General features: G+C 45.1%; 25 protein-coding genes, 1 long non-coding RNA gene and 1 pseudogene across 53 annotated transcripts in view; 15 read left to right on the top strand and 12 right to left on the bottom strand.

The window, feature by feature from the left end:
• Window positions 1-23,203: 23,203 nt before the first annotated feature.
• Window positions 23,204-81,115, bottom strand: meis1a (Meis homeobox 1 a). 2 transcript variants are annotated; one of them, XR_005708960.1, is made up of 13 exons: window positions 81,004-81,115; window positions 78,156-78,409; window positions 75,444-75,585; window positions 74,679-74,729; window positions 73,780-73,830; window positions 73,315-73,461; window positions 68,667-68,778; window positions 61,878-62,023; window positions 44,817-44,893; window positions 32,469-32,527; window positions 28,011-28,100; window positions 26,673-26,787; window positions 24,486-24,570 (listed from the first exon to the last, which is right to left on the bottom strand). XR_005708960.1 is itself a non-coding variant. In XM_040146270.1 (12 exons), the coding sequence occupies exons 1-12, from the start codon at window positions 81,013-81,015 to the stop codon at window positions 24,461-24,463; spliced, it is 1,251 nt and encodes a 416-aa protein (XP_040002204.1). In that variant the 5' UTR covers window positions 81,016-81,115; the 3' UTR covers window positions 23,204-24,460. The 2 variants fall into 2 exon arrangements, 1 of the variants encoding a protein (XP_040002204.1); XM_040146270.1 differs by lacking the exon at window positions 26,673-26,787 and having other exon boundaries at window positions 23,204-24,570.
• An 8,811-nt stretch (window positions 81,116-89,926) lies between these two features.
• spred2a (sprouty related EVH1 domain containing 2a) lies at window positions 89,927-115,265 on the top strand. The gene is made up of 6 exons (XM_040146559.1): window positions 89,927-90,112; window positions 106,981-107,155; window positions 107,824-107,992; window positions 108,326-108,390; window positions 112,357-112,515; window positions 114,295-115,265. Exons 1-6 carry the CDS (start codon window positions 90,087-90,089, stop codon window positions 114,985-114,987), a joined length of 1,287 nt encoding a protein of 428 aa, XP_040002493.1. The 5' UTR covers window positions 89,927-90,086; the 3' UTR covers window positions 114,988-115,265.
• An 11,227-nt stretch (window positions 115,266-126,492) lies between these two features.
• Window positions 126,493-135,847, bottom strand: actr2a (actin related protein 2a). 2 transcript variants are annotated; one of them, XM_040147221.1, is made up of 9 exons: window positions 135,687-135,847; window positions 133,830-133,940; window positions 133,266-133,481; window positions 132,816-132,888; window positions 131,945-132,081; window positions 130,345-130,494; window positions 130,076-130,221; window positions 129,277-129,409; window positions 126,493-128,448 (listed from the first exon to the last, which is right to left on the bottom strand). In XM_040147221.1, exons 1-9 carry the CDS (start codon window positions 135,732-135,734, stop codon window positions 128,278-128,280), a joined length of 1,185 nt encoding a protein of 394 aa, XP_040003155.1. In that variant the 5' UTR covers window positions 135,735-135,847; the 3' UTR covers window positions 126,493-128,277. The 2 variants fall into 2 exon arrangements, with proteins under 2 accessions (XP_040003155.1, XP_040003156.1); XM_040147222.1 differs by lacking the exon at window positions 135,687-135,847 and adding an exon at window positions 135,367-135,444.
• An 863-nt stretch (window positions 135,848-136,710) lies between these two features.
• LOC120799616 (E3 ubiquitin-protein ligase TRIM21-like) lies at window positions 136,711-138,734 on the top strand. Its single transcript, XM_040144840.1, is given in 3 exon segments — window positions 136,711-136,821; window positions 137,069-137,224; window positions 137,226-138,734. Coding segments are annotated over 2 exon segments (1,656 nt in total). The 5' UTR covers window positions 136,711-136,821; window positions 137,069-137,077.
• A 1,908-nt stretch (window positions 138,735-140,642) lies between these two features.
• LOC120799617 lies at window positions 140,643-144,598 on the top strand (annotated as a pseudogene).
• Window positions 144,599-145,042: 444 nt separating this feature from the next.
• On the top strand, window positions 145,043-150,721 carry LOC120799619 (ras-related protein ORAB-1). Its single transcript, XM_040144844.1, has 6 exons — window positions 145,043-145,233; window positions 147,733-147,805; window positions 147,960-148,055; window positions 148,169-148,264; window positions 150,168-150,299; window positions 150,413-150,721. Exons 1-6 carry the CDS (start codon window positions 145,220-145,222, stop codon window positions 150,608-150,610), a joined length of 609 nt encoding a protein of 202 aa, XP_040000778.1. The 5' UTR covers window positions 145,043-145,219; the 3' UTR covers window positions 150,611-150,721.
• Window positions 150,722-159,625: 8,904 nt separating this feature from the next.
• Window positions 159,626-169,493, top strand: LOC120799618 (SERTA domain-containing protein 2-like). 3 transcript variants are annotated; one of them, XM_040144842.1, is made up of 3 exons: window positions 159,626-159,753; window positions 165,463-165,596; window positions 166,938-169,493. In XM_040144842.1, exon 3 carries the CDS (start codon window positions 166,942-166,944, stop codon window positions 167,815-167,817), a length of 876 nt encoding a protein of 291 aa, XP_040000776.1. In that variant the 5' UTR covers window positions 159,626-159,753; window positions 165,463-165,596; window positions 166,938-166,941; the 3' UTR covers window positions 167,818-169,493. The 3 variants fall into 3 exon arrangements, with proteins under 3 accessions (XP_040000776.1, XP_040000775.1, XP_040000777.1); XM_040144841.1 differs by lacking the exon at window positions 165,463-165,596; XM_040144843.1 differs by lacking the exons at window positions 159,626-159,753; window positions 165,463-165,596 and adding an exon at window positions 165,821-166,038.
• A 4,558-nt stretch (window positions 169,494-174,051) lies between these two features.
• LOC120799615 (aftiphilin-like) lies at window positions 174,052-191,160 on the bottom strand. The gene is given in 12 exon segments (XM_040144839.1): window positions 174,052-175,763; window positions 176,011-176,134; window positions 177,044-177,127; window positions 179,044-179,104; window positions 179,350-179,472; window positions 180,152-180,208; window positions 181,421-181,550; window positions 182,074-182,237; window positions 186,009-186,245; window positions 186,247-187,728; window positions 188,406-188,515; window positions 190,975-191,160. Coding segments are annotated over 10 exon segments (2,568 nt in total). The 5' UTR covers window positions 187,693-187,728; window positions 188,406-188,515; window positions 190,975-191,160; the 3' UTR covers window positions 174,052-175,621.
• On the top strand, window positions 190,250-204,635 carry LOC120799614 (NLR family CARD domain-containing protein 3-like). Of its 2 annotated transcripts, none has more exons than XM_040144837.1 (9): window positions 190,250-190,474; window positions 192,787-192,957; window positions 194,500-194,782; window positions 195,485-195,568; window positions 197,872-199,720; window positions 200,055-200,228; window positions 201,319-201,492; window positions 202,589-202,635; window positions 203,900-204,635. In XM_040144837.1, the coding sequence occupies exons 3-9, from the start codon at window positions 194,506-194,508 to the stop codon at window positions 204,427-204,429; spliced, it is 3,135 nt and encodes a 1,044-aa protein (XP_040000771.1). In that variant the 5' UTR covers window positions 190,250-190,474; window positions 192,787-192,957; window positions 194,500-194,505; the 3' UTR covers window positions 204,430-204,635. The 2 variants fall into 2 exon arrangements, with proteins under 2 accessions (XP_040000771.1, XP_040000770.1); XM_040144836.1 differs by having other exon boundaries at window positions 190,250-190,550.
• Window positions 204,636-211,381: 6,746 nt separating this feature from the next.
• Window positions 211,382-239,596, top strand: LOC120799997 (sodium/calcium exchanger 1-like). 5 transcript variants are annotated; one of them, XM_040145681.1, is made up of 11 exons: window positions 211,382-211,588; window positions 217,433-219,252; window positions 227,624-227,730; window positions 230,906-230,926; window positions 231,103-231,120; window positions 231,229-231,243; window positions 233,363-233,431; window positions 233,981-234,108; window positions 235,725-235,824; window positions 236,075-236,350; window positions 237,696-239,596. In XM_040145681.1, the coding sequence occupies exons 2-11, from the start codon at window positions 217,457-217,459 to the stop codon at window positions 238,070-238,072; spliced, it is 2,907 nt and encodes a 968-aa protein (XP_040001615.1). In that variant the 5' UTR covers window positions 211,382-211,588; window positions 217,433-217,456; the 3' UTR covers window positions 238,073-239,596. The 5 variants fall into 5 exon arrangements, with proteins under 5 accessions (XP_040001615.1, XP_040001617.1, XP_040001616.1 ...); XM_040145683.1 differs by lacking the exons at window positions 211,382-211,588; window positions 237,696-239,596 and adding exons at window positions 212,493-212,676; window positions 236,990-237,193; XM_040145679.1 differs by lacking the exon at window positions 211,382-211,588 and adding an exon at window positions 212,496-212,676.
• A 249-nt stretch (window positions 239,597-239,845) lies between these two features.
• LOC120799998 (phosphofurin acidic cluster sorting protein 1-like) lies at window positions 239,846-260,352 on the bottom strand. Of its 2 annotated transcripts, XR_005708923.1 has the most exons (25): window positions 260,230-260,348; window positions 254,970-255,057; window positions 253,919-254,008; window positions 253,603-253,728; window positions 252,744-252,906; window positions 251,997-252,088; window positions 251,329-251,412; window positions 251,099-251,158; window positions 250,761-250,912; window positions 249,613-249,706; window positions 248,817-248,894; window positions 248,637-248,725; window positions 247,820-247,952; window positions 247,007-247,111; window positions 246,314-246,414; window positions 246,072-246,226; window positions 245,841-245,951; window positions 244,840-244,942; window positions 243,481-243,523; window positions 242,527-242,572; window positions 242,275-242,368; window positions 241,977-242,170; window positions 241,590-241,700; window positions 240,874-241,104; window positions 239,846-240,702 (listed from the first exon to the last, which is right to left on the bottom strand). XR_005708923.1 is itself a non-coding variant. In XM_040145684.1 (24 exons), exons 1-24 carry the CDS (start codon window positions 260,283-260,285, stop codon window positions 240,992-240,994), a joined length of 2,481 nt encoding a protein of 826 aa, XP_040001618.1. In that variant the 5' UTR covers window positions 260,286-260,352; the 3' UTR covers window positions 239,846-240,991. The 2 variants fall into 2 exon arrangements, 1 of the variants encoding a protein (XP_040001618.1); XM_040145684.1 differs by having other exon boundaries at window positions 239,846-241,104; window positions 260,230-260,352.
• Window positions 260,302-262,315, bottom strand: LOC120800255 (transmembrane protein 121-like). Its single transcript, XM_040146219.1, has 2 exons — window positions 261,340-262,315; window positions 260,302-260,501 (listed from the first exon to the last, which is right to left on the bottom strand). The coding sequence occupies exons 1-2, from the start codon at window positions 262,313-262,315 to the stop codon at window positions 260,302-260,304; spliced, it is 1,176 nt and encodes a 391-aa protein (XP_040002153.1).
• Window positions 262,316-269,367: 7,052 nt separating this feature from the next.
• spast (spastin) lies at window positions 269,368-283,503 on the bottom strand. 3 transcript variants are annotated; one of them, XM_040145315.1, is made up of 17 exons: window positions 282,692-283,503; window positions 279,771-279,869; window positions 279,411-279,494; window positions 278,923-279,009; window positions 276,683-276,864; window positions 276,400-276,530; window positions 275,142-275,235; window positions 274,964-275,038; window positions 273,680-273,751; window positions 273,431-273,506; window positions 273,095-273,186; window positions 272,939-273,018; window positions 272,014-272,056; window positions 271,850-271,929; window positions 271,034-271,104; window positions 270,102-270,142; window positions 269,368-269,838 (listed from the first exon to the last, which is right to left on the bottom strand). In XM_040145315.1, the coding sequence occupies exons 1-17, from the start codon at window positions 283,020-283,022 to the stop codon at window positions 269,713-269,715; spliced, it is 1,764 nt and encodes a 587-aa protein (XP_040001249.1). In that variant the 5' UTR covers window positions 283,023-283,503; the 3' UTR covers window positions 269,368-269,712. The 3 variants fall into 3 exon arrangements, with proteins under 3 accessions (XP_040001249.1, XP_040001250.1, XP_040001251.1); XM_040145316.1 differs by having other exon boundaries at window positions 279,771-279,854; XM_040145317.1 differs by lacking the exon at window positions 278,923-279,009.
• Window positions 283,504-289,768: 6,265 nt separating this feature from the next.
• Window positions 289,769-297,977, top strand: psen2 (presenilin 2). Of its 2 annotated transcripts, none has more exons than XM_040145319.1 (11): window positions 289,769-289,880; window positions 291,032-291,177; window positions 291,284-291,507; window positions 291,577-291,718; window positions 292,248-292,315; window positions 292,703-292,923; window positions 294,420-294,518; window positions 295,122-295,187; window positions 295,737-295,823; window positions 295,901-296,016; window positions 296,515-297,977. In XM_040145319.1, the coding sequence occupies exons 2-11, from the start codon at window positions 291,040-291,042 to the stop codon at window positions 296,668-296,670; spliced, it is 1,317 nt and encodes a 438-aa protein (XP_040001253.1). In that variant the 5' UTR covers window positions 289,769-289,880; window positions 291,032-291,039; the 3' UTR covers window positions 296,671-297,977. The 2 variants fall into 2 exon arrangements, with proteins under 2 accessions (XP_040001253.1, XP_040001252.1); XM_040145318.1 differs by having other exon boundaries at window positions 289,779-289,880; window positions 291,032-291,171.
• Window positions 297,978-299,156: 1,179 nt separating this feature from the next.
• dpy30 (dpy-30 histone methyltransferase complex regulatory subunit) lies at window positions 299,157-302,167 on the bottom strand. 3 transcript variants are annotated; one of them, XM_040145113.1, is made up of 5 exons: window positions 302,042-302,167; window positions 301,225-301,265; window positions 300,826-300,873; window positions 300,593-300,735; window positions 299,157-299,339 (listed from the first exon to the last, which is right to left on the bottom strand). In XM_040145113.1, the coding sequence occupies exons 1-5, from the start codon at window positions 302,049-302,051 to the stop codon at window positions 299,267-299,269; spliced, it is 315 nt and encodes a 104-aa protein (XP_040001047.1). In that variant the 5' UTR covers window positions 302,052-302,167; the 3' UTR covers window positions 299,157-299,266. The 3 variants fall into 3 exon arrangements, with proteins under 3 accessions (XP_040001047.1, XP_040001048.1, XP_040001049.1); XM_040145114.1 differs by lacking the exon at window positions 302,042-302,167 and adding an exon at window positions 301,801-302,016; XM_040145115.1 differs by lacking the exon at window positions 302,042-302,167 and adding an exon at window positions 301,405-301,752.
• Window positions 302,168-302,903: 736 nt separating this feature from the next.
• srd5a2a (steroid-5-alpha-reductase, alpha polypeptide 2a) lies at window positions 302,904-317,779 on the bottom strand. The gene is made up of 6 exons (XM_040146907.1): window positions 316,852-317,779; window positions 307,772-308,084; window positions 304,769-304,932; window positions 304,413-304,514; window positions 304,076-304,226; window positions 302,904-303,727 (listed from the first exon to the last, which is right to left on the bottom strand). The coding sequence occupies exons 2-6, from the start codon at window positions 308,056-308,058 to the stop codon at window positions 303,661-303,663; spliced, it is 771 nt and encodes a 256-aa protein (XP_040002841.1). The 5' UTR covers window positions 308,059-308,084; window positions 316,852-317,779; the 3' UTR covers window positions 302,904-303,660.
• LOC120800651 (CSC1-like protein 2) lies at window positions 316,138-356,840 on the top strand. Of its 5 annotated transcripts, none has more exons than XM_040146904.1 (24): window positions 316,138-316,415; window positions 329,615-329,833; window positions 331,101-331,180; window positions 333,849-333,887; window positions 336,950-337,040; window positions 338,925-338,962; window positions 339,663-339,805; window positions 342,252-342,303; window positions 342,981-343,089; window positions 343,384-343,454; window positions 343,996-344,076; window positions 344,557-344,680; window positions 345,526-345,659; window positions 345,929-346,066; window positions 346,165-346,318; window positions 346,458-346,564; window positions 347,195-347,281; window positions 347,369-347,434; window positions 348,190-348,352; window positions 348,797-348,902; window positions 349,366-349,533; window positions 349,901-350,016; window positions 350,100-350,183; window positions 350,820-356,840. In XM_040146904.1, exons 2-24 carry the CDS (start codon window positions 329,666-329,668, stop codon window positions 351,051-351,053), a joined length of 2,553 nt encoding a protein of 850 aa, XP_040002838.1. In that variant the 5' UTR covers window positions 316,138-316,415; window positions 329,615-329,665; the 3' UTR covers window positions 351,054-356,840. The 5 variants fall into 5 exon arrangements, with proteins under 5 accessions (XP_040002838.1, XP_040002837.1, XP_040002836.1 ...); XM_040146903.1 differs by having other exon boundaries at window positions 350,817-356,840; XM_040146902.1 differs by having other exon boundaries at window positions 350,814-356,840.
• A 929-nt stretch (window positions 356,841-357,769) lies between these two features.
• rrbp1b (ribosome binding protein 1b) lies at window positions 357,770-373,828 on the bottom strand. The gene is made up of 24 exons (XM_040147016.1): window positions 373,760-373,828; window positions 370,472-371,136; window positions 370,123-370,277; window positions 369,131-369,253; window positions 368,545-368,697; window positions 367,425-367,543; window positions 366,292-366,424; window positions 366,097-366,193; window positions 365,833-365,912; window positions 364,519-364,556; window positions 364,319-364,414; window positions 364,019-364,070; window positions 363,249-363,289; window positions 363,056-363,143; window positions 362,213-362,305; window positions 361,894-361,986; window positions 361,371-361,442; window positions 360,072-360,158; window positions 359,870-359,962; window positions 359,492-359,563; window positions 359,290-359,382; window positions 358,681-358,764; window positions 358,528-358,596; window positions 357,770-357,982 (listed from the first exon to the last, which is right to left on the bottom strand). Exons 2-24 carry the CDS (start codon window positions 371,109-371,111, stop codon window positions 357,944-357,946), a joined length of 2,610 nt encoding a protein of 869 aa, XP_040002950.1. The 5' UTR covers window positions 371,112-371,136; window positions 373,760-373,828; the 3' UTR covers window positions 357,770-357,943.
• A 1,388-nt stretch (window positions 373,829-375,216) lies between these two features.
• Window positions 375,217-377,153, top strand: LOC120800671 (protein PET117 homolog, mitochondrial). Its single transcript, XM_040146934.1, has 3 exons — window positions 375,217-375,433; window positions 376,816-376,973; window positions 377,113-377,153. The coding sequence occupies exons 1-2, from the start codon at window positions 375,338-375,340 to the stop codon at window positions 376,966-376,968; spliced, it is 249 nt and encodes an 82-aa protein (XP_040002868.1). The 5' UTR covers window positions 375,217-375,337; the 3' UTR covers window positions 376,969-376,973; window positions 377,113-377,153.
• On the top strand, window positions 377,120-385,035 carry kat14 (lysine acetyltransferase 14). Its single transcript, XM_040146933.1, has 10 exons — window positions 377,120-377,378; window positions 378,925-379,046; window positions 379,853-379,974; window positions 380,966-381,138; window positions 381,241-381,675; window positions 381,788-382,383; window positions 383,032-383,165; window positions 383,258-383,433; window positions 383,527-383,717; window positions 384,394-385,035. The coding sequence occupies exons 1-10, from the start codon at window positions 377,120-377,122 to the stop codon at window positions 384,565-384,567; spliced, it is 2,382 nt and encodes a 793-aa protein (XP_040002867.1). The 3' UTR covers window positions 384,568-385,035.
• A 1,522-nt stretch (window positions 385,036-386,557) lies between these two features.
• dzank1 (double zinc ribbon and ankyrin repeat domains 1) lies at window positions 386,558-402,508 on the bottom strand. The gene is made up of 23 exons (XM_040145087.1): window positions 402,358-402,508; window positions 401,911-402,201; window positions 401,619-401,730; window positions 400,994-401,118; window positions 399,157-399,304; window positions 397,988-398,093; window positions 397,750-397,813; window positions 396,727-396,845; window positions 396,552-396,622; window positions 394,848-394,965; window positions 394,001-394,114; window positions 392,502-392,585; window positions 392,245-392,367; window positions 390,459-390,620; window positions 390,135-390,369; window positions 389,427-389,530; window positions 389,186-389,266; window positions 388,948-389,086; window positions 388,530-388,591; window positions 388,257-388,334; window positions 388,037-388,164; window positions 387,255-387,329; window positions 386,558-387,000 (listed from the first exon to the last, which is right to left on the bottom strand). The coding sequence occupies exons 4-23, from the start codon at window positions 401,100-401,102 to the stop codon at window positions 386,838-386,840; spliced, it is 2,283 nt and encodes a 760-aa protein (XP_040001021.1). The 5' UTR covers window positions 401,103-401,118; window positions 401,619-401,730; window positions 401,911-402,201; window positions 402,358-402,508; the 3' UTR covers window positions 386,558-386,837.
• Window positions 402,509-404,179: 1,671 nt separating this feature from the next.
• On the top strand, window positions 404,180-411,382 carry polr3f (polymerase (RNA) III (DNA directed) polypeptide F). The gene is made up of 9 exons (XM_040146972.1): window positions 404,180-404,478; window positions 406,044-406,161; window positions 406,333-406,400; window positions 407,364-407,431; window positions 407,539-407,651; window positions 407,844-407,987; window positions 409,008-409,115; window positions 409,959-410,150; window positions 410,240-411,382. Exons 1-9 carry the CDS (start codon window positions 404,417-404,419, stop codon window positions 410,315-410,317), a joined length of 951 nt encoding a protein of 316 aa, XP_040002906.1. The 5' UTR covers window positions 404,180-404,416; the 3' UTR covers window positions 410,318-411,382.
• A 5,201-nt stretch (window positions 411,383-416,583) lies between these two features.
• LOC120800900 (spectrin beta chain, non-erythrocytic 1) lies at window positions 416,584-464,844 on the top strand. 3 transcript variants are annotated; one of them, XM_040147365.1, is made up of 37 exons: window positions 416,584-416,727; window positions 421,853-422,008; window positions 426,418-426,643; window positions 435,338-435,489; window positions 437,628-437,801; window positions 439,376-439,467; window positions 440,489-440,569; window positions 440,707-440,822; window positions 441,648-441,760; window positions 441,888-442,075; window positions 442,762-442,879; window positions 443,496-443,654; window positions 444,638-444,940; window positions 445,191-445,344; window positions 445,568-446,438; window positions 446,523-446,660; window positions 446,793-447,549; window positions 448,093-448,295; window positions 449,009-449,099; window positions 449,365-449,511; window positions 450,283-450,546; window positions 451,328-451,552; window positions 452,969-453,058; window positions 454,036-454,314; window positions 454,816-454,946; window positions 455,243-455,447; window positions 455,609-455,983; window positions 456,623-456,867; window positions 456,959-457,097; window positions 457,838-457,922; window positions 458,931-459,127; window positions 459,832-459,938; window positions 460,062-460,110; window positions 461,003-461,217; window positions 461,307-461,480; window positions 462,289-462,331; window positions 462,608-464,844. In XM_040147365.1, the coding sequence occupies exons 3-37, from the start codon at window positions 426,487-426,489 to the stop codon at window positions 462,824-462,826; spliced, it is 7,056 nt and encodes a 2,351-aa protein (XP_040003299.1). In that variant the 5' UTR covers window positions 416,584-416,727; window positions 421,853-422,008; window positions 426,418-426,486; the 3' UTR covers window positions 462,827-464,844. The 3 variants fall into 3 exon arrangements, with proteins under 3 accessions (XP_040003299.1, XP_040003298.1, XP_040003300.1); XM_040147364.1 differs by lacking the exon at window positions 421,853-422,008; XM_040147366.1 differs by lacking the exons at window positions 416,584-416,727; window positions 421,853-422,008; window positions 426,418-426,643 and adding an exon at window positions 432,151-432,772.
• Window positions 464,845-471,233: 6,389 nt separating this feature from the next.
• LOC120799734 (echinoderm microtubule-associated protein-like 6) lies at window positions 471,234-509,713 on the top strand. Its single transcript, XM_040145058.1, is given in 42 exon segments — window positions 471,234-471,775; window positions 476,355-476,514; window positions 478,158-478,256; window positions 478,780-478,848; window positions 479,087-479,272; window positions 479,622-479,757; window positions 480,574-480,775; window positions 480,859-480,996; window positions 482,159-482,415; window positions 482,588-482,797; window positions 483,214-483,381; window positions 484,580-484,686; window positions 484,765-484,865; window positions 484,999-485,185; window positions 485,266-485,371; window positions 485,790-485,883; window positions 486,915-487,015; window positions 488,084-488,219; window positions 488,221-488,281; window positions 489,431-489,542; window positions 489,645-489,772; window positions 489,954-490,095; window positions 490,284-490,436; window positions 490,518-490,649; window positions 491,350-491,438; window positions 491,525-491,692; window positions 491,823-492,024; window positions 492,302-492,428; window positions 493,127-493,205; window positions 493,278-493,407; window positions 493,489-493,587; window positions 501,186-501,359; window positions 501,935-502,143; window positions 502,259-502,416; window positions 503,404-503,518; window positions 504,072-504,260; window positions 504,450-504,622; window positions 504,738-504,900; window positions 505,165-505,268; window positions 506,097-506,250; window positions 506,366-506,466; window positions 508,735-509,713. Coding segments are annotated over 42 exon segments (5,841 nt in total). The 5' UTR covers window positions 471,234-471,578; the 3' UTR covers window positions 508,760-509,713.
• Window positions 503,393-511,419, bottom strand: LOC120799737. Of its 2 annotated transcripts, none has more exons than XR_005708877.1 (5): window positions 511,311-511,419; window positions 504,695-504,880; window positions 504,417-504,577; window positions 504,192-504,319; window positions 503,393-503,505 (listed from the first exon to the last, which is right to left on the bottom strand). It is a non-coding gene; the product is annotated as an uncharacterized LOC120799737 (long non-coding RNA). The 2 variants fall into 2 exon arrangements; XR_005708878.1 differs by having other exon boundaries at window positions 504,695-504,877.
• mtif2 (mitochondrial translational initiation factor 2) lies at window positions 511,376-521,371 on the top strand. 3 transcript variants are annotated; one of them, XM_040145059.1, is made up of 14 exons: window positions 511,376-511,507; window positions 512,630-512,790; window positions 512,867-512,990; window positions 513,113-513,284; window positions 513,433-513,593; window positions 514,210-514,386; window positions 514,485-514,624; window positions 516,187-516,311; window positions 516,986-517,190; window positions 518,009-518,261; window positions 518,363-518,503; window positions 519,730-519,894; window positions 520,136-520,276; window positions 520,626-521,371. In XM_040145059.1, exons 2-14 carry the CDS (start codon window positions 512,632-512,634, stop codon window positions 520,793-520,795), a joined length of 2,133 nt encoding a protein of 710 aa, XP_040000993.1. In that variant the 5' UTR covers window positions 511,376-511,507; window positions 512,630-512,631; the 3' UTR covers window positions 520,796-521,371. The 3 variants fall into 3 exon arrangements, with proteins under 3 accessions (XP_040000993.1, XP_040000995.1, XP_040000996.1); XM_040145061.1 differs by having other exon boundaries at window positions 511,377-511,444; XM_040145062.1 differs by lacking the exon at window positions 511,376-511,507 and adding an exon at window positions 511,513-511,603.
• Window positions 521,372-521,469: 98 nt separating this feature from the next.
• sde2 (SDE2 telomere maintenance homolog (S. pombe)) overlaps window positions 521,470-525,942 on the bottom strand; it is a 7,007-nt gene continuing 2,534 nt past the window's right edge. Inside the window, exons 4-8 of one of the 4 annotated variants that reach the window (XM_040145065.1) lie at window positions 525,716-525,885; window positions 524,017-524,146; window positions 523,620-523,769; window positions 523,272-523,497; window positions 521,470-522,287 (exon numbers count right to left, since the gene is read on the bottom strand). In XM_040145065.1, the coding sequence (XP_040000999.1) occupies window positions 522,063-522,287; window positions 523,272-523,497; window positions 523,620-523,769; window positions 524,017-524,146; window positions 525,716-525,885 (901 nt within the window). In that variant the 3' untranslated portion in view covers window positions 521,470-522,062. Of the gene's footprint in view, window positions 522,288-522,778; window positions 523,174-523,271; window positions 523,498-523,619; window positions 523,770-524,016; window positions 524,147-525,715; window positions 525,886-525,942 lie in introns of those variants that run through there. The other 3 variants (XM_040145066.1, XM_040145064.1, XM_040145063.1) reach the window with 3 other exon arrangements.

Below are 525,942 nucleotides of genomic sequence, written 5' to 3'. Positions count from 1 at the left end.
AAATGTCATCTTGTGACTTTACGTGCGAGATTTACAAATAAACAAAAATAAAAACTGAAATGGGGTTAAGGGGGTTTAGTGGTCTCTCCTACGCAGACTTTTAACACCAAGAAAAGTGGGAACCCGGGATGTGTCTCGGAAAACACGCAGGCAAAGGGAAGATGTTTCGTCTCAAAAGTAAGACTTGGAAAAAGGAAAATGATTTGAAGTCTCTGATTTGGGGAAGTCTTGAACCACAGCCGTCTTTAAAAAAGCCGAACCGCGTTCTCTCCCCATCCCTGAACAGTTTTCGTGGCTAAACGTGAACAAACCTTAACCACGTGGGAGGCAGTGTCCAAACTTCATCTCATTTTCGTTCAGTTTGCAGAACTTATTGTGGCCGGGAACGGACGGCGGCAATGTGGTGTATACTTGGCAGTAATCTTCAAAATAAAACTAGTGTTGAATATTTTTAAGGATTAAACGAGGAGGGACAAAAAACTAGGGTGGTTGTTTTCACTGCCTTAACTGATGCTATTTCAACTCTGTCTACTAGAAATTAAGTTTATATGCCACTGACTTATTAACAGAAGAACATGTTGCCTGGCAAAGTTAACATTTATGTACTGCACAGAAATCATACGGGTAGAAAAGCCAATTTGAGGCAGATCTGTGATTTGTATTTCTGAACAGACTTAACACAGCTATGTGTGTGTGGAGCTGGAGGACACTCATGAACAGGACCAGTGTGAGGAGGACAGGGTTTGGCTGTGGTGTTGCTGCGGTCTGATGATCCTTTACAGAATTACAATCATCGTGACTAAACATCAGAGATGCAGAGCAGCAGTAAATCCCAGTTAATTCAGAGCGTCAGAGGCATTAGACATCAGATAGACCTGTGTGCGTTCAGAGTGCAGCTGTGCCGAGTCCATCGGCAGCAGGGGTTGTTTGTGAAGCTGTCAACAGCAGCTCTCCTCCTCCTCCTCCTCCGTTTCCCCAAAGAAAGGATTAGTGTGTCACATCCCGCCGGGCTGACAGTGGACTGTATACTGTCTGTCATGTGAACACACTGATGCTGCAAAATTAGACAAACACTCCCTGGAAAAGACTCGCACTGATGCCGTGCCGACTGCCCGTGGTCGACCAGCTTTCGTCAGAGCTGTGCGGTACGTGGTGTAAATGGGGAGGGAAGTAAAGGTAGGCAGGGAAAGGGAAACGCAAAGAGCCTACATAACCACAACATGTATAAAGACCATAAAGAGAGTTTAAACGATAGTAGACAAATCATGTATATATTACCCAACTAAATGACTGTCAGTGGGTGTTGGAGGTATATGATGACACTGTGGCCGGCCAGGTACATCTACATACTGTACATGCATACAGAAACACACACACACACGCACACATCTATGAACGTGCAACTAGACTATTTCTGATATTTCAGGATTTAGACTGGAGAGACCTCTCCCTACATAAGAGTAAATAGAAACTTCTCATGTTTGGCAAATGATTTGTTGGCCTGACATATTTCGCTCCTGTAGCCTACGTGGTAGCACTTTGATATCAGTATTGATATCAGTGATCCTGGCCCAGGTGTTACCTGGTATCAGGTCAAAACCGAATTTTGTGGCATCGCCCACTGCTAATGCCAACTGCTACTAGAAACCACGGCTTTCATGTCAAGGGAAAGTGACATTGGTTGCTGCTGGTTGGTTAATGCATTAACATATGCATCAGTCATTTTTAAACGTGTGATAACTGTGGCGAGCCTTTGACAGGCTGAACTCTGGTTCTTTTGTGATGAAGTCGGCGTTCCAACATGTTCCACCCAGATTTAAAAAAACTGCATTCCCACCATTTTTCTGTCTTTTGGAAGAGTGCAGCTCTGCTTCCAGCTCACCAGCTGTAGACTGAAGTGAAATCCGAGCAATTCATCACCATCCCGTCGGCTGACACGTCGACCCTTCGCCTGGCTCACAGCCAGACACGGATACGCGCCATATTTCACGGCCTGTGCGTCTGAATAGAATACCCCGCTGCTCTAAAGAAAACACTAAGTTTCAGTGCACTAAGGAAGGAAACTGTGGCAGCGCTGTCAGGAAGGAAAGAAGTATCTACCTGGTTTTAACATTACAGCGGCAGTGGGCTAAATGGCTCTTTTCCCCCCGTAGACATTGTCTGTCTTTGAAATGCGATCCGGGACGCTGGTGGAGGCTCGTTAGAAAAGGTCCGAGCACTTTCAGGCCGGCAGATCAGAGAGCAGTGTCAGATATGCTGCTCTCTAATCTCACCAATCTATCACTGTCTGTTTAGGCGAGCCTCCAGGGTGCAAACTGCAGTACCACCTCTGATCTGTACACTACTGAAATCAAACCCCAGTTCACAAGTCATTGTGCAGCTACCGGAGGAGGTCTGGACGCAGAAAATATTCGGTGAGATTTCAAAAACCTGGAAAGCCCCGAAAAACTGAACTATAATATATTTCTATAATGTTACATATTCATGACTAAATAAGCAACAGAAAAAGGTTAAAAACAAGACCAGGTCACAACCTAGTATGTGGCTGGACTCGCCCTTTATCCGTTTGCTTCTCTCCTGCTCTCTGTGCTCACATAAACAGAAATTTAATGCAGCTGAATTCCCAATGAAGCTGTTCTCATCTACATGTTTCTCTGTGTCTGTTGTCAGACAATGGAACAAGTATGAAATAGTGACTGAAACGAGGCCCATTAAGACACATGTTAACCAGGAGTCACTTCCAAGACATTTCCAAGCCGCTGCTCTGCCAAAATCCTGGTTCAATAACCGAGACGTCGTCGGACAGAATCACCAGACACATGAGTTAAAGAGGACGGCTGCGCTGTGATTTCAGCTGTATTTACCTGTAAAATGATCAGTCAGAGAGAAAGTTAGAAGCTCATTCAGGTCTGTATCAGCTGACGTGGGGTCAGTTGAATGAGACGCATAGAGACGTGTTGTCTGAGGAGGGAAAGATCGACCTCGTGCTCACAGGGCAACAGCGGCGACTCTCTTCTCTGGAAAGTAGCTAAGGTTTGTCCAGGAAGTCGGAAGATTTGTCGCTCGGTGCTTTGGTGAAGAAAAGTCACTGAAGGGTCTGAAAAGTCGGTAAATCTAGTGACAAAGGTCCTAAGTTGGCAGCGCTGCCTGTAAATGTCCCCTGATGACGCAGTAGAAACTGTTTTCGTCTGGCATTCATCCGACCAATGGTGTAACTTTGTCACTCACTCAGTCACAGACATTCGTGCTTATAGAATCCTTAGGTGTTATTTATCAAGGGTTTAAAGAGTAACTTAACATACTTTTTTTGGTTAGTAAATCGCATCTACAGTCACTTTATTATCTATTGATCCTGGTGCAATTTCATAAGATTTAAAAAAATCTGTGAAAAATGTATGACGTTATTGATGATGTAACTGTATAAGGCAATTTGACTCTGATTGATTATTGCAGCTGCTGGTGTCTCTAGTATAAAGATGTTGTTGTCTAATATCGGGAGTTTGATGCCGGACCAAGGTCCCTGACCGAAACGAGGCATTTACAATAAACTTAGTGCTGACAGTGTGAAGGAATGCTTTACGTTCTTTTGTGAGATTCAAATAAAAAAAAAATCAGTAGCATTATAAACTTGCACCCTGATACCTGAAGATCCACACCTTGAGTCTTTTTATGTTACAGTCAAGTACTGTAAAGTTTATTTCTTTCTAGACTACTTGCTGTTAAAATAGTTTCTCTTCAACATATGTTCACCAAGTAGTTTGTAGAGTAGGGTATTATATGGAGACGGGAAACATTGAGGTTTTTTGTTCATGTTAATTGTTCATGTTCCTTCAAGAGTAAAAGCACGAACATTACAGTGATCTTTAATCCAGCATATGTGAGTATCACACACTTACTGCATGGCTAAAAGACATTTGTCATTTCATTCTTCTCCGCTTTCCACTTGAAATCACTTATCAAACCCAAACGCCGACTAACAAGAACTGGGTAATTCAATGAAGTAGCTTTAATAAATAAATAAACTTGCTTACAGGCAGCTTAGTGGATGAGCAGGCAAGCAGAATGGTACAGTAAATCAGCAATCCAAAAACAGGAAGAAGGAACAAAAGTCAAAGCACAGCAACATTAGGGAACGGAAACAGATAACGCAGCAAAACATGGGTGAAAATGTCAGGCATATACAGTGTACTGACTGGGGTGATGAGAAAACTAGTAACAGGTGAGTGAAGGGGCGGGGAAACTCACGTGGTTGCAGATCATAAACAGGTGAGAAGGTGGGTAAGATGAGAGGAAGAAAGTCTGCGGCCAACTTGTGGGCGGATGTAAAATAGCAGGTCTGGAGAGAGGAAGGAAGGAACAGAGGATGGAGACGGGGGGCCGAGGGGAACAGAGGATCAGATCATGACAATCCAATCAGCCATTATTAGTCTGGTTTGTTCTGAAGCTTTACTTCCACAGGTAAATTGTGTTCTGCTTCGCCTGAAGGGATATTTGGCCATTTATTTCTGCTTATGATGGTTTACTCGAAACATTTACAGTTACATTTACTCATCTGGCTTCTACGCTTTTATCCAAAGCGCCTTACAAGTCAGGGGCAGCACTAATGCTTCAGTACGGTAGGAGACCTTGAAGTAATTACTAAATAGTAGATCTGTTCAATAAGACAAAGTACAAGGAGATCAGGTAAAGAAGTGCATCGAATGTGCACAGGGTAGAGGTTGGGGTAAGGACGTATGTCTTTGCCATGACACATCGAAAGCCCGGTGAGAAAAGATTCAAACCAAGAAAAAGCACTTTGCCTGAGATGCCCATATCGGAGAGTATAGATAGCAGGATGTGGTGGCTCACCGTATCAAAGGCTGCTGATTGGTCCTGCAAGATGATGACTGAGGACTAAGCTGCAGCTCTGGCTGCCCTTAGGGCTTCTTTCACAGACAACAGAGCTGTTTCAGTGGAGTGGCTGGTCTTAAAGCCCGACTGATCCGGATCAAAGAGGGCGTTCCATGAGAGGAATTCTGAGACCTGTCTGAAAACCGTCCTTTTGATAGCCTTAGATACGAATGGAAATAATGAAATCAGTTGATAGTTCTCAACTTGAGCAGGGTCGAGCGAACGCTTTTTGAGGAGAGGTGTTTGAATGTGGTTGGAAATGTTCCTGAAGCCAGCGAAGCATTTATCACGTGTGCTGGTACGATTGTTGGAGATATGGCATGAAGGAGGTTGGCAGGAATGGGGTCCAGAGCACATGTAGTTGGAAAGCTACCAGTCAGGTCAAGTTTTGATGCCTTGCTCTCAATGAGAGGACTGAATGAGAGAAGTGATGAGCCCCCTGGGGAGACAAAGACGGACATTTAGTAGGACTGCTACATGTTACGGTTTTTGTGCCTTGCCCTCAGCTAGGGGCCTGAGTGAGGGAGATGGTGAGCCATTGACTGGAGGAGGCATGAGAGCAGAGAGGGACTGCTACATGTTTGGCTTGCTGGTGCGCTGCCCTTGGTGAGAGGGCTGACCATGGAGAGTGATGTGCCTTTAACTGGGGGAGACTGGTTGTCTCTGATTGGTTCAGAGAATTGGCTACTGATGGCCGCTACCTTTTCGGTACAGAAGGAGGCATAGATAAAAGCTGAGCGGTTTGGGTCTAGTGGAGGAAGGGGAGGATTGAGTAATGTTTAGAAGGTGGAAAATAATTTCCGAGTTTCTCTGGTGCTGCTGATCTTATCATTGTAAAAAGCCGTTTTGGCAGCACCGATGCTGGATGAGAAGGAAGATGGAGGGACTGGTAATCCTTGAGATCAGCGGGGGTCGCTCGACTTGCCATTTTGGCCCAGCAGCTCTGAGATCTCTGAGGTAGAGCGGAGTCGACAACTGAGGAAAAGTGGGTGGGAGACAGGTTCCCGAGGTTGCAGCAGAATGGAACCAGAGGTGGTGGAGCGGTCCAGGAGGCGTACAGTGAGGTGAATGAAATAATGGTCAGAAAGGTGCAGAAGTGTGAACATTGGGCAGTCTGTGGCACAGTTCTGGATGAGGATGAGGTTGAGTTCTTTACCAGCTTTGTGAGTCTGAGGGGTGCAAACCCATTTTAGGTCAAATGAGTATATAAGGGACAGGATGTCCAGAGCTCAGATTGTCTAAATGGATCTTAATATCACTTAGGATGAGCGGCGGTCAGCCTTGTTTGGAAATGGAGCTCATCCAAAAAATGACCCATTTGTCCCAGTGCACGGTTGATAACAACCACAGAGACTGTTAACGGAGCATGGTACTCGAAAGAGGTGTAGTTGTTTGAAAGCAGCAGTTAGGTGAATTTCCATTTGTTGGAAATTAGGAGGCCGGTCCCACCTCCTCGCCTGGACAGATGCGAGGTGTGGGAGAATATGTAGCTAGTGGAGAGCGCAGCTGAGTTAGCAGTCATTTCTGGTTTGATCCAAACATTGGTCTAATTTAGGATTACTCCTGTCTCACAAAGTTTTTCAAATGGGTGAGAACAAATCAGTGGTCTGACCAATTTTCATGGATCAGACATTGGAGTTGCTATTTTCCTTTATTCAGTTTTTCGCTCTGCTTATATGAAAATAGATACAAAAGCGAACCGCAGATCAGGTGCCCCAATAAAAACTGATCCTTCTTGTTGCACTTTTATAACATCCACCAGATCTTTCAGGTGCTTATAAACACAGCTACCTTCATTTATTGGCCTTTTACTGCTCTCGTGGGGCGTCTGTGGATGTTTCAACTCAAAACGAGTCGAGCTCTTGTGCAGCATCGCTCCACCTGGTAGCTTCAAACACGCTGCTGTAACAGCTCAGTTTGCAGCACTTTCCTTTTTGTTTCTCCTCTTTTTAATGCTGCTTTTCATTCAGGATATTTCTGCAGATGCAATATTTTGCAATTCTGCGGAGTCAAGGAGCGTCGCTAGCTTTAAATAGATCACCTTAATTATGGAAGTCACTGTACAATGTAGGGCTTTATAACACTTCAGTTGTACATACTTGTGTGTACAGTAGTAAAATATCTCCTCCTAAGAGGCTTCATCTCATTAAGAACGTCAACTTAATCACCTCCATTAAGCAGATTGACTCTAAAAAGCTCCTCCCTGTTTATTTTTCCTTTTCTCCCGGGAAGACTAGTTTTTTTCAATCTGGCCTCCAAGAAACTGTCAGTGTTTCAGCCCAGGGGCCTGTTTGTTCCTGACAGGCAGAAAATGGTGAAAATGTAGGCAACAACAGGACAGTTCAATGGAAACTTAGACTGTAGTGTCTGTAGTTTCTTTTCTTCTTCTTTGACTCCACTGGGATTTTACAATAATGGAAAAATCTGCTTTGCGGCACTTATACATACATATTTTTGACTAAAATAGAATTATCAAAAAAGACACCGGTGGTCAAATAAATGGACAGGATGGGACGTCTAATTCGAAACAGTCCAAATGTGGCTCATTCACAAGAACACAAGGATTTGGGAGGGGGGTATTTTTAGCGCAGAGACAAGTGAAACCGGACAAAATCAAACCACATGAAGCAAACTGAACCCAACTGAAGTAGAAATGACGACACATGCCGCATCCAGTGTCTTCCCTTTGAGCCGCAGTTGGTCCACCAGATGGAGACTGGCAGTGTCTCATCTATCGCAGGCTTGAAAAGAATTCCCATCGACGTGCTCTTCAGCAGAGCTGCCAGAGCAACGAGGAGTCCAGAGTACACAGTTTACAGCTCTCTGCACTTCAGGTCTAATGTTCCACGAGCCTCCCTTCAGATTTCCACTTCAACACCCACTTTAATGCGTGCAAACGACTCTGGTTACTGTTTCATTACCGGCCTATAAATTCTACGATAAGTGGCTCCGTCACATCCATTTGAAAACTGTTCAAAATGTCGCCCACAAAGTGCTCGTTTGAGTGTGCAGCGTGCGTGTCTTTGGGCTGGACTTAATGCTGCATTTATTGCCACTGACTGATTCAGTGTAATGTGTGTCAGATGGTCCCAGCTTTGAGTTTTTGTGAGAAGAACAAAGGGAGAAGCAGAGAGGACTCGGAGGAGTGCACAGGGTTTCTGAAGGGCTGAAAAGGAAAAAGCAGCAGATCTTCAACACGCAGGATTAAGTTGAAGGAAAGTTTAGGATTCATTGCTAGTCTGTGGTCAGAGCCGAGGGGCAGCTGGACTGCTCAAGTGCATTTCTGATGAGACGCGAGGGGGACGAGAATGAAATCGTCCCATTAGGAGAGAGCAAGTCCTAACTCTTAATGACTAAGTAATTTGATGCATTCCAAAACTACCATTATGACGATTCCCAGTATGACTTACGTGGGTCTGTCTGGTTAAGATTAGGGGACTAAAACTCTTTGAATTACATTCAAAAACCATCGTACCTCAGGGTCCATTTAGTAGCTGTTCAAGCTCAAGCTTTCAGTCATTATCGTCATCAGCAGATGGAGTTTGCTCAGTTGTCATGAAAATGTACATTTCCATTTTTTCTTCCTTTTTGGGTCAGTTTTAACTTAAAAGTTGAGATTTAAAGATTGATGTGATCAAAAGCTCCAGAACCAACCAAGGTTCACATACTACAGACTTGCAACAGAACATATGCTTTGCGAGAAACGTACTGTGTTTATGCAACTAATTTTCCTTTCTCAAAATAATAAGAAACATTTTCAATGAATGAATTTGCCAAGTCACAAAATATTGATACTGAATGTATCTGCAAAACAGTTACTGACAACGTATTCAGTTTGTTTTCCTACAATATCCATTTTTGCATGATTAATGTTTTTATGGTTACAGGCACTCACCGCACTTGGTTCGGGTTAGAAAAAGATCCTTCTCTGTCTTGGTCAAATACTGAAAAAGTCAGCAGTGGCTTGAAGGACAGGACACAAACTGTTGACTTAACATTTAACTGATACCCTGATCTTTCCTCGCACCTCAGCCAAAGTGCATTTGTTGCCTGAACCACAGACGGGACTCAGGATGTGAACCCCGGTCTCTGGCGTTACAGTCGTGTACTTTGTACATCCTCCATCTACCCCAACCACCTCTTGGTGACTCAGCTTCCATTAATAAATGTAGTGCTTCATTCATTCAAAAAAAGTTGCTCAGAACATATTTCAGCCAGCGATTACGTGGCAGTTTAGCTGTATATGAACATGATTTCTAGGGGACAGGGTTGACCTACAGGACAGATGCCCACCCTAGTCAAAGAAGGGTCAAAGTCCTCCACTTTGTATGCCCACAGTCCAAACTCATTCTTGACCTTGGAAACAGCAGCTCCAGTCAAGTCAAATTTTAGCCCAGTGTCACAAACCACAAATTGGCCTCAAGGGGCTCAACTATCTGTACAGAATACGGCCTCCTCTGTCCTTAGAGCCTTGAATCAGAGAAGAAAGAACTCCCCAAAAAAACTCCAACAGGGAGCAAGCGAGGAGGGATCCCCCTTTCAGGACAGACAGACATGCAGTAGATGTGGTCTGTACAGAGAAGAGCAACATAGTAGATTTACAGTACAGGCAGTCAGGATGACAACACTGTGGACTGGGTATACAGCTGACAAAACAATCTCACCTCATGGTCCATTTAGCACTTGGCCAAGGATTGGGAAAGATCGTCTTCATGGCAGAACAGGTGCTACGATGCTACTGGTTGAGGTTGTTCCCAGAAATTAATGCTACAATGTTTACATTGTGCAAAATCCGAGGTTTTCAAGGAAGACATTCAGGCGTGGGCTGGAGAAACCTGGGCCCCGATCTCCTACTAAGTGTGAACAGTGCCACTTGGATCGAGGCTTTTTGTCTTCCCTTGAATTCTTAAAATTTGAGTTTCAAAGAGGTTCTGCGGACAATTACAAACTACATCTGCCTAATCATTATTTATTCAGCTTGAAGTGTTAGAACAACAAAAAAAGGACCAACGCTGTTGTTTTCCTGGTGACGACAGTCTCCACTGAAATATTCTGGTTAAATAAAGGTTTCATTGCCATGAGCCATGAGGCAAAAAGCTGAACCCTTCATGTCCTGAGGTGCACAACAGCCCTCAAACCAGTCTGAAACTCGTGCTGAGGCGACTCTTCCAGCCAGAGAATCCTCTTGTTGTGGTGAAATATTGAATTTCACAAGAACTGGCTTTGTCACTGTGGGCACAGAGAACCAGAGCTGTTCCCTAACGACGTGGGGATTAAACAGTACAAGGCACACATCTGATGAAACAAAGAGGAGGATGGGACAAGTCTCAGAAAAGGAGAATATTTTTTAAGAGCTAGTTGTGTTTGATAATGCATTTGAACATTTATCGAGCCAGTCTGCTTTGCCTCCAAATCTAAAACATCCACAGGAATGCTTTCATTTGTCAACTGGAACTGCTGCAGGATCAGCTGTCAGCTGTGTCAGGGTACAGAATCTGAACAGCAAGCAATGAAACCAGTGGTCCTGAAACGACAGTCTTCCCAGGATGACAATTATTTTTGGCCCGTGTCAGCGCAGTCTACTTCGGGCCAAAATGTTGGATGTCTGTTAAACAGCGCTGCTCTCCTCTGGTCTAATCCTCCCCCAGCTCCCTGGATGCTGCTCATGTAGTCCAGAGAAGTCCAAGAGCGAGGATCATCTGGATTTATTGACAAGCTTTACTAGACTGTTGGGAACCGGTGTGCAATCATTGAACTGCAATGAAATCCTGACATTATTCTGCCTCGGTCATAATTCCTTCATTTTGACCTGGGTCAAGACTTTCAAAACATTTCAGGGAAATGTGTGTCACATGTCATTCCTGCTTCAGAAAACTCTGTAGTACTGGATCCTCCAGCTGCACAACGTTTACTGTAGAGGTTGAAGAGGAGGAGGGAGGATACGTGAGGCCACAGAGGGAAGTAAACATTTAATGGAAATAACTTGGAGGGGGCCCAGTGTTAATTGAAGGGATAGTGATCAGCTCGGTTTAAATGAACTCAGTTTCTCTGCGGGGCTTTTTAATCAGAGTGCCGGCTGTATGGCCGTTACGAGGACCCCTCATTGTGCCTGCTTTGCTTGTTTACACTGAACCAAACAAAGCCGGCATAACGTCGCCCCCGTGTGTGATTGTAGATAGCAAGCCGTCGTTCTAGAACTCAGGCGTCGACCCGGCTCTGTGACCACCTCCACTGTTGGCTTAAAGGTGGAACAACAATGCCCCCCCCCGACATGCCACGTTTGTACCTTAGCTGTACCTCGTGGTTTTAAGGAAAAGTCTCACGTTTTTTGGGGGAAATCCTCTTAGATGTGTAAAGGATGCGTTTAGCCTAGCTTAGCACAAAGACTGGAAGCAGCAGCACATTATTAAATCGGCCTTTGGATTAAAAATGATGGAATGAAAGGACAATCTGTAGATTTGGGAAATCTTTTCATTTGCTGTCAGATGAAATAATAATATTTGATATATATTAAATATTGAGAAATGTTTATACAAACTTGGGAAAGGGACTTAAATTCAAATAAGTGGGTAGGACAGATGGATACTGTGGCCAATAATAGGTGTTTAGTTAGAGATCATTCACAGGTATTAACTCATGGATGGTAACTACTGTTGGAAATGTGAACATGAACCATGCACCTTCCTCCAGGTAATGTGGTAATGCTGCTTTGTCTCTCATTGAGAGTGTGGAGAGTGTTTGCATCAACCGTTGCCAGACTCCCCCCAGATTTGTCCTGTTTGTTCAGATATTTGTTCCAATAATTTACTGCTAGATGTTGTCTTGTGCTTCACAGCAGTTTTTGTCTGTTAGAGTTATAATAAAAACTTGTAGCAGTAGTAATATAGTAGTACAAGTGTGTGTGTGTGTGTGTGTGTGTAAGCAGCTGATGTGGTTGTTAATGGACCAGAACTTGTGTATTTGTAGCTCAATTCCTCTGATTGTGCCGGCGGTTTATCCAAGCAGCAGTTTATTAAACACGATCTCTGCTGCTGCTCGTTTCTCTTCCTCCATAAATTCACTCTTTCACTTCTTTTTTCAGTTTTTAAATCTCTCTTGCCTCCTTCAACAGAGGACCGGATGCTTCGGTCCCTCTTCGTTCATTCGTAATGGATTGCTATGTACGCTCCAGGCTTCAATGTGACTGTAAGGTTCGGCCAATGTGCAGAAAATTTCTGAAGAATGACACTGATCAATGGAGGGAGAAGAACTCAGATACCACACTGTAAAACTACTCCATTACAAGCAAAAGCCCTGCATGGAAAATGTGACTTAAGTAAAAGAATGTGAATATAATCAGGAAAATGTACCTCGAGTGTTGAAAGTAAAAGGTTTCAGTGCAGAACAATGTCTCCTGTGGCTGCTATTCTATTATATATTCTATTATTAGTTTGTCATTACTGATGCATTAATGCACATCTTTTTTGCAGCAGTATTTTACTGCTTAAAAGTTCAGCTTAAGTTAAAGTTAAACTGATTCAAAGGAAAAGGAGGAAATGCTCACATTTGAAAAGCTGGAAACATGAACTTGGAAAATGACAATTCATTTCCCTTTAATCGACTAATCCTTGGGTAGTTTGATCTATAATAAAGCATCTTACTCTTAAATTCAGCCGTAATTTTTCTATTTTATAAGCTCTTTATATGTTTTGTGTGTAAAAGTCTTACTTTGTAACTAAAGCTGTCAGATAAAAGTAGTGGAGTAGAAGTTTAAACCGACATAAAATGGAAATAGCTCAACCACCACAAGTACCTCAGACTTGTACTTGAGTAAATGAACTTAGTTCCATTCACCACAGATACTGATATTTTAGATTATATGAATATCCTCTGTTGATATTCAGTATCTTTAAATTTCCAATCTAAAAATTTGACAAACACGTGTTTCTGCCTCTTTGCACGTCTCTGCATTCAGATCATCACTGGACACTAAAACGCAGCATAGAGAGTAAACTGCTGGAATTCTTTTAGTGTGAGTGCTTCCTCAATGCGGAGTGACCTCTCACCCTTAATAACTGTTCCTCATTCAATTAATTCAAAAAATGTGCAGCTGCAAGTTTTCAAGTCTATGTAGCCGAGTGTCGTCTGTGTTCAAGGACAAGGAATCGGTCAAAAATCATATCAAAGCTAAAACACTTTGCTGAAAAGCCGAAGTATTTCACCACTGTACTTGAATATGTTTCAGGAATCTGCTCTGTGCTCGAGCATGTATTTTTTTCCCATCACTTTTACTTCACTACACTCGATACAGATACAATTTCCATTAGTGGCAATGTTTAGTAACACTACAGCAAAACTCACTAAAAAATAAAACAGACAGATAGAAAAAAGGCTTGTGTGGTTCTGGTTGTGAGCTGACAGAATGGAAATCGTTTCTGTTTTGTATATTAGATAAATTAGGATTCTGATTATACTCACAAACATGATTTACATTCTGAATCATCTTGTAGTATAGGACTGAAATGTGCCATAAATAAAACCGCCCAATTTCTGAACGAAAGTCACAGATATTTTAACTTGCGGAAATAACTAAGTACATTTACTCAAGTACCTTCCTTAAATACAGTTCTGATGTACTCGTACTCTACAATTTGAATTTTATGCTCCTTTATGTATCTGACAGCTACGTTGGGGATCGATTTTAAAAAGTTGTAAAGACTTCTGAATGAAATGCATAGATACACAGTTAAATGAAACCACCCAACAACAATATGGCGTTAAAATGCTGCTGTATCTCTTAACCCCTCTGTAACAATATTTCTGGCAGAGGCAACTTTGCCTGTGTAATGAGGACTTTCATTTTCATGCTTTATGTGAATTTGATGGATAGTACTTAAATAAAAGTTTATATACATGACTATAACTACGAAGTATTTTTACAGTGGGGTATATTTCTACTTAAACTGAAGTCAATGCTCTCTCTGCCTCTTCCACCACTTTTCATAGTTTGATAGTTGAGTAAAACTTTTTATCAACAGCCTTCCTCAGTTGTGTTTATTGACAAAGAGTCTGTGTAGCCCCCCCCCCCCCCGCTAACGAGCTGAGCTAATTGATTTGAATCTGAAGGTAAATGAATCAGCTGCAGGCCAGCGCTCTTATTCACCTGATTGATAGGACCCCCCCCCCCACATGCTTGTCTTTCCTCACAGCTACAGATTACATGTCACTGTGATCATTAGTCCTTCCACTGAATGGGACAAATGAATCTGACCTGAGACCTTCAGTCAGGAAAACACGAGGAATCCTGTGGACGGAGACGCCGCGGGCATTTTCCCTGCCTTGATTCGATGGCGTCTGTCTGGCTGCTCTACTGTTGTCTTATAATTAAAATCTGGCTGTGTCAAAACTGTCATTACATTAATCTGCCTATAACATGGCGTCAGTGTGAAGTTTCAAAAAGACCTTTTCAAGCAGTTCTAAAAGAAATTTATGTCGATGCTGGTTTTGCATCTGTGTCTCTGTAGTCTGTGGATCAGTCGATCAGTTGTTCCACCACTTTGGTCGGGACTGAAATTTCTCAAAGACTACTGCGCTGACTTTGGTGTATCCTTGAATTTTCATAGCGCCACCATCAGGTCAAAGTTTTCACTTATTCTGTGACATATCTCAACATCTACTTTTTAAATACTGTTTTTTCTCGCAAACATCGGTGGTTCCCAGGTAATAAATTTGGCCGACTATGATGATCCTCTAACTTTCCCTCTAGCGCCATCCTCAGGTCAGCATTTCAACACTCCCAGTTCAAAAAAGGGAGGCTCAGCTCTTCCTGCAACACAACTCAACAACCCCATCCAGAGCTGTATATTCCAGCTTCTGTTTGAATGTGGGAAAAAGTTAAATATTAGAACTGTAATGACCTGTTCAAAGTTGCAAGGCTGCATTGCCGCATGGGCTGCTTTTCAATTAATTTGAACAAAATTACATGTTTGTTCAAAATTTGTTCAAACTTGATTTTTTGAAAAAGTGACAGGCCTAATGTCATCTGGCAATGCACCAAATTGGCTAATCGAGGCAAGCAGACATTCCTGGTAGATTATTTTAGGTTTAGGTAGAGTATTTCTTCCGGTTACCTCATTATTGTTGTAACAAAAACTAAAGTAAATGTCACCACGATAACTTCCCAGTTGCAAAATCGTTCAAATAGCAAAATTATTAACTGCTATGCAGTGTTTTATCATCTGAAAAGTCTTCAGACTCACGGATCTGTTACTCAGATTGGACTTCATTGTATTTCACGTCTCAGAGGTGCCTTAAACAACCCTCCCCAACCCACGCAGCCTCCAGTGGTGTTTTAAGGCAGAGCTGTTTTCAGTCTGAATACTGGCGTAGTTTGTTTAATAACATTTTTTACTTGACTAAATAATTTCCCCTCAAGGTCCATTTATTGGCTGTTCCAGAGCTTTCAATAATATCAAATGATTTTCCTCAATGGCAGATGGAATTGTAGATTCTGAAATATCCATTTGAGCACCGTAAGGTCTTCTCCAAAGCTCCAGGACAGCTACTGAATGAATTTTGTTCTAGGACCGTTTTGCCAGCTGCTCTTTCCAAGATCAAGAATAAACTTTCAGTCTCTGCTTTTAGGTCAACGTGGACAAGAAGTCTTCTAGAATTTTATGAAAAACGGATAATTGGACCTTGTGGTGAGATAGTTTTGTCAGTGTTGTTATAGATTGTATTTCCTGTTGTATTTGCCTCTGTATATCTGGATTTTTAATTATACTTCTTAAATTAATGGGCTCTTCAAGACCTCCCTTCCTTAAAAGCCCACTTTCTTCTGTTTCGCTAAACATCCAGAAGCTTGCAGAGGGGCAGCGCAGCGAACGCTTGTGAGCACCGCCTCATCCTCTTATCGGTGCGGAGGTTCTGAAAGAAAACTGTAAAACTAAGTAACTAGTAACTAAAACTAAGTCACAGAACATAATTGATGGAAAATGGACACTTCTCAGATCCATTCGCACATGTTTGAGCCTAACTCTGATCCAGAATATGAGAGTTCACAGCACGAACATCCACATCAGGACGTCTGTTTGGTAAATATTATTACCTGATTGTTGTGTGACACAACAGTGAATTTAGTCTTTCAATCACCATCTGTTATTTGTATGCTGGAGTACATTGAATGCCTTCAATCCTACTCAAGTAGATTGTTTCGGGAGAACGAGCTGTGAGTGAATGACCGTACAAAGAAATCCGTGATGGGAGTAGAAAGATCCGTTGGAGGCGTAGTGTTGAGTCTGATGCCTGAGATTACTTTTACATACAGTATGTTTACCTCATTATTTGAGACTGCGGCCATGTTTAATACGGACATCTGGCATTGTAACATTATATATAGGACAGAAAATAAGGAAAGATTTTTTTTAATGTTATGTTATGTTATGTTTTCTAGTTTTATACTTAGAACTTAGCTATATGGAGCATTGGCAGTTGCAGATTGGGACAAAACTAACAACAGTCATACTGCTAGTACCACTACCAGAACTACTACAGCTACTACTAATAGTAATCATTACAATGATGACGTGTAGATGGCAGCTCATGTTGTTTTAAGAGTTTCTGCATTTTCAGGTGAACAGTTGACGATTGTCTTTCATAAACGAGGTTGACTTCCTGTCTGCCAGGTTGATGCCTCCCGTTGGGGTAAACCGACCTCCTCTCCTCCCTCCCTCGTCTCCCCCACCTCAACTCCTCCACTTCCTCTCTCAAGGTAACCACGATCCTCCCCTCCCCGAGTGTTTGGATCCTCTGTCCGACACTGAATACCTTCCCCTTTTGCCCCGCACATGGGGAAACGCATTTAATCCCTCCTGAAGCAAGAATTTAATTAAAGGTAATAAATTATCCAACTTTCCTTCCAGTTTGCCTGGATCCCACAGATGTAGACGCTGAACAGAGAGGGTTTCAGGAGGAGGGGAGTGAGCTCATGGTGGCTGTTGTTTTTAAGCTGACTATTGATAGACCAGCAGGTCACAGGCCCAGACCTGGAGGAGGCAGATTAATGTCTCCCCGGAATTCGGGTCTGCTCAGGCTTACGTGCGTTATGCGAGTCGGCACTAGGAGTCGGTTTGTTTAGATAAACCTCGTTACCTCTACGCGCTCGCCGCCTGCAGTCAGAGAGGGTCATCCCGTGAGTACGAGCCCCCACTGCTCCTCAAGACCAATTTATCACCATCGGTACATATCTGCTGCATTCTTTCCTGCTGAGAGAACACAGACAGAGGAGTACAAACACTGAGCAGATGATTCATGTAGACACTAACATGGAAGAATAAAACTGACTCATCCAGATATGCCACGAGTGCATGCACTGAAAAACAAACTTAATTCACATTCGAACATCTAAGCCCCCTTATAGTCTTTCGACTACCGTCCTCCAAAATTCAGCTTTCAACCTACAGCCCCTATTATACAACATCCATCATCCTAATTTCCAATTTCCATCCCCAACCATTAACCAAGAGGCCCCATTTTTTAATCATGTAAGCACAATGACAAGTGCAAAGCAGTAGGTCTTGGCTGCGCCGACAGTGCGGGCGACTCCGCCTGATATTTCGGTTCATGTTTGTGCAGCATAGTGGTCAACGACTGAGTATTTTCTACTGGTATTTTTGCGAGTTTGTTAGGACTCGAGTTTACACCGATAAGCACTACTTCCACGACATAGTCGTATGCCTGCACTCTAAGTCCAACTCTGACAACCGCTCGGCTTTTATATGTTACTAAACTAACTGCCAACCACATAAATGAAAGCATTACAACCTTAAATAGTGATACAAACTCACCTGAGTATCACGTGAGTGCAGGTAGTTACCGACACATTTTCCCCTTGGGGCTTCCCATACCCGTACCTCCCGTACCTTCCCGTACTGCTGAGACCATTCAGTACTACAGACCCGTACTAACCAGTATACTCGACTCGGATGCTGCTGATACCAGCTCTCGTACAGACTCGCGGCCCGTGGATATTACCCCTGATTCCTGCTGCCCGCGGCCACTGGAGAGACTCGCTGCTGCAGTTTGGTTAACTTAAACAGCATGTAGTGCCTTTCGCTGTTAATAGTTGTTTTGCATTTTGAATTAAATTCTTTTATCGTCTCCTGCTACTGTCAGGATACCACATATAGCATCAACACAATTATCACAGTAAGTTAAGTAAAATCACTCCTTGATTTCATAATTTGTGAACTTTATGTAGCCTGCTGTTTAATATTCTGTGAGGATAATGAAGTATATTGTTTTCCTTCCGTTCGATGCATGGCGTATCACGTTAGTGTGCCCTGCAGTCTGGTGGCCTGAAAGGTGTGCAATATCCAACATTAGAAAACTCAAAATACTTGAAATACTCAATAAATTTAGAGGTCCAGACCCGGTATATACTGAGGGGAAAAACAACAAAAACACTGCAACACTAGTGCAACAGTGCAAAGTGCGTAAAGGGGGAACAAAGGTGACCATAGATAAAAGGGTGTGGTGATTAATATATACAGTCCCACCCAGGCACTGCTGTCGTCGCTCTGAAACAGCTGAACCAATCACGGTGAAGCATGACCAGGAAATCATATTGTCGTCTGGATGGTGTAGGGCTGCACAATCTGAACACACAGCATCGTACGTGTTGTTTTGTCGGTAGTTGGTCAGTACAATGGTGAAGCTGTTCATGACCGCATCAACGCGATGCTACTTCAGTCATAGTTCTGCCATATTTCCCTTTGTAAATGGTCACATCCCTTCTAAAGATGTGACTCAGCAGTGTTTGGCTCGTAATAAAAACTTTTAAAAAGGATCTGCGAGAATCACTCATACCCATTTATAGATACGTGCAGACTAATTTACCAGTGTTCCTGCATTATCCACATCAAACATTATTTTTTAAAAACATCAGCACAGCTGGCCAAAGCAAATTTCAAGGTCAGGAGGACACTGAACACTCCGAATGCTGCTTGCACTGGTCATTCCACCACCACATGATCTCTAGCTTCAAAACTAAAGTAACCTCCAGACTCCAACCTCCGGCATCCAACGTCAAACCTACCTCCTATAGCCTCCAACTTCGAGCCTTCAATTTAAATCCTCCAACTTCCACCCCAAGACCTCCAGAACCAAAGACTCAAAGGCTGGGCTTCCCACAGTAGACTTGAAACTTCCAGCCATGAATCTACAACCTAGTAACCTCCCTCATCCGGGCTCAAATGTCCATCCCAACATCCATTTTCAGTGTCAAACCTTTGACCTCTGAACCTCCAGCCTCAAACCTATAACCATCAACCATCAGTCTCTCCAACTTCCAACCTTAAAACACACAAGATCATACATATGCATGTACATTCACATGAGTACAGTTTTGCGATGCTGTTTCTGTATGTTTTTCTTTTGGATAATTTTTTATTCATATCTAGTGTAGGTTGTATGCCTGAGACCAATATGAACTTATGGGCCTTGGATCAACATTAACACGACTCTAAATCTGATTTTGTTCCAAACTGAAGCCAAGCCAAGTGTTTACTTAGGATGATAGCAACACTGAGAAAACCCAAAGCGATTTTGAGCGATCAAACGCGAGCTGCGCTGTTGTTGAGTTCAAATCCTTCATCGGATTTAGTACAAAAGGGGTTTTTTTTGTATATGAAATTGGACTAAAGGAGGAAGTGGACCTTTGGGACGCCACACCACTTCACAAAGCTGGACGAACCTGTTGGAGGGCCTCAGGGCATGTGTTTGCTGTTGGGCCCGGTGGTGAACAGTAACTGAGTACATTTACTCGAGTACTGTACCCAAACACAAATTTAAGCTACTTGTACTTGAGTATTTTCATTTTATGCTTCTTTACACCTGCACTCCACTATATGTCAGAGGCAAATGTTGTACTTCTTCTCCACTCCATCCGCCTGACAGCTGTAGTTACTAGTTGTACTTTTCAGATTAAGATTGTACCTATGACACACACCATCACTTTATAAACTATGATGCATTGTCATAGATTAAAATGCTCAAAAGTATATGAAGCAGCGAAAGTCAGCTCTACCTCGACCAACGTCAACATTACCTGCTGACTGACCTGTTAGTGCATCAATAACAACGATCCAATAATATGATAACATAACACAGAGACGACCCATTCTGCATAATGAGTTCTTTCTGCTGTTGATACTTATACGTACTGTATTTTGGCGGCAATTCTTCGGTCCTTTAAGGAGATTTTGCATTCAGGAATTGTAATCGTGAAGTGTTATACTTTAACAGTACTTACATACATGATCTGAATAATTCTCTGAATGATTCTTTTACCACTGGCAGTGCATATGGCATCCTGTCTATGACAGATGGAGCTTTGCTGTGCTGAAATTAATCATTTATTACAGAACTACGAAACACCTTAAATCTTGGTCTGCTGGGCAGGGATCTACTGTATATACTTTTAATCTATGTAGCAAATGTCATTTGGTGGCCCCACACTTTTATTGGCCCTTTTTAAAATGCAGCAAAGACCTGATCAAAAACCAGACCTCGGAGAAACATACCGTACCCGAATCCGAAAATGTGTTTGGTGTCGGGCCAAAAACAAAAAGATAAACTACAGAAACTGTACATATGCTCTCTAATCTGAGATATTTTCTATACAATGTTTCAGGGATAAAATGTTTAGTGCTCAGGATACTTTCCATGTCTACAGTTAAGTGTACCACGATGTAGATTTTTTTTCTCATACTTTTTTTGCTCTCCTCTTTGTGTCAGTGACCTTTGACCCCAGTGAAAATATATCGAAAGGTTTGGAGTCAGATTAATGCTCTTGTCACACACATCATCATGGATTGTTATCACTGTGTGTATTTAATCCACTGCGGACATACGTTGTTTTATCCTCTGCCCCGCTTGTGGTTTGTTTTGTATTCTTTTATTTTGTCCTTCGTACGTGTGTGTGTCAAGCTGAATTGAATCCATGTTTTTCTCTCTTTTTTGAATATTTGTTTCGTGTGTTTCGTGTGCGATTTGTCCTCTGGCGGAATAAAACCAAACCGAGTGTATGGTTGTTCTACCGCGCCGCTGTTTTCTGTCGCAGCCCTGAATGTGCTGCGTTGACTGTCTGGTTGATCTGTGGGAAATTACACCGAAAAGACACCTGCACATTTGATAAATCTTTCTGATATATCATTTTCTGGTTTGCTTTGCTGTCATTTTGTTTTTTTTGCCAGCTGCAGTCCCAACGGCCTCGGCCACCGCCAGAGACTCTCTGTAGTTTCTCTAACATGTTGTTTTTTTAATGCTGTTTTTGCATTTCTAAGCGAACACATTTGATTCCCTCACCAACCGCTGACTTATGTCTTTAAAGACGGAGATGAAGGCAGTTTCCACCGTCCCCTAAAGAGGGCAGTCAAACATGGGACTTGAAGCTGCCGCCTGTCAGTCTGTTCAGACTGAAGCAGAGGGAGACGAGCAGCACCGAGCACGCATGTTTGCTCTCGTGTTTTCTGCTTCAAAAATAATCTCCAGTTGGTTGAAGAAATGTCACCAGGACCATTAAACTCATCTGAACGAGCTCGGTTTCCCGCAGCCACTCGAACACAAACCCCTCGAGTCAGAGCCCCGGCTGAACATCCACACTCTCTCCCGCTCCCTGCTCCAAATTTGTAATTGATTTTAAGAGGAAGATAAATGATCTCTTTTGTGGCTGCCGGCTTTGAAATGAGGTGTATCTAGGAAACTCCCAGCGGATTGGGGGAGCAGAGCCATTGAGGGGGCCAACTGGAGCGTGAGGGGGAACTAATCTCTCCATTTAAGAGATTTGCGTAAATCGGCCTTTTTTTTCCCCACCTCAGTCAAATTCCAGTGGAAGAGTTGCACCAGAGAGTGCAGCACTGCCGGACCGAAGGCTAGAAAACTTCCCTCGGGTCTGCGTGTACGCTGTGTGAATTGATGATTGTTTATGCGTGATTATTTTCGACCAAGCTGGACAGCAGGGTCGCTGCCAGATCTGGACTGTTTTCCTGCAGGACTCTCTTTCCCCTTCAAACCAGAGGGATTCTCAAAAATTAAACGCATGAAATTACAGTTGTAATTCTAGTTTCCCCTCAGTTCTGCTGAAGGCTTCTTGGCCTTTTCCCCAAAAATCCACTGGCTCCTTCAGTGTGTTGATTTGATGTGAATTGGACCGAATTGAGCTGAGCTGCCATGTTGGCACTTTGAAATGGAAAATGAAAGAAAGGAGTAACTTGAAAATGTGGAGGCTAACAGTTTGGCTGAAATCATATTTCATAATTCCGTATAGTTTTCTTTATTTTGCGCTCTGCAAAATGTACTTCCCAACAGCGATGGCAAATGTTCTGAGTGGTTTCAAAGTTAGTTTCAAACCCCTGAAGAAAGTATTTACTTTAAAGAAGCAACACAGTGGAAAAATACTCAGTCCGAAGTAAAGGTCCTGGATCCAAAAGTTCCGTTAAGTAAAAATAAACAAGCGTTAGCAGAAAAATATACAGAAGAAACGTCGAGCAGCAGTAATAATTGAGTTCGGTTTTGCCGTCATTTGAAACTTCTGTTTTGGGGAATTTGATGTTTTCAGAAAAAGAAATACACCCCGACTGCTCCTGGGTTTCTGAGGCTTGGTTTTTAAAAAAAAAGTTTTTTTTAAAACGTCCAAATTTTTGATTCCGATTCCTTTGGTTTCTTCTTAAAGAATTGGGATCGGGACATTTTACAGAGTGAAAATGGAACTATTAGTAAAAACTGTAACAGAGCCACAGTTTCTAAATGACCTCAAACATGTCTTTGACATTTTTTTGTTACTTATTGGCCGACAAACGCTGATACAAATATATCTGCAATGAGTGAATACTGACCAATATATTGGCTCAGATGATTTATTGGTCGGGCTCCTGGCAGCAGAGTATTTACTGGTCAAGTGGTAAATAAGGAAAAAAGAAAGGACAAATAAAAAGAAGGAAGAAAAAGAGTAGGGAAGAAGGAAAGTCCGAACTGGGGGAAAAAAAGAAAAGAAAGAAAATGTAAAGAAGAGAGAAAAGAAGAAAAAAGGGTCAAAGAAAGGAAGGAAAAGGGAGAAGGGAGAAAGATAAGATGGAAGGAATGAAGAAGGAAATAAAAAAAAGAGCTTTAATGAGCCAAGTACAACCAGAAACTCCAGCTGGTTGTAACCATGTCTCCTAAAAATAGAAAACTAATTCGCAACAGAATAAAAAAATTTTTGAGAAGAGCATAATGCCGGTGACGTTCTTTATCAACTTCGTGTGAAAACGTTTTTAAAGAACGTACGTGCTGAGCCTTTCAGTTGTTTTCTCATTTCCACTTCTAGCAACTAAAGCAAGATTTGACCTTTCTTGGTTATGAGAGAAAAACGGACGCTTTGGTTAAATATCTTTAATCTCTCAGCGTTTAACTGACAATATTTTTCCTTGCCTGACTCTAACCAAGGTGCCATTGGGGTCCAAACTAAAACACACAGGGGGGACTCGGTTTGACAGTTTTTTTTCCCCCCAGATTGAAAATATCTAGTCAGTGAAGATAATCGAGCTAACAACTACGTTTTCCTCAGAAAGTGTTTGGCACAATAAATTATAAATACATCATTTCTAGGAGATAACATAAAATTTCCCCCTCAAATATAGAGGCGGAAAAGCAGAGTGTCTATCAGAACAGAAGCACTAGTTACAAACCAGAACCTCTAAACTCCAGCTCAGTTCTTGAGTCAACGTAGTGGCGTTCATCTACAACGGAGAGCTTCTGCAGAGCCTGACAACACTTTGTTAAAAATCTCAACACAAGGAGCCAAAAGCACCAGGCGTCGATAAAATCCAAAAAAAAATACTTTCACGAATAGAGGAACAATGTTGCTTCACTTTTTTATTTTTAGAACTGAAATATTTGTGGGGCTCGAGGGAGGATAGAAGTTTATGAAAAAAGACAAACACACACAGTGTGAAAGGTGAAACAGTACCAGTCCTTTCATTTTAAAATGGTATTATTATGCAAAAGGCAGCAAGAGAGCACTTGTTTCGACTTGTCTCGGAGAGTCCACGGTCAACAGCGCTCCGTCACGTGACCTCGGCCATCCATTTCTCAGAGCTGCAGTCTCTTGAAAAACGGTTGGTCGAGGTGTCCTGTTTGAAGAGAACTCCTCGGGAAATACAGACATCGGCTTCGTGTCGATACCGGTTCATCGGCTGGAGAGGAGGAGAGGACGGGAAGGAAGTTCTGCTGGTTCTAAAATGTCCACCCAGGGCTTCCGTAGTCGCAGTCCAGAGAAGGAGCAGGGAGGTTAGATCTGTCGGACTTCATCCGTCACAGATAGGACACGATCAAGCGCAGGGACGCAAGGCTGACTTTTAAGTCCCGATTCACAAAAGTCCTCCAGAAAAATCCAGGTGTCATCAGTTAATACACAACTGTTTATCATTCCTCCTCCAGATCTCCATCTGTCCTCACATTCTCTCTGTTTCTGTGCTCCAGCTGGGAGATTTGCAAAGTTACGAAGCGTCTCCGGTGGCCCTGGAGATGGCGGCGGCAGCGGGCGGCTTCCGCTTCAGGCCGGGCAGGTGCCCAGAGGGGTGGGGCTGGGGGGAGGACAGGTGAGGAGGCGTGGGGTCCTGCTCCACGCCCTCCATGGAGGTCTGCAGACCTGCTGAAGGAGTCCTGCAGAGAAAACAGAAGGCAAGAGTTAGATGAGTCGGATCTCCTCAGTCGAGGTGAGGCACCATTAAACCCTGGTCACACCAGAGAGAGGCACAACAAAGTTAATCCACCTGTCTTCATAAAATACGTGGTTCTGAAAGTGTGGCGATGTGGCGACGACTCGCAGGACACATGGTGAACCGCTGTAGCTGAGAGCTAACTGACAACGCTAGCGCTAGTCAGTCGCAGCTCCTTTCGGTTTCCTCTGGTCTGGGCCGTTTACTCCCCCCTGACATTTTCCTCTACATTCAATAAAGAATCACTGAAAAGGGGAAAACAGCTCTTTGAACCGGCTGCCGTTCTAACCGTCAGGTTGCTAGCTAGTTAGCGCGCTCGCCAGCGAAACAGTAATTTCAAGCGGTTTGTTTGACAGACGTATTTGTGGAGCCGTTTATGCTCCAATAGGAGGAGAGTTAACTAAAACTGGGTGGTGACGCAGCTAAGAGGCTCTGAGCTTCCTCCATTTTGGACTCTCTGGCTCTCTCAGTCTTTCTAGAAGCTACTCTCAGGACTAGTTGTCTTGTAGCATTCATCGTGTATGTTTACAATCTATCTATAATGTTGTCATCCTGACCGCCTGTACTGTAAATCCACTGTGTTCTTCTGTTTTCTACACACTACATTTCCGTGTGTCTGTCCTGCCCTGTTGCTCTTCCTGATCTTTCTTCCATTTTACCCTGGTAAACTTTTTTGGGGAGGGTTTCCTTCTCTGATTAAGGGCTCTAAGGACAGAAGGTGTTGAATTCTGTACAGATTGTTACGCCCTTTCAGGTGAATTTGTGATTTGTGCTATTGGGTTGTATGAATAAAATAAAGTTGAGTACTTGGTGAACTACACTAGCTGGCGAGCTAACTGCTAACATGCTAGCTAACGTGCTGCTCTCTGGAAGACCGACTAGCTTCTGTCTCATCACAGTCTATGAGAGTTTCAGTAAAACTGGACGTGACGCACAGCTAAGGTCAGCTCCATGACTGCTTGCTGTTGGTCTATGGTTCACCAAGCGCACCACAAATAATTGGTTTAGCATGGATTTACTTCACCCTCATGAGCAATCATGTGGCGATTCTTCTGAAATAAAACTTTAACAAGGTGGTTTTAAATGTTGGCGGGAGCCTGATATTAAGTCAGATGGTCTAAGGCCGACATTTAGGATCCAGTTTGGAATCATTTTCCATTCGAAGACAAAAAAAAGAGGCCAAATGACCGTGGAGCGGTCATCTCCTACTGTTAATAAGTGTGTGTGTGTGTGTGTGTGTGTGTGTTGCGGCCGCATGCATGGCTGCATCAGATCCCAGCTGACAGGTGTATTGTTTCCCCGCAGCCATAAGCTCAGTAATGGCAGAGGGAAGAAAGACTCACGCTTCTCCTGAAGACTCTTTAATTGACTTTGGTCTGAGTGATGTTGCCGAATGACTGACCACAGCCCCCCCCGCATCTCTACACTTCCTTTTTTACCCACAAACCTCCTCCTAATCTCTCCTCCCCACGCCGCGTTCACTGCCCTCCCTCCTCCTCCTCCCGCTTAATAACGAAAACTGCTTACAGAGTAATTGGACTCTGTGTAATCAAATAAAGAGATGAGAGCGTTCTGCGTCTCTCGCTAATGATCAGTTCGTTAGACAGAATATGGAGAGGATCTCAGAGGATTAATTGACCTTTAAATCAGAGGAACTGGCTTTAATTAGCGTAGAGAAGCTGAGCGCAGTAGCTTAGGACGGCAGAGATGGTTTGGAGTCTTGTTCCTGTACAGCATCTGTCTGTATTTGTTTAGGTCAACTAGTTTGTGGTTTGGTCCTCCAGGCCAAAGCCAGATTGCCACCTAGCAACACTCTCTTTGTGGTCACTTAGCGTCTGTTTGTAGATGTCTCTTTTGTCTCTTCTCTGACTTTCCAACAGTAAGTGTCAGTCACTTGGTGCGGAGGCTCGGGTTCACGGGCCTTGATTATAACATAAATATAATAATAGGCAGGATGTTGTATCAGCAGAGAGGTCACGACTCTAGGTGGCCCTAATTTGGGCCCATGTGATTCGTGCCTCGGAGACCCTCTTCCCTGCTACTCACGGTGGTTTCCTGGGACGCTGGGCGGGTCCTCTGGCTGCAGGGTGGTGGTGGTGGTGCTACATGTAGTGCCACTGTCCCTCCACGCCCATGCCCATCCCCACGCCACCTATAGGACCTGCAGGACACACACACACACACACACACACGCACGGTTTGCACCAGTAGCATGACCAGTGAGTAACTCACACAACTTTACGTCACAACGTCTGAACTACCTTTGACGCTAATGATCCAGAGATAACGAAGCCTTGAGGTCAACAATCAGCTGAAGTAATGAAACGCTTTCTGACTGATGTTTTGTTTCCTGAGGAGCCAATGAGGTTGTGATCTTAGCAAAGCAGTTTGTCAGCTTAAGGTAATGAAGCACCTGCTCGTGATCTTGGAATCAGAGGCCTCAGAATATTATTAGAGACCGGGGCCGTGATCAGCTCACGTGCTGCCTTTGAATTTTCATTCTGACAGAAACAGGTAGGTGGGGTTCAGCCTCAGTACCGTCCCATTGCCATGAAATTCGGTCCATTCATCCAGTGCCACCTGCAGGTCAAAATGTACACCTGTCCAACGCTGTGGTACCTGACAAGGTATCAAGGTATCTGCAAACCGAGGACGGAGAGCCTCAGCCGTAGAGTGCGTAGCAAGACGGGATGCTGAACGCATACAGTCCAGACCGTACGTTTTTGGACAGTTACACACGTTTTGTTCTTCAGGCTCTGAGCTTCAGCACATTCAATCTAAAATAAAATCATGGAAACTACAATAAAGAGCCAAGTCTCAGTTTTAATTTGAGCCGGTTCGCTTCAGTATAGAAAGAACCGTGTGGGAGATGGGGCCCTTTAAACACATACAGCCCGAAGTTTAGCTTAGTCCAGCTTGAGCTGAGTGTGGAGCTGAGCTGAGAGGGGGATTTACTGTTTAGGTGAAGGAGTCACAGTAAAACTGCAGAGCCTCGTGAAAGAGAGAGCGAGCTGATGGTTAAAGGAAGAGCTAGCGATTGTCCTCTTTTCAGCAAAGCGTCCATCTAGTGTTCCAGTGGTGATACCAAGGGGTGAAATCTGAAGCCGAACTATGAACCAGAACCAACACCACAGGTATCTATGGCACGACTGCTGTTACCCCCCTGCTGCTAAGTATAAACCCAGCTTTAGAAGTGGACCGTGAGATGTCCTAAAATGGCCTCTGTACAGAGGAGGAACTCTTTTGATCGAGATGACAACGCGATCTTTCCTCTACCTCTTCTAATTCCCTGCCCCGCCAGGCAGGGGTGTTTCTTCATTTTTCATTCATGCAGCCGTTTTACTTTTTGTGCAATAAGGATTTAGTAAGAACGTGTGTGTTTACCAGTTGGTCTGATTCCCATGTGTGTCTGTCCGTCCATGACGAAGCCTCCCATTGGCTGACCATCTGGGCCATACGGTCCCGCCTGGCTCACTGTGGACAGAGAGGGAGCGCGCTCTTTTTAATTATCTCACTCTCACATTCACACTGTGAGGTGGAGGACCGTCCGACAGCTGCTGTCTATCACACAGGCATCCGGTAAAGCTTTATTTGACAGGACCGCGATTTCCTAATCATTTCTTACAAGTGTCCCGGAAGGAACCGCGTAATACGGCGCTGTTACGGAGAAAAGACAAAACGATTAAGAAAGAATTTATTTAAGTTTAGTAATTTGTGTTGGGTCAATAAGCAGTTGTTGATTTGCTGAGGAATTTCCTTGAAGAACTGCGTCATGAAATCAAAAAAATCCCAAATCATTTTTTATACACTTTGAATTCCATGCTTGCCTATAGACAAATTTCACACTTTTGCATATGAAGCCGACCAGCTCTGCGCTGAACTCTTCAGCTTACGGTGGAAAATGATTGGCTAAAGCTTCATTTTATGGGCCTTTATTTTTTCTAATAATTTCCACGGAGGCTTCATGGAAAAAAAAATCGAAGCAAATTTGTCGAAATAAAAGGGAAAATAGTCACAGTGTCCCATTCATTCCTACTGAATAATTGCAGAAATAAACTTTGAAGTCTTTCAGTCAGTGCACAGCAGGTCAGCTTGAAATGCAAAAATGTCACAACCGTGGAACGTATCGACATGGAAGCATACAATCCACTACATGTGAAAATTAAAATGACCAATAATCAGTGAATTAATATTCATTTAGATTTAAATGGAGGAGTTGGTTCAACAAAATTCCTATTCCCCCTTTAGTTAGTTCGTTTTATTTTAGTCTTTCAGAGTTCGTCAACACTACAAATGTTTGGTCGGTCCAGCCGATGTCTGACCATCACGTTTCAACACATCTGGCTACAACCGGTGACGTTAGAGGGAAAACACCAGGAACAAACGTGTAACACACTGAGACAAGTAGAGGCAAAAGGCAGGAAAAGCCAATTCAGACACAGTCTGCCACTGTTTCTTCTTTTTCTGATTTGGTCCCTAAGTCTAAATGGGGAAAGGAAAAATGAATGCTACAGCACAAGGTGATATTTTAGACCGGTGGTTCCCAACCTGTGGGTCGGGACACCACATGGGGTCTCCAGATAAACCTGAGGTTATCACCAGATAATTAACATGATAAGACAGAAAATAGTTTCTATTTTCTGACTTCTAAACTTCAAACTAAATCTGCCTCAGTGTAAATCTTTACCATGAAAGTGAGCTGTACACTTTCGTGGTAAAGATTTCTTCTTTCATTTTTCTCGGCTTTTCCACCGGTTTATGTCTTTGTTAGCTGACAAATCCTTCCTGTTTTGTGCTGTGTTCAAATGCCGCTGGAAAACTACCGTATTTTGGACTTCAAGTGTTTTTTTGTTGGAAAACGGAACCAAAGAGAAAAAAGTGATCTGCTGAAAAGGTGCTGCAGGTTTGGCAACATTAACAGTTGGTAATGTTGTGTTTGAATGACCTCCTGTTTTGCTCTACAGCTGTTTATGTTGTCGATTATTTTGCATCTGATCTTGGGAGGGAGGCGGAGGGGGTCATTAATCAGTGATGAGACGACATTACATGAAACACTTTCATCCTCGGGGGGAAATTAGCTTGATACAGTTTCATCTTCAGGGGAAGTGAGTGAAGTTCTTCAGTCTAAACAGTCGCATTCCCGGGACCGAAGTCTCTAACAGTTTCTCATCGCTGCCGTTCAGCAGTGTAGCGATGCTTTTGTGTGGGAGTCAGCCCCGGGGTTAATGCTTACAAAGCTCAGGGGCCAAAAGGCTAGCGGTACTTTAGCCCCGCTTTAGCTGGGCTCCTATTTGTTTTAATCCCAGGTTAAAATGTTCAATGGAGTGGTCAGTCAAAGCGATTAGCATCTTTGTCTGGAGCTAATCCTGCTGGGGTTTAGAGGCCATTCAATCCTGGAGTTTAAGCCTCTCTGTTCGTTCTAACACACTGAGGAGCCAGAGGACACAGAGAGCAGGGGGACGTTCAGCAGCGAGACTCTTTTCTGCCGTTTCGGTGCGTCCTACTGCTCAAATTCAGGCTGCCGTTCCACTGACTGTGTTAACATGCACATTAGGATCCTGGTTATGTTTTTAGCATGTAGACATCATATCCTGCTGTCAGGAACTCAGATAAATCCGTATCCATGCTGGAAAAACCTGGATATTCCAGCTGGAGTGCTCCAATAGAATCTGGAATACTGGGGGATGTGAACTCCTGATAACTGTCTGGCATGTTTGCCCGTTGAACGTCCTCAACTTAAATTAAAGTCATTTAGTCACTAAAACAAAAGATATGATGTTAATAATTCCAGTGAAAGTCTTGACGGTGGACAAGTGAATCGCTGCTCTCGTCTTCCATTACTGAATATATAAGACAACTGGCATCGAGTTTTCCTGTTAACACAATCCTTCACACTCTTACAGCGGCAGTAATTGGCCCGCTATGATGACTGGTGATAACACATCTCATGGAGCTGTGGATCACGACCAGTGATGCTGCGTTGAACCAAAACTCATGAAAAACTTCCCACGTTGTCACAGTGGCTTGGCACAACACTGGCCAAACACTGGCCAAACCAATGTTTGGCCTGCCTGGACTCTTGTTGAATGTCGTGTCAGAACCAGACCAGCGTACCTGGACCTATCCTGGCAACAGGAGAGGCGATACTGGCTCAAAATTAGCCCGATTGCTAACTAGCCTGAATTATGGAACTCATACGCTTCGACCCAAATGCTTGTCGAATGGTTGAAATTCATCTGAAGCCCCCTCCTACCACACTTTCCCAACATTTGAATTTGGGGGGACTTTTCAAAACCAACAATCTGAAAAACAGACAGGATCTGAACTTCCTCCTCTAACTCTCCTTTTTCACTCTTCACACAACGACTGGCCACATGTCGTCTGTACGAATGAGTTCAACGTCATGAATGACTAACAGGAGAAAAATATGTGGAACAGCTATAAACACTTTGGCCTTCGGACCCGTTTGGACCCGTCGTCACATAAACCAGTTCTATTCAAACACACCTGGGCCTTTAGGGCGTCAGCTTTCATCAAAAAAATTCAAACTTCTGTTCAAGCGTGGGGAAAAAATCAAATGCCCTGTTGCCCTGTTGCCCTGTTACAGGCAACATGGCAACAGGACAACCATTTTAGATTCAATACCATAGATAGAGGTAAGGTCACTCATGTTAAGTAGCATGAATGAACAGAACCACATCAGTTCTACAGCGTGGTTCAGGATAAGGCTTTGGGGATGCATTTTTAAAAATTACATTATTTCTCATATGTCCAAACTAAATATTTTTTCTTGCCCGAATTGTCTGTGTTTTTAAAAAAAAGTTTTAGATCCGAGAGCAATTTGATCCAGACAATACTAAACCCCGTTTACAAAGAGCTTCACACAAGGCAACGACGTCAAAACAAGCAGAAAAAGATTTCCGTATAAAGAAAATAGCAAATAAAACAAAACCAATTACAGTGTCGCCAGCAAAATCAGGTAAAATCGGGAAGATGTCTCCCATAAAAGTACGTCTTAAGAAGAGATTTAAAAAAGTCACTGATTCTGCTGACCTGATCTCAGAGCTTCAGGGCGAACGCTCTGTCACCTCCAGTTTTCAGCCGGACCTCGGGAACAGGTAAAAGACCTCAGCCCGAGGATCTCAGGCTACGTACTGGCTCATAGGAGAGTAGCACGGAGAGAGGCCACGAAGAGCCTTAGAAGTCAACAGTAAGATCTTACCATCAGTTCTAAAACCTACTGGGAACCAGTGCAAAGCGGCTCAAACAGGACTGATGTGGTCACTTCTCTTGGATCTTGTTAAAAGCCTGGCAGCTGAGTTCAGCAGAGTCTGGAGCCGATTAATGGATTTTTGGTCGAGGCAGGTGAAGAGGCTGTTGCAATAATCGAGGCGTGAGGAGATGAAGGCGTGTAAAAATGCTCTCTGTCTTTGAAAGATAAGATAGATGGTATTTTGGAAATATTTCTCAGATAATAAAAACAAGACTGCACAAGTTTTGTGGTGTGCTGCTCAAAACTTAAGTGACTATCAAACCAAACGCCAAGATTCTTGGCAGCAGGCTTAATGTGTTCCAGCAGGGAACCAGTGAGTGTTTTCATTGCTCACAAGATCATCATACGTCGCCTGAATTTGTAACTGTCGCACGGTTTTAAACAACGTAAATTACTGAGTCAATTCAAACGGTGAAAAAAATTAGATTTTATCATGCATTGAATATTTGCCTAAAGCATCAAAATTAGGTCAAATTAGTGATTTTTGTACTAAAGCTTTTCTGCTGGTGAACTTACTGGATGCTCTGGACTGGAGTTTAACATAGAAAAACATGAAACGTGAAACTTGCCTGCTCGGTTGGACTGATCGATCATGGGCTGGACGATTCGCCGCCTCGCGTTGATGAACCTGAGAAAAAGAGGAGAGGGAAGGAGGAGGAAGAGGAAAACAGTGACGGTTTCTAAATGAAGTCTGGTCAGACAACTCACCACACACACAACACACATGAAGTTTCTCCCACATGAAATGTTTCCTTTCTTATTTTCTGAGGGCGCTTGCTCAGTTCAGTAGAACATCTAGTCGCCAAAATACTGTTGCAAAGTCGGAAAGACACCAGAACACAAGCTTTGCATTATTTCTGAATTTCAAAAAACTGTGCAAAGTAAGTGTGATAGATTATGGGCTGTGAAAACCATGTGAAGATGTACATTGATCTGACCTGAACCTTGAGAATTAGAATGAAAATGGCTTTTTTGGAACAATTGGAGGAAAATACAAAGACTTTGCAAAATGTCATTGTGTTTGATACAAAAAAATTACAAAATAACCATGATACTGGAAATGTGTTGTGATATAAAAACAATGATTACCAGCAAGAAGCCAAGGAAAATGGTTTAGCAGCTACAGTGGTTTCGGTTCAGGTTCGCTAATGATTCAGGTTAACAGTTGAAACGTTTTGTTTTTTTTCACTCTGCTAAAACTTGGTTCAGCAGGTCAAAATGAGATTTCTGTTGGTCAAAGTCAGGTTTAGCAGCTTTAGCAGCTAAAACACTTCGGTCCAGCTTAGGAGCTACGGTTAAAACAGTCAAGTCCCGGTTAACTAAAGGATTCGTTCCACAGCTGAAAGAGTTTGACTCACGTTAAACTCAGATTTATGTGTTTGCAGCTCAAATAAATCAAATCAAATCAAGCTTTTGTCTCGGCTGCTGGAGTTTGGCCCACCTCAGGTCAGTAAAGTAATACGGTGGGTAACACACAGCTCATTAACCAGGTTAATACAATGGTACAAAGTGTAACTGCACTGAAACTAGAAGGGTGGGGGTGGGGGTGCAGCAGTGGTGCGTTCATACATGTCCCCTTCTAAGTACACTTTTGAAAGCCATCATCCTGGTATGCGTGACCTACGACCCGGCACCTCCTGTGACCCCCCATCCGTCCACCTCCTCCTCCTTAACCCCCCCCACCCCCCCGGCACAGCCTCCGCTCTGCAGCGCTCTGGTCTTCCTCAGCTTAAAGCTTTCTGAACCGCCCGTCGACCCCTCCTGACCCGCCCCACAGTGAAAGCTCTGTGGTTTCCCACTTGATTTATGTCCCCTACAAACACCTCCCCGCCCTCACCCCCCTCCTCACCCCCTGTGGGATGGTTCCATTTCAATGTGTTCAAAAAAGCGGGGGGAGAGGGGGTAAAGAAAAAAAAAGTGGAGGAACGACCCGGTTTCCTTTTCAGGAAAACAAAAGCCACAGCAGTCTTTTCAGGGAGTAAAAAAAGGAAAGCAGGAGGAGGAGGAGGAGGAGGAGGAGGTGGAGGTGGAGAGGAAGAATTATTCTGAGGATCTGCTGCAGCTCCAACAGGAAGCTGAACTGTGTCACCGACTGAGCTGTCAGACTGAAAACTGCACAAAAAGCAAAATATCTGCCGTCGTCTGGTCACTGTCAGTCACCGCTGATATGGAAGCAGCTTCCTCCCCCAGGAGCTGAGACTGCTCAGAGAACCTCATCCCTCTGGATTCGGAGAACTTTTAGGCCACGTGACTCTCTAAATGCTGTTTCAGAGGCTTTTCTGAAGAGACATTTGGTTGAATCATTACATACTCGGAATATGGAAGAAGAAAACATTGTGCAACAAAACAGAAAAAGAGACGAGCGCAGAGCGACTGGCTCCATTTTGTTGCACCAAATATCTTACAACAAAACTTGCAACCATACTTGGATTAACAGAACAACGACTATACACTGTGTAAATTATTCACGTATCATACATATATTTAATGTACAGTTCATTCTGTTTGTCATCAGTGGCCAATCCTGCGCCGTACGCTACAGCTTCAAAGAATATGCACCTGTGTACGGTGTATTATAGTGGATTCCTGTCATTGTAGAGTTCATTTAGCACATAGGGCAGTCTAACTATGGTTCTATTTAACTATGGTTCCATCTAACTATGGTTCTATTTAACTATGGTTCTGCCTCACTATGGTTCTGCCTCACTATGGTTCTGTCTAACTATGGTTCCATCTAACTATGGTTCTATTTAACTATGGTTCTGCCTCACTATGGTTCTGTCTAACTATGGTTCTGTCTAACTATGGTTCTATCTAACTATGGTTCTGCCTCACTATGGTTCTGTCTAAATATGGTTCTGCCTCACTATGGTTCTGTCTAACTATGGTTCTGTCTAACTATGGTTCTGCCTCACTATGGTTCTGTCTAACTATGGCTCTGTCTCACTATGGTTCTATCTAACTATGGTTCTATCTAACTATGGTTCTGTCTCACTATGGTTCTGTCTCACTATGGTTCTGCCTAACTATGGTTCTATCTAAATATGGTTCTGTCTCACTATGGTTCTGTCTAAATATGGTTCTGCCTCACCATGGTTCTGTCTAACTATGGCTCTGTCTCACTATGGTTCTGTCTAACTATGGCTCTGTCTCACTATGGTTCTATCTAAATATGGTTCTGCCTCAATATGGTTCTATCTAACTATGGTTCTATCTAAATATGGTTCTATCTAACTGTGGTTCTGTCTCACTATGGTTCTGTCTCACTATGGTTCCGTCTCACTATGGTTCCGTCTAACCATGGTTCTGTCTCACTATGGTTCTATCTAACTATGGTTCTATCTAAATATGGTTCTGCCTCAATATGGTTCTATCTAACTATGGTTCTATCTAACTATGGTTCTGCCTCACTATGGTTCCGTCTCACTATGGTTCCGTCTCACTATGGTTCCATCTAACTATGGTTCTGTCTCACTATGGTTCCGTCTAACTATGGTTCTGTCTCACTATGGTTCCGTCTCACTATGGTTCCGTCTCACTATGGTTCTTTAGTCTCTCTTCTTTTAATTCATTTATTCATTTTTATGTTTCATTCTATTTATCCATCCATCCAGTGGTAACACAAGTCTGCATTAGATCACGTTGTGACTGCATTGTTTCTTTGTGAATCTAAGCCATAACACACGTTGGGATTTGCGGTGACCTGCTTTAACATTTGCCATATTTTCAATGAATAAAGGAACATATGAACGGCGAACTCTGGTTTTGTGTCTTGCCGTGGGTAAATGCTCGACGTATAGATGAAAACGTGCTGGTTTGCCGATGAAAGCCACTGTGGTGGATGACATCCACTGGTTTAAGAGTAGACACAGCAGCGTGGTTCTGACCCTGACCCCCCCCACATTAATCCAAATAAAGTAAATATAGTAAATATAAAGTAAATATTATCTTAAAGGGGCCCTCCGCCTGTTAGGCAGTGAAGCAGGAGCAGATTCAAAGCTTCACCCATTTGTTCCCCCTTCACACCATGAGACTGACACACACACACACACACACACACACACACACACACACACACACACACACACACACAAAATCAACCGATCCGTTGATCAGTTGATTGACAGAAAATTCATCTGCAAACCATTTGATAATCGTGTAAGACATTTTTCATGTCAAAAAGCCAAACGTCACGGTTTCAGCTGGATTTGCTGCTTTTGCTTTAATCATTTTGAGGTCTGTGTTTTTTGTTTGCAAATTTTTCTGCATTAAGAACTTTTGATACTTGAAGTGTGTTTTCCTGATTATTTGATTATTGCTTTGATTATTACTTTTACTATTACTGCCCGACTGTGTCAAATTGAGGACAAAACCTGATTTTAATAATGAAGATGAAACGATCGGAAGCGGGGGCCATGACATCCATTTAGAGGATCGTTACATTATCCAGAAGAAAGTCAGTGCCTGGCCCCAGCTCCTCTGTCAGCTCAGGCTGGAAACTGAGGGGGAAGGAAGACGAGGGAGAAAGAGGGAGAGGGAGAGGGAGAGGGGGAGAGGGGGTCTGGTCCTCTCTGTACAGTCCGAGGTATCAAACAAAGCAGCTCTACACAACCACAATCACCGAAAACACACACACACACACACACTCCAACCCACTGCTTGTAAAACAGTTGCTAAGCCCCGCCCACCCTGGAAGTCATTCCCAGGTCAGTACCCCCCCCCTTCCTCCCCCCTCCTCCCCCACTGCCTCACTCCTCCATAACGAGTGTTTAAATAAACCGGTCCAGCTGTTTGCCATGAAAGTGCCATTTACACCAACTGCCCCACCAACACACAGACACACACACACATACACAGACACACACACACAGCTCTCCGTCTCTCCCACGCACAAAGTTGAGTTGAGAAAACAAATTTACAAAACCGACACTGGTCCGACAAAACTAAGTTTTTTGTGATGCTCACAAACAAAACAAAATTCAAGTAAAGACACAAACAGCCTCCCTGACTACAGCATGTCCGCCGTCAGAAAGAACTGACAGAAGGAGAGAAGAGGAGAAAAAGAAAGGGGCAAGGAAGATGGGGAAGCGACTTCCTGCTGCGAAGCGGCTTTGGTACAATTGCTCAACACTCGGTTTGGAAAGAGGAAAAAGTGCAAACGCAAATGTGCAAAAAGTAAAACGTAACGTGTGAGGCTGAATAACTGTGTGGACAAAAGTGTGAAAATGGAAACATACAAAGTAGATTAGCAGTCGTTTAACGACAGATTAACCGTAATGCGCAAAGGTAAACTGCATGAAAAGTGTAACGTGGGTCAACAGTAAATTAACAGCAGTTTAACAGCAGAGTAGTGATGGAGGTGTACAGAAAGAGGAGGACTTGTGTAACTGGATGGCCACAGGAAGGAAGGACTTCCTGTGGCGTTCGGTGGCGCATTAAGTCCTTCTAGGTCTCTGGTTGAACGTTCTCCTCTGGCGAACCCGAGAACCGTGCAGAGGGTGCGAGACGTTGTCCATGGTGGAGAGGAGTTCTGACAACATTCTCCTCTCAGCGACTACATGCAGAGGGTCCAGCTCCACTCCCAGGACTGAGCCAGCCTTTGAATCACAAGACTCAACAGACTCAACAATCTGTTGGTGTCCACCGCCAAAAGATTGCCGCAGGGGCAGAAGCCCGAGGGTGACCAACCCTCAGGCTTCTGCCCCCAGCAGACCACAGCGTAAAAAATGGCGCTGGCCACCACAGACTCATAAAACATATGCAGCATGGTGGCAAAGACATCGAAGGACCGGAGCCACTGCAAGAAAAAGGACTCAACTGTGGCCCGTCCTGTAGAGAGCCACAGAATTCCTGGTCCAGTCCAGTTTCAAAATATACCTGGGCATCCAAGTGGACACTGACTCTGACAGATCATCAGCCCTGATGCATCCAAAAACTGTAGAGTCATCGGAGAACTCCTGTGGGTGGCAGGTCTCCGTGTCGTACCTGAAGTCCGAGGTGTACAAGGTAAGGAGAAAAGGGGACAGGATGTTGCCATGCGTAGCTCCAGTACTGCTCACCACTGTGTCTTACACAAAGTTCTGCAGGTGCGTATGCTGAGGACGTCTGGTAAGGTAGTCCATGATCCAGAACACTAGAGGAGCATCAACCTGCTTGGCAGTCATCTTCCTCCCCGGCAGGGCAGCCTGAATGGTACCAAAGGTGCTGGAGAAATCAAACACCATGATTCTGACCACATCCCCTGGCCTGTCCAGGTGGGTCTAGGAACGGGGGAGCACGTATATGATGAAATCGTCCACTCCAACATCTGGTTGGTAGGTGAACTGAAAGGGGTCCAATGAAGGCTTGACCAATGGACGGAAGGAACCCAGGACCAGTCTTTCACTGGCCTGTAGTTGCTGGCGGCACTGGGATGGGCCTTCTTCGGTACAGTAACCAAGCTCGATGTCTTCCGCAATACAGGGTCCTTCTCGAGACGTAAACTGAGGTGAAAGAGGTGCTGGAGTACGACACACAGCTGGGGGGCACAGGCCTTGGGCTGATGCCACCGGGACCAGTTTGAAAAACAAAGACCAGAAACTCTGTCTACTGGCATGTTTAGAGAGGGCACAGCTAAAATAAGTTACTGGTAAGACGGGGAAGAAGAAGGAGGAGAGGGAGGGAACAGGAGAGGAGAGAAAATAAGGAAACAAGGTGAGGAAACAAAGAGGAAAGGAGACAAAGAGCAGAGAGGAGAGGAAAGATGGGAACAAGCAGAGGAGAGAAGAGGAGGAGGAAAAGTGAGGATTGGAGGCAGAATGAGCAAAGGAGATTAGAGAAGAAGAGAAAAACGAGGGGAGGAGAAGAAGACGTGAGGACGAGAGGTCATAAGTAAACTTGAGCATCAAGCAACGGTCCAATGATCCAGCTCCATCCCCATGTTTGTGGACACACACACCCTATAAACCGGTGAGCACCATTCACATCAAACCTCCTCCTGGTGCATTTACAGCCTCGTCTCTGCTCGCTCATTTACTCTGAATCTGCAGAATCAGAAAAAACACCGCGAGCTGCTCCAGAGGCGTTACCACGGCAATAGCCAAATATTCGGCGGGAGTCGGACTGACTAATGGCTTCAGAGGCTTCAGCAGCCGACAGGCTCCAGAACAAGTCTGAGATATTCACATGAAACCAAGCGGGGAGTTTAATCCCGGTCTTTCTGTTACACACCAAGACAAACTCTGTGCAACAGAGCCAGACCTTCAGAGTGTCTTTGATATGTGCCGTCCGTTGAACAACCTCACAAGATCGATCTTCAGCCTACAACAACAACTAATACAGAAGCACTGACAGAAACAGTGAAGCTTTGAGACCACGTTGTGATGGGATCACGGCAGGCGTGACGTCCCTCAGCATGTGGAGGTTCCCGCCCAAGAGTCAGTACTGCAGCATTACAGGAGTACTCGGTAGTCAGTACTGCATTATTACAGGAGTACTCGGTAGTCAGTACTGCATTATTACAGGAGTACTCGGTAGTCGCTACTGCATTACTACAGGAGTACTCGGTAGTCAGTACTGCATTATTACAGGAGTACTCGGTAGTCAGTACTGCGTTATTACAGGAGTACTCGGTAGTCGCTACTGCATTACTACAGGAGTACTCGGTAGTCACTACTGCGTTATTACAGGAGTACTCGGTAGTCGCTACTGCATTATTACAGGAGTACTCGGTAGTCAGTACTGCGTTATTACAGGAGTACTCGGTAGTCAGTACTGCATTATTACAGGAGTACTCGGTAGTCAGTACTGCGTTATTACAGGAGTACTCGGTAGTCGCTACTGCATTATTACAGGAGTACTCGGTAGTCAGTACTGCGTTATTACAGGAGTACTCGGTAGTCGCTACTGCGTTATTACAGGAGTACTCGGTAGTCAGTACTGCATTACTACAGGAGTACTCGGTAGTCAGTACTGCATTATTACAGGAGTACTCGGTAGTCAGTACTGCGTTATTACAGGAGTACTCGGTAGTCAGTACTGCATCATTACAGGAGTACACGGTAGTCACTACTGCGTTATTACAGGAGTACTCGGTAGTCACTACTGCGTTATTACAGGAGTACTCGGTAGTCGCTACTGCGTTATTACAGGAGTACTCGGTAGTCAGTACTGCATTACTACAGGAGTACTCGGTAGTCAGTACTGCATTATTACAGGAGTACTCGGTAGTCAGTACTGCGTTATTACAGGAGTACTCGGTAGTCAGTACTGCATTATTACAGGAGTACTCGGTAGTCAGTACTGCATTATTACAGGAGTACTCGGTAGTCACTACTACATTATTATAGTAGTACTCGGTAGTCAGTACTGCATTATTACAGTAGTACTCAGTAGTCAGTACTGCATTACTACAGGAGTACTCGGTAGTCAGTACTGCATTATTACAGGAGTACTCGGTAGTCACTTCTACATTATTAAAGGAGTACTCGGTAGTCAGTACTGCATTATTACAGGAGTACTCGGTAGTCACTTCTACATTATTAAAGGAGTACTCGGTAGTCAGTACTGCATTATTACAGGAGTACTCGGTAGTCAGTACTGCGTTATTACAGGAGTACTCGGTAGTCACTACTACATTATTATAGGAGTACTCGGTAGTCAGTACTGCATTATTACAGTAGTACTCGGTAGTCAGTACTGCATTACTACAGGAGTACTCGGTAGTCAGTACTGCATTATTACAGGAGTACTCGGTAGTCACTTCTACATTATTAAAGGAGTACTCGGTAGTCAGTACTGCATTATTACAGGAGTACTCGGTAGTCACTTCTACATTATTAAAGGAGTACTCGGTAGTCAGTACTGCATTATTACAGTAGTACTCAGTAGTCGTTACTACATTATTACAGTAGTACTCGATAAAGTACTACATTATTACAGCAGTACTCGGTAGTCACTACTACATTACTATAGTAGTACTCGGTAGTCAGTACTACATTATTACACGAGAACTCAGTAGTCATTACTACATTATTACATAAGTACTCAGTAGTTATTACTACATTATTACACGAGTACTCGGTAGCCGTTACTACATTATTACATGAGTCCTCAGTAGTTGTTACTACATTATTACCTTAGTACTCAGTTGTCGTTACTACATTACTACCTGAGTACTCAGTACTCATGGGTCAGACCACACACACCTGTAAAGTTTGGTGACTGCATCTTGAACAGTTGTGACGCTATCGTGGTGACAACATCTGTCCACAGACAGGCTGGCAGACAGACAGACAGACAGACAGACAGGCTGGCAGACAGACAGACAGACAGACAGACAGACAGACAGACAGACAGGCTGGCAGACAGACAGACAGACAGACAGACAGACAGACAGACAGACAGGCTGGCAGGCTGGCAGACAGACAGACAGGCAGACAGACAGACAGACAGACAGACAGGCTGGCAGACAGACAGGCAGGCAGACAGACAGACAGGCTGGCAGGCTGGCAGACAGACAGACAGGCAGACAGACAGACAGACAGACAGACAGGCTGGCAGACAGACAGGCAGGCAGACAGAGAGACAGAGAGACAGACAGGCAGACAGGCAGACAGACAGACAGATAGACAGACAGACAGGCAGACAGACAGGCAGACACACAGACATGCTGGCAGACAGAGAGACAGACAGACAGGCTGACAGACAGACAGGCAGACAGACAGACAGGCAGACAGACAGACATGCTGGCAGACAGAGAGACAGACAGACAGACAGGCTGGCAGACAGACAGACAGACAGACAGACAGGCAGGCAGACAGACAGACAGACAGGCAGACAGACAGACAGACAGATAGACAGACAGGCAGACACACAGACATGCTGGCAGACAGAGAGACACTAAGATAGACAGACAGACAGGCTGACAGACAGACAGACAGACACACAGACAGGCTGGCAGACAGGCAGGCAGACAGACAGACCGACAGACAGACAGGCAGACAGACAGACACACAGATAGACAGACAGGCAGACACACAGACATGCTGGCAGACAGAGAGACACTAAGATAGACAGACAGACAGGCTGACAGACAGACAGACAGACACACAGACAGGCTGGCAGACAGGCAGGCAGACAGACAGACCGACAGACAGACAGGCAGACAGACAGACACACAGATAGACAGACAGACAGGCAGACAGACAGACAGACAGACCGACAGACAGGCAGACACACAGACAGGCTGGCAGACAGACAGACAGGCTGGCAGACAGACAGACAGACAGGCAGACAGACAGACAGACAGACACACAGACAGGCAGGCAGACAGGCACCAGCCAAAATCCTAAAAACTGCCCTAGTGGTAGTTACAGGTTACTACAGTTACGCTAACGTAGGAGTCTCCAGGACCACATTCAGGACAAACACATACATACACATCATTGTTGTACTACATTTGTGGGGACCCATCATTGACATAATGCATTCCCCAGCCCCTCACCCTAACCCAAACCTAAACCTGATTCTAACCTGAACCCTAAAACCAAGTCTGAACCCTCAAAAAGCCACAGGTATAGTTGATCACAAGGTGAAAACAATACCAGTGCTGCTGTCGTGGCTGCTAATAAATGGCTTAAAACACCCTACAATGTAGTTGTAAGCAGCTATAAGGACCTTTTAGTATTCCAGCTGCTCTTTTAGTATATTGTCATTCATTATCTGTTTATACAGCATCATGAATGAAATTAATTAATAAACACTTACAGCTGTTTACAACTACATTATAATGAATTCCAAAGCAGTTATTAAATGTTTGTATACTGCTTATTAATGCTGAACAGGGGTGACTGAAGGTGTGTCCATGACACCATCACGTCATCATCCTCTCATCTCTTTACCTGGCCAAGATTGGCTGAAGCCAAAATGTTCTTTTTCCTTCGTTAACGAGCATGAAAGGTAAAATGTCATAATTACTGCCCGAAAACCAAGTGTTCTTGGTCATCGTTCCTGCGCAAAATGTTTGCATTGCCGCATTGGAACTTCACTTCAGACTGAAAAGGCTTTGAGTCTGAATAAAAATCTGTCGTTTTCAGACAAATGATCAGATTTCTCCATCTGTTCCTAGACTGATCCGAGGAGAGTTCCATTTGTGTCTTAAAGGGAGAGTTCATCTTAAATCTCAGCACGTCCTCATACCTCAACCACAAAATCTAGTTTGTTTGCCCCGTCCAAAATGAGTCACAGGACTGTTACCGAAACAATCGGCTGTTAGTCTCCATGTTCAGACTGGCAACGGTTAGCAACAGGACAGGACACCTCCGACTGCAGTGGGATCGGACCCAGCAGCGAGGGTGGGAGTAAACTGTAACTCCTCTACAGGGCCGAGTTGTTGAACCCTGCCAGTTCAAAGGATCTCTGGGTGGATTTCTCCTCTTCATGAGTTAAAAGCAGCTGTTTAAAATCTTTCCAATGTTTCTGAAATGTGATTCTTGTTTTGTCTGTAGCTTCGTGTGCTGCTGCTCCTGTTGGCCTGGTCGGTTTTTAAAATTCCTGCTGTAATGCAACGGTTGTGTATTTACAGGTGCTGAGGCTTCACAAGACTTTACAATCCAGCCCGTGATTTACAGTGTAATTTAGTTGTATGAACCAGGTCCCAGAGTTAAAACTGGTTCCTACCGATACTTAAATGTAGGTACAGTGGAAGAAAACAAGACTATGAGGAAAAAGAGAGTAACGGCTGGTTATTTCAGAGGAAAGGAGGAATAAATTAAACTGTAATATCTTGTGTGGCTGTTGGGTTGGACGGTTGCACAAAATATGTGACTTTGTCACTGGGGACCTGTGTTTGCATCCTATCTCCTACCACCGCTCAGTGTGGTTTCTTTCCAGACACGTCTACGTGTTTGGCGAGGGCATCCCTTCACACCGGCTGCTGACTGCCCCTTAAGTGCCACAGACAACCAGACTCCACAGTTCGCCGCGGGCGAACTAGCCATCGCAACGTCAGGTTAGCAGTAAACCCTCAATGCAACAGTTTGAGCCGCAGTTCACTAGCAAATAAATGCCACGGCTCCCCCAGAGCCAAGCAGAGCTCCCGAGTTTTGTTTGCCAGTGACGGAGGTTTAGCCCTGGATCAGTAGAGGGGTCTCCTCTGCGTTGTCGAACACAGTTTTCAGAGGATTAAAAAGTGGTTTCAGACGCAGCAGCCTGTTAAATTATTGTCGCTCCACAACCCAAAACATCCAGGCGATTAAATGTTGCGATAACAGAAGCTTTGAGCGTCTTATTCAGATCTGTTTATAATATTTTTTATTTTCAACAGATGTGAAACATGTTTCAGTTTGATCTTCCTGCTTTAGCAAAAGTTTTCTTTACTAGTGAATGTTAAATATTACTCAGTCACAATCTGTGATTTCCTGTTGACTTTTCTGAACAAAGAATGGACCAGACCTCCACTGTGAGGAGGGAGCGTATTTAATAAGCTTTCCACAGCCGTGTTATCCCTGTTCCTTGGATAAAGAGACACTAAACTTGAACTCTTGCTTTGGAAGTTGCTCTGATGGTTGAATCATCAGAGAACAAACAAGCAGTTCAGAACGTTAGGTTTACACGACTGAGACAGTTTGCTAACTCGGCGCTGACGGCTAGATCCCAACGATAACAACATGCTGACGTTAACGTTTCTGTGTCAGTAAACAGAGCTCACCAGGAAACATCCAACAGGTCTCTGCCCCCCCACCTCCACCCTCCAAGCTCCAATTAACTCTCCAGTTAAGTGCCTCCTCCCCTCTGTAGCTGTAATTGGGGGATATTTGGAGACGGGGTGATCCCACAGGAATTAATCATTCAAATCATTAGCCTCAGGTAGCCTTGGGGGTGGGGGGGGCTTCCTGAACAAAATAAGAAGTGTGTCGTTGCCAGTGTTGCAGACTCACCAGTTGTTGACCTGCAGGATGGTGAGGCCGGTGTCCTGAGCCAGCTGCTTCTTCTGCTCCTCCGATGGGTACGGATGCTGCGGGGGGACAAAACACACGGATGTCAGCACAGTGTAAAACATCCCAGGGTTGGTTGCTGTTGCTGTTGCCGTTCTTGTTGTTGTCGCTGGCGCGAGCCTTAGAGCTGCTGCTAATTAGAGCTAAAGAAGGAAGGCGGGGCTAGACTCATTAAGGGAATATGAAATGGAGCATAATTAATGGGAAGAAGTGGTGAGCCAATTAGAGAGGGAAGCCAAGTGGAGAGAGCCCTGTTAATTAGACTGTGTGTGTGTGTGTGTGTGTTTGGGGGTCGTTCAGGCTTGTTTCTCTAACTGTCGAGGATCAGAACAGGCCTGAGGCTGCACAGCTCCACCCCAGGAGTCTGTGTGTGTGTGTGTATGATGTTTTCAAATGTGTGTGAGTGTGTACAGTATGCGTTTCTTCTGCATGTGCACGTTTACGTGTGTGTATGCCTATAAAGGCAAAACACAGAAACTACATATTTGGTCAAATTTGAGTTACAACCTGTGTCTGACTTTCTGACGTCTGTTTTCCTCTATAACAAATAAAATGCCATAGAAATGTGCTTTCCATGGACACAGCTTTTGAAATGTGTGGAAACTACAAAAACAACCAAAAAACCAAAACACAGTATCTGCTGACTACACAGGTCAAGTCAGAGGGATATTTGAACTGTAAGCTAGCTTGCCTACATGGAAAATATCCATTTTGATGAACTCATTTTTTTAATATGTCATTCCACATAATTAAATAAAGGATCAGCTAAATCGATTCATGATGGAAAAGAATCAGCGAGAGCTAAACTCCTGCTAAAGGTAGCTAGCTTAGCAGATCTCAGTAGCTCGTGTCATATCCTCTGGTGGTTCGGCTTCGTTAAATCACAAACCTAAACATATTAAGTTTTAAATCAATAATTTACATTGATTTCAATATAAATATTAATAGCACTGGGACAGAAAGAAACTGAGCCAAACACTTGATTCCTATAAGATCTGGACTATAAATAATGATTAAAGTAAATTAAATTTTATTAAACAAACGAGTTAAAAGGGATGAGGAAGCTGAGAGAACAGTTTTTTAGTGGATACAGCAGACGATTATCCAAAGGCAGAGTCAGTACCTGCAGCTTCTAGTGAACATGTGGGTTCTGTGGTGGTCAGGTTCTTTGTGAGGACCTTTTCAGACATGGAAGATCTAACACTGCTGCCTTCATCCTCATGTGCCAAAAACATTAATCTCATAGAAACGGAAGAGATGTACCAGATGTAGCTCGAAGCTAATTTCCATCCGCAGGTCGACACACCAATATAACGAATGCTATTAATACCAAATGCGCTAATTTGGTCTGATGTGGTTGAAAGTCTAATTGGTGAATGCGACTCCTGATTGGCTAGAGAGAGGACGTCACCTCTGAGGACACGCTGATTGGACACTGGCGTTAGATTGTCATAAAGAAAGGTTCAGTAAAGAAAGGATCAGATTTTGATCTGGTGTATTTTAGCCGACGGGAGTCCATTAAAATACGCCTGGATCGGTCCGGACACTGATCCTCAGGATCAGCTCGGAAATCGCTAATAAAAAAAACCCACCTGATTAACTCAGACTGCCTCGTAATAAACTCAGCTAAACAGAGCATGGACCGCTGATCTTGTCCCCCGTCTCATTCAGCATATTAATAGTCACATTATGAAGGTACAACTTCAGGGGCAACACACCATATATGGGAATGATTACGGCCCCCAACAATGCTTTCATTGTACATGTGGCCACGTGAGTATTGTTTTTAGACAGACTTGAAAAATTCTGAATGTAAACTTTAATGTCAGAATTAGGTTTAGGCTAAGGTTAGGGTTGGGACTAGGCAGGCAGGGAATGGAGACGTTAAATTCATGGCAAAATACACATCATTTGATGAGACGATGCACATGAATGACTGAATAACAGCTTAGTAGAAAGGTAAAGGATTGGTCTCTGCAGGCACCAAATGTTGTGTTGTACAGTATACCGATACTAGAAAGGTATCGCAATACCCTGCCGTTAAAACGGTACTGTACCACGTTAGTACCGATACCACAAGAATGACATTGTTTTACTGAGAGCCGTATTTCCTGAGTGGCGTCGATGTGCGACAGGGGCGTCAGCTTGTGAGAGCAGCGCTCTGCTTCAACTGCTTCGACAGGCAACAAAACCAGAGGCGAGGCTGCAAATCCAAGCGAAACACGGCAGTATTTCGCTTACATAGCCGACAGTCAGGGCAAGCCCACGGACACATCTGTAACGATGTTTGAAACCTAGACCAAGACCTAGACCTGGACCTAGGCCGAGGGAACCACCACATCCAACCCGGCAAAGCATCTCGCCGACAGACATGCCGACCTGTTCAAGAATTCAAAGAGCGACAGGTTAGCGAACGTGATGGAGGACAACATAATATCATCCTGCCCAGGCCCTCAAATATAAGTCAAACGAGTGTGATTTATTCTGTGACAAGTGAACTTTTTCACCATTGGAGTTTGATGAGGTAGTTAAGGGCGATGATAACTGTTTAATCTGGCTTTATCTTTTTAGCTAACTCACCGATGTGGCAAACATCTCTATACGCAAACGCAACGTTCACACTGGTAACGTTAACTTTACCATAACTTAAGATACTAAAAATCAGGCGTTCACAAGTAGGCAGATCAACACCACCAGTTAGAAATGATCGGTTTATACTCAGTCAGTACCGGTAACGGTGATCGGGGCATGTGCGTTTTTATTTCTATTAAAAGAAAATGTGCTCAGAGCGCAGACCTCCGCCAAAGAGGCGTATTGAGTCTTATTAAATGCTGTTTAATAAGTGATATTTATTTGCAAGTATGAAGTTAATAATCAGAGAAATCACATAAACTCAAGTACAGAGGACGTGAAATTACTTCACACCATGTAAAAGTTTTAATAACACTAGGACCTCGATTATTAATTATTTACAATTATCCAATTATTTGTGTCATAAATGTACCGACTCATCGTTAAACACGCACCTACGTGTATGAAAAAACAAACAAAAAAACTACAATTTTCTTGAGCATGAAAATGATGAACATAAAGGACACTGACTGTGGGTCTGATGCTCAAATCCAGGATTATTAGCCTGCACGCTACAGTACTGAAGTCCTGCACTGAAGTAGACTGAACCCAAATGACTCAATACACCTCCTCGGCGGAGGTCTGCGTTCGACTGAGCACATTTTCTAGGTTTCTATTCAGTCAAATTAGGTTTAAAAATGACAGGTAATGAGAACGGGCTCGTGGTATCCTTTCAGTATCGGTATTGAGATATTCGGGCAGGTATCGTATCGAAGTCATTAACGTGACACCGACTAAATGTTGTGGTGTCAGAAATGAAAAAGCTGCATCGAGCCATCTCTAGACAACTTCAGTATCAGCTTTAAATACACAGTATGAGAGCTCAGAGAAGGTTGGCCAAGTCCCTGGGCCTTGTGAACGATAAATAAAGTTTCACTGCAACCGCTGACAGTCAGAGAGAGTTTCTTCATGTACTGACTGAAACCAGCTGCTGCAGATCCTCTGTGGCACGTCGCTGCCCGTCCCTGACCCAGATAGCAGCACTTTCAGCAGCTATTTGCAACCTGATGCAACCTGCACCGCTGCTTGACTTCATACTCATTCGACTCTGCAGAGGACCTCCAACACACCGGCCACATGGTTCTGAATTTGGAGGAGACGTGTCTGCTGCCACAGAACCGTTCAAATTAACTGGAGAACAGTTAAGGGGTTTTGGTACTTTACTGGAGTAAACGCATTGTTTTTCAACTTGTCTTCCATTACATTTCACAGGGAAATCTGCCACGTTGCTGTTACTTTGCAGATTTTAATTTTATGTTCAAAACATCAGATAAAAATATTGTTGTTCTAAGGTTAAAATCCTGTATCTAAAATGTGTTAACGTCTCAGAAACTCTGAAAAATGTTTCAGCTCAACACTAATGACTGTTAGACATCTGTCTTTTCTCAATTTGCATTCTTGTCTCATCTTGTGTTCTTGTGAGTCAGTGAATCATCAGTCAAGGCCTGAGTGCTGTCGCAATTCGCAAGTCCACATTTAGCCAAGAATGCTCCAGATGACCAGAAGCGTTTGTGCTATTCCCATTTTCCCCAGGATGCTCTGGGAACTGACTTGTGTAAACTTGGGTAGGCATTTCACACCAAACAACGGCGATGGGGAAGGACATGAGCCAGACTAGCAACTGTTACTGTGGTGTCAAATCAAGTTTTGAGGTTTATTTTAGGTATGAAGTTGTTTAAATTTCGAAAAATGTCACCGGTTTATCAGAAATAATGCCCATTTTAAAAGAATTGGCTGATGTTATCAGAGAAGGGAGGACTCCCGGGCTGGACAGGACCAGCTGGTCAGCCATGTCCTGGTCAGTTTTACACCATTTCAGCAGGTCCTCTGGTAATTTACCCGGGGCTCTTGTGTCTCCGTAACCCTTCAAGGATAAGATGTAATATGTTGTGAAAGATCATATTTGGCTGCCAAATGTTTCCTGAAGGAAAAGTTGAGATTCATAAGTTGATTTAGAGGTGTGTCTGTTGACCACATCTCATGATCTGTAAAAAAAAAACCACTGAATTGAGCTTATTTGGTCAAACAATAGGTGAGCAGTTATGCTGAGGTGACACCTGGGCCCAACCGAGCTTCTGATGGCAGCAAGAAAACTGCTGTGCCACCCACAAATTGAGCCTATCGCCTCCTCCCGTTTGAGTCCAACGAGCCAAGCTCGAGCTCCCGAGAACGCAAGTTTGGACTTTGTGTACTGTATCAGGAAAGGCCCGTTACAGAAAGACTCCTGGAGGAGTACGGGATCAGAGTCCTGCACCGGGTCGGGTACCTTCAAAAATGCCGTTTAATGGGTAAAAAATATATTTACATTGATTCACGGGTACGTGAACTATGTGCGGGCAAACGGCGAAATAAACATGAGAACAAAAGATATAACAAAAGAAAATAACGGTTTTGCAGTTTTTCAAAAACATCTACACCAGCGTGATTTTATTAAGCTGAGTTAGCTGCCACGATTCCTTTTTCTTTTTATGAGAAACCTGTGATACCTCTCAACCTTCAGTCCGGAACAGAGAAGGCAGCTGACCCAGCCAGTCCCTTTGGACACGTGGACAGATGGTTACTGCAAAATCGGTTATCAATTACCCCATTTACACCTGGCATTAAAATGCTTTATGGGGGAGCGGATAGTTCAGGCCTTGAGGGCGGATTGTGATCCGATAGGCCGAACCGCCCTCGGAGGTGGTCGGGGATGCATTGTGACCACAGCGAGCACAAGTGTAAACGCAACTGCGTTGTCAATCAACAGACAACAACTACGTGGATTCATGATCTGATCGTGTCAGATATCAAATGTGATCAGTGCTCATATATCATACTGTGACTACACTGCTCATGCTCCAGTACTTTTAATCAGGTAGAATTTTTCACGCAGGTATTCGTGAATTTGACTGGTAATGGAGTATTTTTACTTAGGTAAAGGATGTGAATACGTCTTCCACCACTCGCGTGTGGAGGAAAATAACCTTATGAACAAAGTACCGACATATTTCCACTGTGGGTCGTTTCCCTTCAGCCAAGTCAGCGTGTGAAAGACAGAGAAGGAAAAGAAACTGGAAGTAGGACAAAGTCTTGAGGACAAGGGAGAATGAAGCTTCCTCCGCTGTTCACCACCTCCTGGTTTTACTCCAGACTCTCTAATGCTATTTAAGAATTCACCACCACACGGCAGCCAATCAAACAGCCTCCGGCCGACACCAGAAGATTCACCACATCCTGCTGTGTGGTGAGGAGGGAAACTCTGATGTCTTCAGCTCTCTACCCTGCTGTCCCTCTGCCAAAGCCGCAGCTTCCCCTGTGATCTGATAGCAGGTAATTGGCCTAAACTGCATCTAATTTGCCACAAAGAGCGATTATCACAAGGTTGTGTCATCACATTTTAGCCTCAGAGCAGCAGCCTTCTCCAGGGAGGAGCTTTAATTGTTCCACCGATGATTTCATGGAAAACAAGACAAAGCAAGTGAAGAGCGGCGGGAACGCGGGAACCCTCAGACTGTTTATCTGGGAGCTGCTGATGATTTCAACCTTTTCTGTCATCCCACATCCTCTTTCTCTTGCTGCTCAGCAGGTTACTTAAAGCCTCGCCGCAGCAGCTCATCACGTCCAGCATGAAAACAAGTTAAATGTCGGAAACCACGGAATCTTCCCGCCACACATGAGGCGAGAGTAAAAACACATGGTGCCTGGTTGAGGGCTGCGCCACCTCCCAGTCTAATTTCAGAGTTTCCACTCAGGGTTTTAATCTGGAACCACCTGCTCGTTAAAAAATTATAATCCTGTTAGCGGGGAGCGGTGGCTCAGACCGCCTCGCAGCTCTCAGCCCGGACCGGCACCAACCTTCCAACAGGAAGAGGAAGTCCACAAGCTAATAACAAAGATGCGAGCAGTGCCGGATTTCAAATGGCACATTTCAAAGCTTAGGAGTGGGTCCGTCGTGTCACACGACCCCCCAGCTCGTAGGTCATGACCTGGCGGCCGGTCCGCATCGTGCTCGGGATTTCCTGTGCTCCGTGCTCTTTCGATACGTTGCTGGACTTTTCGGAGCTCTGGGAATAGGATCCCGGTGGTGCATGGCTGTCGCCCAGCGCGCGGGACCTGAAAAGGTTACTCTCTGGTAAACCGGCTACAGCTGATGCAGCACACGTCTGATCCGAGTGTAGGGCCTGTGATCACGCGTTGCATTCATAAGGGGATGGATGCTACCGGGGTCATATAGTGTGGTATCATCTTCAATGTGCTGCTACGAATCATATTTAGGGATGTTTGAATAAAGAATAAATCATAAAGAATCAATCATCTGAGCTACAACGTGACAGAGTAGAAGGTTTCTCCATCATAACGAAGCATCAATAACATTATCAACATTATAGCTAAACATCAACTCAGTGCACATTTACCTAAAACTTGCACATCACGTCTCCACCATTGTAGAAATGTCTGTCGTTGCTGCCGTTCGCATATTTTCACTGAGTTGTTTGTTAAGTTTCTCGGATCGGTGCGTCAGCGTCTTGATGACTCAGCGAGCGCGATGAGGACGTGGACTGGTTACGTGGTCATGACGTACCTACTCCTGAGCCCTGGAATCTAACGTCTACCGGTTTAAACTACTCAAAAAAAAAAAAAAAAATCTCTGAAGATGTTTAGTGAGGAAGGAAAAGTAGTTGACGTGTTCGTTGGAGCTCAAGGAAACACACGAAGAGTTCTGATGAGTAACACTGAATGTAAACATAACCTGTGTTTGTTTACAAGGCAACTCCACAGAGCAGCTGAGTCCAAATGATAAAACTGACACGTGGTGAAAACGATGGGCTGCCAGGTTTGGTTTTCTATCCCGTTGTTTACACCGAAGCAAACAACCACTAGCACTGACTCAGCTTGAACCTGAAGTGTAGCAGAGCCGCTCTTTAGCTGCAGTCTGTGGCCAAACCCTCCTTCTTTGTATCTTCCAAAAAACAATGAAAATAACTCTTACACTCCAAAACAAACTAAAACACACACGTGATCAATACTTTTTTTCTTAGTTTTAACTTGAACAATGACTGTGTGTAACGTTTTAAGGGTGGTTACGTGCTGGAGATATTTACCTGCAAAAAACAGCTGGTAGGTGTATTTTTAAGCTTTGGACGGAGCCGGGCTAGCCGTTTCCCCCCGCTTCCAGTCTTTATGCTAAGCTAGGCTAACCTGATCCTGGCCCCAGCTCTGTGCTGAACACACACACACGAAACTGACATTTAGCAAATAGCGAATGTGTAGCTCTCAAAAAGCTGAACTGTTCCTTTACATAAAGCAAATGAATCTGTGAGTCCCCTTAAAGACCAACCAAACACCCCTGGATCTCTCGTCTTTCTTGACCTCCAGTGGTTTAACTTCTCACCTGCCTGCAGTGATGAACAGGTGGACACTGTGACATCACTGGTGGGTGTGGTTACAGGTGCAACGGGGCACAGCCATTGGTTAAGCTTAAAACTTTCAACCAGGGAGTTTTAACAGCAGTAAAACAGAGACTGCTGTTAATTCACTTTAACTCTTTAACAACAACATATTCGGCATAAATCCAATCCCTCCCTCCCTCTCTCCCCTCCCTCTCTCTCTCTCTCTCAACCCAGCCGGTCAGGGCAGGCAGACCCCCCCCCCAACCACCACCAGCACCACCACGAGCCAGGTTCTGTTCAAGGTCTCTACCTGTTAAAAGGGACTTCTCCCTCGCTGCTGTTGCCAAGTTCTTGCTGATGGGGGAATGTTGGGTCTCTGTAATAAGGAGTCCGGTCTAGACCTGCTCTACATGAAAAGCGCCCAGAGATAATCTGTGAATCTATGATTTGGCTGCCGTATAAATAAAGTTGAATTGAAAAATTGAATTGAATTGAACTATTATAGAGGAATGTTTTTTATGGTTGGACGTAACCCGGGGTTTGAGGAATCATCCGGTAAATTTGCCAAGGAGGGAAACCGTGATTTTATCACTGTTTTGCAATGAAGTCTACAGCTCTGCTTTCATCTGCACACACACACACACACACACACACAGGCGCAGGCCTGTAAATATATGTTACACACCTTCCACCACACCTCGTTTCATGCTGTGATGTGGGGGAGGTGTTGTTGTTTAGTCTCCCAGTAAAACTGTTAAAGAGGCTGTAATCACCACTCATTTATTGTGCGTGCGTGCATGTGTGTGTGTGTGTGTGTGTGTGTGTGTGTGTGATTATTTAAAAAACATGTCAGCAATGGTCCGGATTCGTCCACCTTTGATATGATTCGATTCAGTCTGACTGATCAGTTTTAAAAGAAAGAAATGATCATAAAGCTTCTGTGTTGAGGAAAAAGTTGCAGACTGTAACTGGAATAAAGAGAAAATTAACAGCTTGAACTTTTTTTGTCTAAAGTTTTACGGTTTTCTTTTCTTTAAGCCGCATCTTTTTCCCTGAGCGTGATTTTCCGACTCTTGCAGAATCTTTCCCTCCGTCTCTTCGTCTCATTATCTGACGGACGATCGTTTACACTGTCAGGGAAGAAAGGCCGCTCCGTGATGTATGTGGCCACATGCTGGACATTTTTTCGGGTGTGTGTGTGCGTGTGAGGGGGTTGAGGGGTCAATAAAGGCGACCCCCACAGAGAGCCGGGCCCCGGGGTCCCTTGGGGGCCTGTCACAGAGGTAATGGATGATGTTTTCACTGCAGGGTGAGGGAGCCACAGAGCAGCCTTCCTCACACTGCAGGGAAATGAAGGTCTGACCAAAGAGGCCTTTATTTTTAACCAAACCCAGAGAGGGGGTCGGACGCTTTACTCAGTTTCAGGTCTGACAATCAGTCCCGACTGCAGGAGCTTTTCTTCTCTCCAACTTTCACTGAACTGGGAAACTTCAAAGTTTTATCAGAACAGACTGAATCTTTGACCAGACGTCCTAAATCTCTGGACGTGTTTCTGCATATCAGAGACTCAGTTTCGACCGAACAAAAAAAAAAAAAAAGCTGAATTTGAAGCTGTAGCTCCAACAGGAAGAACGATGGGGCCAAAGGCTGTGAATTCTCGACATCATGTATTTCTTTGGCCTGAACGTGCTCATATTTAAACTGAATCATCAAATGCAGGTGAAGTTTTTTACCAAAACATAGTCGTAAAGAACCCAGTGCCAAAGAGTTCATCCCCCGGGGGGCAGACAAGGGCCGAGTCCTCCCTGGTCGACACCGGGAAATATCTTCCTCGTGAACTTTCGTTTTTGCCAGCTTTAGTTTTGATTTTAGTCTGAAGGCAAATCCACGAAACAGATCCATTACGGTTTTGTCCGAATGTAATAATCCACACAGACTCAATAATACTGCACTCACTAATAAAAGAAGGAAACGTTCAGGTTACTTCCCTTAATAATGTCCATGAACTCCACTTTGTACCTTCTGTATCTGTGTTGGTGTGGTGAGCTGCTGGTTTTACTGGTTTGTCTCAGCTGTTTTGTTGCTTCTTCTCTTCTAACTTCCAGTGGATTGATGACGAATCCCGTCCATAAACCTGTACATTCTCTTCTTCTTAGGTCCACTAACCTTAGCTAACATCACGGGCAGAGACGCAACGTTACGGCTTCTGAGGAAGAGATCTTGTTTTGCAGTGGAGGTTTTCATCATCCGGCGCCATTGCCACCGTGTGATTCCACAGACGTCTGCAGGACTTTGTATCGCAACTGTAATTAGCTCATTTGTCTCTTTGTCTTTCACACTATTGGTTAGTTTTTTTTTTTGACAAACACTGTAAAACACTGTAATAGTTTTCAAAAGTTATGTTTTATTCGCTTTTCATCTCATTTTTGTTGTGGAAAAAAGATCAACAGCGAATATTTTTCATCACAGTTTTTAGAGGCTTCCTGTACGGTCACGGCTCTGGGTGGCGGCGGGCGGCTGAACACGTGGTGGTTCCCGTGGGCCGCCGTGGCCTCGCCATCACCCACACCCACATCTGCAGCTCTGTGGCTGTAAACAGCTGCTGATGGATGAATGGAGGTGTCCCGGTGCCCTCTGACCCCTGAAGGGTGGAGGGCGGGGGGCGGAGAGGTCAACGCCGGGGCTTCCTGCTAACTCATCTGTCCCGCTCGGCTCAGGAGGCCCATTCTTCAGCCGGCGGACAGCCGAGCGGGGTGAAGCTCTTCTCTGTCAGTGTGGGACTCGTTTCTCTCGTCTCTTCGGGCCGACGGCGGAGGTTTTTGTGCAGATCCTGCCTCTCGGTCGACGTTGTGCTGAGAAGAACTGGGACGTGCAAAGTCTTTCCAGCTGTTTTGATGGAGTCATGTGCAATTTGCCAAAGCAGCTCTTTAATGAGCTGGGTGGCTGTAAACAAATGGTAGCGTACACAAAGCTTCCTCCACCTGTTTCGGTTTGTAAAAAGGCAAATAACGTTTGAGTGAGAGGGAGGTAAATTACTCACTAATTACATTAACAGGAACGATGCCTTCCAGTTGAGTTTTGAGCTATCACATGAAACGCTTTGTAAAATAAAACATGAAGAAGCAGGGAGTGTGTGTGTGTTTGTGTGTGTGTGGTGTAAACAGCACGTTGGCTTGTGGTTTGGCTTTTATGAGCTGTGGTTCAAAGTAGGCTGCAGGATTTTGTGTACGACTTCAGGGAAGGCAGGCGTGCAGCCAGAACACACAAGTGCACGCGCTCGCGCGCACTCTAAAAAACGCAGTGGGCTCCTGATCTAATTCTGAATCCCGTTTCTAATGAAGCTGTTTCCACATGTTGCTGAGAACCAGAGTTCTGAGGTCCAGCAGAAACACAACAGCTGCTCAACAGAAGCTCAAAACTGGCCAATAACAAAAGGAGTCAGACTTTTACAAGGACAGGCTGTCGGTTCAGAAGAAGTATTATGCTTTGCTATGGCTGCACACACACACACACACACACACACACACACTTGTTTTATTTGTATAATCAATTGTAAATTCATGGTAAATAGACAATGCTGAGCTTTGAGTGGTCATTCTCCTCTCTTTCCTCCCTAAATGTGTTTTTACTGTTTACCAGCTTTTTATTTTCTGCTTGATCTTCTCTTCTACTTTATCTCCTTATGCCGATAGCGATCTCTCTATCTCGCTCTGTCTTTCGCTTTAAAAAGTACCAACTTGTCAAACGTTCCCATCTTCAGAGACATCGCTAGATGTGAACGTACTGGTCCGTGAGTGCAGCCGCTCTGTGCTCAGGTTGCCAGGTATTTAACTCGGAAGTCAACCTTTCTAGTGACCGGGGAACGCCTGAAAGGTTGCCTTAAGATGCCGTTTCACAACTGAATCGTGACCTTTCCTGGGTCATTCCTGTTCCCAGTAGAGCAGAAAATCCAGACAACTCTGCAGTAACTAGAACGCAACGGAGCCTGATTAATGACTTATGGTTGCAGCATCTGCATTTCCCTCCAACATTCGAGCTCAGCGCTGCAGTCGGCTGGATGCTTTAGCGCCACTGTTTTTTTCTTGGAGTCGGTCTCGTCACTTCTCTGTGAGACTCGCCGGGGTCAGATCTTAAGAGTCTAGCAGTTGGTTGCCACATTAGTCTCGAAATGCCATGAAAGTTTCTCCTCATGGGGTTTGTCCTAATAACCAATTAAAGCAGCTTGCTAACAGAGATATATGCATCCATTAAATTGTGAATGGTGGCACTTGTGTCCTAATTGACCTGAAGTTTTTTTTCTAAATCTTTGACTTTCGGACAGTCTAAGTGCTGTCCGAAAGTCAAGACTGGACTTGACTTCAAGCAAGTCCAGTTGCATCCGCAGAACACCATGACCTGGATGAGTGTTCACAGACATCTTGTTATCTGGATGTCCTTCATTTCATTTTTCAGTGTAATGTTTACAGATGTTTCAACAAGATATTTCTTTTTTTCCTGGATGGCAACATGTGTTTTCAAGATTTCACTGACACATTGACACAATTTTTGTTGTCCTTTGAATTAGATCATTTATCCAGCATCTAATTGCACATGTGTAATGAGCTGTTATTCATCCATCCAAGTACACATCCTAAGGATCATTGTGTTTATTGTAATATTTAAAACATACCAGCAGTAACAGTCTGGGACTGTTGCGTCAAACTTGCCTTCATGTTGTCCCGTTATTTTCTCTGCTTTGTGTTTTGAGCCGTTCTGCTGTCCTTCACACAACCTTCACCTGCAACAGCTAACGCCTCCTTTTCTCTCCCCCTCCCTCCCTCAGGTACCAGTGCGTCCCCCCCTTCCCATCATTCTTCTCACCTCCCATCTGCTGCAGGACTCGGTGTCCTCCAGGTTCAGCTCAGAGTCTTGGCAACGGCCATGACCCCCACCGAGCAGGGACTGATTTAGTCTCTCCATGTTTGGAGGCAGGCAGGGGGAGACAGGAGGAATAGGTGGTGGGTGGGGGTGTTTGGCTGTTCTGCTGGCCTCGGCCAAACCTATGAGTCAGGCAGGACTGGGACTTTCAGCACTGAGCCGGTCCTTCTCCCATTTTTAGCGATCGATTCGTTTCAGCTTCATGCTCATAAAAAAAAGAAATCATATTACCCTTTAGGTTCTTATATTCTCACCATTGGAGAGATTGTGAAATGATTTAGGTTTAAAGCTGATGAACAGGGTGATATAAATATAAAGCTGGGAACAACCTTTGTTCTAATTCTTTGGACACACCCTGTCTAAACCCAGGCAGACAAACCTGGGCATTTACAGTTTCATCCTTATCCTAACGAGCAAAATGAGTCACATTCGGTCTGAACCCGTCGTTGAGTCGTCGCTGCGATCCGTGTACACAGGCGTGTATCAGAGATTGGTTGTGTCCCATCGTCTTTAATGGAGGGGAAGGCCTTAAAGTCCAAATAATAGCTGCTTGTACGTTTTAGTGGGAATGCTGTCAATGTTAACGACTCACATTCAAGGTGTTTTACCCTTGACCCCAAAGAAGTAAATGTTTGTTGTTGCACCTTCCTAAGATTTCGCCTGCATAATTCTCTAGTTGTCAGGTTGTTTCGAGCCCATGGTTGGTGTCAGTTTTTATTAGTTGGGTTACTGTTCTGTAATGATCTGTCATATTTGACACTTTTATAATTCTAATAAATGCATTCACTAACATTTCACACCACATATTTCTTCATTTTCAAACAGCCCCGCAATACATTCATATTTGAAGCCAATGTGACTTTGAGACAGATGAATGGAAGTAGAACCAGCGCCGTTATACTATTATATACTATTGTTTTATATAAATTATATACATTAATTTTATCTAACATAAGCAAATAACAACACAATATTTTGAACTTTGTCAAACTTTTAACACTATATTCCGATTGAGTCACTAAAATGAAACAAAATCCCCTGCTAAGCTTATCAGTTAACAAAATCATAATCACCCAGGAGGGAACCAAACCTTCTGGGTGTGACGTCTACAAGCACAAGTTGAATTTTTTTGTTTTACACTTGTTTTTACATCTAACCGTCTGTTAGACAGAAAGGGAAGTGACCTTTAGTGGTGGTGTGAAACCAAAACCAGAGCTAAAAGAGAGGGAGTACTGGACTTAGACTCATCAGGAGACACAGACACCAGATCCAGATGAATGATTGTGTTTCTCTGTAACTGCTGGATGTGGAAATAGGCAGCTGTTTGACAACAATTTCTACATGTCAACTTAAAAGAAGATGATTCGCCAGTGCTGTGTTCACTGGGTGTTTCTGCTGAACAAAAGGATTGAAATAGCTTTCGCTGATTCTGGGATATGTGCTGCAGGAAATGCTGATCAACCAACGTCCTCCTTGCATCAGATTATTCTTGTGCAGAGATTACACTTAATTGTATCATTGTTGTGTTTTTGTGAATCTTAGCCACTCTTTGTAATGGCTTGCTCTGCTGTAGTCTGCATTATTATAACCACTGTATACGTGTGTTGACACTTGCTGAGCTGGCAGTGGAGACAAGAGAACAGGGGGCCGACTCTATAACTGGAATCAAAAAGCATTTTTCTTTGTGGATACTCAAGGATTAGGATTGGATGGGGTCTGGTTTTACTGCTGTGGGTCTAAGGTCTGTGTAGCCATATGACGGATACTCGAGCGGATCTGGATGGACCCGAGACTACTTGCTATCAGCTCAGATCTCGCAGTACGTCACGAACACCACGGGAAACGGGGTGTTTAAGGTGAGAGGGAGAGGTGAACTGTGAACTTCACACTTCATTTGTTTGTTTCTGTTGGAGGCCGTTGAAGTGTCAGGCGGATTTATAACAGGCTATAAATAAACGCTGAATCAAAATGGTGTTTCTCATCCCATCGCAACAAACAGTGATCATCGTACTCCTGTCATATTTCATTCGAACATCGGATTTTTTCTTTGAAATGGAAATAAACCAAATCAGAGAGGATGGATCCGACAGCTTTGTTCTGAAGATGGAACCGAAGCGGAGCTTATTTTAGGAAAATCAGTCGCCAACAACATTTATGTTGTTAAATGACAGATATTAAAAAGGTTACAACATTATCTCTTATTCATCTATCACCCAGTCGGCTACAGAAGGTTTTATTGGTGGTGCAGGAAGTGGAAATAGGGCTTTACATTATTTATATAAATTTGTCTTTAAAGCACATAAACTAGTTATTCTAGTTTCTATGACTTAACATTTGTTCTTAGGACATGATTATTATTATTTTGCTGCTCTTGTCCACAGTGGCTGCAGGTTAATTGATTGAATAGACTGACAGATCATCATGCTGCTGCCGTTGTCTGTGTTCTCTTTCTGTTCGGGGTGACCACGTTTTGGATCAGGTCTAAATATCCTCGGATCTGTCTGGGTTGGGTCTGGCTGTGCTCAGGTCGTGGATCGGGTCTCTCTTTTTTGAAAATTAATTTACGCACATCTGATTCAGGTAGGTTTTTTGCACATGTTCCTTTCGGAGCCAGGAAGACCTCTAAATCCTATTCCTCTAGTACAAACTGATTTAAAAAGAATTAGTTCGGGCCACAGCTTTGATTTCCTCCTGTCAGGAGGCCTCTGAAGAGCCCTGAGCAGGCCACAGGTGAAATACCTGGCCACAGAAGAGGTCAAAGGTCATCACCCTGAGAACGTCCCCAGGTTGGGAAGCAGGGTGGGCTGTATGGGGTTTAGAAGGTCAACATGACTTCAAAGTGGATTAGAGGCAGTGGGGTGGACAACTGGACAGAAATGCCAGAACTGAAGTGGAAGGTCACAGGTTCAATCCTCCAAAACATCCACAAGTGCTGGTGAAATGTTCAAAGGCAAGACGAGGTCCGGGGAGTCAGACACAGGCTGCACATTTTCTACGGCACCGAACTGTGGTGCTTCTTTCACATAGTTGGAACACGATATGAGTATGAGAATCCTAAGTTCATCGTGTCTTCACAACCCTCCTGCACTTGAATTTACCAAACCGTATTCTATGACTATAGACAAATATTCTAACTGCAGTGTAACTTTTTGTAATAGTTGTCACTGCTTTAAAGGAACATTCTGTGATTTTGGAGAAATTATCCCATCGCACATTTGACTGGTTAAGTTACAAAAAAATCTGATGATACAATCATCCATATTCATGTCCCGAATAAATACATTTCTAAGTGCTGTATGCTAAACAAAGTGTATGTGTACTTAAGCCTATTATGTACGTTAAAGTGGAGCTACCTGTTGCTAGTGAATTCTACTTAACATGAAAGTAAGTAGGGCTAAATGTAGAGTGTGTTAGCTAGTTAGCATCCACTGTGTAACAGGTAACTAGGGATAGTAGCCATTGCCGTTTTACACATTGTATTCGAACAGATTATCATGAATTTACTATGTTATGTGTGTCTATAAGTTAGCATGGTTACACGCAGCTTAATAAAATGTTGGTACAGAGTTTGTACTTTTTTGAGGTAAAGAGTTAGCATGACGTCTGTTGTCATACAGCACATTGAGCCTACACATGGCGTATGAGCGTTAAACCTAATAGATATGGAGCCTGTTATCACTCAATGTGCTAACATATCAGTCTGTCAGCACACTCCAGTTCCTTCTAATTGGAGCTGTGTGGCCGCATTTTCAAAGTGGAAAGTTGACCACGGTTTTGAGAACACTTAAATTATGTGACGTGACCTTGCTGTTATTTCACACACAGAGGATGGAGTTGTGTTTTCTGAGGAGAGAGTGGAAGATGAAAACTTTTGAGTAACTTCCACAAAGTCCAACAGGGTTAAAAATGTCAGCGTGGCCTGCCTACCCACCATTACCCAGATAATTGTGACAACCACAACGACACGCCTCTGTTGTAAACATGAAGTGAATCACATTGAAACCCATGAGTGAAAACATTTACATGTCCGAAGCAGCTAAATGCTGAAAAACAGTGAATGTGAGTGAGAGTGGTTTGATGGACCAACCGTCAAGTGCTGGAACAGCCAGGCTCTCAGGATGTTGGTGGCCACTTTGGGGAAGATTCCTCTCTTCTTGTTGTGCAGTTTGTCTTTGTCAGGGTCATCATCATCCCCGGTGCTGGGAGACGCTATGCCGTTATCCAGACAGTCGCCTGACCAACATATGGAAAATAACTTTTTTTATATTTTCTCGACAGGACAAACATTTCTAAAAATATCAAACATGGTACATGTGCAATCAACTTTGACACATGTTAAAAAATGCATCCAATGGCCCGTAGTTCTATTAGCAACTACGAAAAGCAGCAGGCTAAGAAACCGAACTGAGTGATGTTTTCCTTCTGTGTCGATCTTCTCTGCGCCGTTCCACTGCTATCACAGCGCGGCAGCTACGCACAACAAACAGCACTGGCCATGGTTCTCACGTGAAGTGCACAAAACTCCGCATGCTTCAGGCGTCAGTGCGTGACCCGAGTAACTGATCGAGTGGTTGATCTTTTTTAAAAATCCGATTTAAACTGCAAAAATAAACAAAATAGACAAACAAGTGATTTACGAGTAACTAGCAAAAATTAAGCCCTGATTATAGTGTGTTACAAACCATTTTTAAATGTCTATATACTACTTACAAATGTGTTACCATATAAAAAGTGGTACCAATTTGTTTTAAGGTCATTGTTTACACCAACAAAAACAAAAAGAAAAACTCCCTGAAGTTCTCACGCAAAGAGCTCATTGGCTAAACATTTTTTGAATATTGCTGGTAGGTTTTGGTGTTTATATTTACTGTGTTTCCCTGTGGTAGCAGAGTGCTGGTTGCACAGCCAGCGAGCTAACATTAGCACTTTAACCCAGTGTACATGAGGCCTCTCAGAACGTTTCTGCTCATTAAAAAGCTCTGACTAAACACATGCGTTTACTCCTGAACTTTCCCTGCACACACGCTCCCAGTTGATGAGTGGATTCAAACTGGTGACCCTGCAGTCACGAGCCGGCCTTCCCCGCTCTGTAACCCTCTCTGTGCCCCACCATCCCCCCGCAGGTTTGGGATCGTGGCACATAATGCAGCATTTCAACTGAAAACCACTAGAAGCTGCCAGCCCCGGTGTTTTTACTGCACTCTCTCTGCCTGTTTAATGAGGCTCATTTTCTCCTCAGTGTTTTTAACAGTGCCGGGCCAAGGTTAGGGCGACGGTCCCCGGCTGCCTGCAGCAGGAGCTCCAGGTCCCGCTGTCCTACCCAGAGTCAGCGGTGGACCAGGACCCCGCTCTGTCTAAACAGAGGCCGGACTCTGCCGAGTAGTGGAGCCTGAGAAGGTGGAAATAATCATAAAAATGATGCGTAACTCCATAAACAAGCTCTCAGCCTCATTAGGCTGAACCGCGAGCTCCCCGAGGCTGATTTACACCCCACCCCTCCACCACGCTCCCTCCCGCTCCTCAGCTTTCTGAGGAAAAAGAGGTCCGACTCAACCCTGTAATGGTTTGTGACAACTCGGCTTCACAACAACCAGTGGACTAAAGGAGGGAAGGAGGAGGTTTGTGTGTGATGGAAAGAAGGATGAAACTAGAGAAGTGGAGGACGACTGAGTCAAAACTTTACGTTGTGATCATAGATGACAACATCAAAAGCTGCTGCACTTCAGCTATGCATGAAGATACATGAGAGCCAGAGACACAAGCCAAAGAATATTTCAAAGAGAAATTAAAAAGAGGAAAAACTTGGAAATTTACTTCTACATAACGGATTTGTCACTGTGTGGAAACTTTGCTGTGGGATGGCGTTTCCTACATGAATTCTATTCTAAAATCCTCTTTCCTGGCCGACACAAAGGAGAAACCTGCTTCACATGGTGTGTGATCCGGCTGAGACACAGAGGGGATGTTCAGCAACGTCAGACGCACTGACCAGGACAGAGCCGCACACACACTTAGGTTTAAAGATGACAGGATTTTAATTCGATTGTTAGCATTAGCAATGTTGATGGTTATTTTTATTTTGTTGCCTCTGTGGGAGCTCAGGTCTCTCTCAGGGGAGCGAAGCCCCCATCAGCCCCCCTTTTCTGCTCAGTTTATTTTTTAATGCAAAAACTGCAAATGCCCAGAAAAGCAGGTGAATGGAAATGTAACTATAGTGGCTTTTGGAGGCACAGGCATCATTTCAACCATAGAAAAGTATGTAGAAGCATAGAAATGAGCAACGACACCCTTTAGGCAACAATTTTCTCGTTATCGCTCGGCCAAGAGGAATAAAATATTAGAGACAACCACAGCCAACATGATCCAAAACAACCAGCTGAACAGCCAATAAGAACATGTCCATGGAGCAATGCAGCAAGTATCTAATAGAGCAGGAGTAGTGCACATTAATAAACATGCCAATGCACAGTTTGCACAGAAACATCAGGTGTTCCTCCAACGGCCCATGTCTGCACAATGTCATGAATCTCTCTCTGCTCGTCATGTGTGAGGTGAGAAAAAACATCGCAGTCGTGCTTCCTGCCTCCTCCATCACCGTGCTTTTTAAGAAGTGTTTGTAGAAAATTTTATTATCCGTGTTCTGTCGGAAGAACGCTCACTCACAAGAGAGAGAGGAGGAGAGACTCTTTATTTTCCACCACATTTCCACTACGGACCATTTGTCCTGTGTTGGACGGAGAGGACAGAAAAAACCCACTGGTATGGGATCAGTTGTAGTGACTGTTCTTTTCCACCACCGACCACAAGGGGCAAGAATGAGCCCGTTCCACAAACAAAAACTGACTTCAACAGGCTTTTTGATTTTGTAGCTTCGGTGCTGAACTCGTCTCGTCACAGAGACCAGAACCAGAACCTGTGCTTGCCGACCGTGTCTGGTAACCCACGCTGTAGCTGGCGTCGCTGCACAGAAACATTGGGCGGATGGATACACTGTCTTTCGCCAAGAAATAGTTCCAGCAAGTAACTCCCGCCTGAAACCACAAATTGCCTTTAACATTTCAGTTTCTGTACAAAACAAACAAACAAGATTCAACGTATTGATCAATGAGAGCCAGAGGAACTGGCAGGTGCATTTTGGGGCTTAGAACAGAGGCAGGCTAGCTGTTTCCCTCCGTTTCTAGTCTTTATGCTAAGCTAGGCTAATCACATCCCGGCTTCAGCTCTGTGCTGAACACACAGACATGAGATTGACATTAATCTTCTCATTTCGATCTCTAAGAGAAAGAAAATAAGTGTGATTCTCTCTCTCTTCACTACAGACTCAACGGACAGAGAAAGCCCGTCCAAAGTGACAGTATTATGGTCTTTTATGCTGAGGACATATTTCTCTGTTGATGTCCTCCAGGATGGTAAATGAACACTGAGGACAGGCCAAATATGCTGTGGCTTCTGAGTTAGTCTACAGTTAGCAGATGCCATCAGAAGTCCTGCACTACTGACGTTTCTCAGTAAAGTCAGAGACATCTCTTATTAACCACATTTGGCTCCATGGCGGAGATCAACTGTGGAGCTGGCGGTGCGTAAGTGATGTTTAAATCTCCACCAGCCAGCAGAGAGCGAGCTGAAGCGGCTTGTGGTCTGGCTGCAGATCTATCCAGTCACCGAGAACAGTCTGATAAAGCACATTTGATTCCAAACGGAGGTGTGACGCACTTTGTCGTCAGCCTGAACTCAAAGGTACCCCGGGTCACAGCTCGACTACGAACCTCAGAGGAAATTTCAGTTTTTCTAAAGGCCGGATCTTTCGTTTTGGCTGATGCAGACATCAGTAACCACATCTTTGCATCTGAGGCCAGAATGACTTAACAAGCAGTGTAAGAATCAGACAAGAATTTAATAAAAACTACAGTTTAACCAACTACCTAACCCACAGTTAGGTGAAAAGAAAAGCGAATGTACTATGAGGCCTGTTACAGTTGTCGGCTGCCTTTAAAAAAAGTAAAGCTGCAGCGATTATTCGACAAATTGATTCGTCGATTGATCTATTGGAGCAATTATATATTATATACACACACACACATATATACTGGCAACTATTTTCTTTGTCTTGTGATAAGAAACTGAATCTCTTGGTTGGTCGAAACATCTGAGAAACATCTGAGGACATAATAAAATTATGTTGGCGTCTGGAAAATGCGAGGTGCTTTTCTTGTACTACTTTTTGACATTTTATGGACTATCGCACCATAACAATGAGAAAATAAAATGCAGATTCATCGTTAGTAAAATAATCAATAGTTGCAGTCCTACAAAAATGCATGTAAAGAGGTTACTGTGGTTCTGTAAGATCTAATGGAAGCTCACACAAGCAAGTTGGTTCATAATTTTAATGTTCACCTTTGTGTTCACCTCCAAACTGGTTCAGATGATGTAGTTAAACTGTGGACTCTGTTGCACTGCACTTTGACACAGCCGAGCTGGGAGCAGCCCATCAGCACTAAACACAGAGTCCAGGTGAGGCCGATGGGAACGTCATTAGCTCTGCAGGTATCAGACAAATTCAGGTGCTGACCTGATGGTGGCGCTAGATGAAACGTCAGGGGATCGGCAGAGTTATTCCAGTTCATCCCGAGGGGAACACGAACGTCTAAAACGCATTTCATCACAGTTGCGGAGGCTTTTCAGTCTGGACCGGAGGGGTGGACCGGGCAACAGACCAGCTGACCAACGGCGCCATCCGGCATGGCTAACAATAATGACTATGTTAGCATTGAGAAACTACAGCTCCCTTCAGTGCCGTAGGCGTGCTGTCAAAGGCTCAACAGAGATGATGAAAACCCATAAAATAAATGTTGACGTTGGTAGAAATGGTGTTCAGATGTTATTGTGCAGTAGATACTCAGTCACGGAACACGCACAAAACCCCAGCAACATGTCGGGTTTCCAGGGAGACAGATTCGAAAAACCCCATTGAGAAAAAACACTGTCTGGCTGAGACCTGCGGAACAGGAACTAAAAAAGTCCTGCTCAGTATTAAACCTGACAGAGATGTACGTTGGTGGTGGTGTGTGTGTGTGTGTGTGTGTGATTCAAAATCTCTTAGTATCAAACGGAGCCACGGTTGCTGCCTTGAAAGTCAGACTCACTCAGACTCACGCATGAAACCAGAGCTGCTGGACCTCAGAGTGTGTTTCAAAGCAGAGTGTGTGTTTTTTATCTGATGTGTGTAGGTACATATGATTCTGTCGTTGTCTGTGTGGAAACGTTCCTTTATGTTTAAAGAGAGGAAGTTACTCATCATTATTTCAATTTTCTAGTCATCTGCCAAACTTTTTCCCCTTTAAAAAAATTCATTTGCTCAGAAAATGCCAGAAAATAATGAAAATAGTGGCTTCAAGTTCCTTTTTTCTCCCAAGCGAAAGTCCCAGAAATATTCAGTTTATTATCATCTGAAACAAAGGACAGCTGCCAATATTCACATGTCAGAGGCTGAAGCCATGAAATCTTTGACACATTTGCTTAAAAAACCCAAATGATTAATCAATCATCAAAATAGCTGATGGGAATTTTCTGTCAGTCAGCCGGTTGATTAATCAGCTCGTCTGTTCAGTCCTATTTTCAAGTCCTTCTGAAATCAAACTGCACGTTTCTTTCTGCTACAGTTTGTCTTCCTGCTCCGTGAATCACGTGTCCTGCGTTCTCCTTTGAGTAAATGAAGGCCGTTTTCTGCAATTGCGCCCCCTAGTTTTGGATGAATCTATCTGCGTACCGTTAGTTTCCTGTGTACGCAGATGGAGAGCTCGTTTCCATACAGCCAACCAAATGGCTCCATTTGAAACCATTTTAGTTGTATCAGATGGTCCCACCGAGCCAGACAACAGCTGGTACACAACACAAGAGCCAAAGACGCCGAACAACAACCACAGTAGCTGTTTAAAGTCTCCTTATCTAGACGCAGTGTGTGGCTAAGCCTCCGCGTTTCACCATTACATATATGTGTGTGTGTGTATATACACACACACACACACACACACACACACACACACACACACACACACACACACACACACACACACACACAAACAAACACACAAACACACATGTACACATACACACCTTCCGGAACCCCAGAAGGTCATGTGACCTTCTGGTCAAATTTGTTCTCCAGATGAACAAAGATGGCCACCAGGAAGTGACGTCGTCTCACTTGTTTCGGGCTGCACAACACAAAAATTGAGGGCATTTCTGAAGTGTGCTTCCATCACTTTTATTGCGTCTTTGCTTTACTGATACAACGACGTGTCATTCTCAGCCAAGCCTCCAACATTTTGGCAACATTCAGATATTCTTCTGTCATTTCTAGAGTTTCACCTCAGCGTTTTAGAGCTTGTGCATATCAAGTCTGTGTGTTGTGTTAAATGTATGTTTGGGTCTTCTATGAATTCTGCATGTTTCAGCATGCTGTGTTATTTCTATTTCCCCGTGTGTGTGTGTGTGTGTGTGTTTGTGTTGGAGCATAAAGCCCTCTTTCTTCCAGCTCTGCTTGGCGTTCACGTCGTCTGTCAGCCTTCATCACTCTCTTACTCCCTCTTTCTCTCCAACGTCTCCCTTTATTTTCAAACTACCATCAAGTCCAGCATGTCAGAAAACCTCTGCCACCCCTCATAAACCCTCACACACACACACACACACACACACACACACACACTTCCTCACTTTCAAACCCAGCATGCAGTGCACGTACCATACACTGCGACTTTCATTTACAGAGCCCATAAAACACAGAAAATATAGTTTACACACTAAAACAAACACGGGCCTACACACAAGAATTCAACTTTCTACCGTACACACACTCAAAAATTCTCACAAGTACCTTGTTCACTGCTGTTGTCGCCGCTGTGAGACGTGTGTCCACCGCTGGACGGTCCCGGTGTCCCGGCCGACCGGATCGACACCGCGTCGTCATGATCTCGGCTCCATGAAATCTGCAGAGGAAAACACAGAACAGCAGCAAAGAGTCAGCTCTCGTCTAATGTCAAGTTTAACCACATGGCCAGAGAATCGTCAGAGTTAAACCTGAAGGCTGGTTTCCCTCCGCTGCTGCTGTGTGATTATGAGCTGATCGACAGCCGGCGGAGCCGATTCTCCGGTCGCTGCCGTTAAACCAGCACAGAAGAAGAGGACACGGCGAGACGGGGTCACTGAAAGAGCTGCAGTGGAAGCTCAGACGATGGAAAACCACGAGGAGAACGTGATGGAAACCTGACGTTTCTGTCGGTTCCATGTGTTGATGTGAGGAAGGTTCCAGTCTCCTCACAGACCTGACGGTTTCCTCTCTTCACTGGAACATTGTTTTTATCCCCACACCAGCCGTCCTCAACCAAGAGTATAAAACTTTGTTGTTCCACTCAGGGTTTTTTAATGTGCAAATTCAAAATGTGCATAAAAACAGGTGGATGGAAACGCACTTGGTGAGACACAAGTCAGGACGTTTTCCTCATCAGTCTGTTCCAGGCACAAATAAAGTCATTCATTACAAGAAAATAATCCCATAGACCCAGTTCATGTCAGGTTTATCCCATGGTCAAAATGACTAAATAAATAAAATGGACAAAATGCCCCCAAAAGACGAGTTTTTCATTCTCCTGAATGTTCCGACAGAACTGTTAATCTGAGTTCCAGTGTGTACAGAAGAGACGTGTGACTAATCAGATCACAGTCGATGCCAGACTCACTGATTTTAACAGTTTTTCGAGCCAGTCCTTGACAGGCTGGCGGTGATGAGGGAACAGTGGCCTGGATGGATGACAGGACTTCTGCCCCAGAGACAGAAGGTAACCGGCAGACGAGAGCAGAGCGAGGGCGCAGCACAGGAAGCTACCCCGCCGGCCGTCAGACGAGCGGAGCAGAGAGTGCTACTGACTCGACGACAGACGCACCGGACAGAGCTTTCTGCCGAGTAGCTGCCTCCGTGTCGAAGGGCACTCGGTCTGGGGAGGGGCTGGGCGACCGGGCTGGGCGTTGTAGACGTCCCCGACAGCCCACGAACGGACCCAAAGACCAGAGGACCGGTGGCAGCGAACCCGGCCAGGTGGACGCAGGAGATGTTCTGTGTTGGACATCTGAACATCTCCTTTCCTGCTGGACTTTTAATGGTCTTGTTTTAGTGAACTGTTGGTGCAATATTTTAGCTTTTCCTTTTAGATTACTATTATCTCAGGTAGAGATTAGTCGATCTAACAGAAAAATGATCTAGAAAATGAAAAATGAGGTTGCGTGTTGGCCGTGTGAGAATAAACTGGCATATAACCAGATTCAGCAGAGGCATGTGGACGGCAAGGAGAAGAAGGCTGCTGCTGCTAGCTCCGCTAACGTTAGCCACACTCGGCTATAGCCGATGCGACCTCATTTACCGGCAGAAGCTGTGACCGGGATTGAAGTCAGGTTTTACCCTTCTCCCGGTTTTTTAACCGGCAGACCGCTGTTCGTGTGTGTGCCGCTGCCTTTCCTCCGATTTTCGGCGGTTGAGGAAGTACTCAGGTCCTTTACTTAGCAGTAGCAGTACTGGAAGCAGAAATACTGGAAGGTAAATATACTCTATTACAAGCAGAGTCTTACGTTCCAAACTTCATAGAAGTACAAGTATCGAGGTATTAGCAACAAAATAGACTAAAAGTATTCGGAGTCTTTCGTCATGCGGACTGGCCACGCCCCAGGTCTTCTCTTATGTTGTCGTACGTTACAGCGTTCGTGTTGCTGTTGGTCGGATGTTGGATGATTAATAAGAATCTCTCATTTTTTACATTAGATTGTGTTTCTAGCTTATGTCACATCTGGCAACGCTTTACTTCAGGTCTCTCTCTACTGAGCATTTATTAAACGGTCAACAACACTCAATGTTTGTTCCAGTGTTTTCAGCAGTTCTACTTTTCTGTAACTGTTGACATTCAGTGACTGTTAATGAACCAGCCTTCTCTGATGGGGGTCCGCATGCGAACTGACAAATACATTAATAAAGATTTCTGCTCAATATTACACTACAGTGTATCATGAACCATTTATTAAAATCTGTACTGTTTACTGCTGCTAAATGCTCAATACGTGGACTTAAAGTGTGTGAGTGTTGCTAACGCTGCGGTTAGATATTTCCCTCTGGTCTTTCGGAGCTAAATCCCAGTGACATGGTTATGATGATACTGATTTACAGCATTTCGCTGAACAGCTGTTATTAGTGAATTCCTGACACATGGGAAAAGACGTCTACTGAGTAGGCCAGATGTGGGACGCAACCCTGCAAGGTCTCGCCACGCAGACATCCACTGATAAACAACGCTGACGCTTTTCACGGAATTTTTAAACCGAAACATCGGCAACTGTCCTCAGCTGACCGGACTGATGGCACGAAGTCAGCAGACGGGAACGTGTAACTCGCTATCAAAACAAAAGAGGTCTAAAAATATTTCACGCAACTCTTATCTCCTCGATTTCTGTTGCAATGTGTGTCGTAAAAAACCTAGTTCAAGTTGACGGAGTCAAGGTCCAGGCGCAGAATCAGAACAGCGCCACCTACTGAAAGTCAAACGGCGTGAACAGAAAAGGGCATCCCCGCCCACTCTGTTTGATTGACAGGTGAGTGCTTCGTAACAAAGATGGAGACTAAAAAGAAAAAGAAAAGAGAAGAGAAGGAGCAGGAGGATCATCAGCGAATGACCCGACCACAAGGAGGCACCTGATAAAGAAACCGGAGCTTTCGAGCCGCTGGTCATCCGACAGCGAGCTGCTCCAGTTCGCTCTGAGCTGGTGGCTCGAGGGTTAAAGGCCTGACGAGTGGCCGCTGAGCGCTTGGCTGCGAGGCTGATTTAAAACCTGCTCACAGACGGACTGACTTTTCGCCTCGTTCTCTTCAGCTTCTCTGGAAGAGAGAGAGAAGTCTTCACCAGTCCAAGAGACGAAGAGGAAAAAGTTCACTGGAAGTGTGTGTGTGTGTGTGTGTGTGTGTGTGTGTTCAGACAGACCAACCTCAGCACTTTGAAACTGACTGGTTTCCAACAGCAGATGTGAGTCCTGCAGCTGGATCGTTAAATCTATCTGCTCATATTCTCTCTTCACTTTCTGGGGATTTCAGTATTTTGACTTTGAATAACACGGTTTGACAAAATAATCTCCACTCAAAGTCCTCTTGCTGCCTTTTGTCAGAGCTTTCGATCGGGGTTTTAATCAGCGGATTGAGTTTGCTCGGGCATCACGTGACCAACTTCAGCCACAGGTCTGAAAAAAGTTTAATTCATGGACTGAAAGACACAAAGTGATGAATTCAGATTTCATTCATTACACTTCCTGGTTTTCAAACCTCTGAACATATCTGCTCCGTAAACCACTCGTCCTGTCAGAAACAACAATCACAAACTAAAATGGGGAAAATCTACAGTTTATATGTTTTGGTTCAGTTCTTTGTCAACACAGATGGAGAAGCTGTTTGTAAAAAGCTCGGACAGACAGTAGAGCGTCCGAAAACCGAACCGGCAGGGTTCAACGAGGTTCGGGGTAATTAATCCCCGATTCAATGGACATCGTGTGATATTAAACCCCCTCTTGCGTCTTTGCGTCTCTCGCATCCGTCACACGCCAGGCGACTGTGGCGTCGAGGAGCATTTCTGATATTTCTCCAGAGACCTTTTCTTTGGTCCTGTCTTTAAACACCACGTTTTGACTGCACACGGGAAGGACTCACTGCGATTTTAGATGCACTTGAACCCTCTGGAGTCGGTAACATAACTTTATTTAAACACAAGGCACAGACAAGCTGAGAAAACCAGTTCAGAGAACCGATGCGTGTCTTTCACACACACTCTCCTTTATGTCTATAGACTATAAAACATTTCTCGAAACAAATTTTTAAAACTGAACTCTTAGTATTTTCAGTGTTTAACAGACGTGCATGAACCTTTAGTGAAAAAGGCCCAAAAACTAGTGGAATCCCTTCACATCTATACAAACTGCATTATCTCTTTATCATTATCAGGCTTATCTTCTGCCGTTTTTGTGTTTAGACTGGGTGACACATTATTTTTTACAGCCTTCAACTGTTGAATGAAGATTTGCACATTTCCATTCGGTCGATGCCTGTGCCATTTTTCTCCAGAAGGTTAAAACTCGGCAGAAACTGGGATTTTTTTAATCTTTAAATGATGCGATTTGAGGTCAAATTGGCTGAAAGTCGGTAAAGAAACAAATCAAACATTCATTAAGAAGCAGCGATTTCAACAGATCTGGATTCACTCTTTCCACAACATTAATATTAGTGAATAATAATGTTGCTCTGTGGACCCGTAAAAGTCTGACTCATCAAGTCTCGTGAAATAATACATTTCTGACTCTTTCTCTTCGGCAAAAGACGATAACACGACGTTGTAAGAAGCAGTGAAGTGATATAAGAAGTAATAAGGTAAGGGCTGATTGACGTGAAGCAGCAGCAACAGGGCGTCAGGATGTAGTTCAGCACGTACCACCCGTGAGCTCACCTGATCCAGGTTGTTCCCCGATGACCTGATGAAGTCCTCACTGTCCGATTTGTTTCCGTCTCTGTCGTCTATAACCAGATCAATGGGCATCTTCCCTTTCAGACAGCTGATATATCGATGGCAGAAATTATCACAAAGCTCGTGAACCTGGAAACGAGATGCAGATGCACAGGATAGAAAACACTTCAAATGTGGGAATCCCTGCATTCGCATCGAGACCGAAAAGGATAAAGACTGCGACTAAAAACAAAACGACACGCAAAACATCACGGGGCCGTGACCGTGACGTTACGGGTGGATCATACAGGTTTACAGAGGTTTGTGTTCAGGATTAAGCCTGGATTAGCAGCATGTTGGACATCTTCGCTGTAATCTCATTACTTTAGATTAAACGGCAGATGTAGGTTCAGTTAAATTCTAATCAAAAAAAAGGTCAAAGGTCACTGAGACAATGTGTTTTCCGACCTTCTCCAGCTCCAGGAGGTGGAAGCGCAGCACTTGTATCGCCTGAATCATCTGGGGAGAAAAACAAAGAAAAGCAAAACACATAATGAGAAATAAATGAAAAAAACCTGGTTCCATCAAATGGTCAAACCGTCTGTTTGCTGTAGGTGTGAACTTGTTTGGCTAAAACTGTAGCGACCATGAAGAAGACATGGAAGTTCTGACGGACGAGCTTCCTGCAGCGGGAGCGCCGCGGCGTGAGTCTCTGCCCCCGCTCACCGGTGTAAACATCTGCGTGAACAGCCCCTGAAACTGGATTCAGCCGCTCCCGTTGCCGTGGAGAACGAGCCAGTCACAGGCGCGAATATTAGGGAATTCAAAACGTGGCGCCACAGTTAAACCGCCCGCCGATTTCAGATGCAGGTTGCGTTTCCAGTTTTCTCAACTCTCTCATCCAGATGTTTAAAAATAACCCGCACCTTTATTTTCATGTTTTTTTGTTCTCGTGTTTATTTCACCTGCCGCCTGCACCTGCTTGATTTGGACCTTCTGCCCGTCGCCGTGACTTCAGAGAAAAAGCGGTTTCACCCGGGTATGCGACTCGGTCTCGGTCATAATCTCTAGCTCCCACCCTCCGTCAGCAGCTCATGTGATCAGAAATTTCCTGCCGAAATGCACCATGGGGGTCGTGGTCAGCTTTTCTTCTGAACATGTTAAGCCCACCAGCTCGTTCCTTCGACTTTTTATCAAAGAACCTGATATTTTTTAACGCAGTCTCTCGTTCTGTCGACCGAACCGAGAGTTTCATGAAGAGTCTGAGTCGCTAACACGGACCGCGGAAACTCAACCAGGGGCTGCTCACACTTCACAAGTCAAAGGAAGAAGAATTCCAAGTTCAGTTCGACCAGAGAATAACTCACCAAATTATCCAGCTCTGGGTTTGATGAAAATAAGGGCTTCTCTGATCGGATCTACACACACACACACACACACACACACACACACCCAAAGAAAATCAGAAAAACCTTATTGCACTGCTCTGAGAGAGTCTGGTAATACTGCACGACTGAAGGACATTATCAAGTGGGTTTTAAATGTATTATTATTTCAGTTTTTATTGCATATTCCTAAATACATTTGTGCTAAATGAAGCTAAGAGCAACTAATTACCAATTAATACTAGTGATGGAAAGTAACCAAGTGCATTAACTAACTGTATTTAAATACAGTTAGTTAATGTATTTCCATTCCCTGCTACTCCACTACATTTATTAAATAGCTATCGTTACTTTTCAGACTGAAATGTTAGACATAAAACATTTGCTCGTCTCGTCAAATCTGAAGCTGTTGATGTTACAGATTAAACTAACGTGTTTAAAAAAGAAGTTACTTTCTTCACGCTGTTGCATCGACAACAAAAATCCAGCGAGCGACGATTACTTCTGATACTTCAAGGGCATTTGGCTCATCACGCTTTTATAATGTGTGCAGTACTTTAGCTGCTTAATATTTCTGCTTTTACACGAGTCAACAGTCTGAGTACTTCTTTCAGTGGGGACCCTCAGCTCATCTTTGCCCCAGGCCCTGTACAGGATTAATGTGGCCCTGGCTCAGACCCGTTGTCCCTCTTCAGATCTGTTCTGTATTAACACGGACACGGGGGTGAAATGTGGGTTCCCGTCTACCTGTTTGGAGAAGACGGCGATGTCCTCGTTGAAGGAGTCCGAGGAGCAGACGTCTCCTCCGGCCACGCCGCTCTCTCTCGGCGTGCAGGTCGCCAGTTCACATTTTTCAAAAATCAGTGCGAGCAGAGGGAATAAAGGATGTCTGCAGGAGGAAGAGGGAAAGAGAGGAGGAGGAGGAGGAGGAGGAGGAGGAGGAGGAGGAGGAGGAGGGATCAGCTCAGAGTGAAAAACTGGAACTCGAGTTTCCAGCTGCCTCAAATGTTTTAACGCCCTGAAAGTTTCCCTCGTTACAATTATCAGCGACGGGGCACTTTTCTAAGCAGTGAAAGTACTTTAAAGACTATTTCACTGCTTAGAAAACACCTCCTCTCACGTACCTCTAGTGGGATCTAACCGTGCAGATAGTTTTGATTTCCTCTGCAGGTTTTGATATAATCTGTATCTGAGATTTCTGCCTCCACCCCAATACAGTGGAGGCAAAGGGAATTCAGTTTGAGGCTCTAACAGCACAGAAAAAGAACATTTGAAAAAAACAGTGTCCCTGTTTTACTCTGGATCATCAGCAAAACATACTGTCAGCTTTACGGTTTTCACAGGAGCCATTTCTCTGGTGGAAAGTAATTCCACTGAAAAATATTTACACGATGGTGTTCGGAAAACAAAACAAGCTAAATTCCATCCCCTCCGCTGTCTTGGCGCGGAGGCAGAAATCTCGGATATTTCAAAACCTGGACAAATAAAGCCAAAACTACCTGCGTGGCTAGAAACCACCAAAGGTAAGTGAGAAAATATCATTCTGTAATTCAGGTGAACTGGCCCTTTAAAAAGAAACCAAACCATACAAGGAATAAAACAGATTGAGGAGTTTAAACAAAAGCAAGTTATATTTATGATAAAAAAAATATTTTTTGAGAAGTGATTTAGGAGACGTTGCTGATTTCTTGCATCTCCTTTGATAAATTGATCCGCACTAACTTCGGCCTGGACTCTGGGACGGCCAAAAGACCGCTGACTGACTGTGAAGGTAAAAAGAAAATCCCAGAAATCCAGAGAGGACAGAATAAAACATAGGGTGGCGTTCTCGTTCTCGTACAAATTAAAAAATGGTCAAATCATTGCAACACCGACAAAAACAAATAGAACAGCTACTAAACTCACCTCGAGGTGAGATTGTTTTGACACAAGCACCATAATATCATGATGGTTAAAATTTAAACTGACAATCAAATGTTCCGCTAAGATTTTGTGCAACCGGTTTATGTTCAGAGTTCCAAGAAAAGAATTTTTGACTTCCAGGTTTCTACATCCACCAGGCAGTCCTGTGATGAGAGCAGCATTTCACGGTCGGTGTGGTCTATCAAAAGGTGGAGTTGAGAGCCACCAGCACTGAAACCAAAAGTGACGCCATGATAGAGAGTAACAGAGTCAAGGCGAAGCCGATGCGGAGAAAACAGAGAGGGCCCCAGCATTGAACCATGAGGAACTCCTAACATCCAACCGCCATTCCTGGCTGTGAGGATCGGGTCTGGGTCTGAGCCCGGTGTCGGGTGACGGGACTGAGCCCTGCCATTCACCATCATCTGATCACTGCCTCCATGTGAACATATTGGGTACAGCTGAGGTTAGTTGGTTAATCAGTGACTGACAGAAAGCGATTTAGCAGCTATTCTGATAACCGATTACTTGTTTCAGCCATCGTTTCTACGGAAATATAGAAATATTATTTTGACATGAGTCTGATTCTTGATTCTACTTTGCTTCTCAAGTGAGGAATTTCTACTTTTTTACCATTTTCTGACATTTTATCTACAAGTCAACTGTTCGATTGATCGAGAAACTAATCAGCAAATCGACTGATTGTGAAAACAGTCGGTAGCCCCAGCAGCCAGTGACTACAGGTCAGTTGATTTGACAAAGTTTTTACAGTGTGGCTGTTTGCCAGAGGCAGCGTGTGGAGAAACTGTAGCTGCTGACAGCGTAGACTGAAGTCTGCTGCTCTGGGGGTCCGAACACAAGCAGAGCTGGTCTTTGTTAGTGTGGATGTTTTTAGTTTGTAAAGACTGTGGCGGTTAAAGTTAAAAAGGTAAAAAGTGAAAGTCCTGTTTTTAGAGGAGGAATATTCTGGGTTTTTATGAGAGGAGAGGACGACGGAGCAGGGACGTGACACATGAGTGTTTCCATTTTATGCGACTTTATGCTTCTGCTCCTGGAGTTTGAGTTCCTCTGCCGACGAAGTTATTAGACACAACAGTGTAATGTTATGGGTGAATATATATCCAACAGTGCATCAATTAAAAACCAGCGTATGTAGATAATAACACCGACAGGAGCCATTTGTCCGCATAACGAGTCCTTTTACTTTTGACACTTTCAGTGCATTTTGCTGCTCGCGCTCATTTTTACCTACGTTTCACTTCGAATGCTGCACTTTTACTTGTCGCTGCCGAATGCTTCTCCCACCACTGTCTGTTTCTGTTTCCACCTCCCTGTTAACACGCAGCAGGCTCCACTTCATCACACTAACAACCAGATAACGCTGGCCTGGCTCGGCTCAGCCTGGAATGGAACGGCTTATCGCTCAGTCCCCGACGTAACATAAATGAACTCCAGATCACACGGAGCAGCGGATTTTACGGAGGAAGAAACACTTTCTTGTCCTCGTCGGCCCTGATTTTTTTTTTTTTTTTTTTTTCTCCGGTAAACTCATCATACCCATAAATGGCGTCTTTGTCCCTCTTGACGGCGTCCCCAGCCGCGGCAGCCATGCCGGCGCTGCTGTGGGAGGACTGGGAGTACTGGTGCGGAGGGTAGGGACCAGCGGTGGCGGCGGCGGCCAGGTGAACGGCCTGCAGGGAGCGGGCGGCAGCGGCAGCAGCGTGGTGGTGGTGGTGGTGGTGGTGGTGATGGTGCGGGTCTCCGTACACCCCACCCACCCCCTCCAGGCCGTAGTGGGCCAGGTCTTCATACTGAAACACAGAGATAGGAGAATGTGACCTTTGACCTCTCGGGCCGGCCTGTAGGAGCTGTTCGCCGACTTCTGCCGAGGTCGAAACGCCTCAAAATGCGAACGATAAAAGTGAATTAATCTGCGGATGTTTAATGAACTTCAAGAAAAAGCAGAGGTGTCATAATAACGAAAGAGACAGAAAATAAAATGACGTAAACTGACCGATTTTGCACCTAAATGCAAACGGACTCTGACCCCCCTTTAAAGAAGAACGAGGTGGGGGTTTTTACCACGTATGTAACACACTCTCACACACGCTCACACACACTCACACACACACTCACTCACACACATTCACACACACACACCCGTGTCATTAACACACGGCAACATTATGAAATCTAATGGAACGACAGCTCAGAAACGGCCGGAGAAAAGAGGCAATGCCTCTTGGAGAAAGACAGAAACGGAGAACAGGCCGCGGCTGTTCCCGTTATTACGTCCGTTTCTTCTGTGACGTTGTGGGAAGATGAACAGTTTGAAACTTTTAAGGACCGAGTCTGCGATGAAAAGCTCTCCGACGTCTCCTGCAGCAGCAGAACGACCCTCAGCTACCGACACAGCCCTGCCGTGGATCTGGAACCTGAACCTTGTACTAGCCTGAACCGTGCTGGGGTCTTCATTACGTCCGACCCCTGTTCCTTTGCTCTAATATGATGTTGTGGGGAAACTACTTTTTAACTTTTCTACACCCAGTCTCTGAACACAGGAGCCAAACTCAAGTCAACCTTCCTGGAAAAGCGGGACGATCCCAACTGTAAAATCCATGTTAACGTTTCCTGAAAGCAGCCTGATCCTTCTGGAAACAGTACGAACAAAAGGTCCCCGCAGCCTCTGCACCGTGGAAATGAGAACTGATTTGAAATCTCTCATCGTTGCTCAAATGCATAATAAACTTCTGATTTCGGGCTGCGACGAAAACACGACAGGGGAAGAACAAACTGAGCAGAAAGCAGCTTCGTTCCTGTAAAAGCACCAGAGGAGTAGAAACCTCTACAATCTCTAGCATGACATATAATGTGATGCTGCAGAAAATCAAAAGGTGGAAAGTCGAAGGTTTTATTTCCCCATTTGTGAACATGTAAAAACAATAAGATGAAAATAAAATGAAAATAATCCGTTATGTTGTTCATTTTGTTTTTTCTTTTCAAATCCACGCCTGAGCTTCCTAATGCGCAGGTGTAGCTGCTGTTATTGGATTAATTTGAAAAATGCAGGAAAGTTGAGTTTAATGCGAAAACAGACGAACAAACAAAATCTGGACTTTTTTAAACAATTATTTATTTTTTTTACTTTAATCACGAAAAAAAAAAAAAACAGAAAAAAAAGCTACGGAACTAAAATCTGTTTTAATTTCAAAACCAAATAATGAATTTGGTTTTTTTTTTTCTTGTAAAGAAAGTGATATATTTATTTAAGGGGTGAAAAATTCTGAATTTAAAAATAAAGTTTAAACGTGTGTGTGTATTAATTATGAGCAAAAAATAATTCAAACTGATCCTATGACTAGTAGGGATTTAGGATTTGTTTTATTTCTCCTTTGCTTTAAATGTCCGCGTTTCTCTTTCCACGGGCGCCTGGTGGAACAGAAGCCGGATCGTGGCTTCATCCCACCGCCAGACCGAACTGAGACCAGATCCATCAGGTCCGGCCGGACCGAATTCACCGGCCGCGCGCAAACAAACGGACGCTGAAATTTAAGTTTTTCTATGAGGCTCAAACCCACACACACACACACACACACACACACACACACACACACGCGGTAACAAAGCCAGCCTCGCTACTTCAGGTACAAACAGCCGCTAAAAGCCTCCTGTTGGTTTGGAGATAAAAATGTGTAAAGTTGAGGAAAACTCACCTGAATTAATTCTTTATTTTTGATACTTTTTTAATTGAAAACTTCTGTCACGAATCGACGGCGAGAATCAACCCGAAGGCCCGAGGTTGAGGACGAAAGAAACCGAGGAGAGCTCGACGCGTTTCGCCGCAAACGACGGAAACTTTTCTGAAACGACCGGATCATTTGAGAAACGTCCACTTTCTGCCCCCGGTCTCCGTCCCCGAGGGAGAGGGGACTTTTACTTCAGCTCCGCCGGTGACCCGGTTTGTTCCTGCCGCACTTTGAATTCGCAAAAACCCAAACCGGTGCTCGGCCTCGACGTCTTTCGTTTTCACAGATTAAATCCGACGATAAGAAAAATGTTGTAAATATGAAAAAAGGAAACGAACTCAAGCTCGTATTTAAAACTTGGCAGAAGTTTCTGGGATTTTTTGGATTATTGGCGGCTGCTGAAATTAAAACGCTGAATATTGATCAGCAACGAGCGGCGTCATTAACACTAATAAAGAGAATGAGGTTTCCTAATCAGGGCTCGCGTTTTCATTAGGCTTTAAATCCGGTTTCGTCTCAGTTTGGGGTCCGTCTGAAGAAGCCGCAGGTCCAGAGTCGGTGTACTGGACCCCGGTCCCTCTCTGAGCATCCAACTCGTGCGGCTGAACCCGGACCTGAACACAAACCGTCCTCTCACACTAAAAGTGGATTTTACGCACCCGTTGCGCCATCGGCCCCGTCTGTGCGCCCGGACTCCAGGTGACTCCTGCGGGACAAAACACACATCCAAGTCCCCGGTACCGGAGCGCTCGTCAGTTAATCCCGTGCGTTTCCGAGTCCGGCCCGCGGGGATCAGCGCGCGAACAGACAGAGAGCAGCGGCAGGTTCCCGCAGGTTCCCGCAGGCTCCGCTCCGCTCTCCACGGGCGCCGACCGACGGCGACAGTCCGCCGAAAGCAGCACCAGCCCGGGCAGACGCTGTCCTGCTCCCGGCCTCCCGCTCAAGGCAACGAGCAACCGAGCGCTCAGTCAGCAGGCCCAAGCCGATCAGGTTACATCCAAACCGGGCGGTTCAGTGACGCGGACCCGCCCGCTGCGCTCTGAGCCGGGCCGTGCGGCGCTGTCTTCTGCGCGGAGGTGCGCTCAAATCCCCATCACAGCTCCGGCGGAGCGGCTTCCTCCTCCCTGCGTGCAGGCCGTCCGGGCGGGAGGAGGGGCGGGGGGAGGGAAGAGTTTCTTCTCCCACTTAAAGGAGCAGGGACTCGCCGCGCGCTCCCGCCAGCTTCCACAAGGTGCGCTTCTGAACGTGGCTTTGGCTGAAATGAGTTGATTATTCAAGTGACGCGGGTTCTTTGGGACATTTCCGTCACATAGTCCCGGGTTATTCCGGCAGACACCGAGGGGGAGTCTGAGGAAGTCCGGGATATTCCAGACGTCCCGTCCGCGCTGCGACCTGTTACCACTGACGTTCGCTTCCACTCAGGCTGAAACGCTCTTTAAGTGTTTACTCAGAAAGTCTCCGGCCGTTCGCAGGTGGGACGTCCGCCTGAGCCGAGCCGCGCCCGTTGAGGCTTTGCGACATCTAGTGTTTGGAAAGCGTCCGTACAAACCTGGGCTGCTCCACGGGGACTCTTGGTCGGACCCGGACTCACGGGTGGGTGGTTGAGAGGGGGCCAAAGGGCAGCGTTTGCAGTCTCCGTCCGGCTCCGGAGAGAAGAGAACAAGCACCGACTGGATCATCCATCTGTCCCGGTCCCTCAGGGTTTACAGACAAAGCCGTGAGGACCAAACCGCCGCTCCAGGACTCCAGGAAAAGTGACTCTCGGCACAAAAGGAGACGGGACTTGCAGCTCACACAGTCCGTGTCCCCTGGAGGTCTCTGGCTCCTGGGTCCTATCATACGCGTCCGTCAGACCACTGCTCTTCGAACTTCAGGACACGGTCACAAATTGTTCCTCGGGATCAACGAGGGACCACATCGGCACTTCTATGATCCCCCACAGACGGGTCTCACCGGACTGGAGCAGGGCCTCCTGTAGCCCTGCTCCGTGCGGAGGACACAGAAATCTACTCACGAGGAGGGAGACGCCACCGACGGGCCAACCAACCCTGACCAACTGCGGTCACCGGTCACCCGCCGACTGCCTACGGACACAGCGTGAGTTAGAAACGCTACACGGGAGGACACAGGTGCCCGGAAACCGTCCGTCGTGTCGGGGGACTGTGGGTTTTACAGGTCCAGCTTGACACTGGAGAGTCCTGAAGCCGGACTGGGAACCCGGTGCAGCCGAACCGCGGCTTCCCTCCCATAGGTCCATAGGTGCAGGTACTACACTACCCATGATGCCCATCAGCAGCCTGGTCTTCATCAGCCCTCGGGTCCAACTGTGACTGACAGGCCGATGCTCCGTTGGCGCCCCCTACAGGCTGCGGAGTTCAGTACGGCCGCTAAACAAAGTACAACAGGTTCACCTGCACAAATGACCCTGCTCGGCTGATCCGGATCAGGATCAGGCTCCAGGTCCTCTTTACGAGCCGGGAAACATCGGATACAGGTAGAAAACTAGTAACTGCCTCTCCACTGCAGGGCCACGCAGGGCCACACTGGGCCAAACTGGGTCAAACTGGGCCAGACCTGGCAAAACAGGTCCATGCTGGGCCACACAGGGTCAAACAGGGCCACACTAGGTCAAACTGGGCCACACAGGGCCAGACTGGGCCACACGGGGTCAAACTGGGCCAAACAGGGCCAAACCTGGCAAAACAGGTCCATGCTGGGCCACACAGGGTCAAACAGGGCCACACGGGGTCAGACTGGGCCACACGGGGTCAGACTTGGCCAAACTAAAATAAAACCAGAACCAAGAGAAGACTCTTGAGGACCCAGACTGTGGTTCTACCTGTTTCATGTCAGAACTGAAGAAACTGCTGAGCATCTCTCAGAGTAAAGAGGTTACCACTGGTTTTAGTAGGAAGTGAAAGCTCTGATATGAATATCACTAAACTGGTCTTGGGGGCCTCGCTCTGCCCCTCCTGTGGTTCTATTTCATGATCCTCTCGGGGCGCTTTTCTCTTCCTCTGGTAGCAACCGTCAAGCGGATGGAAATCTGAGGAAATGGTAAGAAAACCGCTGGAGGTTTTCATCTGCAGCGTCGGCGTCTGCGAGATTCTGTAGCGGTCTGACAAAGGGCTGAGCTTCTTCCTCCTCAGACCGTTTCGGTTGAAGGTTCTTTTCTGGGCCAGAAGACGTCAAAGCGTCCGGTGCGTCACCAGGACAATGAAGGAGACTCTGCAGTCTTCTCTCCTACCGCTGCGTATCGTGTCGTCTGTGTCTCTGGAGGATCCTTGTCAAGTCTGAGACAATAACCCTGATGACGGCACAGAGATGAGGCCGGAGGTGTCAAATGCCGATCAACCAACCGATCGATCAGTCACTTCATTTGTCCCCGAAGGGCAATTAGTTGTGCAGCAGTGAAGCACAACTTCACAACAGAAAGTCTGTGTCAACAACTGGATGAGTGGAGGACGTGTGGTTGTGTGTGTGTGTGTGTACAGGGAAGGCCTAAGGAAAGACAATACCGAGGTGCATTACGGCAAATGTGGGATCTTGTGTTTTGTTGACGACTCAGGTTGGAGACTAAAGGTCAGGAAATCCTCCCGTTTGTCACGTGTTTGTGTAAAGTCCCTCCGGTGACGCGCAGCTCAGCACCACGGAAGGCCCGGGCGCACCTGGGACACCTGATCCACATCTCGGCGTCAACTCTGGGACCGGAAGGCTGACCACATTCGTCTGCCCACAAGCGAACACGCTGACTTCAAACAAACTACCAGCAGGTGGCGTCACAACATGGATTTAATCGGAAATGCTACTGAAGCGATTCCAGTGACATTCATGACACACTTGTGTAGGACAGCCACAGATCTAGAAACACAACGGTGCTAATCCGCCCCGTCCCGGGAAAGAAGCTCTTTGCAGCCTGATCCAGCCTGACAACCTTCTGCAGATGTGTCCGCTGTGTCCAAGGGGGACATCTTCACATAAACTGTCCACCTCCACGAGGAGGACAGTTCCTCTGCGATGGGGTGACGGATGGCGAGCGAGGTGGAAGGAGAAGTGGCTCCACCCTGGGGCGGGCTGCAAACCAGTCTGTGACTGGGAGAGAACGGGGAAACACCACATCGTCCCAGACAGTCACAAACCGGAACGGGTCTTCCTGTCATGACGTCATGATGGGATGAAAACAGGCCTGGGTGTTGTACGTCTGGTAAAATGTACTTTGAGATGAAGCAGGATGCAGCAGACTGCAGTCTCATCTCCATTAGTTCTGCGTCACGGTGTCGTAAATGAAACGTTTTGAAACCGGCACGTCGACCGGTGTAAAGCGGCGAGTAAACACACAGAGGTCCGGCGGTGGCTGGGTGAAAGTCAGTCGTCGAGAGAAGCGCGCGCGCGCAGACCGTGTGAAGTTTTGACAAAGTGAACTCAGTGCTGAGAAGTGGGAGTTAGCAGTGAGATGGCGGAGAGACGGACGGATGACACGGGCGGTTCTTGAAGCGCCTACACACCTCTACACACCGTCTCCAAAAAAAAAAAAAAAAAAGCGACGCTCTCTCCGCTGCTCTGCTTCTCCGAGACTTCGAGGTCGTTTGACTTGACACAGTTTATGTAGTGGACACTGAGGAAGACAGCGACGTGGACCAGAGAGACGCAACGTTTCCAGCCGACACCAGGTCAGAAGGTGATAAAAGCTGTGATGTAATGAAGGTTGTTCTCCCGTCACATCACGCTGCGACTGAAATGTCGACGGTGACACTGAGCCTGAACTGCACCCGTACGGTGCGTGGACGCTGCATTTATGAATGACTTTGCTGTAACGTTTTGCAGAATAGCGCCTACATTTACTGCAGCGCCTCCAATATTATAACGACCCACAGGCTTCTTCTGGTCACAGCTGAAATCAGTGAAGCGCTGCAGTGGTTCAGCTGCTCTACGCTTTTTCTCTGCGCTGCTGCTTGTTCCGCTCAAACGGGAGAAAAGCCCCAAGAGGCTTCATGAGTCCGTCACTATGAAAGTGTGGTATCAACTCGCTGGAGTACCCCTCTGATCATCGTCCGACCCCTGACCTGTATCTCGGGTTCCCGCGCATCCATGAGGCCAAGCGGAGGTGTTCCACCTGAGGACCGGAGCTAAATGCTACAGATGTTTGTGGCTCTCTGCTTCTCGGCTCTGACGCCTGTTGGCTTCCACAGCTGCTGGAATCATGGCGCCTGAGAGGAATCCTGATGGAAAACCAGACTGTTTTGTCCAAGGACGGAACAGCGGATAGACTGTGACAAACCTGGACCAGGGGTTCAGCTCCTCACCAAAGTCTGTTCAGGCTCAGAGTCTGTCCTCATCCTGGAGACACCAAGTGAGGTTTAGGACGTTTGTCCACCCAACGGTAGGGTGGACAAACGTCCTAAACGTCAGGAGGTTTTACAGAGCGGGCGCCGGCACAGCCTTTATATACAGCACCGGGTGGCTGAGTCAGTCATCCAATGAGAAGCAGAGACGCAGATGCCCCGCCTCTAAAGGATGCTGCTCCTCCAGCACAGAAACTTCAAAATAAAAGTGATAAAAATGTAAATGAAAAATACTTCATAATAAGTCTGTGGAGGGTCTCGGTCATCCAGGTCAGGGTGTCTGTAAGTACCAGACGGAGGCAACAGGACTGGAGAAGTCCAGCTGCCTCTGTGTGGCACAAAGGCTTAGCTAATGTTCAACTGATGCATGACCCATAGGAGCATTTCTGATATTTTAAGACCAAATAAATACAGTAAAATTAACAGATTCAGTGTCTCCTCCAGATTAACTGGCTGGAAGTGACTTGATTTAGGGGGAAAACGTGTACGGAAAGTATAACAAAACATTAAAATAAAACGAAATGAACCGCGATTTTCTGCGATTTAACAAAAATATGAGGAGATGTTGACGTACTTTAGCTGAGCAGCTAACGCCTGAAGAGTTTACCTCTGATGGGTTTAGAGTTATTCCGGTGACACTCTCTCATAAGGTTAGAAAACATAAAAACGCAGACTGGAGTAACGTTTAACTAATGCACGACTGATGGTGAATGAGTGAGGGATGTGCCGTGGATCGCATCCCTCCACAGGATGTTCATTCACGCTGAAACCGAACCTTGGCCGATGTGCCACTGAATTAGCCGGGGTCACGTAGAGGAGGGCGTTTCAGACCCGACCCGGCATTTGATCCGGCCCTGACGGCAGAGCGGGGCCGGTTCTCACAGAAACATCAAGCGATTTATTAGATCACACCGAGGATCCACGTGTTGCTGCGTGACCCGGGCACATTTCTGAGCGGGAGGGTGAAAGCTGCGCGTTGTTAAATAAAAATGATTTTCACTGTTGTGTTATGTTTGTTTGTCGTTGTTGGAAGAAAAGGGGGGAGAGTGGCTGATGCACTGAAAAAAAAAAAGGAAAACTCCTGTTGACGAATCAGGGGAGAAATGGACAGAGATGTTTAAACTCGGCAGAAGAGCCCGATAAAAGCAAGTTAATATCACCCTGCTCCCTTAAAGCTTTACCTCTTTCAAAAAACGTATAAAAACATCACATTTTAACTTTCATCTAAATGCTTAATAATGTTTGGTGTACATTTTCTTTCCTCAGATTAAAGAAATTTTGACAGAATGAAACAGCTTCGAATTAATGTAATGATTGAACTCTTCCTCCAGAAAGAGACCAGGACCTCAGGGTCCTCACAGTAGCTGCTTAGCAAACCGCCCAAGCCCCGATCCAATCCTGGCCCTGTTTCATCACAGCGGCCTTTTACCGGATAGCACCTGATTTTATTTCTGACAACTTGAAATAACGTGAGACCAAATGAAGACACAGAATCACAGTTAAACACGGTCTGAGAGGCACAAAACACACAGAGACTCCTGGCTTCCATTTCTTCACCAAATAAACATCAAACTCTGTTGATTATTGTTGTTACGACAGCTGTGGAGCAGATGTGAAGACGTAGTTGCAGTAGCAGGCTCTGACCAGTGGGTGTCAGTGAAACACAGAGGACCCTGCGATTGAACGGGGGAGGCGTCTCTGAGACAGGGGTGTAAACAGGGGCTCTTACTTTGAAAGTCAGTGTGAGAGAAGTTTCAGAGTAAAGTTTGATATTTCAGTATCACAGGATGTTTATCAGTCACAAGGTCCCTGTCCTCAGGCCCGTTACTACCACTGGTACCACTGGTACCACTGGTACTACTGGTATCAATACCACTGGTACCACTGGTACTACTGGTATCAATACCTCTGGTACCGCTGGTACTACTGGTACTAATAATACTGGTACTACTGGTACTAATAATACTGGTACTACTGGTACTACTGGTATCAATACTACTGTTACTACTGGTACCACTGGTACTACTGGTATCAATACTACTGGTACTACTGGTACTAATAATACTGGTACTACTGGTACTACTGGTACTACTACTGATACTGGTACTACTGGTACTAATACCACTGGTACTACTGGCACTACTGTTACTACTGGTACCAATACTACTGGTACTACTGGTACTACTGGTACCAATACTGCTGGTACTACTGGTACTACTGGTACTACTACTGATACTGGTACCTCTGCTACTACTGCTACTACTACTACTACTACTGCTACTGCTACTACTACTACTACTACTACTACTGCTACTACTACTGCTACTACTACTACTGATACTACTACCACTATTAATACTACTACTAATACTACTAGTACTGATACTAATACTACTGCTGCTACTACTGCTACTACTGCTGCTACTACTACTACTACTGCTACTACTGCTGCTACTACTACTACTACTGCTACTACTGCTACTACTACTGCTACTGCTACTACTGCTGCTACTACTGATACTACTACTAATACCACTGCTGCTACTACTACTGATACTACTACTACTACTAATGCTACTACTACTACTACTGCTACTGATACTAATACTACTGCTACTACTGCTACTACTACTACTACTGCTACTGATACTAATACTACTGCTACTGCTACTACTACTGATACTACTACTACTACTGATACTGATACTACTACTACAACTACTACTACTACTACTACTACTGTATTACTGTATTACTACTGATACTATTACTAGTGATACTAATACTGCTACTACTGATACTACTACTACTGCTACTGCTACTACTACTACTACTACTACTGCTACTACTGATACTAATACTACTGCTGCTAATACTACTGCTGCTACTACTGCTACTACTACTGCTACGACTACTACTGATACTGCTGCTGCTACTACTGCTACTACTACTACTGCTACTGCTACTACTGCTGCTACTACTACTACTATACTACTACTGCTACTGATACTTCTGATAATAGTACTGCTACTACTACTACTACTACTACTACTACTACTACTACTGCTGCTGCTAATACTACTGCTACTGATACTAATACTACTGCTACTACTACTACTGATACTACTACTACTAGTACTTATACTGATACTACTACTAGTACTACTACAGTACTACTACTAATACTACTGATACTAATACTAGTGACACTACTACTGCTACTGCTACTATTACTGTTACTACTACTACTACTGCTACTACTGATACTACTACTATTGATACTAATACTACTGCTGATACTACTGCTACTACTACTGATACTTCTGATAATAGTACTGCTACTACTACTACTACTACTACTACTGCTGCTGCTGCTACTACTACTGCTACTGACACTAATGATACTACTACTACTACTAATACTACTACTGCTACAGATACTGATACTACTACTAGTACTATTACAGTACTACTACTAATACTACTGATGCTAATACTACTGCTGCTACTACTGCTACTACTACTGATACTACTAATACTGATACTTCTGATAATAGTACTGATACTAATACTGATACTTCTGATAATAGTACTGCTACTACTACTACTACTACTACTACTGCTGCTGCTACTACTACTGCTACTGATACTACTGATACTACTACTACTACTAATACTACTACTGCTACAGATACTGATACTACTACTAGTACTATTACAGTACTACTACTAATACTACTGATGCTAATCCTACTGCTGCTACTACTGCTACTACTACTGATACTACTAATAGTGATACTTCTGATAATAGTACTGATACCACTACTGCTACTACTAATGCTACTGATTCTGCTACTGTAATGATCATGACGATGATGATGATGATGATGATTATTATTATTATTGTATGGTAATAGCACGTGACTCTGCAGTCCTTCGGGTCTGACGTCACCCCCCCCCCAGTCCGCTCCGCGCCGTCTGCGCTCACCGGATCCAACATGGAGCAAGGAGGAGACGGGGCTCGTCCGGGGCCATCCTCGCCGATACCAGCGCACCATTTTCGGTCACCGCATTCCAGCCCGATTCGGCGGGGGAGGAGGTAGAGCGGGCGGAAGACGAAGGGGGAGAGAGGCGTAGGAGGAGGAGGAGGAGAAGGAGGAGGAGATCGGATGCGCCTCTTCTGATGCGCTCCAGTGACTGAAGAGTGAAAGGAGAAGAAGAAGGAGGAGGAGAGAAACGGTTGTCCGAGAATCCGGGATTAAAGAACCGAGCGGAGAGCGGGAGGGAACCGGAGCAGCCGCCGCTTCTGCCGCTGCCGCTGAAAGGCGAGGAACCATGAAGACACCGCACCGTGCAGCCGCGGCGGGAGTTTATTATTACCGGAGGTGAAAGGGAGAAAAATGAGCGAGGACACGCGCCCAGACGAGTGAGTACCCCCCCCCCCCCCACCCGCCTCATCGTTATTACACTGTTGTTATTATGATTGGATGCGTATTGACGCGCCGCCGCCGAGCGCCGTGCATTGATGACTGGGAGACGGATCGCTGCTGCTGACATGTTAGTATGTGCTCAAGCGATGAGGGGGTCCGGGGGCCCTCCTCATCCTCCTTCCTCTTCATCTCTTCACGGGGATGGAGAGGTCGGTCGAGGTCGGAAAGATTTGACAGGAAGGAGACACATGTGCAGCCTCCTGCAGATGTGATACAGTCACAACAGAGAGGAGACGATGGGGCTCAGTCTTCCTCATGACGGACCGGACCGCGGAGCTTCTGCAGGGACCAGCATGTGTCATCCCACTCTTGCCTTAGTTTCCCGACCCTTTCTCCTCAGTTCACGTAACAGGGGCGAGGAGAAGGACACGCTGCTCCACCAGTGCAGAGCAGGGGCTCCCGGCCTTCCTGGCTCAGGACCCTTTAAAGTGAGGCTGCTGCAGGTTGTGACTCATCATCCCAGGGTTGCATATGTCTACAGGTTCAGGATCAGACTGAGGCCGCGATCCAAAAGTGGCTGATGGTCCAGTATGTGCCCCTTCTCACTGGTGCTTCGCTGGCAGATACCACAGTCCGCTGGCCTATAACGAGTCTCTGCTGGCGAACGACAGCAGGCGCTTAGCATCAGCTAGAAATGTGTGAAGCTGGCAGCTAACGCTCTGATCTACTAGGACCCCAGCGTGGGGAGGGTTCCCAAAAAGTCTGGAAGTCAAACACTGCGTTCATCTGCGGTTCGGACTTTTTTTTCTTCCTCGCAGTATTAGCAGTAAAAGACGAGTATTACAACTGAATACAGCATAAACAGATTGACGGACTATTTCCCGAAACAACGTCAGAGCCTCCCTCTCTGGAAGGCGCTCGTGGTTTAGTCCGGTCCCGCAGCAGGGTGGACAAGAGTTAGCCTCCAGACAGGATAACCTGCTAGCAGCGTCTCAGAACGGGCCAGTCCTGATATTATAATAGTTGTCTTGCTGATGAATGAGGTGGCGTTGCAGCCACGGAGAGTGGATCAGCTGCAGGTTCGTCCTGTTACCACGAGGATGTCAGACGAGCTGAGCTCAGAAAGGTGCTACTAGTTATTCACACTAAAAGCAGCTCTGCAACAATAACTTCAAGTTGTCTGTTTACCAGTTCACCGGCATGGCTCTGCATGCACCAGCCCGGAAGGGGACGGGGGACCACTGAGTCTGAGTGTGTGTCAGGCCCAAACGTATGTGCTACACCCCCGCTTGTGACATAAGCTTGTATTGGGAGGCGACCAGACATTGCTTGGCGAGGCTAGCCGCAGCGACACCTTAGGTCCGACCGGCGTAAGCACGCCTGGAGTTTTATCACTAACGTAGCTACAAGCCAGCGGGAGCTAACTATATCCAAACCTCATTTCTGTGGAGACGGCAGACTAATTTTATATGTAACGTTTCACATGTAGGTCTTTAACCCACAAAATTCACTTATCGTTCCTGAAAAGTTTCCTGTGGGCACACGTGACGGTGAAAGTCGTCTCCAGAACGATAGATTTGATGGTGGAGATCTACTTTGAGCTCTATCTGACCGTACCTAACCTCAGCACAGCGCTCAGGGTCAGTCTCGGGAGCCGCGGTAACTTCACTTTGTTCCGCCAAAGTAGTTTGAATAAACCGCTCAGAACGCGCTGGCGGCGAAGGCACCCCCAGGTCTCGATGCCAAGCCTTCAGCAAGTCGGATCCTTTGTCCAGGGCGGGGAGTGAGGGCGCTAGGTAACCTGAAGAAGCAGGTTTTCGGTTAACTGCCTCCTGCTGTGCACACCCCTGCAGGTAAACACATGACTCATGTGACCGCAGCCAGATAATAGGCTTAGCTTGTGAAAATTTTACATATACTGCACCAGGCTGCACAGAGAAGCAGGCAGCAGGCTGTTCATCAGGACACGGGTGTGATTTCCACCGGGCCCACGTTTCTAAATTATTCTTTCAGTTTGATTCCACTAGACAGTGTCTCCTGGCTTAGGAAAAGAAAAGAAACCGTTTCAAACATCAGATGACCCCGAGCTCATGACGTGTATCTACTCAGATACCACGCGTTCCCTCACAGTCCGATGGCCTCGGACTGAGATCGTACGCTACGACACAGGCCGAGACGGAGATTTAACAGACCCATCTCACACAGTGTGACGCGCAACAAACGCTGCACTAACCCTCGGGCTGGTGGAGCGGGTTGGGGGTCATACACAATCGGAGACCCCTGAAAAAAACGACTGTTTTCAGTTTCAGTTTCCGAAGAAGAAGAAAAGAAGACGATACTTCAGCTCGGCTCATCCCGAGAAATACAAAGGTTTTCTACAAAAAAATTGTTTTTAGCCACAAGAGAGGCACAGTTTTAGAAATGTCCCATCGGACCAGCACTACAGACATTCATGTTCCTCAGGGGAGGAACCCTAATAACAGCGCCACCATTTGAATTGGTCCGGTACTTTGGTTTATGACCAAATACCTGCAGAACTAATGACGTTCCCATCAGCCTCAGCCGTAGCTTAAGTTTACCGCTAATTAGCAGATGTTAGCACGCTAACGAACTAAGACGGTGAAGGCCGTTGCTTTAGAACACGAGTCGTAGGACAACTACTGAAGTGGACAAACAGAAAAGTAAAATGAATCAAATCCTCAAAGTGTGATTGCAAGTTTGAGAACAGATGGAGCTCCCCCATCAAAACAGAGGGTGGACGTCTGATACCCGGTCAGTGGTCCTTATTGTTTTGGGAGAAGGACTCTCGGTTCTCATTGGACCGTGAGGGACTGAAGTGTTTTTGTGGGGATGTTTTCTATTGATCGGGCCAACCGATGTCCCCAAACCAGCCAACAGGGAGCTGTCGATAACGGCAGAGGGAGGGGGGTTGTTGAAAATGACATTGAGGAAAGGTCAGCAGGCAGCGGTGCCCTGATACTCCGGCCCCACCCGCACGGGAGAGCATCGATTTTCTATCCCCCCTGACCTCCATGTGAGCGGCGGGTGCTCGGTGACCAGTCCGGTGGTCGTACACGTCCTCGTGTCAGGACGTGTACGTTTAGGGGAAATACCCTTCAGGCCTGGCCAGTAATTCAGTGTAAGGATTTATCAGCTTTAGCAACAAATAAAATGTATGATCGATATTTCAGTTTTACACATATCACAAGTTTGGTCCCATACGAAAACTTTGATTATTTAGTGAGAAGTATTGAGTGAAATCTGCCTTAGTCAAATCATGATAATGATTTCAACCATAGCACCCTGCCATAATATCTGCACTTTTAAACATCTACCAGCATAATTACAAACGATATCTTGTTTCTGCCTGTAATGTTGGGGCAAACTGGAACCAGGAATGTTGAAATCAAGAGGGCAACAAACAGCTTTAAAAAAAGAAGAAGCAGAACCCACATTTTTAAAAGGAGTTTTTCATCAAATAACTTGACATATTTCTCTTAGCAGAAACAAACAACCAAAGTTGAGTTGTATAAATGGACTTATGAGGTACATAAAGTTGGCTCCTAATTTTGTGAACCTAAAACACCTGATTTTTGAAGGGAGTTTTGTGACTTTCTCCTCGGGCGTATGTTTACTCACTGTTTCCCGTTAACCTTCATTGAAAAAGCTTTGGTGCTAGCAGTCGCTACCAGATTTAAATCTGTCTGGACGTTCAGGTTTATTTAGGGTTCGTCCTCCACTTTGGACCAGACCAAAATACCACAACAATTAACAAACAGACATCCACGGCGCTCAGTGGATGAATCCTGCTGACCGTGGTGATCCTCGGACGTTTCATCTAGCGCCATCATCAGGTCAGCTGCTGGCATGGTTTTACTTGTGTGAGATATTTAAGTTACATATAAACATTGTTTCAACAGCATTTGAACGAGGACTGTAATTCAGTGCGAAACCTGTCCCAACTACGAGAGGCATCGCAGTCATTTAAATCCTTAGATGTCTAAAAACCTCGCGTTTCCCGTCAAATTGAACTTGGTTTGAACAAAGGCATCCGGCTGCTCTGTGACCTACAAATCACCGAATCAGTGCCTCCTGAGATCTTGTTAGAATCCCACTAAGGGCACCGGGAATTTATCAACAGCGACTGGTTACTGCACCATGCAAACGATTTCTCTTGTAGTCTGAGGAGGCTGCCGGACGGGAGCAGGAGACGAAGCAGAGTTTCGTGCCGCGGTCGCAGCGTCCGGCGATGGTCAGTGTCTGACCGACAGCGGGACCGGTCTAATGGAAGATGGATTTCCTTTAGGGTCGACCGGATGGGGCCGCACGCGTGCAGATCGACAGCTCTCATGTTTCAAACATCCGCTGACAAAAAACTCTAAGACATTAAAACGGTCAGCCGCCGCCGCCGCCGCCGTTTCGGTCGACCTGGTGAAGTGTACAGTGTCTGTGTGATGGGCGAGCGAGGGAGGCGGCTCATTGAGAAGTTTGGCATCTCCTGCTATTCTCTGTTGACCCAGGCATCGGAGAAACAGCATCTGATGCTGATGGTGTCCGGAGTCCGGACTATTAATCTGTGTGTGTGTGTGTGTGTGTGTGCGTGTGATTGACAACACGTGTGTTCCTGTGGGAGCGTTATATGTAGTTATGTACCGTGTGTGTTAGTCTTTCATGACGGGGACACACACAGACCACCAGAGGCTCTGCATCCCTGGTCAGCTCTCACAGATGTGTGTGTGTGTGTGTGTGTGTGTGTGTGTGTGTGTGTGTGTGTGTGTGTGTGTGTGTGTGTGTGTCATGCTGTTTGTTCAAGTGCATCCACACACTGTTGTTAAAGTGCTCTAAGCAGCCATTTCATTAGGGCCGGGGCTGTTTGAGGTCAGGGAGGTCCATCTGGTGGCTCCATCGGTAACTATGTGTAGCCAGGGAGCTTTTCAGAGACCCAGGAGCCTCACCTGCCGTTCGACGGGAGGAACCGGGGATTGAACGTAGTCCCGGGTCCCTAAAACGTCCCTGCTCTGGGGGAAGTGCTCGCTGGCTCAGGACCTATCAGGGTGCAGTTTGTCAAACACAGACTTCAGGCTGCTACAACTTGTGCAGTTTCATCCTCTGATGTAAATAACAACAATGTCAGTGGCATCAGTGTTAGAGAGGGTAGGGCCTTTCTCTTAATCTTCATCGACACCAAGAGTAACACTTAACCTAGTGAGCTACAGAAAGAGCCAGTGAACATGTGACGGACGGTTCGTATTTAGTTTATTGCTGCTCTGTACCTGGAGTTTTCAGCCTCCTGTTTGCTGCTTCAGACACAGTTGCATAACAGGAAATAACAAGAAACAGCATGGTTCCGTGTTGTTTTTTCCTTTGGTGTGAATAGTGTTTTTTAATTCCTCATCGGGCTCATTTGCATATTCTTCAGTTGTTGTCTAGTTCAGTTCCTCTGTCTCTTTAGTTTATTTGGTTGAAAAGGAGCTGGCGTGTCCTGCTCACAGCAGTGACATTAACAACGTCTGCAGCTAAATGTGTTGGTTCTTCATTGGTTCCCTCAGCTGTGGCCCTATTTTTTTCACATATGTAAATGTATATATTTTGGTTTTATATATATAGACAAGTGTGAGATACACATTGCACATTGTGTACTTTCTTATATATTAAATTTATTTCAATTGCTTTAATAGTGTAATTAGTAGTAGTGTTTTTATTTTTCTGTATTTTTATGGTTGCCTGACTGTGAATGTAGCTGCCATAGCAGAAGTCATTTTCTATCTATCTATCTATCAATCTATCCATCTCTCTATCCATCTCTCCGTCTATCTATCTATCGGTCCATCCAGCAGCGTCGGACCTTCCAGGCAGCTGCTGGTTTCATTTTCAGTTTTTGGTTTCTAGGAAAACCAGCTTGCAGAGACTTGAAACTGCTGCAGACGAACAGTCCACCACAGGCAGCATCAAATTGTCCTCCCATCTTTTGTCAGAGTGGCGCGGTGGTGGTGGGTTCAGGTGTAACGTACTTGTGAGCAGCTTGGACATCGGACTAACTGAGTCAGCTGCTGAAAACTGTTGAATTATGGTATAGAAGTGTGGTGGACGTGTGGTGGGGCTGCACGGGTCATGTGTGTGTGTGTGTGTGTGTGTGTGTGTGTGTGTGTGTGTGTGTGTGTTGGGCTGTAGAACTCAGGTGGGATTTAGTTGGACTTATCACAGTGTGTTTCTGATGCTGTTTCATGTCCCATTGCAACACACTAACACGCGGCTGCAACTTCATTTCTTCTAGTCGTGAATTAAATCTGTGGGACTTTTACGTCACCTGGGTGCAGCAGTGTTCATGCTCTGGCTCCGGCATTTGAGGACAGATGCCAAGTGGATGGTAGTCTGACTCACCGGATGAGGGCTGTGGGTAGTTGCCTGGTATTGGCCGCGTGTCTCATGACATTCACTCCGTGTTCAAGATCCGCTTCGCTACGGAAAACAACAACCTCCGAGCGAGCGACCGAAGTTTTGACGAAGACTTAAATCGCGCAATAACACAGTCAACATAAGTCTTTTATTGCACTTTCTTTGCGAGGAATTAGCCATTTCAATTGCAGTGATCATCTCCCAGAATGCAAATGTTTTAACAAAATGAGTTCCTCCCGACACTATTTTGCAGGGTCACCGTCGCTGCATCCTTGGCTTAGCGCAGCCCAAGATTACTGTGCTTGGTTTAAATAAATACAAACAAGCCGATCTCAATCATACAGGCTCATGCTTCTTGTCAGCCAATGCGTTTCTACAAGGAGCATCGTCTGGCGTCGCCATCCCTGCACACAAGGCGGTCCCAGTCCAGACTGTTCTCGTTTGTGGTTCCCCGATGGTGGAGCAAGCTATCAAATGTTATCAGAGCGGGGGCGTCCCTCTCTATCTCCAAGAACCTCTTGAAGACTCATCTCTTCTGAGAGGACCTCCTCGTCTAACACCTCTAACACCCCAACAGGCCTAACCAGACTTTACTGTGCACTTCTTTACCTGATCTCCTTGAGATCTCCTTTGTCTCACTGAACAGATCTACTATTTAATCTACTATAACTTCAAGGTCTCCTACTGTACTGAAGCATTCGTGTTGCCCCTCACTTGTAAGGCGCTTTGGATGAAAGTGTCTGCTCAATGAGCAAACGTAACTACTTCTGCTATGGGTTTTCCCCCCATAGCAGAAGGACCATTCTCCAGCGCTGTGTGGTCCTGCTATGTGAGACTAAGTGGGGGGAGACTGATGGTACCTTCTAGTGCAGCGGTGTTGACCGTGTTCATGAGAAAAGTCAGTTTGAATGACTCATTTATCGGGTTTTCAACAGTTGAGCGTACAACTATCTGATGGCTCAAGGGTTCGGGAGTCGTTGTGCATGCTGACGTTTTTTAAAATCTTGACTGTTTTCAGGATTTTTGATACCAGATTTAGTTGTTTACGTGTTTGTGGCTCTTAGACATGGAATGAGGGTACACTGGTTGTGCAGTGGTAAAGTCCCGGTCCACCACTGCAAAGACCCAGGGTTTTATTTGACTTTTATACAAGTGGCCGTGTTTGTGCTGGGAAGACGGTGAGGGATCATTTCTCTTTGCAGCTCTCCACAGGTGAGATAGTAATGACAAGAGTTGCATTGAAATTAGGCAGTCCAAAAGAAACAACAACAAAACATTCATAACCAGCGTGTCTGACAGGAGATGAAAAGAACATCCACACAGTTCAGCGGTGGAAGAAGAAGTCAGATCCTTTACTAAAGTAAAACATAAAGCTCTCCATTACAAGAGTAGCCTACTTAAAAATGACCCATGAGTATATTTTATTATTGGATCATTATTAGTACCATTTTACTGTTACTGTAGTTGCCAATTTTTACTATTTTCTGTACTTTTCGATAGTTCAATATACAACCGTGCATCGTATTTTCTCAGCTCATCATATGTTTTATATGTAAGATCTAAACCTGTAAAGTAACTAAAGCGTTCAAATAAACGTAGAGCAGTGAAACGTACGGTAATTCCCTCTGAACCGTGGCGGAGTAGAGGTGTGGGTTTCCCTGCCTTTATGTGCAGGTTTGTGGCATCGTCACGGCATGTCTTAGCTGGGCAGGCCACACTATTCAGAAATGCCTCGGCAGTTGTGTACATGCTCCAGGACGGGTTTTATGAAAGAATAAAGTTTTAAGCAACTTGAAAGTGACATGACTAACACTGGGAGCCCCACGTTTACCATGTATTTGTTTACATTTTGGTCAAGCTGCACCATGAAACGTCATGTTTGGTTAGCTACTATCAGTTACTGCTTACAGTGTAACCGTGGCTGTACAGGCAACTATCACTGGTTCAGTCTTAATACAGAAGAAAACATTTAAACCTGATGATAATGAGACAAGATCAATTACCGTTATGAGAAGCATCTTTGGTCTGTGATTTCCATGCGGGTTCCTGGGTGTTTTATCTGCACTAGAGATATCAGTATCATCAGGAAGAGTCAGTTGTGCTGATTCCAGGAATTCAGTAGAGTGTGTGTGTGTGAGGTCTCTGTGTTCACATTTGACTGAGTTAAGACTCTGAGAGGAAGGTATGCAAGTTCTGATCCAAATTTAGTCTAACCAGTTTAAAGGATTTTACATTTGACAAAATGTTTTGACAACTCCACAAGTCATTGTTGATCTTCCCTTATAGTTACTCATCAAAAATACCAAATTCATGGTGATAATCATGTTGACATGAAAAATATTATTTAATGTTATTTAATATATTCTATGAGTTATGAAAGAATTATAACTGAAAGCCACTTTTAATCTGTCACGGCTCAGGTTCAGGGGGATTCAATATCAAGACTCAGAGACACCGGTAAAAGGTCAGAACCGTTCACTTCTGTTAAGGTTTCGGCGGGCAGAAGCAGGCAGGTGCAAACAGGAGGCCAAGTCCGGGCGCAGGCAGGTAAACCAAGCAAAGGGCAAAATCCGAGAACAGGCACGGAAAGCTGTATAGCTACAGCGTGGAAAGCCCAACAGACAGTCTGGCAACAAGTGGAAATGGGCCGGTACATAGACCAGGAGCTGATTAGGGGATGGAGAACAGGTGAGTAGATGGGTGGGGAAGAGCCAGGTGGCTGAAAGGCGGGAAGGCCAGCATTATTGCTGGGCAGGAAGGCGCGGCAGGACAGTTAGTGATATGGTACATGAATACGTTAATGAACTGTGACAAAATCCTGTCAAATACTGTGATAAAAAGGGCGTTTCGTTTTCTGCGTAGTGAGAGTTTCCTGTGGGATCAGTCTCTAAGTACGAGTCAGAGGACAGACATCTTCCTTCTGATGTTGGCTGGGGGGGTATGAATATCAGAAAAATGGGCTTGCAGGCCAGTTCCTCGAAGCCCTGTGGTACAGTTCTGATCTGAGACCATTAGTCAGCCACTTTCCCAGTAAGTGTGAGGAATCTTGTGTGATGCAGAGGTGATGGAAAAACAGGCCTGATTCCAATGGACGGAGAGATACTGTAAACCAGCAAACACTGAGGGCTGACTGTACGCTGTCTGTGGGTTTAAAGAAAGTTGATGGGGTTTTTAATCTCCTCTCAATCCGATTAATAAAGGAACTTAAGCTTTTAATTTTCTGTCTCCTTTTGGAACTGAGGTCTGCCTGATTTTTCCCAAACCATCATCCTTCCCATAAATGTAAAGGCATGTTTGACTTACTGGTTTCATGGGTTACCCTCCATGGTAACGTGATATATGTGGCTGACATGCACAGCAAACCAATATTCAGACCATCCAAGTCTGTCAGTGAATTTCAAAGTCAACACATCATGTTGTTTCTGGGTGGGCCTGGCTAGACCGCATCAAACGCAACATAGATGACGAATGGACAGTTATCTTATACAAAGCGGCGAAGCCGTACATTCGCGTTGTTTGTTTTTATCAAGCGGAAATTCGACGACAGTTGACGCTTTGCGACGCATGTCAACATGTCAGCATGTGTCTGCATGTAGGGTTTGGGTTATTTGTCCGTTCACATTCCATTATGATAAACCAACAGAGTCATGGAAGAAAAACGTGACCTGTTTATGCACAACAATAATAAAACTACTGCAGAACAGACAAACAGAACCTCCGAGACTACTGTAGCTCTACCACTGTTACTGGCAAACGTGCATTATTCCCTGGCACACCCATCAAATCACCTAGAAACACCCCAGCAACCACTTAACAGCACCCTAGCAACCACCACTGATTCTCTAGCAAATGTCTTGGCACCACGCAGCAAAACCCTACTTCATGTATTTTCTTTAGAAAAGCTCTGTTATATATATTAAGGTGAGAAACACCTCAATCGGCAGTTCTAGTCGACAGTTTGGTAAATTGTTGAACGGATCGTTGAAACACAAATAGTTGCCTAATTAGCCAGAAGTAAAAATTGGTTATGATTTTTACTCTTTGGTTCTGTACGGTCCAATAATCATCCAAAATTGCCCTGATACGGAAAATAATGTAGATACATCAGGTGTCCCAAAACATTTGACTCATATCTTTTCACGGATAACGAGACGCATAACAGTAGTTTTTACGAGTGATGCTGGAAACAGGTTTTGTCAACTTTAAGTTTTTTGTTTGTTTCTACCTGGCCTCCAGAAAAATCTCGGAGTCACACTCTTCTACGTATAGAAACATAATGCTGTGAATTCTGTCGACCCTCTTGTTGCATTTTGACCTCAGTGATTTGATCCATGAACACGAATCTCCACCTCATAAAATCCGATCTGGACACATTAGGACATGTTTTCCAGATTGGAAGATTTTCACGAGCAGAGGTGGCGTGATGGTTCTCTGGAGACCGGATTTTGGTCTCTAGACTTGTGTAAATGATCATTCTGTGTCCAACGGTTCTGGTGATGTGTGAGAGCAATGTGGGTGGAGGTGGGCGTTACTTTTTAAACCTCTGACCTTCGCTTTATGAGCCTGACAGCATGGTATGCACACACACACACACACACACCTGGCTACATTACCTGGGACAGGAGGACACTGATGCTGACTGGAGCATGTCCTCACTGCATCTTTTGTGATACGCGTTACAGTCAGTTGTGTTTGATTCGGCGCTGAAACGATTAAAAGTTACATCAATCAGCTGTTCAGCAAATTCAACAAGTTGATAATCAATAAATCGGCCAAACGCATTTTCTGCTTGTTCCAGCTTCTCCACTGTGAAGATTTGCTGCTTTCCTCTCTTTTTTTTCTTTCCTATGTTCTTATTCATGCTAGTGGCTCTAGAATGGATTTCCATTATATTTGACACAGATATTCATGTTCCCCAGAGGATGAACCTCGCTGACTCTGGTGATCCTCTGACGTTTCCTCTAGCGCCACCGTGAGGTTGGGATTTTTGTTGTTTTGTGAAATGTCTCGACAACTAAGGGCCGGATTGTCATGGAGTCGGGCACAGGCCAGGGGGCGCTAGTGGGGTCGAATGTTTTTGATTCTTATTATGAAAAAACGTGTTTCAATCATAAGAAATTTAGCTCAAAAATCTGCTGCTGATTTTATTCTTCTGCTTGTTATATAATTGTATAGATGATTTATTTTAATTGTAGAGGTTAATGTATACCATCCCCACCAACCACCACCATCACCACCAACCACCACCATCACCACCACCACCACCACCACCACCACCATCACCACCACCACCACCACCATCACCACCACCGTCACCACCACCAACACCACCACCATTACCACCAACCACCACCATCACCACCACCGTCACCACCACCACAACCATCACCACCACCACCACCATTACCTCCACCACCACCACCATCATCACAAACACCACCACCACCATCACCACCAACCACCATCATCACCATCACCACCACCATCACAACCACCACCACCATCACAACCACCACCACCATCACCACCAACCACCACCATCACCACCAACCACCACCACCACCACCACCACCATCACCACCACCGTCACCACCACCACCACCACCACCGTCACCACCACCACCATCACCACCACCATCACCACCACCACCACCACCACCACCACCATTACCACCAACCACCACCATCACCACCACCATTACCACCAACCACCACCATCACCACCAACCACCATCATCACCACCACCGTCACCACCACCACCACCATTACCACCAACCACCACCATCACCACCACCGTCACCACCACCACCACCATTACCACCAACCACCACCATCACCACCACCGTCACCACCACCACCACCATCACCACCAACCACCATCATCACCACCACCACCACCATCACCACCCACTACCAGCAAGAAACCGCGTTCAGCGGCAGAGAAAGACCTTCAGGAATCACCATGAACATAAGAGGATAGAAGTGATGGATAAAACTACAAAAACAAAGACCCAAGTTGTGATAAACCAGAATTCTCCTTGAGTTCTATGTAGCTGCAGAGATTATATCAGTCCGGTCCGGTGTGTTGGAGGTACGGACCAGCGGACCAGCGCCGCCGATCTGAAACTGACCTCAGGCCTGTGAACGTTGAAGCAGCTGTTTGAACAAAGACAGTAAATGTTTCACTTCACATCATCGCTTGTTTTATAAATGAAGGTGTCTGTTTGCAAATGGAGGATCTCATTTTGGAAACAAACTCCAGAGTATAGTCCCTCCTGCGTGTGTGTGTGTGTGTGTGTGTGTGTGTGTGTGTGTGTGTGTGGCATGAGTCATCACTGCATTTGCCGGCGGCGTGCAGTGACACACACACACACACATAAGCACCATCTGTTTGACAGGCAGGCTGAATCACACGGTGGATGGAAGCTGTGTGTGTGTGTGTGTGTGTGTGTGTGTGTTTCCCGCCTCTCTCCAGGCCGTTAGGATGTGGCGTCGCGCAGCAGCACAGCTCGACAACTTGTCGCCAATGGAGACCGTCGCGTTACCGTGACCGTGGAGGCCGGATGTAGAGATGTCGGAGTCCAAAAGGCAAGAAGGCGCGAGACAGGAAGAGTTTCTCACAAACCTGATTTTTTTCGTTTCCGTATTTTGCCTCTTGCTTCGTCTCAGTCTGCAGCTCAGAGGAGCGACGACCACGGTTGTTGTGGTCTCGTGTGTGCGTGCGTGCGCGCGTGATCACAGGTGAGTAACGTTGCATTCACTGTCACTCGGTGACGAGAACACTGAATCGCTCCGGAGGCTGGAGGGAGGAGGAGGCTGCCCGGCTCCATTTAGACTCCTGCTGTTCTCGGTGCCGCCCAGTCCGGTCGGACCCCGCTGGTCGGTCTGGTCTGGGGTTTCTCAGACGTTTCGCAGCTGTGACGCCATTTTATGGTCCCAATCGTCATCATCCGCCACTAGAGAGACATCCAGCGGAGTTTAGATGCAAAGAACAGAGAGAAATGGTGGGACAACAACTGATACTTTGGAAAGAAGCAAAACTAAAGAATTGATTTTACACTTTGGACACAGTTTAATCCAGGTGAGAGTCTGACTGAGCGCATACCTGTTCTCAGATCACTTGGTGGCTGTGTTGGCTCTGCAGAGTCCAGTTTGACCTTGTTGTCTAGCTAGCCTCTCAGAAGGATGCCTGAGATCCTGAAAACCTGTTCCTGACCAGACCCCCCCATTAACACACACTTTGACAAACTGCAGTCAGTCATGTCTCCACAGAACCCCTCCACGTTAAATCTGTGATTACTTTTACCAGGTTCGGTTTGTGACAACAACCTGCAGCCGGCGGCACCGAGGACTTTTATTCTCCAGTTCTTCTTCTGAAGTCAGACGTTCACATTTGCGCTGTAGCTGATAATCCGGTTGGTTCACGGAGACAACAGCTGCGCTTCTTTCAGAGAAACTCTAACTTCTGTTAACTGACAGTTCTCAGCAAACAGCCAATCGAACAGCGGCGTGGTAACAGGTAGTCAGCCCCACCTGGCATCGAGTTTGTTCCATCTGCAAAGACTCTGGACATGTGTGTTGTTGACCTCTACAGCCAAAAGCAATAAAAAACACCATTTTAAAACTATTCCGTCAGACACTGAGCTTCAACTGTAGAATAATGATCAGTAACAGCAGCAGACGAGTTGTTTTTCTTGTCATGCATTAATCCAGAACTGCATTTCTCTCGACACGACTCAGTCCTGCTGAAACCAACCTTTTTTTTCTGGGATTTTGACCCGGATGACTCGTCACCTCTAAAGATGTCAGTAGGTCTTGAGTAGAAAGAAAGGCCCGACTTCCATCTTCAAGACCTTCCGTTCCTGTGACTCTCAGATTTAAGCTCATATTGCTGTCCCCGCAGGAATCCTGTTTCTCTGACACAAACGTAACGGCATCTATCACTTTATCAAGTGGTCAATGACATTACAAAGTCAGGGAACCACTTAAATTGAACTAAGTGAGCAGGAGGCAGGTTTTGCTGTGGATGTGACGTGGTAAAATGTCATCTGTGTACATGAGACGTGACGTGTGCTACGGTCAGTCCTGTATATCGTACCCTGTTTATGACAGTGGCCAAGAGGCCTTATTCCTGTTTCTACTTTACAGTCTCTGCTGCTAACTTGAATGTTTTTCATCAGCAGTTTGGTATTTTTTCCTTCAGACAGGTGTAAATTGTAGCTACAATGCCTGATGTCCACAGTCCATTAAATAAAGCCACATTTTAATGCAGTAAATGTGTGGAAAGGTCTTTGGTCAACATCAAGCTCTTTACTTTATGTAGGTGCAATAGCAGGTGAAAGGAAAGAAAGATTTCTGTTTTCCTTCCTAATGGACACAGAGATCTTCTTTCTTTTGCCTCAACACTCCACAAAACCTCTCTGGCTGAGGCAGATATTAAGTTTAGTTTTCCTGAGATCACGTGATCACGTCCGTTTAATGCAAGTCACACTGTGCGGGGTGAGTCCAATAAAGTCTTGTTTCGGTTTGAGGCTGTCAGTGTGTCCGCTGCGATGTAAAAGCTGAAAAGTATACGAGAGCGGAAGCACGTGGTCGTCTGCAGCTAAACAAGCAAGGTCTGGCCAGAGGTCTGTGTGTGTGTGTGTGTGTGTGTGTGTGTGTGTGTGTGTGTGTGTGTGTGTTTTGTCCTAAACATTTCTTACAAAGTGTCAAGACTGTTCTCCCATAAAAAAACCAGCCCACAGCTGGTTGGTACAAGCCGCCTATTACAACTCTTAGTGATGCTTTATTGTTTAGCGACATCTAGCGGTCGTGGTAATTATGACGAGGGCGAATGAGGAGGACAGGTGATGTAGTATAGAGAGCGAAACAGTTCGAGTTTGGAAGAGGCCGGGTCGGATGGGCGGGTCGGTGAAACGCTGGATTCAACCGCCGTTCTCCTCCTGTTTCAAACCGACAGTCTTTAAATGACACGTGAAATGTCCCCTAAAGCGCCACGTTATTTAGATGCATCCCATGAGATCAGGACGGTTTGATCGCCGGAGCTCTAAATGGTCTGTCGGGGATGGGTCCCGCTCCGAGACCTAGGACCACTATTTTGGATTGACAAGCAAAAAACTGACCATGTTTCCTTCTCAGCTGTCAACTGGCATCTCAGAGAGCCCGAAATCACACAGTGTAAAGGCCTGTAGGGAAGTTCTGTCACATTGTCATTTGACTTTGACTGTGACATCCCAGTCCAGTCCATGGTGTGGTTTGTATGGAAATGAAACTCAAAGAACCTTACTCAGGCAAAGGAAAGCTGCAGAATGAAACTCCAAAACAATAAGCGATAAAAACCAGCATAAAACCAATTAAGATGGAATAAAATTGGTTTAAAAAAAGTTGTTTAAATGAAATAAAATACAAATAAAAACAGTAGTAGACCAGAAATACATTTATTGTGCAGTTGCAGTGCAGTAATAGGTTGTAAGTTCCCCCAAATGCACCAGAGGAAATAAGAGTCAAGTAGAGAAACCAATTCAACAAAGGCACAGGAGAACAGCAGTTTCAGATTCAGTTCTAATTCAGGCTTGAAAGCTGAGGTGGGGCACATCTCAGACCAACAGGTTCCATCTGTGTTCGCAGCGCTGTAGCTAAAAGCAGCTTCGCCCTGTTTGATTCTGAACCCAGGTTTAACCAGCCGAATCGTAAAGATCTAGGAGCCCTACTGGGTTTATAGTCTTCAAGGAGATCAGGAATGCATTCTGGCCCGGGAGTGTTAAGCGATATATACAGACAATATATAAACCAGACAAAATGGCCAGGGGCCTCATGGGGCCACATGGGGTCCCGAGCAAATCTTTACATTGTCTGATCTAAATACCTGCGCGTTTGGGGGGAAACGCAGAGTCAGCGGACGTCTGTGCGGGATGCGTCACGATGAGCCACGAACCACAATCGCTGCAAATCCAGAAAAGCAGCCATGGCTACGAGACCTCGTCTACTTCTTCCGTCTGTGCAGTGAGTCCAGAGTGGGACACGGTGTCACACAAGGCAACACGCGACACATCTCATGGTGCTAATGCAAACGCAGACTTTAGAGCTTAATAACAACAACCCAAAAACAGACACTGAACCACGTCCTCCTGCTGTCGTGGGTTTTTTTTGTCTTTGCCGTTAAAACGTGGCTTTCTCCGGCTGAGGACGGAAAAGGTCGTATTCCTACTTCATCACTTAGACTATGGGACGTTTGTTAAACCAAGGTACAGAGTTTCACTGCTGTTTCTGATGGTTCATACCAGCCCAGAGAAAGTGGAGGAAACACTGTCCTAGATTTGAATCAGCCTGTTGCAAAGCGCTGAAGCTTGGGAAGTCGTTTTTACTTTTGACCCCTTCGATACCAACAAATTCAAATCCAGGACAAGGCACCTTCACAGCTGGTCACCGTTGCTAACCGATTCTTTGTTTGTCTCTGCTCCGGTGCAGTGACAGCTACATTGTGCGCGTCAAAGCGGTGGTGATGACCAGGGACGATTCGAGCGGCGGCTGGTTGGCGCAGGACGGCTGCCTGAGCAGAGTGGGTGTGTGCAGGCTGCTGCCGACCGAACTGCTGGGACGCAACACTTTCCTCATCCACGGAGAACGCCTCAAAGACAAGCAGGTCGGTCCAGCAACAACGGGTGTGGAGAAAGACATGACTTTACTTTGCACTTAGTCTCCATGTTTTCCCAGTGCAGTTTTGTCTCTTCACGAGTGACGCACCAATTCCATTTTTTCACCCCAACATTAACCACACGAACCCTTTCCTGTGGTAGCCGATGTTTTTGGCCTGTTTCTGCCTGATTTTACACACCTGTATTTACTGCTTAATAACTCACAGAACTATGGTTAATGTGGAAGACACTTGCACTCTTGATGTTATACGCATTCATTACGTTATTTATTCATCTCCATGAAAAAAAGAACACCAAATTTAGTATTTCTTATAGAGAATAAAATCACACTTTTTTTTACAGTGAACCTACTAAAATATGAATTATAAAACAATTTAAAATGTACATTTTCTGGTTCCCACGCTTCTTGTGCATATGTCTGCCAAATTTGAGGCCAATATGTAAAAAGGTTCTACAAGGCAGTTGGTGAGCAGTGTACCTACCGTAGGTAACGGGGGCCAAAACGAGACTTTCCAAAATGGCTAAATTGTGCTATCGACTTTGATTCAGGGAAAACAAAAATCGTTAATATTTTTTATAGGCACCTTCAAACTGACGATAATGAAACGACACGTCGTCGTCTTGTTTGTTCGATGTGGGGTTTTTTTTTCCCCAGGTGATTCTGGAGTGTGTCTTAAAGAAAGATCTGGTCTACACGAAGGCCACGCCCACGTTCCACCACTGGAAGGTGGACAACAAAAAGTGCGGTCTGACCTTCCAGAGCCCGGCTGATGCCCGAGCTTTCGACCGCGGGGTGAGGAAGGCCCTGGAGGACCTGACAGAAGGTACACTACACCTGCGCATGAAATGTCACAGGTTCAGTATCCGTCAGCTCATGTGTCCTCTAATGACTTACGGTCATGGTGGTTTAGATGGTTTAGAGAGGCTGATTTATCTAAGTTCTGAGGAAAAATGCTCAAAACACCCAACTTAGGAGTAAAAATGGTTCTTTGATAATAGTGAAAAAAGACATTTATCAAGCAGCTCATCCCTCTTCACGCAGCAGCAACAAGTTGGAGAATGTTGTAGAGCAGCTCTCACGTGGTTGAGAGTGCTACTACTAAAAGTAGCAGATGAGATGAACTGAGCCTCATACTGATCCTGCTGTCTGTCTCCAGGCTCGACCACGTCCTCGTCGACGCTGCAGAACGAAGCAGAGCTCGGCGATGACGACGTCTTCACGGTGAGAAACTCTTCCGGGACCCTTCAGTCTCTCGGAGCCGCGAATGTCCGGGATCTTCACTCCTGTCTGTCACGTGAATACGGGGAATCTCTACACATGGGGCATATTTATCAACCCGAGGCAGGCGAGCGTAAATATGGGGCCACATTTTTCCAGCAACTCCATCCTTCACTCGTATGACTCATCATCCCCTCATTTTTTATTTGTCTGCCCTTATCAAGCTTTCTGCACCGTAACATTAGGAGTTCTGTCGGAGCAGCCAGCAGCTGTTTTTATTCTAGGGCCAGACAAGAGATGCTGCTTTTGTTTGTCGCGATGACTTGCTGTGATGTGACCAGTCTCTGTGTGTGTGTGTGTGTGTGTGTGTGTGTGTGTGTTCGGTTTGGAGGGGTATCAGACAGGAAGCACAAAGGACGGGAGGGGTCGGGTATCCTGTGGTGTGTATGACCAGACACATGTCGCCGTCCTGTTTGGGGTTTGGTTTTTGGCAAAAATGTCCTCACGATGTAGAAATGTCCCCACAATAATGGTTTCAAGCTGAAATTTGTCAACACGAACATAGAAAGACACACACACACACACGCGCCTCACTCCGTGCGTTTACATGCACGCGCAGATATCTTTCTCCAATAAGACGACTTCTTAATCTTCATGTAAACGAGAAACTGTGTTTCTGTAATCTGAGATTAGATAATCCTGATTTCGCCAGCTGGACTTCTCCCGGAAAACGCAGAGTTCTCTGCCCGACACACTTTCCACAGCTTTTTACGAATGTGCACGTGCCGGACAAAGACTTCAGACCGCGACGGCAGAGGAGCTGAATGAAAGAACAAATGATTACAACTCTAATGCGTTTAAAATAATTCAACGGCCCGATTTAAACTGAGGCAAACGCAAAGTGTCCTCCAGACGTCTCAGTCTGTCCAACACTGAACATTTTATACTCCAGCATTCAGACACGTTTGAGCTGTGCAGTGGTGGGAGAAGTACTCAGAGGAAAAATACTCAGTTACAAGTAAAAGTCCTGCATTCGAAATCCTACTTAAGTAAAAGTACAGAGGTACTGTCAGCTTGATGAAGTTAGAGTATCACAGTAAAACTACTTCATGTAGTTCCTGTATCACAGTAAAAGTACTTCATGTAGTTCCAGTATCACAGTAAAAGTACTTCCTGTAATCCCAGTATCACAGTAAAAGTACTTCCTGTAGCTACACTATCACAGTAAAAGTACTTCACTGTGCAGGGACCTGTCTCCTGTGACTGGTCTCTGATTCTCTGACGTGAGGGGTTAATGATTCTGAGTCACGGAGGCTTCAGCAGCGTTTTACTGCTGGAGCTGCTTTTAGTTTAGTCCACTGGTTCCCAACCCGGGGGTCGGGCCCTTCCAGAGGGTCGCCAGGTGAACCTGAGGGGTCGTCAGTTCTGATTCACTGATCTGGATTCGGTTCCTGGACTTTTCTCTGGTCTTTATCGGATCATTTTCCTCTTTGGCCTCAAACAGTTATTTAAATGAAACCGTCTGAGAGGATCAGAGGAGAAACGAAAAAAAAAAATGAAGTAGCAGCAAATGGAAATGCTCAAGTAAAGTACATGTACCTCCAAACTGTACTTCAGCAAAGTAGTTGAGTAAATGTACTCTGTTACTTTCCCCCACTGTCTTTCTGCAGCAGAAACAATACAAACATGCTGTTAACATTATAGTGCAGTCAAAGAACCTCCTTGTCTCCTCCACCTCCGTGCTCAGTCCTGATGGCAGCACCAGCTCCTGCTCTCTGCCAGTTTTTCCGTTTTCCAAAGAAGAGGGTGTATCGTTTCCGCAGGATGTCCAGCGCTGGAGAGTTGCGTCGGACCTGTCGGTAATCCATCACCGAGCCGCCTGTTTACATAGCTGGCCTCATTTAGAGGGGAACGTGTCTGCAGGTTATTCCTGTCTGCAGGTCTGAAGTCTGGACCCCAGAGGAAGAGGGTGGATCTTTTCAGGAAAAAAAGTTCTTGAAAGGATCCGGACTCAGAGGCGCTGAGGAGGCTCAGAGGACAATAAGGATGTAGATCAACAAGCGTCATGACGCAGTACTTCCTCTCCTCTGGACACCGCTGAAGAACTGAGGAGATCTGGACCAAATACAGCCTCAGACCCATCCCGGTCTGAGGCTCCAGAGGGAAACAGCAGGAGATGAAGTGGAGCAGTTATGTGCTGGAACTATGGAGGTTTTGAGCCCTGAAATACAATAATTTGACTAAATTTGTGCATAGGTTGAGTTTGCCGTGTTACAATGGTTTAAAATGAAACGATGCTTTTATATTTACATTCTTCAAGGTCTACTCAAACACTAAAGCTCAGGTCTTCAGCTGAGGGCACGGTACCTCTTAATGGTCTGTAGAACCAAATAGTTTTTTCTGCCCCATTAAAAGGAAACTTTGTCCAATAACAGACGTTCCTTGGTTCATCAGAAAGTATTTGGTGGTGTTAAAGCACCAATAAAAGAGAAGAAGAAGAAAACCACAGGCTCAGTTTTGTTTTTCAAAAGGCTTTGCAGATGGAAAAAAGAAAATTATGAGGCGGGGAATGTATTCAACATGTTTGATGATGGATTTTGGACAGAAACACTGAATTGAAACGAAACGCTTGAAAAGAGCTGAGGCAGAGACGCAGCTTTAGTTTAACTTCAACAGAAGTTGACTAAACAGACAGAGACAAAGCAGAGTTACAGAATTGTAAAATCCAAAAGTTCACCCAGAAAATCACAGAACGGCCTTTTCCTGAGTTTGCACCATGTAGCAAAAACTAACCCAGAAATCAGTGGATTCGTTCGGCAGGTTCTGTGGAAAATTTCCGCTCCTCAGTTTTTCTGCTGTGTTCATCTTGTGTGATCCGGGTGAGCTCAGAAAGCTCCAAGCCCCACATGAAAGCGGGGGCCCGCGTCAACCCCGTGGATGACACAACCCACCGCACTGCGCTCTGAGGGCCGCGGGCGGCGAGGCCGGGCTGGGATTCATTTAACACAGACCCAATAAAAACACAAAGACTTCAGAGATGTGTCTGCCGCGCTGCTGCGGCTCCTCAGGTCTCTTATTTTCTCTCTCCTTCTTGTCTAACTGCACGCAGAAGTCTGGTGGAGGGTCAGAGCTCACTGAGGCGAACCTAAGGTGGGTCCAGAGAGGAACCGAGATCTAACGGAACGCGTCCTCCCTGGGTTTGGTGAATTACTGGTTTGCTGTCACTAACCTGCTTCAGACTTTTAGTTTAGTTTTCAATGCACTGGCTTGAAATGAGGTGGGATTTTGAACAGGCTGTCATTTTAGTTCAGAATAATCACCCGGAAAGAAAAAGGCTAAAGATCAGACTTTGGTGGCAGATGTTGACAGGTAGCCTTTCAAGGTAGACATCCCTGGAAGACCCAGCGTGCACCTGTTGGCAGAGAATTCACTTGTGGGTGCGTTTGATGCTGGTTCCTTAGTGTGCTTGAATCAGTGATTAGTTAAGGTTGATAGTCTTTTTACGTATGCTCAGGTGTGACCCTGCTGACATTTCGGTTGACCTTAAACATAATTTCGTTGCTCTACATCTGTTACTGTTGCTGCTGCTCAGGTCCTCTCAGCGTTCAGTGTAGCTCACCTGTGCAGCTGTGATTGGATGTGTGCTTTCGTTCTTTACCAGTTTTTTTTTTTACCCTGTTGCCATAATTCCTTGGTTCATGTCCATGAGTGCAGTTTTACCAGCAGGACTGAAGTCTTCAGCTCCGCTCTCCAGCTCTTCTTCTCTCCTAGTCTTGGCTTTAATAGCTGATTGAAAACACCTGCTGTGACATCACTGATTGGGGCGTGGCCTGAGGCGCAACATGTTTGAGCTCACACACACTAGAGCAGCAGCAGTTGTCTGCACGGTGCGATTCGGCGCCGAACGACCCTTTGACCCTTCTGCAGGCTGACCCGTGTGTTTTCTTCTTCTCGTTCCTCTTCCTCCAGACCGCCACCGACAGCTCGTCCAACTCGTCCCAGAAGAGAGAGCCGGCGATGCACACGTTGGCCCCGCCCAACCTCTGCGAGCCCCGCCGGCACCACTGCATCCTGGGACCTTTCTATGAGCAGCAGCACCGGCCCTCTGATCACTACTTCCTAGACCAGGTGCGTAGAGTCAGGGTGGGATCTACAGCCTGGATTGTTAGGGCTTGACATGATACAAGGTTCAGATTTGTGTCTGTGAAGTCCTGAACCCTTTAGCCTGTATGACCCATAATGCCGTTTTTTTGCCAGTTTGGATTGAGTTCAGATCAAACACAGTCAGGTAAATGGGGTTGACCGTGTCAAATAAAGCCATTCAGCTCTCAACAGCTGCATGAACAGATTTTTTCAGGTCTATCTTAATGTAATATTCACAGGCCATATGTACGTTGAGTGAGTTACTGGTGGCTGTAATCCTTCCCTCTGCTCATACCAGCCAGAAGGTGATTCTTCCAAAGACCAGCTACACTGGGACTACAATGGGAACGAAATCCAGAATCCATGTTCTGTTTAAAAATGCATCAGCTTCATCATTCTGTTCAATCTCCGTCCTGGCAGTTTTGTTCCAGTAATGAACCTACATTTGACTACCAAGTTCTATCTTTCTGCCGGGTCAGCAAAGAAACACTGTTGGAGGGAATTTTGTACTAACAAGATCAGGTCAAAACCAGTATCTGGCTGGACCCTTTACCTGTTTCCTTCTCTCCTGCTCTCTGTGCTCACATAAACAGTAATTTAATGCAGCTGAATTCCCAATGAAGCTGTTTTCATTTTTTCTGCTTCGGTTGTCAGACAACGCAACAAGTATGAATTAGTGACTAAAACGTGGCCCATTGAGACGACATGTTAACCAGCAGTCAGTTCCAAGACATTTCCAAGCTGCTGCTCTGCTGCTGAAATCCTGGTTTTATAACCACGACGTCGTCTGACAGAATCACCAGACACATGAGTTAAAGACAACGACTGCGCTGTGATTTCAGCTGTATTTACCTGTAAAATGATCAGTCAGAGAGAAAGTTAGAAGCTCATTCACGTCACGTGTCAGCTGACGTGTGGTCAGTTGAATGAGACGCATAGAGACGTGTTGTCTGAGGAGGGAAAGATCGACCTCGTGCTCACAGGGCAACACTGGCGACTCTCTTCTCTGGAAAGTAGCTAAGGTTTGTCCAGGAAGTCGGAAGATTTGTCGCTCGGTGCTTTGGTGAAGAAAAGTCACTGAAGGGTCTGAAAAGTCGGTAAATCTAGTGACAAAGGTCCTAAGTTGGCAGCGCTGCCTGTAAATGTCCCCTGATGACGCAGTAGAAACTGTTTGTGCCAGTTCACTTTGAAAGAGCGACAACCAATGGCAAGCTCCAACACTTAGTCACGTGGCATTCGGTTGACCATGGTGTAACTTTACCAGTCAGTCAGCCAGGGACGTTCGCGTTTATAGAGCTGTTCCCGCTGTTGCGGTCCAGCCAAACAGACAGTAACTTTGGAGGACAGCCACTTGACTAACCCAGGCTGCTGAAGCTCATTTTAGTTTTGGCTGAATGTTAGAAGCCATTTTCTGCACAGAATGTGGGCTGAGGATTTTCTGGCATTTTACAGTGTCGTCGTTCTGCAAAGGGACTTCACATACAATATGGACAGGAAGCTTGTCAGCCTAGTCAGAAATGCCACTTGATATACTGTATATCTGTATATCTGCCAAGCCACGTTAATGACTTATTTTATAACATGCAAACCTATGCTCCGGACCGTATAAACATAAAGACTCTGACCCAGAGGGCCTTGCAAGGGAGAAAGGGGAACTCGAGACATTCATCATCATCGTACTGTGGATTTCTGCTGTTGACCTCCTCTTCCCCCTTGGAGGACTAACTTTTTAAACAGTCTCTGTCTCTCTCTACGTCTCTGCAGGCGGTGCACATGTTTCCTCGTCACATCAGCTTCCAGGTGGAGGAGGAGGAGATCGTACGTATCAACCCTCGCGAACGAGCCTGGCTCACCGGCTACGAGGACTACCGGCACGCCAACTCTACACGAGACAAACTCACCCAGTCCGACAACCCTGACGCCTACATACACTTCACCAAGAGCGAGCCGCCGAAACACGACTACATCTACCCGTACCCGCTGAGCTGCGACGTGCAGCGAGGCTGCGAAGGTAAACCGGGCTGCCTGGAGCTGGGCGGCGGCCACAGGGCGGTGGTGACGGTGCAGCCACGCGCCCTGCAGCCTAAAGGCAAACGGCGGAAGGAGGAAGGCGAGCGTTCGCGCTGCGTTTACTGTCAGGACATGTTCAATCATGAGGACAACGGGCGGGGGCGCTGCCAGGAGGCACCTGACCCAATCCAGACCTGCATCCGGCGGGTCAGCTTCATGTGGTGCGCGGACAGCCTGCTGTACCACTGCATGTCGGACCCGGAGGGGGATTACTCGGACCCGTGCTCCTGCGACACTAGCGACGAGCGCTTCTGTATGCGCTGGACGGCGCTGGTGGGTCTGTCACTGCTGGCACCCTGCATGTGCTGCTACGCCCCCCTCAGGGGGTGTTACCGCTGCGGCGTGGCCTGCCACTGCTGCGGTGGGAAACACAAAGCTGTGGGCTGAGGCGTCGCAGGCCCCGCCCTCCTCACACAGACAACAAGGACCCACCGGAGGAGGCAGTAGTGTTTTTTACGCTGTTATTTTGTCGTCGTCGTTTGTCTCGTCTCTGATTTCCAGGAGAAGGAACTGGAACTTTGTCTAAACAGATGGAAAAAAAAAAGTTCCCTCTTGTTTTTGTCTTTTGTCTTGTGTGATGTTGGAGACCAAGTAGCTTCCAACTGTCACAAAGACTGAACAAAGAATATTCATTTATATATAAAATTATATATATATAAATATAAATATATATATATATATATATATATATAAAAACAGGTACTTTATATTTTTACACAGTTTTAAAGGCTTGAACGTGTCATTTTTTTCAGCATTGTGTGAGGTCTGTATGAATGTTGTTGTGCTTGTAGAGAGAACTACAGCTAATGACACGCTGCAAAACATTTCAGATTTAACAAGACATTGTAGGACGACATAATCATCTCACCAAAAAGCTCTAAAGTGGCAGCATCATTTCAGCTGGAAGCGTTTTGGGAAATATTCACGTTTTGGATCTCAGTCTCAGTCTGTGTGACCTCTCTACACACTCTCGCTCCTGCTGTTAAGGTGGGTGTTTTGCATCGTGTCGGCAGCTCTGGTCCCCTGATGTTCAGCAGAGGCACTTAACTGGTCTGAGGGCTGCTCTGCTTCCCCTCCCAGCAAACTGAAGAAATAGACCAGTGTGGCTCACCAGTAAGAATGAATATTCCAGAAAGGTAAAAAGTCCCTGAGCAAGTTGGATTTGAATAAGTGCAGTTTGACTCAATCTTCAACTGTGGTATATTTTTATGTAACCCGTCTGCACATGTACCTCATTGCATTATTCCCTACAGTCTATACTGGTCATACTGGTCCGTCTTTACTGGTTTGTGGTTTGGAGGTTTGTTTGACAATAAGAAGAACAAAAACCACAGTAAGAGCAAAGCTATTGGAGGAACACTGCTTTAGAAAATCAAGCTTATCGTGTTTGTGTGTGTGTGTGTGTGTGTTGGAAAGGCAGGCTGATATTGTAAGTCTGTCAAGGGCTGGGCAACGAAAACAAAGGAGATAAAACTCATTGAAAAGCTTCAGAATTCCCACTTGCTTCAGATTTCTTTACCCATTCGTAGTTTTACACGGCGAAGGTTCCTGGGTTGGGTCAGTCTGCTTGTTCTTTGAAAAATCCAGCGAGCCTGGAGATATTTACTCCATTAAAATGATTTATTTAAAGAATTCGTAGTAAAGAGAAATTCTTCTAGATGCCCAGCTGAGCCTGGAGGGAACAAACCGGCTCCACTTGTTTTAGGGAAATGTGCACAAAGTCTTAAAATGCGGATAAAGTTTGTTGACAAACCTTTTTGAAGCAGGACAGGAGTGGGTGGAGGAGGTGCGGCTATTTAAGTCATGACAGCCGTGGAAAAGGTTTCATTTTCATGAAAAGGTTTTTTTGGAGTTCATCACGACGAAAACCTCAGCAGCAAATCACATTCTCGGGAGAAAAATAATGTAAAGACCTTATCATCCTGGAATTAAGAGATAAGGACCTGGTGGTTATTGGATCAGTATCTAAACAACAGACCTGATGTTGGTGGTTTCACTGGTCTGGTCAGCGACAAATGGGCAGTAACTGGTTTTAATGTGGCGGCTGACCGGTGAACTAACGAGGTTAAGGTGCTGTAAGGAAAACCCACTCAGACCGGAATGAGCAGACGGACTCCGGAGGGTCGAACCTTCATTTTAAGACTTTGTGCTCAGTTCACAGCAACGTGTGTGTGTGTGTGTGTGTGTGACTGTGTCTCTTTATTAACGGATTCTCCCGAAGCTAAAGCTGCTGAAGAAGCTGCAGGATTTCTCTCACAGGGGGTCCTGAGTGTTTTAGTTCTCCTTCGATTCGTTTGCTTTCAGACGTGTCAGGACTCATTTCGTGTTTTCACACGTGTAATCCCACGATCCTGTGAAGATCCGGTCACAGAGGCAATTCCTCTGTGACCCGTTGTGACGCGTTAACTGTGTCCGAAGCCTCCTCACGTAGCTGCGGTGTCCGTCTACAAGCGGCTCAACGGTCAACAAAGAAGACCTTCAGGTTTTTACAGAGGATTTTCTTCCTCCAAGGCAGCCGCTGCTTTCAGTTCAGTTTTATACTAATCAATGGTCTTTGGATCGTTATTCCAGCTTGGTCAACTTTATTTATTTCATCCTTAATTATTTGTATTCGTTGTTTTGGGTTGTTTTGCAACTTTATTCTCATATTGTTCTGCAGTTCAATGCAGACACCATTTTTAAATTGGTGGTCTGAGACTGACTGATAATGGATGAATGTTTCAGCAGGAGGACATGTTGTGAACATGGCCGTAGTAAGGATGAGGGGAATTCTGCGTGTCTCACGTAAAAAGCTGCTCTTTTTCACCCAACTCTCAGGGGTCAGAGTTGAAGCCAGGTCGGAGCCCAATTCACACATGACACTGTTAGAAGTGTCAGACGTCTGTTGTTTCCAGTCATTTCTGCACAATAAGAAAATCAGTTCTAAAACTCAGCGATTTGTAATCATCCCAGTGAATATAAAATCTGCATCGGTTTTAACGTCACGTTACGTGGATGGGTTAAATATGCACAACTACAATACTTCATGTTGGTTATGTCACTGACAATGTGAATGTAGACTTGATGTGGACGGCGGTGGATTACACAGCTCAGGGGGCAGCCGTGGTTGTGTAGCTCCGGGGGATGACGCTGTCGCAAACATTATACCTGCTAAACGTTAGCGTGTTAGCATACTGTTGATGTTTGCAGTTAGCTCGAAGCAACGCTAATGCGTGCAGCTTCACAGAGCCGTAGCATAACTGGAGACGCTCGGTCTGGTTAAATAAGAAGCTGGAATGGTCCAAAATAAACATGAGCTAAAACACAGCAGGTGGTTCACAAGGCTGGTTGGTTGGTTAGTTAGTTATCTAGCTGGCTGTAACGTAAACACGAAACACGGGGAACCACTGGTATGGTCCTTTAAACGCACAAGAAGCAAACTTCAAAACAGTCATAACTGCGTCGACTCAGACCACGTGTACATGACGCTGACGCCGGCATCTTGAGTCTCCGGGTGGTTTTAGTACAGAGTTTGTCCAAAGTCAAACACCTGAACAACATGAAAACAGGTAAATCTCGGCAAAACTGCGTCACGGCAGCTGCTGGTGAGGAGATCGAATTTCACACTTCCATCTCTCTCTCTCTCTCTCACACACTCACACACACACACGTGTGTGTATCAAGTTTTGAAGGACATTTTCAGTTCTATTTTTTTTTTATTGTTTCTAATATTATGGACAAAAATATCTTCTAACAGAAAAAAAAACGGTGAGACGTGCATGACTAGAAATACATCCTCTGGAAACTACTACACTGTGTGTGAGAGAGAGAGACAGAGAGAGAGAGACGGAGAGAGAGAGACAGAGAGATGAGAGAGAGACAGAGAGAGACAGAGAGAGAGAGAGAGAGAGAGAGAGAGACGAGAGAGAGAGAGAGAGAGAGAGACGGAGAGAGAGAGAGAGACGGAGAGAGAGAGAGAGACAGAGATGAGAGAGAGACAGAGAGAGACAGAGAGAGACGGAGAGAGAGAGAGACGGAGAGAGAGAGAGAGAGAGAGAGAGACGGAGAGAGAGAGAGAGAGAGAGAGAGAGAGAGAGAGACGGAGAGAGAGAGAGAGAGAGAGAGAGACGGAGAGAGAGAGACAGAGAGATGAGAGAGACAGAGAGATGAGAGAGAGAGACAGAGAGAGAGAGAGAGACGGAGAGAGAGAGAGAGAGACGGAGAGAGAGAGACAGAGATGAGAGAGAGAGACAGAGAGAGACAGAGAGACGGAGAGAGAGAGAGAGAGACGGAGAGAGAGAGAGAGAGAGACGGAGAGAGAGAGAGAGAGACGGAGAGAGAGAGAGAGAGAGAGACGAGAGAGAGAGAGAGAGAGAGACGAGAGAGAGAGAGAGAGAGAGACGGAGAGAGAGAGACGGAGAGAGAGAGAGAGAGACGGAGAGAGAGAGACAGAGAGAGAGAGAGAGAGAGACGGAGAGAGAGAGACAGAGAGAGAGAGAGAGAGAGACAGAGAGAGAGAGATAGACGGAGAGAAAGAGACAGAGGGAGACGGAGAGAGACGAGAGAGAGACAGAGAGAGACGAGAGAGAGAGAGACGAGAGAGAGAGAGACGGAGAGAGAGACAGAGGGGGGGGGGGGGTCATTCTGTGCCATTAATTTACCACATTAAGACATTTTGGGATTGTGACAAAACCAGTTTCGGGCTGATGACAGATTTCTGGTGGAGCTGTTACACGACATTTGTGGAGATCTTAGGACACAAATCTCTGGTTTGTAAGACACTGTTGGTTCATCATTCCAGTCTGGAGATTTGGTGTTTCTGTAATAAATGTTGTGGTAAATCAGAATGTGGGGATTGAAGGGAACTATAACAAGGTTTGGGAACAACAATTAAACAACACTGTTTGGATCATCGTACCAAATGTTTGATATTTTTGAAGTTACTTCGCCAAATGTTGTGGTTATAACAACAAAGTTTAGCGTCACTGGGGCCCGTCAGGGTCCGAGCGGCGTCATTCCCTGCCGGAGCAGCTCTTCTTTCTTCTTCTCCTCCTCCGCTAAAAGTGTTTGTGCAACAAAAACCGTAAGAGCAAAATTCACCAAAAATCGGCAGGTGTGCTGCGAATTCCACCCACTTCCCAGGCACCAAAAAAACACTCGTTGACCTCCAGGCGGCGCTGCGGAACAAGTTTACATTTTCGCAGTCATCTTGAAAACGGTTGGTCTTCAGTCACAACGCTCTCGTCATTTTAATCTTTAACGTCGTCGGCATCTTTGCCCGGTTGGTCTTCCGCTCTCCTCGGAGGCAGTTCATCCGATTCCAATAAAACTCGGTAAACATCATCTTCAGACAATAACGACAAAATGTTCACAAAGGACTCGGTCCGTATCATAAACTAATGTTTAGTTTGTAACAAATACGTGGATCGTTTTGGAAATACTAGAACACATTTTGTGATAAACCCATAATTTTGGGATTTGGCGAAACAAGAAGGTTTGACATTAGAACAAATTTTAGGGCCTTATGGGAAACCAACCTTCAGTTCAAAGCTTTAATTTTCATCGTGGCACATGTTGGAGAAACTATGAAACTCGGGCATTTTTAAAAAAACATATTTTAGGACCATGATGCCTCATTTGGGATTTTGATCACTATACCAAACATTGGGATTTGGGGGCTCTGCAAAATTTGGAAATTTTGACAAAAAAGACTTTGGGGTTCTGTGTCAAATTAGTAGTTAAGGAATGATATGAAAAGTGTATTGTATAGCAGTTCGGAGGTTTTTTCTCTCTGAGGTTTAGCTCCTGGTCAGGCCCCTGCTGTCCTGGGGACACGAGGGCCACTTCTCCATTTGTGCACAGTTTTCTGAGTGTTGGGAACGCTGCAGCACACGAATCAGGATGTTATTGTGCTGCTACCACAACAGAGAGAGACTGTATCCTGTGACAGGGAGAGGCTGCTTCCCACAACGCCTGTGGACACACAGAGGACCTCTATCTGTGTGTGTGTGTGTGTGTGTGTGTCATAGGCTACTTTGGGGGACAAATTTCATACCAAAGACCAGTTGATTGGGGACGGCTTGTCCAATCGGGGAAAAAAAGCCATGTCCCCAGCAGTTGTACAGTTGTCTGCTACATTCTGTGGTGGTGTACGATGTAAATGTTAGGCGACCACAGCAGGTCTGAAGGTCTTCAATGATCTGGATTCAAGACCTCAAAAGAAAAACTGAGTCTTATTTCCATAGTTAAACTGACAGAGCCATGTTGTTAAAGCACGAGACTTTGAAACTGCATAAGAGATTCTTCGTTTTTAGTCTCCAGCAGCTCCTGAGGGAAACATCCGGATCTTTAGCTGCTAAATGCTCCACCGTGTTCACCAGCTGGTCTCTGACTGGGTCTGTCCGCTGTTTGCTGCTGAGCAGGTAGCGGATAGTGGCTTGATCAGAGTTTAGTTACTACACTTTCATACGTGGGACTGAACCACACGGTCTGAGCAAACCAGAGAACCAAAACAATGAAGGCTATGATTTGGCTGAAGGAAACTTCCAGTGTGACTCAGAGCCATGAGGAGGCAACAGAGCAGCGCTGAAGTGGTGTCTTTAACTGTTACCTACAGTCGGGTTTCCAACCAAACCTAGAGCGCATTTAACCCAACCTGCAGAAAATCATCAAAAATAAAACCTGAGTGAAGTCTGGTTTCCCTCCGCTGCTGCTGTGTCAATATGAGCTGATCAACAGCCGGCGGAGCCGATTCTCCAGTCGCTGCCGTTAAACCAGCACAGAAGAAGACGCGGCGAGACGGGGTCACTAAAAGAGCTGCAGTGGAAGCTCAGACGATGGAAAACCATGAGGAGAACGTGATGGAAACCTGACGTTTCTGTGGGTTCCGTGTGTTGATGTGAGGAAGGTTCCAGTCTCCTCAGGCTCCTCACAGACCTGATGGTCTCCTCTGTTCATCAGCGTTTATTCACTCAGGCTGTTTTAGCCACGGCTGCCGTTACACCGGACACAAGAGGAAACACTTTTTGTAAAATTTCAAATTGAAAATCCACATAAAAAAAGGCCAATCAACAGCAGAGAGGTGGATTATGCTGCATGAGGAATTTATGTGGATGTTCTGACACATTTTCATGCTCTGACTCTGGGTCTCCACTGGAAGCTCTTGAAACTGTTGTGAATCCAAGCTCAAAAACATGTAGTTTGTCCTGAGGGTGGCGCTAGAGGGAAAGGTCATAAGGTGATAAAAACTAAAACTGGTCTGGGAGCATGAATGCGGTCAGTAAGTGTGAAGGAAGCCTGGCTTTAATGGCATCGCTATGTGGTATCCGGTTCGTAAAGTTAAAATTTTGGTAAAGAGAACAGCAAAGATCAGGATTTATACTCGTTAATACCGTTAATATCCACGGCATCATGAATGGGATCTATCAGATTTCTTGATCTGGATCCAAGTGATGGACAGTTTGACCAACTTTGACATCCTTAAGACCGTGGCATGCTTCTGGGATACTAGGTGGTATGACATGTTGTACAACCAGGTCTAAAGGCACAAGTCTTTATACCTGTTGTTAATTGCCACACTCGAAGGTGGGGTGAGAAGCTGTTGTCCTCCGCCAGGGACAACGCCACAAACTTTTAAGATCCCCCTTTGAAGCCCGCAGGAGTGTTTGATAGTCCAAACATAGATTTTTGGTGGAGTATTCCTTTAATTCTCCGTGGGTTCAGCATTATGAGAAACACTTTCACGTTACACAAATCCATTTAATTCAGTGCTGATGAAAACCTCCTAGTGGATCTTTGAGAAGTACTGCAGAGTAACTGGAGTTTAATTAAAGTCTTATCTTCTTCACCGTGCTATAAAGATGGCAGCTGAACCGAAACGGTACCGTCCAAGGGTCCAGAAGCTGGTCCAACACACGTCCAGTGTCCAAACCAAACCACATGACTCTGCGGTTCCTGATTGAACTCAATGGTAGAAAAATGAGGCAAGAGTTTAAGATGCAAATGAGAGAAACAATAGAAATAAAAAACACCCCAATCAGCCAAATCACCCCTGCAACACTTCAGAGACCTGCCTCTATGTGCGTGTGTGTGTGCGCGCATGTTTGTTGGACCTCTCCTAGGACTCCAGAGGGTCGGGACTCCGGTCTGGGCCTGATTTACCCAGGCCCCAGTGAGTCTGCCTCCCTCACTCTGTTTACTCTGATGAAATCTGAAACAAATGTGACCACGCTACACCACCAGCCCCCCCAACCCACACACCACCCCTCCCATCTCATCCTGCTCTGAGACACAGCCCCGTGTGTGTGTGTGTGTGTGTTTCCTGCAGCTGTAAATTAACACCAGCACTGATCTGATGTGTCCTCACTGTCCATCTTTCTGACACTTAGACATCTCAGCAGCTTCTGGACTGATTAAAGTTGCTTTTCAGTTTGCCTGCTCATGTTCATCATTACTATCATTAACATTTCAGTCAGGAACCGCAGAGTCATGTGGTTAGCCTAGCTTAGCATAAAGACTGGAAGCAGGGGGAAACTGTTAGCCCACCTGCTCTGGTTTTGGTCTCCACCAGCTCCTGTGGGGAACATCCGGCTCTTTAGCTGCTAAATGCTCCACCGTGTTCACCAGCTGGTCTCTGACTGTGTCCGTCTGCTGTTTGCTGCTGAGCAGGTAGTGGACGGTGGCTTTTTTTTTTAATAAAACAGATGTGTCTCTGAAAACAGCTGAGAGCGACGGTGTGAGAGCAGTGAGACTGAACCAGAGCGGTACAGCTGTGGTCCAGCTGCAGAACTGAAGGAGCTACAGAGCTAGTGAGAACCAGAAAAAAAAAAAGCTAAGGAGTGGATGTTGAGATATTTTTTGTCAAGATGTACAGGAAGTATTTTTAAACTCCATGTTTAGTTTTACAGGAGAGAAGGCTTCAAGGGTGAGAACGAATATGGAGGCAGGACACTGACTTTAGATTTTAGCATTGAAAATAAAATAAAGCCTGAACAACAAAGGAAACACTGGCCTTGAAACACTTGTACTGAGCAAAGCTGAAATCAAAAAATTATCACAACAATTTTCACCGAATGTCAGAATTAAAAAAAATATATAAAAATAAAATAAGATGCAAGTGTGTGGTCAAAAACAAGAACAAGTGTTACATTCATTCTTTATTGACAGCTTGGATTTTTTTTTTTTTTTTTTTAAATGACTTATTTTTCAACTCCGTTCAGTGCCAGCGTTTCCTTTTTTGGTTCCGGTTTTGTTTTCAGCGCCCAAACCTGAAGCCACTGCCCTGATTCCAAACACCCGCTGGACTGTTTTGGCAGACGCAGGCTTTTAATGGGAAACTAGCATTTTTAAAAATGACCACTGAGCCAAAGGTCAGAAAGTGAAGGCTTCCTCTTGAAGACGTGGAGCTCAATCTGTCTGTCCGCAGCAGAGGACGGCGTCCTCGCTGTTTAAGACAACAGACATGAAGACACGGCATCAGCAGGCGTCTATAAATCACTTTGCTTTATTTAAATCAGCGGCTGGCAGTTACGTTATAAACAAAACATAAAAAGGACCAAACGACCAAAAATAATATCCAGCAGGAACAACTGTACTTGGCACCTGATGACGTGTTGTCAAGAGGAAATCATACATTTATATTTATGCGTGTGCGTCAAGTTCCTCCGATAAGAACCCAGGCGGAAACCACAAATACCAGCTTTTACATGGTCTCCAGTTCTTCACACCGATTCTTATTGATGTTACAAATTTGATCTCAGTTACTCAAACACATCACCTGCCGCCGCGATCCCCAACCCACGTATTCATCGCCAGTGCAGTCAAGAGTCACAGAGGAGGAAGAAAACCATAAGAGTCCTCATCAGTGGAAGGTGCCGAAGACCGACTGCGCTGTTAAATCCTCTCAGCGTTCAGATTTCAGGCTGTAACGTCTCAGAATGACCTCATTGGTTGAACAGATTGAGATGCAGGGTTCACTTTTAAACCAGCACCCCAGTTTGGTCTTGATCGCAGCAACAGAGTGAGCCCGACAGGCAACAACTCAAGCCGGGGTCTCCGTTAAAGCAGCTGCTGAGGCTCATGGGTGCTGTAGTATTGAGAGCCATTCAACTGATTCGAACTGCTGGGAAAAAAGGTGATGTCTATTCCCATTTAAATACGGATAACTAACCCTTGACATTACGGTGAGTAAAAATCCTTCTGTCCTCAGGCGGTCGTTCCACCCTGCAGGCTGATGCCATAGACGAGCATTAGCCAGCACCTAATTTGACCGGCGCTATCGTGTTTTTGTTCAGCGGGGATTCTTCTAGAATGACATCAACTTCTGCTCTGGAACAAAGACTGTCCTGGATCTTTTAAAACATTTCACGTTGCAGGTTTACTTGCCAACTCTGCGGCAGCGCACCGGACACTGATCCGTCTACAGGGTGCCGGTATTACGTTGCATTCACAGCATGCGTGAAGGACGTTAGACGTGTTTACGACTCGCAAACATTCACATCACTGGACAACTCAGAACGGTCGTATGATTGGCGAGCTGGTCGTGTGATGGTTAGAACGTCTACATCCTACTAATGAATGGAGGAATGTCTCTGTGTCCGTCTGTCTCTCGATTTTCTCGCCAATCGCTCATCCGATCAACGCCGAACTTGGCGGGGTATCGCTGAGGACCTGAGGAAGCGCAGTGCCGGCTGTGACGTTGTCATCAGTGACATGGCAGAACGTAGGTTTGTGAGTTTGTAGATCACCATGTAGCGAGTCTGCTTCGTTCAGTTTTACTTGAATGGCCTCAGCAACGAGAGATTTCAGAGAAGTCGCAGTTTCTCATTCGTGACCGGGATTTCACAGCTGACACTAACAGGTCAGACACTGGTAAGAACAGTAACTTTGATATTACATGAACATGACCTGGGACCAAGGGAAAACCTTCTTTTAAACATCAGAGCCAAGAACTACTCAGCTGGCAAGCTCATTCAACTAATGTGCCGGCTCTCTGCCACACACATTGCAAAGACCTGTTGGACAGTCAGGAGGTTAACTAACTAGCTGAGCTAGACAGCTACGGGCTGCTTAACTAGTCTGACCAGCGGCTTGGTACGGCATAATATTAGCTTCCTCCTCTCCACTGTGTAAAAACACGACAACATTTATTTCAACCAATGAGATCATTCATGGTTTGAGAAATGTTTGCATCCACCGTCCGCTCCCCCTTTTCTCCTTCTAGACCAACACATGACATTATGTCCTCTTAAAAAACTGGATATGTTTCATTTCACCCCAAACACCTGACCCTGGATCAACCAATTCATTTGTTCATAACGAACCACGGTTTAAAACTGTGGTTCGTTAACGATGCCTGATCCCAGATCAGCTGTTCGGGGCAGAAAGGATAGCGAGAGGTGAGACGACAACACGGGGTCTCCTCTGAAACAAAAAGCACATCAGAAACAAAAAAAGAGAGCAACATCAGTAAAAAAAAAAAAAATTAAAAAGCTAATCAAGCTTCAGTAGAACTGAAAGCGTGGTGCATTATATTCGTGAGAGGAATGACCAACAATGATGCAGGACCATCATACCACAAATCACAGTCCTGTATCTCCCAGACCTTTTAGTCACTGAGCGGTTTTTCTATGTAATGAAAAGAGTAAAAACAACAACAGAAGGTAGACTTTCTTCTTACTGACCAATAAGTTTGGAAAACATTGTTAAGTGAGTGTAAAGTATTAAAACGTGGATTGATTTGACCAAGAAAAGTCTCATTACAGTTTACGAAAAAGTCCAAAACCCAAAGAAATTCAGTTTACTGTCGTATAAAAAAGAAGAAAGCGGCAAACTATCACAACTGAGAAGCTGGTACAAAGGAATGCTGACATATGGCAATCAATTATCAAGATAGTTGTCGATTAGTTCTCGACCAATCGAAAGATCAACTAATCTGTGCAGCTCTCTAAATTTACATGTTCATGCACAGGCCACGAGTACAGTGTGTATTTTGGTAAAACGTGTCAAATCGACATGAGAGGGAATGATTTCACGATCAAATCCGAGCTTGAATGTTGCAGATTTGGTGAAATGGCCACTGCTCAACAGCAGGGGGCAGTATTACAGATACACTGCTGAATAAAATGGCTTCAGGCATCAGGACAAGTAGGTACACGTTTTTTTCTACTTTACAACGTACCTAACGTCATTTTTTCCTGCCGGATAGGTCACGCAACAGACTGGCTACATCCGGTGAGTTCATACTATTAATTTTTTCTTCCTGTAACAAATTTTAAAAGCTGCCCGGTGACTGAACTGTCGAGTTTCTGGGGACAGTGATGCAGGACACGGATCTGTGGTGTGACAGTCCTGGATCAAGACTAAGGAATGACTTTGTAACCGTTAAGGAATGGAAAACATTTTTTGTGCTCATCATTAAATCTTCCTGGATCTGCAGTGGTTGACTTGTTGGTCCTAAACTGGATACAGAGACACTGAAATCAAAGTCATTAAAAGCTCCGTAACCAAAACCCTGCTCACCACAAGAAGTCAAACCATCCAACTCAAGAGATTCAGGAAGAAGACTGAGCAGAGACTGAGACTGACAGCCGAGGAGCCGAGTTAAAAATGTCCGCCTGCCCGTCTGCACCTACAGTACAGCGACTCAATGAAGGATTTCATTCTAAAAACATTAGACAGGAAATGTGGCGGGAGGGGGTTTTCGTGGATTGAGTATTTTAAAAAGCACAGTACGTAATGATCTGTTTGTTCTGTGAGGCTCCAGCATCTGTTCTGACAGAGCAGGTGACACTTTTTTTATACAGCGGAGGGAACACAACTCCAAGGCTTCACTAATAATAATCATCATCATTCCTCCTCCTCCTCCTCTTGAAAACCAGGAGCTGGACCTGGGCTCCATTATATCAAAGTGAACTGGTCTCTGAGAGGACAGTCGGCCCTTTTAATGCCATAGATGATGAGTTCGTCCTTAAAGCAATAGATATTTTTGGAAATCCACGCACATGTATTTGTCTTCTTGCCAAGACTAGATGGGAAGATCGGCACCACTCTATCATATCATATTTCATATCTGTCCACTAAACATGAAGCTGGAGCCAGTTAGCTTAGCATAAAGACTGGAAACGGGGAAACAGCTAGCCTCAGTGTCCGAGGGGAATTAAATCTACCTACCAGCAGCTCTGAAGACGTTTGTTTGTTTAATCTGTACAAGCCTTCAGAGCTTTAGAGCTGCTGGAAGGGGGATTTTCTTCCCTTTGGACGGGGCCAGACTGTTTCCCCCGTTTCCAGTCTTTATGCTAAGCTAAGCTATCTGGCTGCAGCTTCACGTCTAACTGGCAAATGTGAGAGTGATACCAGACTTATCTTCTACATCTCTGCAAGAAAGACCGTTGAGTGGATTTCCCAGAATATCACACCACTGCTCTGAGTGGAGCTGCAGTATCTGCAGCTGTTAATCACACTACGTCAGGCGACTCAGAACACATTTCCCAGTATTTTTGGTGACGTGCCCCCTCCATAAAACTTATACCCCAGACTCTACATCCTTCATCTCTCCCTCCCTCCCTCATCCATCCTTCCCTCTCTGCTTTTCAAAATGACAGCGTGTGACCGCTCAGACACATCAAGGTGAGCAATGCGTGGGTATCAGCTGGGGCGGACGGTGGGGGTGGTGGGGTTGGTGTTTTTGTTTGTTGTGTTTTATCTGACGGTGACTCCCAGCTTCTCCAGCACTCTCGTCCCTTTCTCCTGGTATTCCTCCCTCGTCATCCAGAAGTTGTCCTTGTCCTTCATGATGTCGGCCAGCACGGCTCCGCCCAGGAACACCATGTGTTTACGCCGAGGGGGGTCCTCTATCCTGATCTTGAATTTCTGCAGTGGAGATGAGGCGGAAAGAGGAGTAGAGAGCGTTAACAGAGAAAAGGAGGCGATAATAACGTGTTGAAACCCCCGCCGCCCCGTGAGCTGCCTGAAATAGACTGAAGACGATTGTCTTTTAATTACAGGTTGGAGGATTTCCCCGGCAGAGTGTACTTCCTCTCAGGGGGAGACACAGAAACAAAGAGAGTTATTTTCACCTTGTCATCACAGGATCATGACAAAGAGAGACGAGACTGTGGCTTCAGTTACCATCTAGTGGCAAAAACTCTTACTGCACAAGAGCCGGAGAAAACTCTGGGGGCGAAGCAGTGATTCCCATAAAACTCCTTCACTGCTTTTCTGCCTCTGTTTCAGCTAATCAGCTCAAAGTTTACACTCAAGGCTCCGCCTCAACCAACTAAAACAGTAAAATGCTATTTACACATTAATGCACGAGAAATAATTATCTCATAATATAATATACTGTATAACAGTCACAGGGGCCATTTTTCTGTGAAACAGATGCTTTTACTTTTAATACTGTCTGTACATTTTCCTGCTTACACTTAGGAAACATTTTCAATGCAGGACTTTTACTTGTAATGGAGCATTTTTACAGTGTAGTATTTGTACTTCAGTATAGGATCTGAGTACCTCCACCACTGGTGTAAGCTGATAATGCTGACACGTACATTTCAGGAGTTCTGATGTGTTGGGGATACTTGAATGTATTTGTCCTCCTCATCTTGATTTCAACTAAGGGATCGGTGGGAAACCCTGCTAAAAATGTAACCTTTTCCCTTCTGGCCACATGTTTAGATTTCAGACCCTGGTACTCACCGAGAGCTTGTCGACGTCTCCCTTCAGCACTCGCTCCAGGTAGAGCTGTTTGAGTTCACGCTCCAGGCGGGACGGCAGGCCGGGGTACATGGTGGAGCCTCCGGACAGGACGATGTGCTTGTAGAACTCAGCTCTGATCAGACGTGTGACAGAAGTATGATTTCAGTTTTATTTTTCGCCACTCATCGAAACCACCCTGTCTGACTGTGAGAAGCTTTGGCCTTGGTATGTGGGATGTAACCCACACAGATATGCATGAATGTGTTCAACATCATTATCCTGTGTTTCTACAGTAGGTTCTAGTGTCCTATGACGGTCTACATTCCGTTTAAGAGGCTTTTTAACAGCGTCAAGACTGACTATACAATGCTGGACTGTTTTCATAACACATTTAAAGATGTCACCTGTCACTCTGAGCCAGAAATATGATTTTTTTTACTTCCAAGAATTTCTATCAGTCAAACTCTGATAAATTTCAAGACGAAGATGATTTTAAGGATTAAGAAAGAAAATTACTGGAAAAAAAAACAAAAAAAAAACACCTGGAACAAATACTTTTAGGAGGCAAAGGTTTTAGAATAACCTAGAATTTTCTATTTCTTTCAAAATGTCTTTTATGCATCCTTCACACTTTTTCAGAGTTGGTGTCACCTTTGTTTCAATGATGGATTTCTCACAATTAAATTCTTTAGCAGAGCAGAGCAGACACTCACACGGACGAAGACGGATATGAAAGCCAACCGAAAGCGTTTGTCACCACAGAGTGGCCGTAAAAGGCCAGCGCTGCCTGCTGGCTCACCTGGTGTCGATATCTGCGGCCTGGATGGTGTTGAAGAGCAGCTCGGCCACGCCCACCCCCTCCACGTTGATGAGGTGAGGTTGAAACAGAGCCTCGGGGGCTTCGAACCTCTCACCTCCCACCTTGATCACCCTGCCATCCGGGAGCTGAGGACACAAACAAAACTCCTGCCTTCAGAGCCGTGATGACATCTTAACACCGTTAAACACCGTCTCATCCTCAGGGAAGGAACGGGTACAGTGAAGTCTACTAACATGACCGTCACTGACCGTGTACGACTCCACCAGCACCGTCGTCTCCAGCGCCAGCTTCTGCTCCTGTTCGATGTTGTAGCCGACGTAGCACAGCTTCTCCTTCATCATCCTCACCGTCTCAAAATCCGCCGAGTGGTTGAAGGCGTAGCCTCGCAGCAGCAGCAGCTGGTGGACAGACACGGAACAGGGACACGAGTCTGTCACTGCACGCCTCTTAGATCGAACTCTGATTGGGTTTAATGTCGTATCATGACGTAACACAAACACAAACTCTGGGGATTTATAACAGATGACCACCTGTGTAAAACAACACGTCTGACCTGTTGCTCCTTCTGCTGAAATATTCAAGAACTTGGCAAAAGTCTCTCATTTTGTTTTTCAGCAACGACAAAAACGGAGACCAGGCTTGGACAATTGAAATAAGTTACTCAGCTCTTCCAGAAAAAGAGGAAGGATGGTAGTGATCACGTATCAAAGCATGATAAGGCATCAACAGTTGCTCTGAGCTCTCGGAAGGTGCTCGACAGCACCAGATACAACAGATACAACAGGGTGGGGATGGATCGGCCATAAAACAAATTTAGCATAAAGGCAGAGAGAAAATATGATTTATTCTGATATTTAATTCAGACAGGGCTGTCTTCAATACCAAATCTAAAACAGGAATTCCTTTGGTGACGAGACGTTTCGTCTCAGATCTAGTAAATTGATTTGACTCCTAATCTAATTAAATGGCACCATCTTGTGACAAAAAGATGTTACTGCCACAGTAATTGTAATTTTCAACAATTTAATTAAAGATGATAAAACAAAGCAGCTCATTTTAACATCAACTGGAATTAACAGTCGAACTAATGGAAGCAACTGTTTCAGAGGACACATGTATTTTTCACATTTTTATATCACTTCTAAAACTGAAATATGTAGAAGTGTACAGAAAAATTACAGAAAAATTTAAATCTGATGTCAACATTTCAAGTCAAATGATTCATGTATTCTACTACTAAAGTTAAGTGAACTTCCTCTAAAAAGGAGCTGTAACTAACCGTTATGCTCATTATCGATTAATCTGCCGTTTTTTTCCCACACGAATTGTTTTATCTACCTGTGGCCAGAAAATAGTGAAAAACACTCGCTTTAATCTCGTTCAGACCAAGGTCTTCAGATGTCCTGTTTTGTCCGAGATATTCACTTCGCTGTCGAGCGTGACAAAGAAAATCATCAAATCCTCATATCTGAGACTTTTTTGCTTTAAAATGACTTAAACTATTATTCTGTTATTAATTAGTTTTCTGTCAATCGACCAATCATTTAATCGAATAATGACTAATTATTGCAGCTCTAATATTTTACATTAATAACTTCCTCATTGACGGGAAACATACATACTATATGGCTAAACGTATGTAGACACCCAGAAGGGCTTGGTGACCATGTAATTCTCAAACCATGGGCATTAACCTGCTGCTATAACTACTTCCACATATTTTTGGCCATTAAGTGAATCGAAATCCCGCTGGTCATTTCTTTCCTCACATATCCACCAGATGTTAGAAGAAATGCAGCAGTGACGGAGGAGTAAAGACAATCCACGACTATGCGGTGCAGCTGGTACCTTGATGAGGTAGCGCGTTATGTCCCTCCCTGCGATGTCGAGGCGTCGGGTCAGGTGGGGCAGGGAGAAGCCCTCGTACACCGGACAGATGTGAGTGACGCCGTCGCCGGAGTCAACCACCACTCCAGTCAGAAGTCCTGAAACCAAAAAATGTAAAAATGTGCATCACCTCGTGCTCGTGTTGTGCAAGTGTATCCTGGTAGGACACCGGTTACAAATAATACCTGTTCCCCAGCATGGCCCCAGTGTCCCTGCTGGACCTTTGAGTCTGAGGTTTCACAGTGACGTGTGTGAACTACAGCTGTGGACTTGTGACCAAGTGAATTTACAGGGGGGTAAATACACTGTGCTGAGCAACGGGTAGTGTTCAAAAAGAGTTCACACTCTGGACAGCACAAATCTTCAGAGCATTCATTTGTGTGTTTTTCGGACAGTTATGTCCTTATTAGATATCGGCAGCAGAGAGCTGACAGGAAGCAGCTACACGGTCAACGTCCTAAACCCCGAGGTCACCATGACGCTCTGTATATAAAGCTAAGCAAATGGACATCTGGCCATTAATGTTGAAGATGCAAAAGGACATAGTGCACCCTCATAACGACCCAGAACCGCCATGGCAGTCTCCTGGCATCACCACAGTATCTGTAACCACCTGTAAGCGCCATAGAAACCACCTACCAATGCCTCTAGAATCATCTCAGTAACCATCAGAGCTAGAACTGAACTAAAACCTAACAATACCTTGGTGACTATGTAGCTACACCCTTGCGCTGGCATTCACCTGGTGGCTTTTCTTTTTCTTCTTCTTAAACAGCAAACACAGTCTTTCACAGTTCAGCAGTGATCATAAGTCTTATGGAGGCCAACGTACCTTGAGCGTAGAGGGTGAGGACGGCCTGGATTGCGATATAAACTCCCGTGAACTGGTATGTTTCAAACATCACCTGGCAAGAGAGAAAAACACACAGTACAGGGTTTCTGTTGTGTCCACTAAATTCATTTCCAGACTTTGTAAGATTTTTTTTTAGCACACAGGACAAATCACATTTTGGTCACTTTTTTGCCAGCTGTATAAAACCACAACTGCTTGTAACATAATGAGTCAATGAACATATCCTGGTGACCTAACCCAGATACAGCCTTTTTTGAGGGAAATGACTTTGGTGCTTTTTGAGACTTTTCAAGACCTGCATATCCCCTGAAGTATCAGTTAATTATCAGACACAACACAGATGTATGTTTCTTTGCTTCTGCATAGTTTTATAATCAGGTAGTATCACTGCCCCCGTCTCTCAGGCCAAAGTGATTCCCAAACACCGACCTCGATGATCTTTTCTCTGTTCTTGGTCGGGTTCATGGGCGGCTCCGTCAGCAGGATCTTGCAGTCGCGCGAGTTGATGTTGAGTTTCTCGGGGCCAAAGGTGTAGTCCCACAGGTGCTTCATGTCGTCCCAGTTCCTGACGATACCGTTCTCCATGGGGTAGTTCACCTCCAACATGGAGCGCAGCTCGCTGGCCTCGTCCCCCACCATCAGGTCCTGCAAGAAGTCAAAGGTCAACAGTTCAGCAGGCTGAGAGAGACACTTCAGCGCAGCGCATGTTAGATCCGATGCTGTGCTTCTCAACTGGGTCACAACTGTTTTTCAGCTCAGCAGCTGATTTGTCAAGTTATTTCCCTCTGGTCTCTTTCTAAATTGTGGGACAAGAATCGCTGCTCTGTCATACATGAACACTTGCATGTAATCTCTGTAGACTCTGACCTGGTCTAACTGCTTTCCACTTCCTACCAGCTGTCCCGACACATCCAAAGAAGTACCTCCGGTTACAAGGCTGCACATTTAAAAAACACACCATGAATGTAAACAGCCTCAGGCAGGTAGACGTACCTTGATTTCAATGTTGCCAACTTTAGCTGTGGAGCGGATGATTGGCCGGCCAACCAGCGCTGGGAAAATGTGTTCTGGGAAGTTGGAGCCTGCATATCCACATTTGACAAACTAGGAAGGGATCGGAGGAAGAAAGTAGGATAAACGTGTTACAATATTTAACATATCGTGGTAAAATGCAATGCAGATTAATGTTTAATGCAACAAACTGTGTTCAAACAGACAAGGTTCATCACACACGAAAAACATCTTTTTAATTACGATTTGCTGGAAATAGTTTGGACAACAGAACTTTGTAAACCAATAACAAAGTACTGAAGGGCTACTGAGTACTGGCTTAGTAGGAAGCCCAAACTTTTATACACATTGACATATGAAGAAAGGCCCATTTTTGATGCCTGTTTGCTGCAGGGGTTGGATTTTACAATTTTTTATTTTCCCCCCTGAAAATAAATCAGATTTACCCTTATGTGCGTTAAAATTTGTTTACTAATTATTATACTATCCCACTGTACTATACACTATCCTACATGTATATGCGGTCAGGTCCATAAGTATTTGGACAGTGACGCGATTTCCCTGACTTTGTCTCCGTTCACCACCACAATGGATCTGAAACAAAACGGTCAAGATGTGACTGAAGCGTCGACTTTCAGCTTTAATTCGAGGGTTTTAACAAAAACATCACATTAACTGTTTAGGAATTACAGCTGTTTTTATACATGCTCCCTCATTTTCAGAGGCTCAAAAGTAATTGGACAGTTGACAGTCAGTTTCATGCTCAGCTGTGGCCTGTTCCCTCCTTATTTCATGACAAGTGAAGCGGATAAAAGCTCTGGAGTTGATTCCAAGTGTTGAATGTGCATCTGGTGTCGATGTAAGTCTATATAATCGCCTCAGACTTCCTCCCTGATGACTGATAAAAGTCTTAGGCTGAACAGAAACGTCCATTCACACCTGAGACAGGTGAGCTCACTAGGGCGCAAGACGTTTCCTTATATGGAAGAACTGCCTCGACTTCCGCTGCCAAAGCCCCAGGTCTGCGCACTGCTTCGGCCCCGGTGTCGCCGAGCGTCTCGTGTCTGGGTCCATCGACGTGTCTCGGAGCTGCCGAGAGCTCGACACACCGTTGAACGACGTGCTCGCAGCTCCGCGTGCGACCGAACGCCGCGTCCGAACTGAGGCGATGCTCCGGTTTCACGAGGGCGGGGCCGGTTAGCTGCTGAGCTAACACTGCTAACTGAAAACATGGATAAAATCTTGAAACCGGTGACTCCGCCCTGTCGAATAAAGATTAACGTCTTTTGTCTTGTCCTTCAGCCGGTCTCCGCCGGCTTCGCCTCAGACTCTGTTTAATTTTTAATAATATTTTCATTTAATAAGATATGAAATAACAAAGCTGAGTACACGAAGCTAGCGGTTGTGGCTAACGTTAGCCGCGAGTGTGACGCTGCTAGCTCAGTTGTGGTCAGTTCAGTTTACTTGAAAACGTAAACGACTCCTTAATCTAAAAGGTGCTTCGGCGCTGCAGGTTTACCGGGATGTTGTTCCGTTTGGTTTGACGGTACAGCGGCCAACTGTCCGCGCAGACCTTTACCCTGGGTTGAGTTAGCCGTTAGCTGTTGACTGCCCGGTTCACCGACTCCCATTTTAAACATAATCTGCAGGTGTGTGTGTGTGTGTGTGTGTGTGTTTTCAGGTGAGTGGTGACTCAGATAAATCCAGGTGACACATTCCACTCGCAATCCACCCAGACAAGCTAACGCGTTAGCCTGTTAGCTTTCTGCCATTTCCTGTTTCCACCTTTCTCCGTTTTTCTTGACAAACCGACACCGACCCGCCTGTTCTCACACTCACCCCGGTTCCGTTGTCACAAACCACGACTTTCCTCCCGTGACCGTCCATACTGTTGTCTTTTATTCCCTGAATCCAGCAGCTGCCGCCTCCTCCCGCACAAACGGTCAAGCAAACCGACACACCGGAATACACCTAACACTCCAGGTGTGATCCCTTCAGAATAAAAGCGTCATCTCCGCGAATCAATTTTTGCTTGACTTGTAAGATAAATGGACGGTGAAGGGGAAAGTTGTATATGCAGCAGGTTTGAAGCTCGGGAACATCAGGGTGCTGCGGGAGTCAGACAGCATCAGCATCTGTGCAAATAAAACTGCTTCTCATACAAATGTTGAAATTGCCAGCTCTTTGTAGAGATCGAAAACTGCTCTGCAAATGAATTTGATGCACGTGTAAAGAAACAGAAACATGACTCAATCTCAGTACAGATACAGTGGGGTAATCCCAAAAAGCCTTTGGTGCCTATCCTTATCAAACAGACTGAATTTCCACTTTCTTTCACTTCGTTATTCAGTCAGATAACATGTCAGTGCTCACTCATTGTTGTTAGGGAGGGGGCTTTTTAGTGTCGCCCTGACCAGTCTGTAGCAAGTTGCATATCTGTACCGTCACCAAAAGTTTCAGTCGACATAGAACTGCAGCAGCGGTCGCTCGCGGCCGTTAACATTTTAAATGACAACAGAAAACGTTGGCTGATGTAACTCACTGTTTTTAATCGATTTAAGTATCTTTCTGTATCTGGCAACGAACGATGACATCCCCATTCTTAGTCCCACCGATAAACCTATGAATGGCTGGATTGGATAATCCCAGTTTAAGGCACTAACAAGGGCACAGGTTGATATGTGAACGTTGTCACCATCAACAAGTCATCCTGCATTTCCTCACGAACCCACTGCCACACATATAACTGGTAAAATCTCTAGTGTCAGTCTCCGTAAATTAAATCATGTCAATAACCTGTGTGTCAGTACACACCTAACCTGACTGGAAGGTAGTTTGAATTTACAGTGTTACATAACTAAAAAATAAACTGAAACTTTGTCAGAGCTACAACAGAGGTGCAGTCGAGACAAGAAAAATTAAAGTGAGTTCATCACGTCTTTCTTAGACACACAGTGAAGACTTCCAGACGCTGGTGTGTACAGCTGTTAATTCAGGATTTACTATCTTTAGACAATCAACATTAGCCTAAATCTTCAATGCTACTGAGACATGATGTCGCTCTCTTTTCATAGTGACCGTTGTCAAATGAACATTCCAGTAATGCTTAGTTAAACTATATAATCAGAAATTACTTCTTTTTGGGTTTTTTTTAAATACAGATAGTACAAATAATAAAATCATTCAACAGTTTGTTTTTTTTCTTTCACATTTGCTGTTAGTGTGAAGATATGGCTGCTGCAAACCTACTGTCTGAAGATCAGTTTCTGTGCTCCATCTGTCTGGATGTGTTCACTGATCCCGTCAGAACACCATGTGGACACAACGTCTGCAAAAACTGCATAGACAAACACTGGAAAATGAATTTCCCCATGCCTATGTCCTATGTGTAAAGCAGTTTTCTACGGAAGACCACAGTTGCGGGTCAATACTTTCATCTCTGAGATGGTTGCTCAGTTCAGACACAAAGCTCAACAGAAAGCCGGCAGCGGCAGCGGCAGCGGCAGCGGCAGCTCAGAGCAACAAGTTGCCAAACCAGCAGATGTTCCCTGTGACGTCTGCACTGGAACCAAACTGAAGGCCCTGAAGTCCTGCCTGGTGTGTCTGACCTCCTACTGTGAGACTCACCTGGAGCCTCATCTGACTCTGTCAGGCCTGAAAAGACATCAGCTGATCCACCCCGTGGAGAACCTGGAAGACAGGATGTGTACGAAGCACGATAAACCTCTGGAGCTGTTCTGTAAGACCGACCAGATGTGTGTCTGCTTGATGTGCTCTGTTTTAGATCACAAGACACATGAGTTTGTTCCTCTGAAAGAAGAATATGAAGGAAAGAAGGCAGCGCTGGGGAAGACTGAGGCTGAAATTCAGCAGATGATCCGGAAGAGACGACTGAAGATCCAGGAGATCAAACACTCAGTGAAGATCAGTAAAGATGATGCAGACAGAGAGAAAGCAGAAGGTGTTCAGGTCTTCACTGCTCTGAAGGAGTCTGTTGACAGAGGCCTGAACGAGCTCATGAAGGAGATCGAAGAGAAACAGAAAACGACAGAGAAACAGGCTGAAGTTTTCATCAGAGATCTGGAACAGGAAATCTCTGTGCTGACGAAGAGAAGCACTGAGGTGGAGCAGCTCTCACGCTCTGAAGACCACCTCCACCTCCTCCAACACTTCCCATCCCTGAAAGCTGCTCCACCCACCAAGGACTGGACAGAGGTCAGAGTCCGTCTACCGTCACATCGGGGGACTGTGGTGAGAACTGTGGCTCAGCTGGAGAAGACGCTCGGTAAAGAGACGAAGAAGCTGTTTGAGGATGAGCTGAAGAGGGTCCAGCAGTATGCAGTGGATGTGACTCTTGATCCTGATACAGCACATCCTGGTCTCATCCTTTCTGATGATGGGAAAGAAGTAAATGACGGTGACGTGGAGAAAAATCTCCCAGACACCCCAGAAAGATTTTCTTCTCTCTGTGTCTTAGGAAAGCAGAGTTTCTCTTCAGCCAGGTTTTACTACGAGGTTCAGGTTAAAGGAAAGACTGCCTGGACTTTAGGAGTGTCCAGAGAGTCGATCAACAAGAAGGGAGACATCACACTGAGCCCTGAGGATGGATACTGGACTATATGGTTGAGAAATGGTAATGAGTACGAAGCTAATACTGACTATCTAGACTGTCTCTCTCTGAAGTCTCGGCCTGAGAAGGTGGGGGTGTTTGTGGATTATGAGGAAGGCCTGGTCTCCTTTTATGACGTAGATACTGCAGCTCTCATGTACTCCTTTACTGGCTGCTCCTTCACTGAGAGACTCTACCCATTCTTCAGCCCTGGTCTGAATCGTGGTGGTAAAAACTCTGTCCCCCTGGTCGTCTCTCCCGTCAATCAAACTGAGTAGACAAATCATTACATTTGATAATCAGAATTTGATTTCTTCAGACTAAAAAGATCTGCTTCTGTCACAAAGAGACTTTGCTGGCAATTTGATGATTCCTTCGTGTTGGAGGAAATGTGCAGCAATTATGGAAAACAGTTGATAAATAAACAGTTTTAATTAAACAGTCTCCAGCTACTACATGCATTTAAATTGGCAATAAAAAGATAAGAGCTCTGTTTTTATATTTACATCTGTCCTGAAACAGCTATAATCACATTTATCATAATCTCTCAGATTACATCATCTTCTTTCCCTTATCAATCAATCAGCTCAACTCAAATCTAAAAAAAGGAACACGTGTTTGGTTTGTCCTCCATCTAGTGAAGTATTGTATCTTAAAAACCAAGTAGTCTATTAATGATTCCCTAATGACGAGTGTTCCATAATAATCATTAAGTCTGTTTGTAAAATACAAAAATATTTGCTTTGGGAACATTTGTTTGTGATTTGAAAAAACATATCTGTGAACCAGTTATTGATATGTACATAATAAACACACTAATAAATCTGGTTTTATCTTTCTTTTAAGTTCATGAAATAAAATTAACAGCACATGTCGAATGTTTAGTCTGACGCAGCTAATTTAGTTTCATCATTTAAGTCAACCTTGTCATATTTTGACCTTTTTTTTTAATTTCAAGGTTGCTTCTTTTGCTCAGAGTTTTGTTTTCTAATATGTACTGGTGCTCTCCTCCTCTGCTGAACCTATAAGAAGAGATACCAAGCTGAATTTGTATCTTTCATTTGACTTGTAATTGTTTATATCTATAACCAATTTTTTTTTTTAAGTACAATTCAGTTTTCATGACTTTGAAATGTGCTCGGTCACATCAATATATTACAATACTACAAATGATCAAATTAAACATGCTACGTGCATTCTGTGTGATTCTCCTCATAAAAATGTACTTTTATACCAAGTCAAATATCACTCTGCTAAAGCCAAGAGAGATTATTTTATCTTCTGCCTTCTGACTTTGACATGATGCCTGTTTTAGAGACACGGCTTCCCTGCTTAACTCACTGTATAATATTCTCTTTCAATTTGAAAGTCTGCCATTACTAACCAATGAGCTGATAAAGTCTATACACAATATAAAATAAACTCTTACTGCAAATTCCAAAACCTGACCACTAAGGACAAGACAGGATATATTGAAAAGCTCGCTAAAGATTACCAAGATAAAACAATTATTTTGGTAGCATTCAACCTGATTTGTGCTGTAATTATTGAACTGCCAACAAAATAAGCCATTTCAGCTACACCACACAGGTTGCTCAGTAGAAGCCCATGATGCCCCTGATACCCAGTGCGATGCAACTTTCCCGAAAATGGCCATATGATAGACACGCTCCTTGGGAATATACATGTCTGTTTGGGGCTATTGGACACAGGCTCTAGGATGTCATCTGCGAGCTACACCATTGTACAGCTTCGGCATTTGGTTGCCAAAAAATGAAATTAATCTTGGGCCAAAAATATGTCACAAATCATGTCCAAATCTGAGGGAGGCAACAAAATATCAGCGCCAGAGCTGCAGTAAGAAGAGGAGTGACAGCAAAAAGAGAAGGAGAAGGCATTTGCTTTCTCGGAAATGAGGCTCTCAGAGAACCATTCCTCTCCTGATATGCTCGGCCCACAACAGGCTACACCAATCAAATCCATCTGCTGCTGTTAAAGTTTGGATGAGGGCCACTGTGGGTTAGGTTTTGCCACTCGTTCACAAAGGAAGTGTGATTAGTATGCAGCCTGACAGGAAAGTCCGCCTGAGAGGGTTTGTCACTGGTATAAACGTCACAGCTAAGGGAGGCATGGTTCAGCTAAAATACCTCCAATGAAACTGAAAGGTTAGCAGAGCAGCAGTAGAGCTGTAAAGTTACGCTGAGTCTCTCGGCTTTTCTCTAAAGAAAGTTCAACTTTTAGAGTTCATCAGGCCTTTTTCCACAACATAACAGAATCTCTGGCGAACACTAGTGAGTACCACCGATAATACTTACAATTTAAAAACGTTTAAAAAATGTCTGCCACACTGGGGAGATCCCTGCAAATTTTACATATGTCCTTTACTTCAGTAAACGTATGGGGCAAACCAAATAATTAGCTATAATTAGTTTAAAAAAATGAATTGGGAGATCCTCAATGCTACAGACTTTCTTCACGTTTTTATGTTGGTATGTTTCCTCTGTCAAGCAGCTGCGAGAAACTTTGGATGTGCACATCCTTCCCCTTTTCTGCTTCCCCTCAAAGACCAGCATTGACACTAAAGTCAGCCGTACTCAGAGAGCAGCTTCTTGTGACCTGAATGATTCAGTCAGTTCGTTACCCCTGCTATTCAGATGCACCAGTGCTTGTTAACACAGTCCTCTAGATGTGCTTTTCCATTGTTCCTGTGCAAAATTCAGTCAAAAGAATGTCAGTCATGATACAGATAGTCCCTAGCTTTCCAATGCCAGCGCAGTCACTGTGTCTCTGTCACTCCTACCACCAAAGTTGTCAAGTGGGTGCAGGGAACGTGTGAGTTCCACCTGCCACCTGCTGTCGTGATGCATAATAACATTTACATGTCTAGTTTTTGAATTTCCGGAAAAATATACTGTCTTACATTTGGGCCAATTTGATAAATAAATAACAATGTGCTACTGACTGTAGCATTGATTTTTTCTACATTTCGTGAGGCCGTTAAATGTTGTTAAGAACACAATACAGCTTGTCAAGGACTTGAAACCCAAACTTAAGGCTTTAGGATTTCAATTAGGACTCTCTGTCTTGACTTGAGACCAGCGTCTCAAGATTTGAGCCTTCCTAGTATATTTCAAAACAGCTACTTAGTCCCACTTCTTTTAGTCACTACTCTGGCTCAGTTCTTTATCTTTAGCTAGCTTTTCTTTAGTTAGCTCCTTTAAACCGGTGGTTGTTTTCTACTGGTGGCTTTTCATATTCTCCCGATAAGTCAGCGAATATTCACCTCTAAAAAACATTTTATCAAATAAGAAATAAGAATTATGTTACTTTTTTCACACTTTCACTTTTGTTCTCAGTGTGAAGATATGGCTGGTGCAAACCTTCTACTGTCTGAAGATCAGTTTCTGTGCTCCATCTGTCTGGATGTGTTCACTGACTGGTTGCTCAGTTCAGACATGAAGCTCAACAGAAAGCCGGCAGCGGCAGCGGCAGCTCAGAGCAACAAGTTGCCAAACCAGCAGATGTTCCCTGTGACGTCTGCACTGGAACCAAACTGAAGGCCCTGAAGTCCTGCCTGGTGTGTCTGACCTCCTACTGTGAGACTCACCTGGAGCCTCATCTGACTCTGTCAGGCCTGAAAAGACATCAGCTGATCCACCCCGTGGAGAACCTGGAAGACAGGATGTGTACGAAGCACGATAAACCTCTGGAGCTGTTCTGTAAGACCGACCAGATGTGTGTCTGCTTGATGTGCTCTGTTTTAGATCACAAGACACATGAGTTTGTTCCTCTGAAAGAAGAATATGAAGGAAGGAAGGCAGAGCTGGGGAAGACTGAGGCTGAAATTCAGCAGATGATCCTGAAGAGACGACTGAAGATCCAGGAGATCAAACACTCAGTGAAGATCAGTAAAGATGATGCAGACAGAGAGAAAGCAGAAGGTGTTCAGGTCTTCACTGCTCTGAAGGAGTCTGTTGACAGAAGCCTGAACGAGCTGAAGGAGATCGAAGAGAAACAGAAAACGACGGAGAAACGGGCTGAAGATTTCATCAGAGATCTGGAACAGGAAATCTCTGAGCTGATGAAGAGAAGCACTGAGGTGGAGCAGCTCTCACGCTCTGAAGACCACCTCCACCTCCTCCAACACTTCCCATCCCTGAAAGCTGCTCCACCCACCAAGGACTGGACAGAGGTCAGAGTCCGTCTACCGTCACATCGGGAGACTGTGGTGAGAACTGTGGCTCAGCTGGAGGAGACGCTCGGTAAAGAGAAGAAGAAGCTGTTTGAGGCTGAGCTGAAGAGGGTCCAGCAGTATGCAGTGGATGTGACTCTTGATCCTGATACAGCACATCCTGGTCTCATCCTTTCTGATGATGGGAAACAAGTAAATGATAGTTATGTGAGGAAAATGCTCCCAGACAACCCAGAGAGGTTTTCTCCTGGTCCATGTGTCTTAGGAAAGCAGAGTTTCTCCTCAGGCAGGTTTTACTACGAGGTTCAGGTTAAAGGAAAGACTGGCTGGATTTTAGGAGTGGCCAGAGAGTCGATCAACAGGAAAGAAAACATTGTTCTTACACCTGAGGATGGATACTGGACTATGAGTTTGAGGAACTTAAATGAGTACAAAGCTCCTACTGGCCCTGGTGTCTTTTACCATGTGAAATAGAGGCCAAAAAGGGTGGTGGTGTTTGTGGATTATGAGGGGGGTCTGGTCTTCTTCTATGACGTAGATTAGGCTGCGCTCATCTGCTCCTTCACTGAGAAACTCTACCTGTACCTTGGTCCTTGTCCTAATGATGGTGGTAAAAACTCTGCCCCTCTGATCATCTGTCCAGTAAATTGCACTTAATAGAGCAGTTTTTAATGTTGCATGAAAGCAGTATTAAGTGTTAAGAACATATTCACTGGTGATACCCAGTGTATTTTGTCTTTTTTCCAATTCTTATTGATTTAGTTTTGGTATTAAATCATGTTTATCTTTAATTTATCCCACTGTTACAACACACAAGTTTCTCCGTCCTGATCATTTAACCTCTGCATCCCTTTGGGACCCACTAATGTGTCTGGAAGTGAGTTAAAATGTGTAAAATGACAGATATTTTCAATGCTCCCTTTGTATGTGAAGGTGCAGATCCAGAAATGACGGGGTCCCGGGTTGAGGAAGAATGCCAAAACATCTTGAAATACATTTCCACCTAAACAAGACTCCATTAAAGGTGTTGAGGTTGAAAATGTATACATACAATGATTTAATTGTCCAATCAGTGTACAAAGAAGTTTGGATTTTGACATAGGAAACTGTGATTTTCAAACTGTGTTTCTCACATTAATTTTACTTTATATGTTTTTATAAAAAACATATAAAGTAAATAAATAGGCCCCAAATATGTTGACTTTAAAACCCCACTAATTAGTATTCTTGTATTAATTGAATTGTCCATATAAGAAAGATGAATGACTCTGTTTTTGCTTATAGTAGTGAATGATGACATGAGCAAATGATGAGAAACATCACAGACTCTGCAGCCTTTTAGCCTTTTCTAGCCCCTAGTTTCGGTTTTGCGGCACATTGACTGTCTCAAGTGTTTCCAGCAGCAGAGGGCAGCTGTTTTCTGATTGTTCTGTTGGCTTCACACTCACGTATGGGATAGCTGGTCACATCGACTGTGATTGCTGTGGGGCATTGGTAAGATGCTGTAACTCCACTGATGACCCCCCTATTTTGAGAACGAGTTTTCCTGTAAATGGTGCAGAGTTAACTGAAGAAGCCTCTTGGATGAGAGGTGAAACGTCTTCAAATGTCCACAACCAAGGTCCAGTCCCCCTTGATTCTACCCTTCTCGGAGAGTTTAATTTGAATGGCTCTTTTTTTGCCTTCTTACACCTCGTCTCTGGTGATGCTGAACATCTAACGTGCCGCAAAACGGCTGCACATTCCTGTATATCCCCCAGTGGTGGAATGTAACTAAGGACATTTTCTCAAGTACTGTACTTAAGTATAAATTTGAGTTACTTGCACTTTACTTCAGTATTTCCATTTAGTGCAGCTTCATACTTCTACTGCGCTCAGGGCCGCCTCTGGACGTTTTAGTGCCCTAAGCGAGACGTCTGCTGGCGCCACTGAGGGGTCGGATTTTTTCATTAGAACTTTTAAGGACAATTAAAATCATTTTCCGATACTTTATCATTTCAAATTTGACTTTGTTCACCTTTTTCTGTGTCATGACATCAACATCATCTATCAATTAATTCTTTCCATGCACACTAATCCCAGGTATGTAGTATGCTGGTTTTAACCCCGTCCAGGATACGATATAGAACATAACCTGATTATTCGTGGACTGTCTCTTACGTCCGTCCTGACCGTGATTTATGATACGATATTGACTTGTTTGTGATCATTTCAGTGATTTTTTCTGATAATACGGCCAAACCTACTTTTACTAGAGTAACGGCTCTGAATACTTCTGTCACTACTCACATCACCACCTGCCACATGAAGTTTTACGCCCAGACGCCGTGTGACGCCCGTTGCCACAAGACTACACTACCCATGATTCCTGTCCTCTGGTATTTCCTGGTAGGTAGCGCTGACAGCCATATTTGATTCGATTATGCTGTTGTGGCTGCGACAACTAGTTTAACCAGTTCTCAACAAAAACGGTGTTTTTTTTTTTCTCCAGTACGAGGCGGATTTAAGCTTCACCCGCAACCAACTCCAGCTGCATTCACAGTAACGACAGTTTATAACCTGTAGTCAACGATGAATCCCGAATAGTAAGTGGGACTCTTGATGTCGCTTGTGACAGGTCCGGCTGAGCTGTCAGCTTAGCCGGGGAGCTAAGCTAGGCTAACGTTAGCCGTCCGGGCGGACCGGTACAAGATGAACGTCAGCTGCTTTGTCTTCGGTGCTCGGTTAGCGGTAGCCTGTGCGCACCGTCAACTGACAGCGTTGATTTTCACTACCAGACTCGAGTCTGTCAGCATTTTCCGATCAATAAAACGCCGATTAAAGCGACCGATTGTTGGTTTTTGGTCCGGAGTGTGTGTTAGCTGACTGACAGCAAGTTCTGTGGAGGTAGCTTCAGAAGCTAGGAGGCTAACTACGTAGCACAGCCGGAGGATCCGGTCGTTGAGATAGCTATTCGGTTAGAGCCATGTAGTGGCGGATTTCTGGCTCAGGACACAGCCCTGTCGGCAAACACGAAGCTGACCGACATGTCTGAACCGACTCGAGGAGATTTAACGTTAAATTCGGCGTCATTTATCAGCCGCAAACAGGAAGTTACGACATTCGCTCGCGATGGAGAGTTAGGTAATGTCAGGCTGCTACTGCACCGCAGGGCTGAAACTACCGTACTTCGCCATCACGGCCCGATATGCTGATTATTGTTTCGATTAACCGGTCAGTCGTTTAGTCCATAACATGTCAGGAGTATTGAGGAGAAAGCTCAGCCCAGGATGACGCCTTCATCCCCCCCAGAGTTTCACCCTACTGTCATTAGGGCCGGACTGATTAGTCAGTTACTCCATTAGTCGACAGAGAGTTGATCAGCAACTATTCAGAAAATCGGTTATTTGTCGCAGTCAAATGTTTTACTTAAAATGCCAAACATAAGGATTTTCAGTATTTCTCTCTTTTTATATAATTGCAAGCCGAGTATTTTGGGGTTTTAGTCTGTTAATTGGAGTAAGAGGGAGACATCTGAAGACATCACATCGTTGTCTGGGAAACTTCTGAGAAACTGTCTGAGAATTTTTTGCTATTTTCTGACATTTCAAAGACCAAACAATTGATCGATAAATCGAGAAGACGATCGGCAAATTAATTTATAACGAAAACAATGGGTAATTGCAGTGCTAAATGGTATAAAACAAAAACAAGCTCCAAATGTTCACATTTGAGAAGCTGGAGCCAGAGTGTGTTTCTTAATAAATGTCATAATTATTGTCAATACTGTGGCTTTATTTCTCTTCGATTGACTAATTGATCAAGTTAAGGCTGCAACTAATGATTATTGTCGTGATCGTTTGGTCTACAACATATCAGGAAATAGTGAGAAAATGCTCCCCACAGCTTCCCAGAGTCCAAGATGATGTCTTGAAATATCCAAATGTCCAAAACCTAAGAATATTCACTTTACTGTGATATATGACAACAAATCCGCCCACTGCAGAAGCTGAAACCTGAGTATTGGTTTATTTTTTCACTGCTTTTGTTATACGTCTAAAAGATTTAATCAGTATATTGTCTAACTGATTAATCAACTAAATGTTTAGACATAACTTCACTGTTTAGCCTGTCCTGTTGTTGAACCGTAACGGGATTATAACCAACTAGTATCTTATTGTTTATTTTCCCATTATGTTTTGGTGAGTTTATTCATTGTGGAATTATTCTTTTTAGTGATGAAATGATGAGTCGACTGAGAGAAAATTAATTATCAGTAGTTCCGTGTTAGTTCTAGTGTCTAATCATTCAACGCATTTATTAAGCAAAACGACCAAACATCCTCTGGTTTCAATTTTCTCAGGTGTTAGCATTTGCTGCCTTTTTTCGCTATTTTAACATTGGTGTACAATGAATACTTTTGGGTTTTTGGAAGTATTCGATATTTGACTTCAGCTTGAGCTCTGGGAAAGTGTAATAGTCATTAATCAATAATAAAAGGAATTGTGAGTGGCAGCCTCGATTCTGTTCACTGGGACTGAGTATTTTTTCATAACGATACCACTACCTGAGTCTTAGAACCTAAAAACGTAGCAAAGCTTTTTTCAATACTTTACATTGCTGAAAAATTATACAACCCACTCAAAACTATCAATACAATAATAAAAAACAATTTCGATTATAAAATAAATTATTTAAATCAGTGAATAACTTGTAAGAGAAAACATAAACACACGTTAAGAAAAGGTTTAGAAACTGGAAATAACAATGTCTTGGAGCCACTTTAATTTCTTCAGTTTGCTTGTTTTGTCCGGCCAGTAGCCCAGAAGTTAAAGATCTGAATTTACTGCCACAAATGACAGAGAAAAGAATCAAATCTTCACGTTTGAGAAGCTGAAACCAGAGATTATTTGGCATTTCTGCTTGAAAAATGGCTGAAACGATTAGTCAGTTATCAGACTAGTTGCCAATTAATTGTGCCCATCGACTAATCATTGCAGCTTTAATTACGTCTGACAAGTCTGATGTGATGTTGGTGTAGTGCCTTGCATGTGTTGTAACAATTGTTTAGTGTTAATGTGGTTTTTCCTCCTCCGTCCTCACAGTGACTATTTATTCAAACTGCTCCTGATCGGGGATTCTGGTGTCGGAAAGTCTTGTCTCCTTCTCCGGTTTGCAGTAAGTGTCTGTCTTGAAGCCACTGTTACATAACAGGATGTTGTGTTTTTTCCCTGTCAGCCCTGTGAGGGTTGATAGTGCTGCAGGTATCATATCTGCCACCCAGACCCACCTGTGTGTGTGTGTGTGTGTGTTTGTGTGTGTTTTATCCTAGGATGACACGTACACAGAGAGCTATATTAGTACCATTGGTGTGGACTTCAAGATCAGGACCATCGAGCTGGATGGAAAGACCATAAAGCTTCAGATTGTAAGGAGGACGGAATAGCAGGGCTGTAAACGGATAAGCAGTGATAGGTGGTGATGTACTGTGGATTGTGTTTGTGTCAGCTTGGACTGACGAGCTCTGCTTTGCTTTAACAGTGGGACACGGCTGGTCAGGAACGGTTCCGCACCATCACTTCCAGTTACTACAGAGGAGCTCACGGCATTATAGTAGTTTACGATGTGACAGATCAGGTCAGTGCTTCCCCAGGACAAACGGGCTTTTTATTCACGGTGGAGGGCGCTCAGTGACATCTTCAAGATTTGGATGTCTCTCAATACTGGGGTGAATTCCACTCAGGCTTCAGATGCTTTCAACAGCTGGTCCTTTCAAAAGTACAACGCCTACTCATCATGCAGTCATACAGTGATGAAGATTTAATATGCTTTAATAAGATAGGTGAAAAATATCTCGAGGCTACTGTTGATGCCGATGTTGAAAGCTGAATCAGCACAGGGCTTCAGATCAGAGCCGTCACACTCACTGTTTCTCAGTTAAGAGGTTAAATCTCACACCTGGTCGCTTCCTCTTAAACTACTCCTTTATTGTTGCCGTATATTGAAGGTGAGTGAGGACGGTGGGGGACAGAAAATATGAAGGGAAGACGCAGCAGCAAATAATAACAGGCCAATACACATGTTATGGAAGAAAGTAACTTGTCAGCCAAAGTGATGAAAGTTTCCAAAGAATAGTTTGACCCCAGCAACTCTAACCCAAATGATCCAACAGTCAGATTGTCTGTTATTGCCTCCGGTCACAGCATGAGCAGAGACTGAGGCTGGTATTAACTATGTGACCTGCACAGTCTCAGCTCCTTGCCTCAGTTTCCACAGTGCAGGACGGTGGTTTACTGCAGTCATGGAAATGGACAGCATCCATTTCAGTTAATTCACTCATGCACTGTATTAAACACTTCCAGAACTGCTACTGACAAAAACGCTCTGATTATAAAGGCAGTTAAAAGCTCACAGCATCTGTTTTTAACCTGCGTCGGTCATTAACGCCTTCTCTGTCTCCAACTCTCACACAAAGAACAGGAAGACCATTCGTTACTTACTTTTCTTAGATAGTTAAAATATCCAGTGTTCATTTTCTTTGTGGGACCTGCTGTTCACTAACACACTCTTAACTAACAATAATTAGTGCTGCAGTGTCCGGCTCCACCTTAGCGGCACGTGACTGGTGAAAGAAACTACAATCAATGAAATAACCAATCAGAGCCACAGAACAGGCCAGATAAAGATACAAAAATGATTTAAAAAAAAAAAAAAAAAAAAAATAGGAGTTACATCATAAATCTAAATAGAGATTTATGAGTCGAGGAGAGTGAACAGTAAGTAGAAACAGCTCTGCAATAATTTGACATAAGGAAAGCCATGTACACTACAGTACCCTGGGCCAGTGTCCAGAACTGTGCTGACCAAGTCAGCTGACAAATAGTGATAATATGTCAGACATTAGTTTTTTTAACATAAACCCACATTTTTAGTGAGAGTGATTGTGACCAAGAGCAGTGGTGAGCAGGACATTTTACCGCGTGACAAACAAACTCCGTACCGAAGACGCTGTTTGTAGAAGACCTCCATCATCTGCGCTGACATACAGGATACGGTGACGCTCATATCTGTGATAACTTAACATGGGCTGTTCCATTTATCAGTGAGGCTCTAAGAAACGTATTAAAGGCGCCCTGGGTTTTTGCTTTCACCTAAACGCACTGTGTGCGTCACTGACAGACATGTTGGCTTCATTTCCTCCTTCATAAAACATCTGCACAGCTGATTTCTTTGTGTGCAAACAAAACTAGGACACACTCGCTTTCACCCTAAAACATCGAGGATGTTGTACAGTCCTGGAAATGGTTTTGAAAAATTCAGGGACTTAATGGGTTGTTTTTTTGTTTTTTTTTGATGTCGTAACTTATTAATTACAAATCGTTTGTGTGTCACATTACTGCTGAGCATTTTTCAAAGCGGTTTCATTTCATTTCAGCACAGTACGAAAATCTGTGAAACATTCAACCGAACGGTTGAAACGGTTTCTTCAAGCACGTGTCAGTGTTAACGGTTGCTGCTGTCTTCTGTCCCCGGTCCTCAGGAGTCCTTCAATAATGTCAAACAGTGGCTACAGGAGATCGACCGCTACGCCAGCGAGAACGTCAACAAGCTGCTAGTAGGCAACAAGTGCGATCTCACAACGAAGAAAGTTGTGGATTACACCACAGCTAAGGTGAGTGGAGTTCACGGTAACGCGGCAGCACTTAGCAGCCGTTCTGGGGCTGGGGACAGTCTTCCTCAGCAGACAGAGGGGACAGGAGCTTATATTTGCTCTCCCTTCTCCAGGAATTTGCAGACAACTTGGGGATCCCCTTCCTGGAGACCAGCGCCAAGAGCGCCACCAACGTGGAGCAAGCCTTCATGACCATGGCGGCCGAGATCAAGAAGAGGATGGGCCCCGGGGCCACGGCCGGTGCCTCGGAGAAGTCCAACGTCAAGATCCAGAGCAAGCCAGTCAACACCTCGTCCGGAGGCTGCTGCTGAGACCCGAAAACCGCCACGACCTGAATCCACCCCTGAGCCCACGACCAGTCTCAATGTTACCATGCTCCACAGGGAAAAACAACTAGAGGGAGGGAGAGAGGGAGGGAGAGAGGGAGGGAGGGAGGGAGGGAGGGAGGGAGGGAGGGAAAGACAGGAGGAAGACTTTGAGTGGACCGGTTTGTAATTGCAGCTACAACACCAGATTCCTACCCCACCCAAGTCAGCAATAGGACGGTAAGCCCATCCATACCCACAGAACACACTGGGCGTTTCATTTTTCTTACTTTACCAAAACACACTCATACTGGAAAAACAACATGTACACAATTTTTAACAGTGTGTGGAGTTAACCAATGAAAGAAAACACGAGCATACGGCTTTTCTTCTTCGTTTGTTTCGTTCTCTTTGCCCTGCTCTCCCTTTGAGTTTGTTAAACGAGTCACTTTTCTAAAACTGAAAAATAAACACAAAGTAGTCCCGACTTAGCTGTGATAACAGCTTGACTTTGGCCTGAATCTCCTCAGACTTGATGTGAATTGGTAAGCCCTTCGAATGAAGCACATGCTTAAACCAGCATCACTCATGTTAGAACCGATGCCGCGCTCTCTCAGTCGCATCTGGAACGCAGTCGTGAAGCGAGCGGCTTCCTGCCCAAGCTACACCCAGGAAACACTCCGATAACGTCGCCTGCTCCAGCTTCACCGTGTCGCCCCTGAAAACCATGTGCCAGTGCCTTTGTGGCAGGAGATCTACATGACATTACGCCTTCGGTGCTCTCGTGTTGTCGGCGTATTCTTCTCACGTGCCCACAGTCGGGATTTCTTAAAGAACCCACTTTGTATGATAGCAGTCAACATTCCTGTATATATTTGTGTTAGGCTCCGTGTGTGCTCTGCTGGCATTCATGATACTATAAGCATGTGCTACATTGGGAGACGTGACGTCGGCCGTGTGTATTTCTCTGCTAATGTTTCTCAACCAACAGCACAACCGCAACAGGAGAAATGAAATCACCATCCCTGCTCCCCAGTAATCTATAAACTGTATATATTTATACATAAATGTAAGAAGTGATTTGCAAATTGTGTAGAGAAGCAAGTGAAGCGAATGACATGATACATAGCTGGAATTAGTCATCTCGGCACGTGATTTGTGGCTGCGGACATAACATTTTTGTGGCACAATGTCTACTATTAAAACAATGAAGGAGATCTTTGATAACTGCTGGTCCTGACGGTGTGTTTTTTTTCCTTCTACACACTTGTTGTCTGCTCTCAGTTCGACCTTTGTTCGGGTCGCTTTCCCAGCGCGCCGTAAGCTGCGAGGAACGACGATCTTTGGCCCAGATTTCTCAGGCTGCAGTGAAGGCCGCCCTTGTGTTTTCACTGAGCCTCAGACCTGAATGCAACACTCGGTGGCCGCTGGATTGGGACGGGGTATCTGAAAGGTCTTGAAAAGTATCTAAAACAACTGATTTCGGTTTCCTCGGAAAAGGTTTTTGAAAGTTTCCAGTTTCATTTCCAAAGGTCTTAAATATTTTTTCAAGCCTGCTGCAGGTAGCAACATTAGCTATTAAACTCTGCGGCCCTGTTGTTCCTGACCTCTGACCTTCTGTACAATTCATATCTGGACCTTAAATTCATTCATTTTTAAATGGCTCATCCATCCCTCCATTTATTCATCTCTATTTTGCTGCTCATCCAGGTCATGTTTAATGTAGAGGGGCAACAATTGGTCGATTCATCGATTCATCGATCGACAGAAAATGTACCTGCAACTATTAGATAATCAAATAATTGTTTTAGTCGTTTTTAAAAAGCCAAACCTTTGCTGATTTTATGTTTTTCTATGATATAAACTGAATCGATGTGAATCAGTTTGGGGCTGTTGGTCGGACAAAACAAGATATTTAAAGACGTCTCCTTGGGATGTGAGAAATTAGGACAAAATTAATCGAGTAGTTACTAAAAACTAACGAGTGACAGACACACACGCGTGTTTGACCTCCACAAATATAGTCTGAGGCAGAGAGGCCTCTTCAGATCAGCGACGGAGTTTCGCGGAGCAGATCGAGGATTTTTCTTTTCCTGTGAACATGGCAACTCCAGAACAACACTCAGTAGAAACTTCTTACTCTCTCCGCAGGTGCCCCAGATGGACTAGGTGGTCTGATTAGATCGTGGAGCACCTTGCTGCAGGAATTTGCATATTGATAAAGTTAAACTTTTTCTCTTTTTAAACTCCTGTTTGGTTGACCAGCTGCTGCTACTGAGAGCACACGAATTCTTAAGGTATTCCAAGTGCCTGTTGTTTGTGTTGCTAAGGTTATATTCTACTGGAAACATTCCTGGGATACATTATCAAGGGCATGCAGGTGAGTGTGTATATGTAACATGAGATAAAAATCAACCTCAAGAATTGGGCACTCCCGTCGCTAATGAGATACTGTGCAGGTCACTGACGTGGCCGCCGGCACATTTCTGTGGCTCGTCAGTCCCTGAGATCTGCCAGTTAAAGGCGACTGGCCCCACCGTCACTGTGAGGCGGGAAATCTCAGTCGAAACTCTTCTCCCGTGTGGTCGCTCCGTGGAGGAATGAGCTGCCTAATGCAGTCCAACCAGCCGAGTCTATTTCTGTCTCCACAAATGGCATAAAGAGAGTCCCGGCTCAACCGGCATGCCGTTCCTCTCTCTCTCAGAAAAAGAAAAAAGACCTCTCTTTTCCCTCACGCTGATGTCTACTTCATGTTACCGGTTTCGGTCTTTCAGGAGTCAAAATGAAAAACCTGCTCATGAAAAGCAACAAGAGGTGAAACTTGAGCCGTTGGAATAAGTCACAGGCCCACTGGAGTTTATGTCAGACAGCTGAACTTCACAATACATGCAGCACAGAAGGTTTGTCCTGCTTCTCTTACACTGGTGTCGCGGTATGAAGGCGTTTCTGCAGTGATCCTATAGAGAAGCAAAGATCAGAGACGCGCAGTTCTCTTTCAGTGAACTGCATGAGAATAGACCTGAACAAATCTGAAGCAATCCTTTCACAGGTCGGACTTCAAAACTGAGGAGCTAAAAATGTGTGTCCCGTATTAACACAAAAGTACATCGCCCACCTCCCCCGGGCGGTGTTACACGAAGTTACAGCCTCCCACCAGCAGAGGTCGGTGTTGGCTTCCTGTGTACTAGCCTGTAATGCAGCAGCTGCTGAGGGTCACGGTCCCTCTCGGGTCGGCTGCAGTCGTGGCCACGTTTTAGCCGTCAGACATGTTTTTTATATCAGTCGGTCCAACTTTATTTATATAGCAGCCTTTATAACGGACCAGCGAGGTCACGAGAAGACAGTACAAATGTAAAACCGTCAGACTGGAGAAAAAATGACAAGAAATACAATTATCAAGATGAGATAAAACCAATGAACACGATTTAAAAAATAATCATTTTAAAAATGGCTCGGAGCACAAAAGGTGCCTCACCAAACGTTTTCTCCTGCACTTTAAAACAGCTGAAATACTCAAAGTATTAGAGGATGCGAGGGTCCTGGTTCAGAGACTGAAAAGAAATTTAACATCCCAAACTGACAGGCAGGTAGCGTAAGGAGTTTCCTTCCTTCGGGACCTGGTCAGCAGCAGAGTCCCGAATCACCTGTACCTGAGTGACAACCTTTTCAATTCAGTTCTATTCTATTTTATTTATATAGCACCAAATCATAGACCGGACTCTTTATAGTTATATTATACAGTTATATAGGTGCAGAAACACCTGCAGAGAGCGACAGGAGGAGAGAAGAGAGAGACGAGGAAGAACAAAACTACGGGAGAGAGAAGAAGCCAAGTTTTGTTCGGACCAGACAGGAGAGCGTTACAGTTGTCAGACCTGCAGGATTTACAGGGTACGCATCAGTCTCCCTGTGTCGCCCGGACAGAGGAAAACCGTCACGTCGGGTCAAGGTTGACTTTCCTCAGACACATCTTTAACTCCCTGTGAGCTGTTTTTACTTTCGGCTGACAGAGGAGACAGACGCGAAATACAGCGAGAGAGCAGCAAAGGTCCAAAGCCAGAGTCAGTCAGGGGACACCGAGAGTACTTAGACCCCCGGGAGGCTACGGGGACGCCCCCTCCGACAGCCTTTCGTTCTCCAACTTGTCTGAGTAGAAGAAGATGGCGGTTTCTCGGTTGCCATGGCGATGGCCCTGTTGACACGCAGGCTCAGTCGTTCTGAGGATTTCATTCATAGTCTGCATCCATCAGCCTGAGAGCGTCTCCGCAAGCTCTAGAGAGAATAATAAAGTTTATTGGAGAATACAAAGAGCTCAGAGAGGAAAACATACCAACAGCATATATGTCACATGTATTTCATCCACCAACACACTCAAATACATGCAGACACATTTACCCCAACTCACCAGGTTTATAGAAATAATAGGATAAAGACACGTTTTCAGAAGCTGCTAAGTGGCTCATGAGTTGGGATCATTTCCAGGGTCAAGAATGTGTGTGTGAGGGCTCACTGTGAAGAAACACACCTGCAGTGTCACACACACCTCTCTGGTGCTGGTCTCTCTGCGGCTGCGAGGACTCTCGTGACATAATGCATTCCCTAGTCCCTAGCCCTGATCTAAACCCGATTCTAAGCTGAACCCTAAAACCAGGTCCTAACCCTCAAACAGCCCTTTGAAGCTGTGAAGACCGGACAAAAAGTGTCCTCACAACGATGGTGTCAAGCCAAAATTTGTCCACACAACCACACACACAGTGACTAAATTCTTCCATGAAAACGGTGAAACGTCAGCGTTCCTCTGACCTTTCAAAGTGACTCTGCTGCCGGTCCTGAACACGGAGAACACGCTGCTGGACGGACGCCCACTCTCTCTGAAACCACAGACCGTTGACCGTTGACCCCTGTCTCTGCAGAGACAGGACGGCTGTCCGGGAGCAGGACGATCCCTTGGTGGTTTGTTTCCTGGAGAGATGAGATTTTGATCTCCGTGGTAAAGTTGTAAACATTAAGGCCTGACATGGTTTATGTTGTGGTGGAGACTTGGAGGCTGTTTTGTGACCAAACAGACGACAGGAGCAGGTCTGATCTCACACTCATTACACTTTTTGTTTAAGGTGCTGTGGGATTTAATGTTTGTACATTTTGAACATCTCAGTAAAAAAGCTGGGGCAGCTCCGGACGGACCACGCAGCCCACCGGTTTCTGAGGTAAAAGGAAGTAAACACAACAGACCCCAAAATATGAGCCCGTAAACTCCCACTCTTTTTTTCCTTAACCTTTTTAATAAGCAAATACTAATATGGGATACATGTGAACGTGTTTAGCTGGTTAAACAAATTGAACTTTGAGTCGTGGACATAATCGCAGGGAGTAGGAGAAAATACAATATAACTGCAGGGTGATAAAATGGTGTAATAAACCAACATGCAGATGTTGGTGGATCCACCACGGCTCATCTTTAATGTTTAAAGAGGAACAGAGTCCTTATCGTTTTAATTGAATTACATTCCACAGTCAGAAAAAGGTCTGTGGGCTGTTTCCTCTCTCTACTCTTCAGTTACACAGTAAGAAAAAACAGTCGTTGACACCACGTTTCCAAACTTCAGTTTGGTTTCCAGTGCCCTTCCTGTAGGTTCACAGTATTTACAGAAACAAGTATCATTGATTTCTCCTTTGCTCTAAATGTCCAGTCGTTTCTCCCTTGTTCTTCATGTTTTCTTCCACTGAACCTACAGTTAAGTACCAGTAGGAACCAGTCAGAGTTTTACTGGGACCTGATTCACACAGTGGAACTCTACTGTAAATCGCAGGAGGGATTATAACATGTTAGCTACGTTACTTATGCCTCCGTCTGTCTTTGTTCCCCAGAGCCAGGTCCTCCAGACGGTCACTGGAAAAACTGTATGTCCCTCACACTGATTAGAAAACACCAGCCACATGTGACTGGAGGAAATCTGCACCTTTAAGCTGCAGGTTGAACAAAGTGTGAAAGCCAGTGAACCTGTACCTGCTCGCTGTGAGCAAGGCCCAAAAAAACCTAAATGGAATCAAGCGCTCGGAGAAAGACATCAAGGATGTTAGAGCTCGGAGCCGAGTGGACGCAGATGGGATTTCCGTATCTTATCTCGCGTTCATCTGAAGGGGATCAGCTGCTTCTTATTCCGGCCCTGTGGCTGCACGGCCGTCACGCTCTGCTGAACTCAGGCCTGAGCAGCACATGACTGATCAGCTGCCTGCGAGCAGAGCACCGCGACGACCACGTCACTCTCTCCAGCAATGGACAGACGGCGCCCGCTGCCGACGCGTGGACTCTGACGGAAGTTTCGCTGGAGTCTCAGCGGCTGCACCGAGTCAGCTGGCAGACTCTCAAACATTCAGGGTTAGAAGTCAGACAAAAGGTCAGCGCGCTCCGCGGACAGATCGCGATAGAAAGTAACACAGCATTGTCAAGTGACGTCCGCAAGCCGCTGAAAAATAAGCTGGGCAGCAGCCATGGAGAAGATATTGTTGCGGGCGAAGAAGCACAGTTTAACAGAGGTGTGGACCTTGACTCGAGTCTGAGTAGAATCTGATGACTCTTGACTTGAGCTGAAAAGACTTTAACTTGACTTTGACTCTCAGCCGAATGGCTCCTCTTGGAATGACTCGATATCCCGGCTCAGCCCAAACAACAGACCAATTCCACCGTTCTCTATATTTACTTAAAAAAACATCTACTGAGGAGAACTTCATGACTTGTTCAGCACTCTGACTTGACTTTGGGACGTGACTCGACATTTTGCAGCCGAGGCTTCAGAGTTACTTGTGACTCGCAAACTTGTCCCACTTCTGCATTTCGATACACAACAAAGACACGAGAGTTCACACGTGTAGATCTGGTCATGAGACCAGATGTGAAGCTTTTTTGAAACCCCGTCCCCTAAAAAATGTTTCTGTGCAATTAACTTGCAGCAGCAAATATGTTTTGAAGGAAACTCAACTTGAGTTTTGTTTTCTATTAACATGAGGCAAAGTTACTTTCAGTATCTGACAGGTCACAAATACGTTGCTCCTGAACAGAAAATGTTCAAAGACAACGTGTTCGTTTTCCACCAAAACATCTGATCCTGCAGCGCAACATGCACCTGTAGCGACTCCAGCGTCATTAAACTGGTTTACGGTTCTGGTCAGACTCTCACAGCACCTGGTTCAGGTTCGGGAAAGATCCTGGTTCACGGTGACTTCAGACACAACCTGTTTATTTACATTGAACCAGAACCGCCATCTTTCCTGAACCTGAACGAAAGAGCTGTTGTTGCTCTGGTCTCGGTCCCTCTGCTGCTCTAACGCCGTCTTTTTGCGTTTACCGTGATCCTGTCATTGTCCCCTGTTGCCATCGTGGCTGCTGTTGCTTAAATAAATGAACTTCTACGTAAGTAAGTTTTAAGTTGTTTGTTTCATTTGTTGATTCTGATACAGAATAAAAGGAGAAAAGCAGTTAAATGTGAACAACTCAGACTTTTAAGTGTAAAATTTAGATTCTTTCACATTATTTCATTTGTAATTAGAGACAGATTCGGCCCCATCACCAACATGACTGGGTAGTTCTGTTGCTACTAGCGAGCTAGCTATGCTAACAAACTCTAGCTAGACAGCAATCAGGCGAATAGACTCAAAATATAAATGTTAACTACACAACCTTCACATATTAGAGTTTAATGTTAGAGATGGATCATCTAAAGTCTTCCACGTACCAACACAGCTCTGGTAGAGATGTAATTTACTGCCTGAACTCTTTCTACAAATGTATTTGATTTAAAATGTGTCTGTTTTTTTTTTTTACAGCAACAATCTTCAACCCAAGTATCAACGCTGTCATTGTCTCTTCTTAATTCTTCTTCTGCTTCCTCGTCTCTCTCTTCTCTCCTCCTGTCGCTCTCTGCAGGTGTTTCTGCCCCTGGTGCTGCAGAGTCTGGATCTGTGACTGTAAACCACCTACTACCCCACGATCCTGCTCAACACCCACTGCTTCAATTATTATGATTATGATTATTATTATTATATGTAATTTTATTAGTATTATTAGTGGCCCTATTATTATAATTATGAGTTAGATTACTAGTGTCATTATTGTTACACATCTTTGTTACACATCTACTGTGCTAGTGAGCGTTACGGCTGATAGTGAGACTTGTTACCCAGAGCTGGATTACCAGCCGGGGGCCCCAAAGGCCCCGGGTGCGTCCATCTCAACTGGGTTTGGCAATTTGATCAGTTACAAACGTGTTAAAGGTTATTTGCACCACTAAAGCACTAAGATGAGTCTAAGGTGAGTCACAGTTTGTCAGCATTGCCATGACATGTAAACCTGACCTCTGACCTCAGCCACCTGCCATCACTCTGAAGGTGAAGCACAACCAAGCGTGTCGACACAACACGTTCGGTTCAGTTCTACTGAAATCACTTGTCCGAGGCAGGTGGGAAACTCTCCAGTGAGTGTTGCGGGTGCTGCAGTAACAGCTGCAAACATCAGGACACCCAGTCCCTCTCTCGTACGTAACGAGCTTGTTGCAGGATAAAGGGAATTTTACTTTGAAACAATATGTTATCCTCTAGGGTGTATGTGGTTTTAGTCATTTTGGTTTTGGCTTAATGAGTTTTTTGATGTGTTTTTGGTCCCATTCTTCGCTCCCAAAACAGAGATTCTCACTGATGTTTGGCGGATGCCCCCTGGTCCAAAAGGTCCCACGGTGAACGCCGAACCATTGGAATGAATCAAAATGGTCAAATAAACACACAGAACACATCGGAACAGGAAAAGTAAAACGCCGACTTTTATTTTGAAGTTCGCTACCGGAAGCGGTGTTAATGGCAGTAGTTGCTGTTTCGACTCCTCACACATCTCCTCCTCCTCCTCCTCCTCCTCCTCCTCCTCGCCATTGTGTGTGTGTGTGTGTGTGTGTGTGTGTGTGTGTGTGTGTGTGTGTGTGTGTGTGTGTGTGTGTGTGTTGGGGTCCAGGCAGACGCGGGTTCGGCGGCGGAGTAGAAACCAACAACCGGACTAACGGCTGGTTCCTCCTCCTCGTCCTCCTGCCCGCCCCCCGGCTCCGCTCCCGGCCTCACCGACGACACCCGTGCCGCGGAGGAGACCCCGGATGGGACTACATGTGGTGAGTCACCGACACCGTCAGCGTAACGGACCCGTCGTCGCGTCGCCTCAGCGGGAGCCGGTGGTCCGTTAAGATCCCGGACAGAGTCTGAGCCTTTCTACCGGAACTCCGATTAAAGTCGCTCTGCGCCGCTAATTCTGTTTTTGTCTTCGTTCGTCGGTTCATTGGCAGAATCCGTGAAGTTTTGATGTCGAAAGGTGAGCAGAACAAGCGCTCTCCTCCCCGGGCCTCTGGGGTGCTCGGTGGCCGGGCAGGTGGCCGGGCAGGTCCCGGAGGCGGGTCCGGAAACCGGCGGCTGCTCCTGACGGGGTCTAATCCGACTCCCGCTCTTCTGACCCTCAAACGAGCAAAACGCAGGGAAGTGACCCGAACCAGCTCCTACCTGACAGTCGCGGTGCTGCCTGGACTTTTCCCTGTCGCGTCCCATATGAGCCAGAGCTCCCGGTCTTCGTCCTGAGGTGGTTTATGTCCTGTGGCATCAACACCACCTGCGTCTGTGAGCGAAGGCAGAATAAAGGCCCGTAATTCCTCCATTACAGGAACTTCCTGCGCTTCGCGCCGGGAAACGACGCGTAACCAGGCTCCACGTTGAAAACGTGCACAATTCAACATGTATGAAAGATAAAGTTTCCAACGGTCAACGAGCAGAGACTGAAAGTGGATTTGAGTTGAGTGGACCGGTTCATCACAGCCGGTTTCCCGACTAAACTAAACTTCAGCTCCAGCTTCGTCAGGAAATAAATCATCGTGTGTTTGTTTTGTCTCAGTTAATCAATAATTTGTCTATAAATGTCCAGAAGCATTGATCGAGCCTCCTACTCTCAGCAGATATTCCGGTCACATTTGTCTCTTTCAGTCCTCACGCCGAGCCGTCAGACCTCTTCAGACCTCTTCAGACCACTTCAGACCTCTTCAGACCACTCCAGGTCTCAGGTCCGAGGGTTTGGACGAGGACAACGCTTCTTCACCTCCTCCTTACCGCTGCGGCCGACATCTTCCTTCAGTTCGCACGCTTCGGGGCTTCAGCGCCCTCGCTCGGACCGAAACGTCTTTCCGTCTCTCCGTTTTTGCTGGTGTCTCAGCGTCTTCCGCCGTTCGCGTCTCGACCGCAACCGTAGCTGCCGTGGCAACCTTGTCGTCTCCGGTCGAATCATCTCTCAGCCGCAGACCAAACCCACAGCTGCTAAATTCATGTTAAGAGACAGAGAAAGCAGCTAAAGTTCTTTGCTTGTTTTTTAAATGAACGATCAAGTTATCAGGTCACCAATAACAGTCATTCGGTTTAATGGTCGCCTCAACTGACACCTCGGTTAATCAATGAAGGTGTCAGCTTGCTCGGGGTTTACTGTGGAGGAGCAGAGCTCCACGTGAACGGCGTATTTGGCCAGCGTCAGCAGCCGGGGGGCAAAGGTCACGGAGCTGCGCTTTCCGCAGTCGGCGCCTTGAGTGTGTTCCGTCGGGTTCGACGTCCAGCGTGACGCCGGCCGCCCCCGGCGCTGGGAGTCGGGGGTGAGACGGGGGAGACGCAGGGGGAGGCGAAGAGCAGCTGCGGCGTAGTGACAAGAACATCGGTCCGTCTATAGATCATCAGTGTCTCAACGATCTTCATTAGAGCTGCGGCAATTAACCCTTTGAAATCCACCGTCCCGCCCACTGGGACCTCGTCCTTGACGGAGCTGCTCCAGGCGCGTTCTGGTCTGGACTGGACTCAGTCTTCACACAACCTGGACAGATCCTACGTCATTTGACAGCTCCGAGTCTCCTGATTCTCTCTGTTCGAAGCGTCTTCGGGTCCTCCCGTCGCTGCGGCAGCTGCTGACGCAGACCGGGTTCAGACCTGTGGCTCCCGAGTCTTTTCTGGCACCGGCCTTAGATTCACTTTTTACAACAAGCAAACGGACATTTCCACCACGTTTGCGTCTCCGCAGCTTCAGTGTCTCCGATTTAATCAGTCATCCTGATTTTTTTGAAGCGACTCCTTTCAGAGGAGACCAGGGTCATGACTGGGATCCGAAGGGTCGAAGCTGCTCTTCAGGCTCGTGGGGGTCCGGCACCTTACTAAGATACTGTTTGTTGGAGTTTCCTTTTAATTTGTCACCTGTCTGTATTTTCATTACCAATTAATCTGCCAGTCACTGTCTTGATTAATTGATTATTCGTTTCGTTAACAAAGTGTCAGAAAATAATGGAAAAGGAACCAGCAGCTCTCGGCGCGGTCGGCTTCTCCCTTCGGCGTTAATCATTCCGGAGGTCTTTACCTGGAGCCGAATTATCCGTAGAGGTGTCCCCCCCCGAAACCAACGGACCCGGTGTTTAAATCCGGTAAAAACACAGAATAAAGCGGTTTCACGTCAAAATGGTCCCGAAGAGGCCGCGAGCCGAGCTGCCGCTAACGGTCGCTCGGCCTGTTTCTCTGAGAACTTCAGATCCAGACGCCCGACTGGAAGAGTTGGGATCATGTAAACACACAACTCACAAAATATATACACGGGTCTGATGTTTTTTAGACTTTTTAATGGGGAAAAACATACATATGATACTTTATGCTGAGTTTACACATGAAATCTTAAAAGGTCATAAAAGCACTGATTTCAGTTTCCTCAACCAGAAACAGACTTTTATAAGAAGCTGTCAGGCTCATTTACAGAGGTGCTGCATATTTCTCTCTTGCCTCTCATCTCTTCTTCCTTCCTCCCTTCCTCTCATCTCTTCCTTCCTCCCGTCTTTTCTTCCTTCCTTCGTCCCATCTCTTCCTTCCTTCGTCCCATCTCTTCCTTCCTTCCTTCTTTCCTTCCTCCCATCTCTTCCTTCCGTCCTTCCTTCCTTCCTGCCATTTTTCTTCCTTCCTTCCTCGCATCTCTTCCTTCCTTCCTCCCATCTCTTCCTTCCTCCCGTCTTTTCTTCTTTCCTTCCTCCCATCTCTTCCTCTCATCTCTTCCTTCCTCCCATCTTTTCTTCCCTCCTTCCTCGCATCTCTTCCTTCCTTCCTTCCTTCCTCTCATCTCTTCCTTTCTTCCTCCCTTCTTCTCATCTCTTCCTTCCTCCCGTCTTTTCTTCCTTCCTTCCTCGCATCTCTTCCTTCCTTCCTTCTTTCCTTCCTCCCATTTCTTCCTTCCTCTCATCTCTTCCTTCCTCCCGTCTTTTCTTCCTTCCTTCCTCCCATCTCTTCCTTTCTTCCTTCCTTCCTTCCTTCTTTCCTTCCTCCCATTTCTTCCTTCCTCCCGTCTTTTCTTCCTTCCTTCCTCGCATCTCTTCCTTCCTTCCTTCCTTCCTTCCTCCCATCTCTTCCTTCCTTCTTTCCTTCCTTCCTCCCATCTTTTCTTCCTTCCTTCCTTCCTCCCATCTCTTCCTTCCTTCCTTCTTTTCTTCCTCCCATCTCTTCCTTCCTCCCATCTTTTCTTCCTTCCTTCCTCGCATCTCTTCCTTCCTCCCATCTTTTCTTCCTTCCTTCCTCGCATCTCTTCCTTCCTTCCTTCCTTCCTTCCTCTCATCTCTTCCTTCCTCCCATCTCTTCCTTCCTTCTTTCCTTCCTCCCATCTCTTTCCTCCCGTCTTTTCTTCCTTCCTTCCTCGCATCTCTTCCTTCCTTCCCTCTTTCCGTCCTCCCATCTCTTCCTTCCTTCCTTCCTTCCTTCCTTCCTTCCTCCCATCTTTTCTTCCTTCCTTCCTCCATCTTATTTTTCAGGGCTTTGATATTAACACTAAAACGATATCGGATTTATGATATTATTTAAATATAAAATTGGACAGATTCAAGTCTAAATCGAACCAATGAGACCACGGTACCGTTGACATCGAAAGGTTCATTGATGACTGTGATTGTTCCTCCTCTTGATAATGACTGAGACGAGATCCTTCAAATGGAAACGATGGAAGATGAAATCTTAAATTAACAGCCCCCCTCCCCCCAATCCAGGCCGAAAGAGTGAGATCTTCTTGTGTCTTTGTGGACGTCCTGTCACTTTTTGGTCATTTTGTTTCTCTCTGTAGTTGTTTCATTGACGTTTGAACAAGAAAAATTTCCAGTCACTTCACACATAGGCTCTGGTTCAGGGACAGCCTGACCCCCTGCGCCCCGGCAGGCCCCGGTTGGCCCCGGTTGGCCCCGGTAGGCCCCGATCGGACAGCAGGCGGTCGGTGGTGAACTCCGGGGCCTGCTGAGCAAGCGAAGTCCTGTGGAGGAGGCAGCTGCCGCTCAGTGAGCAGTTACACGCTGACCACAGTGCGTCAACGCTGATCCTGCGCGTCAGAGCTTGTAAACAAAAGTCACATGAGTCTGAAGACGGCGTCTTATTGGACAGTTTCGTTGGCCTTTTGTCCTGTCAGGTGAGACTTAGAAAACTTTAATGTCCTCCGTGGAACAGCATCCACAATAATCCATCACAGTCCCTGCAGACATTTAAAGTGGGGATCAATAACCGTTTCCCAAGATAAATAGTGAGTATACCTCACATGTATCCGTGCTTTACCCCAGACTCCCCGTAGCTACCGCGTCGTATTTAACCTCCAGGGAATCAATTCCTTGATTCCCAGGAGGTCTGAATCTCTGGTTGCTGCACGGGGCATCAGGTTGGACTGGTCTGTGCTCTTTACTGTAATTAGCCTTAATGCCAGTCGGTGCACACGGTGTTTATCATGCAACCAGAGTTTGAATCTTGACAGATTCAGAAAGAAGCGCTGCAGAATGTAACATTATCATTAGTCCCTCGTCACTACATAATCAAGTCATGGTTTAAGTAATTTTTCAAGGAAAAATACCAAACATTGGATTGTTCAGCTTCTCTCATATGGAGATTTTCATCCGAATATCTTTGGCCTGTCGGTCAGAACAACCTCAGGAAACTGTGTTGGGCTTTTTTCACTGCTTCCTGATGGTTTATAGACCGAACGATTCCTCGAGACGACAACCAGCAGATTAGTCAGTAATGACCATGTCGTAAAAGGAGGAGGTGCAGGGAGCTGAGGTTTCCTGTGGTCACCAGGTCATGTGATCACACGGGTTTATCCTGAGCTCAGATGTTTCACATCTCTATCACAAAGACTTATTTTGCAAAAGCAGCGTTTCTAAAACTACTTCTGGACTCTGACCTCACGAGACCGGCAGTTGGCAGTGGGGGAGGACGGGGGGCGGGGAGGGGGCGACATATTCTAACCTCAGCCGGCAGATCTAGAGTCAGTCTTTGCCTCAAGACACAGTTTTGATTCTTAAGGACTCTCTCTCTCTCTCTCTCTCTCTCTCCCTGTCTGTTCCCATGTCTCTCACCCCGTCACCTTGTCCTCTCTGGATGTCGCAGCAGATGGGGGCCGTCTGAGGGGCCCCACATAGGTTTAGAGTAGGGGGGGTGATGAATAATCACATGGGAGAAAGTGTGTGTGTGTGTGTGTGTGTGTGTGTGTGTGTGTGTGTGTGTGTGTGTTGCCTGTGCGGTTTCATTCAGTGTCTGTCAGCCCTTCGAGCCGCCTGTCGGACGAGTAATAGGGAGGTCACAGGTTCAAGTCCCCCCCCACCAGCACCACCACAAACCTCCGCCCCAACAGCTGCCTTAACAGCAGAAGCCTGTTTCCTGTTTTGTTGTTGGACTCCCACCTGACTGTCAGCTGACTGTAAACACACAAACACACAGCAGTTTGAGAGGAAACCTGCGACTGGTCCGTCACAGTGACTACGCGTCATCAGTCATGTGACGCCAAGCTGTTTTCTACCTTCCAGTGCTTCTCAGCTTCACGCTGAGAGCTGCCGGTTCCTGTTCCTGGAGCTGCCCGTCCCTGTAGACGACTACGCTGACCGTCACCGACAGATGTCCACCCGGCGGCGAGCTGAGGAGGAAGCTGCTCTGACTAAAGGTCGACGGAAGCGTGGGGATGGACGGGTTTCGTTGCTGCTTCTTTCGCCATGCGCGTCATTAAACTGTCACGTATACACGTCGCCGTGTCTACGGCAGGTCGCGGTCCTCCCCATGTCTGAGATCTGTCAGTGTGGCCCCGCCGTAAAGTAAGAAGAATAGTGACCAAGAGATGTGAGACTGGTCTTAATTTCGCTTAAAGACTGACTCAGTTCAAGCCTGAAAAGTTGCCCCCCCCCCGGCTAACTCAGGACTGGGTCACAATCAGAACGACGTGGTTCATTAATGGCGGTTTGCAGCGTTGTGGAGCGAGCGATGAGGAGGGGAAGAGTTTTCAGAGAGCGCTGTAACACGATGGAAATCCGCTGCAGCGCGGACATCGTCCGTCGTTGCAGTCTGTCCAAGGAGACTGTCCTGAGTCCCGCCAGGGCAGCTCAGCTCTGGTACGGGTCTGCACTGGGCTGGGACTTTATGCTACTGGAGGGTTTCTGTCTTGTTTTTTGTTCTTCAAACATTTTCTGCTGAGCAGAGTTTGACGTGGTTTCTGGTCAGTTAGGTTTTTTATTTGAAGAAAAGTCTTAATTTATCCAGAAGTCTAGACAGTCAAAAACTAGTTAGCTTTGTGCAACATGTGTATTAAGTCTTAATTTCGGTCAGATCTAAGCCATAGTCAAAGTCTGTCCTCGTGAGACCGGTCCCACCGGTTTATAAAAGTACGTCTGTGTTAATCGTGTAGCAGTTACATCTGTAAGTGAGGCTTGTTGTCTCATATTTCTACAGATTTGAAGGTTTAAATTGATTTTCAGCTGCATTTTCAGACCTTGTTTACAGTAAACAGGGTCTGATGGTACTTTTTATTCCATTTTTCAACCGGACTTTTGTATGATTTATGATGTTATTGATTTATCTGAAAAAATTATCATAGCTCAAGGTCCACCTGCTTTTCCAGGGCTTTCAACCACATCTCAATGGATGGAGCGGTTGTAAGTAAGCGAACCTTGAGTTAAGGTTTCCGTTTCCAAGGTGAAAGATTGAACCCTAACGCTGGATTTTCACAGTTTTTAATGTTCAGTAAAAATATTAAGTCCCAGATTTTCTCCTCAGTTTTTGGCTGCTATTCATGGTGTATACAATATTCTTTACCTTCTCATGAACTTTTTCAATGCTTCAGTTTTTATCTAGTGGATGCTTGTTGTGTGTGTAATATTTGTAGTTTGTTCTTGTTCCTCCGGATCAGTAAAGTTTCTCTTATTCTTTGAACAGTAAAAGCTGCAGAGACGTCGTCGCTGAGCGGTCGATGGCGTCCGGGTTTGTCTGAACTGTCTCTGCCTGCTCTCCACAGATTTATGTTGGGTAACGGGGTGAAGCGGAAACTGGAAGAGGATGAGGATGCTTTGGAGGAAGACCGGCGTCCGGTGGCAGTCGGTGGTGTTTCACAGGCGTCCTACATCCTGCAACGTCAGGTCGTCCTCAACATGTCCCTCATGAAGCTGTACGGTCCCCGGCCAGGCGCCGACCTCGGCCTGCAGCGCCGAGTCCTCATCAGCAACATCATCCGCCGCATGGATGATGACTTCCGGCAGGAAGGAGGCGTCGGCGCTCTCTTCTTCTCTGCCGCTCCGGCCGTCGTCGACCGACAGCCTCCGCCTCCTCCCTCCTCCTTCGGCATCCTCTCATCATCGCTGTCGGCGCTGGACTCCTGCCTGACTCCCGCCTCGCTCCTGGAGGAGGACCCGCCCCTGTTCTTCACCCTGCCGCCCTCCTCCTCCCCGAGGCCGCCGTCACCCGGAGACGGCTTCTCTTCAGCCCTGGAGGAGATCGAGGAGCTGTGTCCCTCCTCCTCCACCCCCCCCTCACCACCTGCTGCTCGGCACCCGTTGGATGTCGTCATGAAGGAGGAGGGTCGGGGTTTTCAGGAGGCGGGGAGCAGGTTTGAGAAACCCTCTCCACCTCCTCTTCCTCCCCCGCCGTCCTCCCCGGGCTCCTTCCTGGCCGACTTCGCCCTGGACGACGTCCTCTTCGCAGACATCGACGCGTCCGACCCGGGCCCCTGCCCGCCCCGGCCGGGAGTGCCGCCTTCCAAGATGGCCCCGGTGATGCCCGACGACCTCGTCCGGTCGATGTCCGGGTACAGCCCAGCGGGGGCCGGGGCGCAGAGCCAGCCTTTTAAAATGGACCTGGCTGAGCTGGACCACATCATGGAGGTGCTGGTGGGCAGCTGAGATCCCGAGACCGGGGGACTCTTTAAAACCTCTGCTCTTCTTCTGGGGGATTCGTGTCGCTGTAGAGGGCGCAGTTGTTCCAGAAGTTTCAGAGAAGGAGAAATATTGATCAGCCTATGGAGTCTTTTCAGAAGGAGGAGGGGCGGAGCGGGAAACACCGTGTGAAGGCCCGGTCACACAGAAAATCCTCCGTGGTTACTCCTGCCGACGGCTGAGTAACCACATATATTCTTCTAACCTCTGTTAGGCGGTTAGTGACGTCTGAGTAACCGAGTAATTCTAGCCAGCGTGCCGGCACCAGTCGGTCACAACGGCTCTCAGAGTTTCTTCTGACATTGAAGAGCCGCTGAAGCGCTCTGAGCTAACGAGCTCGGCGTCTTTGACCCATGGACTCCGGTCCCCGACTCCGACAGACACCGACAGAGCAACGTCGACAAAACCGGATGGAGAAGCGCAGATAATAAGCTACGACATCTTCCTCCATGTTGGACTCATGTTGGTCAGTGGTGTGATTTCACGTCGAAACTCACCAAAGCTGAACTTGACACAGATCAGTTGTGTGGATGTGCTTTGTTCTTGCGGGCGAACCCGCTGAAATTCACGGATCTCATGGCCAAATTTAACGGTTTTAAACGCTGGAGTGATCAGGCCTTTGGAGCGTGAGGCGCTGGGGACTTCCACTTACTCACATTTGTTCATGGTATTTAGCTCACAGAGATTTAAAGTTGAAAAACTACACGCAGCATCTTTAATGACTGAGCTACAGTACTGGATGAGACCGGGTCATTTAGACTGACTGAAGTCCAGCTTCAGTAACCCCAGAGTGAAGAGGTGCTGTTTTCTAGCGCTGTCCAAGAATCAGAAGAAACAAAACCTCCAGAGACTTTTCTACGTTCTAGTGCCTTTCCAAGCCTCTGTCACATGGTCACACATCAATATGAACGCTGAAGGAGTTTTCTTACAAAATGCTTTAAATCTTTTTTAATTACCTGCATTTCATCATGTATCCAGCCTCCAGAATGGATTTTATTCTGTCAACAAAGAATGTGAAAGTCCGTGCAGTTCAGTACAGTGCAGTTTTATTTATATGGCAGCCAAATCATAGCAGAGGTCATCTCAGGGCACTTTTCACATAGGGCGGGTCTAGACCGGACTCGGACTAGTTTCTATTAACAGAGACCCAACATTCCCATGTAAATGTCGTGTATTTCTCTTATTGTCACCAAAGTCCATGAAAAGTGCAAGACTTTCTACGTGGATAGACGTGCACTACTTTTCAGTTTTGTTCTTTTCATTGGATGATAAGAAAAATCTAAAATCACCAGACTTTAAGTTTCTTGTTTCCAACTTTCATTTAGCCGATTTCTCTCTGGAGAAATCAAAGTAACAAGATTCAATCGTGCTCGTCTTGTTTGTTGGTGACAGTATCAGTCACACGTGGACTTGGTTGGTGCTCAGTCACGGGAAAAAAACAAAAAAAACAACCTGTATCTTCTGGAGCTCAAAGGAGCGAAAATCTTGTTGAGCTAAACCGTAAAACGAGCTGGAATCAGCTAACTGGCAATCAAATGTGGAAGAGGGAACTCAAGTACAAATATGAATAAAATTAAAAGTGGTAATTAATCTAATCTAATAACTACGATTATGGCGTTTGTCAGTTGACAGGTTGGAATTTTAGAAAAAGGAGGTTAGCAAAGATAACTAGCTTCAAAGAATTTGAAGAAAACAAAACCTCTACGTTTTCATTCCGAGTACAGTAAGTGCAAATAATGAATCGGTCTTTCACTAAACTGACGTTTTTTGAGCTATGAGATTCACCTGCCGTTCCCAGAGCCAGTGTTGCCGGGGGTTCGGCAGTCATCGCATTTGTAAGACGATTCAGTCCTTTGTACGATCAGTAATTCTAACAACCTCTTATAAACTCTCTCAGGTAGTTTGCGGTCAGGCCACTGTTGGTTTTGTTTGCTTTATGGTACGGAATATGTTTAGCTGTCATGTACTTCCTTACATGTTGCAGTCAACTCGTGGATATAATGCAACTTTTTGCGCGATAGTTTCCTCTGAAATACGATAATTCTGGAGTCTTGTGCGATTATTTGCTTTTTGGCATCTGGCAACGCTGCTCGGAACATTTTTGTGTTTTCAACGTCCAAACACATTTTAGAGGACTAACGAAACCGATGACAAATTTATGATCGTATCTCAGGCTCAGCTAACAAAGACAGTGTCACCGCTACTAGCCTCTGAGCATCAGCAAAGCTAACTAGCACACAGAGACCCTGCTTGTTAAAGGTCACTTGGATCGGCTCGACCCAGCCTCTGTGCTAGCCTGGGAATGCATCCAGAACCACAAAAATATCAAGAATAGAAATACTCATAGTTATGAGAAGGAACTGGAGCCAGGTCGCTCCGCTGAACCAGTTCACTGCAGCTAGAGGGCGCTAGCTACCTGAGTGTTTCACTGCTAGAGCTGCTCTTCGTTAGCACGTCGTTACAAGCCAACATCAGTGATTTAATGCAGAGACATTCTTCTTCTCTCCTGTTATTATGGCTGAAAGAATAATTTAACATTTTGGAAATCCACTTATTTACCCTCATGTCTGTGTGTTCAGTCCAGAGCCGGAGTCTGGACGAGGTTAGCTTAGCTTAGCATAAAGAAATGGCTCTGTTCAAAAATCCTCCTACCAACGCCTTTAAAGCTTAATGACTAATGTGTTGGATCTTGTTAGTGTAATTAAATAAACAGGAATAATATAAAATTACAGTTGTTTCATTCATACACAAACAATAATGCGAGAACAGTTTGTGGTTTTAGCGTCAGGTTTGTGCTTCGTTTTCTTAAAGCTTCACGGCGTCGTCGTCTTCATCTGGTGTTTTAAAAACGGCTTCAGTCTAATTTGACTTCACTGTAAATGTGTTTTTCTCACTTTTAACTCGGTTAACTCAACAAATGAAGAGATTTCTCACTGAAATAAAAGTTTTGAGAGTTTAACTGCAGCCTGGAGTGAAATCCTCAGTTTATAATGTGACGGATCAGTTTAAGGAAACACAAGATAAATTTCACTAAGAGGTTTGCGGTTTTTACCTGACAGTTGTGACGGTACAAACCTTTAAACGCATATGTTTATTTTATTTATTTATTATCTCTCAGCTCTGCTGTGTATTTATTGGACCTCTGGACAATGTTTGTTTCCACAGATCAGAAGAAAAAAAAACCCAAAACCCAAACTGACTAATGAGTTGACTTAATAAAAGAAGTTTATTAATAAAAAGAAAGGGAACAAATGAAAAACGTGTGTTTCATTTTTTGAGTAAAATGTCCTCATCACCATCTGGTTTTAACCTCCAGTCTCAGGTGTAAAAAAAAAAAAGGTGTGTGTGTGTGTGTGTGTGTGTGTGTATTGATCAGACAGGATCAATTAAAGGAAGACCTCAGTTTCTCCACCTGCTGGACAGACCACAAACTGCAGGTTGTTAAGTAAAGTAGACACAGTACTTGAGGTACTTGTACTTTACTTGAGTATTTTCATTTAATGCTACTTTATACTTTTTAGACCCCTACAGTTATTTTACTGATATTTTTACGTTGAAGTAACAGATTTTATATAAAAAATATGTGAGGAGCTAAAACACGACACACGGTTCAAGATCAAACTCCAACAGTCTCCAACCTCTGGTTTGTGAAATCAGGGTGAAGTCGATGCCCCTCCCCCCTCATTTCAACAAGCGATCAATAATTCACTGAAACATCGGAAAAGACCAGAGAAAAGTCCAGGAACTGAATCCAGATCAGTGAATCAGAACTGACGACCCCTCAGGTTCACCTGGCGACCCTCTGGAGGGGCCCGACCCCCAGGTTGGGAACCAGTGGACTAAACTAAAAGCAGCTCTACCAGTAAAACGCTGCCGAAGCCTCCGTGACTCAGGATCAAGGATCTGATCACGTCTGAGAATCAGAGACCAGTCACAGGAGACAGGTCCCTGCACAATGAAGGACTTTTACTGTGATACTCTAACTTCATGAAGCTGACAGTACTTCTGTACTTTTACTTTAGTAGGATTTTGAATGCAGGTCTTTTACTTGTAACTGAGTATTTTTACTCTTTTGTATCTGTACTTTTACTTAAGTAAAGGCTCAGAGTACTTCCTCCATCACTGCCTACTACACTTACACAGTACACGTCTTCTGCGGTATATGAGAAATAAAGATACCCTGCTGTCTTCTACCCACATGAAATACTCGAGCCGTGGCGTCAGGTTTCTGCAGGTGTCGGCTGAGCCCGCGTTTCCTCAGCCTCCATCAACAGCTTCAGTTTGCTCAGACGTTCTTTTCACGACACCTCGTTTGCGATTTTCCAGTGAAATGAATGAAAACCTGCTCAGAGTTAGATTGATTACGATGCTCAGACAGTCTGAGGTTACCAGACATTAAACGTTGTTCTTCATGTCTCCCACTGCAGTAATTTTATTTTCTACAATAAATTGACATGATCTCATCTCTGTCTCTGTCCAGCTTCGTCTTCAGGCCGAGTTTGAAATCAGATTTCTTTAGATCTGGAGTTAATTGTGTCTCGGTCTCACTGACTTGCAGGTGGACCTGGGACTCCTGGGACCCTCAACATGTGTTGAGTGTGCCAACAGAATGAGGCTTTGATGTTTGGTCCAGGGGTGAGCTGTAGAGTCTGACGGCAGTGGACTGGAAGGACGTCCAGTGCGGCTCCTTGGTACAACGAGACAGGATCAGTCTAGTAGCCAGCAGTTTCGCCAACACTCTCAGCATCCACTAGGTCCAGGCTGGTGCCCGGGACAGGGCCCGCCTTCCTCAGCTGTTCATTTATTCTGTCCAGCATACAACTGTGAGGAAAAGGACACATGCCACCACCGACCGATGGACCCCCAGTCATCACAATCCTCCACATAGCAAAGGACCTAAACCTCTTAAGGGAATGGAGTCCACTCTGGCCCTTCTTGTATATGGACTCTGGGTCCACACTCCAGTCCAACTTGCTGTCCAGGTGCACTTCTAGGTACCTGTAGGACTGCACCAACTCCACCACCTCCTCCTCAATGGAAACAGGAGGGATTGGTGTCTTAGTCCTCCTGGAATCTACAACCATCTCCCCCGTTTTCTACATTTTTATCTGCATGTGGTTCTGGTTGCACCACCTCACAAAGTCCCTATCCAGTCCTCTGTACTCCCCCTCCTGATATTATCAAGAGATAACCTCTGTTATGAGGTTATCCAACAAATCCGACAACTGCGGAGTCGTCTGCAAACTTCTTCAGATGGCTGAACGTCTCTGAGTCGTGTCTAAAGTCAGATGTGTAGAGATTGAACAGGAAGGGAGCCAGGACAGTCCCCTGGGGGACCCCCTTACTACTGACCAGCAAGTCTGGCGCACCGGTGGCGTCTTGATGCACATGGATCTGCAGAAAGGCAGCACTTTATTACACTGCCCCCTCGCGTCGACACATCTGGGCTGCTGTGCCCGACCTCTGACAGTATCATCTGATGCTGCTGTCTGACATGATGCAGCAGAGAGTAGAGATGAGGAAGAAACTGTGGGGAAGATTGGTCCGAAAGAGAGAGGGAGGAGGGGTAATAATAATAATTAGACTAATAACTGAAGCAGTGGGTGTTGAGCAGGATCATGGGGACAGTAGGTGGTTTACAGTCACAGATCCAGACTCTGCAGCACCAGGGACAGAAATACCTGCAGAGAGCGACAGGAGGAGAGAGGAGCTCGGTGCATCATGGGAAGTCCACCGGCAGTCGTCTGCATTGCAATGGAAGATTATGGAGTGTTTCCTAATAATGTTGCCTAAAGGAAGCATATATAAGGTGAATAGAACTGGTCCAAGCACAGAACCTTGTGGAACTCCGTGACTAACGTTTGAGTATACGGAGGATTTATCGTTAATGTGCAGAAACTGAAATCGATCTGATAAATAGGACTTAAACCAGCTTAGAGAGGGTCCTTTAATGACAATGAAATGTTCCAGTCTCTGTAATAGGATATGATGGTCACTAATGTCAAATGTAGCAATAAGATCTAACAAGACGAAGATCATTTATATTGATCAAGTGATTCAGCAGCAGAACAGATTGATTCTCTGTTGCAGATTAAAACAGTTTCTCCTCATGTCCAAGGAAATGTAGCCTGTAACATGACGTCAGGATGAATTACTGCAGACGTTGAGAACATCCGATTGTAAAGAGGTCACGTTTCACAGAAACAAGCAGAGATCATCATGTTTTCTCTTAAATTATTTTAATTTCTTGTGTACACTAAAAGTAAAATTTACACACTTATAGTCTCAAAAGAACCTGGGCATGCACGATAACCTTTTGACAGGCTCTTCAAGTGATTCAGTTTTTTTCCATAGGAATTTTCCCGTACATTTTACAGTCCATAGTTTAACTGTACACAGTCTAAAGCCACAGTGAACTATGATTACATCCATTTCATCTTTACAATGTGCAAAATCCTCCTGGGAGACGGGGCTGACAGTAGTATGAGCCAAAAACCAACAAAACCCAAAACAAAAAATATCGCATGAGAAAATAAGAGCCGCAACAACAAAAAGCACTTCATATCAGGAACAGTGTACATAACCCAAGACATGGATGCAGAAATTGGTCCCTTAATTCCCTTCTGATGTGAGTTAACCTTCACTGCTGATAAACTTTCAGAGTTTCAGTGGTTCTAACCAAAATGTCCCATTTTTAACCCCCAGAAAACAAAAATTAACAGTAAGACATTGGACACAAGCAAGGAAGGAAAGTTGTTCTCATCCACCAACATCTGGAAAATGTTCCAACGTGGAATAGAAATAAAAGCTCCAAAGGACAACTGAGAACACATCAACTCGGCGGATTTACCAGCGTTCGGTCGGTGGAAGTTTCCCATACGAAAGAATAAAAACATCAGTCCTCCTGTGTTCTACAGATGCAGGATGGACTGCAGCAACTGTGGGGGGTTGGACATAATTTATGTTAAAAAGCTACGTTAAATTACAAAAAAAGACAAAGATGGTGTGGACACTGTGGGTTAAAGAAAATCAGGTTAAAATCTACTGACTGAAGGTAAAAACGAAGGCCTTTCAACACAAGGGGACGAAACATTCAGCTGGATTTCGCAGGCAGTGTGGTTTCAAGTTGATAAATATATAGGTTTTATATATGTTTTATATCTGTATATATATAGATATATATCTATATATCTCTATCTATATAGATATATATAGATATCTATATCTATATATAGATATAGATAGATATAGATATAGATATATATAGTGTTCAACTTCAATTTGATTCAAAGAGCTTCAGCCAGTGTTTCCTTCACAGACATAAACACACTCCCACCAGAGACATAAAATCTTCCTCCAAAAATCATTCAGAATCTAAAAAACACAAAGGGAAAATAAACATTTAATCCCTGATTATATACACGATGATTCTTCTAGATATCAACAGCACACACTTCTAAACCTTCCTCTATAAATGAATGATCTGATCTCCTACTCCGTTAAATGTGCAGGTCGCCGGCCAAGCGCTCCGAGCTGTTCCCCTGATGATAAATGCTGAGCTTTATTTTGAAAAGTTATAAGTCAAAAAACAAAAGCGCAAATCTTAAAAAAATATGTATGAAAGGGAGGGAGGCGCTATGACGCAGCAAGAGAACAAAAAAAGATGAGAACTTGATAAAATGGACTGAGTCAGTGGGCGGGGGCAAATGACAAATGTGGGCGGGGCCCGGGAAGGGAGCTGTCAGGTGCGGGGTCAGTGGGGAGCGGGGCTTCAGTCCGACGTGGCCTGGGAGCTGAGCGGCGTCAGCGTGGCGGGAAACATCAGCACCTTGGCCTGCATGAAGGAAAGGTCGGGCAGACCTGCGATCACTTTGGCCGCCTCCTCGCTCAGGTTCTCGTCTTTCCTTGGCTTCCTGTCAAACAGGAAAAGAGACAAACACACACATGAAAACTCCACTAATAGAAAAGGCTTCACATGAAGTAAAGTCAGATCTGATACGACATGAACTCCCTGTGTTGAGGATGAGCCTTGTGTCTCTGATGATGAAATCTACCGAGATCTGAAGCGTAAAAACATCTCGCAGCTGTTCTGCGTCTTTTAACAGAGAAACCCTGACACTCCTCTATCATCTGCTGGCGGCCTGCGCTCTGACCCCTGACCTGGTGGAGGTGCTGGTCTTCTCCATGGTGGACATAAGGCGTGCGAAAGCGTCCGCCATCCGGCTGCCGGAGCTTCCGGGGTCCAGCTTGGCCGTCGTCAGCTCGTACAACTCGGGGTCCACGCCTTAAGTGGAGACAAAAAGAAAAGTCATGCGGGCAGAAACACCTGTGCGGTTGTCAGATCGAACCCGGTCTGCTCGTTCCCAGAGGTAGACTCACAGTCATACTTTAAGACCACACAGAACGACGTCTAAGGCCTTCGGACCCTACTGTCCAAAGCATGAACGTACGAGGGAAAACCGGCCGTAAACAGAGTTATACATTACATCACATGATTTCAGCACTTCCCAGCAGAGCCTAAAATAATAATTACTAATTATAGAATTAACTATAATTAAATTAACACAACCTGGACACGGAGAAGCACCAAAACATGGAGGGATGGATTAACCAATTAAAAATCATCAGTTATAAATGTCGACTTGTCTACTGAGAGCTGATGATCTCGTGACAGTGTTTGACTCAACATCTAAAATTTGTCGATTAGCAATTTCTCATTAGAACAGGATCTAAATTTATGTTAAGTTGTATTTTCTCCAAACGGATCATTTCATCTGCTTCATCTCTTCTTTTTCCTTTCATGCAGAAACAAGTTAATTACAGGTTCTTTGTAGATATAAATTCCGTCTTTAAAACGCAGCCTGCTGGCGGCTTATTTCTGTCTTTTCTGTTGTTGTTGCTCCCGGTACCCGACTGTCCATTCACTCCCAACATTAAGAGAGGATGTGGAACATTCAGTTAAACCACCTTCCGGTCCAGTAACCGTTTGTTTACCAGACTTTCACAAATTAGCACCAAAGTGCCATTTCTGAGCACTGATCGGACCCAGACCCATCATCACAGTCCTGAACCGTAGGATTTTATCCTGTAGCTTCGCACAGCCAAGCGTTACGACTGATAAGCAGAGATGGGAGGTTAGTTTAAAGACGAGGAGCAGTCGAGGAGGAGGAGGAGGCCATGAGCAGCTGCTGACCTGGGATGGACGGTGAGCTGGTGGAGCCTGAATCCTCCACAGGACCAAAGAAATCCAGGTTTAAGAGAGACGAGCCTCCGCTCGCTGCAGAGCCAGGGGGCGGCCGAGGTTAACAAACACAGACAGACAAAGAGAGAGAGAGGAAACCAGAAACATGCAGCAGTGTCAGTGATCAGAGAGTCGGCTAAATGCGAAATGTTAGTGGTTGGTTTCTACAGTCTGATGACAAGTCTTCATGCAGAGCAGCCGCTTAGATTCATTTACACACAACTACAGAGCTCAAAGTGATTCAGGTTTAAAGGAAAAATCCACATCACAGCACTGGGGTCAAAGAGTCTGAGGGAGGGAAACTGTTTGCTTGGTTTGCTTTGCCAGTTTCAGACTGAATTTCACTGAGACAAAGTTCTTGTGTTTAACATTTAAAAACCTCAGCGAAGAAAGGGATGATGTAAAAACTGTTTCATTTCGCTTTGTTATCCAAGCTGAAACTCCAGTACCGCCTCGCATCGCGCCGCCGCTAATATCAAAGCATTTCAGATCACTCCGGCCCTGCTCGTCTATGAATTCCACAGGTAACGTTGTGATGCAGACTTTTTTTTTCTTTTTACTGAATCCCAATTCAATTCTTCCTCATTTAACACCCTGTTTATTTGTGATTGTACAACACGCTTCCTGACCAACATCCATGTAGTTCCGTCACAGAGGTAAAATAACATGGATGTTTGACGAGCTGCAACTTCAGATTATTTTCATTATTGATTCATTTCTTGTTTATTTGATTCAATTGTTTTGTATTTACTGTCAAATAAATGAACGGTGAAAATGCCCGTCACAAGTTCTCAGAGCTCAAAAGGGACGACTTCAAATTATTTGTCCGAAACTCAAAACTATTCAGTTTACAGAGAAATAGAAACAGAAAACAGAAAACGAGAAGCTGGAACCAGACAATGTTCGGAACCTCTGCCTATCAAACCACTTTTCTGGGGTTTTTTTGGTTTATTTTTTAAAAACGATGGACTAATCATTTAAGCACTAATTATACGTTCGGGGTTGGAGTGACATGAGTTCAGACATCTGGCCAAAGCTGCTTGGGTTCAGGGGACTGTTGCGATAGGATGTGTATGATGAGAAAGTCCAGCTATGCAGAGACCCGGTCTGAGACTCTGGAGCCATGTCTGCTTCCAGCCCTCATCACAGCGCGTCTACGTTCAAAGATCAGACTGATCATTTAAAGTGTTTCCAGGCCTGAAGAAGTTATACAACACTAACGAGCAGAGTAAAAATAAGCCGGGGTGTGATTTCTGTATTTCCTACCCCAGTTATCGGCTCACGACCCTCTGTGGGGGTCCCGACCACGGGTTGGGAACCACTGCTGACTGTTTCATGGCTACCTGTGGAATCTATGACTGCCAAAGCTCATCACCAAGTGTTGCAGTGTTCAGTGTGGATTTGTCCTTTAACAAAGAGGCTTTTAATGCACAGACTGAAGAGTTAATAACCTGACACCTCCACGTGAAAATACCAGCAGCCGCCTGCCGCAGACATGTTTTCATCATCGGGGGGCAGATGTATAAACAACGTCTATGCACAAAAACTAAGCATAAAAGAAGAATGTATCCCCTCACAGGCTTCAGACCAGTGCGCATGTGGTTTTCTAAAGACATCTGCAGGTGATACGATGAGGAGGAGATGAATTATAAGATTATAAACAGCCTGATAGTAAAACAATTAGGAGGTTCAGGACCAAAGAAATCCAGGTTTAAGAGAGACGAGCCTCCGCTCGCTGCAGAGCCAGGGGGCGGCCGAGGTTAATGTGTGTGTTTCTTTCTTTGTGTAACTTCATGACTATAAGTGTGTGACCCTGGAGTGTTTTAATCCTCTGAACATCTGATTGGCTGTGAATCAGTGGAGGTGGCTGGTGAGTTCTGAACAGACACAAACACGAGGGTTAGAAGAGTGTTTGGAAGACATGAGCAGGTGCGGGGTGGGGGGTCTCCTACCGTCCAGGGGGTTTGTAAGGCCACTGCTGCTCCAGTCGAACTGGACGGGTGGGAGCGCCTCCTGCTGGAGCAGCGAGAGAGGAGGTCAAAGAGTCAGGGCCAGTTCTCACACACTCACACACACACGTCTCCTAGTAACATGCACTGTGTGTGTGTATCTACAGTTTGTGGGATTGTCGGCAGGATTATGAAAAATCTACTAAACAGACATGGCTGAAAATGTAACCTCCTAGAATTACAGACTACCGTAAAGATAACTGAGTATGTCTCAGGTTGCTCGTTCTGCTGCAGACGCCGAGGTCCCACCTGGACTGTGTCTGAGGGACAGGAGCTTTTCTCTGGAGCCACTGGAGGCGCCTGGGCTATCGAAGCGATCATCTCTGCCGCTGAGACGGGCTTCACAGGCTCTTTGGTTGGTTCCAGCATCCCCTACAAACAACAGACCAATAGGGAAACAGAATGTTGGCAGGACAGCAGAGAAACCAGGGTATCCGTGCTACCACGCCTGTCACTGGATTTGGGGGAAATGTGTATTAAATATCTAGAATATTTCTATTCATTGGAATCATGCAACCATAAAAAAAACATCACGCGGCTTGAATGAAGAACTGGAACGAGCGAAAACTGAAAACTGTACGAGATAGTGTTATTCAGTCTGGACTAATTATGTGAATATCCTGTGAATGGCTTGTGAATCAGACCAAAATGCTGGCTGAGTACCAGGAAACTGATGGATGGATTGAGCAACTAAACCTACTTTATTTATTTAAGCTCTACCCCTCGGCGAGTCTGGGAGCTTCCTAGCTACTGTAGCAGCAGCAGCAGGTCAGGTGACACCCACTCTCACACTAATCTCACTTGTAGTTTATAAATGTACAACTTCTCCCAACTTCCTTCACCACATATAAAATTATAGACCTTTGTAAATGAAATTTAAGACTTTTTTAATACTTTCTACAGACTTTACCTGCGATTTCCATCCAAAAAACTAATGATATTAATGAGGCTACTGTTTGGATTATGGTTCTGCCACCGTAAGACACTGTGCGTGAGGAACAGTAACGGGGAGCGTGTCTGTAGCGCTGACGTGAAGGGGCAGACGACTCACCAGGCTGGCGGCGAACATAGGCACGATGACCGGCTGCTTCTTCTGTCCCGTGAACAGCTGCACACAGTAAAGCGGGTTAGAAAACTCAGCTGCGCCACACTGAATCCTGCTGTAAAGCTCGTGTTAAAAACTGACATCAGAAAACCGTTTCTCTTCCTCGCACGCTTGTCTGGGAGGAGAAACGTTAGCTTGATGCTGCAGTCCCTAATGGCTGCCAGCCCAGGTTAATAAGGGTCGCAGATTACTTGAGGCCTCATTACATCACTTCTAAAAATGCACTTTTGCAGGTCAGAGGGTAATCTGAATATTTCCAGAATCAAAAGGCTCAGAACAATCGTTCTGAAGTTTTGGTCTTTTTAATACAAATCACTTGTAATTGAAATGAATGCCGACTGTTTAGTGAGCTGTCAGGAGAAGGGTTGGGTTCTGAAAGCTGGTTCCCTTTTGGATCCAGTTCCAGGTCAATAAATGCCTGAAATCATGAAGCTCCAAGACTAACGAATCTCCTATGGAACCTTTTCTCTCAGGTGACGTCAGCGGCTTCTCACTTGTTGCTTCCTCCAGTTCAAACGCCGCCGTCAGCGGCGGAAGATTATATCAGCTGTAGCCGATTAATGTTAATTAATGTGAAACTCTAGTCTGCCGGTTGACGTCTCTCTCCGAGCCGCCGACTGGCCTCTGCCAAAGATTGATTGTGAGTGAAGACTCATCACGCTGTGACAACTCTCTACGACCGCCAGGGAACAGAGCAGACTCTTCTCCAGACAAACGATCGGCTGATCGCAGCTCGTTAAACACGGGGGAGTCCAGCTTCAACTTTTCATGCATCAGATCAATATCTGGAGCTCATTAAGCTCAGAGTTCTGGATCAGGAGCTCCGGTATCTGGATCGAGGAGTTTGCTAAGAATCAGGTGTCCTAGTCAGTTTGTTCCAGCTGTTATTTCACTGTGTCACTACAATCAATATCAATCAATGATCAATATTTCAGCTCATTTTCTGGTTGGAGCTACAGGTCGTCAGCGTTTATTAGGCTTCATTAACGTCAATGCTGTTCTATTTAGTGGCTGCCACTGAAATCTGTAGGATTTCTGGATCCTGGTCCAACAACAGCTGATCCCAGATCTGAACTGGATCTGATGAGTTATCTACAACTTTAGTTACTGACACATCTGGAAGGTTAAACTTAATGAGATCTGTTGAGGGGGGTCCAAAGGATCCAGATTTGATAAAATGTCCACGGGGGGACAGAGGGTCCAGCAGGGACTTACAATGTTTCTGGTGTCGATGCCCAGGCAGCAGAGTAGTGCTTTGTTACAGTAGGAGCCCCCCCACTGGTATCTGAGGCCGAACGCCTCGTGGATGTCCTGAAGCTGAGTCCACACACCGCCACACAGGGACCTGCACCAACCAATGAGACAAGTCAAAGACAAGGTAGGTACAGGCTCTAGCATTCAAAGAGACTAAACATTCATACAGCGGCTGCGGGAGCAAACACTATTCATGTGAACCCTAGAAACCACTCAAAGATTTAGAGACAACTTCTGTGTCTCTTCTCTGCGGTGGCACCGCCAGGCCTGAAATGAAGATCACCTCCACTAACATCAGAGGAAATGAATACACTGTAATGGAAAATCAGGCAAGACAAGGCACTATATCACACAGCGGTGTGTTTGTGTTTAATGAGTTAGGAGATAGTTCCAATCATCATCTAGTAACTTAGAGACCGTTATACCGAGTCAGGTCACAGGTCTTGGGCAGACCACATAGCTGTCCAAGGACAGAATGAAATCCCAGACTAAAGCAACCGTTCTAAGTCATTTGAACCTTGTTTGAGGTTCCAAGACAGAAAAGATGCCCGACACTTGTTGCTTTGGTAGTCTCGTGTTTAAACTGGTGGCCCACTAGGGAGGCCAACGCTCACCTGTTGCATGGCGACCTCTTCTCCTGCTCAGCTCCCGGCTGTGGTTTGTCCCCCGGAGGCTCCAGCAGGATCTTTAGGGACACTACCTCGTCCTCCACAGGGGGGGCGGCAGTCTGAGGGAAGCTGTTCCGAAACAGTTTCTCCAGGCGACTCAACAGTGACGCCTGCGGAGAGCACAGCAGCTGTTCACTCGCATCATACGAAACACTTTTTACTTTTAAATGCCACATTTTTCTGAGGGAATGACGTGTTCAGAAAGCCCAGCTGTCTCAACACATTGTTTTCTGTAACAGTTTTCTGTAACAGGCTCGTGAATAGATGAAGTTCTTCCAGGACTTTTCTCCCATCAGGCCCTGCTCAAAACTCTCAGGAATCTTGATTTACGATGCCGACATTAATAAAAGTCTTAAAGATTCCTTGGCTGAGCACGCGACAGGATACGATCTGTAATGATCATCATTCTTACAGAGCAGCGTTTTTGAGATGATGTTCATGATTTTGAAATCCTTCAACATGTGGCCACGCCTCAGCTGTCTCTACCGTCAAAACAGGATCTGGCGACAGAGAGAGATGTGTGGATTCTTTAACCTCTGCTCATTTATTAAATTTCTTACATCCTGTACCTTCTCAGCTTTTGGCAGTGTGCAGTAGCTCCGAGTAAAAACAAAACTCTGCTGGTTCTGAGGGTGAAAGGCTCGTGTTACTGAGGGAGTGAAATTGGCTGCAGGGTAGGTGGATGAACACCGCTCTGTTTTCCAGGAACACGTCGACGCATGGATAAATATAAAAACAGTTTACTCGTCAAACAGGGTTCTGTCCACGTTCTGCATTTCCAGAACGTTTTTGAAAGGTTTGCCACAGCGAAACATCAAAACAATGGAGAACAATTCAATTTCCTCTCCTACAAAATGGCTCAAACGGTGCCATTGTGAGGTCAGCAGCACTGTTGACTGGCTGTGACAAATGCACCAGTTAGCACAGTTTAATACTGGGAGTAAACCACTGTTGCATTACCAGCTAGAGCAGGCTTCAAAAATAAACAATTAGACGTGATGAGGATGGACAGTCGCCTTCTTCGCGTTTCTGCTTTTGTTCTTCACTGCTACAACAGGAGACGACATTTTAAATGTTATTTTAGCGAGTAACTGCAGCCAGTCTGATGTTCTGACCTGCCGGCCTAATACTTCCACACCTTGCTGCTCACAGGCTTCACTGTCCTGACTATCTGATCAGCACGCCTCTGCTCACTAGTGTCCTCCATTTTTTTTTGATTAGCTCACTTCACCGATAGATCGACAGATCAGATCTGGCTAGTCTCTGTTCTACCAGTGTCGGTAACTCAGCACTTCAGTCTTTCTGAAAAAATAAAGTGTGTTCCCGGAGTTTACTTCCCATATATTGAGACAAATCTGCGCCACCACAACAGCAGCTCTAAGAAAAAGAGTTTAACAGCTCCCGTAAAAACCGGCACCGCAGCAGCGCAGGTACCTTCATCCTCGTAACTTGGTTTCATCCACATCCATCAAACTCACCAAGGCTCTCCTCTGATGTCCATCTCTCTGCTTTAGAGTGATGTCTGGTGTCTAAAAACTTCCACTGCACGGTCCTCTCTGTTCTGCTGTTATTAACACTCGACTCGCCGTGACGTTTAACCTGCAGAACGGTTATCTGAGCGTATGAAAGGAGCCACGGGACACACTGCTGAGAAAGGCTCCGTTCAGGGCCGGATTTTTGGTTTTTGGAGTGGTTACAAATGTCAGTGGGATTTTGAATTTGAAGGTTTTCTTACTTCTGGAACAGAACTCTGAAGGTCCAGTTTCACCTCAGTTCTCTATAGGTCAAGCCAATAGTTCATTTCTAAGAGCGCCCTGCGTCTGCTTGACAGCCAGGAAACCTGCTTCAAATGTTGCGTGTTGCTTATCGACTGTAAACTTTGAATTCAAACAGCTGATTTCAGGTTCACGTTCAAACCAAATTTCAAATTTCAAAAAGGAAGTGAGAGCTCTGGTGCACCATTCTCCCACAAAAAGGAAGAAAGAGATTGTAAAGTTTCTGTTCGAGTGTGACCTCAGACACTTTCACACTTTAAACCCAGTTTCCCGCTGGCTGTCGCATTGGTTATACTGGTCAACACTGCGCCATGAAGCAGGAGGTCTCAGCGTTACTGTTACAGCTGTGATTGAATCCTTCACTGAGCTGTAAAGTCGGACCTGCAGAGATTCACTACAAGTGTGTGTTAATCTGAGCGGAATGTACCTCAGTTCAAACACCTGACCAGTTCACATTCCTGAGGTCGGAGGCTGCAGGAGTTTCTCTACACTGAGTAAACATCAGCGCGAGTGCGCACGCGTGTGTGTGTGTGTGTGTCACTGTTCCTCCACACCTATCCATCTGCACAGACAGCAGATGTCCTCTTCATGGATCATATCACTTCAGGACACCTGACAGACTGACTTGTTTTTCCTCTGGGCAGAGTTTATTCTCTCTTCCACTTCACCAAATCAGGAGGTCAACCACATTAATGGGTCCTTTCATGTTTAATACAAACAGTGGAAGTTGTTGTACAGGCTGTGACTCAGCTGAGTATGAAGAAACAGGACGCACAACTGATTTATAAGTGAAAACCAACTTCCTCTTTTGGTTTGTAATTATCAAAGTTAAGTGATCGTATCAAAAACCATATGTTTCTGTTATGTGTCAGCCAACACACTGTTATTACCTCCGCCAAGGAGGTTCTGTTTTCACCCGTGTCTGTTTGTTGGTTTGCTTGTTTGTCAGCAGGGTTACACAAAACCTACTGAACCGATTTGCACTGAACTTGGTGGAGGGATGGATCGTGGGCCAGGGAAGAACCCATTTTGGAGCAGATCTGGATCATTTACTATGAATTTGACTTCTTTTCTCAGTAGAGTGCAGACCGCCGCCAAGACTAATGTCGAACAACATACATCAGACTTCCGAGCGCCCTTCTAGTTGGATTTTTTAAATTCTCAAACACAGGCCCCAAAAACTGACTACTGGTCAGGTTGTTATGAGTTTTTTTTGTTGGTGGCTTTGAAAGCTGCAAAGTTCCAACTTAAATCATAATTAATTTCTGAGATATAATAATCCTAATATTGACGCCGTTATTTTTTTTATTATAAACACATAAAATAAAACAAAGATTTTTTTATAATTTTCCCCTGAGTTTGACATTTAAAGAATTGTGACGAGGACATGTAAGCGGTAGGACATTTTACGGTGTAAAAATAAGAAATAACTGTCAGTGCTTTCTGGTGGACAAAGTCAGGGGTGGAGACACACCTCAAAGATCTTCAGCATTTCTGTGGAATAATTCCTTACTGTCTATTGGCCACGCATGTGAAAAGTTCCAATGGGCTGTAAAAACCAAAGTCTGTAGATCATTCTTTGAAACCTAATCTAACTCACTGTTTTTTTAATGCTATTTATGCCACTGACTTTTATTTTCTGTAGATGTTATTTTATCTACATCTTAAAGAGTCTTTTCAAACCTGGAGCGGTATTGATCCATACAGAGTTTTGGTTTTATTTGTCCAGGTTCTCAGGTATCTGTCTCAGATTTCTACCTCTACCCCAACATGGAGTTTCATTGTTACTTCATTGTGATGAGTTTCCATTGGAACTACTTTCTACCAAAGAAATAGTTGGTGGGCAAATAATACCAAAATCATAGACTCCACTATAAGTGAGAGAAACATTTTGCCCTGAAATTTCAATGAACTGATCCCTCCACCTTTTGCCATTTTTTATGTCCACATTTCACAAATGGTCTTCCGCAGTCTCAACAGGGTCTGTTCTGTAGAGTTCTACATAATAAAAGAACATAGGTTATATCATGGTAGGAATTCATGGCTGATCAACTCTGCAGCCATGAAGTTTCCCAGTCTGACCAGTTTGTTTCCCACAGTGCTTACCGCCTCTCTGTCTGTCCTGCCGGTGTCCTCGCTGACTGCAGGAGGTTCACTTTCATGCCACTCCTCCCCCGCTTCTTCTTCCGCCTCCTCCTCCTCCTCCTCCCTGTCGTCCGCAGGAGGAGAGCGACGCCTGTCCGCAAGGCCCGCCGCCGGGACCCCTCCTCTGCTGCCTGCTGCTGCTGCTGCTGCTCTGCGCGCCCCTGCCTCCGCCTCACCTTCTTCTTGTGCCTCCAGCAGCAGCGGAGCTGAAGTTCCCAAAACTGACAGGGAAGAAGTCTGTGCACCTCCCTCATCCTGTCCCTCATTTTCCATTTGTGTGTTGAATTGGGGGAGGGGAAGTCAAGCCGTCATCCCCCTCAGTGTTTGTAGCTGCCTGGGCAGGAGCAGAGCAGGTCACACGGCTCTCCTCCTGCTGGACCTCCAGCTGCTCAAAATCGGCAAAGCCCTGACCGCCAAACGACCCGGCGTCTCCAAAGTCCCCAAAGTCCTCGTCCTCGTCGTCCTCTGCCAGCTGGCTGTGGTCGGCGGGCGTAGCGGTATCCCCTTGCAGGGGCGGAGAGGGCACCGAGCCTGTGGTGCTCATGTCACCGTACTCCTCTAGAGCGTCCGTCGACAGCGGTCGGCCGAAAGACGTCTCCGTCTCCGTCTCGGTCTCAGTCTCATTCCCCTTCCCGTCCGACTGTGCCGCCTCACTGTCTGCAGCTGCGTCAGGTGAGCGGTCGTTTTCACCGCATCTCCCGTCATCTTTGGATTCGTCCCTGTCGGCTACATCCACCCCGTTCAGAGTTAAGGGTTTGTTAGTGCAAACTGCCTCCGCGGCGGAGTGCTCCTCTGCAAAGGCTACATCCCTTTGTTGAGTGCCAGCATCTGTGCGAGAGCCCCAGTCCGTGTCGCACGAGCTGTCCGGGGCCTCAGTGGGAACAGATATGGAATCGGAGCCACATGTGTCGGGTCCAGTTCTGTTTGGGTCCCTGACATTGTCCTCTGAAGTCGTTCCCTGCTCTATATTACAGCGCTCGTCGTGGCAGGAATTCTCCGCCGGCCAGCTACCCCCCGTGGGATTGTCCACGTCCTCTTTTGCCGTCTGGCTAAGGTGTCCTTCAGCATTGGAAAAAGCAGCAAAGTCTGCAAAATCGTCCTCTGGGTTGCAGACAGGGACGCCGCCCATGTCCTCGGTGGACAATCCTTTTACATGAGAGTGGACAGAATTCTGCGAGGAAGGGCTTCCCTGAACGTCAAAAGTTACAAACCCATTTGTCAGCACCTCTGTGCCTCCACGGTTGCAATCGGCGAGCTCGTCGCCAGCCGTGTCGCTCACCGAGAAATCCAGGGAGCTGGTGAGGACCCTTTTCATCTCAGTTCTTTCTGAGGGGCTGCTGCCCAGGTGGCTCGCTGGCAGGACGCCATTAGCCTTAGCCAGCTCATTACTGGGGCTGTGGGTGCCATTAGAGGAGCTGTGGCTGAATCCTATCGCCCTTCTGTTGTTAATGAGCTCCGGTGGGGAGGTGGCGGTCAAAGCTTGGGTCTGGTTAAAAGTGGTCGGTGTGTCGAAGTCTGTGAAGCTGATGCTGTTTGGGACGCCAGAGAAGGTGCCGAAGTCTCCGAACTCGTCCTCCTCTTCCTCTGCACCGTCCTCCATTGGCGGCGGGGAGGAGGAGTACATGCGGATCACATCTGGCTCCATGATTCTCTGGCAATCAACGAATCCTCCTGGCTACACCTGAGACGGCGAGAAAAGACATGATCAGAAACAAATAATCTGCCACAGTGGATATGTTTTTAAACACACGTGTGATTAAGCCCCATTCTGGCTCCATAAACACTAGTAGTAAATGAGGGCAGCACTCAGAGACGCACCAGGACCAATTAGTTTGATGAGTGGTTTGAACCAAAGCAGAAATTGAATTACTAAAGCACTAACAGAGGACAGACTGGTGTCAAACTGACAGTAATAAAGTAGTAATGAGAAACCAGTGCTGTGATATGTAAAATTAAGACGGAGCAAACAACGTGTCAGTGAGAACACAACACGATGACTCACAGTCTGTATTTCTCAGTCTGCATCTTCTGATCCAACAAGGTCTGTTTAAACTCTTCAATTCATGTGATATTTACACAATGAATAACCTCGGGGCAACATGTGGCAGACAAACACTGCCTGTCGATGGAGCCTCTAAAAATGAACCGTGCCTCGTCGACATTTTAAGTCATCTTGGCTTTATTCTGGTTTTACATCTGCAATATTCCCTCTCTACTGAACTCTTAGCCAGGCCAGTTACACGGTTTCGACCGCCAAAAACGCCATATCCAAAATGCAAACACAAACGTTATCACATCCTTGTAAAAAAATTTAAAAGAAGAAAAACAAAGAAAAAAATGCGAATATGTCCTTGTAACCTGTTTCCTCCTGTAAAGTTCCTGGATGAGCTCCAATAGCCCGATCTTTGTGTTTGCACTGGTCTGTCTGCTCCACTGCTGAGCCTCTTAATTCGACCATTGTTTCACATCTGATGATCACAATACAATCACAGAAAAAAAAAAAAAAACAACAAACACTGTTTTCATCAAAAATAAACGGAAGTAAAACTTCTGTTTTTACAAAGACATTGTCCGTAATCCTGAACAACTGTTGCCTTCAGTGCAGAATTATTTCCTGTAGCGAGTTTTTGTTTTACAGGATAAAAGAGTCTTAGAGGATGAAGGCCATGTCTTCCAGGTTTGCTCAATATTCTCAGAAAAGGTTCTAATATTTTACTTCAGTTCTGTAACTTGCAAAGCATTTTTCGAAGCAAAAATCTAGTAATTCTTTTTTGAAGTGGGTCCAGTGGGTTTAATGGGTATTTCCTAATAACTTCTTAAAGGATTCGTAGCAAGAACTATAGGGGTCATCGTTCATTTATTACTGAAAGCTTTACTGAAGTTTGTGCTGCTCTGTGAACAAATTTAATCAGTCAGTCACCAGAACATAAATCAGTTACTATCTCTATCATCAATTAATCATTTAAGTCAGATATTAAGCACAAACACAAAACATTCTCTGGCTCCAGCTCCTTATTTTGGAGGATATGCTACTTTTCTGTGTTTTATTATCACTGTACACTCAATATCTGTGGGTTTTGGATTGTCGGTCAGACAGAAAATGCAATCTGAAGACGTCGCTTCGAGCTCTGGAAAAAGTGACTGGCTTTTGTTTGGGTTTTTTTTACATTTGAAATGTTTAATGGAATAAATGAAATAATCAAGAGATTAGTTCATAATGAAAATTAATCGAAAATAAGTCGTTGAAGCCCTACTTTCATACACACTCAGTTGTCAGTTTCCAATATCCAACAGTCATGTGGTAATCCTCCTTCATTACGGCTGTAAAGCTCAGTTTGTGTTGAAACTCTTTCAGAGACGTATTGATTCAGCTGTCGATCACTGTGGAGGATGTAGTCTGTGCTGCTGTTGAACTCTGTTGGGTTATACCAAGAGGTGAGTCTGTTGTTTAGCCAACCCTCACTGATCTGAATTGGGTGGACAAAGTAATAGGAACACCTGTCGACATAATGCAGTGCAGTTCAACGGCACCATAAACTACATCCTCCAGAATGATCCTCCAGGTGAGTCAACACCTCACCTGTGTCTCTGACAGTTTCGACACAAACTGAAGCTCCATGAAGGAGGATTTATCACCGGAGTGCTGGATCAGACCGACTCAGTTTGAGCTGGTGTTCCTAATAAACTGGACACCGAGTGTATGTTTACAATCCATCTATAATGTTGTCATCCTGACCGCCTGTACTGTAAATCCACTGTGTTCTTCTGTTTTCTACACACTACATTTCCGTGTGTCTGTCCTGCCCTGTTGCTCTTCCTGATCTTTCTTCCATTTTACCCTGGTAAACTTTTTTGGGGAGGGATTCCTTCTCTGATTAGAGGCTCTAAGGACAGAAGGTGTTGGGTTGTATAAATAAAGTTGACCTGACTTGCCTGTTTTTGGAAGTGTACCAAATTAGCATCTACTGTGTAATTAGAACATATTTACTAGAACAGTTCTTTCAGGAACCTTCCTGTGAAGTTATTAGGAACTTACAATCCCGTAAAACAAAGTGTGATGTAAAAATGAAGTGTATTTGAATTGAATGACGCCTCCCTGAAGGAGCAGCGGCAGGTGAGTGAAACGTGTACTCGCGTTGTTGACTCTTAAAATACCCAGGGGCAGGGGGTTCACACCCGGACCGTGCTGACCCGGAATAACACACCATGAGACTGACTGTTGAGTGACAGCAGCTGTAACACAAACTGTTAAATTACCGCTTCTCTGACCCCTCGTCTTCTCAAGCTCAGCGGCCAAGCGCGTGAAGTTTCACACCTTTATCTCACCTGTCTGACGTTGGTGGTTCAGCGAAGCTAGGAGGCAAGGCTAATGGAACTAAATCATTTAGCCTCTGGCTTAGCAGGCTAACTGGCTCGCTAAAACTACGGTTAGCTGAGTGGCGCTGTGATGCGGAATACAAAACGAATCAAGTAGGATTAATGTGGCATGAGACTACCAGCTAGGTTGGTGTTAAAAAGAGGGCAGCTAATTAATCTACAAGGCCGAGACACTTCTCTGAGATGGGGTGTAACGGTAGCTAACTGAGCTTAGCTCGGTTAGCTTGTGTGGAAAAGCCGAATTCACCGTGTTGCTTTGAGCGATGTTGGCTGTTAATGTCTCATCAGTTTGCTGCCACTTTACCAAGTCTGTTCCACTGTTAAACTACAAAAATACACAGTCATCCCAGATATAAAAAGGCTTAAAACACTTTAAGATCCAGATACAAGTGAGGGAGAAGTCACCACCTGAGCTAACTGCGCAGCTAGCTAACACTGACAACAACCGTTTAGTCTAATTTAGCTTTAGCTTTATCTTTAGCTTATCCTCAGCGTCCGGCTCGGTTTGACAGCCGGTGACTCCGTTACCGACAGAAACAGTTGAACTAACCGTGAGATGTCGTCCACTGATGTCCATGACTCGGTTAAAGCAAGTACTGTCCGCAGATTGTCAGATGGAGCCGGCTGCACAGGGTAGAACGGCTGGAAGTAAAGCAGAAGTAAAGGTTGAGTCAGCCTCCCGCTGCTGCTGCCACTGCTGCTCTGCCTCAGTCTCCCAGCATGCACCGCGAGGCGGGCCGGCTCCGGGGCAGCGACCCCCGCTCACACTGCGGTTTAATAAAACATGTAGCCATCAAACATTAGAAAAATATCCGAAATTACTGATAAAATATATAGATTTGTTAAATGTAGCCAGATATCTCATCAAACATTAGAAAAATATCCGAAATTATTGATAAAATATATAGATTTGTTAAATGTAGCCAGATATCTCATCAAACACTAGAAAAATATCCGAAATTACTGATAAAATATATAGATTTGTTAAATGTAGCCAGATATCTCATCAAACATTAGAAAAATATCCGAAATAATTGATAAAATATATAGATTTGTTAAATGTAGCCAGATATCTCATCAAACATTAGAAAAATATCCGAAATAATTGATAAAATATATAGATTTTTTTAATGTAGCCAGATATCTCATCAAACATTAGAAAAATATCCGAAATAATTGGTAAAATATATAGATTTTTTTAATGTAGCCAGATATCTCATCAAACACTAGAAAAATATCCGAAATTACTGATAAAATATATAGATTTGTTAAATGTAGCCAGATATCTCATCAAACACTAGAAAAATATCCGAAATTACTGATAAAATATATAGATTTGTTAAATGTAGCCAGATATCTCATCAAACATGAGAAAAATATCCGAAATAATTGGTCAAATATATAGATTTTTTTTAATCTAGCCAGATATCTCATCAAACACTAGAAAAATATCTGGAAATTATTGATAAAATATATAGATTTTTTTTAATGTAGCCAGATATCTCATCAAACACTAGAAAAATATCCGAAATTACTGATAAAATATATAGATTTTTTTTAATGTAGCCAGATATCTCATCAAACACTAGAAAAATATCCGAAATAATTGATAAAATATATAGATTTGTTAAATGTAGCCAGATATCTCATCAAACATTAGAAAAATATCCGGAAATTATTGATAAAATATATAGATTTTTTTTAATGTAGCCAGATATCTCATCAAACATTAGAAAAATATCCGAAATTATTGATAAAATATATAGATTTGTTAAATGTAGCCAGATATCTCATCAAACATTAGAAAAATATCCGAAATTATTGATAAAATATATAGATTTTTTTAAATGTAGCCAGATATCTCATCAAACACTAGAAAAATATCCGAAATAATTGGTCAAATATATCGATTTTTTTAATGTAGCCAGATATCTCATCAAACACTAGAAAAATATCCGAAATTACTGATAAAATATATAGTTTTTTTTAATGTAGCCAGATATCTCATCAAACATTAGAAAACTATCCGGAAATATTGGTCAAATATATCAATTTTTTTCAGTGTCACCGACACAACAGGATATTGATCTCCTTTAATACCCAACTGTACCATTCAGACCCTCACAGATCCGACTCCGCTGTTTTCCTGTCGAAGTAACAGGATGCGGAGACAAACTTCAACGTGTGAAATTCTCCAGAGCAGCTGGGGTCGTGACCACATTTCATGGATGTAGTTATACGACACACTGGTCTACTGTAAACCAGTCATGTTCTTCTGCTTTTGCATGAGGAAATGTGGAAATTTACTTCCTGTTTCTGTAAGTGTAGAGGCGTTCACCACTCTCCGTGATGTTTCTCTCAGCTCTTCGTAGCTGATCGTTGGACCACAAAGACTCCACAGATTCAACCGTTCCAGTCTGCGGGAGAGTTGGCAACCAGCAAGACTTCGGAGAGGGAAAGGCCGGCTCCTGTTTCTGTGAACTCTGTTAATTAGGAAACAATACTGAGAGTCTATGGCCGTGCCAACAGCCCTGTGAGTAATGGACACATTATAATGTTGACCTTATGGTGGCCCTAGGGGACTCGTCATGTGGGACCCATGAATGTTTTTTATAGGTGGGAGGAAAAAGTGATTCACATAAGAATCAGGGTTCTTATTTTCCTGGATTCTAGTAAGAACTTTAGTTCCTAACGTCAGGTTGACAGAACTGCGATGGCACGGTGCAGCACCAGGACAATAACAGATGTTTGGGTGGATTTTGGATTTAATTAATTCATATTTAGCTTTGCGAGACAAAATGCGTAGTGAACAGTTGGTGTCCCATCACCCAGAGACCGGTGTTAGTAGAGCAGAGCAGTAGAGCTGTCATTGTTTATTCAAAATTCAAACATTCGTTCCAATTGTAATGACCCGTTGTTGGTCTGGGGGAGGGCACCTTGAAAATTCACTGAGCGTGACCCATTGCTGCCCTATGGACCCATCGATAAACAAAACTATAAATAAAAAGGGAGGAGGACAGGAGCAAGGAAAGCTGATCGGATAATCACGACGTTAACTCCAACAACACAAGACGAAGACGTTGCTGCAGAAACGTCAGTAAATGACTGATTTTATTTTTCTAGTACAGGTAGGAGACTCTGACATGATTCCAAATTAATGCAGTCACCCTTTTTTAAATGAGAAAGCTGCTGTCATCACCCGGCTGGAAAGTGACAAACGAGGGAGACCGCACATAGTTCTTCAATAATGCACAATGTTTCAACTGAATGTAGGAAAGACAAATAATGTATGTGAGCAGGTCAGTAGTGCTGCATTGTCCGTGTGAGGGGTCTGGAGTGTGTGAGGGCATAGATGTGAAACTCAAATCACAAACAAAAATTAATGTCTGTCAACAGACCAGAAGAAGAGAAGGAGAGGATCTTGCGGGTCTGATTTAAAGACTCCTGAGCACAGAGTACTCAGGTTTACTGCATCTCCGAAAAGGTCTCAGCGTCAATAGTGTCAGTATTCTTCAGCACTTATGAATCAAATCACGAATGCTGGGGGGGCTTCGCCTCCACATCACCAGTTACTTATATGATATGTAAAAATAAACAGGAGGATCAGATCATCATCAGGTGGGTGGTCAGCTAATAATCTCAGCTGGTGGTGTGATTTCTTCTCCTCCCTCCCTCCATGTTGTTAGTGTCCTTCAGCAAGCCCGACCCCCCAGCCGCTCTGAGTGGTGTCGGTCGTGGCCCCTGCAAGAAGCACAGAAGACAGACTTAAAAGTAATAATATAAAATAAATATAATAAAAAACACACCACACACACACACACAGACACAGACAAAAACTTCGCAAAAAAAAAAAAAAAAAAAAAAAATTAAAAAAAATCATCATCATCACCAGGTGGCACAGGGAGAAAATCTACAAGTCCTCGGGTCTTTGCTTCTGAATCATTTATGAGAACCATTTTATGCCTGGTTATAAGAGGAGATTGGTTAGTTTTTAAGTAAATAAATGACTGCGAAAAGCAGAAAGCAACAACATAACTGTGACATAACTGCTGACAATATTCTCTGACTTTATCAGGGAGCCATGATGACACCAGAGGACCTCCTCAACACGCTGGAAGATTTGGGAGATGAGGAATTCCATAAATTCAAGTGGGTCCTGCAGCAGCCTGACAGCCTACAAGGCTTCCAAACCATCAAAAAGGGCCGACTGCAGATGACAAACAAGTGGGACACAGTGGATCTGCTGGTGCAGACGTACAGACTTCCTGGAGCTGTGGAGGTGACCAGGAAGGTTCTAGAGAAGATCAACAGGAATGACCTGGTGCAGAGTTTGTCTGACAGCAGCTCGGGACCAGAAGGTCAGTCACAGAAGAGAAGAACACCAGTGGTGGTTTTAGGTGGAAGAAAATGCTGGGGCAAAAGTTACCTACTACTCAAACATTAAATAGTAGTTTGAATATTAGTTCATATTTATCAGAAAACCCACATGGCTGTCAAAACCTGATCATTCCCAGTATCCCCCCCGGCTCCTGGACCCCTGACCCATCCCTCTATTCACACATACCTTCGAGGAATCCACTGGGAAAAGATTCCCGCATAAAAAGAAATGTGAGTCTAGATCGTGTCCAACGCTGCCTGAAACCTTCACACCGGATATGCAGCCTGCAAAATGTGAAGTAAATGTAAAATTACCCCCAGAACACTCAACAACGTAAAAAAGTCCAGGACTGCTGGTGTTGCACCACCTATTTATAAATCCATCAGTACAGCATAGTTGGATCAATTATTCTGCATGTCTGGGTCCCGTTTGATCATTAAGTCCCTGGAGGTTCTTAGTAACTACCAGCTGGTTTTCAACTAGTGGTTTACTAAAACGGGTTGCCCCATTAAAACTTAAGAAATGTCTAAAGACTGCCACACACACGTAAACATAAAAGCAAGATGCAAATGAAAAGCAAGAACCCATAACAAGCACTGATCAGCCAAATAATAAATAATAAATCAATATTAACAATAGTATGTGGAGGATTTAACACACATAATCTCTCTCCCTCTGTCAGTGGATGTCAGTGATGTTGGGGAGGCTTCAGAGAACAGAGGACCTTCCTACTCTCAGACTCAGGCTCCTCTTCCTCAGACTGAAGGTAAAGCTGCCGTATTCTGTGGTAGGTATGGAAGCCTTCAACGACAAAATGTAGTTTTTGAGTTTAAAGATTGTGTGTCAGTAAGTTTAAGAGTTAGTAAGTAATAGAATCACAGGCAGCGTTAGCCTCTACTGCAGCAGCTGTTCAAAACTTCATCACTGTTGGCTCAGGGTTTCTTGGGTTCTACGGAGATGAGACTCCAGGGGGGCTCTTATCTTGTTGTACTGGAAGCGGCCGTCATGAGGCTGTTTTGGTTTGGCCTGGTTCCATTCAAGCTTCCCAGTTAGTGAAGGATTCATCAGGTCCGACTGGGTCCTTATCTTCCAGTTCATTTGCATCTCGGCAGGTGTGGCTCCAGCGGTGGTCTACGGGGCCTAGACAACTTTGTTTCAAGGCTGTAACGGTGCTGCTGTTGGAATGGCTTGGTTGTTTTGACATGAATGACATTGAATCTCATTGTCCCAGTGCCTTAATTCTTGGGCCCCATGAAGTACCTCAATCATCAGTTGTTGTATTTGTGGATCAATTTTGCTGCATGTCTGGGTCCTGTCGGGTGCCCTGCAGTATTCACTTGAGTCCTCCAGGTAGTACATATTCACAGTCAGTCCAGTCCTGTCTTTGCTTCACCTGGAGATGTGTGCCACTCATGGGCCCAATGGGCATTACTATCTCCCGTTCACATTGAGTGTTTATGGGCCTGACTGTCAGTGGGACTCTGCTCGGTGTATCTGCGCGACCATGTTTTGAGCTCTCCTTATATTCCAGGAGTTACCCAGAACCTGCCAGAATTGATCCCCATCTTTACATTAAGGCAGCTGCTAGTCGTAGGATGCCTTTATTCTCCCCCAGGGAGCCCAGCATCGGTTTGTGATCTGGTACAATGGCACAATTTGTCATGCCGTTACTGGTGAAATGATACGTCTTTGGAAGCATCCCTACTTTATCTCTACTGTAGATATACAGTATATCTTATTATTATTATATGTCTTATTCTTGTGCCATGGAGTGCCCCCTTTTCCCTGTTCCTCTATGTGCTCTCATTCAAACCGTCATACCTGCACCAGTGTCCATCCTAGAATCAACGTGTCCTCCACCAAGTTGTACGACACACGACACTTGCTCTTCCTCATCACCTAGCATGTGTTGCTCTGCGCTTTTCCCCCCCGGTGTGTCTCTTCTGCTTGCCACAACATTTCCTGGCTGAGGGACCCCACTTGTGAGAGATGTGATATACTGAATGGTTAAACCAGCAGTCAGCGGGACATCAGGTGCGTCCATCGCTGCTGTTTCCATAGATGTCTCCAACTCAACTTCCTCTGTCAGTGTAAGCTCATTCGCTGCCTCAGATAGCAAACGGTCTGAATGAATTGTTTGTGCTACGTTTCAGTCAGTCTCATCTCATGTCTTCACAAGTGCCAAACTCAATTTCATGTGAGCCTCCGCAATGAAATTTAAAACAATGGCAAATAATACTGGGCTTTGATCTGAAATGACCACTTAAAGCCTGTAGCAACTCAAACGAAAGTCTCCCAGCTCACAAGTCCGGTAGAGCACTGTAGACTTTTCCACCACATGCACTGATGTATTGGCTCTCTTGTTCCACATTTGAAATTTTTTTGGTCAAAAAATAAATTTACAAACTTCTTTTTTTCAACAACTTCAGCCCAGTTTATCTTCGCTGAATTTGAAGGCATCCAGTTCTCAGCTTGAACTTGTTGTTTATTAAATGTGCGACCTTCGGTATAGCGGTTGTGAGAGCTCATAATTAGCTTTCCTCTTGTACTGAGACAGAATCAAATCATGAAAAAACAATTATTAACATTGTGCATTAGTCCATATTGGTTCACTTTCAAGCTGAGGATCCTCCAAGTCCATTTTTTAAAATGATATTCTTCTATGCTGGTGTAACATAATTCCTTATCTTCCGACTCCAGTGAAATGAACTACTGCTGCTCTAGCTGTCTTGCGCATGGCCATAGTTACATGCTAAAATGCAATGGCTAGCTAGAAAAGTTCAGCAATGGTCAACTCAAATGACAGCAGCAACCGGCTGAACATGTAGGGTGTGAGAAGGGCAGCAGCCCTCTCTGTTCTTGACACCGCTGCAGGGCTGCTGTCCTTAAACTGGAAACAACGGAGGTGGCTAGTTGCTGTTTACAAGCACCTCTGCACCTAAATATCAGGATATGATTGCTAGAATGTTATGCACATTCAAGGAAAAATCTTTTTTCTTCTCGCAAGAAAAGAGGCATCCGTAGACATACACCTCATACTCTGCCTTTTTATCTTCATGTTTGACACAGATGTGATGTTTCGAGTACCAGAGCCATACCCCATCAAATATTACCAACAGATGCTTCAATCAAACTTCCAGGACAAGTTTATGTGTGAACAAGAAGGGTGGTCAGAGGATAAGCAGCGTCTGGTTGATATCTACACAGAGCTGTACGTCACAGCTGGGGGTGACGTACACATCAATGCAGAGCATGAGGTCAGACAGATTGAGAAGGCAGGGAAGCCAGCTGAAACAGAAAAGCCAGTTAAACCCAGTGACATGTTCAAACACCCCTCTGGACAATACAGACCCATAAGAACAGTGCTGACCAATGGAATCGCAGGAATTGGAAAAACATATTTCGTGCACAAGTTTGTGTTGGACTGGGCTGAAAAAAGAACCAATCAAGATGTGCATCTCATTTTTCCCTTCACCTTCCGTAATCTGAATTCACTGAAAGGAGAAAAGTTTCGTTTGGCAGAGCTGATTCATGAATGTATCCCTGAAACTATAGACATCAAAGAGGAAGCTCTTAATTACATCTTTAAAGAGCTGCAGTCATCAGGAAACACCAACTATGACAAGAGCAAATTCAAACTTCTGTTTGTCTTTGATGGACTGGATGAGAGCCGCCTTCATCTGGACCTTAATGTCGATCATATTCGCTCTACGGATGTTACAAAGTCATCTAAAGTAGATGTCCTGCTGAGGAAACTCATCAATGGGAAACTGCTACGCTCTGCTCGCATCTGGATAACCACTCGCCCTGCAGCAGCCAATCGAATCCGTCCTGAGTGTGTTGACATGGTGACGGAGGTCAGAGGGTTCACTGACCCGCAGAAGGAGGAGTACTTCAGGAGGAGATTCAGAGATGAGGAGCAGGCCAGTAGGATCATCTCCCACATCAAGACATCACGAAGCCTCCACATCATGTGCCACATCCCAGTCTTCTGCTGGATCACTGCTACAGTTCTGGAGGATTTATTGAAACCCAGAGGGGGAGGAGAGCTGCCCAAGACCCTGACTGAGATGTACACAGAATTCCTGGTGTTTCAAATTGATCGGACAAAGGAGAAGTATGGCCCAGAAAAGTGCATTCATTACATTAAGTCATTGGCAAAACTGGCTTTTCGGCAGCTAGAAAAGGGCAACTTGATCTTCTACGAGAAAGATCTGAAAGAGAGTGGCATCGATTTCAGTGAAGCCTCAGTGTGCTCAGGAGTGTTCACAGAGATCTTTAAAGGAGAACGTGGAAGGAAAGAGAAAGACAAGATGTTCAGCTTTGTGCATCTAAGCATTCAAGAGTTTCTGGCTGCTGTTTATGTGGAGAAGTCACTCATTAACAACAACAAAAATGTGATGCCGTTGCCACGACTGTCACTCCAACACTTACGACTGCTGTTAAAGACACCCTCTACAACAAAGATCCACAGGATTGCTATTGAAAAGGCGCTACAAAGTCCGAATGGACACCTGGACTTGTTCCTTCGCTTCCTCCTGGGTCTCTCACTGCCCAACAATCAAGATAAACTACAAGTCCTGCTAAAAAACACAGACAGTACCTCACAGACCAATCAGAAAACAGTCAAGTACATTAAGAAGAAGATCAGTGAAAATATGTCTCCAGAGAGAAGCATCAATCTGTTCCACTGTCTGAATGAGCTGAATGATGGTTCCCTAGTGGAGCAGATCCAACAGTCCCTGAGTTCAGGAAGTCTCTCCACGGATGAACTCTCTCCTACTCAGTGGTCAGCTCTGGTCTTCATCTTACTGTCATCGGAAAAAGATCTGGACGTGTTTGACCTGAAGAAATACTCTGCTTCAGAGGAGGCTCTTCTGAGGCTGCTGCCAGTGGTCAAAGCCTCCACCAAAGCTCTGTAGGTGCTCTGATAACTGTAGATACTAATTGTATCACATGTGCTCTTTTGTTCCCAGATAATGAAATCCTCAGTTAGCTGACATTGTAATTACAAATTCTATGAAATAGTCTTTTCAGTGTGCATTCATTTCTACGTGGAATGCAGCCATTCAAAATAATTGAACAATCTGGTTCTTACTGATAACCAACATTTATTTGTGTAAATTATTGTGATCTGAAATGTGACTAAAATCTTTTGATGTAACAACTAATGTTTTTAATCTCATTTCCCTTAAAAAAATTAAATGAAATCACACACAACTAAAATCTTCTTATCATTAACTCTCCTTCAGCCTGAGTGGCTGTAGCCTCTCAGAGGGAAGCTGTGTAGCTCTGGCCTCAGTCCTCAGCTCCCAGTCCTCAAGTCTGAGAGAGCTGGACCTGAGTAACAATGACCTGCGGGATTCGGGAGTGGAGCTGCTGTCTGCTGGACTGGAGAGTCCCCTCTGTACCCTGGAGATTCTCAGGTCAGGATTCAGCTTCTGTTGAACAGATGACCATTTAAACTTTGTTTGACACATGGGCACAGCTTGCTGCATCCTCAAAGGTAATCTTGTGATCTCACAGATATCTGCTGTCTGCCCGAATGATAAAGACATTTTTACCTTGAGCGAGGCCAACTTATAAATCCAGTATTTCCACAGACCCTGCCACTGAGTTTTGTTCTTCTCCGCCGTGCTAGTTTTGGCAGGTCACCGCAGAAGTAGGCAACTGCCTGCTAAGACATTTTCAATATCAACTTCATGAGGTGGTGTTTTACAGCTTGTTGTACTGACACTGAATGGTCAGAAACCAATTAACGCAGATTTAAGTCAAGCTACTTTGCCAATGACGGGTTCTGCTGTTATTGGACTGGTGAAAAAAGTTTGCATTTAGCCAATTTTTATCAGGGACTTCACACTAACTGATCATTCTTACACGACCCCCGTTTGACCGTCTCGTCGTCACAAGCAGCTCTGTCAGCAGCTCCTGAGATGATGCTCAGAGAGCAGCAGACGGCCAGACTGTCTTCAGACTGGTGGATTTCAGACATTTACTGACCAAGTTTTCATTTAAGCTCCACAGGAAGAGATCAGCATTGTTATTATTTATCGATGAATCATTTTATCTCCTCGTCCACTGTAGCAGGCGACAGGAATCTGCTTACAGTGAAACAGGACAGTAAATATTGATACTGGGAACCTTGATTAGTCACTACAGATGCCATTGTGATTTAAACAACTGTCTGTGGAGATGATGCCTCACTAGGCACACTAGAGGAAAAAAGATGGACTCGTAACCGAATGCAGGGGGTCCCAGCGTGAAGCGTGTCTCACATTTGTGTCTCAGTGTCAGCGGGGATCGATACTTTTGATTAAATGGAAGTGTATCTGTGAAATGGTTCTGTTGTTATTTGACTGTAACAACGAATTTCAAAGCAGCGCACTGATGATAAAATTTTACATTGAGCTCATTTTAATAAGGGGAATATGCACTGACAAAGCATATCCTTTCACAAATAAATGACTGATCGATCTGTGTGTGTGTGTGTGTGTGTGTGTGTGTGTGTTTCTCCAGGCTGTCAGGCTGTCTGATCACAAAAAAAGGGTGTACTTCTTTGGCCTCAGCTCTGAAATCCAACCCGTCCCACCTGAGAGAACTGGACCTGAGCTACAATCATCCAGGAGACTCAGAACAGAAGCTGCTGTCTGCTGGACTGGGAGATCCACACTGGAGACTGGATATTCTCAGGTGCGAACAGACAACAAGAGCTCACAAACTGTTTCTCTGTCACACTGACAAGCTGAGGACTGTTGGTTCACAGTCTGTACCAGCAGCAAAGCTGATAACAGTAATTAACTGATGGGAATTTTTGTTCAGCTTATAAACCACAATGCAAACTTATCAAAGTTAATTTTTGACTTCAGAAACAGCAGTTGACGAAACTGTTTCACCTCAAGGTCCGTTTAGTAGCTGCTCTGGAACTTTAGATCGTATTACATTATCTTTAGTAGTTGAGGACATCACGTCTATGTTCACTTAAAAGTTAAAAGTTCATTCTTGATTTCGTTTCATTCCTTCATTTTGAGATCCTCGTTGACGCTTGCAGTAGTGGCATCTTGTACACGTGGAAAGGTTACCCATATCACTAAATTCTTGCAGATACTGTGAATTTTTATTACTTTTATACACATGCTTTTAACTCACACTACATATTTTTGTCAGACTTTTCACTTGGCCAAACACTGCAGCTTCTGTGCTCGCAATATACAGATCAATCTGATCAAAGGTTGCGTCGGAAGCAGCCAGTTGAGGTGGTTCAGGCATCGGATCAGGATGCCTCCTGGATGCCCTCCATTGTAGGTTTTCTGGGCACGTCAAACTGGTAGAAGATCCCAGGGTAGATCCAGAAAACTATGGAGGGAATATACATTGCATCTGGCCTGGGAAAACCCCAGGACCCCCCAGGAGGAGCTGGAAAACATTGCTGGGGAGGGGGACGTCTGCACTAAGTTGTTTGGCCTGCTGCCATGAGCGACCCGACATCGATAAGCGGCAGAAAATGGATGGATGGATGGATGGACTATAAATTCTATGTTTACCTTTCTTATCTTTCAGTATCTTATTGTCCTGATTTATTTGTTTCATTCTTGTCTGACACATTTATCTTTTTCAATTTTATTGTTTTACTTTGAACATTTATTGTGAAGTTATATTGAGTCTGTGCATGAAATGTATTTCATTAATGCAACTGTTTCGTCTTAATGGTGGATCTGAGTGAGTGTTTATGAAGATGATTGATGAAGAAGCCTCTGAAGGTTCATTCTGACTTTGTTTCCTCCTCCAGGATGGGACATGGTGGAGAGCAGAGGCTGAAACCTGGTCTGAGGAAGTGTAAGTGTGTGTGCTCACCCTACACAACTGCAGCGAAATTCACGGACCTGTTGTTTTTTTTCCATGTCGGCAGCGAACGTTAAAGTTGATTTAAGGGGACAAATTATGCTCATTTCCAGGTTCCTGTTTTTTATTTCAGTGGTCTGTTAAAAAATGTTTACATGATCTGATCTTCATAAAACACATGGTGTTTCTCATACTGTCCATTTCTGCAGCCCCTCTTTTCACCCGCAGTATGAAACAGTCTGTTTTAGCACCTGTCTTTTTAAGGCCCCCCTCCCGACAAGCCCAGTATGCTCTGATTGGTCAGCTCCCAGCAGGTACCATCCACCAACTCCAAACACAGACAGCTGTATTTTCAGGTCTTAGGCATCAGCCCCGAGGCCGGCGTCTAAACTCAGATAACCGATTGTAGCTCAGTTCTACCGTGAATCACCAGTAACCACTTCTAAACCGCAGACTTCTCAAGAGTCACAAGAGTCTGATCTTAAACTGGGGAGAAATGAACAACATCAGCAACCAAGATTACACACTACGGCATTTACTCAGGTAAATGTCACCATTTATATGCTGTCAGGTCCATAAGTATTTGGACAGTGACGGGATTTCCCTGACTTTGCCTCCGTTCACCACCACAATGGATCTGAAACAAAACGGTCAAGATGTGACTGAAGCGTCGACTTTCAGCTGTAATTCGAGGGTTTTAACAAAAATATCACATTAACTGTTTAGGAATTACAGCTGTTTTTATACATGCTCCCTAATTTTCAGAGGCTCAAAAGTAATTGGACAGTTGACAGTCAGTTTCATGCTCAGCTGTGGCCTGTTCCCTCCTTATTTCATGACAAATGAAGCAGATAATGTTTAATTCGCCGGATGTTAAATGAAGCAGGTTTTTTGATCATTCTACGTCCATGAAATCAAGTAAGTTGTTCATATCACCTGTTTAAACAGTGTAATCAAATAGAACTTTTGTGAAAGGAGATGATATTTTTCAATAGTCCGTGGACTGTGAAGTCGTCTTTCTACTTATGTTCCCCTCAAGTTTTGAAACTTTGGCTGACGTGTTTAACATGGACCTCCGACATCACAACAGTATATAAATGAGAGAAAATAACTAAAAGCATAATGTGTCCCCTTGAAATCAAAATCTTGTGAATCTGCGTTGTTTAATTACCAGTAAGATAATAAAGCAAGAACGAAAACCCGCCAGATGTGTCAGATGATAAACCGCAGCTGTCTCGTGTCTTGTTCTCTCCGTCAGATTTGTGTGATCTCACACTGGACACAGACACAGTAAACAGGTTCCTCAAACTGTCCGACAACAACAGGACGGTGACACATGTGGAGGAGGATCAGTCGTATCCTGACCATCCAGAGAGATTTGACCACTGGTCTCAGCTGCTGTGTAGAACTGGTCTGACTGGTCGCTGTTACTGGGAGGTGGAGTGGACAGGAGAGGTTAATATATCGGTCAGTTACAGAGGAATCATAAGGAGAGGAGACGGTTATGACTGCAGGTTCGGAGTGAACGATCAGTCCTGGAGTCTGAGGTGCTCTGATGATAATGGTTACTCTGCCTGTCACAACAACAGGAGGAAAGACGTCGCCTCCTCGGTCTCTCACAGAGTAGCGGTGTATGTGGACTGTCCTGCCGGCACTCTGTCCTTCTACGGAGTCTCCTCTGACACACCGATCCACCTCCACACCTTCAGCACCACATTCACTCAGCCTCTTTATCCTGGGTTCTGGTTATTATCATTCGGTTCTTCGGTGTCTCTGTGCTCTCTGTAGGAGGAAGAGTCTCCTCCTGTTCGAGAAACACTCACACGCCGAGGTCGTTGACCTGTAGCTGCTGTAGGGAAAGGTTTTGAGGAGCAGGTCCTGGTTCTGTTGGTGATCACACGTCGTATTTCATACATATGGACGGACGGTTTCTTTAAAAGCAGAAATGTCCCGATAAAAGAGGAGAAGAGGAAGCAGACTGCAAGCTGATGTAAACGACGAAGGTTACCAGTCATTACAGAAGATTCCTTTGCGAATGTTTAACGAGGTTGGACATTAAGCTCGTTTGTTGGGACGTCGTGAAACACACTCTGTGTTTTGGTGAGAAATGTTGAGTATGAATACAAATGTGTTTGTTCAAAGTTTAAACTCCACAAACTCTACCTTTAACTCCTGTTTGTACATTTTATAACCTTCAGTTTTTTACATTTATGATCCTTGAAACATCGTTGAACTCAGTTTCCTTCAGATTTTCAGGGTAAAGTGAACATTTTAGCTTTTTCTGTAGAGACAATAGTTACTCTCTTAAAAATAAGATCAGGTTCCACACAACCAAAATGTATGTATATCAACATTACAGAGTCTGAATACAGTTTATTAATAAAAGAAACTTTGGTAATGTTGAAAGCAGGTGTGTTAGTACGGAAACTTCAGTGTGAATCCGTTTTACTAAACTTCTGGTCGACACACCTCTCTGCCCTGCACGGCCTTAGTGCTGGTACGTCTTGCCTGCCCGGGACTGTGTGTGGTGGAAAACCTGGAAAACCATCGGGCGGACTCCCTGAAAAACTCCCAACATATTAACTGATCCAACAGAATAGTAAAATGGAGACAAGGTTCAACTTTTCCTTTTCTCAACTTTTTTTTTTCCTCTACAGGCTCCACAAAAAGCCAAAGTATGTTCATGTTTAGCATTGAAACAGTCCAGCAGAAGAAATACTTCACAAATCAGCCAGATCCCTGGAGAGCGTCATTCGTTTCCTCCCAGTCAGAGCTGTGGATGTTTGTCATGTGACTGAGAGGAAGAAGGAGAAATAACACTTTGCCTTCAGAAACTTCACATTTTGTTCCTGTGAAACCTTCAGATTTGAACTTATTAAATATTTTTTCTCTCCCTACACTAACACAGTGACTTCAACAAATGAATGACCTAAACCGTTAATTATATGAATATGACATTTCCTCTTTGTGTTTGCTAATTGAGCTGCAATGGAGCTACAGTTACACAAAGTGGGAATTTGGAACTAAAATGCCTCTAACTTTGTAAGATCCGCTCTCGACATGTCTAACTCTGACTGTTAAAGCCTCATATTACCCTCAGCTGAAGTTTAGAAGTCACTTTGACACGGAACGAGGACCGTGGATCTGGTCCTTCATGTTTTACGGTGCAGTCGTGTTAGGAAGGGATCACTTCAGTCGATTTGGACAGGAGGAATGATGACAGCCACCTGGCAACGTGCATGTGGCACGTGAGCACTGTATTAAGATGCTAAAACAGAAATGATGTTCCTGCGTAAGTGTCTTTAAATTCAGAAAAAAGTGCATTTACGGTCAATCGGGTTCTTCCAGCTCTTAACTGAAGCTTTATGACGTTTACACTGAGTGAAATATTCAAACTCAACGCTCACGTTTTTATTATCAAGATGTCACGTGCATGACGTGATGCTCGTTTCCCATAAATTCAGTTTAAAAACCAATAATGTAGATACCCAGCTGAGGCAGCTGATTGTGTCGGCACCAGGGGACCGAATGTGCGCCGTCTCTTGTCCGTATACGCTACGTCTGCCAGGCTTGGTGAGGTCTTTGGGGTGTGTCGGCACTCCGGCCAGCTTTGGGCCAGTGTCAGCGCGTCATTCATTATGATGCAGTGGTCATAATCACCCGCCAAGACGTTTCGGCCGCCTGAGAGACAATAAATGTATTATTTACAAAAAAAGGTTATTTTGTGCGTGTGGACAGGAATTTACGAGACTCATTATTAGTCTCAGACTGTAGGTGAGTGGACATTGATGCAGTTGGCAAACCTTCAGGAACAGGTGAGAGCCTTGTGTTTTTCTTTTCATGCTTCAGCTCATTATATGAATATTTCCTGTTTAAATGTCACATGAAGGTAACGGTCTGTTTTTAAAAAAATCGTTTTTCATTGTACACAGAGATTTGTTTCATTAAGCAAGATCACCAGTCAAGCCAGGTTTACTTCAATAAATCAGGGTTATTATCAGGAAATTCTGTCTCATAAAGATCAGTTTAAAGGGGCTATATGGACGTTTTTGCTATTGCTACGTAGCCAACATTAGCATTAGCAGCTGTTTACTCAACAGTCTGGAAGAAACGTTGAGAGTTCAACATCAAACTTCGTCCCTTTACTCACCAACAGCTGCTCCAGAGGTGGAAAGCAGCGCCAGTGTCAAGTCTGGTTTAGCTTCCGTTTCTCTCACTTCTTTTCTCCTAGTGTAGTTAGCATGCTAACCTGTCACTCATCACCACCACCACCATCACCACCACCACCACCACCATCACCGGCACCATCAACACCAACACCACCAGCACCACAAACACCATCACCACCACCTGCACCCCTACCACCACCACCACCACCACCACCGCCACCATCACCGGCACCACCAACACCAACACCATCACCACCACCACCACCAACACCACCATCACCACCACCACCACCACCACCACCGTCACCACCACCACCACCACCACCACCATCACCTCCACCATCACCATCATCACCTCCACCAACTTCATTATCACCATCATCATCACCATCACCACCGTCACCACCACCACCATCACCTCCGCCTCCACCAACATCACCTCCACCAACTTCATTATCACCATCACCATCACCATCACCACCGTCACCACCACCACCATCACCTCCACCATCACCACCACCACCACCACCATCACCACCACCATCACCACCACCTGCACCACCACCACCACCACCACCACCACCACCACCACCACCATCACCTCCACCATCACCACCACCACCACCACCACCATCACCATCACCACCGTCACCACCACCACCACCATCACCTCCACCAACTTCATTATCAACAACACCATCACCACCACCACCACCACCACCACCACCACCACCATCACCACCACCACCACCACCACCATCACCTCCACCAACTTCATTATCAACAACACCATCACCACCGACACCACTACCACCACCACCACCACCACCATCACCTCCACCATCACCATCATCACCTCCACCAACTTCATTATCAGGGTTAAATAAGTCTAACTTATTAATATATATTCACACCTCCTGTGAACTTTAATTAGACTAATGACCGTCAATCACACATCAGAGGAGAAGCCCGGGATGAGCAGTGCTCCCTATCTGGACCTGTTTTTCTCCTGGATGTGGAAGTCAGGTGACGGGTACTGGTGGGGAAAGTCCAGTGGCTTTGATAACTGGGTGTCACAGACCCAGCGTGATGGACTAAGTTGCATTTTATTCCTCCCATCCCGTTCTACAACGGCAACCGCATGGGATGGGTACCGTAGTGACGTTATCAATACCAGTACTGTATCAATACTTATCGGTACTCTTAACGATGCTCTTCCGTACTTTAATGGGATGTACAAGCAATTGCACCAGTGATCAATGCCATTTTTATTTTACAAAAACTGCAAAGTGATGGTGGTTTCCTGTTAATTGTGGTTCACTGGGAGGGAGAGAGAATTAAAGGTTGAATTATGGCAGTTGTTGAGTTATTCTGTTTGTCTGAGGTCTACCGATGTCTGGCTCTCTGTCTTACCTGTGGTTGGTTCAGGGAAAACTAGCTCCAGACAGAGGCTGGGTCAGCGCATGTGGCGGTTGAGATGCTTCACGACATAATGTTAGTGTTTGAACTTTAGCTGGTCTGTAACTTTGTAAAGTTAACGGCTGTGGGGTCACCTTGAGTTGAGCCAACTGGGCGGCATTGACCTGGGCGGTGGAGTCGCTTCCCCGGTCCAGCCCGGGTTAGCGGCCTGGCTGCGGAGCCGATGGAGAAGCAGGCCAGGTTGTCCAGAAAATGTCAGACCGGTCCACTAGCCCCCTCATGAGTCCACTGCCTGCCAGTGTGAACCATGTTGTGTGTGTCTGAGGGTGGAGGCTCCGCTATGAGTCAGTGAGTCCCTCCCTCTGGAACCAGTCTGTGCGGGGACCGTGAGAGCCAGACCAGGGCTCAGAGGGAGATGAGGATCTCTAACTGTCCGTGACTCTTCTCCACGTCAGAGCTCAGCGCTCAGATCGCTCCACCGTCATTACTCACACTCAGAACTGTGTGTGTGTGTGTGTGTTGTGTTGACGCCCTGGTAAAGAAAGGTGAGAACTTAAACCAGACGAGCTGGTTTTCTGCAGCTCTTCTTTTATCAAGACAAGTCACAAAGGGCTCAGCTGGTCTCAGCTTCCATAGGCCACTGATTTAATGTTGTCTTTCAAAGAGGAACCTTCATTATTGAAGGGCGATCTCTCAACAATATCTATTTTTTAAAAACTCACAGCATACTTCGTTACGTCTCAGACTGAAACAACTTGTGTGTTAATTTATTTGTCAATTGAGAGAAAATTAAATGCCAGCAATTTTTATATAAAATGTTCAAGTCAACTACAAATAAAGCACAAGTCCCACTGTTTGTCAAAGAGAAGGAGCGAAATGGAGACTTCACCTTGGTCCTGGGAACTTGTGATGGACATTTTCACTCTCTTCTGACATTTCGAAAACCTTATCAAGAGATTAGTCAACGATGAATGTAACGATTAGTTTCTGTCGTAATTACTGCAGAGGCATTTCACAAACAGCCCAACGTGACGCCTGATCTCGAAGCTGTTTGTCCATCTGACCATCATTTCTGTTGAAGCAAAATCCACACAAGTGCTCGTTCTGTGAGACGGTTTTGTGACTGTCCCTCTACCGCAGCTCCGCAAGAAACAGAGGAAAGTTTTAAACAGAAAAACTCACCATGAAGTTGGAAACGGTTTCATTTACAACACGGTTGTGTTTGAATCAGAGAAGCTCGTTCAGAGTCTGATTGTGACAAATTCAAAAGACAAAAAGGCAAGAACGCCGAGGACAAATGGGGCGTGGACGAGTTTAACTCTGCAGGCTCTTTGTGAAGGTCACAGTGAGCTGATGTCCTGTGTCCTGTACGTATCCTGCAGCACAAAGTGTGACCTCAGCCCTCATCAAGTCCGTCATAACCAGCTTTTATCATATCACTTACAGTGATACACGGATTAATGATGCAACGCTTCAAGGTACAGAGACGTAATGAAAATAAAAGAGCGACGAGTTTAATAACAGGTGGAATCAACCGTCCTGCAGCTGCGGCGTCAGCTGGCGTTCAGCCTGCGGAGGAAAAGCTAGCCGCTCCGCATCTCGTCTCTGTTCTCTCGCTGGATCATCGCAACCTTTAAACCTCCAAAGCGGAGGAAACATGAGGAAGCCGAACTTCCTGTCTTCTTCCCGTCACCTCTTTACATCCCATCTCATAATCCAGCTGTTGTCCCTAACATAATGTTTCTGTTGTCACGGTGACTGCAGGGAGAAAGTGCGGTGGCCCCGAAAGCATATCTGACAACGTGTGCGCAGCATTTGCATGAGAAAACACAGCTAAATGCAGAAACGCTGCAGGTCGCACAGAACACACAGATATCAGTTACATCCCAGTCGTAGAGAAGCACGCGCTCAGATATTGCGTACCGTCGTTTTCACCGGTGCGGCGCCGGCGCTAGGTCTAAGGTCCAGGTACATCTGAACCGTGCGGTCAGATCGTTACAAAAGCTCGGACCTGTCGCTCACCTCCCAACATTAGCCGCAAACCATGGCAACAAAGAGCACGTCCAGGTCGTCCCAGGAAACAGCCGGAATGTAACTCACCTCGTCGTGTTGTGTGTGACTTGTGGGACCTTTTTGTACTTAGCGAAGATGAGAGACAGACACACACATGCACACTTGGGTAACAAATAAAGGGGCTGGAGGGATGTGAGTGGCGGTAATCTGTCACCTCACTGCAGGAAGCTGCTGGGAGACCAGTCCACCAGCGCTGAAATACGGTTTCCCTGGGGGAGCTCCTGACGGGTCCCTCAGCCAGTCACTGACGAATCTCGAGGTCTCCGTGGCTCTTTATACACTGGTGATACACGGAGGCGGATCAGGAAGAGGCTGGTGTTGAATAGCTGGGACAGTGGATACAGAATATCCCTTTTTACAGTTCATTTCATGATGTATGACTTCATTTGTGGTTGTGTCAAAATCCTCAGAAGGTCCAAATCCTTTATGTTCTGACTTCAGATATTCAATAATGTGCGTGAGATTCCGAATTGATCCGTGGATCGGCTCGGACCCCCCGCGGCTGACGGCCGGACGGATATTTTGAATCGAGCTCTCTGGCTGACGGGGCCCATCACTGGCCGGCCGCCACTGGCACCTACCTACAGCGAAGGTTTTATTCTCTGTGCGGCGGCCTCCGGACATTTAGCGATAAGAACTCTGCGTTTTCACCATGGCTCATGTTTTCAGACTCTTCTGTCCATTCAGAGGACAAACAGATAAGACCGGGACTGACTGTACCGTGCGCGTGCGCGTGTGTGTTAAGGATCTCGGCGACATAGTGAAATGACATTAAAATAGAAGCTGTATCTGTTCCGTATGAATCAGCTGGACTTTCATAAACAGCTGGATGACTCATGTGTCAGCTCAGCCTCGGCCGCTACGTCTCTCTCTCTCTTTGCAGCAGGTTTTCTGTCTGCTGGACTCTGGTTCAGGATGTGGAGGTTTATAAAAGCGTCTCATCCAGCAGCTGAAGGTAAATCTCTCCGGTCACCAGGAGGAATCTGCAGAGTTTGTTTCTGACTTCACACCTTCTCAAGGACAGGAAATACAGCCACGTGGGCAGATGTCTTGAATCCTCTGCTGTTCAATAGCAGTGCTAAATTAAGCCTCCGGAGATTTACATGTTTTAGTTTGAACCTACGTTCATAAACATTCGTGCATGAGAGGTGTTGTTTTCAGACAGACCTGAATGTGAACCTTTCCTGTAACTAATCTTTTGGACTCGAGGTGTCTCAAGGCACCGTGCATCATCGAAAAAGGAAGTCCGGGCAACTGACCGACATCCTCGGAAGTGAACTCCACAGGTCTGACAGCTATTTTATCGTTATGGTTATTTCATTTATTCCTTTTTAATTTTTTTTTATTATTATTTACCAGAAACAGACATTTGCGGCTCACTTCAGTAACGTTTACCCTTCGGATGCAGTCAGCATGACGATGCCGCTACATGATGTTCAGTTTTGTCGGTGTGGGTTTGAGGGGCTTTCCCACTGACCCGTTCGGCGTTGGCCCGTCCGGTTGTTTGGACTGGAATCAAAGCTGCCTGTCGAACAACCGGCCTCCAAGCAGACTCGGGTGCAGCTTGTGGTTTGAAAGTAAAGCAGACCAACCGTTGGACTGTGTGATAGCGGAGGTGTGATTTTAGCAGGAATTCGAAGAGTAAACGAAGCCGCCGCAAATTCCACCTGCCGATTGTGAACTTTTCAGCTGGTGATGTTAGATCTGTGTGTTTCTGCAAGTTTATTTGGTAACAAACGAGAGAATAAAAATATATATCGGAGGGATTTTAAACGTCAGTGGCCGGGGGCACATTGTCTCACAGTCCTGCCACAGCACGAACACAAACCAGCAGTAAAACACAGTAACGATGATAGTAATGATGTATCTATCGCTCCTGTGGTCCAGGTGTGAAAGTTGTTGGTTTTTGTGATGGTAATGATGGTGTCATATTTACTCTTGTACAACTTTTTTACAAACGTCCTCTGCTTGTGGGCTCTGCAGGTCCCTGGATGTCACCTTCTCTGAGTGGAAAATCACTGCTGTGAAGGTTGTACAGATGTCGTGGGGGGGGGGGCTTATCCCAGCATTCCAGCCTGTTGTGGCCCGTCAGCATCACCAAGCTGCCATTAGATGTGAGCCGTTATCTCCCCCACGTGTCGGCGGGGACAAGGAGCTGCTGGATGGCCCCGGGCCCCGCAGGGCCTTGTATGGCCATGGCCCGCTGGGAGAGCGATGATAAGCAGCGCACAGGCAGCTATGCTGCCATGTTTAGAGCAATGCCTGTTTCTGTTAAATTTAGAGCAGTTATCGGACGCGGCTCTCCCTCCTGAACGCACTCTCTTCTTCTTCTTCCTCTTCTTCGGCTGCTGCTGCTGCTGCGTCAGGACCAGAGGTGAGTGCCGGCTCAGAGAAGGGCCAGAAGGGACAGGTTTTCATTAAATCTGTTCATCAGGAGCAGACTTTCATTCAGGGATGCTGCTGTGATGTTGTAGAAATGTAACGAGGCGATGCAGCTGAGTGAGCTGAGGATGTTGCAGGGTCGTTATGGTAATGTGGTCGTCCCGTGGCAGTTCTGTGGTAATATTGTAGTGTTGCAGCAGTAATGATGCCACAGTGATGGGATGGTGGCTGACAGTAAATCATGCTGTACTGTGCTAATAATGTTGAAATAATGTCGTGGAAATGTAATAATGTAGTTTTGCAGTCATCTTAATGTAATAACATTCTAGAGATGTGATAATGCAGTCATTTCATAGTGTTTTTGTGCCCTGGCCACTGCAAACACACCGGCCTTTATGGTTCGAATAAGGACTGTGCATTGGTTGGACTTAAAAATATAAATTACCGGCGTTTGAAGTAAAAATTTCAGTCGTGGCAACAAACAGAGCCAGTGTTCCTACTTAGGTAAAAGTGAGTGAGTCCTCATAACATCACATGTTCGGCTGTGATTCATCAAAAAGTGATAAAGTTCGCTGCGATCCCAGTTTGGTTCACGGAGGAATCAACCTGAAACAGCTTTACGAATGTAAACATTAACATAACTTTAAATAAATGTGAATCCCCCCTGACAGTGAAACTGAACGGTGGGATGGAATTGATTTCTTAAGTTTTTCTACATTAAAACTCTCAAGTTGACTGAAGTAAATGGCTCTGGAAGTTCGGTAACCTGAAGTTGACTTTGCAGCTTTTTACTTTATTGGTTTATATTTATATAAAATTTAATCTTTTCAATTTTTAAAGGTGTAACAATGTAGTAGTATTAGCAGTAGCAGCAGTAGTAGTAGTAGCAGTAGCAGTAGCAGTAGTAGTAGCAGTAGTAGTAGTAGTAGCAGTAGCAGTAGCAGTAGTAGCAGTAGTAGCAGTAGTAGTAGTAGCAGTAGTAGCAGTAGCAGTAGCAGCAGTAGTAGCAGTAGCAGTAGCAGTAGTAGTAGTAGTAGTAGCAGTAGTAGCAGCAGTAGTAGCAGTAGTAGCAGTAGCAGTAGTAGTAGTAGCAGTAGCAGTAGTAGCAGTAGTAGTAGTAGTAGTAGCATCAACAGTAGTAGCAATAGCAGTAGTAGCAGTAGTAGTAGTAGTAGCATCAACAGTAGTAGCAATAGCAGTAGTAGTAGTAGCAGTAGTAGCAGTAGTAGCAGTAGTAGCAGTAGCAGTAGCAGTAGTAGCAGTAGTAGTAGTAGCATCGACAGTAATAGCAGTAGTAGTAGTAGCAGTAGTAGTAGTAGTAGTAGTAGTAGCATCAACAGTAGTAGCAATAGCAGTAGTAGTAGTAGCAGTAGTAGCAGTAGTAGTAGTAGTAGCATCAACAGTAGTAGCAATAGCAGTAGTAGCAGTAGTAGCAGTAGCAGTAGTAGCAGTAGCATCGACAGTAGTAGCAGTAGTATCAGTAGTAGTAGTAGCAGTAGCAGTAGTAGTATTAGTATCAGCTGTAGTACCTGTCTTCATATTACACACAATCAAAGGTATTAAAGTGCAGAGTGTATTTGAGTGACTTCACCTCTCAGGTGAAGCAGCTGGAACATAAGGTTCAGACACACTGACCTCTGGTGGTGTGGAGGTGATTGTGTGGGACAGCACTGGTTCAAAACCTTCAACCGCGTTCTGGTGTAGTTCTGTCTCCGAAACCAGGTTGTACTCAGACTGTTGTGATGTGGAGACAGATCACAGGTTACTTTGGCTGAAGGGGGTTTGGAGGGAAACGCGTTTTCATGGTTGTTAGTCGATGTTGACTCTCAGCCTCTCTGTGGGCTCTTCGCTCCTTCGAGCTGTTTTCAACCTTCTGGGTTTTCACAGCAGATCACGGGCAGCAGGATGAGCTCAGTCCCACACACACCGTAACAGCGTGTCGATGAGATCCAGTTCCGTCACGACTCGGTTGTTTTTTCTCTCCCCCCTTTTAACTTTGGTTTCTTTGTCAAGAAAACAACAACAACACAAATCCACAGACAAGCAACAGGTCCTGACACGGTGCCGAGCTCTACCACGGAGCACCTTGTTAGTGCTCTGGTCTGGTCCAGGATCAGTTACTGGAACTCACCTACAGTCCATTTGATCAGGTGGTGACATTCAGCAGCCTGCGAATCAGACTGGCTCTGGACAGAGAGATGGCTGATGGGTAATTTGGCCTCACGTGATCACAAAAGGAAGCAAACCTACTTCTGCCTCCTGTGTTACATAACACTGTACACACACACACACACACACACACACACACGGGAGATTTCATTTTAAAGCAGATCAGACGTAATTTTCGTATTGTGACACATGAGGAAATAAAAGCCGCTGTAGTAATCTTTTCTCAGTTTTCTCCGTCTGCTCCTACGACTGCCGGCTCCGCTAAAGTCACTCTGCCTATCGTCGAGAGCGGGACTTGAAGCTCTGCGGTGTGTGAAGTTGCTTTTACTCGCTGGCGTCTGTGTTTTCGCGAACGAAAGGAGCGGCAGAACAGGTGGCGTTCATCTGGCCGAAGCAAGCAATTCACGTTCAGAGACTCTGATGAATGTGACTCGAAAGCGGGGAAGGAGTAAGAGGTTTAGGATAAGAGTGAAAAACGTTCCTGCCCGAGGCCGGTTGCGTTTTCCCCGGTGAGCTCTGCAGTTGCCTCTCCAGCGAAACATCCTTCACACCCGCAGAGCTCTGTCGGCCGGGGGATTGCGAAGTCAAGTTGCGTTATGTTGTGACAGCATTTGACCGTAAAGATGAGCGCCGGGCTGTTGTGTCATGATGCCATTCTTGCCTCTGTAACCTCCGTTCAGGTTCCAGAGAGGATTCAGATGGTGGAGTGGAAGTGTTAACAGACAGAGGAACGGAGGGAGGAGCGAGAGATGCGGAGGGAGGAGTTGGATGACCGCAGGGGTGGTGTTGAACAGACAGCAGTGTGGTACTTTAGTGGTGCTTTCGTGGTGGCGCTGCTATTATCAGACTCTGGTGCTTCTGTTTCTCGTCCCCGCAGCGTCTGACAGGCTCGTACCGTTCTACTGGAAGAGAGGTGGACGTTTTGTTATCGACGCTCTTCGGTTTTTCTGCCTCCGGGATTCAAACTCTTCGCATGTTTCGGTGGAGATTCTGTTGAAAAAAATTCTTCTCTGATTTTATCCTCTTCTGTCCGATACTGAAACCGAGTGACGGTAGGTTTTCTAATTTTCCACCGACGGTTTCATCACAGCATCTGGTCTTGTGCTGCAAGACAGTACAAGATACAGTGATGTAGTCCAAGTATATGGCATACAAAAATGACATGGTTATACATGGTGCTTTATATATTGTCTGACATGTAACTGTGTTACCATAAGGTATGATACTGTAGTATTAGTATATATCATAATACATTATACGGTAGAGTAATGTTAAAAGTTGTTTTCAATTGCGACTTAAATAAAAAATATATTTTTTTGATCAAAGTCCAGTCTGGTTTTCGAGCAGTTAGTGTGAAGAAGAAAGTGAGAGATGAACGACTGAGCTCTGTCAGTGATCAAGTAACGGACAGATTCACAGCAAAGGGTCATAAAGAAACTAAATACATACACTTACAATGAAAAACCCCAAATAAAACGACAGTCCTCCTCCCTGAGCAACGTCAGTCACAACGTTGATTCATTTGTGGATGTAGTGGTAATACATCGCTGCATGGAAATTAAATGCAGTTTGTGTAAATTACCCGTTGCGACTATTTGCATTATCACCATATTGATGATCTTTCAGTTAGGTAATAAATGATAAACTGCCGTCCAAAAAGACCAACTGATTATGTCATCTGATCAACAGTCGGAACACCCAGAAGGATTCGATTTCAATGACAAGTGTCACGCGAAACAGAAACTCCGACAGGTTTTATGAGTGGTATTTAAACTTGACTCTTGACTTAAATGTTTGATTGATCAAAAGGAATTTCTTTGTTCGACACAACAATTGAAGAACTAACCATAACTTCGAAATAATATCATAAAACTACTTCGTCAGTAAATTACTGATTATGTTTTGAGAAAGAGTGTCAAAAAATTGTAGAAACTACTATTACGAGCTTCGTGTTTTAAAAAGACTTTCATTTGTGAGCGTTCACAATATTTACAGTTAGAGTTGGAGGCAATGTCTCACAGAAGGGAAAGAATTTACAGTATGTTGTTTACAGACAGTTGTTTCGCTGGGTCTGACGCAAGAATCACTCGTACAAACAGATTCGTTTTTAAGTGGTGCAAACAAGTTATTTGAGAAAATATGCCACACTCATTATGAGACCACGGGCCCCTGGACACAAGCATGTAAAATTTATGATGACAGTTCCAAGTAAACTGGATTTTATATGTACACTGGAAGTTTGTCATGTTTCACTTTTAAGAGAGATCAGGACTGGATTATTTTTAAACAGTATCTTGGGAAACCTCCCCAACAGGACTCGTCTGAAAGTCTTCCCTAAAATAAAGGGTTGTCTTGTATTTGTGCTATTATGGTATCAGATATTAGTTTTTTGCACAGATTTTCTTAGAAATTTTCTCAGAAAAAACGCATTGTGTAATGAGCGCTTGAACCTCTGGAAGTAGCCTAGAAGTCAGTCAGTCAGGACGTCAGCTCTTTACTTGTCAATGTCGTCCATTTCAGCCCAGCATCGAACATGATCCGATACAAACCAAAATACTCAAGTCTCCTTTGTTTTGCAGGTTTAAAGGAGCTCAAACATCACCATGAGCCGCGCCGGGACCTCATCTGTGTTCTCCAGCTATCAGCTGTTTTTCTTGCTGACCATCATCTCTACTGAACTTCCATATTCAGCAGCAGGAGGCTCTGCTGTGTCCCTCAAGTCCAACAACACAGTCAACAAAACCAAATGTGGCGGGGGAACAGACTGCATACAGGGCGTTATCCTGCCAGTATGGAAGCCAGAAAACCCGGCCTTCACCGACCGCATCGCCAGAGCCACCATTTACTTTGTGGGGTTGGCGTACATGTTCCTGGGTGTCTCCATCATCGCTGACCGCTTCATGTCTTCCATTGAGGTCATCACCTCCCAAGAGAGGCAGATCACCATCAAGAAACCAAACGGTGAGAAGATCACCACGACGGTGCGCATCTGGAACGAGACAGTGTCCAACCTGACTCTGATGGCGCTGGGTTCCTCCGCCCCAGAAATCCTCCTGTCAGTCGTGGAGGTTTGCGGTCACAACTTTCACGCCGGTGAGCTGGGCCCCAACACCATTGTAGGAAGCGCCGCCTTCAACATGTTTGTCATTATCGGCTTTTGTGTGTCGGTCATTCCTGAAGGAGAGACCAGAAAGGTGAAGCACCTCCGGGTGTTCTTCGTCACCGCTACCTGGAGCGTCTTTGCATACACCTGGCTTTACCTGATCCTGGCCGTCATCTCTCCAGGTGTTGTTGAGATATGGGAGGGGCTTCTCACACTGTTCTTCTTCCCCATTTGTGTTGGGTTCGCTTATGTGGCCGACCGCAGACTTCTTTTCTACAAATACATGTACAAACGATACAGAGCAGGGAAGCAGAAACGAATGATCATCGAAACCGAGGGGGAACCAAACCTTCCCTCAAAGGTTGACATTGAAATGGACGGCAAAATGCTCAACTCCCACGGAGAAGAGTTCATGGATGGAGAGACAGGTTTTGATGAGCTGGATGAGGAGGAGGCCCGCAAAGAGGTTGCTAGGATTCTTAAGGAGCTGAAACAGAAACATCCAGAGAAGGAGATGGAGCAGTTGATGGAGCTTGCTAACTATCAACTTTTAACCCAGCAGCAGAAGAGTCGGGCTTTCTACCGGTGTCAGGCGACCAGGATCATGACAGGAGCGGGCAACATCCTGAAGAAGCATGCCGCTGACCAAGCTAAGAGAGCCACTGTGCACGATATCTGCTCTGAAGTTTCAGTGAACGACTTTTCCTCCAAGGTTTTCTTTGACCCCGGCACCTACCAGTGTCTCGAAAACTGTGGCAGTGTAGCGCTGAACGTGGTGCGTCGCGGTGGAGACATAACGAGCACAGTCTCAGTGGATTACCGGACTGAAGACGGCACTGCAAACGCCGGCTCAGACTACCAGTTCACTGAAGGAACTATTGTGTTCCAACCAGGTGAGACCGAAAAGGAAATCCGCATTGACATTATTGATGATGATATTTTTGAGGAAGACGAGCATCTCCTGGTTCACCTCAGCAATGTAAAGGTCATATCAGAGGGCGGCGGTTCAGACGGGCATGAAGCAAACCATGTGGACGCCCTCGCAGGCTTAGGTCTGCCATGCACGGCCACTGTTACCATCTTTGATGACGACCACGCAGGGATCTTTACATTCGAGGAGCCAGTGGTGACCGTGAGCGAGAGCATCGGGGTGATGGAGGTGAAGGTGGTCCGGACCTCAGGCGCTCGCGGTGGTGTGGTGGTGCCATACAAAACCATGGAAGGGACGGCTAAAGGCGGCGGCGAGGACTTTGAGGACACACATGGAGTTCTGGAGTTTGAGAATGATGAGATCTTGTAAGTACAAATCTTCTCAACAGTATAAAGGGACGGTGCTGAATGATGATTACCAGCCCCGCTGTCAACTTGTGAGTCTGTTAGTGTGTGTGTCTCTCTGTCTGCCAGCCTGTCTGTCTGTCTGTCTGTCTGTCTGTCTGCCAGCCTGTCTGTGGACAGATGTTGTCACCACGATAGCATCACAACTGTTCAAGATGCAGTCACCAAACTTTACAGGTGTGTAGTTGAGATCATAGTGAAGGTGAATTCAGAGATGTGTGTGGTCTGACCCATGAGTACTGAGTACTCTGGTAGTAATGTAGTAATAACTACCGAGTATTCATGTAATAATGTAGTAATAACTACCGAGTATTCATGTAATAATGTAGTAATAACTACCGAGTACTCATGATTCGTGGGCCGGATCATCAACATGTCGACGGACCTCGCAGCTGCTATGATCTCATCACAACGTGGTCTCTGGTTAAATGGTTGAATCATGAAAATGAAAGTACTGAAGTTCATTGGGGCAAAGCACTGATTTCAGGGCATTTTGGGTGCTACAGTCTTTGTTAGATGTTAAAATGGAAGTTTTTCCTACAAATCTCAAAATATCATCATGTGACTTGTTAGAGAAAAATTCTAAAAAAAAATCCCAAATCCGAAATGATGTTTCTCACAAAATTGTAGAATTGTTTCCAGTGGGTTTATGTCTGTATTTATTGCTATTTGATGAGCGGCCTATTGTGGTTCTTTGTCTGTTACGTGACGTTTGAATGAAGATTCCTATATTAATCCAATTAATAGGTTAGGCATTGAATCCACACGGACCCCGTTGGAGTTCACCTGTAGAACTGTGTGAGTTTGGGAGAAAAAATTAAAATAAAAGACTTAATATATTTTGCATACGTACGCAGTTTTTGAACATAACCATTACAATCACGTAAGTACAGTAAAGACTGCTGATGTGGTTAAGAGAGGCCAGATGGAGCCATCAGATGGAATCAGAGACATGTTGGCTGGGAATTTTTATTTTTGAATTACACATGTACAGTAAACAAGAGATACTGGTCAGACTTTGGACCAAACCTGGACAGAAGCTTTACTACCAGGAGGATCTGGAGCTGCTGTTGAAATCTGCAACAACTACACTTGTGCTTTGTTCAGTTTCTTCCTTTGCTCGGAACCATTTTGACGTTGTAGTTATAATATTCACACAGATACCTGCAGAGCATCTGTGTTTAAGTGTGATGTGCAGCAAATGGTGGGACGGAAAACCTTCCGATTGTTGAACCACGGACCGTCACAAGACAGGACACAAGAGTCTTTATCATTTTTCATAATACGTCCTTTCTGTGTCCCTGAACCGCCGTGTTCACCCAGGCCACAGCTCTCTGTCTGTCTGTCTGTCCTTTCATTTCATCTGTATCTGCCGCTGCTGAGCCGTCGGTCACGCTCTGCTTTGGTCCGACTGAGCTACTAACCGAGACTTCTTTTTCTTTAGTTTCACTCTGTCAGTGTGTCTCCAGACAACAACCTGAATTAAATAAGGTCTAGATTTGGCAAAATCACAGTTTAAGTCGGGAACAGTCTGGTGGCGGAATAAGTGAGCACGACTAAGAATCTGATGTTTGATGCCAACAACTGGTTGGTTGGTCAACACCAAGCAGTCAGTTTACCCTAAAACAACCAGCAGGTTGTATGATACTGAACAGGGGTTTATTAAAAGAAAACAGTTTCTATTCCTGGTCCTGCAGTAGCTCCACCTCCACACGGTCATGTCACTGCTAGCTTCAGGTTTACATGCCTCGCATAGCTCTTTATAGCCTCTTTCCATGTCCGCGGGCAGCGGGAATGTAATGCAGCACATTTATTTTCAGAGCATAAACACGGCCGCTGGCTGGGAAGGAAGAAGACGGCATCTTGAAGTGGAAAAGGTGCCACGCTCATTCTTTGTTTCGGTATATTAATGAGGAAGCTGCCCTACATTTTCTCAGAATGAGCTGCTGGGAGAACCTTATATAGACCGCTCAAGTTATCAGCTGGGTACGAGCAGTTAGAACTGCTGGATACAGTGGACTGATACAATATCAGAGATTCATACGGGCTCATTCATATTAAAATCTCCACTTACTGTGACTGTGACTTTTATTTGACCCTACAGGACACGATAGTCACCCCCAGAGACTTTACTGCTCAGTGGGTGATATGAATTCATTCATTACTATACATTATAACACTTAGCTCAGACTTATCAGCCTAATCCAGCAGCTCTTTATCCAAGTTCAAACCCCCAAACTTAAGAGTCTCTTCTGGTCTCTGGTGTCAGACTCGAATAATTGGTTTGATTTATAAAATAGTTGTAGAAAATAGAGAGCCACCATTTTCCGGGGTCCTACGTGAGAGAGCGACACACCTTTACACTTGAGAAGTCAGAGGATTGAATTTATAAAGAGGAATTAGAAAGAGGACGGCCTAGACCTGCGCTACATGAAAAGTGCTGTGAGACAATCCCTGTTATGATTTGACGCGATACATAAGTAAAACTGACGACTTGAACTGGCGACCAATTGGTACTGATTCATTTTCTGTTGATCAACTCATCAGTTAATCATTTCAGGCGTAATTTGTATGAGACAGTCGATACAAAGACGGTTCACCTGAGAAAGATGTTCCCCTTGAAGGTTTGTCAGAGAGCTGAAAAATGACATCAACTAAACGCTGCTCACAGTATGTGAGCATGTGCAGAGTGGGTGCACATGCTCCAGACAGTGGTCACAGGGTAAGATCCGCTCCTTTAAATGGATTGTGAAGGTTAAACATTGTTTATTCTCAGATGTTTACATGAGACATTTCAGTCAGTCTCAGCTCTTCTTCGGTTTTCTCCTCTTTAGTTTCTCAGTAGAATAAAAGCAGCTGGCAGCTGGTAAATGGACTGAACTTATGTGGCTCTTTTCTAGCCTTATCGACCAATCAAAGCGCTTTACACTTCACAGGCCACCTGCACCCGGTCACACACACGTTCATACATTTCATTCGTACGCACACTCACACACCGATGGCACGGCCATCATAGCAAAGCAGGGTTCAGTATCGTGCCCAAGGACGCTTCGACACGCGGACCGGAGGAGCCGGGAATCGAACCGCCGACCTTCTGGTTAGCGGACGACCCGCTCTACTGTTCTAGATCATCAGTGGCATCAAACGTTGCCATTTCATTCGCATGTGGACCTCAGCTGGACCTGTCTCGTATCTTTGAGAGTTCCCATCGTGGATCTTTGGGTCTGAACAGAGCTGCTCTGTGTGACAGGAGCTTCGCGACGCTGATGTTTGTGTGGACCAGAATATTTAATTCCCATCAGGCTACAGCGAAGCTGTCTGCGTGACAGGACGCTGCTGCTTCCAGGATTTCGCAGCCGAGTGTTTATAGAGCGTCACACTCTGCACGTTGGAGTTGAGCTCTGACAAACTTCGATCAAACCTCTGGTTTAGTTCATTCACCGTCCGACACATCTGGTTGGCCAGGAGCTAAGAGACGCAGGCTTTTCTAGTTACCTTGATGGAAAGCAGCAGCGTGTTTGATGTGAAAGAGTTCCCCTGGTCGAAGGATGTTTTCTCTCCACACGAGTCTGAAGCCGAAACACAGAACGTGTCGCTTTTACATTTCGTTAAGTGTAAAATTAAACAAACGAGATATGACTTGTTAATTAGTGAGCTTTAGAGTTTATTTTACTTTGCTTCTTATCTTTCACTAGCTCATTTTGTTTTTTAAGTCCTTCATTTCCCGTTTCATTTAACATTTAATGATAAATCTATTCCCTGTTTCCCTCAAGGATAAAAATACATAAATGAAAGAGGAAAATAAATGAAGCCGTTACAGTTTTCGTCTTATCGACTGTGATGATATCATTTCGTTAAGTTTTGATCTTTTTCCAGGAGATGAACCATTTAGATTTAGAATAAATCAGTTTCTCCAAATAACGCCTGTGTGGAAATTTGCTCCGGCGTTTTCCGAGACGTGTTTGTGAAGCTTCGAGTTTAGATGACCTCACCTGTCAGGTGATATCAGCAGTCGTCTCAGCAAAATGTCCGGCCTGTCAGTGTCCGGCATGGTCCGGGGAGAACAGTCTCGATTCAGGGCCGGCTCTGTCGTCCGTAGCATTTTGATCTGTGATAAAATTCCTTTTATGAAGAGAAAATTTGGTCTCAGAGTTGAAAACTAATATTTGCTGCTGCCAGTTTGTCTGAGAAGATGAAGCTGGATACGTAATAAACACAGGACTGGTTGGACAGTTTGACGACAGCGCCGCCTCTGTGACTTAGAGGTTCTTATATGTCACCACATTTCAACAAACATACACAGACGAGAAGGAACAGAGGCAATGCGTTCCATAAGTGGATTTTCGATATACATTACAGATTGGATATCAAGTGTATCTTTGACTAGACTCGGTCAGGATCCATTTTCGCTGAAAGAGTCTGTTTGTGGAGCTTTGGGTTGAGATTATTTTGTCTCAGCTCAGGTTCAGGTGTGTTGTGGTGTAATCGCCAGTGCTGAGCTGAGCCAAGTAGGGGTGTCCGTACTTGGGGTGCTCTGTATTGAGAAAGGCCTCAAGTTCCCCGCTGGCTAACGTGTTAGCGGTTAGCTCACGGGCTATAGTAGCTCACCGACAAGGCCCGAGTAAACACTGTGTCACCACGACCGTAGAACCAAACGTTTCACTAAGATGTGACACTTATTTCACCTGCACTTGAACCAAACAAGTGGACATTTCAGTGCCACAATTTAAATAATGATATTCGCAATCACGGAACTTTTATACATAATAGCTGCTAAACATTAGCATTGTGTTAGCACTGTCATTGTCTTTCATTCTCAGCCTCACAGAGCTGTTAGCGTGGCTGTAGCCTCTTATTCTTGGTCTTTTCATTAACATTACTATTATTAAATTCCCTGAAAAGAGACCAGAGAACAGATCCAAGTTGAGGTCTCACTTGTCCAGGTAGATGGCTTGTGGAGACCTCTTTAAAGGGGCAGTCCACCCCAGTGTCCCATATCGAGGTCAGGCTCCTGGCACTGTGTATGTACAAGTCTATGTTACAAACTGGAGGGGTGGCGTTTGAAAGACGCGGTTATTTACCAAGGGAAATGTAGGATCCAGTGTTTTTGCATTAAAATCAGGAGGTCTTCACTTCTGCTGCTCAGATTTTGACCGTAGTGGTGAGAGACATGAGTGAAATACTCCTTTAATTTGTTTTGGGTCTGTGTTTATTTCTTTTTTCCATTCTTTCGGGATGAAGTGGTGGTCGGGTGTTTGTTGACTGACTGCAGAGATTATTTCGTGTTTCTGTCTTCCATCTTTTCCCAAACCATTCTCGGGTGAGTGTGTGTGGATTTCCAGCTCAGGATTTCAGATGTCTTGTATCATGCTTCGTCCAAACTGGCACGGCTCCTGGTGTGTTGGTCCGATAAACATCACGCAGCTCTCTTCCTTATTAGGGCAGCCCGTGTTCAGCAGCAGCAGGATCCTGCTCATCGTCGCAGGATCAGCCCATAAAGCAGCCATGCGACTGCAGCCCATTCCTCTCAGAGGCAGCGACAGGGGAGGTCGCTGCTGGCTGCCATCCACATCTCCAACCTCGCCACACTTTTAACATCAACTGTCTGTCTCCTTCCTGTAATAACAAGCAGACTTACTGTTGTAGTCTACCTACAGCTCCACAACTCAGGATTTGTTTAATATTAACATTAAATCAAATGATTCTGTGTTATAGTAAAGTGCGACTTGCAGTTACGCACTCATAGAGAATTGTCACCAACAGGCTTCAACTGAGCTGTTTAGCCTCTTTTAGCTCCTAGTTTTGGTTATTCAGCACATTTACCCAGCAACTGCAACACTGTCCCCATCAAACATTAAATGCCCCATCACTACAACTGCACCCAACTGTCCCCTATAAAATCATAAACGGGATCGCGAATTATCCAAACTACATAATGACACTGTGGGTTGTTACCTGTAACTGAGCTTCGTAAACCGGTGTCTGTACAGTTGGAGAGTGAAACCCCACTCTGGACTACTTATGTTGCTGTATGTGCTCGTACTGACACCGTTCAGTACTACGGACAGGAACATACTAGCATACTTGACCTGACTGGACTCGACATGACTGGACGCGACCTGACTGGAATCGGCCTGATTAGACTCGACCTGACTGGACTCGGCCTGATTAGACTCGACCTGACTGGACTCGACCTGACTGGACTCGGCCTGATTAGACTCGACCTGACTGGACTCGACCTGACTGTACTCGGCCTGATTAGACTCAACCTGACTGGACTCAACTTGACTTGACTCGGCCTGACTCGATTTGACCCAACTGGACTCGACCTGATTAGACTCAACCTGACCGGACTGGACCTGAAAGAACTGGACCGGACTGAACCTGACTGGATTCTTTACCAGAGCCAGACAGTAGACTCAAGACTTGCTGCTGCAGTTAGGTCACACAACTTTTAGGGCCTGTTAGTATTAATAATTGTTTTGCATTTTCAGTTAAATACTTGTATCGTCTCCAGGTCACTTCGTATTTCTGCTTCTGTCACGATACGCCATTGGATAGATTTTTGATTTTAAGACTTGTTTTTGCTAGTCACATATTTGTAACGATGCCCCCGCCCTCTGTAGCCTGAATGGTGCCCGACACCAAATTCCCAAAAACCTGAAATACTCAAAATCCTCAATTTATTCAGAGGTAAAATTACTGAGGCAATGTAACGCACAAACTTCCCTTTACTGATTTTAATCACTTGATCGCGATGTTTGGACGAGTGTCAGGATCATTTTAGACGATATCTGATATCTTGAGGTTTAATCCTGAGATGTGACTTATGAGATGTCATAATTACCATAAGAGGAGAACAACACAGCATTCATCACTAAATAAAGTTCTACGGTCTGCATAGTTTGAACGTATCCCAGTCATATGGCCTCCACCACTACACGTGAGCTACAGTAAAGTAACTGGTTTTCTAGACACAGATGAAACAATCATTAGATATAGATTCTAATATGGATCTTATATGAGGATAAAGATATGGATTCATATTCTTAAGCAGAACAGGGACGATGTTCATTTTGCGACTCTGATTAACGGTCTGGACATTGAGAGCTGATGTACAAACATCCTGCTGAATGTTTTCGAAAACTGTGACATGGGAACAGTTTGTGAAGATTCTCAGCAATCTGCTGATATTAAATAAACATGGAAGTGGACGAAGGCGATTTTCTGTTTCCACGCTGCTGGCACACACACACACACACACACACACACACACACACACACACACACACTCTCTGTGGATCTGTCCAATGAGGGCTGCTCTAGCCTGCAGCCAACCGATGCCTCCAACACTCGAAGGCAGAACAAACAAACTGGTGCAGGCAAACTTTTTAACTGTGTCATCAGGTCTCATCTGTGACTTAAACAAGCTCTGGGCTGGAAATCAAACCGGTGTGAACTGGACACTCATCGCTAATCTCACCGCAGAGGTCCTGGAATTTACAGTCATCACCTCCAGCTGTAAACCAGGTGTGAGCAGGTCTCAGGTCTGTGAGTGTGTGATACCTCTGGAAAGACTAAAGAAGACTCGAGCCGCCAGTCTCTTTGTGTTGACCCTGCTGTTGCTGGCTACAGTAAATACAAGTAACAAGTCACTGCACATTTATGAGAAGGTCATGTGACCTGACCCCCCCCCCCCCCACACACACACACACACACACACACCGTGAGATGATCTTCAGCACAAAGGTATGTTTGGAGTTAGCTAGCTGAAGCTAGTTAGCTCAACGAGCAGCAGCTCAGCGTTTCTGTGGGGAAACGAACCTTTTTACACATAATAATCCCGTGTCTGACGACAGCTCCACGTACGAGAATGTACAAAAAGTTCAAGAACCCACGCACCTTGCTGACATGTGATTGGACAGCGTTTGGGGGAGGGGTTTCGTGAGCAGTCGGTGAGAAAAACGAGCTGAAGGCTCTGACTCGTTTTCAGAGCTTCTGCTTCATTATGTGTCGCCGGACTTTTTATGGCAAATACTGTACTTTAGGATCAATGAGTGTTCATGATTATGCCAATCATTTTCACTGATAGAGGAAAGGTGCCAGTCAACATCGATGTTTATGGCGATCACATGCAATTTTTGTAGGAAATGTTTCTCTAAATGTTGTTTTGTGGCTGTTTCCCTGCATTTCTCTCCAGCACTAACCCCAACACTGAGTCTTTGACAGCTTATATCTTTGTTCACACCTTGTTTTCTTTCCTTTACCGAGCCTCTAACTTCTGCACAATTCTCCCTCTGCAACCTCTCTTTCTGTTTTCTCTTTGTTTCAGCAAAACTATTCAGATCAATATAATCGATGATGAAGAATATGAGAAAAACAAGAACTTCTTCCTAGAGATCGGAGAGCCTCGGCTGCTCGAGATGAGTGAGAGGAAAGGTGGGGGTGTCACCTTCCTGTGCTGTAACCCCACCCACATCACTACTGACCTTTGACCTCTGTTAATCCGAACTCACCTCAAGGCTTCACAGGGAAAAACATCGCCGATCTGACTTTGACAGTTAAAGTCATAATGAATGTCAGAGTTGGAGGAAATTCTAAAGGCTTGGTCGTTGTCATAGTTGTTGAATTGTTTGCTGTAATTTGTGTCAAAAACCGTCCCCCTCCTCAGAGTCCTGACTGAGTCCGACCTGGACACAGACAGGAACCACGTGTTGATATGACTCAGTTTGACGTCCACTTTCTGAGGACGTCATGATCCCTGATGTCCCTTCAGAAAAAAAGGGCCCCAGAAATTCACCTAGAAACCAGAGGAAAAAGAGGCTGCAGAACTCCATTCAGAATCTTCCTGTTTTTAAGTTTCCTTCAGCATCACAGTGATCCGGTGGCGGTTGTCTGAACGTCCACGGCTACACTGAGAACAGGAGCTGATCACAGCTGGTTCAGCAGCTTTTAACGGGACAGTTTGACTGAATGGAAACAGGTACAGGCTGAAAAAAAGTGGGGCTGACATCCTGGCCCACAGCTAACTCATCAACTCCATGGCAACATTATACTTCCTGTTCAAATCCCCCAAAGCTTTGTGGGAACTGTAGTTAACTTAAACTAGAGCTTGATTATCTCCAAAATAGCAGTGAACAAAGAACAGTGGCAGTTACAAAACCATTACTATGAAGGTTTTGTTTGTGTTGCACTATCAGTATTTTTTTGACATGACTGAGGCTCAGAGTGTCTCGTCAACATGGTTCTTATATTCCTGGACCACTGACACTCTCCGTTATACACAGACATCTACTGTGTGACGGAAACACGTGGACATATAGACAAAATTTTAAGAATGCAATGTGTGAAAACTCTTCTAAAACTGTAGAGTGCAGCTCACCTGCAGCGTGATGGCAACTTATTCTGATAATACTAAATGTCTCGTCTGGCTAAGACACGTAGTGACTCTGCCTAAAGCCTTGAAATAAAGAGAAAAAAGGGCAAAAAGCTGTTTTATTGGATTTCTACAGGTTGCTTTACAGCTTCCTAGTGAAATGCACCCTGGGAGCCGTAGTTTTGTCCGTAGGCTTTTTGTGCCTTTTCTGCACCGACGACTCGGCCAGGACAGTTTCATGTCCTTCCAGGACTAGAGGAGAGCGAGCTGGCAGTCCCCGACACAAATCTTAAAGGTGTAATATCGAATATTCGCTCTCGGATCGGCCTGTCACCTCCCAAAATAAAACCTCCTTCCTTTCATTGTGACTTTAACCTCAGAGTTTGACCCCTGCAGGCCGGATGAGGTGAGGTCACCCCCTAGTGTGACTCAGGCACCATAACGACAGAGTCCTGTCAGACTGAATCTGTCGGACTCTATGAGTGTGTTTGACTGTGTGTTGGTGAACTAATGCATGGCTCCTGACCTCTGACCCCCCCACCCCCACTGTTGTTGTCTGTACTCTTTCGTCCGCAGGAAGACCATAGCTGTTAGAGTAATTGACCAAGAGGAGTACAGTAAGCGGGCCAGCTTCTACATAGAGCTGCAGGAGCCGCATTGGAACAGGAGGAGATGGACAGGTGTGAAGAGGCACCTTGGCCTCTCCGGTGACCTTTGACCTTTCCTTCATCTACCTCAAGGCACTCTTTGCCTCCTTTTGTTCAGTTTACTCTTGCTGCTGTCGTTCTGTTGCCTCTTCCTTCACAACACCACCGGCTGGCCCGCTATTGGTCGGGAGTATTTTAGAATCCGTAGCGATCGGTTACGACCGCGAGGGGGAAGAATCTGTAATCTGTTTACAACGTGTCGGGACAGATTAGGACAGGTAAAGAGTGGTCAGGTGGACAGGGTTGGGACTGGTTAAAACAGGTCTGGACAGTGTGTGACTTAAATGAGGTTTTATTAGCTAAAGATTTCTAATATAATTATATCACTATCCATATCTGCTTTTTTCAAATCTATTTTAATGAATTTGAATCTCTAACACGTTCAACTTTAACAAAACTATGTTTAAAAACTTTTCAAAAATATTAAAAATCATTCGAAAAATAGTATCAGTATAAAACATGCATAATTAGAAAGTAAAAGGAATCAAACCAAAGTTACAGCAGCGCACAGTCTGCCGTCAAAATTGGGAGTTTCTAAAAACTCTAAATAAAGGCTCCATAAACAAGCAAAGTTCTTCAGTCCGGATCCGTCGTCCACATTCCTGTAGAAGGTATGTCCACGATCTTCCATAATAACGCAGTTATCCTCCTGGGTTGTAAGTCCAGCTAAGGACAAGTTAGCACTGGTTGGCACATGGTGGGACTGATTGGGACGGAATGGGCCAACTTGGGGGACAGGTTAGATCTGCAGGAGTTATTGGAACAGGTCTAGATGGGCTAGGACAGAATTGGCCTGCCTTTGACTGGTTGGTACATGATGGGACAGACATGTCTGGACATGTCCAGAGTGGTTGGGACAAGGCTAATTACAACTCACTGGGACATGGTGAGACATGTTCAGACAGGCTAACACAGGTTTGGGACAGGTTAGGGCAGCTCTGAACAAGACGGGGCAGTTTTCGACGCATTGGGAGTGGTTGGGACATGGTGGGACACATTAAGACAGGACAGGTTCGGAGTTAAGACCGGTTCAAACAGGTTAGGACAGTTTCAGAAAGTCTGGGGCTCGTTGCAACTGATTGGAACACGGAGTTTCACCAGGTCTGCACGTGTGTGGGCAGGTTAGTGCAGGTGAACTGTCCTCTGTAGTGTCGTGGTAACATGTGGCCTGTCTGTTGTATTCAACCTGTCTGTGTCTGCACAGTTTTGGTTTGAATTTGCACCAAATTAAACATGAAATACTAAAAACCTCGTCCAGGACTCACATCCCTGACAGAATCCGTGACCCAACAACAGCCTGACAAACAGGATCAGGTTGTGCGCACTGAGCTGCGCATGGACGTGTTGTCTGACCGTCCCGTGGTCTTCATCAGTGTCACGTTCAGGTTGAGGACCGGTCTGGTAAAAATGTCCACATTGAAACAGAGGACGTAGACCTGACTGATCTGAGCTTCTCTCTCTCCATCTTCTCTCTTGTTTTCCTGCTCGATTTTTCTCTCTGATCTCGTTCTCGTCTGCTTCCTCTCTTCAGCTCTGTTGCTTCAGGAAGTCGGTAAGATGGTTGAATTATTCCCTTTTCTATCCTGCTGACTGTTTCTCATTATTTCTGACTCACTGAAACATATTAGGTTCTTGCATTTTACGTATTTTTGCATTATTTAAGTGAAGAATCACCACAAAATCAAGAGCAGATTTTGACTTCTTGTTTCATATTTTTTAACCTTTTAGGTGGATTCATCAAAACAGGTAGGTGAATCCCAACAGTTATTCTACACTCTGTGTCTAATGATGTGATACAGGAATATTTACTGTTGACCGGAGTTAATTTATCCTTTTTCTATCACTTCTTAATAGACCGACAGCTGTATGGTAAGACACCTCTCACTGGTGTAAATGTTTGCTTTAAAAACGTTTCGACACTTAAAGCAACAAGGTGTACGATAACAGAGATGCAGCAGTGTAATGTCACAGTCAAACCTCTCAACTGGTTCTCATTTATCACCCTGTGGGGGCAGAGACCCCCTTCACATGTCCCATCAGTGCAAAAACTTCCTGCACCAAAACGTCTCCCGGAAAATACTGTGGCTTTTCTGGTTTTCTAAAAATGAGAAACCTAAGAGCAGCTTCCCATTTTTCGATGTTATCAGCTGGATGTTACTCAGTGACTTGTCTGTTGCGTGGTGAACGTGCTTTGAAAAGCAGTGTTAGTAGACTTGACCAAAGATGTTTCTGGTTTATCACAGCAAACCGAATACTTTTGGGTTTCGGACTGTTGGTCGGACAAAATAAGACATTGGAAAACATCACCGTGGACTTTAAGAAGTTATGGTGCAAAAAATAAAAACCCAAACGAGTTTTTTGTCAGCAGCGTTTCACTGACTATACTTTATTTCAACATGTGTTTGAGACCTGCTCGGTATTAAAGTATAGTCATTGCAATGTAGTTAAAATCATCTAAAAAACCCTTCACTTTTCATCCTAATTTCTCCCTGTTTCAACGTAGACGTCTTGGTGTCCGTTTGACCTGCAGATGACAAAAACAATCCTTAGACCGTTGACTTCAGCAGATGTATCATGATCCCAGGACTCAGTTTCCTTGTGCTTAAGTTCAAGAAAAGAACAGAAACACAACAACTGTGTCGCTGTAGTAGCCTAATGGTCGAGGGAACAAAACGAACCGTAGTTACAACGGTGTAAACTTAACGTTATGAATTATGAACCTGTAGCAGCTGATCGCGGCGCGGTCGGTGCAGGTTGAACGATCATAGACTTGGTGAAGGAACATTTCAGGCAGCGGTGTGTCTCCTTGATCCTCTTGCTCTTCCACGACTACATGTTGTTCCTTGTCACTATTCTATAGAGTAAATACATAGGCCACAGTATAGTGTCGAATTGGGTATTTACAGTACATAGGGTAGAGGATATTATTACAGATATATCAGTCACAGTAAATATCAGGACTGAAATGTTTGAGTCTCCGTCACTCAGTTTATCCACCAGAGAACTGAAAGCTCAGCCATGTTCCTTAAAACAAACAAATCTGAGGGACCTGTATCGAGACGGTTTGTTTCTAGCACGTTTACGGTAACAGAGTCACTATTGGCCTCGTACGGACGCGTAATAAATCCAGTATTGGTTGGGCTTTAACACAAACTCACTGCTGACCTCTTTGATCCTGTGGTGTGATGATGCTTTTCTGTTCACTGCTTGACTCGACCTCTGACCTCCTCACCCACTGATGCTGATGGGAAATCTCGCCCATGTGAAGTCACGGCTGTTTCCGAAATCTCCCCCGTTTGCATTTAGTCACTCCTCCCGATATAATGGACACTAAGTAGTGAGCGGTAAATTGAGAATTTGGACACTATATGTACTGTTGGCCTATAGCGGTCTCTGTCTCGAGAGTAAATTCACACTCAGAATCAAATAAAATGGCGGATGTGTAAATAAATGGACTGTAGAGTAAATGGGGAGCAATTTCACACACAGCCAAAGTCTCACTGAGCATGCTCAGTTTTACAACCTGAGGTTTATTTTTATAGCTTGAGACCGAACTCCCGTTGGTCACGTCGCGTTCTTCCCACCGTTGTGAAGACACAGCAGCTCATGTTATTATAATGTCAGATTCCACATATTATCAATCACAGCTTCATCACCACGTGGCTGAGTGAAAACACACCACCTTAGGTTAAATACTCACAGGCTCTGTCCAAAACTGACGCTGGTGTTCCTCCGTCCAGTCAAAAACTGTCCGTCTTCAGATTCGACAGACAGAAGTCACCGGATTCAGCCATGCTGGATTTGAACCCTCTTGGCTTTTAGTTCACATCATCTTTACTGAGTTTTTCTTGTTATTGTCGGTGGCATTTTTGGATGGAGGCTGTGATGCTTCAGGAATCTGTGGTTCAGGTGCTGGTTTCAACATCAGGAATATGAGGTGTCTGGTTTCGGTAGAATCAGTTTCTATTCACCTGTTCACCTGTTTTAGGCAGAGACGTCTACAGGAAGGTCCAGGGACGGGACCACCATGCCCCCCCTGCTATCATCAACATCACAGGTACAGTTATCCATTTATCCATCCATCAGTCTGTCATTCTATCTGTTCTTAAGTTGGTTTGTCGTTCATTGACTCATCCATGTCATCAACTGTCCATCCAACCATTTATCAGTCTATCATGTGTCTGTCTCTTTTTCATCTTTCTGTCCATAAGTTCATTTTTCCAGTCATTTTTTCCATCCATCAGTCTGTCCATTGGTTATTTGTCTATCCATCCCTCCATCCATTCATGTGTCCATCCTTCCATTTATCCATGCATCATTCATCTGTCCATCGGTCCATTCATTTTCCATTCATTCATCCATTTATCTGTCTGTGTATTCATTCTATTTGTCATCTGTCAACCCATCTGTTTGTCTTTCTATCCAACAATCAGCCAACCATTTTTCTACCCTGCTTTCAATCAGTCATCCCGCTGTTCATCTCTCTCTCCATCCATCCATCCATCCATCCATCCATGCTACATATGTTTTTCTGAATCCCTTGTTGACCCTGAAGCATAAATGAATAAATACTGAGAGTCCAACCATCAAACTCTCTCTCTCTCAGAGGACGGCGGTGAGGTGGTTTTGACCAAGAAGGAACAGGAGGAGAGGCGGATCGCGGAGATGGGCAGACCAATGCTGGGTGAACACGTCAAACTGGAGGTCATCATCGAAGAGTCATACGAGTTCAAGGTAGGATCAGTTTCTCTTTACTCGTTATCGTTTACACGTAGGACGCAGGGAACCCAAAATTAGATTTAATTTTAATGTTAAACACAATCAAGTATGATCAACATCATCGGGTAGAAGGGATCAGAGAACGAATATCCAAAGAGACAGACCTAAAAATAAATCAACATGACAGTAGGGCTCTTGTGCTTATTCTTTTTCTTGCTGTTCAGGTTGACACCACTTTTATGTCTGTGTGGTAAATATGAAACAACAGCCAACAGCTGGTTAGATTAGCTTAGCATAAAGACGGGAAACGAGGAAACAAAATCCACCTACCAGCACCTCTTAAGATCACAGGTCATATCTTATTGTTTTAATTTGTACAAAAACTGAAGCGTAAAAACGTCAATTTTCCATTTTAAGCAGATTATTTGCTGGACTATTTCTTGGCTCTGAGCAGTTGCCAGGCAACCAGCAGAGACTCTGGTAAGTTACTGGTCACGACCAAGACATAGTCCGGCACATAAGCCCCGTAGAACGTGTCAGTTTTCATTCTTGCCCTTGGGTTTTTACAGCTATAGCCCAGTCTTTGTGCTAAGTAAACTAACTTGCTGTGGACTGATCATGTTGACGCATTTTTGGCAGCGAGACTTATTCTGCTGTTGCTCGGCAGCCATTTAATCGGCTTTACTTACCGTGTGTGCCGGGCCATTGTTGGCAGTAAATTTGTGTGAGGAGCCACTGGTTCCTGAAGTGTTTTTGCCTTTTTCTGTATTCCCATTTGAAATGTCTCTATTAACGATTCATGTTCTGACCACCAGCTTGAATTATTTACATTTTGTTTCTGAGAAATCAGGTTTTGTCTGTCAGCTTGGCCGATGGGCAGAAACCATGAACCTTTGATGCAGTTGCTAATCAAAATTCAAAGTTCTTTGTTGTTGAAACAAAACGTGGTGCAATAGTTTCCAAATTCATCGAAATAAGATGCAGATTGTATCATTAACTTTCTCGACACTGAAAAATCTCATTAACGTTGTAGCTACATAATACAATGTGAAAATCTGTGACTGGAATGTTTGTCAGTGAAATGCACCCTGGGAATTGGAGTTGACTTTTCTCCCTCACTTTTTATGTCTACAGGCTTCTTGTGGTTCTGATTTTTTTTATATTAGATCATAGAACCAGGTATCTGATCTTTTCTTTGTTTACTGTTTATTAGATTAAATAGTGCCTAGTTGTGAGCAAAACGAGACCCAACTGGCCTCAGTTGTAGCTCCTCTGTGTGTCGTACTGGGCAGCAAGAGAAAAAGCTGGAGTGATGAAATACATGCGGAGCCTTAAAGGCTCTGACGTTTGGAAGAGTCGCCGTTAGAAGACGACACCTTCCACTGCTAATACATGTCCGATATGATCACCACTAAAGTTCGCGTCATCTCTATTTTCCCTTATTGCTGATAATTTTCCTAATATTACTATGAGCTGTCAGATTGATCAGATCATCAGATGACCAAACTGATGGGATGATTTGTAAAAAGATCAGCAGGAATGTGAACATGATTTACCTTGTGTCTGGGCCTCTCAAACTCTTGTGTGTTGGTGATTCACTGGGTGGTTTCCTGTGACCTTCTGTCTTTCAGAGCACCGTTGACAAACTCATCAAGAAGACCAACCTGGCTCTGCTGATCGGGACAAACAGTTGGAGGGAGCAGTTTGTGGAAGCCATCACAGTCAGCTCTGGTACAAATTTGACCTGCCCTGAGCCAAACTCAAGTCCTTTTTTACTTTGAAAAACTTTCTGATTTCCTGTCTGTTTCAGCTTCTAATTTTGAGTTTTGTACAAACGAGGGCAGGTAAAGGATTGGCAAAGAAAAAAGGCTCCGTTATTGATTTACACAAAAATATGTATGAATTCTTTGGAGATAAACCCAGCCAGGCTTTAAATATGAATCAGTGTTGACTCCTGCTTCTCCCTCCCTCTTCTTCTCAGGTGATGATAATGATGACGATGAATGTGGCCAAGAGAAGCTGCCCTCCTGTTTTGACTACGTCATGCACTTCCTCACCGTCTTCTGGAAGCTTTTATTTGCCTTTGTTCCCCCCACTGACTACTGGAACGGCTGGGCCTGCTTCGTCGTCTCCATCTCTGTCATCGGTATCCTGACGGCAGTGATCGGTGACCTGGCGTCTCATTTTGGCTGCACCGTCGGTCTCAAAGACTCCGTCACTGCTGTGGTGTTTGTGGCGTTGGGCACTTCTGTACCAGGTATGGCACAGACCTGTCCCACTTTCCTTATGGAGACTTTGAATTACTATACAATACATTGCATTTATTGCATTCAATTTGCATTCCTTTATGATAAGTTACAATCAGAATTGACTATATTAATTCCCTTAACTGCGATGATGGGCAGATTGTGTGCAGGAGCCAGATTTTAACTGCAAAATTTGAACTTATTTTATAATTGGGTAGAACTCCCAAGATATCAAGAAGAGTTGAATTGAGGGAAACTGGACTTGGTAGATCTTGAAGATGTAGCACCTCATCCAAGAGGCTTCTCCAGGTCTGACTGACTGGTGGGTCCTAGGTATTTATCCTATGTGGGGTCGTTACCAAGGCCATTGATGTCATTGCTCAGTTTGTCAGTGCTCCTGGCTGTTGTAACGACGGTCGTTAGTCGTTGGAGTAACCTGAGGCTAAGTGTGAATGGTTGTTTCCTGGGAAGGGATGAAAGGACAGCTGTAAGTGGGGGATAAGTGGTGTCGTAGACCTCCCCTTTTTTGAGCTATGGTTTCTCTACTTTTACGTAGATCGCCGCCTTCACTCCTCTTTCAAACCACCTGTCCTCCCAATCCAGAATATGTACGCTGTTGTCCCCAAAGGAGTGTCTCCCTTATTCTTCAGGTGTACCTAGGTTAAATATCTGGGACTCCCCACCAGTCAGTAAGAACTGAAGAGGCCTATTGGATGAGAGGTGACTCTACAACTGAGTCCAGTTGCCCTCGATTCAACTCTTCCTTGATAACCATGACCTGGATGACTGAGAATCTTAATACACATCCCAGGAGATTGGCTCTCTCTTTAACGTTTGGTTTGAAGTGGATTCCAATGCTTGATTTCTGGCAGGTAAGAAATTTTGGTCAACTGATATGCAGTTTGAGCGGCTGGCATTACGGACTTAATGCAGCATACTAGAAAATAAACTACCTAACTAAATCGTAAATGTCGGCCCATCTTAAACCCAAACTCTAAAACTAAAACTCAAGATTTAACCCCAAACTAAACAGTTCCAAAATAAACTATGTTCCTTTATTTTGGAGATGTAGCATTGCACTGTATAGTGCTGCATGGCAAAGGGTGTGGACAATACGTGCAGCAGTCACTAGATGGCAACACAAGAAGGGTTATTAACCTTAATAAGTTTTGGCTTCTATGGAGAAACATAAACGCATACTCACATTGTATGAATCCTGAGATCGTACAGACATAATGAAAACAGTTCTTTCCATATAAAACATTTGCAGTTTCAAACATCGTGCACCAGTGGGAAAACCCGTGGGGGTCCACTTCTCAAACATGGCATCTCATCTCTATCTTCTCTCTTCCTCAGACACATTTGCCAGTAAGGTTGCAGCCATCCAGGACCAATACGCTGACGCGTCCATTGGCAATGTGACAGGAAGTAACGCTGTCAACGTCTTCCTGGGTATCGGCGTGGCCTGGTCCATCGCTGCAGTCTATCACTACTCCAAGGGCCAGGAGTTCAGAGTTGACCCGGGTACACTGGCTTTCTCCGTCACACTCTTCACCATCTTCGCCTTTATCTGTATTGCAGTCCTCATCTACCGCCGGCGGCCTGAGATCGGCGGGGAGCTTGGCGGACCCCGGGTCCCCAAGGTCCTCACCACCTGCTTGTTCTTCAGCCTGTGGTTGATGTACATCGTCTTCTCCTCTCTGGAAGCCTACTGCCATGTACAGGGCTTCTAAGAGTTCTGCTTCTGACTGGTTCCGAGAGGTTCTAACAGAACTGATGAACAGTTCTGATGGATTTCCAAAGGCTCCAATAGGCTCCTGCTTATTCTGACAGGTTGCTATAATTTCCGTTATTTGTCTAAAGATTTGATAGATTTTTAAAGGTTGTGAGATTCCTGACAGTTGGTGGATTCCTGAAGGTTCTAGAGCAACTGTAAGTTCATGACAGGTTTCTGAAGTTTTGAATGAATAGTTTTAATAGGTTTTTTTCTGATTGACCGGTTTATAAGCACGGATAAATACATATTCTGATGGACTCTGTATAGTCTTTTTATGTTCTTTAAAAGTCTAACAGGTTGACATCTTTGATGGGTTTGTAGAAATCCCACAGGGTCCTGAAGGGTTCTAGGGGTTATTGATGGATTTCTAAAGGTTCCAAAAGGTTCCTGCATGCTGTGTAAGGTTTCTGTCATTTGTCTAAGGGTTTGGAACATCTAATAGTTCAGCTGGGTTCTGCTAGGTTCCCACATATCCTGCCAGATTCCTATGTCTCTTATTAGTCGACAGATTACTAAAGGCTCTGACGGACATCTAACAGTTTTAACATCCACCCAACTATCAGCTATACCGCTGATCCTTTTGAGGGTCGCGAAGGGCGCTGGAGCCAATCCCAGGTGACATTGGGCGAGAGGCGGGGTACACCCTGAACAAGTCGCCAGTCTTTCACAGGGCTGACACAAAGAGAAAAACAACCAACTGTACAGTTATTTTAACTCCTGAACCTCTTTTTGACTCACTCTGGTAAGCAACATATTGGACTGTTCTCTGGCTGCTGAGTGCTGGTGACCACCAAGACTTGACTATCTTCATCCTCACATACCTCCCAAACATTTAAAGACATTTACCTGCATCATAAATCCTCCACCTGTACCTTTAAGCAATGTATAAAATGAACCATTTTAATTTTGACGTGCATGGACTTTGAAACCACAACCACAGTAATGATCACCAACGGTCATGGTGATGAAGGAGGCAGCTCATGCTGTGGACTTCTGAAAACCTGCAGGACTTTTGATGTCAAAGGCGACTGCAGCGATAGTGTTGCACCTACATGAATATCTGCACTGAGTTTGAAATATAGTTAATTTTGAAAAAATAAATGAAGAAAATAAGCGTAGGAGGTTCCTCAGTTTGGTGTTGAAGCAATCAAAGGTCTTTGCTGCACAGACAACATGAACTCTTTCAGAGACACTACGCTGCTTTAAGTTGGACCTGAGCTGCTGCAGCAGTCAATTTAAATGTTTGAGAAAATATAATTGTGTGTATGTTTGAGTGTGAACACATACAATATGTAACTTCAGAGAGCACTGAGAAGAAGGGACAATTCACAATAGTCTGCGGTGTGACTGGTTGTTCGGAAACCGCAGCCGTCTACCAAACGGATGCCTATTGGAAGATAGAAACACAGGAGCTGTTGCTTATTATCTGACTACAGAATGCAGTGTCCTTCCTTCAAATATTAAAGTACAGTGAGTGACATGTTGTCTCTGCTCTTGAATGTTTCTAGATCTTTCTCATCTCTGACCAAGTCTCAGTCACACATTTCGTTTTCAGCTCCGGAGCCAAGCAACAGGATGCATCCTATTGAGTAGTATTATGAGAACTGTAGTTAAAAAAGTTGGTGAAAAAGTTTCCACAGCTGTTTAACAGTCAGTTTCCATCAGCAGGAGGAGGGGGGCATGGAAATAATACTGTGCAACACTGAACAAAGATGCTTCAATTTCCAGTTTTGTTTATTGTTTCAAACATCATACAAGTTTTCCCACATCTTCACAAAAAAAACCTGCCTGTTTAAAGGGTTAAAGCTCTGCAACAGTGAGGCAGTGTGACGAGTTAATAAACACGAGAAGACAACACGAAACACAAACGATCTAATTCTCAGGTGAGAATTTCGGATCAATTCAGAAAAGGGAATCAGTTGAACAGGTGGTGCGGCATTTTGCTTTCTCAGCATGGAGTCATCTCCATAGAAACAGCAGCTGAGGATCGTGGGTGACGTAGACTTTGGGGACTGGGGACTGTTTTCAGATACCTGCCACCGCTCTGACACTAAATAATCCAGTCAATTCATTTCTGCCTAAAAACTAGATCGACTCTGTTTCAAGAAGAAACTGAGAAGAAACACGCCTCCTTCACAGGAGGAAGACTCGCCGCCATTTACCTCCACCGAGGAGCTTCTGTTTTCACCCACGTCTGTTTGTCGGCAGGACCACACTAAAATTACCGAACCGATTTGCACTGAACTTGGTGGAGGGATGGATCCAGGAATTTTTTTCTAACACTTTCCTTCACATTGCGAGACGAGGCGTCTCTCCAGCCCTGGCGGGGCTACGCGCTCTACTGAGAGTCACTCTAGTCATGTCTGTGGTCATTCCGCGACTCTCTGGTCGTTTTCTGTCTCTTTGTGGTTCGATCGATTTCCCAACAAGAAGCGTTAACAGTCACTTCCAACAGAGGCCGCGACCCCTGGACCACTAACCGCGAATGAGCTGCGCTTTTGTAGGTTTGGGTTAAAGGACCTGTTGCTGTGACAACTGCTGCACATATACATTTAAAGCAGCTTTGAAGAACTGAAAAATCCAGACCTGTGTCAAATCATTAACAGTCAAATCAAACTAACTCAGTTAATACATGTAGAAATAGAATTACTATTGTTATTATCATCATCGTCATCAGACAAACACACACACTTGACGCTGTATTTACAGTAAATAATAAATATTCATTCTCATTTAAATAATTAAAAAGTAACTTACAGGTTACAAACATTTCTGTTCCAACACGATGTGAGTGAAGAAAGGCAAACGAGGTTTCTGCTCCTCTGCTGGTACAAAACCGTGGATCCGATACAGGTGAGGAAGAGGAGGAGCTGCTTCAGGGTTTGTTGTAGCTGAAGATCCCGACAGGAAAGTGTTTGACATGTGTCGGCCACTGAGCAGCCAGCTGGAAAAACTTCACGTCGTTCCACTCCACTCCGTCTATAGACACTGAGAGAGAGAGGAAGCACCAGTGCCTCAGCGTCGCTTTACCTCTGCCAGATCTCCCAGGATCGGTTTGGCCACCAGTTTATCAGTGACAGTGGATGTCAGTAGAGAAGCAGCAGAGTTTTTCCACCAGAGAGCTCTGACGAGTTCAGTTTTACACTGTAAAATGTCCCAAACATTTGGGTTTATCAATAATGACTAGCTGAAAATATTTTTTAGCCGTTCAGCCAGGCTCAACGGACGACTCTAGCTCTGTCTGTCCACCACTTTGGTTCAGACATGTTCCTCATGTGTATCACTTTACTTTGAGTCCCTCTTATTAGCATTTATACAAACATATAACTGGTTTCTAACAGACTGTAATGCAGCTGTAATCAGATCTAAGTCATTATCAATGTTCAGTGTTTGTTCTACATGTTTTCTATGATTCCAGCTGTGTTTTACACCCTCCCCCCCGTGTGTGTGTGCGTGTGTGTGTGTGTGTGTACCTCTCAGTGTGTGTTGGTGTTTGGAGGTACAGATCAACCTGCTGATTCCTTCGATCAGCTGACTCCTCGACTCCGCCTCCTTCTCCTTCATCTTCTTACTGAGGAACATGACTGACACACACACCTTCATCATCATATTCATCATCATCACATTCGTCATCATCATCACCACCATCATCATCACCACCACCAACACCATCATCATCATCACCACCACCACCATCATCATCATCATCATCATCATCACCATCACCACCACCATCACCACCACCATCACCACCTTTATCACCATCATCATCATCACCACCACCATCATCACATTCATCATCACCACCATCATCATCATCATCATCACATTCACCACCACACCCTCCTCGTCTTCCTCACCTTTCTTGTTCTTCTCTTTGGTCACCACCGTCATGCTCATCAGTTCTCCTCCACTGATCCTCGACACCTGAAGACAGCGGAAGTTGCTCTTCAGAGTGCTCTTTATCCCCACCTCCTTCCTCCGCTCTCCTCCTCCTCCTCCTCCCTGACTGCTCCAGTAGTCCACCTGCAGACCCATCACCTCCCCCAGACAGCTGGACAGACACGCAGAGGAGGAGGAAGAGACACAGGACAGAGGTCACAGTTTGGTAACACAGTGACGGCCTCCATTTTGAAAAAAGCTGTGTACAGGAAGTACCTGGTGGAGGGGGAGGGAGGAGGTGTGGAGGTGATGCCGATCGGTGCTCCTGATTGGGAGGGAGGAGATCCCAGTATGATGTCATCAGAGTCCACTGTGGAGACAGACGCAAAACGTCCGATCAACAGTTCAATAAGGATACAGAACCGGTCCTGACTGAAATCAGGACCGGTTGTACATGAGGAGGACGTAGTGAGGTGGAGGGGGAGGAGCTGAGGGGAGATGAGGAGGTGACAGGTGAGTCAGGTCTACCTGAGGTGGACAGGAAATTCTGCTCCACGATGCCGACCTTCACCAGCTGAGAACAGACACAAACACAGAGTTCACTTGGACCCGGAACATCCGACCTGACGCTAGCATAACGCTGCTTTACAACAACGGGACGCACGTGGGCCTCTGCCATCTCCACGGCAACGAGACCCCGCTGGGTTTGTTTCGTGGGTGAATTATAGAGAACTGAGGTGAAACTGGACCTTCAGAGTTCCGTTCCAGAAGTAAGAAAACCTTCAAATTCAAAATCCCACTGACATTTGTAACCACTCCAAAAACCAAAAATCCGGCCCTGAACGGAGCCTTTCTCAGCAGTGTGTCCCGTGGCTCCATTCATACGCTCAGATAACCGTTCTGTAGGTTAAACGTCACGGCGAGTCGAGTGTTAATAACAGCAGAACAGAGAGGACCGTGCAGTGGAAGTTTTTAGACACCAGACATCACTCTAAAGCAGAGAGATGGACATCAGAGGAGAGCCTTGGTGAGTTTGATGGATGTGGATGAAACCAAGTTACGAGGATGAAGGTACCTGCGCTGCTGCGGTGCCGGTTTTTACGGGAGCTGTTTTTCTTAGAGCTGCTGTTGTGGTGGCGCAGATTTGTCTCAATATAGTGAGTGAGACCAGACAACTTCCTGCCGTCCTACCAAAATAAAATCTATTATTTCACAACTTCTCTGCTCCGAGTTTAAAAAGACTTTTCCGACGTTTCCGGTCACACTTGGACTTTTGAACGTGATTCTTACCGAGTCTGGTTTTTGTCTGATGTACATGAGGATAAAAAGCATATTACCACAATCAACACCAGGCAGAGTCGTATTGTATATACAATTATAATATCAGTATATGTAGCATTAGACTACACTACTACTAGTGTGAATAACTCACACTTGGATGCAGTAACTGTAGTAACAGCAGTGGCTGACGGTGATTCTTACCCCGATAAAAGGAACAAACTTCTGGCAGGAGTCTTCCTCGGGGCTGAAGAAGAAAACCAGAATAACACACCATTTAGTCTTTACAGTTTCACAATGTGTTAGCCTGCAGTTCCTCTAATGTCCAGTAGATGCTGCTGTGATCAACTCTGTACAGAAAAACCTCCAACCTCTCTCTAAAAATCCAAAGAGAACTGGAGAGAATTACTCTGCCATTAAAAGGTACCAGGGACGTTCTTGAACACTTGTCCATCAAGTCAGTTTTATTTTTTATGGCCCAAAAGTTTTCCCAGTCTTCACATCATACGACACCCTCTGTCCTTAAGGCCTGTTCACACCAGTAATTAAACCAGTAATTAAAATGGCTAAACTGAATTGAGCCAATCAGTCAATTCACTCGCAAGGGCGATTTTTCAGCTCAGCTTCAGTTCAGCTCGAGAGAGGATCCGACTGTGGACTTCAGTTCCACTCGGACTCCATCTCTCATAACAAAGAGTGGTTCACCCAAACTCCAGACCTCGGGGTGTCTCTTCAGGACCCAGCTGGGACCACAGAACCTCTACAGTCAGTCAGTTATTCACACAGGTTAGAGGTTCCAGGCGGTCGGACACTCAGACCCTCCAGCAAAGGACAGAATCAGGTTACATGAGGCAGGACATAGGTCAAAGGTCAAAGGAAGAGAGGACAGCAGAGCCGGTCCAGAGAGACCTGAGGAACTAATCAAAATGCAAACTTTGCTTCCTTGAATGCAAACACAAGAAGAGGAGAGAAAAACCTCCCGTTCCCAGCCTCAGAGTTCACAGAGAAGAGGCTTCAATCTCTGCCAGGAGAAGCTCTCAGGTCCGATTCTGCTCATCTGTTTATGGACATTTTTAATTTGTGCATAAAAAACCTTAGTGTACACACTGGAAATTAAAAAAAAGAAAAAGAAACATAAAAAATACTGAACAATGTGTTTCCTCTTGTGTCCGGTAACAGCAGCCGTGGCTAAAACAGCCTGAGTGAATAAACGCTGATGAACAGAGGAGACCATCAGGTCTGTGAGGAGCCTGAGGAGACTGGAACCTTCCTCACATCAACACACGGAACCCACAGAAACGTCAGGTTTCCATCACGTTCTCCTCATGGTTTTCCATCGTCTGAGCTTCCACTGCAGCTCTTTTAGTGACCCCGTCTCGCCGTGTCGTCTTCTTCTGTGGTGGTTTAGCGGCAGCGGCTGGAGAATCGGCTCCGCCGGCTGTTGATCAGCTGACGCTCACGCTCCGCAGCAGCGGAGGGAAACCAGACTTCACTCAGGTTTTACTCTTTTTCTGGACTTTTGAATGGAAACTTGGCCTGTGGCAGTAAAAGACATAAAAGTACCTCTTGTGTTTGCAGGTGAGCATGGCCTCCGAGATCGGACACAGGTGAGATACGGCAGCTCCAGTCAGATACTGAGACACTCGACCTGCTACGCCAACAGGATCTGTCACACAGACACAAACCACACCTGTAGATAAGAAGCTGTACATCATTGTGCATTAGCTGTCAAACTGCTGGACAGTGACCGTTTACATCTGAAGGTCTGTCCCGAGGCAGGGAATCAAAAAATCTAAGGTTTAACCCCCGTGGGAACATGAATCAGTGAACGTGAACAACCTATGTCCGGCCACATTCAGGATTCAAAAACTTAACCAGGAGCTTTTCAAGATGAAGGGGAAATAGGGAAGCGAAGCTCTCCAGCACTAAGCAATGAGCCAGCTGACGAGACGCACGACAGCCCGTCACGAAACCTCAGCCGACTCTGGTCGGGTGAGGAAGATCACTCCGCGGTCCGGTTCGCTTCAAAAGGCCTGCGCTCAGGCAGAGTTTGGACACCGACCCGTCTCCCTGCAGCAGAGACGGAATCCTCTGCCGAGCCCTCTTCTAAACAGCGATGGTGGTCAGTTGATCACACGTTCATCTGATTGTTCTGATACAGACACAGCACTGGTTCCAGATGAACGGCGTTTTAAATGAAACCAGTATGTTTAGTCAGACAGTGATCTTCATCCAGACCAACTGATTTACCTGCCAGGCATTGCTAAATTTACTTTTTGAGCCTCTCCTCTAGAGGAAGGCCCCGATCACATTCGCTGTACAGCCACAGTCTGACCTGCTGCCACCATCGCCTCTTATGTGTCCTATTGTGGTGCAGTGGACCAATCAGAGGGAGTGAATGATCTGGCACCGAGTGAAGCCAGAAGAACGCTGAAGGTCTCACACAAGCCTGATCATTAGTTCTAACCAGACTTTATCAGGGACTCAAGTGTTGGGAACGGGGAACATTTCGATCTAACGGTGGCACCGGAGTCTCATCCCTCCTTCGGGGGGCGTAAAGGTACCGAGAGCAGGAGGCTCCAGGCGTCCAAACAGCTCCCTCCAGCCGGCGTCCATGAACAGACTGTTGAATTTACTGTCCAGGGACGCCAGGTACTTGGCCAGCGGGTGGGATCCTGGTGAGGGGGAACACACAGAGCATCATGGGAAGGTTCGTGACAAGCTGGCTCAGAGGCCAGAAGAAGATTGACTGTGTTAACAAGCGTGTGTGCGCGTGTGCTGGAGGCCACGCCTACCAACGGGGAGGACGAGGAAGCGGACGTAGTTCAGCCAATCGGGCGTCTTGCTGGCCAGCTGCTCTACAAAGCAGCAGAGGACGGTGCTGAGGTAGCTCTGGTCTCCGCCCACCGCCACCTTCACCGTGGGCGGCGTCTGGGAGTTACAGTTACAGCTGGAAACACAAGCACATCCAGGCACTGGAACGTTTAATCGTTACTCAGATATTGATGATTGAAAGAACTGATCGGATGATTCTTACAATCTCTGGATGCGGCTGATGACGGCGCTGAAGGCGGCCTGAACGTCAGCGGCTGAGACGGTGCAGACGATTGGCTCATCGAAAAGAACCTCCGACAGGTACTGAAGGGGGGGGGGCAATCAGTTCATTCTTCAGGAGGGAAGAAGGACAGACAGACGAGCAGAGAGACACACAGACAGAGAGACAGAGACAGACAGACAGACAAGCAGAGAGACAGAGACAGCTAGCAGAGAGACAGACAGACAGACAAGCAGAGAGAGACACAGACAGAGAGACAGAGACAGACAGACAGAGACAGAAAGACAGACAAGCAGAGAGACACACAGACAGAGAGACGGAGACAGACAGACAAGCAGAGAGACACACAGACAGACAGACGAGCAGAGACACACAGACAGAGAGACAGAGACAGACAGACAAGTAGAGAGACAGAGACAGACAGAGAGAGACAGACAGAGAGACAGAGACAGACAGACAGACAAGCAGAGAGACACACAGACAGAGAGACAGAGACAGACAGACAGACAAGCAGAGAGACACACAGACAGAGAGACAGACAGAGAGACAATGACAGACAGACAAGCAGAGAGACACACAGAGACAGACAGACAGACAAGCAGAGAGAGACACAGACAGAGAGACAGAGACAGAAAGCAGACAGACAGAGACGGACAAGCAGAGAGACCAACAGACCTGTCCCTGCCAGTCTACGGTGTTGATCAGGATGATGGACTCAGGAATCTGATCATCAGAGAACAGGATGTGGTTCAGCTGATCCAAGACCGACTTCCTGGCAACCTGAAAAAACACAAGCAGCCCTTCTGTACTTCTGTGACACCAGTACTCAAAATAGACCCCCCGGTCCACAACCCAAACCCTGAACCTGGACCTAATTCTACTTTAACCCTGAATCCAAATCTAATCCTGAAACAGCCTGTTGAAGAACTGAGGAGTGGACAAAATGTCCTTCCTTCAAAAATGTCCAAGTAAAGACATTTTGGTCTCATATTCTTTACTCATTAAATTCTTTTTATTTTCAATGAGCAAACAGATTCATTTGCTCCGGTAGGCGTGTTAGCTCCTCTGACCCCAGTGTTTACTACAACAACAGCGCCACCATGTGGTGTACCGGGGTAAAAACTCTGCTTCAGTGTCGGTTTGGATCCTCGTCGGTGTTCAGCAGTCACACCGACTGACAAACTGACCTGCCAACAGCTGGACTGGTTCTCCTGCTCATGAACGGTTCTACGGCTGGTTCCCTTCTCTGCGGGTCAAGTTCAGGGGAAACGCTGCGGGGATTCAGGTGCTAATGAGGTCCTACGCTAGACCGCTTCGTCTCCGGGGAGCTCCCCTCACTCTCTGCCCTACTGAAAATGAACGCCAACGTTTCAGACTGGACCTGGGTAATTAATGCCGTTCCTCGGCGGTAACCGTTAGATCTGTAGGCGGCAGTGAGGACGGCGGAGAAAGACACAGTGACACAACGACGGAAGATGTCTGTCTCACCTGTGGAGGAGGTGTCCTGTAGTCAGACGACGTCTCGCTGTCGATGCTGCTGGTTCTGTCTGTCCCTCTGGAGTTCTGTCTGTCCCTCGTGGAGACGCTCCATGGGTGGCGCGACGCCTGACCTCCCGTCTTACTGCAGAGAGCAGACAGACAGCCGACAGGTAAACGGTTATGGACGGGGGCTGGTCCCACACGTCACCGGATCCCCTACGAGATGACAGGAAGCTGGTTTGTCCTCCTTGATATTCAGCGTCAAATCCACTACGCGACGCGCCGAGCCTGCCGATCCCCCGCCGCGTGTCGGTGTTCGCGTCAACCGGCAGCGGTGAACACAACAGCTGAGACAAAGTTATGGGTCGTTGGGAATCCTCTGGGCTCCACGCGCAGATCTGCAACGGATCTCTACACAAGTGTGTCTGGGGAAACTAGGCAAGAGCGAAGTCTTCGGGGTTGCACGTGGTCCTAATCCCTAATCCCTCCGTGTCCAACGCGGAGCTGCTGGTTACAGAGTTCTCACTGAAAACATGGGAATCAGCGCTTGTTTGTTTTTACAGTGTACTGATGCTATCAGCTGATCGGTTGTGTGTTTATTTAGCTATTTATTTTTTTAATTTTCTGTTCAAAACCATCATGGTGAGGACATTTTGTCTGGTCCTCACACCTTGGAAGGGCTGGTTTAGGGTTCAGACCTGGTCTTAGGGTTCAGGCTAGAACCAGGTTTAGGTTAGGGTCAGGCATTATGTAAGTGTGTCCTCGCAAATATAAAAAGACTAACGGGTGTGTGTGTGTGTGTGTGTGTGTGTGTGTGTGTGTGTACCTTGGTGACATGTGTGTTTGGGACTCAGTTTTACAGAGTTTGGCAGCCGGGCCTGCATCTGTTCCCATGGCAACGTCATCCTCAACTTCCTGTGGAGAGAAGAATGAGAAAGTGCAGCAGAAAACCTGTGTGTGTGTGTGTGTGTGTGTGTGTGTGTGTGTGTGTCTGGTCCGGACTCACCCCGGGGCCAGCCTCCTCTCCTCTGGACTCCTCCGGGTCCCAGGGGCCCTGAGCCCCTGGAGACGGCAGCTCTGCCACCTGCAGGGAGCACGTGTCAGGATATGTTAGCATACAAAGCTTTAGCATGAACCACTGGTCAACATACACGGTCAGGTGCTAATGTTTAGTTTGTAACTAAAATGCTACAAATGATATGAATTTAGAAAATGACTGCAGGGAAAAGTGACTTTAATTTCTTTAAAATGTTAAAAAAAAACCTAAGTGAAGACAATTAGGGGCGAAGGCTGAAATAAAGTGAAGCAAGAGTGGAGAGAAATGACTGACAAACACGAGATTTAACAGCTCAAGTGATTTCTCTTCACTGAATGTCGTAGAACTGCAGTTCAAACCGATTTCTGCCGAAGTCCTGATGTTATTGTTCTAAGGTGATGAAGAAACAACAGCTGGGTCTCATCCTCACCATTGATTCTTCGGGTTTTAACAGCAGAACCAAAGTATTCAGTGAAAACTTTCTCTGTCAGAAGCTTAAAAAACTGTCGTCTGACGTCCGCGGCACTGACTATAGAATAAATATAAGTTGTCTTTCTACCTGATTCGATCACTGAACGTTAAATATCAGACACACAAAGTTCAACCTCATCTGACTGTTGCACTTTTGTATAATCGGCAGTGACCGGTCGCATCCACGTTACTGACGACTGCTTCTCTAGGTTTATCCCCCGTCAGGCTTCATCAAGTCAGAATCTCTTTTGTTCTGTCAGAGTCTCTGAGCTGTCGCAGGATCAGATGGACTCACGGCTGCGGTTCGTTCTCTCGGTTGGCTCCTCTGACTGTGGAGACTCCCGATCTCAGTCTGAGAGCTCGACTGAGAAACCCCCTCGAAGAACGGCCTGTGGGAGGAAACCGCAGCACAGTGAGTCCGCACTTCCAAATACAACCTGCCTGCAGGGAAACAGCAACGGGTTCACTCTCTCACATCAGTGGAGGCCACCACTGACCGGTCCCGCAGGTGGTCCCTACATCACCAAACCTCCGGCACCACCTGCCTCACAACCAAGCGCAAACGACTTGTGCTGCGACCGCAGAATTTGTTTTGTCCGAATTGGTTTGTAGTGTAACATCGAGCCAATCGCAGCCAAACTCCAAACACAACAGAATTTCAAACGTGAATGAAAGTCAGCGACAGCAGGTGGAGCCGGGTCGCCGGTGTTCACTGATGATGCGACTGCTGGTGGAAGGAGCAGGATCAATTCTGAAGTGTATAGTTCTAAACCATCTGCTCAGGTTCAGACAGATGCTGCAGAACCGATTGGACGGTGCTCCACGGTACAGATGGATAACGACCCAAAACATTCTGAGAAAGCAACACGAGCTTTTCACTTCCGGAAGACAAAACTTAGGGCAGAAAGTCCCACAAGCATTAACTGAAGGCGGCTGCAGTAAAGGCCTGACAAACCGTCTCAAGGGAGGAAACTCAGCGTTTGGTGACGTCCACGGGTTCCACACTTCAGCCAGTCGTTGACCGCAAAGGATTTTCATCCAAGTTTTAAAAATAATCCTGATATTTATAATTATGTTAGTTCGTCCAAATACTTTTGAGCCTCTGAAAATGAGGGCGCATGTATAAAAACAGCTGCAATTCCTAAACAGTTAATGTGAAGTTTTTGTTAAACTCCTTGAATTAAAGCTGAAAGTCCACGCTTGATGGATCTTGGATTCTTTTCAGATCCATCGTTGTGGTGAACAGAGGCAAAGTTATGAAAGTTACGTGACTGTCCAAATACTGGACCTAACTGTATACACACATACACACACACATATTACAGTATGTCGTCTGGTAACGGTTTAAGCCAGCGGACCTTCACATTCTCTCTTCAGCATAAGAGAGCGGAAATGTGGATGTGTTGTGTTTCTCTGCAGCAGCTGCTCTGACTTCAGGCTGACCTGAGTTTGGGTTTGGGCGTGCTCAGGACGCTGTCGTTGTCGTCCAGCTCGGGACCGCTGTCGCTCGGGTTGTACACCTCCAGACTGTCGTACAAGAGGTCCAGGTCCTCCTCAGCCTCCTGACTCTGACCCACCGGGTCTGAGTCCAGAACCTGCGGGACACGAGCTGATGAGCCAGGGGTCGGATTATAGGGTGGTTTGTTTGACGATGTTTACAGCAGGAGATGACAGAGCTTGGTCTCCTGGTGGAGGTCGCACTCTCTCACATATTTATTGTTGCATTATTTTACAGTATACGACCTTTTTGTCCCGAAGACGACGCAGTGCTGAGTACAAACCTCATCAGTCACCTTGAATCTCCTCAACAGAGCCACGAACTTCTGTTTGAAGTTCGGTTGCTGAACGACAGAAACAGACAGAGGCAAAAACGTTTGTACAGTTTCTTCTTCTGCTCAAACCGTGAACACTGTGTCCGAAATTTTACACTGCTGACTGATGTTCTGGTCAGGGCGTGTGAGCCAATCAGCAGCACACACGGGCTGACGGGTCTGCGCTGATAGAGCCTCACCTGAGTCAGGGAGGCCGTTCGGATCATTTTCCGGTGAGACTTCTTCGTCTTTCCCTGAACATCGTCATCGTCGTCGTACATGTCCTGAGAAACAGTGAGAGGAAATGTCACGGATGTGACTGTTTAAAAAACCCCAAACTGCTGAGTTTGATGTGAAATCTGATGCAATATTTCAGTTTAGCTGCTGGTCCAAGACTTTGATTCAGACTGAAGTATCACAACAACTAAAATAGTGCCACGACATTTGGTTCGGACGTTCATGTTCCCTTCAGGATGAACTGCTATCACTTCAGCTACACACGTAGCATGATAACATGTTGTCGTTAAGAGTTGTCGTTAATGACAAAACGTTAAAATTCAGTTTTAACTTTTCGCATTAAAATCCAACCGAATTATAATAAAAATTCAAACAATAGTAACTAATTATTAGCATATAAACATGCTAGCCAGGGTATGGTAGCATAGCAACATCATGTTAACGAGTACCTTGAGCTCAACGTTAGGATTAGCGATTAGCTCAAAGTACAGCTGAGGCTGACAAAGTATAACTGAATAAATCTGGCGCCCCCCTCAGGACAATCTTTACATTGCTGCCTCAGTAGTGCAGATGTGTCCCGTGACGCAGGTGTGTTATGTCAGCTGAACAGGTGTGACGAGCTGTCAGTCACCTGAGGCTGGACTGCGTCATCACTTCCTTCCTGTTCGGAGGAGAAGCTGTCGTCGTCGTCCTCCCAGTAGTTCTCCATGTCAGGGGAGCGGTCTGTTCAAACACAGCCTGATCAAAAACTGTGTCCTCACACACACTGCACACACCAACAGTTCTGACAGAAATCAGTCGTTTATTGTACTGTGTGTGTTGTCGCCCTTTTTCAGCTCTTTTTGTGTCTCTCTGTGGTTGTGGTGGTTGCAGGTGAAGCAGAACTTCCAGGAGCTGCTGTTGGTGTAAAAACTACTGTGCAGCTGTAATATGAAGGAAAAGAATCGACAGAGATAGATTTGGTTGGTAGCTACTGAAAGACCAGGGTCAGGATCAGGGGGGCACAAACAGGACCAGGAGATTTCTATTTTTAGCCGAGCTCTGTGACTTCTCAACAGGACACGGGTAGACTCCTTGGGCCCATTCAGTAATTAAGCCATGGGAGACGTTAGCAGCTCTTTAAATATTCACATATTTCATTTCAGTGGAGTTTGTGTAGCTTCTGTTATTTATCTAAATTATCTGTCTTGTGTGTGAGGAGCACAGGGAGGGATCAGGTGAGGATCTAACAACCAGGTGAACAAAGAGGCTTTTTCATTTTAAATGTTAGTGCGGAGGAGGAGGAAAGGGACTTTGGTTCCGACCATTCGGGAGCCGGTATATAATGAGCACCCGGGGTTCTCAGACAGACAGGAGGTCAGAATCACTGTTCTCCTACCCGAGGCCTTGGTCTTGTTTCCATGGTGACCACTTGTGTCCTCCTGTTCGATTGGCTGGCTGGAGAGAGCAAGGACGCTAAGCTCAGCCGCACGCACCGAAGCATCCTTCAGGTTGCTATGGAGACCGAGGATGTGGGCTCCTTCAGTCGGATGCTGCATTACCTGGGACAGGACGCGCAAGCACACACACACACAAACACACACACACACACACACACACACACACACGGCGTGCTGTCAACGTCTTAAGAGAATGAACATAATTTCACATTTGAATGTTTTACTGGATGCGTTTCAGACACATTTCTAAACTGTTTCATGGTTGTTTTTATGTTTTTATGTCTCCCAGCAGATTGAAAACCTCAATGAATGACGCAGCCAACCCTGTGGTCTTTAGGCAGCCAGCAGTCATGCATGACACTGACACTCATCGAGAGCAATCAGGAGGTCAGTGCCTTTCCGAAGGACACTTTGACATGTGGACGGGAGGAGCTGGGGATCAAACCACCAACCCTATGATGAATGGATGACCTGCTGAATCACACCTGTCCATATAATAAAGACATTTTATGGTTTTACTAGATGGACCACAGTACAAAAAACATTTTATCCTAACGTGTAGTTCATGAATTTCTTATTTATCTGAGTCTGAAATCACATGACAATAATTTAAACAAAGCACCGATGCTTTGAACTAAATGCTAACATTAGCATTCTAACAATCCTCACAATTGCAATGCTAACATTTGCTAATTAGCAGTAAACACAAAGTAGTTGTTGAGAAATTTCAGTCTGGACCAAGGTGGTGGACCAACAGACACAGCCCCACTGCTACCTGTCGTCCTACTGTCGTCGTACCTCGGCCATGTTGATGACTCCCACTGCGAGGGTTTTGTAGCCCAGGATGGTTCGGTTCTTGTACCTCTTCCTTCTCTGCAGCATCACGTGTAGGCGGTTCGCATCTCGCTTCAGGAAGTGAGGATACTGAAAGACAGAGAGACACAACAGTTACACCAGTGGAGGCATTAAAACCATTAGGAGTCATCCCCTGAGGAGCAGGAACATCTACCACAAATATCATAAACCGTGAACTGATGAACTGAAGGAAAAGAGTTGGATGATTTTATTTTACGGTATTATGAATGTGTGATAAAGAAACAATTAAATATGTAACCTGCAGTGAGAAGGTGAGCTCCAGGTCTGTTTCCATGAGGCCCTCCGGAGGAAGGAGATACTCGTTGGATCTCAGAGTTCGCTTAGAGCCCTGAGAGATGGACATGAACACAGATTCAGGATTGCATCAGTTCCTTATTGATGTTAAAATGTAACACAGAAAGTTCCAAGTTGTTACTTGTAGACTCTCCAAAGACACGTACAGATTAAAAGATTAATGCCCCGGTCACACCAACATTTGCTGGAGTGAAAGTTTGAACAAAATCGATTCATTTCAATTTTGAATCAACACAATCAGAGGATTCACCCGTGGAGGCAAAGTCGATCCACGCGGAGCTTTTCTGTCTGTGGTTCCGTGGATTTTAACGTCCGTCCAGCCTCCACTCTGGTTGGATGGATTGTGACGAAATGTGGTTCAAACGTTCATGTTCCCCTCAGGATGAACTTTAATAACTCTGCCGACCCTCTGACGTTTCCTCTACCGCCACCATCAGGTTGACATTTAAATGTGTCCAATAGGTCCATTTGGTTTATGACCAAACACCTGCCGAACCAATGACGTTCCCATCGGCCTCAGCTGGCCTTTGTGTCTACTGCTAACTAGCTAATGTTAGCATGTTAACACTCTAAACTAAGGTGGCGAACATGGTAAACAGTATACCTGCTAAACATTAGCATGTTAGCGTTGTCATTGTGAGCACTGGTAGCATTTAGCTGAAAGCGCTGCTGTGCCTAATAGCCTCACAGAGCTGCTAGCATAGCTGGAGACTCCTACTCTGGTTCAAAGTTAGCCGAGTTGACCCCCTGGTCCCTGCAGAAATATCCACTGATCCACAGCACCAGACAGTTAAATACAGCCGAACAGCCTCGTACAGAGAATGGAGTTTAAAAATTGGTATTTTCACACAATATTAACGAGAACAGACAACCACAGACAGAATATGACGAGGAACACTGAATCGTAGATATCCAAACCAACAAATGCTTTACTCAAAAGGTTTTTAAACAGTTGATAAAAGATTTCTGTTCTTCTACTTGCAGCTGTATCTCACCTGGATCTTAACAGCGATGACGACGGAGCTGACCTCTCTGTCCAGCTCCCTCAAAACCATCAGCTTCTTCAGAGTCAGGCTGCACAACCTGGAGACGGCACATCAGGGAGGAAACAGACTCATGTTAGAATACACACAAACATGACGTCTGAAACCCAGCTCCTGCAGCAGAACTGGGTTCCTCCAGACTGATGGTGGGAGTCAGGACAACTAGTTGTTCTCAAGCATATTGGGGTCATTTTGCTTGTGTGACAGCAAACACTGGGGGGGATGACGGATCATGAGGGAGGATGATGCACAATAAAAGTCCCCTGTCTGGATTTTTGCTCATGATCCTGATCAGGGTCTTTTAATGTTACGAATCTGCCAAACAAATCCAATCCAATATTTGTTTTTGTTTCCTTCATATTACAGCTGCACTGAAAACTGAGGCCACAGGATCATTTCATTCAAATGTAAAGTCATAGTAATACAGGTGTTTCAATCCGTTTAACGGAAGAGTAATATTTTGCAAAATGATCACAAAGAGACAAAAAACCAGAGCTCAGAGGACCAAAGACCAAAGACAAAGACATCAGGCTCCATCCTCTGGAGAACATGAATGGCCGGGCCAAGTCACATGGAATCCTATTGTCGAAATAGTCTGGACCAAAGTGGACTGAGCGACATTGGTGTCCCCAGTGCCAAGTCGCTAACGTGGTTACAAATACTGGTCAGTGAATCTTAAAAGCCAGATGTTCACTTAATGAGATTTGAAGAAATTAGTTACATTTCCCGTATGATTTTCCCAAGGCCTCATTAATTTCCAGAACCGCATCAGGCAGGAAGGTGGATGTAATTAGTCCAGGTGAATCCAGAGGGAGCTGCAAATGTGCGACTGCTGACCTGACCCGATCCTCCGGGGATCTCATTAAACCAGGATTGTGCGGGGACTCATCCTCAACACTATCCAGGAGGAGCTAATGCTGTTTCTACTGCTAAGACCTGCTCACCTACACCTACAGCTACTCTGATCTCATGTCCTGCAGCGTGGAGAGAGGAAGATGGTCTGCTGCTGTGTTTCTGTGACCAGTGTTAACACTGTGCTAAAGGCTGAGCTTGAGGTTTCATGACGGGGCCATGCCGTGCATCCAGACCGAATTACCTCCACGGCCACCGGATGGAGTCACAGGAAATGTTCGCACATTCGGGGTTCTCAGAGGAGGAATTCTTTTGACTTTGGTGATCCTGGGACTGTTCCTCTAGCGCCACCAACAGGTCCAATTTTCCTTCCCACACTTCATGTCATGACAGAATACCACTAAACCTGATTACAAATTCCCAGCAGTGGAAGAAATAATCAGATCAATTACTTAAGTTAAGTAGAAATACTGATCCATGAAAATACTCCATTACAAGTCCTGAATTCAAAATCTTACTTCAGTAAAACTAACAACAGTATCTGCAACAAAAAATACTGGAAGTATAAAAAGTAAAAGTACTCATTATGCAGAATGTCCCCTGTCAAAATGACATTATTGGATCATCATTATTATTGACACAATAATATGTACACGGTACTTTGAGATAAAGCTAATTCAAACCTCCTCATCTCCTACTGGGTAATTTAATCTATAACGATGCATCATATATTTTCACTATATAGAAAATGTCAATGAGAAAAGTAACAACTGTAGCCGTTAATAATTGTAGTGAATTAAAAATGGAGACATAGATAGTAAGTACATAGAATAACACTAGACTCCTCCTTAATTATAGGGGAACGATTAGCGACCGCTGTTCTCTTAGTTTAGCCTAAATACAGAAAATGGACAAACTACCAGCATCTAAACCTGAATGTGCTTTTTTCCACACGAAAACACGAGTACAATTTCAAGAGTCGTTCAGTCGCTTGAGACATTATTCATCTGCACCGAATCGATCATTCTACTTCTTCCGATCAGTTTATGCCTCCGGTGTAATCTCCGCTGTGAAGAGCAACAGGTTGCCCTCTCCGGAGCCAACGTGACAGTTTAAGAGGATTATCTCTGATTGGTTGAGTTCATTCACCCCCGCGTGGACACACTGCTGCTCATCTGCCCGGAAAAAGGCAGGTGCAGGGATCAGAGAGGGAGAAAACCGATCCTCACCTGTGTCATCCATCTTCAATGTCTTTCTTTTATTTTTATCTGGTTTTGATTGGCTGCTGTAATGTGATGTAATCGGTGATGTCATGAGTTCACAGTTGTCTGATCTGACTCTGATCTTAAGTCCATTATGAAGCCTCTGATCCAGGCTCAGTGGAATCAGGTCAAAGTCAAGTCTCAGCTCTCTCTAAGCATTCTGGGAGATGAAGTTCCTCTATCATTGTACGAACTCATCTCCAGCCAGACCCTGTGATAAACGATGACGAGCTGCTTCATAGCTCGACCTTTACCTCGAAACGTTTACTGAAGGATAAACAGAAAGTTGACAGACGTGAGGTGAAGCAGAGCAACAACACTTATACATGAAACATGGTGATAGGACCAACTTCTACGGGCAAGAGAACGTCAGCGAACCCTCGGAATGACCTGGATTTCTGCGTGAACTGGTCATAAAATGTGATCTGATCTTCATCCAAGTCTTTTCAGCTAATAACACACAAACAGTTATAATCTTTCATTTCTTAACTGAACACAACCATTAAACCTTGGGTGCTGGTTTAATGGTTGTGGGTTTGCTGAAGTCAGCGAACCCTTGGATTTAGTAACTGGCGGACCCTCATCCAGCTCTTCAGTAGATGTGGATCACACCTGCACAGGTGGATTTTCTTTGTCTGAAGTCTTTCTGTGGCAGGTTTACTTCCATGTTTAGGGTCACTGTCCTGCTGCATCACCCAGTTTCTCCTGAGCTCCAGCCGGTGTCAGCCTCGATAGACCTGGGAACTCATCGTCCCCTGGATGGTGGTGAACCGTCCAGGACCCGAGGCAGCGAAGCCCCAAACTGTGGCGCTCCCAACGTGTTTTCACGTTGGTGCAGAGCTGTTTTCACTCCGGACGTTGAGCTGCCTGTCGTTCCCAAACAGTTCAGCCTTAGCTTCACCATTTCATAATTACCCGATCAAAATGCTGGTATCAGGTCACATGACATCCTGCCTATACAACTAGAGTCAGCTTATTCTAGTTCAGCTGGCAGCAAACAACCACAAAAACATCTTGTTACAACAAAATAAATAAAGACAGATCGACCGTTTGAGGAGAAAAGAGTCGCAATGATTATTTGATTAATCGATCAGTAGATTAGAAAACATTCATCTGCAACTACTTTGATAATCAATCATTTAAGGCCTTTTTAAGATGAAACGCCAAAAATTAACTGGCTACGGCTTCTATCGTGGTTCGAATGTGAATATTTGCTGGTTTTCTTATCTTATCTTCGGGTAAACATTTAAAGGCATCACCCTCTGACTCTGAGAAACTGTGACGGACGTTTTTCTCTATTTTCTGACATTTTTAAAGCAAATTTCTTAATTGATTAATTAAGGAAATCAAGCCGGGTCAATTTTATTTCTACAGCCCAATATCACGAATCATTAATTTGCCTGAAGAGGCTTTACAATCTGTTCAGCTTACAACACCCTCTGTGTCTAGCCCTTTAATTCTAAGGGTCATCAGTGGATTAACTGATGATGAAATGAATGGTTGTTGCAGCCTAGTGGAAGTTTTCCCTTATTTCATGCAATCGAATTTTTATCTTATGTGACAAAAATTAAAATGAATCCTCTTTAAAAGTGACAGAACATTGACTGAGGTCAAGGTTCCAGATGTTGTGGAGGACCAGAGAAACGTGAATGTGAGGAGGTGGGAAAACTTCGCTGTCTGGGCACAAATACCCCGAAACCCAGAGACGATTCGGTTCAGTTGTTGTCCACCTCACATACCGACCATCAGACCGCTGTCCTACGCTAACCCTGAAATCAGTGTCAACCATAAAGACACAGGGACTCGCGTCCAGAACCGGGCCTCTCCACAGGCCCCTGAACCAGCGCGTCGATCCTCGAACCGACCGACGTCCACCGCGGGAACAGAGAAGATGAACTGGAGCTGGTCTGCAGCTGATGGGGAGACGACAAACAGCTCTGTGTGTCTGTTTTCAGGACAAACCATCACCTCGTGCCCGCTGCTTCCCAACAATCACACACTGTAACACTCAACAAACTCAGCACTTCAAACACTTCATGCTCGGATGTGGATCCCTGAGCCTGCAGGACGCTCCCTTTAATGAAAACAAACCGCTTAAAGTCGAAAACCCGCTCTGGTTTTGAACGCTTCGGTTCACGATGCTTGAAAACAGCGACACCTCCTCGTCGTACGACCACAGGCTGCGTCGCGCTGAGTGAACAGTTCGGCCTGGTTCAGGTTAAAGACAAGACAAAGACGGGACATGAAGCCCGAGCAGAAATCTAGTATCAACCGTAGAGACGCTGTCTGCTGTATGTGAAACGTGACGAGCTGTCTACCGTGACCACGGCCGGTTGAACCGACAAGACTACCCGGTACAGGCCCAGGGGTCTTAGGGGCCTGGGGGCTCCTGGTCCAGAGCCTCCGTTCGAAGTGACTGTTAACGTTTCTTTCTGGCAAGTCGAGTAATCGCATAAAGACGCAAAACGACCCCAAAGGTCTGTTTGGGGCCGCGCTGCGTCTCTTTGGGTCTGGGCGTCTGGCTCCTACGCAGGACACGTGAGGGGCCTGTCTCGTGTCTGTGCCCAGACGCCTCACGGTCGCACCGCCAATGAGGAGTCGTGGTTCCACCGCTCCACTGTCCTCACCTGTCTCACCTGCCGTCAGGTACAGACAGAGCAGCTGTGGCTCTAATCACCAGGAGGGACAAAGACTCCGCACTGAACCTGCACGGAGCGACTGAAGCCACCGCACATCCAGGTTCTCAGGGCTCACGTTGGACCTGAGTAGACGACCTGTCCGGACTGTGGGAGTAAAGGCTCCGTCACATTATTACGTGACGCGATGTGAAGGCTCCTGCCAAAAATCGGGAAATGCAAGAACAAGGTCTCAGAACATGTGAGAACGAGAAGTGAGTTTCCGTTCGGTACGGTTGGTACAAGCGTCGCGTGACCCTCTAGAGAGACATCAGACGCGCACGCGCACGCCACGCACGCGCACGCACACGGTGGTCTGTCTCCTCTCCACGTAAAATAGATGAAGGGTTTGTTGAGATCATGGAGCCTCGTCCTCTCACCGTGGTCAGGCTCTCCTCTCCGGCCGAACAATAATCCTCTTACCTGGGCACGCAGCTCGGAGAGGACCGATCGATCTCCCAGGTCGCAAACAGGTTCATCGGCACCGGGACGCCCCTATCTGGCTCTCCGGCAGCACCGGACCCGGACACCACCGCGGGGTCCGCCGCCGCAACCGCCGGGTTGGGTGGGAAAGCGGCGCCCCGGGCTCCTCCTCTGTCCGCAGCCGCCGCCATCGTCGCCTGTCCGCGGCCGCAGGTTGTTGCTGCTCCTCCGGTCCGGCTGGGAGTGAGCGGGGCGGGGCTGGGGGCTGAGGGCTGGATGGAGGAGGAGGAGGAGGAACACCGGAGACCTTCACTGATCCAGACACGGTCAGGAACTGACGGTGGATCATCGGGGCCACTGGTCTTCACACGGCGGAGACGAGCTCAGGCACAGTCCTGGCCGGTTTCCCGGTGTCTTCCGGTCCACATCTCTGTAAACTTAGAAACCAGGAAAACTGCTCCGAAAAATTCAAAAATGGCTGAAGAACTGTCGCATTTTTAAAAAGCTGCGGAGAAACATCCAATTTGTAACGAAGACAAGAAACGAGTCTGGATCTTGACATGATTAAACTGTAATAAATAATCACTAAACCCAGAAACTGGTTTCTGGGTTGGTCCTTGTGTCCAGGCCTCTCCTGAAAAACAGATTTTAATCTCAGCCAGACTTTTGTTTTCCTTCTTGAAGTGTCGCTGTTGTTTCCTTCCACCTCGTCTCTCACATTATTACAGGTTTGGACTTTTGTCTTTGTCCTTTCCGGAGACATTGATTCACTCTGTCCTATGGGAGCCAACAGCCAGCCCCTCGCTGCCATCTCGTGGCCATAGTGCTGTACTACAGGATGTTTCCAGTGGAGGCACATTGGACATTTGAAGAGACAGAGTTTCATTTTGAACTGTTCGCTACGGTCAAACCAGGATTTAACTCACAACAGTCACACAGAACCATCAGAAATGTCTTCAGGAGGTCTCTGGATCAAACCCTGCCAATGGTTCAGAATCACCGAGTCCTGGATCGACCTTGTTCGTCTATGTTCCGCTCACTTGTGGGGGGGCGGCGTGTGGCGTCATCCCCTGCTTTTCCTGTCTCATGATTGTTCCCGTCTGTCTTCACCCCCCTCCTCCTCCTCCGGTATGGTGGTGAGGTCCTCGATCGCGACTCTCGGAACCACCGTCGGCTGGGGGCTGCACGCCTGAACATCCCCCAGGGGGTTCTTCTGCATCTCGTCTCCAGGTTCTGCAGGAGGAGAGGCCGGTCGGGGTTTTCCGTACTCCACCAGACTGCAGCTCTTCATAACGATGGCGACCACATTCTTTCCCATCATGACCCCCGACGCCCTCACGTCGCCATAAACCAGCAGGTTTCCCCCGCGAATTAAGAGAGTGACGACGTTGATGGTGGCGAGACTGAGGATGGGGTAGAGCATCATTTTGTGGGGGGCGATGTTCACCCCCTGCATGCTGATCTCGCTCAGGGAGACGCACGGCAGCACCAGGAGGAGGATGTAGCAGTAGAAGAACATCAACCCCTCCACCCACAGGGGGAGCCCTTCCCTCTGAAGCTCCCACAGGTTGGCCTGAATGTCCACAAGATCCAGCAGGTCCAGCACCACCCAGAACAGACGACTCCTGATCTCCTCTTTTTTCTTACAGGGCCGTAGGTAGTCCAGATGGTCTACCGCCGCCAGTGTCACGAACACGATGGGCACGCAGACGGACAGCAGCAACGTCAGGGCTCTCCTGGACACACCTGTATCTGCCGCCTCTGCATCTACGTTCCCATCCTGATACTTGTAGTTCTGATAAACAAAGAAGACCTTGATCTCCAGGACGAAGATGTAGAAGAACCAGAGGATCATGGCGTAGCCCCTCCTGGCCGAGTGCACCTCCGACCCCGCCCAGACGGCGACGTATCGAAGCGCAATGAGGAAACACGCGTCACCTGCCAGCACGGTGACGCACACGCTGATCCTCTTGGGACCTGGATCCTGCCCCACCAGGTAGGTGTCCGTCAGTGCCAGGCTGGTCAGGATCAGGACTACTGTCAGGCAGACGTGGGGCTTGTTAGCCGCAGGTCGTGGGGGGACCATTGTTGTTCACAGTTTCTTTAAGCTCTTCTTGTTGCTCCGTTAAATAGAGACTTGGTCTTTCAGAGCAGAGGTTCCAAGGTTCCCCGGTTCCCCACAGTCCTGTCAGATGAACTCAAGGACCCCTCCATCAAAACCACCCATCATGTTCCACACGTGCTCATTTGAACTCGTGGTAACTGCGAGTTATTCAACACTATTATTACATAAACAATTGAGTCGAGTTACTCTTCAGTCCTTCAACACGCCCCCCGAGATGCATGTATCCCAGGGATCCCAGTCTTTTTCAGAGTTAGTTCTGAAGTGTACTGACTGATTGACGGGCGTCTCAGCGACACACAGAGACGTCAGCAAACAGGCAAAACCAGTTTCAGGCTTCAGTAAATGTGTGAAGGATGTCACTGACACTATGTCCACATGCTTTCCTTTGGTCCAAGGACTCCAAATCTGGCAGCCTTTAAACTCGCTCTGCAGCACCGGTTTTAAACCCAATCAGTAATCCAATCATAGACTGCTTCTCTTTGATTTGGTGTCATTTCTTTCATGAGGCTTTGTGTCCAAACTCCGGGGAAACAAAATAAATCATGCAACATATCCTCTTGCCTTCACGAGTCCGTGTGCGGTTGCACGTCGTTTGTAGCTCTGGAAATCCTCTGGACGAATCCAGTCAGGATCGAGCTTTGAAAATGGACGCCTGGGATCTCCGACACACGCCGGGACTTTGTAGACTTCAGCCTCTGTCAGTGATGAAACAGCTCCTCTGAAAACGCTGCTGTTTCTCTCGGTGGGTCTTCCTGGAGCCGGTGGGTGAGAAAAGTTTGTCTTGTAAGGTTTGTTGAAAACAAGCTTCCTATCCTTCGATAGACATCATCAAAACTGCCTCTAAAAAATCCCGATGATCCTGATAATGAAACATGAATCAAAGAGGAAAGAAGAGGAGTAAGTTGGCTGCCAAGTCTGGTTCATTTCAGCCTCTTGGTCCAAAGTGATATCATCGCCTTCTGCTGCCGTTCTCTCCGCGGCAGCCAACAGGAGGCTGTAACACCGTCAGTCTCAAAAACTGGTCTCATTAGAGTCTGCAGCGAGTCGTGCTCTCGCTTTGTAGCTGCAGGCGGTGCTTTCATGAACTCCACCTGCCAGAATTTTACATCCGTCTCCTTTCTCCCCTCTGGGCTGCTGTTGGTTCAGAGAGAGAGCGGAAGACGGTAAAAGCTCTCCTCACGCTTGACTTCGCCTTCCATCCAAGCTTTCCGTTATTTTTCTCTCAGCCTCAGCAGCATGACCTTGTTTCTGTATCCACTCACAAACTCACAAACCCGCACACAGCACGAATCATGCCCGGTGGCGGCAACCGTGTGCAGCCGCTTTCCTGAACACCTGGAACCGTGTGCGTTCTGTTCTTGCGTTTCCCTCCTTCCTTCAGAGACACTCTCGGTGGACGACTACGACCTTCACGCTGAGTGTTGCGTGGCTGATGGAGACAGCCTCGTCTTTGGACGCTCTGCTAGCTTGTCCCTTTGTACTGTAGAATAGTGTAAACTGTGAAGCAGCAAACCACATAAGGATCTCCAGAAAACAAGTTACTCCTCGTTTCTGTGTTTCAGTTCTGTTACAGTTGATGCTTCGATATGTGGTTCTGTCTGCTCCGTCAGCTTTGTTCACAGTGTCTAGAGAAATACCACAGGAGCACAATCATCAGCTGCTGCTGAAAGGTTTCAGTTGTACCGTGTTTCTGAATAGAAACTCACTAAACAACAACTCAGACACACAGATGGCGCCTCGCATGGCGGCCTTGTTGCGAGCGCCGGCAACCTGCAGTAGTTTTATTGTTCTTTTAGCGCTTTCGTTTTGTTATTTTTCCACAGTTAACGGTACAAGTAGGTTAGTACAAGACCGCCGAACTGCTGGAGGTGAGATCGACAATTTCGGACACTTTGGAGACGCACGATAGACGCGGGTGTAAAACGGCGATGTGTCTCACCTGTCCGCTTGTATTCGGATCACCGAGACGCATGTTTATTCCAGGTGTGAACAGGGTCATAGATAGAAATCTCAATGATCTTGCAAAGCGACGAATGTAAATAAGATCATTAATTTACTAATTTACCATCTTTCTTGCTGTGGTAGCCAATGTGCCAGCTAAAGTTAGCTAGGTAAACAAATATGACGCTAACGTTACCGTAACGTTTTGTTATCACAAAGTTAGACTGTTGCACACGTTGCTGTATGTTGTATACCTGGCCTCTTCAGTTGCCGTGGTTACTAGCCTGCACGTGCACGACAGCCTCCGCTGCGGGGGGGGGGGGGGCTTCGGAGGCGGAGGGGGAGGGACCTGGAAGGTGCACGCCTTCAAATTCCAAAGCCCACGCTCTTCTCGATCTTACCAACCGCACCTTTAATTACACACAGAAAGCAAATGAAAACATCCTGTTACAATAATTTTAAGTCAACTGTCAATAATTCGAGGTATTTATTGTAAAACGAAGCCATGAGCGAGACCCCGCATGTAAAGGCAGAGGGGAGAATGGGGTCATGCGCGGCTTACGGACCCGGTGGCCATCAAGCGGTAGCAGCGAGCCTACGGAGAATGGAGACGGGATGTTTAAAATGAGGGAGCAGAGCCGCTTGTGCCGGTTAACGTTGATCGTTCCTTCATATCGGCAGGAAAAAAAACAGTCTACGTTTGTGTCTTCTAATGTCAGTGGTTGATCTGGTTGCACATCGGCACAGGCCTCGTCACCAGAAACCTTCACTACTACTTCTGCCACAGTCACTGGTCCCAGTCTCAGTCAGGATCCCGATACTGCTGTTTCTAGTGCCGCTAGTATTACTGCAACTGTTAACATGCTCAGTATTCAATAGTAGTATAACTGCAGGGCTGACTCAGGCACTAATAGTAGACGGCAGCTTGATGAAATTTGCATTGCGACTGACTGCAGTACCACTGGCTTTGCGCCGCAGCAGAAATAAGTCTTCAGCAGCTTTAGGTTACTTCAGCGTCGGATGATGCCGTTCCGTCTTCGAGAGCTACTGTACCTGCTGATGTTACAACACTTCAACCACAGAGGATGAAATGATGTTTGAAGAAAACATTGTCATATGACCACGATGGAGAATAATCCTCCAACTTACCTACAAACATAAAAAGTAACCAAACTCGAAGACTGGACAGTGACAGCGTGGTAGGATGTGGGCAGGCGAAGGCGTGGATGTGCTCTATTTAGACAGTTAGTAGATGTACCAGGATTCGACTCTTGGTGGGGAGAGATTTGTTTCTTTTGCCAGATGCAAAAACTATACATGACATTGTGAACTGCAAGAACAGAAATAGACAAATCCTCTGAGGAAGTGGGAGGTGAGAGGAGCAGACAGAAACCGCCCAGTTCAGTCCCATTTAACGCCTGACTGACCGAGCGACTACGAGCTGTAGGAGTCCGACCCGAAAGCTCTCCTTTCCCACTTGGCCTCGCTGATGCTTCGGGGGGGGTGACACGACGGGAAACCTGGCTTTAGATCTGAGACGGTGATTTGTGCTTTAACGGGTCAAGGCAGAAACCACCTGGTGGCATTACTGGACCTTTACTAGTCCTGATGGTGGCGCTAGAGGAAATCTCTGGGGAGTAGAACTGTGATCAGTGGATGTCAGGAAATCCTGCTCAGCTGCTTGCGAGTACGATTGCGATGCTTGGTGAGATGGTTCCTGCAGGTAAATAAATGCATTATTATAATTGAATAAATCAATATGCCTGCTTCACGTCATATGATCAGATCTGATTCAAACAGATTCGTCACCTCAAGATTCTCCAGGTGTTCACGTTACAGGTGGTGTCCGACCGAGTTTCCACTCTCTTAAAGCCTGGTCGTTGCAGTAAACAATGAACACATCAACAAAGCAGAGAAATCTTTTCGTTTAATTGAGACACATTTCTGATCGTTACTGTGACACCAAACAAGTTCAACTAACAATTAGTCTTTATTACATTTAAATGGCAAAACTCAAAAGGGAATGTGATTAATTCAAGCAGCAAAACGATTATTCCACGATTGGACTGTGAATTAAACATCAGCGGGATATTTATATCGGTGGAGATCAACAGCTGCGTTCACTGGGGAGAAATGTGCCTCATTACGACTGCAGTGCCAAAGTCTCACAGCTGCCTCAAGCTCATTTTTCCTGATGCAAGACGTCTGCATTCCTGCACCCAACTTCAAAGCCAGCGAGAGGCAACGAGACGACAGCATAGAGGAGCATATACATACAGACGTAGCCGCCGGTGCTTGAACGCTCCGCACTGCGATGGGAGAGTGTATTTACTGTTTGCTGCCGCCGTTTCTTTTAGTCCTGATGTCAATATATTTGTATATTAAAAGTGAATCTATGTTCGTCATGTAACACCAGGGTAAATACAGAGGACAACGCACTGAACCACAGCCCTGTCCAGACACGGAATACGTAGCATAGCTGGACCCACTGGTTCTGTTACAGTGGCGGCTTTTTGTCGTTAAGAGAGAGGAGACTTTACCGCCGATGTTCCTCGCGGCCTCATTCAGTCACGACACCACATCGAACAGTGGCGAGTTTAAATCGGTCATTTCCTGTTGTCTCTCAGGCTGCATCACTGATGGATTTTAAAACCTGTTTTATAATATTTGACAGTGTTAGGGAATTTTCTATCGGGTTACTCGGGCCAAGCGTGGCCTTGGGGTCTCAGGCGAAACAGCAGCAGATCTTCCTGAAAGACAAACTTTCTCTCCTTGAGACGTTGGGCTGCTGTCTGAGGTTATTTGGGGAAAACAGAGACGTTCTGATAAAAGCGAAGCAGCGTTGCTGTAGCGGCCGAGGTCAAAGGAGACGGATGTGTTTGCCTCCTTAGACGCCGCAGATCGGGGTCCGCTAGAGTCCGTGGGCAGAGCCAGATAAAAGCGGCTCCAGACCTGGACGCGCTGAAGGCTACATGCAGCGTGAGTCGAACTAACACGGGTCGAAACCTTTCCCTGTTTACAGATCAGCGAACCAACAGACTAACCCCACATACTGTGGAGGAATTGAGTTGGACCATTTCTGGCCGAAAAGTGTTTGTCTTTTAACTCTTACAGATTATGCCACAGAGCACAGGGGACTAAGCTTCATAACGGCTTCATAACATCGTACACATAAACTTATAGTGATCATTTCTCCAGTCTCCTCAGCAAAGCTTCAATAAATATTTTCAGCGTAAGACATCTCGGGCTCCTGAACACTTTCTCCACTGATGAGTTGACCAATAATCAGCAGAATCTCCAGCACAGACAGTGCACATGCATTGACTGACAGAAGGTTGAGTTGGGACAAGCTGTATGGAAAGGGTTTTGCTGGATAATACCTTCTTCATTCGAAGCAGGTAACGTGAAGGAACACTGGATATAGTGTATATATATATATAGTGTTGCTCAGATGTTCCTCTTAAGGAACTCTGTGCAAGTTTTCTCTGCCACTGAACGAGGTTTCTTGCCGTTAGCGGGTGGTTGTGATGATGGTTGTGGTGATGGTGTTGGTGTTGCCGGTGATGGTGATGGTGGTGGTGGTGATCGCTCACCAAGAGCTTCGGCCATCGTCGTGTTTACAAGACCAGAGGCTAGAATCCGTCCTGAGCAGAGCTACTGCTTCGTCCTCCCATGTCGGACTGAGGACAGACTGGACGCTACAGTGACGAGACAGGCCGAGGCTAGCTGGTTAGCATGCTAACTACACCAGAAGAAAAGAAGTGAGAGAAACGGAAGCTAAACCAGACTTGACACTGGTGTTCGCTCTCACGAGATCCTGTGTCAAAACAGAAAGATAAATGCTTAAAAAACATTTTGCCTTTTTAATTTATGCTGCAGCTTTAATGTAAAGGGCTAAATTCTGGATGAGATAGTGGATAGAGAGATGAGGCGGAAAGGACCGTAAACTCCACAAAGAAATCCTGCTGACCCGGATCACTAGATCACTCTAAACCACTTTATACATTACTCTGCGTTTTGCTTTCACCCTGTGAGACTGTCAGATTCCAGCAATAAAAATCAAATATGTTTAAATTAATCAGTGAAGGCCGGCGACTGGATTAGAAGTCGAATGTTTCTCCTTGAACTCCACACAGCTGGAGTTCAAGGAGAAACACCTGGCCCAGACTGGAACGGACTCTTTACCATGGTCTGACCAGTGTGATGCCCAAAACATTAAATCCATACATCAACCGTGACGTGTGACCCCGGCCGTAGAGGCAGGCGTTTGTGCGGCTCAGCGTTTTACCACGACGCTCAGAAAAACAACGCCGAGCCCCGTGATTCTGTCTTTGAAACAGACGGAGATAAATTAAAGGAAGAGCCTGAATAAACGAGTGGAGAAACATAACGGATGCAGATGCTTCCACACAGTTGCTCTGCATGGTGCCATTGGCAAGGAAGATCCCGGAGGGGCAGGCTTTTCCTGCGTTCCCCGCCTTTCCCACGTGGCTTAAGGTAGGAACCTCTGACAGCAGCGTTGTGAGAACCTTAATTAAGCTCTGTGACGTTAACTGGCCTGATAAGGTTGAGCCGATGTATCTAGCGAACGCTAGCCGTCACAGTTTGGATGTAACATTGGACGTTGGCGTTATTCCAGGAAAACTAACGTTAGCCGGCGTACCAGTTACTCCAGATTCCACCTGTGTAACGTTACTGAAGTTATTGTTAATCCCTGATGGTTCCATTTTCCTCTCTGCTAAAATAATATTAGCCAGGCTAACGCTGTCATAACCAGGACCTGATTAAACAGGTTGCTGTTGGATTTGCTTTAGAACATGAGAGTAATTCATGAGACAACCGTGTTGGAAGTATTTCAGTACTTGTGGTACATTGTGGTATTAATACTTTTACTTAAAAGTACTAATACCACAATGGTAAAATTACTCCATTACAAGTAAAAGTCCTGCACGAAACATCCTACTGATGTAAAAGTACGTAAGTATTGGCAGCAAAATGTGGTTTAAGTATTAAAGCATAAAGTACTGCAGTGAGTCAGTGGAGTATTCCTGTAATAAAAGAATCCAAACTTGTCAAATCCATGTGTGTTTAATGCAAAGAGCGGAACCAAAAACTCATTTGATAAAATACTGAATAAAATGACCAAAAAGATTATTTTTGGTGAAAAAAATAATCAATCATCAAATATCTCTCTCACAGCAAAGTAACTGACCAAGGACCGTTTTTTAATCCTCGTGGCTACAAACAAACTTCAGCTAGTTTGAAGGAAACATGTCTGGACATCGGAGTCCAAGCCAGAAACCAAAGAAAGAAGAGGAAGTATTCTTTATTTGGTAGAAACATTTGTGCAAAGGTGCATAAAACACTATGCCGTTGCTTAAAAACTAGGGTTTTGGGAGAGTCAGTTTGTGTGGAGCTCATACGGCCGTGGTGTCTCCATAGTCTCTGTTCCAGCGGCCGTAAAGCTCCAGAGTCTGCGGACCAACGCTCCTCTTGATCTTCTTCAGAGACTCCACGAAGTCGCCGAAACAAATGTTTCGGACCTGCGACGACAACAGGAGGACGGTAAATAACAATGCTGAGCCAAGTGTCATATTTTAGGTGCCGCTACTTTACTGACTGCTTCTAGACTTTCTTCCTTCCATTCACTAACCTCAAAGTCACACTAAAGGAAATTTTGGCCAAATTAGAGACACTTTTGGTGCCAGGAAAAGATCGGAGAGTAACGAAATCATTTCAATCACTAAATAATCAGTGAACTGTCGATCACATGATTATAACATCGGCTGCAGTGGAGAGAACTCACCTTGCTGGCCTGTACGTTCCTCACCTGCTCTGGAAGCAACTCTGCCAAAACAACCAAACACACGTCATCTAATCAAGCAAAACAAATCGGAGCAGCAACCGCAGTGAAGACGCAGCCTGACGCAGGACATCTGCAGATTTCAGAACCGTGCATTTCACGCCAAACAAGACTCGATCTAATGACACTTTTGTTTTACAAAGCGTGCCTGAAGGTTTTAGTTGAAAGATCACTTAGAAATGTACATAAATTCTAAAGTCAATAATTAAATCTGCATTTTAATAATGTATTATGTCAGGTAGACAGCAGCTGTAATAGCTTTACCATTTTAATTACCACCAGTTTTCGGGACGCCAGTGACATGTATCCCTCCTCACAGTAAAGTTTGCCCAACGAATCCCTGATCGGTAAAGGTTCCCGCAAGACTGCGGGTCACTGTCAGGAAATGTCTGATGCTTTTTGAGACCTCATACTCACAATAAAATGTGTGAGAATTGAAATTTCAAAATAAGTGTATGAAATTCACCAGTTCCCCACCAAATGTCTGTCTGTGGAATTAAGTTCACACTGATCAGGTCGAACATGTTGTCAGAGTATCAGTCGTTTTCCTATTTTTTCTGTATTTTTGTGAATGTTGCACAGTCACAGGACACGAGGCTCGTTTTAACGCCTTTCTAAACTGTGAACTTCACACATCGCCACCGTCACGACAGCTGTCCCCATTTTCAGGTCCAGACCAGACTGTCTGCAAAACTTACTGATTCTTTCGGTAAATGGAAGAAACAAACTAGAAAGAACAGACCGGAAGGATGAGAGGAAAACACAGTGATCGATAAAATGAGCGGAAAGTTAAATCTAAGAATTCATTCGTTCACTTTAAACCAAATTGATAGATTTTTAAGGTCAGAGATTTGCACTTGTGGACTGTATCTCACCTCTGATTGGTCCCAGGGAGGCGTCTTTAGCCAATGAGGTCAGGTCACTGCCAGAGTAACCCTCAGTCATTCTAAACCCATCAGAAACATACAGAAACAGGAAGTTCAGGTGGATGCCACAACCTTTTTTCAATGTCCTCCGTCGGACATAAGGAGCAGTGCGACTGGACAGCCTCACTGACGGTTTGATAGGAAGCTCGTTTCCACTGGAGATCAGCTGGACTTCTCCCCTCACTTCTCAATATCCTAGTTTTGTTCCTTGTGAATTTAAAAATCTATTTTTATTTACAGATATTTCTCCTAAATCAAAGATAACACAGTAAAGGACATTGGTCTTTGTAGTGAAGCACAAATGGAAATACGATATAGTATTTACTGAGTTTAAAGGTGACTTTAGAAACAGCACTTTGAAATTTTTGTAAAACATTTTGTATATATGAATAATTACCAGGTCTCTCTAAATGTTAAATAGTTTGTGTGAATTGCTGCATTAACGCCATACTGTTCTTTTATTCGATACTAGTGTAAAGCATGTTAACAAATTTCGTTGTAGATCATTATTTTCTACATACGTGTGTGTAACTGCAGGACACAGCATGTATACACTTTTTATCCTTTTTTTTCCCCTCTCATCTCATTGTGTCGCCCTGATGCGTGAAACCAAACCTACGCTTTTGGCTCCAACGCATCACAGAAGAACTTCTCTCTTCCAACGGTACAAACCCGCAGAAGCTCAACATCATCTGTGGAGTCAAGTGTCGACACTATTGGTGAGAGTTTGAACCGGTCAGTATATGAAGAGTGCTGACGGCTGACCTGGCCACCTGGCTCAGCTCTCTGTGTGTCAGCGGGTTGCCGTGTTTCTCCAACAGGTTCCTCAGCAGCTTCAAGCGAGTCTGAAAAACAGAAGCAGCAGCACCAGTATGACACCAGTCAAACCAGCGAGATATTTACGTGTCTGATATGAGGGTTGAACTCACCTCCTCGCCTGGCAGAGCGACATACACACGTTTGGCAAAACGCCTGCAAATAAACAACAAATGACACAAAGTTCAGTGTGCAGGGGGCTGCTGTGTACTGCTGCCACCTACAGGTAGAGAAACTAAACTACAGGAGGTACTGATCAACAGTTACTAGAGATGTCCCGAGACAAGTCTAAGTATCTGCATCGGAGCCGGTCTGGTCAGAGTCTAACAGACGAGTATCAGTTACAATAGAATATCTGGATCAAAATATCAAAATCTGTTTTTATCCACCTCAGCCTGCTGCTGCAGCAGCTCTACGCCGAGAGCAGTTCGATCCTACATGAGAAGAGAGTATTATTTGGGCCCAGTGGTGACGGACTCGGTTCTGACACCTGGTTTGGCAAAATTCATGGATTCAGTTTGGGCTCCCATGCTGACAAATGTGTTCTCTCTGAACCTGCAGCTTCTCGTGCGTGGCCGGCGCTGACGGCGCTTTCGCCGCCAAACGTCTCCGGCTGCAGGTCACGTCAGCCGGAGGTAATTCAGGTTGATTCCGTCAGGAACTTGATGGAAGAACAAAACGAAACTTGTTTGTGTGTCAGATCGACTGAAGGTCACGTGTGAGGTAAGAAGCTCCACTCTGTAACAGCTTCTTCCCCCACAGGTGGACTGAGTGTCTGTCTCCAGCTGATTTCATGTCAGTTTCAGGAGTCGCGTCATCCAGCTGAACTTTCATATCAGATCAATCATTTAAGATGATCGAAACAGGACCATGAGTATTCGGATCAAGTAGCCACAGGTTTGTCAACCGGCAGCTGCATCTCAGAGTTCTGGGCAACTCCCGCTGCGGATGACAAACTGCAAGACGATGGAAAGCTCCAGAGGAGCTGCTCAAGGGACCTTAAGGTGAGATTACTTTGTCAAGAAAAGAAGATCTGACCTGAGAACAGCCTCGTCCAGCTCCTGAGGCCTGTTGGTGGCTCCCATCACCAAAACCCGGTCATCGCCTCCCGAGTGGACCTGGAGAAAGCGTTTATCCGTCAGTGTTTGCTGATAATTCCTCCAGTTAACGTTTGTGTGAGATTAAATACATCACCCCGTCAAACTCGATGAGGAATTCGGTCTTGAGGCGTCGGCTGGCGTCGTGCTCGCCCTCCCTCCGTTCACACAGCAGACTGTCCACCTCATCTGGACACAAACACCAGCAGCGTTCACTCGACAATCCCAACCATCAAACACCATGGTTACCATTTAACAACCTGGATGGGAATCAGCGATGGATCCATCCGCTGACACATTTAACGCTCTGTGGACTGCTGACTGAATAAATCCGGTTCCCCAGAATCTTGTAATACCCCCTGAAATTACTGGACGTTCTCCAGGACGTTCCTGCCCCACAGTTTGAGGACCAGTGAGTTAGAGGAAGGCTTACCGATGAAGATGATGGAGGGCTGCAGCTCTCTGGCCACAGAGAAAAGAGCTCGAACCAGCTTTTCCCCTTCACCCACCTGCACACAAACAGCCAGCTGTCACTGCTCTGCTGACAGCAGCTGCAGCTACTGACTCCTCTGACCCTCCACTCATCTGTTAATTAGGTTTCATTAAGAGCTTTTTCGTTTGGCATATAACATTTAAAAAAAACTCTTGTTTAACTCTTTGGTGAAGCAGTTTTCAGACGTACGTATTTGGAGGTTAAGCTGGCGGCACTGATGTTGAAGAAGGTGGCGTTGGACTCAGCTGCCACGGCTTTAGCCTGCAGTTGGAAAAAAAACAAAAACACTTTATAAGGGAACAGGAAACTCAAAGTCACTAATTTGTAGTTTAATATGGGTTAACTATGTCTGTTGTCTTGCCACCAAAGCTTAGAAATGTCAGCCGTTGCTGTAAACCGCTTCTATTTTGTTTCTTAATTTCTGAAACATCACGACCTGTATATTTAAAAATGTTCCAACCTGAGTCAGGTCTGAACACACAGACTTAAAAAACATGTTGATATAATTCAGTCCCTCCAGAATAAAGCTCCAGAAATCCACTTAGAGACCAGAGGAAAAACAGGCTGCAGAACTTCATTCAGAATCTTCCTGTTTTTAAGTTTCCTTCAGCATCACAGTGACCCAGTGACAGTTGTCTGAACGTCCACGGCTACACTGAGAACAGCAGCTTTTAATGGGACAGTTTGACTGAAAGGAAAAAGATAGACTAAAAAACACAGGACTCAAAGAGAAAAGCAGAACTGTCCTGACAGATCTGATGACCTGTTACAGGGTCCACTTCTCCTGACAGTTTTAATTTTTTCTGTGTGGTCTGTGTGTCGGCGTCAGCATGTTTCATCAGATCAGCAAAAACAATTTAACTTCCTGCCTTTTCACACAAAGTCAAGTTTCACTCTGAGCTGATAAAAAGCAGCAGAAGGAAAAAACTCAGATCCACTTTGAAGTCCAACGACGAGGCACCGGACGGGATTTAAATTATAGGAGAAGCAGCCGGTTCACAGAGAAACAGGAGGTCACTGTGGGTGTAGTTTTTACAGGGGTGGGGGTGAAGACTGACCCACATACACTCCGGACAGGATTAAAATCCCTGACCAGAGCAGGTTGTGTTAAAACCACCCCGCCTCCATTACAGACAGAAATCCAGTATGAATTGGGCTAAATTTAAATCCATGGTGTGACGGTCAGGAAAACAAACCCTGGTCTGTTCTCTCTCGCTGGGAAATATTTTGAGTGTGGCTGAAATTTCTTTCTTGAAGCGCAGGGTCACTAATGATTCTCGCATTGCTTTCATTTTTACTGCTGCAATATAATGCAATTTGCCTTAATGATGAGCCATTTTATTTCTTTACTGTAAGTAAAAGTTAATGAAACAAACCATGTAAAATTTGCATCCTCACCACATACTGAAATAAACAATCCTGAAATTAAATCCATCAGTGCCTGCCTCTTTTCTTCTTGTTTCTCAGACTCACCAGCATCGTCTTGCCGTTGCCGGGCGGACCGAACAGAAGAAGTCCTCTGGCTGGAGTACGCAGTCCTGTAAACAGCTGGAGAAGAAGAAATTCTGCTGACAGACCAAAAACTGCAGAAGAAGAAACTGCCGACAGACATTTGGGAGAAAAACCTCTCACCGTTGATTCTTAAACCCACCTCTGGCCTGAGTGCCGGCAGGATGACGATCTCCTGCAGCGCCAACTTCGCCAAGTCCTGACCAGCAACATCTTCAAAGCTCACTGACGACCCGCTGAAACACACCGTACACAACCAATACAACCAATAACCCAGGATAGATTCACTTCAGCTGACACTGCTTTCGCCTGACGCCGTGTGAGTTCTAGAGCTGCTGCAATTGGTCACTTAAAAATTAATCAGCAACTATCTGGATATATGAGGAATTTTCAAGCTAAAATGCCAAATATTCTCTGGTTCTATCTTAAAATTTGATGCTTTTTCTTGTTCTATATCACAGTAAACTGGACTTTTAGTCAGACAAATCCATTTTAAGACGTCACCTTGGGCTTGTGTTCTGATGTTTTACAGACCAAAACTGTTAATGAAAGTTTGTTCATTCTTCAATATGGACGCACTCAGCTGCTGACTTGCACGTGGACCCTCTGCAACACTAACTACATTTGGGGGTCTGCGTACACGGCAACCTCACAACACTGAGAAGAAGAGCTCTTTGTTTGTTGTATTTGACTGAACAATGAGAAAAGGCAAAAAAGAAAAAACAATGCGTACGACTGCTCAACAAAAACAGGACCAGGAACAGAGAATACAGTTCACTGGTGCCAGAGATGAGACGCATCGACAAGGACCACCGGTACCTCCAGTGCACGCACAGCTGGCACACTAGTCGTGCGTGAGGTTCTCATGGGCAAACATTTTAGGCCTTCGTGGACACGGGCAGGTGACGAAACCGACGGCACGCCGACGCCCACGGAGTCTACTGGCAGCACTGTCAGGCTGCGAAGCTCATCATAAAGAAAACTGAAAAGTTCGTTAGACAGAGCAAAGTACTGAACGGATTCAAATGTTGACCTGACGATGGTGCTGATGAGGACTGTCTGAACCACATGTGCGGAGACATTTCATCCGGACCAAAGGTAGGACATTCATTTGTCTGACAGCCTTGAACTCTGCATCTTTAGTGGGATACAGAGGAGCAGAAATGTAGTCTCATTTTATTGGTTCAGGTTCTCAGGTCACATTCGGACCAACCAGACTGACTTTAGCCTCCTCAATCATCTGAACGAGACCAGTCCGTCGACACTAGAGGTGTTCAGCGCATGTTCCCACGAATCTTAACACTGACTTATTACAAACTAACAAAGAGGAGTAAGCCTTTTACGGAGTGACGGGTGCGCTCCGGAACAGTACGTTCGTCTGGTTCGTTAGCGTGACTCACCTGTCGACGATCTCGTTGAGGATGAGGTTGGCGAGCTTCCCGTCTACGTTCTTCAGGTTCTTTGTGTCTTTCTTCTTCTGCGGTACTGATGTCGGGGAGCTGACTTTTCCGCTGTGACGGCTTGTTCTACCCTGCAGGAAGAGTTCACGCTGTAACGTTACAGATATAGCGGTCCCCCTCAGGCCAAAGCCCTGAAGGCACGTCACGTCCAACCTCAGTGAAGGGCTGTGCAGATGGATTGTGAAGTTACTTTTACGGTCACACCTTTAACCTGTAAACACACCTTGCTGTTGCCGCTGTGGGCAGGGGGGCGCTGTGAGCTGCCGCCTGCGTTGAGGTTTGAAGAGCGATGGAGGCCCATCGAGGAAGATGAGGAGGAGGTAGAAGAGGACGTCTTTGAGAAGTGCTTCGTTCGGCCGGATGGTGCCTGATTAACAGAGTCTCTCTTTCTGGAGACAGCGCCACCTGTTGACCGCACACACGGACGCAGACAAAGGGAAATGGAGGTTTACAGAAAAGAATAAAGTGAAAGAAGCAGTGCTGAGATGATTAGTCAGTGGTTTAATCGTTTAGTTGATCAATATTTGATTAACAAACAAGTAGCCGTTAAAATGAAGTCAAAACCACCATGACGTTTCCAGCGTCAGTCTCAGATTTTATTCTTTTCTGTTTTGTATCACAGTGAACTGAATATATCTGGGTGTAAAATGTCAAAATGCAAAAGGGCTGGAGAATTAAAGGCCCTGGAACAATGTCAGAATAGATAAATTAGCGGTTTGGGGTGAGTGTGTAGGCGTCGCTTTTTCGAAATTGCTGTTTTTCTAAGGCATTGCACCAAAATGTGATATACTAATACACTCCTTGATGAATACACTGAATTTTCGTTTTGAAGCCCATCACACTTATATTTTGTTGCTCATGTGACAGCTGTGCTCGGTACCAAACATGTACATGAAAAAGCAAAAAAGTTCTGTATCCTGTCAAATGTTGGCAGTGCAGCAGGCTCTGGTGGGCAGGTGGATGGGATGCATGGTGTGTGGCAGCAGCATCCAAACTTAAAATGACTGGTAAAATGATGTTTTTTTTAAATAAATAAGACCAGAGCAGATTGGAAAATAAAAACAGTGACAGTGTTTATGTGAATCACTGAATTTCCTCTGAGCTCCAAAAACTCCCCGGGCTGGACCTGAGCTACAATCCAGGAGACTCTCTGCTGGACTGGAGGATCCACACTGGGGACTCAGGTCAGGAAACTTTCATGTCAGAATTTCTCCAGCAGACGGCAATTTAAATGCTGCTGTACATCTAGATTAATGTCAGTCCAATACCTACAGCATTTTACTGCTTAGTTCATTTGCAAAGACACTGATACCAAAATGTTCGATTCTGGAATTTATTTGTTTTTGTTTTTATTCATATTTTCCTCAGTTTAAGGTAAAATATTTATGTAATAAATATATCTATGTAGACATTAAACTAATAATAGACCAGTGTAGCTTTTACAGCTGATATTAGTTGTGATAACAGGCTGGTGTATTGACATGTTAAAATATGTACAGTGTGTGTTAGAGTAGGGTCCATTTCCAGTCCTGCCTCGGAGCGTTTGATTGTATATAAACCTGCTCAGCCGACATTCGACATTATGAAAGGTTCTGGAAAATTAAAAAGTATCGTCCATTAGTGGCCTGTGGTGACGGCGTCAAGGCACTAAATCCAACTTGTATTGCATTAGTACTAAGCAATGTGACAATGTGATTAACATATTATTATGTTTGATTATTATCAGACAAATGGAGCCACTAGTGTCTGACGAGCCCAGGTCGGCAAAATGACGGAGGTCAAATTTCAGTAGAGGGAGGGGAGAAGATGTACACGTTGCGTCCATTTACGCTGTTATCATTTATCATTGTTTCAGCGTTTTTTTGGACGTGACAATGGAGGGGACCGGGCGGACTTTGTCTCAAAGAACACTGGGCCGAACTCTTATTTTATTACTTTGATGTTTAGGAGAAGAAAAGTTCAGTTAAAAGGTTGTTTTGAGAAATAAAAACACAATGTGTCACTCCGTCGTCCGGCTGATCCTGGCGCCGCTTCACTCTGGTTCCTCTTATTTAGTGTTTATTGGCAGTCGGCAAACCAGCTTAGAGGTGCATTAGCGCCATCAAGTGGACTGGAGTCGCTACACTCTCGTTCACGGGCTCTCTTTTGGTATACTGGTCCGGTCCGGTGTTTGGCTTAATATCAAACCGTTTTCAACATCTTTAACCCTAATATGTGGGTTTGTACTGAACAAAAATGTGTTCCTGCATTTCCTGAAGTACTGTGAAAATTTTCATGGAAACTGACACCAATGACCTGTTCCCTGACCTCACCCGATGGCTGCACTGATGCTTCTTTCTTTCTACTCAGGTTGGTCAGGCAACGTTAAGAAAATGAGGACTGAAAAAGAGGACTCAACATTTTAAAGATGTAAGAGTTTTTTTCAGATGTATCCACATTTCTGTGAAACCCAGCAGGACATACCGGAGCGCAGCTGGGTGATGTGGGAGGCAGGGTTAGTGCTGCTTGTGTAACTGTCTGTCTGAGCCCTGGACCCTGAGAGCACCATGACTAAAACAACAAGAACAAAGAAGAAGAAGAAGAAGAAGAAGAAGAAGAAAAAAAAAAGCAGTTCACAGAGGAAAACATGAGTAGAACCCAAAACAAAAATGTTTTCATTTAGGATGAAGACAACAAGAGCAGAATAAAGGTTAGACTGAAAAAAATCAAAATACATATTAAAAAAAATAATGATGCAAAACCACCACAAAAGAAACAATCATTTTGTGTCCTTTTCGATCTGTGGTTCTTGCTCCTACATGGGGGGGGGGGGGGGGGGTTCACATGTCCATGCACAGGGGCCCGTTGTTTAGTTATCTGACCTTGACAGTGCCGTGCCCGAGCCGGAATGGGACGCGGTCCAGTGGATGTTCAGCATCAGTGTCTAATATGGTGAAATCACCGGGGCCTACCTAGAGACTGCAGTCGGTCTTTAGCCATGATCAAGTTGGCGGTCATCTTCTTCTGCAGCCGTCTGTCGCGCTCATATTTCTCTCCTTGAAAAGAGACAGAAAACACAACTTCACTAAAAGCACCTGGGATTCATCTTCTCATAAAAAAAAAAGAGAAAGAAATCAGCACAAAACATACAAAAATTCTACGATAAATCCAGTCACAGCTGCGTGTTATCGTTAAAATCACCATATCAATAATATTTCTGATATTGAATATGACAAATGTCGGGCACTTGTCTATGTACTTCTAGATCTGTCTGTTTTTTCTTTCTGCTCTGTAGGTATATGTGACGCATTGATCTCTCTGCGGCGACTCACCGCTCCCTGAGATATGGATTGCGATGCCTTCCTCCAGCTCAGTGATCCCTCGTTGGTACCAGCCCACCGCTTGTTGCTTGTCACCTGACAACACAACAGCTGAAGAAATGACCACGCATGCTGAAATCACTCATCCAAAACTGCCTAACTAAACCGTCCGGTAAACCACCTGTAACCTCAGGGTTCTCATAACCTAAACCTGTAAAGCTTTGGAGTTCAATGCTTGTGTTTCGCTGTGCTTTACCAACCAGAATGTTTGGGGTATACACCACTGAAAAGGCGACAGCACTTCAGATACCAGGACAAACGTCATCATTTTCATGGTGTGTTTGGTAGGTGAGGGCGGTTCAGTTGTGGGACAAACAACAATGGAAAAGTGGCACAATCTACACTTTACATTGACAATAACAGAGCAGCAAAACAAACATGTTGGATTTTGTGAATCTGAATATCATTCACACTTAAATCTTCATTAATCACTGGGAAGATGCTTTTGTCCAAATCATCGTACTAATGAGGTACAATCCGAGCCACAGTGGATCAAGGACAAGTCTTTGAGAAAGAGTGCAGAAACATTCGGTTCCGCCTTCATGAGGTAGCATATACAGTATACTGAACGTTCCTAGGAACGGTAAAGGAGGACAGAGGGATAGAGAGAGAGGCGAGTAAGTACTCTGGGTCTTCACGTGATGGGTTCTGCTGACTGAATCGAGTGTGGTACCTTGTTCGACCACTGAGGGAGCAAACAGGAGAAGAGTTTGATATTCTGTCCTGCAGTGATGGTCTGAGCTGAGCTTGATACTAATGTAGTGCTGAACAGAAAGACTGGCAGGAATCACCAGGAGTTCAGTCTTAGAGAGACTGATTTGAAGGTGGCATTCCAGCTTTAGAGATGCTGGCAGGCGGATCTTCTTCCCTTCGGACAGAGCCAGGCTAGTTGTTGCCCGTTTCCAGTCCTTATTATTCATTTACACAGCGGCGACAGCATCGACGTTTCATTTGCTTTCAGCCATTTGTGTTACAGCTGAAGGGAAACAGCAGCAAATACTGCAGAAACTGAAGAGTCACAAGCTCAGCTGAACACCTTAGCGTGTCAGATATTAAATTCAGATCTCACATTCAAATTTAATTACCTCGATTCAATTATTTATATTTACACAGATGAGCCAAAAGATGATGACCACACACACAGATAAAGTGAATAACGTTGCTTATCTTGTCGAGGTCTGGGATTTATCAGACAGTAACTGAACAGTCGGTTCTTGTAGTAAACATGTTGGATGTAGGAGACCTGAGCAACTGGGACAAGGGACAAATCGTTATGGCCAGAGGACGGGGTCGGACCAAATCTGAAACAGCAAGGCTCGCGGAGTGCCCCCAGTCAGCAGGGATGACTACCTATCGACGGTGGTGCAGGGAGGGACAAACCACGAACCGGCAACAGGGTGTTGGGCGCCAAAGGTTCGTCGATACGCGAGTGCAATGAAGGCCATACCCTCTGGTCTGAGCCAACGGAAGGGCACACCACCCGTTGCGTAACTCCTGTCCACTGTCGAAAGCTCCTACAATGGGCACGGGAGCATGGGAAGCTGGACCTTTGGGCAATGGAAGACGGCTGGACGGTCCGATGAGTCCCATTTTCCTTTACATCACGTGGATGACCAGGTATGTGTGCGCCATTTACCTGGGGAAGGGATGGCACCGGGATGCATTTTGGGCAGTGGGCAAACCGGGGTGGGGGGGCTGATGCTCTGGGTAATGTATCGCTGGGGAACCGTGGGTCCAGGCATTCATGTGGAGGTCAATTTGACACGTGCCACCTACCTAAGCACTGTCTCAGACCAGGTTAACCCCGTCATGGCAACGGTATTCCTTGATGGCAGCGGGCTCTTTCAGCAGGATGATGTGCCCTGCCACACTGCAAAAACTGCTCAGGAACGGTTTGAGGAACATGATGGAAGAGTTCAAGGTGTTGACTTGGCCTCCAAATTCCCCAGATCTCAGCTGAGCATCTGTGGGAATCTGAATCTTATTCTAACATCTTATTAGGCAGGTTGTCATAGTTTTTTGGGCGTATACTTTCAAAGCAACACTGACAGGTGCTTTATAAAAGAGACAACGAGAAAAGACAGAAAGAGTATTCCGGACAAAATACCAAATCGCAGTATTTTTACATGACTGATGGTACGACGCAGTAACACAGATAAACTCGTCTTGCTCCAGCTTTTCCATATGAGGATCTTCTCTGTCATTTTCTTATAAAGCCATCGTTGTAAAATAAAGCCCTTCGAGTTTTTGGACTCACTCGATCACTTCAACTCTGCGAACCGTGAACGACTAGAACACAGCTATTCCCAGATACATTCATCAATAATGAAGATAACGGTTCGTTGCAGCAGCGCTCTCCGGTCTGCAGACAGCTGCAACAAACTCTCCTCTGCTGATAGGTTGGCCGGCGCAAACCGATCAATAATCGATTAGCAATAACATGGAGAGTCGGACCTCATGTTATCACCAGCGGCTGCAGGACACCGAGTTCCTGATAAAGTATATTAACTCATTTATAAACTGAGGTTGTTGTTGTTGGGTGCTTCCAAGTTAAGAGACTATACGTCAAAAGACTGCTCACCTCCTCGGTTCTTTCACGCCAAACTCCAGGCTAAAATATACTGGTTTCATTTTGCTTATCGAGAAATATACTAAATTGTTTAACAAGAAACTGATACAACAAGGCCTATGTTCAATTCTTCTTCTCGGCAGGCATCACATGCACAAAACAGCGTGTGTTTTACGAAGTTTGCAAAAGGCTGAAATCACCATCATCTTCGTGGAGCAAAACGACGTTAAAATGATTGATTTTCTAACGGAGTTCAGTGTGGTACATAAAAAGTGAGGCACCCAAAGCGAAACACGACTAATACCTTGCTCGTCCTCGTCGACCCTCAGCGCCGCAGAGATGAACTCGAAGGCCCGCCTGTGGTAGCTCCTGACCCGCTCGCCTCGCTCCGGGCTCCGGCTGGCGTCCCGCTGCTGCCGCCGCTTCACGCCACCTGGCTCGTCAGCGGCTCGGGGCCCGGCTCTGACAGCGGCCATGATGCGGCTCCGCAGCCAGCAGAGGAGCCACCGGAGCAGGGACAGCACAGCCAGCAGCGGGTAGGACACGGACAACAGCAAGCCCAGCTTACCGGTGCCGACACCGTCACCAGCGGAGCTGCCGGTCCGACTCCTGCCGCTTCCTCCGCAGGAACTCATTCACGTCCATATCACAGCATACCGGTCCGGTTCAGTCCATAGACCCGCTGCAGTTCAGAAAAACCCGCTGCTACTTCCATGGACCTCTTCCTCTCTGTGTGTGTTAGCGGATCACACACCAACAATCAAACGGCGCCACCTTCTGTTGCGGAGCGTGAACGGTCGCCGCGCTGTGGCGTAAACCGCAAACCGTTAAAGCAGGTTAACTCGGTGCAGCCGTTAAGCTAGCGTCGCGTTAACTGCGGAGGACCGTGACTTCCGTTGCTCCGCTAACAACACGGCAGGTTAGCTAACACCCGGTAAACGTTAACTCTAAATCTTTTCAAAGATATCTACCGATTAAAGCACTTTCTTACTCTTCGGCTGGAGCTTATCTGAGTCTCCACCACATTTACCGATTTTACTCAACGTTAAACACCGGGAGCTCTGCCGCCGTTCACGTTTCTACCGTTTGTGCGCTTCTGTACCGTGCTCCTTTCAAAATAAAACCCACCCGTTCAGAGGGAGAATACCAAAATAAAAGTCACACACAAAATAACCGGTAACAAGTAAAACTTTCACTTATTAGCCACAAAACAAACCCGTAACAGCGTCATTTAGATTTTTATTACTTTATCTCACACCGAATGTAAAGCATTATATTACATTATTTTATTAATGTGCTGACACAAGTGTATTGTTTATGAATATTTGAGTCTCGTGTTCTTCTTACTCCATATATTTATTTTATTTGCATTGTGATATTTGAATTAATTAACTAAATGAATCAGTAACTCTGTAACGGATTAAAAAGTTTTATATTTCCCTCTGAAATGTAGAGAGAACAAGTCGAAAGTCTCCCGGAGCAGAAACACTGAAGTACAATAGCTGAGGAAACGTTGTCAGTTATTTCCCAGCTGTGATGAAAGATTCGACTCACAGGCCTTTTTACACAATCCCCCAATTTGAGGACAAAGCAGCAGAACGATGATCATCCAGACGAGAGAAGCGGGAGCGTTTACAGCCAAACAGCAGAATGTTCTTGACCGGTCGGTCCGACTGATCGTGTGTTTAACTGCTGAAGACCAAGCTGGAGGCCAAAAGCTCAGGAACAAGCACAAAGTGAAGGTGGACGCAGCCCAGACATGGCAGAGAAAACACACATATTACACATGAGGTTTCTTTATGTTCACTAAAATTGGGCGACTGTGTATAAAGAGGTAAACGAGTAAAACACTGTTAAGCCAGTGTAGTTGTGAACCCCCCCAAATTAAAGCTGAAAATCAGAACTAAAATACTACAATGAAAACGTATTTCAACCTTCCAAAGATCAATGACAGATAGACGACAATAATTTGATTCTAGCTGCCTATATCACTGGTTTATTTTCTCCTATATAATGACCCAAAACACACATGTGAAAGCACCAATGGATGAGAAGAAAACTGGGCTGTTCTGAAGTGGCCTCCTGTGAGTCCGGATCTAAATCCAACTGAGCATCAATGGAAAGAGCCGAAACTCTCAGCTGAAGAAGGCGGCCATCAAACCCCCACAGACCTGGAGCGGTTTGCTCAGGAGCAGTTCGGCCAAACTACCAGATGAGAAGTGTAGAAGTCTCACGAAGAGCTGCAGAAAGCTCTCGACTGCAGTGATCACCTCAAAAGGATGTGCTGCAGAATATTAGGTTGAGGGTCCCAATACTTTAGTCCCTGCTATTTTCCTTTGTGGTATTATTTAAAATAATGTTACTTTGGAATTTCTAAAGCAGCGTGTCTGTTCTGTTTGTCATTTCCAACTTGTTTCAGAGAAAATTGTGGTTTCTCTTTTTTAATCGGAAGGGGACCGACACTTTCAGCCTCGTCTGAATGTGGCTCAGTTGGATCAGTTAATACGTTGGGAGTTTTTCAGGGAGTCCGCCCGATGGTTTTCCAGGTCTTCTTCCTCGACCCACCACACACAGTCCCGGGCAGGCAAGACGTACCAGCACTAAGGCCGTGCAGGGCAGAGAGGTGTGTCGACCAGAAGTTTAGTAAAACGGATTCACACTGAAGTTTCCGTACTAACACACCTGCTTTCAACATTACCAAACTTTCTTTTATTAATAAACTGTATTCAGACTCTGTAATGTTGATATACATACATTTTGGTTGTGTGGAACCTGATCTTATTGAAAAGACGGTACTTATTTTTATGAGAGTAACTATTGTCTCTACAGAAAAAGCTAAAATGTTCACTTTACCCTGAAAATCTGAAGGAAACTGAGTTCAACGATGTTTCAAGGATCATAAATGTAAAAAACTGAAGGTTATAAAATGTACAAACAGGAGTTAAAGGTAGAGTTTGTGGAGTTTAAACTTTGAACAAACACATTTGTATTCATACTCAACATTTCTCACCAAAACACAGAGTGTGTTTCACGACGTCCCAACAAACGAGCTTAATGTCCAACCTCGTTAAACATTCGCAAAGGACTCTTCTGTAATGACTGGAAACCTTCGTCGTTTACATCAGCTTGCAGTCTGCTTCCTCTTCTCCTCTTTTATCGGGACATTTCTGCTTTTAAAGAAACCGTCCGTCCATATGTATGAAATACGACGTGTGATCACCAACAGAACCAGGACCTGCTCCTCAAAACCTTTCCCTACAGCAGCTACAGGTCAACGACCTCGGCGTGTGAGTGTTTCTCGAACAGGAGGAGACTCTTCCTCCTACAGAGAGCACAGAGACACCGAAGAACCGAATGATAATAACCAGAACCCAGGATAAAGAGGCTGAGTGAATGTGGTGCTGAAGGTGTGGAGGTGGATCGGTGTGTCAGAGGAGACTCCGTAGAAGGACAGAGTGCCGGCAGGACAGTCCACATACACTGCTACTCTGGCAGAATCTAAACCTGCTCCCTCTGGACTTGCGGACTGAGCCCTTGCAGACCTGTCATACGCACAGTTACGTCTTCGCCGTGATCACGTCAAGTCCGCGAGGCTGCTGGACCGCGAGGGGATGAAATGTGCTATGAGACGGGATTTAAAGACCTCTTGTGTTTCCGTGGAGATGAGCTGACGTTAGTGAGCCTGTAACCCCGGTTCTGAACGGTTCTGATGCCCGAACAGATCTGGTCAGAATGTGCAGTAAAATGCTCCTTTATATGAGGTGCAACATTAAACCACCATGTGAGGATCCTCACACCACAGATGGACAAAAACCAACCTTGCCTGTTTGGTCTGTTCATGTGCTGCATGTGCAATATGAAGCCTTACTACATCCATGAACTACCACAAAAATGAAAAAATAAATATGGTACATATAGAGATGTATTATGGGTAATTTTTTGGGCCAAGTCTGGTCAGTTCTGCACCCTGTGCGGACTCTCTGGAAGACTGCAGAAAGTCCACCTGAGGCTCCTTGTGGACTTGATGAGTTGTAGATCTGGGCAGTCCTCAGCACTGACAGACTGGATGGGAACGCACCCGTTAAATCCATGAGTCTACGAGTGTGGTGAAGTCCAGACATTTGGATTCAGCAAAGGACTTCGTCAGGTGGTCCAGAGGGTCCATGACATCCTGGTGACTGGTCATGATACCATTGCCATATGCAGAATCTAGAGACAGTCCTGTGGAGACTCTCCACGACAAAGAAAAAACGTACCTAGGGTACAGAATCAATCACACGGGGAATTCATCCTGTGGATGACACGGCTACTGTGAACGCCCGCCTCTCTGACCTCTCTGCTGAAGCTCACCCAGACTCTGCCACAGGTTTGATTGGATGCTAGACTCAGGAAAGCGGGTCTTATTTAGAAGGAGCCTGTCAGAGGGCCGACACCGGAGAGGAACTCTGTTGTTAAGACTGTGTTGGACAAAGAATAATGACCTAGATCCCAAACATAGTCTTGATAATATGGCGAGGCAGGATATGGCCATATCCTCTGTTCATGCAGGGTCCAGTGCCGAGCCTTTCACTGTAAATCAATACAATGAATGAGTGGATGAAAGAAAGTCTTAGCTCACGGGGCACAGTCTCCAAACCGAAGAGGTCTCTCCCCAGCCCCGATCACACAGCGCTGAGCCCAGCTCACCTGCTTCTCAAACCCCCCCTGCCTCTGAGGCCGGATCAGACCCAGGTTTTAGGGAGCCCGATAAGTGACCTCTCAGCGGTAAGTGAGCCGTCCTTTCAGTCAAAGCCTTTACTGTCCAGCGGGTCAACAATGACCGGTCATTTGTTTCATAAGCTGCAGCACATGAGTGAACACAGCTGCAGCTCTGGCAGTTTTGGCCAGAGCTGCTCTGGTGTTTATGTGTCTGTCAAGCACTTTGTTCAGAAACGACGTTGCCTGCTGTACTGCGTTGTATTCTGTGTATGTCCGTTTTCAGATCAGGCATAAAATGGTTCTTATAAATGATCTAGTACCTAAGACCCGAGGACTTGTAGACTTTCTCCCTGTGCCACCCGGTGATGTGCGAGGCTACCTCATTATAATATTTCTGGACGTACCACTGCTCTGGCTGAGACAGATTCAACTCAGTTTCAGGGTTGGTGAGAACTTTAAAACTTCTGGCCCAGCCCTTCAAAATAAAGCTCTTCCTGTTTAGCCAGATGTTGCCTAGCAACTCAAGTGGCAGGAATTCTATTGTTATGTTTAAAACAGAAAAGCAAGATTAAATTAGTTATATGAGTGAATGAACATCGGTATTCATTGTGCCCGTTCTACACACAGGCAGTAGAGAGGTCTCCAGCCGGACTCGAACCAGGGACGTCGCTGTTCATTGTTCATCTTAACCCTTAAACCGTTCAGCCGCCCCACAACTGATCTATTTCATTCGGTTACACGAGGAATTTCGCCTGCAGGGTCCCATGTTATACGCTGACTGACAGAACACAAAGCCTTTATTGTTATTGCACATTTCCAGTAAAATGAAATTACTCTTGCAACTCCTGGAACAGTAGAATCAACTAAAGACAAGAGCATAAATTAAAATAAAGTGTAACACAAGTCCCACATTAAAAATACCAAACATGCGAGTTGTATATTCCACAGCTGTAATTGGTGGGAGTGTGTATCGCTCCCTTTCAGACGATCCGTCCTGATAGAAAATTGACACTGATCAACTTGTCTTACGTTGCTGACGGACTTTGCATAGTCCCTGACCTGTCCTAGCATGTAGCACCAGTCGTCGTGTCTCTTTATAAATGATGCAGCTGCTCAAAATATTATTATGCACAAATCACTGTTTGATAAGAGTGAGCCTGCTGATTTTACAGTGAAAGACTTGAGATCCAAGTCTTTTTACATTTAAGTACTTTGGGTCATTTGGTATTCGTAACTGATCAATTAAGATTTGTCGCCGGAGGCAGCGCAACATCTCTGTTGATGGGATTTTGCGGAGCTCGGCAGTAGTCGGGTTTCTCGGCACGCAAGCAGCGTGTCGGTCTGTCGGTCCAAGACTCGTGTCCGGACTGAAACCGATCGAATATTACATGGAATGTCATGACGTTCATGGTTCTCAGAGGATGAATCCTACTGACTTTGGTGATCCTCTCGCCACCACGACGTTGACATTTTGTGGTTCAGAGCGAAATATCTCAGCTATGGGAAGGACTGCCATCGACTGTACAACAGATATTCGAGGTCCCCAGAGGATTCATTCTGTCTCTGTGACTTTTCCTGTGAGTTTTCACACGTTGCTGTGATATATCTCAACATTTACTCGACAGACTGGCACTAAATTTTGGCAATGGGAATCTTTGGGAATCTCACGATTTGATTCGGAATCGATTCTTAATTCAAAACTGATTCTTGACTGAAGAAATAAAAGGGGGGGCACTATTCTCAAGCTCTCGCTCCAGCGCAGTGTCTGGAGACCATTAGCCGGTTTCCTTTGTCCACTGAACTTCAACGTGAAACGTAACTGGCAGTTAAGCCAACCGGTGGTGACGAAGGTCCAGAGGAAGGTGAGAGAGACTATGCCTCGGGGTTGGCCCCGTCTTGACTTCTGTGGGTGGCTTTTGTTCCAGGAAGTCAGTACTTTTTAACTCGCATCGGTTTCGGACTGAGAACGAAAGTCCCACGAAAGGTCCCGATAAACAGCGTGAAAATGAATGAAAAAGAAAAGAGACTAATCGGCGGCTGCAGCAGAGGAGAAGCCGCCGGAGAGCGGAGCTCCACGCTCAGCGGGGAGACGCTCTCGGCCCACACTCTGTAGAAGATTCAGGTTCTCGTGAGAACTCGTCACGGACGTACGTCCACTGACCGAGTCTTGGAGGTTTGAGGGCTTCGGTCGCATCCGGGCCGGGCCCGGCTGTTGGTGGACTGTACAAAAAGGCACGACAATGCACTGACATGAAGGATGAACCCATCGTGGTTAAGGTAAGCAAACCTGTGCCTCAGCATACAAAAAGCTTTCATCTGCCGTAATTCATCTCTGCCCCCTTTCGATTTCACATGTGAAACACCCAGGACTCCGTGAGGTGGTTAGGACCCGTGATCCAGGTGAAGAACCGGGTCATCAGCTGAGGAGAAACCCCGACACTCAGCAAGCGTCAACCCAGCTCGGACGAGTTGAGTTGAACGGATGGACTACACGAGACAAACGCGGAAGCGACCTGGCTCTGTGTTGCATTCACGGAGCTTAAAGTCTCTTCCGGTCAGGACGTTTCATTGTCAGCGCTTGACTCTGAAATGTTCGTGGACGGTGGCTCAGAAAAGACATCGTCGTGTAGACGGCGAAGACGTTCACGTCCACCGGGATGGACACACCACGTGACCTCGTGACGCTGCGGGGGATCACGTGTTGTGCCGGTCAGCTGACCGCCGTGCTCCGTGTTGTCGGTCGGTGTTTACTGTCGATTCGGTTCCGGGTTCGGGTTCCTGCGGTTCGACTCCAGGTAAAGTCTTTATCTTCCACATTTGAATGCGGAACCGGGCGCCTCGGTTTCTGCCTCCGTCCTCAGATCCTGTGAATTTTCTCTGAGGACGTTTGGACAGAAATGAAACATCGGTCTGATAAACACAGAAACTGCTGCCAGCTGCTCAGAGACTTCATCGACGGTTCAGTTTCAGTTTCAGCCAGTTCAGGTTTCTAGATGTGAAAAAGTACGTGCGGTTAGACCGGTTATTTTCTGTCTCCAAGGTCCGGACTGGGTCCTTCATAGCGAGATGAACCATCCATTCAGAAGTTCCGTTTCAGGGCAGCGGGTTTAGGACGAGCTGGTTCGTGAGGCTCTGAGGTTCTTCCACGTCTTTTGCAGGGACGGGTTGAGCGATGTGGGGCCAGACTCAGGCAAGGGGCCCCAGGGGAGGGCACAGACTCTCAACTCTAGATTCTATAACAAACTGAACATGATCAATAGTTCCGTCGTTTATTCAATGTAAAAGAAAAAAAGAGCGTGAAGCAGCAGTTGGAGCCGGTTCTCCAGTCGCTGCCGTTAAACCACCACAGAAGAAGAGGACGCGGCGAGACGGGGTCACTAAAAGAGCTGCAGTCAGAGCTCAGACGATGGAGAACTGCGTGGAGAACGTGATGGAACCTGACGTTTCTGCTGGTTCCATGTGTTAATGTGGTTCCAGTCTCCTCGTGTCTCCTCGCGGCTCCTCACAGACCTGATCTTGTTTCTTCTCTTCATGATTCATCTACGTCAGCGTTGAGCCAGAATCGATTCTTTAGTTTCCACTCAGGTTTTCATGCGTAGGTTGAAAATGCACATAAACACTGGCGGGTGGAACCAGTTCAGTTCAACAGCAGCACAAACTTCATCCTCATCCTCCAGGTGAACCGACACCTCTCAGTTACAGTTACAACACAGACTGAACCTTCATGAAGGAGGATCATCACAGGACTGTTTGAGCAGGTGTTCCTAATAAAGTGGACGCTGAGTGTACATATGCTGTATATACTGCTGTTGTTTTGTGCCTGAGTCTGGGTGTCCTGCTCTTATGTTGGAGGGTTGAGGGGTCACGTCTGCAGGGGGCTGGTCGTGGTTTGGAGTCCGGTTCTGTATGTCCAGGCGTCGCTAACTGCTCTGGTGGTTATTTGCAGTTGTCGCCATGAGCGCCTCAGACAGCGACGAGGACTTGTACAATGAGAGGACGGCGCTGGTCCCGTCAGAGAATCCTGTAGTGCCATCCTACAGACCAGATCAAGACCTCACCCCCCCAAATGACACACCAACCAAAAGGGTAAAGGTCGGGTTCCTTCTTCCTGTTTATTGCATCTCAGCGGCTCATGTCGTACCCAAAAATTGTCCTGTCCTTAATGATGATAGTGTGAAATGTTCTTCTGTTGGTGCAGCCTGGGGCGAGCAGGAGGGCGGGTCCCGCTGCCGGGGATGGCGGCAGCGGCAGCGGGGGCGGCGGCTCGGATCAGGAGGTAGATGCGGACGATGAGGAGCTGACTCTGAAGTACGGAGCCAAGCACGTCATCATGCTGTTCGTCCCCGTCACCCTCTGCATGGTGGTGGTGGTCACCACCATCAAGTCGGTCAGCTTCTACAGCGAAAAGACCGACCAGCAGCTGTAGGTCCACGCTTCAGCCGCCGCAGGTAGCGCTCCTCCGCTCACAGCTAACGATGTTTGTCCCCGCAGGATCTACACGCCGTTCACTGAGAACACCCCGTCTGTCGGCCGCCGCCTCCTCAACTCCGTCCTCAACACCATCATCATGATCAGCGTCATCGTGGTCATGACCATCTTCCTGGTCGTCCTCTACAAGTATCGCTGCTACAAGGTCAGACCAGATTCAGACTTTTGTGTAATCTTTGATGAACTGCCAACAACTCACGGACGTCTGAAACCCGTGACAAGGGGTCCAAGTAGACTCTGCTTTTTTCTCAGAGGATGTTGATTGAAGTTTATTAGTTTATCGTGTGTTTTTTATAGTAAAACCTGATCTGAAAAGTAACTGCACAGGTCAGATCAGACGCACCGTGAGCGATGAACACAAAGTTCAGATCAGACGAAAAGAAGGAAAACCATTCAAGTTCTGGACCAGATTCAATCCTTGAGAGTCAAAGCGGAAACAGATCTCTACAAAGTCTGCAGATCTCTAAATTAATTACAGATATATTTATGAAGGGTCCAGCAGAGCTGGTTTGACTGGTGAGAAATGTTTCACTGGACTATTTTGGGGAATTTCTATGAAACATGTTGAATTTAGGAATGTTTGTAATTAGCTGATTTCATGTGTGGCTGTAGTTGAATTTCTCGCTGTCTCCCGAGCAGGTGTGATGTGGATTTGACGTGTTTGTGTTGTTCAGTTCATCCACGGCTGGCTCATCCTGTCCTCCCTCATGCTGCTCTTCCTTTTCAGCTTCATGTACCTCGGGTGAGTCCTGCCCTCTCTGTGCCGGGTTTAACTTACAGAACTCTGTACATGTGCCCACGCGGCTCAGGTCAGTTTAACCAGCGCCGTGAGTCCGAGCTCAGGGAGTGTTAACCTGCAGGCGACCGTGTGTGTCCCAGCAAGGAGGAAACACCACACTGTCCTAGTTTGTCTTCATTTCCTGTTGAGAAGTGGGTCCAGTCAAGTCAGTTTTATTTCTATAGCAACCAAATCATAACAGAGGTCATCTCAGGGCTCCTTTCATATAGAGCAGGTCTAGACCGGACCCTTTATCATATTATGAAGAAGTTTTAAATTAATTGAACTTTTAAAGTCTTGTGCATAAAGGAAACGCGTTAACAGTTGGGGTGCTCTTCCTCTGTTTTCCAGTGAAGTGTTTAAGACGTACAACCTGGCCGTGGACTACCCGACCGTAGGGGTGATCATCTGGAACTTCGGGGCGGTGGGGATGATCTGTATCCACTGGAAGGGCCCCCTCCAGCTGCAGCAGGCCTACCTGATCCTGATCAGTGCCCTCATGGCCCTGGTTTTCATCAAATACCTACCTGAGTGGTCGGCCTGGGTCATCCTGGGAGCCATCTCCATCTACGGTGAGTTGAAGTCTTTAAAGGTACCTTGAGGAGTCCCAGACCACCTGTGGAACTGTAGAGTCCTGATTAGCAGGATCTATGGGAGTATTTTTGTCCATTAATAAGAATAAGAAATGTGGGATCAAACAACCAAAAAGAACTGCAACTCAAAATTATTAAAATTCTAAAATATGGCAAAGAGCTACAACGTGAAATGCATCTAAAAATCATAGTTTCAGGCTGATTGTGCTTCCTCAATGTTTCTTTGACCTTCTCCGTTTTTGGCTGGACCACAACAGCGGGGCCAGACCTCTAAAGGCCAATGTCCCTGACTGACTGATTGATAAAGTTACGCCATTGTTCGGCAGGCATAGCGTTGGAGTTTCCTCATTGGCCGTTGCTCTTTCACTGGCACAAACAGTTTCTACTGCGTCATCAGGGGACATTTACAGGCAGCGCTGCCAACTTAGGACCTTTGTCACTAGATTTACCGACTTTTCAGACCCTTCAGTGACTTTTCTTCACCAAAGCACCGAGCGACAAATCTACCGACTTCCTGGACAAACCTTAGCTACTTTCCAGAGAAGAGAGTCGCCAGTGTTGCCCTGTGAGCACGAGGTCGATCTTTCCCTCCTCAGACAACATGTCTCTATGCGTCTCATTCAACTGACCCCACGTCAGCTGATACAGACGTGAATGAGCTTCTGACTTTCTCTCTGACTGATCATTTTACAGGTAAATACAGCTGAAATCACAGCGCAGTCGTTGTCTTTAACTCATGTGTCTGGTGATTCTGTCCGACGACGTCTCGGTTATTGAACCAGGATTTTGGCAGAGCAGCGGCTTGGAAATGTCTTGGAAGTGACTGCTGGTTAACATGTGTCTTAATGGGCCTCGTTGCAGTCACTGTTTCATACTGGTTCCGTTTTCTGACAACAGACACAGAAAAACATGTAGATAAGAACAGCTTCATTGGGAATTCAGCTGAATTAAATTACTGTTTATGTGAGCACAGAGAGCAGGAGAGAAGCAGACCAATAAAGGTTGGTCCAGGCGGATACTGGGTTTTGACCCGGTCTTGTTTTTTGTGCTCTACAATTTTTTTGCTTTTAGTGTTGAAAAAAACGACAGCTCAACAGGGCAAACGTTGAAATTTCACGTTTTCAGCTGATTTAACTGTTTTCATCTAATAATATTCAATCTAATATTTCAAGCAACACTTCATGCATAGAAATTTTAAAAGTGTTAACACCTACATTTTCTCAGTACAAGCGAACAAACTAGAATTTTCTTAAATATCTGCTGATATCTGCTATAAAAAATCATTTTGGCTGATCCGGTGACAGAGGTACAGTACGAACGGCGGCAGCCGTCAAAGATGACACCGACTGAATTTTGATAGCGTAATTTCCTTTTCCACATCTGCCAACATCCACACGGGTGTGCTGATATTTCAGTCTGTGTTTGGTTACTGTGATTCCCATCATGCCTTGCTCAGGTTGTTTGTGTCGTTGCAGACCTGGTGGCCGTCCTGTCTCCTAAAGGTCCTCTCCGGATGTTGGTGGAGACGGCTCAGGAACGCAACGAGCCCATCTTCCCGGCCCTCATCTACTCCTGTGAGTCCATCAAACTCCGATACGGTGAAAAGGATCAATAATCAGGCCTTATAGAAGCCGTGGAGTCTTCCCTCCGGTACAGAGTTATTATTACGCCTAGAAACAAAAGACCGTCCCTTTATTTTTGGAGCATTTAATTAACTTTTTAATAAGGAGTCGTCAGTGAAGAGGCGACAGGAAGTGAAGTGAGAAAGAGAGAGCGAGAGAGAGAAGGGATATCAGGCAACAGATCCTCGTTTTCATCCATAAAGTTTCCATAGGAACATTTCTGTCTCATCTGTTCGATAAAACGACGGCAGCGTTTCAAACACCATGACACAGTTTCACAGGCGTCATCCCGTCCTTGTTGGACGATCAGCTGTCGGGTGGCCATTTTATTTCCGCTCCAGGAAACGATCGATAAATCATTGACTTTGTCCTCGTTCAGCTCAGTCAGACGTTTTTCCAGTTCAGCCCGAGGGGAACGTGAGCGTCTGAGCCACGTGTCGGTCTGGACACAGACGTCGACAGAGACGCGCTGCCACCAGGGCTAAAAACTGAAAAGCCGTCAACCAACCAAACGAGAAGTTTTTATACTGATTGATTTATTTTGTGTCTGTTCAGCTGCCATGGTGTGGACGGTGGGGATGGCGAACCCGACGGACGCTCAACGCTCTGAACACGAATCAGGTCCAACAACACAAACACCAGCTGCTCCATCACAAGCGAGGAATCGTGGGAATTGAGGGGGTGGAGAGAATACGATGAACACCTGTACGACCTAGCGGTCGTCTCCGAGGCTGCGGTTGATGCTGTCGTGTTTCTGTTATTTTGTCCGCTTCCTGTTTAGTTCAGTGATGATCTGCATCATGGAGGCTCGAGTCTGACGTTGTCAGAAAGAAAAGGACTGAAAAAATGATCATCGAACACGTTTCCTAAATACTCAACTGAACAAATCCATCAATTTGTAGAATACATTTTAAAGCCATGTCTCTGATGATCATTTTCCATTTTCCATTTTTTTGAGTTGGGTTTTACTCGTCACAATTTTTCTGCCAAACTTTAATCTCACTTATTTTCTTTATTTTTACCATTTCGACACAAATTTAACGAATCACTTTACAAAAAGTTTCTTTAATGTATTAATTGAGTTAGTTGATAGAAGCGGATATAGAGGCGGATATCCAGATGTTTGCCTCTGTGACCAGTTCATCGTTTTAACGCCGTTTGGTTTTTCAGACGAGGAGGCGGAGCAGAGCGGCGGGGGGGTGGAGCCTGAGAGCCGACAGTCCCGGACGTTTCCCGAAGACGACCTGGAGGAGGACAGTGAGTCCGTAACCGCGTACTTGTGTTTAACCTGTGAAGAAAGCACATTAAATGATGAAATGTGCGTTTCCTTGTAGGGGGCGTGAAGCTGGGCCTCGGGGATTTCATCTTCTACAGCGTTCTGGTCGGAAAAGCTGCAGCGACCGGCGGCGACTGGAACACGACGCTCGCCTGCTTCGTGGCCATTCTTATCGTAAGTCGTGGTTTTATACAACACGCTGTCAAACTGAGAAACGGCCGCTGATGAGCAGAGAGGTTTGTTTGCTTCCTACACCCCAGCGTCCCGAAACCGAGACTTAGCAAAGCCTTCAGCAGCTCCCCAAAATCATCAGCAGCAAAAGCACTGCATAAAATTAACATCAACTACCTTAAAACCTACAACAGCAACTCTCCAGAGCAATCTGAAGAAACTTCCTTAACCAGAACCCACAAAATCCGAAGTCCCCAAAAACATCGGTAACTCCCCAAAATCTGGAGAAACGTCTCGACATTCAGCAAATAAATCCCAGAAACCCGAAGACGGGCGGTAAATCCGCTGCCCAGCAGCTCCCCAAAATCTCCGCACCGCTCGGTGGTGCCGTGACATAACGTAACTGTGCTTCTGTCGTGTTGTGAGCGAGATTGACCTGTAATGCAACTGTTGTGTGACCGTAATTGAGCTGTAACTCACCCCTGCCTGCACCTGTCTCAGGGTCTGTGCCTGACTCTGCTGCTGTTGGCCATCTTTAAGAAAGCTCTGCCGGCGCTGCCCATCTCCATCGCCTTCGGCCTCGTCTTCTACTTCTCCACAGACTTCCTGGTGCAGCCCTTCATGGACAACCTGGCAGCTCACCAGTTTTACATCTGAGGCAAAGCCCCACCCAGCCCACCTTCCTCCGCGTCATCCCGCAGCCTCCGCCGTCTGTCGATGTGACGCTCGAGGACGCACACTCGCCGCGATGATTGTTTGTTACTGAGACCAGAAACCACCACAGCTGACGGTGATATTCCTGTCAGTCCGAGCAAACGCCCCCCAAACGTTCCTGTTTTTTAATACACACGAACAGTTGTTGGGCGCTTTTACAAATCAGGCAGAGTCACACGAACGTGTCCTCAGTGGAAAAACAGTTTATAAATTTGAGCCAAGAAACAGCCACAAACAGACGGTCGTTTTAAGGTTTTACAGTATTTTAAGGTGGATTTTTCCACAAAAACATCAAGGAATCATTTAAACGAAGATTAGGGTTTAATGAGAATTAATCAGACTTTGCTTAATCCAGGTTTAAACAAAGAAATTCCGGCTTAGGGTTACACAGAAACCTGGTTCCGCTCTCAGAACAAAATGGAAACAAAATCTCACTACAGCTTCTCCAGAAGGTTTGTTTGTATTTGTTTTAACATCAAAAAAGTCAAGCGCACGTTTTTTTTCCCAGATTCATCAAACGAAAACCAGATTTCCAACAGTCGATCGAGTCTAATTTCAAAATGAAACAAACTCAACAGATCTGACTCTAATCCAGGTTTAGACAAGTTTAACCCAAGATTTACAGAACAGTTTAAAACAGAGCTGCAACAAATAGTTGATTGATTACTTGATAGAGTAAAACATAGATTAATCTGCAACTATTTCTGACTATTGTTCTTTTCTAAGCGAAAAGGCACATTTGCTGGTTCCAGTGACTTAAACGTGAGGTAGAGATTCTCCCTTTGTCACATTGGACATCTGTGTCTTTCAGATATCATTTGGGCGAACTGACCCTTTAACATAACCCGCTTGAGCCAACAGACTTTTGCCCTGACCACTACATTACTCTGGGGCCTCCGGAGCCCCAGGTTCACTCCATCACATGGCCGTTTGTAATTTTATTAGGTGCAAAGTTTATTTTGCACCTAATAAAACTAAGTTTAAGTAAAATATCAGTTAAGACCGGTCCCTCAGTCCTCTGTACTGTTTAAATAAACTGCACCAAACTTTCTGTATTAGCTTGATTTCTAATTCGAACCTACTGCCTGGTGGGGGTGGGGGGCTTTATATATTTTCTAGAAAGTGATTCAGGTGTAGTACTTCATTTTGTAACCGAAACATGTCGGAGAGATTTCGTTTTATTTCGCTGTACTGTGCAATAAAGTCAAACTTCTGTCGTGAGCTGAAGAAATAAATATTATTCTATTGAACTTTGAATTTTTCTATTGGAGATTTTTCAGCCTCTTTTAGCCCCTAGTTTTGGTTGTGCGACACACTTCCCGGTGTTGCTGATGTGCGGGGGTTGAGTGTGTTACGCCGTTTGTGATGCTGCCCACTAGTGGACAAAAATGCGTTATTGTAGCTTTAGATTTTCATGCTGTGATAGTTAGACATATTTGGTCTAAAATTTAACTCTGGTACCATGTGAATGGACATTTCCTCAAAATATCCACTTTCTTTTCTTGAATTTTGACTTTTTTCAGAACTGTTTTTAAAATATCGACTTTATTCTTGAAATATTTTGGTTTTCTCATAATTTAACTTTAATCTCAGAATATTTCAAATGTATTTCTTGTAAACTTATGACTTTTTCTCAACACTAATGTTTTTGTGATAAATGACCTTTATTCTAAAACAGTGACTTAATTCTTGAAACATCTATTTTTATTTAAATCAAAGACTTACTTGAAAATTTTGTTTTTCCTCATCAATGTTTAGATGTATTCTTAAAACTATTGTGACTTGTGAAATATTCTGACTTTCTTCTCAAACTATTACAACTTTAAGAAAGAATAAAAATATTACAACTTTTTTTCTCAGAACAACTTTTGTTTCAGTAAACACAGATTTCAGCTGAGGCCGATGAACGTCATTAGTTCTCCAGCTATTGGGTCATAAAAACATTTGTCCGCAGCGTTGGACAAATGTCGACCTGATGGTGGCGCTAGATGAAAAGACAGAGGATCAGCAGAGTTATTCCAGTTGATCCTGAGGGGAACTTGAACGTCAGACCCACATTTCTGACAAACACTGACGTCCCCAGAACCGCTAATAACTACAGTTTGTGGCTTTAGTTATGGGCTGGAACTATTGGCCAACGACACTGCAGCCACCTCTGTGCACTGAACTCCTCCTGAGAATCAGTGAATTTCTCAGGTGGTGTTAGAGGGTTGTTTGCCCCTGCTTCCAGTCTTTATGCTAAGCTAGGCTAACCCCGCCCTGACTCCAGCTCTTTATCCATCTGAACATCTCACAACATCTCAGAAAGAAACAGAGTAAGTGTAGCTCCCAAAATGTTGAACTATTCCAAGGACAAGCAAAGCGAGCTTTTTTTTTTTTTCTTTTCAGAATGAAATGATAAAATAACGAGGCGGCTGCCATTTCACATCAACATGTTTATTCTGATAAAATTAAAATTAAAAAAAAGAGTCTAGCAGTTTATTAGCAAACACAGAGACGAGACAAGTTTCTACTGTATGAAACGATTTCAGACATGACTTTAATTTCTCTCTTCAAACTGGGATTTGTTCTTCAGCAGGAACGCTGCCAGGTACTCGATGGGGTTCGGAGGTCTGAAAGAGAGGAAGTAGAAAACGTCTGAACACCAGAGGCGGGAAACGCGACAGACTGAGTCTCTGACACTTAGCGATTCATCCTATGTTCGCACACATACTGACCTGTGCTGGACGAGCATCGACATGTCTGAGAAGTTACCAAAATAAAATCTGCGTTTATTCCATCAATGAAAGCCGTGATAAAAGAACAGCGTGGAGTACCGCGTACCGCAGTTAGCGGTCGGTTCCAGTTCCAACAGAATGAACCGCTCCGCAGATGCTACCGACAGGAGAACCGACACTAAGCGCGATGCACGTATTTCTTATTCCTCCTTTCAACGGGCCGAGCTGCAACAGTAAACGGACGCCGTCTGAAGCTGCGGCCGCGGTTCGGTCTGCGATGCTGTGGGCGTCTCTGCAGTAACTGTCCCCTGACTCTTAACATCAGCAACGAGAAAGCATCGTTCAGCCGGACGAGGTGCTTCGACCAGGTGTAACAGACGTGTTGCCGACACCCCACAGGAGTTGGGCTACGATACGACGCTCGGTCAGCACGACCGAGTCGCTTCGCTGCGCACTCGCAGCCCTGCATCTAGTCAGTGTTAAGGCCAGTTTATACTTGGGTAGGTGTGTGGGGATGGCGTAGCCTGACGTGCACCTCGCTAGAAATGCGACGCAGACTGCGGCAACTGTGATCGGTCTGCTCGGTAGCATCGCATTTCCCCTGCAGTCGCAGCTGCTCCTCCTCCTCCGCCAGACAAGTGCAGAAAATTCACCCTCCTTCTGCCTCTGGCGGCTCAGCGGTCGTTTTAAAGTACAATTAGTGGGAGTCATATGTTTTTTCTTCATTTCTTCATTATTTTACCGTGAATTTACCTACGTGCGTCTGTTGGGATTCGTGGAACTGAGGAAAGTCAGAGTACCACGCTAATGCTGTCCAGATGTTCTGTGCTGAGGGAGCTTTTGTCCTGGTAACTGTAGCCGGACCTCTGTCCATCCCGGTGGGTTGTTTTGGTCGGTGTCCAGCTTGTGGAAAGTTCCTGGCTTCTTTTCAGTCCGTTAATATTATGGCTTTTTTGGGCATAGGATGGTCTTCTAGTGTATTTTCACTGGAAATACCCGGAGAGATTTGCTTTTTCCTCCCTGACTCGCATCCTTTGGCCCCTATTGTACAGCTCATTTTTCTCATCCCCAACCAGAGTGTGTACATGCAAATTCAGTAACATCTCACACACACACACACGCGACAGAGCGGACCGAATGTTTCTGACCTCTCTTTGGCGAGGACCGACAGGCCCTGCAGCAGGATGGGGACCACCGTCTGGTCCAGGTACGCTCTGGTCGGCAGCGCCTGCAGATCCACCTTCTGCTTAGAGATCTTCTCTGCGCTCGCCTTCTCGTTCTCCACCGTCCTCTGAGGAGCAGCAGCAAAGCATGCTGGGAGTCTTCCCTTAACTTCTCATTACACGGTGTGTGTGAGAGAGAGAGTGTGTGTGTGTGTTACCTGGATGTTTTCTGTCAGGCCGTACTCTGCGTGAGGGTTTTCAGACACCTGCGGGGGGATTCATGTTCACTGGTTTTATTTAAAACACACACGACCAAAAGAATCAATACAAAACTGGTAATAAAAAATTAAATGAGAGTATTTCACTTTAACACACACATCAAGCGGTGACTTCTAGCCCCTTTTTTTGTTGTTTTGACGGAGCTAGGCTAACAGTTCCCCCCCACTTCCAGTCTTTGCGCCAAGCTAAACCTGTCCTTGACACACAGAAGAGGCTGATATCCACCTGAATCATCTGACTCTGCGAGGACTTCTCTAAATGTTGGACTGCTCTTTTAATGACAGCACGCTGTCATACACATGGTGACGTAGTAATGTGTGTTAGTGTGCGTTACTCACAGGAGTGTGTCCCTCCATGGACTGATCTGCATCTGTGTGATCTGAAAAACAAGCGAATGCATTTACAGTTTACGGCAGAATCGTTTGCATGTGGATAAACCCAACCTCACTAAATTGGCTGTTTTTTTATTGAGTTTGGTACAAAGAAACTCAACGTGATATTTCTCAGGATTTGCTCACATTAGTAATCATTGCTCTGTCTTTGAGCTAACTCACGCCGTATTTACCAGCAGATGCTACAGATCTGTGACTGACCTATAGATACCTTCACTAAGTACCCCCAAGCAAGGAATCGCTAAATTGGCTACTTTTTGAGCGGAGTTTGGTTAGACCGGACTCCATTAAGGGCACTGGAGCGTATCCGGGGTCAGTTTTTTAAGTAAACGTCGCCGAACAACAAAACATTCGAGTAACTAACAAGTTCATTTCTTCCAGTTTGTGTCTGGGGTTCTAACAGGACGTTACTAAACCAAAACCCCTGGGGGACTTCCTTAGATTTCCGTCCTCAGTCCGCCAGTTCTACAGAAACGTTTACTGGTCTGCTCTCATGGACACAATAAATAAAACATCGCTCACATCTTTATCTCTTTATTAACATCTGCCATCGGATGTCGCGCTTTGTAAACGGCGGTAAATTAGCTTAGCATCACATTAACTCCCTCTGTCCGGTAAACAAACCGCACCAACCGGTAAAATCGACCGCTGTGGTTTAAACCGGGTCAACAAATATTAGAAACGACGCATAAACACGCAGCAAAGAAACAAAGACACAGCGAAACTGCGAAAAACCGCGATCAATGGTCAACAATGAACTTACCGTCCGCCATGTTTGTTGTGGAATTGTGCGCAAGATATCTGACGTACGTCGATTCTGTTTCAACGTTAAGTAGAAAAGATCCCAACGCAGCGTACGCTTCCGGGTTGAGTAAGAATACTTCAAAAATAAAAGCAGGAACGTAGACGAAAACGTTTTGCTCCTTTATGAGCACGAAACATTATGTACAAACAAAAGTGTTCATACCAGGGATCCAGCTAGAGCAGTCAAATAAATACAGATGAGATGATAGTCAGTCAGTGAAATGACAAACATGAGTAACTGCATTAAAACAACAGGGTAAACTCTGTCCATTTAAGAACATTTCTGTGTTCACAGCCTGCTAATTTTTCAGACCTCTGATCCTGGGGCCACATTCAAGCAGCAGAGTTTGGTGTGGAGCGAGTTAGTTCTCTAGAACGTGGAAATTTCCCATTAATAAAATCAACTGTACAGAAAAGTAAAATGTCTTGTTTTCTTTATCCTTCTAAAAAATAAAATGCAGAAGATTTTCGAAATATTGTTTTTTATAATCCACAGAAATCAAAAGAATATTCAATATCGAGTCTAAATCTCTCTAATATTTGTTTTACTGGACATAAACAATTCACAGTTCTGAAGGAAACCTCTTTACTTTATTACCGACACAGAAGGAATCGGCAGTGAGGCAACGAGCTCCAGCTCCTCAGGTATTTCTTCCGACGTTTATTCTTCCTAAAGCAAACTGAGTAACAGTCAGTTATAGAAAGAGGAAGACGCTGCACGTTCCCTCTGGTGTAACCTGCCAATTCAGTTTAGAAATAAATTCGTCATATGTTGGCCAGTGACCGTCTGCATGAAAAAGGAAACCAAAACAATACCGCTGTCATTTCTCCAAATGTAGAATTTGATTTTAATTTCATTAGTATTGAAGCATTCACACAAATAACATCATGTACACAGGACCAGGAGCAGACGTCTTTCTTCATTAACATGTCAGGTCAGTGGTGTTGAACAATAATCTTCGATACAATAATGGAGTCAGCAGGCAAACACACACATCTGTGGTGGTTATTAATGTAAGCAGGGATTACGGTTTACAACGTATTTTTAAGAAGTCTGAAGTTGAAGGTGGTTGGGACTAACTAAAGCAGGGTTTATCTTCTACCGTTAATCAGAGTGAGGGGGGACGGACTGAACATTAGAGACTAAGGACGTAAATGAGCTGCAGTCCCCTTGACTCGAAGCGTGTGCTGATTTTTTTATAATTAACCGGTTTAAGATCAAATATATGGTTATTATCAATAGTACAATGATCTGACTCCAGAGCTGCCTCAGGGTCTTTCTGCCTCTTTCCGTCCACACGACCTGCTGTATAACGTGAACGTCCTCTCGACCACCATCAGATTCACGTTAAAGCTTCCGTCTTTCTGTCTCAGAGGCTGCCGTATCACTACGACGGACTCTTAACACGCGCGATGCCGATGATTTTCTTTGAGCCAAAGACTAACCTGGGGCCAGGGACTGAAAGGTGCTCCAGCTGATCCCACAGCTGCAGCCTCAGAGCGAAACATTAATGACAAAACTGAAAGCAATTCTAGATACGATTAGTTGCTGTTTTTTTTCCAGGCACTCTTCCATCCTCACAGTATGAAAGGAATAAGAGCTTTCCTGGACCGTGGGTAGTCATCAAACCTGCGCTGGTAGTCTCTGCAAGACAGACAGAAAGGAGGTACTGAAGTCCACGTTAGGTAGAGCTGAATCAATTAGTCCAACAGAACGTGAATCGTTTTGTGAGGATAAACTAAAGATATCTGGGTTTTCAAACGACGGTTGGTCCACACGAGGCTCTGGCAAAGTATAACGGCCGTTTTTTTATAGACAAAATCTAATTACTCAATCAAGAAAATAATGGGCAGATTAATATATATATGTGTGTATATATACATATCTATATACACACACACACACACACACACACAGACATTTATATACACTTTATGTAGCAGATTATTAAAATCCCTGCCGTGCTGGTCATGAACCAGGTGGTTACGATACCTGTGGTGCTGGTAGGCTCTGGGCCCGATGGAGCAGACCGTGAAGAAAGCAAAGGCCACGGCTGTTAAAGACCACGCGGCGATGGCGTAACCACACCACTCCACAATCTCCCCGAAGAAGTTAGCGCCGGACACAAACTCAAACATTCCCCCTAGGAGAAAAAAACAGATCCAGGACTGAATAACAGAAGAGTCGGGCATGGGCGGCTCAGCGGCAGATTAACTGAAAAACGTTGACCTTTGTTGACTAATCAGTGGTATGGGTCTTTGCGGCTGATCTGGTGTGGATCAGGATCTGGTGTGGTTCAAGATCTAGCTTGGATAAGGATCTGTTGTACCGTAGGGGATCCTGTAGACGATCTCTCCAGGTTTTCTCAGGCTGCGCAGGATGTGGTCGCTGTGGATGTTGATGGCCATGCCGACCGCAAACAGAAGAAAACCTAAATGGCATACACACAGTGTTCACTTCGTTAGGTCACCTGTCCGGTCTGATCCAGTCCCACCCACCCGTTCTACCATGAAGCCAACTGTTCTGACGGCTCTAATGCTCAGCCGGAGGTTTAATTATTTTGTTGACGGAGCTACAGACTTTGTTTCCATGTTGACCAACATGTAGAAGATGGTTAAAAGGAAATGTAATGATATGATCGAGGTCACATTTCCTGGTGGTCTTGTGGATGCTGTTGTGACCCACCTAGAGCCAGGCGAGCGTTCGTCAGCCAGGTGTCCTCAAACTGGGCACAGTGCAGCAGGTGGTGTCCCTGCAGGAAGCCGTTGATGGAGCAGAAGATGGTGGCGTAGAAGAGGATTGTCAGGGGGACGGGGCGTCCTTTGGTCAGGAAGGCGTAGATGAAACTCCTGAAAGACAGATTCAAGTCACACCCGGTCCTCAACACGGCCTCACGGGACCACTGTCAAGACCCGGTTAAACTCTGTTTCCGCTGTTTGTAGCAGCTGAAGGTCGCTGCAAGGTTCCGTCGACACAGCGACTGGAACGATTTTAATGTCGAGCAATGGTCGGTGCAGGGAACAGGAGTGGTTGTCGCAGTAATGTGGCTGGTGAGTACCGGAGAAGGAACGGTCACAGTGCGAATCTCCCACTAGAAACCCGACTGCAGTTCTGACATTTCTGTTCGTGTTGAGATTAAACACCAGCTTTAAACACTCTGTTAACCAGTGAGCTGCCGAGGTGATGTTTGGCCCTTTGAACCGACTGAAGTCAATGGGAACATCCTGATCTCTAATTAACAGATATTCATAATGTGACAGGTTATTAACGATGAGCACAGCACTTCTCTGCATGAGCTGCAGGTGAAATGAGCCGCTGCTACTTTACGTAAGTAAAAGCAGCACCAGCATGAAATGGAAATACTGAAGCTAAGAGCAAGGACGTGGACTTGAGTACTTAGTTCCTCTACGGTCCTGGGGTTCAGGTCCTTGAACGACCTCGGTGAACATCATTTTCAGAAGATCTCAACTGCCGCTGTTCTGTATGACAGCAGATTTAATGATCCTGTGGTCTGGCTGTATGTGAAAGTCCTGTGAAATGGTCTGGAGCTGATGGTTATCTCTTTATGTTTTAGAGACCTGGACCTCACCTGGTGATCGTGCTGCTACACTCTCAACACTACAGGCTTTTTGCGTCAAGTTTTTGTCTCGATGTTTTTGTGTTTCATCGGACGTTCTCTCGGGTTTGAACCCTGCCACTGAACAAACGTTTCATCTGTTTTTTCTACAGGCCAAACAAAAAATGAACTTCAAGATTAGCTGTTAATATGTTGCTGATATTTAGAACTGTCATCCTCAGGAAATGTGAGGAGACATCTCATACAAATCAACATCTGATGCTTTTATGTGATCGTACACACTGAAAACGCTCCATCTTAAAAATACACCTTGCTGAGGCAAGTGACGGAAAACAGAAAAAAGTGCTTCAGTAATAACATACTAACTTAAACTGCACCGCTGTACATATGCAAACACTGACCACTGCAGCTTTAAACACGTAAGTTTGCTTTAATGGAAAACACCACGAGCCTCTCGACAGCAGCGGTTTAAATAAAAGAGGCCAGAGCTTTGTATCTAAACCAGACTGGACTTTTATCGGTTACTGCCACGACCCTTAGGATGAGGACTGGCTAATGATAAACGCACGTCTCGCTCAGGCGACATTGACTTGGGCTGGAGTGTGAAAACCTACAAACCCAACAGAGATGAGGACAGTTGTGCTAGTGTTAGCCTAAACTCTGATAGCATCCGGGACCAACTCCCACTCACTGGATGTTCCTGAACGGGGCCCTTTTCTACCAACCTGGAACCCTACAAACTAAGTTAGCTCAGGACGTGCTGACTCTTTAGAAATAACCCATTAGCACCACAATGTCGACATCTTATGTCAGACAAACACACGGTTTAATCCCGAAAATTTGGTCCACAGAATATCACTAATGAACAGATTACACAGGATATAATACATTAGCCAGCGGCTTTGGACTGTGACTAAGTGAATTTCTTGTAAATTTGAGGCACTTGTAGTTTACAGTGGCATCATCATTTCATGCTACTTTATACTTGTACTTCACTAGATTGGACAGGAAAAGCATTTTTGTGGAACAGGATGTTTTAACATTGGAAGTTTCAGATTTCACATAGAAAACGTGCGATCACTCTTTTCGCTCAGCTCTTTTTAGTCGATTGCGAAGAAAGGCTCCAAACAAAAAGCGGGCTTCGCTGACCTGCTGCAACGTTAAAATGCTGAGCGACTAAAAAGAGCTGAGCGAAAAGAAGTTGCAGTGAAGTAGAAGCAGCAGAAAATGGAAATACTCAGGTACAAGTCCCTCAGAATTGTACCTGAGCGGAGCGCTCGAGTAAACGTACTCTGCTACTTTCCACCACGGCAGCTACAACATTAAACTGCTGCTTACGATAATGCATCAGAAATGATAATCCAATAATAGAATAGTCCATGTACTGTACAGTATAATAGCATTATATATAACTTAGATCTGTAAATTACTTCTACACACTTAGTAAGAATAGTAAAAAATACAGAGCACAAATACTCTGTTACAAGTTCTACATTTAATATTTTACGTCATTAGAAGATCAAGTGTTCGCAGCATAATGTACCTGAGGAATCAAAATAAATACATTAGAGCCTCTTACTGGATTATAATTATTGATGGATTCATGTGTTTATCCCTTTCATGTTGCAGTGGCTGACGGTGGAGCTTCTTTTAATTACCTGATATAGGGCTGTGTAACTTAAACCATAATAGAACAGCAGAAGTTATGAAAGGAAACAGTATCTGAATGTGGTGGAGCAGAAGTAGAGTAGCAGAAAGTGGAAACACTCAATGGATGTACAAGTACATCAAAGCTGTACTTGAGTACTTGCTTAGTAAATGTACTTAGTTACTTTCCATCCCTGCATGACAGCACAGCACTGGAGGCATACACGTATTTGAACAAAATGTGGCGCTACTCCTTTAAATAAAGGCATCGGGGTAACTGAAGCTTGTCTGAAAATCAGTCCGGTTTCTCAGCCTGCGTGTGGCGTCCGCGTCCTGCTGAATTCACACTTTGAAGCTGACTCCTCCATTAAACTTCCTACATCGAGTTAAACATTACCATCAGCTCATCGAATGTATACAGACAGCACTTTGTAAGTGGGGGGTCAACACCGGTGAGCTCTGACCTCTGGAAATAGTGCAGCACGAAGGTGCCGAGCAGCAGCGTCCTCCCGGTCCTGCGCCCGCTGCCCGCTCCGACTGGCTCCTCGGTCAGCAGCAGCAGCAGCAGCGGCAGCAGGAAGGCTGGGACCTCCTGCAGGAACCAGCCCAGTCTGGCCGGACAGCAGCGATGCCCCACCGGAACGTAGCGGCCATACTGCGTGTGGCTCCGGGTCTGGCGCCACAGGTAGGCCACGCCACTGGCGATCATGGCCCAACTCAGGTAGAAAATAAAGGCCTCCCTGCACTCCATCGGTCCACTGCCGCTCTGCGCAGAGACTGAAGACACGGTGAGGATTTATATAAGGAGAGACAGACAGAGAGACAGAGAGAGAGAGACAGAGAGAGAGACAGACAGAGAGGGAGGGAAAGAGACATGATTCAAGTAGTTTATTTCTCACAAAAAAGAAGGTCTGAATCAGTAAATCAATAGTGTGGTGCACGCTTGGGAGATTCATGAATGTGTGACTTTAAGCAGTTTAAGTGTCAGCCATATGGGGGAGGGGGGAGAGAGAGAGAGAGAGAGAGATTTGATTTTTTTAAAAACATTTATTAAACCCACCTCATCACCCAAAGACCAGAAAGAAAAATAGCAAAACAAAGAAGCAAAAAACGGTCGCCAAAAAATTTTTTCTCTCAGAAATTAACAATCAGCCCCCCCCCGACAGAAACTAAGACCCCTCCCACAGCCCAAATGTGCCTGAAGTCCTGCACGTTATCCATCATTATATAATAAGCGTGTTCCACTCTCAGACGGGCCTTCAACAGTCCCTGCAGAACCGGCACAGGTTCCAAGTTGCCGGTGTTCTGGACCCGGTTCCTGCGCGTCAGCCAGATGGCCAGCTTGGCAGAACCAGGTAAAAAGTTCACCAGTGTATCTGCCGTCTTCTTTTTAGCACTGTACCTGGGGCCAAAAATGAACAACTCAAAAGAAAATTTCTCCCCGATACCCTGAAACCACCTTTTTAAAAGCTCGAACAGCGTCACCAGCCGAGGACACTGAAAAAACAAATGCTCCAGGGTCTCCGCCTGAGAGCAGAAGACACACTCCTCCCCCAGCTCAGGATCCAGGTGCGCTCTGTATCTGTTCGTAGCTATCGCCCCGTGTACAACCCTCCACTGGAGGTCTGCTGTCCGCTTGGGCCACATTTGTACAGCAGCCTTTGCGCGGTCTGGAGTCTAAATGAAGCCATTTTGGACTGGATGTTGATCAATCCCTGCCCTCCTTCAGCCACAGGCAGATGTAAGGCTGCTGCTGTGACCCAGTGGTAACCAGACCAGAAGAGGTCCGGGATGGCTTTCTGAATTTCCTCTACCAGGCCCCTTGGTGGCGTCAGAGCAATAACTTTGTGCCAGAGAGTCGAGGAGACCAAGTTATTGGCAACCAGAACCCTTCCCCTATATGACAACTGGGGTAGCAGCCATTTCCATTTAGACAACCGAACGCACACTTTCTCCCTTGCTCCCTCCCAGTTCTTTCTCTGAAATCCCTCAGTGCCCAAGAACACTCCCAGCACCTTCAGCCCCTCCTTCCCCCACTGGAGTCCTCCAGGCAGACTGGGCACTGCCTGATCCCGCCACTGTCCCACCAACAGAGCTTCACTTTTTTCCCAGTTAAACCGTGCAGATGAGGCCTGTTCATAAAGAGTCAGGGTGTCCTGCAGATGTTGAACATCCTCTTGACTGGAAACAAAGATGTAAATGTCGTCTGCATAAGCAGAAACAGTGGGAGGACGATCGAGGTCCGGCAGTGAGAGACCACTGAGCCGACCTCTCAGCCTGCACAGCAGGGGCTCAATAGCTAAGCTATATAGTTGACCTGAGATAGGACAACCCTGTCTTATCCCTCGCTGCACAGGGATTGGCCGGCTCAGCCTCGTCCCCATCTTCACAATACATTGTGCACCTTTATACAGTAAACCAACCCAAGCCAGAAAACCATAACCAATACCAAAACCTCTAAGGGCAGAAAACAAGTAGGATGGATCCACCCTGTCAAAAGCCTTTTCCTGATCTAAAGACAATATCCCACAATTTATCTTATAATATTTACAAACATCAATAACATCTCATATGAGGAAAATGTTGTCCATGATTGTCCTACCTGGTACACAATAGGTCTGGTCTATATTTACAATTATTTCCAGGACGTCCTTAAGTCTGTTTGACAAGGCTCTGGAAAGCACCTTATATTCTGTACAGAGGAGGGCAACTGGCCTCCAGTTATTAAGTTGGGCCAGGTCTCCTTTCTTGGGTAGCAGGGAGAGCACAGCCCTCTGACAGGAGACCGGGAGAGATCCTGTTCTAAAGCAATCTAACAGAACACCATGTAAATCGGGTCCGATGGTGTTCCAGAAATGCTTGTAGAAGTCACTGGAGAGACCATCGATCCCTGGTGCCTGTCCCAATGCCATCTGGTTGATGGCGACCGTCAACTCCTCCAGAGTCAGCTCCCGATCCAGACCAGCCTTCTCGTCCTTGAGAAGTTGAGGAAGCCCTTGTAGAAGTTTCTTGATGTTGCAGTCCCTCCATGTTGCAGTGGCCTGCACCAAAGAGGTCAGTGTAGAAATCCATTGCATGGTTCCTCATCTCATCTGGACTAGCGGTCACTCTGCCTCCTGGCAGCCTAGGGCAGGTCATCTGCTTTCGTTGCGCTACCGATTTCTCCAAATTGAAAAAGAAGGAGCCAAAATTGCTCAAAGCAGTGACAGAAAGTCCTGTCTAGAAGGAGAGTGTTGTTAAAACTCCAGTAAGATTTAACCCTTTCACCCGGTGAAATATACAAATCTATGTTGACTAAGTGATGGTCAGTGAACCAAACTGGACAAATTGTGCTCTCAACCAGTCTGGAGCTGAGACTTCGGGACCCTCACCCATGTGTCCTGTCTGGACTACGGATGTTTGACCCCCCACGCGTCGAGCAGATCTAGTTGTATTATAATGCTGTTTAGGTTCTGGGATGACTGCGGGTGGGGTTCCTCGCTTGTCCTGTCTACAGTAAAGTCGACAGTACAGTTGAAGTCGCAACCAATGATGAGTTGATCCTGATGCTGCTTCGTTAGTTTGTTTTGTAGCTTGTTGAACAAGACTACTCTTTCGGCCCCTTGGTTCGGGGCATACACGTTGACAAGGCAGAACACAGATTTCTCTATTTCTGCTCTGACCATCAGCAACCGTCCTTTCACTATTTCAGTAGTAGACAGTACCGTTGTATTTGTGGTTGGCTTAAACAAAACGGCTACTCCTGCACTGAAGTTGGTGCCATGGCTAAGGGCATATGTACCCTCCCACCATAAACCCCAATCTACCTCGTCTGTCTGAGTTGTGTGTGTCTCTTGTAAAAACAGCACATCAATCTTTTTTTGAGCAGAGACCTCAGATATTAAAGCTCTTTTGTGCTTGTCTCTCCCACTATTGATGTTCAGAGACCCTATTCTGAGGCTCCGCATAGAGAGGACAGAGAAGAGCATCAGACATGAGACAAGCAGGGAACAGTAAAGAGGAAAAAACACCTTGTGGTACATGATCATGTCAGCGACCTTCTAGTCCTTTTAGCAGTTTTACTTTTTGCTTCTTTCCTCAAAGTTGTGACGTGTTTTTGTAGATGGAAGCGTTTCTTTTCGTCCAAAATGTCAAAACCAACCAGTTTTTTTAATATGCCAACAGATCTAATGAATTTGTCGGTGTGTCTGAAATAATCAGTAACTTTAGCAGATTTTCTGAATGTTTCATCCAGGAACTGATTTATTTCCTCTAGAAAGTAGAGGTTTGTGTTCCTGTTAGGAGTCTCACCAATAGATACAGCGTCTGACCCAGAGTCGTACTCCATGTCTCCTCCTGCACCTGATACCTGGCTACTGAACACACTTTTTCCTTCGGTATCATCTTTGACTATTAGACTGGTGGAAGCTGCTTCTTCAGCTTTTTCTACTGACTGTTGTTTTACCTCAGCCCCTGCAGACTGAGAGCCGCTCAGGTTCTCTGCAGCCTCAGAAGCCTGTAGCTGGTTGTTTCGGTTTGACCGTGAACCAGCCACTGCTTCTGCAACACCGTGCTCCACCCCCTCAGTCCCGGCTGCAGATCCACCCGCCTCCCCGGCCCAAGCAGACCCGCCCGCCCGTCGGTGCCTCGGCCCGGGCGGACCTGCCCGCCGCCGCTTCCACCAGTTGTTGTCTATGCGGACACGCAAATCGTTTGTGACCAACGTCTCCACACTCGAAACACCCGAGCTGGCCCAAGTCGGCACAGACCAGGCAGTGGCCACCACCACGCTCCACCCCGAAAGACACCTCCAGCGCCTGGTCCAGCGAGTCCAGGAACATGAACACCCGCCGCCGCAGAGACCGGACGCGCCCCAGCCCGGGACCCCCACATCCCAGACCCACCGCTCAAAATCCACCGGCAAATCCACCGAACCCGCGGAGCTCGGCCTCCAGCGACCCACCGGGGAAAAACGGCAGAACACCGGACACGGCGATATGCGCGGAGAGCACCGACAGCGGGGAGATCCGCACGAAACCCCCCCAATAAACACAGCGCACCCCAGGCTCGTCCCCCAGGAACACAACCACCGCTCGGCCCACTTTGGAGACAAAACACAGCCGACCGCGCCCCACCTGCCCACCGGCGACCAGCAGAGCCCCCTCCACGGCCACGGCGCCACCCGGCGGGACCACCCGCACTCCCCGCCGCCCCGTGGGACGCCACCACTCCCGAAGACCCCCTGACTAAACCACCGATCGATCGGCAAACAAACCAATAAAGCGACCTAGAAATATAAAGCTCACCTCATTATGCAGAGAGGAAACGATGGAGAGACAATCCAGAAACAGACAGAAAACAACTCACAACTCTCGCCACCCTGCACGCCCACAACCGGAACAGAGAGAGAGAGAGAGACAGAATGACTGAGTACTAGGAGTACTCATTACTACGTTACTGCATGAGTACTCGGTGGTCACTACTACATTATTACCTTAGTACTCAGTAGCCATTACTACATTAGTTACCTGAGTACTCGGTACTTGTTACTACGTTATTACCTGAGTACTCGGTACTTGTTACTACGTTATTACCTGAGTAGACGGTAGTTGTTACTACGTTATTACCTTAGTACTCGGTAGCCATTAGTACTCAGTAGCCATTACTACATTAGTTACCTGAGTACTCGGTACTTGTTACTACGTTATTACCTGAGTACTCGGTAGTTGTTACTACGTTATTACCTTAGTACTCGGTAGCCATTAGTACTCAGTAGCCATTACTACATTAGTTACCTGAGTACTCGGTGGTCACTACTACATTATTACCTTAGTATTCGGCAGCCATTAGTACATTAGTTACCTGAGTACTCGGTAGTTGTTACTACGTTATTACCTGAGTACTCGGTAGTTGTTACTACGTTATTACCTGAGTACTCGGTAGTTGTTACTACGTTATTACCTTAATACTCGGTAGCCATTAGTACTCAGTAGCCATTACTACATGAGTAGCCTGACTTGTTACTACGTTATTACCTGAGTACTCGGTAGTTGTTACTACGTTATTACCTTAGTACTCGGTAGCCATTAGTACTCAGTAGCCATTACTACATTAGTTACCTGAGTACTCGGTACTTGTTACTACGTTATTACCTGAGTACTCGGTAGTTGTTACTACGTTATTACCTTAGTACTCGGTAGCCATTAGTACTCAGTAGCCATTACTACATTAGTTACCTGAGTACTCGGTACTTGTTACTACGTTATTACCTGAGTACTCGGTAGTTGTTACTACGTTATTACCTGAGTACTCGGTACTTGTTACTACGTTATTACCTGAGTACTCGGTAGTTGTTACTACGTTATTACCTTAGTACTCGGTAGCCATTAGTACTCAGTAGCCATTACTACATTAGTTACCTGAGTACTCGGTACTTGTTACTACGTTATTACCTTAGTACTCGGTAGCCATTAGTACTCAGTAGCCATTACTACATTAGTTACCTGAGTACTCGGCAGCCATTAGTACATTAGTTACCTGAGTACTCGGTAGTTGTTACTACGTTATTACCTGAGTACTCGGTAGTTGTTACTACGTTATTACCTTAGTACTCGGTAGCCATTAGTACTCAGTAGCCATTACTACATTAGTTACCTGAGTACTCGGTACTTGTTACTACGTTATTACCTGAGTACTCGGTAGTTGTTACTACGTTATTACCTTAGTACTCGGTAGCCATTAGTACTCAGTAGCCATTACTACATTAGTTACCTGAGTACTCGGTACTTGTTACTATGTTATTACCTGAGTACTCGGTGGTCACTACTACATTATTACCTTAGTACTCGGTAGCCATTAGTACATTAGTTCTGGTCGATGATCTTTCTATCGTTTGTAACCAGATGCTTCCTGCCGTGCTGCCGGTGACTGCAGAAACTCAATGCCGCCCTCTGCCGGCCTGGAGCCAGCAGTGCCGCAGAGAAGGCTTCACGTCTGAGCCTGATGTTGGCCTGGAAACTACCCGCTGGGTCACCGGAGCAGCGCGGCTCATTTGGACACTACAACCTGTTAACTTGCTGACTGCAGCGCTCACTTCGTTGTCAACAGTTGATGCATTTAAAAGCTACTTCTTGAAAGATTTCATTTTCACACATCACCTTTAAGTCTCTGCGCGACCATCAGAGAGGATCATCAAGTCTGATCATGTTTCAACTCCCTACTCGTTTTGCCTTTATTTAAAGTGCGAGATAACTTAATCCAGGATTAACAAATCCACCCTCAAACTGCATTCGATGGTCACGGAGTCAGTGTGAACAGGTTTTCAGTCTGATCTTTGTGTGAAAACGGAGTGAAAACGTTTCTGCTGATCTGATGAAACATGCTGACGCCAACACACAGACCTGTTTGGGAACCAGCATGTCGACAGAAAAAGATTTAAACCATCAGGAGAACAAGACCCTGTAGAAGCTCGTTAGATCTGTCAGGTCAGTTCTGCTTTTCTCTTGGAGACCCACAGACCCGTAGTCTGGGTCTGTTTCCATTCTGTCAAACTGTCCCGTTAAAAGCTGCCGAATCAGCTGTGATCAGCTCCTGTTGCAGCGTAGCCGTCGACGTTCAGACAACTGTCACTGGGTCACCGTGATACTGAAGGAAACTTAAAAACGTGAAGATTCTGAATGAAGTTCTGCAGCCTGTTTTTCCTCTGGTCTCTAAGTGGATTTCTGGAGCTTTATTGTGGAGGGGCATCCGACATCATGATGTCCTCAGGAAGTGGACGTCTCACTGAATCATATCAACAGGGTTTTCACACCTGTGAGTCCAGATCGGAGTCCGGTAGGACTCTGAGAAGAAGGACCATTTTTGACTCTAATTCACCCTGCCTATTGTCCATGTCCATTACAGACCAGATCCTGTCATTTCACCGGGGTCGGCTAATTCACAGGTAAAAAGATACGGTGGCATGAAAAAGTTCGGGCACCACTGGTCAAAATGTCTGTTGCTGTGAATAGTTAAGTGAGTAGAAGATGAACTGATTTCCAAAAGGCATAAAGTTAAAGATGAAACATTCTTTAAAACATTTAAAGCAAGATAAGAGCACCATGCAAAAGCTTGAGCCCCCAAGAGATTTGAGCTCTCAGAACTTTTACCAAGGTCTCAGACCTTAATGAGCTTGTCAGGGCTCGGTCACAGTCACGGTTAGCAAAGGGCAGGTGATGCTAATGTCAAAGCTTTATAAATACTCTGACTCCTCAAACCTCCTCCCAACAATCAGCAGCCGTGGGCTCCGCTAAGCAGCTGCCTAGCTCTGGAAATTAGAATAACTGATGGCCACAAAGCTGGGGAAGGCTAGAAGAAGGGAGCAGAGTGTTTTCAGGAAGCCGTTTCCTCAGTTTGCCACCAGGAACGGTGGAGGTCAAGTTGAGAAGTCAAGAAGACGTTGAGAGAGAACCGCTGGTAGGATCGCTAGAAAGACGAACCAAGACCCCCGTCTGACTGCCAGAGACCTTCAGGAAGACTCATCAGACTCTGGAGCGGTGACACCTGCACTAATATGGCCCTCATGGAAGAGTCATCAGAAGAAAACCTCTCCTGATCCATCACCACGGTTATTTACACACCGTATATCTGAGAATTCAAACCTACGTAGGAAAACAATGGAAAATGAGAGCATAATGTAAACGAGTCCACAGACAGGGGGACCTTCTGTGAAGGGCTGGTTTGGCGCCCCCCGTCGGCGCTTTGGTGTAACGGCTCTGCTTTACCGCCTCTCCCCCACCCCCACCCGCTCCTCCACCCAGCACCGGCAGCAGCAGCAGCAGCAGCAGCTCCGCTCTGCTTCTATTCCCGGAGACACCGCCTCCATTTTAACAACGACACCCGGCGGCGGAGCAGCGGGCGGCAGCGGGCGGCGGAGGAACACGCTCCTGCGGCGGGATTGTGCCACTGACCCCCGGCGGTGGTTTTAATTCCCCGAGCCTGAACGAGACCTTCTTTCTCGGATGGCGGCGCTGCGGCAGGACGCATCCGGGGCGGCGGTGGATTTGTGAGGATTTAACGGCTCGTTTTCTGCGCCGAAATTTCTTCATTTAGCGGAGGAGAGGAGGAGGGGGATCGGCTTCGGACGGTCAGGTACCGGCTTTGTTCTAATTGGGTTTATTTATCAGGGGCTTTATTCTCTGGTTTATCATAAGGCGGCTTTGTTTGATCTCCCCAGCCGGTTGATTAGCCGCCGACAGGCCGCCGCCGCCGCCGCTGCCGCCGCCGCTGAGGCTGCAGCGGCGGCGGCGGCGGCTGCAGCGGCAGCGGCGGCGGCCTGTCGGCGGCCTGTCGGCGGCTCCCGCTCGGCGTCTCCGCCCGGACAGCATCCGTCCAGCCTCCGTGCGGCTCCGGTATTTTTTGGGAGGGTGGGGGTGTCGGGTTATGTAATGTGTGCGCAGAGGACACACCGAGGCGTCCGTCCGTCCGTCTGCGGCTGTAACGTGAGTTCAGCTCAGCCCGACCGGAGCCGCTGTAGCACCGGCACCAACGAGCTTTGTTTTACCCACATTTCACGCCGTTTTCTCACCTTTCTCGCGGCTCCCGCGTCGTGGTCTAATGTCCGGTAGTCCTCCCTCTCCGACACCGGGTCCAGACGGGCAGCGGATGCTCACCGAGGCAGGTGGTGTCGCTTCAGGCCGGACTGCAGGTGCGGCGGGCCCGTTGCTTCATCCGGCAGAGACGTGTCGAAGGAAACGCACCGAGTCACAGTTTGTGTCCGACCGCCCCCAAAAACAAAACCTGCGGCTGTGAGCGTGAAGACGTCAGAAACCGGCCGGGTCAAATTCACGCTCGCACCAGAAGCGCCTGAAAACCGCATGAGCCCGTGAGCGAAGTGAGTGAAGGTCGGTCTCCCTCTGGGTCGACCGGTCGGTCAAGCGACCAAACGTCCGAAAACGGTGGCGGGAGGCCCGTCAGAGGCACAGCAGCTCGAGCGTGAGTAGTCTGCGGTCTCCTTTGTCCTCTGTGACGAGGACGAGGACGAGGATGATGAGGATAACCCGAATCTGAGGCGCACACCAAACGATTAATCGATCTAACGCGAACATAAACCCCAGATTAATCCACAACTCACAAAAACAACGCAAAACGAACCCAGTCCTGGGTGTCTCCGTGAATGACAGACTTCCAGCACAGTCCAGGTTTCTCTGAAAAATAACCTCAACACTGAATCGATTCAGTTGTTGTGAAATGTGCGTGGACAGATCTTTAATCACGTCACTTTCTGTGAATTAAACCAAAGGGAGGAAAACGCGCAAAACCCGTGTCCATCAGAGAAAGGCTCGTGTGAAATCGGTGCTTTCCCGTGGGACGTCTTCGATTTAACATGTGATGTCTCTGAAAATCTCATGATCGGCGATGTTGATGTACCGCATGTTAAATGTTGAATGTTGAATGTCCTATCGCGGCTGTAGTTTTTAACGTGAGGAAGGCGTCGGCGCACGGAGTCAATGCCCCCGAATCCTGTACTGAGTTGGGCTCCGACACCAACCTGGGGCCAAAGACAGTCCACGCATAGAGACCAGGCCTGGTTCAGCTCAGCTCCCAGTCCTGATAAAGTCACATTAGCATTCACACATCAAACTATTTACGACGTGTGTCGAGATGGATGCAAGCCGAGGCGTAAATCTCTAGAAGTGAGAACATGATGAATATATGAAATTCACCTTCCTCAGAATATTTTAGATCTGTGTTCACATGATATCGCTCCTGACGGGGCTGGATCACCATGTCAGAGCAGCCGTTGGCCCTTTGGACCCCCGCCTCTGTTGCAGTGTCATTTCTGGTCCCTTTGCACCTGTTTTTAGTCGTTTGTTACATCGCTTTCTGGTCATTTCGTGAATCTTTGTTGCTGTTTGTTTGACTTTCCAACGAGAGCTGTTAACAGCCCGGCTTGGCTTCTAGATACCGATTTATTTGGCCTACGAAGCCAAAATCGCAGGAACTATTTGGTGAAAGATAAGTGAAGACCTGAATCAGACCTTTCGGCATCTGTTTTATCATATAAAAGATTATTACATAAGAATGTCTAACGTCTGTAAAAATACCCGTGGTATTTGCAATAGCAGGCCTGAAAACCAAACCACAGTAAGTGACCTCTGGCTGAGTAGTTGCTGCAGTCCGACTTCGCATCGCGGCTCAGGACGCAGTGACTTCACTCCGGTTTGGGAACCTGTGGACTGTAGAACCTGCTGACACACCTGAACCCGACACACACTTCATGCTAATATCCTGTCTCACTCTAACCCAGTCACATCTGGTGTACCTCAAGGCTCCATCCTCGGTCCTCTTCTTTTCTGTACTTACATGTCACCATCGGGTAATATTATTCAGAAATATGGTCTTCATTTTCTTTGCCGTGCCCGATTCAGCTGTCAGTCCCAGTGCGTCGTCATGCTTGCTGTGTGAAATTAAAACTGATGCGACTAGCTGTAAACTAGCTTTCTGATGTTAGACACGGGTGAAACTGCGATGCGTATCGCTGGATCAGCTAAACAAAAACTTCTATTTAAAGATGCCAGACTGTGTTTTGATGAGTTTGTAATCTCAGAGCGAAACGCTAAAAGTCTTGGTGTCACATTCGATCCGCTGCGGTCACTTGAGTCCCACATCAGATTTGCCGCTGCGATCGCTTTTCCCCGTCTCTGTAATGTAGAAGAATTTTTTCATATCTGATACAGAGATTCTGAGCTTCACATTCATCTCATCAAGGCTGGATTACTGTAATGTCTACCTCAGTCCTCCGTCATCCGGCTGCAGCATGCTCAGATCACTGCTGATCGAATCCAAACCAGAACATTGATCGAATCGCTCCGATCCGGATCTGCCCATGTACACTAGACCTGATTTTTAAAGTACTCAACCTGACCCGTAGAGCACTGCATGGACATGGACCCCTTTACCCCTCAGAACCGGACTCTACCACAGACACCAAAGCGGTCTTGGTGTTCTGCTGGTTCTGTGGACCGATCTATTCCCAGAACTCGCAGAACGTTGGCCAACTTTAGAACATTTTTCTCACCGTGGTGCCGTCCTGTGGAGCAGTCGTGGAAACCCTATATTTGGTTTTATAATGGATCCTTTTATCTCTATGGATTTTACTTAATGTTGTGTTTCTTCTCTTAATTTATCATTCTTACAGTTGTTAGTTTAAAAAACAAACAAACAACTGTTTCCTGTTTCAAAGTGTGTTTAGTCAAAGTTTATTTAAAGTTGTTGTTGTTGTTGTTGTTGTTGTTTTAAAGTGCATTATCACTGCGTGCTAAAGGCAACTAAAGAAACAGGGCTGTAGGAAACAGAAGCTAACAGGTGAGGTAGCTCCAGCTAACCTTAGCTAAAGCTAAAAGTAACCCGCTCACTAGCAGTGAACTGTAATTAAAAATATCCATGTTGTACAAATAATCAAAGTTTATTTTCTTAAACTAACTAAAAAGAAAAAACACATTTTATTTGTAGTGTGTGTAGTTAATGGTGTAAATATTGTAAACAATAATAATAATAATAATGTAGTTTATATTTCACAGTGGATCTGTGAGGCTTCACCTCAATCACGTGAATTTCCATTTGACGTGATGATGACCTTTAAAATTTCATATTCAGATAGATGTGAAACTTTTGTACCCTTTTTTTTGGGGGGGGGGCTGAAATGATGATGACGTTCGATGATCGATTATTCTTTTAAGACACTTATCAAGAAAAAATGTTGCTTTGCTCTGGTTTCTATATTCATAAGCTGATTTTAAAAACGAGAGATCTTTGGGTTTTTGGACAAAACAAGATATTTGAAGACGTCACTTTGAGAAACTGAGATGAACAATTTTCACATTCTGACATTTTTTTGCTTTTAGTTTCACTTAATCAGAAAAATACTCAACAAAACAAACCAGTAATGAAAATATTAGTCAGCTGCAGCCTCATCAAAACTCTTTTTTTGTTTTTTTTTTAAATGTTGTCCTAAATGCATCAGATTAGGGCCAAATTTAACTCATCGGTTATTCAGACACGAGAACTGTAAACCTTCATAATTCACCTCAGTACTTTTTGGTACAGACCTGAATATGTAGCACAGAGTAATTAAAAACAGACATCAAATTAGAGCTGCAACGATTCAGGGAATCGATTTGTCACTCAGCTGAAAAGCAACCGTTTTGATCATCTTAGTAATCTTTCAAGCAAAAATCCCCAAACGTTGCTGTTCTCAGCCGCTCAAATGTAAAGATTTCGTGCTTTTCTTTATTTTCTGTCTGTCTCATAAACTGAATCTCTGACATTTGAAGACGTCACTTTGGACACTGTGAAACTGTGATGGAAATTTTCTTTGTATTTTTTGACAATTTACAGATGATGAGGATGAGGATTAATTGATTAATTGAGGAAATAATCTGCAGATTAAACCCTACATCAGACGTCTGGTCAGATTTATAATCTTTGATCAGATAGTTCGTGATTTAAATCATTTTACCAGTTTTAAAAAATATTTTGTTTTAGAAAATGTTCATCTCAGACTGGACGTGTCTAGATGACATTTAACAACTCAACTTTTCTTCAATGAAAAAAGACTTTTGTAGAAAAATCTGTTTCATAATAAGGTATAAAAAAATCTCATTTTAGTATCTGTACTAAAACTCAGGTCATGTTTCATTCAAAAAAATTTAAATTGCACCCAACTGATTCTGCAAAATAAGCCAACCTCCTCACATACCTCAGTGTTAAATGTCTCAGTGTTGCTGCTGTTATTTATGGTCGACGCTCTGAAATCCAACACTCGAGAGTGGACTCTAAGGCAGCGCTGCCTTCACTGACCTCTGGAAGTTATTTTTCCAGGCCGCTCGTCTGTCTAATATACAGCAGATGCACCAGGAGGGAATGTAGAATCAACAGCCGAAGTTTTGCTCTTGGATTTAATTTGTCCGATTTTTTTTTATGGGTGCGCTGTAATGCAGCATTTCAGCAGAAAAGCTTCGCAGAGCTAAGACTAATGATTATTTTCATTAATTATTTGAATTATTTAGGAACCGGCTGATTAGTTTCTCAAGAAATCATTACGTCTGTAAAATGATGAGTCCATGATGAGTCATGTTTAATTTTGTCCGACGCGTTGCGTTTACTGACACAGTAAAAAGAGGAAAAACAGGCAAAGTTGACGTTTTAAAAAGATTAAAGATTTTTTGATGTTTTTGCTTTAAAAATGTGTGAAACAATTAGTCAGTTATAAAAACTACCTTAATGATGTGATGGTCAAGTCGACGTCCTGCATCCAGTCTGTGATGCACACTGCAGGTGGGCTCTAATGAAAGGCACTCTAGGCGATTCCGTCAGGTGAATTATGGGAACTGTAGGATCCAGTATTTTTGGACTAAAAGGCAGGAGATCTCCACCTCTGCTGCTCAGATTCCCTCTCAGCAACGTCTACTACAAGGAGGTGGAAGACAAATTAACCGGAGGCGGCTTAAAGAGCAGAAACTTGCTGCTATTGGACGTGAACCACGAGAAAATCTGCATCAAAAACAAAAGACCTTTTCTTTTCCGCTGCAAAGATAAATACAACCACATTTTAAAGCTGGAAAAAAATCCACATCTGCAGACGGTTAAGTTTTGAATGTTTTCTACAGTTTGCAGTGGGCGTGAAGACGTGCACATGTTCAGTTTTACCCTTCATTTTCATATCTGTTTAAACTGGTTAAATGGTTTTCTGTGGATGAGGTCATTCTTTCTCGCATTTTTCCGTCATTCGATGTTTTAATATGGTCTCATGTCAAAGCTTGCCTGAGACGTGTTTGCTCTGGCTGCTGCTCGCTGGATGTTAGCCAGCTGCCGCCTTCGACCAGCTCCTATATCATGGTATTTACTCTACCGACACAAAGGATCATGGGATGCGGAAGGAGTAGGAGTGCCTTTTGATAAAGTTGAGTTTAAAAACCAAAATGAGTTCTTCCACTGTCTGCTTCTCCTCCACACTTCTGCTCCACCACAGTTCAGAGGGAAAGTGCAGTTTTTACTGCACTGCATGTATCTGACAGGTGTAGTTACCGGTTACTTTTCAGTTTAAGATTTTACATAAAAAACAAACAAACTTATAAAATCCAACACATTGTAAAAGATTAAACCAGTGGTTCTCAACCCTTTTGGCCTCTGAAGACTTTTAGAAAGGAATCGTCTACTTTGGGGCCTCTTGTTACATGCCCCGTAAACTTCACTGTTTCATTGAAATAACTGCATTTTTCTTTCCTCTCCCATGAATCATGTGACGACCCCTCAGGTTCACCTGGTGACCCTCTGGAGGGGCCCGACCCCGGGTCGGGAACCCGTGGACTAAACTCTCTCCCCGTCTATGACGTAGCTAAAAGCGGCTCCACCTGGAGCGGCTCCGACAGTAAAACGCTGCTGAAGCCTCCATTCATTAATATTAACTAATAATGCCACATGTCAGTCACGGGAGCCAGTCTACTGTGGATCGAGTACTTTTACTTTTTATACTTAAAGTACATTTTGTCTTAGATAGGATTTTAAATGTTCACTTGTAAAGATGTATTTTGTACATTGGGGTAAAAATCTCTTGAGCTCTAACATTCATACATGTCGAATTCATTACCGTCAAACCTGAGTTGTTTACGTTCACGTTTAGCCAACCAGCCCGCAGTCGTCTTCTTCACCGCCTTTGTTGGCGCGTTACCGTGTAGATCAGTGGAGCGGTGCGAAACCACTGGCAGGAGTGTGTATCGTGCACCTGGCAAGGCAAGTTTATTTGTACAACACGTTTCATACACGAGGCGGTGTAATATATAAATGCCGCTCGCCCCTGTTTGGTTTGCGCTCTGGGGACAGTTAGGGGCCTGATGACCCGGTGACCTGAGAGGCCCAGAGGTCAGAGATGGATTTTGGTCCTGAGTCAGCGAGAGATTTACACTGAACAAACTGTGTTGCTCCATAACAGTTGTAGTGTTGAGAACCTGCACAGGGAACCTTCATCTTGGTTAATACGTTGCTGTTATCGCTGCTAGATATGATGCAGAAATAAAGACCAGATTTGGAATAAACCAGAATTACCCTTTAGTGCCAGTGTCACAGACCGAGGTCAGAATTAGTTCAGACTGATGGACACACGACTGATAGGACGTTTACCTACGTCATGTCGACAGTGAAGAGGCTCCACTCAGTAGACGTTTGTTTTTAGAGTGAAAAAGAAGAAAAGAGTTTAGTTTTTAAAGCAGATTCTGGTTCACATCATACAGCTGCAGGTTGCTGCTTTCTGATGAATGACCCTTTAAAGTTAACTCAGCTGCTGTTTGGTTTTCACATGGTGGTGAATAAAATAAACGGGACGTCACTGTCGGGTTAACGTGTGGAGTCCGGCCTCAGGAAGTAGACTCATATAAGATAATCATAAATATATGATCACAAAGGTACCACGTGAGCCCCGACCCCCGGGTTTGACCTTTAGTCAATGCCGTCCCTCTCTCAAGCTCCACACTAATTTGCTGTCTGCCTCTTAACTTCCAACAGGCAGAGCTGAGTCAAAAATTTGTTAAATTTAGTTCAGTGAGAAGATTCAATGATTCCTTGATTTTAAAATCTCCAACTCTTTGTTCTGTTCTTTCAATTCAGAAACAAGGAGACACTGAATTATGCCAATTTGAGTAGCAGCTGGAAAAATGGAGGCGTTGTAAAACTGCTGACTGGTCGTGTATATAAAAACTGTCATGTACGTACTGAGCAGATATCAGTGAACACACACTCACTCGGCTGTTATCTTTAGGCTCCAGATGTGGGGGTTGGGGGGTCAGCTGCTGGAGGATTCGATGCTGTTTTACTGAATCTACTGCAACCCTTTAAAAAAAACCTTCATGTAGCGAAACTGGGCCCTGTGTCACAAAACCAGGTCAGCTTCCTCCCCTCTCTTCACTGAACCGGACTCTGACGGTCCTGGATTACGGCTCTCCAAAAGCTCGTCTCCAGCCGACTCCGCAAACCCTGAGTTTATAAATCCAACTATGAGCTCGTGCACATGTAACAGGTGGAGTTGGTGCTACACCATCAGATCAGCAGCAGCGTTCAATTTAGATGAAACGTGATAAGTTTAAAAAAAAAGAAACACCTTCAGCCGATCCAGAGCAGAGTGTTTAATGTCTTAAAATGACCGATTTCGTTTACTGCGGCCGTAAAAAAAAAAAAAACAACAATTCAGTACAAACACCGAGCACAGCATCAGAAACAGCTGAAACCACACAGTCACCAAACAGTAAAAGCAGTATCAGTAGGAGTAGAGTATTTTGTGCAGTACATCCTCTGTGTCTCTGTAGAAGCTGTTGAGTCCTCCAGTGTCTCAGTCTGCTGCTTTCTCCTCGTCATCGTCCCTCAGAGACACCACACGTGTCGGTGTGGTACAAATACAAATATACTAATACACTCTCATTAAGATGAGACCGGACTACGCTGATCCCCAGAAGCTCACATGTCACAGCAGCACAAGAGTCGGACGAAAGAGGGAGGACGTTTGGGCAAAAAAGACGAGTTGATAATAATGAGGGACCGGATGTACTAACAGGGCCTAGTGGGGGGGTCTTAGGCCCTAACCCAACAGGGGCTGGTGGGGATCTTTAGCCAGGGATAACCCAACAGGGACTAGTGGAGGGGCCTTAGGCCAGGGCTAAACTAACAGAGCCTAGTGGGGGTCTTAGGCCAGGGCTAACCCAACAGGGTCTAGTTGGGGTCTTAGGCCAGGGATAACCCAACAGGGACTAGTGGAGGGGTCTTAGGCCAGGGATAACCCAACAGGGACTAGTGGGGATCTTTAGCCAGGGCTAAACTAACAGAGCCTAGTGGGGGTCTTGGGCCAGGGCTAACCCAACAGGGCCTAGTGGGGGGATCTTACGCCCTAACCCAACAGGGGCTGGTGGGGGTTTTAGGCCAGGGATAACCCAACAGGGACTAGTGGAGGGATCTTAGGCCAGGGATAACCCAACAGGGACTAGTGGGGATCTTTAGCCAGGGCTAAACTAACAGAGCCTAGTGGGGGTCTTGGGCCAGGGATAACCCAACAGGGACTAGTGGGGATCTTTAGCCAGGGCTAAACTAACAGAGCCTAGTGGGGGTCTTGGGCCAGGGCTAACCCAACAGGGACTAGTGGGGGTCTTAGGCCAGGGCTAACCCAACAGGGCCTAGTGGGGGTCTTAGGCTAGTGGTAACCTAACAGAAGTAAGATTTCTAGGACAATTATAAGGATATATTGGTCTAATCAAGGTGGGATGTCAGATGGGGGTCTGGACTAGGTGTCCTGGTCAGGTGTTAGTTCGGGTCTGATGAGTAAATGTGAACTGTTTGTGTGTGTGTGTGTGTGTGTGTGTGTGTGTGTGTGTGTGTGTTGTCAGTGTATTTGCAGCTCTGAGACTGGAGGCTTCAGATGAGTCATGCTGCTGCTGCACCATGACAACAGGGGGTGGGGGTGGGGTTGGGGGGGTGTTCCTGACTGATGCCGAACCGGTGGAATATTCCAGATCAGATCAACACTACGCACGTTCTACACATCCTTTCAGCGCCCCCTACAGGCTGCAGAGCATTACAGCTACAATATAAACAAACTACATCCTGATGACTTACCTGTTCCAGAGTCTGAACGTGTAAAATCTGTCCTGGGGGAGGCGCTAAAGGACAGATAGTGGATTCGTTTATTAGCCGATCAACAAGAAATGACTCAACGGCAGTTTTACTAATTGATAACCTCCGATCGATCTGCCGTCAGTTTCTCCAGTGTCCTGTCACCGTAACTGAACCTCTGTGGGTTTTGGACAAAACGGGACATTTGAAGACTGAACGAGGTAGTAACTTCAAAACAGTTCTCGCACACGAAAGTCACCACAGGATCAAAACCCCCTGACTTGCAAACAAAACCAGAGAATCCTGCTCAATGTCCATCACTCGAACTCACTTTATTAAAGCGACGTTTCGGTCCTCAGACCTTCATCAGGCGAAATTCATGCAGACCTGCCTGATAAAGGATCGAGGACCAAAATGTTGCCTTTAAAAAGTGAGTTCAAGTGATGGACAGTGTGTGGGATTCTTTGGTTTTCTTCTCAGGACTGAATGAGGTGAAAGGGACAGGTGTGTTCAGGTGTTATAAAGACAACAGGAAGTTAGTTACTGTATTGTCGGCCGATGGAAGTGCAACAGAGACAAAGATCCTGGAGGAAGTCAAGATACTGAAAACTGAAAATCTGGTCTTTGCTGACCCCCAAGTGGTTTCTCTCTTCTCACTTTGCTACAGTGATGTTCAGGTGGACTCCAGGACTTGGTGACATCACTGCTGGGTGTGGTCACAGGTGCAACAGACTGAAACTTTCAAACACAAAGAACAGAGATACACCGCTGTTCAGTTACTCCTCAAAAACACTCAGTACCTGGTTGCCACATTTACGTCAAAAACCGTCCTCCTTCTCAGAGTCCTAACCGAGTCAGACCAGGACACAGACATGAATCACGTGTTGATATGATACAGTGTGACGTCCACTTCCTGAGGACATCATTACCTCTGAAAAGCTCCAGAAATCCAATTAGAAACCAGAGGAAAAAGAGGCTGCAGAACTTCATTCAGAATCTTCCTGTTTTTAAGTTTCCTTCAGTGTCACAGTGACCCAGTGACAGTTGTCTGAACATCCACGGCTACGCTGAGAACAGGAGCTGATCACAGCTGATTCGGCAGCTTTTAATGGGACCGTTTGACTGAATGGAAACAGGTACAGGCTACAAAATGAGGCTCAAACTGTATGTAACTCATGAGTCGGTGATAACGTAATGGCTCCTGTTCACATCCTCAAAGCAACAAAACGTAGAGCACGAATATCCCCCGAACAGAAGCAAGACCAAGAATAATGAAAGGAAGGACGAAAGGTTGATGTAATGTGGTTGGTTTTGTTTTGCTGAAGGTTGCAGCAGCTTGATCGCAGGCAGGGGTCGTGGGGGGGTCGTGGCGGGGGTCAGTATAACGAACTCGCACGTTTCTTTGTTCTGAGTCTGTGATGTGACGATGACGTCATCGGTCGGCACGCCGTCACTGTCGTTTTGTGACAAACGTCCACCGAGGCGTAAAAACTGGGTCAGGAGCCGCAGTCGGCGTTACTGTGGCAACGGGATCGGTAGGTCAGAGAGGAGGAATCCGTCTGCTGCTGCTGCCGCTCAGGCATGCTGGGAAATGTAGTCAGCTTCTACAGCTAACAGGCGAGACCCAGCGGCCATGTTTGTGTTTGATTTCTGCTTTACCTGCGGTTTCTGGGTCAGTTTTAATTCATTTAACAACGTCTCTGTTCAGCCAGAAGTGGGTGGAAAAGGAGGGAAGACAGAGGAGGGTCTGATCCTCCTGTAATCTTCTCTCTGATGAGTGTTTGCATCGTAACACACTTGGAAGATGTTCATCGCTAATCCTCGGTGTCGCTGAACAAGGGTAGAAGCCAATGAAGGAATTATCCTGAAAGACAAAGAAAATGAACTGATCGACTTAAATCTTTTATTGCACTTGTTTTTTATGATTCAGAAAAATACTTTTTTATTAATATTTTCATCCTTGATCCTCATTCAGAAGAAAAGAAATACTCCTGAATCTGACAGTCATGGAAAGTAATTAAGTACTTTACTAAATTACTGTCATTAAGTACAAATTTGAGAAATTTGCACTTTACCTGAGCTTTTCTGCTTCACCACATGTCAGAGGCAAGTGCACTACATTTATTTAACTGGAGCTACTTGATATTTTACAAACAAAGTAGTTTAAACAGTTAAATGATGCTTACATTTTAACACAGCAGCAACAATAATCCAATAAAATGATCCGTAATAGTCAGGTCCAAATCCATGATTTTAGAAATATTGACATTGGGGATGTTAGCGATTAGTCGACTCAACGATTGAACCTTGCTGTCTTTGCTAGTCGGCACCAGAAATACCAGTCGCTCGAATAATTATTAATATTCTATTAATGTATGACACCACTTAACCGCTGCGTCTAAGATGAGGCTGCAGCCGCTGCTCCTAACCGGGTGCAGTAGCACCCCCTCTCCCCACGCTAATGCCCGGCTGTGGTGGACGGTGGGACAGAGGACATCCCGTCAAATCTCGAGTATTTTGATCTAGAAAACGAAAATAAGGCTGTAGGCAGGCTGCATCAGAATACACAAAGGAGAGAAGGCTGCTGGTGCTAGCACTGCTAACGTTAGCCACACTCGCCTACAACCGATATAACGGGCACTGTTTCCCATTAATGACCGTGGGTCCTGCCACAGTTTCATAACGGACTGAAAATATTTCACACTTCTCATAACAACTTAAAAAACCTGTAACCTCATGTTTTGCATCGTTGCTTCATTGTAGAGCTCAGCCCCCCTTGTCTCTCTGTCTCTGTCTCTGTCTCTCTGTCTCTGTCTCTCTCTCTCTCTCTGTCTCTGTCTGTCTCTCTCTGTCTCTCTCTCTGTCTCTGTCTGTCTCTCTCTGTCTCTGTCTGTCTCTCTCTCTCTCTGTCTCTGTCTGTCTGTCTCTGTCTCTCTGTCTCTGTCTCTGTCTGTCTCTGACGGTCTCTCTCTGTCTGTCAAATACATTGACATGGACCATGTGTCATAGCTGGATGGTCCACCAGTGGGTGGAACACACACACACACACACACACACACACACACACACACACACACACACACATACCCAGACTAATCAAATGGTTTAAATTAATTCCCCATTTAATCAACCGGGAAATCAGTGGCTTGGAACAAACCTAATGGAAATCATTTAAATATTTTAGATTCCTGGTATTTAATCTTAATGGTTCAGTTACATTTCCCAACATTAAGGTTGAAATGCTGTTTCAGAGCCTTAAATTAAATCAAATCATCTCTTTAACTGGAACAACAAATATAAATACTATGAGTCCAGAAGTACTGGGGTCAGCTGTTAAAATACCATCATGAGTGGGTTTGTAGCTCATTTTTCTGCAGGACGAGCACTTTTACTTCGGATACTTCAAGTATGTTTTGATGCTTAACATTTTCAGTGCAGCACTTTTGCATGTAATGGAGTATTTTTACAGGCTGGTATCAGCACTTTCATTTAGATAATGATATGAATACTTCCTCCACCAGTGGAATCTGATCATTCACCTCCGTTGACCTTTATTTTCTGTATTTGATTATTTAATTATTATTATTTTTTTAGTTTTTCTTTGAAATTCCTTTTGTCTGCTGCCTTTAAGTGTGTTTGTCATCGTGGTTGTAAACTGTCATGTTCTCGTTGTTAATAAAGTTCTCCGCCTCCCTCAGGTTCTCGGCGAGGATGCGGCAGTGAGCCTGCTCAGAGCGCTGATCGTTACCATGGCGACATTTGGCGGCAGCCAGGCGTGCGGCGGTCAGGACAACTGCTCGGCTCACAGCGAGTCCAAAGATTACTGCTACTCTGCTCGCATCCGCAGCACGGTGCTGCAGGGGCTGCCGTTCGGAGGAGTGCCCACCGTGCTCGCCCTCGACTTCATGTGCTTCCTGGTGAGTCGCCGCTGCCGCTGCACGCGCTCGGTACAGCGCAGACGCTCTCTCCATAGAGAGAGAGGAGAAACAGAACAAACAGACCAGGATCCTTGATCCTCGTTTTATCCATACTGACGACAAAACATTTGTTCAGGTTCAGGTTGCTGTAATTTCCACACACAGTCCGACATCAGCAGCAACGGCCTGGATGGAAACAAGCTCCGGTGGATTTTCTCCCCTTGTAGCAGACGCAACATGTAGGTCGATGATTGAATTAAATTTGGCCGATTGAAGCCTCCAGCGACGACGAAAACCCCGTCTGGGTGTTTGTGGATCGCTGATGTGGCTGCACAGCTCTGGCAGGTAGACTGCTGATTGCCGCCTCCCTGTGCAGATGGTATGGCCGGCACTTCACGGTCAGAACAGTGTTTGGACACGACCGCAGCATCCGCTTCCTCGTGGATATGGACAGTCAGTCCACCGCCACGAGTCCCTGTGGTTTCAGTAGCGGATCGGCTCATCCGGCTCGTGTCTTGAATGTTGCTGCGCTGCAACATTTCAGTGAAAACAAAGACGCAGCAGTTCTTCCTTTCACACTGGACCCTCCGTCGTACTCACTCTAACGACCTTCAGAGTTTCTTGTGACGCGACAAAATCACTGAAATATTTGGTTAGCGAGTGGCCGCCATGGCAACCAAACAGACATCGTGAGAGCGACGTTTAGAGAAACGTCCGGAGGTCAACCTGTGACCACCTCCTCAGTTTCCTCTGTGCAGTGCATTGTGGGACAATAGTGTCCATCCACAGTGGGATTTATTTACATTTTACCTTTCAGAACAGAAGTGCTTCACAAACAGAAGGCGTCGAACAGGTGATAAAAACGTGAAATGCGTCTGCAGATGTTTGACAGTCGGCGTTTAGCGTTGAATCAGGACACAGATCTGGTTGGTGTGAAAACAGGTCGCAATGTGGGAGCTGCTGTTTTGTTTTTCCTGCTGTGGTGTTCACTAACTGTTGGAAAAATCAATACTGCAGCTTCACAGCTGGAGGAACATCCACATCGACCCGCACATTGATGTACAGTCACTCTGCCGAGCTTCAGCTGCAGATTTACTGAGTTTGTATTTTGGTCCTTTGTCCTTCATCTCTGAAATCTGCGACCCCGGTGACCACACTTTGTGTTTTCATTGTGTTTCTGTCCACGACCTTTGACCTCTCACCTACATCATGTGTTTACATTTTTCCATTAGAAGTCTAACAGGAAGTCTTCCTCTTTCTTCTTCAGGTGCTGCTCTTTGTCTTTTCTATTCTACGGAAAGTTGCATGGGACTATGGCCGCCTGGCGCTGGTCACCGACGCCGACAGGTAAATAAAGATTTAATCATGCACAACAACACAGGCGCAAAAGCTTCTGAGTAACAAACGGAACAAAACAGTTCTCGTGTGGTTCCCGGCGCAGGGCTCCAGATCTCACCTCTGTGTTGTTTGTCCACGTCGGTTTTCTAGTGCGGCGTCTTCTTCACCTCATTACTGGACTGTAATGGTCTCGTTACTGCCCCCTGAGGCCTAAAGGTCACAAAACACCTACTGGTTACTGTTTTTCTCCCAACGGCCACAAGAGGCAACAATGAGCCAGTCCACACTCAAAAACCAGGACAAAGCAGGTCCTGCCCTTGAGGTAGGACAAGAACCACTTTAAATGCTAACATCCAGTAAGACTAACTGGGAATCCACATTAAAAGCGAGACGTGAGCAACACGTTCAGCTCACAAGCTCTGACCTCCATTCAGCGTCTGTCAGCGACTTCCGAGTTCAATCTGTAAACTAGTCTTTTTCTCTCTGTTTCAGAATAAAACCGAGTTTTTCTCCCCAGAAACAGAGAGTTTCAGTAAAACTGTGTCCAGAATGTGGAGCTGTTAAAGTGCAGCTCGGTGTTTCAGCCGTAGCGGCTCAGCGAGGGTCGGAGCTGTGAGACAGTGAGGTGAAGAAGACGACCTGAGGTCTCCTCTCGCTTTCTCTGTGATCCATCAGTTTAGACGTGGATCTGTCTGAGCACAGCAGAGCTGCTGTCAGGACTCTGATGATAAAATCCAGATGTTATCAGCTGACCGTCTCACTCCTCACCAGATGTTGATGTGATGCAGTTTTGTTGTTTTACTGAAAAGAGTGTGAAGAAGAGGAGATTTACCTGAGTTTTAAAGTTTAGACGGCTTCATGTGGATGTGGTCTCACAGACACAGCGGCCAGACCCACTATCTGTCTGCTGGCTATCAGCAACTGGCTTTTCCCCGGCTGGCTCCATGAACGAGCTCACCCACACGAGCCGTTGGCGGAGGAGATTCTCGGAGGTCCAATGAGGGCCATGATGGTTGGGGCCACTTCACGGCCAAGAGCCATCCACTAGTCGAGCGCTTCCTGTTAGGGGTCCACAGGGTGAGGTCCGTTGCTGGTCGTCTCGTTCCCCAGTGGGACCTGCAGACGGTTTTAGATGGTGTCGCAGGCCCCCCTTTTGAATCGTTGTAACAGGCAGGCCTGGAGTATGTCAATTAAGACTGCAGTCCTGCTGGCGCTCGCCTCTGCTAAGAGGGCTGGGGATCTCTTGGACCTCTCCTGCATGTCTGTCAGCAAAGACGGCGACCCGCAACCTGACCCTTCCTTTCAGCCCAAGGTCATCAGTTTCTCCTTCAGGTCAAGAATCATCTGGCTGAAGGCGTTTTTCCCTCCACCTCATGGTAGCGATGAGGAGAGGGGCCTGTGCAGGCTTACCTGGACCTCACAGTGGGCCTGAGGACGTCCGGTCAGTTGTTTGTTTGCAATGGCACGCAGGTCCAGGGGCCTCCGCTGTCTGCTCAGCGAATTGCTCATTGGATTTGCGATGCAAACGACAGGAGCGACGAGGCCATGGCTCGTACCCCCCCAATGGGCCCCAGGGTGCATTCCACTGGGGGGGTCGTGGCTTCGACTTCCCTGTTTAGGGATGTGTCGGTGAATGATATCTGCTTGGCTGCATCCTGGTTTTCCACTTCCACCTTTGTACAGTCGTACCTCAGAGACACAACTGCTGGTTCAGTGTCTCATTCGGTGCCCGGGACACCGTCTGAGGGAGAATGTCGCGTAGAGGCAGTGTTGTCACGTAGTGTGGCAGGTACCTGTCCTCGGGACCCTTAGGCAGGTGGTGCCAGAACTGTTGGACTAGGCTCGTTTGTTGCGGTTTCTCTCGCCCAGTCACTTGCTGGCCTTCAGGGGTCAAACCTGGGGTCAGGCTGGGAGTAAATCAGTCCCTAATGGCCTTCGCCTTTGGTGTTAACCAATAGCCGAGCCTGTTAGAGGGCAGAGCACTACGAAATGGTGTTCCAGTTCTATAGCATGTTACAGACGACGTGCATAGCCCTCTAAGTGCATGTCCAGCTGACCCCCTTTTTGGTATATGTAGCTGAGTGCCAAAGGGAGACGAGCAGCATGTGTGCTGTGGTTTTACGGGGGACTGCACTGTGCCATCACCATCTCCTGATTGGACAGTGAGTGCAGAGATCTGTCTCGGGGTGCCAGGGCGGAGCCTCGAAGCGATTAACCAATAGTGGAGCCCGTTAGAGGGCTACGCACGTACTCATAGAACTGGAGTTACGTCCACTAATTACTAGATACCTCTGATTAGTTTGAAAATTTTGAACAGCAATTCAAAAATTAATGCAAAAATAGACTGGGTGGGGGGCTGCGGGGGCGTCGAGTCAGTGTGGACTGATCGATTTGATGAAGCTGGGGAATCTTCTAACACATCTGAAGCAGTTTTAGATGAAACGTGAGATCCTCTATGAGAACAGTCGCAGACTGAGGGTTCAGACTTTTATGGCCAAAGGAGAAACGCAGGCTTTTTATTGGCAGACGGATGGAAATAGAAAACACTGACGGTTGTTGGATTCTTCTTCTTCTGTATGAACTGTTAGAGTTTGCCTTCCTCTTGTGTTGTTCTCCTCTCCGTGACGTTTCTCTCTCACAGCAGCTTTTTATTTTCTTTCTGTTTCTCATCCTGAAGACTGAAGAAGCGTTTCAGCGACCTGGAGGAGCGGGAATAGTATGTTGCTGCTTCCTCCATGTTTGGTTTGTCTGCTAACATCTTCCTCCTCCTCCTCCTCCTCCTCTTCTGGTTTCATTAACAGGGTTCTGCTCTCTGATTGGTGCACTAACACGACTTCTTCTTATATTCAGTTTGTGTTTGTGTGTGTATGTATAGGGGGTTATTTGTGCCACCTACCACGTGGATGTTGGTGTGTTACTGTCTCTGTGAGAGATGAAGTGTTAATGTTACCCTGAATTAACAGCGGAGGGTGGCTGTGCTGCCCCCTACAGGCAGGGATGAAACAGATTCGCTTACCTGTCTACCAGCTGACCTAATTTATCTAACACACATGCACATAAAGTTAAAACACATGTTTGTTGTGTTGTTGTGTTGTTCATTTTAAATATTTAATTTCATCTCCCAAAGGACTCTGTCATCCGGTCCTGTTAAATTCTGGCTCTATTACATAACGAAAACTGCCACGTTTAGAGCTGAAATACTGGATGTTTTGCTGCTTTCCTTTGTCTCCTGACAGTGACTGAATGTCTTTGTGTTTTGGACTGCTGGTTGGACAAAACGAGACATTTGAAGGCGTCACGCTGGACTGACGCTCACTATAATGTCTGCTAAATAAACCAGACATTATAGTGAGTGGCAGTCCATTATCTGACATTTTATAGATAATGATCAGGTGATCATTTTCAACACTGTTGCTGAATTTACTGCGGCTGCAGTAAATAACAATTATGTTCATTATCTATTAACTTGAGTTATTTTCTCACTTAGCCGATTGATCGTGAGTCTGTGAAATGTTAAACAATAGAGAAAAAATGCCACAGTGATGATGATGGATCATTTTGCTTATTTTGTCTGACTTGAAGATATTACATTTCCCGTTATGTGACAAAGAAAAGCAGAAAATTGTTACATGTGTGGAACTACAACCAGAGAGTTTTGGGCCTTTTGGTTCGAGTGAGGGATTATTAAAAAAAGCTGCTGATCATTTTTCTGACAGAAGATCGTCCGTGAGATTTTGGAGAAGACAATGAAAATGTTATGTACAGCAACACACAGGTCGCATCTCGACGTGTGTCAACTTGTAGGGATACATTACCTGTTTTTCAGTGGCAACAGCAATTTGATCACCGTCAACTGACACATCCGGGCTACTGTACCACAACTACTACTTCTGTCTGTGTGAGTTCAGTGTGTGTGCTGAGGCAGGAGTAATGATAATAATGATAATAATAAACTTCTCAGAAAAACAATAAATTGTTGGAACAACACAAAGTTAAACAACAGGCCAGGAAGTAGCGCTTTTGTGTGGCACCAATCACCCCCATACAAGATGAAAACTGACCTGACTCTGTTTGTTTGTTTGTTTGTTTGTTTGTTTGTTTGTTTTGTTTGTTTGTTTGTTTGTTTGTTTGTTTGTTTGTTTGTTTGTTTGTTTGTTTGTTCGTTCGTTCGTTCGTTCGTTCGTTCGTTCGTTCGTTCGTTCGTTCGTTCGTTCGTTCGTTCGTTCGTTCTGTGTGTGTTTGCGCCTCATATTGAAATGAAAAAAACATCTTTGGATCAGTCTCTGCTGGCTAATGTGATGCTAATAGATGAGATGCCGACAGAATATGATGTTAACAGAAGAGATGTTAACAGATGTGATGCTAACAGAATACAATGCTAACAGAATACAATGCTAACAGAATACAATGCTAACAGAATATGATGCCAACAGAAGAGATGTTAACAGATGTGATGATAACAGAATACAATGCTGATATATGTGATGCTAACAGAATATGATGCTAACAGATGTGATGGTAACAGAATATGATGCTAACAGAATATGATGCTAACAGATGTGATGGTAACAGAATATGATGCTAACAGAATATGATGCTAACAGAATGTGATGCTAACAGAATGTGATGATAACAGAAGAGATGTTAACAGATGTGATGATAACAGAAGAGATGTTAACAGATGTGATGCTAACAGAATACAATGCTGATATATGTGATGCTAACAGAATATGATGCTAACAGATGTGATGCTAACAGAATGTGATGCTAACAGAATGTGATGCTAACAGAAGAGATGTTAACAGATGTGATGATAACAGATGTGATGATAACAGAAGAGATGTTAACAGATGTGATGCTAACAGAATACAATGCTAATAGATGTGATGCTAACAGAATATGATGCTAACAGATGTGATGCTAACACTGCTCCACACCTCTCTCCATTTTAACGTTAATTCAGTCGAAGACGAGACAGAGATAACTATGAACCGGTGAAAAGGTAACAGGCTGTTTGTGTTTGTAGCTCATTGTGTCGTAATCCTGTGAGGTGCTAGTTAGCTCGTTAGCTAACCCAACAGATTAGTCCTTTCTCACTACAAAAGATACACAAGTTCGGACTTGTGTATCTGGGGAGGCGCAGGTGGATCAGTTAGCAACTGGGACGGTCGGGATCACCATCTCATCTCAGCTCGGCTCTGACTGAACTGACCTGCTTCATAGAACTGAAAGTCGCTGACAGTGACATATAGACAATAACATCCAAGCCAGAGCCCAGCACACACATTATACTGAGGCTTTAAGAAACATCGACAGCAGATAAAGTCAGACACACACATTTAGCCCTGAGAAATATTAAAACTCAATAAAGGGACGTAGAAGCAGTTGCAGGATGGACATGATGTCAGCTTTGACGTGTCCTGGTGAACCCGATGGAGTGAGAACACCTGGACCGAACCGGCCTGGGTGTGGCGGGAAGTTCGGTTGTGACTGGTGACGATTTATAGGAACATTGTTAACAGAGAACGGTGCCCACATCTGGAAACACATCTGTCCTGTTTCTGCTGAGACGCAGCGGTTTTGTTGACAGGAAGCTGTTGGTGTTAGCTTTCATTCTACTTCCTGTTAGAGCCCTCTGTGTTTAGTGTCTCATGTTGGAGGAACCAGAGGAACTAACCTCAGGGGTCCAATCGGCCTTCAGATTCAGAGGTCAAAGGTCAGAGTGGCTACATTCTAACAGCTAACGGTCAGCTGACTCCTTCCTGTCTGTCTCCTCAGCGTTGCCTCGGCGATGCACTCTGAGACACCCGACCGCTACGAACGACTCACCTCCGTTTCCAGCTCCGTCGACTTCGACCAGAGAGACAACGTAAGGACACCTTCATCACTGCTCCTCCTCTTCCTCATTGCCTTCAGATGTTTTTAGACTGGGAAGGGCCTCCCCAGGGGGGTGAGGGACAGGTGAAGGAGTGGACAGGAGGGAGAGACGTGAAACAAAGATACTGTGTGAGGTGATAGGGACAGGTGTGTACAGGTAAAAGCAACAGGAAGTTAGTTCATGTAGTTTGTCAGCAGGTGGAGCTACAGCAGTGACAGAGATCATGGAGATGAAGATTCTTTAAAACATTCAGAGACGGACTGATCCAGTTTCTGTCAGAAACCGTCATCCTTCTCAGAGTCCTAACTAAGTCACACCTGAAGTTAGACATGAATCACGTGTTGATGTGATTCAGTTTGACGTCCACTTCCTGTGGACATAATTTACCTCCGATGTCCCTCCAGGATGAAGCTCCAGAAATCCACTTAGAGACCAGAGGAAAAACAGGCTGCAGAACTTCATTCAGAATCTTCCAGTTTTTAAGTTTCCTTCAGTAGCACAGTGACCCAGTTGTCTGAACGTCCACGGCTACTCTGAGAACAGGAGCTGGTCACAGCTGATTCAGCAGCTTTTAATGGGACAGTTTGACGGAACGGAAACAGATAGAGGCAAAAAAAAACCCAAAAACAACCCAAGGCATAATGGGAACTGTAGTTCCAAAACTTAGAGCTGAAACACCGATCGTCTGCCTTAAAATGCTTTGTCTAAAATAACGGGATGGGGGGCCACTGGGGGGGTATAGTCATGTTGACTGTGTCCGAGGCGGGTGACAGCGTGAGCATCCGAAAACCTCAGGACTGGTAGAATATGAATGAATGACTGACCAGTGTCTCGTCTCTGTGGAAGACAGTTTCCTCCAGGAAAATAAAACATGAGGAGAAGTTAGTCATGATAAACTCGTGGGACGTCAGAAAACGTTCTGTCTCGTCATTTTGACTTAGTAGGCCAAAGTTATTTTGACTTGCAAGGAACATCTTCATTTACCATGACTAACTTTATCTTTTCTTCTTTTTTTTTCGTTTTTTTTTTTGCGGGTGGAAATGGGCCTCCATACTTCTGAGTCATCATGGATGATGGTGCAGCGTCCTCTGGTGGTGCAAATGTAAACTGCAGTATAAGAGTTTGAATTTATGCAGAGAGGACATGCGCTTCTTTAATTCAATTATTAGTTTTGATATATTGATAAAGGCAAATAGTTTGTTCCTGATTCATCAGCTTTTAAAAGTCCCATTATCGTATTTTCATATTGTCTTCGCTGTCGAATCCTCGCGGTTTAACTCTTTATACCGGACAACGACACAACACTTCCTGCAGCTTGAGTCCCAGACTTCAGCAGATCAGGTGTACAGTTTGTTTGCCGACGTGTGTGTAAGGTTTGTAGTCGTGCAGTGTCGTTTGTCAGATCGGGACATCCTGCAGCGAAGGTCGGGCTCATTAGGTTTCTGTTTGCTTTTAATCTGTTGATGATAATCCAGTTTAACACCCATCGGCTCAGAGGTCGTCAACCTGAGACTGCCAGTCATCAACTGAAGCTCCGCCCACTCACCTGACGCACCCGCACGCCCACAGGAAGCAGAATCTTCATGTTATAAATAGAAAATCGTTTTCGTCAGTCTGAGATCTGGAACTCCAAAGAACAAGTCAAATCCAATGTTTTGTAGAAATGAAAAAATATGTATAAATAAATCAAATGAAATGAAACGTAAACAAGCCAAAGCTCCAGCAGCCAGTGAGACTAAAATATCTGGATAAAATTCTAGGATATCAGAAAAAACAAAAACTGGCTTAAAACGCAGCTCATACCTGTACAGTCACATGAAATGTTTGCGTGTTTCTGTTTTCGACTTTGTGAATTTTGTGTGTGTTTACCTGCAGGGCTTCTGCTCATGGCTGACGGCCATCTTCAGAATAAAGTGAGTATCGACTTTGTCGTCTCATCTTCGAACACACTCCGACGGTTCAGAGCAGGAAAGTGGATCCAGCTCATAAACACGAGTGGTTTTTTTTCCTTAAACATTATGTATCAACACAATTCACAGGAAAAAAATAGAAAAATCGAGATTTATTCATGTTGGTATCCGTCTGTGCTCTCATCCATTTCTTGTCCATTATGTTATATGTCCATTTATGTTAGTGTCTGTTAATCTGGTGCCTGAGATTCTTTTTGACACGAAACCAGTGTGTCATTATATCAGTATATATTATATCATTCATCAAGGTTTTTTTATTTTTACCTGTAATCTTAGTTCGGTACCTGTAAACTCTGCGCTGTGAGCCTACAAATTCAGGCCTTTGCTCGGTCTGAACATTGAAGTTTCTGTCTACAAGCTCTGTTTTGTAAATTCGTGCCTTCGGTGTCAGGCCTGTATGATGACTTTCACACACCTAAAAAACTTGCACACGTGTGTGTGTGTGTGTGTGTGTGTGTGTGTGTGTCCGCTCGCTGTCCACCTCATTTACATCAGTGATATACATGCTACAAACTTAATTGTACGGACTCACAAAATCAAGTTTACAGATACAAAAAACGGTTTCCAGACACACCTTTACGAATTAGATGGTACGCTACCGAAGTCCGATTTTGTTGACTGACCCGTCCTCCTCCTCCTGCAGGGATGAAGAGATCAGGGAGAAATGTGGGGAGGACGCTGTTCACTACCTTTCCTTCCAGCGTCACATCATCGGCCTGCTGGTTGTAGTCGGAGTTCTCTCTGTCGGCATCGTCCTTCCCGTCAACTTCTCTGGAGACCTGCTGGGTACGAACAACACCAACACAACCACACCTGTTAGAGGTCGCCACTCAGTGGCCATCCAGAGCAACGGTTCCCAAACTTTACTTTGTGACCCCTCAATACAAAGACATGTCTGCTGACCCTCTGTTAAAAGCAGCTTGTAGACTCACTTCTGAGATTCAGCACGTGGACTGAAGTGTTCTCGCTTTGTGTCTCATTGATTTTAGTCAGAATTATCAGTAAAGATGCTTTCCTAAACCAAGGAGCACCTGGACCTCCTTCTAAAGAAGGTAATAGCAGTCAGATCCGAGCTATGGTGGTCTGTAGGTCCGTGTTTGCTGTCTGATGGTAGATGGTGGTTTTAGCTCAACCTGTACTCTGTGTGATCAGGATTTCTAGCTCTGTAGTAACCGTGCTGCAGGTCGTCACTGTGTCTCAGTAGTGTAGTGAATCCGGGGTCTGAATCCATCATTTAGAATTCACGGTTTGGTAATTTGCTTAAATAATCCACCAAAATTCATTTTCCACCGTAATAAAAACCACATACACTGATCAGCCACAACGATAAAAAATCCGACAGGTGAAGTTTATAACACTGATTGTCTTTTTACCATGGCACCTGTACGGGGGGGGGGTATATTAGGCAGCAGGTGGACGGTCAGTACTCGAAGTTGATGTGTTGGACGCAGGTAAAATGGACAAGCGTAAGGATCTGAGTGACTTGACAAGAGCCAAACTGTGATGGCTAGACGACTGGGTCAGAGCACCTCCAAAACAGCAGGTTTTGAGGGGTGTTCCCGGTATGCAGCGGTCAGCACCCACCAAAAGTGGTCCAAGGAAGGACAACCGGTGAACTGGCAACAGGGTCACGGGGGCGTCCAAGGCTCATTGATGCTCGTGGGGAGCGAAGGCTGGCCTGCGTGGTCCAGTCCCACTGAACAGCTACTGTACCACACATTGCTGAAAACCTTAATGCTGGCTATGATAGAACACAGTGTATCGCAGCTTGCTGCGTATGGGGCCGCGTAGCCGCAGACCGGTCAGAGTGCCCATGCCGACCCCTGTCCACCGTCGAAAGCGCCTACAATGGACACCTGAGCATCGGAACTGGACCATGGAGCATGAAAGAAGGTGCCCTGGTCAGATGAATCATGTTTTCTTTTACATCATGTGGACGGAATGTGCGTCTTTTATCTGGGGAAGAGATGGTGCAGGATGCATTATGGGAAGAAGGCAGGCTGGTGGAGGTGGTGTGATGCTCTGGGCAACGTTCTGCTGGGAAACCATGGGTCCAGGCATCCACGTGGGTGTTACTTTGACACATGCCACCCACCTACAAATTACTGCAGACCTAATTACACCCCTTCATGCCAACGGTATTCCCTGATGGCAGTGGCCTCTTTCAGCGCCTGCCACACTGCAAACATTGTCCAGGAAAGGTTTGAGGGACTTGACAAGGAGTTCAAGGTGCTGACTTGGTCTCCATATTCCCCATTCCCAAGATCTCACTCTGATCAAACATCTGTGGCATGTGCTGGAAAAACAAGTCCCATCCATGGAGGCCCCACCTCGCCACTACAGGACTTTAAGAATTTGATGCGAACGTCTTGGAGCTCGATACCACAGGACTCCTTCAGAGGTTGGCACAAGGGGGACCTACATAATATTAGGCAGTTGGTTTTAACGTTGTGGCTGATGAATGCTACTGTTTACCTGCTGTCGGACAGCGGTTTATGGAGGTTCAAACTCCTCTCCGAAAGAGTTTGCTCCAAAAGAGGAGTGGGGGCTTTGGATAAAATTAAATGAAAGTAAATGCAGTAAAAGTCTAAAATACATTTAAGGAACAGAAGCTTCTCTATGTCAGCTCTGATTACTGTGGGTTTTTTCCATTGAATTGGTCCATATTTTGTTTGTGAACGGACTAAACAGATTGTAAAAGTCGTCACATTTGATCAGAAACGCCAAACATTTTAAGGGGGACAAGTCTTATGTCTATATGATCTCTGGTTCAATCCGTCACACTAAAAACTGTCTTGATGCAGTTGTTAAAACAGCTTTCGATTTGGAGTTACCCAAATTTCCATTTTTTTTCTCAGCACTTTGAGAACTTGTTTTGTCCAGGTTGGCAACTTCTAAGCCTTCAAGGATAACAAGTCTTCAAAGTGCTCAGAAAATGCTCATTTGAACCTCTACAATTCCAAAACAACTGGACAAACTCCATCTGCTGAGGAAGATCATGTGATATGACCAAAAGCTCCGGAACCGCTACTAAATTGACTTTATGGACTCCAAGGTCAAGAATGAATTTTAAATTTCAGGTGTACGAGCTACACTTGAGTGTTGCTGCTAAAACTGAGAATATTCGGACTAAATCAACAGTTTTAGTTCTAAGCGTCTCGGTTATAAGGTGTCGGGGCTCGTGTTTGGTTTCCTGATGAGGAACTCTGACTCCTTCTCTTATTTATTACAGAAAACAACGCCTACAGCTTTGGACGCACCACGATAGCCAACCTGAAGTCTGGGTGAGTGCATGAAGATTTCTGCTGGAGTCATTTATGAAGACAGGGGCTGCTGATTGGCCTAAATGTGACCATTTGATCATCACTGGCGATAACTCAGACACCAGTGGTCAGATATAGACTTTGTAATCCTCAGCAAATGATTTGTGTTACCTATTTGTTTCAGCAGATAAAGGCGATGATACATTACACGGGTAACTTTTAAAATCTGACTAATATTGTTTTCAGTAACTAATTATTTCCAGTAGCTTCTACTTTGTTCTTTTAATCGCTCGAAAGCGACCTTCAATGAAACCCAACACTTCCTGCAGATGTTTCACATTGAAGGCTCATATAGCATAAACTCTCCCTTTCCTAGTAGGCTTTTAATGTGAAACATCTGCAGGAAGTGTTGAGCTCACTGACCGTAGCTTAACAATGATTGAAAAAAGGTCAAAGTAGAAGACTGAAGTTAATCTGAATACTGTGTCCAGTACAGAGACAGGTCCAGGACGTGTTTAGCCTAGCTTAGCACAAAGACTGGAAGCAGAGGGAAACTGTTAGCCTGGCACCAAAAGAGAAAATATCCACCTTCAAACGACTTCAAGTCTATAGCTTGGAGTTGCACGTTTGCTCTGAACAAAAAAGATTTTAATTAATTGAATAAGATTTATATTTAAACCAATTTTTGTTGTGTCCAGGACGAATCTGTTGTGGCTCCACACTTCATTCGCCTTCATGTATCTGCTCCTGACCGTCTACAGCATGAGGAGACACACGTCCAAGATGCACTACAAGGAGGACGACCTGGTAGGAAACACGCACTGTTCACTGCTGCTGAGGGTGAAAACAGAAAGCCCAGGAAACATGAGTCAACTGTTCAGAATCTGCGTTTGGAGAAAATGCCAGTGTAGGAGAAAAGACAACAAAGCTCATGTTCAGTCATACGCTCCCATTGAATCGTGTCCACGGTGACACTTTTATACAAAGTCCAGATCTAATTCTCGCAGGTTGAAACGAGAATCTCCCTTTACTGAGTTCTGATTTTTTTTTTTTTTCTTTTTTCTCTGACTTGTGTTTTAATCCCAGTTTTGTGTCTTGCAGGTGAAACGCACTTTATTCATTAACGGCATCTCTAAATACGCTGAGGAGAGTCAGATCAAACAGCACTTTGAGTAAGTTCACCGATCTTCTTCCTGATCAGTCCTGATCTCTAAACAACGTTGTTTTTTGTCCAGATGTAGATAATGCTAATTCATCACTAATAATAAATGTCCTGATAACGATGTTCTGATGGCATAATGTTGAAAGGACGTCACTGTTTGCTGGTTTACTTATTGAATCGTAAGTCTGTAGTTGTACATGTGGAAGTAATGTGGCGTCCACGAGCCACAGACATCAGGTTCAGACACAGATGGCCTTATATTCAAAATAGTCAAGGCACTGTTCAGGTGTACAGCAGAGCAGTATTGAAAATGCTATTTAAATTTGTGCTTCAATGACAGTTATTAACAGGAAACACGAATGTCAAATTTAAAAATTTAAACTGGACAACTCATGAAATACAACATCGCAGTTTATTGGTCAGATCTGAAATGTTTCCACATCGTACTTCCTGAGTTCTTTGGATCTAAGTGAACTTGACTGAGGGAAGTTTCCAGTCGGCTGCAGATCCGCAGGATTTAACCTGTTCTCTCTCCTCTGTATTATTTTCAGACAAGCGTATGAGAACTGCACGGTGCTGGAGGCTCGGATCTGCTACAACGTGGCCAAACTGATGGCTCTGAATGGCGAGAGGTGAGACAGACAGGGTCAGGGCCCGGTGCATGCTGGGATAAACTGCTGCTGCAGTGTGCATCAAAAATCTGCTTCTTCTCAAGGTCCTAAGTGAGTCAGAGTGTGAGTCTGAATCATGTTGATATGATTCAGTGAGACGTCCACTTCCTGAGGATATCATTTACCTCTGATGTCCCTCCACAATAAAGCTCCAGAAATCCATTTAGAAACCAGAGGAGAAAGAGGCTGCAGAACTTCATTCAGAAGCTTCACGTTTTTAAGTTTCCTTCAGTGTCACAGTGACCCAGTGACAGTTGTCTGAACATCCACGGCTACACTGAGAACAAGAGCTGGTCACAGCTGGTTCAGCAGCTTTAATGGGACAGTTTGACAGAATGGAAACAGATACAGACTGAAGTTTTGTCACAGTGTCACACTTTGAAAATTGGACTAAAGCAACCACTCTATATGTTTGTGTTTTTTGATTTTTTTTTTTTACAGGAAGAAGACGGAGCGCAGTAAGAAGTTCTTCACCGACCTGATGGCGAAGGAACACGTTCCCACCATGATCAACCCCAAACCCTGTGGACACCTCTGCTGCTGCGCCATCACCGGCTGCGAGGAGGTAACTCTTCACACTCAGCTACAGCTACAGCTGTGTTAACATTACAGCGAGAAAACGAGGCGCTCGAGCAGCACATCTGCTTGGTTCAGCGCGCGGTTGATGTGGGAAATCTAGAGGAGCTAACCCATCAGCGAACAGCAACCTGGAAAAACTTTACTTTAGTTTCTAAACACATGCTAGTTTTATAATCTCCCCTGATCTGTTCCGATTACCAGGAGACGTGATTTCTGCAAAGAGCTGCAGTTCACACTGATTTGGCAGCAGTAGTCCAATATACAGAAGTGGTCAAATCTGAGGGCTGATACTAAGATCAACAAATATGATGATGCATTTTTAATCATTGTGGAATTTTTTATTTATTTATTTAGTTTAAAAAAGTGTTTCCCTGCAGTTTGTCCTCAGTGTGACACTGAGGTCATATTCACACTAATGCAAACCAACTTCCAAACGCCTTTCATGTGCCAATAGTTTTCAATCCAAAGTTCTGTGTTCTCGCTGAAAAGCCAAAGTCTTCAACTAAAAACCTTAAAATGCTGAACGTTTGGTGTTGTTGTATATTATTTGCCATATAGATGTGACTCGGTTGAAAAATTAAAATGAACATTCATATTCTCCTGAATATAACATTAATAAACCTTAGTGACTTTGACAATCCTCTGACTGTTCATCTAGCGCCACCAGCAGGTCAAAGTTTTCATCATAGTTCACGAGAACATACACAACCTTAAAAACAAAGTATAAAATTCATCAGCCTTAAGCTGAACTCAAGCACTAATGCTAACATGCTAAGTGTTGGCATGTTACTTTTGCGTGTTACTAAACGATCACACTTATTTGTCCTGCAGGAGGAGGCAGTCAGCTACTACACCAAGAGAGAGGCCAAGCTGAAGGAGGAGTACAGGAAGGAGAAGGAGAAGGTCCACACCAAACCACTGGGCATGGCCTTCGTCACCTTCCAGAACGAGGCCATGACCGCCATGTGAGCCCCGCCCCGCCCCCGCCCCTCTGTCTCTGACTCCTCCCACTGATAGCCGTAAACACAAAAGATAGCCCGACTTGACGTCAAGACAGAAATTGGTTCAGTTCATGTGTCAGTTTTATTTGTTGATGAAAACATTACTTTGATTTAGACTTTGTCTCGTTTTCGTTGGGAAAAAAATGTATTTTTAGTCGTAGCTTTTGTAGATTTAATTTACACTGCTCTGACACCGCCCCCTCTCTACTGCCCCGCCTCCTCTGCTTTCACAGTATTTTGAAGGACTTTAATGCCTGTCAGGTTCAGGGTTGTCGGTGTCGTCAGGAGCCACGTTCTTCTCAGTTCAGCGAGGTTCTTCATGTTCACAACTGGAACGTTTCATACGCGCCCGACCCGCAGAACGTCCGCTGGTACGTCCACGAGCTCCGCCTGCCTAAAACCCGGTCCAACACCAAACAAACAAAGCCTGTCAGATAAGCTGATGTCGTGTCCTGGTTTGTTCCTGCAGGGAGCACCTGTCGCTGGGCGGGATCTCCTGGTGGATCCGCTGCTTCATCATCAACTGCATCCTCTTCATCCTTCTCTTCTTCCTCACCACGCCCGCCATCATCATCTCCACCATGGACAAGTTCAATGTCACCAAGCCTGTCGAGTATCTCAACGTAAGAAACCACAACCACCCTTTCAGTGGCGCTGGGTACCACCTGGAGTCGAGTGCTGACATGAGACGATCCGTCCGACTCTGACTCTCTGCTCTCTGTGTTCTGTTTGTTTGTTCGTTTGTCTGGTTCTTTTGTACAGAATCCCATCGTCACTCAGTTCTTCCCCACTCTGCTTCTCTGGGCTTTCTCTGCTCTGCTGCCCACCATCGTCTATTACTCTGCCTTCTTTGAGGCTCACTGGACCAGGTGATTCTGCTGCTTCCTCCTCTTCATCATCTTCATCAGTACTAAAACAAGGCATCAGTACTGCAATAGCAATACTAGCACAGAGTTGTTACTAAGACTTTCTGGGCAAGTCAAAGTAAAGTCTCAGGATAGTCAAGAAAAGTCTAAACCGAGTCTATTGAAACAAGTCCAAGTCAGATTTACGTTGTTCAAAACAAGTCCAAGTGAAGTGACAAGAAAGCTGAAACGAGTCCAGGTCAAGTCTAGAGTCATTCAAGACAAGTCCAAATCCATTCTCAAGTCAGTCGAGACAAGTCAAAAATAAATGAATTGAGGTGAGTCCAAGTCAATTGTCCAGACCATCAAGGCAAGTCTCAAGTCAGTCTAAACAAGTCCAAATCAACTCTGAAGTCATTTGAGACTCCATTAAAGGAAGTCCAAGTCAAGTCTCAAATTAGTTAAGACAAGAAAAAATTAAGTGGGTTCAGGTAAGTTGGGTGTCATGAACACAGAGACAAATCCAAGTTAAGTCCCAGGTCAGAAGTCAAGACAAGTTCCAACCACGTCTGTCTAGATAAATCAAGTCAAATCCAAATAAAGCCAAGTGAACCTTGATTTCACCCTGATTTGACCTCTTGTGTGTGTTTGCAGGTCTGGAGAAAACAGGACCACGATGCACAAATGTTACACCTTCCTGATCTTCATGGTTCTGCTGCTGCCATCTCTCGGACTCAGCAGGTGATAAAAACTGTTGGACTGTAAGATTCCTGAGCGACCTTTGACCTCTGCCTTCCTCATTAAAATGTCTCTGCCTGTCTTTTCCAGTCTGGATGTGTTTTTCCGCTGGCTCTTTGATAGGAAGTTCCTGGCCGATGCCAAAGTCAGATTTGAGTGAGTATTGTCCTGCTGTTTCTGCTCACCATAGTTTATACTTTTAACAATTATTTTCATCATAGTGCATGTGGAAGTCCAGAAATGCCAATATTAACGTTAAATCGTTCAACCAAATTGAAATTTAATTTTCCAATTGTGTGGATATGATTTAGGACAGAATTGAAATTAAATATTAAAATCAATTTTTCATTTAAAATTTTTGATAAAATTTTGAAGTCTTATTTTGATTTTCATGTTAAGAACGCATAATTACTGCCAAAATTAAATTAAAAACTTCACTGAAAGATAATTGACTCCAAATAATCCAATTCAAATGATTTTACACGTGATTCCATTTTAAATTTTAGAAATTAAAGAAAGGAAAGCTAAATTTTACATTCAGTACCATTGTCGCTAGAGCAGTGAAATGTAGAACTAAATTAGAATTATTAGTCAATGAAGTTTCCTTTTTTTTTTCTTTTGTACCTGTATTTTTTTAAATAAAAGTCTACATTAATCTCTTTTAAATTTAATCCAATTTAAAATTTAAGAAATCAAAATAAATTCTCAAATAAAATTCAAATAAACATACATTTTAAATAAAGTACTTAATTTGTGGTGATTCAAGTATGTGTATCCTTTTCCTTTGTTACTCTTATTTTGAAACAGCTCAGTTTCAGTGCAGCTATTATTGTCCTTTTTATAAATGATCCGTAGGTGATCAGTAATTCGAAGGACATTCCGCTTTAACGGCGTTGCTGTGTTCCCTTCAGGTGCGTCTTCCTGCCGGATAACGGAGCATTCTTTGTCAACTATGTCATCGCCTCTGCGTTCATCGGGAACGCCATGGACCTGCTGAGGATCCCCGGTCTGCTGATGTACATGATCCGGCTGTGCCTGGCTCGCTCCGCTGCTGACCGCCGCAACGTCAAGAGGGTGAGAACGGACACTGACCGAGACTTGTGCCTGATGGACAACAAAACAGACAAGTCCATCACTGTCTGCAGCTGGACTCGAGTCTGTTCTTGTGTCCATGTGGACCAAAGTCGATTATTGGCTGCATGTAGAGTCGAGTGCATTGTTGACTCTACATAGACACCCGGTAGTCCATTATTGTCTCTGTGTGGACTATGGTACATCATTGTTTCCGTGTGGGCTCTAGTCTATTATGGCTTCGTGTGGCCTCACATGCATCAATATCTTATCTCCACCTGGGAGACTGTACTGTCTTTATTTGGACAACTGTAATTATAGTAAAGTTGTCTCTCTAGTTATGACTCAGCCAAGAGTTTAATCTTCTGGTATTAATGAACATGTCGGCCTCATTGGGGCGCTCCTCTGACTGTGTACGGATTCAACTGCCTTGTGTCATCCCTGCAGCACCAGGCCTATGAGTTCCAGTTCGGAGCAGCGTATGCCTGGATGATGAACGTCTTCACGGTGGTGATGGCCTACAGCATCACCTGCCCCATCATCGTCCCCTTCGGTCGGTCTCAACCACAATACACCCACCGCTGCATTGTTACCACTACAGTATCTGTTATACAGCATCAGTACGACCGTATATGGTACCAGGATTACACAGAGTATTAGTACTGAAGTATTGACACTAGTACCCAGAGCTGTTTTAAAGACTTTAATGGCAAGTCCGAATGAAGTCCCAAGTCAGTCAAAATCAAATCCCATCCACATCAAGTGAGCCACAGTCAAGTTTCAAGTAATGAAGTTTCTAGTCAGTCCAAGCAAGTCTGGGTCAAGTCTCAAGTCAGCTAAAAGAAATCCAAATTAAGTCACAAGTCATTTGAGACAGGTCCAGACAAGTCCAAGTCCATCTCAAGTCTTGTCGAATCAAGTCAGCAATGACTTGCAATGACTACCCTAATCAGACGCTGCTACTTTAAGTCATCTGTGGGGCTGCCTGACTAAGCCACTCACCTGTCCCCCCGCAGGTCTGATGTACATGCTGTTGAAACACCTGGTGGACCGATACAACATGTACTATGCCTACCTGCCCTCCAAACTGGACAAGAAGATCCACTCCGGAGCCGTCACCCAGGTGGTGGCTGCGCCCATCCTCTGCCTCTTCTGGCTACTCTTCTTCTCCACCGTACGCACAGGTAAGCCCCGCCCCCTGCTGGACAAACCACAAAAACCGCCTTTTCTAGTCGATCAACAGTCCAAATCAAGTCTCAAGTCAGTCAGGTCCTAGTCAGATCTCAGGTCAGTCAAGACAATTCAAAATCACATCTTAAGACAGTTGAAACAAGTCAAGACCACATCAGGTCAGTCAAGGGAAGTCAACGTCTAGTCACGAGTGTTGAGGCACGCCCAAATTAACTGTCAGGTCAGTTGAGTCTAATCATGATCAAAATGAAACACAAGCCAAAATACGTTTGCGCTGTATCATGTCTGTATCTGTGGCTGACAAGATGGCTCCCACGTGTAGATGTTGTTGAACGCTAACTAATGCTAATGTGCCGTCAGGTTTCCAGACGCCGACCTCCATGTTCACTCTGGTGGTGCTGATCGTCACCATTGTGGTCTGTCTGTCTCACGTCTGTTTCGGACACTTCAAGTACCTTAGTGCTCACAACTACAAGGTACAGAAACTTTTTAATCAAAGGTTCTAAAAAATGTGTAGGAAACATAGAAGCTGCTGTCTAACTCTCTTTCTTTGTCTCAGATCGACACCAAGGAGAACGACGTGGACACCGTTGAGAACGGGCGCCCGGCTCGTCCCTCATCCTCCCCCACCACCAAATCTCAGGTGAACAAATGACACTAAGCTCTGGTCAATTTTCCCCGTAAGGTATACGCTCTTGTGACTAAATATCGGTCCAAAAACAAACAGATGGTGTAAAGACTGAATTATTACTGAACTACCACAGTACTATCTGCATAGTGTGTAAGCTACAATTAGTTCACTTGCCATGTGACGTGCCAGTTATCTTGTTCACAAAAGATGGTAATTTGTGGGCTCAAGTTGATCACATAAAATCAAAATGTATCTTTTGGGACATTTTTCTTTTTTCTTTTGGGCCCGTAAATACCTGAGTTTAGGTACCTTACCTTTAGGAATATGAACATGTCGCTAGATATTGTGTAAACGCAGGCAGCTGATCTTTGTCATTATCTGAACTTTGTCGAAATCAAATACAGACTAAAACTGAGAAAATGATTTAAATCAGAAACTGTCTGATCGTAGAATATGTCTGTACTCTGATTATGAATGATTATTTGCCATGGACACATTTCAGTTAGTACCAAATCTAAGTAGTGAGGTTTGATACCCGGGTGTAGCTATGATGCTAATGAGTCTAAATATTAGACTTCGGCTTCTCCGTGTTTTGTCTCTCCCTGCTGGTTAACCTGGTTGTTGTGGTTTTGTGTGGTTCAGCAGCAGCAGCAGCAGCAGCAGCAACAGCAGCAACAACAGCAGCTGCAGCAGCAGCAGCAGCAGATGTACATTGCCCAGGTGCTCCAGGACCCAAACTCAGACGAGCCTGGCGGCGGCAGTGGCGAGGAGGACCGCGGGTCGTCTCAGGACGAGGAGATGCTGAATGGAGGGAACAGCATCAATGAGGCGGATTTCCAGTCAGGGGAGGACAGTCTGATCGCCAACGAGGTCCACCAGTAGCTGGGGGTGGATCCAGAGGGAGGGGGCGGAGCTAGTTGAGGGTCCATACCCACACAACATTTGGAAAATAAAGCTGACTGGAGAATCACTACACACACAGACATACAAACAGATCGATACGGTTAGCTCCACCCCCTCCCAGCTCGAAGACTTGACCCTGACCTTTGACGCCGGCGCCAGGTCGCCAACATCTAGCCCTGCACGTCTGTGGAAACTTGATGGACATCAAACTGTTTCACAGGAAGTCACTGTACATAACCACAAAGCCAAAAGTTTTTTTGTTTTTGTTTTTGTTTTTTCTTCCTTTTTTTGGGGCTGGGGGACAGGGTTTAAAAATTTGTGCCTGGGCTGGATTTTGTTCGTTCGCACTCGTGTCTTGACTCCTGATCCTTCCGCGGCTTGCCGGAACTCGACCGAGGGGTCAAAGCTGATGCTGACGCTGTGTTTTTCCTCGGCCTGGTTGACGCCTCAAAACAAACCCCCGCTGTTGCCGCCGTCCTCCGGTTTTGGATTGCTAAATAACTCGCCAAGCTCTTGTAGTGATAGAAGCCTTGCTTACGCAGACGCATCGCAGTCTCCTTTCCCTCTGCGCTTTTTACCTCTTTCTTTTTGTGGATGCCGTGGGTCGTGGATTTTGCCGGTACATTCAACACATCCCCTGGAGGTTTTTTTTTTTTTTTTTTGACAGGCCAAGCTTCCGCTGCATGTTGTTAAATGTGCTGTCTGGACTAAAGACGTTGCCACCCTCAGACGATGACATCCTTCAAAGGACTGTAGTGGCCAATCAGCCTCACCAGATCTCCACCCTAGTCCCGGTAGCACATGCTCCTACCTGCAGGATGAACGTTTTCGGCTTTGCGCTTCAGTTGGACCACTCCTCATCCGTCGAACAACCGGACTCAACAGGAGGTTTTGATCTCACCTGAACTACCTTAAATCATGAACACCTGACAAAGGGAATGGGGATATTTGTGTCTGTGTAGGTTTAGCAATCAAAACTCTTTTCATTCATGGGGAGATCTTTGTGAAGATGATCTGATACGTCTGGCAGCAGCAGCAGTCGAGTAGTTTGAGCTCAGGTAGACACAGAAGAGCAGCGCTTTTCGACCGGACGGTCCACCCTCAACGCCTGAAGCTGTCGGGACTCTCAAGGGAAAATGTTTTTCGTTTGTGTGTGTTTTGAAGTGTGCACTGTCTCTGTGTGTGTGTGTGTGTGTGTGTGTGTGTGTGTGTGTGTGTGTGTGTCCGGTAGCTTATTGTACACCAACCTGCATCATGAAACGTTCAACAACATCGCCAGGTAACCAAAAAACACCATAACATTTGGGTAAGAAGTTCCAGTGCTTCTCAAACCGGTTGTCAGTCAACTGTAGAATTAGTACAGCGAAATGGTTTCCTTCACTATGGTACTAAAATGTTTGCATTTAGAAAGAATACGAATGTTTATCTTACACTTCCTCTACAAACATCAACAATGTTCCAGTTTTTACTGCATTACTGCTACAATTCAAGCCTAAATGGCCACACCATATTGAGTCCAACTGAAATCACTTCACTTGTCAGGAATTGCGGATGATTATCAGTTTCATCTGTTTGTCCAGGACAGAGAAGTCCAAGATGTCTTAGCCTAGCATAGCACAAAGACTGTAAGTAGGGGGAACCTTTTAGCCAAGTTGCTAGAAGAGAAAAAACAAATCCTCACCTAACCTCTAAACCAGTCTGTCTGGTTTACATGTTGTCTCATCTTGTTTGCATCAATCTCTGTCTCTAAAATCAGTTAGCCTAATTTGATATTATGCTCAAAATATTAGTTTCTTAGTCCAGTTATCTTAATTTTAGCTAGGTCTTCACCCATGGCTCTAGCCAACAATGTCGTCTCCTGGATAGATTGGTGACTAGCTTGCTAGCTAACAAGACTGCTTGCAAGGGCAAAGAAAATCTGCTAAAAGCTATGGTTTAGATTTCAATTCCCATACATTTTGACCCGCAGATTTGCACCATTGGCCAACAGCAAACCATTCTGACAGAGTTGACCTTTGAGTGTATGGAGAGCCAGAAGTCCAACATGGAGGAAGCTATTGTAGCTTATTAGCTGTGTGTCACTATCAAGTTTGATTGAAGCTGCTCATAGGACTGATACTGCTTTTACTGAACTGTGGAGACTTTAGTGTCCTGTTAGTGACTGAGCTAACTAACATGCTAACTGTTAATTAGCTTGCTTCAAGCTGACTAGCTCAAAGAGTGTTTATCCTCTGCAGTAACTCTTTATTAAATGAAATTCAGAGAACAAAATTTCGCTGAGTAGTGCTAGCATGTTCTCAGCTGGCTGTGAGTCGCCGCTACATCACCGAGATGTGACACTTTAGGGTGTGACCAGGTAAAAGAGTTGTTGGAAGATTTTTTTCTCTGTTGATGGAGCAAGGCTAACAGTTTCTGGTCTTTGTGCTAAACTAGGCTAAGCATGTTCTGTCTTCATCCTGTGATATGTCTGAATTGAAACTGAACTATCATGTTACCAAACGTCAAGAGAAATGGTTTACGAAAATGTAAATTCTGACCCTTTTCAGCTGTTTGAGAATTGACTTAAACTTCACGTTAAAGGCTTCAGCTGCAGCTCGGGTGAAGAATATTTTCGCGACGGAGGGAGTTTCAGTCGGTACTTTCCCATGATCCTCATGGTGTCCGATGATGCGTGTCAGCCTGCGTTTTCATGCTTAGCCTGTTAGCTCCTCATGCCGCTCACTTCATTCTTCTGCCGATCTCTGCTTTCAGTTCTTCTCTGAACAAAAAATAAGACACCTGCCATCCAATCAGAATCTGGTATTTTCTGTGTCCGTGATACCGTGTGAGGATTAACATGTTTAAAAACTCACATACTTGCTTTTAACTACACATTCAGGTATGCATGATGGTTACCATGCTTAACCTTTGTTCTTCAGAGGGTTGTGAGCTCAAGTTACTGAGTCGCTTAGTTACTGTTGCTGTGACTGTCGGTCTTTACATTATAGAACGTTACGTATAAAGTTTACAGCAATAACGACAGCAGATTTACCGTCAACATTCATTGTAGTAACTGAAACGTTGAAACTTTGATTTCACGCAGAACCAGGCAAAAGCAGCTTCTTGTTTCTAGCTGGCAGACATAGATTTTCTTGGCTGAAATGACAGCTGTCAGTCATTGGCACATTTTGTTAGCTGTAGCTAGCTAGCTGATTAAGCTAACTGTAGCTCCATGAGTTGGTTGAAAACTCTGTCTTCAAAAGACTGTGACCGCACAAATAAGGTAGTTCGCTAAGGATTTGCTAACTCTTAGCCCCGGTTACTACTGCAGGTAATAAGCTAGTTAGCCGGACACGCTAACATTAGTAGCTTATATTAGAGCAGATAAACACACAGTTTAATCGATACCTCACACTATTACCCTTGTGTTTTTGGTTTTGGAAAAACTTAAAAAAAAAAGACAACTCTGGCAGTTTACCAGGCAGGACAGGAAGGCTCTCGTGAAAGACTATTCAGTTGTATTATGGGAAATAGAGTTTGAGCAGTACTAGGATCTCTTCGCCTCAGCTGCTCAGAATCGGAAAGTTCTCTTTTTTAGTGTCTCTTTTGAGTCTATCAGACTATCTGTAAAGGACATATTCAATCACTGCAGTGCCCCTTTAACTCTAAGAGAGGATGTTGGCTCGAGATAATTTTGTTTTCATTGGACAAAACTACCTTAAGTGACCTCTTTGAGTGTTGACATTTATAGTTTAAGATATTCTGGTGTCACTAGTGATGATTCATCTCTGATCTGCCCCCTAGTGGCCAACTTGATTGATCCTAATATTATGAAGAACCCATAAACAACCACACTCGCGTTGCAGCTGCTTGTCTGCATGTGCGTGTAGCTAAAAAGCAAGTATGATGTTTGGATGCGACGGGTCGGCAAAGGAGTTCACCGCCTCGTCGTTGCTGCCATTACTGGTTGCGATGGCAACGGGAAAATGATGCTGATTTGGCAGCAGCATCGTTAGGAAGCAAGGAAACGCGTTCAACGAATAACACAAACTTTTAAACATTTCAGCGCAGCGACGTGACGAAATAGTCTCAGGTGTTGTCTATTTCCTAAAATAATGTTTACATCCGTTTTTGTTGCTTGTTTAAATTTTTGTCATGTTCTCCAGAGTGTGTGTGTGTGTGTGTGTGTGTGTGTGTGTGTGTGTGTGTGTGTGTGTGTGTGTGTGTGTGTGTGCGCGCAGCTGGACTATGAAAGCTGTAGCCACCGGGACGTCGGTGTCAGTTGGTGGCTACACGCCGGAGAACCTGCAGCATTTGTTTCCAGATGTTTCATTATTTTGGTTTCCTGTTCACCCCCAGCGGGGCGTCTGCTGCCAGGCGCTCCGGCCGTGATTGTATGCACATGAAACTGAAACGGAGGGAGAGCTCGCAGTGGTTCCCAGGTCTGAATCTGAGTCTGGAGGTTCAACTCAGCAGTTCTCAACCCAGTGGCCCGGAGAATGCCGCAGGCCTGGTTTCTGGAGGAGCCAGATGGTTTCAGAAAAGGTTTCGGATTATTTCAAAGTACAAAATGTTGTTGGTCTCCAGTTCGTACCAGAGAAGAATCGAGCTTCGTAGCCAGTTCCAGCTGAACTATGGCTGAAGCGTCGTTACCCCTGTAGGTCGCCACTTGCTGATGGTTTTCTGTTAAACCTTCTTCCTCTGCTCCAGCGTCACTGAGGAAGATTCGGCATCTCGAAATCGATCCCACAATCTCACCCCAAGGTCCATCCGGAAGCTGTTATTGAGCTTTTGATCGTATCTCATGATCTTCATCAGCGGATGTAGTTGCCATCCAATCGTAGATGTTTGAATTTCCATTTTTGTCCTGATCACTTCCCGGACCTTTGCTTCCATTTTGGCTTCGGTTATTCAGCAAACTTCAGTTTCCAAGGTCAAGATGAACCGCGACTTTTCACGAGGTTCTCAAATCCCCAGAACACGTTGAAATCAAGCTTCGATTATCACAAAAGCACATTTATCATTTTGACTCACGTTTAAGCGACGCGAGATCCCAGATCCAACAGTCTGTCGCATTCGGTTTCCCACAATTTTAACGGACGGCAGCAGTTTCTTAAACACAAGCATCCAGACCTCCTCCAGCAACCAGACCCCCGGAGGCCGAAAGGGTTAAAACGTCATCTCGCAGGGTTAGTGGTCTCGGTTCTGGTTCCTTCCGGTTCCGAGGAGCTGCACTGAAGGTTGAGAGCTGCTGCGTTCACTGACATCTCGGGGTTGCAGAAGCTGAAGACGCTCGTTAAAGAAGAGTCTGTATGATATTTTTGTAACCTGCTGACTGAGGTATTTGATACTGAACCTGTATTAAAGACACGTTGATAGATGCGACGATGCTGTTGTAACATGTAACTAAAGGTTTTTAATAATCAGCCGCTGCTTTTTGCTTTTCGTAGTTTTTTAAATCGTTGCTGAAGTTATTGAAGTTGTGAAAAGACCAATGTGAACCGAAGAGTTTGAAACTAAACATCAGCCGAAAGCTACTGAAACTGAACAAATGTGTATAATATGAAATGTGTAAATAGCCGTCGAACCGCACTGTCGTCCTTCGAGACCGACGGGACTCGGCGTCTCATCCCACTGACTCCAAGCTAACGGTCAGCTGGTCCATCTCATGCTTTTAAGTTATTGCTGGGACACTATTTATTTTGACTTTACTTTCCAGGTTGTATGTACAGTGAAACATTTGTCCTATTTATGTTACTTGATCAATAAAATTGGCTTTCATCCGTCCAGTTCTTCCTTCTCTGAGTCCACAACAGAGGGGCTGAGGGTTTTCCTGTGATTTTTGGAAGAACTTGATTAATGATTGAGCATTTACATACACATTTAATAACTGGTTTCTAACAGGCTGTAATGCAGCTGTGAGCAGATGTTTAAGACTTTATCAATGCTCAGTGTTTGTTCCACGTTTTCTATTATTCTATTTTTCTATTATTTCTGTGTTGTGGTTCATCATCTGTTCATCCAGCAGCCTCCACTGATGGAGGAGTTGGAGCCGGTAACAGAGACGCTGATGAACAACGAGATCTGGTCACAGCTGCATCAGAGTCTGTCAGAAACCAGTTGTTACGTCTTTATATTCTGATTATACAGGATAAATAAACCAGTTGTTACGTCTTTATATTCTGATTATAAGGATAAATAAACCAGTTGTTACGTCTTTATATTCTGATTATACAGGATAAATAGGTTGGTTAAAGTACAGTGTCACTATCACTAAGTAGTGGAACCACTCTGTAAAAACACTGTTACAGGTCAAAGTTAAAAGTGATCATTCTTCAGATTTCAGTCTTGGTTGACTTGGTGAAACTTGTGGTTACCGTGGTAACGGCAGGTGGCTGTTTAAAATGAAATCTGTTTATAACAAACACGCTCGGGTCAAATGAACGGTTCTGTTGTAGACGCATTTTCGAAGAAGGATCACAGTCGGCGCTAACCTCAGAGACAAACCCGTTTCCTGTGGCTTCTTCACAATAAAAGCCCTCCTATGTGGAGGGGTGGGGGGTCTCTGACTTGTGTCCAGGAGCCCGTCTTGTTGACTCCTAATCTGTCCCTGGGACAAACTGACCCAGACTGTATTCAGCTCCGCACACTTCACTGCAGGTGCTGCTCTCACAAGTCGGAGCCGAGAGAAACGACAGAAAAATCGACCCGTAAAACCAACAGTCAGACTTTACCGTTTATTTGTCACTGAGCAGCAGAGAGACAATAATAAAGCAGAGCTGCGTGTTTTCGTTCAACCTCACTGTAAAGAAAAAGACCTGACGTCTGATTTCTGCCGCTCCGCTACAGGTGGAACAAAATCAAGAAACGTGGTCCGAGAGCGGAAGGAATCACACCGGCGTCTCCTCCTTCACCTCGACTGTCGCCTCCTGCAGAAACAGCAGCAGAATTCAGATTCAACTAAAACACTTTGCTCCTGTTTTAAAGGCTCGACCTTGAACGTCTCGCCAAAATAAAAGTAAGAAGAAATGCTGCGGAGTCATCTCCCATCTATCAATGGGTCACGTCTGAGATAAGTTTGGCAGAAGTAGTTATTTTTTAGATGAAACCTTATTCATCCAGAAAATAACTTCTTATGTAGCGGACCCTAAAACACATGAGCACATCACCATCACTAATGTCTGTGTATACATTTACAGCAAGTTTGTGTATTTGAATATATTTGGAATTTTCTTAGCAAATTCTTCTCTTCTTCCTATTTTACTGAAAATTTTTGCTGTTTATGATTGAAAACATTTTGTCCTACATAAATAAACGTTATTTTATTATCACACGTATCGAAGGAGCAACATTTCTCATAACTTTTACTTTGACAAAGCCAGGAAGTGAGTGCTTCCTCTCCCTGTGGCGTCAATGTTCAGTCTGGAGAATTTAAGCCTTTAAAAGGTAAATTAGGACTAAACGTGACCAAAACCTTGGGGGAAGCAGCAGATCTCCGGTCAGCCTCCATCTGCTGCTGCAGCTCCAGAACTTCCTGTCGCGCCTGAAAAACAGCAACCAATAGATGAGCGTTTTCGACCTGACAACTTGTCATCTGACCGTGGTCGGTAGAACACGTGACTCTGACCTGCTGCAGCTCTGCGTCCAGCTGCCGTCGCTGCTGCTGCTCTGACTGCAACCTGATGGTCATCTGCTGCAACTGAGAATGCACCTGACACACACACACACACACACACACACACAAAGGTCAAACTACTGGATGTGAACCCGTCCCCTCACCTCACACTGTGATTATTTCAGTTTCTGCAGTGTTGGTGTAAAACTTGCAACGACTTGAAAAAATACAAACCCTGAAAATTACTGGACCTGGATTCATTGATCTCAATTGTGGGGCACGTTTGGGAAACGAGTGAAAAGGTGTTTCACTAGAATTCAAAGCCCCACCTCCAGAAAATAACGATAAGCTTCATGTTACTAATAGTTAAACTGTTCATTCAGGCGACCACAGGCAGATGCAGACTAAAGAGACAGACACTGTTGGTTGGACAAAACAAGACACCTGAAGACAAGACCTCGGACTCTGAGAAACCGCGGTGGACATGTTTGACGGTTTTCTGATGTTTTATAGACTAAATGAACGGATTCATTGAGAAAATTCGATAATGAAAGTCAAGACTAATTTATTCGATTGATTGTGACACGTGATCGAGCCGATCGTGTGTGTGTGTCTTCGGACCTGAGCGAGCTCCTCGCTGCAGCTCTGGCTGAAGCTGGCTTCCTCCAGCTGTTTCTCCAGCTGAGCCTCCAACAACATCAGCTGCTCCTTCAGCTGAGACACAGCAATAAACTCCACGTTAACACCAACGATCGTTAACATCCAAACTACAGCTTTCGCTTCTTTCGCAGAAACACCCAACACAGACGCCGAGAGGACGGACCTGCTGAGGGTTTTCCGTCTCCGTCCCCTTCGACTGAACTTCGTCCTCAAGCAGCTTGAGTCGATCCAGGACCTGCAGGCGGCAGGAATCACTCACTGAACAACTACCTCAAAAAGTGACACCAGGATTTTTAATAAGTCTACAGGTTTCATTAAACTGTAGTTTAACTGATCTGTATTAAATGCTGCAAAATATATGATTAAGTATCGGGGCCACAAAATGTCAGACTTTGAGAATGAAGTCGTGAGACCTGGAACACACATGATCACTGATTCAGCCTTTGAGCAAACAGGTTTCCCTGGGACTTTTCAGAAACTGTGAAGTTGTCACGTGACTTTGAGTATTTTGAACACGACGTATCCGATAAATGACCCTCACCGTTTGTTTCTGCTGTTCGGCTTCAGTAAGTTTATTCTTCCAGGTGTTTTCTTCTTCTTCAGAGCGTCGCTGCAGAGACAGAAGCTCTGCCTCCTGCCAGAGAAACAACAAAACAAATTCACCGCCATTAATAACCAGGTAATCAGGTGAAACCGCTCAATTTGAAGGTTTACTAGCAAAGTTGCTTGAGAATTGTTCTCACCGTCTCCTGCAGCAGCTTCCTGTTCTGATCAAGCTCTACCTGCAGCTCAGTTTGTTTCTGCTCTGCCTTGTTCAGCCTCAACTGCAGCTGGTCACACACAAAAAAGAAAAAGACAAAAAAATATATGTTAACAACAAAACGTATCCAATTGTTTCCCATCTGGGTGTTGAAAGCGTCCAGCAGGGGGAGCCCCTCTGAATCTGCAGGCAGCAGCAGTTCACCTCAAAGTTTGTTAGAGTTAATTAGAGTTCGAGTTCTAGGATGAGAACAAAACTCCCACAGAAACTGATGAGTTCCACGAAAAGATCCTGATTTCATGGAAAAGAAAATAACATAAAAGTACCTGCTGTTCAATATAACACCTTTAATATCGAAATGATCGATTCCTAAGCAAAATTCCAGTTTCTGTAATTTGTTGGAATTCCAGAACAGGTACCATATAATTTGGATCAGTTCCTGAAAAAAGTTTTTGCAGGAAAAGTTACCAAATTCACAAGCGCTGAGTTTCTGTGAAAGTTCTGAAAAAAGTCTAGAATCCCAGAGTTTCTGAAAAAGCTTCTGATTTTACTAGAATATTCTTGACTTCATGGAAAAACGTTTGACTTCCTCAAAAATCTCCTGACGTCTAAGAGACACTCCTGAAAAGTTTTCTCTAGTTCAGTATCTAACTATCTGCTGGAAAAAGTTACAGAATTCTGACAGAAAAATGAAGGACATGAAAAAAAAACTAAATCAACAACGTTCATGAAAAAACAGAAATCCCTGAAACTGTTCCCGGGGTCTACAGTTCTGAGTTCAAGAGTTCCAGAAAAATGTCATCGGTTCCCGAAACAGTTTTTCAGTTCATTCCAGAAGAGTTCAGCTAAGTTCAGCTAAAAATCTGTGTGATTTCTGGGAAAAGTCACAGAGGAGCTAAAAAACTTCTGGAAAGAAATCATGAGATTATGAGCTGAGTTCTACAAATATACAAATGTTTTTTTTGCATGGAAAAGGTTCTGAGTTCCTAAAAAAATCTACTGACTTCTGGGATTCGTTCTCCTGAAAAAGTGCTTGATGAACTTGAGTTCTTAAAAAAGTGTCTAAATGGTGGGAAACGTTCCAGAGTTCGTGACCAGTTCCTTGAAAAAAATCTGATATTCCGAGTTTCTGGAAAAGTTCATGGCTTCTACAAACAAAAATCTTGAGTTCAGGGAACAAGTTTCTGAGTTCTTGAAGAATTTCACTCGCAGTGCTAATAATGACACTACCTTCTGTCTCAGCTGTCGACCTGGTGTGTGTGTGTTGGTTTTGGGTCTTTACCTCACAGTGAGACGTCTCTGCATCACTTTTACTCTCCTGAACCTTCTGAGTAAAAAGTTCCAGCCAGTTTCTCTGCAGAGAAAACACATGTTCTGTTAACGCACCGCTGCTGTCTGCTGGACTGGTCACCCCCCACCCCAAGTCCTGACGGTCAGAGTTGAACCGCTCCTACAGCTGTTAAATCTGAGACAACACACTGAAACAAGCTTTACTTTTTATCCATTGACGATGAGAAGAGATTACACCAAGAACAGCTCATCTGCGATCAAACAAAAATCAATAACCAGCGAGAATTCAGAGAGTTCGTACCGGCTGAACCATCGTCTAAATATTTAAACTGGATTTGAAAGAAAATCAAGGGATACAGGTGTTCAACAGCGTCCTCATCTCACAGTGTTTGCAATTGTTCCTAAAAGATTTCTGGATCAGAATTAAAAGCTCTTCACTTGTTCGTTGGCTCATGGACGAACTCAACAATGAATTTCACCAAAATTTTCAGAAACAGAGGAAACAGCTGACTGACCTGCTCCAGCTCCACCGAGACGCCAGGAAACAGAACCTGCAGCGACGCCTGGAAGTCCAAACGCAGGGACTCCAACCTGACCCCTGCTTCTGCCTGGACACACACACGCAGGAAATTATGAATATATTTTACAGTGCACCTTCCACTCATTACACTGTAAAACTTCAGACCGTAAAGACAAACTTGGTAACCAAAGTCTGCTTATTCACTAGTTTTGATCTCTCTAAAGTTCCGCTTGATTTTCAGGTCTTTGCGTATTTATTCAACTTGTATTTCCCACTGTGTTTCGTCAGAACAGAAGAAGTCGTTTATCTCTGACCAGCGCCGCTTTAAGCTCGGCCCCTCTCTGCTCGATCAGTCGCTCCGCGGCCGACAACGCCTCTGCTGACGCCGACATTTTCTCCTGCAGCTCCTGAGGAACCAAAACCACACGAGATGGAAGAAAAGTGAGATCTACGTCCCGGGTTTTCGCTAAATATCACCTCATACAGTACTTGATGCTGTATGATGCCGTTTCTTTATTTTCCTCTGGTTCAGTTTTCATACAAAAGACAGAATTAACCTTATGGGCAAACACTGTAAAATCTAAATAGGGAAAATCTACAGTAGCCTGATAAAAGTAAAGACAAATGAAGGAATCCCAAAGAGAGTCTGAAATTTTGAAGACTATACTGCAGATTCAGTTTTTATTTCAGAACAGAAACAACTTTACTAAATATTTCCTTCATGTCTTTCATTTTACCACAAGGTTTCCCCTTTTGTTTCAAAATCCAGGCTTTATTTTCAGAATTCTATTTTCTCCAAATTTGCCTTTTCTGAAACGTTTTTCTGAAAGTTGCGATTGAACCTTTAAATTCTCACATTATTCTTGGAAATGTTCTCTTCGAATTTTTTCCCGAACTTTTATTTCTATGATTCACAACAGTCATTGTTATTACGCACTACGTCCGCGTCAGGCCGGTGAAATTAGTCAACGGGCTGATTTTTCTTAGACTCTGTCCAAACTCAAACGGAGTTTTTCTTGTTTTTCCAAAATTCCCCCCGGAGTGGGTAAATCCTAAAATGCCGACTTGGCGCGTCAACGGGGAGAACTGGGTGGACGCCTCATCTCATCAGGTCGTATTGAACTGTGAAGTATTAGATGAGGTGGGTGTGGACTCACGTCGCTGTGGCTACGACTCCGTTGCAGCTCGTCTCTGAGCTGCTGAAGTTCTTCCTCCAGACGAAGCAGCTGAGAGTCTTCCTCCAGACTGATAACAACAAACGACAACCGGTCACGTACAGCTGGACCCCGAAACCCTCGACCACTGACCCTCAGCTGCTCAATGCAGGTGTGTGTGTTGTGAGTGTCTTACCTTTCAAACGGCTGCTCAGACTCTGTCTCACTTCCTGATCCCTGCAGAGAAGAAGACAAAGAAACAGCAGCTGTTCAACAAACCTCACAGCAGGATCCGATTCAAAGAGCATCCTCATCAACACCTATTATTTTTCTCTCTCTCCCTTTCTGGGTTTTTCTCTATCAATTCGGTTTTAATTTGATTTTGCTTCTTCAGCTTGAAATTCTCTGCTGCCACTTTCAACCAAAAATCAGGGAAGTGGATCAACTGAATTTGTAATGTCTTTATTGTTGCTTTTTTCCTTCTTTTACCTGCTGTTCGTGTTTTGATTTATTCATAATCATCCATTCATTGTGGTTTTATGGTCAGAATCAACTGTTCTCGCGGTGGGGGCAGAAACAAAGGGAGGAAAAACGATTTGTTTATGTTGTAGATGTTTATTTGTCCGCCCTTGCACAATATGAAAGATCTATACTCATATATCCTGTTACACTTGTTTTGTGGTCGTGATTTAAAAAGATGAAATTGACAGAGATCAAGTTGCCTGAACTCTGACCGTGAGGACTTATCAGTGGCTGCCTGAGAGAAGAGAATCGATCATCGATCAAAATCACGATCAGCAGGGATGTAAAGAATGCGTGATCAGTTATAAGATGGAGGACAGTGTACAAAACGTATCTAGCAGAAGCTTTATATTTTTAGTGGTGCAGGGGCCGGAGGATAAACCGAGGAGGAAGCCTTAGTTTCAAACTGCAACCCTGATGTTGGGTCTGCGAATTCAAACGTACGTCTTTCGGCATCTCATCTCCAGCTGCTGCTCCGGCCTCGTCCTCCTTCGCTCTGAGGAGACAAAAGACAAAAATCACCTCGACTACTCACAGAGTCTCAGTTTTTGATTCAAGACGGTGCAGTTCCTCTAACGTCCACCAGGTGCTGCTGGCTCTGCTACTTTGTGGACACTTTCACAATAAGAGCCCATTTATGATCGCTGAACATCATCTTCATCCATCAGTTTGAGAAAGGATTTTCAAAGTAAAAAGTTCCTCTGAGGAGATATTAATTTGTTTTGTGCTTGTCGTGTTTCTGACCTCTGTGACTGTGATGATGTCAGCAGCTGTAGCTCCTCCTTCAGCTGTGCAAGCTCCGCCTCCAGAGTGACGACCTGCTCATCTCTGCGTCGCACACTGACAGGAAGTCACACAGGAAGTCACTCTGCAGTCTGACACACCTCCACAACATCTACACTCGGCTACTGTTTCGGTCATGTGACAACAGAAAAGTTTAGTACCAGATCTTCAGCTGCTCCACTTCAGACGCGCTCTCCACCTGCAGACACAAACAGGTCACTGCCGTCGCTTCACCGTTTCTCAACAGCTCGATCTCGCTCGTTCAAACTCTACCAGAATTCGCTTCGTCTCCATGAGTGAATCTGCTGAGCGTTCTTCCATCCATTGGTCCCAACAATACATTTGATTTGATCTGATATGTATCCAACATTTCCTCACTCTCTCACACTAAATGTAATGTCCAGCAGATGGAGCAGTTTCACTCGGTCAGATTAGTTGTATTTAACTTTTTATGTGTGTACTAAATGGGGCCCTGAAGGCTCAGCGAGGGGATGTTTTTCTGAACCACTTTTTTCTGTTCTCCCACAATATTTGTTGCGTTCCCGCTGATCCACAGGACCAGGTAGCGTGTTGGTGCGTTCCAGTTCCAACACACCGCCACTTTAATGAACCGCTCCGCAGATGCTACCGACAGGAGAACCGACACTAAACGCGATGCACGTATTTCTTATTCCTCCTTTCAACGGGCCGAGCTGCAACAGTAAACGGACGCCGTCTGAAGCTGCGGCCGCGGTTCGGTCTGCGATGCTGTGGGCGTCTCTGCTGTAACTGTCCCCTGACTCTTAACATCAGCAACGAGAAAGCATCATTCAGCCGGACGAGGTGGTTCTACCAGGTGTGACAGACGTGTTGCCGACACCCCACAGGAGTTGGGCTACGATACGACGCTCGGTCAGCGCGACCGTGTCGCTAAGCTGCGCACACGCAACCCTGCGTCTAGTCAGTGTTACACCCACTATAAACTAATGTAAATCATAACAGCCACGATCACAGCGTCATCCCGTACAGTCATAATCACAGCAGCAGACGGTGAGTTAGGTATCTGTTTAGATGCAATGATAGAGACCTGTGCCTGAGCAGTCGGGCCTGAGGGTGCAATGCCCACTCACAACGTGGCCACAGCCAACAGCAGAACACATTACTCATACATAACAATATATTATAGGACAGCTCAGCCTTTCTCTATGGATCAGAGGGAACGCAACATTTATTGCAAGGTCATGCAAAAGAATTTCAAAATAAAATTTACTTTCGGGGGCTCCGGAGTGATCCGTGTGTCAGGCAGAAAAAAAGCGATATTCCGTCCTGCCGACGTAAAAGGATTTAGTGCCGACTACTGACTGAGGCAGCTAGTTTCATTTCCACTGTCAGACATGTTTGAAACTGCACTGTAAAACTGTAGAAGAAGAAGTGGAGGGAATACCTGTCATCAGGACATAAATCCCGTGATGAAGGTGAGGTGCTCGGGTTGTTACCTGCACTGCAGCCTGGTTCTCCAGCTGGGCCTTGAGCTCCTGCAACTCAACTTCTCTGGATGCCAGCGCCCCCTGCAGCTCTGAGGTACAAACAGCAGGAAAACAAGTAATGCACTGCTGCTAAAAAAGGTTTCTGGGTTTCTGGGCTTCTGGTGAGGAAATGCAGAAAAATGTGCCGAAGGAACGTTTCAGTTCTGTCTCGCGTTAGTCAGCATTGTTGAAACCGAGCGGTTGAGTTGGCTACGTGCTAACAGAAACACTGACCGCTAACAGCAGCAGCTTCCTGCTGCGACACGCTCAGCTGCAAGCGCACTTCGTCCAGTCGCTGCTGCAGGGCGCGCTCAGTGTCTGCGTGGACCAGCTGAAAGACAGAAAACACGGGTCACTTCCTGTTTACAGCAGCTCCACTGTCAGATCAGTAACTGGAAAAATCTATGACAACAGTTTCTTATTTCTGACCTCGGCGGTGGCCATCTTGGCCTCCAGGCTCTGCATGCGTGCCTCATCGGCCCGCAGGACGTCGGTCCGCTCGGTCAACTCCCGACCAAGACGGGCGCAGTCCTGCCTGAGACGAGCGAGCTCCGTATTCTGCCTGCAGGGAGAGTTAGACCGGATGATAGAGGGGGGCAGCACAAGTCCTGCTCATGTGTCCCACAGATAAGAGTCACGTGACAGTGAAACTCTCCAGGTTCAGTCAGTACAACCAATGAGATGCTGAACTCAAAAGTCAAGGGTCACAGACTTTGGCCAGAACATCTTAAGGAGGCAACTAGGAGTCCCAGAGAGCACTAATGTGAGAACAATCCAAGCAGAGACCTTCAGGCGTGCAGCCGCTCCCAAATTAATTGTCTAGTAAAGAAAACGAGACACCGAGACATTGGTCTCAGATATTTGAAGGAGGGAGGGGTACTGAGGGTGCGGCAGCCCCCCACCTCCAGGAGGAATATTATGTGTACTCTGCTTTTATCTGTTGTATTACATCCCACCTCTTCCAGTCCCAAAAGGAGCACAACCTTCCAAATGGTTTCCTATAATATGTCCTACAGAGTCCTGCAGTAATTTGTCTGTATCGATAAGAAGGTTTGGACTGGATTCAGGCCGCCTCTCCAGCACGGAGACAATAAATTTTAAATCCGGCTTTCAACCAACAGCAGTACTAAGAAAGTGTGGTTCTGTACAGTCAGTGTAGTTACCTTGACTGAAGCACATATCTTAAGTCTGCTGTTTTTATACTGTCTAATTGTTTCACTCACATAATATCAGGTAATGCTGCCAAGATGTGATTTACTATGTTGCAGTGGCATCATGAAAGTCTTTCACACAAAAGTTGAATGACGTCTAACTGTAATGCTGTGGTTTCATTGGCTAAATTACAAAGGCAATGCAGGCTTAAAATGGATTAGTAAGAAATCGAATGAATATTGTGAATGAACACAATTTACAGGTCAGAAACCGATCTGAACTGAACGAGCAGGTAAAGTTAGGTGGTGATCTTTGGAGAACTCGTTGAATAAATTTATGGCAATGGCCACCAAAGGCTAGCAATGGGTACTTTAATAAATCACTAACCTAACTGGACTCGAGTGTGTTACCTGCTCTCGGCCTGGCTGGTTGCCTGGTTCAGGGCATCCCGGAGGATGGAGTTCTCCTGCTGCAGTCGGGCCAGCTGAGCGTTGGGGCCGTTCTCCAGCTGTTCCTGCAAACTCCTGATCTGTTCCAGTTTAATAGCCAGTTAGCTAAACATGCTACAAACACTGCTTAACAGTCTCAGCTAACAACTAGTTAGCCAGAACCTGAGACCTGAGACTTGAGACATAAATTCACTATTTAAAAACTATTAAAAACAGACTGGACAGAATTGCAACTGATGTGTAACTTGCTCTTGAAGAGCTGTGATTCTGCTTGGCTTCAAGGACCTTTGACTTGAGACTTGCTCTGACAAGATTTCGGACTTGACTTAAGCTTGATTTACGTTTGATTCATCTGCGAGGGTTGCGAGGCTCCGCGCAGCGACACTGACACCGGCAGACACACCCCTGTGCAGCGGGTTTTCGCCCATCCACGCATTTCAGATATTTTATAACTACACGGATGTGTGGGAGAAATGGAAAACTTTGGTTTGCCACAAGAAGATACCCGCACGCAGTATATTAGCTCCAAACGTTTTCTCATCACGGTTCCACGTCAGCTCATGTCCTTGTGACTTTCTCTGCGGAAAGCGTATCTGTGCCTTTAGACTTGCCCTCGAGGACTTGAGACTTTACTTAGACTTGTCTTAGAGGACTTTACACTTCCATTTGACTTGCCCACAAAAACTTGAGACTTGACTCAAATGTCCCTTCAAGAAGGACTTGAGACTTGCTTGGACGAGACAGGAGACTTGTATTAGACGTGTCCAGAGGGGCTAGAGAGTTGGCTTTGACTTGGTCTCAAAGATACATGGGGCTTGATTTATATTTGCCCCTTAGACTTGTAATTTGCTCTCAAAGACATGCGACTTGACTTGGACCTACTGCCAAGGACTATAGACTTGAAATGACACCTGCTTTGACAGGATTTCAGACTTGACTTGGAGCTGCCCTAGTGGACTTGTGATTTGACTTAAACTTTCCCTTGGGAGTTGTGACTTGATTTAGACCTGCACTCGAAAACTTGAGACTTGAGGCTTGCATTGATTTGCCTCTAAATAATTTAAAGTTAGCTAGACCATACCTTCGAGTTGAGCTGCTGGGTGTTTTTCAAGTGTTCCTTTTCAGTGGTCTGCATTCTGGTCTTAATGGTGTCAACCTCCTGACTCCGTGCACTCAGCTCCGCCTTCAAATTGGCCTCCAAGGATGCCATCTTGGATTTCTCTGCACCAAGTTCCTGAAGAAGGAAACGCAGCAAGTTCAATTTGACCTTCTTATGATAAACTAGAGGTCTGAAGATGACTTGTTACTCTACAAAATTTATTTTAAATTTATTTGTACTAAAATATATAGGTGGGGCTAAGTGCACCTGTCCCTGAAGCCGATTCACAGTTCTTTGTCCTTTGCCTTGTTTCAGATACTTTTAATCATGTCAAGAAATTTCCATTTCAGTCTGTCAAGAACATTTGCATTTGTTCACTCATATTCATGTCTTTCTACTAACTTGTCGTCGTATCTCAGCGGACCTTCAGAGTAACACGATATTTTAAGGTGTCCTGGTACCATTTCTTTGTGAGTTGCATTGTTGTCCACTGGACAAACCAACAGAACTGAAGGGATAAATCTCACAGAGACCACATGGTTGATGATCAGAGCGCAGCCTGGATCACCTTGCTGAACTCTCGGAGGCGGCTCTTGGCGGTGGCTGTGACCTCCTGCTCAGCAGTCAAAAGCTTTTCCTTCTCCTCCAGCTGTTTCTTCAGAGTGGACAGCAGGTCTCCTTTCTGACGGGCCTGGGAGTCATACAGAGACCCAATATAACTGTTTGATGAGATATATTTAAAAGCTTTTTAATTAAAAGGACATGGGGTTTTAAAGGGGTGATAGAAAATGTCCACACCTTTAGACTTAAGATGACAAAAGCAGTTACTACAAGACTATAATTATCAGACTGAATGAATATCTAGTTCTAAGTTAACGCTGTATGAGAAGCAGGTTGGCTATGGGGTAAAAACTGAGCAATAATTTGTGTTTAGTTACCTCGAATACCAGACTTTGGTTGACGTGAAGCAGTCATGTGTGTTTATAAATCAGGCACCGAATTATTATTTAACACCCAGTTGCTTTCAGAAACATCTTTAAGAAGATTCCTAGTCATTACCACTCAAATCTATAGGTGTGAACAGTATTTCACAATGCTAGCAGTCGGAAAAGTTCCACTAACTATTAGCATTAGCTTTTGAATGGTACACAATATGTATCACCATATACTGGGAATGTGCTACCCAACCTTAGCCGGTGTTTGAGCACACATACATTGTGACAGTGTATATATGGCTTTATTCTGTGCTAGCTGCTAACTATGTGATATGATGATTGTATTAGCAATCACATGAAATCGTGTACTGTTTGTGTACAGTCTAGTATTTGCTACCTGCTAACGTTAGCTGGTAGCTGGTGAAAGGTGTTGTGACAGTGTTTGTGTATTCACTTTGTCAATGTATACTGCTACTATTGGAGGAGTTTGTAGTTGTTAATATTAGCTATAACCGCTAACATTATGCAGTGTGCTGTTTGTACGCTGTTTGTTTTTTTAACTCTTTCACTACTTGTTAGCTGCTACTGTTAGCTGGTTGCTGGCGTTGTCACAGTGTTTATCTACCGGCTGCCAGGAATCGTGGCGGACCCCAGCCTTCTGGTTCAGGACCTGTATGAGTTTGTGCCTCTCGTCGTCACTGAGCATGACGTTGGACACGGCGGACAGCAGCTCGCCGTACGGCAGCACCGGGGCGATAGCAGTAGGTTTGGTGATGGAAGCTTTAATAGAAAAACCAGGACAACAGTAATCTAATTAAACATTATTTTACAGTGGAGCCCAACCGGTATCATACATCTGAGGTCCATTGAGGGATCGATATATGATATTTGACTCTAAGAAAAATCTGACAACACCGGCTGATGAACACTTAAACATTTATGTTAATGACTCCAGCTGAAAGTTAAAAACTCACCTGTCTCAGGTTTGTTCTTGAACTTCTTCTTCTTGCTTGAGGTCTCTTTGGGTTCTTCAGTTTTGGCAGCAGACGGTTCTTTGATGACTTCAGCGACAACATTTACCGGAGGAACATCTACCACCGGGGCCACGGCCAGGACCAGAACATCCTTAGCAACGGTTTCCGCCACAGCAGTTGGCTCCATCCGGGCTGACTTCTTCTTCTTCTCCTTCGGTGAAGGGGCTGGAGGAGACTTGACAGAGGTGATCACAGTGGGTTCTAGTGCTGGTTCAGGTGTTGGTGTGGGTTCAGGTGCAGCATCAGGTTCTGCAGCAGGTTCTGGGTCAGACTCTGGTTCTGTACAGGTCACCACCACAGGCTCCTCGCTGCCATCGCTGCCTGGTTCTGAGAACTTTCCATCGGGTCGGTCTTCCCTCTTCTTGGCTTTGCTCTTCTTCTCCAAAGTCTTGTCCTTCTTCTTCTTCTCTGACCTCTGGGTCTGGGCTTGGACGAGTTCGCGACGCTGTTTGGCCAGAGCCTCCTCGTACGACGTCTCCTTCATGGAGAGGGTGGAGACGAGAGCGATGCCCACCGCCGAGATGACCATGAAGCCTCCAAAGACAATGAAGCCGAGGGTCTGCGGGTCGGAGATGTCCATGACTGATCAGTGTCCTACAGAAAGTCTGGAGGATTAAGAGGAAGGACATTTCACGTTTCACAGTTTTCATGTATTAATGTCTCTTCTCCCATAGGAGCAATGGAGGAAGTAGCGTTTTTACAACGGGGGTGTTTTAGAAACCTTTTAATTTGGGGTCAGACTGGGCACAGATTTGAAGAAGGGGGAACATTTGTTAAATTAGTAAAAATGTGTCAAGACCCAAATTTAAACCGGGATTCTTCGCAATAATAAAATGAACATTATTATAAGTTAAAAGTGTAATAAATGAACAACAATAAAAAAATTTTAATATTGTATCATGAAATAATATCAAGAAATAATTTGTAACTCGTCGACACAAATTTTTGTGTCTCTCTGTTGTTGTTTTGCATCTTTGAGGTGGTTTTGAGTCTCTGACGGTGATGAACAGTGACGCTACTTTTCGGAGAATATCTAAGAGGAAGTGGAAATCCTGGGACTGTCAGGGCTTTGTAGGAGGATAATTTGTGTAAAGTTGGAGCTGAGTCAGACTTAAGATCATCTTCAGCAGACCACCTGACATGTGCACCTGTCATCTGGTCGCAGTCACACAGTGTGTTCATTAGTGGTCAGCAGCATCTACAGTGATGTGCTAAATAACTACAGGACACAGTTTAACGAATCCGAGACAAATCAATAACTCTGATCCAGAACAGAATTTTTAGACCAGTGTACAGCCCGGTCCCGTGTCCAAGAGCTGAGAGAGTCGACTTGACCTAAAGAATTTAGAATTAAAGCTGTTGATTCTGTCTGCTGCATAAAGGGTTTTATAAATGAGCACACTATCTGCACCATCCGCACCAAAAACTGACCTGGGCCTCATTTCCTAAAAGCATCTTGAGGCTCAGTTACGGGTAAAATCCATCTTATGAACCTTCCTAAGCATAAGAGGTTGCTCCTAAGAGCATTTCAGCCCTTAGAAATAATGGTAGGACCTCCAGAACCACAGGAGGAACCAAAAACAACCACGTTTCATTTATGTTTTTATTCGTTTTTAAGTCTTTACTTCTATGATGAACACTGATGGTCTTTATTAATGATGTTTGATTGAAAATTAGTGATGGGTAACGTTCATAGAGAATAACAGGGAAACACACAAATGGATTGAACCGCTGATTTGTGCAGCTGATCTGTTTCTGTCGTCATCGTCCTCCTCTCCTAAGGAATCCTAATATTTCTACCTGTTCTCCTGGAGGGATCCTTTCAGGTTCAGGTATTTTGTTTGTCACGGGTTTGTGTCCAGCAGCTCTGATACAGAACTGGCAGAATGACTTTCACAACAGATGAGCTGCAGATTCACGAAACTCCCCGGAACATCAGTAATAAACGCGTAAACAAACAAATACACAGGACCAAAGTTGATACTGAAAAAAGAAGAACAAATGAAAAGCACAAAGCTTTCCTTTATGGGAACATATTGATTTTTCTTGTGGTGGTGTTTACCTGCTGATGGCTGACTGGAGGTCAAAGGTCACCATCAATGATTAAATCTGACAGCTTGTTCAGTTAAACTGTATCGGGGTCATTATCAGAATGATCTCAGTCATACAAAACGGTGAGCTCACGTGCTTTGCTCTGAGTTTTCACATCAACTGACTAATCGTCCCTGTGGATTGAAAACCTGGCATCTCCACCTCTAATAGACTGAAGTTGCTCTGTACAGCTGAGACGATGAGTTGATTCATCAGTTGATCAGGGGCTACAACTAACGATTTCTGTTCATTATTGATTATTCTGCCAGTTAGTTTGTCAATTAGTCGAATCCTAATTTTGTCTATGACCAGTAGAATCGTTGTATGGCTTCTTTTACTGGGAGCTCCGTTTTTCAGAGTGTTTGAATGTTCGAGGAGCAGAAGGGGCGAGTCCACGATTAACCCCGTGTACATGAACACACACACACACACACACACACACACACACACGGCGCACGCAAACTTGTACTCATTGACATAATGCAATCCCTAGCCCCTAACCCTGACCTAAACCTGGTTCTGACCTGAACCCTCAGACAGCCCGTTGAGGGTGTGAGGACCGGACAACATGTCCTCACTGCAAAAGGTCTGAGTCAAACTGGTCCTCACAATGTATAGCCGTACAAGCGCGCGCTCGCACGCACGCACATGCACATGCACGCACGCACGCACACACACACACACACACACAAACACACACTGCAGTTATATAACTCAGGTCGGTTTCTTCTGATTAAAAACATCCCCTCATTAACCCAAAGGCTACTTCGTTTCCGACACTGAATATTTCGGCCTTTTACGGGTCGTTCTCCAACAGTCCGATGTTCATTCACACCAAACCGTTTTTCTGTAGCTTTAACGGACTCAGACGAGCCACATCTTCTGACTGAGTTTTCCTGTGATATTGTCCAGATGTTTCCATTTTAAATTTTGGATTGAAGTTAAACGAACGTTTTCTCGGTAGAAGTTTAATATGATCATCATTCCTGTCAATTTGCAGTCTGGTTTTTTTTAAAGTATAAAATCCACGGATTTTCCCCAAACCTTCGAGCTTTTCATCGTCCCCCGGACATTTAGCGTTTAGTTTCAGCCCGTTGCTTCTCCGCGAAGCAGCAGCAGTGAAAGAAAAGCCTTTACCTGAGTTCTGGAGAGGTTTTCTCACCTCCGCGGAGTCGGTCAGGCTGCGGAGTCGTGGCACTTTCTCTTAACGGGACCACAAGCTCCGCCCACGCTGGCAGCGCGGCCCCTCATTGGTCGGCGGGGACGTCACTCGCAGACACTTCGCCTCTCGGATTGGCGGAGGCGGGAGGACGTCCGCCCATCCGCACGAGCTCGGCCACTGGCCCCATGGGAGATGTTGTTCTCGGGCTTAAAACTACAGATTGAACTAATTTTATTTTGATTGTTCTGATTTGAAAATTATGAAAACAGAAAAAGACAAAAACTTAATCTATCAAACACTGAGTATTCAGACCTTTTATGACTGAAAGGTCTTATTTTCAATAAAATGAGTGGTCAAATCTTTATATTAGAAGAAAAATGTTTTTTTCTGTCACAGAAATAATTAAGAAGTTATTTATTTTTTCATTATTTTAATGATAAAAAACAATTACCTGTTACAAATATAATAAAGAATTTTAAATGTTATTATTATTTGAATGATCAATGGGCTGACCGGGTTAATACAAATACTAAATGCAATCATATTATTTGTTACCCCTCACTTGGAGCTAATTATTTCATCATTATTTTTAGCCAGCCACTTGAGCTGTTTGTTCATTACTTGTAGTTCGCTGTTTCAATGTCTTCTTGCTTTCTAACTTCCCAGATTCCTCCTGCAGCAGGACAACGAGCCCGAACCTACAGCCAGAGTCATGAAGAACAAGGAGTCCTGCAGCAGATGGTCTGAACCCCACAGAGCCCTGATCTCAGCATCACGGAGTCAGTCTGGGATCTCGTGAAGAGACAGAGGACACTGAGACAGACTGAATCCACGATGGTCTGAACCCCATAGAGCCCTGATCTCAGCATCACGGAGTCAGTCTGGGATCTCGTGAAGAGACAGAAGACACTGAGACAGACTGAATCCACGATGGTCTGAACCCCACACAGCCCTGATCTCAGCATCACGGAGTCAGTCTGGGATCTCGTGAAGAGACAGAAGACACTGAGACAGACTGAATCCACGATGGTCTGAACCCCACACAGCCCTGATCTCAGCATCACGGAGTCAGTCTGGGATCTCGTGAAGAGACAGAGGACACTGAGACAGACTGAATCCACAGAGGAACCATGGCAACTTCTCTAAGATGCTAGAACAACCTACCTGCCAAGAACCTGAAAAACTGTGCAAATACTGATCTGATTTAGTTTATTTCTATTTTCTACACTTTGGATGAAGTTCACTGAGAAATAAAAAACTATACATACGTATCCTCACTTTATACATATATATTGATTCTTCTGTATATTAGTTGGTTTCACCAACAACCAGTTTAATAGTTTTAACAGTTTTAACATCTTGCACCACTTCATCAGTCCCGTCTGTGACTGATGGGCCTCAACTTGTCGTTAACAGGGCGGCGGTGTGTTAACCGGTGCCGGTCGGGTGGGGGCGCTACTCAGACGCTTCACGTAGCAAACCAGCGCCTGAAGAAGACGCAGCAGCGGCAGAGGTGGTTAGCAGCTGGCTAACGTTAAGCTAAGGCTAACGTGATGTCTACAGCCTCTAAAGTGGTCCTCGGGCTCTCTGTGGTTCTGACCGTAGGCACCGTGGCTGCCGTTCACCTCAAGCAGAACTGGGACCGACAGGTACAGCGGGCCGAACCGAGCCGGTCTAACGCTAACAGTTAGCAGTGCCGCGGTCAGGTTAGCGGAGCGGGAGGTCACAGGAAGTCAACGGACTGTTTTACCGTGTAAAGCTAAAAACTGAAGGTGTTTGGTGTTTAACGGAGAAGCTGCTGCCCTGTAACGTTCACCACACGGAGCTGAGTCTGGTAACGTTAACTGCACAAACCGAAAACACCGAAAACGGCTGTCGGTCAGGCTGAACGGCGAGCCAGTCACATCCGGTACAGACTTTTCACAATAGAAACTCACTCAAATCCGAGCTCTTTGCCTTGTTTTCAGGAAATTTGTCAAACTAATTACAACACGCACAGTGTTAGGATACAGAAAAGGCAGACTGTAAAAGAGCTGAAACAGTTCTTTAATAAGGCAATCCACAATTTAGAAAGTAATTGTCAGATTATCAGTATTGGAACAAATTCTTGCGCTTGCAAACACTTGACAAACCACCTACCTATATATAGGTAGGTAGTTATATACATTTTACATTTTATATTGGCCAAAGCCACTTAATGCTGCATAAGTACTGAAAACCAAAAACAGCATGGTGAGTGACTAACAACTCTTAGCTCAGGATTTTGAAGGTGTAGAAACAATGAGGTCTGAAGCTTGTAAGACATCTATTAAACAGTCAACATTTCGATGCAGCAGGGATCTTTCTCAGGGTTTGAAGCCCTAACAGGTCTCCTGGTTTTTACTTTGACAAGACAAAGTAGTGAACACATCCTCCCTGTCTGACAGCAGCTAACGGCAGCAGTGCACAGTTTGACGAGGTCAAACCTCGTGAGTAAAACAGTTTGATGAATCTGTTCTGCTCTGTTGTAATCGTAGTGTTTTACATACTCAGATCAAACCTCTACCTTGGTATTTCCTCTCTGAACTGATGACCACAGCTGCTGCTTCACTTCAGTACAAAATGTCCTTCACCTTGTTACCAAACATGGTCCTGCCATCCTGAAGTGTAACTTTATTTTGAAGGTTACTGTACTGAAGGGAAGGTGTGTGTTTCATGCTTTGTCTTGACTTTACTGAGTCTCTGAGGACATTGCAGTCAGTGTAAAACCAAACCATGCTTATTTAAACTGATTAGAATAACTTTAGATGTTTTTTAAATGGAGCCTGGCGTGTTGGCTTCTTCATGTGGTAATAATCTAATTCTAAAATAGTTTAACACATGAACTTTTTCGATAAGGACCCCGTAAATTTGGTTGTTAAAAACTTTGACCATCATATGCAGTGAGCGGGACCTTTTACACTGTAAAACTAAACCAAAATCACTGAGTCGTGGTAACTTAACTCTGAGTCTGGTTATTTAATGTTTATTCTGTGTGTTTTTTATCCCCCAGCGTCTCCACGAGGGTGTAGTCAGGGATCTGGAGCGGTGGGAGAGGAAGAAGGAGAATCTGAGGAGGTTGGAGGAGCAGAAGATTCTGACCAGACACCTGAAGGAGGAGAGACAACGCCGAGAGACAGAGCTCCACCCAGAGGACCAACACTGAGACAGGTAAAAACTGATACACCTGTTCACCTGTGGTGTGTTATTGTGAGATTCCTGTCCTGTGTTACCTATACAGTTGTGTTCCTGCGACGTTTCTGACTGTCCTCATGTTTACCTGTCCCCGTGTATTACTGTGTACCCGAAGCTCAGGGATGGACAGCAGCGGCGAGCAGCTGGGTGGGGGTGAGGACGAGGCGGCCTGTACGTCGGCCTCAGAGGGTCTGGAGGAGGGGGAGGTGGAGGGGGAGACTCTGCTGATCGTGGAGTCGGAGGATCAGGGATCCGTGGATCTGTCACATGACCAGAGCGGAGACTCTCTGACCAGCGACGTGGGTGAGGAGGCCGACGGAGGCTGGGCCTGCGAGGACATGTCCTTCTACTGCGACCGCTGCCACAAATGGATACCTGCAGGTGAGACAGCCAATCGGGGCGCTCCGTTTCTCTGAGTCAGACTGTGACAGAGCAGGAGGCTCATTGATTCACTCTGTGCCGGAGCCGCAACTAACTGATTCATCGTTTTGTCTATAAAATGCCAGAAAATTGTTTTAAAAAATGCCCGTTAACAATTTCTAAGGACCAACAGTCCAAAACCCAAAGAAATTCACTCCATCGTCGTGCATGACAAAGAAAAATATCAAATCTGAGGATCAGTTGATTAATGATCTGATTGATCGATTAATTGTTCCAGCTCTACATTCTACATATTGTACATCCATTGTGAAGTGGCTTGTTTGGAGACAGTGGAGAGTGAGTGAAGAGGAGGGACCCGGTCCACTTTTTAAAGTTCGTCACGTTGATGTTCAGTGTTGCACTTCACTGTTTCATAAAGCGAGCCACACACCAGGTACTGACAGGAGTCTGTCTGGAGGACGGGGGCCGACGCTCACTGTCTTTTAGTTTATCCGCTGAAAATCTACACTGATTGATTCTGTGTTTCGTGGCCGTACAGTCAATTTCCTGACAGCTCTGCATGCGAATCACAGGGACATGAAGCTGGTGGCGGAGTTTTCTCTCGAACGTGTGTAAAATATGATGAGAACGAGGAGACGACTCAGATGCTGCGGATGAGTCATGTCGTAGTTTGTTTAACAAAAGACACAACGACAAATGATGATCCAGACCCTGACATGAAAGTAAGGATGCCCCAAGTCGAGCCACAGGAACCAGATCAGGATCCTTAGTCATACTTTGATTCATATGGTAGTTGCTATAAATCCAGATGTTTGTTCCGCCCTGCTCTGTTGCAACACTGACTGAAGAGTAGTCTAGTGGTTAAAGCACATACCCCGTAACTGCAACGTCCCTGGTCTGATCCCTGCCAGAGACATTTGCTGAGTGTCCTCCCCCCGTTTCTCCCCCCATGTTTCCTGTCTGCCTCTCAGACTGTCACTGCCCATAACAGCACAGTGCCAAAGAATAATTACAAACCAGACAAACCGCAAAACACTAAAACCACTAAACAAATAGTCAGTGACGTGAGCGCAGCTTCTTCAGGTTTTTTAAAAACTGCCTCTCTTTAAGCGACATTTAGCAGGTGAACTACACCTGCATCATGTTGTATTTTGTTGAAAGCATCAGTATGTTGTTGATGCTGAGGTTAAAGAGAGTCTGACTAAATCCCACCCAGACCTTCCAACGCAGATCCACGCTGACACCCTGTCTGTAATACTATAGGACACAAAACAAATATTATAGGAATCGATTGGAAAGCAGTGAGGCAGGATATGTGATTTTACACAGCGCTATTGGCTGTCAAACATATATCATTCTCTTCACTAATCCTGATTCTGGTCTGTTGTGTCAAGTGCGAACTGTAGCTGCATAATGTCGGGGGACCAATCCAGAATCGAATCAAATATTGGTCGTCGATCGGCAAATTAACCTAAAATAGTAAAAGCCTCGTGTCTGGCGGAGGCACCCAGTCCGACATCTGCTCTAACGCTCTGTCTGTCTGCAGCTCAGCTCCGCAGCGAACAGCCCAGCTACCTGAAAGGAGACAACTTCTTCAAATTCATCTGCTCTGACTGCTCCGAGGACGGCAAGGAGAGCTTCGAGAGGATGAGACTCACCTGGCAGCAGGTACACAGCTGCTGCTGACAGGCAGCAACCACAGACTCTTCATCAAACTGCAAAAAGTCCAACTTTGAAAAAATTCCTTACTTTTACTCAGAAACGTAGGTATAAAAACTATTAGTCAAACTTTGTTCAACTTAAATGTCAGAGAGCTGCAGAGGTCTGTTAAGTTGGTTAAGAGTTATAATAATAATAATACATGAGCTGAAGCATTGAGAACAGAGTAGCTTCAGTCCATTATTTGCATTTGAACATTTAATTGCAAGTTACAGAGCTTCTTTTTTTTTTTTTTTTTTCATCTACCAGCTGCGAACAAATGAGCAGAATAAATCCGACCCTGATGTGATTCACAGTCTCTGATCATCTTCTCCACTCTTGTCAGTGTGGAACTAAATTCTCCTCATTATGTGGTTTCTCTGAAGAACCTCATCCACCGGCAGCAGAACGTCTCGCAGCAGAATTTAGTTTCCTGTGATTCCAAGCCTGTTTCTATATTTATACGTCATAAATATATCAGACTGTTGTTATTTATTCCTGCAGATTTAAAGATTTCACACTAATAACATGAACTTTTAAAAAATGACGATTCTCTATGTGGTCAAGTTGGTTCGTTTGACACTCGTGTAGTGTCATTAATACACGTTTGATCAGTGTCCTGATCAATACGGGCCGATGGATCAAACGATTTAGTTTGATTTTACTCAGTGTAAACAGTAAAGACAACAGATACTCACCTCAAACATGAGGCATTGCTGCAGCTTTAAAAATACTTGATTATTTCTGTTTGATTTTTCCTGTATTCTGTGGGTCAGGTGGTGATGTTGGCCATGTACAATCTGTCCCTGGAGGGGACGGGTCGGCAGGGTTACTTCAGGTGGAAGGAAGACATCTGTGCTTTTATTGGCCGACACTGGAACTTCCTGCTGGGAACGAGGTCACTCTAAATTTTAAATATAGACATGTTAACTCTAGCTGTAAGTCAATGTTTGAAAGCGGAGGTAATATTTAGTTACAGGATAATTCAAGTTTGTTTATTTTTAAATAAATAACCTTGATAATATTATTATGTAATTAATATGTTATTCTTTCTGACAGCATCTTTTCCTCCTTGTCCCTCATTGCCTGCAATCCCCACTTCTCAGTCTCAGAATAAAAACTTAAAGACCCCGTCCAATGAAAATCAAGTTTTGAACGTTGTTAGCATGTCCATGTGGTGTTTGTTCTATGATACCAGACATATGATGAGCGAAATAAGCAGTCAGCCTCGTGGCCGAGTATTTCCTCCTTGGAACTGCAGTGTAGCAATGACGGTCTCAGAAACACGGATTCACGCGGTGTAGGTTTCATACGTCTCACATCTGGGGAGCCAATCCCATCAACCTGCGGGGTGGGGCAACTGTAACCTGACACCCTAGCAAAGAGCAGACTTGTAGGTACCCCTAACCCCGCGTCAGCCGCTGCCAGTTACGAGCTAACAAGCTAACAAACAACATGAACAAATTCATTCTGATACGTCTGCTGGTTTTGGTGCAAGACAGACTCCTCATCTGAGTCTGGGTCTGACTGAGGCTGAGACATGTGGCTGAATCTCTCGATGTTTCCTCCAACAGTAGCCATCTTAACGCTCTCTGCTCTGTTACCGGTCAACCTAGCGTGAGCAGCGGTGGTGGGCGGGGCACGAAGCCATTGATATTTACATATTTGAATATTCATAGGTCCGGAATTTCTCAGTGAGGAGGTCAACGTAGATGTGCGTCCTGCTGTATGTGGGAAGACCATGTTAAACAAATCTGAATTGTAGCATATTTATATATAAAAACATGTCTGGGGGAATTAAAAAACAAAATGGGTGGCGGCTGCTCTACTCTTCTAGATTAGTCCAGGAGACAACGAGTCTCTGACCTGGTGACTGTCTCACTCTGCAGGAAGAAGACGTCGACATGGTGGAGCACAGTGGCCGGCTGTCTGTCGGTCGGTAGTCCCACCTTCTTCCGATCAGGAGCGCAGGAGTTCGGTGAGCCCGGCTGGTGGAAGCTGGTCCAGAACAGACCTCCGACCCTGAGACCAGAGGTGGACAAATCCACCACTAAGACTAAGGGTAACCTTTGCTTGGATTCATCCAGGAGCTCTCTGGTCAAAGGTTTCAGGTAACCCCTGCAGGTAAAATAAACTCAGCTGATATTTTGTTGTTTCCCTGCAGTCTCCAAACCTGCAGTGGACCCGATCATCACTGTGGAGGGTCTGAGAAAACGTGGCGCAAGAAACCCTGTGGAGAACGCCATGCAGCTGAAGGAGAAGCGTTCTCGCACGCAGGAGGCCAAAGACATCCGGCGGGCTCAGAAGGAAGCGGTTGGAGGCTACACCGACCGCAGCGCCTCCTCCACGCCCGTCAAGCTGGGCGGAGGTCGCAGCGGGAGCACCGGGCGCCGGCCCGATCTCATCCTGGAGAAAGGTGAGGTCATTGATTTCTCCTCCCTCAGCTCTTCAGACCGAACACCGCTCACCAGTCCGTCACCATCGCCTTCGCCTGACTTCTCCGCCCCGGGGACACCAGCATCTCATTCAGCTACACCCAGCCTGCTGTCAGAGGCGGACCTCATCCCCGATGCCATGCCTCCACAGGCGCTGTTCCACGGTGAGTGAACGTCCGACTCATCCAGGTGTTTTCTGTCCACTGTGAGTAGTTGTGTTGTTTAAACATGATGTCAGCGCTGATGGCGTGTCCTCTGTGCTGCCTTGACCTCCAGACGATGAGGAGATGGAGACAGAGGGGATGATCGACCCAGGGATGGAGTACATCCCTCCTCCCAGCGCCAGCCTTGCGGCCCGCAAGAAGCTCCGACCAGCGCCACCTCACATCAAACGTGAAGCGGAGAGCGAGGACGATGAAAGCCGCGAGCGTGAGGATGACTTTGAGGAGCCAGCGGCACGAAGCGAAGGTCCGTCTCTCTCTGCCGGGGGGTGTGTTGGTGCCGGAGGGCCCGAGCGGAGGAGGATAACGCATCCAGAGAAAACAGACAGAGCTGGCGGCGTCTCCCAGAGTCCTCGCTACGCCCCCCTCACTCTTTACGAGGAGAGGATGCTGCTGCGGCGGCTGGATGCCTGCCCGCTGGCCTTAGCCGTCACCCCGCAGGCCAAACGCCTTCACAGGAAGCTGCTGGTCCGCCAGGCCAAGAGGCAAAGGGGGCTCCCCCTGCTGGACATCGACCGGGCAGTCAGCGCCACCCTCAGCCTGGTGGGAGGTATCTATGGCGCCCAGGAGGTGGGGACACTGATGGGAGGTGGAATCATGGGAAAATACTGCACCAACAGCCAGGAGCTGCGAATTCTTGATCGCTTCCAGGTACTTTCAACGTTCATCCTGGTGTCATTCAGTCAAACTAACACTGTCTATGTGAAATATCACATCAGTTTACACTTTGGAATGAAATCTCCCTACACTATGTGATGCCTTACACCCCCGTCTCAGCAGGAAATGGTTAATGTTCAGGAAGTAGTGTGACCCCAGGACGAGATTTCTTTAAGTCTGCTCCTTGAATCATCCATGTTGTATGATGGAAGTTGATGCCATGGCAGCTGATCAATGCTTTGTCTCTCTGTGTTGTGTTAATCTGAGCCCACTACACAGTGAAAATATTTCTTACTACAGAATCCAACCAGACGCCGTAATACAGCAGAAGATGTATCAAGTAGTAAATTGGTTTAACAATATCATTGTGTAAGCAGAGTTGGTCTGAACATCATTCGAACTCTCCGCCAACATTGTTCTCACTGCTCCACCAAGGTCGGCTGTTGTCAACAACAAAACATCAAAGAAACTGCTCTTAAACTGAAAGAGTAACGGGGAAATGTTTGAATAAAATTTGTCTGTGACTGCAAATGTTTGGCAGTTGTGGTTTTAGCCTCTGGTTTTGTTTGGGATGCTGAAACCCCCTGAAGGACGCTGACAGAACCACTGATGTAGACTGTACATAAATGTGTTTGTGTGCAGACCAACCTCTCTAGCAGAAGGGGAGTCCAGCAAAACTCGGTGTCCTTCTGGCATCGGCTGATGGGAGCAGAAAGCAGTGTGGACCAGAGCATCAAGAGTCCATATACCTCGCGCATCTTGAAACCGTTCATCAGGTAAAGAGCGTCGTGAAACCTTCCGTCAGGTAGAGACGGCTTCAGGACTTTTGTCTCCTCAGCAGTAGCACTTCTCTGTGATTGTTCCTCAGGAGGGATTATGAGAGTCGTCCGGTGAAGCTCAGGTTGCTGGCGGAGATCAGAGCTTACCCTCACAGAGCAGAGCCTGACTGGGTCCCTGAGCCTGACGCCCCGATCGACTACTGCTACGTCCGCCCAAACCACATCCGCTCCGTCAACGCCATGTGTCATGATAGCTTCTGGCCAGGTAGCACAGACGCATCCTTTTACTTACCTACAACCGTCCTGCTATGAATCTGTCTCTCCAAATCTACCACCTGTTTCATCCGTCCCCCTCCAGGTGTGGACCTCTCTGAGTGTCTGCAGTACCCGGACTTCAGCGTGGTCGTCCTCTATAAGAAAGTCGTGATCGGCTTTGGTTTCATGGTGCCGGATGTAAAGTACAACGAGGCCTACATCTCCTTCCTGCTGGTCCACCCTGAGTGGAGGAGAGCCGGCATCGGCACCTTCATGATCTACCATCTCATCCAGGTGAGACTCTGCAGGTCAGATGGTCCATCGATGGTGTCAGTGGTCAAACGGAGGAAATTTTCAAGGCAAATAATGATATGGAAGCTACCTGAGGATGGGGTATCCAGAACTGGTCCTAAGTTGGTCGTAGTTCCTGATTGGTCAGAATTGTAATACAGATAAGAACCTTCAACAGTTGGCGCTACGGTCCATGTTCGAACATCATTAAGTAATTTAATGTTCAGCATTTCCAGTTTGCCTCCTGTGAAGTGAACTTCTTCCCAGTCCACTACTGGTGATCTTTAGTGTCACGCTGATGCATCCTGGGTTTGTTTATATTCAGTGGACCTAATGGAAGCTGCTGCTCCACCATCACTGAAACCGGTGCAATACTCCGGTCTCGGGTTGGCAAGTGGCTCTGATCCCGAGAGAAACGCCATGAATCGACCTCATGAGTCGAGTCGATCCTACAAGTGGAGTAACGTGCTGAGTTGACCTCATGAGCCAAATAAAGCAACGAGTCAACCTGACGAGTCGAAGGTGACGAGCTGACCTCGGGTAACGCTGGTTATCAGACGAGAACAGATGAACTCTGGAGTTCCTGACTCTAGAGAGTTTAAACGCTTGGTTTACTTGTTAGCGGGGCTGGATGTGTTGGTGTTTCTGGCTACATCTTTGTGGTGTTTGTGTTTTTCAGACGTGTATGGGGAAGGACGTCACACTGCACGTGTCGGCCAGTAATCCCGCCATGCTGCTGTACCAGAAGTTCGGTTTCAAAGCGGAGGAGTACATCCTGGACTTCTATGATAAATACTACCCCGTCGACAGCAAAGAGTGCCGCCACGCCTTCTTCCTCCGACTGAGACGCTGAGACGACGACGCCGTGTGTTCACCTTACTTTTCAAATGACCAGAACATCCGGTCCAGCGGTGTTGTTCAGTGAGCTGGTCCACTGCGGCACACCTGGACCTGGCTGATGAGGGAGGAGACAGACTTATATTTCACAGTACTTTTGGTTAAATCAATCATGTGACTGTTGGTGCTTCTGGAGATATTTACAACCAGGAAATCATGAGGATCAGTAATTAAATGTCGCTCAGATGAAGTAAACTCAACTGCTTCAAGAGCAGAAAAATTCCAACATATGAGCTGTATCAAAAAAATCAGGGTGAAGCTCCTGATGTATCTAGTTTTATCAGTTCAGTTTCGTTGTCGATAAATGTCTTGGCCTTGTTTTGTCTCATTTGGTTCGGTTTCCCACTAAACTTCCTTTTCTTCAATCATCTGTTAAACGTTGTCTGAATGTTTGTGAGCAATTAAAGCAAAACAGTGAAAACTTTTTTTTAGGTTTTGTGGACACTGAAATATTTTTAGATGTGAGACACAGGATGGCACCCGCTTCTGTAGCACTCATTCATTCACGCTCAGCAGACTGCAGTTTGTCCAACAGGGGGAGCTGTGACAAGTGTAACAGCAGCAGATTAGACCCGGAGATGTGGCGCTGACGCCCTCTACAGGCACAGTAAGTAACAGCTGCTGCAGTTTCACCACCACCTGCAGGCAAAGAGTGTTACAGATGTTTTTCGATTCGCAGCCGCTGATTTTAAGGTTTTACATTAAACACTGTAAAACAAAATAAGGATCTAACTAGATTTACCACCTCGTGGTTGAACGCCTCCTCCAACCAGTCAGGTTGTAGTTTACATCCATGTCCAGACTCGTATGTAGTGAAGACTTTGAAGGAATTTAATAAAAAGTATTAAGTGTATTTTATTTTATAATTAGCATATGCATCCTTGTGTCCTTTGGTCACAGTGACCTTGACCTTTGACCTTTGACCCTCAAAATCTAATCAGTTCATCCTTGAGTCCAACTGAATGTTTGTACCAAAGTTGAAGAAATTCCCTCAGGGCGTTCCTGAGAAATCAGGTTCACAACAACGGGACGGATGGACAACCTGAAAACTGACGAAGGCAGATGTGGCAGTCTGAGCTCCAGTGAGTTTTCAAAAATTTCAAACAGAAATTCCAATTGAGGCTATAAAATACTAAATATTAGCTGATCGCCGATTCTGTAAATTCATTCGACATCAAGTTTATTTCAGGTACTTTACCATCAGGCAGTTGATTCTCAATAGTTAAATTTCCATCCATATTTAGCACAAAGGTAAAAGTGACTTTCCAGAAAATGTTCCAAGTAAAACCTGAGTGAAGTCTGGTTTCCCTCCACTGCTGCTGAGTGATTACGAGCTGATCAACAGCAGGAGCCGATTCTCCAGCCGCTGCCGCTAAACCACCACAGAAGAAGAGGACGCGGCGAGACGGGGTCACTAAAAGAGCTGCAGTGGAAGCTCAGACGATGGAAAACCATGAGGAGAACGCGACGGCAGAAGTTAGAATCCGTCCTCTGAGCAGAGCTGCTGCTTCGTCCTCTCATGTTGGACTGAGGACAGACTGGACGCTGCAGTGACCCACTATCAGAAAGTGGTGTTATGAGATGGGACGGGGCTCTGAAAATGAGGGACTACGTATAAAAATGGCTGTAGTTCCTGAACGGTTAATGAGATATTTTTTGTTAAACCCCTTGAATTAAAGCTGAAATGCTAATTTTAAAATCACATCTTGATGGTTTTGTTTCAGATCCATTGTGGTGGTGAACAGAGGCAGGATTATGAAAATTGTCACTGTCCAAACACTTATGGTCTTAACTGTAGTTGAAAGCTGGTAAACTGACCTTGAGTTTATTATGTTACACATTCTGATTCCAAGGTAAACGGAAAATAAAATATTAAACAATTTCACAGTTTCAGTGTTGAACAGCAAAATCAGACCTCAGTCAACTTACACTGGTTTTTATTTAGTAACAAAGTCATAAACACAAAGGTATTTCAGATAAAATCCACCCAGTGAACCACTGTCCCCCAACCACCAACGTGTCACTGAAGCCTGCGGTGTCCACTGAACCTGGTTCTCACAGAACTGAGGTGACAAAGCAGGAAGGGCACCGTTCTATAAATCTAAAAATGTCAGTGTTTTATGTTGATCCGATAACAAAACATTTGTACACACCGTTATTACAACATCTGGATTCTACAAAGCTTCGTACTCAAACCAGTGAAGGTGATTCGGCCCAGTGTGTCCGTCAGAAAATGTCCAGGTTCAGTTTGGGTTTTCCCAGTTTGCCCAGTAAGTCCAGTCCGGTCCGAGCAGCCAGCAGAGACACCATGTTGTTACATCCGGAGCTCACCGCCACGTCGTACGCTGTCTGACCGGCGGCGTTCCTCCGCCTCACGCCGGCCCTACAGCTGGGACGGGAGGGGCAACAACAACAGTGTTTTCCATGTAAACGCAGGTGATCAGAGCCGGCAGGAGAATCGCCAACGTGGTTTTGGATGTTTAGAAGGATGAAAAAGACTCTTAACCTAAACAAGCAGTTTAAAAGCCCGAGGAGTTTCTGAAGAACCTCACAACCTGCTGTCTTTCATTTTGGAGATACATGGTTTTGACAGAGCTGCTCTGTATCCAGGTATGTGTTTGTGTGTGTGCAGGTGTATCATACCTAAGCAGGACCTCAGCACACTGCAGACCTTGAGAGCCCAGGGCTGCAGCTTCATGCAGAGCTGTGTTCTTCTTCCTGAGGAAGAGGAGGAGGTTCACGTTACATCGAGGCACCAGTTTGTTTGAACCGAGGCCTGACAGCATCTGAGACCCCCCCGTCCCTCCCCACGCCTTTCCTTTGTTGGGACTGGGACGTCGCATCCAATAGTTGATGTGACTTTCCAAAAGCAAAACGTCAGCAATGACGCCCACTTTACACATGGATGGATTAGTGACCAGGCCCAGCAGGCCACCGGCCCCGGGGTCGGGGGGTCACTGACAGAAACGCAAAACCGCTGAAAAAGACACAAAACGACTACGAACGACGTGGCTGCCGGCTTCGGATGCTGTCAGGCATAGTTACGACTTCGTTGGGTTCAAACCCTGATTACAGGCTAATCCTCCTGAGCTACGGCGCCAAACCTTAACCCTGTGCTCTGTGTGATTTAACCACCGTCTACACCTCCTGGACCCCAGGTGGCGACTGAGTCCACTGAGGTCTACTCTGCTTTTATACTTGGTCCTACAGCTGCTACCACAGCTGGGGGGCCAACAAACTACCGAATTCAGGGCCCCTGACCTTTCAGCCCCGAGGAGGCATGTACGAGCTAGTTCTGCTGGTTTTGAAGAAGTCGCTTTATATTTTCTACATCCAGGATTCAACATCCGGCACTGAGGCCGACAGCGGCCGCGCTAATCGTTTCTTCTTCATGCGGTTATCTTTGCCCAGAATCCTCTTCTTACTGTCCGGAGTGCTGGTCCACGTCGGCTCCTCGCTGCACCAAAACAGGAAGTACATCGCGGTGACCGTTCACCACGGCGACCGCCAGGGCGTGTCGGCCGTCCCTGCCGCAGCAGGAGGGATCCGCCCCCTGGGGGTCAACGAACAAACGGGCAGACTGGTCAGCGTAGACTACGTCAGGTAATCAGGAGGAGGCTGCGGACTGGCTGCAGAGACTCATACCTGATCCAGGAGCTGCTGGATGACGCTGATCTGACCTCGACCTGGACCCAGCGCCTTCAACAGCTGAACATCCTTTACCTGCAACCAGGACAACCAATCAGAGAGGAGCTTTCATTTCTGACTGAACAGGAAGTCAAACAGCAGCGGAGTTGTGGTTCCCTTCAGGTGATCTTAAATCAAAACGTAAAATCTGCGTAGGAACTTTCTATATCTATCTAGAAGTGTGTCCCCACCTGCACACCGTTGTAGACAGCAAGTGGTGGAGGTTCTTACCGGAGGTTTGGGCGTCAGGTTTGGTTTGGGGGGTTTTACCAGACCCGTGGACCGATCACTTCCTGTCAGACACAAGCGAAACCACTGAGGAGAACTGACGTGTGAGTCCAAGCGTCAAACACGTGTTTTTAATAAACCGATGTTCACGTCATTCGCACGAAAAGTGACAGAAAAACAGCTGCGTGAAGAAGGAAAACCGAGCTGAGAGAGACTGTCCCACCTGTCGCAGCTGACCAATCAATGAGCGAGGTGGGTGTGACGTCGTGATGGGGACTATACTGACCCCCTGCAGGCACCGACCATGAACCCTGTCTTTATTTTTTTACTAATATATGTGAATGTGAACAAAGTCCACACCAGCGACCTTAAATCACCCCCATCTCTCAGCTCTGTCAAATAACACAGTATATGTACGAACCATTCTTACTGAGGCTGCCGCTGTCGCCAAATCGCTCTGTAACGCTGCTCAGACTCTCATCACGACCTGCAGGCAGCACGCCAACTGCTGGTCCAACACCGTTACCTGCTGGACCTGCGCTATCGCCTTCAGGACCCTCCTGAGACCAAACACGCCGTCAGTCAACTTAACTCTATTTATGAGACACATAAAGTGAAAAGAAGAAGCGTTTCAGTCAGACCTCAGGTTTTAAACAGACCTGTTTTTCCTGTCCGGCCGACACAAAGCTGACGGTCAGACTAACTTCATAATGATCTTCTTGAAGCACAGCAGAAACCATCTGAAGGGAGAGGAAACACAAAACATGACCACCTGCATCGCTCAGGTGAGTTTGGTGCCTGACAACTTAAATCTTACAGTGACTCATTTCATTAAATAATTGGATAATTTAGTTAATTTATCCCACAGGTGAGGTGTTGTACGGGTGAGGTGTGGTGTACCCGGCCCAGACGAGGCTCTCCCAGAAGAGTCCTGAAGGGGGCGTTGTTCTGAGCGTAACTCCTCAGGTGAGCACACACATGATCCAGCTGCTTCCTCCAGTAACCTGAAGACATGAACAGGAAGTGTTAACAACAATCAGTAAATGGCACTCAGCAGTAGTATCAGTACCATTATCAGTAGTATCAGTAGTATCAGTACCATTATCAGTAGTATCAGTACCATTATCAGTAGTATCAGTACTATTATCAGTAGTATCAGTATCAGTAGTATCAGTAGTAGCAGTAGTAGTATCAGTAGCAGTAGTAGTAGTAGTAGCAGCAGTAGTAGTAGTAGTAGCAGTAGTAGTAGCAGCAGTAGTAGTAGTAGTAACAGTAGTAGTAACAGCAGCAGTAGTAGCAGTAGTAGCAGCAGTAGTAGTAATAGTAGCAGCAGCAGCAGCAGCAGTAGTAGCAGCAGTAGTAGCAGCAGTAGTGGTAGTAGTAACAGTAGTAGTAACAGCAGCAGCAGCAGTAGCAGCAGTAGTAGCAGTAGCAGTAGTAGCAGCAGTAGTAGCAGCAGTAGTAGTAACAGCAGTAGTAGTAGCAGTAGTAGTAGCAGTAGCAGTAGCAGTAGTAGCAGCAGTAGTAGTAACAGCAGTAGCAGTAGCAGTAGTATCAGTAGTAGTAGTAACAGCAGTAGTAGTAACAGCAGTAGCAGTAGCATTTCACCTCTGCCCGGGCTGATGGCAGTCAGCAGTGGTTGGCGGTCTCTGGTCGCCTGCTGTCTGCTGAGCTGTAGCGCTCTCTGCTGCTCCTTCCTGTGGAGCTCGGTGGCTGATGGGTAATAGAGTCCAACAGTCTGTGTGTATTGGTCAACAGTGGGCGGAGCTGACTTCACAATGGGAGCGGGGTCAGACGAGGGCATGGCCTGCCAGGTGACATCGTGGGAAGTAGAGCCTGAAGCCTGCTCACACACAGGTTCATGAAAGCCTATTAGGTGATATACTGGCTCATGACTTGTGTGAATGGCGTGATATCAGCGGTGAAGCACACCTGGTTGGAGGCAACGCCCCCGACAGGTCGTGTGATGTTACTGCAGGATGTGGGCGGGGCCGGTGCTTCCAGGTAGACGCCACACGTTGCACAATAGAAGGCGTACGGGTGTCCACTCGCTCCACACCGCCAACACATCACACAGCTAGCTGCATGACCGGGCTGCAAACATACATCATAAGACTACATGTACCACAATGCTTCACTCTACACACTATCTTAGCATAAAGACTGGAAGCAAGAAAATCCACCACAAAACTGCTAATTAATCAGAAGAAAACAACCAATCCATGATCTATGATGGAGCAAAAGATGCTAATATTAGTTACCACTCATTTTAGAGCACTTGTTATGTACAAACAGTTGTTTTTTTTTGTGATTGTTTTAAGTTAATTAACCTAATAGGTCCAGGATGTTTTAAGCCTAGCTTAGCACAGAGAAAGAAAGTAGGGGGGAAACTGCTAGCTCCCTAAAAATAAAAACTAAAGCAAAAAACAGAAAACTTGCTGCAGATTTTAGCCACAATAATCACAAAAACTCATATCTGGGTGGATTTGCTAAACATTAAAACCTTGCCATTATCAACAATGGGGTGAGTTATCTTTTACAGTGGCTTTGAAGCTATGTTCATCTTAGTGATCGTGTACAATTTGTTTCCTGACTGTTCAAAAATCATTTCAATTGAGTCCACAACTCCAGAACACTTTGGTTGCTAATGAGCAAACATTTCTCAGCTACAGAGCTAACTTTTTCAAGCTGTCTAGAGCTGTTCTGGTTAGCATGCTAGCTCACAAGCAACTAAACAGTATATTAAACAACACAACATTTAGGTCATTCCAGAGTCAGTGAGAAGATTAATATTTGTTTCATCCCGTGCTGGACGCACAGGACATGTTTAGCCTAGCTTGGCACAAAGAATGGAAGCAGGGGGAAACTGTTAGCCTGGCTCCATCAAAAGAGAAAAAGTCCAGCTTCCAAAAGCTTCAACAGTTTCTGATTTACATGTTTGTTGTTTACTGAGCAGGTGTAGAAACAGAAATGTAAAGAGGCATATATTGTGGTTTTAGTAGCAGTTAGCAGTGAAGCTAAAACATCATGTATTTATCCAACCAGGACCTGAAAACTAGCTCCGGGGGACACAGATATGTCCTCTTGTAGTAAGATGGCGGTGTATCTTAACATTCAAACTGAATAACCATTTCTGTTAACTTCAGTTATTCATTGTTTTAATCACTGAACTGAGACGTGGCCTGTGAACTAAATACGTCAAACTTGTTGCTGAGCTACAGCTTTACAAGTTCTTCCTATGACTAGCTAGCAACGCAGCCTAACAGTCAAACTGAATTAAACTCTCATTTACATTCATTCATTATTTTAAACACTTAACGGAGATTTCAGAGGTCTGGGATGAGCCAATACTACTAAAGCTGTGGGAACTCCACTTTTAACTAACTAATATTTAACTTTAAAACTTATGTTTGTGTTTTGTTTTTTTTCTTTTGAAGGGGCTGGGTTGGCGGTTCCGTTTTGCTTACTATTTTTGTGCTAAGCTAGGCTAGCACAGAGCTAGCTATTGCAGAGGCAGACCGCCTCACCTGAAATATCTCCACTTACAGCAGGAAAATAAAAATCAGACACATACATGAGATAAAAGATTCATGTTCAGGAGAAAACAGTTAACTGGTGAGAGAGAGTGTTATTAAAGACCCAGGTGTCCAGGTGTGTTCGCTGGTTGGTCAGCTGTGCAGTGATGTGTGAGGTCAGGTGTATTCAGGTGTGTGTTCACCTTGGAGCCACACCAGTCACAGTATCTGGCGTCACTGTGGTTTATACGTTTACATCTGGAGCAAGACAACATCCTGCTGTCCGCTGACGGGACAGAGGGGGCGCTGTTACCAACACACACTTCCTGCAGCAACAACGGACACACACACACACATGCGCGCATTTATATACACGGGGATATAAACATTTAAATGTCTGCAGATGAATTTGATCAATCAAAGTGTAAACGTAATTCAGTCGTGTGTGTGCAGGTATTACCGGCTGCAGGCGGCTCTCACAGGTCAGACATCTGGAGACGTGAGCTGGATTCCCACTTCCACAGCAAACGCACACCACATGATCCTACACAACAATCACACACACACACACACACACACACGGAACGGACACAGAATAGAGTTACTGCTGACATGTAAACTGTCATGAAATAAACAGACGGATGAACTCGTCATCATCAAGAAAAGCATCATGAGGAAGAAACAAACCATGTTCCATCACATCTGAGTGTCACAGAGGAGAGAAGTACAATGTCCCTGATCCAAGTGAAATCTCCTTACAAAACATAAATGTATTGGATACCAGGGTCCGGGACGCAGGGACAGATTGATGGACTGGGAGAAGAAATCAAACTAGAGAGTGCCTTTAACTCATGTAAATCATCTTTGCATTCTCATCTGTCCTTGGTTGCCGAAGAGAGCACCTGCAGTCAGTCTCACAAACTGTCACTTCAGGTCACTTTGAGCTGTCTGGCTTCAAAAACACGTTGGACAACTGATCTCACACACATGGGTGTCAACTGGCTGCGTTCACCGAGGGTTTTCCAGTCCGGCTCTGGCTACATCAGGGTTACAGCTTTGTGATAAACGGCCGCTCACATGACGGGAACATTTATTACAGAAGCTTGTACTTTTACACACTTTAAAACCTCAAGACGTGTGAGGTCTGCCTCCCTGTACATCTTATTAGAATGAGTCCACATTCAGACTAAAACAGCGTTTTTCTTCCCCATAAACTGAGCTTTTTCAAACAGCCGGAGTGCGTATTCATCTTAAAACGGCAGCTCGTTGTTCCAGTGTGTTCAGGGTGAACAGAGCTTTTCCAAAATAACGATGTAAACCAGGCCAGTGAGGGTCAGGACCTGTGAGCCAGTAAAGTTGGAAGACGACCTCTAGTTGTCATTTAGGAGGAAAGATAAAATGTTATGGAAACACAGTTGTAAGTTTACTAGAAAAAGTCTCCACGAGATGAAATCATATTTCATTTTTTAAAAATCTTTATGAAATGAAGTTTCTAATTTCACGAGGAAAATGTGTTTATGACAAGAAAGTCAAGATTTAATGAGAAATGGAAATACTAGTCCTACGCAGAAGGTTTTTGGATCAAAACTTTTACTTGAAGAAAGTCTGTAAGAAGAAAGTCATCATTTTGTGAGAAAAAGTCTCGATTAGAAGGAAGTCATAGTTTCACCCAAAAAAAATGTAGAGAGGAGAATCGTAATTTTTAAATTTAAAATCATCATATTATGACAATACGATTTTATGAAAACAGTGATATTACAATACGAGCATATGGAAAGAAACATAAATGAGAAAAGAGATTTGAATTAAGAGAACAGTCAACATTTATTTCTTATATTTAAAACTGTAAATGTAATTTTTTGAGAAAATATTTATTAATGAATCTTCCAGCTGCACATTGAACAGCTGGACCTCCTGATGTGTGTGTGTGTGTGTGTGTGTGTGAGTGTGACTGTATACCTGCAGTGTGAGTCTGGCCTGTGGTTGTAGTTGTTGTTGGACAGAGGCTTCACAGACCAAACAGGTGTGAGTTTTGACAGGAACCACGGCGTCACAGAACACACAGAGAACCGTCTGACGACAGAACACACAACTCAGCATCGCACCACAAACCGTCACGTCTGAGTTTTGGTTCATCACACAGGAAGTCCAGTAGATCACAGGCTGCAGACCACAGGCTCTGCTGTAGACCACATTCTGTAGACCACAAGCTGTAGACCACAGCCTGTAGACCACAGCCTGTAGACCACAAGCTGTAGACCACAGGTTCTGCTGTAGACCACAGCCTGTAGACCACAAGCTGTAGACCACAAGCTGTAGACCACAGGCTCTGCTGTAGACCACAGGGTGTAGACCACAAGCTGTAGACCACAGCCTGTAGACCACAAGCTGTAGACCACAGGTTCTGCTGTGGACCACAGCCTGTAGACCACAGGCTGCAGACCACAGGCTCTGCTGTAGACCACATTCTGTAGACCACAGCCTGTAGACCACAAGCTGTAGACCACAGGTTCTGCTGTAGACCACTGGGTGTAGACCACAAGCTGTAGACCACAGCCTGTAGACCACATTCTGTAGACCACAGCCTGTGGTATACAGCCTGCTTAAATGAGGACATTTAAGCACAAATAAAGCTCCAGGTCTCAGCTCAGGTCCAGGTCCCTAATTCAGGACCAATTACCAATCAGGCTCTGTCAGGTCAGGTCTTGACCAGGTTTGATCTCAGTTTTAGTCCAGTGCAGAAATCTACCAACCATCATAATGACCCTGGGATACTCTGATCAGTGTTCAGGTGTGCGTGCAGTACCTGTCCTCCCTCAGGAGGGGGCTGTCTCTGTTTAGGTAACGGAGGAACCACAGCTCCACACTGAGCACAGAACCGAGCAAACGGGTCTGACGGACGAAAATTCAAACACTGAGCACACCTGCACGGACAGACAGGTAGAGAGACAGACAGGTAGTTATATTGTTAGGTTCCCAGGCTTAAATTTGAGGTTCATCTCCAGGTTCTAAGTTTGCTGATTTTAAACGTCCACTTCAACGTGAACTCGTCCCGTTGAAGAAGTGAAGCTTCCAGTCCATCAATGCAGGTTCATCTTCTGATACTGAAAACTCCTACACTTTAGGGCCGCCAGCAATGCAAGTCCAGAATGTAAGTTATCCGGTGAACGGTAAATTGTGTAAAAGAAACAGATCACCTGGAAAGACACGAGGATTGTTTTTCCCCAAGATTAAGCTCAAGATGTACAATAGAAATGGTGGGATTCTACTTTTGATCAACTTTATAGGACTTTCATGTTCAGTTATATGTAGATGACACTGTATTAACAACTAAATCTCATACACTGGTCCTTGGTATGAGACACAACCTCAACTCCAAATCCATCTGTTTTTGTTTTAGCTTGTAAGGATGGTACATTCCTCCAGAGAGTGGGTCAAATTAAATGTCTTTTAAACCACACACTGTGTCCGGGATGAAGAAAATTCATTAGGGTTTTCTGTATTGTTGCAGATGTTGCTTTACATTTAATATTGGGCAGAGACTTACTTGACAACCTATTTTACTGGACTGTACTGACCTTGGTTTTGGAAGCATTTTGATAAACAGTTTTCTTCCTCTCAGTTTCATATAGAAACATCTCCACCATTGCACAGGACTGGGCCCACTCATTCGCCTTGCTCGTGATACAAGACGACAGTTTCATTGGTACCAACTTATTTTTAAATGCTTTCATTTGAATGACCCTTATTGCCTCTAATACTTTTTATTCTTTACAATTCAACTGACAGAGCTGATCAGCTCGTCTGTACGGTTCCCTCGTCTCTAACTGGTAAAAACGCTCCTTCGGGTTGGAACGATTCACTTGTAAATATTTGTTCTCGGACTTCATTTGACTTATTTAAAAATGTTTTTTGTTTTCATCTAAAACAAATTGCATGTGTTTTCAGTAAAGTTATCACTTACTGTTACTCTGTTGTTCGATCTTTTTTGTTATGATAGTGTGTCCTCAGGTTGTAGCTCTTCCCTGTTGTTGTTATTGAATAGATCGTCTTATTTTGCATTGCTGTGTTTTACGCGTTGTTCCCTATGTTTGTTTTGTTTCGTTTGCTGTTTGTTTTCGGACCCTATTGGAAAAGAGGTTTGTCCTGATACAATAAATTTGACTCTTTCAGCAGCAGAATGCTGATTTAGCTTTGTGGTGCTCAGCGACAATAACCCTCACACTGAATAATGAGGACCAATTCACCAGCTGTAACCAAGAGCTTCCTCTGCCCCATGGCAGAGAAGGAATCACCAAATTCTGGTGGGAGGTAAACATTCATAGACATTGATGTTTGAAATTTGCACAGACAAAAACATTCAGCAGAAAATGTTCGGCTGTCCACATACTTTTGGCCATGTGGTTTATGTAAAAGTGGAGACTTTTGGTCCTAAAATATTTAGAATAATTTTCTGGGAGAAAAAGACGACAACAAATATCTGCCAACACGTTAGCGTCTGTGTTCGTACCGCAGGAAGTCGGTCTCTCGGTGGATTCGGGCCGTCTGCGTGCTGCTCGGCTGCTTCAGCACACCTGAACTCTGACACACAGGAAGCACAACCAAATGAAAGTCCTCAGGTATGTTTCAGTACCACAGCAGAGTGGCGATAGCTTGAATAAGTGGGCGTAGGTTGGCTCGTTTACCACTGACTGGGGACGTTGGGAAGAACCAGTCTGGGCTGTGGTGGTGGTCCGAGGGCCCAGTCGACTGTTCAGGAAACGAGGACCTGATCGAGGAGAGCCGTTTCCCATCATCCTCGGCTCTGAATACAGACGACAGGACAGCGTGAAGTGATACCACGCATTCTCTGTCTTTCTCAACCTGATCTGAATCGTGTTTCAGCGTGGGGCCTCTGCCTTCCCTCCAGATTCTACCAGGTACCCGCTGGTGTTGTCGAGTTTTTTTCCCGTTTTTGTGCTGCTCTGCTCATATCGGAGTTCCCCAGTTTGAGGTTACTCTTTGTTGCTTTCAATCAGTTTTCACCTGTCATTTATTGATTATGAGGCTGATGTAATCTCATGCTCAGTTTCAACAAAAACCTCACAGGTTACATTGATTAGTTGGGTTACAGTTCTGTAATCAGCCTTGACGTCTGACTCCTTCACAATTCTGATAAAAGGCTTCGTGTAAGTATTTTGTCTTTCAAACCTAAATTCTAGGTTTATACAGTATAATCCGCCGTAAAGCTTGACTTCAGCCATTCATGTCAAATAAATCTTTTTTTGAAATTTTGAAAGAGTCCTGGTTGTTGTGAAAAAGAAAATGCGATTACATCCATCCGGAGACAACGAGGCCCGTTCACACTCGAGGTGAGATTTGTGTTTTCAGACTGATAAAAGACTCTAGTGGTGAAAACTAACTGCTTGGTTTGACAAATGTGCGTCTGGTAAACTTAGATCTGCTTCACTGAGCTTTTCTTTGGGACCTTCAGGGACTGTCTCCGGCAGAGGCCGATCAGAACCAAACTGCACCGGGTATCTGCTGACCTTCTCCCTGTGTCGGTTTCCTCAGGGATGTTAATTAGTCTAGTCTCTATGCCCAGTATATACGTCACATTTATGAAGATCAGGTTCTACAGGTCGTGGAGTCTCAGGTCACTTTATTTCTACATAATCATGGTGCAGTATCTGCTGCGAGTGTTTGAACTGAGAACAGACAGAACAGACCTGGAGGCCTCAGTGAAGAACCAGCAGAGTTCTCAGGAGAACGGGAGGTTCCTTCAGTGGGGCGCTGGAATAGAAACAGCTGACGACATTAACACTTCAGTTACTGGAACAAAATACTGTATTTTAAAAACACTGAACCAACAAGGGCCTCTCCGGGAAACAGGCAGGGGGCGCTGTTCTGACAGAGCTAATCACAGCCAACGTGTTGATCCCCTGATGGGAAATGTAGTTTGATCACCTGCTGGTCGCTCCGCAGGAAGTTCTCCTCGTTCTCCTTCCTGTCGCTTGAGTCCACGAGTTCAACGGAGAAAACCTTCGTTACTGTGGAGCTCTGTCTGCCGTCACTACAGAGAGACAGGCAGACAGAGAGAGACAGGCAGAGAGGCAGAGAGAGAGACAGGCAGTCAGACAGAGAGGCAGACATGCACAGAGAGACAGACAGACAGAGACAGAGGGATAGAGAGAGAGAGAGAGAGACAGAGAAGGAGAGAGAGAGAGACATACACAGAGAGACAGGCAGACAGAGAGAGACAGGCAGAGAGGCAGAGAGAGAGACAGGCAGTCAGACAGAGAGAGAGACAGGCAGACAGAGAGACAGAGAGAGAGGCAGACAGACAGAGACAGAGAGAGAGAGAGAGAGAGACATACACAGAGAGACAGGCAGACAGAGAGAGACAGGCAGAGAGGCAGAGAGAGAGACAGGCAGTCAGACAGAGAGAGAGACAGGCAGACAGACAAACAGAGAGAGACAGGCAGAGAGGCAGAGAGAGAGACAGGCAGTCAGACAGAGAGAGAGACAGGCAGACAGAGAGACAGAGAGAGAGGCAGACAGACAGAGAGAGACAGGCAGAGAGGCAGAGAGAGAGACAGACAGTCAGACAGAGAGAGAGAAAGGCAGACAGAGAGAGAGACAGGCAGAGAGACGGGGGGATAGAGAGAGAGAGAGAGAGAAGGAGAGATAGATAGAGACAGGCAGTCAGACAGAGAGAGACAGGGGGATAGAGAGAGATTTAACCTTTACTAGTCCAAAGAGTGAAGAGTAGTTGACATCAAACAGTAAACAAGAGACAGGAAAGAGACATAAAACGACTACAAATGACATTGTGAGTCTCTTTCAGTCTGGGGGTCTTGCTCTTCTGGGGGGGGGGGGTTCTCTCCATGTCTGTGTCCAGAGTCCTGTTGTCTCATTATCTGTCTGTGTCTGTAGATGTCCATTTGTCTTAGAATTAACAGTGAATGAAGACCAATGAGAGAGATGCTAAATAAGGGACTGTGCTGAGCTACAGAAGCTAGTGGACCAGAGGCTGGACAGGAAGTGATGTCAGGACTGTCTGGATAGGCACTAATGTGTTGTACGAGTCAGCTGGTGAGTTTTTGTCCCTAATGGAGCCTCACTTGTTCAGTTACCTGGAGACAGCCACAGCTCTGACAGACACTCGACCAGCAGGCAGCAGGATCGGCTCGCTGTACTTCCTGCTGCTGCCTGCTGACCCCCGCGGCGCCGCCGCCGGCTTCGACCCATCCAGAGTGTAGAAGATCAGGACACCTGGAGTGTCTGCACAGACAGGTACACAGGTATTACTACCATTCTGGTAGTAGCGGTTGAAGCCGAATAAACCGTCACGGGGTTTGGATGGGCTGAAGGCGGCTCAGAACTTCTACTGCAGTAAAAGTAGAAACACGCCTTTACAAGTAAACGTCCTGCATTCAAAGTCTGTGTAAAAAGTACAAAAGCGTTAGCATCAAATATACTTGAGGCACCAAAAGGAAAAGTACGACTCGTTTCAGAAAACGTCTATTAATGGATTGTATTTCTCATTCATTCATCACTTCAACGATGCAGTGCTGTAGCTGGAGCGACTTCGAATGAGATGAGCATTTACTTGATTATGTCTGACGTCTCTTATAACGAGGAGGGTCCGTGTTTTAGTTCAGAGTAGCAAGAACTTCAGTGTGATGAGGCTCACAGGTGAAAATTAAACACGGTTAACTCACCGAGGGTGAGAGTATGAAGAGGTCAAGGTGCCTGAGACGGAAAAGCATAGGAATGAACGACCTCACCCGAAATTTTGCTTCTTAATATTCTGTTCACGCAAGATTTAAAAAAAAACACTGGGCGGTCGAGAAGTTTGAGGCACAGACCGTAAACCACATCGTCCCTGGTTTGAGTGGATGACATGGTGGTCTGCTCGGTACCAGGTCTCTTCGTCTCCACAGAGTTTGTCCCCCAGAGGGCGCTGACGCGATGATTTTACACGGTACAAATTCCCGAGCAACTGATCCAGGTCCCAGTTTGTTTGTTTTTAATCGACAATGGCAAGTTCCTGCTCGTAAAAAGCCACCGATGCCTGCTGCTGTATTTAGTAATGTGTGTGCTTCCAATAAAAGCCCAGCTCAGATCTATTATTCAGTTCTTTGCAGTTCATCATCAAAGTCCGTTGTTTCCTTTTCACATGAAACAAACAGAAAATGTTCCAGTGAAAATAAAAACCACAATGTTTGGCATTAACAAAGGCTGGAGCACGATCCGGCGCGAGCACGGTCAGAAACTGTAGGTGTGTTTTAGGCAAAGCAGCAACACCTGAAACTGCAATAACCCGCTTAGGTTCACCTCCACACACACATTAAAAATCCTGCATTAGTCGGGCTCCGCCACAGTGGGTTCCTCATTTTGAGACTGGCCCATGTTCTTGAGATTCCGAGCACAGGCAGCTTCAGTTTTCATCGGACCCAGACCAAAGTTGGTCTCGCAAGGCCAGATCCACATTCGGCGACTCCAGGTTTTATTTCTGCTCCCACCACAACAAAGTCAGTTATATATGAGAAACAGAGTCACGGTTTCATAGTTAATCCACCAGAGAGAAGCGAAGGAGCTTCTGTTTTCACTCGTGTCCGTGTGTGTGTTTGTCAGCAGGATTAAAACTGCTGAACCGATTCGGACCGAACTTGGTGGAGGGGTGGATCAGGGTCCGGGGAAGAACCCGGCACATTTCGGGGCAGATCCAGATCATTTACTATGAATTTGGATTTTTTCCTCTGAAGTCTGGTGGATGTGTGTGACATTGACTTGGTGGAGGTCTGCGCTCCACTGAGGCATTTTCTAGTTTTTACACTGTCCTGTCAGTGTAAAGAAAATTAATATTGGCTGATTTTTTGAACTCTCAAATATCAATATCTGGATCAGCCTCAAAAATCCTAACAGATGTTTCGTGAATGAAGGACAGACAGGTGTGTGTGGTTGTACCTGACTGGATGGAGACAGGTGTGTTGGTGTCGATGTGGTTCTTGGCTCCGTGTGTCTGCAGGTGGATGATGGGAATGATGAGCGGAGCTGACACCGCTCCTGCTGTCATGACGACGACTGTTTACCTATCAATCAATCAACCAATCAATCAATCAGTCAGCTTGGTGAAAGAAGTACTCAGATCTTCAGCATAAGTACAAGTACAGAAGTATTTCCAGCTAAATGTAGTTAAATCTCCACAGTAAAAGTCCTCGTAGGAAGACAAACGTCCCTTAGTGATAAATGACGGAGCCACAAAGGTCCTGACTCGTTATGTTTTAATATTTTGTTCAAACAAGTTATTTTGAAAAAGATCAAAAAGAGTTTTTCAGGACTTCACAGTCTGACGTTTGCGTTCTGTTGGTGAAAATGTAGGATTTTGTCGTTCTTTCAAGTACATGTACATGTATCGGTGCTCGTTAAAATCCCAGTATCTGTGGCTTCGTGCAGCTCCAACCTCAGCCGGCCAGTAATTCAAACACCAGTGTGTGTGTGTGTGTGTGTGTGTGTGTGTGTGTGTGTGTGAGAGAGAGAGAGAGTCTTTAGTCTGTAATGATGATCATAGTTCATGAGCTGATCACCACACCTTCAAAGGGCTGTTTGAGGGTTCAGACCCGGTTTCAGGGGTCGGGTCAGAACCAGGTCTAGGTTAGGGTCAGGGGCTTGGGAATGCACCATGTCAATGAGTGTCCTCACAACTGTAGAGAGACCAACACGTGTGAGAGTTCAGTTTTAATTGTTGTATTTCATTATTGTTGAAACTTTGTTTAAAATAATTGCACCGAGTTGTTTTCATGCTGATGTTGAGCAGCTCGAACTTCCATCGCGTTTTACAGGTTTTACACAAATAAAACTGAGCTGACTTGAAGTACAAGTACCTCAGAGTTATACTGAAGTACAGTACTTGGTGACTTTCCACCGTTGGAAACAAACCCTGCAGCGACAGCGAACGTCTCCAGCTTCAGCCGGACTGACTGAGACTTTAGACAGGAAGCAAACTCGGGTCAGGTTCCTCTGGACTCAGCGCGTCCGTGGCGGAAATGCACCGGAGCTCATTTCACCCTTTTCTCTATGTGGTCTGGAACGAGGGAAACTGACCGGACTCCACACTTTTCCAACAATATACGTGGCGTGTTCGCTCCTCGCCGCAGCCGCCCACACGGGACACTCTGGGACGGAAAACAAAGTCACGTACGTGTGGAGGCTGTATTGTAGAGCTTCCTCGGGTCTGTTTGTTTCCTTCACCGAGAAACAAACTTCAACACAAAAACCGAACAACCGGATACAGTTAATATCAATAACCAATAATCGATAATGAGTCCTACCCGAGCTAATTAGAAGCAGCAGATTGTCGATCTGCTCCGTCTCCGGTCAGCCGCCGAATACAGAAGCGTCGCCACAGCAACGGCCGCTGCCGCCCCCCGCGCGTTCGCTCGTTTTACTCGCTGAGAGTGACGGCGGAGGGCGGTGCCGAAAGGAATCCTGCGGTTTATGGAGCCCGCCCCCCCGGGCTGCACCGATGAAAAGCATTTTTTTTAGTAACTTTATTTAAATCCAAACATACAATGAAACGGAAAAGAAGAAAAACTCCCGGAGAAGAGAAAAGTATTTGTAGGATTTTGACGATATTAAATGAAAGTGAAGCTTTTTAGTGACGTTGGGGGTTTTTCATCATGTGTCATCAGCCAGTCCATCGTCTCTGTTCAGGGACAGACGACGTCCTCATCGTTTCTCCGTCCCAGTGTCTCACTCAGGTTTCTTTACAGCTCTGACTGGTCCTCGGAAACCAGTGTTGGTGTGAGACTGGTCAGAGTGTGTTTGAGAGGGGGCAGTTTGTCTCAGCACCAGCTGACATAAGGAGCTCTTTTCTGGGCTCGGCTCCTGGGTTTGGAGGGCGCCTGGGGGTCTGGATCTAAGGTGTTTAAAAATGTGAGAGCATCTGCCTGATTCTGCTGTTTTTCTTTGTAGATGTAAAATGTATCTGCAGAATTCTGCCGGTAGAGATTCTGTTGGGTGTCGATCCAACAGGTTCAGCTGTGGTGGTCCAGTGGCCCCCGTGCTTCACTAGCATGTAGCACAATGGGCTGGACAACACCATCGAATATTTAAGCCAGATTTTAATTGGGAGTTTGTCATAACATTTTCTCCTCATTGCATTTAGAGCTGTTGGAGCTCTTTCTCTTAGTGCCTTCACTGCCCTGGTGAAACTTCCTGATGCTCTCATGGTTGTACCGAGGTAGGTACAGCTCACACTGGGTTCAGTGGTTTGATTATTTACGGTGAGCTGGTATTTGTTCCCCTGTCATCTGGGGCAGTTTTGAAAATTCATGATATTGGTTTTGTTCATATTCACTGCCAGGGCCCAGTTCTGGTAGGATTTTTCTACGATGTCCAGCTGTTGCTGTAGTAGAACAAGGTCATCGGCATTAAACAGACTTCACCAGGAGCAGCACATCGATCTGCCTGAACAGCAGGTTCATTTATATACACAATCAATGATGTCAGACTTAAGCTGCAGCCCTGACCAACACCTCTTCTCTGCATGAAGAATTCAGCTTGTTTTGCTCCAGTTTTATCAACACACCTGGTTTCCAAACAAACTGATTTAATCAGATCATAGATTTTACACCTGCACCACATTGTAAAAGTCTGTGATCGAGTCCTTCAGCCAAATGGAGTTAAAAGCTGGTTTGAAATCAGCGAAACGTGAATATCTCGCCCTTTTCTGTTTGGTGAACACGTCTGTTCCAGTTTGATTTTTACTCAGGATGGAGACTCTTCCATTTAGGACACTACAGAATAATCCACCTACTTTACCAACCGCTGACACAGATGCCGCGGTCGTTACTCGGGTCTGATTTGTCCCCACTCTTATAAATCAGGGAAATCTGCCCTTTGCAGCAGTTGTCTGGAAAACATCCTGACTGTAATACGATACTGAACAGGTTCCACTCTGCACCCTGCATCTCTGAGCATTTCATTTTGAATGGTGTGTGTCCTTGGCCGGAGAGGTTTAATCTGTGTGGTCAACTCTTCCTCTCTCTGTCTCTAGACCTGCTCTATATGAAAAGTGCCATGATTGGGTGCTGTACAAATAAAATGACTTGACTAGACTTGACTTAAGGGGACAGGTAACTCTGGTCCACACTCCAACCTTAACCTTAACGCTGGTTTGCTACCTGCCACAAAAGGGAAAAAAGAAGAATCACGTTCAGATTTTTTAAACAGGCAGTTTTCAGGACCCCCACGCCAGCTGCGAACTTTTCAGGACCCCGAACTAGCATTTTAGGCAACATTAGCTAACAGGTTAACAGGCTAACAGGTTAGCAGGCCAACTAAGAGCGGCTCAGAGAGAAAAATACGGACCAGCAGAGTTTTATAAAAATGTCTGAAGTCAAAGTGAAGAAGGAGACGAACCTTTCAGACCCTGCGGAGATTGAGAACAGGTTAGTCGGACAACGTCAACGAGAGTTACCGCTGAGCCAAAGGTGCTGTTCACTTAAGAGAGAGGGATGCGCCGAACTCCGTCTAAATTCTGACAGATTTAGTGTTTACTCGGTTACAATCAGACACATGCCGCGAAAAGAAACTTTCGTAACCGTGGAAAAGTTTCTGTAAATTCGGGTTCATGTAGCACACCAAACTTGGTTTATTACACCTAAATGTGGACATTTTCTTCTCTCTTGTAGGAGTTTTGTTGAAGCATCCTTCTCTAAGCATCTCAGGTTTTTCTTCCTCTAACGGGATATTTTATTGATTAAAGTTCAGATCGGTCTTTTGAATGTGTCGCCGAACTGGAGTATTTGTTCTTTAGATTTACAAACAATCCCAATTTAGGTTTTCACACTCGGTCAATCCAGCAAACAAGTTAGTTCGCTGTTAATCGAGATTATTTGAAAGGGAGTTTGGCTATAATTCTCTTCTGCCGTGGACTGACGGCGAGACTGGCAGAAAGATGTCCAGATGCCGGACGTTTATTGAGGAGATCAGGGTGTATTTATCCGTTCAGGTAAAATCTCAGCTTTTGTCCCATCGTTTTGGACACTGAGCCGCCTTCCTCTGCTGAAACGAAAGGTTCATTTCATGAGGTCATTGTGAACTTCCTCAGCAGCCCAGATGAACGCAGGTAACACGCAGGTAACCCGCAGGTAACCCAGCCCCTGCTGAGCTTTTAATCCACGCTTGTGGCTGTTAAACACTCATTTATTATTAATTAAACAAAGCCCGCGTCCCTGCTTTCTCTCTCCAGTCTCTCAGATTTTCAGTTCGTCTCTGTTTTCTGTCTCAGTAACTGAAGATCTTTGGGTTTTGGACAAAACGAGACATGAAAAAAAACGTTGTTGGGGAAACTGGGACTGGGATGGACGTTTTTTTTTTTTTTTTTTTTATTTTTATTGACAAAAATAAAATTAAAAAAAAAAATATAGACAGATGACTCAACAATGAAAAGAATGATTAGTTTCAGCGCTATAGAATAATGTGCAGAGGGTTCGGCTTAAAATGAAACAAAAATGAATACTGTCAGTTTGACACCTGAGTTTTCATTCTGGTACAAAAACATTATTTTCAGATACCAGATTTGAAGAAATATAAACATTTGTTTTTTAATAAAAATTGTCAAATTTAAACAAACTGCAGAAATGATGGTCAAATGAGGAATTATCTGATTAATGGGAAAAGAAATGAGATTATGAATCTGACCTTTGACACATTTCAGTTACTACCGAGAAATACTGAGGTTCACAGCTGCAACTGACGACTAATCTGTTGATTCTTTTCTTTATTAATCGATTAAGCCATAAAATGTGAGAAGATAGTGAAAAACATCTGCCACAGTCTGAGTCCTGGAGATTCCGTCACTGAGTCAGAAAACAGAAAGGATTCACACCTGAGAAGCTGGAACCAGAGAATTCAAACATTCTCTCTTAATCTGACTCACAATGAGTCAATTGTCAGAAGAATAACAGATTCTGTGTGTGTGTGTGTGTGTGTGTGTGTCTGTGTGTTGTAGGATCAAAGAGCTGTGTCAGCAGTTTCCTCATGGCATCACAGACCAGGTGATCCAGAACGACCTGCCTCACCTGGAGCCTCAGCAGAGAGCCATGGCCATCAACAAGCTGCTCTCATTGGTCAGTCCGATGATGATGTCACTGCTGGCTCCTCTCTCCTTGTTGGTCTCCCTGATCAGACCGTAACCATGTTCTCAGCTGGTTGTGTTTCTAGTCACTACCCAATCAGTCTTATTGATTAGTTATTGATGATGTCAGCTGGTCTGAACCTGTCCTGTCGACCTGTTCCAGGGTCAGCTGGACCTGCTGAGGAACAGTTCAGGTCTCCTGTACAGACTGAAGGACTGCCAGAGCGCCAGGTAAACGCAGCGCACACCTGTCGCCCTCTGCAGTAACACTGATGCTACTACAACCACATGTACAGAACTAGGACTCCACTGCTATACCCCAAACTGTTCCACAGCATCAGTAAGGCTGACGGCGTTCGGGACGTCAGCTGGATTCTGGAGTGAAGGAGAGGTTCTTAATAAAAACAATCAGTAAACAAAGAAAACAGAACCTGAAACCATTGAAATCCTTTTCCCGCTTTTCTGTACATTTATACCAACTAACAAAAACGTATTATGATGAAACCTGTTTTTGAGGTTTCCATAATAATGTGATTTCAAGACCTGATGATTAGGGATCGACCGTGTTGTAGCAGACTCACTGTGGAAGAATTCAAACACAAATGGAAGCACTACTAAGAGCTCTTGAGAGGAAAGTGTTTACAGACACAGAAATATAAACTGCTTACTGCAGAGCCTTCTCCATCGCTGCCCCCCCCCCGGACCACTCACCCCAGGGACATTAAATGCTCTTCCACCCTCCCCAGCTTTAAAACAGCATCTGAAACTCACCTTTTTAAAGTTGCTTTTAACAAAAGCTCGGCTCTGTTACGTGACACTACGTCTTTTCTCTTATACTGTATTTGTTCCTACTTTTCATACTGTGATTTTCCTGCTGCTGTTTTTGTGTCTAACTTCTTTTTGCTAATGATTTATCTATGTCAAGCGTCTTTAAATTCCATTAAAAACGCTGTATAAATTAAATACATTACTATTATTATTATTATTATTATTATTATTATTGCTATCAACACATCATTTATAAAGTTTGAATTTTGAAATCAGCTGCCATCCTCGCATATTTCCTGTCAGTAAAAAATACAGCGCGCCTACTAACTCATGACGTGAGTGTTGATGCTGTGTGACACCTGATGGTCTGAACTGATCTGCTGTGACCCTGAACCTGAGCTGTTCTCATGGTTTTTCCTGTTTCAGTAAGATGAAAGGTTCAGACAACCAGGAGAAACTGGTTTATCAGATCATCGAGGACGCAGGAAACAAAGGTAACGGACTGCTGGTCGACACACATCTCCAACACTAACTGCTGTTTCTACGCGTTAGGTTAAGACGCGGTAGGAACCGTTTTTAAAGACTGATTCTGTTGCTGCAGGGATCTGGAGCAGAGACATCCGCTTTAAGAGTAACCTTCCTCTGACTGAGATCAACAAGATCCTGAAGAACCTGGAGAGCAAGAAACTCATCAAAGCTGTTAAATCTGTGGCTGTGAGTTCACTGATTGAACATAAAACTACAGAGACGACCATTTCGGACTCGTCGGTCCTCTTCAGACTCTCTGATCAGCTGTAAACCATCAGGACCAGACCCAAACCTCAGCTGTTTATCTTTGGTCCTGATCAGCTGATCCTGTGGAGATACCGGTTTTTCTCCTGACAGTTGCATGTTTATTTTGTGCAGGCCTCTAAGAAGAAGGTGTACATGCTCTACAACCTGCAGCCGGACCGCTCGGTGACGGGGGGTGCCTGGTACAGCGACCAGGACTTTGAGTCCGAGTTTGTTGAAGTTCTCAACCAGCAGTGCTTCAAGTTCCTGCAGAGCAAGGTACAAAGAACGTTATTTAAAGCAGCGTTCAACCCTCGTTCTCCGAGCTTTTGTTCAGTTACTCTAAATGTTATTGATTGAAGATTAAAAATACACAATAAACTAAGGCTGACCCATGCCTCAAAGTTTCTGCCGTTGCTATGGTAACTGATGTACAAGTTCGTATATGAACGCTGTGTTTGTTTTTATTGCTACATATGAATTACCACAGAAATCCCAACTAGTCCATGAAATCAGAAAAAGTAATCATCATCGTTCACTATGCGTCAACATTAATTACTAGTTATTCTCAGACAGACCACATTTAATCTTAGTTGTAGTTCTGTGCGTCACAGCTCTCATCTAACGTTACCAGCACTGACAGTGGGACAGTGACACGTGACCACGTGACAGATTTCCAACTTACGGCTACGCCAGCAAGATGCGGAAAAAGTCGAGTCGGGAATAACGTCTAGATTTGTGAAGGCGACGACCAAAAAGTCGAGCGGCAGATACAACAAACGAAACGGGCAGATCACTGATGGGCTACGAGTTTGGTAAATCACCATAGAACTGTCAGTAGCTGAGCTTAAGCTTCAAATGTTCACCAGTGATTCTCACTGAAGCTTCGAAGCCTCAGAACTGTTAGTTGGGTCAGTCCTACCATAAACCCACACAGATCGCTGAGAGTAATAGGGGTCGCAACCCTCGGTCTAAGGCACTTCCTGAACTACCTGAACATGAAGTTTCATCCTCGCCGGTGTTTTTCCATTGAGAGTGTCCTAAAATGCTCAGATGTAAGATGAAGTTTATGGATGAGCCTATTTTTAAAGCGCTGACGTCATTTTACAGACCAGCAGGTGGCAGCAAAGTCAAACTGACCCTGAACCAGAACTCCAGACTGAATCTCTAGATCTGGTGTATGTAAAAATGAGGCCTTCCCTCCTAAAGCTCTGGGTTCAGTTTGAGGATTTGGGCGACGGTTAGGCTTCAGGTGTCGTTGCTGGTCACGTGACCCCCGCGCTGTGTTTGTGTGTTCAGGCTGAAGCGGCGAGGGACAGCAAACAGAGTCCCATGGTTCAGAGGAACAGCTCCTTCGCCACCTCACATGAAGTCTGGAAATACATCTGTGAGCTGGGAATCAGCAAGGTGACGCTCTCATTGCTCCACCCCTCTCATGACATCACACACCTCAAAACGGCCAATCACACGTCAATATAATCACCTGTAGATCCGCATGATTCCCCTCACACCTACATATAACTCAGGTTACCGCAGTTTGTTTTGAACTGTCTTTAGCCCCATGTATCAACCGACAACCCTGTTGATATGATTCAGTGTTACTTCAACTTCCTGAGCACATCCTGATCTCTGATGTCCCGCCACAATAAAGCTCCAGAAATCCACTTAGAGACCAGAGGAAAAAGAGGCTGCAGAACTTCATTCAGAATCTTCCTGTTTTTAAGTTTCCTTCAGTGTCACAGCGACCCAGTGACAGTTGTCTGAACATCGACGGCTACGCTGCAACAGGAGCTTATCACAGCTGATTCGGCAGCTTTTAATGGGACAGTTTGACAGAATGGAAACAGACCCAGACTACGGGTCTGTGGGTCTCCAAGAGAAAAGCAGAACTGACCTGACAGATCTAACGAGCTTTTACAGGGTCTTGTTCTCCCGATGGTTTAAATCTTTTCTGTCGACATGCTGGTTCCCAAACAGGTCTGTGTGTTGGCGTCAGCATGTTTCATCAGATCAGCAGAAACGTTTTAACTTCCTCCATTTTCACACAAAAGTTTCACTCTGAGTTGCATTAAAAAAAAACTGTTTAAAAAAAAAAAAACAGATCCTTGGACCTTAAAGTCCAAGGATCTGGCTCCTGCCTACAGACAGTCATTCAGGCCACGTGGGGCTTTAGTCAGGTATCAGTAAAATACCTGATCCTGCAGAATTGAAGCTGCTGTCGCTCCCATTTTGACTGACAGGTGTTTACAGGTGGATCTGTCCATGGATGACATCGAGACCATCCTGAACACGCTGATCTACGACGGGAAGGTGGAGATGACCGTCATCGCCGCCAAGGAGGGAACGGTGGGCAGCGTGGACGGACAGATGAAGCTTTACCGTGGCGTCAACCCCGTCATCCAACCCACCGGCCTCGTCAAGACGCCCTGCGGACTCTGCCCGGTAACACAGAATCATACGTGGCTTCTGTTGGAGGACTACACGTGAGGTTGTAAATGACTGAGGCCTGATTAGCTGTTGTCTCTCCTCAGGTGTTTGATGACTGTCATGAAGGAGGAGAAATCTCTCCGTCCAACTGCATCTACATGACGGAGTGGCTGGACTTCTGACAGCTGCTCGTCTCGCTCTGCTCTTTTCTCTGTGATGAAAAGATATGTTCATTTTCCCAGCGATCTGTGATTCGTGTAATTTTTTTTCTATTTATCACAACGTTTAATGAAACTGGAATTGTGAAAATGCGTGACTGGTCTGTTTGATGTAGTCTCTAAATGAGGGATGTGGATTCTCATGTCTCTGGTGACGAAGAAGCACAGCACCAAATCTGGATCCAGACTCCTGGGTAGGGGTTGGACTAGGGGAAACAACAGTTCCCTGGCTGATATCTGCCCCAGCTGAGAGGCGTTGGGGGGGCGCTGGTCTAACGGCGTTTCAGCCACGTTTTTCTGCTGTCCATCAGAACACTTTGCTTCTTTTATCAATCCAGGTGTCTGCACAGGCCACGGTTCGCTTTTTACTCAAGCTACAGGTACTTAAAGTCAACGCTTCAGAACCGAATTCAGTTTGGAAGGTTTTAAAAAGTCTCAGCTGTCTCTCAAAGCTTTTTATTATTTTTTTCACGGCTGACATCGACTCGTGATGGGCAGGTGTCGATTTCTGGCAAAAACTTAAATTAACAAATTCATTATTGATGCTATTTTTTTTAAATTGGTTAATTGGTCCATCAGTTGTCTGCAGCCTGAGTCCAGGCATGGACAGATTTGGAGACAATGGGCCCCCAGTGTTAAAGAGAAACTAAACCAACTACCTGCGTCACAGTCTCTTTCTGGTGGTTTTGTGATTCCTTGGGCCAGTGTCCTTTAGGCCTGTTCAGTAATCCATACATGGGTCCAGGTCATAATAATTGATTCATTTTATTACCAGGAATTATTGTCATATGAAGCTGGGAAGTCCTGAGTTTAAAAATGGGCTTCACAGTAGCTTCAGAAAGTATTCAGATGCCTTCACCTGATTGTGTTGTAGATTTTATTTTAAATGGATAAAATGGCCATTTTTCCCATCAGTCCACACTCAATAGTCCATGAGGACAGAGTGAAAACATGTTTTTAGAATCTTTGGAAAATGTATTAAAAACCAAGAACAGAAACCTCTCATTCATAAAAGTATCCAGACCCTTTTCTGTGGCTCCAAACTGTGGTCAGGTGCTTCCTGTTTGCTTTAATTAGCCTTGAGATGAGTCTAGAACTGTGGCAAACTGAACTGATTGGACAGAGTTTAGAAAGACACAGACACACACACACACCTGTTTACATAACGTTCCACAATTCGCACTGAATGTCAGGACAAAAACCGAACCATGAAGTCCGAGGAACTCTCTGTAGACCTCCGTGATAAAACTGTGGCGAGACCTAGATCAGGACAAAGGTCAAAAACCATTTCTGAGCTTTGAGTGTTCCCAGGAGCACAGGGGCCTAAATAAGTCTGGAACCACCAGGACTCTTCCTGGAGTTGGACGTCCGACCAAACTGAATAACAGGACAAGAAGGTTCTTGATCGGGGAGGTGAACAAGAACCCAACGGTCCATTAAGAGAAGTCTTCTGCAGAGACGAGAGAACCTGCCAGGAGGACGACATCTCCATCAGTCAGGTCTTTATGGTAGAGACGTTGGACAGAAGCCACTTTGAGTAAAAGACAGATCACAGCCTGGTGGGAGTTTGTCAAACAGATTCACTGGTCTCCCTAGAGACAAAACTGAACCCTTTGGACCAAACTCCAAACACTGTCTCTGGTGAACACCCGGCTCTGCTCATCACCTGGTTCATACCACCCCCATGGTGGAGTATGGTGGTGGCAGCATCGTGCGATGGGGGGGCTCCTCAGCAGTAGGGACGGGGAGGAGCCAAATACAGAGAGGTCCTTGAGGAAAACCTGCTCCAGAGTACAGGTGTCCTGAGACCGGGGTAAGGGTTCACCTTTCAGCACGACAATGACCTGCCCAGACAACGCTGGACTGGCTTCAGGATAAGTCTCTGACTGTCCTTTAGTGGTCCAGCCAAAGTCCAGACCTAGACCCCATAGAGGATCCGTGGAGAGAGCTGAAGATGGCAGACCCTTCCCGTCCAGTCTGACAGAACCTGTGAGGATAAACTCCCCAGATCCAGGTGTGAAAGCTTGTAGAGACTAAACCAAGAAGACCGGAAGCTGCAACTGCTGCCAAAAGGGCTTCAACTAACTACTGAGTAAAGGGTCTGAATAGTTCGGTAAATGCGAGATTTCAGTTTTTGATTTTTAATACTACTTTACTAACATTTTTAAAAACATGTTATCACTGTCATCATGGATTATTGAATGTGGACTGATGGGTGAAACACGGACTGGTGGGGAGGCCTACAATAAAATCTACAACCCAACGAAGCTGCTGTCAAATTTATGTACTTAAATAATTGTAGGTCTTTGTGTTTGTTTTCCGATATTCTACGACCAGCATGAGACTGGAAAAGATATGGAGTTTCTTTCTATGTGGGATTTAAAAGTCATAAATTTAATGTGGTGAACGCTGAAGAAACCTCGGTTGGGCTCTGCGAAGACTCAGGTGTCCTGTAACTCAACGCTCTGCCAACATGCTGCTCATAAACGCCTCCTGTGCAGACGCGTTGTTACTGCTGCTGTGTTGGCGTTTCCCTTAGAGGAGGAACGAGTCGCTCTGACTGTCGGCGTCCACATGCTGAGCGGCTCTACCTGGACTTGTCGGTGTCTCTGGGTGGGCCTCCAGGTCATTTTCCTTCCCTGCACACCGGACTTGAAGGACCGAATCACAGCCATCTTTATATTTATGCTGCGTTTCCATTCATTAAAAAATGGTCAAACCCGCAGACATTTTTTGGTCAGTGCTACATTATAAAGCATTACCTCTCAACAATAACGTGACTGAAGATTTTAAAACAGACTTGATGTCAGTTGTGATGAATTACTGCTGTGATTCCCAATCTGGGGCTCAGGACCCTCAAAAGGGGTCCCAGGATAAATCTGAGGGGTCATGAGACGATGGATAGTACAAGATAACAAAAACATTTCTGGCAGAAAACTGTTCATACTCTCTGCTATTGTTTGTATAATTAACTGGATATTTCTATTCGAACTGGACGCAGCCGCTAGACGTGTGCAACCAGTGATGAGGACGTTACAAGCACATCCCACAGCGTTTTAATGGGTCACAAGCTGGAGCGGTTCGACATTTTGAAATTGTGCTTGATCACTCTGGTGCAGAGTGAAGTCAAAGGATGTTGTTTACAGAGGCTCTAGTCGGCACGTGGCGACTGAAACGGCGTTAGGACGTCCATCGATTACCAGACGTCCCGAGTGCGAGTACAGCTGCAGGTCTGTGTTCCAACTCTGTCTCGCTCGTTTCCTGTCATCTCTCTACGATCACTAGTTGATCATAAATCGGTCAGCGAAGGCTTCCGAAACCAAAACAAGGCTTTCATTTAGAGTTGGGTCATTTGGCATCTCTGAGAGAAAGGGATTACTACAGTGACAGGGACATTGTCTCTTTGTTTGTGTGTGTGTGCGTTTACATGCACACTAGCATTGGGGTTATGATCTGGTTTCATCCTGGTTATGTTTTGCAAATGTGAAGAGCTTATCCTGGTTTCAGAAACCTGAACACGCCCTCTGGTCCAGTTTCTCTCGCTCTGCCATGTGTGTCCTCAGCTCATGTCATGTAGATATAACGTAGTTATGTTGGTAAGTTGACTGGAACTGAGGGTCCAACTGTGGCAGGGGACAAATGCCATTTTTCCTCTTTTCTCCCATAAGTGAAGATTATCTGAAGAAACCAAAACCAACAAATGAGTCCCGGCTGTCAGCCACTGACCCGGGATCCTCTTTAACTTCTACAGAAGTAGCGGAGCGGCTGAAGGTTTCGGGACAAACCTGAGAAACGTGAACGACCCTTTCAGCTTGGTGACAATGAGGACGTGTGTAGGACTTATTCCGTCCCCGGGAACCGAAGACGTCCGGATTCTACCCGTTTTCCAGCCTGAACCGTGGCGGCAGACAGAGCGCTCGGGTGCGTATCTCGTGCTCTCTGATGCACTCGGCGCCTCCATCCGATGGCCGGTCTCGTCGGGCCTCAGTGTTTTCCATCACAGATCGTTAACGGGCTCCATCAGGCTGTAATGGGCCGAGTGCTGCTGTCAGCACAGCTCACTTTACACCACAGCGGCTCCTCAACGTGTTTCCACGTTTTCATATCGACCAGTCGGAGAGCAGAGGGGCTCAGGAAGTCTCAGAAATGTTCCAGGTTCTCCTTTCGGTGTGTAATGAGTCCGGGAGCTGCGGTACCCATGAGCCTCAGCGGCCTCACCTCGAAAGGGCCACGATCTTCAGAACAATAAACTGCAGTTGTAGTTGTGAGTTTTTCCCCTGACAGCAGCTGATTGTTGATGGCTGCAGATCTATTAAGCTCATTAACTATTAATTAGCACTGACTCTGGCGAAATGGAGCCACACCCACTGTGTGACATCACTTTCACACTCCACGTGGACTGAACCGCTGCTCTGTCCTAGGGGGGCCCTGACCCCTGGGCCCCGGCCATGTAGACCTGTTTAGTGGTCCACCCCTGAGCCCTCGCTGTCTTATACTGACTGGGAGTGTCCACGGGTGGACCACCGAAAAGGTCTACAGGGCACAAGCCCAGGGGCCCGAGGGGTCGGAGCCTCGAAGCCGCCTGTGTAGTCACGCTACAGACCTAAAACCTGCCCAGACCGAGTCTGGAGTCTTTTTGTCTCACTTTAATGGGACTACTTTCTCTGTTTCCAGATCTGTGTATCAATACGTTGTCCTACCGCAGAGGTTCATTCTTCATGATGGGAACATCCGGGATAAAAATAAATAGACGCAAGGTTTCCTTACTCAGCGGCTCTCCGGGCCGTATCCCGTGGCCCAAAGCTTTCTGAGTAAGTAACCCTTGAGTTTAAATTTTTGTTTCCCAGAAACACTCTTAATATTTAATAGAATGGAAACTCCAGGTACCGGTGTGTTATATTTGTATCGAACGAATGTTGACGTGATGATAATATTCATGTCACAATAAACTGAATCTCCGGGTTTTGGTCAGTAGGTCAAACTGAAGAAGACGCTTTATTGATCAATTGATTGATCAGACATTACAAATTATAGATGAAGGGGCGTTGGGAACATCTCCCAGAATAACCTCAGGGACAGTAACAGGAGTGTCAGGTGGTTTTGGACAGGTCTGGTTTTTCCAGCCTGAGACACCGAAGAGACGGGTTTCTGAGGATTTTCCTCTTCATTGTGACGACGGACCGAAGGTCAGGCTGCCGTTCGGTTTTTGTGCCGTTAGTCCAGGTCTCAGTCAGACTGGACGACCTGCTGTAGTCTGGAAGCTCCTGCTCTCCAGAGGACGAACCCTTCAGACTTTCCCTGCAGCGCCCCCCTCAGGACAAACTGGACGTGTTCAGACTCTGAGGACAGGTAAATGAGCACGATGCCTGTGATGAAGTCTGCGGCCTGTAGGGGGCGCTGACAGGAGTTTAGGACCGTTGTTTTCTCAAAGCTGGAGTTGATGTAGAATCCAGGGATGTCCACGAACGCAGCACAAAGTCCAGTCAGAGAAATAAAGACTAAAACCAGGACCTGAGTCTGATCCAGACCCGGTCAGACTGATGCAGAGACCTGAGAGAGTCTGATGGAGGGGGGGGGGCTGTGGGAGGAGGAGGGGAGGAGGCTGGGGGAGGAGGGAGGCTGGGGGAGGAGGAGGGGGGCAGTGCGGATTCTTTCCCATCATTCCCTGCAGCAGCAGCAGCAGCAGCAGCTCCCTCCCGTCTGTGTCTCGGTCAGTCGCTCCGTCCTCTCCGCGTCCGACTCTTCCTCGTCTCCGCTAAAGTTTGGAGACTCGGGTGGATCTTCTGAGCAGGTAAGCCGCCTCCTTCTCCGTTTCTCCCTGCGTCCACTGTGTCTCTATTGTTGCTGTGATTGGAGCCGTGCGGAGGGAGGGACTCCCGGAGCCTGCGATCCTCCGCAAACTTCGCTTCGTGGCGGAGGAGCCGGATCCTACCGATCGGACTCTGCTGCTCCGGTTAGGAGCGGGAAGTCAGCGGGCTCCCGGAGGCCCGGTCCTGTCCCCCGGCCCGGCCGCGCTCTGCAGCCGTGCCGCGGCGTCGCTCAGCCCGCATGTCCGCCGCTCGTCCCCCCCGCCCCGCCGGCCCGCCAGCAGCCATTTGTCTCGGCAGGAGGATGGAGGATAATAACGGTGCGCCATGCATGGACGCAAAAACAGGCGTGGCTGTGGGAGGAGGAGGAGGAGGCTGGGGAGGAGGAGGGGAGGAGGCTGGGGGAGGAGGGGGGCAGTGCGGATTCTTTCCCATCATTCCCTGCAGCAGCAGCAGCAGCAGCAGCTCCCTCCCGTCTGTGTCTCGGTCAGTCGCTCCGTCCTCTCCGCGTCCGACTCTTCCTCGTCTCCGCTAAAGTTTGGAGACTCGGGTGGATCTTCTGAGCAGGTAAGCCGCCTCCTTCTCCGTTTCTACCTGCGTCCACTGTGTCTCTATTGTTGCTGTGATTGGAGCCGTGCGGAGGGAGGGACTCCCGGAGCCTGCGATCCTCCGCAAACTTCGCTTCGTGGCGGAGGAGCCGGATCCTACCGATCGGACTCTGCTGCTCCGGTTAGGAGCGGGAAGTCAGCGGGCTCCCGGAGGCCCGGTCCTGTCCCCCGGCCCGGCCGCGCTCTGCAGCCGTGCCGCGGCGTCGCTCAGCCCGCATGTCCGCCGCTCGTCCCCCCCGCCCCGCCGGCCCGCCAGCAGCCATTTGTCTCGGCAGGAGGATGGAGGATAATAACGGTGCGCCATGCATGGACGCAAAAACAGGCGTGGCCGCGGGAGGAGGAGGAGGTGGTGTGTGTGTGTGTGTGTGTGTGTGTGTGTGTGTGTGTGTGTGTGTGTGTGTGTGTGTGTGTGTGTTCAGCACAATAAGCAGCGGACCTCCTCACCCACGTAAACACGCCTCACAGCGCACATTTGCGGGTGTTTTAGGCGGCAGAACGAGCGGGATGTGTCCGGCCTCCAGCAGCTGTCCCCGGCTGTGAGAGGCTCTGCTGGGCTCCGACGGAACTGCGAACATACTGGAAGACACGGACTGGTGGGGAGGCCTCAGCCCCCAAAACAGCCTCTCAGTGCGGGGTTCGGTCGCGGAAACAACCCCCCCCCCCCCCAACAAAACCGTTATGTTGTTAAACGGGACCGACTGGACCCGATGACCCCCCCCCACCACAGCTTTTAACACATTTTTGTGTCATTTCAGTCGCTGGGGTGATTAGATCAGTTCCGGTGACAGATAAAGAACTAAAACATCACTAGAAATGAAGCTAGGACTCGGTCAGCCGCTGAGATTCGGTTGTGGGAACGTTTTGGGAACGTTTTGCTACAGTTAGGAGAATCCGGACGTTCCTGTAATGTTCCCCCAAAGTTCCCAAGCTCTTCCATCTCTTGCAATTTTCAAATAATGTTCTGTAAAGGTCTCCAAAGAACATTCCCCCATAGTTATACCGATACCTTTAGGAAACGTTCACTAATGGTTCCCGTGTGGTTGCTTTACCTCCACTGAATGTTTGGAGAACGTTCCCGTGTTGTTCTAATGTCCAAAACTTCGTTTTGCGTCGTGAGAACAGTTATGGGTGTGTTCCAGCCAACAGGGTTTGGTTTGCAGCAACGCTCTGTTCTCTAAGGTTGAGACAATCCTAGCATCAATCAAGGTTCCCCCCAGGTTCCCATACCTGCCGCTTACAAAGAATGTTCTCATGAAGCCTTGGTAGAACGTTCTCTGAGTGGAACATGCCGGTACTTTCAGGAAACAGGGTCCTCGAGTGTTGTTACTGTAACGTTTAATAGCTTCAGGTGTTCTCCGGAGGTTCTTCAGAGGTACTTTAAAAAGACACAGAGGCCGTGGAGAACCCATTAGTGTCAACGTAACCATGAGAGGAACTAGTGTTCTGCCTTCTGGGAGTGTTCTCATTACATCTGGAACATTTGCAGAACATTTGTGGAAAGTTGCAGGTAACATTAGAGAAATATTACCACATTTTCAGATTCATCACAGCTGATTATATTTTCCATCATTTCTATTGGATCTAATCGTAATGATGTTTACACTGTAAAACATCTCACGTCAACATCTGTATTTCCATCAGCTGTTAAGGGCTCAGATCATCCAGATGGTCCTGATAGGTTGTTGCCGCGTCCATTAATCGATCGGTTGATGACCGGTTGTTGATCATGGACGATTTTTCCTTTCCCGGTTTCAGCTTCGCCGTTGTGACGGTTTTCTGTTTCTTTGCGAACTGAATCTTTTGGGGGTTTTTGGATGTTTTTTCGTTGGTTGGACTAAATAAGCAGACGAAGAATCATCTCGGACGAATTCTTGTTGTTAATCGTTCTAAACAAATAAGCGAAAGCTTCCTGCGGAGTTTTCTCGTGAACAGCCAAAGGTTCAATTTACGTTCACGCATCGTTTGCGTCCTCGAGCTCTGACAAATGTGTCGATGCGTTTCCTTCCGTGTCCTCCTGCTGATGTTATTCCAGAACTATAAGACGAGGTTGGGTCAGTGTCCTCATACAGCACAACTGGAGACGAGCGAACAACAACAATGTCCATCAGTCGTCCATCGGCGCCCATCGGCTAACCTGACTAGCCCTCGTTAACGTCTCACTGCGATGATTCGGCTTCTTTCCGAAGGCAGCCGCTACCGGTTTCAGCTTGGTTGTTAATGCGCCGTTCTTCATCTAAATGAACTGCTCTCTGTGAAGCCCCCAGTCCTCAGTCAAGATGTGAAAAACAAATGGCGGAAGCCTCACTCAGACTCATGAGTTTGAGCTTGTTATCAGCGGTTAAAGACAGTTTCTGTCTTCCCTCCACCTGAGGGACGAACCTCTGCTCACACCTGGAGACTTCAGAGCGACTAGAAACACCCTCAGAGATGTTTCTCGACCGGACGATGTAGACTCGCTGGTGTGTGAGAAGCTCCTCTGGCTGACATGAGAGGCCACGTTTTTTCACACTCTGCATATAAAATTTAAAAGAAACCGAGAAGCAGCGAGTACATTGGCAGCGCTGGAGGAGCAGGAATGATTAAACTGCTCGACACAACAAAAGCTGTTATGTAACTGTAACTGCGCACTGACAAAGCCGAAGCTGCAATGACTAGGACAAAGTACCACTACGGGGACTTTGGCTTCAAGGAGGCGTCTCACGTGAATTACTCCAAACATTGTCTCTGAGTCGGGTCTGCCTGGAACGGCCACGGTGGCTGATCTACATCCAGGACGCCTCGCCGGCCGACCTACTCGCCCTGCGTATTCATCCGCTCACGGCGGTTTGTTTACATGTTCGAGGCCGTGGACGGCGTTCCGCTTAGCTTGTGTTCATAAGTCGGAGCAAACAGTACTTTCTAGTGTCTGAACTGCACGGATAACATGTAAAGATGCAGACTGTGACGAATCAGAGACGTCCGTGGTCTTTATTGCTGGATGTTTACACCTGGGAACCTGGGAGCTGCCACCTTTCATGGGGGCTCACAGTGGAATAAAGCCAGGTGCTGCTAGTGTTTATCGCTGGCGGTGGTACATACGGTATTTCCTCTTCCAGTCGTGTGAAGCGTTAGCACGACCCATAGAGCCACAATGGCCACGTCTATGGGAAATACGCCGGGTAGAAATCGACCAGATTCATCCTTTAAGCGAGTAAAGGGTCTCGAGCTTCTGGCGAGGAGTGAGCCGAATAGCAGGTAGTCGGACGAGGCTCTACACCTGAGGTTGCTCCCCTCGTCTGTGGTGCCTCGGCTGCCTCACCTGGGCGGCAAACTAACAGACGAGTCCACAGATTTGTCGTCGTTGTGGTGCGAGACAGTTGCTTTGTACAAAGTCGACAAACGGCCTCGTCTTTGTGAGTTACTTTGCCGCCTACGGTGTAGAACCCAGAATAAGTCCACACACTGCTCAGGGCGGCTTTGCTCGCTAGCTCCCTCCATTTCCGTAGCAAACAACGTAACATTACTAGCTTGATAGGTCAATGGGTCGCGCCATAGGTCGAGCTGATGGTGAAGCCTTAGAGCGCCCTCCGCTGGATCACAAGGCACACTACTGCAAACGGTCTGTTGGTAAGTTCTGGATCTAACAGGTCGTTACAGTTTGAATATTGACTTTTCCCCCACATTCGTGTTTTAGACACGTTCGTATCACTACCTCGGTATTCGCTCTGTGGTGTGTCGGGCTGCAGCTGAAAATTATTTTCATCATTGATTAATCTGCCAGTTATGTCCTGGACTAATCAATTAATTGTCTGTTTACAAAACATGGAGCTGGTCCTCACATCCCACAGCAGAAGATGACGTCATCAAATGTCTTGTCATGTCAAAAATATTACATTTAAAATGAACTCATCTTTTAAAACGTAAAAACAAAGTCTCTCATTTACCAACCTGTACGCTGCAAATGTTTTGGGAATTTTGTTTGAAAATTGGCTATTAACTAATCAATAATCAGAATAGTTTTCGGCTAATTGATTAATCATCTGATTGTTGCAGCTCTTGCGTTCTGACGTGTGATTCAGCAAAAATGTTTCACTCTGTTTGTACTGACCAGAGATCAGTGATGGAGCTGCTCTGTGTTGAAGGGTGGGGTCAGCTAACCAGGAAATGACTGTGTGTGTGTGTGTGTGTGTGTGTGTTAATCCAATAACTCCACCCTGCTCTGTTCAGTGAGCTCATTCTTCTTCTTCTGCTGTTTCTGGAACACAAACAGTCGACTCCTCGCTCTGCCCTGAACTGACAGATGAGTCTGTGACGTCGTCGGTTTTGTTTGTGGCCGTGATTTTGTCCTTTTTTACTCTAATGTTTCATTTATGTGTCTAATAGCAGCCGCTCTGTGTCCATCAGTTGTCCGCTGTAACACGAACCTGTTAGATCTCGTTTGTTTGATACAAAAAGCAAAAATTCTGCCCCTTACGCGCCGGACGACTTCACGTCGGGAGCGGAGGCTTCACATTTTTACGTGTCAGCTAACCTGCTCAACTAAGCGGCTGCTGCGTCAGCTTCATATTTACTGTACAGACATGAGGCTGGGATCGACGTGAACGTCGAACTCTTAAGTCTGTGTCTGAAACTGAAAAGCTAACAGCTGTGTGCACTAATGTGTTTTTGGGAGACATGAATATTTAGCACAACCTTTGCCCGTAAAGTGGCTTCAACGAGCTGCAGCTAACAGTTACTGTCAATTATTTTCTCAGTTAATTGATTCTCCATCACTATAAAATGCCGGAAAACTATGACGATGTCCGTCTCAGTTTCCTGGAGCCCAAAGTCCTTAGATGTCTCGTTTTGTCCAAAACCCAAAGAGATTCAGAAAAAGTCAAATCGTCACAATTTAGAAGCAGAACAACAAAATGTCTGCGAACGGGTTTTTACTGATGATCTTTCTTTTGATTTGACTAATCAGTTAAATGACTAAAAGCTACCGTGTATCGAATGTGGAGCTGTAAGTGGTCTGGTCTGAATGTGGTGGAGACCTGGTTGTAGCTTGTGTTAGGACCCGGTCTGGTTTTGCTCAGTGTGGTTCCTCAGACTCTTTGTGTTTTCAGTTTTTGTGAGAAAACTGAAGAGCTACCGTCGCTGCGGTGTTGGTGCCAGCCACAAACCGAAACTCTGAGCAGACACATTCCTGACCTGTTAACACGCCTGTACAACCAACCGCCTGTTTGGCGGACATCCTGTGAGACAGCTGCTGCTGGAGACAGGTGACACACACCTGCTGCCCTGTGTGTGTGTGTGTGTGGGTATTACTCGTGTTTGATGACAAGAAAAAAAAACCCAAAACAAAATGTTCCCACAATGATTTGCTTTGTTTTAGGACTAAGACTTGATTTAAAGTCTCATGGGGATTAATGCCACTGCAATGTCTGTTTAAGTTATGTGTGTGTGTGTGTGTGTTTGTGTGTGTGTGTGTGTGTGTGTGTGTGTGTGTATTCCTTGTTCTAATATTTAAGTGAATGCACACTAACCCGTGGGGACTCATGTCTCCTCCAGACCTGGTTTTAGGGTTCAGGTTAGGGTGAGGGGCTGGGAATGTCAATGAATGTCCTGGCAGGGATAGTTGAACAAATGTGCGTGTTTGTGTGTGTATTGTGTGTGTGTGTGTGTGTGTGTGTGTGTGTGTGTGTGTTGTTTCCTCAGCTGTGACTGTCAGGCTCCAAGGAATGTTTGATGGTATTACAGCAGGAGTCGGACCCATTTGTTCAACGCACCCCCCTGAACACACACACACACACACACACTGGGCGGACCCTCCCTTTCAGTATATATTTAAAAAATGCATCAGAGAACCCAGTTGGCCCCCAGCAACTGTCCAAAGCCCAGAGACATTCAGTTTAGCCTCAAATAAAACGTAAAATAGCCGCAAAGGTGATGTTGAGAACTAGAATATTGAATTATCAAAACAGTTGCTAATGAATTTTCTGTCACATGACGGATTGAGAGACAAATCATTTCGGGTTGAGGCAAGGAGGGTGGTCGGCCTGAATGGGGGGGGGGTAGTCTGAGCCGTGACCTCATGTTGGGGGGGGGGCGTTCTCTGTGAGTTTCTGTTCGTCATGTTTGGGGAATGTGGAGCGATGTGAACTCAAACAGACACAAATCCAGAGGGAGAGGGCGGGGGCCACTAACACTTCCTGCACCCCCCAGCCCCACCTCCTCTTTAAACTTTATTTCTCCTCTCTGTCCCTCAGTTTTCACTGGGAAACTTTCCTCTATTTTTATCCTCAAACAGCTTCTTTTCCAGGGAAGTCTGGGACATGTTCCCTTTTCTGTCCCTTTTTATAACATTTACTTTTGTGTCCTTTCATGTTTCTCACTTTACTGTTTGAGAAATTTCAAACCGTAAAGATTTAACGTTCACAACGTTCTCCAGCGGTGGAGAGTAACCAAGTACGTTCGGGTGTGTGTCTTGACCTTGTGCCGATCAGATCGATTTCCCGCTGGCGTTAAAGAACGACGTTAATCAGCGCAAGTGACTCTGCTGCTGAATTAAATTTTGAATTTAAAGAAACCGGTTCGTGATCCGTGGCTCCGTTCTCCAGCCGCCTGCTCACCACAGCTTCGCTCTGAAATTCATTGTAATGATGCATCTCATCCATCTGTGATCTCCGAATCGGAGAAACTCGGCTGTCTGTTGTAAAGTGATGGAAGCTTGTCTTTGATGCGGCTCAGTAGAAACATGCATGTAGTAAACTAACAGATCAATATGTGAGAGTGTTTGAGCCCTGGGTCGTTACTGGCAGGCAGCTGGAATTACTTGTTCTTAATGTGTTTGTCCTGTTCAGAGGGCTTTTATATACAATCTTGTCCGTGTCAAATAAAAGATGCAGGATAGAGAAGACTAAGACAAACACCAGCCGGCTGCTGTTTGTCTTTTACTCGAGTCATTTTCTCAGTACTCCGTCGTCTACTTCTGCTTGTTTTCACAGAGTAACGGTACTTTTACTCGAGTACAGTTTTTAGCTGCTGTAGCCTCCGACCCCTGACCTGTCGTTCTCCTGTGATGCTGCCGCTGTCGACGCTCTGACTGATCAGTGATCCGTCTCCATCATCCAGCAGAGGATTCTGGGAAGTCGTGTCCATTAATGGACTTTGTCCCTTAGGACATCCTCTGGATGTCTGAGTGCTGTAATGACTTCTGCTGCTGCTCAGTCTGATGGAGCTCTTTACTTCATCAGATCACCTCCGCTCATTCGTTCAGTTCAGTCTGCAGAACAGCTCTAAATACTAAATTACCCATGAGCCTCTGCTGCTGTTGATCCAAATCAAACTGAAATCCAAACGTGAATTGATCCATATGTTTGAATTTTTCCATCACGTTCTCCAAAGACCAGGATCAGAAACCGGTTCTTCTCCCGCAGGTTTTCACGCACAAGGAATTTGTTTCGTGGTGTTTTGGTGCGTAACAATCGAAATGTACGGAGGAGGAGAAAAATGAAAATAAATGTCTGTTAATTCATCATAAACATTTGTTATATCCATGTAATTTAGGGTGAACTGAGCTGTAAAGCATTTAAAATTAAGAGAAAGCAAAATGTCAGCTGTAAAAATAATAATCCAAACATTTGTGTAACACGTCAACCTCTAACTTCAGCCATCAGCTCCATGGCAACAGAGTCTGAAGCTCTCTGATTGGATGATTCCTCCATTATTCAGGTGTGTTGCAGTGTTTCTGTGTGGTAAACTGTCCTCAGTCTGTGTTGATGGTTCACATGTTTTAGGTCAGAGAGGACTAATGCGACGCTGAGACTCTGAAGCGCTGAGACACTGAAATTCTGAAGCGCTGAGACGCTGAGACTCTGAAGCGCTGAGACGCTGAGAGTTAGATTTTGAGACGCTGAGGCTCTGAAGGGGTGAGACTCTGAGGCGCTGAGACTATGAAGCACTGAGACTCTTAAGCGCTAACTCTGAATCGCTGAGACTCAGACTTTGAAACACTGAGACTCTGAAGTGCTGAGGCACTGAGACTCTGAAGCGCTGAGACTCTGAAGCGCTAACTCTGAATCGCTGAGACTCAGACTTTGAAACACTGAGACTCTGAAGTGCTGAGGCACTGAGACTCTGAAGTGCTGAGGCGCTGAAGCGCTGAGACTCTGAAGCGCTAACTCTGAATCGCTGAGACTCAGACTTTGAAACACTGAGACTCTGAAGTGCTGAGGCACTGAGACTCTGAAGTGCTGAGGCGCTGAGACGCTGAGAGTCAGATTTTGAGACGCTGAGGCTCTGAAGCGCTGAGACTCTGAGGCGCTGAGACTCTGAAGCACTGAGACTCTTAAGCGCTAACTCTGAATCGCTGAGACTCAGACTTTGAAACACTGAGACTCTGAGGCGCTGAGACACTGACACTATGAAGCACTGAGACTCTTAAGCGCTAACTCTGAATCGCTGGGACCCATACTTTGAAACACTGAGACTCTGAAGTGCTGAGGCACTGAGACTCAGACTTTGAGATGCTGAGACTCTGAAGCACTGAGACTCAGCAGAGAAACAGTCAGTGAATGGCAGTAGAAGAGGAAGATCTGACTGATTGATCAACGTGATCAATACGTCACCTGATTTTATCCAGTGAACTGATTGAGGTAATTCAGAACCAACGTTCCTCTGCCACGTTAAACTGTCCCACAGTTCAGTCAGTGTGTTGAGTTAAACCTGCGTCCTGTGATGGACAGAGGTTAAAGCGCCATCTAGTGGCCCCTATCAGAATTTAACAAACTGAACTCTGTGTGTGTGTGTGTGTTTCTTTCTTTTTCCCCTCTGACTTCCTGTCTTTTTGTGAGGACCAGAGCTTGAAAATGATCAATCAACTCTGGTCTGGGAGAAGTCCATTACAGCTCAGACGCTGACTCTCAGACAGATCTCAGAGGACCAGCGTAGAGTGGCTGCTGGGGAGGGCTGTGGGGGGGTCCACCTGATCTCCATCTCTGTTCACAATTTCAAAGGGTCAAAGGGTCAGGGTTAGGCTGAGGTCAGGGGTCCTCCCAAGTATAGAAGTACAAATGTGTGTGTGCAGGATGTTTAGAGTGTTGTGTTGTGTTGTGTCCAGCAGGGGGAGCTCTGATGCTGGAGACAAACACTGCTGCAGTCTGACGTCACCTGAAATGGAGTCGGGTCCATGAGTATTTGGACAGTGACACAGTTTTCATAGTTTTTCTTCTGTTCACCGCCACAGTGGATTTGAAACAAAGCCGTTAAAATGTGATTGAAGTGTAGACTCAGCTTTAACTCAAGGGGGGGTTGTAAATGGTTGTAATCCCTACACGGTTAATGTGATATTTTTGTTAAAACCCTTGAATTAAAGCTGAAAGTCTACACTTCAATCACATCCTGATGGATTTTTTTTAAATCCATCGTGGTGGTGAACAGAGGCAAAGTTATGAAAATTATGTGAGTGTCCAAATACTTATGGACCTGACTATATGTCCTGATGATGTTAACATTTACATGTCAGTTTTCTGATTGGTTGTCAAATGTTTCTCTAAGCGCGTTTGTGGGAGACGTTGGGTGGGAACCCCGCGAAGAACGGTTCATTCCCAGTCATTTAAAGGAAAAAAGTCTGAAGCCCGACACCTGTCGAGGATTTTAACGCTGACTTCCTGTCTGTCTGGTCCCGCAGGTCTCGGCCTGAAGCTGCCGATGTGGACGTGTCTCCGCTGACATCGAGGCGTGTCAGAGGTGAAAGGTCATGATGACGACGGTGGCCGCCGAGTACGACCACATGGAGCTGCAGCAGCAGTACAGCAGCAGCAACGACACGGTCAACAACCGCTGGGACGACGAATGGGACAACGAGAACAGCTCGGCCCGCCTCTTCGAGCGCTCCCGCATCAAGGCGCTCGCAGGTAGGAGCCAGACCGCCTTAACTAAATCCACCTTAAGTCCGTCCATGTGGAGATTAATGTGACCCAAAAATCTGCTGTGTTACATGACAAGGACAGAAAAGACGACAACAAACGATGACAAAGAAAACAACAAAACTACTACGAAACCGAGTTTGTAAACTGAGGATATTTAATATTTCAGTCTGATCGGGCCTTGTGATTGGACAGCGGAGGGCAGGAGTGCTGATGCTGCTTTCACAGCTGTTGGGAAATTAGAAAATTCTGACTTCTAAGAAAAAAACAAACTGGTGACCTGTGATTCCCATGGAGGCAAATCGTTCATGTTCCCTCTGCTGCCCCGAAACACAGTGCGTTTATACGCGCACAGGAAACCGGGTTCCCCGGAGAACTGGGGTTCTGCAGGTCGTCACACACGCACATTTACATGCAGCAGGTCAGGGATCAGATTCTGCCTGCCCCTGTCCTTACCGCGGCTTCACAACTAGATTATTTAAACTGTTTCAGATTGAAAGCATCTAAATGGTGAAAGACGTGGCTGTTTACCAGGCGGGGGGGCCTAATGAAAGACTCTATCCAGGTGCATTTTGGGAAACGCAGGCTCTGATGTTTTTGGACTAGTAAGGAGATCTCCACCTCTGCTCCGCCTCCGATTTGGAGCATTCTGGTTTTAATCTGTGTCCTCTGAGTCCTCCAAACTTTCTAGAGTCCAGTTGAGTTCAGTCGAAATGAATTCAGGTATTTTGAATACAACAGTGTATTTAAGCCTCACATGTAAACAGATCTTTAAAAACCAACTCACACATTTACAAGGACATTTCAGAAACCAGCTGTTTGCGGAACGAAAACTGTGCCCACTGTACTGATGAGGTGCTCACAACATGTCGCTGCTCCTGCGCTTTTCTTGGGTCATCGTCATTTTCTTTGTCACTGTTGCTGATCATTGGCGGTGAGGGACCGAGGTGCCGTCATCTAACAAGTGAGTCGGTGCGACGGGGAAATGAACCTTTGTTTCTCTGCCTGTGCTTCCAGGAGGTGCAACAGCTTTCAGCAGTTTGGGACTGAAGCTTTTCCTCTCCTCTGGTTTCATCAGCCTTTTAGCAGCCAAAGAGATGACTGGGTTCTCATGACTCCACTCAAGTCAGTTTCATTTATACGGCACAGAATCACAAATCTGCTTCTAAGGGCTCTACAGCCAGTTCAGCACACAACATTCACAACATGTTGGTGGTTAAGGAAACGTCAAGGACGCTGAGGAAAGCCTCCGTCTTATTGTCACAAAATCCTCACGGTGGTAATCTCTGTCCAAGCAGAAGTTCCTGCTGTAACTGCAGTTCTGTGAGGGTCTGTGTCGCCCTGTGATCGCAAAAAGCAGTCGACAGAGGGATTGAAGTGATTGTTTGACACGTTTTGGCGCATGAAATCACAGCTGTGTCCGAAATGATGCAGCTCTGCGTTTTTGGGTGAAAACCTGAAGCTGAACATGAGACAAATCTCCCCGAAAACACTCGGATCAGTGTTTGTCTCTGTAGCTGAGAGACAGAGACGCAGAGTCCTGATCAGCTTCTGCTCCTCACATGACTCTGTTTTTACTACATTCCTGTGGAGGACAAGGAGGAAGAACAGAGGGCTTTAAGATAGAGAGGAGGAGGAGGAGGAGGAAGAGGAGGAGGAGGAGGAGGAAGAAGACTCTCACTACACGATCCAGAAAATCAAAACTTCTTCTGTCCAGACAGATTTAATGTTCCTCTCCCCGATATTTACAGGTGTTTTATTGTGAAGGGATGTTGTCAGACTCCCAGCATGCTCAGCGCTCTGCTGACTCAGTGATGGTTAATGTGATTTCTCTGCATGTTTTCACTCTGAGCTCATCATCAGCTGACTGTCAGCTCTGCACTGTGAAGCAAGCGGGTTCGATTCCTGCAAAACAGCCTCACAGTGTGCTCGATCAGCTGATCGCATTGCTGTCTGAAACTGGCCCATACTGACTTAATCTAATACGACACAAACAGCCGCAGAGCACGGTGTTGTGAGAGAGTCGGCTCAAGGATAAACCCGTCTCTGTTTACTGGACAGGAATCAGCCAGGCCCTCGGCCTCGGGGGCCCCGATCAAACGGAACTTTTTGGGTTACAGCCTGACGGTATCGTTCTGTGGTTGGTCAGGTGTTGACGTGGTTAACTGGGGAGGTGACAACACAGTAAAACACGACCTCTTCAGTCATTCCCAACAAAAACACACAGGCTCATTGGGGACAGATGCGGAGTGATGGTGTACTGGGGCGTTGCTTCGGTGCAGCTGCCGTACCAGCTGGTCATGCAGTTTGTTAGGATGCTCACTGTTGGCTCTCCTCAGTCTCCTCACAACATAAAGGCCGTGTTGTGCCTTACCCACCACTGCTGAGGTGTTGTCAGCCCAGGAGAGGTCCTCTGTGATGGTGACTCCCAGGAACCTGAGGCTGGGGGCTCTCTCCACAGTGTCTGTTTTGATGTGGACAGGACTGTGTGCGGTCTTCTTGCTAGTCCTAAAATCCACGATAATCTCCTTGGTCTTTTGGTGTTTAAGACCAGGTTGTTGTTGTCAGGTTCTGAACCTATTCCCTGTAAGCGGCTTCTTTGTTGTCTGATATGAGCCTGATGACTGTCGAATCATCCGCAAACTTAACAATAGTGTTTGAGTCGTGGGTCGATTGGCGGTCATGCATGGAGAGTGCATAAGGGAGGGGGCTCAGCACACAGTCCTGGGGGACACCGGTGCTCAGTGAGGTTGAGGGTGAGGGGGCGGTTGATGAGGAGACCCGGTATCCAGTTGCACATGGAAGGCTTTAGTCTCAATAAACGAGGTTGTTGGGTCCGATGGTAACGCCGCGCTGTAGTCAACAGAGGGCATCCTGACATAGGTGTTGTGTCTTTCCAGGTGGGATAGGGCTGTACTGAGAGACGCGAAGATGGCGTCCTAGGTCGATCTCTTTGCCCGGTAGGCAAACTGGTGCTGGTCTAGATCAGCTGGGACAGTGTCTTTGATGTGGGTTAGTACCAGTCGTTTGAAGCGTTTTGAAATGACAGGTGAGAGCGACTGGCCGTTAGTCACTGAGACAGGTTACCGTAGGTTTTTTGGGAACGAGAACGGTGGTGGTGGATTTGAGGCGTGCAGGGACAGTGCACGAGGACAGAGATAAGCTGAAAATGTGTTTAGTACCTCTGCTAGCTGGTCACCAGAGGCCTGATGGAGAACAGGTGCTTTCACTGTTGATGCTCCAGAGGGCCGGCTTCACCTCCTGAGTGAGTAGAACAAGAGTCTGCGGGTCTCCCAACAGTCCGAAACTGACCGGAGGCCGGTCTCTGTCTTTGTCAGACCGAGTAAAGTTGTTATATGTTCCACTGCTCGGTTGGCAGAGTTTCTGTGTGTTGTTTTTTTATTTTTTTCCTTCTGTAATCTTGGGTGGACCGGAGGCCTCGCCGCATCCTCCGTGGGTTGGAGTTACTGTTGAAGTCGTCCTCGATTCGCTCCGGCAACGCCGTGGCCTGAGGTGTCTCCGGATTTAAAAGCCGCGTCTCTTGCCCCGAGTAGCCGTTTGACTTCGCTGTTCGTCCATGGTTACGCTCGGATCCTTTTGCTAACGGCGACATTGTCCATGCAGTAGTTAATGTGTGACAGTACAGATAAATCGTACACCTTCAGGTTTGTCTGATGGGCAAATATATTCCATTCCTGCTGGTTAGCTTAGCACCGTTAGCAGGACTTTTGTGTGCTGGGACAAGAGACAGAGTTGGTCTGACTGTCCAGGGTGGGGACAGGGTATGACCCCGTAGGCGTCCTTTATGTTGGCATAACATTTTCCCCTGGTTGTGCATTTGACATGTTGGTAGAAACAACAGAACATGAAGCTCTGTGATTGGCTGTTTGCTAGTGAAATGCACCTTGGGAATTGTAGTTGACTCTCCTTAAGTTTTTATGTCAACAGGCTTCTTGTCGTTTTGACGTTTGTAAAGAAGCAGATATTTTCCAACACAGTTCATCTGTTGTTCTGATGATTCAATCAGCTGTGTGTGTGTGTGTGTGTGTGTGTGTGTGTGTGTGTGTGTGTGTGTGTGTGTGTGTGTGTGTGTGTGTGTGTGTGTGTGTGTGTGTGTGTTTGCGTTTGTGTGTGTGTACCTTGGGAGTGAGGACATTTTGTCCAGTTCTCACACCTTCAGATTGCTGTTTGTAGGTTCAGACCTGGTTTTAGGGTTCAGGTTAGAACCAGGTCTAGGTCAGGGTAGGGGGCTGGGACACGCATTATGTCAATGAGTGTCCTCACATAGATAGAAGTGCAAATGTGTGTGTGTGTGTGTGTGTGTGTGTGTCTGCAGGATGTTTGTTTCTTATTTCCTCTCCTTCAGTCAGGAATGTGAACTAACAATGGAGGGAAACACCCCCCACCCCCCCTCCCTTCACACTCCTGATGACATCATTGTTAAGCTGCAAAGCCATTGGCTGATTGGTGATTCCCCTCTCCCCAGAACACACACTCAGACCAGCCTTACACTGTAAAAAATGCCCTGACTGGTCCCTCCTCAGTCTGGGTTAAAACCAGTGTCTTAGTTTTCTAGAAAACCATCAAACTGGGAACCACTGAAATAATCTGAGTTTCCTGTTTAACCTGATATTAACATCAATCAGGGGTTAATACGCTTTCCATAATAATAGTATTATAACAAAAATAGTAAAAATAGAACTAGTGAGTGAACCTCAGCTGTGGCGTTAAATTAGTAAAAGAACTTAAATCATGTCTAGGAGAAAAATAACATCATGATTCATTTTCACTGCTTTACCTATGATTTTTTTTAATATATAAGATTTTTTTCAGGAAAATATAAGCTGTTATTAAAAACACAGGTTGTTGTTTTGAGTCCAAAACCATTGAGAGGAATTCAGGTGCTTTCCCGCCAAGTCCTGTCTGCACCATTAACCTCCACCAACAAGGGAAGGCAGAAATTTGTAGCCTGAGAGGCGAAACCCAGGTCAACAAAAGCGCCGTTGCCTCTCCTGAAGGCGAGTGCTGCAAGCGCAGGATAACAGCTGAAGGGAATCAACGGTTTGATCGGACTTGACCAAGAAAATCAGTCTGAAACTATAAAACTGAGGGTGACATTCTCAGAGTCCTGCTTTCTATTCAACTATTAACACGAAGCTGAAACTGGGAATTTGAGGAATTTGGAGGAATTTCTCACTTTGATTTTTAACAGTGTAGTTTTGGGGGGGGGGGGGTGTTGCCTCTTCCTCCCCCCTGTGTTTGCAGTGGGCAGGGTGTGTGTGTGTGTGTGTGTGTGTGTGTGTGTGTGTGTTCTGGAGGGAACCAGAGAACAATCAGTCAGAGCAGCGCGCAGGAAAAATCAGCAACAGAAGATGAATGTACAGAGAGGCTGCTGATGCCTTGCTTCGAGTGCTGGGCAGGGCCGGAAACACACACACACACACACTGCACTCGTCATCCTTCGACCGTCGCTCTGACCTCTGGACTCATTTCTTTCACCTCCTGAAAACACGAGGACGTTTTTCCGTCTCTGTCCAGAATTTATTCTATTTTTCTGTGATTGAAAAGCCGTTGGATTTAAAGTTGGTTTTGGGGATTTGAGCTGTTCACTCTCTTTGAAAGCAACATTTTCCCTTCAGTACGGGGTATTTCTTTCTTTTTTTCAGCTCAGAGTCAGCTATGAGTTGTGACTCTGTGACTAAAGCTGGATTTAGAGTTTATTTTTGTGAATTTGCTTAGTAAGTTTGGCCTCTGTTCAAAATTAAAAGGAAGGTATTTATTTCTTCTTTTTGCAGATTTTACTCACAAGATTTTTGTTCAGTTTTTTACCGCACTTCATCTGAAAATTGCTCCGTTTCCATGAGCGATAAACTGGACTGAAAGCATGACCCAGATCTTCTGCCTGCAGTCTGTGATCGCGGTGGGCTGATCTGCGGCCGGTTTTATTCATCGGGACTCCTTTTCCTCTCCTTTTGGATTTATCGTTATCCGGAGTTGTGTGTGTATATTAGTTGTGAATATCTGGGGCAGAGATGGAGGTGGAGTGGGCGTCGGCGGACTCGGCTCAGCTGCAGTTCAACTACAACCAGCTGGAGGGTCGATTCAAACAGCTGCAAGGTAAGAAGGCCAGAAGAAGAGAGTGTCTGAGAGGCGTTGAACATGAATCGGAGCAGAGCCGTTAGCAGTGACACTGAGGAGGTCAGAGGTCAGGGGTTGGTTTTGTACTGATCAGGTCAGCAGGATGGACGTCTCATTGTCTTTGTGTCGTACCAGAGAGAAAACTTTGAGGAGCTGAAAGTCAGAGACTGAGTGATTAATTTATGTTTCCAGCGTTGAACTCAGCGGTTCCCAATCTGGGGTTTGAGACCCCCTGAGGGGTCCCTCGACAGATCTGAGGGGTCACGAGAGGAGAAAAAAATACACAAACTTTGTTTTTCTTGTGCAGCACTGAATCATTCTCCCTCTTTAGGTCTGTAACTAGACTGAGTGTGTGTTCACAGAGCCACAGTCAGAGTCGGTGGACTTCGCCCGGGGCGGCTCGCATCGAGGCGCGTCTCTCCCTATTTCTGAATCTGGTTCATAAACGCACAGAGAGGAGGGACAAGAGAGACTGAAACCACAGAGATCAGTCAGAGCGAAAGTGTTACAGGTAGCTGGTCAGAAACCAAAGTATTGGACACATTCAAAGGTGACCTGATGGTGGCACTAGAGGAAAAGTCGGAGGATCAGCAGAGTTATTCCAGTTCATCCTGAGGGGAGCATGAAGGTCTGAACTCCGTGTTGTCACAGTCCATCCAACAGTTGTTGAGATGTTTCAGTCTGGACCAGAGTGGTGACTGACTGACTGATGTTACCATCCACAGAGAAACGCCGCTAACAGGACTGAATATTCCTCAAATCGAAAATGTCTCTTTGGTTGAACGTCTCCCAGCCGACGTCCAGCCGACGTCCAGCCGACGTCCAGCCGACGTCCAGCTTATGCTGGACCCTGTGATCAATTATATTCAATTCAATTCAATTTTATTCATATAGCGCCACACCATGACAGGACACTTTTCATGTAGAGCAGGTCTAGACCAGGACTCTGTATAGTTGTATTTACCGAGACTGTTTCATCCGACTCCATCTGATCCCTCATAGTGACATGAACCTGTTGGACATTTGTTATCACAGAGAGGAGCCAGCTTTAAATGGGCAGACCCTGAATTGCTGCTGCACCTGTTAGTCAAGATCTAGGTTTTAGTTTCCAAGAAAAGCTGGATCACCAGCCAGTGAAATGGGGTAATTGGCCTGGGGGCCAAACCCCAGTGTTATTACCTGATCTTGAGGACCAAGTGTTAAAATCTAGGCCTTTTATAATTACAGGTTATTTTGTACTTACAAGGTGCAAGTTCCTAAATAAATGGTTGCTTAGTCTAATTCGCACAAACTAGTTACTAATTACTAACTAATACAATAGACAAAGCACGAGGGTGGGGAAAGCAGAGGGGTCAGTTGGGGCCCACAGCTCATATCTACCCGGGGGCCTCATCGTGGGCTGATCCAGTTCTGGTTTGAAGGTGTTAAGGTTCTGCACAGAGAGAAAAAAAATTATATGTTGTATAAACTTCCTGTGAGGTCACAGTGAAACAGTGTCTGTTTCCTCTGAGCGCGGCAGCAGGATGCGGAGGGTCTGATCGATCAATAATCAACACGTCTTCTGTCAGTGTTTGGAGCCTGGTACGACCTGCAGGGTAAGGACGGGTTTGTGAAGATGGACCTGAGACCTGGTCCGACAGGTTCAGCTCTGAATTATTGATCAGGGTTCAAAGTCAGCGGGACAGGAAGAAGGAGGTGGCGTCGGTCTCTGAGGACCGGCTGCTGATTGGCCCGTTGCTGGATGAAGGAAATGTCCTCACTGCTGCTGAATTCATTTACGTTTCACATCCTGTTTCCTCTGGGTCAAAGGTCAAGCACCAGACGAGCTCTTAAAGAGGCTCAGGAATATGGATCCATTAATAAAACACTGATGCTCCATCTTCAGTAACAGACGACAGCTGGAACCCGCCACTCGGCGTGTTCGTCATCACTGATTTATTTTATTATTGTTTATAAAAAGATAAACAAAGCTGGTATTTATCTGTCGTCTCTGGGTGGAGGCTGAACGTGAACCAGGACGAAGGAAAAGATTCACAGACAGTTGTGAATAATAACAACAACAATAACATTGATTATTGTTATTATCGCTGTCATTGTTGCTGTTAATTAAAACTTGACACCTTGAAAATAAACATGATAAAACCTCAATAATACAAACAGAATAAAAGAGGAACACTAGATCCCACAGGGAGAGTATGACGTCAGTAGTCTGAACAGAGGAGACACTCAGGGACAGTCTGATTATTGATTATTGATTGGACTGGACGACCTGGATATTTGTCAGAGACGACCTCAGTTCGACCTTCAGACGACCCGGATACCTGACCTGATGGTGGCGCTAGAAGGAAAGTCACCAGAGTTATTCCAGTTCAGAGATGGACGGAGAATGAAAAATGTCTCTTTGGTGAAACTTGGTGACACGAGGTGATGTGACTACAAACTGTGTCTATACTAATAAACCTGTGTGTGTGTGTGTGTGTGTGTGTGTGTGTGTGTGTGTGTGTGTGTGTGTGTGTGTGTGTGTGTGTGCGTTCGTTCGTTCAGATGAGCGTGAGGCGGTCCAGAAGAAGACCTTCACCAAGTGGGTGAACTCTCACCTGTCCAGAGTCTCCTGCAGGATCACAGACCTCTACATGGACCTGAGAGACGGACGCATGCTCATCAAGCTGCTGGAGGTCCTGTCAGGAGAGAGACTGGTCAGTGGAACACACACACTACACAACAATGTGTAAAGGCTGCTGGGTAACGCAGTCTGTCTGTCAGAGATCTGACTTTTATTCTGAGTAAATCATTCTTCATTTATTAGTCGATCAGTCAATAACTGTTTCCTCCATAATTTCTATCGACAGTCCATTGATAGAATTTCTGATCGGTCAGCTGTGCTTCAGACACTTAGGAACCACGATCGTATCGTTTGTCCCGAACCTTCTATTTTTGCTTCCGTTGTGTGAATGTTTGAGACGCTCCGACAAACCGTGAGACGCTAGTGATGTTTCAGCACCAGCTCTGGGCTTGTTCTTGCGTGAGAGCTGAACCAGGTGTGTCCTACTTCCTGTTTTCCCTCTAAAAACATAAAACTTGTTGGAGTTTCCGTTAGTGAGTTTTGAGCCGGTGGAGTCGTTGGCCTTGAGTCTGGATTCAGACGTCCAGATAAGATATCTGTGTGCTGGCTGTCTTCCAGCTACCGCCCCAGCTGGAAAGATGGTCGTTTTCTCCACGTCCTGTGTTAAACCAGACCTTCATGTGTGATCTCTCCGGGTCTCCGTGGGGACGGTTTGGTTTAAACACTCACTGTCATCTTCCAGCAGCCATCTTTACCAAACATCCTGTACGTCTCTTAACATCTGGATATTTCCTTAATGGGACTTTTATTGTGAAAATCTGCCCTCAGTCTGATGCGAGAGGAAGCTACAGGATCTTATGAGACGGGTTCATTTCGTCAACAGAAACTGTCGTGAAAAATATTCGTTGATGACCCCTTTGAAAACCAAAAGAACGATGAAATGAAATACAAGTGTCAAAGACGGACAAATGAACTAATGGCTGTTTTAATGCTGCATGTGTCTGTGGAGTCTGATACTGAGTCGATTTATCCGTTTGACCTGTTGCAGTAATAAGCAGAAGGTTCCATCAGTGACATAACGCCTCCGTCAGGGATGTTAGCTAACGTTAACGATTCTTGGAAAGAAAAACAGAACCCGATTTATGGACTAAATTCATCTCCAGGCCACTTACATTTAGACAAGAGGCGGCAACAGAACAGCTGAGGCAAACTCTGAAAACATGCAGGCAGCACAGCGGTCTTCACCAAAAGACGAGCGGACGTTACAGTAACATTAAAAGGGCTCACGTCACTTCAGTCAGACAAACATCGGTCTCTTTCTGGTAAAGCACCAGGCATCAAGGCTTTATAAGCTGTAATCAATGGATTTATTAAACAATATCGCACTCGAGGCTGAGATTCAGTCGTAGATAATAACAGCCGTGCTGATTTTCAGCACAACAGCACAACCTCGAGTGTGACTTTATGCAACAAATCAACAGTATACAGCAGTGATCAGCGACAACAGAATAAGATTTGTTTTATTATTTATTGTGGAACCAGTGAAATCCGTCGCTTTGGCGACGTGTGATACCGATGAGTTCACAGCGCCGTCAGACACTATATCGCTCCATCGTTTCCCGCTTTGCACGGTTGGTCTCCAGTATCTTTCTAGCGAGCTTTCAGACCTGCAAGACAAAAGAGTTTGTTGTTTATATTTTTTATTCTCTGTGGTTCATTGGAAATCCCTCTTCACATTGTCGTCTCTGTATGTTTATTTAAACATACCTATACCTACGCCCACTCCCATGACCTCCCTCGCCTCGAGTCCCACATTGCACTCTCTGTACGGCAGTGGATCTCAGGCTCTGTCCTGTGTTCATATGTCGGTGAAGGTTCTCAGTCATCAGGGTCATGGTGTTGCTAAGTGCTTTAAAAAAGAGAAACTGGACTTGTTTGAGGTTCTTGAAGACATTACACCTGTCATCTGAAAAGCTTCTTTCAGTTCTAACTGACTGGTGGGGAGTCCCAGGCGTTTAACCTCCTGAGGGGGCGTTTACAGCTTGAGGGTCGTTGAGGTCACATGAGTCATGGTCTGAATTGGGTGTTCAGCTGCCTGGGGAGGGATCTTAGGACTGCATTGTAAGTGGCTGATAAGGGGCCCTGTAGACCACCTCCTCTGTCTAGCGATGGTCATTCCAGTCAGATGTAGATGGTGAATTTTCAAAGCTCAGTTTAAAACTTTCATCCTGACTCTCCATCTCTGGTTGTTCTTCATCTTTCTCTCTCCAGCCGAAACCCACCAAAGGCCGGATGCGTATCCACTGTCTGGAGAATGTGGACAAAGCTCTGCAGTTCCTGAAGGAGCAGCGGGTTCACCTGGAGAACATGGGATCTCACGACATTGTGGACGGAAACCACCGACTGACGCTGGGCCTCATCTGGACCATCATCCTCCGCTTCCAGGTAACAGGGGCTCACTCAGGAGCTTTAGGAGGGAAAATCTCTGCAGTGCTGCCAAGCTGCTGAATGAGTCTGAGTCACAGAAGCCTCTGACACCACCTCCCCACATTAACAGATTTCAGCTGAAAACTATGATTGAAAAGTCGAACACTGGAGCTTTAATAGAAGTTACAGAAATCTGTCCAGAAACCAAAACATGCTGAGAGCTTCCAGTACACGTGACACGTCCCAACATGAAACATTAAGATTTCTGGTGATGCAGTCAAGAACACATTATTCACATTCTCTTCATTTTTCTGGGGGGTAACAGTGAGTTAAATTAATTCATGCTCGTATTGAGTAATTAGTAAAGTAATGTGATTCATTCAAAACTACTGGTTACAGCTGGTCCTGGTTAGCCTAGCTTAGCACGACATCATATGTTGAACTGTTCCTTTATAGAGTACTGCATTGGCCCAGGTCTGAGGCGACCGGCTTTTCCAACGCCTGCACCTTCTCAAATGTAATGTCCAGAAAAAAAAAGTTTTTTTTGAGCCGTCAACGTTTTTTTTTAAATCCAGGGTAGAGTACGTGGGAAGAATCCGACGAGTGTAGACATTTTCAGCAAAGCAGATTTAAACTGTTCGTACTAAACATTCGCTCATATATTCTGGGCAGGACAGTTTAAAGCTGCAGCACAGCTTTTGTCAGAATGCAGCAACAAGACGAACATCCAAAAACAGCATCAAATAACAGGAGACAGGAGACAAAAATAAAGCAACTGACGTGTAATCAGGATGCACTTTAATTCTTTCTGATCTAAAAGTTTTTACATCTTTTACACCCTCAGCAGGTGTAACAGGTGCTGCAGAGCAAACACAGCCACGCCCACTGTAGGACTCTTAACAGCTCAGACCGGCCCCAGATTGGTCCACCCCCTCTGTGTCCGTTATTTACCCGCTCAGGTTAAAGTCCAGGCTGGTTCATGATTTACGGACACTACACCGTCGTCATGGAAACCCAGTCCCAGGACACATCACACGGTCCTGAATTGACCTTTGAACCCTGGGATTTCCCTCGCTGAGCTTCCACAGCTTCATAGTACTTGAACGTCTGACCAATCAGCTCCCACTTCCTGCTAATTCCCTCCAATCAGAACTGCCGTTAGTTCAGGCCAAATATAATGAGACGTCGACTTCAACAAACCGACTTCTGACAAACAGCCAGAGGGCTTTCTTGGCCCTGATGTTGTCTTCTCAGGCTGTGTGTGACCACAGCAAGCTCCACCAATCAAATCACAGAAAGTATTTCTAACCTGAAACCCTGTCTCACCTGCACAAGAGCTACACCCCAGAGCCAACAACATCAAACGCAGCGACTGAATCTGCAGGATGTACAACTGATGTCTGCTGAGATCATAAAATTACCCTCGATAGAACTGTGTATATGGATGTGTTCGCTTCAGTGTCACAGTAATCCAGTGATTGTTGTCTGTTTCCATGGTTACACTGCAAACAGGAACAGCTAAGAGCTAATGGAGCATAACTTTGAAACATCAGACACGTGGCGGTGTGACTCACGTGTGCTTTTGTTTTCAGATCCAGGACATCAGTGTGGAGACTGAAGACAACAAAGAGAAGAGATCAGCCAAAGACGCTCTGCTGCTCTGGTGTCAGATGAAGACGGCAGGGTGAGAGTCCGTACTGCACTGCTCCTGTCACTGTACACACTGTACACACTGTGTACAGTTGCTGACACTTGATGTGCATCAGCTGACGCCTGCAGCCCAAACCAGATTTACAGACAGAACAGTCAGTAGAAGCAGAGATGAGAGAATAAAACCGCTGGTTTGCAGGAGCATCCACCCTGGGAAATGTGACGCTGATGTATCTGATGTACCTGACGTACCTGTTGTACCCGACACATCAACATGTCATCCTGAGATGATGTCTCCACACCAGAGGCGTGTGGGTTTGTTGATGTGCATATATGCTGCTGGTGGCTGTTGGTCTTCAGTGTTGTCATGACCACTCTGACTTTTGTTGTCACTCCTGTAAACATATACTCAGTGTCCAGTTTATTAGGAACACCAGCTCAAACTGAGTCAGTCTGATCCAGCAGTCCGGTGATAAATCCTCCTTCATGGAGCTTCAGTTTGTGTCGAAACTGACACAGGTGAGGTGTTGACTCACCTGGAGGATCATTCTGGAGGATGTAATTTATGGTGCTGTTGAACTGCACTGCATTATGTCGACAGGTGTTCCTATTACTTTGTCCACCCAATTCAGATCAGTGAGGGTTGGCTAAACAACAGACTCACCTCTTGGTATAACCCAACAGAGTTCAACAGCAGCACAGACTAGATCCTCCACAGTGATCGACAGCTGAATCAATATGTCTCTGAAAGAGTTTCAACACAAACTGAACATTAGAGCAGTAATGAAGGTTTCAATAAAAATTTCCCCCTTTGAGAAGGTGGACTGAGAGTCTATAGGTGGATGCAGGGTGGAGGTGGCTTTTTAAATGCTAGTATCAAACCTACTTGAAGTAGCAGCAGAGCTTTCGGGTGAGCAGTGTGGAAGCTATAGAGTGAACAGAGCAGGTATGGTTTTGCAGCGAGACTGTTCCTAATGATGCAGCTACTGCTACTGTTGTCATCATGAAAGGTATTGTTGACTGATGTTCATCAGGTAGTTCATGTTTTTCCACAGGTATCCCAACGTGAACATCCACAACTTCACCACAAGCTGGAGAGATGGCATGGCCTTCAATGCTCTCATCCACAAACACAGGTGACATCTTCATCGTCATCCTCATCAGAAGATGAGTTTTCCCATTCAGACGACCTGTGTCTAGTCCTGTAGTTAGATGGCTTTGGTGTGTATGTAAATACATTTTTTTTTTTTTTTTTTTTTGGGTTTGTCTTCAGGCCCGATCTGATCGACTTTGACAAACTGAAAAAGTCCAATGCTCACTACAACCTGCAGAATGCTTTTAACCTGGCAGAGCAACACCTGGGCCTCACCAAGCTGCTGGACCCAGAGGGTAAGATCCTGACCCAGTTTAACTAAACGTGGTGTGAAATATCCCACTCTATGCTGACGACACTGCTTTTACTTTGTATCATCTCCCCCATCGAGGTTTCACTGGCAGCACTGTTTGTCTGTTTTCAGTGATATTTGGTGAAATTTGGGGCATGAACACAGGAATACCTGATTTTAAAAAAGATTTTTGAAAGTTTCACGTAAACTTAATGTGCACAGATCTCAAGTTTGTGTCATTGTCAGAACAAGTTCCCAACATCAGGGCAAAATCCCTGAGAGCGGTGGGGGAAAAACCCTAAATATAGCTGTGTTATTAGAACACATCTCAACACAAAGAAGTTGTGGTAAATATAACGCAGTAGGCAGCAAAAAGGGAATGTGTTTTGGATACAGTCTTAAAGCTCATTCTGGTTCTGTACGTAGCTGAATATTTTAAGAAAGGTTTAAGTTTATGAAATTGAATTTCGTAAATGTGTTTGTGTTTATTTTTATGATGCAATTACGAATGATTTTAGTGGCTCAGATGTGCGACATTAGCTGTTGCTGTGTGGGATAGTTGTTGCAGGTCAGCATCTACTGGTGGTTCAGTCCCCAGCTTCTCCTGTCCACATGCTGAAGTGTCCTTGAGCAAAACACTGATCCTGAAATGGACAGCAGATTGTTTTATGAAAGAAAATTTACATAATGTGATGTTCCCCCGCTGTATTCCCACAGAGACAATCAGATACTTTTATGGAGAAGTGAGATGGATATGAGCACATTAAGAAAAGCTGAAAATAACTGAGACAGGAATCAGTCCTCAAATATCCGAATGTTTGTGTTTCAGATATCAGCGTGGACCATCCTGATGAGAAGTCAGTCATCACTTACGTGGTGACGTACTACCATTACTTCTCCAAGATGAAGGCTCTGAAGGTGGAGGGCAAACGCATCGGAAAGGTACGTCAGAAAACACGTATAATCAGAGTCCAGAAACTGGGCATGAGCTGGTAATGAAATCAGGACAGACTGTGTTACAGTGATATTTGGTAAAGATGATAGGAGATGTCTCTGTTTTTTGGTCCAGGTGTTGGACAACGCCATTGAGACGGAGAAGATGATTGAGAAATATGAGTCTCTGGCGTCCGACCTGCTGGAGTGGATTGAACAGACCATCATCATCCTCAACAACAGGAAGTTTGCCAACTCTCTGGTCGGAGTCCAGCAGCAGCTTCAGGCCTTCAACACCTACCGAACTGTGGAGAAACCTCCAAAGTCAGAACCTTTACCTTCAGTTAACCTCCTCCACCTGTCTCCTCTTCACCACCTTCCTCTTCCTCCATCCTCACCCCTCCAGTTATCACCATCAAACCTGCAGCAAACACTGTCACTACTGCTGCTCCAGCAGCTTGGAACATCACCTTATAATGGACAAGTCCAGATTATACTGACAACTTACATTTTTTGTAATTGGTTCATCCATCCGTTTCCTGCTGTTCATTAGGGTCCAGGTTGCATTCATTTAATTATTATATCCTTAGAAATTATTGTCATATACTGATGGGAAGTCCTGAAAAATTGTCAGATAATTCAAAATAATTCTGACCCATCATACTTTCAGACTTTGGCTGGTATGACCATGAAACAGGTATTAAATTTTATTGCATTTGGTATTAAAAAGGTCTTAAAAAGCCTAAAATTTAACTTGGTGAACCTGCAGAAAAAAAACACTCATACTAGTTGACAGTATGGAATAAAAATTCAGTCTGATAAAATTGTATTGACATATAATGTGTAATACAAGTTCAAACCTCGAACCTACCTCATCCACCTCCATCATCTTCTCTACATCGTGATCCTCATGTTGGTTACCTCCTCCCAGTCATCCAATTTAGTCCTCTTTTTACTGCCCCCCTCCTTCTCTCTGTCCTTCTCAACCCTTGTGTCTCTTGTTTCCTCAGGTTCACAGAGAAGGGAAACCTGGAGGTTCTTCTCTTCACCATCCAGAGTAAGATGAGAGCCAACAACCAGAAGGTCTACATGCCCCGAGAGGGAAAACTCATCTCAGATATCAACAAGGTCAGAACTGTTCTCGGACATGTGAAACCTCCAGGACTGAGGTGTACAACCAGTTTTAATCATCCAGTCTGTTTTAGTTGTCTAGGCCCCTTCAATTAACTTGTTGTGTAAAGGGACTTTGGGTGAACTGAAATCAGCCTCTACCATTTAATTGGAAAGAAAGTTGATTTAATAGAACACAGTCGTTAAAGTTCACGGCAAGGCTGGGTTCAGTTAGTCCATCTCACTTTAGATGGAACAATTAGGCAGTTAATTAGTCAGTGTCTCAACAGAAAATTGGCAGCCATTTTGATTATGCGTTTAATTTTCGTCTTTTTTTTAACAGAAAATTAATTAGCTCCTATTTGAATATTTTTGTTGGTTTTATTATTCGTGTAGTGTTGTAAACCGTCTCTCTTTGTGTCTTAAACTGTTGGTCGGACGGATTACGACATTAGGAAATTTCACATTGGACTATGAGTCTGTGAGTCTGAGGGTGACTAAAGTTTATAGTTTGGTTCCTGCAGGTCTTCATTCAGCCTGAAGCAACATTAAAGTTGATGTAGCAGCTGCTGCTTCACAGCTCTCAATGACTTTAAGAAGCATTTTGATGCTGATCTTGTGTTCGTCCCATTAGGCCTGGGAGCGTCTGGAGAAGGCGGAGCATGAGAGGGAGCTGGCACTGAGGACGGAGCTGATTCGACAGGAGAAACTGGAACAGCTGGCTAGACGCTTTGACCGCAAGGCGGCCATGAGAGAGACCTGGCTCAGCGAAAACCAGAGACTGGTGTCACAGGTAAGAGGACACCCTGTCAGATTCCATTAGTATCGTCTGCGATTGAATTTAAACTGCATGATGTTCTGTACTTGTACCTGCAAATATGAACACTGGTCGGTGAAGGTGTTGTCATTCTTCAGCAATATTGCGAACAAAACACTGTGTGCTTAGCTTATAAGCTACTGTTAAACGATAACAACCTGTCAATCAAACATGTACCCCTACCCCACCACTCAGAGGTTTGGGGGTAAATGGGGCATTTCTAATGTTTCTCTAACACAAATGAAAAGATTTTTGACAGCAAAAAGGATTTCAGTTGGACCTTAAATGAGCTGCTGGCTGGTTAAGAGCATTAATCTGGAAAAATGTGAAAACACTATTTTCTCTTTGATTTAGATTTTCTTCCACAGGAAGAAAGAAAGATTTTATTTGGTTTATTCTTGATGTTGCACAAATTTTTAGGAAATGATCCAAACATATAATGACTGACAAGTAAAAAGTGTTTTCAGCTTCATTTGCAAAAGTTTGAACATAGCATCACTAGAGCTGAGTATCAAACCTCAATAGTTTTTTGGTATACCAGAACATGTCCGTGGCAAAGAGTATCAAACACCATCAGTGACCAAATGTCTGGTCAGATTGATGATCTTGAGTAATTATTCTTTGTTGATTTGCTTATTCAAATCAAAATTTTAGACCGTTGCATTCAGGGTCAGCATTTGACAACTTTGGCATCTTTTGTTTAAAAAAAAAAAAAATGATTTTGTAGAAAAACATGTTCGTATTTCTCAAAGTAAGTAAGGTATGAAAAAAGTTTGGTTTCAGTATCAGTACTGAAACCAAAGTACAGTATCAGCACAGTATCAGCACAGTATCAGTACTGAAACCCAGATGTTGTAACTAGTTTTAAAAAAATGTGAAACGACACCAAGACTTTTATCTAGGGAGTATATGTGGTGCAACTTCATGAGGTGACAATGCCGCCTCCTCTCTCTCTCCAGGACAACTTTGGTTTCGACCTTCAGGCTGTTGAGGCGGCCACCAAGAAACACGAGGCAATTGAGACGGACATCGCGGCATACGAGGAGCGTGTCCAGGCTGTGGTTGCTGTTGCAAAGGAGCTGGAGGTGGAGCGCTACCACGACATCAAACGCATCACGGCCAGGAAGGACAATGTAATCCGGCTGTGGGAGTACCTGCTGGAGCTGCTGAAGGCCCGCAGACTTAGGCTGGAGATGAACCTGGGCCTGCAGAGAGTCTTCCAGGAGATGCTGTATATCATGGATTGGATGGACGAGATGAAGGTACTTATGACCAGAAAGATGGCCAAGCGTTTCTTGCGACCTCAGATCTACCCCTTACATGGTAGATTTTAGGGTCACATGAGAAAAGTGATATCTGTTTCCTCTAGGTCCAGAGCAACTTTAGGTCAAAGACGGGAGACAGGTTAACTTTGGGTAGCAATCCTCTTCTTATCTTTGAATTTGAGAAGGAAACTGATCACGCCGACCTAACTGTTGGTCCTCTCTGCCTGTTTGTTTGTCTGGTTTCCAGATGCTGCTGCTGTCTCAAGATTATGGGAAGCATCTGTTGGGTGTGGAGGACCTGCTACAGAAACATGCCCTGGTGGAGGCCGACATTGCCATCCAGGTTGACCGGGTGAAGGCGGTAACCACTAACGCCAACAAGTACTCCGTCAATGACAGCGGTGAGCAGCATGTAGCAGCATCTGTTTCTATAAATGGCCGGTTAACAAGGAAGCTTGTAGTGCTGGGAGCATGGACACGGGTTATGGATTTTACTTTGATGAGGCCAACCATTGAAAGGTTCTTTTCGAGTGGTTTGTGGCAGCAGTCTACAGTCTAGATTATTTCAAGTCTTAAAAATGAAAACAGAAATGGTTTAGTGATGATAATGGTTTTCCTGTCCAGGTTACAAGCCCTGTGACCCTCAAATCATCCAGGACCGGGTGGCCCATCTGGAGTTTTGCTACCAGGAGCTGACCCAGCTGGCTGCTGAGCGTCGCGCCCGCCTGGAGGAGTCCCGCCGCCTCTGGAAGTTTTTCTGGGAGATGGCCGAGGAGGAGGGCTGGATCCGTGAGAAGGAGCAGATCCTGTCTTCTCTCGAGCATGGCAAGGACCTGACGGGCGCACTGCGCCTCCTCAGCCAGCAGCGTGCCTTGGAGGACGAGATGAGCGGCCGTGCTGGACACCTCCAGCACACCATCGCTGAGGGCCAAGCCATGGTCGATGCCGGTCATTTCGGTGCCACTAAGATTCAGGAGCGTATCACTGACCTGCAGGCTCAGTGGGCAGCACTGGAGCAGCTGGCAGTGGTGAGAAAGAAGAGGCTGGAGGAGGCTCTAGCCCTGCACCAGTTCCAGGCTGACGCAGATGATGTTGATGCCTGGACGCTAGACGCCCTGCGCATTGTCTCCAGTGGAGAGACAGGCCATGACGAGTTCTCCACCCAGGCGCTGGTCAGGAAACACAAGGACGCAGCGGCAGAGGTGGCCAGCTACAGGCCGGTCATTGACTCACTGCACGAGCAGGCCACCGCCCTTACCAAAGAGGAGGCAGAGTCAGAAGAGGTGCGCGGTCGGCTGGCTGGCATCGAGGAGCGCTACAAGGAGGTAGCTGAGCTAACGAAGCTGAGAAAACAGGCACTGCAGGACGCTCTGGCACTCTATAAGATGTTCAGTGAAGCCGACGCCTGTGAGGTGTGGATCGATGAAAAGGAGCAGTGGCTGAATAGCATGGAGATCCCTGAAAAACTGGAGGACCTGGAGGTCATACAGCACAGGTAGGACCACAAGGTTCTGTATTCATGTTTGTTATTGTAAATGTACCTTTATCACTGTATTCAGGTCGACTGTATCCTTGGCAGGTTTGAGAGCCTGGAGCCAGAGATGAACAACCAAGCGTCTCGTGTTGCTGTGGTGAACCAGATCGCCCGGCAGCTGATACACAGTGGTCACCCAAGTGAGAAAGACATCAAGAGCCAGCAGGACAAACTCAACAACAGGTACAAACAGATGTATCATCTAATAACTGATTGTGTTTTGTGAATGGAAAAACAAAAAATATAAAAACATAATAAAACACCGTGAAACTTTAAGTACAATTTAGACAGTGATGTCCTCTCCTCTGCCACCAGGTGGAGTCAGTTCCGCGACCTGGTGGACCAGAAGAAGGAGTCCCTGAACTCAGCTCTGGGTGTGCAGAACTACCACCTCGACTGCAATGAGACCAAGTCCTGGATCAAAGAGAAGACCAAAGTCATCGAGTCCACGCAGGAGCTGGGCAACGATCTAACCGGAGTTATGGCCCTGCAGCGTAAACTGACCGGTATGGAGCGCGACTTGGCTGCCATCGAGGACAAACTGGGCGACTTGCGAAGTGAGGCCCAGCGGCTGGCAGAGGAGCACCCCGACCAGGCTAAGGCCATCACAGGCCGTCTGGCTGAGATCACTGCCGTCTGGGAGGAAATGAAAAACACTCTGAAGAACCGTGAGGAGTCTCTGGGTGAGGCCAGGAAGCTGCAGCAGTTCCTGCGTGAGCTGGATGACTTCCAGTCATGGCTTTCCCGCACTCAAACGGCCATTGCCTCCGAGGACATGCCCAACACACTGGCTGAGGCCGAGAAGCTGATGGCTCAGCACGAAGGCATCAAGAACGAGATCCAGAACTATGAGGAAGACTACCAGAAGATGCGGGACATGGGGGAGATGGTGACACAGGGCCAGACGGATGCTCAGTACATGTTCCTGCGACAGAGGCTGCAGGCGCTCGACACCGGCTGGAACGAACTGCACAAGATGTGGGAGAACCGGCAGAACCTGCTGTCCCAGTCCCACGCTTACCAGCTGTTCCTCAGGGACACAAAACAGGCCGAGGCCTTCCTCAACAACCAGGTTAACTGGCGTTTATTGCCTTTACCCCCTTTAACACCAAGCCCCTGACCCCTTCACTCTGCTATCTGTGTTAAAGATTTGCCTCACGATCAGGACTTGTGATAATGACGCAAGTTTCTGAGTGATAAATCCTCAATTGCTGACCAGACAAACTGATCTGAAAACAAACTACGTTTATCATGGTGTTCAGAGTAGAACGTACATTTTGTTCTTGCACATATTCTGGACTCTCTAACAAAACTGGTCAGTCCGTCCAACATTTTGTTCCAAAACAGTTCCTGGCCATACATCCATAATTTCAAAATATTTATTTCTGTGGATCTTATTGTCCTCGTGGGATGATTCTTGAAGTACCACCAAAAGCACTTAATGTCAACCTAGTCCAGAAGATACAGATCTCTTAATCAAATGTGTTGGTTGGCAAATTGTCCTGATTCCCATTCCTGTTTCCTAACCCATTAGATTTTGATGACTCAATGACCTTTCCTTTTTTACCTACAAACAACCTGCATCAGTACTGAACAATGTGTCCTCACCCTACAGGAATACGTCCTGGCTCACACCGAGATGCCCACAACTCTAGAGGGCGCCGAGGCTGCCATCAAGAAGCAGGAGGACTTCATGACCACCATGGACGCCAACGAGGACAAGATCAACAGTGTAGTGGAGGCTGGCAGGCGACTGGCCAGCGACGGGAACATCAACGCCGAACGTATCCAGGAGAGAGTCGCCTCCATCGATGACAGGTTTACATCAGCTTCATTTTACATTTCAGACATCTGAGAGATTTTTAGTAGGACCACTGGTAGAAGAAGCTTTGTTAAAGCATTCGAGAAAACAACCTTACCACAAAGGCTTAGCTGTTCTGGAGCTTTTCATCGTTATCACATGACATTCCTCAGCAGATGGTGTTTTCTAGTTGTAATTTGATTGTAGATGCTCAAATTTCCGTGTTTTCTGAGCACATGAAGGACTTCTTGCTCATGTTGGCCTAAAAACTGAACAGCAGGTGAGAAATCAGGCAAACCAGCCAAGTTCAATCTTTTGATGAAGACCATGCGATGCGATCAAAAACTCCAGAACAGCTACATAAAAAGATCCTGTGGTGAGATTGTTTTTGCAGCTGGTTAAGAGAATCGTTTCCTGCTACTTTGATAACTTTGTTACAGACAGAATGCCCTCTGCACAGTGTATTACTTTTAATAACTGCACAGGGCAGAGCAGATTATTACTGTTATTCCACGGATCCTTACCAGCAATCCCGATCTATAGATTGTTTCATTAGTTTTGGGGTCGCTGGGTTCTTTAAATTTAAATGTTGTGTTCTTGCTACCTTTACAGCGTCTTCAACATTTCTTTTCTACAGTTACAGGAGAATCTGTAGCTTAGTTATGAGTAAATAATAAAAACCTGCAGCCATTATGTGTCGGTGTCCTGCTCTAACCTTGTTCTCTTTCAGACATAAGAAGAACAGGGAGGCTGCAGTGGAGCTGCTGATGAGACTGAAGGACAACAGAGACCTGCAGAAGTTCCTGCAGGACTGCCAGGAGGTCGGTCTCACCTCTAACACTTCAAACACTTTATATGAAAGGAAAATGTATTTCAGCTTGGTGTCAAGAATTTAAATTATTTTACTCCGAGCATCAGTGGCTGATTGCCTTTAGAGGTGACACATGAAGTGGGCCGTAAAGCTGGCAAGGTGGCTTCACCTGTAACATTTTGGTCCAGAAGCAGAAAGAAATTTACTGATCACATTCCTGCTCTCCAGAGGATGAACCCTTTTGGAGAAACTTTACATTTTGTGTTTGTGTGCAGCTGTCTCTGTGGATCAATGAGAAGATGCTCACAGCTCAGGACATGACCTACGACGAGGCCAGGAACCTGCACAGCAAGTGGCTGAAGCACCAGGCCTTCATGGCTGAACTGCAGTCCAATAAAGAGTGGCTGGACAAGATCCAGAAGGTACGGAGGGTAGTTCGGGTCTACAGTTTGCTGAGCGCTTTCAACTGCGCCCGTGTATGAAATGTGCTTTATAAACAAATTGCCTTGCCTTACTGGATCATGACTCTCTGTTCAGTAAATGATGCATTAACTGTACTGTACATGCAGAACTGTACTCATGGTCAGTGCAGAGTAGATCAGCGGCATCTAGGTCATGTAAGTCAACAACAGAATGAATAGATAACCACTAGCAAACAGAATACCTGGATTTTAAAGCCTCCGAAACTTTAATAAGGTGAAATGCTTGTGGAGTAAAACTAACAACTAAATCAGTACTTTAATGTATAAGTGAATTTAACATACAGTAGATTAAAGGGGCCTCTACTTTGAACTTTATCTGTTGACATTGAGGCATCATATTTGTTAATTTAATTGAAAATGTGGGTATTTCAGGGTGTGTGCATAAATTACTTGACCTGACTCGTTCTGACTTGACTTAATTCTGCCACTGCAATGAAACAACACACGTACGAGTTTCGTTTATAATTCACACGTAGCATCAACACAGCTGTCGCAGCTTAGTAAAAACACGCCTTGATTTCAGAAGTCGTCAGCTTTCATTTATGGAGCCTACAGCCGAATGTTGTCGGGGGATAGTGAATCCTTTTGTTTTACTTTCACTGGACACCAGCACGTCATGTTAGTGTGACCTGCCCTGAGACAAGACAACGCCTCAAACCACCCAGCACCGTTTCATTGCCCCTTAACCCGACCTGGTTTCTCCGTCTGTAGGACGGCATGTTGCTGGTGTCGGAGAAGCCGGAGACAGAGGTGGTGGTGAAGGAGAAGCTGTCGGCGCTCCACACGATGTGGGAGGAGTTAGAGTCCACCACGCAGACCAAGGCCCAGTGCCTGTTCGACGCCAACAAGGCCGAGCTGTTCACTCAGAGCTGTGCTGACCTCGATAAGTGGCTGGTCGGCCTCGAGGGTCAGATCCAGTCGGACGACTATGGCAAGGACCTGACGTCCGTCAACATCCTGCTCAAGAAACAACAGGTACCACCCCAGGGTTTTACTGTGGTAGTAAGATCAGTTGCAGTACCAGCGGTGGTGGAAAATAACTTGTACTTCATTGAGTATTTCTATTTTCTTCCTCTTTATACTTCTACTCAACCACCTTTACCTGACAGCTGTAGTTAGTGATCATTTTAAAGATTCAGATTTTACACAAAAACATCGACAGATTTTAAAATATTATAAAATATATGCATATTAATTGCAACATGAAATACCGCTTGTATAATCAATGCTTCGCTGATAATTATTACAGTAATATAGGATGTAATTATAGACATTCTGATTTCTGCAGAATGAGTACTTTTGCTTCGGATACTTTAAGTACATTTTACTGATAATAGTAATGTACTTGAGTAAAATTTGAATTCATTCATTTATACTGTGTTCTATGATACTTTTCCATTAGAATACTGGGTCCACCACTGATTTCTACTTTCATTAATAGTAGATTTACCATTAATAGAAGTAGTGTCTGTTGAAGTGCTAGCACTAGTAACAGAAAGAGTAGCAGTGGTACTTAGAGCTGTGGTAGTATCACTAGTAGTACTGGTGTACTGGGGTACTGGTGTTAGTATTACCAGTACCGGTGCCAGAAGCTACCACTGCTGGTCATAGTACTGTTACTTGTAGAAGTATTAATACAAATATAAACAGTAGTGTTACCAACAGCAGTATAAGCACCAGTCTGACTCGCCCCCTGCTGGTGCTGGAGTAGTATCAGTAGCAGTAGTACCAGTCTGACTCTGACCCCCCTTTGCAGATGCTGGAGAACCAGGTGGAGGTGCGTCAGAGGGAGGTGGTGGAGCTGCAGAGCCAGGTGAAGGCTCTGGGTCAGGAGGTGAAGGACACTGATGAGGTGGACGGGCGGAGGCAGCTGGTGGAGAGGAAGTTCCAGGACCTGCTGGAGCCGCTGAGACGCCGCAGGAACTTCCTGGTGGCATCAAGAGAAGTTCACCAGTTCAACCGAGACGTCGAGGACGAGATCGTACGTAAAACTGGCCCAGAGACTGAAACTGACCCGGAGACTGAAACTGACCCAGAGACTAAAGCTGACCCGGACACTGACACTGAATCAGAGACTGAAACTGGCCCAGAGACTAAAGCTGACCCGGACACTAAAACTGACCCAGAGACTGAAACTGACCCAGAGACTAAAGCTGACCCGGTGACTAAAGCTGACCCGGACACTAAAACTGGCCCAGAGACTGAAACTTACCCAGAGACTGACACTGAATCAGAAACTGAAACTGGCCCAGAGACTAAAGCTGACCCGGACACTAAAACTGACCCAGAGACTGAAACTGACCCAGAGACTAAAGCTGACCTGGACACTAAAACTGACCCAGAGACTGAAACTAAATCAGAGACTGAAACTGACCCAGAGACTAAAGCTGACCCGGACACTGAAACTGACCCAGAGACTGACACTGAATCAGAAACTGAAACTGACCCAGAGACTGAAACTGACCCAGAGACTAAAGCTGACCCGGACACTGAAACTGACCCAGAGACTGACACTAAATCAGAAACTGAAACTGACCCAGAGACTGAAACTGAACCAGAGACACTATCTCGCTTGTTCTGGAGCTTTCAGTTGAATCAAACAGTCCTCAACCTGTCAGCATGGATTGTAATTTAAAATTAATATTAATATGTATTTAATTTGATTTTAGTTTAAATACACTGAGCTGAAACAACTAGTCGATTAATCAGTTGGTCCACTGACAGAAAATCAAGAGAAATCAATTTCAGTTAAGTAAATGTAAAGTAAATATCTTTGAGCGTTGGTTCAACAAAACAGGCTGCTTAAATATTTCAACTTTAGCTCTAATGGCTTTAAAAAAAATAATTTTCTGATGTTTTACAGACCAAATAATTAATCAAGAAAATAATTGGCAGATTAGTTGATAATTAAAATAATTGTTGCTTGCAGCTCTGAAGTCAACGTGGATGAGCTGCTCAGAATCATGGACAGTTTAATATCTGTTATCTGTTTGGTTTTTTTTAATTTTTATTTCCAAATCCATCAGAAATTCCCACGAATTTTTATTTTGAAATGAGAAAAAAATGTAGAAAAATGTCAAAATTGTCTTTTTAAAGATGCAAATGAATGGGAATGAAATGAATGTAATGTATCAACACGCATCTGTGACTGTCTGATAAATCTGACGTTCACTGTCAGTGTGCAGCACATGGAAGATTCGTCACGCTTTGGTGAAACTGTTGAAGCTGTAGCGAGTTCGGCGGGTTTCTGACGAACTTCCAGCACTGTGAGCTGCAGGTGGTTGTGTGAGTCCCACCATCAGGACTGAGGTGTTGTTAACAGTAGACAGCAGAAGATCGGACTGTCTGCATGGAAGCACTGTAGTTTTCAGAGGGTTTTTGACGTTGTGTCTTCCAGCTGTGGGTTCAGGAGAGGATGCCTGTGGCCACGTCCACCGACCACGGACACAACCTGCAGACCGTCCAGCTGCTCATCAAGAAGAACCAGGTGAGAGACCCGCTCACTTTTTACTTAAAGTGCGGCCTGCTGCTTCGGCAGAGTCGGTGTGCAGAGCAGGGTCAGCTGTATACACACATCTCACTAATGCATTCTAGTTTCGCTCATGTCGACGTGTGTTTCAGCATCAGTTGTTGGACATCAGACAAACGTCATGGCTCCTCAGGCTGGTCTCAGGCTTCAGGTACCTGAGGTCACCAGAATGATGTTGTTTATCTGATGTGTGAGAACTGGTGCTGAAGCCCGGTGGTTGTCGGACACCGCCTGTCGGTTTGTTTGGTGAAGGTGGATCTGAGCCGCATCCTCATCAACTGAATTTTTTATCAAGACGTCAGTCTTCGTTTAACGTTCTTCAGACGTTTCTGCAGAACCTCAAACTTGTAGCGAACACTGTCAAGACAAAATGCGTTTTATTTTCAAGAACCCACAATTCAAGTTCTCATCTCCAAACACTTCATGGTACTGAATCTGAAATTGTCCAACCTTAGGAATACCTAAGACTTGGGCTGGACAGCAGTCTGACTTTCAAACAAAAATTCTGTTTCTTATATCAGAATAAAGCAGATTTGTCTGCTGAGGACAGGAAACTGTACAGTCAACCATCATGTTCGTGTTTGACTATGGACATGTCCTTCGTTCTCAGGAAGCTCGCGCCACCTTAAAACACATGGATGCAGTTTATCGTTGTTCTTTGTGATTCACTACCGGTTATGTCTCCGTATGTTTGTTTGTCGTCTAGGTTTAATATTACAGTTTATGCCCATAAGAGGCTATTTTTGTTTCCAATAATCATTTTCAACTTGTTTTACAAAGAGATAAGACTGAGTGTGTGCAGGGTTCCCTTATTACACAATAAAACATCAGGTTTTGATCTGCTTATTCGTATGAGAGAACCAACAGGGAGAAAAAGTTAAACGGGTGAAATAATCACGATGTTGATTAGAGCTCGTCCTCCTGTCCCTCCTCAGACTCTTCAGAAGGAGATCCAGGGCCATCAGCCTCGTATAGACGACATCCTGGAGCGCAGTCAGAGCCTCCTGCAGGACGAGTCCTCGAACGCCGACGTTATCCGTCAGCGTCTGGCCGACCTGCGGGAGCTGTGGAGGCAGCTGATGGACGAGGCGGAGCGACGACACGGCCGGCTTGAGGAGGCCCACAAGGCCCAGCAATACTACTTCGATGCTGCAGAGGCTGAGGCCTGGATGAGCGAGCAGGAGCTGTACATGATGTCAGAGGAGAAGGCCAAGGTGGGGGGGTGAACTTCCATCGGTACATCAACAATCGGAGTCACGACACACTCAACGTTCTGCTAATTTGAACGGAAATAATGTTTTTACACTACTTTATATAATCACTGGAGTTACTGATTTCATCAGAGTAACAAGCTCTCATGACTAATGACAACAACATTCAACACTTCCTGATGATTTTTCACATTAAAAGCTGTTTGAACCACCAAAGCACATTTAGCCTGAAATGATAACCACCACCACCCCACAGAGCCACAGATTCAGAGAGACACAAAACAACTACAGGTGATCGTCTTGAGTCTGCTTCTGGTCAGTTTGCATCACCTTACTGTCCATTGGTGTCTCTTTGTAGTTGCTTTGCGTATCTCTTTGGTCCTAGTTAGCATTTTTAAGAACTGAAGGACTTTTCATGGCTCCCTCCCCCACTTCTGAGAGCAAACCTTCACCCTCGGGACGATAGAAAGCCGCAACACTAAAGGTTATTTCTGCGTGTTTCAGGATGAGCAGAGTGCTGTCGCCATGCTGAAGAAGCACCAGATTGTGGAGCAGGCGGTGGAGGACTACGCTGAGACCGTCCACCAGCTGTCCAAGACCAGCAGAGGACTGGTGGGTGATGGACACCCTGAAAGGTACACGTTTGTATTACTGTACTGTCAGGACAAACCATGATGTAAAAACCTAAACCTGCATTAATCAATTTAAGGGCCACAAGGGGACATGTCTGATATCAGTTCTCATATTATTGTTCTATTATTCACAGTTGTTGTTTATTGTCCCCGTTGGATGGAGTTGTGACCCCCAGAAAAGTGTGTCTGTATCTGAACCAGTTCACCCAGTAGAGTCCGGTTTCTGCCCAGTAACAGGATTGCGTGTGTGTGTGTGTGTGTGTGTGTGTGTGTGTGTGCGCGTGTGCGTGTGTTGTCAGTGAGCGTATCAGCATGCGTCAGTCTCAGGTGGATAAGCTGTACGCCGGCCTGAAGGACCTGTCAGAAGAGAGGCGGGGCAAACTGGACGAGAGGCACCGCCTCTTCCAGCTGAACCGAGAGGTCGACGACCTCGAGCAGTGGATCGCTGAGCGGGAGGTGGTGGCCGGGTCACACGAGCTGGGACAGGACTACGAACATGTTACTGTATGTCACCAAAAGCACCACTACTGACACAACTTATTAGTCTTATTATTATTATTATTATTACTACTATGCATCTTTTTGTGGAACCTGCAATGTGCTACCTCTGACTGTATTACATCAATACTACTACCCGACGTCTGAACTGTGTCCTCCGTGCTCAGATGTTGCAGGAACGTTTCCGGGAGTTTGCCCGGGACACCGGCAACATCGGTCAGGAACGCGTGGACGCCGTTAACCGTCTGGCGGACGAGCTGATCAACGCCGGGCACAGCGATGCAGCGACGGTGGCGGAGTGGAAAGACGGGCTGAACGAGGCCTGGGCTGACCTGCTGGAGCTCATCGACACCAGGACGCAGATCCTTGCCGCCTCCTTCGAGCTCCACAAGTTCTACCATGATGCCAAGGAGATCCTCGGACGCATCCTGGACAAGCAGAAGAAGCTGCCGGAGGAGGTCGGCCGAGACCAGAACACAGTGGAGACGCTGCAGAGGATGCACACCACCTTCGAACATGACATCCAGGCCCTGGGCACACAGGTCAGTCAGACTGTAACCTGCTTTATGGGGACACCTTTGGTTTATGGGGCCATGGTAGTTAGCTTGCTAAATGGATACAAGCTAGCTGCATTCACATCTTCAGTTTTTTTCAGTGATTGAAACAGGTAGGATTTGTTTATTTTCAGTTATTTCCCCAGTTGTAGAAACAAATAGCATAGTACATGGGATTAACAATGTTAGCGTCATGCTCCTACGTGGCTAGCTAGCTTCCTAGCTACTGTACATCCATAAAAAATGGCGAAAGAAAAATTATGACAAATGTGGAGGAGATGGATGCAGCTTCTCATGTAGGAGGTAGAAATTTTTAGTAATGCTGAAGCTTAAAGCAGGTTTTTGGAGTTGGCATTTGTGACAGTCATGCAAAAGATCTCAATTTTGTTTTTTCAGTCTTTGGGGACGATTCATGATTTCTATCCAGTTTTTTTTAGATTCAGATACTGATCCTATTAAGCGACATTGGCCACGATGTGACTGATTCAATATTCATTTACATTTACTGTCATTTACTGTACATTCATTTGGTCCCAGCAGACTGCTGCTGCTCCACGCCATCTCTGACCTCATGTGACCTTACAAAGAAATGATTCCAGTCAGTTGACCTTTGACTCTGTGCGGCAGGTGAGGCAGCTCCAGGAGGATGCGGTGCGCCTCCAGTCGGCGTACGCCGGCGATAAAGCCGACGACATCCAGCGGAGGGAGACCGAGGTGCTGGAGGCCTGGAGGATTCTGCTGGAGGCCTGCGACGGACGCCGGGTCCGCCTCCTCGACACTGGGGACAAGTTTAGGTTTTTCAGCATGGTCCGGGACCTGTTGCTGTGGATGGATGACGTGATCCGGCTCATCGAGGCCCAGGAGAAACCCAGGTACAAGGCGTCTGCCGCTGCCTGCTGCACATTAACAACATGTCATCTGAGCAGCGCTGTGATAACTGAAGCTGCGTTCCTGCGTTTTCAGAGATGTGTCATCGGTGGAGCTGCTGATGAACAACCATCAGGGCATCAAAGCAGAGATCGACGCCCGAAACGACAGCTTCACAACCTGCATCGAGCTGGGAAAAGCCCTGCTGGCCAGAAAACACTACGCATCCGAGGAGGTGAGCACGTCGACACGGAGTCTTGTACAGTATGTATACTCTGTGTGTGTGTGTGTGTGTGTGTGTGTGTGTGTGTGTTACATCACAAGTCTCAGGGCCAATGTTATCAAGAGGAAAGTCAAATATTTTGTAAAAATGTCATTAAAAAAATAAAAAGTTCCAATACTTTGAGTAAAAGTTGTAATAAAAAGATAAAATGACAATATATTTTGAGAAAAACATTTTTTGTAATTTTAAAAATTTATTCTCAAAATATTTCATTTATATGCGGAAATCTGACTTTTTTTTTACAGTGACACTAATACACCATCGTATTATGTTACAGTGGGAGGTGTCGTGTGAGTGTTGCTTTGCTTTTGAGTTTAGAGTCAGTGTTTAACAGCGTTTTATAAAATCTGAATCAAAAGTATTAAATCCATTTAGTCGATCTGGATTTTTAAAAATCCCATTTTCAGTTATTAGCTTTAATTTCTAAGTATCCAAAGTTTTAAATAACTAAAACTTAAAGATTCGGTTGTTTTCGTTAATCAGATTTTTTTGTCTTTAATGTTTTGGAAAGTTTTTTTAGTGAGAAGCAACAGAAAACACCTCCCACAGTGAAGCAATTGTTTCCCTCCCCCACAGTAGAGTCTGCAGTATAGAGGAGACTTTCAGAAATGGGAGAAAAGTAGGGAACGTTGGCATAAAAACAAAGCAAACTTCACCAGTGGTTCTGAAGTGGTTGTGTTTGTGTCGTTCAGATCAAAGAGAAGTTACTGCAGCTGACGGACAAGAGGAAAGAGATGATTGACAAGTGGGAGGATCGATGGGAGTGGCTACGACTCAGTAAGACTCTAACACACAGTTTCCCTGTTTTATCACTGCAGCCCTTCAGGCATGTGCACACTTTTCAACCGGATGTAAAATATGTAACAGACATGATCGTTATTATTCCGACTAATCTGAATCCGTCCTAAAAGAAGAGGTTGGCAAGTTCGACGCTGTGACGGATCATCTTCCCTCTCTGTTAGAAGCTCCGAGCCTGTGGTTTTCATCGTACAGTCTGTACTGTAGCGCTCCTGCAAAACTGGTTTTTAGTGTGATTTAGATGTTTAATCTCTCATTTTGAAAATGCAGTGATTGACGGTATATGTACAAGACAAACTTAAAGTGTCAGTCTGGAAGATTTTCATTATAATCTTCCAGACTGACACTTTAAAAGACAAACATCTGGTTTCAGTGGAAACATGACCCAAAGACTCAGGCAGCATCAGAGGTCACAGGTCACAAGTCAGAAATCAGTGTGACCAGATCTGCGACCCTGCAGCCATCGAGTCGATAAATGATCGGAAGTGGCGGCTGATTGGACGCCGAAGTTATGAGTCAGTGTTGATGAATGCTCCTCGGGCTCCCAAGCTGACTGAGCTTCTTCTCAGCTGTCCGTCAAACCTCCAGCGCCGACCAATCAGGAAACGCTGCAGGTGGCGGACTCACGTCGCCCCATCAGGACGGAGCGTAGCTGCTCACAGGAAGCTTCATCAGCTCAGATTTAATTCCAAAGATTTGCTGAGAAGAGACCGAGCTGTGCAGATCATCTCACGATCTGGTCTTAGACGATTAAAGGAGCATTCCACGGGTTATTTCTGATGATGTTCCTGTTCAATAGCAGGAGGTCAAAGTTCATATATTAGGAGGACGTGACCTTCACCGCCCTGCACCAGTTATAAGACAATATCTTTGTCTGGGTGTGAAAGCTCGTCATCAGAGTCAGGACTCTGCGAAGCATTAGTATCCAATGGTTGTGTAATGTGTCTCCACCCACCCCGCCCGTCTCCTCCCCCCTCTCACCCTCAGTCCTGGAGGTGCACCAGTTCTCCCGGGATGCCGGGGTGGCGGAGGCCTGGCTGCTCGGCCAGGAGCCCTACCTGTCCAGCAGGGAGATGGGTCAGAGCGTGGACGAGGTCGAGAAACTCATCAAACGCCACGAGGCCTTTGAGAAGTCAGCGGCCACCTGGGAGGAGCGCTTCTCTGCCCTGGAGAGGCTGACTACGGTGAGCGCAGAGGGACAAAAACACCTCATGGTCAAATTCATGCATCAGAATACATTTCTCAAAACTAAAGAAGCTCGTTTTAAGCTAAAACACGACTGACCTTCATATTAATATTATGACTCACTCTGCAAAGAAATGCATTTTGTTATTATGGAAGGAAAACTCTCATCAGATAAGTCTGGAGAGGCAAAGCTGTGTGTACACGTTCACTCCTTTTCTCTCATATGTAGAAACTCTTTAGCTGTAAGGAGCCAGATTTTCCCAGTCTGAAGAGGAAGCTGAACAGTTTATTTTTCTTTTCTTCTCTTAATACGACAGGCTAGTTTTCTTCCATGTCTTTGATTGTTAAGGTTTTATATTACTTGTCTTTTTCCTTTAAAAAAATCAAATCTAAGTGTCGCAGGACTAATGCGTTTAGTTCGACGGCCTCTCGGCATTTATATTGTTGGGTAGCGGGCGTAGTGGTGGATTGGCGCAGGTGCTGTGATCCTTGGAGGACGAAATATCATCCTATTCTTAAATATAATAAAGTGTTGAGAAGAAAATTCATTTCTCTTTAACTTGGCTGTGTGTTGTTCTCCACAGACAGAGATGGGAACAGTCAGGCTGGTTCGGATAATGAACACAATGTGATAAATAGAACATAAAAAATAAACATCATTGTGCAGCCAATCACAGCTGTCCATGTGTCTGTCTGTTTCCAGTTGGAGCTGTTGGAGGTGAGGAGGCAGCAGGAGGAGGAGGAGAGGAGGAGGAAGCCTCCGTCCCCAGAACCAGCTGTGGTTCAGCAGGAGGAGTCTCAGCAGCAGAGGTGAAAGCTCTGGGACTGATTCAGAGAAACATGTAGTGTCGTCGGAGGAGCCGCGGCTCTGCCTGACGCTGTGGGTCGTTGAGTGGTTAAATCCAACCCGAATGTTTCTGTCTCTCTCCGCAGTGGGGCCATCACTCAGAACGGACTGCCGTCAGATCAGGACTCTGCTCGGGTCGGTACTCTCCCTAACGACGGGTGTTAATGAACAGTCATTCTGCCTTTATGCCACATTGACCATTCGTATCCTGATACGTGTGTAACTGTGCAGTTTCATGTGTTTCAGCATTAAATAATTAGCATCTAATGAACTGATAATTCATGTCACATTATCTGTAATTCTTTGTAGATGGTTACTATGGTGATATCCCAGCCTCAGTCTGATCAACTGCGGATAAGCTCATGGTGGTGACATGTTGAGTCTATGGGTTTTATACCGTGATGCATGAAAGCTCCTGTTCTCCAATGAGTTTTCATATAATTATAATAATTAAAAACTTTATTTCTGTAGCGCCTTTGAAAACCAGAGTTACAAAGTGCTTCGCAGAATACAGAACCATCCACTGTAGGTGCAAAGAAAAGAGAAATGAAACCAAACTTTACAAGAATCGGGCATAAAAACAGGGATTTCAAGAGAGAAAACGATAAAAATAAGAACAATATTCAAACATTTGATCATCAGGACGCGTTGAATGTAGTTATTTCATCTTTAGACCCACTGCATTTACTTTCTAAGGTCTTTCGCAGGATATTAGGAGGAAAACTAAAGAAAATGACAAAAATATAAAGTGTTGTGTGGAAAAAAGAATTCACTAAAAATTAAGCAAAAATACCGGGTGGTGTTTTTTGTTTGTTTTTTTTTATCTGGAGAAATGATAACATTTTCTTTATCTCACATAATAAATGCAAATTTATCCTTTTCTAGACATTTTAATTCTTTGTTCGTGACACAGTGATACTGTTCTGAAAGAATCAGTAGCAGCTCTCCGCTCCAGTCCTGTGTGTTCAGAAGGTTTTTTAAGGTCATATGGGTGAAACCTCTCTGTCCTCTCATCGGCCCCGTTCAGGACGTTGTGGACGCTGGAGATCTGGTGAACGGCGTGGCAGAGCGGAGCTCCAAGGAGCCGAGCCCAACCGCCTCCCCCACCTCCGGCAGGAAGAGTAAAACCAGCCAGTCGTCCACGCTGCCCTCCAAGAACCAGGACTCGTCGTCCTCACAGCTGGAGGGACTCCTGCACCGCAAACATGAGTGGGAGGGCCACAACAAGAAGGCCTCCAACAGGTAACAACAAAGATCCTCCTCTGCAGCAGATGTCTCACTCCTCTCAGCAGCCTGTTCATCAGGTGATCCTGCTGCTCTGTGATTGGCAGGTCGTGGCACAACGTGTACTGTGTCATCAACAACCAGGAGATGGGTTTCTATAAGGACAGCAAGGCGGCGGGTCAGGGGGTCCCGTATCACAACGAGTTACCCATCGGCCTGAAGGAGGCGACCTGTGACGTGGCCTCAGACTACAAGAAGAAGAAACACGTCTTCAAACTCAGGTAATAAGGTTTTGGGGAAAAGTCCGACTCTCAAACCGTTTGAATTTGAAAGTGTCTGTGTGTCAGACTGAACTCTGGTGGATTCAGTTTGTGATACGTCTGGTCCTGTTCTTCACACAGATGAAAGGGGAGGGATCAGAGGAACGGCTGGTTGGGCTGCTTTTAAAATAATGCCAACGAATATGAACAAACACATCATTTGTACAAATTAAATTGTACAAATGTACATGTTTGTTCAACTTTGCACAACCTTGAGTTTTGAAACCATGGCAGCTCTCTCAAGTGATCACAGCTGAGAGCCTTCAGGACCACACAGACTGAGACTGTCCCCAGCACAGATTTGAGTTTTAGTCTCCAGTTTTGCCTTGTGGCTCCATTTAACATGTAAAGATAAATACAAAAATTAATTGTTGGAGTGAAAATAAGTGATCAGACTTTTCTTCACTTCTGCTATTTATTTAAACATACAATAACTGGTTTCTATCAGACTCTAATGTTGGTTATAATGCAGCTGTGAGCAGAAGCGTTTATCCATGTTCAGTCTTTGTTCTACATATTTTCTGTTATTCCATCCTGTGTTTTACCGTGTTGTCGTTCATCACCTGTTCATCCAGCAGCCTCCACTGATGGAGGAGTTGGAGCCGGTAACAGAGACGCTGATAAACACTGAGATCTGGTCACAGCTGCATTATTGTGTCATCAAAGCCTGTAAAAGGTCCCAGACAAGCTTTGGCTTGTCCTGGTTGGATCTTCAAGCTGCTTTCCCACCTGAACTGAGTTTCCGTTTCTTCTTCTCCTCTTCTTTCAGAGTGACTGATGGAAACGAGTATCTGTTCCAAACCAAAGATGAAGTGAGTTTGATTTATAATTTTTTTTTTTTTTTTTTCCCTTCAGTCAAACACAGATTTATAAAAATATTTTTAGGAAAATTTCTCGCATCCACACTGAAAATTTCCCGTTTGCACCATGGACAGTTTTGGCTGCAGAAACTTGGCATGAAAATAATAATAATGGATCATAATAAAAACTTCAATGATGTCGGTGTTTGGACCTATCGTCTGACCTGTTATCAGTCAGGAGATGTGAGATATCTATGTAGACTCTCTGACCTGTGTCGCCCCCTGCAGGAGGAGATGAGCACCTGGATCCAGGCCATCCTGAACGCCAGCACCGGAGACCGCTCCGACGTCCAGGGCAGCAACCCCGGCACGCCGGTGTCTGTGCGTGCTCAGACGCTGCCGGCGGCCATCACGCTCACCACCGAGTCGAGTCCCGGCAAGAGAGAGAAGGACAAAGAGAAGGACAAGGAGAAACGCTTCAGCCTGTTCAGCAAGAAGAAACAGTAGAAAGTAAAACACGAGCACGTTGGTGAAACTGAATAAATCTGGACACACGCTCTGACGTAGGACATGTCATGTTTAGCTTCTTTAAAAAATGCATAATTTCTCATTATCTGTAAACCTAAAGAACTGGAATCTACCTCAGAGCGTGTTTTCAAATTTTTGCTGCTTTTAGCTTCACAAAGGTCTTTTCCTGTCCAGAGAAATGAAGCTGCTGAAACGTCCCTGATACTGCAGATTACTGCAGTGTTATTTACCAACCCTCTCTGAGCAGGTGAATTCAGCGCTCACCACTCCATCATGAGACCTTCGTAAAGTCAGACACAGTTTTCAGACTGCAGACTTCACCGGCCATCAACCTCTGACATTTCCTGTTCATTCGAACCTGCCTTCATTGCTAAGAACGATTAGATTCTCTCTGAGAACATCTGCATAGGTTTTAGAAACACATCTGACAAAACTGACGTCAAATCCATTCATCCACTAATTGTGACAATATTTCGCAGAGAAACTGAATTTCGTGTGAAAAATTGCAGCCATAAATGTCTTGGATTTTTAAGTTTAAAACTGAGTGACTCATTTGCACAATAATAATCACACCTGATGTTGACATCACTACTGAACAGCCAGTGACAGAGTCTGTCAGCTGAGAAAGTTCAAGCGAGCAGCAGAAAACTTTAAAAGTTTCACCAAACTGCGATTTCGGGCTGTTTTTTTTCTGTTAATGCTCAATGCAGTTTTGGTTTTTTTTCCTTCTCGTTTTTTTAAATATTTGCCTTGATTTTCCTCGTGTAGTCGGTCGTGGCGTTGCTCGGGTCAAACACAAACACTGCATATGAGAACCAGTGCGTTTTACACATGGTGATGTAATGGCGGTTCATCGTTGACAAACTTCTGTTAACCGTCATCAACCGAAAACGCTGCTGCTTTTGCTCTTACGTTTTTGGTTTGTCGATGACGAAGCACTTTTGCGTCACATCTAAACGGAAACGGCCGCCTCTCTCACTCCTTTGCTCATTGATTTGTTGGTCCTTCAGCGATGAACCACGGACTAGTCACAATGTTTTGACCGCAACTGTCCCACTCCCGCTCTGTTGTTCGTTTATATGTCGACGATGCACCGCTGTTATGTCTAAACCGAAAACGCTGCCACTCTCACTCTTTCTCTGTGACATTAGCAGGGACCACAGGCTTATTTTTTCTTTTTTTTAAAAAGTCGTTTACTTTTTGTTTTTCTTAAATTTTTGTTATTTTTCTACTTTTTTGAAACAGGTCTGGGTTATTTCCTCAATTTTGTGAGGGTGTCTTAAGAGACAACCTACATTCTTCCTCTGCCGTTGAGAAATTGGACCAACAGTGCATTTTATTTTTATTATTATTTTTACTTTTATGTCTTCTGCCACTCCACAACCATTTTCTCTTTGTCTTAAAAACAGCCGATCACCTTTGGGGGGGTGTTTTCATGTAGAAATGTCCACGTGCATGCTTCGTCAGGCTCAGAGTGTCACCTGAACAACTCACCTAAAACTAAAAATATCTTCATTTTTTAAAATCTTTTTCTTTGGTTCTAATATATGTTTCAGATCCTTCTAGTACAGATAATGAAGTTCAATATGTATAATAGACACTAAAGCGTCGATGTTTAATGGTCAACGTACGTCATGTACTGCAGACAGAAGGGGAGGTACAGCTGTGGAGAAATGAAGGTTGCTTGCTTGTCGTCGGCTCTTCGCACCGCGCTGCGTTCAGATTTTCTGCTCTTTGATACTCGTGTTGCTCTCCGTCACTGTATATCTATTGTACTGAACATGTATGGAAGTTAACGCCATCTTACTGCACAATCAGAACTACATCTATAGGAATGAAGAAGAAGCTGTTTAAGGCTGAATATTTAAACAGAAGTTAGACCATAAAGGCTTTTCTCATGTATGAAACTGCACCTGTAGACTTTAAATCTCTCTCTCTCTCCTCTCTCTCTCTCTCTCTCTCTCTCTCTCTGTGTGTGTCAAATATGTGCGATGTCATTAAAGCTTTTAAACTTTACACACCAGCTGTTTGTCTTTGTTTTCTGTCATTTTTAACCTTTAGAAACAAAGGATGGATGACCAAAGCAGACACCTGCCCTGGGGCGCCAGACCTCCAGGATTTCTTTGTTTGTTTAATTGAAAATTAGTTTGGACATTTGCCCCAGTGAAGTGGTACAGTATCAGCTGACGCTCAGGGTTTCTACAGTGTTGACCAAGTTAAAATCTGTTTTTTAAGACCTTTTTAAAACCACATAGAAAGTAGTTTAATACCTTTGTCAGTGTCATATTGATTAAAGAATTACAGAAAACCAGTAGGGTCGAAAGTCCTATAATTATTGATTGAGTAATAATTGCATTGTAATAATTGTTACTAATATAATTAAACAATGAATGTGACCTGAGGCCAGATGAGTAGCAGAAAACAGACGGATTGATTAACCAATTAAAAAATAATTAAGTTTTTGCTAAAATGAGCTACTGTGCGTAGCAGTAATGAAAATAATGGAAAGCAATGATACATAATAACTTCACATAAAACAATTAGAAAATCCACTGTTGTATCAGTCTCACATGTATTTTACCTACAGCAGGCAAGAAAAAATATTCAAGATATTTGTAAAACCTTTGAAGGCCTTGTTGTTCTGAGGAAACTGAATTCAGTACTTTTTAAGACTTTTCCAGACCTGCAGATGCCCTGACACAGGTTAACAGGTCATTTTTTGGCGCTGTTTCAAAATGTATTTTGAGACATTTGTTGTTTTATGTGTGTTAACATTTCTATGACATCCCAGTAACCTGAGGGGAAATAGTGTTCTTCCAGCACTGTGCATAATTTTGCACAAATGAACATAAATTGACATAAATTAACATAAAGGTTGTCATTAGATGGACCACGAAGCTCTCATGTACATGTGTGGTACCCGGTGGATGCTAGTTGGGGGATGGGGGATCAGTAGTACTAACATTCTTCTCCAAGCAGCTTAAAGCTGAGCTGTAGTTCAGAGTCACAGCTGCACTCAAGTCAAGAAGCTGCTGGTAGGTCAGAACCAGCAGTAATTAGCAGATCGTTGACTGCTCTGGTCAAGGCAGCTTCAGCAGAATAACTGGACCGAACGCCGGGTTGAAATTCATCAAAAAGATCGGTCTTTAATTGTTCAGAATTTGTGGATCAATATCAGGGGAAATGATTTCAAACTGAAAGAGCGCAGTTGGTCCGGGTCACTGTGACTTCATCCACCAAAGCATTGGAGAGTTTATAACCATCATCCTGAGAGGAGAGCGGAGCAGTGACTCTGTCTCTGAGTCCGTCTTATTTGTGAAGTCATTCAAAAAATCAGCAACACTGAGTGAAGAGTTGTTGACAGCGCATGTACGTATGAGGCTCTGGAGTGATCAGAACCTCATGTTTGACAAGAGCAACCGACAATAATTCAGAAAACCAGGATTGTGCTTCTGGGATCTATACATGGTTAATGCACAGATGTTTCGTTGAGTTCTAAAAACCACGGCTAAATAATCAAAGGTTGAGAAATCCCCAAAAGTGCTTCAGAAAATAAGGAGCTATGGTCTGGGGGAGAAACCTCAGTGGGTGAGAGCCATCATTCAGTAAGAAAGACCAAATGTAGACCAGACTGAGAAATAAACACTTATATAAGGTATAATATAAAAACTCTTAATAGAGTTCAGTGGTGCAAACTTCAAAACATGGTGCAGAATCAAGACTTTGAGCTTTTTAAGCTAATTCGCACTGACTATTTTAATGTTGAAAGGCCGGTAGGTTTTACTGCATTATAGCGTTTGTATGTCCTATAATTGATTATAAGCGGGAGGATGGAGAAGCTCTCTGGAGTGTCACAGGATGGATTTGGGCAGTAGGGGGAGCTAGCGATTCAAATGGGGTGAAGGGGTGAAGAGGTGACCGGGGACGGAGAAGAGCAGTGACTGGTTTTATCTACTGTTTCAGCTCTACTATCACATACTAAACCGTATAGAAGGTGATTAGTGCCATGTTGAAACTAATGACAAGATACATCTCAGCATTTTGTGGAAATTCAGAAATTAAATAATGTTTTATTCTAATGTTCCTCCTTTATCCTGGTTCCAGACCTTTAAATGATCCTCCACGTCTCTGATTTGTTCAGTGTTTCTAACAGGTCTCATTAACACCTGTTTCCCCGGTTAGAAAAACAGCTCCCTGCTGGCAGAGCCATGAACAGGATTTTCAGATTCCACAAAACCAAACCTCTTCTGAGTGTTTAAAAAAATCTTAAACTTGAATATTTATTTAACAGTTCAATTTAGTTGTCTGTGAATTTGATCTCCCAACATTTTGGTCTAAATATTTCAAAACTTAATTTATGAAGCACATATCAAATTCTTACGCTGTTTTAGATACTTACTCTGAAAATACCTGAATCAGCCTTAAAAACCGAACCAGTGTTAATTTCTGTTGAACTGTTGAATATAAAAGTCTCCTCACGTCATTACACCCCAAAAAATTCGAGGAATTTTACAGGTAAAGTAATGGCACCATTACTTAGGTGTCCTGAACATACACTGTGAGGGGATTAAGGCCTTCTCTGCAGATATAACTTTATCTTCAGGTTTTTATAGACGTTTGTGACTAACATTAGCATTTTAAAATGAAAATGAGAAAAATATCGAGTAAGGTCCAAGTTCATGCTGAGATTAAAAGAAAGACTGGTAATGGGCTGTTAAAGATGAGATACTGTGTCGCTGAATTTACATTAATGAAACATGATTGCAATAAATGACAGAGTGTTGCCTCTGATTGTCAGAGAGGATCTCTGCAACAGCAGGTAGATCTGGTTCTGGTTCTGGTTCAGGATCAGGTTCAGGATCTGATCTGAAGTCAGTCACTTGGTGTGTCAGTTAATCTGCAGCAGATGGGAGTTCAGATGGGGAATCCTCCCGCTGGCTGTTAGCTTCTGCTGCTCATGGCTGAAAGCTAAAGCTAAAGCTAAAGGTTTGTAGGACTTTAAAGTTCAGGACCAGAATAAGTCTGAGTCCAGTTAACAGCAAACAGAATCAACAGTAAAATGAAAGAAACAAAACAGGACCAGATTCAAAAACAGGGAGGCTTGAAAAACAAAGGTCTGTCTGTAATGTAAACTATGTTTCAAAATAAAGGCCTGGTTTTCTCTGCGGTCGCGGTGAATAAGGCCTTGACCACTGAACTAGCGAATGCTAAAATGATCCTATGTGAAATCATCAGGAAGGTGAAGTTACCTGTTTCAAAGGGTAAACTTGCGTCGATAATTTGCTGTTACGTGTTCATTTTGAAAGCAAATATTTTGAATGTAGCGTGAAATACTGTAAATAGCTAGCTAACCAAATGTGATTACAGCTAACATTAGTCATGTAAAGTGTTAACAGGAACATTAGTCAGAGCTGTTAAATCATTTAATATATTTTTTAAACTACGTATTTATAATATTATGCAGCTGCCGTTTAAATTATGGCACCTGTAGTTTAATGTCATTTATAGTTGGTGGGTTTTTGTTTGGCATGTTTTAACGATCAAAGGTATTTTTTTTTCTTGGCACTCCTGGCTCTCCGTACTGAATGAGCGTTAAAAAACTAGTCGCAATAATCTGATGGAAAAATATCTTGGTTTCATTTATTTCCTTTGATACCTGAGCATTTTTCTCAGCTCTCTCACCTGTTCCCGCCAGCGGCATCCGCACGACTACAGCCCCCATCATCCACTGGGGCATCCTGAGCTGAGTCTGTGATTCATGAAGCCGCTGCGCTAAAACCGCACCTGACCCGACGCCGTGACAGCGGCGGGAAGCTCGCGGAGGTTAGCGCAAGAGAGGCCGGAAGTCTGCACCGCGGCCTTCACGATAAAACGGCTCGGTTCGTCATATGAAAGTGAGGCAGAATCCCTTTTAAAAATCTCAGCAGCGACGTGAGGTCCGGACAGGCGAGGCAAGCCCCCGTTCCTGGATCAGTTATGGTATTTTACATTATCATACACCTGCAGATGTGTGTGGAAACTGTACCTGCGCATTGGAACAGGACTTCAACGGTCTTTTCGTCCTGAGCGTCCAGAGGCAGCTGCAGCCTGTAAACAGGCAAATCTCCCCGTGATTCATCACCTCAGATCGGTCGCAGGCGTCTCAGTCACCCCCTTGGCGACGAGGAGTTAGGGCGTGTGGTGGAGCGGCCTTCACAACGTCTTCACTGACACTCATTCAGTTGACGTGTTTACAGTGAAACGTGTGTGTGTGGGGGGTCTCAGTGGGGTGCGTTGACCCGAGCTTTAGTGTTTTTAATAACTGCTCTGATATTGTGCAGGAGTCCATGTAATGATATTAAAAAATCTTCTAAAACAAACTTCAAATGTTTGTGTCTGATCTGTATTTTGAGTTTTGTACTTTTCTGCTTTTTAACATCCAGCACTGACAGGTCAAAAACTTTTTTTTCAGCCACAAAGTTTTTTCCATGTAAGAAAGAGAATATTAACATTTGTCATCTCCTCGACCTCACGAAAGTAAAACCTGTATAAACATATAACAAGAGTAGAAAACACCTAATAACAGAATATACAAGGAACTTGTATATTGGGCAGGCGGTGTTTTATTTTGAAGGTCGTGAGAGGAAGTGTCGATGCGCATTGTTTCCGCTTGGCGCTGTCGGTGATGCCTGGGACTCCCGTTAATACCCCGACTTTCCTTCATCATTTTCGGGGTTTTTGGGGCTGTTTGTGAGCCGGGGAGCTGCTCCGGGTCTGTGCCGGGCTGTCGCGCCTCTCCCCCGGCCCGCAGGACCAGGGGCCGTCGGCGCCGGACGGTGTGGATGCTGGTTTTCCCAGGGTTTGGATGCGGGCTGACGGTGATAAATCGTCGCTGTAATCTCCGGACAGACGGCGGCAGGAATCAGCGGAGGGATTTTCTGCGGTTTCGGCTTCACACGCCTCGTCCGAGGATTTGAACGGTTATTGTGCCGACGGAAGCTCGGTCAGAAACCCGGAGATTGTAGGCTCCGTCCAGGGCTCGGTTTCATGTTGTGACAGGAGCCGCTGATGCGTGTGGTCTCCTCGCATTTCTGCTCATCTTTTACAGTGACCTTCTCAAACACCGACACCCGCAGACTTCCTGTAACGTCCCGCGTTGTGCCCAGAAAGCGTTTGCTCCGGCTAGACCCGTTCCCGCAGGTTCCCGCAGGTTCCCGGTGGTTCCCGCAGGTTCCCGGTGGACTGCCGTTAGCCGCCGCTTCCAGGTTCACGCCAGGCTCCGAGTCCACTTTACGGGGCCACGACCAGAACCTACCTGCGCTCAAGTATCATTTATAATCCGGTGTCAGCCGTGTCGAGGTTTAACACAAGAACCGCCGCGGTTTTACTAAAATCCCCACGAGATTTGATCGCAGCTTTCTCGAGACTTTACTGTGACAAAAGCAGTTTTTTGATAAAATTCGGCAGAAAGTGACGGGATGTTTTCCCGCCATGATTCCATCACCTGTTTTCATAAATTAACCACTAAAGCAAAAAGTTTTTAGGCGTTAATGAAAAACCTCATAATGTCACAACAATATCCTTAAAACACGATATCATGATAATTATGTCTATATCGTACTTTGGTGTAGTTTTAAAAACAGGGACTTCACTTTAATCAGACTCGCCTGATAATGTTCAACAAAACCAATCATTTTCCCGCCGCTTTTTATCTAACGTGCCTCATTGTTTTGAGATGAAAACTTCCGTAAATGATTTTATTGACTTTACATTTCTGGATATAAAATGATAAAAAAGGAAACAAAAACCAAAGCAAAACATTTAACGATATCTAATGTTACCGGTGTCACGTTTGTGTACGAGCTCCGTGACGACCATAGTTTCTTCCGATCAGATTGATTGCTGATCGATTGGGTCACACTGGCCGGTTGTTACACGGTTTTGTGACATTTCACCTTGAACGTCGGGTTAATTTGGAGCCTGACGACGTCGGGTCAAACTTGAACTTGACAACCAGTTCATATGTGGAAGGTGAGCAGCTAAACTACGTGAACATTTCATTCATACACTCACAACAAAATTAGGTTTATTTTGTAGAGATGAGTTTATCCTCCTGTCATTTCTGAACCCTCTTTAAAGAATGAAAGGGCCAGTACGTAGTTTTATTCATGAATAAGAGGCTGATGAAACACGAGCTCGAGGGATTTTCATTCGCAGAGACCGGGTTTAACAGTTTTTAGGACGTAGCGTTCAGCAGGTAGTTAAACATTTGCAGCACAAACAAAGTCCTGTAGTGACACACACACATATGTGTGTGTGTGTGTGTGTAACTCAGCCATAACTCTTACAGTTTATAACTTTAACTGTAAAAAAAACTAAAAGTAACTGCAACTAAAAGTTCCTTTTTGTTGTTGACGAATTCACTATGTGAAACACAACCTTCTGCTGAGTTTGTTGGAGAAGCTGCAGGTTGGAATTATGGGAAGCGTAGTTGGATGTTGCACAGTTAACGAGACTACAGAGATAGACTGCAGGACCCATCGGTGTTAGGACCGGCAGCAGATTTGGATGGACACGGATTCGACCGCTTTCGTGTTCGTGCAGGAGGGGATTTTCGCAGCAGATGCTACATCGCTGTCGGACCGGACGGACCCGCTCAGAACGGATCAGACCTCCTGGTTCAAACCCGGAAGACCTTAGTTTTTGTTTATTCCGTCGATGTTCAACGCTGAGCTTCAGGTTCTGAGGGAACATGTCGGATAAAACGGCTCCCCGCTGCCAGCTGAGGCTGGAGTGGATCCACGGATACAGGGGTCATCAGTGTCGAAACAACCTGTACTACACCGTGGGAAAAGAGGTGGTGTACTTCGTGGCCGGGGTGGGCGTGGTCTACAACACCCGAGAACACACCCAGAAGTTCTACCTGGGACACAACGATGACATCATCAGGTGAGATGTTCCCGTGAGGCGGGTGTCAGGTGAACATCCTCAGAGAATCGGCTGATTAAAGGTGAAACGGGTCGAACTTGCAGCTCGGTGGATTGTATGCTAGCTATGCTAACTTGACATGCGGCAAGACAACGGTCTGCTGCGCTGCCCCCTGCAGGCAGAGAGCTGAAACTACAGCAACAGTGAGGCTGAAGCTGAGAGAAGTTTTCAGACTGAAAGTCAAACAGTAAAACAGATAGAAAATGCTGTAATGTTTTCATTTTATGTCTTTTCAGGCTGATTATTTTACTGTTTTATCGTTTTACCCAAACAAATCACTGCCCACACAACGGTATCGACTGACAGCTTCTGATCCTTTTTATCTTTAGTTTGATTATTATTTACAGTCCAGAGCTGAAAGCAGTCAAGTGTTTCTGCGTTTGGATCAGCTTCTGTCTGTCCCAGCACTATTCCTATTTATACTCATATAATATACCAATATTGATTTAAGGTTCACCAACAAATCAGATGAAATTCACTCGAGTCCAAATATGAGATGCAGCTACGGAGAGCTGCTGAGCTAGTTAGCTTTAGCAGGAGTGTAGCCGTTATTTTTGTGAACTGATTTAGCTGCTGTTTTATTTAATTATGTGGAAAAACAAATTCAAATACCAAAATCTCAGTTCATCAAAATGGATATCTTTCATTTACAGACAACAAGTCAGGGAAAATCAATTACTCAACTGGACTTTAGCTGTAGTTTGCTTCTTTCCATGGCAGAGACGAGTCCTACAGAAACATAGAGTAACAGGAAACGGAAAAATTAAATAATATTTTTCCTATAGTGAAACGTGTCAGATTCAGGTTGTAAGTCGGTTTTGACCAGATGTGCAGTCACTGTGTTTTACCTTGGTCGGTACTTTAGCTTCTGGTGACGTTACAGGTGTAATTTGTAATTTGTGATTCTGAGTCTGTCCTGCTGGTTCTTCGCTCAGGCTGCAGGACATTAAAAAGGCTGTTTAGAGACATTATTGACTGAATTACACTGAATATGTAAAACTGAGGGAGACTTGACCCCATGACCAGGCAGGGAGGCTCTGATGACACCCCTATCCAGGTGCGTTATGGGATTTAAATCTCTCTGGGCTGATACGTACTCAAAGTTTCCTTGGTTTCCTTGGAAACAACAGATGAAGCCGTGAGTAAGATCCTCCTTTATTTCTTTTTGAGAGAGATTACACACATACACACATACATTGGCCTTTCTATAGTTGTGAAGACTGGCCGAAATGTCACAGTGTAGAAATGTCCTCACAAGGATGGTTTCGGACAAAAAAAATGTCCACACAATCGTGGAGAGAGAGACACACACACACACTCACTCTGACAGATGTTGCAGATGTTGCTGCAGGCACATCTGCAGGTCTCTCTCTGACCCAGTTCAGCTCAGCCTGATGGTTCAAAATCAGCCAGAAACCAGAAAAACACAACAGAGGATCCACGTAGACTCTGTTACAGGACACGTTCACTCTTTATCTTTTTTAAAACATTCGTTTCTCAGTCAGAAGAATTGAACAATAAACTCAACAATTCGTGACAAGAAGACGTTTCACTCTCTAACTGCAAATAAAAGAGAAATAATAGTGAAAAAACATGTATTTAAACAGGAGTGAAACCAGTTCACTGCTGAGCAAAAACCACACCTCCACTGGGGCTGTAACTGGGTATGAAACTGTGTTTTGGATATGCCCCCAAACTGCGCTCTGAACAGAGACATCTGAGTGTTACAATGATCAGTTGATCAGTCAATTAGGTGATTATCAATAATTAATCATTTAAATCATTTTTAAAACAAAAATGCCAAAAGATTCACTGATTCCAGCTTCTCACATGTGAATATTTGCTGGTTTTCCCAGTTTTCTCTGACAGTCAACATCCTTGTGTTTTTGACAAAACTGGACGTCGGATTCGTTCACTCGGGCTTCAGGGAATAATGAAGAAAACTGTTGGTTCTCCAGTGATGGAAGAAGACGAGGTTTTCTGTCTGTTCATTACTGACGCAGAACAACTTTACAACAGATGAGCAACAAATAAAAACTACAAACAGTTCAGGTGTGAAAAGCAGATTTGACTCAGAGCCCCTCTACAAGACCAGGACCAGAGGATGGAGGATGGAGGACCTGACAGAGTCCAAACTTCAGTGGAGCAAACTTCTAACAATGTGTGTTTAACCAGATTATACAATGTGAGGTAAACTGGGGCTTTTCGCTGCAGCAGTAAAACGTTCTATGTTTCGTGGTTGTGGATTCAACTCAGATTTAATGTTCATAAGTTTATTGAGGAAGATTAGTGCTAATGTAAACCATTCACCGTCAATGACCGATTCATGGACGGAAAGTGTCTCTGACCGATCAGAAGTGAATCGGTTAGAGAGGAAAACTACTGGAATGCTCCTTCTCCACCAAATCAGCCGAACACACCGCCGACGGTGATCGATGGCGGCAGGAGGTGGGGGTTGGTGGTTGAGTCCCGCGGCCTGATGGGAGCTGACAGCCCGAGGAAAAAGTGATGACGAAGACATGCCGGTGAAGCTGCTGACGGTCGGAACGGGGTCCTTCCCGTCATCCTCTGCTCTGTCGCAACGGCCTCTGTTTCAAATCTGAGGTTTTCAGACTGAGGCGCCTCCCCAGGAGGGAGCAGGGGAGGGGCGAGGCAGCGCCTGTGCTAGGTGAGAGGGACAGGTGCACGCAGGGGATTAGGGCAAAACTCATCGTCCTTCTCCGAGTCCTAACGCAGTCGGATCCGAACACTGATATCATTCAGTGTAACTGCATCACACTACGCTTCTCGCCGCTCTTTATTCTGAACTTTTGACTTGCGCTTGCAGCCAGAAACAAGGATCCAAAGCTAAAATCATCAGCATGTTTAGGAGATGGGTGCTTTTACGTCGGTGCAGATTTCTGTCACGGTTGATTTTTCATTCATTTTTTTTATGATTTTTTAAAAATGGTTTTCTATGGGGAATGAGAAAACATGATGAAATGTGATGAATCATGATGAATATCTCAATAACTATAAAGGCCACAAGACTGAAGCACTGAATACGGGGAAGCTGGGTGAACAGCTTCCCCATATATCACACACTCAACTAGAAAATGCACCCAGTAGAGCGCAGACCTCCACCAAGGCCAGTGTGGAACAAGGTTTACCAGACTTCAGAGAAAAAAATTCAAAGTAAAAATAAATGATCCAGATCTGCCCCGGTATGTAACGGGCTCTTGCCTGGTCCGTGCCCAAATTGGTTCAGTAGTTTTTGCATAGTCCTGCTGACAAACAGACTCAGGTGACAACACAACCTCTGTGGCGGAGGTTAAAATGGTGGCGATGGCGCCACATTGTTTTGGCTAATGTCTCGGCAACCTTGAGGCGTAGAAGAAAAATGCCGTTTCTGTGGATTCAGTGGATGATGCGGAAGAGATTGATATAGGCCGCTCCCATTTGCGTCCTAAAAAATGGGCCACCATTTTGAATGTTTTGCTCGACATACTTTTGACTCCCTATCCTACATCTTTCATCCAAACTTCATCAAACTTGGAACATACCATGTCTGCTTGACCCCGAACACCGCCGCCATGTTTGATCTGAGATAGCAGGTGTTGTTTTTCCATGATTGGCCAACAAACGTTTGTGCATCTTGTCAAATCTATTCAACCTACTATAACTCTTCAATGCTTCATCCAATTTCAACCAAATTTAGCTCAAGTGTACAGACTGAGACCACAAATAAGGCTGCTGAGTTTGATGCAGTTTCGCCACTTACTAGGCCGTATGGGCTTCTAAACAGCTTGTTGATATCTCTTATAATTAATGAGTTATGCATTTTTTAAGGAGAAGTGCATAAAAATCCCCTTTGAAATTCAACTACTTCAACATACTTTCAGCTAGAGACTTCAGTTAAGCTTAAAACAGGTCAGAAGACTTTCAGCTATCAAACTCCTGTTCAGCTTTTTGGTTCCTGCTGCAGTTTTTGATTCATCGCAGTTTACAGTACAAACTTTCTCATACAATATCTGACTAATACTTATACCTACATTTTTCTTACATGTTTAAGTCCCTTGCTTTAACTACAAAAACATCCTTTTCCTCCCTAACAGGGAGATAATGGCTCCAGTGTAAATGAAAAGAATGTAAAAAATCATCACTCGTAAATAATTTAAAATGAACTTTATAAATGTGCCTTTGATTGACATTTTCTGTAACACTCTGTAGACTGAAAATATAATAACACATTCAGTGAAATCACAAAACAACCTAAAGAAACAAACCTGTAGTATCAGGTTAAGTCTCTTTTCTTAAATTACGACTCCACCTCTTCACCTGCAGAAATCTGCAGTAACCTTTGTGTGTGCTGATCTAGAGTCTGTGTGAGGAGACACATTCTTCTTTTATAAACACAACACGGTCTACTGATGACAGTTTTAGTTTGGTGGTCCAGCTCGTTTATTTAGAGTGAGACATCGCAACATCTACATTAAATAGTCTTCTTTTTAAACATTTTAAACGTCTCTTCCCAACCCCTCTTAACCCCCCGACCCCCTAGTCTGGCAATCCATCCAGATAAGATCCAGGTGGCGACAGGTCAGGTGGGTAAGGACCCGTACATCTGTATCTGGGACACCTACGCCATGCAGACCGTCTCCATCCTGAGGGATGTCCACACACATGGAGTGGCCTGTCTCGCCTTCGACTCTGACGGACAGGTGCGACCACGCCCCCTCGCGATGATGTCACAGGTTTTTACCTGTCTCAGAGTGCATGCAAAATGACCAAAAGAGCCGTTCGTATATTTAAGACACTTCAGAGCAGCTTTATTTTTATCTGGAACCATATTTCACTGCAGGGACCCCCCACTTTTTGTTTGATTGTTTGTTTTTAGACATTTTTCAATATGGCCTAATGATTATTACTGTTTTACTATTATGGCCTGTTTTGTGTCAATAGCTTTCTCATTTCACAGTACTTTTATTTGGACTCAGTTTACCCTTTTTTTGTAGGTGGGGCTCAAATAAAGGCTTATATTTATTATTTGATTTGATTAATTTAGGTTTATTGTTTAACTATTTCATTTTATAAAAAGCTAAAGTTATACATATATATACTGCTAGGGATGGGCTGTTTTCACATTTTCATGGTAGGATTATTGTGACTAAAAATATGACAGTAAACAGCATTATCACATTAATCATCATAGTTTTATTAAACCCTACTATTAGTGCCAAAATGTAATAAAACTACTTGACACCATGATTGCCTTGGATTAACCGAACAGTGAACTGTTGCTGTCGTTCTGTTGGACTCAAAAAAGAACCAACATCCAATACACTTTAAAGAACAGAAACAGAAGCAGGTCTGATTTATTTTGTCTTAAAAGTTGAATTTAGGTTTCAGGTGTTAAAATTCATGAATTAGATTTTACTGTGCAGGATCTTTTGGTTCTTTCACCCTCAGAGTTTATGATCCAACCTTCCTTTCTACAGGGCTTTCTGGAGTTCTAAAACTTTGTAGTAAGTGTTTCAGTATCACATCTCTAGACCCTGCCCACATCTACTGTAAAATTTGTATACAGATATTTTTGTGAATTAAAAAAATACATCTATAGAAAGTAATATCTAAACAAGGATTATTGAAATTAAAAAGTAAATACAAAAATATATTATAAATATATTAACCATCAGCTCATATGAACTCTTAAGAAACGCAGGGGGCCCCAGGATGCTGCCTTGTGGAATTCCACCATATAGAACTACACCATTTACTGTTTATACTCATATACTGACAGAGTAGCTTAACTGTAACCGATGTCTACCATTAATCCCTGTATTACCTGTTTTTGTTTTTATTTGTTTCTCATAGTAAATTTGCAAACCTTGGATGGTTCCACCTCCTTAAATGGGAATATTGGCTGCTTTGGTCTGACATAACGGTTTTGTAATAATATATTATAAAACATATTTTTGACTGTGGATATTGTGATGGCCATTTTTCATTCTTTTTTGATGTTTTATATGCCAAAGAATAATCAGTTAATCAAGAAAATAATTGTTAGATGAAGTAAAGATGAAAATAATAGTTAGTTGCGGCCCTATATCAATCATTTATACATATATATATATGCAACCAAATGCTCATATACATTATTTAGTTTATAACTCATTAGACTCACTAAATTACGACTTGTCAATCAGTTTACGAGAGATAACATCCTCCAGTTCTGTGGTGTGAATGTTTTTGGTGGGGGAAGCTACGTGTTGGTTTACATATGGATCAGTGTTTGAACGTCTGAACAAAGTAAAACTAAATGGATCTTACTTGTCTCTTACATGTTTTTTCTTGTCTGTCGTAGCGGCTGGCGTCGGTCGGTCTGGATGCCAAGAACACGGTGTGTGTTTGGGATTGGAGGAGAGGACGAGTCCTTGCCACAGCGACCGGACACTCAGACAGAGTACGACTCCTCATTCGTTCACATTTAAAGAGAAAGAAAAGGAAAGACTGACCATAAAGCCCTGGAACAGTGAGACGAGGGGAGGAGAAACACCCGAAGAGGATCTAGACACATCGGGTTGTTTGAAAAGGATTCCTTCCTGGGAAAATTTCACTTCGTTCTTTTCAACTGAAATTTGATTAAACACAGAACTATGGATTGTGCATCAGAAAACATTATTTTTTGATGCCATTCTATTTATGGCAACAGTATTTTGAAAAAATAGTAGAAATAAAGAATAAAATGATCAGTCCAAAATAAATATAAATGTACAGTTTGAAAGAATTTCTCTTAAAATTACAACATGTTTCAGGTGGAAACAAACAGAGTGCAACAGATGATTTCAGCACACATACATGCTAAATATCTCAGGTTCAGTACTGATCAGTCTCAGTGCTGATTGGTTCAGTATTGATCGTTTTCAGTGTCGATTGGTTCATCATTGATCAGTTTCAGTGATGTATTGATGATGGTTTTCCTGCAGATCTTTGACGTGGCCTGGGATCCGTTCCAGTCCAGCCGACTGGTCAGCTGTGGAGTCAAACACATCAAGGTGAGACAGGACCTCCATGTTTGTTTCGCAGACACACTTTAACATGACGGATGTTTTCACTGAAATGTATCATTTATTGAATGATGAGTTTTGTTTGGTTTTAACGTGATTATTTGGTATTTTTAATGTCTGTTCTGACTAACGTTTGATTATTTCACATATGTATCACACGAGTACTGTTTTAAGGATGACAATAATGATAATGACATATGATAGAATAATACAAATGTATCTTTAGTTCTGGACTCTTTGTGGGAACGCTCTGACTCCGAAGCGAGGGATTTTCGGGAAGACAGGCGACCTGCAGACCATCCTGTGTGTTTCCGCAGCCAAAGACGAGCTGACGTACTCTGGAGCTCTGAACGGAGACGTTTACGTGTGGAGAGGAATCACTCTGATCAGGACCGTACAGGCTGCACACGGGGTAATAAAAAAACAAACAGTCAGTTGACGTGCATCAAAAGATGCAACAGTATTTGATGTGGCCAATGTGTTTGGCATGCAAGTCCTTAGAATAAAGTCGAAGCTTCATTGTCAGCAGATTTTCCTCCAAAATCTTCCTGTAGCTGCAGCACTGGGGTTTTTTAGACTAGAGTGTAAAGCCAGAAGTCAAATACAATGTCAGTTTTAGAGGGAAGTCTGCTGAGGTTTCACAGCGGGAAAAAGGCACAGGGCACTGCTCTTTCACGGCATTACCAGTGTCGGTCCTCTGCAGGGAGAGAGGAGGAGAAGCAGCAGGGCTGATGGGAAAGGGGCTTATTCCTGTATTTCAGGCAGGGATCTTCAGCATGCACGCTTGTGAGGAAGGATTCGCCACCGGAGGACGGGACGGATGCATCAGACTGTGGGACATCGACTTCAAACCCATCACCAAGATCGACCTGAGAGAGGCCGAGCAGGGATACAAAGGTCTGGACCTCATTGTCTGTGTCAGACTAAAACATGATAGTTATCAAATCCACCAGCCGCCAGATCTGGTGTTAGGTTGTTATGGTTTTGGCTTTATGGGAAGCCTGTGAGAGATCAAGTTGTTGCTGCACTGGTGACTCCTGCTGTTCAATGGGGAGGTGTTACAAAGTAATTTAAAATTAACTGTAACTAATAACTTCTACCGATGACTAATTGTTAGTTAATAGTTATATGTAATGAGCAAGTGATTACATTTTGTACGTAACTTCCTCAGGGATTCCTAAAATCTGTTCTAAGAGGAATGTTGAAAAGAGGACAGTGGATAATGTTATTAGTGACTTCATCTTATAAGTTGTTAAAAAGATTTTCAAAAAGAGTTTGTATTTGTAACATTCTTCCAATAACAGATTAAATGAGCATCCGAGTGACTGAAATGTCTGGATATTCATCCAGAGTGTGATACTGAAATTTGACGGTCATGGATTATGGGACAAGAACTGAGGTTTGTTGGCAAAGTCCCAGTTTTGTCAGCTTCTGAGGTTTTCATCGGGTTAGGTTTCAAAAACCTGGACCAGGACCCCACTTTGTTAGGACATGAAACTGGAACCCGTTGGTTCCAGTCATAACCTCAATAAATCCTTTTGTTACTGCTGCTGGTTTTCACCCCAATGCTTCCCCCAAACAGGAGCAAACATATCTCAGAGGCTGCTGAAAAACTCTTGAACACATGAGTGAAGCACAAAATAACCTGCTGTTGCTGTTAAATGTTTCCACACTGGTCTAGTCAAGAACAGTCAGGTGTGTTTTCTGTTTCAGGTCTGTCGATCCGCAGTGTTTGCTGGAAGGCTGACCGGATCTTGGCAGGTACTCAGGACAGCGAGATCTTTGAGGTCATGGTACGAGACCGGGACAAACCGGTTTTGCTGATGCAGGGTCACAGTGAGGGCGAGCTGTGGGCACTCGATCTGCATCCCAAACAGCCGGTTGCCGTCACCGGGAGTGATGACCGTTCCGTCAGGTCAGTCTGACCCACCAACACCCCAACCACCACCGCCAGGCTGCTTATTACCTGAGTTTATCTCTCACCTGTCCGTCTCTTAGGCTGTGGAGTCTTCCTGACCACACTCTGCTGGCTCGCTGTAACATGGAGGAATCTGTTCGAAGTGTTTCTTTCAACAATGACGGCTCTCAGCTTGCTCTTGGCATGAAGGACGGATCCTTCACTGTGCTTCGTGTCAGGTGACTTCACTTATACAGGGCTGAAGATGGTGTTGCTAATAAACTTTGTTCATCTATCCATTTATTAATGTGATGTAAAACCAAAAAAATACCAGAATTTCTCTGTAAGATGACAGTATGCAGACTTTGGTATGGATTTTATGTGACAGTTAATTAATTATTATTATTGTTATTATTAAATAATTATGAATTTGTTTTTAACTCAGGGTACACGATTACTGTAAAATTTCTTGGATTATTGTGTTTTTGTGCAACTTAAAGCAAGACTTTGCAACTTTACCTGAGCAGTGGCAACAGCAGGCTATGCATCCTCGAATGTTAATTTCAGTACGCTGGTGAATTCAGTGCTGTTGTGCTCCGAGTCCAAGCGGTTAAGGCTACTGGAAGCAGCGTCCCCCTAGACACTAACAGCTCATGTGCAGAAAGCAAAGCCTATCAGCCATTCAGGCAATAAAACACAAAATTCATCGAAGGGTTGGTAAATGAAAGAAAAAATTACTGAGCTAGCTTTTTCTTATAGCTGGGTGAAGACCCATAGTTGGTGGTGTGTGATGTCATGCCATAAAGCGTTACGCACATCTCACAGTGCAAGAACAGGTGTTAAGAGCGTGGAGTGAGAATGAAAAAAGGCACCATTCTCCCTTGTACAAGGGAGATGTGCCATCAAAATGATTTTGAAGCTGTTATTTTAAAGTAAAATAGTTGCTTAATGTTGCTTTAATGCTTATAAGATTTCTGACTTGGTTTTTGGTTTTCAAAGACAAAGAGTCGAGATGAGCACTGACTCTTAACCTTTCTTCTTATGCACCAAAGACAATTATTTCAGTTTTCTGTTTAGCTGAAGAAAGTACATGCTTCCTGTATATACAGAGAGAATCTTGAATCAATATAAATTTGGGTGTCATCTGCATAATATATCCCAATGGATTCATGTATATGTTAAGTCAAAGAGGACCAAGGATTGAGCTTTGGGGAACTCCACAAATCATGTTGGTCCGTGTGGATGGACAGTTGCCATTATTTGGTACCTGGATTCAGTTTCCGACCAAAAATGGCTCTGGTTGGAAGACAGAGATTGGAACCTTATTGAGAATAACCAGACTGACATTTATAGATTGTTTAATTTGCTTATGAACATGAGGTAAAAATCCCTTTTCTTCAGGGACATGACGGAGGTTGTGCACATCAAGGACAGGAAGGAGGTGATCCATGAGTTGAAGTTTTCTCCAGATGGCTCCTTCCTGGCAGTAGGATCAAACGACGGGCTGGTGGATGTCTACGCTGTCGCCCAGCGCTACAAGAAGGTGGGCGAGTGTAGCCGCTCCACGTCCTTCATCACCCACCTAGATTGGTCAGTCGACAGCCGCTTCTTGCAGACCAATGATGGCACTGGAGAGCGGCTCTTCTACAGGATGCCAGGTACCTGGGACTTGACTTGGGATTTAACATTTCTTAATATGGGACTAGTTTTAGGAGTTACCTTCCTTGGCTTGGGCCTTAACTGACTTGACACGAAACTTAACTTGGGATTTACTTATCTCCTGAACATCAGTGACCTCCTGACCTTTTAACCTCTTCCTGTGTCCTCTAGCAGGGAAGCTGGTTCCTAAAGAGGAGGCAAAGGGGATCCACTGGATGACATGGACAGGTGTCATTGGGGCTGAGGTGAATGGCATCTGGCCCAAATACTCCAATGTCACCAATGTGAACTCTGTGGATGCCAACTACAGCAGTGCCGTGCTGGTGACCGGAGACGATCTTGGCCTTGTCAAACTCTTTAGGTTCCCCTGTCTGAAGAAAGGTCAGTCTGACAAACAGTCTGGTCCACCTAGAGCTCTTTTCAACTGCAGGAATGTTTCCAGGTACCCTCCTAAGGTACTTAGGAACCAGAGGTCTGAATTTAGGTTTTTGGCCCAAAATGTTTGCTGCTTCGTGTGAATCGTTTTCTGATGGAGCATGAACTTTAGGGGCAACCTTGATTCTTTGAGTTTCTTATTAAAGTTTTTAACTTTAGTTACTTACAAATGTTGAAAGCTGAACTTTTTATAAGGGATTTTTAAGGACTTAAAATTCTACTGGACTCCATCCCTACTCTCGATGTAGTATGTCCTTTATTTCTCAGTTCCCAGATGAGTTTTTTCTAACACCTATTGGATCAAACTGCTTCATGAATCCTCAGTCTTCCTCTGTAAACTCTGTGCCTTCTTCATTAAACAGGAGCCAAATTCAAGAAGTACATTGGTCACTCTGCCCATGTGACCAATGTTCGTTGGTCCAATGACCTGCAGTGGGTCATCAGCACTGGCGGCGCCGACCATGCTGTCTTCCAGTGGAGGTTCCTACCTGAAGGCGTCATGAATGGCGTCTTGGAGCCCCTCCTCCAAGGTAAGACCAAGATTTACCACCTCAACATTTATCCCAGTATCGATGGCCACGTGCTGGACAACAAACTGTCCTGGAATGACTTGATGAATTTGGTTCTGATCTTAACCACAACTGAGCCCTCGTAACAGCAGACTTAAATCCCTTAAATATGCATGGTTGTTGCCTTAATGCCATTAAAAAATGTCACATGTCACATCACTTTAAATCCTGATTCAACTTCTGTAAACACTAAATTACAATTTGTTATCTATAAATCTATTAATTAGACCATATCATGTCACCCTAAATTTACCATCTTTAAATTTACTATTTACTATCGCTCCTTTAAATCACCGCTGTTATCTCAAAATTGCTATCTGTAAATTATACATCAAAATCAGGACATGATTCATAATTTTTCATTTAATATATTTTATCCCATAATCACCTATTTGTATTCTTTTTTTTTTAATTCCATCTGTTAAGTGTCAGTCAACATGCCCAAACTCCATTTTGTTCTTGCTTATCTCTAAATTCATCATTTAGTCATTGTTATCCCTAAACCTCTCCCCTGAAACCCTAAATTAACATCTATATGCATCTGTAATATTTATATCCCAATTTGTTATCCCAGAAACACTGATTTATACCATATAGCCCTAAATCAGCAATGAATCATCATTTGTTATAAATTAATCTGTAAACCCTACATTGCTATTTGTCCTCCCTAAACTGTTGTTTAAACCCGAAATAACATGCTACACATGTTCTCTTGAAATCTCCATTTGTTATCCCTAAATACTATATAACCCTAAATCAACATAGGAAATTATGTGTTCATAATTTGTTACCCTCATTTTAAAAAATTAAAATTACCATTTACGAATCCCAAATTTAAAATTGTTAATCCTTACAATGTTACCTGTAAATTAAAAATTGTCAGTTTATCTTATTTTATTTGTAAGGAACAATGTGCATTATTATGATGTTAAATTCAACATTAGTTATCCCGAAATGTCTACCTGGAAGTAGCACTAAGTCACATCAGCATGCACTTAAACACCATTTGTTATCTCAAACGTTTAATCTGTAAAACCCACTATGGCATGTGTTATCCTCAAACATCTATCTATAAACCCATTTACTATCCCTAGATAACCATATATCATGCTCACTAACATGCTGTTAATAAAGTTTTTTCTCTGGGTGGTGTCATCAGAGGGTTATGCCGACTCCAACAGTGGAGAGTCGGACTCTGACGTGTCGGACGTCCCAGAACTCGACTCGGACATTGAACAGGAAGCTCAGACTAGCTACGAACGTCAGGTCACCAGAAAATAAATACTATCACATGCTGTAAATAATCAATGAAAACCTGTGTGACTCACCTGTCTCTGTCTGCAGGTGTATAAGGAGGACCTGCCTCAGCTGAGGAAGAAGCTGATTGGTTCTCTGAAGCGGCAGAAAGCTCCGGAGGAGGGGCTTCGTCTACAGTTTGTTCATGGGTAAAAGCAGTAAACTATGAATGAAACTATCAACACAGCTGAGACCAAACAGACTGAAAACAGAGAGAATTTTTATAAGAGCAAGGTTTTCTCTGATCTTTATTGTGGCGGTCCCGTTTCCTGTTTCCTGCAGGTATCGGGGGTTTGACTGTCGTAACAACCTGTTCTACAGTCAGGCGGGGGAGGTGGTGTACCACGTGGCTGCCGTCGCCATCGTATACAACCGACTGCAGCACAGTCAGAGGTTTTACCTCGGCCACGATGATGACATCCTCTGCCTCATCGTCCACCCGCTCAAGGACTATGTGGCCTCCGCACAGGTATGCCCGGCCAATCAGAGCGCAGCAGGTCACTGTCGGTATGACCGAGACGGTTTCTGATTGGTTGTCTGTCCGTTCAGGTCGGCAGAGACCCAGCCATCCATGTTTGGGACATCCAGACGCTCAAGTGTCTGTCACTGCTGAAGGGACACCACAGCAGAGGAGTCTGTGCCCTGGAGTTCACAGGTACAGTCATCGCGCAGGGCATCATTTGGTGTCCCTAAATCTTGGCCTGTTATCCTTGAATCCTCACTTCATCATCTCGATCAATAAAGCACCACTTGTTATCGCTAATGCACCATTTTTATCCCTAAATCACTATTTGTTCTCTCTATGTCACCATTTGCTATTCAGACATCACCAGCTGTTATCCCTAAATTATCATCTGTAAACCATTTGTGATTTCTTCAGCACAGTTTAGTTTCCCCAAGTCACCATCAACAGTCACGCGCACAGATCCCGCTCATATAAGAGGAAGTCGCTGTGTGTTGAAATGTTGCGTGTGGGGAGATAAGTTCGGTAACACAGCTTCTGCTGTCCCCTGTCTCCTGTGTCCGTCTGATATCTCCTGTCTCTGATGCATCTCTGTCTCTCTGCGTCTCAGCGGACGGGAAGAGTTTGGTTTCGGTGGGAATCGACGATTTTCACTCCATTGTTATCTGGGACTGGAAGAAAGGAGAGAGACTGGCCAAGACCAGGTACGCACACCTGAATACAACCTGACTAATATACTCACCTGATCCAAAGGTGTAGTGGTGCGTGTATTCAGGTATATGGCATATCAGTGCACATCTACAAACATGTTACAGTCCTTCATGTGCAGTAATCTGTGGCATTTACTGCAAACAGAGAATTTTGTTTTCCCTGACTTTAGTCTTAAAGGCAGAGCCTCCCCACAGGCAAAACCAGTACCACATTAAATCTGCATCACCTCTGCATTGGGTGCAGGTTCACTGAAGCTACATTGTACCCACCTACCAACACACCACTGCACCACTGGTCTGATCAGTGGTAAGTCGCTTTGGATAAAAGCGTCTGCCAAATGAGTAAATGTAACGTATTGTCTGATCATTTTACACAGCTTAATACTCTGCCTTAATATTACACTCTTGTCTTAACACACCTTTACCTATGTATATTTACGTTACACAGCCACACCTGTCCGTCAAGCTTTAAAGAACTTTATATTCCCTTTCTGTTTGTCACTGTCAGGCCCCAACACTCCATCGTATATTCTGTATTTTTCACTGTATTACAGTGCATGAGGCGCATTGTCCTGGCTCCTCTAAAGTCAGAGGGAAATGAAAAAAGGCATATTAAGCTTCAGGGAAAATGAGCAGAAGCTCCAGTTCACACAGCAAAAGCCGCATATTTAATAAGTCAGCTGATGGTTTAGTAGTAGACAGATCATTTTTACTCTTTGCAGAAAGTCAAGACAAACCTTCACTTCAGCCAATGTTTGAGTAACATTTGATAAAAACTACATTGAGCAGCTGTTTTAGGAAACAACTGAGCCTTTTTTAATATTAAACTATATAAAGATTTACATCTTCAGTAGGAACCAATGGGCTTGGGGCTGAGAGCCACACACAGAGGAGGGTTGAGAGACGCACTAACACACTGCTGGCTTGAGATTGTACATGGGCTTTGTTGATGATAGGAAAGATATAGAATAAGAACAGACTGGTCCTTTGACCTTTGAGAATGAACCCTCCTCTCTGTTCTGCAGGGGTCATAAAGATAAAATCTTTGTGGTGAAGAGTAATCCTTTCAGGATGGACAAACTGGTGACTGTGGGGATGAAACACGTCAAGTTCTGGCAACATTCAGGTAAAGTCAGGGTACATCCTAGTTCCCTTAATTTCATCCATGTCTCCTTCACTTGTGTCTTTTCTTCACGTCTGAGTTCCTCCCACTGAAGACGTGAGGAGAGAGGAATCATGGAAACGTTTTCAGAGAAATGAGATGTCCTTTCCTCTGAACCGCCGTCTCAAGCGACATCTGTTTCTGGTGACAGTGCCACAGCTGTATCACAGCTGGTCATTCGGTCTTAACAGCTGTACTATATGTTTAAATGGTTGGAGTTGAATCTACTATTTGTCCCCTTCAGTATGAAACTGCTAATGTTGTGATGCGGTTTAAGATCAGTCTGATCAGCTGCAGCGTCCAGTCACTAACAGCTTTATAACAAAGGGCTGTGTCTGTCCGGTAAAAGACTTTGGTGAAGGATGGTCTGGTGTCTCCTCAATCCTCTGTCCTCAGAGCAGAAATAAGAGCTCTGGGACGACCTTACAGATGGAGGACCCGCCAATTTCCAGGTTGTGAGTGAGGAGTTAGGAATGATCAAACAATAATAATAATTATTATTATAAATTATCCATGTATTTACATCGGGATGTACCCCATGTTTTCTCTGTACATCCTCCTCTTCACCAGACACTTGCTGTCCTTTTCAGCTCAATGAGAAAATTGTCTGGTCACGTTTAAAAGGAGGTCAGACAGAACTTAAATCAATAAATCAATTGATCATAAATGAATCAACCATTATTAAATAAATAGTAATTAAACTAACTCAAATAATAATCGTGAAATTATGTAATAATTATTTTTGAAATCTGGTTAAAAACACTACAAACAAATTCCTCCCAGTCTTTATGCTAGGCTGGGCTGAGAGTTTCCCACTGCTTCCAGTCTTTATGCTAAGCTAGGCTAACAGTTTTCCCCGGCTTGCAGTCTTTATGCTAAACTAGGCTAGACACGTCCTGGATCTAACTCACTAAAGTTCCCTTACATACTCTTTGTTTTTGTAATCTCTTCTCTTTCCTTCTTAAATGATTAATGACACCAGGTCCTGGATCTAACTCACTAAAAAACGTTTTTTCCTTCCTCGTCCTGCAGGTGGCGGTCTGACTTTTAAACGGGGGATATTTGGCAACCTGGGGAAACAGGAGACGATGATGTCGGCGTGTTACGGTCGATCTGAGGACCTGGTTTTCTCCGGAGCCACAAACGGGGACGTTTACATCTGGACGACCGACACACAAGACCATCATCAGCCCACACGATCCCATGGCCCCCGTGTGCTCCCTGGACAAGGTGACACACCGTCTATCCATCCATCAGCCATCCATCCATCCATCAATCATCCATCCATCCATCCATCTATCATCCATCCATCCATCCATCCATCCATCCATCTATCATCCATCCATCCATCTATCATCCATCCATCCATCTATCATCCATCCATCCATCATCCATCCATCAATCATCCATCCATCCATCCATCATCCATCCATCCATCCATCATCCATCCATCCATCCATCCATCCATCCATCTATCATCCATCCATCCATCCATCCATCCATCCATCAATCATCCATCCATCCATCATCCATCCATCAATCATCCATCCATCCATCCATCTATCATCCATCCATCCATCTATCATCCATCCATCCATCCTCCATCCATCTATCATCCATCCATCCATCATCCATCCATCAATCATCCATCCATCCATCCATCAATCATCCATCCATCCATCATCCATCCATCCATCCATCCATCCATCTATCATCCATCCATCCATCCTCCATCCATCTATCATCCATCCATCCATCCAACCTATCCTGCAAAAAACTCATAATTTTATATTACAAATAATTGCTCATTTTATGAAATAAGTTGTAATAATATGAGTTATTTTAAAAAGTCACTATTAAAACAAACATAATAAAAGATAAAAGTGTTATTTTACAAGAAGAAAAGTTGTAATATTATGAGATAAAAAGTAAAAATTACTTTATCATTGCAACTTTTGGGTTTTCAAAATATGAGTTTATTTCAAAATCTCAGTTTTTTTGCTCAATTTGAATGAACAAAAAAATGTATTATTAATTTTCAAATTGGAAAAAGTGGATGATCATGGTAAAGTTATAATTATTATAATTAAGTATTTCCGTTTTTTATTCTGGCAGTCGTTACTCATTTTAAAACTTAAAAATTACATTTTTAAAATGTGACTTTTGCCCACCATCACAGAAACTCACATTTCTGTTTGATGAAATTATTTTATTTTATTACTGGTAGCTCTGAACTTCCATATTTATGAAACTCTGAATCTGAAAAGTAAGACTGGGTTCAGATGAACATCATATGTAGATGATGAAAGTCCCGGCGACCTGAAGATCAGCGGTGGTGTTTTCTTTTGTGTTGTTTCCTGTGTTGCGTTCACCGTCTAGGGTTTTGTGACGGGGGGGAAGGATGGCATCGTGGAGCTCTGGGACGACATGTTTGAGAGATGTTTGAAGACGTACGCCATCAAAAGAGCCGCTCTGTCTCCGTCATCTAAAGGTCTCAGACACCTGCTTTCAGTTTTTACATGTATTTTATATTTGTCTCCTGTTTCCGCTCTTCTCTCTGTGGTGTTTTATTTATTATGTGATTCCGGATCAGGTCTGCTGCTGGAGGACAACCCATCCATCAGAGCCATCACTCTGGGTCACGGTCACATCCTGCTGGGAACAAAGAATGGAGAAATCCTGGAGATCGACAAGAGCGGGCCCATGACACTGCTGGTTCAGGTCCGACAGAGACGGGTCATTGTATTTAGTCATTGTGAAACATAAGACGTCCATCTGTTGGACGTTTCTCATCTCCACTCCCTCACAGATGCGGTAGCCATCACCTGCCTACTATATCACCTGTGCGTGTGTGTGTGTGTGTGTGTGTGTGTGTGTGTGTGTGTGTGTGTGTTGTGTTCAGGGTCACATGGAAGGGGAGGTTTGGGGTTTGGCAGCTCACCCTCTACTTCCTGTTTGCGCCACCGTCAGTGATGACAAAACTCTGAGGATCTGGGAGCTGTCGGCCAATCACCGCATGGTCGCCGTCCGCAAACTCAAAAAAGGTGAGACAGGAGATAAAACGAACAGCATGTTACGCTGCTTAATGTGATGCTCACCGGTTAATATGTTTTACCTGTACATTACCTGAGTGTTACCTGTACGTTACCTGCACGTTACCTGTACGTTACCTGCACGTTACCTGTACGTTACCTGTATGTTGCCTGTATGTTACCTGCGTGTTACCTGTCAGGTGGACGGTGCTGTGCCTTCTCTCCTGACGGCAAAGCTCTGGCGGTTGGTCTGAATGACGGCAGCTTCCTGGTGGTGAACGCTGACACTCTGGAGGACATGGTGACCTTCCACCACCGCAGAGAGCTCATCTCCGACATCCGTTTCTCCCAAGGTACCCAAACTCACCACATGCGTGACACAAGGTGAAGGCGATTGGTCGGTGATTTGGGAGTCATAGCTCCGTGTGTTTCAGATGCTGGGAAGTACCTGGCTGTGGCGTCCCATGATTCCTTTGTGGACATTTATAATGTCCTGACCAGTAAGAGAGTCGGCATCTGTAAAGGAGCCGGCAGTTACATCACTCACATCGACTGGGACTCTAGAGGTGAGCACACTCACACACCTGTAAACACACCCCTACTGATGCTATGCTAACATGCTAACTGTTGGCCACAAAGTGATGTTTTACCTGTTACTAGCTGAGTGGCTGCAGGGAACAAACAGTCAAAAACTTGAATTCAGACTGAAAACTCTCAAGAACTATGTGATGGATTGTTTCAGAGGACAAATCCTGACCACGTTGTTCATCGTCTGGGTTTTCACATGGTGCCATCAACATTTACTTCTGTCAACTCTAAGACTGATGAATAACTCAGCTGTAGCTGTACTTTTATAGGCTAATATTTTATGCTAACATAGTAAACATTAGCATGGTACACTAACATGTCACAGATTAACATAGAGAGTATTACAGCTGTAGCCAGGATTTTGGAATCCCTGAGGTCATGCTAAATATTAGCACGATAACATGATAACATAAGCATGATAGCTAGCTAAAAACCAAACATACTTAATATTACGGACTAAATGTACATGCTACACAGGATAAACCCTTTGATTAAGGTGACAAAACACACCACAACACAAGGACAGTAAAGTTGTCTTTATAGTTTTGATCCAACAGTTTAGTTTTCTTTACAGCCTCAGAGGAGCGCTATACAAAACTCCACACAGGTTAAATCCTCAGACCCTCAGTAGAGTGACGTTCACCAAGTCACGTCCAGGCCTGATATGTTCATCTGCAGGTAAACTGCTGCAGGTGAACACTGGAGCTAAAGAGCAGCTGTTCTTTGAGGCTCCGCGGGGACGCAAACAGAACATCAGTGTGGCTGAGGTTGGACTCTTTTATTTTCTTGACATTCTATGGATCATCAGGGTATTTCTGTTTGTGCGAGCACATATTTGTTTCTGTGTTTCTAGTTTGAGAAGCTGGACTGGGCGAGCTGGACGTCAGTTCTGGGTCCGACCTGTGAGGGAATATGGCCGACGCTCAGCTTTGTTAATGCCGCCTCACTCACCAAAGATCGCAAACTGCTCGCCACTGGAGACGACTTCGGCTTCCTGAAACTGTTCAGCTTCCCATCCAGGGTGAGACTCAAGGAAACACAGTCGCGGAGATCCACCAGCCGAAATGTGCACAAACCTGCCTTTAGCAATGATTTTACCCTGTGTCCTTTATCAGCTCACGGTTTCTTTTAATGTAAAAATCTGACCTCAGGGCCAGTTTGCAAAGTTTAAGAAGTACGTGGGTCACAGCACCAACGTGACGAACGTTTGCTGGTCCAATGATGACTCCATGCTGCTGTCGGTGGGCGGGGCTGATACGGCGCTGATGATCTGGACCAGAGAGCTGCCGGGACACAAAGAGAGCAAAGCTGTGGACAGCGAGGAGTCGGACGACGACACCGAGGAGGACGGAGGTAAAGCAGTCCAAACAACACACATTGAGACCGTAGGACAGGGACTAGCTGCTCCATCACAGTGTTGTCATAGTGATCAACAGGTCTCGACGGCAGCATCCTCTCCACAAAAGGAACACAAACTCAGTCTGGTCCAGGTCCAGGTCCAGCTGTAGGTGGTGCTTTGACATCAGCCAGACAAGCAGTGAGTGACAGGGAGCTGACCGGTTTGACTGAAGGAGGATGAGAAGACTTCAGAGGAAACAGCTGTGTCATGGACCCGTTGTTGTGTTTTCAGGTTACGACAGCGACGTGGCCCGGGAGAAGGTGGTGGACTACGTCACCAAGATCTACTCTGCCAGCATCAGGAACATGTCGGGGACCAAACCTCACCTGCAGCACAAAGAGCTTCCTGTGGAGGAGAGGTAGCACCTTCACAATCTGACGCTGACTGATGTGGAGCCATGAGGATTATTAAATGACACAAATTAGTGACTGAATACATAGAAAAATAATGTTAGTTAAACAGTTAAAATGAAGTGTAAAAATAAACAGAAGTTTTTTACTTTTCCTTTAACCTCCAGTCATTTGGTAAAGAGCTGTTCATTTTTTTTCTTTCATCAGTTTATAAAATAAATTCATTTTTATTTTTTTAATCTTTTACTTACCTTTTACTTGCTCATTTTGTTTTTGAAGTCCTCAGTTTTTCCGATTTTTAACTGTCGGCACAAATTTTATTGTTTATCTTTTTAACTTTTCCCTGTTTTCCCCTCCAACATTTCCAAGGACCAAAACACAAGAAAGCTAAGGAGTTGAAAAACAGGAGCAAATAATAGAGGAGTAAAATGAGTTATTGCTTTTTTTATTTCTAATTTTTTCAGCTGATCGGAGTTTAAGGGAAATGTATGAATTTATTTTTACACTCCATTTTAATTAACTAACAGTTTGTATTTGTTAGTTCATTCACTTAAATTTTTGACTCGGCTGATTATATTTTACCGCCTTTTTTCAGTTTTTGCAGCGACAAAACCCTCCGTGTCAACTTACAAACCCTCGGACACACAATCATTTACAAATATAATCTCACCTGACTCTGAACTTTGTCACTGTTTGTCCTGATCAGGCCTCCAGTGAGTCGAGCTGCGCCGCTGCCGGACAAACTGCTGAGGAACAACGTGACCAAGAAGAAGAAGGTGGTGGAGGTCAGTACGAGGCCTCGTTAACGTCGGTCCACTGACACCGGACGTCACTTCAAACAGCTGTTTGTTTTTCAGGACCTGATGTTGGAGCACGTCTTCGGTTACAGAGGCTTCGACTGTCGCAACAACCTGCATTACCTCAATGACGGAGCTGACATCATCTTCCACACCGCTGCCGCCGTGGTGATCCAGAACCTGTCCGCCGGTCGGTAAAACTCTCCGACTGAGCTTCTTATTTTAAACGTTGCTGTTGATGACGTTACAGTTCTGCTTCCTGTCCCGACAGGAACTCAGAGTTTCTACCTGGAACACACCGACGACATCCTCTGCCTGACCGTCAACCAACATCCAAAATACCAAAACATCATCGCTACCGGACAGATCGGTGAGTCACGGGCAGGAAGTCAACTCAGACATTTCTGAGCTCACATTTAGAGACTGAAATGAAACTGTGTGTTCCTGCTAATGTCTCGTTATTATCTACAAACGTCGACACATCTATTCCTGGAGCATCCACCTGGAGAAACGTGACGTCAGCAGTGGCGATGCCTGCAAATATGAATCTAAAAATCACTCCAACATGATTTCTAACTGCAAAAAATTGGTGACTAACTGTAATTTCGTTTTAACTTTAACACTTTCCGATGCTTTCTTTAAGACACTTTGCTGCCCACATGTGCTCAATGAATCGATGAGCAGGTCTATCGGGCTCAGGCCCAGGTGCCCCTGACCCGTTGGACCCCCCAGAGCCTCTTCTTGAAGTAACCGATAACATTTTGCAAAATGACTACAAAGAGGCGTAAAAACAACATAGAACGACGCCTTTGATGTCTTCACCGGTGACCAGCAGTTATTTACTTGTGCTGGCCGGAGTCTCGTCAGCCGTGTAACAGCCTGAAAAGCAGCTTTTAAAAACGGATTCATTTCCCCTGATCGGTATTTCAGTCCCCATGCAGAGACAACGTGATCTCGGCCAGGCTGACTTTGTGTATCTAGATGTAAACAGATTGCAGAGTTGTAATATCGATCACCACGTAGTTCTCATGCATGACCTGGCTGCTTTTTGCCCATTGCACTTATTTTCTTTTCCATTGCCTCCTCATCTTCACCGCCTCACCTCATCACCAGGCGACATCACTGACCTGCCAGGTAAGACTCTGCTCACCTTTCTGCAGCCTCTCATCACTGATCCATTACCACACACGATTCTGTTCACATTCACGAGGAGAGGACCGTGTTTAATCTGTTGGTGTCGTTATTCTCGGTGTGTAGAGGCTGAAGTGTCCGGTGAGTATCAGCAGTCAGGTTCCTGTTCAGGTCTGATCCTGTGTGTAGCTCGCCCCCCACCTCTCTGGCTCTCAGAGACCGTGTCTACATTGATGTGGATTCAGATGAAAACATTCTGTCCTTCCATTCACACTAAACCAATGTTTTCCACCACCGAAAACTGGACCTTTCAAAACCAGTGACTATTAAATCTCACCAACTCAAAAACCCAAACTTCCTGTGTCCTTTGACTCTGTGAGCTCTTATTTTTTGGACTTTTACTAAAATCTTTGTCCTACCAAGTTAGTTTTTCTTTTTTACTGAGTCTTTATAAGTCTCCCTACAAGTCTTCAAGTTCTTGATAATGTGGAGATTTCAGCCACTGACACAATAAAGGTACTTTCTGACAGCGAGTGATCACCACCAACATTTCTATGATTTGGAAAGTAAACACGACAGCAGTCGTGTTGCCGGGCTCGACTGAGTTCTGGATTGTTGACTTTATACCTGAGATATTGGAGTTCACTGAATTCTACGGCAAAAACAAGAACGAGCAACATCGGCCAAACTTCCCACATTAATCCTGTTATGCACTGACCTACAGAGCTCCTATCAGAGAGCACTGAGTCACCAGATGAAGGTTCAGCTTCTTTACTCAGTGAAAAAAGAACATTAACACCATTCCACACAGTGGTTTTCACAGTGTCTGCGAAAAAAACAGACAAGAAGAAAGAGTTTCTGAAAATAAAACACCCAGAAAGAAATATGAGTATTGCTCCTCTTAAACAGCAATTAACTACTATATGTGTGTAAAAACATACTAATAACTAAGCCAGACATTAGTAAAATACTAGTTTCCAAAGATGATAACCTTTGTAAGAAATCATCAAACTGGATCGCGTTATCAACGTTACAAAGCAAAAACAGAAGAAGGAAACTACTGAGCACAAAAATGGCTTAAATACAAGGAGAAAACGTGCATCATCTTTGACTTCTGCACAGGCAGCTATCATGTGTCAATCGATACCGCGAGACACTGGACACGGAGCTGACGCGATTAACTGACGCAGCTGGCGCAACCAGTAATTATATACGTTCAGTCTACACAGTCCCTGTGATGGGACGAATTCACAGCAAAGCTGCTGAGACCAATGTATCTGGAGCCGGGACGACGGACACCGTGAGCCGAGACGTCCCATTTATTCCACTGACGTGCGCATACAGTGCTTGTGACGAGGAGTCTTTCAATTGTTTTGCAGCTGTTTCTTTTCTATGGTTGTTTATGGGGAAAAGTCTGTCCGGGCCACAGTCCATCACATGACCTGTAATTTAAACCAAAGCCGCTACCTGGATCCTGAAAGCCTGGATGACACCTAAAGGAGGAACCGGCTCTGTGTAGAACCAGCCACAATCCTTACCAGACCATTAATAATCAAGTCTCGATATCAAGTATTGACTAGCTTTCCCGGAGCGCAGATCATTGGAAGGAGTTTGTTTCCATAATTTGGTCATATGATAATAGGTAGAAGTTCCATACTTAGGACGCGTGATAACAGCTGAGCTGTCGCCATAACAACTGAACAAACTCTGCTGAGGAAGACCATGAGCTATAGTTAAAGCTTTGGGAAAGCTTTGGAAAAGTGAAACTTAATATTATTTGGTCAAGTTTGCCAAACACTAATAAACTAAAAGAGGAGGAAGAACAGATGCAACAAATTTCTGTTGTGTTTGGGCCTATGTTTGGACACCAGGTGTAGAAAACATTAGTGTGAATGTAAAGCCCTCATAAACTGTTTTCAATTTTCTCCACATCAGTGTGAGCATGGCAGTAGACAAACTAAAGCAAGTTGGACTGAGAACAAAGCCTTGCTTAGAGCCTCTTATCGGCATGTTAAATTAGCTGAACTAGCCTGGATGGTTTCTGTATGTGGTGTCTGTACTGTCCGTGGTAAGACTGTGATTCAGAGGCGGCTTTTGAACACGAGTTCTTATAGAAGCTAGACCTGGATCTGTCTTATCTATGCTAATGATACATAACAGGGCATCAATATCGGGAATGGCGACAATGTTGCTTATCTGCTCAACAGAATGCAGCGATTCTGTGATATTAACCCTCTATAGTCATGATCACATGGGAGTGTCTGTCCGCCTGTCCAACACTTCGGTCCAGAGAAGGACATTTGAAAAACCACTGGACAGATTTCAACTAGGGACCATCTTGCGATGGGATCACACCTTAGTACTCAGTAGTCACTACTACATTATTACATGAGTACTCGGTAGTCACCACTACATTATTACAGTAGTACTCGGTAGCCATTACTACATTATTACATGAGTACTCGGTAGTTATTACTACATTATTACATGAGTACTCGGTAGTTATTACTACATTATTACAGGAGTACACGGTAGTCATTACTACATTATTACATAAGTACTCAGTAGTCACCACTACATTATTACAGTAGTACTCGGTAGCCATTACTACATTATTACATGAGTACTCGGTAGTTATTACTACATTATTACATGAGTACTCGGTAGTTGCTACTACATTATAACAGGAGTACTCAGTAGTCATTACTACATTATTACATGAGTACTCAGTAGTCATTACTACATTATTACCTGAGTACTCAGTAGTCGTTACTACATTATTACAGGAGTTTACTACATTATTACAGGAGTACTCGGTAGTCATTACTACATTATTACACGAGAACTCAGTAGTCATTACTACATTATTACATAAGTACTCAGTAGTCACTACTAAATTATTACATGAGTACTCGGTAGTCGTTACTACATTATTACATGAGTACTCGGTAGTCATTACTACATTATTACACGAGAACTCAGTAGTCATTACTACATTATTACATGAGTACTCAGTAGTCATTACTACATTATTACCTGAGTACTCAGTAGTCGTTACTACATTATTACAGGAGTACTCGATAGTCATTACTACATTATTACACGAGAACTCAGTAGTCATTACTACATAAGTACTCAGTAGTCACTACTACATTATTACATGAATACTCGGTAGTCGCTACTACATTATTACATGGGTACTCGGTAGCCATTACTACATTATTACATGAGTATTCGGTAGTCATTACGACATTATTACCTGAGTACTCGGTACTCGTTACTACATTATTACATGAGTACTCGGTAGCCATTTCTACATTATTACATGGGTACTCGGTAGTCGTTACTACATTATTACAGTAGTACTCGGTAGTCAGTACTACTTGAATATATGAGTACTCAGTAGTCATTACTACATTATTACATGAGTACTCAGTAGTCACTACTAATTTGTTACATGAGTACTCAGTAGTCATTACTACATTATTACATGAGTACTCAGTAGTCATTACTACATTATTACCTGAGTACTCAGTAGTCGTTACTACATTATTACAGGAGTACTCGGTAGTCATTACTACATTATTACACGAGAACTCAGTAGTCATTACTACATAAGTACTCAGTAGTCACTACTAAATTATTACATGAGTACTCAGTAGTCATTACTACATTATTACATAAGTACTCAGTAGTCACTACTAATTTATTACATGAGTACTCGGTAGTCGTTACTACATTATTACATGAGTACTCGGTAGTCATTACTACATTATTACACAAGAACTCAGTAGTCATTACTACATTATTACATGAGTACTCAGTAGTCATTACTACATTATTACCTGAGTACTCAGTAGTCATTACTACATTATTACAGGAGTACTCGATAGTCATTACTACATTATTACACGAGAACTCAGTAGTCATTACTACATAAGTACTCAGTAGTCACTACTACATTATTACATGAATACTCGGTAGTCGCTACTACATTATTACATGGGTACTCGGTAGCCATTACTACATTATTACATGAGTATTCGGTAGTCATTACGACATTATTACCTGAGTACTCGGTACTCGTTACTACATTATTACATGAGTACTCGGTAGCCATTTCTACATTATTACATGGGTACTAGGTAGTCGTTACTACATTATTACAGTAGTATTCAGTAGTCAGTACTACATTAATATATGAGTACTCGGTAGTCATTACTACATTATTACACGAGAACTCAGTAGTCATTACTACATTATTACATAAGTACTCAGTAGTCACTACTAATTTATTACATGAGTACTCGGTAGTCGTTACTACATTATTACATGAGTACTCGGTAGTCATTACTACATTATTACACGAGAACTCAGTAGTCATTACTACATTATTACATGAGTATTCGGTAGTCATTACGACATTATTACATGAGTACTCGGTAGTCGTTACTACATTATTACACAAGTACTCAGTAGCCATTTCTACATTATTACATGGGTACTCGGTAGTCGTTACTACATTATTACAGTAGTACTCGGTAGTCAGTACTACTTGAATATATGAGTACTCAGTAGTCATTACTACATTATTACATGAGTACTCAGTAGTCACTACTAATTTGTTACATGAGTACTCAGTAGTCGTTACTACATTATTACATGAGTACTCAGTAGTCATTACTACATTATTACCTGAGTACTCAGTAGTCGTTACTACATTATTACAGGAGTACTCGGTAGTCATTACTACATTATTACACGAGAACTCAGTAGTCATTACTACATTATTACATAAGTACTCAGTAGTCACTACTAATTTATTACATGAGTACTCGGTAGTCGTTACTACATTATTACATGAGTACTCGGTAGTCGCTACTACATTATTACATGGGTACTCGGTAGCCATTACTACATTATTAAAAGACACCCATCTTTGAACTCACCTTCATTTTGATTTCAACTACACACCTGTAAAGTTTTGTGACTGTATCTTTCACAGTTATGATGGTATAGTGGTGACAAAATCTGTCCACAGACAGACAGGACAGGACAGACAGAGAGACAGACACCTGCCAAAGTACTCAAAACAGCCTCTGTGGTAGTTCCTGCTACAGTAGGTGTCTCCAGGACCACAATTCGCCATGATGACATACACACACACACACACTTGTAAGGTGAAAACAATATCTAGCCATACTGTTGCACCTGGTAATAAAATCTACTGTAGATATTCATGATCTCCAGAAAATTAATCCTAACAATGTGCTATTTCCACAGCACATTAAACAAATCATTTTCACCAAATGCTTTACAGAGAAATAAAATATACAGTTAAACTAATGTAATTGAGGGGACTCAAAATGTTTGGTTAAAATGGGCCTTCAAACTGGACTTGGCGATACATGGCAACGCCTGACAGTGAGGGGTGAACTGTTTAGGGAACTGTAATGGAACATTTTCAGTCAAATTTGGACTTTGATTGGGAACGTGGTACAGCAAGGAGTAAGTGTTCAGAGGAATCAGACAGATGTCAAATAGGGACTGGGGAGATTGGAGATGTAAGGTGGTGCCAGTCCATTCAGTGGTTCAAAAACAAATAAAAGAATCATAAAATCAATTCTAAAGAGCTACTATTAAAGACAGGTGTCATTTCTCAAATTTTACATCAAAGTTAACAGCATTTGACATCCTCGGAAAAACAGCTGCATTTCCTCGGTGTAAAAATGTTGTGGGATGTTGTATTTTCTAGAACTTAAGCCCAGTGGAAGCATTGGTAGTGCACATGCAGTAGGGCCTAATATGGAGCCTTGGGGGGAAAGTCATAACTGAAACTGATCTGTCTGTTTAGGCTGTTAGTGGTTTCACCTTATGTCCTTTTTATTCAGTCATTTTCAATAGTTTAGTCTCAGCAGTTTTATGTCTTTCAAAAAATGCGACCTGTGGTTTGGATGTGATTTGTTTTGCGACGACTTGACTCATCCTAAAATACAACTCGATTCAACTTGCATTGACTCTAAACTTCAGAAAAAAGAAGTCCTGTGTGATCATGGCCAAAGGTGTTAATACTGTTTGCTGAAAACTTGTGAATACAGAGTTGTTTGAAAAAGAAACAGTTTTGAATTTCCCAACTCTGAATCCAAATCCCAGTCACTTACCAGTTATACTCTGTTGAATCAGCATGTCAATACCAGTCCCCTCCTACTCCTGAAGAACATGGAAGTACTGACTGATCCTTAAATAAAATCACTTTTATCGACTGCTCCCCCACCTGCCTGTCTCTGCCCACAACTCCTGAATCTTAGCTTGTTTCCCCCATACTCAACATCTCCATTACTTGGTTCCTTTGGTTCCATTTCACCTTTAGTTTGGTGGTTCTTTTGCTCCTCGGTCCATTGTTTCCTTCATCCCTCTTTTTTTTTTACTTCCTTCATTCCTTAGTTCTCTGGTTCCTTGGTCCATTAACACCTTGACTCCATAATTCAGTGTTTCCATTTTTCTGATGTTCCTCTGTTCTTGGTTTCTTGGCTCCCTTACTACCTTAGGTCCTTGATTCCTTAGATTCCCCAGGTTCTTGTCTGCTGAATGCCCTGGTTCTTTTGCCCTTTGGTTCCTCAAAGTCTTGCCTTGGCTCCAAAGTTCCTGGGAACCTCTGTTCACTTGCTCCTTGACACTGTGGATCTTAGGTTCCTTGGTCCAACTGTTCCTTAAAGCCTTGGTTCCACAGTTGCAAGGATGCAGTTCCTCGGATCCTTAGGTCCTGGGCTACTTGCTGCCTTTGTTCCTTGATTCTTCAGCTTTTTGGTTTTCCACGCTTCTGGTCTCTTCTCACAGGCCTCGCCCCATCCATCCATGTGTGGGATGCCATGACAAAGCAGACGCTGTCCATCCTCCGCTGTTCCCATGCAAAAGGTGTCGGCTATGTGAACTTCAGCGCTACAGGAAAGCTGCTGCTATCTGTAGGAGTGGAACCTGAACACACCATCACAGTGTGGAGGTGGCAGGAAGGTACCAAAGATTTCTCTCAAATTTGATAATATGAATTATGTAATGTCTCTTGCAGCATCTAAAGGGAAAGAGGCTGTAGCGTTATCTTCTTGAAGAAGGTACCCTGCTGCAGTAGTATAATTTTATTATTTTAGAGCATTAGTTCATGCCCCTCTCTAAAACAATGAAGAATTACAATAAAGCTGGCTTGCTCCTGTTCATGCTATTGAACAGGTTTTCCTAACAAATGAGGAGTGGGACTAAAGTACCTGAGAAAGATAAAGATCACATCATTCACTGCAAGAAGGGTCAAAAATTGAAGGGTTAAACAAGAAAACCCTTTTTTCTTTATTTGTCACAGAGATTTCAGTGAATTTTCTCAGCTTCATGAAGATCAGAAAGTATCAGAAGCATAATAAACTTTAAAAAAAAAATTTGCTCATATCCTCCTAGGGAATCCGTAGTGCTAAACTCGAAGCACTGGCTTGACACATATATCGATATACAGTCTCTACAGACTAAAGCCAAGTATACAGAATATTACTATGAATATACCATAGAGGGGTATCCAGGCCAACCTCTGACCTCTCTGCCAGGCACCAAGGTGACCAGTAAAGGTGGCCATGCTGAGCGGATCTTTGTGGTGGAGTTCAGACCGGACTCTGACACCCAGTTTGTGTCGGTGGGAATCAAACACATCAAGTTCTGGACTCTGGTTGGAGGTTCGCTCATGTACAAGAAAGGTGTGATCGGCTCGGTGGAGGACGGCCGAATGCAGACCATGCTGTCTGTGGCCTTTGGTGCTGTAAGATAAACACTGATTTTAAAACTCTTAATTCTGACTCACCTTACCTCAAAATAAAATATATAAATCTCCTGTTTTTCAGAATTTACAGTAAGTCAGTATTTTTCTTGTCCAGAACAACCTGACGTTCACTGGTGCTATAAATGGAGATGTATATGTGTGGAGGGAGCACTTCCTGGTGCGGGTGGTAGCGAAGGCGCACAGCGGTCCGGTCTTCACCATGTACACCACTCTTAGGGATGGACTCATCGTCACAGGGGGGAAGGAACGACCGTGAGTAACCAAAAACCAACATGCTTCATCCTATAAGAGTTTGTGAAGTAATTAAGATTCATCAGGCAGCACATTCACACAAGTGCTCAGGTCACTCAGCCTTTCAACACATCTGTCATGGTAACTGTTGATCGACAAGTTGAAGGCTAGTGGGCAGACTCCACAACAGGAAGTACGTTGTGCAGCATTGAACTCCTGTTGGTGACTTGTAGCACCAAATAAAAGAAAAGTTGGAAAGACAGAGGACATAAGGACAGAGTTTTAAAACCTGACTCTTAGGTTTTGTGGTGCCTATAGATGAACATGCATTACATAAGATTTTCATTTTTCAAATCGACTGTTGTGGAGATTTTTGTGTGTGTCAGCTCCTTGTGGGGTTGCTAATAAAAAACTGGTCCCAGGTGATGGACCAGACAAATGACGGTTCTTGCCTCTCATGCTTGGTGGTCGGGCTTTGGGGAGGACTCCTCAAAATCTGTGGAACACCTGACAGGTGAAATGTCCACAGTGAAAGAATCTGTGATCATGTTGCAAATATCAAGCATGTTGGATTTCAGCAGGGTGTCAATCACCCTACAGCAGGTGATAACAAGGTGCTGCCAGGTGTGCTGGGCTTATATGGTCCCAGAGGCAGGTAGTTAGAACCGCCAGTCCAGATCATCAAGTGGAGTTTGGGTAGGCTCTTTAGATGATGAGAAAGAATCTTGACAGGGATATTGACACTGGGGCTGAGGCGTTTAGGCAAGCCCTTGGTCTAGTTTATATGTATCCCCACAGACCTCTGTTTTAGCAGCTGCTAATCATCCTAGAGTCCACTGGTGGCATGTAAGCCCTGTAGATGAGCAGGGTTAAGGCAGATTCATTTGGGTACTCCACCAGTCCTGGAATCACTCTGCATTAATTTTTTGACAATTATACAAACGACAGAGGTGCATAAAATCTGAATTATAAAAATAAGGTCATGATGGTCGTTGGTGTGTTTCACAGGACTAAAGAGGGTGGCGCCGTGAAGCTTTGGGACCAGGAGATGAAACGCTGCCGAGCATTTCAGCTGGAGACCGGCCAGCCAGTGGAAAACGTCCGGTCTGTCTGCAGAGGGAAGGTATGAGCACATCAGATCATAAAACCACACTCTTATATTGGTCAGTATTTACCGAAAATACTGCAGTTAATCCAACAGCTGCAGCAACCACTGCAGAGCACTGTCATGTGCACCTGCTAGTTTTGTGAAAGAACATTCAGCGTGCTGAATCTGCCCCGAAAAAAGGGTGGGCTGGAATTAAATATACAGCACACACAATACAACACCGCACTCTAATGCCTAAAGAGCAGCTTCTAGTGTGGTTTTTATTACGTCCTCTTGGTGATTCTTCAGAATATTACCAGTTTGATGAACACACAAATTTTCGTGTTTTTGTTTGCCTAATTTGCTTAAAATTTGCACGGTGTACGGGTGGACACATTAACATGACATTTCTATCAACTAGCTCCAACAGATTTTAGGGACACATCAGAGATTTTTCAAAATGTAGCGGCCTGGAAAACTAAATAAATTCTTACATTAAAGGTAAGATGACCTTACAGTACTTGATTCCTGTCACTGGAACTATAACCTCAAAGTTTCTGACACATCTCTTTCATTCCTGGTGATCCAGGGTAAAATCCTGGTGGGGACTAAAGATGGAGAGATCATAGAGGTTGGAGAAAAGAACGCTGCCTCCAACACCATGATCAACGGACACACTCAGGGAGGGATCTGGGGTTTGGCAACTCACCCTTTCAAAGATGTTTTCATCTCCGCCAGTGATGACGGGACCATCCGAATATGGGACCTGGCAGATAAGGTACAGGTTTGAAGACTGAGGGAGGAGACTTGAGTGTTTCCACAGTTGAACCGATTGGCCTTAAAGGGTTTTAGATCAAGAAACATATTTTGTACTACTTTCCCGCCGTAAGTCTACAGCCTTCATGTGGTACAACATGTTAACCGTCTATCATACTCATATGTTCTGTTATCTTGGTTTCTGTGTTAGAAACTCCTGAACAAGGTGAGTTTGGGTCATCCTGCCAAGTGCACCTCCTACAGCCCCAACGGAGAGATGGTTTCCATCGGCATGGAAAACGGAGAGTTCATCGTCCTGCTGGTTAACTCCCTCACCGTCTGGGGCAAGAAGAGAGACCGCAGCGTTGCCATCCAGGACATAAGGTACAACGTCAGCTCTTAGCAGATACCAGAACATATGGTAGGACATCAGTCTTTAACACGTCTGTGTTTTACCTCAGTCAATGAAACATATTGTCGGGATTTTCTTGTGGATCAGGTTCAGTCCAGACAATCGGTTCTTGGCAGTGGGTTCAGTTGAAAGTGCTGTGGATTTTTACGACCTCTCTCTTGGACCATCCCTCAACCGGATTGGTTACTGTAAGGACATCCCTGGCTTCGTCATCCAGATCGACTTCTCTGCTGACAGCAAACACATTCAGGTTAAAGAGACTGAAAACTTACATTCACTCTTACTGAATGTTGAGTTATGACCCAGGTTTCCTTGGGCAGTTTGGGTTAGTTTAGTTGCAAATGCGGGTTTGATTACTGTCAGTGGTCTTGGTGCTGGAACCTCTGACCTTTCACTACTGGGTCCTTGTTGATCTAGCAGCTGATGCTTTTTCTACTGTTGAGCTCAGTGAAATATTTCATGGGAGCTTCAGAAAAATGAGTAAAACATAAAAGCTGCTCTCTTGCTATACCAGGTATCTACCAGCACCTACACACGGCAGGTACATGAAGTTCCCTCTGGGAAGATCGTAACAGAGCCGCCCATCATTGAGAGGATCACCTGGGCTACCTGGACCAGGTAAGGCTGGTTAACAAATGCAAAACGGGCCAGATGCTGTGATATACTGTGTGATGTATTAAGCTTTGGGAAGGGCAACATGCTAAATGGTGTAGGGAACATACTGTTGGGTGTAAGTCACATACTATAGAGGTAAGGGGTTGTACTGTGGTGCAAAGGGAACACACAGCAGGACTTACTGAACAGTGAAGATGTTATGGGACATACAATATTTTTACTTGCACACCACCAGCTCTGCCTATCTTACAATAAACTCCCAGTAACTGGTCATTTTATTCGGGGCACTGTGAAAGCTGTAATCAAGGGACTTACTAACATACTGTAGAACTACCTCTAGATCCCAGAGAACTAACTGGAGATGCTAGAACTAACTTTATGCCTTAGAGGAGTAACTGTAGAGCAAGAGGACTATCTTTAGAAACAACTGGACTAAATGAAAAACCTAGGAAACTAACTTTAGAGCCCAGGGAATTAAACGTAGAATGAAGGGAATGAACTGTTTAGTCAAGAGAACTAGTTGTAGAACATAAGGAACTAAGTGTAGATCCAAGGGAACATAATGTAGAGTCTAGGAAACAAACTGTGGGGGTTAGGGGACATACTAGATGGCCTAAGGGGCAACCTTATCTAAAGGAACTTACTGGAGAACCAAGAAAACTAACTGCCGAGCATATTGTAGATCTTAAAGAACATACTGTGGGGTTTTGCGAACAAACTGTAGGACTTAGAGAACATCATGCATCCACAGAAATATGATGATAATATGATAGAGTGAGGCAGTAGGATCAACCAGATAGTGATCACAGCGATGGTTTTTTGTTTCTCTAGCATCCTGGGTGACGAGGTTCTCGGTGTTTGGCCTCGTAACGCTGAGAAGGCGGACGTTAACTGCGCTTGTGTTTCCCGTGCCGGCGTCAACCTGGTGACAGGAGACGACTTCGGCCTCATCAAGCTGTTTGATTTCCCCTGCTCCGAAAAATTTGTAAGTGAACTTCATACCTTGAAGCCTTCTGAAACTTTTGTTTCGACGAGTTGGATATTTCTGTCCACCAGGTGACTTCATCACCTCTTTGTGCCTCCTGCTGATCTTTTTACAGGCGAAGCACAAGCGTTACTTTGGTCACTCTGCTCACGTGACCAACATTCGCTTCTCCTGTGATGATAAATATGTCATCAGTGCCGGTGGCAGTGACTGCAGGTGAGATATAAATTATACCAAACTTCTCAGGCTCAGTTCAAACAGCAGAGAAAATACATAAAGCTTCTGAATCAGTCAGCGAAGGTGGAGAAGGAAGAGAAGAAACAGACAGAACACTGAGAACAACCCTGAAACTTAGATACATTGAAATAACTTCTCCTTTATCCATTCAGGACCATCATAGGGGCTGTTTGTGTTTTATTTAAACAATATATTTATTATTCATTGCCTTATGTGCAGACAAAGGTACAGAAAAAAAATAAAGCAAAGCTGTGTTAACAGAAGCAAACATTAAGGGATTTCAAATCAAAGAAAAAGAGTGCAAAGAACAAATTGCTCCTCAGACATAAAACAGACCTTTCACACGTTAGTAATCTTTAATAAAACACTTCTAATTTTAAAAAAATTATTCAAAAATAAGTTATTATATACACAAAGGGACATTCATTCCTCGTATTATTCATCATTTCTCAAGTCCATAAACTTCACAAAAACGGTAACTGTTCCCCGAACCTTTACAACATTTGATGAAGAAAAAAAAACTGAACTCCCGCTAAAGGTAGCTAGCTTAGCAGATCTCAGTAGCCGCATCTAATTTTTACGAGCCCATTTCATATGATTGGGTGGTTCGGTTCCTTTTAATCACAAACGTAAATTGTAAATTGAAGGTGGAATACGTGATTCCGGAGAAAGATCGTTGATATTTAAACTCAACAGCAAAACAAATACACCACGCCCTTCAGTGCTCCACCCCCAAATTCATGGACGCGCATCGCCAAGGTAACGACACAATGGTGGAATCCAGAGCGTCTTGTACGGCGTGGAGTTGGACCCTCTTTAACAAAACAAACCTTATCATATAAAATCTCATCAAATAAACAACATATACGCAAACACAGCATCCAAAACACAACGGGGTAAAAACTAGTGAGAGTTAGTTGTTTAGCTTATTTTTACAAAACTACAGTGACAGAAGAGAGGACCATAGGTCAGTAGCTAAGCTAACGGAAAGTAACTTTACCTAGCATAGCATTTCAAATTATACATCAATCCAAATAATCCCATTGTGCTAGTGAACTTCTGATTTTAGGTCTTTTTCTATAAAACTCTTCACACGTTGCAAAGACAAACAACGAGAGAGCAAGTAATTTAACTAACGTTAGCTTGGTTGTGGGTTAGCTAACTGTCGCTGCATTGAAGCTAAACATGCAGAGACGCAGCGCAGCAGCTGTGGACAGCGACACTCACAACGCTCCTGCTACTATAGCTGACACCACACCAACAACATCTCCTGGTAATCTAGAGAGTAGCTGAATGTCCCCGCTACCTGCTGGCTAACTAACCAGTTGGGATTAGATCACAAACAATAGCAAACAGGACAAAACAATACTGACCTACCAGCTCTGTGAAAAATAGAAAAAGTAATGTTTTACAGAGCAACAGAGCAACCTCCACATCCGTCTCCAAGACTTTCAGCTCTCTGAGGTCTCTCAACCATAGTTGGCCTGAACATCGGGACTACTGGGACAGATCCTGGGGGGCCATCAAGTGGGCAGGTGGACTGTTAAACAATCCATAAAGTTTTTAAAGTTTTTACCGGCTCTATCAGCCTCTTAACGGCCCTCACTGTGTGCCTGTCATTCAGGGTGTGGGCCGGTCCCAGCAGGTAAGTCCAGGGCTGAATTTCTTTCCCAGTCCGACCGTGCAGTCTTTTTAATTGGAAAACCTCACCGATGTCAACGCGGGTCTTCCCCCTACTGGGGCAAATAGAAACTGAGCCAGACACTTGATTCCCATAAGATCTGGGCTGTAAACAACGATCAAAGTAAATTTAATTTTTATTAAAAAACGAGTTAAAAGGGATCAGAAAGCTGAGAGAACAGTTTGTTGGTGGAAACAGCGGAAGATTATCCAAAGGCAGAGTCAGTATCTGCAGCTGTCAGTGAACACGTGGGTTCTGTGGCGGTGATTTTCCGTGGGTAAAAAAATCAGCCTATAAAGACATGAAATGAAAACCGGGAAACGTTTGCCTTTTTTCTCCCCCTTTTTTCTTGACTCTACTGCTCCTGTAGTTACTGTGAGACGGGACCAGGCCAATATAGTGTTGACAAGATTTACTGTAAATAAACCAGTAGAAAAGTCAGCAGAGAGAAGGACAATATTTGGTTCAGAGCAAGTGAGCAGGTTTTGACTCTGGTTGCAAACGGATTCAGTCTCAGTTTATCTCCACATTAATGCCTTTGCTTCTTCCTGTTGTCTTCCCACCAGTTTATTTGTGTGGAAATGTCAGTGAGCTCCCCTGAATCCCCCACTAGAGTCTCGTCTTCTTCTTCTCCTGTGATGCTGCACTCACCTGACGCTTCGGTCCCTTTACCTGAAATCTCGAAGGGCAAGAAGTCTGAAAGCAAACTGCGTGTGAGCGTTCAAATCTGCAGACTCTCACTGAACGAACTGAACTGACCTGGGTTCAGAGTTTACTGCTGCTGCGGGATCAAACCTGTGACGTTTCTGTCGGGAGACACTCTGTTCCCCCGCCGGCTGGTTCTGTCTTTTATTGTGACGTAGTTCCTCTCGTACGTTCAGATGCTTTTAATGTGAAACTGAAGAGAAATCGTTTGTATTTCAGGTTTCTGTGTTCAAATATTTGTTGTAAAATTTCTCGAAAAAGATCCAAACACGTGAGAAAAGTGCATTTTTCCGTTTTACCTCTTTAAGGGACTCGTAGCTGTTTCATGTAGCCGTGTTTTTGTTTGTCAGTATGTGCCTTTTTCACAAACTCTGACCAAACATTTGATACAACTTTATTTATAATCGTGGTGCTATGACGTGATCATTTAGGGCTTTTACAGATATGGATGATAAATACTGTCATTGTATTGTTTGTTTTTGTATCTCATACTGTCTGATGATGATCATGATGCAGTTATATTTCACTGCAGTGAGCACTAAAGTGAAGTAGAAAACTATAGAGGAAAGATGGATCTTTGTTTGATCCCACTTATTAAAAATGGAGGTGTGAAAACAGAAAATAGTTTCAGTAAAACTTGTTTAAGAGAAGCAAAAGAATTCTACCTCAAAATACAAAAACAAGAAAATAAGTAAAATTAAATAATATTTAAGGTAGAAAATAGATATTTATTAGAATTCAAATTTATGTGAGCAGAACGTGACAGAGCGTGGACAATTTTTATATCTTTTTCTGTCCACATGATGACGCTGTGTTTTCTCTCTGTATTTGTCTGCTGTAGAAATAAAACTTGAGGAACCCGAACGCTGCTTTTTAATGTCTGGATTTAAAGGGAAATGCCAACCAAAACGCTTTGAGATATTTATCCTGACATCTGTTCTTAATTTATGTGAAGAACCTCTGCAACAACAAAAAATGTTTTTGTTAACATTCATGTTGTTTTCTGGGCAGTAAATGTAAAATCCAGCATATTGTCTTTCAGGATTCACCAAGTTCAGTTTCTTCAAGAGCTGTGGTCCCCAACCTGGGAGTCTAAAGATGAACGTGAGGGGTCACAAGATGGTGCTCCAGAGTTTTCTCTAACCTTTGCTTTTTTTCTTGCAAAGGATTTGTGTCGTTTTCTCCTCCCAGTTATTTAAATAAAACAAACCAAAAAATCCTCTTTGGTTGAACTGGTCACAATCAGTGGACGTGCAGTCGGTGACGAGGGCTCGCAAGTAAACATCTCTTTGTTTTAAAGGGTCACCAGATAAAACGGTAAAGAACCACACGTCAGAAAACTTCATCTCTGATTAGCTGGAAACCGCCCCGCTGGGGTAGACTAACTACAAACCAAGCCATTTAGTGGACATGGTAGACGAGATTAAATTAGATTCATGTCACCTGGTTCAGGTGAGCTTCAGGTACCTGCTCATCCTACTGCTGTTTCAGTGAAATCCGAGAGAGGACAACTCAGCTCCAGGTTTTCCGGGGATTTTTGGATCCTGTTTAGCCAAAAATCTGGTTGGATTTTCTTTTAACAGTGTACGGAAAGATCATATTATTGCGTTGAGACTGTACAAATACATCTTCTACAGTAAAAGTGTGAGACTGAAAGGGAGAATTTTGTAGATATTATGACACATTTTGTGCTGCAAACAACCATTAATGATGACATGTAACATGCTCGGACTTTTTTCATTTGATCCGAATATTGTTTCATTATGTGAGCTGTTGTTGTTGTTAGATTTTTAGTTGTCTCCATTGCATGATTTATGTATATCATTCATTCACTTTGGTATAAAGCACAGTACACGTCTCATGAAAAAAGCCAACTGTCTATAACAAAAAGGGTCGGAAACTTCCAAGTATTAGCAATAAATACGCAGCAGTTCCACTTCAGCAGTGAGGTATTCAGATCCTTCATTTATAAAAATATTACTCCATCACAAGTAAAAGTCCTGCATTGAAACTGCTACCTCAGTAAAAGTACAGACGTTTGCAGTAAAATGCATCAAAAGTCAAAGTAACCGTCGTGCAGAGCTTTCTATCGTTAGCATTATGCTAATGTAGCTGGTCCGAGTGGAGCTTATTTTTAACTACTTCATGTGGGCCCGTTGTTGTGTGGTTGGATTTGATGTGGATATTTCACATGTTCATCACGTTTTCTTTGTAAAGTCTTTATTAAAGTAACCAGGGGTGAAAAGTAACTAAGTACATTTGTTCAAGTAGTTTGTACTTGTACCGTACTTTGCTCTAGTATTTCCATTTCACGCTGTTTTATACAATTATCTGATAACTTTGGTTACTCGTTACTTTTTAGGATTAAGTTTTACATTAAAACAAAATGTGCAGGTTATAAAATATAGTTCTTAAGATTAAACCAGCAGGTCCCAACCTTTTTCTCCGGTGACGTCTTCCGTTAAATCGGTGTGTAGTCGTGCAGGTGGTTCCGCCCCTCACCACCAGGCGGCGACGGCGGCGGCTCCTCCCGGTCAGTTAGCGAGGTGTCATGGCGGCTCCCTGTCGCAGGTTAGTTTCACGGTGAAGTTCTTATTTCAGGATGAGCTGAGAGAAGAAACACAACTGTGACAGGTGAGATTTGAAACGGAACCAGAACCAGAATCTACCTGAAGCCGTGTGACTGTGTCCTGTCAGGTTGACACGTTTTTACACGAGGACATCTGTCGTGTGGGTAGAACGTCGCACCAGACTTCACCGAAAAATGCGGTGTTTTAGTGCTGTCAGGTCCCGACACCTTGGTGAACGAAACCTACGGATTGTGAGATGAAATGTTAGGTTTTACCGGCTGATTCGGCGTAGATATCATTCACAAAGACCTCATGTCGTCAACTTTAATCCGTTTCTTCCGTAGCGGTTTCTCGTGGTCAGAAGCTAAACTGAATTTCATCAAAATCCGTTTTGAAATTGTTGGTATCTTGTGGAACACAGCGTCTGTTTTGTGGATTTCTAGGCCTCGCTGCTAAATTCGACACTTTCCTAATCTTCTCATATTCGGTACAGTGAGGTCTCAGTTCATCCCCTGGTATCAGTGAACCAGTATAGAGGCTGGTCCTGGTCTGGAGTCCAGCAGATTCGTGAACAAATAGGCATTAAAATGATGTTTTGTGTTGACAACAGGTGGGTTTCAGGGTCCTCTGTAATAAAAACCAGCAGTGTTGTGTAGTCTTTACTGGTGCGTTTAAGTGCTGTGGGTTTTAATCAACCGTGACTGAGATGATATTTAACCAACACTGAAATCGCCAGACTTTTAATTTCTTATCACAACGTTCACTTTTTCCTGTCGTTTGGTTTCTGGGTTTGATTGTTTGTTTTTTTTGTTTTTTTTAATGCAGCTTGTCAGTGTCGTTAAATATCAGACATTAGTCCGTCCTTGAACACACCAACAGAACAGTTCCCTGCAGTCCTGGTCTGGAACGGGAACCTGGTTTAGATGCAGAGTCTTGTCTTTGTGGACGTTAAAGATGAACTTTGTTTGTCCTCATTAGTGTTGGAGTTTTACAGTAAATGAACAAATAAACAGCACAGGACATAAAACCACCAATTCAGCTCTATCTGTTTATCACCACCTGTCTCTCTCTCTCTCTCTCCACATGTGTCTACCTGTTTCTATCACCACCTCTCTCCACCTGTCTCCACCTCTCTCTCTCTCTCTACCTCTCTCTCTCTCTCTCTCTGTAACTGTCCTGGTCTCAGGTATGAATGTGATGTCATCAGTGATGCGGGGGGCCCGGCGGCTCGTCCACACCGACCCGGTTCTGCTCAGCAGCTTCCTGTGTCCGCCCCTTCTCTGTCCTGCCCGCAGCTCCGCCCCCCTGCTCACCTGTCAGCAGAACAGGAAGTACGCCTCCAAACAGGTGAGTCTGATTGGACAGCCAACAGGAAACAGCCGTCTGCTTTCGGCTGAGCTTTGATGTTGTGATTTGTCCGCAGGTTAAAGGTCAGAAGAATGACCACAATAAGCAGAGGGTCAAACCCAAAGTGGACAAACAGGAAGTGGAGATCACACAGAGGATGACGGTGGCTGCTCTCGCTGAGGCCATGAACAAAGACTTTGGTAAGAACCAGATCCAGAGAGTCCAGAAGTCAGACAGGACCCAGACCACAGGGTCTAAAGGAGACAGATGTCCTGATCCTGTCTCTTTGGAACCCGCTCAGTGAAGCTGTTTTGTATTTCAGATCATGTGTTGGAGGCTCTGCTGAACACCTCGGTGGATCTGGACTCTTTGGATCCGGACTCGGTTCTGGAGGAGAAGTGGATTAAGGAGGTGGTGACTCGATCGGGGATGAAGTTCAAATGGGCCAAACTGAGCGAGAGCAGAAAGAGGACCAACAGGGACGCCCACAGGAGGTAACGGGGCCAGGAAGTCTGATCCGGGACACATCGCCTTGCTTCATTTACAAACCAACCAATCGGAACACGTTCCTACTTTTCATTGTTTGACTTGAGAATAAAGTGATCTCTAGCCTTGCTGACCTGTGACGTCTGACCCTATCAGACCTCCAGCTGACCCGTCCAGCCTGGCGTCTCGCCCCCCGGTGGTCACCATCATGGGTCATGTGGATCACGGTAAGACCACCCTGCTGGACAGTCTGAGGAAGAGTCAGATCGTCTCTACTGAGGCCGGAGGAATCACACAGCACATCGGAGCCTTTCTAGGTGAACGCTCACCTGCTGTTCTATTAAGTCTACTGAAAAAAATTTGAACACAACATATCGAGGAGAGCCAGAACCAGATATTACAACAGAAGAACATTCAGGCAAACGCAGACAATGAAAATGAAAAAAATAACAGGTTTTAAACATCTGCAGGAAGTGTTTCGTTTAAATTTAGCTTAACAGCAGTCAAAAAAACAGCAAAGTAGAGTTAGTGAGTCTGTGTGCTGGTCTATTAGTCTATGTTTTGGTCTATAAAATGTAAAAAGCTGAAATTGACATTTAAATAGCTTGTTTTGTCCAAAGCATAGAATTATTTAAATGACTCTCATAAGAGACAAAGAAAACCAGCAAATATTCACATACTCTGTTGTTTCTACAAAGCGATTGACTAAGTGCCTCAGATTTAACGTATTCAACTGATGAAATCAGTAGAATTAATTCTACGGCTTCTACTGTCAGTGTTGTCTATTAGGGAGCTCCTTTAAAATCATACCTGCATCTAGGGGAGAAATGAACGCAGATCGTTATTAACGTTATTGTGTTGGTGGATGCTGACGATAAAGTTTTTCTTGTAGCTGTGATTTAAACCAGTCAGACGTGGGTTTTTTACTTCCAGTCCAGTTGCCTACAGGTGAGAAGATCACCTTCCTGGACACTCCAGGTCATGCCGCCTTCTCCTCCATGAGAGCCCGCGGAGCCGACGCCACCGACATCGTCATCCTGGTGGTGGCGGCCGACGACGGCGTCATGAACCAGACGGTCGAGTCCATCCAGCACGCCAGGAGAGCCAAAGGTAAGCGCTCCACCTGGCAATCACAGCTGAGGGCTGAGAACGAGACGGGGTTCTGTTTGCGTGTTTCTACCGTTTCGACTGTTTTTACTGTGTTTCAGTTCCACTGATTGTGGCGGTGAATAAGTGCGATAAGCCTCAGGCTGACCCGCAGAGAGTCAAACAGGAGCTGCTCGCTCACGATGTCGTCTGTGAGGAGTTCGGAGGAGACGTTCAGGCGATCCACATCTCTGCTCTAAAGGTCAGATGAATAGATAAACAAGCAGGTACCGTGTTCAAAATCCAGACTACAGAGAGAATCGCAGCAGGTTTACAGTCTGTAGTGTGTTCACAGTGGAAAATGAGCATCTTTATTTACAGAGCACTTTTCTAAACCCACGTTACAAAGAGTTTCACACGAGGCAACAGCGTCAAAACAAGCAGATCAGATAGAACACACAACACCAATGACAGTGTCGCCAGCAAAAGAGCAGCCAATAAAAATCAAGAAAAATCGGGAAGATGTCTCCCATAAAAGTACGTCTTAAGAAGAGATTTTAAAAAGTCACTGATTCTGCTGACCTGATCTCAGAGCTTCAGGGCGAACGCTCTGTCACCTCCAGTTTTCAGCCGGACCTCGGGAACAGATAAAAGACCTCAGCCCGAGGATCTCAGGCTACGTACTGGCTCATAGGAGAGTAGCACGGAGAGAGGCCACGAAGAGCCTTAGAAGTCAACAGTAAGATCTTACCATCACTTCTAAAACCTACTGGGAACCAGTGCAAAGCGGCTCAAACAGGACTGATGTGGTCACTTCTCTTGGATCTTGTTAAAAGCCTGGCAGCTGAGTTCAGCAGAGTCTGGAGCCGATTAATGGATTTTTGGTCGAGGCAGGTGAAGAGGCTGTTGCAATAATCGAGGCGTGAGGAGATGAAGGCGTGTAAAAATGCTCTCTGTCTTTGAAAGATAAGATAGATGGTATTTTGGAAATATTTCTCAGATAATAAAAACAAGACTGCACAAGTTTTGTGGTGTGCTGCTCAAAACTCAAGTGACTATCAAACCAAACGCCAAGATTCTTGGCAGCAGGCTTAATGTGTCTCAGCGGGGAACCAGCAGATGGCAGGATTTGTTTTGCTACATGCTGGGAACCAACGACAACGATCTCTCTTTTGCTTGAGTTAAGCTGCAGAAAGTTTCGTGACATCCAGCTTTTAACATCACACAGGCAGACAGGCTCAGTGGCTATAACTGGCAGGTTCATCTGCAGGTCATCGGCACAACTATGAAAACACCACGTCTATGGATAATATTTCCCAGAGGAAGCCTGTACAGTGAAAATAAAATTGGTCCCAAAACTGACCCCGGAGGGACACCATACTTGACAGGAGCAAAAGATGACGTGGTTATAAGTGGAGACACAGAACTTCTTGTTTAATAAGTATGAAAAGAACCATTTTAAAGCTCTAAGGTCCAGAGGAACAATGACTGAGCACACCCCATCATTGGCGGCCATTATTAAGTCACCCTGAGAGGGGCGATCTGTGCTGTGATGCTCGACAAAAAAAAAGTTTACTCAGTGTTAGAGTATTAAATCTTAGGATAATATTCTAATGTTAATTTGTGAAGATAAAATAGTAGATATGAAAATCAGTGTATAGTACATGCTGTACTGAATTAGAATGTAGTGTTGATGTGGGACACAGCTACGGTTTTTAAAACCAGTCAACTGTAGCGCTCCCTGCAGCCTGTCGGTGGCCGTAGTTCACAGAGCTGATAGAGACGAGGTCGTGATGTCATGTGATGATGTCCTGTTGTTGTCAGGGCAACAACCTGCTGGCTCTGACCGAGGCCACAGTGGCGTTGGCTGAGGTTCTGGAGCTGAAGGCGGAACCCGGTGGTCTTGTGGAGGGACTCATCATCGAGAGTCGCACCGACAAAGGCAAAGGGTGAGATGACATTATCCAGGACTCATAGAACCAGAGTTACATACTGTCTCTGGAGGTTATCAGGACTCATAGAACCAGAGTTAATTACTGTCTCTGGAGGTTATCAGGACTCATAGAACCAGAGTTACATACTGTCTCTGGAGGTTATCAGGACTCATAGAACCAGAGTTACACTGTCTCTGGAGGTTATCAGGACTCATAGAACCAGAGTTACATACTGTCTCTGGAGGTTATCAGGACTCATAGAACCAGAGTTAATTACTGTCTCTGGAGGTTATCAGGACTCATAGAACCAGAGTTACATATTTATGTAATATTAGTTTTACTGAGTTTTACTTTGAAAATGTTTCAGTGTCAGTGGGGAATGAGTGTCAGACAGAGTTGAAAGCATTTTGCGAGACTAACCTCATAAATTTTGTTTGGTTTTTTTTCTTTATTTTTATTATTCTATTTCTTATTTGCTGCTGTTCCTTTTGCTGTATTGATTTTTGTGTGTGACTTTGCTGCTTTAATACTGCACTCTATTTAAATCTATCCAAAATCTAGTGAAGGTTCTTTAAGCAAAATTTACTATAATAACCTTAAACTAAAAACCACACTGCACTGCATGTAAACTGTGACTTTACTTCCAATGAAAACAGAATAAATAACTGACCCGTCGTGTCTCTCTTCAGTCCTGTAACGACAGCCATCGTCCAGCGGGGGACGCTGAAGCGTGGCTGTGTCCTGGTGGCGGGAAAGAGTTGGGCTAAGGTTCGTCTCCTGTTTGACGAGCACGGGCGGGCGGTGACGGAGGCCGGACCGAGCTGTGCGGTGGAGGTGGTTGGCTGGAAGGAGCTGCCGTCCGCTGGAGAGGTCATCCTGGAGGTCGAGTCTGAGGTGAGAACAAACCGCAGCACACCGGGGGTCTGGGCCCTGCTGACCTCTGACCTCTGGCTCGGAACTTAATGTTTCCTAAATGAGTTTTCATTTGTCCACAAGACAGTAAATAAATTCCCTGCTGATTCTTTTAAGTAGAAATGTAAAGTCTGTAATACTCAACTTGTTGATTAACACCTGAGAATTTAGACACATCAGCATCAACTCCACAGCAGTGATTACTGTAATATACAGTTTATTTAATTAGTAGTAAATAATGTGGATTTTCTTTACAGAAGTAAAAGAAACCTCTACCAACAAAAGAAAAAAATATTCATAAGAGCAAATAAATAATAAGATCTGAAATAAAATACTAAAGAAAAGAAAATAAATAATAAAAATGTATCAAGGGATTTGTCCTTTAATTAAATTTGAAATAAATATTATCCCTATTTACATTTTTATGGTCCTTACTTTATTTCTTTGTTTTCTTTTTCTTATTTTATATTTTTTATAATGTTTATTATTATTGTTAATATTTATTAATGCTATTTCATTTGCGGGGTCTTTACCTGTAAAATAACATCCACATACGTGCTGTATATTTACAGTTATCAATGGTTTCAGGTGTAATAATGACGACTAGAGTCCGTTCACAGTAGTTCATCCTCCATAATAAAGGCTTAACTAAAGCCGTGGGTCTGGATCTGCAGGGAATCCGTCCCCTCTCTTTTGGGTATAATTTTCACCTGTACCTGTACCTGGCACCTGTTGCGTCAGCAGCTCTAATAAACCTCCTCCTCCCTGAAAACGGCGTTTCTCTCTCTCCCCTCATGCAGCAGCGAGCGAGGGAGGTGGTGGAGTGGAGGAGCTCTGAGGACGAGCAGCAGAAGCTGCAGGAGGAGCAGAGCGCCATCGAGCTTAAACAGAAACTGCACCTGCAGGAGTACAGGAGAGAGAGGGCGGAGCTGTCTCACCTTAGCTGGAGGCAAAGGAAGGCGGCTCTGTACCAGGCCAACAAGACCAAGTTCTCCGTGAGACCAAGCGAGAGGACTCAGGACGACCAGCTGAGTCTGCCGCTCATCGTCAAAGGTACGCACCGCTGCGCTCCGATAGGCCGATCCCGCTGTGACATCATCAGAAAGGTGAACACGGAGCCGCCTGCTGACTGACCTTTGACCTCTGACCTCCAGGTGACGTGGACGGGTCTGTGGAGGCCATCTTGAACATCCTGGACAGTTACGATGCTCAGCAGCAGTGTGAGATGGAGGTCGTTCACTTCGGCATCGGAGATGTTTCCGAGAACGACGTCAACATGGCCGAAACGTTCGCAGGTACAAACGCGAGTTTAAGAGCCAGGTCATAGAGTGGAGCCAGGGTCAGAGGTCACTGACCCTGACGCAGATTTGATCACAGTGTGGTTCAGGTCCCAGTCGCCAGAAACCGGACAAGTTTACAGGCTGCTGGTCAGGGATCGGGTTTTCCGTTGCGTTCAAAACGTGGATGCTGCAGCTGGAAAACAGCTGCTGAAAAATTCAGCTTCTAACTGTGAATTAAAGATCAACAGTTTTATTCTCTCATCGGTTCATAAAGAAAATCAGGAGAATGGAAACTGTAGTTTTAAAGTTTGTGAATTTAAATAAATTCTAACCATAATTAACTTTTCAGTGGCTATAATGACACTTTAATAACTGCTTTTTTTTTTTTTTTTAACTATGAATACCACACATAAAAGTGTGGAGTGTAATTTAAAGCACATAAGCACAATTTAATTTCAGTATTAATCAGAAAAATCTGGGTTTGATATTTTCCTCAAATCATTCAGCCCAAAAAAAAAAAAAAAAAAAAAAAAATCGTTTTCACTCATATTTGCAGCATCACACCAGAGCGGCGGCTGAAATGGACTGAACACTGCAGTTCGAAACCAGGAATCGTACGACACACAAAAACCTGTATCTGGGAGAGTTCTGTCATGTTTGAATAGAACCATTACAGAACATTTACAGAACTTTAATAACAGAGAACCCAAAAACCGTCACTTTAACAGACCGATGAAGAAATGTTGAGAAAGAAAAAAGCAAGAAGTCAGATTAAAGTCTGAGCAGCATCTTAGTGAAATAAAGCTTTTTTTAGTTGTTAAATGTCTGAACGAGGACTCTGATTAAAATCCAGTCTGGAGCTGATGATTCTTTTCATTATCCATCATTTTAACTGATGATTTTCTTGTTTCTGTAAAATGTCAGAAAATAGTGAAAAATGTAGTCGATGTTTTCTAATCAAAAGATTCAGTTTTCAGTCATTTCAAACAGAATATCGGAGACACTGGAGAAGTTTAAAACTGCACTTTTGCTTAAAATTAACCAAGTAATTAAATGTTATTAAAATAGTTGTAATTTTCTAACAAGCAACGGATAAATCAAGTAAGAACAAGATTTTTGGTCTGATCTGATATTTGGTGGCAACTTGAAGGTTTTTGAGACTCTGACCTAAAACAGGTTGTGGTTTGAAACCCAGCATCGGTCCTGATCTGTGTAAGAAACCTCTCTGACTGTCCCTTCAGGTTCCATTTATGGCTTCAACGTCGGGGCCAGCAGGTCGGTCCAGCAGCTGGCGTCGAAGAGAGGCGTCCCGCTCAGACTTCACACCGTCATCTACAAACTGATCGATCAGCTGAAGGACGAACTGAGCGGCAAACTGCCGCCACTCGTGTCCGAGAACATCGTCGGTGAGTAAAACGCTGATCCACCAGACCCACTGAGGCTCAGTGAATGTGGTTCGGGAAAAGTCTGAAGCTTTGATTCAAAGGCAGATTTCCAGGTAAAAAGCCAAACAGATTATATTTGGCCGTAAAAACTAATATCTAGTTTTTAAGCTCGGAGGTGAAGAGTTTTTCCTCTGTGAACCTACCGCACAGGAAGTGGTTTGTCTCACCTGTTACCAACCCCCCCCCCCTTCTGCTGGTGCAGGTGAGGCGACGGTCCTCGCCATGTTCGACGTCTCTGTGGGGAAAAAGAAGGTTCCTGTGGCCGGCTGTCGGGTTCAGAAAGGTCTGCTGGACCGTCGACTCAAGTTCAGACTGATCCGAGGACAAGACTCCATCTGGGAGGGTGGGTGAGGCCTGGACCGGACTAAAACCTGTTTTTTTTTTTACATCGGATTTAATGACCTTTCAGCAGCAGGACTCAAACGACGACATTTTAGCCAAACCCTGATTAACTCGTTGGCTGTTTATCACTTAATCTTCCCAGTTGTTCTTTAAGACTTAAAGTCTTAAGACTGAATTATTACTCAGCACTAATGAACAGAAATAGTGACAGTGTTAAAAACCACCTCAGGCTAAAACTGAACACTGACCTGTGACTAAAAATGACAGGAGAGTTTTATGTACAAATCTCATTCAACACAAGATCCAGCAGAGGTCCAGCTCGTGTGACGTTCTTGTGACGTTCCCTGCAGGTTCTGTGCTGGCGTTGAAGCACCACAGGGACGATGTTCAGACGGTGAGGACGGGCATGGACTGCGGTCTGTCAGCTGACGGGAATGTGGACTTCAGGCCTGGCGACATCATCGTCTGTTTCGAGAACCTGGACTCTCCGCAGGTCACTTCCTGGGACCCTGGCTTCTAGTGTCGCCTTCCCAGCATCCTCTGCTGCTGAGAGGCCTGGGGTCCGACTCATCAGACTGAACTGTGATGATGTGACTTGTTATTTGCGTCTGGTTCCCGAGTCCTGTACAGAAACATCGCGTTTCCTTTACTTTCACTCGGGCCGAAGCCCGAATGACACTCGAGCTCGTGTTTTTCCGTTTTCTCCAGCAGATTCACTCAGACTACGAACTGCGGTTCAGTCCCAAAGACCTGAGAGTAGGATCACCGATAGATATTTATCGATTAGCCACGTTAAAAGGGTGACGTCAGGCCCTTGTTCAGTGCCGAGTGCTTGAAAGTTGTGTAGGATGGAACTGTCACGTGACCGTACGTTAACATCCCAGCTAACGCAAACACGCCGTTGATGTTTGCCGTCGAGTGAAGGTACGGTCACGTGACAGTTCCATTTAACAAAGCGTCCCGCTATCGGCCCCGAAAGGGACGCGACCTCACGTTTCTAATAAATATTGGTCCGAGCGATCAGACTGTAAACGGTGTTTGACAACATCCAGGCTGAGTCTGGAGTCGAGCTGGTCCAGGCCTCGGCGGCTGTGCATCACTGATGGGCTCGGTCAGAGACAGCGAGTCCACCTGTACATCACATCATCCAGGTGAGAGGTTAAACCGGTGGAGGTCGGAAAAATCAAGACTCAGTTTTATTTCAGAGACATTTTAATAAAAGCTTCAGAGTTAAAGCGCCGTCTGTGGTTAAATCTCAAAATCAGGATCATATTTAATTAATCGAGAAGACTGACGTTACAAAACGCAAGAGAGAAATTCAGCAATATCTGTAAAATCCTGGTTTCTGATTTATTGCGGTCAGTTACAGTCTACAGACCGAAGATTGACGCCATTAAAAAAAATCTGTCATTTAACAAAGTTAGACACGACGCTACGAACTCTCTGCCGGGTTGGCTTGACCACAAAAAGTCTTAACTCAAGGCCCACTTACTAGCTTTTTTCCAGAGCTTTCTGTCGTGTGTCTGCTCAGTTGTTACTGGTCACGAGTTAGGATTTTTTTTTGTCCAACGTGAAGAAAAACAAACACCGCTGTCCAATGAGACACCACAACAGCCGCTGTTGGTTTCCACAGCAGAAAAGGGACATTCCCCCCTTTTTTTTAGAAAATCCTCTCTGGCTGAGAATAAGAAACACCAGAATGTCCCTTTAATCTAGTTTTAAGGTGAGTCTTTTTTTCTACCTCCACGCCTGGAGACTCCACCTCTGACATCTGACCTCTGACCTGTTCACTTCCTCCTGGTCTTGCCGGGTTTGGCGAGCAGCTCTGGGTCGATCTGATCTGGCGTCAGTCCTCTGACGGAGAAGAGTCGGGCGGCGCGCTCCGGCAGCGTCCCGCCACACTTTAACCCACGAGACATCAGTTCCTCCTTCAGGACGTCCAGACCCAGAGACTCCAGCTGGTCGACTGACGACACCGAGGACAGATCCACCGGAGACTGGCGCTGCTGCTGCTGAGGGGGGGATTCATGATTCATGTTTTTGTTTAGCTTAAATGTAAATAAAAAGAAGCCAAATTCAGATGAAATAAATAAAATCCTCACCGTGAAGAAACTGACCACAGAACCACTCGTGCTTTTTTTAAATGATACTCGAATTTTTTTTTCTTTCCCTTCACTAATTCAGTCAGATGCATTTTCCACACTGTGATGTATGTAATAGTGATCAGGATCCACATCCAGATCCGTGTCCAACCCACATTAAACCAACCACAGGGTTTCTGCAGGTTCACCAAGTTAAAGTTAAGAATTTTGAATGAAATTTAAAACCTGTTTCACTGTCATACTGGTCCAAGTATCAAAGTCTGATGGAAAACCAGCAGGGACCATATGCACTGGAATTATTGATCATTATATCACTTTATTTCCAGCACGTCCCAGCTGTGTATAACAATTCCTAATGATATTATTGATTATTGTAAGTAAAGTTTATTTATTTGCATATTTGCTTCACAATAAAAGACAAGCAGAAGAAAATGGACGGACGGATTAACCCATTAACAATGATTCATTCATTTAGGTTTTTTCCAACATTGACACTTTTCCACTGAGCTGATGATCTTGTGACAGTGTCTGACTGAACCCTGACCCTCCCGCAGCTCAGTCCACATCGCAACCAGACCTGCGTTAGTGTGAAGGACGAGGACGTCTCCTGACAGACGCAGCCAGAGACACAAACATTTGGAACTAATGTCTCCGTCCACAGCAGGAACAGACAAGAGACGACCCTTTTTAAATCGTCTAAGGGTTTTCTTTTATTTCTTTTTTCCTTTTGGTGGAAACTAAATCCAAAGTTTGACTTTTCAAGACCTGCAGAAACCCTGTGACCTGGAGGGCAGCGCTGGAGAGGAAAACAAGCTCACCTTATGTTCGGCCTCGGATAACATCACAGGGAATTAAAGAACAACTACGGCAGCAGAGAGAGGACAAACTACTGACCTGCTGCTGAGACCAACAGCTGGACCCCTCTGATGCTTTGGAGGATTCTTGAGATTTCTGGTCTTCAGAGGGTCTGATGGTCTGGTCTCTGGAGGTTTCTGGAGGTTTCTGGTCCTCTGAGGGTCTGATGGTCTGGTCTCTGGAGGTTTCTGGAGGTTTCTGGTCCTCTGAGGGGCTGATGGTTCGATGAGCTGAGGACGAGCTGCAGTCCGAGGCAGGAGACGAGCTGGAAGAGACAATTTCCATCAGAAATTATTTAAATAAACTCACATACAAAATATAAAAATCTGATGTGTGGAACTGAGTCTGGACTCTGTGGATCTGGTCTGAGGTGCAGCAGATCTCTACCTGCTGCTCTGCTCAGGCTCTGCTTCCTCTATCCGTGTTGTCACGGTAACAGCTCCACAGCTGGAGGAGGAAGTGGATGGAGACTCCTCATCGTCATCATTGTCGTCTTCCTCCGAACTCAGCAGCTCATCCAGCTCGCCCGCCCCCGTCCTGTAACCATGACGACAGATTTTAATACATCGTCACCACAATAAAAGCCTCATCATCATGTTTCTTTCCTTCTCCGTCCAGAGGAGCTCGACTGTAACACAAAATGCTGAAAGTTAAACCTGAAGTCTTGTTTCCCTCTACAGCTGCTGTTACACCTGAGACAACAGACACTTTTTACACTTGTTTAATTTTTCATGTGTAAATTCTAAGTGTGAATAAAATCGAGGACTGAAACAGACCGACTCACCAGAAACACGCTGCTGCCGTCTTTGTCGCCTTCCTCTTCTTTTCTGGCTGTTCGCTCTGGTCTGAGTTTGGTCTCTTTGCTGCTGAGACATTGTCCACCTTCACCTGACTGCTGGAGGACGCCTGCAGACCTGAAACACATGACCGTTACAGCCTGACGGATGCTGGATGTTTCAGACTGATTATCAACGCAGTCCAACAATCCAACAACAATATACATGTTAAACCAACATTTGTGACACAGTTTCTTAAATGTGGTTATTAAATAATTAGGGTGGAGGAGCAGTAGTCTGCATGCGGATACTGAAACCGCCCAAAAACCTTTTAATGGTGCAGTGTTTAGGAGCTGACACGGTCCAGTGGGAAGAGAGGAGCAGTTTTGGTTTAATGAACAATTCAGACCATTTTTTTCATCCCTGTTCTATCACCACCGTCAAAATACAGTGGCATGAAAAGTTTGGGCCCCCTGGTGTCTGTTACTGTGAACAGTTAAAAGAGTAGAAGATGAACCGATTTCCAAAAAGACACATTTCGTTAATATTTTAAGCAAAATTACTTTTTTATTTCCATCTTTAACAGTTTCAAAATAACAGAAAAGGACCCAAAAACAAAAGTTCAGGCTCCCTGCATGGTCGGTACGTAGTGACACTCCCTTTGACAACTATCACAGCTTGTAAACTTTTTTTTGTAGCAGCTATGAGTCTCTGGCTGTAACACAAGCACAACGCATGATGATCTACCCCAGTTCTTAACAGGTGGAGAGGTGGTTTCTTCATGAAACTCTGCTCCTTTTTCTCCAAACATACCTTTTGCTCACTGCAGCCAAAAAGTTCTATTTCAACTTCATCAGTCCACAAGACTTGTTTCCAAAATGCATCAGGCTTGTTGAGATGTTTCTTTTGCAAACATCCGACGCTGAATGTTGTGGTGATGGACGCAGGAAAGGTTCTCTTCTGATGATACTTCCATGAGGGTCATATTAGTGCAGGTTTCGCTGCCCAGTAGAACAGGGCACCACCGCTCCAGAGTCTGATGAGTCTTCCTGAAGGTCTCTGGCAGTCAGACGGGGGTCTTGGTTCGTCTTTCTAGCGATCCTACCAGCGGTTCTCTCTCAACGTCTTCTTGACTTCTCAACTTGACCTCCACCGTTCCTGGTGGCAAACTGATTAAACGGCTTCCTGAAAAAACTCTGCTCCCTTCTTCTAGCCTTCCCCTGCTTTGTGGCCATCAGTTATATTAATTTCCAGAGCTAGGCAGCTGCTTAGAGGAGCCCACGGCTGCTGATTGTTGGGAGGAGGTTTGAGGAGTCAGAGTATTTATAAAGCTTTGACATTAGCATCACCTGCCCTTTGCTAACCGTGACTGTGACCGAGCCCTGACAAGCTCATTAAGGTCTGAGACCTTGGTAAAAGTTCTGAGAGCTCAAATCTCTTGGGGGCTCAAACTGTTTCATGCCAGTGTACGGTTTAAAAAAGATTCTGGCTGATTTTTCTTCTTGCAGCAGCTGACTGACTGAGCAGGTCTCAGTACTTTGAATTCCTCTGAGAACAAAAACTGACGCGTCTTAAAATCAGGACCAACACACCCAGTGCATCTTTACCTCTGACTTCTGGCCTGAAGATGTTCTGTGAACGTGGCCTGTGATGTGCCTGACTTCCAGCTAATAAAGACACCTCTAACTCTACCCCCACCCCCCTCACCTTTGAGCACCGAGTCCTCGAGTCTCTCCGACAGGTCGTGACACTGCTGCTGGTATTCTGGATCAGCGAACTGGTGTTTGGGCTCGGACAGTTTTCTCTGCAGACGCTCCAGGCGACGCTGCTCCTTCTCCGCCTCACGCTCCGACTGCTTCTTCAGCCACTCTGCCATCCTGCAACCACCACAGAAGAAGAGTTATTAGACTCGGATGTGTTCAGTCACATCAGCT

Source organism: Xiphias gladius, chromosome 15, assembly GCF_016859285.1.
Source record: "Xiphias gladius isolate SHS-SW01 ecotype Sanya breed wild chromosome 15, ASM1685928v1, whole genome shotgun sequence".
Classification (NCBI taxonomy): domain Eukaryota; kingdom Metazoa; phylum Chordata; class Actinopteri; order Istiophoriformes; family Xiphiidae; genus Xiphias; species Xiphias gladius.
This window is presented reverse-complemented; position numbering and strand designations above follow the sequence as displayed.

Excerpts from the sequence above, each read along its gene's own strand:
- meis1a (XM_040146270.1), bottom strand. Across the intron at positions 68,779-73,314 it reads CGGGGAACAACCTGGATCAG|ATTTCATGGAGCCGAGATCA; the intron begins GTGAGCTCACGG and ends TTTCCTCTGCAG. Across the intron at positions 32,528-44,816 it reads ATCCTGCAGGTCAACAACTG|GTTCATCAACGCGAGGCGGC; the intron begins GTGAGTCTGCAA and ends TCTTTTTCTCAG.
- spred2a (XM_040146559.1), top strand. The coding sequence starts at position 90,087 with ATGAGCGAGGACACGCGCCCAGACGA. Across the intron at positions 107,993-108,325 it reads CCTGGAGGACCTGACAGAAG|GCTCGACCACGTCCTCGTCG; the intron begins GTACACTACACC and ends GTCTGTCTCCAG. Across the intron at positions 108,391-112,356 it reads GCGATGACGACGTCTTCACG|ACCGCCACCGACAGCTCGTC; the intron begins GTGAGAAACTCT and ends CTCTTCCTCCAG.
- actr2a (XM_040147221.1), bottom strand. The coding sequence starts at position 135,734 with ATGGACGGTCACGGGAGGAAAGTCGTGGTTTGTGACAACGGAACCGGG. Across the intron at positions 133,482-133,829 it reads TTGGCAACATTGAAATCAAG|GACCTGATGGTGGGGGACGA; the intron begins GTACGTCTACCT and ends GACTTCTTGCAG. Across the intron at positions 129,410-130,075 it reads GCCGCAGATATCGACACCAG|AGCTGAGTTCTACAAGCACA; the intron begins GTGAGCCAGCAG and ends ACGTCTGATCAG.
- LOC120799619 (XM_040144844.1), top strand. Across the intron at positions 147,806-147,959 it reads GTCTCCTTCTCCGGTTTGCA|GATGACACGTACACAGAGAG; the intron begins GTAAGTGTCTGT and ends GTTTTATCCTAG. Across the intron at positions 150,300-150,412 it reads TGGATTACACCACAGCTAAG|GAATTTGCAGACAACTTGGG; the intron begins GTGAGTGGAGTT and ends TCCCTTCTCCAG.
- LOC120799618 (XM_040144841.1), top strand. The coding sequence starts at position 166,942 with ATGTTGGGTAACGGGGTGAAGCGGAAACTGGAAGAGGATGAGGATGCT.
- LOC120799614 (XM_040144837.1), top strand. The coding sequence starts at position 194,506 with ATGATGACACCAGAGGACCTCCTCAACACGCTGGAAGATTTGGGAGAT. Across the intron at positions 200,229-201,318 it reads TGTACCCTGGAGATTCTCAG|GCTGTCAGGCTGTCTGATCA; the intron begins GTCAGGATTCAG and ends GTGTTTCTCCAG. Across the intron at positions 202,636-203,899 it reads GAAACCTGGTCTGAGGAAGT|ATTTGTGTGATCTCACACTG; the intron begins GTAAGTGTGTGT and ends TCTCTCCGTCAG.
- LOC120799997 (XM_040145681.1), top strand. The coding sequence starts at position 217,457 with ATGAGCCGCGCCGGGACCTCATCTGTGTTCTCCAGCTATCAGCTGTTT. Across the intron at positions 219,253-227,623 it reads TTTGAGAATGATGAGATCTT|CAAAACTATTCAGATCAATA; the intron begins GTAAGTACAAAT and ends TCTTTGTTTCAG. Across the intron at positions 227,731-230,905 it reads CGAGATGAGTGAGAGGAAAG|CTCTGTTGCTTCAGGAAGTC; the intron begins GTGGGGGTGTCA and ends TCCTCTCTTCAG.
- LOC120799998 (XM_040145684.1), bottom strand. The coding sequence starts at position 260,285 with ATGAACCTGTTTGCGACCTGGGAGATCGATCGGTCCTCTCCGAGCTGC. Across the intron at positions 246,227-246,313 it reads ATCAGCCGCATCCAGAGATT|CTGTAACTGTAACTCCCAGA; the intron begins GTAAGAATCATC and ends TTGTGTTTCCAG. Across the intron at positions 242,369-242,526 it reads GAATTTCCTGTCCACCTCAG|TGGACTCTGATGACATCATA; the intron begins GTAGACCTGACT and ends CTGTCTCCACAG.
- LOC120800255 (XM_040146219.1), bottom strand. The coding sequence starts at position 262,315 with ATGGTCCCCCCACGACCTGCGGCTAACAAGCCCCACGTCTGCCTGACA. Across the intron at positions 260,502-261,339 it reads ACCGGAGGAGGAGGAGGGGG|CCCTCAGCCCCCAGCCCCGC; the intron begins GTGAAGACAGAC and ends TCCTCCATCCAG.
- spast (XM_040145315.1), bottom strand. The coding sequence starts at position 283,022 with ATGAGTTCCTGCGGAGGAAGCGGCAGGAGTCGGACCGGCAGCTCCGCT. Across the intron at positions 273,507-273,679 it reads CCAGCTTAACCTCCAAATAC|GTGGGTGAAGGGGAAAAGCT; the intron begins GTACGTCTGAAA and ends GTTTGTGTGCAG. Across the intron at positions 273,187-273,430 it reads GCCCTCCATCATCTTCATCG|ATGAGGTGGACAGTCTGCTG; the intron begins GTAAGCCTTCCT and ends GTTTGTGTCCAG.
- psen2 (XM_040145319.1), top strand. The coding sequence starts at position 291,040 with ATGAGCGCCTCAGACAGCGACGAGGACTTGTACAATGAGAGGACGGCG. Across the intron at positions 292,316-292,702 it reads TTCAGCTTCATGTACCTCGG|TGAAGTGTTTAAGACGTACA; the intron begins GTGAGTCCTGCC and ends TCTGTTTTCCAG. Across the intron at positions 292,924-294,419 it reads GGGAGCCATCTCCATCTACG|ACCTGGTGGCCGTCCTGTCT; the intron begins GTGAGTTGAAGT and ends GTGTCGTTGCAG.
- dpy30 (XM_040145113.1), bottom strand. Across the intron at positions 300,736-300,825 it reads GCCTGACAGAAAACATCCAG|AGGACGGTGGAGAACGAGAA; the intron begins GTAACACACACA and ends GCTGCTCCTCAG. Across the intron at positions 299,340-300,592 it reads TCGGTCCTCGCCAAAGAGAG|ACCTCCGAACCCCATCGAGT; the intron begins GTCAGAAACATT and ends CCTCTCTTTCAG.
- srd5a2a (XM_040146907.1), bottom strand. The coding sequence starts at position 308,058 with ATGGAGTGCAGGGAGGCCTTTATTTTCTACCTGAGTTGGGCCATGATC. Across the intron at positions 304,933-307,771 it reads GTGCTGCACTATTTCCAGAG|GAGTTTCATCTACGCCTTCC; the intron begins GTCAGAGCTCAC and ends TCTGTCTTTCAG. Across the intron at positions 304,227-304,412 it reads CGTCTACAGGATCCCCTACG|GGGGAATGTTTGAGTTTGTG; the intron begins GTACAACAGATC and ends TTTTTCTCCTAG.
- LOC120800651 (XM_040146902.1), top strand. The coding sequence starts at position 329,666 with ATGGCGACATTTGGCGGCAGCCAGGCGTGCGGCGGTCAGGACAACTGC. Across the intron at positions 347,435-348,189 it reads GATGCCAAAGTCAGATTTGA|GTGCGTCTTCCTGCCGGATA; the intron begins GTGAGTATTGTC and ends TGTTCCCTTCAG. Across the intron at positions 348,353-348,796 it reads ACCGCCGCAACGTCAAGAGG|CACCAGGCCTATGAGTTCCA; the intron begins GTGAGAACGGAC and ends TCATCCCTGCAG.
- rrbp1b (XM_040147016.1), bottom strand. The coding sequence starts at position 371,111 with ATGGACATCTCCGACCCGCAGACCCTCGGCTTCATTGTCTTTGGAGGC. Across the intron at positions 366,425-367,424 it reads ACCAGCCAGGCCGAGAGCAG|GCAGAATACGGAGCTCGCTC; the intron begins GTAACACACTCG and ends CTCTCCCTGCAG. Across the intron at positions 359,564-359,869 it reads CCGAACAGCAGAAACAAACG|GTCCTGGATCGACTCAAGCT; the intron begins GTGAGGGTCATT and ends TGCCGCCTGCAG.
- LOC120800671 (XM_040146934.1), top strand. The coding sequence starts at position 375,338 with ATGTCTACAGCCTCTAAAGTGGTCCTCGGGCTCTCTGTGGTTCTGACC. Across the intron at positions 375,434-376,815 it reads AGCAGAACTGGGACCGACAG|CGTCTCCACGAGGGTGTAGT; the intron begins GTACAGCGGGCC and ends TTTATCCCCCAG.
- kat14 (XM_040146933.1), top strand. The coding sequence starts at position 377,120 with ATGGACAGCAGCGGCGAGCAGCTGGGTGGGGGTGAGGACGAGGCGGCC. Across the intron at positions 379,975-380,965 it reads AACTTCCTGCTGGGAACGAG|GAAGAAGACGTCGACATGGT; the intron begins GTCACTCTAAAT and ends CTCACTCTGCAG. Across the intron at positions 381,139-381,240 it reads ATCCACCACTAAGACTAAGG|TCTCCAAACCTGCAGTGGAC; the intron begins GTAACCTTTGCT and ends GTTTCCCTGCAG.
- dzank1 (XM_040145087.1), bottom strand. The coding sequence starts at position 401,102 with ATGACAGCAGGAGCGGTGTCAGCTCCGCTCATCATTCCCATCATCCAC. Across the intron at positions 398,094-399,156 it reads AGAGCTGTGGCTGTCTCCAG|TGACGGCAGACAGAGCTCCA; the intron begins GTAACTGAACAA and ends GTCTCTCTGTAG. Across the intron at positions 388,592-388,947 it reads CGGCAGCCTCAGTAAGAATG|GAAGTGATCGGTCCACGGGT; the intron begins GTTCGTACATAT and ends TGTGTCTGACAG.
- polr3f (XM_040146972.1), top strand. The coding sequence starts at position 404,417 with ATGTCTGAAGTCAAAGTGAAGAAGGAGACGAACCTTTCAGACCCTGCG. Across the intron at positions 407,432-407,538 it reads CGAGGACGCAGGAAACAAAG|GGATCTGGAGCAGAGACATC; the intron begins GTAACGGACTGC and ends CTGTTGCTGCAG. Across the intron at positions 407,652-407,843 it reads AAGCTGTTAAATCTGTGGCT|GCCTCTAAGAAGAAGGTGTA; the intron begins GTGAGTTCACTG and ends TATTTTGTGCAG.
- LOC120800900 (XM_040147364.1), top strand. The coding sequence starts at position 426,487 with ATGATGACGACGGTGGCCGCCGAGTACGACCACATGGAGCTGCAGCAG. Across the intron at positions 437,802-439,375 it reads CCATCATCCTCCGCTTCCAG|ATCCAGGACATCAGTGTGGA; the intron begins GTAACAGGGGCT and ends TTTTGTTTTCAG. Across the intron at positions 442,880-443,495 it reads TCATCTCAGATATCAACAAG|GCCTGGGAGCGTCTGGAGAA; the intron begins GTCAGAACTGTT and ends TCGTCCCATTAG.
- mtif2 (XM_040145059.1), top strand. The coding sequence starts at position 512,632 with ATGAATGTGATGTCATCAGTGATGCGGGGGGCCCGGCGGCTCGTCCAC. Across the intron at positions 512,991-513,112 it reads GGCCATGAACAAAGACTTTG|ATCATGTGTTGGAGGCTCTG; the intron begins GTAAGAACCAGA and ends TTTGTATTTCAG. Across the intron at positions 513,285-513,432 it reads AACAGGGACGCCCACAGGAG|ACCTCCAGCTGACCCGTCCA; the intron begins GTAACGGGGCCA and ends TGACCCTATCAG.